The sequence below is a fragment of the Pieris brassicae genome, chromosome 4 (assembly GCF_905147105.1).
Source record: "Pieris brassicae chromosome 4, ilPieBrab1.1, whole genome shotgun sequence".
Classification (NCBI taxonomy): domain Eukaryota; kingdom Metazoa; phylum Arthropoda; class Insecta; order Lepidoptera; family Pieridae; genus Pieris; species Pieris brassicae.
The window spans coordinates 10,527,349-11,077,611 of NC_059668.1; the positions used below are offsets into that span (position 1 = coordinate 10,527,349).

The 550,263-nt window shown below is 33.8% G+C and overlaps 20 protein-coding genes, 1 long non-coding RNA gene and 2 other non-coding genes across 39 annotated transcripts; 14 read left to right on the plus strand and 9 right to left on the minus strand.

The window, feature by feature from the left end:
- Positions 1–1,085: 1,085 nt before the first annotated feature.
- On the plus strand, positions 1,086–15,582 carry LOC123708347 (cilia- and flagella-associated protein 251-like). Its single transcript, XM_045659023.1, has 18 exons — positions 1,086–1,278; positions 1,829–1,975; positions 2,358–2,616; positions 3,438–3,553; positions 3,876–4,156; positions 4,833–4,984; positions 5,446–5,592; positions 6,064–6,172; positions 6,270–6,463; positions 6,810–6,961; positions 8,363–8,592; positions 10,858–10,969; positions 11,254–11,484; positions 12,051–12,142; positions 12,638–12,872; positions 13,524–13,746; positions 14,097–14,206; positions 15,454–15,582. Exons 1-18 carry the CDS (start codon positions 1,126–1,128, stop codon positions 15,580–15,582), a joined length of 3,072 nt encoding a protein of 1,023 aa, XP_045514979.1. The 5' UTR covers positions 1,086–1,125.
- A 380-nt stretch (positions 15,583–15,962) lies between these two features.
- LOC123708463 (sulfotransferase 1C4-like) lies at positions 15,963–20,184 on the plus strand. Its single transcript, XM_045659180.1, has 7 exons — positions 15,963–16,153; positions 16,519–16,653; positions 17,747–17,846; positions 18,509–18,831; positions 19,307–19,401; positions 19,470–19,653; positions 19,857–20,184. Exons 1-7 carry the CDS (start codon positions 16,084–16,086, stop codon positions 20,039–20,041), a joined length of 1,092 nt encoding a protein of 363 aa, XP_045515136.1. The 5' UTR covers positions 15,963–16,083; the 3' UTR covers positions 20,042–20,184.
- A 5,683-nt stretch (positions 20,185–25,867) lies between these two features.
- Positions 25,868–31,701, minus strand: LOC123708695 (sulfotransferase 1E1-like). 3 transcript variants are annotated; one of them, XM_045659528.1, is made up of 8 exons: positions 31,626–31,701; positions 30,367–30,495; positions 28,861–28,960; positions 28,151–28,337; positions 27,530–27,650; positions 26,967–27,061; positions 26,775–26,814; positions 25,868–26,021 (listed from the first exon to the last, which is right to left on the minus strand). In XM_045659528.1, the coding sequence occupies exons 1-8, from the start codon at positions 31,675–31,677 to the stop codon at positions 25,912–25,914; spliced, it is 834 nt and encodes a 277-aa protein (XP_045515484.1). In that variant the 5' UTR covers positions 31,678–31,701; the 3' UTR covers positions 25,868–25,911. The 3 variants fall into 3 exon arrangements, with proteins under 3 accessions (XP_045515484.1, XP_045515482.1, XP_045515483.1); XM_045659526.1 differs by having other exon boundaries at positions 26,625–26,814; XM_045659527.1 differs by lacking the exon at positions 31,626–31,701 and adding an exon at positions 31,260–31,573 and having other exon boundaries at positions 26,625–26,814.
- A 2,055-nt stretch (positions 31,702–33,756) lies between these two features.
- LOC123708696 lies at positions 33,757–34,129 on the minus strand. Its single transcript, XR_006753642.1, has 2 exons — positions 34,061–34,129; positions 33,757–33,927 (listed from the first exon to the last, which is right to left on the minus strand). It is a non-coding gene; the product is annotated as an uncharacterized LOC123708696 (long non-coding RNA).
- A 14,565-nt stretch (positions 34,130–48,694) lies between these two features.
- Positions 48,695–49,987, minus strand: LOC123708984 (B-cell CLL/lymphoma 7 protein family member A). The gene is made up of 3 exons (XM_045660046.1): positions 49,775–49,987; positions 49,524–49,708; positions 48,695–49,276 (listed from the first exon to the last, which is right to left on the minus strand). Exons 1-3 carry the CDS (start codon positions 49,861–49,863, stop codon positions 49,152–49,154), a joined length of 399 nt encoding a protein of 132 aa, XP_045516002.1. The 5' UTR covers positions 49,864–49,987; the 3' UTR covers positions 48,695–49,151.
- Positions 49,988–50,079: 92 nt separating this feature from the next.
- Positions 50,080–63,710, plus strand: LOC123708982 (transmembrane GTPase Marf). The gene is made up of 16 exons (XM_045660042.1): positions 50,080–50,226; positions 50,368–50,440; positions 50,964–51,264; positions 51,851–51,977; positions 52,279–52,441; positions 53,274–53,504; positions 53,750–53,857; positions 54,464–54,614; positions 55,011–55,174; positions 56,621–56,773; positions 57,065–57,272; positions 57,415–57,647; positions 57,992–58,162; positions 59,246–59,442; positions 59,649–59,855; positions 60,978–63,710. The coding sequence occupies exons 3-15, from the start codon at positions 51,063–51,065 to the stop codon at positions 59,848–59,850; spliced, it is 2,310 nt and encodes a 769-aa protein (XP_045515998.1). The 5' UTR covers positions 50,080–50,226; positions 50,368–50,440; positions 50,964–51,062; the 3' UTR covers positions 59,851–59,855; positions 60,978–63,710.
- A 51-nt stretch (positions 63,711–63,761) lies between these two features.
- LOC123708983 (germinal-center associated nuclear protein) lies at positions 63,762–67,718 on the minus strand. Of its 2 annotated transcripts, XM_045660043.1 has the most exons (7): positions 67,148–67,716; positions 66,796–66,957; positions 66,446–66,607; positions 66,014–66,289; positions 65,302–65,439; positions 64,536–64,722; positions 63,766–64,101 (listed from the first exon to the last, which is right to left on the minus strand). In XM_045660043.1, the coding sequence occupies exons 1-7, from the start codon at positions 67,246–67,248 to the stop codon at positions 64,030–64,032; spliced, it is 1,098 nt and encodes a 365-aa protein (XP_045515999.1). In that variant the 5' UTR covers positions 67,249–67,716; the 3' UTR covers positions 63,766–64,029. The 2 variants fall into 2 exon arrangements, with proteins under 2 accessions (XP_045516000.1, XP_045515999.1); XM_045660044.1 differs by lacking the exon at positions 65,302–65,439 and having other exon boundaries at positions 63,762–64,101; positions 67,148–67,718.
- Positions 67,719–68,298: 580 nt separating this feature from the next.
- On the plus strand, positions 68,299–75,131 carry LOC123708814 (sugar transporter SWEET1). The gene is made up of 5 exons (XM_045659719.1): positions 68,299–68,487; positions 70,476–70,654; positions 72,512–72,791; positions 73,309–73,428; positions 74,307–75,131. The coding sequence occupies exons 2-5, from the start codon at positions 70,485–70,487 to the stop codon at positions 74,418–74,420; spliced, it is 684 nt and encodes a 227-aa protein (XP_045515675.1). The 5' UTR covers positions 68,299–68,487; positions 70,476–70,484; the 3' UTR covers positions 74,421–75,131.
- Positions 75,132–106,662: 31,531 nt separating this feature from the next.
- LOC123708834 (2-oxoglutarate dehydrogenase, mitochondrial-like) lies at positions 106,663–124,242 on the plus strand. The gene is made up of 21 exons (XM_045659757.1): positions 106,663–106,840; positions 107,526–107,660; positions 108,374–108,461; positions 109,084–109,172; positions 109,967–110,108; positions 110,619–110,697; positions 111,519–111,695; positions 112,162–112,310; positions 112,941–113,026; positions 114,042–114,221; positions 114,714–114,894; positions 115,521–115,739; positions 116,269–116,462; positions 117,402–117,530; positions 118,266–118,387; positions 118,850–118,962; positions 119,443–119,630; positions 120,014–120,110; positions 120,785–120,977; positions 122,070–122,366; positions 123,826–124,242. The coding sequence occupies exons 1-21, from the start codon at positions 106,760–106,762 to the stop codon at positions 123,923–123,925; spliced, it is 3,039 nt and encodes a 1,012-aa protein (XP_045515713.1). The 5' UTR covers positions 106,663–106,759; the 3' UTR covers positions 123,926–124,242.
- Positions 124,243–126,110: 1,868 nt separating this feature from the next.
- Positions 126,111–142,412, plus strand: LOC123708052 (dnaJ homolog subfamily C member 16). Its single transcript, XM_045658516.1, has 14 exons — positions 126,111–126,486; positions 126,643–126,819; positions 127,362–127,448; positions 127,842–128,122; positions 129,917–130,097; positions 130,807–131,008; positions 131,583–131,778; positions 132,399–132,622; positions 132,748–132,920; positions 133,376–133,504; positions 134,413–134,514; positions 135,282–135,483; positions 136,140–136,269; positions 138,423–142,412. The coding sequence occupies exons 1-14, from the start codon at positions 126,311–126,313 to the stop codon at positions 138,521–138,523; spliced, it is 2,361 nt and encodes a 786-aa protein (XP_045514472.1). The 5' UTR covers positions 126,111–126,310; the 3' UTR covers positions 138,524–142,412.
- Positions 142,413–142,472: 60 nt separating this feature from the next.
- LOC123708053 (MICOS complex subunit MIC10-like) lies at positions 142,473–143,265 on the minus strand. Its single transcript, XM_045658517.1, has 3 exons — positions 143,082–143,265; positions 142,767–142,923; positions 142,473–142,603 (listed from the first exon to the last, which is right to left on the minus strand). Exons 1-2 carry the CDS (start codon positions 143,155–143,157, stop codon positions 142,778–142,780), a joined length of 222 nt encoding a protein of 73 aa, XP_045514473.1. The 5' UTR covers positions 143,158–143,265; the 3' UTR covers positions 142,473–142,603; positions 142,767–142,777.
- Positions 143,266–143,811: 546 nt separating this feature from the next.
- LOC123708452 (COA8 family protein CG14806, mitochondrial) lies at positions 143,812–144,605 on the plus strand. Its single transcript, XM_045659161.1, has 2 exons — positions 143,812–144,200; positions 144,392–144,605. The coding sequence occupies exons 1-2, from the start codon at positions 143,922–143,924 to the stop codon at positions 144,599–144,601; spliced, it is 489 nt and encodes a 162-aa protein (XP_045515117.1). The 5' UTR covers positions 143,812–143,921; the 3' UTR covers positions 144,602–144,605.
- Positions 144,606–145,250: 645 nt separating this feature from the next.
- On the plus strand, positions 145,251–147,299 carry LOC123708182. 2 transcript variants are annotated; one of them, XM_045658737.1, is made up of 4 exons: positions 145,251–145,488; positions 145,775–146,364; positions 146,800–146,885; positions 147,041–147,299. In XM_045658737.1, exons 1-4 carry the CDS (start codon positions 145,383–145,385, stop codon positions 147,225–147,227), a joined length of 969 nt encoding a protein of 322 aa, XP_045514693.1. In that variant the 5' UTR covers positions 145,251–145,382; the 3' UTR covers positions 147,228–147,299. The 2 variants fall into 2 exon arrangements, with proteins under 2 accessions (XP_045514693.1, XP_045514692.1); XM_045658736.1 differs by having other exon boundaries at positions 145,775–146,885; positions 147,041–147,296.
- Positions 147,300–147,389: 90 nt separating this feature from the next.
- LOC123708186 (DNA oxidative demethylase ALKBH2-like) lies at positions 147,390–158,616 on the plus strand. The gene is given in 6 exon segments (XM_045658740.1): positions 147,390–147,626; positions 148,684–148,822; positions 148,825–148,910; positions 149,201–149,380; positions 149,896–150,059; positions 158,483–158,616. Coding segments are annotated over 5 exon segments (651 nt in total). The 5' UTR covers positions 147,390–147,626; positions 148,684–148,735.
- Positions 149,994–158,279, minus strand: LOC123708181 (tetratricopeptide repeat protein 30A). Of its 2 annotated transcripts, none has more exons than XM_045658734.1 (2): positions 158,122–158,279; positions 149,994–152,001 (listed from the first exon to the last, which is right to left on the minus strand). In XM_045658734.1, the coding sequence occupies exons 1-2, from the start codon at positions 158,173–158,175 to the stop codon at positions 150,067–150,069; spliced, it is 1,989 nt and encodes a 662-aa protein (XP_045514690.1). In that variant the 5' UTR covers positions 158,176–158,279; the 3' UTR covers positions 149,994–150,066. The 2 variants fall into 2 exon arrangements, with proteins under 2 accessions (XP_045514690.1, XP_045514691.1); XM_045658735.1 differs by lacking the exon at positions 158,122–158,279 and adding an exon at positions 152,214–152,264.
- A 103-nt stretch (positions 158,617–158,719) lies between the features above and the next one.
- On the plus strand, positions 158,720–167,810 carry LOC123708180 (rab5 GDP/GTP exchange factor). Of its 2 annotated transcripts, XM_045658733.1 has the most exons (11): positions 158,720–158,877; positions 159,205–159,334; positions 159,672–159,842; positions 160,243–160,466; positions 160,778–160,887; positions 161,103–161,269; positions 162,445–162,578; positions 162,795–162,905; positions 163,417–163,527; positions 164,261–164,395; positions 166,654–167,810. In XM_045658733.1, the coding sequence occupies exons 2-11, from the start codon at positions 159,205–159,207 to the stop codon at positions 167,554–167,556; spliced, it is 2,196 nt and encodes a 731-aa protein (XP_045514689.1). In that variant the 5' UTR covers positions 158,720–158,877; the 3' UTR covers positions 167,557–167,810. The 2 variants fall into 2 exon arrangements, with proteins under 2 accessions (XP_045514689.1, XP_045514688.1); XM_045658732.1 differs by lacking the exon at positions 158,720–158,877 and having other exon boundaries at positions 158,939–159,334.
- On the plus strand, positions 166,546–166,618 carry Trnaf-gaa. The gene has a single exon. It is a non-coding gene; the product is annotated as a tRNA-Phe (tRNA).
- Positions 167,811–168,167: 357 nt separating the features above from the next.
- Trnaf-gaa lies at positions 168,168–168,240 on the plus strand. The gene has a single exon. It is a non-coding gene; the product is annotated as a tRNA-Phe (tRNA).
- A 366-nt stretch (positions 168,241–168,606) lies between these two features.
- On the minus strand, positions 168,607–171,257 carry LOC123708185 (E3 ubiquitin-protein ligase SIAH1A-like). Its single transcript, XM_045658739.1, has one exon. It carries the CDS (start codon positions 170,888–170,890, stop codon positions 170,048–170,050), a length of 843 nt encoding a protein of 280 aa, XP_045514695.1. The 5' UTR covers positions 170,891–171,257; the 3' UTR covers positions 168,607–170,047.
- Positions 171,258–174,023: 2,766 nt separating this feature from the next.
- On the plus strand, positions 174,024–210,390 carry LOC123708179 (adhesion G-protein coupled receptor G2-like). 3 transcript variants are annotated; one of them, XM_045658729.1, is made up of 11 exons: positions 174,024–174,190; positions 194,207–194,290; positions 201,558–202,346; positions 202,923–203,098; positions 203,442–204,076; positions 204,839–205,026; positions 205,668–205,886; positions 206,664–206,762; positions 207,350–207,584; positions 208,199–208,401; positions 208,846–210,390. In XM_045658729.1, the coding sequence occupies exons 3-11, from the start codon at positions 201,558–201,560 to the stop codon at positions 210,004–210,006; spliced, it is 3,705 nt and encodes a 1,234-aa protein (XP_045514685.1). In that variant the 5' UTR covers positions 174,024–174,190; positions 194,207–194,290; the 3' UTR covers positions 210,007–210,390. The 3 variants fall into 3 exon arrangements, with proteins under 3 accessions (XP_045514685.1, XP_045514687.1, XP_045514686.1); XM_045658731.1 differs by lacking the exon at positions 205,668–205,886; XM_045658730.1 differs by lacking the exons at positions 174,024–174,190; positions 194,207–194,290 and adding an exon at positions 195,607–195,775.
- A 783-nt stretch (positions 210,391–211,173) lies between these two features.
- Positions 211,174–212,987, plus strand: LOC123708184 (dynein axonemal assembly factor 3 homolog). The gene has a single exon (XM_045658738.1). It carries the CDS (start codon positions 211,586–211,588, stop codon positions 212,966–212,968), a length of 1,383 nt encoding a protein of 460 aa, XP_045514694.1. The 5' UTR covers positions 211,174–211,585; the 3' UTR covers positions 212,969–212,987.
- A 234-nt stretch (positions 212,988–213,221) lies between these two features.
- LOC123708244 (disintegrin and metalloproteinase domain-containing protein 11) lies at positions 213,222–472,880 on the minus strand. Of its 9 annotated transcripts, none has more exons than XM_045658848.1 (27): positions 472,703–472,880; positions 452,384–452,509; positions 371,006–371,053; positions 355,980–356,125; positions 344,891–344,938; positions 325,011–325,090; positions 293,326–293,395; positions 283,296–283,442; positions 249,668–249,807; positions 246,088–246,283; positions 243,945–244,117; positions 237,112–237,260; positions 235,240–235,424; positions 232,209–232,376; positions 231,344–231,648; positions 230,503–230,622; positions 229,985–230,162; positions 223,147–223,300; positions 221,784–221,922; positions 220,369–220,518; positions 220,085–220,096; positions 219,565–219,639; positions 219,248–219,306; positions 218,889–219,097; positions 218,190–218,542; positions 217,077–217,322; positions 213,222–216,481 (listed from the first exon to the last, which is right to left on the minus strand). In XM_045658848.1, exons 2-27 carry the CDS (start codon positions 452,457–452,459, stop codon positions 216,343–216,345), a joined length of 3,765 nt encoding a protein of 1,254 aa, XP_045514804.1. In that variant the 5' UTR covers positions 452,460–452,509; positions 472,703–472,880; the 3' UTR covers positions 213,222–216,342. The 9 variants fall into 9 exon arrangements, with proteins under 9 accessions (XP_045514804.1, XP_045514806.1, XP_045514812.1 ...); XM_045658850.1 differs by having other exon boundaries at positions 221,823–221,922; positions 355,980–356,128; XM_045658856.1 differs by having other exon boundaries at positions 213,222–216,464; positions 355,980–356,128.
- Positions 472,881–507,951: 35,071 nt separating this feature from the next.
- LOC123708973 lies at positions 507,952–509,560 on the minus strand. Its single transcript, XM_045660033.1, has one exon. It carries the CDS (start codon positions 509,546–509,548, stop codon positions 508,724–508,726), a length of 825 nt encoding a protein of 274 aa, XP_045515989.1. The 5' UTR covers positions 509,549–509,560; the 3' UTR covers positions 507,952–508,723.
- Positions 509,561–550,263: the final 40,703 nt, after the last annotated feature.

Consider the following 550,263-nt stretch of genomic DNA (forward strand, 5'->3'; position numbering starts at 1 on the left):
AGCAAAGATTTGAGACAATTTAAAAAAAAATCTTTATTTGTTTAGCTATATGTACAATAGAATTCAGATTGAGGCCTCCCAAGTAAGTCAGAAATATGTGACAGGAAGCGTTGCTCTTCTTTAAATTTACAAAGTTTCAACAAGGGTAACCAACACAATTGGTTTTAAAAACGAGGGTACTGTAATAATAATAAATTCTTGAGTTAATAGTTTTTTCTAGGATTTTGGATATAGCTGCTAAGATAGAGATTGGGCGGTAGTAACTGATGTCCTTTTTATTACCACTTTTAAAGATTGGATGGATAATTGAACTCTTAAGAATGGTAGGGAAGAAACCGGTTTTATAACATACATTGCAATTGAGAGATAATAGGAGAAAGTAATGGTGATGCTAGTTTTAAGAAGAAATTTCATCAGAGAGGTATGCTCTGCTGAGAGAAAGCGAAGAGTTCTGGCCTAGGCTTTAATTGTTTTGTCTAGACATCTATTAGATCTAATAGAAACCGCGGAGTTCCCATGTCTAGACAACATGCTTTCTTTAAATTTAGTGAAAAGTTTGAAAAATACTAATTATTTCGTTTTCTCTCACTCTTCTTTATTTTTTTTTATAATCAAACCTTTTTATTTTTGTATTTAAATGATTAGGAACTATTACATTTAAATTGGTTGTTTTAATAAGACCTTTTTTTATCGAAATCGATAAGAAATGCTCTGCTGTGCCCGGGAAGCTGGCAGAGCATTTCACGATTTTAAAAAAAAAATATTTTCTGGACTTAAATGTGCAGAACTCTTTCTAAAAACTATCAGGAACTCGAGAACTATTGTGTTTGCTGCCAGAACTTTAATTTTTTTGTGCTCTGCTGGTAAGTGCTCTACTAACTTCACAGACACCCTGCCAGGCTCCTATTACATATAAACTACTCTCTTTAAAATAATCTTCCTAAATTGTATTCATATTTTAAATAGATGTTATCTGTATTCGCAATGCATTTTTAGGTTTTTTAATTAACTTTTACGGAACTTTTGACATGTTGCTGTTGACGTAAAACGTCTTTAATATTGTTAATGTCTTTGATAATATACAATAATAAAACCATAGGTGGATAAAGCTGTTAAATAAACATTATGCAATCAAAATCGTTAGAAAAGTTCCACTCTCTTCCAAACATAAGAGCTGGATTAAGCGAAGGGGATTTGCGAAAATTGTACAGTCTCTCTCTGTCACAGATACGGAAGCATGCCGAATTTGCGGAATACAATTATAAACCGGCATCTTTCGTTAGTATTGACTATGTATATATATCCATAAATTCATTCTCTACTATTAAACGTACCTACTTATTGATAGAGATTGAGTTTCATTATTCGTTAAGTTGTTAAACCATAGTATAAAAGAGACACGAGTCGGTACCAAAATCTGTTGGAAGTTACTGAGTACCAATGCACTTAGTTCAAACAATGTTTGACTAATTTAGTTTTAAGGGTCATGTGTAGCTAGCCGACACTCCTGTCTACCATATGCCGACCACGAATTATATCATATCTGGGCCATACAATGCATTGTGGAGATGAGAACTTGCAGAACCTGATCGTAGTTGGTAGCACAGAAGGCAAAAGATCACCGTTCACCAACCAGGTGGACTGAGTGAAAGACGCATCTTCCTCAAAACTGTATACAGTAATAAGAGAGGTGCTGCATAGAAAGCCGTAGAAACAGATTGTTCGCTTTAGATCTTTCCTTGATGACCACGACGCTCAGACATGAGCTACCGACTGAGGTGTAGCTGTGATATTTAACATTATTAAGAATTGTATCTTTTTCATACAGAACATACGTTGGATTTACGGTTACAATCCTAGAGCGGGTGTGATCAATCTAAAGGACAGCGACAAGTCTGAAATCTTCTATGCAGCCGGTAACTGCGGTGTGCTGTATGACTGGGAGAGTGATCAAATGAGAATATTGCAAGGACATGTAAGTCAATTAACATTATGGGTTTATAACTAGTTTCAATAAGAGAAACAATCGCTTATATATTCGGATCATAACTCTTTCTGTTAAAAGATCCTTTAAAAATCCAACTAGGCGGTAGGAAAACGACTACTACGACTCCATATAAAATAAATTTTATACTTCTGCAGTTTTATAAGTGAAAGAATCCACTTTTTATTTATAAGGCATAAATATATAATGATTAATAAATCAGTTCTTAAATTTGGTTGGCATACTATTTGTATGTTGTCAATTATTTAAAACCAATCGAGATGCAGGCCACGCAATAACTATGTCTAATTTTTTTCAATATATCTTGATAAATATGGCACCAGTGCATATATCTCGAAATTATTTCTTCCAGAGACACGTAGTCCTGTTCTTAGCGACGGATGCTCAAGGTAAATGGTTAGTCACTGGTGACTCAGGGCCCGAAAACATTATCATAATTTGGGACACCACTGATTTATTTCCACAAAAGACGTTGTTTTCACCACACGGCAGCAGGAAGATAGCAAAAATCTGTCTCAGTGCTGATGCTAAATATCTTATGACCTTGGCTTATGCTGACATAGCTGTTCTACACTGGTGGATATGGTCCTTTGGATATGACGTTCCTCATGGTAAAAATTGACCCCGGATATTTGGAATAAAATTGTAGATAAACCTAATAAACAGCGTCTGTTTAACGAAAAAAACGATGTCTAATATGAACGATATGAATATATATGATAACTAGCGGACCGACAGACGTTGTCCTGTCCTGACTATGAATATTGATTACCAATATAATAACTCCGATCAAAGCATTTATTTTTAACGATATTCATTTCTCTTACGTCCTCTATGACGATATTTGCTGCACGCATTCTGGTAATGTTATGTCAAACGCCATAAGGTAACATCAAAAAAGTTTGAATAGTAAAAGCCCTATGTACTGAAAAAATTATTTGTCATCGTAACAAAAGTCAGGTGGTTAAGTATTCTTATATTTTACAATTTTCCGCCCTTTTCTTAATGTTTTCTTTCATAAGAACCTTCCGCTGACAATAACAAACACAACAAAAACAGAAAATCGAAAATCTAATAGAGAAATCGGTCCAACCGTTCGTGATTGACAAAATTCCAACGCGTGATTCCGTAACCAAGGGAAATAGGGATTCATTTTTATATATAATATATAGATTAGGATTATGAAAGTTACACCAAATCCGATGTATATATCTTTATATAATTCACTCCATCGCAGGGTGTGCAAAAAAACTTTAAATTCTTATATTATCCATTCATTTCTTTAGTTCCTTTCCTTACTAGGGTTGCCTGGAAGAGATTGCATCCCTCATAATTTTTATGTGTGTATTAAATAAATATATTTTAAGATGTATGTATATATCATGTTGATTTTTGATTAAAATAATGTCTATTTTCACCACCATTCTTTCAGCGACGCTGGAAGTGGATATATCTTGTGATGGCGTTCTTGACATGAGTTTTAATCCAAATGATAGTTTGCAGTTTCTACTACTAACTAAACAGGATATTTGGATTGGGACGGCTAAGGTTTGTTTCAATTTAGCTCTGTACAACGAAAACCTTACTCAATACAAAAAGATAAATTATGTGATTAATATAATGTTTATATCAAGGGATAATAATACTTAAGCCTAATTTATTCCTTAAAAAATTCATCCATTCACCAACGTGTATATTTTGTAAAGATGGATGATATATTTTTATTCGACAACAGCATTGTCTAAACATGCGCTTATTATTTGTATATTTTTTGTAAGTGTAATTTTAATCCTATATTATAACAATTCTTCTAATACCCTACACAATTATGATATACTGATCTAAGAAATTAATTTAACATACATTTTAGAAAATATTTATAACGGAAAGAGGAATAGTAAAAGAGACGGACGACTACGAGTTGATGATTCGTATGCCGACCAGAAAAGCAGCACCAGAAGTTGGAAGGCTCACTTGCTTTACGTTTGCAAAGGCCCAGATTGTGGTAGGAACGAGTCGGGGAGCTGTAGTGTTATATAGTGCGACTGTTGGGAACCAGGACAATGTCAACATGAATTACGAAGAACTAAGATTCATAAAGATTTTAAAAATTGAACAAATAAAAATCAATGTTATTCAGAGCGTGGATGGGTATGAATTACATTTTACTGTTTAAAAATAAAATAAATCAATGGCCCTACAACCTTTTTCGTCTGGGCCTCAGGTTTTTGTATCTGTTTCATGTTCATTTGTTAATCTTATAGGCAAGTAGGTGATTCTGTGCCTGATGCACGCCGTCTACTTTTTGTATCTAAGGCATGCCGGTAAATGCGCATATAGAAAGAAAGGTTTTTGGTGAACAGCCGGGGATCGAAAGTACGACCTCAAGGAAGGAAGAAGGAAGGAAGGTCGCACGCTGAAGTCACGAGGCCAACACTTCTCTCTATTTTACTGTTTCACTTTGCGTAATATTGAGGTTAGGTTCGGTTCGGTAACAGTTAACTGTTATCGGAAGCCAGGCCCCTACTGATATTTAAATAGTAGTGACCTGGGTTCCGGGAAGCTATATCCGCTTTTCTCTCGTAAAATTATGTGTATGGTTTGATTCCTCTAACATCATGAAAAAACAAAAAGGAATGCCAATGTAAATTCGATTAAGACTAGCACTAACCTTTGGTGGTAATGATGGTGTAGTCGAGAAAAATCAATGTTCCTCTCCAATCGTTCTGATAATGAAATATGGTTTTAAGATTTTGAGTATGGTTTTTAGTTAAAATAGATAGACTGCCACATCAAGTTGACAGTTTTCTTGTTATGTTTTTTTCAGGGTCATAGTAACGGGAAGTGATATAGGCGAGTTGCACTTCTATGATGAGCAGTTAAAGTTGCTGTACTGGATCCACGGCTTTCAGGTGGACTCAGTCAGAGGCATCAGTTTTGATATGATTCGGCGAAGTTTTAAAATATTAGACCCTAAATGTACGTCTATTTTTTAATGAACGTATGTTTTTCTTATGGTCTATATCCTATTCTAAGTATATATTAGAATTATAGCTATATATAGGGATAGACGGCGAAGGCCAAGGTTTTTTGCGATACCAAGGGCTAGAACCAGAATGCTCAGATCCAATTTATATGTTCGCAGAGTAAGTTAACAATAAGGATATTATGTATCTGTATTTAATATTGTATATCATTTCATTTTTCGTCATTATCGTATTGGTTTATTAGTATTTTGTGAGGATAGTGTGTGTATTTTCTCTGAATAAATACATTTTTGTACTAGAAATATATAATAGGTAAATAAATATATCAATATATCAATAGGTGTCCAATACAAAACGTATGTGTAATTTCTGATAGTGAAGCAGGAAAAAATAAAACTTTTACAATTCTAAATTAATGAAATATTAGCTAATATAAGTATATTTCTGGATTAGGTAACAAGGAGTGCCCTTGCTATGAGGAGGTGAACGCGGGTGTGGATCCAGAAACTAAGATGCTCCGCCAAAAGCTTATTAAAAAAGCAATACCTTCTGACGCAACAACTGCCAATAAGCCGTTTTTGGTTCGAGATTTCATTTTATGTCAGTTTAGATTTCTTCTTGCATTCTTAAAAAAAATAATTATCCACTTTGACAATACACATAAGAGTCTAGACTATTAAGAAAACTTTGTTCTATGGGACTAATTGGCTAAATCTAAATTTGCGTCAAAGTACTTCTTTAAGCTAAAATTATCACCACTGGAAATTACAAATTTGGTATTGTCCATCGTTTTACAATTGAGAGTTTTTAAGGCATTGAATTAGCCCATTGAATTATTTCCGAACGAATTCGACTTATGTTCCTTGATGAAAAGAGCGTACCGATTCTGAAAGGGCTGACAGCGAGCCTGCTGATAGTGTGCGTGATGATTGGGAGTACCACTTAACATAGGTGAACCTACTGCTCGCTTGCCCATCTGTATTATAAAAAGGAAATGCTTTAAATACAGAAATGTTAAATAAATACGAAAAAAAATTAAGGACTTTTAAAAATTATATAAATTTTCATCAGGTACATATAATGAAGGTGTTTCGTTCGTCAATTTCACAACGGAGAGTCTGCATACAGTTCTTGATAACAGGATCATGCGCGCTTTGACCTTGACAGTACATCCTGAAAAGTAAGGCATATTCTTGTTTTGAATTTATTATTAGTTACACGGTATACTGAAAATTTAAATTTTGTAAGTTTTTTTAACTAAGAAAATTTTCGTAAAGGTCATTACTTTGTGTGGGCTACTCGGAGGGCTTGATCGAGCTCCATAATTATCTTCAGCATAAATTATTTGTTCGTCTTGATCTTCGAGAGAAGTTTAAAGTAATAATTCCTCCAAATGACGACTCAATAAAGGGTGATTTTGAAGTAAATTATCCGGAACTGTCAGTTACGTGTCTGAAGTACTCGCCCTCAGGTTAACATCATATTTATTTTACAAATAGGTATAGAATGGCAGAATATGAAATCTAACTTTACTTTTATCATACGTAATTATTTATTATATATTTTGCTAACACAAGTCAGTAAATATCTATAATAGGAAATCTCTTTAACCATATAACAATACGTTTCTATGGTTATAAAGTTTTACAGTTCTAGTTTTACATTTATAAATAATTTGAATTATCAACCAATTGACAATTGTCTTAACTCCATTTTTGTTACGGAAAATTAAAGAAGTATCCTACTAATATAAAAAAACTAGAGGTATTTTTAAAGAGCGTCTTCTATTTCGTATCGAAACTGTGATATTGTTTAAGGTCTACACTTGGCATGCGGTCTAGACACGGGCGAGCTATTATTCTTAGACCCTATCACTATAGACCTCCTTACTCCAATTCCGTTCAAAGACACCGACCACTCTATTAAGGAAATCAACTACAGCTGCGATTCTATAACCCTAGCATTTGCAGTGAGATCTTTTCTATAGTTAATACATTTAATTGGGTGAATACACCTAGTCTTGACATAAATACTGAAACAAAGAAAAACTATTTTTTCTATTACAAATAACATTTATTACTATTACCGTGTGTTACTTTAATACATAAATTGTAAAAAAACAATTTAATATATAAAAAGCTTATTTGAATTGGTCTCCATTGGCTGCAATACAGTCCTTTAAACGTTGAGGCCAGTTATCAATAGAAGCACGCACTCTTTCCGAATTCTTCACTGCCAATCTTACGGATTGTGTTAGGGATTCCAAATTTTCATGGCTTTTAGAGCATGCCGTACTCTCTAAAACTGTTCATAAATAATTGTCCAGAGGACTAAGATTGGGACTAGACGTCGGACAGTATCCAGCTCTGATGAAGTCCGAAACGTTCGTTTCCAACCAAGACTGCGTTATAGACCGAGCTATATGACCCGGCGCCGAGTCTTGCTTGCTTGCTTTTTCAGAAAAGTAGGGCTCAGTGAGTCCTTCATAGCTATACCCCCCCAAACCATCACTGAAGTCGAATAGTGCCCACGTTGCAATCTTTCGACTAATTGGAAAGCTTCCTTAGAGCTTTGAGCATAAATACGGTCATTTTGTTTGTTAAAATACTGCTTAATTGTAAAAAAAATCTCATCCGTAAACAAAATTTTTCTGTGACCTCCCTTTGCGTATCGTTTAAGTACTTGTTTCGATTTTACCACCCTATTCTTTTTTAAATTATCAGTTACGATATGACCTGTACGTCTTCGAATTCTTTCCCTAGGGAGTACAACCTTTTTCATACGGACACTACGTGAACGGCCAAATATTTTTCTATTACATTCAGTGGAGGTCTCGTTGTACCTATTAATAGCCTAGTACACAAATGTTTTACTAATACCAAGCGTATGGAGAGTTTTTGAAATTGCATTTGGCTCCATACCTACTTTGTGTAATGCAATCACAGCGATTCGGTTCTTTTATCACCCCATTCTATTTTAATATCGTACAATGTATTGGCGCCAAAATGAGATAACTCAATGAACAATCATATAAAAATGACAAATTCTAAATTCAAATGTAAATATTTTGTTTATTTTTAAAATAACAGTATTTATGGCCAGACTAAGTATGTAACGCTTTCTATAAAAAAAACGAAGTAGGGAGATAATTCTCTTGGAAGATTAACTCCCTTATAAAAGTCTTAAATTTTATATTTATATTTTTTAGAAGGCTAGGATGTTAATTAAATGCCTAATTAAGCTAGCTGCAAAATATATACGTAGATACTGAGCGTTAATGGAATTACATGCAAATCAAACAATATTCAAAAACCAACAGCTTAATAATATTATATTTAGTAAGTCTAATCAAGACCTTTTCATATTTCAGGATGCAGGTAGAACTGTTTGCGTCTATAAGTACGACTGCAATAATTTCCAATGGCAATTCGTAGGAAAGCATAGAGCGCATTACAAAGAAATCACTTCTGTATTCTTTTTACCCCAAAAGAATGCCGATGGCGAATACAAATTGTTATCCCTTGGTGCTGATAGAATGATGGTGGAATACGACATCGGAGATAGTTCAGATGAATACTTAGAGATTCTTAGCTTGGATAGGTACTAGCTTATGATATTAGCTGCTTAGATACAAGCTCTTAAACCGTATTTTAAGTCAAGGCCGGATTTAGAGAATCCAGGCATCGGGGCAACAAAGGAGGCCCCCAAATTATTTTCCAAATAATATAAACATTTTTTTTCAGTCCAGTTTTAATTTAATGTGAAACCAAGCAGATTCTTTTCTAATAAAAAAAGATTTCTAATAGAACAACTAATAAAATGTATGTATATATGTATACTAGTGTACGTAAGAAGTGAAACTTCTTTATGACCTTCTTATTTTTCGAAAAATTATCTACTATATTGGTTAAATAAAGTTAAATTAGATAAAGTTCAAGAAAAGGCTTTTATTATTATAGACATGACAAATAATACAATTATTTCATTTTACCTTACTAAGATTATTATACATTATTTTCATTAATTGTAATAGAATTATTACTATCATTGTTATCGTTATTAAATATATATAAATATTATTAATGGCTTCGAATATCTTCGAATCAACCGTGGTAGGGACAAGAAGAAGATGGCGCGCAACGGAAAAAATATGACGGTAAATTTTTTTCCAACGCCGATAAAGAAATTTCACTTCAAAAACATTAATACAGATCAATGGATCTGTTAATATTTAAGAAAAATAATAATGTTTGTACAACGTTATACCTTTATTAACAGCGAAAAAAAATTAAAAGATAAGTTGTTTACTAACCGGAATTTAAAACAGTTTGTCAAGTTCAACAAGTCTATGGTGGGGTGCCCTCTTTTGTAGAGGCCCCGGAGCTGTAACCCACTGGGGTTGTTGTATGGAAGGACACAGTTGTCCTTCCGGCCCTGTATCAAACGGTTTATTATTTATGTATTAAGTTATAATTAGGTTCAATCCAAACCATGGACTATGGACTATGGCTATAGGACACATCTACTTTATTTATACACCATTTAAGCATATCCTTTCCATCTGTTTAGTCCTGACTTTTGTAATAAAACAATTTTTTATTTATTTTTTCTTTTTGCTGTATATGATTTTAATGTATTTGAGAAACTAGTATTTATGACTCTTAAGATAGCCGTTATTTTTGTAATTGAATTTCTACATTGTTACTTATCGTCTGTTAGCAAAGAGCCGCCCTATCCCTTTGTTGTACAGAAATATAAAACAATTGACATAATTAAATAAAAATGAGGGCAACTGGCGGCCTTATCGCCTTAATTAGATAAAGTAAGTGCAAGAAGTGAAAAAATACATAAGACAAAGTTATTTAGACATAACTAATGGAACAAAACAAAGCATTTAAAACATGTTTCAAATATGTAAATAAAATTCAGAGTCTGGACTTACCAATGGCTGACTGTTTCCTCTGAGAATGTTACCATAAATCCAACAGTACACTTCGTATTTGCAACAGTATTTACAAAAGTTGTAATTTGGCATAAATTTACTGTATCTAATAGTATTCACTATTAAGGTACGTTTAAAGATCTTAAACTTCAAATTATAAGTCATTATCGTTTCAACTGGATACAAAACGAAACGTTATATATAACGTACACTAAACTGTCGGCTAGTTTAAGTAATTTTATAAAAATTATGCCATGATCTCAGAGGACCAAAAAAACTTTAAAACAGGATTTTCGACTTTTCTATTTATTTAAAGAGGTCTATAACTCTATAGAAAGTAGAGTCTAGGAAATTTGGGTGTCAACAAGCCGAAAGAAAATTGATTAAAGTACACAATTAAAAATATGTTTTGTTGACATAGAAATTCCTTTTATACAAAATATATTTTTAAGTTAAGTTTTACTTTTCATTAAACAAAAAATATTCGCTGTAAGTGTCAGAAACATTACAAAGACTGAACTTTATTGGTAACATTCAAGGTACAAGGAGGTAACATACAAATACTTATTAAAATCATTGTCCTGGTGGACAGAAAAACTGTGTACAGTTTGTGTTTCCACCACACCAACTTCTTTTATATTAAGATCATTTATACAATAAATAAAAATAAAACTGACATACTGATCTCTCTCTCTGAATCTAATTTCTCATTCGTAGGATTTATGTTACCTTCAAAGGATTTAAAGAGGAAAGCGATGTCTTAACTAATATATATATATATTTAGCATTACAATTATATACATTATTTATATCACGCTGACAGGAATAAAATAAATATATAGACTTTAAAAATTAATAGTATTAAAGTGGAAATACTAGTATGTTGAACTTTTATAATTTATAAAATAATAAATGAATTTCAGAATAGATCAAATGGCTATACCACTAACTGGTATCCCATGGCCAACACCCTTGGAGATAGATCCTGAACACTGCAGAACTGATATTCCCATGATACTGGTGGCGAATGATGAGGTAGGCAAATATATTTGCAATCAATGTTTCCTCTTTGTGAAATGATGGTAACAAAAATAGTGAATACTTCTCCGGGATTCAAATGACACACCCATGCAGGACCTTGTGCATTACTTAATTAGGAAACAGTCATTGCAACTTAGAAACAACTAAAAATATGTTTTAATCATTAAGATTTAGATAAGCTTATATTTAATTGAAATTACTGAAAACTTATTTTGAAGTAGATTGTTTTAGTTTGGTTTCTTAAAATATTATTAATTTAAATTACCAAATAATTTTAGCACAAGTACAAAATAATTAATAATGCCACAACTATGACATTATCGACCATACTTGGACCACGATTTGAGCATCCGGTGTGTAGAATAGAACTTATTACAAGAAAGGGTGAAGAAGACGACCAAGAGCAGAAATATTTACTTTTTGCCACCAAAAACGTTATCGGTCTACAAACGTTTCCATTAGATGGCAATCCTTGGAAACATGCTGGACTTTTGGGACATCCTTTACAGGTCTGTGAGTTTCATCATCGGATGTCGAGACAGATTACGAAATTCCACCGGTATCACCTCTATGTCCATCGTCGAAAACTGACCGTTTTTTAAGGCAGTTTTTGCCGCGTACCACAAGTGGAGTAGAACCAGCTATCCTTCAAGAAAAGAGTGTACCAATTCTTTAAAGCCGGCAATGCACTTGCGAGACTTCTGCAATATGAGTGTGCATGGGGGGCGGTATTACTTAACATCAGGCCTCCTGCAAACACGGACTTTTGACCGTACTACCTGTAATGAGAGTTTTATTTAAGAAAACATACATTGTTTATGTCATTTATGAAATTCACTTGCGAACAACTAGCGCGGCAATTTTTGCAGTCAATAGCAGAGCTGGATGAAGTAAACTGTGAAAATATACCCTGTAACAAAGATAAATCGATAAATCTGCGCCTTCACTATTCGCAAAAATTTCCATTCAATTTCATTATAAATTTTATAATAAAGATAGATATTTTGTAGACAAGCACTTGTAATTATAAAGCATACTGAGAATGTTCATAGAAATAGGAATTCTTTAATTTAAGATTACTGGAATGTGTTTTCGCGAAGATTCCGGTACACTTTTTAATATTGGAGCAAAGGATTCTTGTGTGTATCAGTGGGCGGCAAATTATAGGTATATTTTTATACTTTTAAGAATAAAATGTGTTTTTGCTTAAAGCGTATAATTAGTGTATTTGATTAGGAACTTACGCTATTCTTGCGGTCAGTAAAACTTTATAACAATGCTTATTTAAGCAGAATGAGTATTTTATATAGCAGCTGAAGCTTAATACTTCGAAATTAAGAGGAGGAAATTGGATGTCACCGAGCCGAATTTTTTTAAATTATTTTTTGTCGTCATTGCTTCTCCGTGCTGATTACAGTATTTTACTTTTCATTAAATAAAACATAGTTTGGTGTAAATGTCAATAACTCTACAAACAATTAACACAAAAGGTTATTGTTACAGTTATTTAAAAAGGAAAATACGTTTTTGTAATCAATATGATTTTTTTGCCTCTGGTGAACATTTTCGATTTTGGGGCTTACAGCAAATAGGTTGGTTTAAGTAAAAACGTGAACCTTTTTTCTTCTAAATGTATTGTTTTTTGCATGTTGAACATCAAAGAGCTGTAGAAACAACGACTAAACAAGGTGGTGGAGACCTGGATCCATATTACTGCTTAGTGGAGGACGGTAGGCCTGGATGGCTCTTTCACGAGATTCGGGATCTGTTCTACTATATCCAGATTCTTTGTCAGGGCACCTTCTCACCAGAAATCCGTAGGGTGAAGGATTATATTCCGATTGATTCGCTTCCGGATATGATGAGGGCTTTGGGATATTTCCCCTCGGAGTACGAGGTATTGTTTATGCTGTTTTACATTGACAAGTTAAATTAGTTTAATACGGCTTTGAAAGAGATGTTACCCGCCCATCATGATTATAATATAAACATGGTTATATTTCTATAGATAGAATAGTGGACGGAGAAGTAGTAATTTTTTATGATTCCCAATAGTTCCTTGCGAGTTTTTCATGCTCGCTGATTAGCTAAATGGTAGTAAAAGTATTTTTTTATTGTTCATAGGATATATAGTTACCAATATAAATAAATAAATATTGATTTGTTTGATGTCAAAATCTAACCTAACCAAACCTAGTAGTGGTAATTTAACTTCTAACATTTAAAAGTTAATAATAGGATAGTATTCAATTTAAAGAAATTGTATAAGTTACCACGATATTTATGATAATTGGTTAAGTACCTATGCCAAATTGTAACCTCATTTATCCGCCGCGTGGGTCAAATGCGCTTGCACATATAGCTGACTTTCTATGTTGGTTTCCATGTCCTCTGCCTGACGAGTGACGAGTCACAATCGGCGCATAGAAAACAAAACATATTGCTGCAAGGCCATCCAATTACCTACCATAGACCATTACTTTAATTCAAAGTAAGTTATTCATTAAATAATTACGTAATATAAACATTTGTGAATGTTTTTTTTCAGGTTGAAAATTTGATAGTTGAAGCGAAGTTCAAAGTATTCCAACGTGTCCCGTCAATCGAGATTGATTTTGAGGAGTTCTTCAAATTGTACATAAATCATAGACCAGCCTTCGCGGAGAGTGTTAAGAAAGTCAGAAATGCCTTTCGACAATTCGCAACACCGAATCAAAATGACGAATTTGTGATTAGCCGTGATGATTTTGTGGATCTGCTTAGTCAAAATGGTGACCATTATATGACATATTTATCATGACATCTACATACTTAAGTATATGTTTGGTTACATTACTGCAATCAAGAAAAGAGCGTAAAAAATCGTAAAAGGCCTGCAACGCACGCGAGCATACAGGTATTGAGTTTCCATGGGCGGTATCAATTTTAACATCTGATGAGCCTCCTGTCCGCTTACCTTCGGTTCTTTAATCAAAAACAATTCTGATGGGTACAACGATGATCACAATTTTTATTTACGATGACACTAATTATTATCTATCGATAAATCCTAAAACTGAAACTAATGCGACATTCAGCCAAGGCTAAGAGTTCAATGACATTTTAATTGTATGTTTGGTAGGCGAACATTTCTCCCGAGAGCTGTCCTGGTACTTGTTATCAATACTTTATGGTCAATCGTTTGAGGACCGAGCCGCTCTGCCTGAACCGGATTTCGAATTTATTCCCGAGGTAATTGAAATGTATATAAACCAGTTTTGTTTACAAAAATTAGGCTATAGTGATGCCTGGTTAATACTATTACGAGCGCTACTTGAAAGTCTTGGAATTGTCTACGTTATTGGTGATTTAGTCATAGAATTAAATCGTTTGTAGCTAAAAATTGTGATCTCTATCCGCAAAATTGTTGAGATGTATAGTCGAATTTAGAGACTTGTTTTTAGGTATTAGAACCAGTCAATTTAATAATATTGCTAAATGCCAAAGATTTTAGAAAATCAATATTTTTCGTTACTGTAATATAGCAACTACCAACTATTGTAAAACAGGAATTGAAAAGGCTTATTATTATTATTAATGTACTAAATTTATTATTGTATTCATAATTATTTGCGTAGAACATTATAATTAATATTCATTTGATAACGTAATAATATATTTTATCACTACAAATAATATAATAATTGAGTAAAATGATATGACTTATAATGTATGTAACTTCTATGAAAAATTTATTTCAAGATAAATTTTGCAAATTTGCATGGCAGAATATGCGAACTTTAGATGGCACACCATCATAACATGTTTGTACCATATTCTTGCAAATATATTATTATTATCATGTAATAGATAGCGGAGTAAAGTCTATTAAAAAAATCAATGGCGCTACAACCTTTTTTAGGTTTGGGCCTCAGATTCTGTATCTGTTTCATGATCATTTGTTAATGGAATAGGCAAATAGGTGATCAGCCTTCGGTGCCTGACGCACGCCGTCGACTATTTGGGGCTAAGACTACCCAGTTTCCTCACGATGTTTTCCTTCACCGATCGAGCTAATGTTAAATACGCTCATAGAAAGAAAATCCATTGGTGCACAGCCGGGGATCGTACCTACGACCGCAGGGATGAGAGTCGCATGCTGAAGCCACTAGGCCAACATTGCTTCTAAATTATAAAGTCTATTAAAGGCTTAAGTATTTATAAGCTACTAAAATTGCATATAGTCATTAAATTAGTCTTATTAAAAATAATTGCTTATTTATTTAAGCTGATAAGTCCATATGTTTATTATTGTGTTAGTTACAATATTTTTCGTAATATTAGTATTGATATTAATAAAAGAAAAATAATCTTCTAAATTATTTGAAAAGTGATATGAATCTTCTACTCTGATATAGAAATGTTTTAACGGGCGCGGCTTTAGAAAAAAAGCCAGAAGTCTTCAATGACCTGCAATTATTTGATTGGTTTGTTTCTAGGAGATAACTTTGACGGAGTTGCTGACTAATATTATTGGAGTTCAGGATATAGAGACATTTTCAGATTACTCTACTAGGGAATCTATGGTTTCGCAAATTGCCACTTCATCAGAGTCTGAAGACGCCTAATTATTTATTGAAATTATTTTATGTATAATAAAATAGTTTTATACATTACCAAAGCTTTTTTATTTTATAACATAAAAGGGAAATCTGGTGATTTTGCTAACGAGTTATGGATGAACCTTATTTCATAAAATAATAAAAATTATTATAATTTACATTATACGTAACTTTTAACCTATATATAAAGGTTTAGAAAGCTTTCGACAAGTGAAATAGAAGGATGGTTTCCGATAAATTACAAAATTATGCACTGGCTGGTAGCGATAATATATATTTATCAATTAAGTGTCTATAACAATACAAAAATATGTTCTAATCTTAGTTTATCAGAAGTTTTATGTCTTCGTTAATAATATTATGTTGGAGGAAGGAAAGGAATCGCAAATTTTAATTCACAATTGTAAGGACATTGACTCACGTGAACTCGTAAAAGGTCAACGCCTTATCAAAAAATTGCTTGTTTTGCGAAAGTGCCAGGCAGAAAGTGTTGTGATTCTCGTGAGAATGGATATCCCGTTTGAAATCGAAGATGTCGAGAAAAATCTCGCGAATGAACTTATGCAACATTATACAGGTATTTAGAATTGTATCTATTACTAAATCATTTTACAAAATAATTTAATTTTTTAATTTTCCTGATATGAATTCAATTATGAACATATTGAAAGTTATTCAAAAATAACAAACAGCTTTGTAAAAATTGTAGCTTATTTTAAAATAAGATTATATTAAACTTTTTAATTCAAACTTTAAAGCCAAATTAATTTTAATAATTCAAGAAATATAGTTTCTTCATGTATACTCTAATATTAAAAAGAGGAAATATTATGTTTGTTTTTTTTATACTAATAAACTAATGGACCGATTTCAAATAGTAGTTCATTCAGTAACAATGACTATGTTTCCAAAATATTTTAAAAATGTCATATGTTGTTTCAGGCGAGTTGTCTGGCTTTGTTCGAGTAGGTCCAAAGGGCTATTTTCTCCCTCAGAAGTACAAAGGTCAAGCATCTGATATTTATAATATTCCGATAAGATCCGATGATGTGTTTGTGGTTACTTACCCAAGATCAGGTATACAAAATTATATATCATTTATATCGTAGTACTAAGGTTGTCTTATTCAAAAACGTATTATAAGCATTTCCCCACTGCAAACACCAATATTTCTTTAATTTATTTATTATGGTTTGGTATGGTATAACTATATAAGGTAATTAATTAAGTAAAAAATGCGCAGAGTTCTTCTGAAATGTGCTACAAAGAGCAAGATGTATCTGTTAGTTTTTCGTATGTTCGCAACACATTTTAGAGTATGTGCGTATTACATATATCTAAAACAAATCAGCTCAGATCCGGAACGGTTGCATATGGTTTGTACTGCCAGCCAGTGGAAAGTAGTACTTGTATTTAAATTTATATGTAATAAATGTCAGGAGATAACTAAATATATGAGAGCGTGAGATGTAAGAATATGACAACCCTAAGTATAAATAGTGAATATATAAATAAGTCCGGGATATCTGAATCAAGAGACAAGGTTATAGATGGAGTACTACGGGTAGGATCAGTTAAAGGAGAAATATCTAAAAGCTATCGGGAAGGCTCACCACGATAATTAAGGGCTTGAAGGAGTCTTTGCCACTTTAAGATCAAGTAAGAAATGAATTAGACACGCATTTTCCACAACTGAGCGTTTTTAAGGCAGTTTTTGTCGCACACTATGTGGAACCAGCTGCCCATTAAAGTATTTCCGAACTAATTCGACTTAGTTTCCAGTGGACCCGTACCTTATTGATGAAAAAGTTTACCATTGTCAATCTTACATTTGTATCTATTATTTTCGAATTTAAAGTCGCTATTGTTATTAGTTTATTATCTTTGTAATAATATTAATCGAAATTTTACGGACGTGATTTGTCTATTTCTTTAAGTAATTTTGTGTTTAATACGAATCGTGATTGAAGCAAACGTTGTAGACGAGATCTATTAAAAAAGACACAGATTTGTATTAAATTATGCAAATGTGGTGAGAAAGTAATATTATTTCTAGAAATTCTTAATTAACCAATTTTTTATGTAGGTGAACAACTTTCTTTGTGCGCGAATTAGATGCGAATTCAAAGCCAATTTTGGACGTGCATATATTATATTTTTTATTTTACAGGCACCACGTGGACCCAAGAACTCGTTTGGTTAGTAAAGAATGATTTCGATTTTCAAACAGCAAAAACTACGCCTATCGCCGCTAGGTTCCCATATTTAGAGTAAGTAATAATAAATACGGATTTTATTTCTCAGTATATAAGCACAATTAGTTATCAAATATAGCATTCGGTCAGAATCTTTAAGCATCTAATAAAAATTAATCTTATTCACTTTTCTTACTCACAAAAAGTTAGCAATTAGTTAGCAAATGCCAAAGAAAATGTTTTCTGCCACACCTATATTTTAAAACTCGCGACAAACTGCCTGAACTGCCAGGTCACTGTCACTTATCACCGCTCTGGGCACTGGTTACCAGGCCCAGGCACTGGGTGCAGAAAAACAGTTTTAATATTACTGATTTTCTGAAGCACGCACAGAAAATTATTCTAAGATTGATACAATCAAATTAAACATTACAAAAAAGGTAAAATTTGTAAGTTCGTTTTTGGTATGTATGTAGTAAAACGCGAGGTCGCGTGTTTTTAAAAAGAATACATTTTATTTCAAATTAATATTTTATTGTACCGGTTACAATGGTACCTTAAGACTAACTTATTGTATTATATTTGGGACTGGAAATTGTACAGTCCGTCAGCAGTATTCGTGAGAATAGGCGTGGGTGTTTCTCATTAAAGATTAGAAAATATGTCTTCGGACTGTTTAACTATGTTAGTAACAGTAATATTAAACTACGTTTGTAAAACTTCACAAAAATTCACAGATTTTCCATTCTGGTACATCCTGTATACGAGCAAATTATGAGAGATGAAAATAAAATAGATCCTCAACGCCTTAAGATCGTTAATACAGCAGTTTTGCCAAGTGCCGAGAAGGTGTCTAAAATGCCCTCACCGCGTTTCATCAAGAGCCATCTCCCATTGTCTTTGCTACCACCTGCCCTTCTGGATACAGCTAAGGTGGTGTACGTAGCCAGAGATCCGAGAGACGCCGCGGTATCGCATTACCATCTGAGTCGATTGTATCGTATACAAGGTGCCCCCAAGGATTTTAAAACGTATTGGAACTATCTTATAAGAGGTTTACGTAAGTATTGTGATGTCATGTAACTTTTTATTCTATTCACTCTTTTGAAAGACTGTTTGAGTTACCGGCTATAAGAAATATAATCTTAAATTGTTATTTTTACGTAACTGCGACATTTATGCCGCATCTACCAAAAATAGCTGGCTTTCAAACTTCTGAACATATTTGGTTTGATTAATAAATTGTAGCTAATAACCATCTTCATAAAGTAAGTTCTCTAATAATTATAATAACGCCATAATCGGTCGGTTAAAACACAAAGACGCGTTAAACTAAGATTCCTCTAATTGCGCTGGGAGTTAAAAAGGCTGGTATTGATTTGGTTAACGTGTACTCGTAAAAGCTATTACACTAAAAGATATACGGAAATTGCTGTACATGCACTTAATTATTGTAAGACGTTTGCGTTATACATCTACAATTGTTTTTTAAATATGGCGATTTGTGTATTTGAAAAATTTAAATTAAATTTTAGATCATTTTTCACCAATTTTGGAGCACGTCAAAGAAGCGTGGAGATTACGCAATCATCCGAATCTATTATTTGTTTTTTACGAAGAATTGTCGAAGGTAAGTCTATTATATTTGCTAAAACTTTATAATTTTAATGTCTTTCTATGTATTTAATCTTGTTTAAGGATTTGCCTACAGTCATTCGTCGGATCTCTAAGTTCTTGGGAAAATCTCCGACAGATGAACAAGTTGAAAAGCTATGTGAACACCTCAGTTTTAACAATTTTAAGGATAACTCAGCTGTTAATGAGATGCTTCTGGGAAAAATTGATTTTCTTAATAAGGGTGAAGCTCCTTTTATACGAAAAGGTTTGGTTGTAGTTATTATCCGATAAATAAATAAATAATAAATATAATAATAATAATATATAAATGTTAATATTTCAACATAAAATTCTTTGCTGTTGTTATTGTTTTATAATTAAAAGAAAAATTGTCACTTTGATTAGCGAAATTAAAACAAATTGCATTAGGCTAGCGAACCTTATCAGACTAGAAAAACAATTTTCTAGGAAAAGTTGGTGGTTGGAGGGATTACTTCGATGACGAAATGATGCAGCAAGCTGACAGGTGGCTGCTGGAGAACCTTACAGATACGGACCTCAGATTCCCATCTTGGGATCTACCGCAAATTGATGGAAAGGGCACTAATCCTATCAACGTTGAATATATAAGGGCAACGCAAGGACGCACCTAATCATTTACAAGTATATTTTATTTATCATTCCCTCATAGCTATTTGAAATATTCTGCAATTGTTTTTTGCAACAAAATTACTTATCTGTACTAATGCGCCAATAATGCAGATAAAATAAATTAAACAACAAAGTCGTTAAATGACAGATATACTTATCTTTTATTTTCGTAGGTAACTGCAAACGATAATATAATTTTATAATTAAAACAAGATAGTCAAATTTGAAAATTCCATAAAACAAAATTTTTACATTTCGGCAAAAGTGGGCAAGGCAAGGCAAAAAGTGCAAGATGAATCCATTATATGCTTAACAGTCTCTAGGAAATAATTAAAGCCTCTAAACTTATGCTAACGCTTCTTACACCAGTCCACGGCACTATCACTAACACTAAGACCTATCGGAGTCTGGTCCCGGATGGGTTCTCTAGAGCCCACTGCGAGACCGGCTGCCAATGCCGCAATCGATGTCTCCTGCTGCCCATCAATTGTTTGCTGTATCGGCATCATTGCTGGGCCAGATGGTATCTGCTGGACAGGTGCTACCGTACCTGCTCGACGAAACCTCCGCAATAATAATATCGTGTAAGGCAATATACTGATGTACGTCGTGGAATGTCACACTGCTAATTATGGGAGCCTCCTTCCGCATATGTTCCAGATCCGTGCCTATTTTGTCAAGACTATTAATCGTGTAGGTGTTTTTTTGAATTTTCAATAACATCCGAGGATAAAGACACATTTATCATATTATTAATTGAATTCATATAATGCGAATAGACCATTGGTCCAGTCTTGAGCACATTCTGATAATGATTATGAGCATAAATGATACCTTTCTTCGTATTTAATAGTTTTGCAGAGATTTGATCGCCACACATGATATGTATTCTTTCTATTCAGGTCAATCCAATCGTTATCGCATGGCATTTTCTCAAACTGACATTGCTTTTTTATTCCGGTCTTACATAAGCTACCTTCATATTATAGACAGTAATACAGATTAAGTACCTACCTACCTAACATGTAACTTTACAATAATAAATATCGGAATAATAATCACAACTTATAGCAATTCATTTTCTGACATTTGTTTATATGAATTTTTTCTTTGTTTATTGCGACGAGATCTGGAATAGGGATAATTTTGACCATCATAAGTGTGTCACTCTTATAAGGAACAGAAATCACATTATAGATTTCAAAACCATCTCGGCTGACAAGCGGAACCGAGATTTCCAATATTAACTGGTCATAAAGCATCCTTGCCTTAACTCTTAGAAATTTATATATATATATATATATTGCCAAAAAGAAACATCTCTTGAAATATAATTAGATATTATATATAATTCCTTGCGTAATTGTTCCGATGAAAAAAGGTGAAAATTAAATCGACCATGATAATTATCGGTGATGGTGTTAATAAGATACTCCTGCATGTTTTTAAAAATAGCAAGTACATTCGTTGCTAAGATGCTGTCAAGAGTAAACTGAGTAATACGCTCTAGACTATTAATTTCACTAACTTGAGTAGTAATTGCCTTCTTAACTTCGTTTGCATATAGATTTATTACTTATTGTAAATTATAATTTTCTTCCTCTGACCGCTTCATGAGATTGTACTCCGCTTCCAATGCAGATGTCTGATTTTCCCACAGGTTTGCGAAATGCTGTTCATTCTCTTTAACTAAAGAGATATCCTTTCGTTATTTCTCAGCGAATGATTCGTCCAATACTCCGAATAAGCAGTGTGCCGCGTATCTGACACCATTGATAAGGTCGCGCCGACGCCGCTTCGAATGCGTGCCCGGGTGCTGTGTAAGCAACACATGATCGTTGTATTTGAGTTCCTCGAAGCCATGACGTAATTGATTCATAGTAATTACACAATGTGTTTTTTCATCGAGGACAGAACACACGCCTTGTAAAGTTTTATAATATTGTTCGAAAGCCTTTTCTCCTTCCCAATAGGGGTTCATGTCTTAGTAGACAACGATTCTCCAATTTCGTGAATTAATTGCATATTACTTATTACGTATAACCCCTTATTATTGTTGAATGTACTTATATTATAATTTTCCGGATGCATGGCTGATACGTATGTTAAAAAATATATGGTTTTGCAGCTATATGTGACTCCTCGTTTTCGGCTGCTGCTTTACTACTGTCCTGCACTGGCAAGGGAAAGTTTTCTGCACTAAGTATCATCTCGTTCTTAAGTCATTCTCGGTGGGTAATCATGAAAGTGTCGGCCCTTAATTAAGAAATGAGTGGGTGTTAGAAAATTAAAGTACGGAAGACATTCTGAAATTGGACATAGAGGTCTATTTAGACAGGTTTCCAACTGCGATAAGAGTGTCGAGAGCACAGTGATAAGTATTTCAGTGCCAGCCAGTTTTCCGTCACCCAACGTTCGCCTTTTATCTTCAATTTTTTGTTAAGACTCTTCTAACGTTAATTCTTCGGCTTTAATATTGGTACAAAATTTATTTTATTTACACTTCGGTTATATACGTTACTTTTATATAAAATACTACATAAAAATTATAAGGGATATAACGGGCAGCCTTATCGCTAACAAGCGATCTCTTCCAGAAAACCCTAGTAAGGAAAAAACTAAGTGCAAGAAGCGACTAAATCTTAAAAACCAACCTTAATACAATTTTTTTTACAAATAAAAAGCTTATCTCATGGATTCATGAAAGTTGTTTACCGGAGCTACGCGAGTCTATGAAAACGCCAAACAAGACTTGTCCAAAAACTCCACTATACATTTAGGATTTTGTAATAATTAATACCTTTTGTAACAAATGACTGCTCGCCACCGTTAACAACGCACAATAGTTTAAAAGTTCCTATGAAAGAAGATGATATGTTTCTTCTCAATTTAATAATTCTATATCATTAATATTTACTTAAAATCTTATTTATTGAAAATCATTAAATATAATTCTATGTAAATATGCTGAAGTTAATAATTATGGATGATAAAAGGTTCTAAGTTTTTTTTCTAAACGGGCAGGCGGCTCACCTGATGTTAAGTGATACCATGGACACTCTCAATGCCAGAGGGCTCGCGAGTGCGTTGCCGGCCTTTTAAGAATTTGTAGGCTCTTTTCTTGAAGGACCCTAAATCGAATTGGTTCGGAAATACTTCAGTGAGCAGTTGGTTCCACATAGCGGTGGTGCGCGGCAAAAATTGCCTTGAAAAACGCTCTGTCGTGGAACTGCGGACGTCGAGGTGATACGGGTGGAATTTTGTATTCTGCCTCGACGTCCGATGATGAAACTCAGCTGCAGGTATTAATCCGAACAACTCCTCTGAACACTCTCCATGGTAAATGCGGTAGAAGATGCAGAGTGACCCCACATCACTACGCAACGCCAAAGGATCGAGCCGCTCGGAGAGGGATTGGTCATCGACGATTCGAACCGCTCTTCGTTGGATACGGTCAAGTGGAAGGAGCTGGTACTGGGGAGCCCCCGCCCAGAGGTGAGAACAGTATTCCATGTGGGGCCGTATTTGCACTTTATAGAGTTGCAAGCGGTGGCCCGGAGTGAAGTACCGTCTCGCCTTGCTGAGCACACCAAGCTTTTTGGAGGCTAATTTAGCCTTTCTCTCCAAATGACCGCGAAACTGAACGTCGTTCGATATGTCAACGCCAAGTATTCCGATGCTGGCTGTGGCTTCAAGAAGAGTGTTTTCGAAAAGAGGAGTAGCGACAAAGGGTATTTTATTTAAGGGTCGGGGATAGACACAGACACAGCCTTGTGGGACCCCAGCATTCACGGGTTTAAGGTCTGAACATGCTCCGTCGACGACGACCTTGATGCTCCGATCGGCCAGAAAGCTGGAGATCCAGTCGCATAATTTCTCGGGAAGCCCGATCGAAGGCTTTCGCTATGTCCAAACTAACCGCTAGCGCCTCCTCCTTGGACTCAATTGCCTCTGCCCATCTATGTGTAAGGTATACTAGAAGGTCACCAGCCGAACGACCACGACGAAAGCCGTACTGATAATCGCTAATCAGCTAGTGGCCCTCTAGATACCTCAAGAGCTGGCCATTAATAATGGATTCCATTATTTTGGAGAACAAGGAGATTATAGCTATTGGGCGATAGTTGGAGGGATCAGAGCGATCGCCTTTTTTAGGGATCGGATGTATCGAAGCGGTCTTCCAGCACTTCGGGACAGTGCCGAGCGAGTACAGGTACCGGAATAGGCGCGTCATGAGCGGAGCCAACTCAGCAGCACAAGTACGCAGCACAATTGGAGGGATCCCATCCGGCCCGCTCGACTTATGAATGTCCAAGGAAGGTAGTGCTTTGCGAACAGCATGTTGCCGGAATTTGATTTCCGGCATTGAATAATCACACGGCGAAATCGTCGGTGGTGATCGCCCTTGGTCATCCAAAGTCAAGTTGGACGCGAAGAGACAGCCCAAGATGTCGGCCTTCTCCTTCGCAGTGTGGGCGAGCGAGTCATCCTCCTTGTGCAGCGGTGGAATGGATGGCTGATAAAAATTCCCTTGTACAGCTTTGGCGAGAGACCAGAATCTCGCCAAATCTGGCAATGTGCTCTGACTTTGCCTTAGCGATTTCCCGTTTGAAGGACCTGGAGGCTGAGTTATATGCTTTTTTTATGTTCGCTGGTATTGACATCACGAGATATCGCCGCTACCGCCCATGCATTAAAGCATTCTCGCTTTCGACGCGATGCTGCCTTGCAAGAACGCTTAAACCAGGGCTGCCACCGATCGGCACCGCAGAAAATGGAATAAAGAGTTCCATGCCCTGCAGAACCACTTCGGCGACAGAGGCAGCGACGGAATCTGGAGCTTTCGACGAAAAGCACATAGGCCCCCAAGGGTAGGACGCAAAGAAAGACCGCATCCCATCCCAATCTGCTGACCGATAGTGCCAAATACGGCGACAACCCGAAAAACGGGGCCGAGGAGGGCGCGTAGTAGGCACAGTACTCCGGACCACACAATGATCCGATGAACCCAATGGCGGGTCAACAGAGACTTGATAGGTCTCCGGATGTGAGGTCAGCAGAAGGTTCAACAAAGAGGGTTTATGACTATCCACATCTGGTATTCGCGTAATCGCAGGGACCATTTGTGACAGGTCGTAAGCTAAAGCAAAGTCGTGAAAGGATCTTCCCGATCGTGATCGGTGGTTTCCGAGCCGAGCCAATCGGCATGGTGATCGTTAAAATCACCAAGTATCACGATTTCAGCGGTAGGAACCCCTTCGAGCAGGGAATCTGTAGCCATTTGGATGTGCTCAATGAGTCGGTCAGTTTCGGTATTTCCGCTATGAGACCTATACAGGCATACGTAGAATCGCGGATGGTCGTCGCAGTCTACGCGCAGCCAGAGGCTAGATAGGTCCCTTCCTTCAAGCGACCCGAGGCGACGAGAACAGATATCCTCTCTGACGTACACGCAAACACCCGCCCGCGGCACAAATGAATGTTCTAATTTGTACTCCGGGTAGGAGTGGTAGGAAGTATCAGCCGGGGAGGATATCCGAGTCTCAGTAAGGAAGAATTTCGAGGCCGGCTTCACAGTTTCGAGGTGAAAGCGAACCGCGTTAAGATTAGAATTGAGCCCCCTAACATTGGTAAAGTCCACTGAGAGCGTGGAAGTTATACATGTTTAGGAATTTGTGATATTTTTTTGCGTAATACGCAAACGGGCAGGAGTATCTCAACTGATACCGCCGCCCTTGGAAACTCACATTGCCAGAAGTACCTTAAAAATATCACGCAAAACAATAATAAAAAAATAGAAAACAATAATAGAAATAGAAACAAATAGATGATATAATACCATTTATTCGTGTATATAGGAATAGTCATAATATTAAATTGAAAAGGGCAAGTCAGTACTAGCGAGGTTTTCGGACATCCAACGATTGGCACTTTCTTTTAATTGTTCACTGTTGAAATAGTCTTCCCAACCTCCAACTTTGCCTGAAAATATTAAACAGCAGGCGTTAATTTTATTATTATAATACATTTATTAATTTATATTTTCATTATTTCATGAACGGTTGAACTACGAAATTAGGGCAAGGCATTGTATAATATATAACTTAAAACTTAATTCTATCAAACACTTAAATTTATACCTAATATTAATTTTAAATGTACATGACTTCACCGCAAGGAACGAGATCTTTATGGTTGTCAATTTTTATATTCTAAAAGGTAATTTAAGCTATAAATTTGACTTATGGTCAATTTTATGTGTGTTCATGTCGAAATGGTTGCCAAGACTTGTAATTGTCTTGTAGCCTTGGATCTTAAGAATAGTACAATGCTGGTCACTGGCACAATGAAAGTGGAACACGTCTGCTCCTCAGCATAATGCTGAGCCAGGACCAGTTACTACCACAACACACACAGACTTAAGATAAAATATATTATATACCTTATTCATTTTTTTCTTTCCAGAAATTCTTATTATTATTATAATTTTTTAATTATTTTTTACTATTTGTGTGTTTCTGTGTGTGTGTTTCGTTAGTAATAAATGTTATGTATCTCTGTCTGTCTGTATTGTTTAAAAAGTACCTCTCCTTATAAAAGCGCAGTCACTATCATTGATAATGTCAAATGTTTTCAATACAGTTTGTTCGCCGTTGACTGATTTGTTTGTCTTGAATTTGTCAAAACTGAGATGCTCACACAGACCACGGATTTGTTCCTCCGAGTATTCCTTACCGAAAAACTCAGACATCTGTCGAAGAGTTGAAGCCAGGTCCTGATAATAAATTAATTAGTATTTAGTAAAGTATGTAGCATTTGGAAGTGAAAGTATTATTTCTTTATACGAATACTTTTACATTTAAAACATTGTATTTTTTTGATTGGGCTTTGAACATAAATCGCTGCAAATGATAAAAATATACTTACTTTTGACATGTCTTCGTAGGTGAGGAAACGCATATTGTGATGACCTCTTTGTCCCCAGGCCTCTTTGATGTGTTCAAATATCGGTGTTAGAAGGACTAAATTTAGAAATTTTTTTAAATGTGTAATAGTTTAGTAGTAGTAACGTTTACTTCGGGATTGGAATGTTTTGTAAAGGATATATGTATATTCATGTAAGTAATTTATTCTACACTTATGAATGTAAATAACAATTTCAATTTACTGCAATATAACGTTTAAAAATACCCGTCAAATTGATATGCTTTTCCTTTGAAGTCATTTACAAACAACAGGAAAGCTAACGATGAGAACTTGTATATTATTTAGGGGTCGGAATAATTACCGATCTTTCTTTTCGTTTGAATATGATGTCATTGTTCTGTTCGTAGCTGGTGAACAAAAACTAATTACGTAAACCTTTACAATGGCACGTTTAGCTTGTTTGTGATTATCACCAGCCCGTCGTTCCATTAACCAATAATCAAACGAAATCAAACGAAACGCTTCATGTTAAGTACTGGCCTAACAGATGGCAAAACACTTACTTTTGTCATCTCGGAACGCACCCCAAAACTTCTCAAAGTCAATATCATCAGGAAGTAAGCGCTTCATAATATAATAGTAAGATACCGCAACATCTCGTGGATCTCGTGCTATGTATACGACCTGAAAAACGAACAAATGAACAATTCAAAAAGAGAAATATCTTTTCGCTAACATTACTAAAGTATTAACAAGAAACGTAATATACAATCTGAATTAATATTGAAGATATGTTGTCTTAGTTGAATTACTTTTAACCAATACAGTGCCGGATTTATAAATTTTCAAGTTATAGACTGTGAAGTTTTTGCCACCCTTGGCACTACAATAGTCATGTCCTAGATTATTTATCGCAGAAGTCGATTACAGGTTGGGGAGGTCGGGCAAAATTTGTTGCAGACTTCAGAAAACCGTCATGCAGAAATCTTTTTCATTTCTATGAAGTAGCAGCCCTTGGCTATAGCCAGTCAGGCTCCAGCCTACTCCAGCCACTAAATCAATACGAGCCTCTCAAAGAACTATGATGACTTCTATTACCATTTCTTTAATTTTTTTCCGTTAGGTTGGTGCTTATAACGCTGCCTTTCTTTTTATTTTATCAAAAAAACTAACAATGGTGGTACCTTTGTAGTATCCAGAAGGTTCGGCGGCAACAGTGAGAGTGGTAAGTGAGATTTTATAAATCTCGGTGAAGGAGCATTTGGTAGCGATTTCAGAGGTGATATAATCTTTTTCGATGAATGTATCGTTCCCGGATTTTGAAATTCACTATTTTCAGAGGAAAAAGGAGTAGGAAACTGCACCTCTAACCTGTAAAGTGTCAAAATAGCACATAAACATTCAGTGGCGCTACAACTGTTCAAGAAATTAAGTTTTTTACAGGAGTACAGCATAAGCTTAGATGTCAAGTGTCCAGTTTTTTACTTAATTCCGATATTAGCAGCTCGACAGCAGCGGACTTTCAGACACGAAAAGAATATAAGTTGCTACTAAATTAAATTCTTATGGCTATTAAAATACATTAGCGTGTTGATGTACCAATTATGTAGCGGCGAAGATAGAAAAGCAGACCGAGGGGCAAGTGGAAAGCGACGTAAAATATGGAAATACCACTCACTGTTAGTCCTCCGTCTCTTCAGTTGTCTCCGTGGAAGGAGACTATAAAATAAAAGCGTAAGCAAGAATGCAAAGCAAGAACCGTGATAAGGCATTTGTAACTCTTCGTTCCAACATGGGAGCATGTAGAACGGTCCCCACCTCCTTCACGGTATGGCAAGAGAAGCGGTGTTTAAGGAATGGGTGCGGTAAGTACAGAAAATGAAATAGTACGTACTCCAAGAGCGGGCATCGTTCATCTATAACAATTGATTTAGACTTTTCATATTCCAAGTTGTTGTTAATAAGCCACATTGACTCTTGACATCTCGTTGTTCCTTGAAAAATTCAATATTTCTTATTAGATTTATATGTCCAACATTATAGGGTGCCTGTATGGAACCTTTTTTTCCCAGTTCACAGCACAATGTAAAAAAAACTGTGTTTTAGAATGTTTTTTTTAACCTATGTCCGCCGGCTCCAATCATAAACAATTTCTGTGTTTACGGTTCTACTATTCTTGATTAAGTTTATAAGTACCCTCCAACATAATCACTACAACAAAACTCATTCCTTAAAAATAAAAACGCAAGCCTGCGAAATTAAAATGACCATATACTGGTTGAACCGGACGTTTAACGTAGAGATGTATGATCATTGAAACAAAGCCGGTATATGGCGGTCATACCTCCTGTATTTGTCAAAATTGGGAATACAGACAGAAACTAGTTGTTTTTGTAATAGACAAGGCCTTCTGTGCCTGACACACTCCGCTGAGGTCGAGGCCGACCACTAGGTCTAAAGCATGTTGGTTTCCTTCGTCGTTCAAGCGAGTGTTAAATGCGCACATAGACAGTCCATTGGTGCACAACCGGGGATCGAACCTATCATAGGTTCATTAGGCTCAGAAATGATAATGTCCAAAATTTACACTAAACCATCACTCGTGCATGTATTAAATAAAAAAAATGATTAAGCCGTCTTCACTTTTTGCGCTTAGCGACATATTTTGCGATTTATTTTAATTTATATAGATAAACTCTTTACTTTAACCACGTTACACATAAATGTGGATTAATTTAGTTAAACCTATTATTATAGTACGATGTTAATTCGTAGTTTATGCGCAGTTAATGATATCTCAATGGTATGAATTTTGAAATGATAAGATTGTGTGTCACTTTTAGATGCTAAGTTTGCCTTGACAACACTCTGTACAAAGTTTTCGTCTAAACCAATCAAATTCTTTTGGTTACGGGACAATATAAATTCATAATTAATGGGATTGCTTATTAATACAATTATTATCTCTCTCTTCTTCTTCAGTCACGCTCTTCATTTCTAAAGGTCGTGTTATTGTCGTCATGTAATTTGCTTTCATTTCTGAATTGCCTGATTGGTGAGTCTCAGGTCCTGGGTAGTAAGACCCGTAAGGACCTTTAATTGATCAGTCCAGCGTGAAGAGTCAGTCCAGTCGGCCTTGATGTCTAGTTCTGCCCACTCTGATAGTCACAGTCTGTCTTACAGTGCCTTAAATATGCCACAATCACAATAAAGTATGGAATGCATATTAAGATATAAGATGTTTAAAGGCCGGCTACGGTCTTGTGAGCCCTCTGGCATTCAGAATGTACATGGGCGGTATCACTTAACATTAGATGAGCCTTCCGTCCGTTTGCTCTATTTGCTAAAAAAAAATATAAATATGGGCTAAATAAGCTTAGTTATGAGAATCACAAATTACCAGATCGAGGAAATCCGAGTAAGAATACGTCGTCTGGGCGAAGCTCAAAGTTGTAAAATGTTGATGCCAGGTCCCTGTATGTACTGGAGAGCACATAACGCTTAGGCCCTACTCTTTCCGAATCCCACGCTGAAATATATGAACGAAACTATGATCATAAGTTTATTGTGGGTGTAATGTCTGCTTAGAGGCGGAAACGTCCCAAAGATGCAAGCGAATTTAAAAGAATTTTTAGCACAAATCGTGCAACCAGCTGCCAAATAAAGTATTTCCGAACCAAGCTTGCGAGCCTTCTGGCATTGAGAGTGTCCATGGGCAGCGGTATCGCGTACCATCAGGTGAGCCTCCTGCCCGTTTACTCAATTACATAAAAAATAAATGAAAGTCTATAAGTCTGAGGCTTTTCTTAAAGAAAAAGAATGCTTTTCTTCGATGTGTAGTCCACTGCGAAGCGCTAAAATAATACTGACCAAACTCCGCATACGGATTCGCTTGTCAACCATATTCCTACAGCGAATTGTGTCTTATTTCGGCTAGAAACTTGGAGAAACTGATCGTGGTTGGTAACACAGAAGACAAAAGATCGTGTGGTCGTTCACCAACGAAAACTCATCGTATTCAAAACTGTAAACTGTAAGAGGGGCGCTGGACAGAAACCGGTGGAAACAGAGGGTTCGAAATACATAATTTTAGTCTACAAAATATTAGATCTCAGCCGATCGTCACATTTTTTTTGTTACTCACTGTTTAGTTCTACTATGTTATGTTAGACGCATTTTAATTTTGATTTATACTTTTGTGTTAATAGTTACGTTCTCAATTTATAATTTTATAGTGAGTGTTCTGTGCGTTTTTTGAACTACATTGAGGCAAGTTATCAGTATCAGTCTAACCTCTCATTGTTTCCAAACTAAAACAATTTCCGCTGTACGGCTGACAATTGTGTGTCTTTCATCTTGTTAAGGATACATCGCACCGAGGTATGTACTTAGAACTTATTATTTTAATATAAATTGTGTATCGACGGCCGTTTCAAACCGTTAGCAAACCGTTCTTTGTGGTACATATTTTTTTTCCGCTCCAGATGCTTTTCACACACGTTGTTCTTTAAAAAATACTATATTTGCACCGTTTTGTCTTTGTTTCTTTTTATCACAGCGTAAACACAATTTGACAGAGACAAAAAACTACTTCAGTAAAAAAAGTGCTTTTGATTAAATTGCATGAATAAAAGAAGAAGAATACATATAAAAACTTACGCCAGCCATCTTTCAAGTTTTCTATATCGTAAGGAAATCTGTACTTTTCCATTGGTGGTTGATTGATACTGAAGTATTAAAGATAATTAACGTTAATTGTTTAGACGTATCTACTTATATATTTATTAAGATATATGTATTTACAGCCTCGGTTGTCTTGCAAATAAATTAATTTATTATATAAGGAATACGTCATCTGGAAGTTGTAGAATGTTTATGCCAGGTCCCTGTATGTAATAGAGACCACATAGCGTTTAGGCCAATAACCATAAATTACCACTTAAAAAAATAATATGAAAATAAACATACATTCTGGCGCATTATATATTTATTAAAAGCGGAAACGCACTCGGCATTGTAAGTATCCATAAAAAAACACAACGAATAGTCATTATTATTTTCTAACATTTCATTGTCATGAACATGTCTGTAATTTGAGGCATTTCATATCAAAGTAAGAAATTTTCGTAATTTCAATTGCTTTAGAGTAGTTGGAGGCTCCACCGTTCAAGTCTCCAACGAATTTTGGCGTTAGACTTAAGATTACATCTATAAGATCCAAATAGTCCAAAATATCAAAACCAGGAGACAACCAAAATTTACTGTCAGATCTTAGAGATTTTTTCAGAGGAAAATGGCATGGGTCATACTTTCATCTCGAACGGTACGTCAATCGTCAATATTGCCGTTACTGGTCATCAATCAATCCAAAACAATAACATCAGAAAGCCCCAAAGTTACGTTAGAAGATAATCATCGGGAAATATTTCTTCAAATATGACCGAGATGCAACAGTTACAGTGACGAGCGAGCGGTATATTGACATTATTCATATTTTTATTTATTTTTCACCACTAATAGGATATTACAACGAGTATGGTTTTAGCAAGATGGGGCCACAGCCCACCAATATTGTGATCACCCAGATCTCTCAACTTAACCCCAGCTGACTTTTGGGGTTATCGCAAATCAAGAGTTTATGTAATATACACTTTACATATTACGAATTTAAAGCAGTTTAAGGCTAAAATAATCTCTCTTCCACTCGATTGACCTATGCTTCTGAGGATTTACTTCTTCTTTGTATCCATACAAAATAGTGATAATTCAATAAAAATGATTCAATTTTATTCAAAAAACTATGCAATCATTTCATCAAAGTCTGTTGACAATGTCACCTTAAACTATCGTGCGTAAACCGACTTTACAGTTAACCATTCTTGTTGTAAGTAAGACGTGTGTACAAGACAACGTATGTCGGATCCGCTAGTTTAATTATAAAATTTCAATGCAAGGACTCTCATTCCAAACAATTGTTACATTAAAAATATTTACGACGTGATTGGACGATGATAAACTTTAAGTGCACTTCAAGAAATGATAATAGATGTAAGAGACCTGTTTTATGTTTATATTATCGTAAATAAAATATTATAGAAACCAATCATTCATAAGCGCCTAGGATGGTTACCTATTCGTCAGACGTTTGATGCTTATTGTTCACGCTCTCCATCTATTATATTTCTATAGGATGAACTCTTTCTCACCTAAAAACGATTTCAAATTTATCCTAAGCCTAAACTGAGATGCTCGCACAGTCCACGGATCTGTGAAAATTATATCCTTGAAATCCCGACCCATAACTCTTCTTCTCTCGGCGAATCGTTTAAGGTCTCAGCAGTCACTTGCCATGGAATTCACTTGTTTATCCGCTTAGGTCCTTCTCTATCTCCCTTTTAATCTCTACTGTACCTAACTTTTGTACAAACTGATCCGATATTATCGTTTGCCCTTTTTATTTTTTAAGTGTTCCTTTCCCTGTTTACGTATGTTTAATTGTTTGGTTCCGTTAATTTTGTCTAAGTAGGTTTATGTCTCATGTATTTTGCACTTCTTGCGATCACCTAATCTATGGCCGCCAATGGCCCTCCTTTTTATTTACAACGAAAGATAAGTAGTATTGGTTCGGTAATAGGTACTTCAGTGGAAAGTTGGTTCCACATAGAGCTGGTACACGGCAGGAACTGCCTAAAGAAACGCTCAGTTGTTGAACGATGGACGTCAAAAATTGATAATGATTGTTTATTTGGGAATTTAGAAGTCTGAAAGTTGGAATGAATAAAAAAATATATATTATAATTATCAATACGTTTATTTTTAAGACAATATCACAAATATTTATGACATTATGTATATTAAATTATAAAAGGCAAGTCGGTGCCGGCAAGGTTTTCAGCCATCCATTGCTCAGCATTTCTTTTTAACTCGTCACTGAAATAATCTTCCCAACCCCCGATCTTACCTGGAAATACGTGATATTTCTTATCAAACACACAAATGCAAGTTAGATAAGTTAGTATGATTAATAAATTATAAGTCTCAAAATACAGAACAATATAGAGACGGTATTAAATGTATAAAAAATTGCTAAAAACCTCTTCTTATAAATAAATTTGCTCCATTGATAACGCCGTATGTTTTCAATAAAGTTTGTTTTCAATAGAGTTGAAGGCAGATCCTATGAGAAAGTAAACTTATTAAATTCACTGTTAATTAACCAAAAAGCACTATTATTACGACAGTCTTTCTTTACCATTGATAAGTATGCCCAATCCTTTACTACTGATTGCAATTCAAATTAATTCTATATTAAACCGCTTAGATTATAATTTCCCAACCTTTTCTGTGCCTTGCTGGCTTAGCCTACCTGAAATCCTTTTGCGCAAACCATATAACATAATTAATATATTAAAAAAAATTCGCTTAAGAAATTTAAATGATATTTTGTTTTTATGAATAAATCTTTCTTTATTAATTTAGTGAGATCCTTGTGCTTGATGCTGGCTGCACATAAATTTTTTATGTAGGGTTCCAATTTGGTTAGCTTCAGTCTCAAGCCTCCACCTTGTGTTAACAATCAAATTGCCCCTCTGTGGGGCGTGGGCCAAATATGTTATCAGTTTGACTTGTATGGAGAATATTTTAGTATAATCTATCTCGGCTTTACGATCGCTAAACTTCGTCGGCTTGAGTATGTTTGTCCAATTTACAAGACTGTTAGTTAGCGCCACTCTTTATTATTATTAAATACTGTGAAAAGCATTTCTGGTAGAATTTTTTACCTACGCAGAATAAAACCCCTTTGTTAGCCCACGATAAATTAATATATAGTGCCGCTTATCTTAGAATTTATTGACAATTATTAACAATTTCATAACTTATCAGGGATATTGTTAGCTACATTCTAGCCACTGGTGAAGCAATTTTCTATAATTTCCCTAGTCATATAACTTTTAACTAACAACCTTAACATCATAGATATAGTCTATATTTACCAACTTCACTTAAATAAAAATAGTGATAATTAATAATTATTTTATCAAATACTCACGTTTGTCATGCCTTCGTAAGTCAGGAAGAATAGATTAGGATGATTTCTTTGTTCCCACGCTTCCTTGATGTGCTCAAATATCGGTGTCAGAAGAACTGAAAATATGTACTTTAATAAAAATAAAGTATATTAAGTAAAAAAGCCTTTAATACTGTTAGTTTCCATCCTGAATATAAAGTAAATGTGCTTAAAGTAAAAAATATTTATTTTCCTTATTATCTATCGGCAAACACTTATTTATTAACAGCTTGACAAACGCCTCCTCTAAATTTTTCAATCATAGCGTACTCTAGCGGTTCGGATCCACATTGGACCCGCTACCTTTGTATCTTCTTATCTGGCTGTCTCTCTTTCGTTTCCCACTCTGTGGGTACCACTCCGTTAGAATTGTGATTAAAATAGGTAGTATTAGTAATAAAATTTCAAAATTAACTACGAATTTCGCCAATGCAGTGAGATCGATCATGGTACAGAATTGACCAGTTGATAATGCATAATTATATTGGTAATACATGTAATTTCTTAATCAACACTTTGTTGCATTATATATTTGATACATAATATACATTCAGATAACATAGATTAAGGAGGCAACGGGAGTTCTTCTTCGGCGATCCCTTCCAACCGTAGTAAGGAAAAAAACAGATAATAGAGAAGGTAAAGTGGGAACAGTGCGTATCTAAATTAAAAAAATTAAATTACAGATGTAGGCTTATACAATAATAACCAAAATAAAATACAAAAACTGCTACGTTTTAAAATACATAAAAATAATATGTATTTACAATTATAAAAAAAATTAACGTGAATTTTGTAATTTATAGTCACAATAATAGATAGAAAGCATGCGGTTTGTAGTGTTTATATGGAAGTCTATTTAAATACGTAAGAGATAACGATAAATTTACGGCGGAGATCCTAATATTAAAACATGTATCAGAGAGCGTATATAGACTATATTTACGTTTCTCATCGTTTAAACCTTCCCTAAACTTCCAAAGAAATTTCAAGGTCATAACTAGTCAAATCGGTCGGTCAAGTCATTCTCGAGTTTTGGCGAGACAAATGAACAGCAATTCATTTTTAAATATGTATATATGTGATGATGTAAATTACAGTATTTGTTAGATTGTTATAGCCATCGAAAGGGATACATACAACTCATATTATACATTAAAAGTCGGTATATTACTCAACGTTAATATACATTAGGTATGACATTTTTAGTTTTAAATGTATGCCTGTATTCGTTAAAGATTACTGGTATTCAAACTCGCGGTAGAGACAGCATGTCTGTGCAATTACAGACACGGGAAGTCATTTTGACAGATCACAAACGAAACGCGCTATTGTTTAGTCTTTCAATAGAAATTGTCATCCTCAAACGCCCGCCATTTTATTCTTTGTCTTAAACACGCAAACTTTTACTTGAAACTGGCATAAAGTTAAAACTATTGCCATAGAATATATAAAAAAAAATACTCAAACCATTACGAGTACAAGTTGGAAGAAGAGAACTTACTTTCGCCATTTCGAAAATCATTCCAATACTGTTCAAAATCAATGTCTTTAAACAATTTAAGTTTTAAAATGTTGTAAAACGAGACAGCTACGTCCCTTGGATCTCTCGCCAAGTACACAACCTGGAAAGTAAATTACCATTAGCACTGTCACATCAAACAATTAAATTGAATTGAACTATACTACCTATAAACAAATATTGAGCAGTTGTGTTCGTCTATACTCTATATACTTAGTACACTAGTATGAGAAGTTTATACTTATTAAAAAAAATATGTTAATTACAACACAAGATGTCATTGTATTCCTTCTTTTGTAAAGTACTACAATGCAATATATGTGTTTAGATTTAAAAAATCCATGATAAGTAATCAATTAGATCTATTGGGGCAATTTAATTTAATTCTAGCGTACAGAAATACCTTTGTTGTATCAAGAAGAGAAGGTGGTAACAGAGAGGGTGGCATGTGGCTTTTTATGAACCTAGGTGAGGTAGCTTTCGGAAGAGATCTTAAAGGTGCAGCTTTTTCTAATAGGTCATCTTCTAGATTATTTTCAGATACCGAAAGAGTAGAATACTGTATCTCTAATCTGTGAAGTTTTAATATTACGTATATTAATTACAACGTCGTTTTAAGGCAGTTTTTTCCGAGCACCACCACAATATGACTATGTGGAAACAGCAACAGAGTCCTTAAAAAACAAGCGTACCAATTCTTAAAAGGCCGGCAACGCACTTACGAGCTCTCTGGCATTGAGAGTGTCCATGGACGGCGTTATCACTTTTATACACGATAATGCAATCTTCAATTCTCAAATATTGGAATTTAATTTAGTAAATAAACAGGAGATTGTAAGAAACCTGAATGGCGCTTAAGTATGTAGATTATATTAAACGACTATAGAAATGGTTTCTTTTGAAAGACTACTAACACATATATGTTAACCCAGTTGTCTAAGCAGTGGTGGCGATCACCTACTTGCCTATTATATTACTTATACTCTGTTTTTTTTATAGCTGTCTCTTAAGGTTTAACAATAGACAGAAGAAGGGTTTATTAAGAATAATAAACGAAGCCGCCATCTGCCGTAGATAATTTATCTGTAAATCTATGCTTTTCTGTTTCGCGATGATGTTATCACGTAAAAAGTTTATAAGTTTATAGTTTGATTATACTACACTTACTCTAATAGAGGACACCTGTCATCGATAACAGCCGAATGTGCCTTATCGTAGTCTAAATTATTATTCAACAGCCATATTGCCTCCTGACACCTTGTTGTTCCTGGTGAATAAGAATAATTGAGACAAAAAAATGTGTGCGTACGCACGTAAGAAGTGAAACTTCTTTATGGCCTTATTTTTCGAAAAATTATCTACTATATGCAAATTTACAGAAATTGGTTAAATAATGTTAGATGAGATAAAATTTAAGAAAAGGCATTTAATATCATAGACATGAATACAAATAATACAATTATTTCATTTTACCTTATTACTACTAAGATTATTACAGAATTTCATTGTAATAGAATTATTATCGTCATTATATATTTTTGTTATTAATCGCTTCGAATCTCTTCGTATCCACCGTGGTAGGGACAAGAAAAATATGGCGCGTAACTGAAAAATGTGACGCGTAACCGGAAAATGTGACGGTATTTTTTTTTACAACGCCGATAAAGAAGTTTCACTTCAAAAAAATAATTATTTATTTGAATATGGTACGAAAATATTATTATAATTCTTTTATTAAACTATGGTGGTACAATCTAAATATCGTATATTCTTCCACAGACAGTGGCGTGCAAATTTGTCTTAAATAGTTACTTATTTGTATTAAATTAAAAGGTAGGATTTGACGTAGATTAGATATTACATCATCAAAGACAAATTTTATTTTAGTGATATAATCAATATTAAAATAATTTTACACTTTCTCCCCATGTCTTCTAGGTACAACAATGGCAACGTGAATTGCTGTTTTCCATTCCCGTTGACATGTGTTTTTTTTGTGATAAAAAATAACTTGAGTAAGCTAAGTATTTTTTGTGTGGAACCTAAATTATATGTATTTTTATGTATTTCATTTCTTTTGTGCCCATACGATTCAATCATAATTAGTACATTCGTACGTACAACGTATCATTTCGTACATCTAATCTAATATGTATATTAGTAATTAAAACTGGGAATTTAGATTAAATCAAGTCTTATTATATATCATATATGATAAGATTATGTACCTATGTGACTCATTGTCAATGTTATAACTGAATTAGTTGAAACATTAAGGTGCTTATATATGAAATTGGCATTTGTCGTACTCGCCACTTTGACCTCAAAAATCTCCTCTTTAGTTAGGAATTCCAAATTCAAGTTTTTACAGCAATTTATTCGTGCATTTGTTTTTTGAAAAGCATGATTCATTTCATTTTCCCGTTTTCTCTTTTTTTCTTTGGGTCACACTATAAAATGGAAAACATGAAATATCGCGTTGTTTACGAGTACAAGTTCCACCATGGCACCAGTGCTGCAGAAACGATTCGAAGGATAAATGATATGCATGGCGGCGGTGTCTCAAAAGAAAACACAGTACACACACACACAGTGGTTCCAACGTTTTCGTTCTAAAAATTTCGAAAAATCTTAAAAGGTGGGTACCTCACGATGCACGATGATGTGTAGCAAATCTACAAACGCGCATCGACTGCTGCGTCACGTTACTCAACCGTTACAATAACGAAGGGATTTTAAATCGAATCATTACCTGTGATAAATAGTGGCAAATGTCTATTGATAGAAATTGCACACCATCATGGAAAAGCTAGCTGCTAAACAACCAAGACAGGTCACTCGCTCTAGGCTACTGCTGCTTCACGACAACGCTAGACCACACACTGCACAACAGACTGCTACCACATTAGAAGAGCTTCAATTGGAATATTTAAGACATCCACCATACTCCCCGAACCTTGCTCCAACAGATTACCATTTCTCTCGAAACTTGGATGACTTCTTGCGAGGTAAAAAATCAATTCTGATGAGGCAGTCGAAACCGCCTTCAAAGATTTCATTAATTCCCGCCCGAATGGTTTTTTTTATAAAGCGATCAATGGACTACGATAAAGACAAATTAAAAACGATATTTTTCCCAAAAATACTACTGCAAAGGTTGCTTGAAAAAGGTTTTTTTTCAGTAATCTGATACATTGTGTTATCCGTTTTAAGTAGGATATGATTATGAATTAAATTGGTTTATGTCTTGGTACGATTCATTATTATCTAACGTTTCATAGTACTTTGACGACCTCACTTATTATAATGCTATTTAATTAATAAAACATCTTTTATAAAAACTCATATGAATTTTTCCGCCAATAAATATGTATTTTTCTAATATACCATAACATAACGTTGAAAATTGTCACTGGTTTTGTTTTTTTTGAGACGACAACGTTTCTCGTTGATTGCCATTGTCGCAAAACTTAGTTTCTCCTTAATGTGATTTTAAAACTGGCATAAAGTCAAAACTATTGCCATAATATAAAAAATGTGATTTTACTTAGCCTATCTGTTTAGTACATACCAACATGGAACATTTTGCCATTCTACCCTGTTCGGTTTTTCGGAATAAATCTTTTTTATGTTTTTCTTCGCATTTTTCTCTATATAAACCTCAGAGTTCAAGTCATAATTTTAAGGGAAAATGAAAATTAAGGGTTATTATTATTGTATAATGTATCATACAAAAATATTTGGAGGAGTATGGGAACGAATATTGTGACATGAGAATTTTATATATTAGATAAAACTTTTATTTAAACGAAAATATATTTTCTGTTACCGTTACCGAAAGTTATTGCCGAACATAATGTTGTAAGTATACGAAGTTGTGAATTTTTATAATGTACTCTTACCTGATCGAGGAAATCCTAATAGAAATATATCATCAGGGCGGAGTTCGAAATTGTAATATTGTGAAGCCAGCTCTTTATATACACCTGGAAATACATAGCGTTTAGGTCCAACTTGCACCAGCTCTCGGGTACAATCTAAAAATTAAAAACATGTAATTATCGATGTATTGTACAATGTGTATAACAATACAACAGTTGTATAATGTGATTAGTACAAGAAGACAGACAAAACACTGCGAAATATGAGCAAGGCGCTGTGTTCAACACGTAATGCTGAAAACCAAAAATATTTGGGAATCATCACTGTCTAGGATGATATTAAAACATGAACCGAACAATATAAAAAGAGCTTCAGCAACACGTCAACCCCCTAGCTTCGGGACTCTTGGAAACGGCAGACTGCGTGTTTCGGCTCAGAAGGGCTAAAACTATGAGGCTAGAAACATCAAGTTAATGTATTTCTTCTCTTGTCTTCATTATTGCAACGAATTCTACTGTATATCTTTATACTCATAAATTATTGACAAGCGGACGTATATTTTACGACTACCGATAAAAATAATTTATATGATTAATATTTGATTTATTAATTATCTAAACAAGCTATGGGTAAATTTAAAACGTTTTCTCTCAATTGAGAAAGTAGCAGATGTTATAAAAAATCAAACCGAACCAATTAATCAAAATTTGTTAAACAAAAACGTACCAGCCTCGTGCTTGTAATGGTCGATGGCGAACGGAAAACTGACCTTTTCCATTGCTGCTTAATTAATAACTAATTGGAGTAAAATAAAGGAGTAAGGAAAGTTTCTTTTTTATTATCTTTAAAGATAATGTTATATTAATAGATTTAATAAATCAGTAAACGTATACATACTTCCCTTTTTATTAATTTATTTAAATAAATTTAGGCATTTAGGGGCTCTATGTCAAAGCTCTAGAGTCTTGAATGGTACCAGCGCGGTAAAGGTTTTCTTGTAGGACAAACGCGTAACGTGAGTAACGCGCTTCTTAGAGATACGACTGGGTATATTGAAATTTGACCAGTTACTATTATTTAGTAGTTTAGCAGCTTCTTCAGTCGCGCTCTACATTTTTGAAGGTTGTGTTTCTGGCGCCGCACAACTTCCTCCACTCTTCCATATCAATAGGTAAGCCTATGCGCCGGGGTGATGGTAAGACCTGTAAGGGCTTTGCCTTGATCAATACAGCGAGCAAGGGATCAGCCTCGAGGTCTGGTGCCCTCCACTCTGCCAGTCACGATAACTTTTTCTAGATTTTCTGCATGTTACATGTCCAAAAATCGCAGAATATGTTGTAACAATCTGTCAAGTGACGAGTTACTACGTCTTGGTATGGACTGTGGACACGACTTTCTTAGCTATCTAAGGAATATTAAGCATCCGCCTCCAATACCATATTTCAGAGCATCTTTTTTCGTCCTTTCAGATGTTCGACATCGACCAGGCCACCATAAAGGAAAATCGAAATGACCACACTCAAAATCGATTTCTTCTTTGGTTTTAAGGAAATGTTCGGGTCCTTCCTTAAACGCAGTACGCAGAACGAGTGCGGTATACCTTTGGTCGAATGCATCAATGCTTGCGATTTGTCTCTCCCACTTTTTTACCTCGATCTGCTGAGAAGTTTATGGTCGTTTCCACAATCAGCTCCAGGCATTTTCAATGCTGTTAATCAATTTGACTGCACGACCAATCACCGGGCATTATTTACGTGTATACCCTCTCGAATGGCCTGAGAAACAAGTATTCATTAAGTATAGTCTTTTGTTAAAATAGCTTTTACACATTAAGAAAAATACTTTTTGAACGATAACACAACTTTCTCTGCAGCTGTGATACTTTTGACATTTAACACCTTTTGTCTTCAGTCACCGTGACCACGCACGCTGAAAAGCACGCGAAACGTTTAAAATTATGTAAATAATTATAAGTTTTTAATAATAATACATAGCTTTAATCCGTTCAAAAAGTGTTTTTCTTAAAGTATTCATTAAGTAAGGGAGTTCGCGGTGCCACGTTGTAGCCACTATTCTACTCTGACGTTCCTGTTTCTCATTCCATATTGTCCCACAACGTCCCTGTAGAGAGCACCTTTTATGTGCCTCTTTTGAATTAAGGTCTCCCATGACGATTGTTATATCCCTTTTGGGCGGTATCATCGAGCAGGAATTCTACATCCTAATGACTTCGTCTGGCGCTTTTGAAGTTGGAGCGTATACAATAACGATGTTTAGGTGGCCAGCAGCATCTTTCCTAAATATGCTACTAATAACAACCTGTGACCTAAACTCAACATGGCGCCGGATGATAGCCGCATTGCATTTGCTTTCTTATGCTTGTCATTAGTTTTACTTTCGTTTCTATCTTTTCATCCTTAGCTCCACTAATTTCTAGAGAATATAGTGTAGTGGTCTCCCATTACCTACTCTACCGCAGTTTATGTTTTTGTGCTCGGTAAGCTTCGGCGTCAGCGCTCGATATTTGGGCTAAGTTATTTCACCTGCCCTGCCTTCCGTCTGCTTAACTCACTGCTATCGCAGGTATTACGTCTTAACAGGGCTTAACGACATGTACATAGATTTCTGGAAATGATATCAACAGGATATTAGCAAGCAATCAGCAAGATATTCATATAATATTTATATCGGTATGATTCAACCTTATTTAAAATATCTTATCTATAGTGAAATAATTATCAATGAATTCTGGTAGCCATCTGGACATGATAATTTTCAAAACATTACATGCCTAATTCCCTACGAGTTAAGATTTAGGTCTTATTAAATTACCTTGGTGGTAGATCAGAAAACCTTTCTTTTTAATTTTTTAAAGAATTAGATTAAATTAACTACCGGCCACCACTGAAGAAGACCAGTACGTGACAGAAGTAACTGGACATTGTTATAGGACGCCTATGGAAGGAGACACGCTGGTCTACACGACATTTTATAACAACAAAGAAAAGAAAAGCGCAGTAATATAAACGAGCCCGTAATTAAATGTACCTACACTATTTAATGTTACCTAAATGTATTTGCCGCCCATCACCCATTTCTTTGTCCTATCAGGCCAGTATTCCAGATAGATCAGTTAATACAAATCTTTTATCATTGGCCGACATGGTGTCACAAGAAATTGATAAGAGGTGTCAAGTATGTGTAGTACCTATATTTGGATTTTAGTAAAGAATTTTTTTTAAAGTTATCTATCGAATCGTAATGAAATCGTTTAATACGGACAATACCTAGTCTAGCCATAAATATTGAAACAAAGTAAAAAATTTCTATTGCAAAGAACATTTATTATTTTTACAGTGTATTCGTTTAATACATAAATATAAAACAATTTAAAATGTAAAAAACTTATTCGGAGTGGTCTCTAAAAAGCCGTACACTCTTAAACTGACCATAAATCATAATCGAGCGGATTAAGATCGGGACTAGACGTCGGCCAGTATCATGCTCTGATGAAGTCCGAAACGTTCGTTTCCAACCAAGACTGCTATGGACTTTATGACCCGGCGCCAAGTCTTGCTGGAAGGGCCGTTCTTGGTTATTGAACATTGTGTTGTTAAGGTGCTTCACTACCTTCTCAAGAATGGTATCTTGATACACTTGTGCCGATCTTTTGATATCTTTTTCATAAAAGTATGGCTCAGCCACTTCTTCATAGCTAATACCCCACCAAACAATCACTGAAGTCGGTTAGTGCCCACGTTGCACCCTGTCGACTAATTGGAAAACCTCCTTAGAGATAATACGGTCATATTGTTTACTAAAATGTTGCTCAATTGTAAAATGTTTCTCATCTGTAAACAAAACTTTTCTGTAACCTCCCTTTGCGTACCGTTTCAGTCATTGTTTCGGTTTTACCACTCTATTCTTTTTTAAAATATCAGTTAAGAAATCACCAGTACGTCTCTTCTGTCTAGCCAACAAGCTGTTCTAGGTGTTATCTTCATCTCCCGAGATAAAATCTTTTGCTTTCGGACAGGATTTCTTCGAATTCTTTCTTACTGCTTTGACTACCTTTTTCGTACGTGTCAAACTGCCAGATCTTTTTCTGTCACAGAAGGTCTGAGGTTGTACCTATTAATAGCCCGGTACGCAAACACTCTAAAAATTGCATTAGGCTCCATACCTACTTTGTGTCTACTACATAGCGATTCAGTTCTCTTTATCACCACACTCCATTTTAATATCGTACAATGTATTTGCGCCAAAATGAGAAACCCCAATGAACAATGCTATAAAAATGACAGATTCTCAGTTCAAATGTAATAGTTTGTTAATTTTAATTTGTAACAGTATTTATATGTTGCGGGCGTTGCTGTTTTTGATTAATCAAAATCAAAATTCAACATTTCGAGCTATATTTAATTTTCCTAAATATTAAGATAATTTTTCAGACAAACAATGAGTTTCTATGTATGTATGTAGCGTTTGTCCGGCGAAATCCAGTTCTTTGGGACACTGCTATCGGGGTGATCTATTCCTTATTGGTTGTCATTCATGATCAATTCTTGAAACCATCTGCGTCATATGGTCTTCTCATGAAAAATACTATAGGGTAATGATGGAAATAGTACTACACGATTAATATCTTTATTACAAAATATATTTTTGTACTATTTGAATTCCAAAACTTATCATGTCACACTTCCATAACAAACCGCGTAAGGTTGGCGGCTGTGGGGTCTAGGGAAGCCGATCATTGGCTTATTGCTTATCATTTACCAAACACTCTTTTGGACTCTGAATCAATGTTCCAGCCATTTTGGTGCCAACCGGCATCTCAAGAGAGGATGGCAAGCGGCAGGATGGGATGTCGTTTATCCCTTGGAAGATGGGACAGGCATTGGTATGGGAGGCTAACTTGTGTGGACACGTTAGTCCTGTCTCGCCTCCCTCGGACGAGCAAAAAAGCTGGGGCGGCCCCGCAGAGCGGATGCAAATTTATAAACGGCTCAATTTTTTTTTGAGCCGAATTTGGGCTCTGCTAGAAGCTAAATACTGCCTTATGTTGGAGCGCATACAGAATAAATTTGCACGACACCTCTATAACAGACTGGACGGCGTTTATAAAAATTACCCTACTATCCATTAATGTACCCAACATTATTTGTCTTAGGGATGGTGGGGTACAATAAATTGGAAACCAGACGCGACTTACAGTTGGCCCACTACATAATGAAAGTCTTGAGTGGTGTAGTGTGCAACCCAAGTGTGCTCCAAGAACTGGGTTTCTTGGTACCTATGGGATATGTGTATATATTGGATATGGGATATGTGACAGCGAAGGCATAGGCTATTTGCGATACCAATGGCAATAACCAGTCTGTTGCACAGATCCCCGTTATCCAGGACATAGCGACTACTGAATGCTGTCTCCGACAATAACGACATATTTATAAGTTCGCAGAGTGAATTCACAATATTGTGTAATTTATGTTTTTAATATTATATACGTATTTTATTATTTTTTAATTATTTAATGTTTCTCGACTCAACTTCGATTTTGTTCTCTTTGGAGTAGAGACTTGAGCCGTGTGGTTCAAATCCAGAGGCGCTAATTAAAGATTTAAGTTGGCGCCTGGTAGATGATAGTACCGGTGACCCCCGAGTAGGTGCTTTGCTCACTCAACGAATAAGTATGACATGATAGACAGAAAGATTCTGGTACTAGGCCAAAACTGCCATTCGTAGTCATTGTCAGCTTTATACGTCACAACTGCTATTTAAATTAAATTTCTTTAACGGATATAAACGCGATATTTTGATTTGAGTAGGAATTCTTATTTTTTTTTGTTAAGTCTTAAATATCCATTAAGGATAATTAATTTTTGTATCATAAATTGTTGAATAAGCCGAATAAAGTTATGACCGTTTCTCACGAACGACAATTTTTCTCTAGTAATGCCAGCACCACTAAACGTGGTATCCCGATTGACAGGTTTATGTGTCTTAAACTTTTCAAATTTAAGATGCTCGCATAGGCATCGTATCTGTTCCTCGGTGTATTCCTTTCCAAAGAACGTAGACATCCATTGAACGATTGAACGGTCCTGGAATGTAAAACTTTATAGAATATTAACGGCTTAACAGTGGTAAGTGTAACACAAAGTGTTAATCAAAAATTGCATACTTAATCCTCTTCAGTCTGGGTTTCGACCCGGAGATAACCCCCTTTCTTGGCGAATCCTTTGAGGTCTCAGCAGTTAGGCTATGGAATTCACTTCCCGTCCTTATTCGCTCCTCTATCTTCCTTCAAATTTCTTCTGGACAAATATTACTGGTCCACATCGTATCACTAACCTTTTTACTGACTGACGTGATCGTCTTAATAACTATGTGTAATATGTATTTTTGCACTTCTTGCCTACCTTATCTAATTTAATACATTTTTTCTCTTCTCACAGTGGTTGCCTGGAATAGATCGCTCGAATTAAATATACCAGGAAATGTCACTTATAAATAATATTGTATCTGATACTGGTTTCTTTGCATACTGACGGAATTAATCATTTATAGTTTGTTACAAAATCTTTGGAAACGTTTTTTTGTATTAGAAATATTTTAGTTCTATGCGGCTGTCTATAAGCATCGAACCACTAAAACGAATCCAGTATTTCAAAGACATTATTATTGGAATCGGTAGTGCCGAATCTAGTCAACAATTGTTAATCGGTTTTGTAGATGAACAATACTAATACAGATGCAAAAAGAATTAAAACTTACTTTTATCTTATTCTTGAATATCCTCGATGACAAAGGGCAAGTATTAGTCGCCTCCTGTACTGTGTACTAAAGTAATGCAAACTCGCTTAAAAATAAGGGTTGTTAAAAATATTTATTTCGCAAAATTTTATGTTAACTAAAGTCATTGTAAAATGTTGATAAGTCGAATTAATTGTTTCAGATTAGTTTAAGTATATAGCAGAACTATAATTTTTAATATTAACGTTCGACAGTTACTAATATGAATAAAATAAATTTAGATTTTATTTCTAACTAGTCCGCATAATATCTTTTTTCCGTTAGTATTTTATTATGAAGCAGTGATCTATTTTATAATAATTATAATAATATGTTGGACATGGGCGTGTTGAAGGCTTGTGTGCACCCCAGTTGCCCAGAGTCACGGTAAACTATTTTATTTTATTAAATTGCTTACCAATTTGCCTGGAAGAGATACTTTTGTCAGTTATAGGTTATAGGTACATTGCTTTTTTAGGGTCAGTCTTTAATGACGTGATACTTGACAGTAAGATTAGAAATCCTAAAAAAACAAAAGCCTACTGTTAAAGCTATGTGAACCAAAGACAATACTATGTGTCTTTGGTTAACATAGCTTTTACACATTGAAAGAAAACAATTTTTAACCGGATTAAACCTATTTGTATTATTATAAACTTATAATTATTGGTCATGGTGAGCACGCACGCTGTAATGCATGCGAAACGTCGCAAAAATTTAAATTTATGTAAATAATTATAAGTTTATAATGATACAAATAGCTTTAATCCGGTTAAAAAATTGTTTTCTTTCCTACTGTTAATCTTCATGATAATTTTATCATTAAAAAAATTGACTTTTAGAAAATACGTTTAGTCCACCGTACCGCGAATTTAGGGGCTCGTGGCGAGTGAATCCCTTGTATCTTCGCGGGCTGCATCCTAAATCACGGGCTATAATAACCCACTATTAAGGGGCCGACACATCACCCGAAGGGAGTTCAGTCTCGAATCGGAATCGGCATAGGGTGACTATGCGAGGGAGGGTGCAGCAGTTGCCACAGGAACAAATGGTAATACAAGTCATTAAACTACTAAGTGACACCACTAATCAACATGATCGGTAAAATCGTATATAAGTAAAACAGAAATACAAATATTGTTTCTATATACAATTTTGTTGTATTAAATTAAACATTAAGTACACACATACATTTTTATAGCATTTACAGAAAAGTCAGTTACCATTAATTTTAATAAATGAAAATATTTTTCTGAATTATTTTTGCATTTAATTTTTTTTTTACTCTATTAATGAAATAAATTATATTATAACCTTAGGTAGGAAACATGCTTTAAAAAAGTAATTAAACACACAAAAATGTACCTTTTGCCTAAGCGAAGATGGGTCATTCTAAATAACCAATGGATTTAAACAGTGTTAAAAAATTCTAATTTCTTTAATGAATTTGTAAAAGTAATATAAAATTTAATTACATTAACTTATTATAATTCTCAAAAGTTAATTCGACCTACAAAGCATATTTTATATTTGTTCCAACCTAGAATTTGTACTTAAGACATGTATTAAAATTAAATAAAAGAACAGGAATCTTCACCAATATAGATTCGTGTGTAATTATTTTAAAATACTTCATTATCCCTTACATATATTCTTTAAATAAAAAGTATTTGACAAACAATAGAGGTTCTTTGCCACTAGACTCAATTTCACACAACCTTAAGCTTATGTGTTGTCATCATATCAAAATCACAGCTTATTAATAATTATTGCATTATTAGGAATGAATGTTCCAAATTACATCATTATAAGCTAAAGCTGAGAATTTATGTGACCTTTAAATACAATTATGGACTAATTGTGGCCTAACTTAAAACATAAAATTCACTTCACTCAAATTTACTCACTACACTTTTTACTGTCTACTATGTTTAGCAGGAGTTGTTGTACCACTACTTTGAGAGTTTGAATCTTCTGAAAAGTTCATATGTGAGGAATTAAATTCAGTTGGCCCTTGTGAATCACTGACTGTTGAAAAACCTGAAAATCAATTTGCACAATAAGTCATTTGTTTTATTTGATGACACAAATTTTATACAGCCTGTGATAATAAGTGAAAGTGCCCTATGTAAAGTTGCACATTTGATGCATTAATGTAACATATTCAAAAGTTATACAATTCTAGTATTATTTTCAAGTAAATTTTGAGATGAACTCTGCTTTAATACTTTTAAAGTTTTTATATGAAACAAACTTTATACATTTATCCAAATATTGCATGACTTACACGTATTAGAATCTTCTGCCATTCCAAAGTTAGAGTTCGAAGAATCGTGCATCTTTTTCGGTGTCAACGTGTTTTCCTTGTTCTCTTGTCTGGCGGCGTGCTTTTTCTTCTGCTCACTGGTAGATATTGGTACCCATTTGTATATTTTCATAGTGGTTTCCCCAATTGTCACCCATTTCTTTTCCCTGTTAAAAAATAAATAATGAGGCGGGCAAAACAACATATCATATGCACAAGTGTAAATTACTTACCAATGGCGAACCTTTTCGACAGCCTGCATTACTCTTTTGATATCATCCTTAACACGATTCCGTGTATCAGCACGAGCTGATCGAGACATTTTATGAACCAAAAAGATTTAAAAAAGTTACTAACTTGTATACACCTATTTCAGAATTTTCATGTAAAAAAGTAAATACAAAAGATAAACACCTTAACACGCCAATGTTGGCCGCAACCATCACACATCCACCATTAAATTAAATTGACAATTGACAAGTCATAAAAATCTAAACTGTCATTCGAAATGGCGATCGGTAATTCTTCACTCGAATAAAAATCGGGATTCAGAAAATTTCTGTTTATGTGAAGTGCGAAGTACTTATGATCGGATCTAATAACAGTTTAGCTATAAACTAATCATATATTTCAACAATCAAAAGCTGAGTTTGGAATAAACATATGTTTGTAAAGGTCATGTTAGGTTGGTAGGATGTATACAATCCTTTTCGCTTTTGAGTTTTGACAGTAACATTAACTGTCATCCACCACCTACTAGTAGTTAGTACTAAATACTAATAGAAATTGTCTAAAATTAAAAAAAAGTAAATGAAAAAATTTTCAGGTTCTCAAATTTTTGCTGCAAAACAAATTTCTGGTCCTTAAGAAACTGTGCAGAATGCCATTATAGAATAAAGGTAAGTCAATTACAATCAGTGCTTCCTCAACATTCTGAAAATGTAACTATTCCTGAATTTCAGTGTAGACTTTTTCAGCGGCTGTCAGTTGTTTTACGTCTAAATTGTATTTTGGAATTATTAGATTGCAATAGGTAAAAACACATTATTTTACAATAATAATTATCTAAAATTTCACGCGGCTGCTACTGCATTTGCAGTGATGAACGTTGGTTATGATGCAACGGGATGATAAGGTGCCTCCTTTTTAGGTGTTTTGCTAACTTTGTCTTTGGTTCGCTTTTTTAGCCTGCTATATTCACAAATTTCACTCGTGAAGAATTCATCTGTAACACAAATGCTAACATAACCTTATATAAAGTAGATCAGAATCAATCAAATCAAAATATTATACTATCATATATTATAGTATATAATTGAAATCTAAGCAATTTTTTTTAACTAGCAGAGAGTCGAAAATCACAGAGCACCATTTTCATTTTCACCACGCACAGTATTTTTAGTTATGCTTTTTTTGTTGCAGTTGTACCTGCATGTTATGTGTATGTAGGAGTGACTTATCTATAATATTGGCATTGCCGTAAGGTACAGCTAACGAAAACCGTGACTATTTCCTTCCCGTATGGCTGCTTATGTTAATCGAACAATGTCGATGATGGCCGGCGATGGGCCCCACAATGTTGCAATGAACAATGGCACAATGCGTGTAAATGTGGGTAATGTGGATTCACCTCTGCAGATATTTGTGAGAGCTAAGAAGAAGATCAATGACATATTTATTGAAATTGATGATTATGTCAAGGATGCGGTCACATTCATGCATGGTAAGTGCTTACAAATAAATAAACACATATCTTTTTGTAGAAGAGTGTTTACTTTTTAAAGAAAAGTGTTAATCATAATTTTAAAAAATCACATTTTTAAAGCATTATCATTATCTCTTTATATGAATTATATAGTGATAGTTGTACATATACTTAGTACACATCACAAAAAATTAAATTTTAATTTTATAATATATATATGCTTGGATTCTTGATATAATGGAAGTAGGTCAACTGCTTGGTAATTATATTATGTATATGTTCATAGTATTATTAATTGCATAAAACAATTAATGCCTCTTTACTGTTGAGTGATGATTCACTCAATAATCCATTGAAACCCTGTCAAAATACAATTGCCTTTGATATACACCAGATGTTTATTTTTATTCTTATAGTAAATGGTGGTGGATTGTAAAATGCCATTTCAAAATAAAAACAAATGTTTCATAATAACCTCGTACATACCTCTGTGGTTTGAAAAAACAAATATAAGTTTGAAGGTGTTAACAGTATTTCTTAGAGGCCCATGCTACTTACATTATGTCACCCAATGCAAAAATTGAATTACTTTTTAAATTTCCAGCAGTCTCAGGAGAGAATGGAATTGCAACACCTCAAGATGTTGCAAATGTTGAAGCATATGTCAGTAAAGTTGAAGCTATACGGGAAGTACTCAAACGGGACCACATGAAAGTTGCATTTTTTGGAAGGTATTACTCATTAATGTACTACAGAAAAATGATAACTCTCTAATACTCTCTTTACCAGAAACAACCAAAAAGTTGTTGTTTTCTAAAGTAATAAGTTTCAGAATTTTCATCTGTTCCAGTCTTACTACTGAGACCTAAGAGTAGTATCTAAGGTCATCCATACAATGGTTTATATTTTTTACAGTCTTATTATACGGAGACACAACTTATCAACAGTCTATTTTATTTTTATATTTGTAACATCTGAGAAGGGAGACAAAGAATAACGCATAAAGATTACAGTATTTTTTTCCTATTTCAGAACCAGTAACGGCAAAAGTACAGTGATAAATGCAATGTTGCATGATAAAATCTTACCCAGTGGTATCGGTCACACAACCAACTGCTTCCTACAAGTCGAGGGCTCAGATACAGATGAGGCATTTCTGAAGACTGAGGACTCAGAGGAAAAGCATAATGTCCAGGTACTATTTAGTACATACTTCTAACTATTTATTCCGTTATAAATTAACAGCTATGCCTTGCAACACGGTAAATGGATTATCCAGCACAAAAGCGATGTTACTGATACAATCCCGTTTTTTTTAAACATTAATGTGTGTAGTTTTATATATAGCCTACATTGCTTGCAGATATTATAATATATTTATTAAAGAGGTTAAAATTGGTTCAGTAGTTTGCCTATTGACAAAAAATAAAATCTTTCCTTACAATAATGTTAGTGCAGTCTTTGCCATATAAACAAATTTAAAAATTTAGATATTTGAACAATCATGTGAATACGAAAACTACCTGTTTTCGATATTTATATGTTTATTAAATGGAGGCTAGAAACTGAGTACAGAAATTTTTAAAACATATTTTTTTTAAAACTAAAGTAACTCATTTTGACTTCAAGCGTATCGCACGCTCGCTCGCACGCACGCAATTCATATATTTGTAACTTAACTAAGGTTAGGTTACATATCCCTTCTTTCAAGACTAAGGTGACAAAATTTTTAGAGGCCTTTATAGCGTAGGCGAGTATTTGGACCGTAGATTTGATATCAATTGTAAATAACTTAACTTTGACATTATTTTATGTTCTTAATAAGACTTGATTGATATGATATTTGCATGCCTATTTATATAAGGCTGATTGTGCGGATATTTGTAGTTGATCGATCTAAGCACTTTACTACTACTACTACTTTACACTATCTTGGCAAATAAAGGATTTATTATGATTATTATTAGGAAAATCTGAGTAACTAATCTCAATAAAACTGAAAATAAAGTCCATGTACTTTTTTCCAGTCGGTCAGTCAACTGGGCCACGCGTTGTGCACTACACGTCTCCAAGAGTCATCGTTGGTCCATATCTATTGGCCGAGGGAGCTTTGCGCATTACTCCGGGATGACGTAGTGCTCGTGGACAGCCCTGGGGTGGACGTGTCCCCCAATTTAGATGAATGGATCGATAAATACTGTCTGGATGCTGACGTGTTTGTGCTCGTGGCGAACGCAGAGTCGACACTTATGCTCACCGTAAGTTCAAAGTATTTCCAATGTTTTGACGTCTTCTGTATGATAATTCTATGAATTAATAAATAATTAAGTTTATATTTCGATGAAGATCAAGATTAATTCAAAAATCATATATTATATAATTAATTCAAAAAAAAATCACCCATAATATTATGAGATTAAAATATTTATATAATTTCCAAAATTCTGCTAATGTGTAAAATATGTAATTTTTTATAATAAATATTTGGTCTTTTTATTTACAGGAAAAGAACTTTTTCCATAAAGTATCGACTAAAATATCTCAACCCAATATATTTATATTGAACAACCGATGGGACGCTTCAGCTTCAGAACCGGAATTCTTGGATCAGGTTGGTCTTGTTACAATACAATTAAAATTAATTATCAAATTTGAAATACATAAATCAGTAGTCAATTTGTAATCCTAATTATAATGAATAAAAAATAATGTTTTTTTTATATTATTAATAAGGGATAATTAAATTTAATCTTCTGTACAAACATTACCTGTCCACATCGTATCCCTAACTTTCTTACTAACTGACGTGAGACTTATCATAATTATCGTGATTTGTGTCTTTTTACTTTCTATTTTTAATGTATCATCTTTTTTTTGTTCCTGTTTAGTTTTGTCTTAATAACTGTGTATAACATGTACTTTTGCACTTCTTGCCTACCTTATGTAATTTAATAAATTTTTCATTTTTTTTCTTTACTCACAGTAGTTGCTAGGAAGAGATCGCTCGAAAGCGATAAGGCTGCCAGTTTCCCTCCTTTTGATTTTATTATGTTAATTTTTTTATATTGTAATGTAAGGAAGTGTTTATAAATAAATAATTAATAGTTTTATATAATAAAGAAAACAATACTTGCACAATTTTTTTTAATATCAAGAAAGCAAAAAATGGAGAAAAGAAAATGTTTTCAACTATTTCCATAAGCAATATTTGTTTTAGGTGCGAAGTCAGCACGCCAATCGTTGCGTGGACTTCCTTTCTCGCGAATTAAGGGTCTGTTCTCCAAAAGAGGCTGAAGAAAGGATTTTCTTCATCTCCGCCAAGGAGGCTTTACTCACCCGCATGAAGGAGAGAGAAAAACCTGTCTCTTGTAAGTCACTCTCTTCTCGACAAGATTTCATATCGCTCTACTTGCTATTTGAAAATATATTTGTCTAAAATATTAACTTACTACATATGTATATTATATATTTTTACTAATGCAGTCGATAATTTGACACTCGTTAATTTTAATCTATCGATAATTTGACACTCGTTAACTTGAATCTCTCGATAATTTGAATTTTCCGATCGCAAGGGCACGAAAGATCTTGTGCCATTATTTTTATTTATAAAAGCTTGCCAGCTTTTAGCATCTTGATAACCTTTGGCAGAGAGATTTTTGTAATAGACGCTGTTCTTACCGCTCACTGTTTAGGTTACTCTAATGGCGTTCGTTAATCTTAACTCTTCAGCCTACTTAAGGAATTTAAATTAAAAATTCTAGCCCCAATCTTAGTCGACGGCCATCAAGTGCGGTACTTTGAATTTGTGGACTTTGAGCGTAAGTTCGAAGAATGCATCAGTCAAAGTGCGGTTCAGACGAAGTTCGCGCAGCATTCGCGACGAGGAAAAAATATCGCCGCTGACGTCATGGCTGCTTTGGAGCAGGTACGAAAACACAATTGCTACTCGTGAAATAATTATTAATAACTACAGTTAAAAAATGTTTAACAAATATCTAAAAAATCAAAACAATATTTCAAAAAATATTTTGTTGTATTTTCACAATACTAATTAAAGTTCTTAAATTTTCATAATCATAACGATATTAACAATTAACATTAAGTCCACATTAACTACTAATAACTGATTATTTAATTGCATAACTAAAGCGCGATCAATGATATATAAAACCTCGGCATATAGCGAACAACTTGTGCAAATGGCAACAATCTTTAAGATGTCATTGTCATCTGTCACCGTGTGATGTCGATTCGTGGTCTGACTCTTGGATATTGTCTTATAAGTGCATTAAAATGCCGAAAAGTGTTACAAGCCAACATGGGTTATTTAGTATTTAACAAAATATTTGCCAGAAAGAAAGTCTGCAGAAATTGACTCGACTATACTTAATGTAACTATAATCATATAGTTCTACCGGATTCTCATGGGAAAAAGTGAAATACTGGGGAAATTGGATTAAATGATCATGATACTGTTAATTTTTAATGTTGAAGAATGATGTTAAACATTGGGTGCCACGATTCATCGTATAGTAGTACTGGAAACTCCTATAAATAATTCACAATTATGTACCAAAGTAATATATAAAATAAACTTAAAGTATCAAAACCACTCAGTCGAACACCATTAAACTACCAAGCGTTTTAAAATCAAAGATGAGTTTGATTTGCACCTTCTTTCTTTATTTTACGATGAATGTTGAAAACAATATTTATCGCTAGAGATCGAAGGGGCTTCTCCGATATTTTCACAAAAAGCAACTAATTTTAAGAAGATAATCACAAAATCTCAGCGGCGGTTGCCAGATCTCGTACGCAGATTCGTCGTGATTGACGGCTGACACTTGACATTGCCATAGGAAAATCTCTTATATATTTTTTTTATTATATGCTATGAGATTCCGGTAGACCTTATAATTTAGTTTAGCACCTCCAGAGCAGGGTTTTTATTATTATTTGAAATTATGAATGAAACAAATCAGTTGCGGTAATTGTAAAAGATATTATTATATAAGATATAACACCGTTACAGAGCATCTGACTGATGGACTTTAATTTCTTTATAAAATTTAAGTTTGTTAATAATGTTAAGTTCAAACTCCTTTTCGCAACGTGTAGCCAAAGCGAATATAACAAATAAAAAATGTATTTACTTATAAGATTATAAATGTATAAGAATAGAATTAACTCTAATAAAGAATATCCTCTCACAATATCGCTGTGCCTAACCTAGATCCTTGTTGTAACCAAATCATAACATGTCATCTGCAAAGTATGAACACAAGGAATGCAATAAATACTTTAACTTGATTGTATGTCTATATACATAAATTTTCTATTATTTTTTAACAAGTCCTGTAATACCTTTCAGATCTACAACACTGCGTGCAATATGAAAGCGACGAAAGTGGAAAAGCAAAGGATATTGCAAGAACAGCTGACCTGTATCGAGGAGCAACTCACTTCTATCACTCGGCAGATGAAAGATAAAATTGGAAAAATGGTGGAAAGCGTTGAACACAAGGTTAGTTCATAAAAAGTATAAGTATATATTTATAATGATTTTGTTTGTACTAAATAATTACTTTAAAATAAAATATAACTACATAGTTAAAATTGAAGAAATACCTAGTAATATTATTTACCTACTTAAGTTACTTCCTAAGTAAGAATATTCTCCAATTCTTATAGGATGATTTTGATATGCTAGTCAGTTTTCGAGAAATTTATGGAAAAATATACATTGTAAATTTTGCACATGCTTAAAAGCTAAATAAATTAATTATAAAACGTCTTAACAATTTGAGATACGCAGGTATCGCTAACGCTGAGCCAAGAGATCCGTCGCCTATCGGCGTTGGTCGACGAATATGACACGCCCTTCCGCACGGAGCGAGCTGCCTTGGAGCAGTACAAAAGATCCCTGCACAGACACGTGGAATCCGGGCTGGGCTCGCGGCTGAAGAAGAGACTCTCTTCTGATATCGGACATGAGATGGATGAAGCGCAGAAGGAAATGGCTGGTGAGAATAATATGAAGTCGCTTGATATTCTTTAGGAAGTTTGTTTTGGCAGCTGAAATAACTAACTGTGTGAACCGTGAAGCTTAGTTTAGGTTTAAAAGTTTACTTCTCATAAAAATACAAGTACGAGTTTTATCTCCAGATGGTATGTACAACATTCTGCCAATCCACAAACGAGCAGCCGCCGCGAGCGTCATAATGCCTCACCAGCAACCGTTCGAGGTTCTCTACCGCCTTAATTGCGACAATCTCTGCGCCGATTTCCAAGAAGACCTGACTTTTCGATTTTCTTACGGTATCACGGCCATCATACAGAGATTCCAGGGGAAGAATACGAACAAAATCGCCTTGAAGAATCCTCCCCAATATACACCAGTAAGTTTTTATCTGAACAAATTGTGATAACATTGTCTTTGTGTTATAGAATCGATCGATCAATAAGTTAGAGGCTTTTAAAATATATTTTTAAATTAAAATATAAGATCAAATGTGTATTTATAGGAAATTTAAGTGATATACTTGTTCATTTGCGAGATTTAAAAACATTAGATTTTTTCTTTATACATTTTATATGCGTGATTTTTTTATTTACTATTAGTAAGTTTTGAGTATAAAGTGAAGCTCTAAGTATATTTTTGTTTGAATTGAAACAATTGTTAAAACTCTCAAAATTTATCAAATCAAACAGTATAAATTTCAAATCATTTTTATTAAAACAGATGCCTCCAACAATCGGTCCACCCGCTCCCAGTGGGGAGTTATCGCGGATGGGCAACGGTGGTTCGGTGGTGGGACCTCTTAGCGCTGAAGAGTGGTCCATGATATCCAAGTTCGCCCTCGGAGCACTCACTTCACAAGGCACTATGGGAGGACTATTGCTCTCTGGATTGGTAAGGATACTCGTCGTATTAGACAATAATATAATTATAGGGTCAAACAATCTGTTAAGCTATTATATACCTAACCTACATATTAATAATTATAACAGAATTTCTCGTGATATAAAATTGTCAGGATAAGTCGAATCGACGATGACGAAGCATGTTTGTAAATAATGTTATCGCCTAGCTAATTCCAAAACTGTATCGGATTTAAATTCCGTATTTTAGATCGAATATTAAAATACAATTTTATTTACGTATCTTCAGGCTTGGTATGTCGATTTTGAAATTCTTGTGCTATTTGACAATTTTATTTGACTGGAATGATGTAGGTTTAAAGAAGTTTGTTCTCATTTAAATTATATTTGTTTTTTTACATCTTCTTGTGCCTTCCTTGCAAAGGTTGGCGATAGTTTGATTTTGGATACCGTGCTTCCAAACAATGACTTGGTGCTTTATTAATAACATAAAATATATCACGCTACCGTCGTACGCTGTTATTGCATTAGAGTCCATCTAGCTAAACACTTTGCAGGCGAATTCGTAACCGATTCACTGCTAGTATTTGCCTTATCTCAGGAGGCAAACTGTTGTAAGGACTTGTTCCGAAATATTTAGTTCCGATTTTAGTAGTTAGTGTTGTCGGCTGCGACTGGGTTTGTGGGATTATCATTAATGACAGGGCTGGCAAAATGCCACGGGCCAAGAGGCCGCGAGCTCAATTTTTTTTTCATTGTAAATGTATGCAGGGTTCCTCACGTTTCCTTCACCGAAAAGCTAGCGAATAGATTATGAATGCATTGAGATATTATGTTCTATGAATTAATGAAATAAGCATTAGGCTAAGTGGGGACTACAGACCATTCTCTCTCGACTAAGAGAGAAGTTATTATTGTGGTATTAGTGGGACATATACAACGTGTAATTGAGTACACTGAAAATCTCGAAATTTATTAAAATTAAACTGAGTACAACCTGACGATTTTTACTGATAGGGCCCCATCAAAAGAAATTGCCACTGGCCCCATATGGTATAGTTACGCCACTGTATGTGAGATTATGTTATTAAATAAATTGTTCATTAATTTTCAGTTACTAAAAACGGTCGGTTGGCGCGTAGTAGTGGTGACGGGCGCGATATACGGCGCGTTGTACGCGTACGAGCGTCTCACTTGGACGGCCAAGGCTCAAGAGAGATTGTTCAAGAAACAGTACGTGGCGCACGCTGGGAAGAAATTGCGGCTTATTGTGGACCTCACTTCAGCTAATTGCAGCCATCAAGTGCAGCAGTAAGTAATATCTATGGTATCAAAGATACGTCGTGCATTTAATATTATCTGTGTTCCATTTGAGTGTTAGCCTTTTGGCGAGGTGGGTTCGAACCCCGGCTTACATAGACTTTCTGTGAATGATGTTTTATAGTATGACTTGCTTGGCTTTATAGTTTTGTCTCTTTCTCTATATTCGAGTGACATGTGTGTGAGTGAATTTTCAGAGAACTGTCAACGATGTTCGCGCGGCTCTGTCGTTTAATCGATGAGGCGACAACCGAAATGGACTCGGAGCTGATGGAGGTCCGCGAAGTCATTAAAATGCTGGACGACGCCTCCACTTCAGCCAAAAAGCTACGAAACAAAGCTAATTATCTCTCGCACGAGCTGGAGCTGTTTGATGACGCCTTTCTTAAGTCTAACTAGGATAGGTGAGTGGTTAAGTGTTTTTGACATTCGTCTTGTCTGTGTGGTCATGTCCTTTTACCCCTGGATGGGGCAGAGGGCGTCCACAGTGAGTCTCCATCGACTTCGGCCTTGTACCTCGTCTCACTTCGCCCCAAGTCTTTCCGGCTTTCTTTGCTTCATCTGTACGTTGCCAGTTTTGCTTGGCCACGCTTCCGCTTTCCTTGCGGGTTCCAATCAAGCGCCCGCTTGGGTGTATGATTGGGATCCCTTCGGGGTGTATGGCCTTTCCATTTAATTCACTTGATCTGTTGGCTAAGCGGGGTTTTTTTTTCTTTCCTTTCTTGGCCTGCACCTTTTGTGCGTCAGCCATGCAAAAAAGTTAGGAATTGTGTTATTAGATTTATTTTATTGTTGTGGAAATTGGATCGGAATTTAATCGGGGTTTCTCGTCAAAATTTCTCGCTCCCAAAGTTGATAGTTATAGATCTTGTCTGTGGCACATATTCTAAAACGTCAAATCATTTTTTCCATTGAGGTTTGACATTGACAAGCATAAGAATAACACGTAATTTAAAACTAAACTAATATCCTAGAAAACATAAAGTGTCTACTAACACTTACACTCGTTGTGAACTATTTTTACAGTATAAAGTGACACACACAAACAATCGTTGTTATACCAGAATTATTTATCATTATTACAATTTTTTTTATATTTATTCCCGCTGCAACTAACTGCAATTAGTAATTTTAAACTTTATATGTAAAGGCTATGGACTGTGGCCTACAAAACGTCATGAATAATAGTAATAAAGCCTTTTTTATTGTGTTGTTATATGAGAGTAATACATAATACGTTAGTCGCTTTAGATATGCTCCGTCTTGGGTGTCTCTATCTTGGCCATTAGACTGCTAATTTTTTCCTGCTATTTCTATCAAGTCATCAGCCCACCTTTGGCCTGTGGCCTGCCCACTCTTCTTTTTCTAGGTGGTCCTTTCCATTGTGATGTCTTTAATGTTCGTCTATTGTCTAGATATGGTAAATGACGGGCCTCTGTCATTTTACATTGAAAGCTTTTGATAAGGATCGGTTTCTTCTTTTTCGTTGTAGGAGCAGAACATAATTATCATATCATTCTTTTCAGTAAGAGAATGGTGAAGGAAGATATACTCGGGTTGCATTTCCCTGTAATGGAACACTGATTGTGACGTCACAAGAAAAATCGATGTTAAGGAATAAAATCGGTTCTCATTATTATTAATTTAAAAAAAACAAATTTCAACAATGTTTTTTTAATTTTTGAGTGTTGACTTAGAACGGAGGGTCCCTCCCTCATAAAAGAGGATACAACTTCTTAAAAGGCCGGCTACGCACTCGCGATCGTTGAAGCCCTCTGGCATTGAGTGTCTAAGAGAACCACTTGACATCAGGTGAGCCTCTTGCCCGTCTGCCTTTGTTATAAAAATATTTGTTATTAATTCTGTACTGTTACAAAATTTTACTGTTCTCTTTGTATTAAAATGAATAAATCAGTGTTCTTTGTAGGTTTAGTCTAATTCACCTGACGAGGGACAATATCAGCCCCTCGTTTAGGCTTAGGCTGCACTGTGGATAAACCGCTTAATAATACGTGTGATCCAATAATACGGTCTAATAACATATAATTTTTCCAAACATATCGGCTAAGCTCGTTCGCGCAAACGTGTCATAAGACAAAACAAACGTGACGTTCGCTTTCGAATAGTAAAGAAACGGAGAAGCTTTGTTCTGTCGATGATTATCGTAGTCCAATAAGACAAAAACACGAGAGAAGGCAAGCGAGCTTCGTTAATTCTGAGCTCGTATGAAAAATTTAAAAGCGCTCCGTGGACGTATTTTGAACTAAACGGATGTGCGACGTTCAATACGTGTAGTAAACTACACAAATTATTCGGAAATAGTTTTAACTGCTAAAGACACAATTGCGTATGCTTCAACTAGCGAAAGTCGTCACACTTAGAAAACCGCATTTTTCTGTCAAAAACTTGTATGGTTTTCCATTTTTTTGACTAGTATCATAATAATCGCGCGGTTTTAAACCGCTGCGGTCTCGTCGCAGTGCGGTCTAAGCATTAGTGGTGAGTGCACCGATTCGGTAAGAGTATAGACCGAGAGCCGAAGCTGGATTAATGTAATATTTATTTAAAAAGCACAAGAGCCGGTGACCGATTTCATTAAATGATTACGTAAATATATTTTTTTAATAATCAGGCTTACAAATATAATCTACATATACCATTTATTGTATTGTGAGTTTGATACAGTATTAAACGTAGATATAATTCATTAGTCTTTAAAAAAACACTCAAGTATTCAAGAAAATTTATTATTTATGAACGCGGGCATAAAGATTTTTAGGTAATTTTAGGACCACCAAAAATGCAAATAGAAAACATTAAAAGTACTAGAATATGTATATTTTCTTGCGTAACAGGAAGACAGGCTTTTTACAAAAACGCTGCAAGCTTGTTAACGCAAGTGAAACCGCATGGAACTACTAGAATTGAAATAAAGTTGTTTATGTACTTTATTAAACTCATGACGGACAAATTCAAAAATATATAGTTTAAATGAAATGGTCACGCACTCGTGTCTTTACTGTATAGTTCGTGTAAATTGTTATTTATGCCGCTTTGTAGTGAATCAAGTGTTGGTATGTTTGTCGTATGAATTATGTTATTTTGTGTTCAAGAAACGCATGGAAATATTGTTCCAATGCTTTTTCTTAATTTTCTAATTCAGCTATGTTAAGAAGTTATTGTTTCTTTATCCCCTTACCTCCACTTAAAGTGTTTTAACATACGTCTCCTACGGCAAAGAAAGGTATTCAAAAGGAAAGTAATCGTTTGTAATAATTACATTTTCCTTGCGCTTCTATTGGTGCTGTATACCACACGTGAGGTCGCAGGCTAATGAGGTTTTAGCTTGACTTTAGTTAAATCTAAGGCGTTTCTGAATACATAGCATTTTGGAACTCGAATTTGGTGTTATAAGACTGCTGAAGTTTTTACTGTTGGGTACGAGTGAGGCTGGTTTAGGAAATGAATTATTTTAGATTTTTGGCTCTTTTAAATGGAGCTAACACAGAGATGATCGAGAAAGGTTGATTATCAAGTTTTTCTTTGTCCCTTTTGTGATTATAATATCGCCTAAATTAATTTGAATATTAATTTAATGGTGTCGTTATGTTTTCGGTGTATCTATTAAACGTGTAACGATTTGGAAGAATAAAAGTTGTATTTGTTTGCCGTGCAGTAAACAAACACAAAATTTCGTAGGAACTTAATGTATATTGCAGCGCTCCGTGGACATGTTTAGAACTAAAATTTCGAACGCTAAGCGATATTTAAGCCACAGACCTCACTTGTCGTATTTGTTTTGTATAATAGCTTGTTTAGAAATATAGTTACCAATGTAAAGATTTTATTATTCCGTTGAAAATGGTTAACAATGTTTTTCTATACAAGTTTTTTTATATTTCGCGGCTGACTGATTTCTGGGCACGAAAATTAACAATAAATATATAGGCGTTGGCTTCATGAAGATTTAGAAATAAATTGTAATGACATTTTCTAAATTATGATAATTTTAGAGAAACGTTAAAAAATGGTGTTTGGTACCAAGTACCTGTTTGTTTATATAATTTGATGTGCATGTTATGTATTAATCGGCAGTTTACATTAGGAGAAATCTAATAATACGAAATTATTCGCGAACTCAATGCCCCAAACATTCATTAAAAAAAATAGCAGTGAAACATGTTTGATTAAGAAGATTATTTCTTCTCTTGATGTAACTGATCGTAGTAAATTAGTTGTATTAGCCGCTGTTAGTTGAATTTTCTTGTAAATAAAATATTAATTAATTAAATTGTTTTATTAAAAACATTCATGAGATCTCGGTTATACACGGTATATGAAAAATCTTAATATAAAAATAAGTATTTGCACCACATATATCTGAATACATGCTGGAACAAGCAAAGTAATATACGGAAAGCCTTCTTTTTGTTGTCTCATTTATTCAACTTTCAGTCAGCGACACCTGGACAAGTATGACTCCCGTATGTCAAAATCCAATATTGTATATTCTGTGCCCGACACTATTCATAGCACAATCGTTTGCGTAGCCGGGATTCAAAGTCCCGATAAATAATCTCAATATGTTAAAACTTCATGTAAGTTTATAATTTGTCCTCCAGTAAGCCGATTATTTAGCTTCGGTTTATGCTGAAAAATATAAAAATGACATGTTTGTATGGGTTAGGACTTTAAATTATTTTTTAGTTAACATAGAAGGTTGGCGAGATGGACAAGGACAAAAGTTCTCCCAAATCGCTATGAAGGTATATTTTTACATTAAATTTTGTTGTATCAAAATTTAAAATAATACTTGTCTTGATTATTCAGAAAACGGGACTGACTTTGACTCTAATAGCCCTAACATGACACAACTTAATGGCTACAAAGAAGTTTTTGTTGCATGAAATCATCGTAAGCATGGTAACAATCAGGGTCCTGCATTTGTTGCCATCTTTGGTGATAAAATTTTGTAATAAAAATAATTAAACTACTGAAGCTATTGCACTTTGCCTATTAACCAAAGAGAGTAAATGATCTGTTGATAAAATAACTAGCGGTTTTTATAACAGAACTGTACTTACAGCTTCAATATCACATTTGAAAGACAGCTTATTGAATTGTACTCCATTATCAACATTTAAACCATAGTGTTTGCAACATTCAGTGACATCAACAACACTGTTGAACAACATCCAGTCTTGTAATATTGTTGTTGGTACTGTTAGTTGTTTGCTGTTGTACGCTGAACTCATGATTTGTAGACTGTTTCTGAAAAAAAAAAAAAAAAACATATTACTGCGAGCTTATGAAATTGTAATAGGGATATTAAATAATGTTCACAACAAAAATTTTAAATTTCAGTACTGAAAATTGATAATAAAATTTGCTGTTTCACTGGGTATAGCTTTCAACCTTAAAGGTAGTAAAGATCAATAGTTACAATATTTGTGACTGTAGTGATTTGTGAGTACCATGTTTCTTCAGATTAATATAGTTATCGGCTACATTGTTTTTTATAACACCATTTATTTTACACTAGTAGTTTTTTTTTGTTCTAGGGAAATCAATGTATACAAAATATTGTAAAAACTTTCTTGCTCATTACAACTACCTTTTGGAATGGACATTGATCATTTTTAACTAGTTTGACTTTCAAATGTGTCTTTTTAATATGCCTAATTGTTATAAATGATTTGACTTTGATCTTATTCAAAAAATTTAGATTTAGCTATAGTTAATATTATCATTTGTTTATAAAAATATCATAGGTATTTACTTAAACATATAAGAATGGTTTTGTTCAACCATTCATGAACATTGTATACCTGAGTTTATAATTTATCTTACCTTTGTAATCTTGGTAAGTAAATGACAAATACACAAGTGGTGAGTGGACACAATCTATGAGATAGCCTACAAACTCTAATAAAATCATTCTTTATGTTAGCTATTGCAATCTCATAGACCAGCTTTAATCGTGGATTTCTAAAAGAGAATAACTTTCAATTAACAACATTATTTAAGCAAAAAAAAACTTCACTTTAAATTACCAAGAAATGGTTAATTTAGTTAAATAAATCAGTGTATAATAAACAGTTATTTAATTTAAAATTGTCAAATATAAGTAAAACTTAAATTTTCCTAAACTTAACGCGAAGTTGTAGCAAGGGGCCGTTGGAGTATTACGTAAGCACTGTAGGGGAGATTTTCTTCCATCAACATTATTTACACTTATTACATATGCATTGTCTATGCTTGAAAACGAAATGCATTTGCGAGGATTCCTACAAACTACTATTGCTGACAAGAGGGGGGTGAGATAAATTGCTGTAAATCTGCTTACGTAATACTTGAACAGCTCCCGATATATATTTAATAACTTCTAACCTATTGCTAAATGTTTTAATTAACATATATGTATGGTATGTAAAATCTCAAAAACTAAAAAGCATTTAACACATTTCTGTTCCTTGAAGTTAATTTTTTTCTTTAAATATGTATGTAGTTTCGGTGTGTGTGTGTTGATCAATTGAGCCAGGAGTTGTAGCGGTAAATATACCTTTTTATATAACTTGGTAAACCAAGATACCGTACCAAGGGCTGATAATTTTCTATATTGCACAAAATATATAAACATTCCACAAGAACTCTGTCACACATAGTCTTACTATCTTCTAAGTTTAACAAGTCCAAACTCAGTGCTGTCTTATGTGTATTGAAGCATCTGTTTAGTCTGTCCATTTCATCAGCACAGCTAAGAAACCACTTTACACATTCAAGTAATAATTTGTTGTTCAGGACTGGATCAAATTCGTTTATTGCTTTTTCACATAATCTAAAAAAAAACAGTACCATTTTATTGGTATACTTAGCACAATAGCTGTATCCTTAGCATGTTTAAAAAAAATAGGTACTAAAAGAATTAATTAAGAGCTGTCTAAAAGCAATTAGCATAACAACAATAGAGGTAGTTAATGAAAATATTTATAACCTGTAAGCAAAATACACATGGAATCGAATAATTGGCTCAAGTAATTCCATACATTGTTCAGGTAGCAATCTTTGTATTGTCATGTCTTGACGCACTGCTCTTAGTCTGTCATTTAAAAAATCATAAATTACTATTACTGGTACATTTGTTTGTTTACCCACTCTGAAAAAAATAATGCAAGGTTAAATGACACTCTTGTATATATTATATTAATTATATTAATGCTTGCTTTGGTACATACATATTGTACTTTAATGTATAAAGTAACATTTTCATTCAAATTTAAAACAAAACGAAGTTGCTGGGATGCAGATTAACAAACACTAACTTTTATGAATTATTGAACTTACTCATGTAACAAATAATTTACAGTTTTCTTAAGAACACTGTAGGGTCGCAGCAGGCTAGGAACAGCTATGTTAGCATCTGCCGCTGACCTACTATAACTTTTCACAAGCTTAAAATTATCACCAACGACTTCTAATATATGAATAAGCTTTTCACGCTTTCGTCTGCAATTGATATAATTGTTAATTTGTTAGACAGTAGAACAAATGTTGAAAAACATTAAAATCATGCAAGATTCTGAAAGTATACAGGAGTTACCTTACAACCTAACTTTTTAAGGGGTTTGTATGCGTTTTTCAGATATGGCCTATAATTCTTGCGATATACTACAACAATTCATTAAATAGTACTTACAACCAAATTTCATCCTGGGGACACATAGTATAGCATGTTCCAATAATTTTCTCTCTCTTATTCAATCCTTGATTATTACATAAATAGTTTAGATAGGACATTATACGTTTTAATTACGTTTCAAGTTTTACCATTTATTATTTACCATTACTAATGCATTCGGTTTTATTCATATACAGATATGTTAATCAAGTTTCAAATAAAAATATGTCAAAATGAATTATTGCTAGTTTTAAAAAACAAACGGCCATATCCCATACTGAGACAAAATCGAATTTCGTCAGGCGTGACCAACTAACGCTAAATGAATTTGTATGAAAAAAGTCGCATATCATGAGTGTCATTCCCATACAAACTGTGACGAACTGTCAAAAAGCGATTTTGACTCAACCATGTATGAGTTAAAACATTACGAACAAACTCCATAATTATCAAAGGCCTAAAACATAACTTGTCTCTCAAGCTGAATTTATATGATTGATCAAATATGAAGACCACATCGAGTCAAAATTCCTCCAATCCACGTCATGATTTTCATTTAAATTCGATTCGCGTTAGTAAGTCACCTCCGTTGCACTTGTATCTTTGTCTGAACCCCAGGATAGGTTGCTTAGAGGGCAAGTTAGACAATTTGTATTACGTCAATCAACATGACGTGTAGGCACTTTATCATTCGGTGATGCCAACTTCAGGGTTTCCCGCCTAATTGAAGGGGAAAAAAGATATCAAAGAATGTGTTTTTCAATAACGAACTATTATTTATATATTTTTTCTCGAACCCAACCAACAAAATACATCTATAAATACAAATATAAATTAGCTCAATGGTTAGAAAAGTACAAAACGCTCTAAAATATATGCAAATAAAACAGGATTTAAAAAAATATGGAAAGATAAGTTAAGAAATAAAATTATTAATATTATTACGACATTAATTAATGTATGTAAATTTTTCTTTCTTTCTTTTTCTTTCTATAAAATGCACCTGCACTGTATAGTGTATAAAATACCAACAACATCGATTTTATACTACTTAAATGTATTTTTACTTAATATTTGAAAATACCTTTCAAACCGAGTGTACATTAAAAAAATTAGGTGGGTTTCGCGATATTTAAAGCTGGTTCTAGGGGAATCATTCATGTTGGAGTCGGCATCATTGATACTCTCTATCTTTTTCGTACATCAATCACTTCTTACCAGTTATTACAATAAATTATAGTCAAATGGAGCTAAACATATTGTTATAGTACTTTCGTTTCTACATTGATACATTTTATTTCTTAAAAAGGTGTTTACTTTAGATTAGTAAACTTATAAGTGATATTGGGTTTGAATCCGTAAGTATAACTTTTATTACAGCATTCCATTCTAAAGACTACTAAATATTTATTATCTAATCATTGTTAAATAATACTAGATGATTAATATAAAACATCGTGTCGCCTATAGTCAAGCAAAAGAAAAACTTAAACCTAAATGCATGTATTTAATATTATAAGTTAAACAAATGAACAAACATAAATACAATAATAATAGGTAATATTAACAACTTTTAGTCTGAACATAAGGAAATTGATTGTATGTAATTTGATGATAAGTGTAAAATTTATTTAATATGATTATATACCTATTTTAGTATTTCATTATGATTAGATATAGATGATACTGCAATCTTTCAACTAGACTAAACCAGTGACAGAGAAATTATTAATTAATTAAGCAACTAGGTACTTGATACACAATAATACAATATGTTGCCTTTTAAAATTTGATCCTAATCAGCAGTTGTCAGATTATTTTACATTATAGTAGGTAGTTTTACTTTTGTCTTAATTGAATCTGGAATTTTGCTATAGTTTAATATTAAACTTAGGTAATTTTCAAAAACATGTTGTTGAATTGTGGCCCCATACCATCATCATTGTGTTGCTGTCAAAAAGAAGCAAGATGATATGAATTTTATTACTTTATTTATATTTTATATGCATTTGAATAGTTATTACTACTTGCGATACATTTAATTTATATACACAATACTATATTATGCAGGTTAAAGTATGCTTGTGAATGCCTATGGTGGCACACTATTGACATAAATAAGTTGTAAAATAAAGCATTTTATGTATAAGATACTTAAGAATAATTAAAATAGTGAATTATTACTGTTTAAGTTGCATAACCAAACTGTTTTATTATTAATTATATTTTACAGCAATTAATCAGGCTTAAGGTATCAACTTAATATATTTAGTTGATATTTACTGGCATTTTCCATATTGTTTGCTTAATATACTAAATATAAAATTGACATAAATAGTAAAGATATATAGATTTAAACAAAATTTTAGATAATCTAAGATTTAAACAATCTAACTCACTTTTATCATTAAATAAATGATGCCTTATTGAGCTAACCAAGTTTGTATTGTAATGTATTTGATTATTTGAAAGATAATAAACCAAGACAAATAATTTTCCTCTGTGATTTGTGAATGATGTCATTGTCTTATAAAGAAAATTGGCAATTAATTATTTGTTGTTTGAACATCAACTCTCCTTGTATTCAAATTAATAAGTATAATCTATTAACTATAAATAATAAGGAAGTTAAAGTATGTAATTACATTTTCCTTTAACCAGGCTTTGGCCAAAAACAATATCCAGCAAAATAAATAAAGTTGGGGGCACGGCATATAAACAAAACACTTTATACGTAATCATAATAGATTCATCCTCGTTCATTGAAGCAAATTGAAATAAATAGTATGTCTATTTATTTCAATCTGCGTCATAGATATGAACTGAGGTCTCGAGCACAGAGATTTAATATATACCACTTTGCATTGGAAATTATTATCTATGTAGATATAAATATTGTTTGTGGTCGCATTCCTTCCCAACATCTATTAAATTTTTAATGTTTAGGTCATTTATTTTATACGGCTTCATTTTTGACAGTTTTTATATTTATCGACCGAATTAACTCGGGTGACATGAAAATTATTTTGTTAAAAGTATTCGGAACACTACTATGTTAATAAGAAAGATTTGAAAAGTCGTGACAGTTAAACACGATAAAAATTCATTAGATTATCGATTGTTTTACGTGTACAAGTAAATGTTTAAATAAAAGTAAAAATATTGTATACATAACAAGTTATTTACCATTCGTAATTAAACCCGAGAGATTTTTTAAATCAGCCCATAATCTCAAAGGATAAGAGATTTCTTGCTTGTACCACAGATACAGAATATACGTAGTATATAGTTATACTCTTTGAGCTATTCTTATTTTAAAATTTAATTGAATGCCATTTTGTTTCAGAATTTAAAAATGGAAGCACTATCCAATATTTTGCAGCCGTACAAGGCTATTGTCGGCACAGTGGCTGCTGTAGTCACTATTGGACAAATGTTCTCAGGATCATTTCTGTGCTATGACATTTATAAGCAGAAGGGCACTAAAGGAGTGGGTATCATGCCATTTATTGGTGGTTTAGTTATGTAAGTATAATTATGTATTGTAATAGGAATAAATAAATAAAATAATGTGAAGATAACTTCTTGTTATATAAACATTATACTTTTTTCAAATTGAAAGACTTTATACACAGTTTCTATACATCAGAAGTGTGTCATATATATGAATTACGTAAAAAAATCAATGGCGCTACAACCTTTTTAGGTCTAGGCCTCAGATTTCTGTATCTGTTTCATGATCTTATGTGTGTGCCTGTGCCTGACGCACGCCGTCGACTTTTTGGGTCTAAGGCAAGTCGGTTTCCTTCACCGTTCGAGCTAATGTTAAAAGCGCACATAGAAAGAAAATCCATTGGTGCACACGACCTCAGGCATGAGCGTCGCACGCTCAAACATTAGGCCAACACTGCTCGTATGAATTACATACAATAGCGTAATTTGGAAAACGTCTTTAATTTCAAATTGTATACAAAAATACTTCATACATAAGATGATATTACAAAACTAGAGAACTCCACCAAAATTTACAACCAAAAAGCGACAATGCCGCTAAATTATGAAAATATTAACAAAACCTATCGTTAAAATATATTCGAGAATTGCTATTGTCTCTTACTGTACAAATTAATATAACGCTTTCCCCGGGGTACATAGTCGTAAAAGCAAAATATTTTTTTTTTTTTTTGGGAAAAATTAAAGATGGTAATGCTATTATTACTAGGATAACTGCACATTACGACGGTAATTTTAACGAATGAATAGAACGTAATAATTTATTACCATTCTTTATTTGTTTTTGAACTGTCGCATTACCTTTTATGAGTATATATATATACTAAAACTATCTTTATAGTAATTGCGATCTATTTCAGGTAAGTAGATTTAGATAAACGAGTATTACTCTGGTGTATTGGGATTAATGAAATGTATCTTGTTTTTTTTTTTGAAAAAAGAAAATGTGAGATAGGAAAAGTCCCTGGACACGACAGCAGGGGAGTTTAGTATTATTAATAAAAAAAGTTACATATTTAAAGAAAACACTTTTGTACCAGATTGAAGCTATATATTATTATAAACTTATAATTATTTTATTTTACATAATTGTCACCGTGGCCACGCACTCTGTAAAGCACGCGAAACGTCGGAAAAAAAAATAAAAATTATGTAAACTAATTATAAATTTATAATAATACATAGCTTCAATCCGGTAAAAAAGTGTTTTCTTTAAATGTGTAAAAGCTATGTTAACAAAAGACAATACTAAAGTTACATATCATAAAAAAAGTTTATTACTAACATTGTGCATAAAATTATCTGTAGGATAAAGACATCCTCGTGTTTTTTTATTGTAAAATGCTTTACAAAATTCTGAAAAAAAATAATTTTAGTACATTACCCAAGGAAGTCAAAGATATGAAAACATTAAAACAGTCGTAATAGTGCTTTACGTTCCCGGGGCAAGCGAAATATTACATAATGTTAGCTGAATACGCAGAAGGAGTGATAAGTTGTGCATATAAAGAAATAAAAATAAAATAAACAGCTTCAGCCTTTTTTTGGTCTGGGCCTGAGATTTCTGTAGCTGTTTCATGATCATATGTCAATCTATTAGGCAAGTTGGTGATCGGTCTTCTGTGACATATGCCGCCGATTTTTTGGGCGTGAGGCAAGCCGGTGTCCACGATATTTTTCTTCACCGTTCGAGCGAATTTTAAATGCGCACATAGAATAAAATTCCATTCCCGAATCTCGAACCTATGACCTCGGGGATCAGATATAGGATATAGAAAAATATTGCTGTTAACAGTGCGTTCTAACCCCTTTATAGATTTTTCAGATCTTTATAAGTTAGAAAAGCTAATAACCGATATTTTTTTACAGGAGCGTGTTAAATTTAAAATACGGCTTCATTCTACGCGACGATACAATGATTCAAGTGAATTTTGTGGGTTGCGCCATAAACATTGTCTACCTCATGATTTATTTCAACTACTCGGCCCAGAAGGGGCTTGTTTGGGCCCAAATTGGGGCCGGTGGGGCTATCTCGGCAGCTCTAATCGGATACTCCGAGTACGAAGACCCCAAACTTATTGAAACACGTTTTGGAACTATTATAACAGCGTTCATGTTCTATTTGATTGCTTCTCCGTTGTTTAATTTGGTGAGTCATTTGGGGTGATGTTGTCTTAATGGTGTGTGTACTAGCCGACAGACATTGTTCTGTCCACAAATAATCTTATTTTAAATCTAAACCATTCTCGAATCCACTTGAACACACTAAATGGCTTTGCCAGGCTGATTTATGAATCTAAACGATCCAGGGCGCCACCCAAACGCATACAATAAAATTCATTCAAATCGGTCCAGCCGTATTATTAGATTCTTTTGAATGTAAGACGTGTCTTCAAGACAACGTCTGTCGAATCCGCTATATCTTTACATTTAAATAGTAAAAATAAAATCCGTTCAATTATATTCTTTTGTCTTTAAGTATTTTCGCTGATAAGATCTTGGTAACTTCACCAAGGCTTATAAACTTGTTGTAAATTTATAAAATCTGAAGGGACCTATTTATCATCGCCGTTGATTTGCGTAAAAGCAGATTGCCGAACCGATTAGTGGTTCGTAGACATTTTCAATATTTTTTGGGAGTTAGGACGTATTGTTTTGTTTTTCAGAAAACCATAATTAAAAACAAGAGCACAGAAGGTATGCCCTTCCCGATAATCATGTCTGGTAGCGTGGTCACCTTCACATGGCTACTCTATGGAATTATACTGAACAACTCGTTCCTTGTGGTGAGTTTTTATAGATTTAATGTTGAATTTAATATGTACTATACATTTATCTTGTAATTTTTTCAATGTACAGTGGTAAATCAACATACGAATTTAATTCGTTCCCTAACCTTGTTTGTATATCAAAGCAATTTTCCCCATTGAAATTAATGGCATGAATCCGTACCAGCCCCCAAAACACCACTACAGTCGTTTTTGCTAAGTCATTCGGACCCATGGTTATAAAATAAATGTGATAATATTTTTTAAATGTACAAAAAACAAAATCTCGAACCCAACCTATTAAAAATGCTTCAAAAATGAGGGAAACCAGTAACAGACTGAGGTCAGGTGGGAGAAACTGTTAGTGTGGTGTGTCAAGTCAAGTGGTGTCAAATCTTGCTCTCATCTCCAAGCAAAATATAACTAGTATCTCAAAACACCTGTATATCTTCTCTCGTAGATCGAGGCACCACTGTATTTAAGATTCAGAAATGAGGCTTTACTTGAGATGCACTAGCTCGCCTTTGAATCTCTGAAAATTTCTGAATCTCACCTTTAGGTCCTGCATTGGTTTGCTAGGGAATGACTTCTGAAATAGACGATAATGTGTTTCGAATTAAAGACACTTTTAACATTGAGATATTTTTTGTGTTGTCTAAATGGATAATGAGATTTTATAGATTAATTTGTTAAAATAACAATTCTTTTATTATGCCATGACTGGTCCAAAGTTTTGTTTATTCAAATTTTAATTCAAGGGCCTACGGGACAGCCACAAGGGGTCCTATCGCATTTGTCAAAAGTGTCATAAGATTTTCGTTTCCCTGACTTCTTTGGTCTAAAAACAAGATTGAAAGAAACCATACAGTCATTATTACGATAACAATTTTTTTCAGCTCCAAAATGTAGTAGCTGTCATGCTGTGTTCTGTTCAATTGGCCCTCTTTGCGATTTATCCATCGAAGCCCAAAGGAAAGGAGAGGAAACCTAAAGCCAAGAAAGTAGACTAACAGAGTCCCTGATTGAGAAATAATTAGAATAATGGATGCTTATAATTGTATTATTTATGTATGCGAACAGTTTTTCTTATCTAACGTCTTCCAATTTAGCGGCAAATGTCAATTCGTAGGTTATGTCAGTTAATTGTTATAGATTATATTTTTTAACGTTCAATACTGCATTTATTTTGAATTTTTTGCGAAAGGGATATATATATAATATGGTTAAGAATTTTTGATTGTTGCTGTTTTATACTTTTATTTCTGTATAAGGCAAAGTGATTTATGTATATAGGAATTGGGAAATGTCATATGTCATTGATCGTACATTCACGATGATGTTAAATGAAGTTCAATTTATTGATTTCCAGTTTTATATGCTATTTTTTAATCCCTTTGGGTATTTAATATTTTTAGCAAGAATAGATGCTGTGATGTAATATTTAGTATAAAATTTTATGCTCTAGAACAATTTTTCAGAGAACAAATTTGTTTTGATTATTGACAATAAGTCATAGAGATCGGTAAAGTTTTCTGTAATTAAATGATTATGTCAAAATATACAGTAGACCATAGAGACGCCCTGGTCTATGGTTTATGATATGGGGCTGTGATTATAGTTTTATTGTTAACTGTAATCCTAAATAACATTCCTATAAAATCAGTAAACTATATTTTGATGCAATAAAATTGCCATTTTTGTACAATATAATAATTCTTCTATATAGCGTTTTATTTTTCATCCCTAGTCCATACTTAATTTATGTAAAACTAAAAATGTATTCGTTATAAACCTTTCCTAAAATATTTTAATTATTTCGAACTACTTTAATATCATTTAGAATAATATTGAATGCTCTTAAGAATATCTAATTTAACCGTGGATTTATGATTATTTATCCGTAGATTTTAGGTGACGCTGGAATGTGATAAATGAATAGTCAACGAAAGGTTAATTGCTATGAAAAGAATGAATGTAAAGTATCAGTTAAAAAGAGTGTCTCCGTTTGGCTATACCTACTCTCGGGGCGTAACTCCCATGATTTAGTTAATAGCTATGTAACGAATGAATGCAATGTAACAGTTGAAGAGAGTGCTTCCGTCTGGCTATACTCTGGGTGCGTAACTCCGATTTAGGTTATCGCCACGCTTATAAAACTAAGAAAGCCTGAATGAGCAAAATGTACAGCCTTGGCTCGTACAATTATTATTCTGCAAGTTTTACCCTTCCGTTGACTAGGTACCTATTTATCATATTCTAGTGACATCTACAATCTACAGCTGGCGGCAATCACTGCAATGTCGTCATACCCTGAAACGCGATAACCGTTATTCCGGCTGCTACTGATATATTCAACTACTCTACCTTAGCCACTGGGACCTTCGGGCTGGCCAATCAGTAGTTAGACTGTTCGAGGATCTTTCTTTTACGTCGGAAGACGAGCAAGACCTTCCTTCATATTGCCTTTCTTCTTTTCTGAATGAGACTCTCTCTACTCATTTCCAATATTTCCTTAGAATGCTCGCAATATAATTTATAGAATATGAAATTCCCTTGATATAAATTCGAACTTTGCGTAAAGCGGAAATTAAATTTTAATGATGATGGTTTGAATTTGACGATTTTAAATTAGACTAAATAGTAATTTATAGCTATTAGTTGTATGTGCTTCCGGTGAATACCAATTATTACAAATCGTAACTTCTGTATTGGTCTGGTGGAGGTAGATATATTAGCGGATTATAAGGTCTGGACTTTGAATCGGATCTGACATTTTTCATTTATTAAAAAAACTTGTGTAACAATGATTAATATTTACAAGAAAACCTTTGTACATGTAATACTAATTACTAGAAAGTATACTATCACTATTCATAGTATATTTTCTAGTAAACACTTGGATGAGCCGTATGTGTATCAACTGTGCCCCATGAGCATGTTAATCTGTTGGACCTGTGCCAGCTCGCGTATATTTTTTTATCTAACGGACAGGACGCTCACTTGATGTTAAGTAATACCGACGCCGATGGACACTCACATTACCAGAAAGCTCGTATGCGTGTTGCCGGTCATTAAGAATTAGTACGCTATTTCTTGAAGGACCCTAAGACAAATGGGTGCGGAAATACTTTAGTGGGCAGCTGAACAAGACAAACAAGGCAAAAACCGCGACGTCCGCGTCGAGGTGATATGGACGGTATTTGTATCTTATGATGAAACTCAGCTGCAGGAACAACTCCTCTGAACAGTCTCCATCGTAAATGCAGTAAAAGATTCAGATAGATTCAACATCTACTATAATATATCTGCATAAGTAGCCGGTCTCGACAGAGATTAGTCGCAATTGCCAGCAAAAAAAATATATTAATATACCTGTAGGCTGTATTTAGTATATTTACTTTTTCTTTTATTTTAATCTGTAATAATTTAAGGAATCGTGTTGTAATGAGGAAGCGGATACTTTTTGCGTCTGTTTATTTTTCTTTCGGCAAAATCTATCAGTGATTGTCTAGAATCGCACTCAGGGTATAACGCCACAAACTCAAAGCTAAGCGAAATCAGACTCATATTAGGTCCTTACATATGAAATTGGCGTTTTGTATGGGTGGAACAAAAAGTCAAATATTTTTAAATATAATATATTTAATTAATCAAAGTATAAACCATTGTTTTCTAAGCACTTTTGCCATCTCATAGGTAGTTCATTGATCCCTTTACTAAAAAAAATAGTCGGACGGGAATCAATAAAATCTGTGAAGGCGATTTGGACTGCCCTATCAGAGTTAATTTTTTTCCCTTGCAAGAAGTTGTCCAAATTTCAAAAAAAATGGTAATCTGTTGGAGCAAGGTCCGGGGAGTACGGAGGATGTCTTAGACATTCCAATTGAAGCTCTTCTAATTTGGTAGCCGTCTGTTGTGCAGTGTGTGGTCTAGCGTTGTCGTGAAGTAGCAGTGGCGTGGAGCGATTGACCAGCCTAGGTTGTTTAGCCGCTAGCTTTTCCATCATGGTTTGCAATTGCTGACAATAGACATCAGCCGTAATAGTCTGACCAGATTTGAGAAAACTGCAATGAACAATACCGGCACTAGTCTACCAAACGCTTACAAGTAACTTTTTTCGGGTTAATTATCGCTTGGGGCAGGATTTGGCTGGCTGGCCAGGATCCAACCATTGCGCTGAGCGCTTCGGATTATCGTAAAGAATCCATTTTTCATCACAGGTAATGATTCGGTTTAAAACACCTTCATTATTGTGCCGGTTCAGTAATGTAACGCAGCAGTCGACGCGCGTTTGCCGGTTTGCTTCAGTCAATTCGTGAGGTACCCACCTTTCAAGCTTTTTAATCTTCCCAATTTGCTTCAAGTGAATTAAAACAGTTTTATCACTAACACCACAGCCTGCAGCTAACGTGGTTTGCGATGGATCCGCTTCCACAATAGCCTTCAATACTTCATTATCAACTTGGATCTCAGGCCGTCCACGGGGCTTGTTATGCAGGTCAAAATTTCCAGAACGAAAACGTTGGAACCAAAAACGAACTGTGTTTTCTTTTGCAACATGACCGCCATACACATCATTCACCCTTCGAGTCGTTTCCGCAGCACGAGTGCCACGGCGGAACTCGTACTCGTAAATAATACGATACTTTAAGTTTTCCATTTTGTAAAATGAGTGACGCAAACAGAAAAAAACAAATAAATGACGGTCATCGAAGCACAAATACATATATAGCACAAATACATATAGAGTAAATAGCTGTACAAATTTTAATTTGAAATTACTAACCAAAGAGGAGGTATTTGAGGTCAAAGTGGCCAGTACTACAAAACGCTAATTTCATATGTAAGGACCTAATATTAATTACATTGTCAATAAAATGTGAAATATATTCTAAAATTATATTGGCATCAAGTAGTATGCAATTACTTTATTAACTTTTTTTGTTCTAATTGATTTCTCTGTAATCTTTTTAGTTAAATAATTGCGGTCTCAATATCAATTCCCCCTTTGTGTTATTATATTATATCTCGTGCCATTTTTCGAGATCAATCCCGAAGCGTAACCTTACGAGATCTCGTAGGATATACGAGACTGATTGCAGTAAATGTAGAAGTTAATCTCTTCGATGAACAAGCGTATATTCCTCTGTAATTATAAAGATGACTCGGAACGACTGTACGGCGACGAAATGTCCATTTGCCTAGCATATCGTATAGAAAAATAAATATAATCAAATTATTATATCGTCAGATACCTTTTGAAACGCCTCCACTGCTGGTAATGAGATTAACATCGCAACAGAAAACTAAGATGAATTGCCTGTTTCAATTATTTCAATGGATTTAAATTTACGTGATGCTACTATATAAAACAAAACTAAAAGGGATTAGAAGGAACTCTGAGAGGAACTAAAAGTCCTTCACGTTATTTGCGTATAAGATGGTATGAGATGCTGTTTATCAGACAGCACTCTTGCTTCTTAAGAAGTCTTTCCAAAATCTCTCCTATATATCTACGATAGAAGTAGATAGAAATAATTCTCGAAATAACTCTTTATTACCACTGCTAAGGCTTGTATTAAAATAATTAATGAATTTCTTTCGCGATTTGTTTGTCAATCATAGGAACATTTATAATAAATGCGAGTTACAATAAATATATATGTAATGCTTATTTAGCATTATAAACATATCTTAGTAGTTTTCATCGTGTTATTATTGTGTTTTGTTTCATTTAAACAATTGGTTTGCGAAAACTACTTGAGATCTCGAAAAGACGGAGATTTCGCGAGATTGTAATTCTTTATCCTACGAGATCTCGAATGAACTATCTCGCCTCGAGATTACATTTCCTAACTGTTCTATCAAATTAAATACATATTTATAAATGCATTATGAATCTTCATTGTGATGTAGACAATAATAGTAATATAATTTTTGGTTATGGATCCAAAATAATTACGGTATTGTGGCAGAGACCACAGACTCATACGTACGTCGCGTCGTTTAAAATGCTATTTCTACGTATTAATACTTTTGGTTTATTAACGCTACTTGTTGTCGAACATCAATGTGTAAGTATTTTATTATTTCTATAAATACATTGAGAATCTGGTAAATTAAACTATTTAAAACATATTATTTAGTTGAGGTATTTCCAATATTCTTAACCTACATAGTAATAAAAATAATAATTAAAATCTGAGTAATACGAAATTAAAACAAATGTAAAAATTTTGATCCCTGTGGCAGTGTATCTTTAACGCTGGCAGCATTTCCTAGCTGTATTAATGTAATACATCAGATGTGCCGGTTTTGGTGACCAGCGAGTTCTGAGACACATAGACTTCTTTCAGTTGGTTCCAATATTTTCTATTGTTAGCTCTGCTTGTCCAAGTTTCGCCATTTCTCAATTCTCTTTTTATATAATCTGCCTATTTCTGGCTCTGTTTTCTTCTTTATTAATATTTATAGTAATACATGTCTCGTGAACATTATGTGAACTCTACGTGTTTTTTGTAATTTTTCTCATGTATGAAATATACATATTTGTAAGTACTATATTTTAGAAATTGTTAGATAATTGATATCAATTATTATTATTTGTCTTCTTTATAAGGTGTGTGCTTTTAAAGAAGACAAATATTAGTATGTCTAATTATTAGTTGCATAGAGATAAATAGATCTTGTCTGACAGCACATCATTTCAAGAAATTGCATGTTTTTGCTTAAATGAAAGTGTGAAACTTCTAAATAAATATTGTATAACTTATTTAATAGACATAATAGTTAAAAATTATACAGCCCCTTTTAAGTATTGAGAAGGTCAAGTATATTTCGCCCCCATCGGCTGCGCGCAGCGAGTAGAGACTGCGTCTTCCCGTGTGCTGCAGCCCCCATCAAGGGCTATAAGACCGCCCCCGTACCGCCCTGTATCAGCAGGGTGCGAACAAATACACCACCCGAAGGGGGCATATGGCCCGAACGGGCCAAAGCTCATCCCTGTCGAGGGAGTGTGCAGCAGATACCAAGTGAATATTTCGCCACCGCAAGCTATTTGGTGTTTCTTGCGTCCAACTTAGTACACTTGTTTTGAGGTCCTCCAAACACCATCCCACCAGAGTTGTGAGCTCACCTTAGGGTTCTGTCGTCCGCCATTCGGTACACATATCCAAATTATTTGAGCTTGTTGCACTTCATGAACTGGACGATATTGGCGTCGTCAAGGATGTTATAAAGTTTTTCATTGTAGCGAAGACGTCGTCTCAAACAGGGCCATTAATTAAAAATTAATCTACTTTAACGAATTATTAATAGCTTTTTAAAAATTCAAGGTGCTGGAGATGGTTATGGAAAGATTTGAACTTGACGTTGTCAACGCTTCCTACTTTAAAGAACTAAAATTCACTGTAAGGAAATATTCCCGAACCAGTAAAAGATATCTCAACGCATATGCTATAATTGTCAAGCCCTTGGGTAAAAATATGATGGTAGGATAACTTGCCATTATTTTATGTTAGTATTTTATTTCATTTTTGATCTCAAACGTCACGCATGTTACGAGGACAAGATATTTATGAATATATGTTATAGAAAATATATACATGTGTGAAAATAACATGAGAACTTAGGAAGACGCAGCGCTAACCAGATCTATGCAACTTCCTCACCATCGAGTACCCTGCTTTAACCCTGCACATAACTCACGATTCTTTGTATTGAAGAAGTCGCAAGGGTCCGCTAAGCATCTGCGAATTTACACTTTTACATAATTATATAGGACTAAAGAAAATAATAATTAGCACTACAAGGTTTCTAAAACGACATGACGAAAGGTTTTCATGGGTGGTTGGTGAAAATGTTCACCGAGTCCATTGTTCATACCAGTTTTATTGTTAATCTGAAACAATCTGTGATAACCATAATTGTTTGTTAATATTGTACTATAGGTAACGGTTACATTCGAAGAGTATCTACATAATGAATACAAACCAACCTTCATACATTTGGATTTTAAGTGGTGTGACCTGTTGGAGTCATCATACATGCGCTTGAAGGAAAGATATGGAATCCCATGTCCTACCATTCCAGTAAGTATTTTTGAATAATGGACAGAAATCAAGTAGATTTAACTTATCTACAGAAAGAAAAAAGAACACTATTATACATTTTTTAAATTAAAGAAAGTACTCTAGCCCCCCATACTAGGATTCCCTGTATCGTGGGTGTTCTATTTGACATGTTAACTGTACTTGAAAATCATTTCTACCTAACACGTATGTGCATCTAGATTATTATTAGAAGACAATACGTTCCCACCTCATCAAGTTATCTACGAACCTCAAATTTTCTTTTAATATTGATGTGTTTTAAAATGTATTTAGTTTTTACAAGTAAATAATAACAATTACACGATTCCACGGGATAATTGCTATAAAGCTAATAGAAGAAAACAGTATTAAAAAGATTAATTGTGATGTAATGCAGGAGTGCGAAGCTAAGTAAAATAACAAATAAAACTTAGTATGTATAGCTAAGTCTCCAACATGTTCCATACTTTTTCTTATGAATTTACGTTAATCCAAAAACGGTCTACGACTTAGCACCAGCTACAACGCATATGCTCTCCGTCGGAGCTTATTTTTAAAAATATTTCTTACCTCACCCTGAAAACGTTATTTCATTTTTAAATTTTTAAGTGAAATATAAAATAAATGGATAAGGTATTTAAGCTATAATGATCATTAATAAGGTAATGTTAGGAGCAGTGTTGGCCTAGTGGCTTCAACGTGTGACTCTCATTCCTGAGGTCCCGAGGTGAGGTGAGGTGAGGCGAGGTGAGGAGATTCAATCCCCGGGTGTGCCAATGGACGTTATTTTGCATTTAGGATTGGATCGAGCGGTGAAGGAAACATCGTGAGGAAAACGGCTTGCTTTAGACCCAAAAAGTCGACGACGTGTGTCAGGCACAGAAGGCTGATCACCTACTTGCCTATAAGATTGGAAAATGATCATGAAACAGATTCTGAAACCCAAATCTAAAAAGGTTGTAGTTAAGTTCGGTGGCGGTTGTAGTATGTTAAAAACTTTGTTTGATGCTGGGTAACAACTGACTTTATTCATTTAAAATATGAGCTTATAATAAGATAGCATTAGGGGTCGCAACCCCAGTTACGACGATGGATTAACAAAAAACTAACTTGACTTATTGAAGAGTTCGTAAATGTAAGTGACATTTATGTTATTGGACATTATCGGAAACGAGAATGTTAAATTACAAATTATGAGTGTGGTAAAACTAAAGGGCTTATATTGGCCACAAGTGTCATCACACATGATTGTTTACATTTATTTGATTTGCGCTTCTAATTATTAACAAAAATATATTAATGTAAAGTAACATTAGTAAATAATTCGCCACACATTTTTTTAATAAGGTAATGTTTGTTAGCATTTCGAAATCGGGAGAAAGAAAACTTTAAAGGAAACTTTTTTAAATTATTTCCCCGGAGTTGATAAATACAGATAATATAACTTTCTCTACAGCTGTGCCACTTTTTTTCATTCAAGACCTTTAAAATAATGTAAAATAATTATAAGTTTATAATAATACATAGCTTCAATATGTTAAAAAAGTGTTTTCTTTAAATGTGTAAAAGTTATGTTAATAAAAGACAATACTAATCGAGAAAAAATTTCATAACAAAAACATATTTCGCTCTTTATATATAATTTATTTCTCTTAATTCAATTTATATTTTTTTCAGATGGAGTATAATGTACCAAATATGACAATATATACTGAATTATTCCCAGAAACATTTCCCATTCGTCAAGGAAGGATACGCATTCGAGCGTACGAAGCAAGTCCTCCAATTGCTATTGCCTCTGGATATTTATACGCGACTTTTACAAAAAAACTGAAACATTGAGACGGTTTATTTGTACAATAGTTTGTACTCATAATAAAAAATATAATCAGACGTTTTTACTATCATTTCTGCAATACCTAATCTTAATTCAACAAGTTTGGTTCCTGTGGCAGTTTATTTGATTAGTTGATACTTACAAGAGTACCGAGATTTTTGACGCTTACTTTTTCTCTCGGTCTACATCCTCTGTCTTCTTTGCCGATGAGTAGGGATATATACCTATGTAAATTTAATGACGTGGAATACGGGATACTTGTATCTTATGTTCCATATCAAAAATATTATTTTTTTATTTGTTTATCTTTTATACTGGCACCATTTCCTCGCTGCATTGCAATACTTATTAATTGAGCGAGGAAAGCACCAGCTCTGGAGTCACCGATACTATCTACCAGGTGCCAACTTAAATCTTTAATTAGCGCCTGTGCACTTGAACACCATGGCCCAAGAGTCACTACATATTTTCTACACAAGTAGCATAATATAGCAAAGCCCGTCCCATCTTACAAGGGATCAACGACTTTACATCCGGCGGCTTGCCATCCTCTCTAGTTCTTGTGAATTTGCAAAAAAAGCATACAAAAGAATGTGATTTGTGCTTCGAATGGCAACAATCTTTACCAAAAGCCATCTCAAGCTGTCTAATACTACATTTAGATAGTGAAAAAAAAGTTTAACTTACAATCACAAAATCTTTTTATCATTGTAGTTTATATAAAAATTAATAATTGATATTATTAAACTTTAAAATTAAAATTACATTCTTTTCATTATTTTGAAACCAAATTTTTTAAAGGTTTCACGTCTACCATTTGTGAATTGCCCTCATCTTTTTTTAACTTATTAACGAGTAAATTTAACTGGCAAGACGTATAACGGACCATGCTCTAATATGCCTATTTATCCTTTGCAAACGTTCAAAGAACAGTTTACAAAACACTTGTCTGTAGTATTTTCAAATTTGCTTTTATAATCTGGTCACCACTTGTCAAAATACTCATAAATACCATTGAAACAGTTAAAAAGTCAAGCCACATTTCATATATTTAATTGAAATATGGGGAATACAGCATGCAAAAAAAATATTTCTAACTTACAAACACTACAACATAAATTAATCAGCACTATTTACTAAAAAGCACTATTTAGATAAAAAAATTTAACACATACTAATAAAATTTACCTAGAAACCAAAATTATGACGATTAAACAACTATATGTTTATAGCACCTGTATCTTAATTTAAAAAAAATAACTCTCTCCATAGTATCATTAAAAAAAAAACAAACATACAACTACCCGCAATACTCGTCGAGCGAGTTTGCTTATCTTGCCGAAGCTGTGCACAAATTATTTGAAGAGGTCAATCAGGTATGAGGGTGTACAACTATTTAATTAATGACCATCTAAAATTCGCAATATTACCGCCTTAACATATTCAAAAGGGCATTAAAAATACATGTCAGAGTGAATCTACTAGACTGAAATTTGGACGTGTATCTCGCTCGTACATACATAATGTTTCTCATGTAAATAAAATAAAATTTTTGTAATGAGAAAATAAGGTTCTTTGAACTTAAAACATTTCTTTAGAAAGCTTTGCAATCGTCAGCACTTGCGATGTCTATTGCAAACGCGCAAGGCTCGTTTGGACTATTTCAAGTAGTATCTTTACTCTAAAACTCCAACGTGACTTCATTGATCTAGTTTATTTGTACAAAATATTAGGTCCTTACATATGAAATTGGCGTTTTGTCGTACTGGCCACTTTGACCTCAAATACCTCCTCTTTGGTTAGGAATTTCAAATTCAAATTTGTACAGCTATTTACTCATGTATTTGTGCTTCGATGACCGTCTTTCATTTGTTTTTTTCTTCTGTTTTTTTCTGTTTGCGTCACACATTTTACAAAATGGAAAACTTAAAGTATCGCATTATTAACGAGTACGAGTTCCGCCGTGGCACTAGTCCTGCGGAAACGACTCGAAGGGTGAATTATGTGTATGTTGCAAAAGAAAACACAGTTCGTTTTTGTTTCCAACGTTTTCGTTCTGAAAATTTCAACCTGCAGAACAAGCCCTGTGGACGGCCTGAGACCCAAGTTGATAATGAAGTATTGAAGGTTATTGTGGAAGCGGATCCATCGTAAACGACGTCCGAGTTAGCTGCAGGCTGTGGTGTTAGTGATAAAACTGTTTTAATTCACTTGAAGCAAATTGGGAAGATTAAAAAGCTTGAAAGGTGGGTTCCTCACGAATTGACTGAAGCAAACCGGCAAACGCGCGTCGACTGCTGCGTTACATTACTGAACCGGCACAATAATGAAGGTGTTTTAAACCGAATCATTACCTGTGATGAAAAATGGATTCTTTACGATAATCCGAAGCGCTCAGCGCAATGGTCGGATCCTGGCCAGCCAGCCAAATCCTGCCCCAAGCGAAAATTAACCCCAAAAAAATTACTTGTAAGCGTTTGGTGGACTAGTGCCAGTATTGTTCATTGCAGTTTTCTCAAATCTGGCCAGACTATTACGGCTGATGTCTATTGTCAGCAATTGCAAACCATGATGGAAAACTGCTACTTCACGACAACGCTAGACCACACACTGCACAACAGACGGCTACCAAATTAGAAGAGCTTCAATTGGAATGTCTAAGACATCCTCGTACTCCCCGGACCTTGCTCCAACAGATTACCATTTTTTTCGAAATTTGGACAACTTCTTGCAAGGGAAAAAATTTAACTCTGATGGGGCAGTCCAAATCACCTTCACAGATTTTATTGATTCCCTTCCTACTGTTTTTTTTAGTAAAGGGATTAATGAACTACCTATGAGATGGCAAAATTGCATAGAAAACAATGGTTCATACTTTGATTAATTAAATATATGATATTTAAAAATATTCGACTTTGTGTTCCTCCCATACAAAACGCCAATTTCATATGTAAGGACCTAATATTTAGCTTTAATTCTCATACTAACCTTCATGCTAAATTTTCCTTTCTTTGTTATCCTAGAGTTAAATAAATTAGTGGCGCTACAACCTTTTTAGGTCTGGGCCTCAGATTTCTGTATCTGTTTCATGATCATTTGTAAATCGAATAGGCAAGTAGGTGATCAGCCTTCTGTGCCTGACGCACGCCGTCGATTTTTTGGGTCTAAGATAAGTCGGTTTCCTCACGATGATTTCCTTCACCGTTCGAGCGAATGTTAAATGCGGACATTGAAAGAAAATCCATTGGTGCACAGCCGGGGATCGAATCCACGACCTCAGGGATGAGCGTCGTACGCTGAAGCCACTAGGCCAACACTGCTCATTTATCCTAGAGTTACTAGGACCAACAGTGTTGGATACGTACCTACGGCTTGCTTATTTGCTTCTTTTAATGCTCCAGGGAATATCCAGGCTATCTCGCTCTTACGACTAAATTACTAACATTGTTGATATTCACAACAATCTACCAACTTACCATAACTATTTATCATGCTCTTAATGAGGTTTAAGTTTCTATTTAGTTTTAGTTATATTTTTTATTTTGTGGTTGCTTTGTTTAATTTTTTCCCTAGCTAATGGTTTAATATAATTGATTGTGTATATGTATAAAATTTGTGATGTCATATCTTGATATATTCTTGTATAATTTTATACATACACCTTGTTTTAGAACTTATAAATCAAATGAAAATGTCAATTTACAATTATTAAAATAAAAACTATAACTTACACAAAGATTTCGAACCACAGGCAGCGTAAATGAAACAAATTGTACAAAAAGCGATCTGTGGCGACTAAGCCACACCAGTGGTTTAAATACATAAAACTAGTATTATATGATGTGTAGTAATGAGAACATTCATAATGCATTTATGAATTGTTATCTAATTTGGTGGAAATAATCGCATATGTATATATAAATAGTATCATTTATATTTTATTTACCCAATTATTATAATAACAAGGTTCCGGAGAAAGCCATTTTATTTACATATAAAATATTTTCTGTAAGTTTAATTATTACAGTACAATTAGTAAGCTCACCCAATGGTAAGCCATACCCACCTCCTACGGAGAGTTCCAAAAGGCGAGTGTTTTGCCGTTTTATTAAGAATTACGTATGCTAGTTTCTTGAATACCGTATATACATAGTCCAGCCATAAGTTCTGTTACAAAGTAAGTAATTTAATAATTTTTAAGAGACTCAATGTCACCGTGTTGTTTAGAGCGGGCCATGTCTTCTAAAACTGACCATAATTTGCGGGTTGAGGTCTGGGCTAGATGAGGGCTAGTCTTCAGCTCCAATAAAGTCCGGAACGTTGGTCCAAGTCCACGATATATTTTTAAAACGTGTATTGCTGAGAGGTTTTACAAAATGATCTAAGACTGTATCTCGATACACTTAGGCTGAAGTTTTCAATCCTATGACTGACTCCTTGATAAGATACGCTCCACCAAACCATCACCGACGGAGGATGATGACCAAGTTGTACCTTTCCAACCACTTGAGCAGCTTATTTAAAACTGTGAGCGATAAAGAGATGATATTTCTGTTCTTTTCACCTGCGTATCGCGACAGAATGAGTTTTGATCCATGCACTCTCTTTATTTGTAAATATTGATTTAGGCCATGTCCTGCATATCGACGATAAGCACCGAGCTTCAGGTCTTGTTTTATAGTACGCGGCAGAGTCCTAACTGGAATCTTCATTTCTCGCGATAAGATTATTTCCTAATGGGGTTTCGACGATTTCTGGCTTTAAAGCCATATGTTGTTAACAGCATAAACATTCTTTAGTTCTAACAGCACGTGGCCGCCCAGATCTTATCTGGTCTTCGAAGGACTGAATGTTGTTATATCTGTTGATGGTACAATATACGAACATACGGCTCATATAGCTTTTTATTATAAATGTTCAAGGCGATCACTGCAATCCTATTTTCTTTATCACCCCATTCCATATTGTAATTTGATAATGAACAAGACAAAGTTTGTGAAATGGCACAAAATCGAAAGAAGTTTTTAAAATAATATGCATATTCCAAATTCAAAATAGTTAAAAAGTTGAAAAAAAGAATTTTTTTTACGTAAGAGTATTTATGGCCAATTACAAGTGATGATAACTGCCTTTGCTGGATGTACAAAATAAATGTTTTTATTAATAAAAACCTGCAGCCAAAAACTAGTGAAATAAATAACAAAGGATAAGTATATTCCACGATAAACATCACTTTATTATCTAATAACGTAATTATATAAAATAAGTATTAATAATTCCAGGTTCGTTAGTGCCACATAATCTTCTGAGCTTAGACTACGAGTAGTACACAACTTCAAAGTATAATGCTCCAATTAAATACATCCAGGTGCCTCCATGCCACTGTTTTACTAATAATATTGGTTGCTGTAAATGTAAGTACAATGCTTTATCTTCAGTAGGGGAAGCCCGGGCAAGAAGAATGTTTTTTCTATAAATCTATAATACTCGTAGATAGCGCTTTGGATTTTTTTGTCGTTTCACGTGCGCCGGCTTCGCTATGACAGTTCAACCAAAATAATACGCGAGTGCATTTGTTGTAAAAAGGAAAAAAATATATCGTTGTATCGTAACGATTTTTGTGAAGGATTTATATTTTATCAGTAGTTGCCTACGAAATGTTCTAATTAGCCAATTTCACGTTTATTTAAGTGTTATTTGTGATTGTTTTGTTTACCTTCTAAAATTATTTCTAGTCTTGACTTGTTTCTAATATGAACGTGTTGGACAAAAAGAATATGGATATCTAGATGTATATATACGGATATCTATTTATGTCCTATATTCTATTATGTTCTTCTTAACTACTAAGGCTTCTGTCCCGAATGCAGTTTAGAAAACCAGGGATTGGCCTTATGATCCAAATGTTTTTAGAGTCGAAGATTACGCTTCATCAAAGATGACCGACGGTTCTTTTCCTCTACTATCACTGGAGGTCCTGTAAATAATGCATCGTCGACAGTGGGCATTTATCATTTTAATGGCACATCGTTTACTGTGACCTCTTTGCTGTGCACTGTAGTTTAAATGATTCTCCAGCAACAGCAGTGAACGCAATGGATAGCTCAATAACAGTGCTATACAGTAACTAATTTCAAAAATAGAGACTGAAAGGTCATCTACACCTTTGCCTAATTCCCATATACTGGAAGAAGAGCTCTGTTACTAGCAGAAAATCATCTATTACCTCAGCGAGCCTCACGCTATTTTAAATTGGTTCTTAGCCAACTATGGCTGCTACTAAAACAGGCCGCGAACACAAGCGGCAGAAATCTGAGGTTGACGTCTACCCTCGTCCGATCTGCGCAAGCATCAAAATTTCAGAAGGCAAATAATAAGATGTCCAAAATTTTAGAGTTTGCAGCCCCAGCAAGACTAAAACTAAAAAAAAACCCAGTTAAACAATCGAACAAAAACCTGAAATCAGATTTTTACTGTTTAGCACATTAAACACTGGTTCATTATTTTCCACGTGTGCGTGGAACATTGAACCAGCAGCAGAAGAGTGGATGTGATGTAATCGATGCAGAAGTTGGGAGCATGAAGACTGCACTTCTTATGTAGGAGTTGGCAGCTGCTTCTGTGATGAATACGAAGACTGATCCTAATTAATTCAACACTATCCTTTTTGCCCTTGCCCGACCTCTCCGGCCAAAACGGATAATTTATACTTTTTGATAATGCTCATAATTAATATAGAAATCATGAAAGATTTAAGTTTATGTGATTAATTTAATGCAATAAGCTTTGGAAGCTTAACAACACTACAATTTAAAAGTACCAATATTTTTATTAATTATGAGATTGCGGTTTTATTTACATTTTCCCTTAACATATGCGTCTTGCCCAGGCGTTCTCTATATATGTTACAACATAATTGTTACAAAAAATTAAAAAATACAATAATAATTATTACACGTCCAATTTTAGATTTCACTAGTATTTTTTTGCTTGAAAATGAATTCTGCTGATTTTGAAACTTGTTAATGAATGGGCAGATTTGAAACGTTTCGATAAGTAATAGCTATAAACTCAATAAATATCCTTATTAAATTTGCAGGGAACCGAATGGATAATAGAACGGGTACAGGTGGTGGAATTTAAGCAAAACTATCTGAAGAATATATCTTTAAACTTAATCTCTTACTCGAGAAGGAAACGTGTAATTAACTTTTACACAGAAATCTTGATAACAATGGATAACAACATTACGGTGTGAAAGGACCTTTTTTTATTTTCTATTCTTAGTCTGGCCATAAATACTGTTACAATAGAAAATTAACAAAATATTACATTTGAATTTAGAATCTGTCATTTTTATATCATTATACATTGGGTTTTCTCTTTTGGCGCCAATACATTGGACATAATTTTGCGATGTTAAAATGGAGTGTGGTGATAAAGAGAACCGAATCGCTGGCATTACACAAAGTAGGTATCTCCATATCTACTTTGTGTAATGCAATTTTTAAAACTCTCTATACGCTTTGTATTAGTATAATACACATTGGTTACACATTCGTCAGCAACGTGATGCTCACGTTCTCCATCTCTTATATTCCATCCTGTTCAACCCTAAATCTCCTTCCTATCTCAAAAATGACTTCAAATTTTTGGAAGCCCATAACTATAGCCTGCGCTCTTTCGAAAGCTATAACCTGGAAATCCCATCTCATAACTCCTCCTTTCTTGGTGATTCCTTTAAGGTCATTGCAGTTAGGCTATGGAATTCACTTCCCATCCTTATTCGCTTAGCTCCTTCTCTATCTTCCTTTAAATTTCTTCTGTACAAACATTACCTGTCCACATAGTATCCCTAACTTTTTACTAACTACTAACTGACTGATCTAAAATTATCGTGATTCATGCGTAGCTTTTTGCTTTTCATGTATGCTTTTTTTGTCTTAATAACAATGTGTATATTTTGCAATTGCGTAATTTGTATGGACCTTACAAACATAAAAATTCAATAAAGATCAATGACTATGTATAATGAAATATATCATTAGCATTTGTTTAGAATTTAGATTAATGTATTTGGCATCCTTAATAACATAACCTAACAGGCATGTTGAAGAAAGTGTCCCGGTCTGAAAAGAACAAAAAAGGCCCGCATCGATTAATCAAATTTTAATGATAAAATGTACATTAAATCCATTACTATAAAGCTATTTTAAACGTTATGTTAGCAACTTTGAATAAACAGTCGACTCTCGATAATTGGAAACTCAAGGGACCAGAGATAAATTTCAAATTACAGAGTTAAAAATAACAAGCGTTATAATAAACAAGAGAGAGCCCTCCCCAATCTCTCAACTCAACTAAATAAGAGTTTGATCAAAATGTGTGTCTATATTATTATTAATTAAATAAAATTATTCACGAATTGTTATTTTAAAATGAATTTCGTAATTTTGTTTTGAGAGAGCGACTTCAGTTTATTTTTATCCAAAGAATCAAAAATAATTAGAATAAGATAGGTCTACATGATAAACACTTCAAATTATAGAGAGTAGAGAAGCCCGATCTTCAAATTATCGTATGTTGGCGAGCAAGACACTATTCCTTCAACTTCAAATTACAACGGGAACCAATAACATTTTTTTGTAATAATCTGTCGTCTCTACTTCTATTTCTTTACTAATTAATTAGAAAATAAAGTGAGACAATTGTGAAAGGAGTTTCATTTCAGGTCAGCAATGAATACGAAGAGTTTATCAATAACGAGTACAGGCCAGTGTTTGTTGGTCTTCGATTCAAGCTTTGTGAGTTCATAGAAGCGCCGTATGTAATGATTAAACAGAAATTCGGACTACAATGTCCTATACTACCGGTAAGAATTAAATACAATCGACGCAGTGTTGTATTGAGGGTTGTAAATCATAGACAAATAGTTGTCGGGCCCCGGACGCATGCCGTCGCTCTTTGGCTTAGTGGCAGGCTGATAAACGATGACCTTCACCGTATCAATTACACAGCGCACATAGAAAAATTAATTGTATAGGGTATGGGTAAACTCAAGATAAGATTTTGCAGGCGAAAGCAAATTAACAATGACTAAGCTTATCTCTAGGACACACATCAAAGCAAATTACGGATGTGTTAAAAAAATACAATGAAAATAAAATCAATAAAAAGTTATATTTTATAAAAAATATTCTATATAAATTATATTGATAATAAGAATGGTGACCGTACATAATATTTGGTTGCCGGAAAATAAGATTAGACGCGTAGAAGTCAAATTTTTCTTTTTCGAGGTCTCACTATAACGATTTTGACAGTATTTTTTTATTTTCTGGGCCCCAGCTCCCCTCTACTCCATTCATATGCATATGTCTCATTATGCATATTATTACTCAAAACGAACTCCCTTTTAACATATTTCAACGTGCTGTCACTGATTTAATCAATTTTAATTTAATTAAATATTGAGGATTTAATTAGATTTTGTCTGGCCAATTTAGCTAGTTGAAAAAGTTTATTTAAGTTCTCAGAGTATGATTTTCTCAGTAAGAGTAATTTAAAACAGTGTTTAGTAATTGAAGGTGGGCGATTTTATTTAATACGTTAAATAGAAAAAATATTTAGGCTATCATTTTTATTGATAGCTATATTACAGATACCGGCAAAGTTCTTGAGCATTCACTGGAGTGGGGGAAAGTTTTCGCATCGTACAAAGAGCGGGACACAAACGTCAACTGATTTACCAATTACGCGATCGACACGTCACTCTCTCGCCGCTACCCCCGAGTGATACCTAAAAATCGCTTCTACGCAGGCAAGAACATTTGTTCAAGATGTTTGCTGGTATCTGTACAAGGGGGCAATCAGATGCTTATGAAAAAAAACGAGAACTTAAGAAGGCGCAGTGCTAACCAAATCCATGCAATTTCCTCACAATAGTAGTCCGCAATATCACAGCACAATGGGAGAACACTCACGAGGGGAGTCTTTATGTTGAAGAAGTCGCATGGGTCCGCCAAGCATCCAATAAAAAAAAATTGCAAATAATTATCACAGCAAGTTTTCTAAAACGAGAAATTAATCTAATTTTTTTTTTCAGAACAAATACTCTTTGTACAACTTGACAGTCCGTTGGGACTTGATACCAAACTTTTTTCCTTTTAAGAGAGGTCGAGTGATTTCTACATTCTTATTTACGGAAACTAAGAAAGTTATTGCAGTGATTGTCTTTTACACTCGCGTATTATAGATTGAAGAAATAAATTTATAAAAAGATAATTGTTTTCATTTACCTACATATTAAACATGAAATCAAGCAAAACTATTTATCTTCATCAAAAAATGCTATCACTGCCGTGAGCTCCTCTGTGTCCTTTTATCCACTAAGGGTAATCAGGGTTATCACCACCAGTATTAGTTCTGGCTGCTTCCGTTAGAGCGACGCATTGAGAATGGCAGTTAATGTAAAATTAGAAGCATTTTGTATACATTTCAGCTTTTGACGTTCATAAGTGTATCACAATTTACCTATATGAATAAATGAATTTGAATTTGAATTGATATTGAAAAATGAAGCTGTGTCTGCCTAACTAAAGGTTTATGTTTATGTTGAGATCAAGGGTGATTATGCCACCCTAAAATCTTCAAAATGTTTTATCAAAAATCTGTGCGATATTTCTGAAAACTATATTTCTTATTGACTATTAAAATTATCACGCGGTAGTATGGTAATCAAGCGATATAGTTTTTACTAAAGGTACGTCGTTCCGACGGTGGTGAGGGCTAGTGTGCCATCCACCTATGAGGGGTTCTTTATTTAAAAATTGGATATAGATGTTTCTCATCAGGTAGTATACGCCTTTTCTGGGCTTTGATCTTTGTGACCTCAGACTCTGGCACACAAATAAAGAGCGAGACACTCACCAGGTCAAGGTCATCATTCCTTCGTTCGGGCGTCATGGTCCATGATCGTTTTTGCCTCGCGATAAATTTTCTGAGTAATATCAGATACGTGGAAGAGACAAGGAACTTTTCTCGGTATTTCCGATTGAGTTCGAACCACTGACTTGGTGTTTGCTATGACCAGATCTTGAGAACACCATCCGATCAGTGAGATTTATACCGGAACCTAATGACAATTGGTTCTGCAGTCACGGAAGCATCAAGATCCACCGTGATCTTATCCTGAAGCTTTTCTTGAATCTTCAGGCAGATGTTTTCCGCGTGCTCTTAGTTCATGTCTGAGAAGAGCTCAGTCATAACAACAACCCAGAGCTCATTGGCTTTTATGATGCTGCCACTTCCGAATGGTGGTGGTGCCAAAGTGCCTGCGTCAACTGTGTTGTTAGGTTTTACCCTTTTAAATTTCCTGGTCATCGTTACGGAGTTCTCCACCGCCGTACATGTTTCTGGCTCTTCAATTGAGGGTTATTATCGTTTTGTTGTGGTATTTACTGCTGCGCTAAATGCCAGAAGTCAAAAACGCGGCACTGCTGCCGGTTGGCCCTTTCCTGCCAGCTACTGCTTTTGTAGCCCCATGACTAGGTTTTGGGTCCCCCAATACCCTCGGGCTATTGGCCGCTAGTTCCTGCTCTTCTGCTGCTTTTTTGGCTGTCTTGAGACTTCGCTTTTTACAGGCACTCACGACGATAAGGACAGGTTCCTGAATGGGTATTTTTAGGGCTGGCATATGCATAGACGATTTAGTGACGCAGACATTGCTGTCGCATCCAGCTAGCACATAGACAGGCAGACACGTCCGCACGCAACAAAGAAATTTCTTGCATCACGAAACGATAACGGCACGGCATAGATATGCGGGAGGTTAATAACTGTCCACCATTTCGGGTGATGAACTCACAAAGACACGACCTCTCCATGCCTGGAAAAGTTCGTTTGGTGGTTTTATCGCGTCTACTACTTACAAAGTAAAGAGAGAGAGGTTTTTAAGAATTATTTAAAAGATATGTTAGAAGGATGAGTACAAAGGTTTAATGTATCTGTCCGTTTGTTTTTTTTTTTGTATTAGTTCGATCGTTATTGTTAGTTGTAATATTGAGATAAATACTAAAAAATATTTAGGCGCATTATTCAATTATTTTGCTTACTAAAGGTGGTGCTTATTATGACGATCTTAGCAAATAGAAAGAAAGAAGGAAGGCATACGTTATTGTAAATACCAAAATGATATTATATAACATCTTGAAAAATTTCTGTGTGAGTACTTTTTATCACTCATTCCATAATTTCTAAACTTAAGGTACATACCCATTGACCTTTTAATACGATCAGTAAATAACATTATTTACATATAAAACCTAAACTTTAAGGGTCCCTCGGTTAGATACACTTTAAATCAATTATTTAATTTTAATTTATTCTTATGTTATTTTTTATGAAAAAGTATTTTTACAATTCACCTACAACAAAATAAAAGTTCTAATAAAAAACATGATAGTCCTTATTCCTATTTAATACGATCAAAGATATATGACTTATAGTTGTTTGAGAATAGTCGACCTCAACACTGTTAAATATACGCTGTTTTATGCATATCCAAGCCACTTTAGCTAAATATCTGTCATACCAGCTACATGCTGTACAAAAGCAGGTTGCTCTTGCCGTAACCTGCTACCAAGTATTAATTAATATGGTCTTTGTCATACAGATTAATTACTTACTGCATAGATTTAGAGACGTTCTTAATTGTCCGTTGAGTGAATAGTATATATACTTATAATTATTTACATAAATTTAAAATTTTCCGACGTTTCGCGTGCCTTTCAGCGTGCGTGGTCACGGTAACTGACTGATTTTTTATTGTGTTTTCTTAATCTTTTACCTTGTTACTGTTCAATGTTGTGTTGTGTTTTTCTTATGTATGTATTATTTTGTAAGAGCAGTGTTGGCATCAGCGTGGGACCCTAATCCCTTAGGTCGTAGGTTCGATCCCCGGCTGTGCCCTAATGGACTTTCTTTGTATGTTCTTTGAACGTTGACGGAAAACATCGATCTAAAAAGTCCATGGCTTGTGTCAGGCACAGGAGGCTGATCACCCACTTGCCTATTAGATTGACAAATGATCATGAAACATAAACAGACATCTGAGAACCTAAAAAGGTGGATACACTGATTTTTTTGTGTCTGATGTAAATTTTATTAGTGATGTAAATTTAATGAGGGTTATTGGTCATTAGAGTAATCTGCGATGGTAGCTTATTTTGCTAAATAAATAAATAAAAGGTTGCTATACCAGGACAGACTACGCACAACGGACCAATTACGCGTCTAAGTGCGGAAATTGAGTCCACCCTACCAGGACAGATTTCTTCCGACCAATAGGTCGGTTGAATCAAACACATTAAAAATGTTTAAATTTTTTAATAAAGGTCGCGTACACATATATCGAGGCTAATTTAATTGGTGACTTGGGTATAACTACTCTCATATACAACCTTCCTTCTTCAAGGGGAAATGATTCCGGGAAATGTTCTGGAAATATTGTTATATTTGGTATGTTATACGCCATCTGAAAATATATAAAGAAAATAATATTTGTGTTTCTTTATTATATTTGGTTTAGAGTGGACAAAAGTCAAAGTTATCGGCATTGGATTCAATATTGTTTAATATTAAGATAGTGTATATGGCATAGTGTAAGTACTAAATTAAAAAAACTATTTTCAGTGGAACATACTTGTTTGTTTATATTTTCAGTTCCAAATAAAATAAGATATATTATCTCATAAATATATACACTGATGAGTCATATACTGCAGTTTAGATGTCTCCAGCAATATTGACAATGGTTTTAATAATTTTACGAAATTGAGTATTTGGAGAGGATACTATATGAAAAAGATTGCTTACTGCTGCAAAATTCTGGATTTTCTGAGCCTCCGACCTAAGATAATTGAAGTAAATGGACAAAGCCGTAACTGTTGTGTAAATTACAAATTTTGACAATGACTGTTAGAAGCTGTATCAAAATAACAAATATTTACCTAATAATTCGAAATGTTTTAAACTGCCACGGGCGTGAGATATCGCATTAAATATATTTTCTTTGCTTTAATGCCATCTAGCGATTCGAATTAATTCATGATTTGGATACGAAATATAATATTTATAAAACCTTTTTAGACTAGCCTGGACGAGCAAAAGCGTTCCTCTAACTTCGATTTGGTTCCCTTTGGAGTAGAGGCTCTTGGGACGTGGAGTGCACATGCGCTAATTAAAGATTTAGGTTGGCACCTGGTAGATATTGCTGACCCAGAGCTGGTGCTTTCCTGCCTCAACGAATAAGTATTGCAATGCAGCGAGGAAATGCAGCGTTAAAGGTACACTGCCATATGGACCAAAATTTTTAAATTTGTTTTAATTTTCTATTATTATTATTACTATGTAGGTTAAGAATATTGTAAATGCTTAGTTATATTAAGTATTCGTTATGATAATATACAGATTACATATATCTATATACACAATAGATTACATAACTAATTAGGCAACGGGCGGCCTTATCGCTAACCAGCGATTTCTTCCAGGCAACCCTTAATGGAACAATGAAAAAAATAGAAACGCCTATAGAGGGTAATGTACAGAAGTGCATAACTATAACAAAAAATAACATATAACTATAACTAAAATAAAGTAAAACCTAAAGAAAAAACAAAAAATAAATAAATAAACAATAATATGTACTAACAAGCTAATCCAAGGGTTAACTGAGTCACAAATAATAAATATAAGAAGCTAATTACGGGGCAGACGTAAAATTAATTAAAGAAAGATTTTGAATTAAAAAAATATTAAAAATATCGCATTAAATTTTATGATAAAATTAAACATTAATTATACAAGTAAATCAAACAAAAATATTGATAAATAAGAAGAGTACAACTAGAATATTAAAAAAAAACAATTTAATAACAAATATATGTCAGGGAATGCTCCGAAGCTTACCAATTGTTGAATGGACTGATTAATAATAACCATAATAATATTAGGGTGACTTCAATACATAAAATAAGTCATAGCGCTCAACCTACACTCGTTGTGTCATAAATAAGACATTCGTGACTTTTAAACCTTAAATTATTTTCAATAACATAAATCTGACGAAGTGATCCAGTACCAAGGGAGTGGCGTTTAAACTGTTTATATCCTTATCGGGGGGAATATAGTTTGTTGAGTTAAAGCAACACTTGACTTCAATAGTATTTTCGCCAAAAAGCAATGTTATTAACGACACACGAAATTCCTTTCATTTTTTAAATAAAAAGTTCACTTATAATATTATATCTCACAAACTAATAAAGTACAACAGTTGTCAACTTTATACACGTGTATTTCGAAGGTTAGAGCAAAAATCTAATTAGTTTACATATTTTATCTTTACGTTTATATAAACTATAATAAAGTAAGTCGAAAAAAAATGAGCTCTCAATATCTTCTGCCGTACACGCCTAGTCTCTGTGCACCAAATTATTGAATGTAAGTAATAAGCCTGAGTGCGAAGCTGGTAGGTAAATGCTTGCCTAACAAAATCCTATACTCGATAACTCGATATTAACAGTACTACATCGAACTTGTACACAAAAACATCAGGAACCGCATCGCTGTCTTTTCAAAGTTGTTAAGAGAATGTTTGTGGAAAATATTATTTATCTTTAAAAACATTAAATTACAATCAACCCCCGATGTGTCCCCATGTAGACGATGTATACAACATTCCTTTAAAAACAGCCTTCTATTATACATTAAAATTGTTAACATCGGTCTAATGGTAATGAGTTTGAATCCCAGTAAACAAACAGATTTTTCTATAGCCACAAATAACCAAAAGAAGGAAAATATCGTACCAAAGTTGGCATATCTTTGTCCTAGGCAATAACTTAATGAGAAATCAACAGAATATGATAATTACTTACGGGTTTCGTAGGACATGGGATCCCAAATCTTTCCTTCAAGCGCATGAATGGTGAATCCAACAATTCGCACCACTTGAACTCAAAATATATGAATGTTGGTTTGTATTCATTATGTAGGTATTCTTGTATTGATATTATTGCCTAGTAGTATAATAATATGATTATTAAAGCTTTTCTCCTTTCTCCAACTAAAACGTCTGTGTATGTATGGAAGTGGAAAAGACTCCTGAAGAGGACCTTAAAACTAAGGATTGACTAGGACTTAACATTTATTTTATATTAGTTTACTATACATTTTCATTGAAATTGTTGCTATTAATAAAGAATATTACTAGGTAGATAGTACAGGGTACCTTAGAGCTGGTGCTTTCCTGCCCCAACGAATAACTATCACAAGACAGCGAGGAAATGCTGCCAGCGTTAACGTATGTTTCAGATGCAGGGACCAAACTTTTTACATTTGTTTTGATTTTCTTTTTATAAGTTTTTAATTATTTTTATTGTTACTATGTAGGTTAAGAAAACTGTAAATACTGTATATTTTTTTATGTAATAAGATGCAAACGGGCTGGAGGCTGATCTGATGTTAAGTGATACACTCATGGACACTCAGAATGCAAGTGCGTTACCGGCCTTCCAAGAATTGGTACGCTCTTTGCTTGAAGTCGAATAAGTCCCTAAGTCGAATTGGTTCAGAAATACTTCAGTGGGCAGCTGGTTCCACATGGTGCATAGTGCATAGACGGCAGTTATGATAACTAGTAAACATTTATAAAATATTATTCATAAGTAAATTTCTCTTAATAACAGAACTGTTTCGTTTATATCTGTCAAATTCTATAGAAACTGTTGTGAATAGAGACGGACTTTAATTAAAATTAATGTTAAGTGGATAAAAATAGTGTACAAGAAGGTAGTGTCTTACCCTTAATAGACAGTGTAAGCAGTGTTATTGGACTCTTTCTTATGTTAAATATACTTTTAATCAATCCCTACTACGCTATATATGTCACACAACTGGAGGCTGTGCAAAAGAAATTTTTACGTATTTTAAATTGTCGCATGAACGGTGGTAGGGCTAAATACAACGAACTTTTAAAAAAATATGATTTCCTTTCTTTGAGTACTAGGCGTAGTTTGATAGATTGTGTCATTATAAGAAAAATATGCGTACATGAATTAACTTGTTCAAATCTTCTCGAACTCATAAGATTCAATATTCCTGCCAGATCTCTACGCTCGCACAGAACCTTTAACCTTCCGACTCCCAGAACCAACATTGGGTTCCGTGAGCCTCTTCACAGGATGTGTTCTACTTTTGATTCTACTACTAATATCGATCTTTTTTCGCACTCCTCTACTGCTTCATTTAAGAATAGGTTGAAACAACTATTCGAGTAGTAAACCTTGTATCTTTCTTCTTATTTTGGCTACTAGTATATCTGTCGTTCTACCGATTTATATACTTTGTATTATCTACTTAAATATTTTGTTCTGCTGTCATGTCACGATTTGTTTTACTTTATATCCTTTTTTTATCAGTGAAACTTTTTGTGGATATATCCAATGGTTTAATTTTATGTTTATATTTCTTTTCTGACTTCTACTTTTAGAGATGTATTTGTTTGTTTCCCAAATGAATAAATTAATAAATAAATTAGGTTAGTTTTAAATTACTTATTAGTCTTAAGTGAGTATAGATATACTAGCTGACCCGACAATCTTCATACCGCCTAACGGACAATAAATGTCGTTTAACAGATAACCTGAACTGAATTTATGATTTAATGAAAGTAATGCAATCAAATATCAAATTCACTACTTTGTTCAGATAATAATGACAACCGATATATATGTAAATTTCAAAACTGACATTCTTATACATTTAAAAATACGCCATTATACGCCTTGTCGAATCAAAAACCTTTATTTAAATAAGTTCTTTATAATACTCTAATCCCCTGCCATTGTGTCCAGGGAACTTTTCTATCTCTCATTTTTTTTACTAAAAAGATACAATATATTAATAAACATAAAGTTTACGAATGGTGTGTTACGCGTCTCGCGAGATAGTGGAGAGAGTGAAGAGTTTACCGTATCGACGGGATAAACAATGTTTGACTTTAGGAATATTGCAAGTGTTCTAGCAAACGCGACTTTGTTTTAAGATTTTAGCATTCAAATAAGAGAAGTACACTCAATTTATTCAGTTCAGTTTACTTACCGTCACATTATTACCCAAAGACTTCAAAACTTTGGCGGTTACAGTAAGAGTTCTTTTAGCGCCTCGTGATTGTTTCCTTATAGCAAATTTAATGTTTTCGAAGTAGGATTTGTTATAGAACTCAATCTCGGCTCTTTGCAAATTCAACTCCAGTACCTGGAGATTTGGAAATAAACTTTTAGTAACCCAAGTTCTTTATTCTACCAATTATTATGCTATTCGGCAAATCGTATTTTTTACACCTAATGTTAAGTGATACCGCCGCCCGCGCCAATGTTAGGCTCTTTTCTTGAAGGACAAATCTCTTTTCAAGAAAAGAGCATGCTAATTCTTGAAAGGCCGGCTGCGAGCCTTTTGGCAATGTGAGTGTCCGTGGGCAGCGGTATCAGGTTACATCAGGAGAACCTCCTGTCCGTTCGCCTCCTATTACATTTAAAAAAACAAAATAACATTTTATGGAAATCTCTAAATTGTCTTGACTGGGACCTTGAAAAGAAAAGCTACTGTTAGTTAGCAGACTAGACAAAAACAATCGCGCATAATAAAATATATATTACTAGTTATTTGCTAGCTATTTTTAGGATGGATATTTTTTTAATATTTTGTAAATAAATTCTGGCAAATCAGGGATAATGTAAATGAGAATTGCATTAAAAAATATTAGTAAAAGAAACGGATATTATAAAACATTCAACTAGAAATCGCCTAATTTACGAGATGTACTTATTAAAAATCCGATGGCACTTACGTGGGTAACACTGAAAATGTTTAGAACTGGCCAGTTAGAAACATTGGTAATGAAAACTTTTTTTGAATTTCAATTTTAGAACTCTTTGGTAACCTGTATGTAGTATATTGCATTCATTTGTCATTTGTTTTTATGGATTGGCGGCAAATCTAAAACTCTTGTTATACGTGAAAATGAACCTGAGACCAGAAATTTTTTCGCAATTGCAATGATTTATTATGACTTTCGTTGTCGGCTTACTCAACAACAAAGCTATGATAGGCTGCGGTTAGCATTTCTTAATGAAGCCCCATCTCGTGCCACTATTTAGAATTGGTTTAACGAGCGTGGACATAGCAATCTCAATTATCATCCGCGTTAGGGAGGTCCTTTCACAGCGACTACTGAAGATAATATCAGTGCTGTGCAGTGCAGTGCGACGCATTATAGAGGAAGATAAGAGAGTGACCTATCAGCATATACGGGCAAGCCTAAGCATTGGTATGAGTCAAATTGAAAAATATTACTCAAGCATTTAGGCGACAGGAAGCTTTGTAACAGATGGATTCCCCATACTTTAACCGACGACCAGAAACACCTTCGATTGGTGAATATTTGACTATGGCAGGTGTCGAGATAAGAGTCATCCGCCATACAGTCCTGACCTGGCGCCCTGTGACTTTCATTTATACCCAAGAACTAAAGATAGAATTCTAAATATTCGCTTTACGACCCTGAAGATGCGGTGAAAGCGTGCGAAAATGCCATAGAAGAAACCCCCCTAAGGAAGAATGGGCTCACTGCTTTTCTCAGTGGTTCCATCGAATGCGACGATGTATAGAGAGGAACGGAGATTACTTCGAAAAACAATAAAAGTATTGGCAACTTTCTACATTAAGCCGTTTCTCATTTTCTAAACATTTTCAGTGTTATCTAGGTATTAAAAATTACTTACACAGAAGTGTTCGACCACAAGCAGCGTCAATATAACATAATGATTTATTTTCAGAAATAACATTTTAAAATGGACGTGTTGGTCTGTGCTCACTGTTATAATACTAAATTTATTATTGGTATAATACTATGTGAGAATAAATATTCATAATACACTGTCATTATTTTAATAACAAGATTGTAGATATATAGGTTGGCCAAAATGTGTAAAAAAACATAACGACGACAATTAACTGAGTGCATTATTATTTATAATCTCTCAAAATTCGTAACTTCATAATTTTATTACTATTTGTCACCAATGTATACCTAGCGTTCGACTTCCGAGATATTTAACTTTAAAAAAAATGTATCCGAAATTAAATAAAATAATAATTCTTCGCATTTTTTAAGAAAATTCATTTTTTTATTAATATAGTTTACTTACATTTAACTAAAGTATGTAGGTACCATTTTGGTCGATAACTTTTTGCCATCTTGTAGGTGACATGGGACATGATCCATTTTGGGGCTTCTGATCAAAATACCGCGACAATTGGTTTTGGCAGTCCTCTCGTGTAGTTAACCTGGCACTGCCTAAAGAATCCTGAAGACACCGAAACAGGGTGAAAACTATACTCAGGACTATACGGCGGATGCATTAACACCTCCCAGCCATGCACTCTTAATTTTTACTGAGTGGCTAAAGCTGTGGGAGGTCTAGCGTTATCTATATTATAAATTTATGCTACCCTCACAGACACTGCACTAGGTCCATAAACATAGCAAATTATTTTCGCGGCTTACGTTTTTTTTACCTTTTTTGTAGTAAAATTTTAACATGTATCGAATTTCTTCATTAGATTGAATCATCTTGACAGTACAAAAAATAAATTAAAATCACACAACAAAAGACAATACTAAAATCACACATTTTCCTAATTTGAATTTGGAATTATCGTCTTTAAAATTTAAACTTTTAATGATACCAAAAACAGCCAGATAGAAATAGTATAGCCAATGACATTTTATTACAATTCATTTTATTACATACTATAATGCGAAAAGGCTTTTTCCCCAACCCTAAACGGCATAAATATAAGGCATTTTTCCTCCAACTTTGATTTTGTTGACTTTAGAGTAGACTTTTAGGCCGTGGGGTTTCAAGTGCACAGGCTCTAATTAAAGATTTAAGATAGTATCGGTGACCCAAGAGCTGGTGCTTTCCTCACTTAACGAATAAGTATTGCTGTACAGCTAAGAAATGCCGCCACGGGGACCAAATTTTTAAAATTTGTTTTAACTTTCTATTTATATATTTTTTATTACTATGTGTATGTAAAAGATATAATCATTATAAAAGAAAGCAAATCAAAAATATGGCTGTCCTACTCCTCGTTATTAAGGGACTACAAACACATCAATTTACTTGAAAACTATAATTAAGACAAACAAATTAATACGTTCCATGAACATTTTATCTTGCCATCTACTGTGTACATTGTTATCTCCGAAATATTACTATATAAATAATTGCACAAAATATGGTATAATAGGAGCTATTTATTGTACAATTATTTCTACTGAATTGGACTCTTTTTAATAGAACATGAGGAAAACGGGTTGGACGCTGATTTTAAGTGATTTCAAAAAAGTTATATCCGCTTTCCGATATGCGATGCGGCGTTTGCATCCGCCTCTACGCCCATTGTTAGATTGTGAAGATACTTGACACAGCAAGTAATCTTCACACACCCGGCCATTCGCTTTATGTAATAGCTAGTGGAGATCGGGTCCAGGGCAGGGTTACTACTACACAGTAAAAACTAAAACATTCCACTTCAAGTAGTATGGTATGAGTAATAACTAGACCGCTTTGCTACGCTACGAGCTAAGACTTGAGAAGGTTGTGTACTCCCAAGTTATATTGGAATATGAGTCAAGCAAATTACGCAAGCCCTTCCAATAAGCTTCCTCAACAGAATTCTGAGAAACCTTCTGACTACGGAAAGCGATAGTTTTCTGTCAGAGATATATTGGTGGTTCCATAGATAAACGTTTTTAACCCCAAATTCAGTTTGCTAGGTGATTTAATATTATCTTAGGCAGGCAATATAGTTCATTCATTAATGTTTTTAACAATAATTTGAAAGATGTGTTAGAAGAATGAGTACAAAGGTTTAATGTAACTGTCCGTTAGTTATCTTTGCATTAGTTCGATTGCTATTGTTAGTTGTAATATTGAGACAAAAACTAATTATTTATTATGTCAATTTTAACAAAGTCAGTTAAAGGTTTAGAAATTGATTACGTAGTGTATATACCAAAATTGTAGTATGTATATTAACATCTTCACAAATTAAGTTTAAGACCATTGGATTCACACATCCCTTTAATTTATAACATTCTATTACAATTTATGAGATTATATGGAATATAATTTCATAAGTAAGAGGCAAGCAGGCGATAGTAGGGGGAACTCATGATGCTATAAGGGGATTTTCTCGAGCGTCATAGGTCTCAATAGGTAGGCCTCTACCTATTGAGTTTCGAAGCTTAGGTAATAATAAGAAAAAATTTTTATATAATTAACACAATTTCATCGGTGGGCAAGCGGACTTAGATTTTCAAAAATGTAAAAAAAACTTTACCATGGACACACTCGAGCGTGTCAGATATTAATAGCATCCATGTCCTAAGGATTTTTAATAATGTACGTAAGTTAATCTGATTGTTTGCATAATGGGGGTGGTCGTACGTAAGGGTTGAAATTGTCGGGGTCTCGGGGTCCCTTACTATTATAAATCTGTGGCTACCAATACAATAATTATCTCGCCCAGATAGAACTAACCATAGACACCAGACGTGAATGGAAGCATTAATATTGTCTAAAATTTACGTAAGTTTAAAAAAAAAACATTTTCACTGACGCAAGAGCCTCCCGGTGACTGCTGTTAATCGGCTTTTCCTATCAACTCTCTTCATCCAGCTCTGCCATTGGCCGAGTCACGTAATATCCAATCGCTACGTTGGAGAAACCAAGTACCACCGGGTACTTGGTTTCGGTATTGGCCGGTTACCATTATAAGTTTTAGTACCTGTGCTATTAATATAATATCTTTTGAGATAACTAGCAATCAGAACCGTTCGACAATTAAAACTTTGCCATGAAATTAATAATGCAATAAAAATACATTTTGTAGTTGTATTTGAGAGCTAACGTTTCAAAATGGCGACGGTAGTACCAATTTCATCCGCCGGCCAAGAAAAGTATGTGGCACTGTACCCAATTCGATAACAGAATACATTGGAACTTGAAACATTAAAAAAGTCTGATTAAAATAAACTATATTTTTTTAACATTCTTCGAATATAGAATTTCGATAGAAGTATATTGTGACATGAAGTGTCTGTGAATTATTGTTTATTTTTGTGAAAATATTTTATATTAAGTTTTTTAATGTTATATTTATCACTTTACTTTTATATATAGTAGTAAAATTTTAATGAAATAATTTAATCAAATGCATGAGTTTGTTAAATTTATAATATTTGTACTTAGTACTGTGTCATATATATTATTAACATATACATAAAACTATGTATTTACGTTTTCATCAGATAATCAACTCTACACTCCATTCTACGAGGGTAACATTAACAAGATCTACTCACAGAGTGGTATGTAACTTTCACAATGTTTATTCTATAAAGAAAATTAAATTTAGTAAAGGCAGTATCAAACACTAAAACCTTTTTAAAAAAAATTTAGTAAGTATTACTGTTAACAATTTTTAAAAATATTTCAATTTATAATTAGTTTAATTATTTCAATTAATATTTTGTCTCTTAGATAGCTTTAGATTAATTTAAATAACTCGGGAATTGGAGAAAACATGGCTGCTTGTTTCTTGTAACGGCTATAAAGGCTGGGGCTTCAAATATCCCTGATCAGCCGGCTGACACTTTTGTAGCTTTTTGGGTCTAAGCCGACATCTTCACGGATTTTTTATCGTGCAAAGAAGTTTTAAACATAAGAATAGAATTGGTGCAACACCGGGATTGAAATGCACAAACGGCTGGGAATACTAAATAGGCACTAGGCCGGCAACGCACTCGCAAGGCATTGAGAGTGTCCATGGGTGGCGGTATCATTTAACATCAGGTGAGCATCCTGCCCGTTTGCCCTCTGTTCTATAAAAAAGCTAGTAATTAGTTACAAAATGGGATAATTGTCACAAAGATTGTTTTGTATGCACAGATTACTGCTTATATTAAAGTTTCTTTTAAACCCATTTCTCGTAATCATGGACGGTCATCTTATCAAGTAAAATTCTACATAAAATATATTTAATGTTGTCCTTAGTGTTCGTTATCATTCTTCCCACGCAGAGGTCAAAATACCTATTCAAAATCGGAGACCTTTCTAAATGGTGCAAATGCCAGCTTCCTGGAAAATCAGTACCTGGAGTGGTCGAAGTCTAAAGGGTCTATCGATTCCGTTAGTTTTATTTCTAATAATATATTTTATAACCATCTTGTATAAATTGCTGAATTAAAATCAGTAAAATTCCAAATTCCTTCTGCAAAAACCAACCTAGGAGTTCTGACTTTTAAATGCTTCGTGATTTTAACGGATGAAACAGAACATATCCGCAGCTCTGTATTCGGTAGTGGGCTGATCGATTTTAAAGAGAGCATTGTTAAGTGCCTAACTCGAACCTAATCTTTATTTAATTGTACTTTTTATTTCTACTTAACAAAAATTCTTGAATTCTTATTGTATTATTATTTGATCTTGTACGTATTTTAATTGTATATTTTTTGTAACATTTATGTTTACCTAAATTGTCATACATTTTAGATAAAAGAGTTTGTAACATATGCCGTAGATTTCGTGCTATGTATATGGTATACTTAAATAAATAACATTGGCAACTGACTCGCGGTCGCACTCGCGACCCCTTTGGTATTTTAGTGTTCATGAGTGGCGGGCATCCCTTAATATCAGATGAGCCTTGTCCTTCTCTTCTCTCTCCAAAAAAACTTTATCACTACGCGATAGTACATCGGCTCTTTCCTTTCCTTTGTTTTAACAATGCGCGTTTACACTGCGGCGGCAACTATTTTTCAATTTATAGCGTAGAAGGTATGTTACTTACTGATTTATAATTACAAAATGTTGCTATAATACATTAATTTTGTATGTTTTAGTCTTGGGATGGACTGTATGAAAGTCTAAATAGTTCGAAGTTGCAGATAGACGAGTTTCAAGACGATTTTAGTCCGAAATCGAATCCTAGTAAGTAACGAAGTGCTTAGAGGACCAATAATTAGTTTAAGATAAAGTAGCATATTTTTTGTTCAGTAAAAATGGTTTAATTAATATTATAGTTAATTCCGTGTTTATATTACCACCGATCGTTCCCACAAAGCTAATTAAAAGTTTATTTATTTTGTGTAGGTTTAGGCACTTAGACACTTAAATCTTTTGTAAATTTGTCAAATCACTCCACTTGAAACAGCTCCAAATATTTTTCTACATATTTTCATCATTCGGCAACGTCATGATTTGGGAAATTAATGAAAGAAGGTACTAATTTTTGGCTTTAACCTAAACTAACCTGATCACAAACGCCACTTAGAAAAAAAATCTTAATGTAATTCACTGGGAACTGAGACAATATCACTACTGGAACAATATCACTAATATCACAATGGGAACTGAGAATGTAATATTATCAGATGTTTTAACTTATTTTACATACAAGTCGTAAAGAACGATAGAAAAAAATTTGCAGCTGTTTTAAGATGGAGCCGTGATTTGACAAAGTTATTATAAGTAAAAATGTCCAGACTTAAGATGTCGCTAGTAAATAGAAAATCGGGAATTTTAGAAAAAAAAAAAAAACTAAACGTTACAGAATCAAAATCATCAAAGATCACGGATGCAGACTCTAAGCATAAAATAATGTTACACCTCGCAGTCCAAAACCTAATCAGGAGTTACCAGGTAAATCCTTATTTGTAAGTCAAATAGCTATTGTTAATTTTAAAATAATGCAATTCCTTTTTAACACTTGTCTTGGCAGATACTTCGTCTCTTTTATTTATAATTGTTTTGTAATGTTGGCAAACGGGTAGAGGTTAACCTGATGTTAAGCGATACCGCTGCCCATAGACTCTCACATTGTCGGAAGGCTTGCAAGTCCATTGCCGGTGTTTCATTAATTGGTACACTCTTTTATTGAAGGACCCTGAGTCGAATTGCTTCGGAAATACTTCGATGGGCACCTGGTTATTTTACATTATGGGTTAGTCTGACACTGAATATAGATTTTTAAATGACTTGCTGATTTCTTGCTTGCGGTAAAGCCTTACAAACGCCGTTGTTTGAGTCCTAGACGAGCTTACTATATACATTGATTACGCAAATGGTGCACGGCCGGTGACCTAACCCAACAAGTCAGTTGAGAAGATTACAGTTACCCACAAGGAAAGGCCTACAGTAGATTGTATATGTCGCAGCCGACTAGCTTAATTAGCAGTTCAATTAACAGCCTAGCCTTTTAACCTGAATATCTTTCAGGCCGCTAGTTAAACAACGCTGTTTAGTTAAGAGGCTAGACTGTTAATTCAACGGATTATTACGCTAGTTGGCTGCGACATATACCTATATTGTAAAGACCTATCGTGTTCCTTTAAACAATTAGGCTTGTGGCATCATTTGCCTGGTCGTACAGACTGCCTATACCCTGCATAAGGGCTTGAATCATTTGAAATATTAGATCAAGATATTTTTTTTAGGCACGTGGCCATTTACTTGCCAAAACAGATCCACTGGGGTTGACCTTTGCGGCCAGGTGGCTTTTGAAAGCCCATTCGGCGCCTGTCGACCTAAAAGGAGTTAATTGTAAGCTCGTTGCAAGAGAACTTGGGACTATTTTAGGTAATTAATTTTTAGAAATTAAATACAATAATAAGAAAAAAAGTACACTATAAATGAAACCGTAAACTCTACAAAAGACTATGAAGTGTTTTTTGGTGTTTCTAATATGGCTGTTAGCCTTAAGGGCCTTTACAGCTCAACTCGGTCTGTTTTGGCGACTAGCGCAAGGTCGTTTCCTGCGAGACGCGAACATGTACAGCGCACACTCCAACATGGTTAGCGAAGTGCCATAACATTGCATGTATGGCACATGGCAATGCATGGCGATACATATAAATTAAATGTCTTTCGTGGAAGATCTATTTGTTTGCACACTGGCTGAGCTCACAAGAGCTACTTGTTATGTTATTAGATATAAGAACTAATTTAATAGATTTTTATATGTATTCTAATTGTAGAATTATCGGTGTAGGTATTCGTATGTTCTTCTATCGTATTAGTAGTAATTGTTAAAATAGAATAATTGTTATTATATATATATGTTGAAATAAATAAAAAAAAATCATTTAGGTGATGAACATATGGATATGACATTTGAACTACCTCACAGAACATTTATCGGAGGCAAAGAGGAGTCATTGACGTTGAGGTATCTGTCTACAGTATTATATACAAATTCAAAATCAAATTTCTCTTTAAACGTAAATTAATCATTAAAGCTTTTTATACATTTGACGATTATTTAACAATTGTTCAAACAAAATTGTATGACTCAAAACTTGGCGATTAAAAAGAGTGGCGGAGAGTTTTCAGCCAGTTCTCCTTACCCGCTCAACGCCCTTGAGTTGCGAACTGGTAGTAAATGTTAATTTAGAATCAATTTAACATCTTTTCTGTTGACGTTCATAAGTGTTCTTGGTTATCTACATGAATAAAGTTATTTTGAGTTCAGGTTAATGAGTAAGTTGTGCCTCGCACTCACAACGTAGCGTTCCTTAAATAACTTAATTCACTAAATCCTCTTAAGCAAGGTCATGTGTTTTGAAAAAGTTTAAAAAATCATACTAGATCTGAAAATAAGTAAACTATCTTTAATTATACACCAGTTGCTCATGCGAACGTCGTATCGCCTTAATATGATTTTATTATTTACCCAACTTAGGAGCTACATAATATGTAATAATGCTAGGTAACAATCTACCCCATGTATGCGGACTCAGTTTCCTTACTATTAAGAGTACTCAAAAGGTCCATGGTGCGTAAACAATATACCCCATATAAAATGTTTGGTTTTACGGAATAAATCCCTAAGCACAAACAAACAAAAAATTACATTTTTTCTCATCTCGAATAAATAAAAAAATCTCGAAATGGTCCAGCGGTCTTCGAGTTTTGCGCTTAGCATTATTTTTTGCGATTCAATTTATTTGTATTTAGATTTATATAAAACGAATGTTTTTTTCGTTAAAGGGAGATCATCAGTCGTCTCGAGAAGGTATACTGTCAGTCAATCGGCGTGGAGTACATGCACCTTTATGACCCGGATAGTCTACAGTTTATCAGGGAACGATTGGAGGTGCCCGGTTGCTTCGAAAAGACTGTTGAAGAGAAGCGTCTAATTATGCGAAGATTGACAAAGGCCGTCTTGTGAGTACTTGGATCATTCTTTTTTATAGAACAGATAGCACACCGGCAGGAGGCTCATCTGATGTTAAGCGATAACGCCCATGGACACTCTCAATGCCAGAGGGCTCGCGAGTTCTTTGCCCGCGTTTTAAGAATTGGTACACTTTTCTTGAAGGACCCTAAGTCGAATTGTTTCGGAAATACTTCAGTGGGCAGCATCCACATAGTGGTGGTGTGCGGCTATCGTAATAATGAATTGAATATTAATTATAACAGTATTAATTAAACAATATTTAGTAAAAACTAAAAAGAAATTGGACACGGTGTTAGATTTATACCAATGACAGTTCGTTAACTATTGTTTTCTGTTTCTTAGAATATGTAGCTTTTAGGTGGGTCAGGTATGAAAACATTATACGAATTCATTGGTAATTTCGTAAAAGAAATTATATATTTTGTCAAAGTTATAACAACTATCTAACTTTAGCTTGGAGAAATATTTCGCAACAAAATGGCCAGCAGAGAAGCGATTCGGTCTTGAAGGCGGAGAGAGTATGATTGTTATGTTGGAGGAGATCGTTGACTCCAGCACAAGGCTCGGAGTCGAGTCTATCGTCATGGCTATGCAACATCGAGGTATTTTGACATACATAAAACAATATATGTTAAGTGCCTGTGCTTTTGTTAGTTAACAAGTGGGATTAGTATCCTGTACTGTTTTAATATTATTATTATTTCTCAGGCGAGGAAAGATTGTCATTATTTTAACATTTAAAAAACGGGTCCCGTCTTTGACCTGCATCACATCTATAGGTACGATCCCACCAATGTAGCGTGCAGCACAGTTTACAAATGTTTTGTGCAAATTAATAGCAGAACACGTACTGAGCAGGTATCGCGTTTGGCTTCTGTCTCCACCGGCAAAGCTGTGTGTTACTTTTGTTAGTGCACAGTGCACACTTGTTCACTGAGAAGATTTCCTGCCGACAGTTGCTAAAATGGACGGGCAGGAAAACGTTGTGCTTTGTGCTACAGTCTGTTGGTAGCGGAAGCAAGATTGAGTGCGCGAACTTTGCTGAAATATTCGCTCACAATTTGTCGTTGTTCGCTTCAGTGAGTCGACCAAAACCAACATCTGCCTTACGCTGTGCAACACTGTACCGCACAGTTCAGCGCACTGGTGGAATGGTACCTTAACACCTACTTGCCCCCATAGGGAAATAATAATCTTAATCATCCAGTGAGCAATTCCATGTGTTATTTTAGGCCGACTAAATATGCTGGTAAACGTGTGTCGTAAGCAATTGACTGACATTTTCGCACAGTTTAAGCCTATGGAACCTAAGGAACCTGTACGTATTATGGAGAATGAATAAACCATACAGTGATACCTCAACATACAAGTGCCCTAATATACGAGATATGAGCAACCGAGCAAGCGATATTTTGCTTTGAGATTAGAGCAAAATTTGAGATTAGAGCAAAATTTGAGATTAGAGCATAATTGGGAATTAGAGCATAATTGGGAATTAGAGCATAATTTAAGATTAGAATATAATTGGAAATTAGAGTATAATTGGAAATTAGAGCATAATTTGAGATTAGAGCATAATTTGAGATTAGAGCATAATTGGAAATTAGAGCATAAGTTGATATTAGAGCATAATTTAAGATTAGAGCATAATTGGAAATTAGATCATAATTTGAGATTAGAGCATAATTTGAGATTAGAGCATAATTTGAGATTAGAGCATAATTGGAAATTAGAGCATAATTTGATATTAGAGCATAATTTAAGATTAGAGCATAATTGGAAATTAGATCATAATTTGAGATTAGAGCATAATTTGAGATACGAGGTATCGCAAACTAAACACTACACTAAAATCTTCTCTCCTACTAAGACCTCAGTCTGTTGCTTATTTCTCTTGTTTTCGAAGGAATTTTCTTAAGTTGGGTTCAGGTTTTTTGCTTTTTGTATATTTACAAAACATTATCACGTTTATTTTTATAACCATGGGTCTGAAGATCGTGTGGTTTTAAAAAAAACCTTGAGGTGGTGTTTTTGGTGCTGGAACGGATTAATGGCATAATTACTTTGACATACGAACAAGGTTATGGAACGAATTCAACTCTAATGTCGAGGTACCACTGTATATATATAATAAGTTATTTAGTTAATTTTGGTTTTTGTTTGAAAGCACACATTGAAATAAACATTCATTCATATAGAAGCGATTACATATTATATATATATAATACACTATTAACAACTGCAGAGACTGACCAGACCAGAAGCTGATCTCACTATAAACTTCGAACAAATTCGATAGAAAAGTTTAATTTAAAACATTATATTCCATTCAGGGTTCCGGTGACATCAAGTACCATTTAGGTACATATATACATCGGTTTATCCGTAAAACAAATCGCTACATTAAAGTATCAATGAGCTGCAATCCATCACATTTGGAAGTCGTGTCACCTGTTGTTGTCGGCAAGACTCGTGCAGAACAGTTTTTTAAAGGCGATAATAACGGTGATAAGGTGAGGCCTGTAAGATGGCGGATCATTAAAGATACTTTATGGATACCATTCTTCATTAGCTTCTTAGTTCTACAAGACTAGTCTGACTCATTGTGAACAAAACAATATTTTAAAATGGATCGTGTTTCAAAGGATTTGCCTACGGTGAATAATGTTAATGGATTGTGACCTCGACTGGAGTATTGCTATGCGACTTCTTCAATACATAGAGTCCCCTCGTGAGTGTCCTCCCATTGTGCTGCGATATTGCAGACTACTATTGTGAGGAAGTTGCATGGATCTGGTTAACGTTGCGCTTTATTAGTCCTTGTGTCATTTTCGCACGTGTATATCCTTTCTTTAACATATTTTCATAGGTATTTGATTGTCCGCCTTTAACAAGTTGAGAGCAAAAATAAAACAAAAGTTAATAAAAGTCAGGCTTGAATGAAATCATGATACATGCGTAAAATGCTTTAGAGATATTTAAATTTTGTGACTAATTACATGTAGGTAATGGCTATAATCATGCACGGAGATGCAGCCTTTGCTGGACAAGGAGTTGTATATGAGACTATGCACCTCGGTGAACTACCAGCTTTCACAACACACGGCGCTATACACATTGTGTGTAACAACCAAATTGGGTATACCACTGATCCCAGGTTTGCTAGAAGTTCTCCGTACTGTTGTGGTAGGTTAAGCCGTTTCTTAATAATTATTAATTAATCAAGGCATAGGATGAGCAATAACTTTTGGTCTATTTGACATTTGGTATATTAAGAAGTTATACGTTAAAAGTGATATATGTTTCCTAACACAGTTTAGGCACCACTCTCCGCCTCTGCCTAAACTGTGCGTGTTTTATTTAAATGATCGTAATCATTGGGATTGATTTGATCCAGCTCAAACAATTTGTATGACTCAAAACTTGGCGCTTAAAAACTGTTGCGGAGAGTTTCTTACCAGTTCTTGTCCGCTCTACAGCCTTGACGTAGTAATTTAGAGCCAAATTAACATCTTTTTTGTTGACGTTCATAAGCGTAATCGGTTACCTATATGAATAAAGTTATTTTGAGTGTGAGATTACCTTCCAAGAACCCTATTTAAATATAAACCTGCAGTTAATTACTTTAACCTACTTTTGGTCCACGTAATCTAATGTATTCTAGTATTGCCTTTTGTTGCACCACGCACGCTGAAAAGCACGCGAATCGTCGAAAAAAAATAATTTAAGATTATGTAAATAATTATAAGCTTTTAATAATAATACACAGCTTCAATCCGTTTAAAAAGTGTTTTCCTAATGAATTCTTTCAGACGTAGCGAAATGCGTGAATGCGCCAGTGCTCCACGTGAATGGTGATGACCCTGAAGCAGTGGCCCATGTAGCACGCTTGGCCATTGAGTACCGGTGTCATTTTAAGAAAGACGTGGTCCTGGACTTGACATGCTATCGAAGGTTTGGGCATAGTGAAGAGGATGAGCCAATGTTCACGCAGCCCTTTATGTATAAGAAGATACGCTCAATGAAGACTAGTAAGGCTGTTTTTTTTTAAAGAAGCCTCATCTGATGTTAAGTAATACCGCCCATGGTCACTCTCCATTCCAGAGGGCTCGCGAGTGCGTTGCCGACCTCTTAAGAATTGGTGATTTAACAATGATAACAAACAAACTTATATGTTAAGTTTGTTTCCATTGAGTTTAGTTTTATGATTGACGCTTCACGACCAACATTGGTGTGGTTAATTGGTGCAGTCGAGTTTTGCGATTCATTTTTATTAATGTAGATAATAGATCTGTTACGCTAAGTGTCAAACAGTCATCTATTTCCAACGTCGACACTGTCCCGAAATAATTTGACAATTACGTATTTTAGAAGTTGTTTTTACGAATTCAGTACTCTCGGTAAAAGTATAATAAAATAGCATATGACGTAAACCGTCCATTTTTATTTCGGAACCAATAACGTTACGTAACGTTACTAGGCTTTACAGATTTCTTTTCAGAACAGTATACAGAATGAATATATTTTTTTTAATAAACAAGAAAATTATTTTAATGACAGTCGATCAAATATACGGCGAGCGTTTAAAAGCCGAGGGGGTGGTAAATGACAGTGACATCAAAGGCTGGGAGAAAGAATATATGGACACATTGAATAAGCACTTTGAACTTGCCAAGAAGGTCACTAAACTGAGTATCATGGACTGGATTGACACGCCGTGGACTGGGTTCTTTGAGGCACGAGATCCAAAGAAGGTAAGATTAGTGAACCGAAATGATTTCTGTTTGACTGTGATTGTACTGTGTCGACCTTTTTGATTTTTCAATATTATGATAAAATTTATCTATTTAAATCAAAACTGATTTTTATTTAGACCAACATTCAGTATTTGTTTGTTGTCTCGCATTAGCAAATTTTATTATTTTCTAAACTAAAAAGATTCATATTATCTCATATCGAAAGTATGACGATGGTATAGTGAGACGAGTGAATGCAGCCAAGAAGTGAAAAGAGACTCGATTAGCGGTACATGGGGAACGCTTATCCCGACGTTAATACGAGAGTAAATGTTGGGTGTGGCAGAGAGAGATTGAAAGTAGAATAAATGCCATAGAATTTATAAGTAATAAATACTTGTGGGTTTAAAGAGGACGTTTTGACAAGGATATGAAAGGAAATGCTTAGGAGTTTTGGCCACGCGGAACGGATGAATAAGAAGTGTTTAGCAAGTAGAATATAGAGCAGTGTTGGCCTAGTGGCTTCAGGGTGCGGCTCTCATCCTTGAGGTCGTAGCTTCGAGCCCCGGCTGTGCACCAATGGATTTTCTTTCTATGTGCGCATTTAATATTAGCTCAAACGGTGAAGTAAAGCATCGTGAGGAAACCGGCTTGCGTTAGACCCAAAAAAGTCGACGGCGTGTGTCAGGCACAGAAGGCTGATCACCTACTTGCCTATTCAATTTACAAATGATCGTAAAGATACAGAAATCTGAGGCCCAGACCTAAAAAGGTTGTAGCGCCATTGATTTCTTTTTTAATTTGTTTTATTATTTTATTCATTTTTATAAAGTGGGATATACAAGGCAATCGTGGATGGTGAAACCGGGTTGGGTAAGCCTTGTCGTATTTACCTGGATTGGTACTAGAGAAAGGACATTTGTATTGTTTTTCATAATCTCAATGATTTTCCCCCAGATCGAAGAAACGGGAATCAGCGAAGCGACTATATCGACGATATCCAAACACTTTTGTAAACCGCCGGAGCCTTGGGCCTTCGAAGTACACAAGGGTATTAATAGAATTTTGCTGAACAGAGAGAAAATGGTAACTATCTACTGGACACTTCTTTCTTTCATTTAACTCTTGCATCTATTTATTCATTAAGTACATTATAACATATAATTCTAATGCATAGTTTATTCGGGCGCGATCTTTGGGGGGATCGAGTTTGCTTCAAAAGGGGATTCGCAGTCTGTTGAAAAATAATAAATACAAACTACATACAGGTACAACAAACATTCCATTTATTTATTTAACAACAACAATGTATTTATTTAAAATACATGACAATTACGGTGAACATGAATTTTACAAAAAATATTAAATATATAATTTGTAAATTTGAATTTTTACCGGTAATTTCCTATTTAACATTCAGAATCATTACTTCATACAGGTAACACAATATACACTTATGAACGTCAAAATATATATGAAATGCTTCCAATTTTACATTAACTGCCAGTTCTCAAGTCAAGAGCGTTCTTTGTTTTACACAACGATTGTAAGGAGCTGCAACCATTACACCATGTTCCACATGACATCTTAAGTAATTAATAATAATAAAATAAGTTAAAAACAAAGATTTGTCCTCTATCAGAAGGAGGCATGGTAAAATAGGAGCACGCACGTACATTCTCGTTGGAACAACACGCAAATACTTATTCGGTTATCAATGCGGATTAGGACAGCGCCTTTTTGTAATAGATTAGCCCACTATCGAATATCAAGAACGACAATACAAATCTTTTATTTTAAATAAAATTTTGTACTTTTAAGGTAAAAGAAGGTATTGCTGACTGGGCAATGGGGGAAACATTGGCGTATGGATCGCTCTTGAGGGATAAAATACATATCAGATTTACGGGCGAGGATGTGGAAAGAGGCACGATGGCACATAGGTTTGTTTTGAGTGTGCAAATAGTCGTCAAAATTACTTTATCAATGAAGAAATATCATTTGGATTATGTTATAACCGCCACTTCTTAGTTAAATTTGCCACTTTGATGCAAATAGTCAATAAACTTGGCAAGAATGTTAAGAATAGCTTGAGAAGGGTTGTAGTGCTGACTGTTACTCTTTGCGGGGGGACCGTTGTGAGATTGTTATAGATCCACATATCTTGATATTTAATATAAAAAAAATAAAACGGAATACAAATAAGAATTATATTCGTATAACCATACGCCAGCACAGACTCTAGTCACTGTCGATTTTAATGATTAAAACCTTTTAAGATCCTTCTATACTGTTTATCTACTAAGTTGTGGAATTGATTGTCTGTGAAATATATGTGTTAACGTAGGAATGAATATCAATATTTTTATATTCGACAAAATCAAGACAATAAGATTTATTACCAGACATCACGTATATCACCACCAAGGAGTGGACGGTGCGACGCACAGGGTCCTTGACACTTTGTACCCTGATCAGGCAGCATACAGCTTACACAACAGTTCACTCTCGGAATTTGGTAAGTCAGAAATGGTAACATATAACCCAGTAGTTTGTAAATGTTGCTTATATATTAGATATTATAAATAAAATAAGACATAATATATGTTTTTTTATTCATCATCTAATGCTAAATAAAGAAGAGAACACTAAAAGAAGAGTCTAGCAAGAAAAGGACCTTGAAAAAGGCCAGTCAAAACCAGGTCTTATACATGACGGTACAACGAAATCAAAAAGCTACCAAAATGTGTTGCCACAACTCGTTTTTGGAGACTGATCGTTATTGGAAGCGGCTTCCTCCTCGTATTTTTATTCTTATATAAATTAAGATAATTTTATACTAATCTTTTAATTGTAACTTTTAAGAGATGTTATTACAAATTATTATATAAATTCTTTAGATGCGACTGAAATTAATGTATTCACTCGTGTGCAATGTGTAATCAAATCCATATCTATCGTATAAGAAAATTTTGTATCGAGATAAATTTTCTTTCAGGTATCCTAGGCTTTGAAACTGGCTACTCATACTCAAGTCCTAACTTATTAACGATATGGGAGGCGCAGTATGGAGACTTTGCTGATACAGCACAACCAATCTTTGATACTTTCATCTGCAATGGCGAGAGCAAGTGGGTCTGTCAGTCTGGTCTCGTTGTTCAACTGCCGCACGGAATAGATGGCGCTGTAAGATATTTTGCCGTTTCTAATACGATGAATTTCGTATTGAAATAATTGTTCAATTTACAGGGTTTTTTTGTTAGTTTACCACTGCGATAGATTTGCTGCATGCACGTAATGGATAAACCCTTAAAGTAGGTACTAAAGCGATTTTAATTTCATCAATATAAAGCTTCATTATCAGGCGTAACAGTGGAGGGGAGCGTCAGTGAAAAATGTCGACAAAATGGGTGAAAATTGTTTCCCTTTGAAAGCTTCCTGATATGTTGATTATACCTACACAAGTTTTTTGTATTCTTATAAGGTCGTTCAATAATCTGATATTGGAAAACATAATATGTTTAACGTTATTCACAACCTAGAGACCGTAAGTGAAAACGTTATTCCAGGGTCCAGAACATTCGTCTGCTAGGGTTGAGAGATACCTGCAGCAAGCTGATGATGACGAAGATCTAATACCAGATCTGGATGAAAAGGATATGGCTTGTTAGTATTAAATAACATTAATTATAACTTTATATGTATAATATATAACTATGCAAGTACTATACAAATGACAAGATTTCTGTTCGTAAAAGTCTTTTATAAATAAAAATGTTAATCTTCATACAAAGATCAATTTCGAAATTCCTGCGTCTAGTGACTATTGCCAAGTTCCTAAAGAGACTTGCCGGTTTCCTTGGGTGTCATTCTTAACCTGATTAAATTCTTCTTCTTCTGGTGCCACTTTATTACTAAAGGCTTTTAACAACTTGAATTTTTGGGTATCTTTCGCTAGTCTAAAAAGCTCCTCGTTGGATGAGATGCCGGTCCTCAACTACGATTTCTTCCTTCTCTCAGCCCATTTATTGCCTTGAATTTCGTGCATAAGCTGCAAGAAGTCGTATAGATAATGACGCAAAACGTGTCCGAGATAAGCGATTTTCCGTATTTTAAGTCTCCACAAACTTTCGTGTCGTAACTGTTTGTTGATGGGCTCTTTCATTTGTCACTCTTGGGATCCAGCTGATACAAAGCATGGGATGGTAACACAACATCTCAAAAGCTTCGAGGAGTCTTTTTGTGTAACTTGAATAACACACGACCATAACATTAAGTTGCCTAACCACCACAGCGTAGTATGTAAGTTTAATCACTAAACGAGATCTTTCGTCTTCTAGTGAAACAGCTTCGTGCGGCAAACTGGATCGTGTGCAATGTGACATCACCAGCCAACTATTTCCATCTGATTCGACGCCAGATCGCACTACCTTTTAGGAAACCAGTTATTTTGATGACTCCAAAGGTTGGCCTGAAGCATCCCTTCTATCGGTCACCCTTTAAAGACTTTCTACCAGGGACTAGCTTCCGAAGGTTTGCTTTTTATTTATTTATTTATAAGCAATGTTAAAGCTAACACAAAGCTATATAATACTAAAAAAATACTTAGACAAAACAGATTACATTGTTTAACAAAATATATGAACGAGAGAACATTAGAGGGAACATTAATAGATAAAAAAATCGGTTGTGTGTAAGTCGGTATCCTGACGATAGTTGAACGTGACAACGTCATAAGAAAATATTGATGGAATGGTTGCATTTTTCAAAAGAAAATTTTATTTTATTTGTTTGATAAAATATCTAACAAATGGATATAAAGAAGGAGGTAAATGGAAATCACAATTGAATTGATCAAGTTAAATTTATTTGTACGCATAAATACAATTGTCATTTTTTTATTTATTTAGAAGTAATATCTCTGGTAAATGACAGATACAAATACAATACAAAATGTCGAACGCGGAGGCCGATTGTGCTGCTCCATCGAATTATAAGACGTTGTCACGTCAAAAAGAAAACTGAAATTAAAACGTAAACAAACGACTTTAACACTTAGTATTTTAAATAAAAAACTAACTTTTTGTATAGTAAATTATATTAATACATATAATTAGGACTAAACGTGTATCCTTTTCCGTAATTTAATAATAAATCAAGTGAAAGCTACGTCGTTGTATTTTATATTATATAGAAATAATGTCTTACAATAGGACATATATCCAATGATCAAAAAAACTGTAGGCACATCTCCTCACCTGTTGATCATTTCGTGAAAATAAAGAAAAAAATTACAGACGATTTATAGAGAATACGAGGCACAACGTCAAAAAGAGCTAAACTTAAAAAATAATGGCAGCAGCTGGAAGAGGCTTACGTGTGACAGGATACGCTGATCACCAAAACCGGCACATCTCATGTATTAGATTAAGTTAGGTTATGTAACTTAAACAGGTGTTTATATATACCGTACTATATTAAATTATATTAATAAGAAAGGATTTTGTAATATATTACGAAATAATAATTATTATTATGTAGTAACATACTAGTACATGTAACCTGTGTAGAACTTTTATGCATTTGTATAATAAAAATATTAATGTATCGTATTTATATCCTCAGAGCGATAGGTGACACAGGGCCAGCGAGTAAAAGGCCCAAGGAAGTGAAAAAGTTAATATTTTGCTCTGGCAAAGTGGCAATAACGATTGACGATTTGCTGAAAGAGAAGAAACTTCAAGACAAGATTGCTGTCTGTCGGATAGAGCAATTATACCCGTTCCCCTACGATCTAGTCTTGAAAGAGTTTTGTAAATATGACAGTGCGAAGGTGTTCTATTGCCAAGAGGAGCACAAGAACCAAGGGCCCTGGCTGTTTGTAAAGGTCCGACTGGAGAACCTGTTTGGAAAGAAAATCGGGTAAGGCTTCCCCCGCGAACTTTAGCAGCTACATACCAACACATGGAACATTTTATTTATTTATTCATCAGTCATGTTACAGTTAACATACATGTTAAAACCAAACACTTCAACAATATATCACATAGTTAAACAATGTACCTAGTCAAGCCATAAATAGGCACTGAAGCAAAGAAAAACATTTAATACTTTTACAGTGTGTTATTTTTTTATATTTAGAACAGGGGACAAACGGGTAGGAGGCTCACCTGATAAGTGATACCGCCGCCCATAGACATTCAATGCCAGAGGGCTCGCGAGTGCGTTTCCGGCCTTTCTAGTATTGGTACGCTCTTTTCTTGAAGGACCCTAAGTCGAATTGGTTCGGAAATACTTTAGTGGGCAGCTGGTTCCACACCGAACCGAAGTACCGTCTCGCCTTGCTGAGCACACCTAGCTTTTTGGAGGCTAATTTAGCCTTTCCCTCCAAATGATCGCGAAACTGAACATCGTTCGATATATCAACGGCAAGTATTCCGATGCTGGCTGTGGCTTTAAGAAAAGTGTCTTCGAAAAGAGGAGTAGCGACAACGGGTGCTTTTTTCGTGGAAAACGCTCAAACTTGTATCTTCTTCGGGTTAAATTGGACTAGCTTTGGTCGACCCCAGTCCGAGACCCCACGTATTAGAGTTTCGACTTCAGACACAAGTTTGTGCCAGTACTCATCGACAACTACCTAAGAAATACCTGCCCACCCAGTGTAAAGAGTATCTCCAGTACCATCCGCATATAACTAAGCCGCAACATATCATTGATATGCAGACAAAACAGGTTCGGGGATAGAACACAGCCTTGTGAGACGTTTACGGGTTTAAGGTTGGAACATGCTCCGTCGAGGACCTTGATGCTCCGATCGGCCAGAAAGCTAGGGATCCAATCTGAAAACTTCAAAGGCCGGCAACGCACCTACAAAAAATGTGTGTCTATGGCCTACAATGACTGCCTTTTATGGGTGTCCTATAAGCTCTTTTACCCTCCTATTATAAAAAAAAATGACTATATTAATCATAAATCTATAAAACAATGTTATACATTAAGTAAATTGATCTACAATAAGTTGTGGATCCAAAAATACTTTTTCCAAAAAGCATTTTGCGTTTGTTCGATGTGTCACATACCTACTGTATAAGTCATGGCTTTAGTATTTCGTGTATTGTAATTTCATCATTTTTTATAATATTTTAAATGAAAAAAGGCAGGTTACCCTTCTTCCAACTTACAGAGTCGGTAAATTTAAATTAACAGTCAACAGGCAAGGCAAGTAACAAAACATCATCCATCCAGGCTGAATATCATTCAGGCCGCTAGTTAAAAAGCGCTTTTTAGTTAAGAGGCTAGGCTGTTAATTGAACAGCTTATTAAGCAAGTTGGCTGCGAAATTTATATTGTTTCATGTGTATTTATGAGTTATTATTTTCAGATGCATATCTCGGCCAGCGAGTTCCGCGTCAGCAACTGGTATAAAGTGGATCCATGCCAAGGAGTTAACTGACCTTAAAAACAAAATAATTGAACTTTAATGAACTTTATTAGTTTCTTAAAAATTGTTTGTGACATAAATGTTTCGTTTTTGTCAAATTTGTATGATATATGAGAATATCATACTGTGCATTATATTAAAATATTTTGCTATATTAATTTATTTAAAATATGTTATTGTAGTTAGCCCGGATCCATTAAAGTAATAGCAAGTATTATAATTAATAGTGCTTATCGCAAATTCTTCATGTAATTAAATAGAATAATATAGTGAAACGTTTCTCTTCGCCGCTATAGCAACTTCATTTATTGCTGGTTAAATGTGCAAAAAAAGCTATCGATAAAAACTCACTACAGATTGTACAACTACATGTTTACATTTTTAACTTTATTGAATTAAAAAAAAAGAAAAATCTCGTCTTCTCTATTGCCGCCCAACTCTTATTATTAGGCCTTGGCTATTTGTAATGTACACGGCCAAATGATTTAAAAAAAAATCATCAAAAATAATAAAAAAACCAGAATTCAAGTATAAGTAAACAGACCACGTCAAGCAAATTAATTTTATTTAATAAACTGAAATCAATCTTAAAACGTAAATTTCCTTAGATGCACGTTTTTATTTATTGATTTATTCACAACTAAAAGAGTTTACTTTGAGACTTGTTAGAAAAAGTCACTTTATTATAAAAGTAACTAGTCTTGCCATGAATACTGAAACAAAGAAAAAAAATCTATTTCAAATAACATTTATTATTTTTAAAGTGTATTAGTTTAATATATAAATATAAAACAATTTAAAATATAAAAAGCTTATTCGAATTGGTCTCCATTGGCTGCAACACAGTCCTTTAAACGTTGAGGCCAGATATCAATAGAAGAACGCACTCTTTCCATGGGAAAATTCTTCGCTGCCAATCGTACGGATTGTGTTAGGGAGTCACAAATTATCATGACGTTTAGAGCAAGCCGTAGCCGAGCTATAGGCCCCCGGCGCCGAGTCTTGCTGGAAGGATCTTTCTTGGTTATTGAACATGGTATTATTAAGGGGCTTCATTACCTTCTCAAGAATGGTATCTTGATACACTTGTGCCTATGTTTTGATAATAATACATATATATTATAGCGTAAGTTTAGAAGGGATGTTTTTTTTTAATATTAAAGCAATACTTACGGATAATTTTTCTAATGGATAAAGCATTTTTCATATCGGTCTAGTCGTTTTGGAGCCTATTCAATGCAAGCAAACAAACAATCAAATTATTATTCTTTATAATACATGCACATGTTAAATATAAATCGGTTGTAGTAACAGTACACAAAAAGTAACAGTATATCTACAAGTTAATAAATAAGGAACTCATTTTTCCATACAAACCAATTGAGTCAATAATGAACCCATGCAATGTCATTCATACGAATTTATAAAAACGACAACGCCGCGACATTGCCGTGATAGTTCGGTAGGATCAAAAGAATACCCACAATTGGGACGTAAATGTTATAGCTAACTTCACTTGTGTCGAAATCATAACAATTAAGATTAATAGGATGCGATTGTTTACTTTTAAGATGTTCAGAAGTGTCGTACGAATATTTCAATAAATCTCAACTACATACATCTAAGGTGTGCCGTGTAGCCTTATGATAAATGTATCTTTGTTATACATTCAATAGGTTTAATCACAACTTATTTATTCATAAGACTTAACATGAATACGTGCGCATAAGGGATAGGGACCTGCGTCTGGACAAATTACATAACCAATTTTGGTTACAGTGACAAATCGATTGAGAGATAAGAGGTCAAAAGGTAAATAGGGTAGGGCAGGGAATGGGCGGCGCGGGATCTTACTACTAGATACATGGGAAATATATTTTTTGACCTTTGACCACAGTTTCGCATAACAGCATAACACAAAACGGCAACGTCTCTTATAAAAATTATCAATGGCCACTATCCATTGTATTTTTACTACATACAATTGATTTCTTTTGTAATATACATTATTGTGACCAAACAGCTCAACAGATTTAATTCAAATCAAGAGAACTCATGTGCGTTATCATTTTAATGTGATTACCTATTAACAACACTTATTTCCAGTCGGTTATCACAGCCAAGACGATTTTATTCTGTGCCTATGGTAACTTCAATCTTTTGAGTTATCACACTCTCGTATGAGTGACGGTTGACGTTCTCCGTACATTGACGTTTATTATTTTCAGTTTTTCCGAGATTTTCCCGAATTCGCAACTTTTCAACATCTCGTTCTATTTTAAGACGAATGAGTGATAAGACTCTTAATTATTAACTAGATCTATTACTAATGTTGTTTGGCATGGAGTTCTTGAACTCGGCATGAGTCCCTCTTATGAGTTATTGTAAAAAGGTTCGGTTTCCGGGACTGCTATAATTTAAGAATATGCAATGGAACTGCAAGTGTTGGAAAGGGCGATGGCTTTGCGTGCTTCTAATGTTGGTGTTGTGCCCTCTCATATTGTGCCAGAAAATCGGTGACCCATATCAAATACTGGGTATACATCGTCGAGCAACATTGCCTGAAATACGCAAGGCGTATAGGCAATTGGCTAAAGAATGGTAAGTCATTAATATCAATGAATCTTTGTTGTGTCATATATATTTGCAAATCAATTTATAATCAATAAATCCATTATTTTCTCAGTTAAAAGTAATAAAAGGTCATTACAGTATTAAACATTCCAATAAATGTCTAATGTGTATAATATTTCCTAGGCACCCAGACAAGAATGAGGATACAAATGCTGAATCTCGGTTTGTTGAGATCAAGCAAGCATATGAACTGCTATCAGACTCCGAGCGCAGACAGGCATATGATTTATATGGCATCACCAATGAAGATGACCACATGTATAAGCAAAGACATGACTATAGTCAGTATGCAAGGTTTAGGTAAGCCCAGTAATCTTTGAGTGTAAGAAGTTACACTTAAAATGAATTTTGTTAGTTAAATTTAAATAGTATAATATTGTTATAAATAATAATATTGTTAAATAGTATAATAGTGTAATATTGTTACCTTATTTTATTAATTGCAATAAAATAAGGTAACAATATTAAAATTTGATTTTCAATTCAATCAATTTTTTGTAAAATTCTTACAACTAACAAAGCTCAGTCAGACAGTTGGAATGTGTGATACATTTACAATCCATTTAACAGAAGCATTGAATAAATATTTTTCCTTAAGATATTTTAAGAACAATAAATTTGTAATTGCTAGACATCTGCAATATATCTGTTTCTTGAAGTTTGTTAGTATATCACTTTTAGGTATTAAACCTAGGTGAAAATTTAATTAATAATAATAAAAAAATTATGATCAAAATATATGTATAATTTTGTCTACATCAATAACATGAAGCACAGTAATGTGTTAACAAAAGTTTAGTATTTCTCTTTAAGTTAAGTATTACAATTAATGTTTTTTTCAGCAATGATCCATTTGATTTCTTCAGTGCCCATTTTCGTTCACAAGACCAAGATATAACATTGTTCCACAAATTGTCTGTTACTACCAGGTATCTAATTTTTTTCACCTACTTAGAAAAAATTCTTAACTTCTAGGCCTCATTTTATATATATTTCTAATAGTACTTTTAGATGAGTCTGTGTACCAGAAAACGCTTATTAAAATGTTTCATGGAGAATGTGTTCATAATAACAAGTTTACAATAAACCAATTAGTTAACTTTATTATTTAAATCGACTACTAACTACTAATCATTAATGTTGGTCAAAGTTTAACTTGAAAGTCATCAAATTTTGCCGGAATTAACTATACTCTTTGTTCATTGTAAACATATACAAAAATTAATCATTTTGCCGTCTGCAATTTCCATAAATCTATTTTGAAATGAATCCTTTTTCTTCACATAGGAAACATTACAACTTATAAAACAAAACAATTTCAGACATTTTGAGAATAATATACTCGAAAAGAGTGTCAACACACCAGCTCTGGTGCTGTTTTATACAGACTGGTGCTTTGATTGTGTCCGATCGGCGTCTTCGTGGAGAAAACTGGTAGAAGCCCTTCAGCCACTGGGAGTAACCCTGGCGACAGTTCATGCCGGCCATGAAGCCAGCTTAGCAAGAAGACTTGGGGTACATGGAGTACCATGCCTGACATTTGTATTGGATAAACAGATCTATATTTATAAGGACAGTTTAACATCATTACCAAAAGTGTTAGGTAAGTTGATGGATTACTTTTAATGATGATTGAATTATAAAATTGTGCTAAACTAGTCAGTGTTTATATTAGGTCCTTACATATGAAATTGGCGTATTTCGTACTGGCCACTTTAATCACGATGTTCTCCTCTTTGGTAAGGAACTCCAAAGTCAAATTTGTACTGCTATTTACTCATGTATTTGTGCTTCGATGACCGTCATTCATTTGTTTTTTTCTGTTTGCGTCACTTATTTTACAAAATGGAAAAGTATCGCATTATTTACGAGTACGAGTTCCGCCGTGGCACTAGTGCTGCGGGAACGACTCGAAGGGTGAATGATGTGTATGGCGGTCATGTTGCAAAAGAAAACACAGTTCGTTTTTGGTTCCAACGTTTTCGTTCTGGAAATTTCAACCTGCAGAACAAGCCCCGTGGACGGCATGAGACCCAAGTTGATAATGAAGTATTGAAGGCTATTGTGGAAGCGGATCCATCGCAAACCACGTCCAAGTTAGCTGCAGGCTTGTTGTTGTGATAAAACTGTTTTAATTCACTTGAAGCAAATTGGGAAGATTAAAAAGCTTGAAAGGTGGGTACCTCACGAATTGACTGAACCAAACCGGCAAACGCGCGTCGACTGCTGCGTTACATTACTGAACCGGCACAATAATAAAGGTATTTTAAACCTAATCATTACCTGTGATGAAAAATGGATTCTATACGATAATCGGAAGCGCTCAGCGCAATGGTTGGATCCTGGCCAGCCAGCCAAATCCTGCCCCAAGCGATAATTATCCCAAAAAAGTTACTTGTTAGCGTTTGGTGGACTAGTGCCGGTATTGTTCATTGCAGTTTTCTCAAACCTGGCCAGACTATTACGGCTGATGTCTATTGTCATCAATTGCAAACCATGATGGAAAAGCTAGCGGCTAAACAACCTAGGCTGGTCAATCGCTCCACGCCACTGCTACTTCACGACAACGCTAGACCACACACTGCACAACAGACGGCTACCAAATTAGAAGAGCTTCAATTGGAATTTCTAAGACATCCTCCGTACTCCCTGGACCTTGCTCCAACAGATTACCATTTTTTTTTCGAAATTTGGACAACTTCGTGCAAGGGAATAAATTTAACTCTGATGGGCTACTCCAAATCTTCTTCACAGATTTTATTGATTCCCGTCCGACTGGTTTTTTAGTAAAGGGATCATACTTTGATTAATTAAATATATTATATTAAAAAATATTCGACTTTTTGTTCCTCCAATATCATACAAAACGCCAATTTCATATGTAAGGACCAAATATAATGCAAACATTTATGTTGAAATCTCAAAAAATTATATCAAAATGCTAGTAGTGTAACGTATTATTCCATATAACCTATATGTACCAAAATGGCCGCCTCCCAAAAATCTGGGCTAAGCAATATTTCCTTGAGGTACAACGCATGCTGCTCTACAAGGCTTAATTATGACCTTATATGCAAAACTGCTCTCATCTGGGCTGGTGCTTAAAAAATACCAGGTTTTTACTTTTGACCAAAATAAGTGAAGGGCTTGTCGAGTTGTCAATCTCCAACGTAAACTGATCTCTCATTGCGTATTCTATAAAGTCAATGGGCTGCAATGACTGCCTTTTTTGGGCGTCCTGTAGAATCGTTTGTCCTTCTATTCTAAAAATAAATAAAAAATTCTAAATAATAAGCTTTTTTGAGTCTCCTATAAAATTTTGCCCCATAGATTTCGTTTAGTTGAGCCGTTGCTTTTTTTGCAGACCTTGAAAGATATATTCAATTATTATTTACAGAATACATACGTTGGAAGTTCCCATACAGACTGATACATAATTTGAACGATGGCAACGCGGACGCATTTTTGAACGACTTCGAGGACAATAAAGTGAAGGCTCTGATATTTGAGGAAAGACATTTGATTAGACTGCGATATCTGATCACCGCTTTTCATTATAGGGACTGGGTGTCATTTGCGTGAGTACTTTATCTTTTATCTCTGAAGGTGCCAGCTCTACTGACAGGGACCAGAGACAGGACAGGTTTTCATTGAACAGAGAGCAAATGATTTAGAGGCATCTGACGTTAAGTGATACCGCAGCCCATGGACACTTATTGCCAAATGGCTCGCGAGTGCGTTGCCGGCCTAAAATATTGATTAAATTAGTTGTGATTAATGATTAAATTTAATGACTCAAATACATTTTTTGTGATTTCATACCTTTGGTTACACTATTGAAATTTGATACAAAACAGAAAATATTTAACAGCCTATGTTCATCAAGTATAAAGGATTCTAATGGAGAAAGGAGATCTCTGGGTTTTACATGTCCAAAGAAACTCGGGCTTGGTAACAAAGTGTCGAAAGATGATTGTTTACATGTCTTAGTATGGACACGTTTGTTTCCATAACTGAGAGAATTTGTTCTGAATTTTACTTAGGGCGTTCAAGTTTTACGTTATGATTTGGTGGGGGGGGGGTCCTCTTGTAAAACGTTACGATGCGGGGCGGGGTATGAATTATTTGCGACTCCATACTTTACATAAACAGTTATAAAGAGTCCCTGGGTGGTCACGAAACGTTTTACTTTTGGGTACAGATAAACGTTACGGCGCGTTACATGGGGGGGGGGGTCAAGAATCTCCAAAAAGCGTTGAACAAAATATTCCCTTTTACAAATTTCAGTTTCGTCGACATATCAGCCCATAACACACAAAACCTAACTGCTAGATACAAAGTGCAGAGGAATATGGACACAATGGTCCTGTTAAAGGAAGATTCATCTGAAGCCGCTGCCACAGTCAGCACCACAGAGATAGCGACACAGACTCTCACACAACTCATAGAAGCTAATCAGATATTGACCTTGCCTCGACTCTCTTCACAGGTGAGATTCATTGAGGTATAGAGTTTTATTTTAAAAAATCGGTTGTTTGTAAAGTCGGTTTACTGACGATAGTTGAACGTGACAACGTTATAAGAAAATACTGATGGAATGGTTGCTTTTTCAAAAGAAAATTTTAATTTTATTTGTTTGATAGATATTTTGTATGGAAGAGAAGGAGGTAAATGGAAATCACAATTGAATTGATCAAGTTACATTTATGTGTACGCTTTAATACAATTATGTCATTTTTTTTCATCGCTCACTCAAGTAGGAAAGAGACATGTCGAACGCGGAGGCCGATTGTGCCTCTTTGTCGCTCGTTCCGCGCTCTCGCTTGCACTTCAAGCCTTAAATGGAACGCCTCAGAGCGAGGTAACGCCGCATGCGTCATGTTTTTTCGTGCGTGCAGCCGGCTCCATCTAATTATAAGACGTCACGTCAAAACATTCTGTCACTGGTTGAGTTCGATGGCGGTGTGGAGTGTTGTATGGATATGATACGTCAAAGACTCAAATTACCGAGAGAATTACTTTAGCAAATAAATGTCTAACTAAATAAAATATACAATTTACAGAGCGTTCTAGACACGGTATGTCCCGTGGAGTGGCGTGCCGCCCGGCGTCGTTTGTGTTGCGTTATAATAACACGTGACTCGCACGTGCTTAGAGACCTACGACCGCTCGCCAAGCGGGCGCCCGAGCGACTGAGATACGCGTACTTGTATGCGCATAAGCAACCGGAATTTGTTACCGCATTGGCCAATGTTTCCGGTGAGTCAAATTGGCAAAATATATTATTTTATAATAAACTAGCGGATCAGACAGATGTTGTCCTGTTACACGTCATACATACAAAAAAAACATTTCTAATACTGTAATCATTCTCGAATCCACTTCAACAAACAATTTCATCAAAATCTGTTCAACCGTTTAGGAGTTTAATAACGAACACGTGCACAGAATATTTATATATACACTGCAGCACCATCTGCCGGGCTCATTTGTGAGTAAACCAACCAGGGCGCCACCCAAACGCATACAAATCATTCAATTTGGTCCAGCCGTTTAAGATCAGTTTAGTGACATACACACGTAGAGTAGAATTATATATGTAAAGATGGGCTGTTTTTAAAATTGCCTGGGACTAGTGCTAGACAGGCGACTTCTAATTAATTTGCAATATTTGTTTTAAAATAAGTGTTGTTTTACGCCGGCTTTTTCTCTCGGCCTACATCCTCTGTCTTCTTTGCCGATGAGTAGGAATGTCTACGTATTCAAATTCAATGACGTGGAATAAGTGATACCTGAATCTTATGTTCCATAATAAACATATTTTATTTTATCTATATATAATACATATAATATAACTATTAACCATATTAACTCGCCAGGTATAGACCTCTCATCAATAGAACACCGCATTGTAGTAATATGGCGGCGTGAAGCGACCAGAGTTCAATTTGAGTGGTTAAACGAATCTTGGCCGAGTTGTGCCAGGTGTGATGATGACCCTACATACCAACAGAGGCTTAATGAGACCACGACAGCGTTGGAACAGCTGGTCAAAAGGCTGCTCAAACCCAATGAAGTGGTGGCTTATGAAGCAAGAGTACAAGTAAGTGAACAAAAAACACGATTGAGAAATCAAATTTCTTCGGTTTTTTTCATGTCTACCAAGGGGACACGTGTCTCTCACTTTTCTCTTAGTGTATGGAGTGGCTTATGATTGAATATTTTCAGGAATTACTAGACGAAGCGGCAAAAAGCGCGATATGGCGAGCGTTTCTAAAAGTAGGGGAGTGGAGCGAAAGGACAATCCTCGCTTTGAGGACTCAGCACGCGATATCAGCTATATCCGTACTAGCCACTGTCGTTTTGGTACTTGCCATTGGATATTTGATGGCGTATCTTATGTGAGTATAGAAGAAAATCCTTTTGAACTATGCTCCTACAGTAGCGTCTGTGATACAAACCATAGAGATTGATTGTTAATGTCACTGTCTAGCGGTGTCTGGCGCCATTATTGTTTGTCAAGTTTACAGTGTTGCCAACTTGGGGGTTCTCCCCTCCCAACTTAAAGGAGAATCAAGATGTCTTGTGGGGTTTTTAGAAGGAACAGGTTTTAAACGCACGATTCAACCCTACATTTTGTAGGATTTGGCATTACTGCTTTAACAGCCTTGAACCTTCAGTAATACCCGTTTTGTTCTACAAAAAAGTTATATGGTAAAATTATTAGATTTTTACAACTGTTATATAAATATTATATATTTCATATTATAACTAAAAGTATTTAAGAACTTCAGAATTTTTACAAATACTTCAGCGAAATTGATTCAACATTATTTTGTTAATATTTTTAATTCAGTCGCGTAGAAGAAGAGTCCGTACAACGTCAAAAACAGGAGAGACGCGACCAAAATGGCGGCAAAAAGGAAACAAAACCAGAGATGAGAATGCATGAACTCAGAGCTGAGAAGTATAATGGACTTGTCAGGTAGGCCATTTATAATTTAATTTTGTGTTTAAATTATAAAAATAATTAAAGTTAGGGAGCGTTCAAGTATTACGTAACGAATTTTGGTGGTGTCCTGTTATCCTCTTGTAAATTTTAGTTGTAAAGAGTCACTGGGCTTGGCCACGAAAGGTTTTACTATTGGATACAGAAACGTTACGGCGCGTTTCATGGGGGTGGGGGGAGATTCAAAGAACATTCAAGAATCTCCAAAAATTACGTGACGTAATACTTGTACGTTCCCTTAGCAAAAATGTAATAATCATTTAACGCCTTCTGTTGTATGAAAATCTAAAATATTTAACATTTTTTTTTTAATTTCTCTAACTTTATACTGATAACAGAATTGTTCTATATATCTGAAACATCACCTTCATGGAAATTTCCACTTACAAAGCATTTTCTTTTCGCCTAGTGAACTGTAGAATCGACTCTCGGTGGGGGTCTTTCCTGGGAGTTAAACGACCAACTGTTTAAAGAACGAATTTACAAAAAAAATTTAATAAATTTAAGAAATGTATTAAAGAAAAGCTGTGTAAAAAGGCTTACTAAAAACTAAACGATTATCTAGATGTTAAAAGGGCCTGGGATTGGTGCTAGACAGGCTACTTTTAATTAATTTGCGATATTTGTTTTAAAATAAGTGTTGTTTGATGATTTGCTATTTTAAAAGAGTACTGACAGTTTTTACGCCGGCTTTTTCTCTCGGCCTACACCCTCTGTCTTCTTTGCCGATGAGTAGGGATGTCTACCTATTCAAATTTAATGACGTGGAATAAAGTGATACTTTTATCTTATGTTCCATAATAAACATATTTTATTTTATTTTTTTGGACGTACATTTGCATACTATAAAGAGACATTTGTTAACAATTTGGGTTTTTTTTTAGACTACAGAAGCCGGGTTGCCGGACGATTGTCGTGTTGGTGGACATGCAAAGTCGTGTGCAGCTCTTGTCCAAATTTCATAAAATCGTTTGGCCGTATCGCAAGTAAGTAAAATGAGGTGTGATGCCGGACTACAGATATGGTTCTGATATCAAAGCACATGAAGAAGAAAAAAATCCATAACGTGTTCCATAATTATTTTATAATTTGGCCTAAAATTACAAATTATATATATTATTTTTAAACCGACTTCAAATTGATGTTGACAATATTTACCTTTATTGTTCCTTCCTGAAATGCATTTTTTTATACATGTGTGTGTCTTCTTCATGGAACATTACGATCTAGCCTAACTTAAGTCTAATAAGTAATTTCAATATAACCTAATTAAGTAAAAGGTTATTTAAGATAAGTAAGTGTCTAATAACATTTACAGTATATTAAAGAGAAGACACTCTCTTCTTGTGTTCTATTTCTTCCACTTCACAGTTTTGTCCTTTTCTTTCTTTTGTCCTTTTCTCTACTTGGACTAGGTCCGTGGGGTTAAGAAGTTGAATAACCTCGACATTCTCGTATTGGAGGCCTTTGTTCGTGGGCTGCAGCAATCTTTACTGTGATTCGCTCCAGGACTCCTCTCTCCGTCGGACGTCCTCTCCAGAAATTCATAGATACATATTTCAATAACTACTGAACGGATTTCGATGAAACCTGGACTGGAACAGTCCTAACTCGATAGGATTTTTAGTTTTTGATAAATTTCTAGACACACAAAATTCACACGGAAGCGTAATAGCTAAGCTAATTCCAACAATCAACAGGTTTAACCTAACCTTTTTTTTAAACGTCGGTTACAGTTTTTGAACTTTTATAGGAACAAAACACTAGTGTTTGCATATCTGTGCGTGGAGCGGGGCGTGGAATGGTTCAGGCGGGTGCTGGAGCTGTCCCTCGGTGGAGGTGCTTTGAGGGTGAATGCTCGCAACTGCGTGGGAACAGTCCTAGCCCTGAACCCGCACAGGAAGTACTTCTGTATCTACCACGCGAAACATCCGGAGTGTGCTAAGCCGCATAAGGTATCCTATATATATTTTATCTGTGGATACCGCGTTGCCATGGTTACCGTACGCTGTATAGACAGCGGGAAAACGTAACAATGGAAAGTAACGTATCTTAACGCATCATAATAAAAACAAAAATGTGTACTATAGATAAACTGTTGCCATGGTTACCGTTCCTTTACAATAGGGTCTTTCAAGAAAATATCATACCAATTCTTAAAAGACCGGCACACGCAAGGGCGAGCCCTCTGGCAATGTGAGTGACTATAGGCAGCTGTATCACTTAACATGGTCCTTCAAACAAAGATTGTACGAATTCTTAAAAGGCAGGCAACGCACTTGCGAGCCGAGCTAGAAAAAAACCGTATATATCGAGTTGCCGTATACGACGGACTTGGTTTTTACACTTAAGTATTTTGTCTCCTTCCTTTAAATTGAGTTTATGTTATGAAAAAAGACAGCATAAAAATAATATTGATCTTGTTATTTGAATAAAATTTCGTAAAAATAAAACGTGTCTAAACCCATCTGTCTCTTTTCATTACAGCGTTAACGAAAGTGACAGACAAACGTATTTTCTAAAATTGTATCACAAATTCTTAAAAGAAGTTTTTATATATTGTGGGTAGGTATAAAATTATCTCTTGATAAGATATTGTGAATTGTTACAGCGAATGAGTCGTATGACCCGTTCCCTCGGCGGTGGCGACATCGACCCGGAGGCTGGGGCCTTTATTGGATTCACAACTGACCCGGATTCGTCTGATGAAGACTCCTACGATCCGCCCATACTCTTGCAAGGTATGTTGATAAGAATGTCAACTATATATTCTTATACTGCCATCTCCATGCGAAGGTTGGCTATCATTGCTATTTTAATTTTTGATGCCGCGCTTCTAATCAATAACTTCTCCCACTTTGTCTTTTATGATTAGTGGAAGGTGCTCGTATTTTTCAATGTTACAATTCCAATACAGATAAAAATATTATACCCTGCGAACTGTATGGATTTTTACCAGGACGATCTGTCGCAATAATCTTCTCATGTGCCTAAATCAATGGGTAAGAAGTTTCAACCAGGGTGATCCTATTGATATAATCTACCTAGATTTTGAGAAAGCTTTTGACCGTGTCCCAGTTCGCCGTCTTTCATGCAAATTAGAGCACTTAAGGATCCGAGGAAAAATATTCACTTGGATTACCTTACGGAAACTATGTTTTCAAGTTCGCATTGGAGATATACTGTCCTTGCCTCGACAAGTATTAAGTGGCGTACCTCAAGGATCAGTATTTGGCCCTTTACTTTTTATTCTGTACATGACCGATCTAAAGTACGCACTACAGAATTCACATTCAATCTTTGCCGACGACATTACATTTTTTTAAATCCACTCTCAAAAATCATTTATTCATATAGGTAACACAATGTACACTTATGAACGTTAATAAAAAAGAAATATACATTAAATGCTTCTAATTTTACATTTACCAGTTTACAAATCAAGGGCGTAGAACGGAAGAGAAGAACTGGCAATAAACACTCCCCCCACTCTTTTTAATCGCCTAGTATTTTTTTTGTATTACACAACGTTTGTAAGAAGCTGCAACGATCACACCATGTTCCACATGACATCAGCAGGAGGCATGGTGAAATAGAAGCACGCACTTACATTCTCGTGGGAACAACACGCAAATACATAGTCAAAAATAACTAACATCACCGCATACACGAATTCAAGTACGGCCAGTCACCACAAGTAGCACACGTTCACGAGTATGACGCATGGCCAGCCCAGCCATCGGCCCCCTCGCCATATTTTAGGGAGAGAGACAACCCGACGCATGGACGCCGCCACAAGCAATGACATTTAAGCGAGCATGACGATCCTTGAAATGTGAACTTGGGTACATAAGAAAATAATAATAATACTCATTATACTGAAACGGTTTGTTCCCACTTTACATTAAAACAGTCGTGGATGTTGACGATCGTCCCAGAGTCTGAAAATGCAGCCGAGAGATTCAGTCGCGTTACCTCTTTATACTTGAACAATTCATATCCAAGCTCTAGTATCGTTTAAACATTCATTTGTAATATAATAGGCCTTAGCAAGAAGCTTTACTTTAACGTACGATTTAAATGTATTTATTGACATTTGTATATCACTAGGGATTTTGTGGGATTGATTTTGAGAACTTTATCAAAATTGCATACACAAGACTTAAGTTTTGAACAAACAAAATGTAAACATTGCAAAGAGTTGTAATGTAGTCATTGTAAAGCGTTAATAAGATTTTCATCATTGGACGTCGAGGCAGAATACGAAATCCATCCGTATCACCTCGACGTCCGTCGTTCCATAACTAAGAGTTTTTTAAGGCAGTTTTTTCCGAGCACCACCACTATGTGTAAATTATCCACTGAGCTATTCTCGAACCAATTCGACTTATAGTCCTTCAATAATGGAGCGTACCAATTCTTAAAAGGCCGGCAACGCATTCGCGAGCCAGAGGACATTGAGTGTCCTTGGGCGGGATCACTTAACATCAGGTGAGGCTCCTGCCCGTTTGTATCCTGTTTTATGAAAAATACGATTTTTAATAAGAATTTTAATTATTACCAAAAAAAGAGAACTCAAAAATTAAATAATTATATTTTGATGGATCTATCGAATACGAAGAGCGAGATAGATAGTCCCTCTTAACATTTTGGCCCTACCAGCCGATTCTTAACGCTGTGGGGGACAGGAACAGTAGGCACTGGATGGGAAAATATTAATTGTTTACATGGCCTTACTTATTAATAAAATAAATATATAACTCACAACATAAAAATAAAAAATATAGACAAGTGGGTTCGACGACACCCTTGCTTGTACCAAATTTTTATTCTTACTTATTCCGGTTATTCCAGACACATATACTAGGTTTTTTCGTATTGTTTTCATTTTCAGAAAATCTCCTCGATGGCCTGGAGAATTGGTTGGATCGTCTCTTCGAAGGCAGCACACATCGGTACTACATCAACTACTGGCCTGACATGACAACCAAGTGAGACCTCTTTAGTTTTAGTTCTCTTTGGTATTTTTGTTTACCACGAAGGTGGCATAAACTTTTTGCTGTCTTTTCGTGTTGGTCTGAATTTCGAACGACTGAAAAGTCATACGCCATTTCTTTTGGTAAATTTTCGTGTTTATATGTGGTTTAGATTTGGGAAGTTTTTAAGCTGTTTTACGTGTTTTTTTCTTAATTAGACATTGTTATTTTTTTCATACAGTAATCAAACCAAAAATATATTTCCGATTACTGTCTGAAGGCTTATAGCCTGGTTATACTGCCCAAGAATTTGACCAGTTAGAAAGAAGTAGTGAGTTTAAGTCTATGGTTTGGAGGCTGTCTGTGGACAAAATTTTGACCATATTTGCTGGCCCCAATATTTAAAAAATATGTAATGTGGGAATAGACAATGGAATGGCTTTAAGTAATGCCTTTGAAATTTTCATCTCATTTTTTTTCTTGACGTTACAAATGTTTTGACTAGTATTTTATTACGAAGTTATCCATTGTCTATTCTCTATGAATTGTGGTATTATAAGGATCAAATGTTATGGAATTAGTGCCTATCACAATAGCACTGATAGTCGCACGTAGGCTAGTTTTAATTCTAATATCTAAAGGACTATTTATTGCTAAAGGTCAGGTTATGTATAACGAACATTTTAGCTTTGGTCGGACAAGTTTTTCAGGATTTTAGTAGATTGATGACGGTTTTAGCAGTCTGTAGTGGAAAGCCAACAACGTGAGTCTACCTGGTAATTTGTTATTTGACTACTGTCATTGCGTTTTTGATATTATTTTTAAAAACCCAGGGGTTTGAGACGAAGACACTTTCGATTTCTTTCGACAGGCTTCAGAAAAAATACTCTAAGCTCACGCTTTGTCACGTGACCATGTTCATGTCGCGCCACCTGTCCAAAAGTGACTTTGTCACAAGTCCCTGAAAAAATATAACTGCATTATATTGCGCAAGCTTGCGAGCTTAAATGTGACAATTTGAGAATTAAATTATTAAGAATATTTATTTAAATTCTACAAATAAGGTTTGCCAAAATAACACTTTAAACTTGCCTTGGTTCTAGTCAACAATTTGTTTAACGACTAGCTTGTAAATAAGGCTCTCTTCAATATCTCACAATAGCTAATAATATATACAGTATTATACTCTGGCACTGTAGACAATAACGCCCGTATTTTTAACGTTATTCGAACCACAAATCTCCAAGGCTGTCACTGAATATATTTGACAGTTCTTGACAGTAGAGTTGGAATAATGCGGGCCTAAATTTGGTAGGCGTAGTTTTTAATATATTTATTAATTTATAAATAATTAATTTAATGAAGCAACAATACTGCTACACGATTAGAATTTATTTATTTTTAAATAATGTTCTGAAATATGAATGCATTGTTATCTGTGGAAGTAAGATATTATCAGTACTAGACAACAAATATGTATTCGTTTATTCAACTGTGCCTACCAAATTTAATATTTCTTAGTATTCGAATTTACAATTAATATATGCTATCTAACGTTTTTAAATAAGTAGAAAATAAAACAGTGCCTACACTTTAATATTAAAAGTCACATTTTCTGTTGAATATTACCATTATTACTGTAATGTTTTGATTCCTGGCAACACCAGTTGAAGTTCAAAAATATGTATTGGAAAGTTAAGGGCTTTTTTTGCTTATGGTGTAAAATTATTTTAAATGTAGCTGAAGACTCAATAAAATTGCTCTTTACCGTTCTTTAAATTCAAGGTTAGGTGATGTTTGTTGTTTAGTAACATATATTATAATAATTACAAAGTTTACACATATTTCTTTTAAATATCTATATGAACCTATAAATATTTATAATAAAGACTTATGCTATAATGGTGTTTGTTACAAATGCAATTGAAGAAAAAAAAACTCGTAAATGTAATAAAGTAAATTTTATGACTTTATTACATTTAAGAGATATTACTTTATATAAATAAATTTTAAAATATTCAATTTACTCCATATGATTCAAGATCAGGGGGGGATCCGTTATACGGGGGCGGATCTAATTAAGGGCTTTTTGGGCTGCAGCCCAGGGCCCTGTTGATACAAAGTGCCCCCACTGAAAACAATAGTCAATATTTAAAAAAAATATCGGAAATTTAAAACAATCAATCACAAGGTTGGTATCCATCAATCAACCCATGTGCGAAAGGTCGCTTGTTTTCGGTTGGTGTATATTTTGCATGTGACTTCCGGGGGACTTCCTCATAACTGCCCAGATCCCTACAAACCCACGTCCCGCACATGACGTTAACTAATATAGTTTCCCATTCATGTTCCTTTTTAATTCGATAGTGAGTACTTGTGGCTATATTTGTGGGTTGTAGTTTCCACGATTTTAATTTTCTCCGCGCTTATAAAATTAAGAAAAGCTAGTACTAGCTGGTACAGCGGTATAATTATACACAATTTGTAAAAAAAACTTGAATTTAAACACATCTAAAGAGCAATGAAAGTACTGTTTAATTTCGATTGGAACTGTGTTACAATTTCCCTAGTCAATATTACGAATGTGTTGTTATTAGCTATTAAGTAGTATAATTTGTGTGTATTGTAATAAATTTGGGCGTGGCCTTCACTAAAATAGTTAAGATCCCATATGATATACTAGATTTATGCCATTGAATTTAATTAAAATAAATGTATCTTCAATTGTTATGTATATCTGCAATGAATGCTGTCAAGTCTTCTCTTAATCTTAATCACGCCCTAAAAGTAATTTTAAATCATATACCAACATGTTTAATGTTCAAATTTTCTGTTAAATATAATCACAAAAATGTAATGCATTTGTTGTTGTCAAACATTTTACAATATGTTTGTAATATAATTCTTTAAAAAAGCAATTTGTATGTACCTGATACCCACACCTCTTGTAATACAATTTAATTTCAAATAGTATGAAATATAATCAAGACTTTCTATCTCTATATAATCTATCCTATAACTGTTTTTAATAAAATAAACAAAAATATTTTTTTAATCTGGCAACAACAGAACTTTGTAATATACAAATTGACCTATTTGTTTAAAAAGACAGTGTAAATGTGTTTTATATCATATAAATTATGTTACCTACAATACTAATTATTCTTGATATTCACTTTAATACAGAATAGATTGAAATTGGCAATATTCTTCTGACAGCACCAATATCAGTTACATATAAATATATAGTGAATATTGTTACTATTTTTTATTACTGACTTAGAAATGCATTTGCACATTCCCTCTTCTGAAAAGTAGCAGGGGCATGTGTGGCTAGAATTGTAGGCCCACACCAGAATCTATTAAGAAATAGCAGATTCCTTTTTTAGTTGGTATTGCCCCAAAAAATAACACCTCACAACAATCTTACAAGGCGGTTTTGGGGTTGCTCTTACATTATAACTAAGTGGAATAAATACCTTTTTCTGACAAAAATACTAATGCAGCTAGCCCTGCATAGAGAAGTGCATACCTTATCTCTATGTAGTAGTGTCATCTCTTTTCTCCATATCTTCTGACCCTTACAAGATTCAGAAATAGGTTAGAGAAAAATGTCTGAAATAATAATTTCATGAATGCATCCAGCTATTACAATTTAAACCTTAAGATCATTTATCAGTCTTTTCTTTGTCAATATTCACACCTTTGTTTTATTGCGAGTGTGTCATGTGTTACCATGTTTGAGCTAAAATTTACCATGTTGGGTGTTTGTATATGGGTTGTTGTTAGCTTTTGTGTATTACTAAATTATATTGTTAATTCTTTAAGATACCTACTTCTAAATTATGTCTTTATTCCAATATTGATTTGTACAATAAAGTATATTGTTCTCTCATTTGTTTATTTTATTTAATATTCTGGTCTCAGAAAAACTACATTCATAAATCAAATATTGAGAAGAAGATTAATAAAATGAAATAAAATAAATATTTATTAACAGCAAAGCAAATACAATAGTACAGTATCTTCTAAATAAATCCTACTGGAGTCACTCATCATTTTATTTTATCTCATGTGATTATTAACTTAACACTTTTATCTGAAAGAAAAAAATAAAATTTATCAAGTACTTGCACTTATAAACAAAATAGTAAGTTTAAAATATCAATATTATAGAATGTATTAAATCTTATTATTTATGAATATTATATAAATTTATTTTCTATTAAGATTATAGCAAAGTAAAGAGGGATTTTTATTACCTGACTGGTAACTAAGCAGAATTCTTTTTAGGATTCAACTCATATTCACAGTTAGCGTATGCAAGACCGATTCCCATACCCATGCCGGCAATGATTGGCCATCTCCGTCTTTTAAAGAACAATACTGATGTAAGAGCACCAAGTACTATGCCACCACCTAAAACATAACTCCTTATAATATTGATTTACAATTAGGTGACTTAGAATCATAGTGGATACAACCTATAACAGGAGATCAGTATTTTTCGTATAATATCAACTGTATATAGCAAACAAGAACTTGAAAGGTTAGAAATATTTTTCTGATTTGGTCACCTGTTTTCACAATTCCATCTGTCAAACACAAGTCCAATTTAGCCGAGTAGTCATCACCAGCCTCGCCTTTCGTCATTTTATCGCTTACAAATTCTGATGTCGATTAAAATCAAATATTAATTAACAATATTGCTTCCCTTTACATAATTCGGTGCCGAGAAATTGAGAAGTGTCATTTTTTATTCGAATACTGACAGTTCACGTAATACAATGACATAATTTTTCAATCAGCTGGTTTTGACAGATAATACGATTATCTTTATTCTAACCAGTGTTGCCAGATCAGACGATTGTCCTACATTTAGGGGATTCTCAACCGAGTAAGGGGCAGAATAGGGGCAAATATTTGAGGTTTTTTTAGGAAAAATTTCAAAAACACGCCTATGTATGTTTTGCTATTGTATATCACGTTCCTGATTTTGGTACGGAATTGAAGTACGAACATATTGTAAGAATAGGATCCGTGTGGTCAACCTTACTAATTGTTATTTGTATATTCGTTTAACCGAAAACCGAATAAAACTTGAACCAGTCAATCCATTATCTATTACAAATACTTTGCGTAACGCCTTTTATTTCCCAACAATCCCAACATGACCGCTGCGTTAAAGAATCGCGCTATGGCCCATACCACCATCTACTTGGTGAGGGCATCTTAGGGGATTTCTGGTGGAAAATCAAATAAGTCTAGGGGTACGTCGCCTAGACCATCTGGCAACACTGCTGTTAATAATCCTGACAGTTGTCTTTTGTAGTTTTGCTTGACAGTGAATAACTGAAAAATTAAAAATCAGTGCAATGTAAAAAAAACAGTTTTTGAAAAATCAAATAAACTTCGAAATGTTAACGCGTAAAATAGTTTGGCCAAGGTGGTCGTTTAAATGTTTTGTAAAAAATACGAGTACAACACCCGATAATAAATCTATTCAGCCACCGAATCCGAAAAAAATATCAAGTGATATGGTTGGTCCACCTGATCCAGTTTCTAACCTTCGGCAAATAATATTTAAACAACCAGCAAACGAAAGCGAACTAGAAAAGAAATATAGGAAATTGAGAACAGAAGTTCAAGAATGGAATCAAAATTTTTGGACACAGCATAATTCACGTTTTTTTAAGGTTTGTTTTCATGTAATCATTACCAGGGTTTACAGTAGAAACGTAGAGAACATTGTACTTACATATAGATAAACTGTCCTCTACATTATACACAGCTTATTATACTATAATTATAGTGACAAATAAATATGTATCTCCTGTGTCTTTTTACATTCAGAATTTTTTTTATTCTACTTTCATAATTATTTCAGGAACGTGAAAATTATTTAAAGAATAATGTACCAGAAGGCAAATCTAATTTAACTGCTGATGAGATGAGTGTATTCTACAAAGCTTTTTTGGATAAAAATTGGAAAGGTCATATTAATTATAACATTGAATGGTATAAGAAAAATATAACTTTACTTGGACTAGCTATTAGAGTAAAATTAAGGAGAATTTTAAAAATTAAAGATTATTAAATAATAAGGCTATTATTTTTAATATTTCCATGCATTTTAATTTTGTACTTTTTTACATCAGCTAGTGAGTTTCATCATTGGATGTCAAGTTTAATATGAAATTCCAAGCCTTCAATGGCAATGTGAATATCACTTACCATTTGTAGTGTTATATAAAACAATTTAAGCTCACTTATATGGATTCAAATACATAAAATGTATAGTGTCGAAATATCTTGTAGAGAGAACCCGGTGGGAGAGAAGTGAAACACTGGAATGTCAAGACTTTTGTTAAATAAAATTGTGTCCTTAAAATAATAAATAAAAATAACAAATGATCTTCAAATATTGCATATACTTGCCATTGCTGGTTTCTTTCATGATTGCACATGCAGCGGATTAGGCGGCTCAGGTTATATTGGTGGCAGTTTCTTTAACAATGCCTGCAGCCACAGTTTGTGATAGATTTTGAAGTTGTCTTTTAAAAGGTTTTTTGTTTGGATGAATAATTATCTTTTTTTATACTTATTTATTATCTGTATATTTTATATACATTTTAAAAAGCAAGTCTTCAAAAGTAACTATTTAAAATATGAATGAGCATTAAATCCTTTTTTTATTTATGAAAGTAGTAAATAATTATTTTAAAAGTTTTTTGGCATGTTATGTCTTATTGTGACAACTTTTTTAATGTCAAACAGTAGCATAAAGTTTAAAATATTTTCTAAAATTCAGAGTATTTGTAGTGCTGGAATTCTGCATAAAATTAAAAAAATAAGCTTTAAAGCCAATCAAGGATATTATGTATATTGCATTAAGATGGCTTTTTGGCTTATCTTCGGCTATGTGGATAGCCATGTGTTGTCTTGACATTTACTTAAATAGAATGAGTCTTGTATCCCCAAGAGGTAATGTATACTTTGTAAAATTCTAATTGAAAGTCAAAACTGCAAAATAATAGGTCCTAGATTTTTGTCCTAAAAACAATTATATAAGAGGCTTATGTACATTGGAATGTATGGGTTGATTTTTTTGCTTATAAGAGCCTGCGCCAACATTTCCTACGCCTTTCACTGATCATATTTTTAAACAGCATTCAGAGCCTTCTGCCTCTTTGCTTCCTATAAAAAAAATAATAGGCTTATTACTTTGCATATAAATTGCTGGACCAAGAGTAATAATTTCCATTTACAGATACGATACTACCTCTGTACCAGAACTATAGTTTAAATACAATGCAAAGCGAGGGTACAGCAGATACATTTATATCGTTACCAGCACAAGAAACCACAAATTATTCGTATTACCATTATTTTATGTTCTTCACATGTTCCATAATGTTTATAATTCTGCAAAATAATCGTAACATGAACTTTATTGCTAGAATATTGTATGCGATCAACAAGCAATCGAAAATGTATTTTGAAACACTCGGACTAAAATTGCATTTAAATAAAACCGCTATACAGTGTTGGGCTGCCATCACAAAATATGCTACCGCTGTTATGGAAAAGATTTACAAAACCATCCTCGAAAAAATTGACTTTTACTTTACACGACAGATGCATGTAGCATCTAATTCAATGAATAACAATTTACTCATACTAAAACGATTTAAAGAATTAAATGAGGAACGAAGGAATTTAGGTAAGCTGTTACTGACAACTATACGTGATAACAAAAATATAAGAATGCGATATCAATTAGAGAACCTAGCAAAAAACAGACTTACGCGTTATATTGAGGATACAGAAAGATTAATAAAGAAAAACCGATGTCAATACGTAAGTTTCCAACAACTTTATTTAGCAACGCACCAAGAAAATGTATATTTAAAAACTCGTATTAAAAAACTTGTAAACGAAAGAGACAACGCAAAAAGAAATCTTATTGCCTTGATAAACGAAGTATGCAAATCAAAGAATAAGGATTTAAAAGCATTCTGCTGTAAATTTATCGTAGAAACAAAAGATAACATTTTAAATTCCGATGTGAAAAGTGAAATTCGGAAATTCCTTAATAATTCAACGAGTTCTACAATAAATCCAGAGAAGGCTGAAACCGTAAATACCATTGGGCATAGCAATAGTTTGACAAAAATAGAATACGACTGTTTTTTATCACAAGCACCCAAACTCCGAGGGCTTCCTGGCGAGTATGTTTGGACGGTTAAGGATAAAGATGGTTTAATTGAAAAACTTTACGAATACAACTTTCAGACCGACTATGACAATGGAGATACAATCAGTAGGATAAGGCAGTACACTGTTTATTGTGATAAAGACTGCTTATTGGATTACAAAAGGTATTTAATTATTATATAACGTAAAAAGATAAGATACTTTATGTCTATTTGTCTGTTGTAGGCATCTTCTAAATAGCTAAATATGTATTTAACTTCGTATAATATTGATTTATTTGTTTTTGTATTGACCTATAATTTAGATTTTCATATTAAAGCTCAAGCACAATAGTCAATGACTACACTACTCAAAACCTAGGAAGATTTGATGATTTTAAGGTTAAAAATATTAACTACCCGATAACAAGACAAAGATTTTTGACTGGATCCGAAGCTTTTCAAAAATTTCTTAAATGTTCTGGAAATATAGTACAATGTTCGACAACGTTGACATCAAGTAGATAATTTTTTTTTCGAGAAATATATTTTTCTATCGTAATGTTAATTTAATTTAAATAAATTTTGTTTAATTATATTTTTTATTTCCCTCCTTTTATATTTCAGTAGCAATTATACAAAATGGGAAATTTTTCTTTGTAAAACTGGTACACTTACAACAAATTGCGAGTTTGTTTCTTGACTTGGAATTTCGGAAATCAGATGAAAGACCGTTCTGTCTTCCGTTTAGTGTTTTGGCATAATGAAATGGGTGCAATTTCATAATTAAAAATGTGATATAGTTCCATTCATTCGTTCATTTTATATATATATAACATCTAGAACAGTGGAAAGATAGAAGTAATTGTGTTAATATTGCGCAGAAGTCTTAACTTAGATACTTTTATAAATAAAATGTGTTACGCTGTAAGTAAATGATTGACATTTACTTCAAGTGTCAAATATGTCAAGCCGAAAGTTGCAATTTTGTAGAATTATTTTTTAGTAATATTTGTATTTATGTCTATGATAAGAGCATTTTGTTTAACTTTATCTAATATAACATTATTTAACCAATTTCTGTAAAGTGGCATGCAGTAGATTATTTTTCGAAAAATAAGGTCACAAAGAAGTCTTCAAATCTTACGTGTCTACACGCACACATTTTTATTTACTTAAATAATAATCTTTCTAGTAAAGGGAAAAAATGAGAAAATAGGGTAATGAAAAGCATACAATGTTTTATTCAGAGTTTTATTGAATAATTGTGATCAGCGGCCATAGAACCATCTCTGTCTGAAGAGTGGATGGAAACAGAATCAAAGATTCAGTATCACTAGCCTCAGATATAATTATTTAATCCATCTCTTCATCCATAAGTCCGTCATTTTAAAATATGAGGAATATTCTACTCGAAATAATCGACTTGCGTGCACTGAGCTGTCCAATCTTCCGCCATAATACACTCAAAGACTCAGTTCATTTCATCACGTTATGTATTTGTTCGATTTTGTTGTAAAAATGAATTTATATCATATGAATACCGCAAAAAATTATTATATGGCAACTCTTAAAAGTACAGTGTTATGGCGGCGACTATCTTCTGAACATTGTTTAGTGGTATTAAAATACCTTGATTCTTTTGTTTCGCTTCACAGAACTCAGTCACCTTCAATATATTTTCTCGAGCCGATCTTTTTACAATTTTGAGCAATCTTTAGAATACACTAAGCTAGTTAAAAACTCACAAAAAACGAACTTGATGACATCGACGAATGAGAACATTGCCGACCTGTCAAATTTAGTTCAAAAAATCACCGCAGCACTTCTTTCATGAAAAGGACTACAGTAGACTTTACTGACTACAAAACACAGATTTTTATTGTCGAGTTGAAATTGTATCTATAATTAGTACTAAACAATGATATTATAATTACTTCATCTCTATAGATCAGATGTTGTCTAATTGTTATCACGTTTTAAGGTTTCGGGTTCGAAGCCTACCATACTACAATAATTTATATTTAAGACTCAGAATGACAGAAAAACTTAAGGAATTGATTATTGACGAAATTGCGTGGAAATCTATAAAAAATAACGGTCTCGATATTGAATATTCTACCAGGAATGGCCTGGAACACTTGCATCTGCCATTATAAAAGAAGTCGATGGAACGCTGGAATATTTTACAGGAGATTTAGCCAAAATTAAGTAGGTATTTAAGTTACGGTAGATGCCGTTGTTTATTGTATGTTCTATTGGATGAATAAATAAATTAATTAATTAGGGTTTAACCATTATGACCAAAGAAGCAGTGACATACGAATAATAGTTTACTTCTCTCGTCGATGTTAGGATTAATAACTCGCTTGAAATTTGATTTAAAAATTGTTTATCAAACTTCAGCCATCAACTTACTGTAAAATAAAGGTGTGATATGCAAAACAACGTTAATGTATAAATTAAAAATAATTATTAAAATATCACTGTTTATATTTTAGGGTATTCGGAAAAATATATCCTCTACCTCGACAGCAAGTGGCTTTCGGAGATCCAGGAATAACTTACAAGTATTCAAATCTCACTGTTCCTGCTCTACCATGGCCGGATTCAATTCTAGCATTGCGAAATTTCATTTTCAAACTCAAGGGCATCAAATACAACTTCGTTTTGGTTAATAAGTAAGACTTTATGTAAACATATTCGTTCACTTGTATCCAAATCTCCGTCTCCGTCTCCGTTTTAATTTTCATCATAACAAGGAAGACGAGTAAATCATACACAATCTTTGCAAGTATATTTGTTTATCTATTTTTTTAAAGAAATATTTATCCACACACAAAGAGTATTCACAATATTCTTACATTGTAATACCAATCATATTTAAAAATTAATAAATAGAGAATTAACGTGTAGGTACGTGTGGCAATGTACCTTAAACGCTGGCAGTATTTCTTAGCTGTACAGCAATACTTATTCGTTAAGTCAGGAAAGCACCAGCTCTGGGGTCACCGATACTATCTACCAGGCGCCACTTAAATATTTGATTAGAGCCTGTGCGCTTGAATCCCACGGCCCAAGAGTCTCTACTCCTAAGAGAACAAAATCAAAGTTGGAGGAAAGAATCTTATATTTGAGCAGTTTATTATTTTTCGACTACTCTGCGGCCGCAGTTTATTTATTAAGTATGTTTTAGGTATAGAAATGGAAATGACCATATGGGCGAACATCGAGACAATGAACCTGAATTGGACCCTACAGTTCCAATTGCGTCCCTATCTTTCGGTGAAGAGAGAACGTTTGTACTAAAGCACAGGGATGCAAGAAAATCTGGTCGAAATAAAAAGCTAATACCTCCGGGTTAGTTTTATTTCAAATCCTCATACTTATTAATTGTAACAGAATCGTCAATACTTCGTAATTTATAAAACATGTAACGTAATACACGAGCTTCGAATGTCACGGTTTGCTTAGCTTTATTATTAGCATCTTCTTCATGAAATGGCGTCTCGATAACGGTACTCACACGCCGGCCGTATGTCTCGCAACCTTCGAGAAATTGCAGACACTCCTTTATAGTGTTATCTTTAACGACAATCAAGTGTTTCGCTAAATTCTCTAGGAATGATAAAAAACATCGTTTAGCGTAGAACCACGTGTCAGTGCCCAGACGCTTGTTAAACGGCTCAAGTGATTTTATTACTCTTGAGATACCAAACTCGTAATTGCCTTTTGCGCAATATAATGTCCCTATCACCAGATTCACTATACACAAGTGATAGAATTTCTTTTCAGGGTCTTCAAATATCTGCTGTTCCTCTTCCTTTTCGATTTTACGCATAATATCTTCTGCTTCTTCGTTTTGGGACGTCATTATGTAGGACACACATAAATTAGCTAGCACAACGGCGCTTACATCTAAAATATTGTTATACTGTTTCTTCACGATTGGCTCGTAGAAACTGGCTGCTTCTTTATATTTGCTTTCCTGCATAAACAGAACATGTGCGACGTTTAAACGCCATACGTCTGACTCATTACAAAATTCAACGGATTTACGAAAAATCTTTTCAACTTGTCCATAGTTCTCTTTGTCCCAATACAGTTTTGCCTGAGCCATTACTACGGGAATATATCTTTCCAAAGCTTCTTCATACTCTACCACAGCCTTCTTAACTTGATCATTATCGCCTTGAGAACGACTTTCTTGGACTACTTTCGTGAGTTTCCTTAATTGTTCAGCATGTTTTGAAGCAATATCCTCATACTTTTGAAACGCTTCCTCTGGCGACGTTTGACTCGTTATAATGGCATCCAAGAAGTCATACAGGTAAGGAGTTAGGTACTTATATGTGAATTGGGCATTCTCAGCTAAGACATCTGCAGCTAAGTCGTAGTACTCAAACTTACAGTACAGAAGTAGTAAGTTAGCGAATGTTTCCGAAGGAAATGGATCTTGTTGTAGCAAAAAATGAAGTTTTTCAAATCCGTCTGTGGGCTTAAGATCAATCGATGTAAGCGCTAAGTTATGAAGTGTTACAGCATCTAACTCATGTTCGTGTCTTGGAGGCATATCAGCTAATGCTTCTCTGGAGGGCTCAATATTTTTTAGTTGATATTCGATAGCAGCTTTTAAATTAAACACTTCTATAAGTGCAGTCTCGTGTAGGGTTAAAGAATTGCCTACAGATTTAACTTCAGAAGCGTCAGTTTGCATACCGACTGATAGTTCAGGGTGATCTCTGATTCCCTTTTCAATTACAAGAGTTATATGTTTCAAGGCTTGTGGATATTCTTTGAGCTTAAAATAGCATAACGCAACGTTGTAATGAAGATGAGCATTAAAGCCTAGAATATTTAAGCTTTTAGAGAATTTCTGTAACGCATCTTCATATTGGTTTTCCTTATACAATAAGCAACCCAAGTTAATATCTTTGTCAGAATCATCTGGTGGATATGAATCTACAAGAGATTTTGCACTTATTGTATCTTCGACACCATATTTTATAGCAGACTGTAGTTTTGTTACTTTTCTTTCTAATTCTGGAGCATTTATTTGTAAAGTAACTTTGTAAGCTTCGTCGAACATTGACGCTTCGTATAGGGCCTGTGCAAAATATAGTCTGTATTCGGGAATTTCAGGGTGCATAGCAGATAGTTGTTCGTAGCAATTTGCAGCGTCTACAAATGACTGCAGTCTATAATAACAATAGCCAAGTAAAGATAATCCAGCTCTGTTTGGATTAAAATTCATAGCATCGTTTAGAGCTTTTATCGCGTCCTCATATTTGGATTCTCGAATCTGTAAAAGAAATAAAGTTCAAGTTTTCATAGGTATGAACAAAAGACCAGGGTTTAAGGCTATTCAGATTCTGATTAACGCTAAGTACGTCAAAAATGATATTTCAGTGAATGACACCTTAGACTAATGCTAATGCATTTGAGAGTAGCGTACTACAGTACGGTTTGACCCATGGCAGTCATAATTAACTCTAATACGGAATCAAAATTTACCTAGGTAACACTGAAAATGTTAAGGGCTCGTAAAACGAATACCTCGAATTTTATCTTTAGTTCCTGGGAATAAATGTAATTCGCAGGGCGCCAGGTCAGGATTGTATGGCGGATGACTCATTATCTCGACACCTGCCATAGTATTCAACAGTCCATTTTGCGGAGTGCGCTGTGCGGAGTGCATTATCGTGGTGAAGGGGGATTCTGCTTCGAGGGCACTGCTGTCGATTTTTTTCCCAGACAACAGGCAAACAGCGTTTAACATACTATGCAGTAACTGTCCTTCCATCTTCTAGCAAAACTGTCGCGAAATGACTTTTCGGACCAAAGAATGAGACAATCATGTTTTTTCTTGACTTCTTCCTTTCTTTACCTTAGTTGACCGATCCTCGAAAGGAAACACTCACTGAGCTGATTGTCTTTTGGTTTCGGGTTCGAAGCAATATATCCAGCCTTCATCACCTTTTACTATGTCAAATACAGCATTTGAGTCACCGCCATTGAACTTATCTAAGATTTGGCGACACCGTTCCATGCGAAGGTGCATCAGAAACATTGCTAAAGTAAAAAGTATTCATAAGCAATGTTTCTAATTGGCCAGTTCTAAACATTTTCAGTGTTACCTACATACAATCTTGTTTGACAAAGCCGGGAGGTTTTTTGATAAAATAACGGTCAGTGCGTTCCCTAGTTATAATAATAACTACTGTTGACTCACACTTATCAAAAGATTATATAAATGAAGTAGTGACAAAGAACATTAAGCATGCGAATGATGAGTGCCATTAATATTGAAGCTTAAATTTATCATACTTTATAATATATTTTGTATTTTCCAGTCAATTACGTCATATTTTATCATTAATTCGATATATAACGTACTAATTCGCTATTTGCAAAAAAAACTCGGAATTCAATATTATCTAACCTAAGCAAATTACACTTTTTAGGGAATCAAAAAATTAACTAATGTGCTAATGTGAAAAAAAACTAACTAATGTGACATGATTTACGAAAAAAATAAAAAATATTAAACGTTAAAGCGTTAACAATAAAGTTTTTCACACCTTTCGCCATTTGTTACGTATTTAATTAATTGTAGCTAATAACATAAATCTGGGTTCTGACCGACGTTACAATGTGTAATGTAAATTGCATGTAACGCTGTGTTCTAAAATCGGCGTAACAGGCTCGTTTGTACTCTGCAACGCTGAACAAATATTCATACGAATATTATCATCGAGTGAAAATTCAAGGACAATCGTCACCTTTAAAACGCGTTAACAACTAAAATGAACGATACACCTTTACATACTGAATACGAAATACCAAACAAGTTAAGTTTCCAAATATCTAAAACATTGAAGATATATTATTTATAAAAATAGACAATAAAGTACAACCAATTACTTAGTTAATGATTAATAGTCCGTACTTGAAATCGTATCTCTGATCAAGATTATTATCCTAACACACCTTGTAACATTAATATAGCTCTTATGATTTTCTATTACATATAAAATATCAATGTTTAGGTAATATTTTATTTCATATTAATGATAATATAAATTATATAGTAACGAAGGCATCCATTCGAAATAAAATAAATATTAGACGATTACGATGTAACAGTTGACGTCTTCTGATTCCAAACTGTGGTTTAGAGCAGTGTTTCCCAAAGTGAGGCCTACCACCCACAGAGTGGCAATTTGATTGGAGGGCAGTTGAAATCAGCCGGACATAACACAACGTGACTTGAGACTGAAGCGTACCAAATTGGAATCTAATATTAAATCTCTCAAACATCAAGCTCATGGATTCTAAATTGATATAGAAAAGTTATTATTAAAATTATTTGAATTTGAATTCCAGTTTTTAATTGTTTTTAAAATTGTTTCGTTACCTAGTGTTTTTTCCTAAAACCTAAATTTCTTAAGTGAATTAAAGTTTTTAATTCATAAATTATGTATATTAAAGAATAATTATAGAGGTATGGCACAAATAAGGCTAGGAAATACTACTTTAGATGGTAGACTATATATTATTTCAGAAAACCGGCGTTAAGTGATACGAAAGGTTCGCCTTCTTGTACTCGCGTTTCGTGCGGTGAGAAAGATTCCCGGAGCCCATCCCCCCCCCCTCTACAAGAAATATGAAGGTGCAGAAGAATCAGAATCTACCCCAGGGGGGTACCACACGCGCCTGCCGTGGAGAATCCCCCTCTGGGCGTCCACTACATTTGTGCCGCGGGCTGGAGTTTGCGTGTACGTCAGAGAGGATATCTGTTCTCGTCGCCTTGGGACGCTTGAAGGAAGGGACCTATCTAACCTCTGGCTGCGTGTAGACTACGATGACCATCCGCGATTCTACGCATGCCTGTATAGGTCCCATAGCGGGAATACCGAAACTGACGGACTCATTGAGCACATCCAAATGGCTACAGATTCCTTGCTCGAAAGGATTCCTACCGCTGAAATCGTGATACTCGGCGATTTTAACGCCCACCATGCCGATTGGCTCGGCTCTGAAACCACCGATCACGCGGGAAGATCCTTTCACGACTTTGCCTTAGCCTACCACTAGACGCAAATGATCCCTGCGATTACGCGAATACCAGATGTGGATGGTCATAAACCTTCTTTGTTGGACCTTCTGCTGACTTCACATCCGGAGACCTACCAAGTCTCTGTTGACCCGCCATTGGGTTCATCAGATCATTCTGTAGTACGGAGCATTGTGCCGCTCACGCGCCCTTTACGGCCTAGCTTTGCGGGCTGTCGCCGTGTGTGGCACTATAAGTCAGCAGATTGGGACGGGATGAGGTCTTTTTTTGCGTCCTACCCTTGGGGGCCCATTTGCTTTTCGTTGAGTACTCCGGATGCCGTCGCTGACTCTGTCACTGATGTGGTCCTGCAGGGCATGGAACTTTTTATTCCATTCTCTGCGGTGCCGGTCGGTGGCAAGTCCCAGCCTTGGTTTAGGCGTTCGTGCAAAGAGGCTTTGCGCCGTAAGCGTGAATGCTTTAAAGCCTGGGCAGAAGCGGCGACATCCTGTGATACGGCTATCGGCGAACATAAAAAAGCATACAATTCAGCCTCTAGGTCCTTCAAACGGGAAATCGCTAAGGCAAAGTCAGAGCATATTGCCAGGTTTGGTGAGAAATTGGCCCACCTTCCTTCGGGAACTCGAGCCTTCTGGTCTCTTGCCAAAGCTGTCCAAGGGAATTTCTGTCAGCCCTCTATTCCACCACTGCATAGGGAGGATGACTCACTGGCCCATACTGCAAAAGAGAAGGCCGATCTTCTAGGCTGTCTCTATGCGTCGAACTCAACTTTGGATGATCAGGGGAAGGAACCACCGACATTATTGCGGTGTGATACTACGATGCCTGAAGTTACATTCCGGCAACGTGCTATCCGTAAACATTTATTTTCCCTGGACATCCATAAGTCGAGCGGTCCTGAAGGCATCCCCCCAATTGTGCTGCGTACTTGTGCTCCTGAGTTGGCTCCGGTCCTAACGCGCCTTTTCCGGTACCTGTACTCCCTCAACACTGTTCCGAAGTGCTGGAAGACAGCTTTGATACATCCGATCCCTAAAAAAGGCGATCGCTCTGATCCGTCCAACTATCGCCCAATCGCAATAACCTCCTTGTTCTCCAAAATAATGGAAACCATTATTAACGGCCAGCTCTTGAGGTATCTAGAGGGCAGCCAGCTGATTAGCGATTCTCAGTACGGCTTTCGTCGTGGTCGCTCAGCTGGTGACCTCGTTGTATACCTTACACATAGATGGGCAGAGGCAATTGAGTCCAAGGGGGAGGCGCTGGCGGTAAGTTTGGATATAGCGAAAGCTTTCGATCGGGTGTGGCACAGAGCACTGCTCTCGAAGCTTCCAGCCTATGGGCTCCCCGAGAAATTATGCAACTGGATTTCCAGCTTTCTCGCTGATCGGAGCATTAAGGTCGTCATCAACGGAGCATGCTCCGACCTTAAACTCGTCAATGCTGGTATCCCACAAGGCTGTGTCCTATCCCCGACCCTGTTTATTCTGCATATTAATGATATGTTGCAACTTAACAACCTTCATTGCTATGCGGACGACAGCACTGGGGATACTTTTTACACAGGCCGGGCAGGTATTTCGTGGGCTGTTGTTGATGAGTGCCGGAACAAACTTGTGTCTGAAGTCGAAACTCTTTTACGTGGAGTCTCGGGCTGGGAATTACTAGACTAAATCTAGTCCAATTTAACCCCAAGAAGACACAAGTCTGCGCGTTTTCCGCTAAAAAAACTCACTTTGTCGCTACTCCCCTCTTTGAAGGCACTCTCCTTAAAGCCTCAGCTAACATCGGAATATTGGGCGTTGACGTTATTCGATATACGTCCAGTTTCGCGGTCATTTGGAAGGGAAGGCTAAATTAGCCTCCAAAAAGTGTGCTCAGCAAGGCGAGACGGTACTTCACTCCGGGCCACCGCTTGCAACTCTATAAAGCGCAATTTCGGCCCCACATGGAATACTGTTCTCACCTCTGGGCGGGAGCTCCCCAGTACCAGCTCCTTCCACTTGACCGTATTCAACGAAGAGCGGTTCGAATCGTCGACGACCAATCACTTTCCGTGCGGCTTGATCCCTTGGCGTTGCGTAGAGATGTTGGGTCCCTCTGCATCTTCTACCGCATTTACCATGGGGAGTGTTCAGAAGAGTTGTTCGGTCTAATATCCGCAGCTGAGTTTCATTATCGGACGTCAAGGCAAAATACAAAATACCATCCGTATCACCTCGACGTCCATGGTTCCACAACTGAGCGTTTTCTAAGGCAGTTTTTACCGCGCACCACCACTATGTGGAACCAGCTGCCCACTGAAGTATTTCCGAACCAATTCGACTTAGGGTCCTTCAAGAAAAGAGCGTACCAATTCTTGAAAGGCCGGCAACGCACTTGCGAGCCTTCTGGCAATGTGAGTGTCCATGGGCGGCGGTATCGCTTCACATCAGGTGAGCCTCTTGCCCGTTTGCCTGCTATTACATAAAAAAAATATTTTGTTTAATTTACCAATATTAACATATTATTATTAAAAATAGTTATATAGTAATGTATTATATTAGTAATGTATGTCGACGCTTTGGTGGACGGAGAAATTGTGATCAATTTTTGTTTTTTTATTTTTTTTAAAAAGAATAAAGGGTAAAAGCTTGTCGAATTATAACTTCATTTTATATATTAGGAAACACAATCCCATCTCGGAAAATAATCTTATCACACAAATGTTACACAATAGTTGTAATTTCATAATAAAAAATACTTCCGTATGGGAGGGGCTTGATTGATTTAACTTTTATCTAATTTATCAATATCATGATAGCAGTTAATGTCGTGGCATGCAAGGCCTTTTTAATCTAGACCTAGAAATGTAGTAAAAACAAAGATTTTATCTCTATCGTATTAATCTTATATACAAGCTATTTAATTATTCTATGTAAGAGTCCTCGACGGAGCAAGGTGAAGCTATTTTTAATAGATTTTTTATGAACTATAGGTCACATACGGTTGTTGTTTTTTTTAATGAACCCTAAGTTGATTTGACTCGGAAATACCTTAAAAAACTCTTAGTTGTGAAACGACGGATGTCGAGGTAATACGGGTGGTATTTCCTATTCTGCCTCGATATCCGATAATGAAACTCAGCTGCAGGAAAATTAAAAAAATATTGGTGCACAGTCGACGTTCGAACACACGACGTTAGGATTGAGAATATCAACAAAAGAATTATTATACGCAATTGAATTGGTATAATATCAATTTGGAGTGCCTGTATGTCTTTGCGCAATTGGTTTGTTTTGGTATCAGCTTTGGTATAAGGAATTACTAGAGCCTTATAAGGTACCTATTGTATTAAATACTTACCATGGCATAAATAGTTTTTGTGTACTGCCCGTCTGATATTTGTGAATATTCCATAGCTATAGTTTTTTAATTGGCATACAACTCTAAAAATATAGTATTAATGATATTAAAACTTATTACGATACTATTTTGGTTATTGGTGAAAGCACTAACAAACGTTTGATGTATAAAAGTATTGTTGTCATGACAACAAAATGAAAAATTGTCATTTTCCGTGTTGCGGTGGTTTAGATATACAAAACCATAGTATCTATTATTATAGGTATTCATTTTCCAAATATTTTAGGTATATTGGTCCATCCTTCAAATAGTAGAAAGGCGACAATGTGAATATTTATTGCAAGTGTTTCTTTTGTTTTAGTTTCTATTACCCTGGAGCACGGAAGTGTATTACTAATGAATCCACCTACCAATGAATTTTGGTACCACAGTTTGCCAAAGGGGAAAAAAATACAGGGGCCAAGGATTAATTTAACCTTTTGAAAAATACGATAGAATATCGGTGAAAATATACCTAATTTACTACTAATTTTGGTTTTTTATCTGTTATTTAAGTTTGACATTGACAGTAATAACAATATTTGTGATATCTCAAAACACTTCAATTTTGCAATAAAAATATTTGCATGATTTGTATTGTGGTTCGTGTGAAAATAAAAGTTAATTCTGTAAATTTATTTTTATTTAAATTATTCATCTAAAATCTCATGAACATTTCTTCGAAGTACAACCTAGGAACCTTTGTTCTAAGTAGAGGTAAGGTAACCGACAGTTTAATCCAATATTTTTTTATCATATTAGGGTCTCGTCTAATAAGGGAATTTACACCGTAATCAGTTCAATACATGATAAGATTAGCGTATATAACGACGATAGACGACGAACGGGCGTTACAACGTCGTTTTGCGATGTGTATGATTGTACTAATAGTGTTGAATTGCTTTAACTCAGCATCCAATTTGAAATGGGCTGAATCGTCGGTTTTTGGTAGACTCTTTGAGTGCAGGGCTTTAAAAGTTACTCTATAAGATGTGGTTTGGTCCAAATTTGCAAAGGTCTTATAAGTATATGATGTTTTCAAAGATGCCATCACTGAGGATAGATCAAAGTGATCTAAAGTGCAAGAATGGTTGTGATTATTTTGGAAATCCGCAATGGCAAGGTTATTGCTCAAAATGTCATCGAGAACAGTTGCAAAGACAAAGACGTGCAGGTAAATTAAGACACTTATATATACTAAATATTATAAGTAATATATTGTAGTAGTAATAAATTCAATTAGTAATTTATCTAAGTGTTTCTTAATTTCAATGTTATTGGTTTGCCCTTAATATGGCTTGTAATCTCAATGATGAATCTAGATAAACCATAATTTTTAAACTTTTAATGTTATTTTTAACAAAATTTTAATTTAATAAAAATTGTGAAAGCCAAAAATAATAAATATTTAGTTATTTTTATTCAATTCTTAGCAGAGTTAACAATTATTTTACAGAGTTTTTCAGTCATATATCAGTGTTATAAATAATATCCTATAATTTCTTAACTAGAAAAAGCATCATCAACACTTCCAAAGCCTGAACAGAAGAAACCTGAAAAAAGTTTCAAGGTTACATCACATTCTTCTTTCTCAAAATTTGAAGAAAAACGATTAAGGCAAAGTGAGACTTTGAAGAAAGCTAATCTGCTAAAATTCAGTGTATTCAAAAAGAGCAGTACAGGTAATATAGTTCTCATTTATCATCATCTACTTAATAATTTAATCAAATTAAACATATTTCCAAGAAACCCACTCGCTTTGTAGCTCCAAACAAAGTTTAATTGTTAACATAAAATAAATCAGTATTAAATAATTGTATACTACAGTACTTCTGGTGTCTTACTTAAGAATCTTTATAGAAATGTTTGTTGGAGACATTTTGTATGACATTATTATATTGTAAATACTTTTGAAACACATGGTAGGGCTTCTGATTGTGTTTCTAACTGTAATAACTAGCACAACTGTTTTGTAAAACCTTGTAGCACTATTCATTTTATGTTCATTTTAGACTGTAGATATTGTTATTATATTTATAACTTAAATCTCAAAAGTTATTATAACTTCTCGTTTTTCTACAGAGGACCATGATCATGTGGCAGAAAAAAAGCAAGCTGAATTTAAAATACCAGCTATAGTTAATGAAGGCATGAAGCGTGATTTTCGGCTTCGGTTCCCAAATCTGACACCTCATATAGACCGGGACTCAAGACTTTTTGCCCATTCATTTATCATGGATGTGATAAAGCACTCCAATATTTTGACAGTTGATGAGTTGTCTGAAAGGGTGCAGAGGCAATATCAGGTACCAGAATATTGTTAAAAAATATAAATATTGTTATTTTATATTTATTCTTGTAATCTTGTATCATAATATTAAATTTACAAAGGTTGGAACTATTGGAGTTAATTATAATTTATTATTTTATAATTAATTAAATAGTATTATAACCACATTAATTATACAGCATATTTTGATAAATATTTATTCTATATGAAATGGGTTGTTTTTAAGAAACTATAACCATTTCATTTTGTGATGTTCGTCTGATTTTTTTATTAAGGTTTATCAACTCATTAGACTTTAAACTAATATGAATTATTTTCTATTTTCAGCTTTTTATGAAGCATATGGATACATCTCCTCATTTTGTCAATGTGGACTCTGATACAAAGGAATTACTTATAGACTTTGTTGAAAAGCATTCCATGAAATATTTACATGAGTAAGTGTTTTAGATACAGCGATATTTATTCTTGAAATCCATATGCTTTATCCTTACAATACATTAGTGTCAAATATACAGTTAAAGTTACTAATTACATATATTTAAATGCTAATTTGCATTATGTTCAATGTGAGTTCCTTCACCTTCACTTGATGCCTGAAGGTAATGGAAATTTTAGCTCCTTGAATTTATAAAAAAATTTAAATTTTCAGACTACCCTCAGTTGTTTTCTCCCCAACGGGGACGGATGACGAACGTCTAGATCGAGTGATGTCTGAGCGTATTCAACAACTAAGTTGGGTCTGTGAGACTCATTTGGAGTGCAAGTTGGATAGAAACAGTGCATCTTGCAGGCAACTGCTGTACAAGGCAATTAGTGGTAAGATTTTTTTAAATAAAATTTTCTCTACAACAGTTATTTTTTTATTGGTTTAAATTAAACTAGGACAATATTAAGATACTTAGCCGTCTTTTGTTTATAAATAATCTGACACCTGACTACATGTTATATTCAAAATAAAAGCTATTATAATATTTATAAGCTTGAATTTATTTTCTACCTTGATTTACTGTGATATTACACGCCTTGCTGACAGAGGGGAAACTTTTGGTTTTACTTATTACGATGTTTAAATTCTTGACCATATTATGAGGAGCATGATGTGATGAATGGCCGTGCCTACTAAATATTGACGTTTTAAAAGAGTGATGGAGTTTATTGCCAGTTAATGTTGGTACGGCCTAACTAACAGTACAGAGAACTAACAGTAAATGTAAATTTAGAATATTTCATTATTTTTTTTACTGACGTTCATAAGTGTACATTGGTAACTAAATTAATTAATGATGTTTGGATTTAAAAAAAAGTACAAGATATGTCGAGCTATGTAAGTTCAATTCGCGTTTGTATATTTTGCGTTTTTTTTTTAATAATTTGATAATCAAAATGTACCACTTTCTTTGCAAATAAACGAATTATTATTTATTGTAGATATACTTCGTTTGGTGCGTTAGAAAAACCTGATGAGAGTATATTTTTAAGACACACCGTCACAAGAAACCTACACCCGCACACCGTCACAAAAAACCGAGACCCTGAAGTCATAGTCAACATTTTAAAATAAAAAATGTCAATTTCGTTAATTACGCAGAAATATTTTTTAAATAAACTTTATTTATCTAGATGATGGGTGATAATAAAACTCAATGTTATTGTTAGTGTCGTTATTTCTACAAATGTAGAATAAGGCGAAAGATTAAATTTAAAAATAAAGTATACACACATGTAGTATTGTCTTTTATAAACATAACTTTTACACGTTTAAAGAAAACACTTTTTTAACGGATTGAAACTTATATAATTATTTTACATAATTTAAAAATTTTACCGACGTTTCGCGTGCTTGACAGCGGGCGTGGTCACGGTGACTGAACTATATACACACATGGTTTTATTATTTTATTACACAACACATTATACAATTCACTAGGCTAACACTGTATGCATGGATATCATATATCCATTACAAATGATTATTATTAATATTGTGTTAGAACTGCTGGGTATGGACGCGGCGTTGTCTCCTGGTGGGAAAGTGGCACGTGTACGTCGCGCTTGTAAACACGTGCTCGCTCTGTGCGGTGCGCCTGCTTCCGCTGACGATCTATTGCCCGCCTTAATATTCACTGTGAGTGTATTATGTCGAATTCTTAAGTTCTTTTTAAATTTTCAGCTGTATTTAGGTTAATTTTTTCGCATTCTAACCGTAGGCATTATCGAAATGTATCACAAACCAATTTCTAATTCTTCTTAAAGTTCAGACAGATAAAATATTATGAGCAAATCAATATTTTCTCTGTTCTCTTACGTTTTTCCTGTTTTTTTAAACTGTAAAATATTTCAGGTACTAAAGGCGAATCCACCGCGCCTTGTAAGCAACATCAACTTCGTAACTCGATTTTGTAATGCCCAACGACTTATGACAGGGGAAGGAGGATACTATTTCACTAATTTAGTAAGTTGTAAATACTACTGAAGAGGATCTATTGTTAAAAATAAACAATGACAAACTCAACTGTGTCGAGACCAAATTTAATCTGTATTATATTTACCGATTGTTTATTTGAAATATGACATTTGACTAGTGTTTATTGTTCATGTGTATTTTTTTTCATATAAAACGATCTCTTCTAGATATTTACACTTTGCCTATTAATTGTTTATACTATATACGAGCATAGCTGGTTGGTACCACAATGGGTCACACAGCTCATTATTAGTAATTTCTATTAATTTATATCTACAGACTATGTCTGTATCTATATTACCTTCTGTTCACTATGGTACCGTCTGCTGTCTACGTCATCATTAAGAATCCAAAGTTGGCGCAAAGTATTTTACTTTTAATATGACTGGAGACAAACGAGCAGGAGGTTAAGTGACATGGAAACACACACAGAGCCAGAAGGCTCGCAAGTGCGTTGCCGGCCTTTAATATTAACCAGAATGTTTATAACTTATTTCAGTGCTGCGCCGTTCAGTTCATAGAAAACTTAACATCGGAGTCTTTGAATATGGATAAGAAGGAGTTTGATTGCTACATGGCTATGCCGGCTTCGATTGGCGGCAGTGCTTGGGTAGTTATTATATTTTTAAAATTAATATTGACACATTTATATGTCCGCAGAGTGAATTCACACTAGCGACATTGTGTATATCATGTGTTTAATATTATATACATATACTTTATTATATTGGTCTGTAAGGATAATAATGTATGTATTTCTGTAATTAATAATAACAGTAGAATATAAGCGAAATATTGAAATGTTAATTGAGAACGAATGAATGCAATGGTACAGTCGAAGAGAGTGCATATGTGGTTTATCTTTCTCTAGTTGTCATTTTTGGATGACTTTATGTTTAAGTGTTTAAGGTAATATGTACCTATAATATTTTATCGAGATGCAGAAAGCAAAATTAACGTCTGTCTTTCAAGTTTTATACATGTGGAAAATCTTTCAATTGAATTAAATAAAAACCTTATGAGTTTAACTGTAAACGCTGAATTAGAGTTTTTTTATAATCGATTAATACGCAGAATTTTAACTTCAAGGAGTTGTAAAACAAAAAAACATGTCGATTAAAAAGAGTGGCGGAGAGTTTATTGCCAGTTCTCTTCCGTTCTACGCCCTTGACTTGAGAACTGGCAGTAAATGTAAAATTAGAAGCATTTTATATACATTTCTGTTTTGACGTTCATAAGTGTACATTGTGTTACCTATGTGATTAAATATTTTTTTACTTTGACTTTTGGAAGCCACGCTTAAACGCTTCAAAGTCTAGAATTTAATTGAATTTGTTTTCTAGGCCGCAGCGCTATCTCTGTGCGGCGCGTCTCGTGAAGCCGAGGAACAGATGCTTCAAGTTGAAAAGCTGATAGCCCATACCAAGGATTTGAAAGACAAGGCCGATCAACTGGCTAATAATGCGGAAACTTTTGAGGTATTTATATGTCCTGACTTGGGACTCACAGATCTAATCAATATCTTCCGATTTTGATATTTTTAAATAGAGACTTATACAGTGGTGGTAATTTGAACGACTACTTTACTATGTAGACAGTATCATTGTATGCGAGACAAGCTAAACCAACCAAAGCCAATTGATTTTGACGCTCAGAGTTCGTCGTTAAATCGAGGGACTTTACTTAGAGCTTATACTGTGTCTCTTTATTGTTGTTTCTAATTAGTTGACCATTATTGTTCATAGAAACTGATTAAAATGTTTGTAATGGGATTTATAATGTTTTTCTAATAAATTATAAATCGTTGAATATCTATATATATAAATATGAATCCCTATTTCCCTTGGTCACGGCATCACGTGTGAACGGCTGAACTTATTTCGCTAATTCTGTTTTTGTTGTGTTTGTTATTGTCAGGAGAAGGCTAAAAAAATTAGAAAATTGTGCGGTTACTTTATGAGTACTTAATCACAATTTTAAGTAAGCCTGACTAACTTTTTTAATGTAACCTTATGGCGTTTGACATAACATTGACAGCACATGCGTGCTGCAAATATCGTCAAAGAGGATGTAAAAATAAATTAATATTAAAAAAAAGCTTCGATCTGAGTTATTATATTGATAACATAATTACAGTCGCTAATTGCTTGTGGCATTAATCTTGGAAATCCACGTTTGTCACATGGCCAGTTGTGTCGGAATACCAACAAAACTATTTATATACGCGCCAGAAAAACAAAAAAATAATGTTGTATATCATACAGTATTTTTAGTTTATTATACCAATTTGAAATCAATATTCATAGTTAAGACAGGACAACGTCTGTCGAGTCCGCTAGTATTATAAAAAAACAAAACGATAGACCGTTTGTAGTGTTTCTAATTATACGACTGTATGTATTGTGGTGCCGAATTACCTATATAAATAAAAAAAGAGAAAATTACATTTGTACAGGATTAATTATATTGATTTATACAAATTTTATATTTTAAATCGGTCCCGACTCCCAAGTAAAAAATCGAAGAGACGTCTCATCTAAACTGATAGCCAAGTCAATGTGTTTGCGATGTACGTATTTTTTTATAGAATACGCGGCAAACGGACAGGCAGCTAACCTGATGATAAGTGATACCGCCCATAGACAATAACACTGCCAGAAGGCTCGCAAGTGTGTTGTCGGCCTTTTAAGAATATGGCTTGTAATCATTAACTTAATACTATGTTGGTAGTAATATAATTGACCGGAATCCACGTAAAAAATATTTTCAAATATTTTGAAAATCGTAAGGATCACATACATACTTCTCGATCTCCTCCTCTGACATTGTATCCAGGGCTGTTTTTCCATCTCTATGTTATACTAGAAACATACATAAATTAAAACCATTCTATTCGTTTTACGCGTCTTGCGAGATACGTCCCGGCTACACCGGTAATACATATTATTTACAATATTCATTGCCTCCTTGAGATATTTAGTATTCTTTCTAGGACCGGTCTGTTGTTTGTGTTTGTTTCTCATACAACGTTAGATGGTAGTACAGTCGACTCTCGATAATTTGATTTTTCTCCCGGTTCTTTTAAAAAGACTCGATAAATTGAATAAAATCAATGTTAATAGATAATTTGAAGTTGAAGGAATAGTGTCAAGCTCGCCAACATGCGATAGTTTGTAATCTATAGTTTACATGTTAATTCAGACCTGTCAATTGTTTTTTTTTAATTCATTGACAATGATAGATTGTAGTCGCTCACTCAAATATATATTTGTCAGTAAATTAAATAAATACAGAAACCCCGTTGTGATTAATTAAGCGTTTATTATTTTAAACTCTTGGTAATATGACATTTATATCTGGTCCATTGAGATTAAAAGCCAACTTTAGTATTTATTAGATCTAAATTTTATTCAAGAATACTTTCTTTTATTAATAGAATATAGTCTTATCACTAACAAGCGGTATTTTACTGGCCTTTAAGAGTAATGTGTATAATAAATTAACAAAAACAAAATTATAGATATGTATGTAGACTTTATATAGTAGATATTTTTTTAAAAAAGCTAATCTTTAAGTTAAATAAAGTTGATTCTTGAACATCTTGTCCAATTTCAGTAAAACCAATATCGCCGAAATAGCTCAGTTGGGAGAGCGTTAGACTGAAGATCTAAAGGTCCCTGGTTCAATCCCTGGTTTCGGCAAAATTTTTATATGTTGTTTTGTCTTTATTTTACAGAAAGAGATTGCTAAGAAGGTTCAAGACGTCCTCGCGAAAACTCCACTCGAGATCAAACCGAGACGTGAGTTACCACGACTTGGTTCTTTGAAGACCTCGACCTCGCTCCTTGTAGATATCGACGCAGAAAAAATATTAATAGAAAAATCTTTGCAAGAATCCACTCAATTGGGATCAACCGAATCAAAAGATAACAATAGTGCTGAAAACTTTGCGGTTGAAATAGAAATTCCTAAAATCAAGATGGATAATATTAAAAATCAGCCAGCAACCAGTTTTCAAGAAGAAATTGACCGGAACAGATTTACTGATACACTTAAAATTCAACATGAGCCAATCATAACATTTTCGCAGACACCTGAAGAAAAATCGCCATCAAAGTCACCCATAAACCCATGGGAATTGAAACAAACGAACTCGCTAGAACTGTTGACGCCTTCACCACTCGGTTTCACACCATTTGATTCAAGATCCATCGATGAGTTGATGACTCCTGATGATTTTGGCCCCGACCAAGTTCCTGGCTTGAGTAATGTCAACTATGACATAGATTTGTCAGATCTTAGTGGGGATAATAGTCTGGCAGAAGATACTCCGAGGGATCAAAAGGACCCATTCAGTCCGGAGCCTAAAAAATTTTATCCCTTCGAACCAAGAAATCCATTTAGCCCCATTTTGGATAAATTTGATGAATTTACATTAATAGATACTAAAACAGATCAACCATCTGATGCCTTTGAAGTTGTCCATAGAGCTTCATCGAGTAGAGACCCGTTTAGTCGGGATATAAATGACTCATTCACTATGGAAAAGGATGGTTCTCTTCTAGATGACAGTAACTCACCGACGTCAACATGTCTACTGCCATCACCATTATTACCACAGAGTAGTAAGCCCAATTAGAATATTCTACATGCAAGTATTTCTTCATCAGGTAACACTAGAAAATGATAATGAATTTAAGTGAACTCTATTTATTTAAAAAGTATTACTAAGTAAATCTGGTTGTCTTTGTTAATTGTACTGGCTTCATTTGTGCTTTGTTATCTATACATTTGTTGTGATAATCCATCAGATGTAGAAAACCACTTGGCTTTACCTGTTGTATGTTTATATAGAAATCATTCAGCGTTGATTATTAAATAGTAGTTATTAAATATGTATTTAATTTTAAAACTCCATAAGAAGCACTAAAAATATTCTTCATCTACAAAGTATCTTACAATATAAATATTATTATAATGTTATGAGTCAATAACCACATTACATGATAAAACTATTTGTAGAAAAAGAAAGTAATGTTAAATGATATTAAATATTAATTAAAGCCAGGAAAAGCATTTATAGTATTATTGTTTTAGCATTATTTATAAAAAGAACTTGGCTATAAGCTTTCACTGTCTACATTTGATAAAAAAAAATATATTTTAATATCGACGAACATTTGCTTATCACTTATTTGTTTATTGCGATAACTTGATTAACAGTTTGTCCTTTTTATATTTGTATGTATCGCCGAAATAGCTCAGTTGGGAGAGCGTTAGACTGAAGATCTAAAGGTCCCCGGTTCAATCCCGGGTTTCGGCAGGCAATATTTTTTTATTGGAAATAATATTTAATATAAGAAGCTCTATCCAGATCGTATTGTAATATCATGAATTTCAAAACGCTGCTATGTAACGAAATTGGTATCATTAGAAAATTCTCAGACAAAATATTTAACATAATTTGTCATTATATATGTAGAAATTAATTTCCAAACACGCGCAGAACAGGGCAAAAGTAATTAAATACTATTTTTAAAGCATCTCTGGTTTTTCCTCCTTTTGTTGATGCATACCTTTAAATATATTCAAAAGAAATAAAAACAAGTGTATATTGAAAATTTTTAATTCAACCATATACCTTGATAGTTTATTATAGACAGATACAAAGTATGAAAGTTAAAATAATATTGATGATAAAATATACCCTAAAATTTACTTTAAGAAATTTAAGTAACATGAATAAAGTAGATAAAATTAATAGAGGCATATAAAACATTTCTTGTTTGAGATTGAAGTAATGCACAAATCAATTAACCTTTTAATAAGTTTTGAGACAACCATTTTTATACACTAGTCATTTTACATACAATAAGTTTGCAACTCTTGCAATTTATATAAAAGATAAATATTCAGCGTTACATATTTGATTCAACTTATCGCTAAATATAGTGATGCCTATAATTGGTTTTGAGATGCAAAAACTAGTCGACTTCTTTTCTGTAGCATATGTGAAATTTAACCTAAATTATTAAAGTGCCCACACTTCAATAAATACAAGGTTTTCTGTATGATTTGGCACACAGAATGATTGAGAAGACTCTTATTAGATATGACTATTTTCTATTAAGTCAGGATAATAATGCTCACCGTGCCATGGATATATTCACTGTCATTGTTTAAACTTTTAACAAAAATATTTAGTAGAACTATAATGTGAACTATTTAGTGTAAAATCACATCCAAACATTCAGCAACCAATACTTTAAATATTAAACTAACTTCTACTAACTAGATTCTAGGATTAATGTTAATATCTACAACAGTCATTTTTCTACACAGAGTTTTCAATTCACATTGGATATATTAAACAAAATAGTATCTTAGTTTTCAACATGACAGAATGTTCTCATTTCTTAATAAAATAAGGCCAATTCGTTCTTTTTCTGACTATATTTTGCATCACAGCTAAATTTGTGATTCAACTCAGTTGAAGCCAGCATCTAGAAGCATCACAATATCAATTAACACGAGCTTAGAAATCATGCATTATATACACAAATTAATACAATTTTAAAATATTTGTTCTTTGTTTGGAATATTACGATCACTTGTTCACACAAATTGTTAGGTCATATAACACTGTAAAATCTTGTCTTTTTAAAATATAAGATACTATTAAAATTATAAGATACTGGGATAATTTATTGATAACAAAAATAATCAGTGTCTAACTCCAAATAAACTGTATTTTTTAAAATATATATTTTTACAATACATAGAAGGCATGCCATTATAGTGGCTTAAGCTAAGTGGTAATAATTGTTGATTTGTATTTTATTTTGGTAAAAAAATTTATAGATTTTACACTGTAATATGATCTCAACATATAATTTTTTCCTACTTATCACTAACTTGAACACACATTAATTACAAAATGAAAGCATATTTGGCATTTTTCATATATAGATACATATAAAAGATATCAAAGAGTCAAACATGTGAATGCCAATGGATGCACTAAACATAAAATAATGGTCTCTTATATATATGTCTTTAAGAAACACTGTTTACTAATGTACATTGTTCATACTATCTCTGCAACATTTGTGCAGGCACTGAAATGCGGATTAGGCAATTGAGATAGTAACATTTATACCAAGGTTACCATTATCTGCAAAGAGTTGCGCAAGTGAAGTATCAAATACCAAGCAATCAGAATTCATAATTGCTGATGAGACACCTTCATGTATAGAACGAGGCATTGCTTCCCATGTTAACCTCCTACGATGTCCATTCAATTCCAATCTGTATGCAAAATTCTCAGCTTCTTTTCGAGATCCTATAAGTTGTACTATTGCAAAGAACTGTTGATGACCATCAAACTTTTCTTGCTTTTCAAGTACCAACATGAAATGGTGATTAAAACAAGACTGCATCATGACCCAGTCAACAGCTCCAGGTAAATTTATATCTGTAGCTAAGAAAACAATATCCTCACCTTGAAGAGTTGTTATACTTTTGTGTGACATCATTAAGTGTGGCATTACTTGGTCTAGTCCTCCTTGCCACTTACAAGATGCTCCAGGGCAAGGGCAGGAATATGGCCGAAATTCACAGGCTTCTTCATGCTCTGCTTTTTCAGTGTGCACAAGGGTTACTGTACAGCCAGTGTTAGAGTGTTTACAGGGAAACATGACATTGCTTGCGACTTTTTCCATGGCAAGGTTTCGAATATTTCCAAGAGGACCGCGACAGGTTGGGCAGCACGACAGTTTCGGCCGACAACTTGAGCAGACAAGATGTCCACTTTGGCACTGGAGGATCGGTGGCAAGACATAGTCGAAGCAAACAGGGCATTCAAATAAAGAGGCCAGGTCAGCTGACATGGCGGTCGGTACGTTAACAAGCGCAGGAACACCTGGAACTGCGCAACTGGAACTGCTGGGCCCGCGTCTCTTATTTGTGCTCATGTCACCGATAACATGGACATAAATTGGTTGTCGATCAACGACCAACAAGGTTAACTGTAGTACAACACTCAAGAGGTAGTACCAAAATCATTTATAACCTTCTTCCATCATCAACTTCTTGCTTGTGATTGTTTTGTTGCAGTAGTCCATCACAGCTCATAAACCAAAGGACTCGACAAAGTTCCTACCAATTTATTTCTTAAAGGTGTTTTTTATTGGTTGTCTAATGCAAAGGTTATACGTGGTTAACCTCTATTATAAAACTTATAAATTTGTACTATTTACGCAAATTGATGGGATTCAACTATTATGTACAAACGTGAATTAGAATCACGAATTGGCGACAGTCGAAACAAGAATGATTTTTGTCGATGTCGTAGCATTCAATGACTATTGTCCATACTAAAGTCAACTGTCAATATTCTCGTTACCAGGCCATAAAATTATAATAAAAAAACTGTCAATGTTGAATGACATGAAATTTTATAGAGTAAATAAATTTCTACAACTACAAATTATAATTGCGAATGGAATATCAACAAATTTTCGTCTAGGACCTCGATAACTTATTACACCCGAACTTTTTAAATTGGTAATTGGTGGACTGCCCGATTTCCACGACGCACAGACATTCCTTTAAAACTTTAAGAGCCAGAATTGTATGTATGTATGTATATGTGGACTCAGTTTCCGCAATTAGACGCTCAATAGGTCCATTGTGCGTAAAGACCTGGCTAACTAAGCCAGCCTAACTCCTTCCAAAAGCACAGAAGCCTCCTGGGTACTTCGCTTCACGGAGCGACCTCACTGTTCCGAGGCACGTTGTTTAGTCGCAGCCTCGCGTTCCAGGACTACGTGGGTGACTGATTCCTCTGCGCTGAAACAGCCTCTGCACAGAGGGCTGTCTGTCGCGCCTAAGACATAAAGATGTTTATTAAGGAGACAATGGCCCGTAATTGTCCCTATCATTGTTTTAGATTGATTCTGTTCAAGTTTAGAAGTTGTTTGGTAACTTGCCGGTTGACTGCTGCCAGAGCCATTTTGGACTGTCTGCAGTCCGCACCTTGTGACCGTTGATGTTGGAGTTCTGTGGATCTTTGGCGTACCCAGGCTCGCACCTGCGAGAAGGGCAAGAGAAGGAGCGGATACGGACCAGCAGGCCTCATCTCCGAACCTCTCCTCGCAAGTTCATCGGCAGCATCGTTGCCAAGAGATCCACTGTGTCCCTTGATCCACTGCAGGGTAACTCTTTTTGTCAGGGTTATTGCCTCCAGTGCATCGTGACATTCCAATATCAATCTACTGTTAGTCTTTTTGCTTACTAACGCCATCGGCACAGACGCACTGTCGGATACGAACTTAATACAAAAGTTATTAATTCCTAACCACTCCACGGAAGAGCCAGAATTATAGATAACACATATCATGGGTAAACCACGTGTGCCAATAATTCAATGAAAAAAAAAATCTAACTCGTGCGAATAAAGTGAAGACAAGTGATAAAGTACTGTGTGAAGTGTGCGTAATTAATTAAGTAATTAGTGACTGTATTTTATGTGTGTAATTAGTGCATTTTGCGAGTAATTTTTGTTTATAAATTCCTCATTGATTTATTTAATAAATAAACCCTTGCAGAGATGTACAGCATTTTCTATCCGATCCCCTAGCTCGTAACAATATACTAAAAAACCAAAACTTAAATTGTACATAACTTTATGCACATTATTCTACAAAATATATAAATTAGGTATATTATATTACGTAACAGCACCTAGGTTTAAGGATAAATTAATTAACCATTGTAACCATTATTATAGGTTATTAAGCCGTTTCAGTGCTTTAATTTATACTTAAACGTCCAGTAATTTTTAATAAATCCTGGAGTTTCGTTTGACTGCTGCTGTGGTATGAATAATTTTTCCCGCTTATTTACTACAGAACAGCAAAGAACAACTTTTGTCACAGTTTCAAACGATGGAGCGAAATGCATTAATTTATTAAGAAATGTTTTGCGGGCAATTCCTAGGAAGCATCGTGCTCAGAAACATAATCTGAAGCAATTTGCTGTGTTCTTTGAACCCTTTATTTGAACATGGCTTGTTATTGAGATATGTGAGAAGTCATATATATATATTTTTTTTTTACCAAAGAATCACCGAAATATGACGTCATTTTCGGTAATAATTACTGGCACAGTATCGCAATAGCGAACATTTTTTTTATTAGCCACTTAGAAATTAAGAAATTTACTGTAGGTACATAGCCGAGATTCAAACACATGTATATTATATTTAAGTTAAAGTAAGGATAATAGAGAAGGGCCATTAGGTATTGAATAATAAATGAACTCATATTCACTATATATATATATATATATATAGATATATATAATAGGAAGTGAACGGGATGTCTCTAGCTAACAAGCGAACCTTTCCAGGCAACCCGGGAAAAATAAATGTAAAGGGGAATATGTAAGAAGTGCGTAAATTGACAATTTTGTCATAATAATCATTCCTGAACCTTAAAGTTGATTCATAATGAATGTTAAGGTAATATATAAATAATAACTTTTTTTAATTTTTTTTATTACAAAAAGCAGAATTGGGCAGATGGATGGGAAATGGTTAAAAGATAATAGATAGGTCTTTATTCATATGAAATTGAGGAACTATTACATTTTATTGAGGATATTTTTTCAAATTACATTAAGTCCGTTTGGACGTCAACTGTAAAACAACAATCATAACGTAAGACTGTCAGCAGCACTCAGAGTAGTTGCTTACGAGTTAGCGCGTACTTATGTTTAATTGTTATTTAAGAAATAAATAAATTCACTTTATTGGAAACTACAAAGTTACGACTCGTTAACAAATCAGGCATTTAATGTAATATTAATAATTAGTTTCACTAATTCACTATTCCAGATAATTTAATGGACGACTCTAAGTACATATTAGGTCCCACTCAATACAAACCTAGAAAAATAAGTCATACGGAATGCAATATCAAAAGTCATAACCAAAACATTAAAATCGTAAACAATACTATTTTGATTATAAAGGAAATAAAAGAGCTCCTTCGTCTGATTAAGAAAACTGAAACATAAAAGAATTTATTTAGTCTGTGGTTTGCTTGTGATAATGGTAGACGTGTGACCTTCGCGCGGTAATTGTAGTTCTCAATATTCGCGCGAAACTTTATCAAAATATTGTTTTTCTTTTACTACTTTAGAATTGTGCAGAATTTATTAGTTATTTGTTTTGAACATAATCGTTCATTTGGGAATCCATGTTTGATGTGGTGAGTAAATTTTCTTCAGTTTTAAATTTGGAACGGCTTGGAAATTATTTCGTTACTATACCTAAAGTTTAAGTCTTCAATCTCCATTATGTAGCAGGATCTTTTTTACCGGCATCGAATTCAAGACCTCCGAATTATAAGCCACATGCCACCAATAAGAAATGAATTCCGCTTGTATATATATATATATATGCATATTAAAAACTTTGTCTGTTTACGATTATCACCTGCCAAAAAAATATATGAATATATACGATAACATAATTACACATTCATATGTAAAACTACAAATCCGTTTAAAAACATTCATAATCATGAAATCATAAAAGTATTAAGCCAATTCGTGAAAATCTTACACGCATACCGATTATTCCAATGAATCTTCGGTCAGTCATTTCAGTCATCATCAGTCGGCATTCGGTTCCATATAAAAAAAATCGAATATTTATGGACGCGGTGAAAGGAGGTTCCGTTTAACCAAGACCTTCAGCTTATTGTTATCAGACAGGGTCCTTGTGTATCAGCTGGAGTCTCTTTGCAAATAACGTCTCCGGGTGAATAATCGGCTAACGATTACATCGGCCTATTTTTATTTAGGCTTTTATGGGTTTAAACATACACTCAGACAGATGACAATACTCAAATAACCAAAAAAGAATACAGTTAACCAACCAGTCAGTGATTTAAATTACCAATTTGTGTGTTATTTGTCAAATTACTTCTATTTATTATTCATTGTGGTTTCTTTGTATTCTTTCTTCTCTTTTGTTCTTATTAGCTTTTGTTATATTGTGTTACTGCTAATAGTCTGTGCAAAGAGATTATATATAAACATTACTGTGTACATTAAAAAAAAAGTTGAAATAGATATTCTTTAACCATAAATTACAAAATTTACATCGAATTCCCACATTAATACCGAGTGAGGAGAGTTTTAATTAACATAATAAAAAAAATGCATTTGTTCGAATACTAAATAATTAGGGTTGTTTAAGTCCATATCATTATGTTTAACATTAGTACACGACCTTCGACGGGGTGAAGGCCTCCAAATTCTTTCACTTGTTTCTCATACTCACCACCTTCCCTAATCCTTCCCCGCTATCACATTTATTCCATGGTAGTCGTCTAACACATCTAAGTGGAAAGAGAGGTTTACAATCTCTGCAATCCATAGAGTTGAAGAATAAAATGAATTTTGATATTTGCATGCAATTTGACTTGGCTGATTGTAAAAAAAATCTATATATATTAACTTAAATGTTAACGACCGTGAAGGACCGTATTGAGAGCAAGCAGCGAAAGTCGACAATTTAGTAAATTACTAGATGACCTGAACTTTGTGTATTTGTGGCAAAAATTACTTTTAAAAAAAATTGAACAGACCTACATTTATGAAACAAAAATTTCCGATGTATAAATATATGACAACCAAGTGACAATTTATTCCTAAAAAGATGTCAAATAATTCCCAACTAGGAACAGTTTTTATTAGATTTCATGTTTTTAGAATTTTTCGTTAGTTAATATTTATCACAAACCTCTGAACTTCCAGAAATATTTCAAGATCCAATACGTCAAATCTGTCCAGCGAGACAAACGAACAGTATTTTTATATACAGATACATAATGAATATTCTTAAAAATATGTTTTTTTTGGACTATGTATGTGCGCGATACATTTTAATTATATAAAAATGCATTAAACATTCGTAATTAATTGGGGTGATTCAGAGTTGAAACTACTCTAGTGTCTAAGTCCAACTCGATTTAATTAAAACTACGAATTAATTTATAGATGCGACGATACTAGATTTTTAAAGGTATTTAGACAGTAAGGTTTGACAATTATAAATATATACGAACTTTATCTTGCGAACTAGTGAAAGTATACCCCTCCCTCTAAGACCAGCAAGTCACCCACAAAAATGGGTGACCATGGGCTGCGACGGCTGCCCTTTGACATTATTATTTTGTATCGCTTGTGTGTTTTTTTCATAATTAATCAATCTGAGTCAACTTTCTTAGCACATAATCGATTTATTATTTATTATATATAATAGAAGAACTGCGACATGTGTTGGCCATACCTTAAGAATCTTCGAGTTTATAACGTACCTAATGTAGATGTAATTGTGAATTGATTTCATGTTCAGATGAGCACTTTCATGCATTCTATTGACGTTACTGAAAGTATATTTTATCTGCACGCGATCCATTACCATTAATAATCGCTAGAGTTTATTCATCTATCACCAACATAGTATTTAGATTATAAATGAATTAAAGTTCTTAACAATTTAGCTGTTTAAAGTAAAGCAAACGTCTACCTAGATCAGTCATACCCCATATTTTGTATAAGAAGTTATCACATAGACATAAATGATGATATATGATGTCATAGTTTATATACATATGAATTTTATATGATTGTGTAACCAAGATAGATTAGAAATTAACCAAATTATAATTTATGTATTTTTTGGAAAACGTGACGGTGTTTATTAATTTTTAAATGTAATATTTGCAATTAAAATACATACATTTAAACCCTTATCTTTCTTCTAACACCAACCCCTATTTCTTAATGAGTACTGTCTGTATTTAGATGATCAAACGTGTGGCAAACTTACTTAACAATACAGTTGCATTTTATGTCTTATATACAGTGTAACGTGCTTCGATTTAACGACGTACTCCCTAAAGGGTCGTAATCAATTGGCTTTGGTTGGTTTAACTTGTCTTCCATACAATGATACCCTCTACATAGCATAACACCCACTCTCAATAACAACAACGATTGAGAAATACTTTTTAAGTTGCTAAAATTAGTAAAAATTGCGGGACGGTGTTCGTCGCTTCGCCTTTTGTCGCTTCATTATCCTAGCCCCCAATAAACCCGATTGTCGGCAACATGCATACGAACTTTCTAAGAAATTCTTTCTTTTCTTTACAAATTTAGATTGCTAAAGGCGGATCAGCCTGAGCCTCCGCCGAGCATTAAAGCTCTGGAGCAGCTAAATTATTGGAAAAATACTTTCACTATCACCAAGATACCTCAATATCGCAAGATATGAATAAAATAATTTAAAAACAATAAAATTACTGGGTGCAGCAAAAGACGTTAGACAGAAATAACTGAGTTCAAATAAGATTCTTTTTTTATGTACATAACAACTAACACTAGTCTGAAATAAACTTTTTATTATTCTAGTTCTGATTTTTCTTCTCTTCTTTGAAAACAACTCTCTATAGCGCACAGTGCCCTGAGTGTCGTTATATAGAATTTACACTGTATTAGTTGAAGATAGCTAAGCCCTTGCGGAATTTGTAAATATTATCGTATTAGTTTCCTTAACTGTTTGTCGCAAGTTCACAATGTAAGCAGGTAATTTTACAAACAATACCATCCATATTGTCCTAATACGACATACATTAGACGTCTTTTATGAAGTACCGAGCTTAAAATATAAACAAGGATCTTGGAGATGAAATCTTTAGTTCAGATGACAGTTTGATCAACAATTTATATTAAAAAAATGAATACCAAAATATGTTAGAGTATGGTAGACGGCTGGACCAATTCGAGTTATTTTTGGTTATTTATTCCTTGGACTCTGAGGATTGTTTTATGGACAGAAAAAATGTAATTATCACTTAGGTTTTCATTCCACAAAAGCGAATAGTCTCCCATTTTGCTACTTAAAAGGAAGGCTTTGTAAAAAACCATTAAAGCGAAAAGAAGTTGTAGGAAGAATATTGACGGAGGCCAGAAAGCGGCGTATGATGTCGTTGAGCGTGGCGTGGCGAGAATTTTGGCAGAATTTTTGTAGTGGAGGTCATGGTAAGACCAAGTCAAGTAGCCGACTTCTACTTCAAAGCCACACACAAGAAAGCCATACGTTAGATCTACAACCAAAAAAATCAAAGTGTTAAGTGTATCATATACAAACAAAAAACGTTTTTGTTTGTATAACTGTTTTACACATGGGAAAACCCCGGAGAACCTTAAATAATAACACTTATAAACAAGACTATTTGAAAACTATAAAACTCGATAAGGCCTGATAATTTGTAGCTACGTCGGTAAACGGCAATTTGCCACGTATTTGTAACATTGTATACCTTTAACGGCATAAAACGATTTGGATCTAATTAAATTGAGTAGTTTTGATTTTGTTCAACGACTACTACCACGAATTATGTTCTTACCAAAGGCTAACCTTACTCAAATTGAGTCTTGACTTTCGCTGCTTGCTAGAGATTTTAAAGAAGAATTGGAATCAAATGGTACATGTTTTATAAAAATATATTTTCTTTTAGGAGAGAAAATTCAGTTTAGGTTGCGCAGTGTTTTTGTGGTTTTAGCCTGCGACTTTCATACCTGAGGTCGTAGTTTCGTTCCACGGCACCAATGGACTTTATTTCTGTATCAATTTAGCATTCGCTTAAACGGTAAAGGAAAACATCGTGAGGAAACCGGCTTGTTTTAGACTAAAAAATCACCTATTCGTCTATTAGGTTTACAAATGATCATGAAACAGATATAGAAATCTGAAGCTCGGACCTAAAATAATGGTAGCGCGATTTATATTATTTTTTAAAATATAATTTTACTTGTTAATACAAATCTGTTACATTGGTAAAGTGCTTCGAAGTCTTATTTACTGACATAAAGTTTTATTCATACCTATACTTTGAACTTGGGAGTGTCAAAAATTAGATTACAGCTACACTAATGCTAAGGTCATTGTTTCTGGCCTCAATTAACCGTTCTTCCCACAGGTTTTGATGTTCCCAGACATTATTCATTGTCACTCTCACCATTATTATCTAGCTGTTGAGCGCATTTCCAACTAACCTTACAAATAATCAACTACCTCCTTGATTATTTTCGATTATTGTTATGTCGGGTGGGGCCAAATATCATGGTTAAAGCTAGGAATCAGACTTTGTCTTTAGTTTGCCAATTGCGTCTGTCCTTTAGTGGTGTGTAAAGAATAGTTAACAGAGAGTCACTCCTGCGTATAATATAATAAATCACAATTGAGATATACCTAGATATCCCAGATATTTAATCAAAATATAACTTAAATAGTTGAGATTATATCTGTGTAATTTTAGTTAGAGTTAGTAAATTTGGTCTTAGTTGTTATAATAGTATTGGTTAGTAAACAATAAAAAAAACTAAAAAGCTCCTATAGTCCGTCATGGGCAGCACATGTAGTTTTAGTTAGAGTTATTAAATTTGGTCTTAGTTGTTATGTTAGTATTGGTTAGAAAACAAATCAAAAACTCATAGAAGTAATGTTTTTGTTATATATATAGTGGGGCATGGATAGCATACTATTTTTTAATATATGCGTGTTCTTTGTAATCAACACATTCAGGATACCTAGCAACCCTTTTCTGAATTATGACATTAATATGACATAATTATGACAACTGACGCACTGCACAATTTTCCGAAACGAATATATTTATTATACGACATAGCCTTGTTGTAAGTGATATAGACGTTGTTGAACAAGTGAAATGGAACTTATAATTTCTAAAAATGGCGATATTCATTGAAAAAATAATCCGAATTTCGTTGAGATCAAAAGTTACCGGTGTATTGATTAATTCTGTAATGGATGAACTTATAATAGCTTTAAGTTACCGGATATCCGGAAATTGTTATGATATTTTGAGGTAAAGGTCGTTAATGTGCAAAAACTGGCTCAATAATGTCAGCGAAAGGTTCACATTGAATAAATTACGAATGAGAGCGAATCGTTAACCTTATCGTTCATATATAATTATAATCAGCGCAATTAATCTTATTTTTTGTTGCCTTGAATTGAGCGGGTTTTTATACGTTCTGTTTTCGCAATAGAGGAAAGAAAAAACCTTCAAGAAAAGAGCGTACCAAATCTTTCGAGCCTTCTGGCAATGTGAGTCCATGGGCAGCGGGTGTCACTTAACATTAAGTGACCCTCCTGGTGAGTCCGTTGCCCCCCTGTTGAATATAAAAAGAGGATTTTTAAGTTTGTTTCTATATTTCATACTTCTATTCAAAAAAAACGAGTGGCTCTATCTTTTTTAGGTCTGGGCCTCAAATTACTGTATCTGTTTCATGACGATTGGTCAATCTAATAGGCAATTAGGTCGACTTTTTGGGTCTAAGGCGATACTATACTATTCCTTACGATATTGTCTTTCACCGTACGAGCGAATGTTACATGTGTAAATAGGCAGAAAGTCCATTGGTACACAGCCGGGGAACCCACGGCACACCATCTCAGGGATGAGAGTCGCTGAAGCCACTAGGTCAAAATTACTCACATTCAATCTTCTATTGAAACCTTTTACCAATCGTCTAATTTACGCAAATCCATTTTAACTGACATAAAACTGGTTGATTGCTGACATGCTGTCTAGAGATTCAATTAACTCTCTGATTTAACTACTTTACTATGACATGTATACAGTAGAACTGTACAATTATAATGGTTAAAATTTTATCAAGCTAATCTTCTTCTGTAATTAAGAATTGTGTCACAATCAGAAAATAATTCATGTCGATATTTTATCCAATAGCCAATTAGTGTAGACTAAAGATAAAAAAACCTAATTAGATAATTATTCAGTTTTTATAGATCCCAGTCACGCGTAAATGGCACGTTTATCTATTCTTTTGTATCAAAATGACACCATAAAGCGTTATGGCTGAGTGGTTCTAGATGTTCTTATAAAATATCTAATGTTAAATAAAAAATAAAGTTAAATTAGATAAAGTTTAACAAAATTATCTTATATTATCATAAACATGAATACAAATAATACAATTATTTCATTTTACCTTATTACTACTAAGATTATTACAGACTTTCATTAATTGTAATAGATTTATTACCATCATTGTTATCGTTATTACATATTTTTGTAATTAATGGCTTCGAATTAACCGTGGGGTCAAGAAAAAGATGGCGCGTAACCGAAAAATGTAAATAAACTTCTTTAAAACTATTTATTGAAATAAATATTTATAAGTAAAACAGATTACATTGTTAAACAAAATATACGAAACAGAAAGCAAATAAAGTACACAAATAGTAAAAAAATTCAAAGCTGAATTTAATAATTAAATAAACTATAACTTATACACATTAATATATTTTAAAGAAAAACAGATTGTTACTACTACTACTAAGTCAAAACCTTCCTGCTAAAATAACATTTTTATAAATTGTATTATATGTACTTAGCTAAAGCCCGATACATTGACGAATAACGCAGATAATTCATGTTCGTACGAGGCACAAGATGCGAACATCTTGTCGCAAAGGATTCTTAAAGAAATTAATAACAGCAACTAGAACGTAGGGTAAAAGATGGAGACATGAAACAACAAAATGGACTAGCCCTACTGGAAAGATATGTATAGGACGACAAATTATTAACGACAGCTTATTAAGCTGCTAGTGTGTATGTCTACATAATGATAATAAAGAATAGATAGTATAGAAAAGCAAGAACCTCTTTTTGTCGAACTACATAACATACATACAATTATAATGTCTTAAATAGATACAACACGGGATACAACGATCGTATATATTACATTTTATTTTTTTTAATCATAGAGAGGATTTTTTATATTCCTTTTAATAATTGGAACGCTCTTGAAGGACCGTCGTATTGATTCGGAAATACTTCGGCAGCTAGTTCCACACAGTGATTGCGGCAAAAACTGTTTTAAAAACGCTCAGTTGTGGAACGATTTTTGTTTTTCATATGTTCAAAGTCGATTTAACATTTGTCTGTTTTATCGTATACGCGTAGTAAAAACGTAATTAAACTGATCCGAATCTTAACAGATCACCGTATAATTTCTTTGCAGCCACTTACCTAATAAAAGATATAGTACATTAGCTGTGCGATTTTATCTACATAAATTAAGAGGAATTAACACTACCTGCTATGACAAAGGAAAATGTGAGGAAACCGGCTTATCTTAAATCCTCATAGTCGATGGCGTGAATCGGGAAAGGAAGGCTTACCCTACTTGACTATTTAAAAAAAATGTTCGCGAAACAGACATAAAAATCTGATGCATAAAAGATTGTAGCGCCACTGTTTTATCAGAATATAAGCTAAATTAGTCGCTTATGTTCCCCCCTGGTCTGCTGGTCTCTGCAAGCATGTACTTAGTCAGTGTGAAGGGGATTCTCCTTGGGATCTCGTGCCGTCCTCTCTATCCAGAATTCCTTCAAACTGGCTTACTCAATTACAGATACCGGCAAACCGTTATTTTTATTTACCGTTACAGATACCGTGTTGAATTGTAAATCTCTTTTTTCGGCTCAATGAAGTCAGTGTTCCCAAACCAATTCGACTTATGGACCTTTAAGACAAGAGCGTACGAATTCTGAAATTCACTCGCTGGCCCACCGAAATTGAGAGTGTCCATGGTATCACTTAATAGGTGAGCCCAATTGCCCCATTCTAAAAAAAATTTAATAAAAAAAGTTCAGACATTCTACTATGAACAAATTATATGTTTTTCTTTCTTATTGTATATTTTAGTAACTTAAACCACACGTTCGTAAAAACAATAAAAATGTTAACTGTGAATTAAAAACATAGATTTGACTTAAACTCATACTGCTAATGCTGTTTCCTTAATGATAGTAAAGATCTATTTCACACGGAAGCCATGAAGACATTTCCGTGTGAACATTTCTCGTCTTTTTTTACTCTCACGCTTAAAAAAACATTATTGTTTTAAGTTCAGAGATGCGTGTGACCTGGCCCTTACCATTAAATAATTTATTGACATAGTTTTTACAAACTAAAACTCCTAAGAAGGAACAAATATGCACCTGTAAAGCTTACTAAGAAGATATTTTTGTAGCATTTTATAAACGCCCAATGATCACAATATTCGTCTGACAAGTTATTATATATTTCTTCTCATCTTCTAATTGTCATATATAACAGATACAGTTGTTTTTTGGTATTAATAATTATTTTGTGTTCGACATTTTTGTGTTTATCGCTCTTTCACAATATTTTGTTTAATCTTCGTACCCATTATGCTCCCAACAAGGCCGTCTATACCTTCAAGCTTACTCCTAACTAACAAACTCCTTAAAACGTCTGAGCCTTTTTGGTTGCCTTATTGTCTATACGATGTAATAATTTTTTCTATATAACAACTACTCTATAATGCCACAAAAGGCACAGTCTCTTCAGCGTCTCTACATAGTTTACATTGTAATGGAATGGCAAGCTAAAGTTCTCAAAATTCCTATCCATTGTAGAATAATTATTAATCATAAACGCCTCTCGCCGGCTTGTGTTAACAGATAATTTCGACTTTATTTAGTGTGAATAAAAATAATTTATATTTACGCTAACTCCATGATTATATTTGACGAACTGTGATGACGCTTGCTAAATTTCAATGTATTTGTGTATTGCTGCACTTGGCAGACTTATCTTAGACGCTATGTGGAACCAGCTGCCCACTGAAGTATTTCCGAACCAATTCGAGAAAAGATCGTACCAATTCTTAATCCCGGCAACGCAATGCACTCACGAGCCCTCTGGCATTGAGTGTGCATGAGGGGCGGCATTCACTTTAGATCAGATGAGCTTCTTGCCCGTTTTCCACCATTTTATATGAATTAAAAGAAAATCCTCTTGATTATTGTACAATTATACTGCTGGCTGGGATTGCAAGAATGTCCGTTTGGTTCGTAAGTTGATGTTATTTACACGCATAAAAAATCATTTACTGACTTTGTGTTCGTATTTGTTCCTCTTAGACGTGGGATTAAGGCTTAATTACTCTCAGAGTAGTGTTGGTATTGTGCAATCCGTGGACGATCTTCGGTCTCGCATCTGAATTACATCGATTGGCCGCTGGTTCCATCATCAGGTGCGCGGCGGAAAGTCTATATGGGCGGCTAACGTTAGCCGTCGACGTGACAAGGATGAAATTTAATTTAATTAGTTTCTTGTGTCTCATCTTGTACCATACGTAAAGAAATTACGTATGAATTAAATTATTGTCAATTTACATATTCACAAATATGTCATACACGAGGCGTCTTAGTTGTGAAATGTCAGTAAGTATAAATAGTTTATGTGTTCCCAATAGACGCCTAAATAGAGCTTTATTGTCCAACCGTTTTACTGTTACCGCAAATTACTACGTACAAATTGATGTTTTATTTGGTTTCATTTAGATAACGAAGATATGAATGATATGTAGACATGTTATTTACTAGAATTATTAAACAATCTTTCATAATTTACCCTTTCTTCTTTCTGTAAAAGGTTTATTATCTGTATAAGTTTTTATAAGTATGTATTTCGTTGTTATTTATATATATTCAATGGGGCATAGGGCAGACACATTTTTCTATAGGTCCTGGTTATTATACAAATGTATAATTTGGACAAGTGTTTTTATAAAGTATTTTACGGAGAAACGTTGAATTTAAAACAATGTTCAAAATAGGATTGTGTAACATTTCTTACTTTATTTATTTGCAAAAATACATACAGTACTAAGCCAAATTACAAAAAAGAAATTAATTGATATTGTTACGAGCTAGGGGATCGGATAGAAAATGCCGTGGATTTCTTCAAGGGTTTATTTATTGATAAATCAAATGAGGAATTTATGGGCACAAATTAATAGCAGAGATGCAATAATTACACACACAAAAACAATCACTTATTACTTCACTATTGCACACTTCACACAGTTCTTTATCACTTGTAATCACTTTATTCGCACTTTATCGCTTCGGTGTTCCTCTCGTGTAATCGCATTCAAAACTAAAGGCGACTAGTCGCGTTTCGGCTCGCTTATATATCCCTGGGAATAATTTTAAACAATATTCGAGAACTTTCTAGGCGGGCTTGCTACTGAGTAACGATTGCACAATTCTAGAACGTCCGCACTCTTTGTCTCTTTCGCACGTTGCTCCGTCCTTGTCGTACTGCGTTCTAGAGTGCTCAGTCTAGTTTCGAGAATGTTCTGATCTTCTCTCTCTCTCTCTCGTATCATTTCGTCCTTGTCTCACACCTAGAAAGTTCGGTCTAGAATATTCCTTCATCAAAGGGGTATACCTAGGCCTGAAAACGCCTGAAAAGGGGTCTCCTGAAAACTGCACCAATCGACTACACATGTTCTGAAACTGACTGAAAAAAGGTTTCAGCTTGCTGAAAAGTTCTCTAAGTAGTGGAAAAACCTAGAAACATTGTAGTCGACCCGTCTTCGTAACAATATATAATTAATATATAATATTAAATACATAATATACACAATATCTACTGTGAACTCACTCTGCGAACATATAAAAATGTCGATAGTATAACTTAAACAAGGTATATATAAAATGTATGTTTAGAACACTAAACAAGAGAAAAAGTACATACAATGATAAACTACGTAGTTACGGCAGTTCAGTTTCCGGAAACTCGATTTCATAATTCAAACTAATGTTACCTATAATTATCTATTACCAATACCACTGTAATTATCGATACCTTGATTCTTATTTATACCCAATTTGGTACATAAGGTCAACTTCAATGTTTAACAGAAAAGTTTGTTTGTGACAGTATGTGAATGATAGCTGATCGACAGACTGAAAGATACGAACAAATCGTAACTTTAAACTATCACTGAGCCTGGGCCATTTTTTTATCTATATATATACAGTCCTACTATACGTATGTTTGTCACTTAACTCATCTGAAAAAGCTGGACCGATTTGTATGTTGTTTTTTGTATGCGTTTTTGAAACCCTGGATGGTTTAGATTCACAAATTAGACCAGCAAATGGCGTTGCAGTCAGAGTCTAGGTTGTTTAAAAAATAAACGGCTGGTATATACATATATAACTCTTCTGTGCATGTTTCGTAATTAAACTCCTAAACGGCTGGATAGATAATTATTAATTTTTTTGCGAGTTCAAGTGGAGTCAAGAATGATTTACATTATTAGATATTTTTTTGTATGTAAGACGTGTGTTACAGGACAACGTCTGTCGGATCCGCTAGTTTTATTTATAATATAGAAAAAAACTTATTTAGTTATGCTGGAAGAGCACAGATCCTCTAATTAACTGCTTTTTTAGTAGCTTAGTAACTAGACGCCTGTCATCCTGACAACTAATAGTACAGTTTTTTTTAACCTAGTACAGATACCGGCAAACTTCTTGAGCATTAAGCACTGCAGTGGAGGAAAGTTTGCGCATCGTACACAGAGCGGGACACAAACGTCAACTGATTTACCAATCCTGCGATCGATACGTCACTCTCACGCCGCCGCGCAGCACCGGCCGCCGCCCCCTCTCCCAGCGATACCTAAAAATCGCTTCTGCGCAGGCAAGGACATTTGTTCAAGATGTTTGCCGGTATCTATACGTATACTTGTAGTATTCGATCGTCATACACTGTCTAAAACTATATTTGAACAAGTGAATTCTATATATAAAATTGTCATCAATTGGAATTTTATAATTGTTTCGCCGATTAATAAAATGGTTCTCCATTTAAGAATTATTTCGTGTTAAAAATTAGCTAAATTCATAGATTTTGAATAAAACTGTATATGTTATATTTAAAATAAACTAGCGAACTGTGGAATCGACTCTCGGTCTTTTTCGTGAGAGATACGACTCCAACGATTCAAAGTTAGAGAGTTCTCCCCCTGCAAGGCCGGCAACGCACCCACTAAAAATGGGTGTCCATGGGCTGCGTTAACTGCCTATTATAGACGACCTGTAGGCTCGTTAGATATATTTTATTTTAAAAAAATGCGATATTAACAGGTATCAGACAATAGCTAATACAACTTACATTTTCAATCAGAAGTGACAGGTTCACTCCAATCATTAATAATATAGTTTTAGTAATCTTTGGATTTATAGGGAATTTCTTTCACTGTGGATTGTAGCTTTAGATTACCATAAAGATACCAAATCTTATTTTTAAAAGTCCAGTATTTTCCATGTCAAATATGTGACATAATATAATATAAATAATAATAGTAGTGTACATTTAGTAATCCTGTGTCGTCAAAATCTAAATGGCTTTAACTGTTGGATTTTATTGTTTTATCGTAATAATTAACCGTTTTTTTTAAATAAATGGTACTCAAACCGAACCAATTTGATTGTACGACCAACCAGGCTCCAGAAGATAAACCACTCCTTATATGGAAACTGTATTCGATTTACAACAAACTCCCAAGCGAAATTAGAGAATTATCACTAAATAAATTCAAAGCCCTCGTTAAACGTAAAGCTTTTTATAAATTTGACTCAATGATTTAATATTTAAATTATCCTAGTCCTTGGAATTAATTTGCTCCATTTTAAACAATTTGGATGACTCAAAACTTAGCGATTAAAAAGAGTGGCGGAAAGTTTCTTGCCAGTTCTTCTTGCCCGCTCTATGCCTCTTGACTTGGTAGTAAATGTTAATTTACAATTAATTTAATTTATTTTCTGACGTTCATATGTGTACTTGTTTACCTATATGAATAAAGTTTTGAGTTTGAGTTTATACATGGTTTTTAAATTATTTCATTTCTATTAATAGAAGATGACATGTTTATTTATTTACACTTCGTTACCATAATATACAAAATTATACATATAAAAAAAAAACGCATGTTAAATAAGTCATCAGGCAACTTCATACAAACTTCAATCTTCATCATATCTTGGTTGTGGTTAAATAATGAGAGTTCTAAAATACAATAAAAAATCACTTAATCGGCTTCAGAGCTTTCATCTGACAAAATAGTAAATAGGTTTTTTTTAATTTCATACTCATACCCTAATAATTTGCTTATAATTTGAAAAACATGTAATCTGAGGTATTGGAATTGCAAAACAAACAGCAATTCAGAAAACATTGCGTGATGATAACAGAACAAACAAACGGTATCTTCCGTCCTGTTTCCACTTACAGCAATAGAGAAGTGCAGGAGGAGACGTCAAACGATAAGATAAATCGTGAGGCATTCGTAAAATTTCGAAATACAGATATTTCAATTTCCTACTAATTTCGTAAACCTATCCATAACTTTCATAAATGATAAGAATTTACTCAATATGTCAAACAAAAAAGACTTTTCTCTACAGTCATGATAAATATTTATTGATAAAAAGATAATATCTAGCAGAGAATAAATTTGTATAAAACCGTGAAAAAAATGCAGAAATGGAGCCTGGTATGGACCACGGGGCATGGGTCCCATTGAAATCAAACTTCATACATGCACAATTTGTCATCTTTTATTAATAGAAATGGAATAATTTAAAAACCATGTATAAATTCAAATACAAAATAACTTAATTCCCATAGGTAAACAAGTACACTTATGAACGTCAAAAGACGTTAAATTAATTGTAAATTTACATTTACTACCAGTTCGCAAGTCAAGGGTCGTAGAGCGGGCCCTGGCAAGAAACTTTCCGCCACTCCTTTTAATCGCCATCTTTTGAGTCATACAAATTGTTTGAATTGGAGCAAATCAATCCCAAGGATTAGGATAATTTAAGTATTCGTCAAATTTATAAATGCCTAGAGTAAATGAAACATATTTAGTTAAAATTATTATTTTATTTTAAGTCTAGCTAGTTCGTCTCCACTAAAACTGTAATAAATACCTAAGGTAACAAATGTATAGTATTTATAAATAATATTATGTTTTTGACAGATTTTTATCGTAACGTTGCAAGTGCGAATATGCAATCAAACTTGTTTCCTTGTTTTTACATGAGTATTCGTAACAGAGAGATATGTTGGCCTAGTAGCTTCAGTGTGCGACTCTCATCCCTTAGGTCACTGTTCGAACCCCGACTGTGCACCAATGGCCTTTCTTTCAATGTGCGTTTAATATTCGCTTGAACGGTGAACGAAAATATCGTGAGGAGACCGGCTTGCCTTAGACCCAAAAAGTCGAGGGCGATGTCTGGCACAGAGGGCTGATCAACTGATTATGAAACAGATACAGAAATCGAGGTTCAGACCTAAAATGGTTGTAGTACAACTGATATTTTTATTCGTATCGCTGAATTAATCGTACGATTAATTAAATTATCTACACTCTTAATATGTTTATGTGTCGTAATTATTATTACACATATACATATTTAGCATCACATTTTTTTCATTTATATAAATTTGGATCTTTAAAAAATTAACAGTTAACTTCCATCTTAAAATAAGATTAGAGGAAGCGTAAACTGAGGTCTGGCACACTAACATCTGACACACTTCCGCCTCCGTATCAGTTAATAGTTTCTGCAATCAAGTTATGTGTCATTAAGATCTAATTCCATTGCTATTGTTTATTAGTTCCCATTACAGTTCCACGAATATAACTTTTTTCATTCATATTTAACTCAAACTTTATTGAGCATTTTAATTTTACTGAAACTGTAAATAAAATATAATATAAAATAAAAATAATTATTCACGAACTGTAGTGATGGCGGTGGATATTCAGGTCTGTGTTGATTTCTAAATATACATTTAAAATTAGTGTTTTATTTAAAAAATATTCCAAGCATTTGTTCGAAGCTAGACAGATACGAGCAGACACTTTTTGTGTCTTGTATTCTTTATTTCAACAATTTAACTTCTTTTGGCAAGCATCATTTTTACTGAATACTTTTATGTAATTGAGTTGAGGAGCTTCGTCTTATATAGGTACCTCATTCTAGCAGCTAAACCATTGAGGCTGCGTAGTTAGTAAGTGCCTTATTTATTAACAGTTTAACCAAACAACTATTATATATTAAACTTTTAGTGAGTATATCCACAAATAAATCGATTTTTAGAGTCATCTATGGGACGCGGTAACTGCATGGACGTCATATACAGCAATATATTTGCCCAGACATGGCTTTCAAGAACCCCATTAATGACGCACAGTGGTATCTAATTTCACAATCCTGGCGTCACTGTTCAATTCGATCATGAATCAATTATAACAATGAGTACGTCAATTTTTTGTTGTGTACCAAATAAAGTAACCTTTTCACTGAACACGCACGAAACACCCCACATCCAAGAGACTTACAAATTAAAGCCGTTTTGAAGTTAGTTTGATGATAGAAAGAGACGAAATAGTAGTTTTGTCAGATAATTATACTGATTTAGGTTTAATTTTGAGGTAAGAGTTATTAAGAGAATAGTAAGCAGTAATCTTTCTAAACCGTAAATCTTTTCATTTTTTCCATTTTTCTGCACGAATTAATTTGAGAACATTTTAGACGAGATTTTGTGACATACGAATACATGTTATATAATCATACGTAGGTAACACTGAAAAGAACTGGCCAGTTAGAAATGTTGCTAATTAAACTTTTTTGAATTTCTATTTTAGAATTCTTTGGTAACCTAATGTAGAATATTGCATTCATTTATCATTTGTTTTTGTGAATTGGCGGCAAATCTAAAACTCTTGTTACACGTGAAAATTTTCAGGGTTACCAAAATTATATTCAATAACAAACAATTATACTAAAATATAGCTAACATGGAATACATATTATACATTTACAAAAGGCAAAAAACAATAAAAATTATTCAATACTTTTAACTAATAAATACCTAATTCGGCTATATGTAAAAGTTAGCGTATGTACGTGAAGGTGTGTACATATGTGGGTGTGCTGATGATGCAGGTGATTTTGCGCTATGGATATTCTACATACTCCTTTTATCCATATTCTGCGATAGCTTAAAAAAGTGAAGGCTACAATAGTATGAAGTTTAGTTTAACGGACCAGTATGAATTGACTGTGCGGTCATTCTGTCTGAAACTGTCTATGGAAAAGTTTTTGGTAAAGGCGATTTAGGTACGGTTTAATCTATCGATGAGAGCAGTAGTGGCTTCAGCGTGCAACTCTTATACCTCAGGTCGTAGGTTCGATCCCCGACTGTGCACCAATGGACTTTCTTTTTATGTGCGTATTTAATATTCGCTTGACCGGCCGTCAAACCGGGTTGCCTAAGACCTAAAAAGTTGACGGCGTGTGTCAGGCACAGGAGGCTGATTACGTACTTGCCTATTGATTGATGCCTATTGATGATCATGAAACAGATACACAAATCTGAGTCACAGACCTAAAAAGGTTATAATGCCACTTTTTTATTTAATATATTTTTAAAATTAATAACTCTTATTATATTTTTTGTATTAATACTAGTTGTACGGTTTTGTATAGTTTAAAAACTTGAAATTTTAATAGTAATGAATTGATGAGTGTACGTCCCCAAATCGTTACGTAAACAAAGTAAACAAATATATTCCCAGGAACGATGAATAGCTGCCGCTCCCATTGGGTGCAGTGTCGCTATATGAAACGTTTTATGTCGTAGTAGTCTTGGCCTATAGTCTCAATGACTTATGAATGCGAACTAATTATCTACATTTACATTTACTGTTTATGGTTATGTATTTGACTGAGACTGGTATTCTGAAATTCGGAGATGTCAAATGGCATGGTTATATAAAGGTTTTCAAGTAAACGGTACGGTCTATTAATTATTACGTTATGTAATTACATACCAATTATTGTAAAGATGTTTGGGTTGATCCCTCTTGCCTCGTTTAATCACTGTAAGAGATGTATTAACTCAAAGTTTCATCTGCATCACCTTGATGGCTGGAAGTCTTCCACGGTCCGCTTCATAAGACATTTTCGATTACGAACTAGTGAACTGTGGAATCGACTTACGGTGGGGTTCCACCTTACGACCTCCAACTGTTTAAAAAAAGAGTTTACTCCTCTATTAAAGGCTTGTAAATGTGTGTCCACGGGTGGAAACGCCGGCTCCTTTGGGCGTCCCGTAACTTCGTTTGCCCTCTTAGCATAACAGCTGCTAATATATTAACAGACGATATTGTACTACCAGCTTCTTAAATAAATCTTTTATTTTAAGAAATACATTAGAACAAAGAGCCTAGAAGCCAGGACATACAACCAAAACTATTTCCTACATATTATTCCCATAAAGAAATGTGCAAATACGTCTAATATTGTAAATAATGTTGTTCCGGAACTGTGAAAGACAATTACAACAGGAAACATAATTATCACGAAGATCTCACTAATTATTCTTATCACGCTATAAACAATACGTATAATAATGTGATTTTAAATATTTTTATGTAAAAATGAATAATAGTTAATATATTTATTAAAATTAAACGTCCTAATGTTAATTCAGGTTCTTGTACTGACTATTATTGGTGTAAAGCATGCAATAAATTCTTCTTCGTCTCTTGGTGTTTATCCATTACTGGAGGAAACTGACTACCAAAGTCAGTTTCCTGAAGCGTATCTTTTGCAGTTGCAATACCCGTCCAGGTTAAGATATGATTAATAGCGTTGCGAAGGCATGATTTTTTCCTTCTACCAATATGCCAAATAAATTCACCATCGGTCGGTAGCTCGTACATTTAAACCCCGGCTCTAGCTTTGAATTTCTCTGTCTATGTGCGCAATTAAAACACAACAAACACCAAAAATCGACAGATATCTGAGGCCGAGATAAAGAATTGTGGCTTCTCTTATAAACGTACTGTAAAGGTTTGAAGGTATTCCAACCTAATTATAGGAAACTGGCTGGCCTGAAGCCTCCAGTGGCTAATGTCAGGATGTTACACATATTCTAAGCGTATCAAGTATCAATAGGGTAAGCTATTAAAGGGCCGTGGTTTTCAAAACAATCCCTTTTAAAACTTCTTTATTGACGCTGGCTAATAAAATGATAACGACTTTGATAGCCCTATTTATTTTGTAAATCGATGCAAGTTATTACAATGATTTCTCTCTGTAATTAAAAAATGTAATCGCGGAATTGTTTTCCCGGTTTGCGTTCTACGAAACAAATTTCGCGGTAATTCCAGGGTAATTATATCTAATTGTTTAAGAGCTATTGAAGGTAGATAAAACATGTCTTTGTGAACATTTACTTAGCTGTTTCGATAAACCAGTGGCACTAAATCAGACATGGCCTTGGATTAATGTGTCCGTTTTTATTTATTTTTGTATATAGACATAGAGGTTAGCCTTTTGGATCCGACATGCGATGTTTTTCTTAAGCACTACTATGACTATTCTAGTGAGGGTGTGTGGGTCTTTGTGTTGATTTTTGTACAGACGAAAATAGTAATGTCAAAGGTAATGAAATAAATGTAATTAACACAGTAGGTTTTGTAATTAAGTTATTAAAACGCATACTCCAATCAAAATAATTGAATAATATTGACTTTCTAGAACCGAAATGTACTGACATTCGAAGTAAATCTTTTTAAGAGTCACCTTTCATCAATTAGTTCAAGGTCGTCGATAAATACACAAATTATAGCCTATAAGGCTGGCATTAATTGTCCGATGAAGCATTCCGTTTGGTCACGCGACGCTTAGTCTCGGTTGTTCACTTTTACACTGTCACTTTTACAATTTTATAATCTGTATATATTTTTTATCTGTAGATTAGATATAGATTATGCGTGGTATAGGGTTGTTCAGTTTTGGTTTCAATCTGTGGCTTTCTGGTCCCGGGATTGATATTGTTTAAGACGTATAACCGGCGTCGCTTTATAGATTTTTGAAAAACAGTATAAATGAAATCAAATATAATATAATCTGCCGTAATTCAGTTTTCAGAACTAGTCAGAGAGAGGTCATACAGTCTTCAATGTTATGCTCTGACTTCATAATATAACCTTTAATTAGGTTTAATTAGTATTTACTTTTACTAAATTATTTAACAATGAACATATTTTCTATTAAAAGTGCAACTCTGCAAAAAAAATTTAATAATTTATTATTCATTAACGTTGATTAAATCTTTTAAACAACGTAACTGCGCAGTGGTAAACCGACTTTGAGTATGAATTTTATAGAAATTATAAAGTAATATTGATCGCGTGACATATTTCTAATATAGTATTATTAAATATGAAATTATTTACAGATACAAGAATGCCATCTATAACGAATTCCACGCTTTCTGATGCCTGGTGATGATCGACAGTCAAGCGTGACCTGATCGAGCAAGGTTGGTGTCATTGTCATTTTTTTGTATGGGTTTGTGAAGTGAATCAATGGCGCTAAACCCTCTTTAGGTCTGGGCCTCAGATTTCTGTATCAGTTTCATGATCATTTGTTAATCTAATAGGCAAGTAGGTGAACTTCTGTGCCTGACGCACGCCGTCGAATTTTTGGGCATGTCGGTTTCCTCACGATGTTTTCCTTCACCGTTCGAGCGAATGTTAAATGCGCACATAAAAAGAAATTCCGGTGATAAAATAGAATAGCTAACATATTTGTATGGTATAATGATTCCTGTATTCTATTGTCATGGATAGCTAAACCCAACTCAGCGTCTCTTAAGGCAGGTTTACCGCACCACCACTATGTCGAATCAGCTGCCCACTGAAGTATTTCCGAACCAACTCCACGTATAGTCCTTTAAGAAAAGTGCGAACCAATTCTTAAATGGCAACGCACTTGCAAGTGAGTGGCAATGTGAGTGTTCATGGGCGGCGATACCACTTATCAGGCTCCTTACAAACACATTAGTAAAATAACTACATATTATTAGAAAAACTTTTCGAAGATAGAAATAATAGTTCTGTTAATTAGGCCAAAGGAAATTATTAATTGGAATGTCATAATTTAAAAAATAAAGTCATCAAAATTCTGCAAACGCCAAAGAAAATAGTTTTATAAAATAAAATTCTCAGACATTCGGCTGTGTTGATAGAAATATAGAATCATCTGTTTAGACTGGTCGGATGTGGGCTCGTAGTTTTATACATGGAGTCTATCTTTGTGTTATTTCTTTAATAATTTATTGCATTTGTGTCTGTCGTAAGGGCCGTCATTTTTACCCTGTTTACACGAAGATGTAAAATACAAATTTTTCTATGAATATTGACGCTTCCATATACGATCTTCTAAGTTTTGTCTATTGTATATTTCTGTTCAAACTTGTAAGAAATATGATTCATATGGGTCGCAGTATAGGAGAATGTAGTTTACATTTTAAGAATGATTGGTTTTATTTAATTATTTATTTATTATTATAATAAACTATTGGTTTATTTAATTTATGCGGCACTGTTCCGGTCCCAACATAATCCTTCCATTTATACTGTGATAAGGAGAAGAAACGGTATATGATAATATTTTGCAATATAAATGTTAGATAGTATTTGAATGTTGCCCAACAAGAAGAAGGAAGTTATCTTAAGTACTTAAAAGAATGTTCAGATACTGTCAACGTAAATCTCACTAATCTGATAGCATTTGCTAAAATATCAATGTTTTTGGGACATAGTTTTGAACAGTAAGAATTAAGTTTGTGTTGTGCTCTGAAACACGTCTACTAACGATTTATTGACTAACATAGTATCATATAATTTATTATAAAGTGTATTTAACGTCTTTGTAACAGTGACCTTCCAAACATCGATGACATACATAGTTAAAAAATTGCATTATATGCAAATTCACGACCTGACAGGAGTGTAAATTTGAGGTAATTATACATTTATCACGAACTGTTCTGTTGAACTTCTCCCTCGCATATACAAGTCAATGTGGTGCTTCGGCATATCCTGCAGATTTGTGTCCCCCACGTATAGACACATTACTATGGTCCACAGTGGATGAGCGAGGTGTCCGTGTGTACCCTTCTTCCAATCATCAGCGCAGAGGGCGTGCTTTTAAAAGCAGCACCTGCTACTTTTGCCAAACACCGTTAAGTATTTTCCTTCCACAATTATTTTTGCTATAGCAAGCAGACATTGTACAATCGCACTTTTTGTCTGAATACTCTTTTAATCCTGTACACTGTTGAACACCACTCTTGTAGATTCTATGTGCTCTGTGTTTATTATGCCATCCATATAATCAAATTCTATTACTTAAATAAATATTTAATTAATTTAATCATCTTATCAAGTTACTTGACGTGGAAAACGGTTGAGTATATTTATTTGTTATCTTCAGAAATTTACATTAGGATTACGTTTTATAATTGCCGACTCAATGCGTCATTATTAGACGAATAAAAAGTTTTATAATAGAATGCGGAAACTACTATAAGATTTCAGATCAAAAGGTACAAGAGAATACAATCAATGATACATAAAACGCGATTAAAACTTTGATATCATTGTTGCGTTCTGTGAACTAATTTTATATTTAGGCTGTTTGTATACAAACGCCAGTGACGAGGATTTGTTTCGTCTGGATAATGTGTTTCTAATAAATTAAAAAAGATGAATTGTATTATATTACTTAGGTAAATAAGGTTATGCCTATTATTATCACAAGATAGCTATATGGATTGATATATGGCACCACGTGGTCTAAGTACGAAACTTTTCTTTGTTTTTCGATATTCCAACTCGTTAAAGAACTTTCTTGTTAGATACCTTCTGAATCCAGCTTATATAATGCGACGATATGACCACATACCAAATGCTTCTAAACACCGGCGAGTATTTTCTTTTATTGTAGTAGGAGGCAAACGGGCACGAGGGTTTTGTGATTATTACATATGGCTAATGGCAACTTTCTACCTAATATTACCTACGTTAAAACTTTTATCTCACATTACCTTTTTCAAATTAGTCTGATATTGCAGCCGCTTGGATATGCTTCCAACTTTCTGTAGGTTTAGTCAACGAGAACGTACTCTCATCACTCACTTAACTACACAAAACAAAACCCGACTCAGGCACTGTGTTCAAGGCCTGATTTAGGGAAAGGCAACCAGAGCTATAGCCCCGGGGCATCTACAATAGAGGGCGGAAAAAAAATGATTTAAGTTCCGACTAGTAAACACTAGTATACAACGTTTTGTCATGTTTTTCGCTTTTTTACCTATACCTATGTACAAACATGATTATATTGTTCACAAATATTAACAGAAATCATTGATCAGTATTTATGTTTTTGTTAAATACTAAAAGAATCTATTTGGTTTCACAATAAATTATTGATTGAAATCGATCCTTTTGACCAAATTCAGCGAAGGGCTTGTCGAATTGTCAATCTCCAAAGTCTTACTAATCGGCTTGATTCTCTCTCTCTACAAGAGGTGAACTCTTCTATAGAAAACGCAAAGAGATGCAATGTCTCTGACATATAAAGTGTACTACGGTGAGTGTTCTGAAGAATTGTTTGGGGTCATCCCTCCTGCCTCGTTTCAGCACCGTATGAGCCGTATTCATTCTAAATTTCACCACGCCTCCAGACCTCTAAATACAGCCCTGAAGAGATTACTCGCGCATGTAAGTTAGTATATTTCATCATTAGACACATTTGACGATATTTCCGACTTTAGAAAGACCCCTTTCTTACATGTTGGGTAAAGTCCAAAGTTAGTAAGTTAATCGTAATATTAGATACATAAACTCTCTCAATGGGATACGAGGTATATATTAGGTCCTTACATATGAAATTGGCGTTTTGTCGTACTGGCCACTTTGACCTCAAAGGTTAAGGACCTTTGGTTAGGAATTTCAAATTCAAATTTGTACAGCTATTTACTCAGGTATTTGTGCTTCGATGATCGATTCGATCATTCATTTGTTTTTTTCTGTTTGCGTCACTCATTTTACAAAATGGATAACTTAAAGTATCGCATTATTTACGAGTACGAGTTCCGCCAAGGCACTAGTGCTGCGGAAACGACTCGAAGGGTGAATGATGTGTATGGCGGTCATGTTGCAAAAGAAAACACAGTTCGTTTTGGGTTCCAATGTTTTCGTTCTGGAAATTTCGACCTGCAGAACAAGCCCCGTGGACGGCCTGAGACCCAAGTTGATAATGAAGTATTGAAGGCTATTGTAGAAGCGGATCCATCGCAAACCACGTCCGAGTTAGCTGCAGGCTGCGGTGTTAGTGATAAAACTGTTTTAATTCACTTGAAGCAAATTGGGAAGATTAAAAAGCTTGAAAGGTGGGTACCTCACGAATTGACTGAACCAAACCGGCAAACGCGCGTCGACTGCTGCGTTACATTACCGAACCGGCACAATAATGAAGGTATTTTAAACCAGAATCATTACCTGTGATGAAAAATGGATTCTTTACGATAATCGGAAGCGCTCAGCGCAATGGTTGGATCCTGGCCAGCCAGCCAAATCCTGGCCCAAACGAAAATTAACCCCAAAAAAGTTACTTGTAAGCGTTTGGTGGACTAGTGCCGGTATTGTTCATTGCAGTGTTCTCAAATCTGGCCAGACTATTACGGCAGATGTCTATTGTCAGCAATTGCAAACCATGATGGAAAAGCTAGCGGCTAAACAACCTAGGCTGGTAAATCGCTCCACGCCACTGCAACTTCACGACAACGCTAGACCACACACTGCACAACAGACGGCTACCAAATTAGAAGAGCTTCAATTGGAATGTCTAAGACATCCTCCGTACTCCCCGGACCTTGCTCCAACAGATTACCATTTTTTTCGAAATTTGGATAACTTCTTGCAAGGGAAAAAATTTAACTCTGATGGGGCAGTCCAAATCGCCTTCACAGATTTTATTGATTCCCTTCCTACTGGTTTTTTTAGTAAAGGGATTAATGAACTACCTATGAGATGGCAAAATTGCATAGAAAACAATGGTTCATACTTTGATTAATTAAATATATTATATTTAAAAATATTCGACTTTTTGTTCCTCCCATACGAAACGCCAATTTAATATGTAAGGACCTAATATATATTATAATATAAAAAGAACTTTCCTTACAAACAAAATAAATAATTGCTTCACCAGAAAAAAAAACCTCCAAAGTAATAAACTAAATACACAAATTCAAATCTAAAGCCACTTTAACAGAGCAAGAATTTTCTTTTTTCTTTTATTTTCTTTTAACGTTCACGGCGTGGCAAATAGCTATTGCAATCTTGTTAAAGTAATCGTTGTCATCTTATGATATCTAATCATTTAGATCCTTTAATCAAACACTTAATATGTGATTGACGTAGGGTAATTGGGTCATACTGATAAGGGGTTAAGGGCTGTATGTGCAACAGTACTAGAGATAATTAGTGATTAGTATAGTTGAGTGTTTTGTAATCCATGGTGAATCATTCAGCTAAATTTATCTAATTGAAACATTCAATTGTTTGGTTTAAAATCGGATGAGATTTTTGCAAAAATAATGGATTACAGGCAGATATTTATAAAAAAATATCAACAATATATAGGTTCACCCCTGAGGTCGTACATTTGATCCCAGGCTATGCATAGACTTCCTCCCTATGTGTGAACTTAACCCTTGTACGGTGAACGAAAACATCACGATTGGAAATCCACATCCTTAAGACCCAATTAGAAAACCAGATACCGAAATCTGATACCATAGAAAGTTGTAGCGCCATTGGTATAATAAATATTTCGCTATAATTAATAAATAAAATCAATTGTGACTATACGTAGTAATGTTTAATGTTAAAAGAACTATACGCGAGAACGAGATACACGTCGACATCAGGCGTCCTAATTTTAATCTACTAGGCTTATTCTGATATTGTATCTTTAATGCCCTTTTGAATTGAAATTTTGAATTTGATGAAATTTGAATATTACGATAATTAGACGGTAATTGATTAAATAATTGCACACCCTCATACTTTATAGACTAAGCCAACTCGCTCTACGAGCATTTCGTGTAGTAAACCATCACTGACGTAGGATGATGACCACGTACCTTTCCAACCACTTCAGCAGCTTCTTTAGAAGCGTGAGCGTAGATTTAAGCATTTTGCTTATTTTAGTGTTCTTCAATCGTGAAATTTTTTTCATCGGTAAAGAGGATATTTCTGTGCTTTTCACTTGTCCTAGCGGGAATCTTTATTTCTCGCGATAAGATTTTTTGCTTCCTAATTGGGTTTCGACGCATTCTGGCTTTAACAGCATAACAGCCTTTGTAGTTCTAACAGCTCGCGACCGCCCCGATCTTTTCTGGTATTCGACAGACGAAGTATTGTTGTATCTGTTGATATGAACATTCGGCTTTTACCAAGCTTTTGAAGTGTCTGGAATTTGACCGACGGCTGCATGGCACGTTGTGCAAGACGATCACTGCAACTTTATTTTCTTTAATACCTCATTCCAAATTTATTTTGATAAGGAACGCAAAAAAATATGTGAATTGGCGCAAAATCGAAAGAAGTTTCCTACTTTCTAAAAAAAATAAAAAGTTGAAAGTTTTTATGTAATAGTATTTATGGCCAGACTAGATAGTAATCGAAATTACAGAAAATCTAATAATCTGATAATTGATCAATATTTCTGCTTATCTCGTTATAATCTCATGTGTTGGTCTGGCATTTAGGTAATAAAATTTTATCAACTAGAATTATCTGTAACCTTACAAAGCATAATTTAACGGAACTACGAAATCTATTTATTTAGGTACTTTGCACTTCAGACGCGAAAAAGGAAAAATAATGTTATAATAACAGTAGAAAAAATAATAAGAGTAAAAATTATCATTGTTACTTACCATTATTTAGAAGTCTCGGAAGATTTGCGTGTAAAAGTATATAGTAAATAAAATTGTTGTTTAAAATTAATGTAAAATAATAATAAAAAAATATATTAAAGAACAGGAGGCAGGAGGCACACCTCATATTAAATGAAACCACCGCCCATGAACACAATCAATACCAGAGGGGCTCGCGAGTGCGTTGCCGGCCCAGTTTGTAATTAATTATTCGCCTCTGGTAGGTTGTAAGGAAGCGAATGAATAGAATTTCCTCTTAGCTTAGGGCCTTAGAGAGGCATGAGCGTGGCAACTAACATAAGGGCACTGCTAAGTGGCTAGGCCCGCGTTCTGACTGGTTTATTCGACCACAGTTGTGAAGCAATGAATATTTTAGTTCTATGTGCATTAGTGATAGAGCAGTGTTGGCCTAGTGGCTTCAGCGTGCGACTCTCATCCCTGAGGTCGTAGGTTCGATCCCCGGGTGTGCACCAATGGATTTTCTTTCTATGTGCGCATTAAACATTAGCTCGAACGGTGAAGGAAAACATCGGCCTGCGTCAGGCACAGAAGGCTGATCACCTACTTGCCTATTCGATTAACAAATGATCATGAAACAGATAAAGAAATCTGAGCCCCAGACCTAAAAATATTGTAGCGCCATTGATTTATTTTATTTTTTATGTGCATAAGGTATTTAGGTAGTGAAGGGTAGGCATTTAGATTCAAGGTCAATCAAGCACCGAAGGCCATAATCAGCCTAAATCATTCTTCTTTTCACTTTAATTTAAAAAAAATATTCTTTTTGTTTCAGATGCCTCTGGCGCTGAAATATATTCGTCAAGTGACGATTGCATTTTTGATACTATCATGGATTTCCACACCATTCAGTATGGCTAAGAAGAAATACACGTGCCCTATTGGCTTTTCCATCGCTTACACGAGAGAAAAGGGGCACCCAATCTGCTACAGATTAAAAGGACCGGAATCCTTCAGCGATAAATACACAGACTGTGTGGGGAATTTATACACATCGAAACTGTATTTGGACTTAAATTTCACCTCCCCAAACATGGTTCTATGGACTGAATTTAGATCATTATACCCTGGTGGTACATTCGTAGACTGGTCCTTCACGAAATCAATGGGGACAGAGCTGGATTCATCATTCGAAGTCAACATAGACCCAACGATAGATATAGGCGAAGAGTTATGCGTCGCAATGGATCCAATTAGTAATTTCACAGCAGTGCAATGCAGTGATAGATATTTTAGGTATTGCTTTGTTAGGCCCTATTCAGACGAAGACGATATTTCTGATATCGGTTGCGAAGATATTCGAGATGCTGTTAGATTTTGGAGCCCTGAATCGACTTGTCTGTCAGTTTTGACAGGTGTAGGAGGTGGACTTGTCAGGGCAACTTGGAGACAAGCTCAGGATCTTTGCGGTAAACGGGGTAGCTCTCTGTTGTATCGAGGGTGGAGGTATTCCAATAGCCCGATATTTCATGATGCTGGCTACAATAATACATATCCTTTGGGTGTGGTCATGAATTCAGAATTTACTTCGCTACGATACGATACAGTGTATGATCAGTCTGAGGTAAGTCAACGATAATAAACACTTGCTATTATAGTAATATTAATAGAAAGGAACATTAACAAGTTAAACAAAATATTATATTACATTTGCTATATATCCATAATATACAACATCTATTATATTTATTACATGCATATTAATCGATAGTAGCTAGTAACGCTTTATCTCATACAATCACATCACCTTCCTTCTTTAAAGTCGGATAACCACTCGAGGCAGAAAGTCCTGTGCTAATAATTAATAACCAGTGATTGTTCCGGCAAAATCGAACAGAAGACTTTCATAAAGCCGCTAATTATTATTTACTAATTTACGTAATAAATAAATTTTAATTGCTATGAAACGAATGAATGTAATGTAACAGTCGAAGAGATCACCTACTTCTGGCTTTTTTATACTTTCGGGGCGTAACTCCTATTTAGGAAATCGCCACGCTTATAAAACTAAGAAAGCCTGAGTAAGCAAAATGGCTCGTACAGGTAGTATTTATTTTGTATAAAGCATACGAAGTAATTAGTCCAATATAGTTAAATAAAATATTAACGCTTTCATTTATTAGGAAAAATATGTTTTCAGGTGGCAGCATCAGACTGGAATTTTAATGAAACAAGTAATAACAATTCAGATACCCTCCTTGGGGCTCTACGGGACGACTTTTGGTATCTTGTTAATGGGTCATATATCTTCTTTGATGTCATTTGTGAACGTAGTGTTAACATCAAGAAACTTAGCATGAACCTTAATATTGATATGTAAGTGTTGTTAATGTTCTCACAATTGCAAACTAGTAAACTATGAAAATTGTTTTAAAATATTTATTTATATTATGTTAACTGGAATTACAAACTAATAATGTGTTTATTGTAATGGCAAAATAGGATGTGCCACGTCCAGTGCTTTGTTAGTGGTTCAGGTATCTTTCCCGGCGAAAATATATATCTTTCGCGTTGGCAGGTATAGAAATCTGATCTTTAATTTGACAAAAACGCAGACGAATGTCGGTATCGTGTCCCATTACATAACTTCATACATTACAACAACGTAATTATCTATATGTAGAAGTAGTATTGAATCGTACATTTCTTTTAATTGCAGTGATAACAAGATTACATTAAGCATTAATGATACCATTGATAGTGACAAAGTGTTCTGTTACACCGACTCCATTCAACGCTATCCTACAAAAGTTGGAAAACGTAGAAAAGACGATACAAATATATTCATTGTGAAACCAGAAAAGGATGGCTATTACTGGTGCACCCACGTGGACGTTAAACGCTATGAAACAGCTGAATCAAATAAGATTCTATTTATAAGAGAGAAACAATCTGTAGTCAACGTATTTGCAGTAAAATTGCGTCACCAGAAACGATTAAAATTGGACGTAATCGATAAAATGTCCAAGCTCTGGGAGATGAAACTTAAAGAATACATTTATTTCCGAAACAAATATGAGAGTGTATTTGGCGAACTTAATTCGAATAGAAGCGAGGAGACGTTAAAAAGTTTCAAACTATCAAATCCCGGTTTAGAATTGAAGGAAAAAATAATTATTGAGAAGATGAAAGTGCAACGATTGTATCTTGACGCCCAAGCGGTTCTCTTGCACGTTGAACTAAGCCCGAATATGTTTGCTGTGGCACCAGGCTTATGGGATGGATTGGAGATAGTGTATATGAAACCTGTTTATTACTGTAAAGGGTTTGACACAGTTCCAACCGTAGCATTGGGTGAGTTTCTATTCTTGTAAATCTGTATTTATATTTGCTAATAGATTGACCTTTTTTAAAATGTGGGTTGATACTTAACGGGAACTTGCATAGCAGGGCGAACTCGCGGTCGGCATTTTAGAAGAATTTAGGTTCCTAGGTTATATGGACTTGTTGTGCTTTTTAAAACTAATTTGCATACAATTAAATTATTTATGTATATTTGTTAGGCAGAACGTTCTTATAAATTTAATGTTAAGAGTAATACAGGTTAATCAAGATGACCTCTTTAATTAGATCACAGGTTCAATTATTTCACAATTGAAAATTAAGGGTTAAGGATGTTTTGCGCACATAGGTCAAGCATATTAATATTACTCTTTGCCTCAGTGTTGGCTTAGTGGCTTCAGACTCTAATCGCTGAACACAGAAATCTGAGGTCCAGACCTATAAAAGTTTTTTTTTAACTTTTATTTACATATACAAGTGATAGCTGCAATCGACACAAGCAAACATAATCGTATCTTTATTTATTGTGTTCACTTTTGATTTAGGTTGAATTATTCTAAGAACCGACAACACTATTGACGACAACTGTTTTTATAATTACACCTATCACTTGTATGTTGATATATGTACATAAAATCTGAACTAATACTTTTTTAAAGCTCGTACACACACGCTGATTACGACAGCCTCGAATACGTCCATTTATATAAGGTATTTTCTATTTATCTAAATGTTATCTACATATGTTGTAATTGTATTTTTTTGTATTCCCAGGTGACTCGATTGCGTCATTCGGATGTCGAACCCATACATGCGTAGGTGACTTCAACGAAGGTGTCCAATGGGTCACCAGTGCCACCCGAGACTGTTCGACTCCCGTCACTTATTATATTGATGCTGAAGTAGAGGTTAACACGGAAGTTCACTACGTCATGCCCACAGCTAATCCCACACCTGAGACTGTAAGTTGACTCCAAGTGGCTATATTTTAAATTTAATGTACATATAATAAATGTTAACAAGTTGATAGATATAAGCAGAACGACAGATTATAATACATTATTCTAGATAATTTTATATATTGGATACTTGTTTGTATTACTGGAAGAAAGTGTTTCATTGGGTATCAGATTTCTTTCGATTGCTACTGGGATATAGCTACTGACGTATGGAATATACAATTTCTTTTGTTGAAAGCCCATTTACCATACTTAAATGTGTAAAACGTAAAACGTTATCTTATTTATTTTAGCGATAGAGGATATGATAGTTTTTTTTCTCTCTACTCTCCTGCCATTTACTAAATAGATACGTACATTAAAATCATACTCATTCGTGTTACGCGTCTCGCGAGTCTCGCCCCGGCTACATCGAAAATATTATAATTTACAATTTTCATGGGCGAGCCGGGGCGCAATTGCTTGCGAGACCCGTTCTTCAACCATTCAAAGATTTTTGTTACAGTATCTAAGCTTTTGTTTCGGGTCAGACGTTTTACGATTAATTGATAATTTTGATAAAGGTTCCCATCTCATATGTAAATTACATTAAATTGCATGAAAAGCTATGAATCCACTTTTATCTAATCTATTTCAATCTTTAGCTTCGACATCCCACGGATAGTTCATCAGAATCAACGGAAGACGTGGATGTTGTAACTAAAGATGAAATACTAATTGCTACACCTTCACTACCAGATGAAATACTAACAGGAATACCATATATAACAACTGAAGGAATAGCAACCGGGACACCATTCATACCAACAGATCTAACACCACCAAGTCTATCAACTTCCACCACACCGGCTCCTCCCAGACCGGTAAGGCTTAAAGGAGACTCACTTTTTGCACCGTATAAATAATAATAACAGCTGTTAACAGTCTAAACCAAATTTCGGTTGAAATAATTATCTTTAACACGTTCCTAAAAGATTTTTATTTTTTAAAATCAAATACTTTTACTTTGATGATTTTGATTAATCTTAATATATATAAATCTCCTGTCACGATGTTTGTCCGCGATGGACTCCTAAACTAGTTAACCGATTTTAAATTAAATTGGCACACCGTGAGCAGTCTAGTCCAACTTAAGAGATAGGATAGCTTAGATCTTTAATTATAGTCGCAATTTTATTTTATTGCAAATTATTTGTCTATAATTAATTGACAGCCACAATTATCTGTTAACTCCAAAAGATTCTAACAGATGTCGATACTTTTCGACTGGATTGAGTAACAATCAATAGATGGCACTGCTATGGTAAACCGACAAACATGTCATATAAGCTACAATTCAATATCATGATTACTACGTGTTATTGAGGCTAAAGTATAAATTAAATTTATTTTGTAGTAAACGAAATACCGTGAAACTCAATTATTTCTACTTTTTTAATTTTTGGTGTTAGCATAACGTGTTACTTAGACCAAAGTGTCAATCAAATTCAAATTATAATGACGATAATACAGTCAAATTATTCTTTCGTGTCACGGTATTAAGGCTAACTAAAACCACATTAAGGAGAAACGAAGTTCGCGGGGGCAGCTAGTTAGTTCTATATAAAAATATGCTCAGCATAATTAAGTATATTTTTCAGCCAGAAGAAGTATTGCAACAAGTGATGGACGATTTGATGAGCCTGACTGATGATACGAATCCAATTTTCGTTGAAAATATTACGACGGTCTTTGATCAAGTAAGTGATTACTTATAAATAAAATTCTCGTGTCACAATGTTTGTTCCCATACTCCTCGGAAACGGCTCGTACGATGCTTATGATTTTTTATGCATATTCAGTAAGTCTGAGAATCGGCTTCTATCTATATTTCAAACCCTGAGTGATTCATGTGTGTCCACCCCAAAAAAAATATTTTTATTTTTTAGACAACTTTTTTTTTGATACTACATACAAAAATACATACAACTCTTAATTTTCACTCCACTACGATCAACCCCTACTTTTTATTATACTTGACATAAATCCGTTTCAATGAATATATATATATAATAATTTACTGTTCTAGTAACTTTATAAATAATCTCAGTTTTGTATCGCGCACTCCAGACATGTTTATACTATGCCGGAATATCGAAATCGCTAAGTCACCTGCATCATAAACACACACTATCACTATCACACCACCACTTTTATTCTTTGTTATGTATGAACCTTTTTGTAAATTATTCCATTATGGCTATATCTTTAGTGTATAAATTATATGAAACAAAAAACTAAACATAGGATTTTGTGTAAGAAATACTAAGATCCAAAATTGTTTCAGGTAGACAATCTTCTAGAAGATTCAGATGATTTGACTATCCCAAGCCAATTGTTGCACATGTTGGACAGACTCGGTTCGACAATAAAATTAAATGGGTCCCACGTGGCAACTGCCGTGAGAAGCAATATTGCTTTGGTGATGGCTGATGCTACACCAAATAACCCGGTTAGAGGAATCCGGATCGCAGCCAGGAGTGATGGCCTGTTTGTCAATGATGCTTTTCAAATTATAAGTGGTGAGTGTTAACTGTCATAAAACATTTATTTATTTATTACAGAAATACATACATTCTCTTTACAGACTATACCAATACGGTAATGTCGAGAAAAACTTCACATTTGCATATAGTAATAAGTTAAATTAGATAAAGTTTAACAAAAGGCTTTTCTTATCATAGATATGAATACAAATAATACAATTATTTCATTTTACCTTATTACTACTAAGATTATTACAGAATTTCATTAATTGTAATGATTACTATCATTGTTATCGTTATTATATATTTTTATTATTAATGGCTTCGAATCTCTTCGAATCAACCGTGGAAGAAAATTATGGCGCGTAACCGAAAAATGTGACGCGTAACCGAATAAGGTGACGTTTTTTTTCCAACGCCAATAAGAAAGAAGTTTCACTTCAAAAAAGCGCCTGCAAAGGGCGGTATATGAATGCTACCAACGCGCGTCAAACGCAATGCCAAACGCCCAATGTGTACTCTTACGTCCAGCTGTAAATTAAGAATCTTTTAAAGAGATTAATCAAAACATTATCACTATCTATTTCGGTTATTGTGTTGTCAAAAATCCAATTGAGTATTAAACATGTTATTGTTTAAAATTATTACAGATGCTCCAAACGAAACCTCCCTCCAAAGAGGCGACAGTGAGGCAGTGGTAGTTTTACCAGGCTCAGTGTCTGAATCTCAGCGTCGAGTCAGCTTCGTGGTGTTTAGAAATGACAAAGCCTTCCAGAACACGGACTTGCATGCCGTTAACAGTCGAGTGCTTAGTATCAAAGTGGAAAATGTCACTAAATTTACTGGTGGGGAGGTAAGTTTTTATGGAAATATTATCTTTTTCTAATAATTTACTTCACTTTTGTATGTAATGTAATTTACTTAACCTTTATTTACAACCTTTTTAGGTCTGGTTTATTTCTGTATCTGTTTTATGATCGTTTGCATAATAGGCAAGTAGGTGATCAGCCTCCTGTGCCTGACACAAGTCGTCGACTTATTGGGTCTAAGACAAACCATTTATCTCACGATGTTTTTCTTCACCGTTCGAGCGAATGATAAATGCGCACATATAAAGTCCATTGGTGCACAATTGGGGATCGAACCCACGACCTCAGGGATGAGAGTCGCACGCCGATCCACTAAGCAAACACTGCTATTTTCCTTCATTTAGTTGTTTATGTTTTATTTGAGTCAGATAGATTTCTTCTGTTATATTTGCAAACAACTTCATTACAGAATCCAATGTTTTTTTCAGGTTATCGACATTCATCTCAGTCCAATTTCGTCAAATATAAGCAGAAACCAAAGTCGAACTTGCGGTTACTGGAATTTCCTTGATGATGGATCTGGTTTCTGGTCTCAAGACGGCTGTACCTTTATCCCTTCCGCAGGAAGTGGAGTTCTAGATACATGTCGCTGCACACATCTCACTCACTTTGCAGAAATTCTCATACCGAAAGAAGTTTTCACCGAACGTCACGAGAATATACTAGAAATGATCACCGTTATTGGATGTTGCGTCTCTTTGTTCGGGTTGTCTTTAGTCGCAGTGACTGCCATCATGTTTCGATCCTGGAGACGGGACTTCAGCAACAAAATCTGGCTCCAACTCTGCATTGCAATATTCCTCATGGCGCTGACATTCATCGTTGTAGTTTTTGCCCGTTTCAGTGCATACAACATTCCCTGTATGCTGATAGGTGTCGCTTTACATTACTCTGTGCTATCATCCTTCTGTTGGATGCTTGTAGCAGCAGTTCTGTCTTACCGACGCTTAGTTCTCGTCTTCACCAGGGACGCCTCTCACAAATTATTGCGTGCGTCCGTGTTCTCCTGGGGCTTGCCTTGTGCCATCGTCGGGATCCTTCTTTCAGTTGCCCCGCACTCTTACGCGGGGCGTTTCGAAGAGAAGACTCCAACTGGTGCTTTCTGCTATCCTTCCGGTGTGAGCCTGTGGGTGACAGTGTACGCACCGATCTGCGCAGTGATATTTGTGAACTGGACGCTATTTATCTTAATAGTCCGGTCTGTGTTCGCATCGAGAAGAATCCAACGGCACGGTGATACCAATGAAGCGTTGCGGTGCGCTTCCGTCAGTTGTTTATTAGTGTTCTTGTTCGGGTTACCTTGGATTTTCGGTCTCTTTGCATCGAATATCGTTTCTGCGTATTTGTTTACGTTGACTGCGTCGTATCAAGGTTTTATATTGTTTATTTTCTTTGTGGTGGGCAATAAAAAGACGCGTGATTTGTGGTTGAACAAGTTAAAGATAAAACAGACTCGTAAGGTTCCCGTGACGTCGTCCTCTTACTCTAATAGAAGTACGGGATGGAGGCCGAACACAAATACGACTATTGAAACCAAGGTCTCGAAGCCGAAATCACTGTCCACTCCAGACGACTCGCGGTTCTCTTGACGAAAGTCGCGAATACCGCCCAAGAAGGGCTGGTACTTGGGCAGCTATGATTCCTTCCAAATATAACATTGGTTTTGCCAGCTTTAAGTGTGGTGAGACTTCTCGATTCTTCTAGTCTTTCGAACAGTGGCGGTAATAGGTCTGGAAAGATGAATTTAATTTACAATCTCTATTTAATGGTGTTATTCATAATTGGTTTTGTAATGACTTATAAGTATTATTAGTCGTAATAATTGCTTTATCACGATAGATGTCTTGCCTTGGAAAATTTCGCCACTGTTTTCGTAAATAGTGTTCTTATTTATTGTAACGAAGGGTTAGCATAGGTCTATAATAAAAATAGCAAAACAATCTGAAATCTATTGAATGTTGTAACTATTAAGATGAAATGTTTCATTAGTGGTTAGTTGTAGATGGCGTTTTACCATTTCCTATATATATTTTATATTACCTAAGATATCTTAAACTTTTGTAAATAATGTAGCTTATAAATTACAAAATATGTAGAGGCTATCTGGTATGAATGTTAAACCAAATATCTTTTCACTTGTACGTGTAAAATATTTTTAAGACTTATAATTTATTGGTAATGCATTTTGAAGACCACTTGCAATAAAGTTATTTAATATATTTAAAACATTTCATAAAACCTACTTAATCATCAATATAAGAACCCAAGTGACTCGTTAAGGCTTGACCTATTGCATCTCTTTCTTTGATATATTTTTGTCATAGACAAGTAGGTGATCAGACTTCTGCGCCTGACATGCCTATTTTTGTACCACAAGTAAGTTCACTCACGATATTTGCCTTCACTTGTCCAACAAGTTAAACAGAAGGAATCTATTAGAGCACAGCCAGGTTTTGAACGCGCGACCTTAGGATTGAGAGACTGTTAAACCCCCACTAGGCTAAGCTTTTTTGTTCTAGGTCTTCACTTAAAATTATTAAATCAATGTATACAAAATATTGTAAAAAAATATTTTTAAGACTAAGAATGGAGTTTCTTTCCCATTCTTCATCCTTTATGAAGAGACAAATAGTCATTAAAAAAAATATATATATTTTTGAAACTTGAAATATTTTGCTAACTTTTGAACTATTATTTTTGTTATGTAACAGAAGGCAAACTACCTTTGTGCTACTAACTTTGTGCTCGAGACTCTGAGTTAACTGATACCGCCGCCTATTGACATTCACATTACCAGTAGGCTCACAAGTGCGTTGCCGACCTTTGAAGAACGCTTTTACGCTCTTTTCTTGAAGGACCCTAAGTCGAAATGATTCCGATATACTTCAGTGAGTCCGTTCCACATAGTTGTTTATTTGTAATGTTTAATTTATATGAACTGTAAAATTGTTCACTTAATTATCACTTTCATATCTAATATGTTTATTAAGTATTCAAGGAAAGCTTCAAGATCTATATTGTAAGCCTCACAAGAATAGCCCGTCGCTTAGCAACGCCCTATTTACAATAACGCTTCACTACCATATTGTTTATAGATCTATGACATTGTCGTTGAAGCCTGATTTTGTAGCCATTTCTGTTTTAAGAGTGTAGTGAAGAGCACGTAAAATGTACTGGGGAATAAGCCCTGCATTGGATCTGCAGCAGGAGTATATTAAGCACGGCGACAGAAATGCATATGAGCTTAATTTTCTCGTTATCGGAGGCTGCGATGCGAGGCACCTCATCAAAACATTGGCGCAAGCCTACCGCCACAAGAGAAGGTACATGAATCTGTTTGTTGTGGATGGTTGTCCAGAACTTATTGCACGTCAACTCCTTCTTCTATCATTGGCGTTGGAACGAACGACACGATGCGGATTACTGGAAAAAACAAGACGCTTCCTCGAGATTTATGGCAATCTCTTACTTCGACCAACATCCTCTCGGTATCTAAATGGAAAAGCTCGCCAATTGGTTGAAATGATCACTAACCCAGAATACATGAGCTGTCTTATACCTACCGTGTCTATAGACCAGACGAAGTACCGGGAACGCGATTACATGGAGAATCTGTTCAACTTCTGGACCACAGGTAACACTAACCAATTTAACGCCTGTGAACTTTGGGAACACCGTCTACGTCATAGCCTCGGCGTAAGATACGACAATAGAGCAGGAGTCTTCGATTGGGACTATCACATGCGTTTGAAGGAGGTCGCCAGCCAAATTTGCTTCCAGGAATATAAGCATTTTAGAGAGCATGGTATTGCTTACACTTGGTTAGAGACGGAAGTTTGCAGACCGAACGTAAGTTTTGCTGCAGGCGTTTACAAATGCGGTGATAGATACTTACACAGGGGATATCTTGGAGATATGGTGAGCTCACCGTACTTGGCGTACGGACTAGACTGTGAAGACAAAGAAATGTTGAAATCGACTCATGGCGTTAACTACAAACGTGCCACAGATATTTCCGAACGTAATTTATTAAGGATGTTTTATGAGTTGGAGAATCGTCAGGCGTTTGATGTTAATGCGTTTAACTTGGATAATCAACAGAACCTGGGAATGGTGAGGTTGAGTCAGCTCGACGCGAAGATTTCTGAGAGTGGTCATGAAGCTCCATTGATTTTGCGAGAGGATCGCGACACGTATATTGAAGTGGATTTTGGTAAAGTTCATTTTCTGTCGCTGTCTGCATTGGAACATTATCCGCACAAGCCGCACTTTCAGGGACTCTTCCACGGTGTGTTTGTTGGCCACAACATGCTCTCCCGCTTGAAGCCTAGTGTATGGTCGATGGCCCGTGATGATGCCGTCGTGCTGATGGAGTCTCGCAAGTATATGGTTGGGTTGAAGAGAGAAGATTTAAAGTCATACGGCGAGCTGATTCATCAAGCGGCTACGACAGCGCAGTGCGATAACATTACTACTTTTAATCCAGAAAAAGATGATTTTGCCAAATTTATTATAAGAAGAAAAAGTGAGAGCACTGATATAACACTTTAATGTAATTTAAACCGATGTTTTATTTGTAGTTGTTCAATAAACAAAATCATTAACTCTCTTATTATTCATTATGTGGTCTTTAATAGTTGGTAATAAATATAATATGTACATCCATATAGGTGTCAATGAACTTAAACTTAACTCTCCGAAAGTATTAACACAAGGGTAAATAATACAACTTCAAAAATTTGTATTCATCTATTTTCGGTCATTCATAATATTATGTTACATTCATTTATTAAATAATACAGCAAATATATTTACAAGGACGAAATAAAAAGGAAAATCATAACGTTTCAACGTTTTTCGTTTAAAATTCGTATTTTATAATACATAATATCACTTATCAATAAAATTCATGATCAGTTAGTAATGGAGATTCTACGGATTCACTTAACCTTTTCATATATTAACTTACGTTATTCACTACATTAGACAAACCTAAAGTTCAACTTTATAGTTAGTTTTAGCATAAATGTTACAATTATTAACATATAACATAACATATAATAACTTCACAAACCGCTGTTTAAAAGACATTGTATGTTTCGTAATAAACTAGATTAAAGCTTTGTTCATCAAACTATAAAAACATATAACATTATAATACGATTTTACTATCTAGCAAACTTGAGCGAAATAAAAGCACAACCAAATTATTGCGCGGTGAATAATGTGTGTTTTAATTGAGTATTTAATTTATACCTGAATTTAAATAAGAAAATATTCCGATTTTAAAAAGACTTACATTTATTCTACATCATACGTTGTTCATACAATAATTTACAGACAACTTCAACCTCATTGTGTAGATAGAAATACTTGAGAATACAACATTATGTGCATACATCCAAACATCCATAATCTACGCTTACGAAATAATGGAACAGACAATTATGTGAATCCGTAGAGGCCCGGTTCACTACCGTCAGCAATGGCGGTAAACGGCGTCCGCAAATTGACGTTTCAGGCCTGCGCGACACGCGAGTGCGGTCGGTCACACAGACTACACACGATAGAAGATAACGTATAGTACAGATAATATACAGAGGATTTTAATGGTAGCCAGACATCTAACAAGATATTTTGCTTTTAGAATGTCACTGCTAGAAACATGTACTTTCATAAAATAAAACAAACAAGGACGACTTTATAGATAGCGAATAAATTTTTTTTAAAATTATATTTAAAAATCTCAAAATAATGCCAGTCTGTATATGATTGACCGTAGAAATAAATAAATTTACCAGCAAACTTTATCGTCACAAGCAGTGCCTTATATTTGTGAAGTGTGCAAAATTACGACTTTCCCCATGAATACTTTAGCAAAATTAATTTTAATAAACTGAACTTTAAGCAACTGGTTCTCAGGGTGAATTTTCACATAATAATCGTACAACCAATATAAACTGTTGTTTTTTCCTACCTAAGGTAAGTGTTATCTACTTTTCTTATACACATCAATTACTATTTAAATTATACGACAACGGTTTAATATTACATACACACGATTGGAAATTGAGCGTCTTACCAAAATTTTTCATGCCTACAAATAATTACGTGATACTTAATAATTACCTCACTGTCTCTGGCAGTGTTTTGGACTTAATGCATAACCGCAGAGTAAGAAGTAATATTGGTATCATAATAAACTATACCCGTATTTACCGTCTTAGGTCTCGACCGCACGCACGGATGTTTCGAATGATTCGCGCACGCGACGCCGACTGGGCGCGACGTGTCGACAATACGCTTCACCAATATTAAATACGCGGAAGTGATAGATATTCATTTAAAAATGCAGACTAAGCGATGTTATTTATTTGATGCAATTTAAATTGCAATCGATATCAAGTTTTATCTTAGTTTAAAGTGTAGAATATCTGATCACTCGTACACGAGAGCAAGTGCCACGCCCAGTCACAGAGTATTGCATTTATGACTACCCTGTACGAATTAATATTTTACTATTTAGACTTACACATTATAACCATTACCTATAAGATTAATTACTTAAACTCGAGACTCTTAGGCTCAACATCGTTTGTATATTTAACGAAATACGTCAGTACAGCCTTTTTATTCCGTTTAAGATGTGTATTGAGCTCGAAACGGGCATACTGAACATCATCTTAGTTATAAAAAAGCCGCACAGACGATGATTCATCCACATTGAAGTTAAACGAATTGTTGATGTATATTCATTGATTTTACTTTAATTAACTACTAGTTACAACGTGGCGAAACCACCTAACCTAGCGTAAACGTGAATGAAACGATAACGCCCTAAATTGTCCGAAAATAAATTAAAACAGAAAAACCATAACATATAGCCACCATCCCTGACGAAGCACCGAGACTCATTTGACACATTAAACTACAATCGAACTATAACTTCCATTGGTAATGTTTGATTTATGGGTTTAAATACCTAAAACTAATCTATTTCGCGTTTCTAGTAAAAAACGCTGCGAGTCGTGACGCTTCGTCAGTATGTGTACTTCAACATCTTCCACAAGTTTGGGTAAATTCGTGTTAAATTTAATAGATACAATTATAATAATATACATATACAGGTACAATATACGTTCTGATAAAATCCGAAATAACTTTTATTCACATTAACGTAACCTATTTAGAACATGTGTACGCAATAGACTAGATACAAAAACTTTATAGTGCATGGTGTTGCGAGATCTCTGAATTTCAAACTAATTGCTAAGTGATGGTAACTCCTTTGAGAATCCGAAACGAAATAGACAATCGAAATATCCAGTATCAATAATTGTTAAACCTCGCGAAGTGGGCTGTTTGTCGGAGAGATGATGCGGTATGATAGCGACTGACTGACTCTCCGGGGACGGCTGCCCGCCTTCGTGCTGCGACGAACCAAACAACTCACAGATCTACACGTCGCCGAGCTCGCGCTTCAACCTTATCAATCCAACTAACTCATGACACGTTAAAGCTTCGCTTGTGTACATTTATGTAATTTGTTAAACGCCTATCTAAGTAGCGGATAGTTGAGCTCGTCTTCACAAGTGCCGAGCTCGACGCGACAAGGACCTCGGCACCGCACTTTCAGCTACATCCATCGAACAATTAGTCACTTACTCTAGACATGCACTCGGCCGCGGTGGCATCGCGCGCGGCGCGTAAGACATAAAGCGTATCGATTTAAAACGAACATAACATCGCTCCACGATCGGCGCCGCCGCGGGGCACGCTCGAGGCGTAACGCTAAACTAAATATTTCAGTCATATCATAACGTGCACTTTATGATATATGTACATTTGACAATCTAACGATTAATACGTATTCACATGCGCATTCACTATGTGCGTCCTAAGCTAGCGGTGTCGACAGTGCGGGGTCAGTGGGTGTACTCCGGGAATGCGGCGGGGCGGTCGCTGGCCGAGCTGCCGACTGGCGATGGGAAGTAGTCCCGCGCGGCCACCGTCTCTTCACTCGCCCACCGGGCTAACTGTTGTTGAGCTTGAATAAATTCATCACTAGAAAATGATAGAGAACAGGAACGGAGAGCGCGCTCTGAGGCGCCGGACGGGCTCCACAGTCTACTCTAGCCAATTTCACCGCGTGTAAATGAGACATTACGATATGTGGACAATTATTATATGATTTGGTACGAGTTGCAGTTGAAGGCAACATGGAATTGATTAGGTTTGTAAATATAACTTTTTGGGATCTTAAGTATTTATAGTTTAATCAAAAAAAATTAAAAAAAAACTTTGAGAAGAGATGGAAAAGTAAAAAATGTTATCTTGATAAATATTTTAAAAATGAAAAATAGGAAGTGCAATGAAATAAAAACAAATTTAACGAAACGCAACCTTCAATTTATAATAAGACTTCGGAGCCCGTTTTAAGCTATAAACATTTAATGTGAATTATGAATTATTTCAAAAATGATAAGTGAAACATGATTAATATAGATATAATGTTTTGCAACGGTTAGTTAAGTTAATGTTGCAATTGATTAACAGCATGGCTATGACTGTTTAATTATAAGTGGTGTTAAGTAATCGTTTGCCCGAATATTGCAGATTATTGCTACCAGAGTTTGAAGGGGAGCATGAGAAAGCGTACCTTTCGCTGTCGGGTGCGTCCCGGAGTCGTTCAGCGTCGGCAGTCTCGTAGAGCGCGTCGTCGTCGGGCGGGACGCGATGAGCCGAGTGCGTATGTGGCGCGTGAGCGTGCGCAAGCAAGCCCGGAGCGGGCGCAGCAAATATGCCCGAGTGGTGACGCCCGCTGCCCCGAAAGCCTCTGTAGCTAAAGCGCGTCTCTTCCTCGCCCGGTGGAGGACGACCACGACACCGACTGTCGGCCGACCGCCTTCAATTCACAGTTAAAAGCTCAGGGTTAACGAGCGTCATTTGTTGGAATTATAACCGATATATAAAGTTTTTGGGGTTTTAAATTGTAATTCCAAACGAACTATACCTATTGTCTTTTGTTAACATAGATTTTACTCATTAAGAAAACACTTTTTAAACGGATTGAAGCTATGTAATATTATTAAAAACTATATCTATTTTATAACCAATAATATATTTATTTATTTACACTTCGTTACACTACAATATAAAAAAATAACATTTAATCAAAAGGATTCAAAGGAATCAAAAGGAACTGGCGGCCTTATCGCTTTCGAGCGATCTCTTCCAGGCAACCACAGTGAGTAAAGAAAAAAAATATATGTCTTATAATTACGCTGCCATAGAGACCAACTTTTTAAATTTGTTTTAATTTTCTATTTATTATGTTTTCATTAAGTCTACATTACTATGTTAGGTTAGGTTAGGTTAGGTATATTCTTATATAGTAAATACTGTTTATTTTTATTACCAATTCTAACCAACTCATATCACTGTTTTATGTTTACATTGTAATATAAAAATTGGCGTCGCTTAATGAAGAAGAAAGTCGCGGAAAAGCTAAGTCAATTACCGTATTTATTTCAAAACAAGTTCTGAGTTCAAGTAACATTCATTTGACGACTTCCGAAGCTCGCTGCTATAAGCTTAATATGAAATCTGAAAGCTGTATGTTTTGCTTAAATGAGAAATGAATACGATTTAAAGCCTATGAAATTATGCACTTTGAAATATATTAGTCTTGTACCGACTTACAAAAGAAAATAAAACAAGAAGATTTGACAAGATAGATTACAATTACAAATGTGTGGCAATGTGTACTCACGGTGCCACATCTTCAATCCTATAATGCCTATCAGCTTCAGTCTCTGACATCCTGATGTCTTCGGAACCAGAGGGGCTCATGTGCCGACTGGAGTGGTGTTCCAATTGCCGGATGAGATCTTCCAAGTTTCTGATGCGATAAGGTCCACAAGGTCGCTGGTCATCTTCCTCCTCCTCTCCCCTTTGCCTTCTAAACTCTGTCTCATGAATCTTTTCAGCACTGGGTGCCCTCTCCCTCTTGTATTCGAAGTCCTGTAAAGCATGAAGTTCTCCCGATCCCGAGGCACCTGAGGCACGTTGAGCTGCTGCTGTTTTTAATGCTTCAATTATATTCTCGTGGTAGCCGTTCAAATCCTGAAAAAATTGGTAAATACAGTGCTAAACTTGTTAAATAGCTTATGTTTTTTTAAAAGCAGATCATATATTTCGAGAGAAAGCAATGACCTGATGTATTTTTTTAAATTTGTATGTATGAAAAATATATTAGTGATAATATAATAATAGTATATGATAATTCTGAAAATAGTTAACTGAAAATTATTACAGTAATTTAAAAACAATACAATTTTGAAGAATTAAAATTCTTCTCAGACCAGAAAATATTTTTTAGTTCAGTTTAATTTCTTTGTTAAATACATACTTTTTATTTAAATAAGCGATAATTAAAAATACAAAGTTAAGGTGGTTAATAAAACTATACCTTAAACTTGTATTCCATATCAGCAACGGCTCCAGCAGGTTCCTGACCATCTGACTGAGAACCCACTTCCAGATGTTCAGATTGTGAGTCATCTCCCCATTTATCTTTGCCATCTATAGCTCCATAGCCGTGCTTCTTAAGAATACCTTTCTCTGGCAGCTTTGACATATTACCAGGTGTCACATCAATAAATGCTATATCTTCTTCGCCTGAAAGATACAACATGTTTTTTTAAACGAAGTAAAAACCATATTCATTAATTTTATTAATGGTAACAAACTACTGTAGTACCTTACAGTTAATAATGATTTTTATATGCACTTAGCAGAATTCTCAAAGATTAAACAATTTTTAGTTACCCGAATGTGTTGGGTCATCTTCACTACCTGAATGGACGCGCTTCATCTTGTTGTGGTCTCTAAAGGTAAAAATATATTTATTACTATAGCGGTCTTAAGTTATAAAAAAATACAACAGCAAAAATGGATTTTGCGCATGCATATGGCACTAGTGTTTTGACTATGTGAGGAAAGAGTGTTGGCTATTGCTATTTTCTAAAGTCACTCATTATTCGCTAAAGCTAAAGGGAAAGAAACCTCATAATGTATAAATATTTCCTCTGTAAGACAACATAATTAAGGTAACAGATTAATAGACTGGTTCAATGGCAACTCACGGATATCGGCCAGCGCCACCAGCCCCAGACATGTGATTGCCCTGTCTGAAGATAACGCGCTGCGAGTCGCCACGGCTGAGAAATTTGGAAAAATTGTTCAGGTGACGGAGAAATTTTAGCGTTGTTTATTTTTTGAACCAATGTATGAAATTGCATTCATAAGTATAATATTTTTCCTAATTACCAAATTGCTGAATTACTGCTTACCAATCGCACTTTTCTAGTGTTTTCATACTACGAACTACGTACTTCTAAAAAACTTGCTCAAAAGAACTTCAGTGCAAGTTACTTACTGCCAATCAGATATAGCACAAATCTATAAAGTGAAAATAAGACCAAAAAGCGTGTCACTGAACGCGTACTGTGAGTTCGGTTTGTCAGGCTACGTCACCCCACATCAAGGAGACCAGAAGCTGAGTTGCTGTACCAAGCCAACTGTAAGGCGAGTGTAATAAAAGCGAAAATTGTCTAAATAAAGGTTAGAGCGGTGAGGCGAAACATCCGCCAAGCATCGACATACCTTAGGAGGTTTCTGTTTGATCACCAGATCCGATTAGAAGAGGAAACAGAGTTTTAGTACGGGGATATAATATAGAGTAAAATGGTAATGTTATGTGTTTTAGAGTACAATAACAACAATATACTTTGGAAATGTCAAATCCTTCTAAAGCACATACATCTTTAGTAACAGGTTAATAATTTATAAAACTATTTCGATAGATGCTATAGGTTGATAGTGAAAGTACTGTATTCGGGATTAGTGTGACAGTAAGAAGAGAGCAATGGATACGTTGTAGTACACACCTAAACGTGTTGTTGAATGAATGTATCTTCCCAGTCTCCATGGAGATGTCCTCTTGCGAGTTGTTGGAGGTGGTGGATCCGCCCGCGAAGCTCTTTGCAATGGGTTTCTTGACATACGGAGGGTCGTATTTCGGCAGCGTGCTCTTTTTCCTGGTGCAGGCGTGGCGTGGGAACGCACACTCAGATCAATCGATTACGTTTACAACATCGAGTCGTCTAATCGTGACGGAATCGAGAACACCTCCAGTATATTAAGGGATCAATTTTGAAAACGATGTTTTCGTTTTCGATTGGCTAATGTATGTGTGAACGAAAGTTAGCAATGGCAAGCGCACTTTAAAAAGCACCAAACTATGAAATAAATAGTACCGTCACAGAAAGGTTTCACGATATATCTGATATTGGTAGCTTTCATTCGACACTAGATATTTTTTATATTCAGCAATAATAAGCACTTTACTTTTATTTGGCAGTTTATAAATACATACTGTTAAAAAACTGGCGCTTTTGGATATTATAATTCGTTTTTAGATCAATAATTTTAGAATAATTTTATCTTTTCGTTTCATTCCTCATGGGAATTAATGTTATGTGAAACATAATCAATAGATCGATCTTAACTTAAGTGATTAGATTCGCTTCATTAAAACTCATTTCAAATAATAGGACTAATTGGTATGAAATCTCGTATAATGAAATTTTGATCAGAGAGGTAATTGGAGTTTGTGTTGTACAAGTTCTAAGGAAACGATCTCTTTCTTAAATACAACATTAGGCGTTTCTAACTAAATAGACAGCTGCTTGAAAGAAGAATTCGTGCATCGCACATTCGCTGTTCGTGCAAAAGATTTTAGACTTTAGTGGCAGTGAATGATTGGTGAAATCAGAGTAGCTATCTAAATCTTCCTGTACTTAGGATCATGACACTACATGAATGGAAAATAACAAATCAAAGAAAATTACGTAGAGCCGATATTTCTAATGGAGATGTAGGAAGATGTAGATGCAGGGTCGCCGGGTCGCTGTCTGAGGCGCCCGGCGACTCGCTCCGACCAAGAAAGGAAACGAAAACGAGTCACAAGTTCACATAAGCCAATGCATACATCCAAGAGCCCAGAATCTTAAGGGTTTGAATCGAGGTGTCACTCGAATACAACGAGGAAAGCCCGGTCGGCATGCAGCAGGCGGCCGCCGCACAGAACGCCAGATCAAACGCAGTCGGGCCGCGCCACCCGCAACTAGTTCTACGACCACAAATAAACGACAAACAACGTCCAAGTAAAAGAAATAAAATCAATCGTCGACATCGATAAACGAAACATCAACGCTAACGTCTAAGTAAACATACAAGTATACGAAGGTGACGGTAAATTTCTCCATAAAGACTACCTTTGGTCTGTTTTCTGCTCACTAACCTTAGGCACAGGGAGAAGTTTTTGTGTACTACGACTGACCTGTAGCAGAGAGCGCTCAGGGCAAATACTATGAATACCCCCCCTACCACAGACATGAGGACCGCCACGAGGAATACCGTGTTTGAGCCGTGGTAGTTCTCTGCGCCCAAAGAGAAGGGTTAGTCACGCGCGGATCGGCGGCGTCGTGATCGCCTCGCCTCGTCTTGCGCTAACGCTACCCCACGGTACTCGGCCGATCAAACGATGGCCACAGATAAAGAAGCAAAGCGACGTCGTAGTGGCGTGAGCGCAGACGGCGGACGGCGCGGTCGCGACGGACGAGGCCGAGGTAGCCGCGGGACCGCTCACATATACGACACGACAGACAGGCACGAGCGACGACATTGCCACAACACCCAGTTACCGGCCGTTACCTGAAGCAGTACGCCATCCAGGCGAAACCCACGAACACGGAGAGCACGACAGCGAGTAACAATACCACCATCATCATAGTGCTCATCTTATTACTGCCGTGTTCACCTGCAAGAGAGGGGTCCCGCGCGTTAGTACGTCGGCCTCGATGCCGCCGCGACGCGCCGCGCTACAAGACTCGTATACGCGTACCTTTATCTTATATATGCAAACGTGTGTACGTCTGAAACGAATCTAGTTTATTCAACATAGTTAGCCTAAACTCTATAGTGTCATATCGACATATTACTAACGCAGAACTTCGTTCAAATAAATTGCTTATGGTTTTCATTTACTGTTAAAAGTTCACGTACACGAAAGCTTGCAGCATTTATTGAGCGTTGCTCAAAAATAAGCCAATTTTTTTTCATAAAATAATAGAAAGTATAACAAGGGCTTTATTGACAGAGATAAGAAGGCACCTGAAAACATACAAAGCAAAACATATTAGTAGCCGTAAAATAAATTTGAACATATAAATAATAACTTGTCATAGGAAGTATTGCTGGGTTTTGAAGAAATTAACTTTAGTAGACACATAAATAAAACAATTGTCTGTAATAAACACTTAAGAATAGACTGTTAACTTAGAAAGAACCTTATATTTTTTAAAGAATTTCTTCATTAGTTCATATAGGTAAAAATAAATATAATGCATTTGTATAAATTCTATTGTGTTTTTGAAACTTTGAACAAATCTTGTGACAATTTCTTTAATTCTTAAAGAAAAATTCTCTATTACTGGGGTCCCTTGATTAGTTCAATTAGGTGTACATATAGGTAACAATAATTATAATTCCTTTGTAGGTATATAATATAAATTAAATATCTATTATGTTTTTGCAACTGAAAAAATCTTGTGACAATTTCTTTAATGGTTAAAGAAAATTCTCTATTACTGGGGTCGACTCACCATACGGCGTTTCCTTCTTTGTCATATTGTAGGCGGCCTTGGTAGAGTTTTCAGGGACCCAGGCTGTGGGAAGGGGTGGCAACGCGTCGGGCTGAGAGCAATCTGGTCCTGTCCACCCGCGGTTGCACACACACTTGTTCATGTTGGAACATAGCTGGAAATCGATGTATACCGTTTAGGAATCTTGATACTTTATGGAAGGCAAAAAAGTTTGGTGTTTTTTTAAGAACCAATGAGATATTTATTAAATAACCTTACCTAGTGTATTATATCAATACTATATTAATCGAAAATAAACAAATAAATGGTGAAAGAGTCGTAAGAGTATCTCCTCCAACGATTGTGTTCCCTTTGGAGTAGAGACCTTTGGGCCGTGGTGTTCAAGTAAACAGGCGCTAATTGAAGATTTAAGTTGGCGCCTGGTAGAAAGTACCAGTGGCCCCAGAGCTGGTGCTTTCCTCGTTCAACGAATATGCTATATATATACAGCAAGGAAATGGTACCAGCGTTAAAGGTATCACTGGGACCAAACTTTAAATTTGTTTCTTTTTTCTTTTTATTAATTTTTAACTATTTTTATTATTACTATGTAGGTTATGAAAATTGTTAATACTGTTATGGGTTTTAATAAACGTAACGTAAATAGTGAAATAAACAATTTTGTTTGCTTTCCTATCTGTGTATCTGTAATATGACTATGTTTTAACTACTTTTTTCGTATTATTACAAACATAATATATTTTGTTTACAATACATTATTATATTAAGTTTCCTTTATGTTAAAATGTTAAACAAATATACGTTTGTTTGCTTAGTCAAGCATCGAATAAAGTTTAAAAGTTAACAATTCAAGCGAGCTTTAAACTGAAATATATTTCTCCTATCTCCGTGAATAGAAACGTACGATCGCTGTTCCGAGAAACATGTTATTTTCGAGATTTAAAAAAGTTTTGTAGCAACTTAAATTGTTCAGTGCCTCGCACCTTAAGGAAATTATTATCCTCAGGTGAACAGGTGTCAGGAAAGTTATAATAACGTCTGCTTGGGTACGCCTCAGTGGTCTTTAATGTTTTATTGTACGAAATTCGTAGGCGAGCGAGATCTATTTAATACAATGTCGAACTGATTTAAATACGTTTCCACACAACAAATATTACGCGAAGCTTAAATGAATTTTTTATACAATTTGTATAGTTTACAAAAACAATGTCTTTAAAATAAACACACAGGATTTATTTTAAAACATCCTTTTAATTAAAATACTGTATATACTTATATGCCACCTTGGACCACCTTGTAGGATATATATTTTATATATATTTAACTATATATATATATATATACTATATATATATTTTACTTTATTCCCTATATCTATTGAATAGCGATAATAAATAATAATAAAGCCTTATTATTTTTTTGCAAAATAAGCTTAATATATGTATATGTTCAAGTAAGTAAATGACACAATTTTGTATTCCTATCTCTATCTATATTTCATAATTATTTTGTTAGAACCCTTCTGCAGGTGAAAGCCTTCGGTATCTCCGATCTCGGATCATCAGGTATTTCGGTTTTGGTCAGTTCTATCCAGCTCAAACCAGCCGTTTTAGTAATGTCATCCGCCAATCTTGTGAGCGGTCTTTCTCTGTTTCGTTCCCGATCGATGTCAGACAGGCTTGCCACATGCTCTGCCTACCTTCACTTTCGAGCATCGTTTAGGGCATCGGTAATTACGTATTTACTTTTCTTTCTATTTATTTTTCTGACGTTGAATTGAATATATATAAATTAAGAGAAAAAACATATACATGTAGTACTTGTAAGATATTGCAACGACCGACACACCAGGGGATAAGAGAACTCTCTCGTTTGAAACGTGTTTCGCTTTTTCATTCAACAAACTAAACCCGAGGCAGCCCTAAACAATGGCGACAGTTGACGTCACAGTAAAGTTGGTGACAGGATTATCTAAGTTTGAAATAGGAGTATTCACTACGCGTTAAGGAGTTCAACAGAGCATATTGTTGAAGCTGCATTCAATGGTATGGACTTGGTTGGAATTAGATATTAATGTAGCTGATGTCAATGTTTGAAAATCGTTATATTTGAGAGCTCTTGAGTGTTTCTATGTAACTTATTCAATTTAAATTTGTCTGAGTAAGTATATTAAATATACTCACAGTGATTATGCGGTTATCTGGCACAGTTAAAATAAAAATTTAAAGAAAAGAAATAATTTTTAAACCAACAAACAAGTACAGATAATATTGAAGAATGGTACATACATCAGTGATTTAGCATATATAATTTTTATGTAAATAATTGAATTGTTTGTTGTAAATTATAGGTTTTAGGAAGATATTAGTAGCAAATTGTTAGGAACTATACGTTTTGAAAATTTAAAAATCCTACATAAAAAAACTTAAGAATTTTTTGAGGGTAACTGAAGACTCTTAACAATAGAATTACCCCTCTTGGACGTAGGCCACACTTTGGAAAACATTCGTATATATAAAAAAAAATTAAATGTGACATGTAGAGGAATGGTCGTGTTAACTGCAAAATTGCAAATAACAAACATATTTATAATTGACATTTTATGTGTATATTTTTAATGAACAATCAACATCAGAGATAATCAGAGAACAACATCAACATAATAAGCTATATATATATAATATAATATACATAATTAAGGGACTTATTACAAGTTGATGACTATCAGAAAAATTCTCATTTCATCCGGAATCAGAATCTACACTTTATCTTAAAACTTACCTAACTTAAAATACCATACATCTTTATCATAGATACATGATCTACCACTTCTTGTCCAGGTCAGAGGGGATTTATGACGCAATGTCCTTCCCCCTAAACGCGCCCTTATTATCGTCCAAAGTAAGTATACAATTTGATACATTTTGATTATAGAAATAATTGTTGTCTATTGCAGATAAAGGTCTGCAAATGATAAAGTACATAAACAAAAAGCTCCCGGCGCATGTTCATATTAACATTTCTGTGCCGAGTGCACTAAACATGCTCGTTGCAATTACCATTCTGTTTCGTCCGGATATGTCATTGCTGGATGAGCCGGATAACTTTAATCCGGTCCCAACTCCGCAGTTTGTTAACAATTTTCTTGGAATGTAAACGCGAGGAATGTAAGAGTACACGTTGATTGTGAGAAGTATTCTATGAAAAGTTGTTCAACAAATAATGACTTCAATTTCATTGTGCAGTCTACAACTTTTGCTTTGAGCTTTTTTCATTTGAATTAGAAAATCACCATAAAGGAGTTCTTCGAAAAGGAAAACTTTCTCGACAAACACAGTATTTGCCAAATCCGTATATTGTTGTAGACTTTGCTTGATTATGACATTTGTAAAAATATAGTGATTACGCACTGAAATGTAAACATCGTCCATAACATGCTTATTCTGATATTTCCTATGTGAAACACACACAAACAAACGTAAACAATTTTTTTACATAATATCTAACCAGCCAGCCCAGATTGTCTTACTTTTATCAACTTATACATAGTTAAAAAATAAATCAGTGGCACCATAACCTTTTTAGGGATGGGCCTTAGATTTCTGTATCTGCTTCATTATCATTGGCCAATCTGATAGGTAAGAGATCAGTCTTCTGTGACACACGTCGTCGACGTTTTGAGTCTAAGGTTTCCTCACGATGTTTTCCTTCACCGTTCGAGCGAATTTTAAATGCGCACATAGAAAGAAAGTCCATTGGTACACTGCCGGGGATCGAACGATGGGAGTCGCACGTTAAAGCAACTAGGCTAATACTGATGATATATGCTTTTACATAGACATTTACTAATTTTATAGTTATACGGTATAATGTAAGATGTCATGTGGAACATGGTGTAATGGTTGCAGATCCTTATAATCATTGTGTAAAACAAAAAACTTGGCGATTAAAAAGAGTAGCGGAGAGTTTATTGCCAGGTCTTCTCTTCTACGCCCTTGATTTGAGAATTGGCAGTAGATGTAAAATTAGAAGCATTTCATATATATTTCTTTTGTAACGTTCATAAGTGTACATTGTGTTACCTATATGAATAAATGATTTTGAATAAAACATTATCAACGGAGGCTTGATCAACTGAATTTGTAAAATATCTTAATGTCAGCATCCAGTAACAATATGGCGGTGTGGAAGCATAACTACGTTGACCGAGGCGCGCAGCAATTTGATTTGCCGCCCTCTGCATAGCGTTGGGGATTCTATTATCTCTAAACTGATAACATTGATGTATGTCGGGGATTTACGAGCACGCCAGCCACAAACTGTGATTTGAAGGATCCCGTTGCCGCGACAATGGCACCAGGTGTATTACTTTATTAGGCGGGCAACCAATAAATATTCATATTGAATTCTGATATACATCATGCGTAATAGACGAGAAATTGTATGAGCCAGCTAGATTCTTAATTTAAAATTATGACTAAGTTTTCTTAAAACCAATGACAAGTTTATGTCTTTTTATTTATCCTTGATAAACTTGCTGATGAAGATCAGATTGAATATTTGCTACAGTTGATAAGATCAATTTGTTTGTAGTGTCCAACCCAAGTGTATTCCAAGCACAGGGTTTCTTCGTACCTATGGGATATGTGCGACGGCGAAGGTCTAGGTTATTTGCAACACCAAGGCCAGAAACAGTTCGTGGCAAGGTAATAAAGACTTTGCGCCTATTGAATGCTGTCTCCGACACTATATGTTCATTTTTATATGTTCGCAGAGTGAATTTACAGTAGCGATATTATGATATTATGTGATTAATAAACAATTATGTCTGGTGAATGCGCTGGTCTAAGACGATTCCGCGTTCACACCGCATAAATTTATTATTTACAGTACATAGTTTAACAAGGATGATGATGGTGAACAGTCACCGTAGGTAACCAACTGTTTGCCTTTATTTACCTATATTTTGTATAGAACATGGGACGAACGGGCAAGGTTCCCCTAATGTTAAGTGAGCCCATGGACACTCTCAATGCAGAGGTCAGCTGAGTTCATCATCGATCGTTCAGGCAGAATACGAAATTCCACCCTAATCATCTCGACGTCCGTCGTTCCGTTGTTTTTAAGGCAGTTTTTTCCACGTACCACCGCGTGAAGTATTTGCGATACAATTCGACTTAGGGCCCTTCAAGAAACGAGCGAACCGATTCTTAAAAGGCCGGCAACGCACTCGCGAGCCCTCTGTCATCGAGAGTGTCTATGGGCGGCGGTATCACTTAACATCAGGTGAGCCTCGAGCCCGTTAAATAAAGATAAGGTAAATAAAGGTATAAAAAGGCAAACAGTTGGTTACCTATGGTGACTCTTCATCATCATTATCATCATCCCTGTTAAACTATGAATTGTAAATAATAACCTTATGCAGTGAGAATGCTCTATAAAAAAAGAGGGCGCGAGTGCGTTGCTCTCTATATTAAGCCTAAAACGAGGTAAACGAAAACGTTGTCTAGAATCTTTTGTTATCCATATCAAATTAACGGTAGCTAAAATTGGGTTCTAGGTGGTAGTTTCCACTTAGCGTTGGACAATTGAGATGAGTTATCGTACGCCAAAACCTAAACAATAGTGTATTGAACGTAACCCGGGGGAAAGTTTAGCGAGCCGTTTTCCTAATTGAGTACGAGGTGCTAATTACCGAGATACGGACGGTGAACTTACAATTAAAAGTTAAATTATTGTTTATATTTGCGAGTAGTGTCTGTTGAAATTGTATGAATATCCGCTACATTTTGCTGGTGGTTGCGTTTGAGGGTATTTTAATATGTGAATATATAAAAAAAATCTTAAAAAGATGTTAAACTGATTTAATATTTTATTTATTCAGAAATTTGAGAAGATGGAATAAAAGGGATAGCGGGGCAGAAGTGGAAAATTGTCGCGAGGAAAAGAGACACAGATAGTTGTAGAATTTGGAGGAGACTTTCACTCGAACGGAGGTCGAGTACTAGTGTAAAACATAAATGACATGGACCTAGTGTAGTGTAATGTATATAGCATCTATTTTTATTTATGTAGAGCATACAGCAAACGAGCTTTCTCGACGCCCACAAAAGACAGTCGTCACAGTTCATGGACAGACATTTAGGCCTTTGAGCGAAATGTATATTTTTTAATCAGTTGGAGGACCCATCTCCTAGTAAAAACCAAATCTAAATTGCAACATGCTAAAATATCTCTCATAACAATGAGTTGAACAATTGCAGTTAGACTGTAAATTGGAGCAGTCACCGAGTATACCATTGGACAAGTTATAATTAACGATGTCCGAATTCGGGTTGTCGATTTAATGTTATTAAATTATAAGTTCCTCTCTGGGTTTAAATAATTCCGTTTTACCTGTTAAACAACTGGTTAAAACTTTCAATTGTCAAGTGCTGTCAAGTTGGGAGTGAGTTGATGAGTTAGTAGCTCATTTGTTAACTTGGGACGTTTCCAAGGAAAATAAGTATTACAGAAACACTCCATGATTTTCCAACTATTGTCCCAAGAATTTAAGGACCAAATATCATAAATAATACATAATATAGATGCCTGTTTATAAGGTAATCTGTAATGGAAGCTTATTGTGTTAAAAATAAATATAATTGTAAACATTATATTAAAGTGCCTATATAGCTCAGTGATTTAATTATTGGAGTATTTACTTCCCGAACCCATAGAAACAATGCATGTACTTATTATAATTACTTGAATAAAAGTTTGACGTCAATCAATGTCAAGTTGACATGACAGTGTCACCTTAAGATGTAAATTTACATATTGATCGATGGTGACTTACCCCTCTTCCAGAGCACTCGTGGTTGTTGTGATCCGTAGGACACTTAGTGTGATCGATGAAGGGGAAGATGGAAGTGCAGGTTTGGTTAACACAGATCAGATTGTCTCCACAAGGTGTGCCGTCCCGTACCAGACCTAGTGGACCTACTTCCTCGTGTTCTAGTAGACCTGTGGTTGCCCTGAAAAGTACATACATCGTAGGGGTTATACATATTATTTATTGTTTAAATAGTGATCACCCTTATATGTCTCAATCCCCTTATTCATAAGAACTAAATCTAACGAATTGCCGTCTTAAGTACTCTTTTCTCTTTCTTTCAAATTGTGTTAACGCAGTGATGAAAAGAGACTGATTAATGCTTTAAATCTGGTGCACCTGTTCTTATTACAACTGTAACTTTATTCTTCAGGAACTTTTATAAAAATATTTTTTACATCTTTCTGTTAGTATTTGAAGTAATACGATATTGACTGTTGAATTTTTAATAGTTAAAACTGTATTGAAATTCCTTCACTTACTTGCAGTCATATTCATTTCCTTTGATTGTGATAACTGTCCTTGTGTAGTATTCGTCCATACCGGGCACTATGGGGTATCTATTTCCCAATTGACATTGAAGTGAACCGCATCGAACGTTTCTGAAACATTTTGAGTAGCTCATGTAATACAATTTCTTTGCGTTTTGTTACACTAACAAACAATTACTAATTTGGTAATATACATGGAAATCTATAATATTTAAATCAAAAGTTTATTTGTTTTTATTTCGCCTCTGGCGAGCCAGCATTTATAAGTAAAAGGTATAATTAATAAATGTGTGCGTGTACAGTGTACACACGTAAGAAGTGAAACTTCTTAATGACCTTATTTTTCGAAAAATGATCTGTTATATATGAAACTTTACAGAAATTGGTTAAATAAAGTTCAATTAGATAAAGTTTAACAAAAGGCTTTTATTATCATAGACATTAATACAAATAATACAATTATTTCATTAATAGAATTATTACTATCATTGTTATCGTTATTATATATTTTTGTTATTAATGTCTTCGAATTTCTTCGAATCAACCGTGGTAGGGACAAAGATGGCGCGTAACGGGAAAATGTGACGGTAATTTTATTAATTAATAAGAAGTTTCACTTCAAAACAGAGAATATTTAACATCAGGTTCGAGATTTTAATCTAAATTTGATATTTTTTTTTGTAACAACGTAAATTGTCATAAAATGTCAAAGCTAACAAAAGAGCTTACTCTTTTGTTCTCGAGTCTAAACTCGCAATATTTCTAATATAATATTTAAAAAATTATAAGCATAACGCAATCTAGAGGTTTTTAACAATTTTAGTTGACTTACTCCATGTCACATTTGATATAATTTCCACCACTGTCTTTCCCGCAGTGTCCTGTGACTGCGCCTTTCGAATTGAATTGCTCGAAACATTGCTTGTCAGCCCCGATGGTCCCGGGTCCCCAGATCTTCTCACACTGCAGGGAAAGAGTAGGACACTGTCCCGCGAAACAATATCCCTTGCCACCTTCACATGCCTCGCCGTTCTTTTTGTATGAATCAATTGGACAGGCACCCGATAGGCCAGTGCAAGTCTCTTCTAGATCACATTCGTTGGTGGAGTCCCGGCATACTATGCCTCGGGGTTTTAGCTGCGGATAACGTTTTTTGTGTTATATATTACATATTTTCAATCGCCGACAATTCATGTGCACCCATGACACTGAAAAGCATCTTAAATGGACGTCTTGAAGACCTTTCCCTTAATACCTCTTCCTCCTCCTATGGTTACATAGGAATAAATGCAGAAATGTGTATTCAGTACGATATCGTCGGTCACAGACATCAAAGCTTATAAAAACGACGAACTTATTATAGATACGTATCAAACATATCACATTATTACCTTTTTATTGATTAGAAAATATTCATTTAAACAATAACCTAATTAATTAATTATTTTTAAAAACAACCCTTGGTCTTGGCTTTCTGGGTCTACAGCATGCCGGTTTTCCCACGATATATTTCTTCACCGTACGAGCAAATGTTCAATGCAAACATGATTAAAACAATTCCATTTACAATCAAGTCCAGGGTTTGAAATCTACGACCTCAGGGTTGAGAGACGGACACTAAAGCCATGACACCGCACTGCTCTCTATAAAGATCTATAGAATACGTAGTTAACTATTCGATTTTAGTTTTGCTTTACCTGGCACTTATCGCAGCACTCGCCAGAAGCACACTGGGATTCCTTTGTAAGGCGGCAGGTGAAGGGGTCACAGCATGGGTTCGTGTTCTGGCACTCAGCGATGGTTCCGCAGTCGCAATCCTCCCCTTCATCCAGTCGACCGTTGCCACATTGACGATGTACAACCAACTAACGGTACAAGTATATATTATATATTTATAAGTAGTTAAATTTTTACATAATTTAGATTCATTGGAATGTCGTTGGAGTCAGCAAGACGTATTTGCTGTCTTTATTTTCTTTCTATTCTCCGTATACGACAAGATAATTATAATTATTCCATGCGCCTCCTACGATCTCGTTTCGGCTTTTAGCTAACCATGACATAAATTATGAAGATATTGATATTAAGCACCGTACGAAGAAGGATGCAAGGTAATATTTTAATAAACTAAATTTATTGTTGAAAATAAGTAAGTAGTAAGTTATCGTTTTTATAATTTCAGGTTTCATGTTTTTTATCAATTAATGTACTTATGTTTTTTGTTTGATATATATTGTTTATAAATATAAATTTATTCTACAGACTATTCTGTTTTAGCATTGTATATTATCTAGATGTTTTTTTCTAATGTGCATATACGCTACCTGTTAGATTACTTATTAATAAATAAAGTAAAGTAGAATGATATCAAATCTGATTTAGAAATGTCCTTAGCTTTTCTTGAAAACACCTTTATCTGAGATTACAGTGTATACCTAATACCTATGCTTTTCATTCGCAACTCTAATGAGCTAATTTGGTTGCGGATTTTGACTCCCATCTTTCTACTAATGAGGCTGAAGATTAATTCCATTAAAATTTAACTACCTCCAAGCTTTGTTCTAAAAATAATCTCGTCATTTGCAAATCACCCTTCGGCTGACATTTAAATGAGATATTTATCTTTGGTCTTTTCGTTAATGAACTGTTTGAAAAACACTGAAATCGTTGGCAACAGAGATGATATTTTTTTATTTAATATAATTACGCCTTTTGCCGGAGTAGGCAGAGACGACGGACGTCCGCTTGCAACGGCATCAACTTACCTTGATTCATCCACTTTCATGACATTCACCATGCATGCTTGTCGGTTATGAGTACTTTTAACTTGTCCCTTATCTAGTACCTCTTAGATTGGGTCCAGTAGTAGTAAGCCTTGTCTATGTACGACAAGGCTTATCCAACCCGACTTCACCATCCACGGTTGCCTTGCACATCATACTTGTTAACCGCTTCTAATTCATTCGATCTGCTCGGCGAAACCACCTAAGCATTCCCTTTCGTATCCTTACATACATTCTCTCATTTACACGGCATTTTTTCACACTCTGGTGCAAACTGAATTTTCGCCTTTTAAAATACCATAAACTGTATTCTAAAGGTACTTTCAAATATGTACTTTCACACAAATCATTATTTAAGTTATAATATTTGATTTAAATCTGACATTATAAATATTCACTTACTATGTAATAATGGAACTATTAGTATCTACTTCTTACTACATTTTTAATATGTGTATTTTATATTTTTTGGTACAATCACGGTTGTGTTCGTGTTATTTGAGTACTTGAGTCAACTGCTCGTCTCTTTTATTAGATATAAAATGATTATTTGAGATTAAAGATCTGTCTTATAATGTATTATGAATTTCAGATTCATTCATCATTTTCAAAAGAAGTGAGAAACTCCCTCATATTTATAGAACATAAAATAAAGCCACGACAATTACTGAAATAAATTTCAATCGAACTGTAGCTCGAAATATGAACAAAAATTTTAGCAAAACTAGTTCAGTGAATAAAAGATATTTGCATCAACACTACTGAGAAAAAAATATCGCTGACAGTTGCGAGTTCAAGTAGGGAATACAATAGAAATAAAACTCAGCCCCAATCATCCATCGATAAATATGTAAACGTAAAATCGAAGCGGAGTTGTGGCTCGCATTATCATTCCGTAATATGTAAATTTATTCCAATAAACTCCGGACCGACGCTGCTGTTATTATATATTCGCAAACGAAGAGATAATTCTGAACGCGGCCAGCTGGCATTACCATAACTTTTATTAAGAGCGAGCCTTGTAAGAGCCTGCCGACAAACAATGCGCTCGTACTGATTAATTTTCTACGTAGAAATTTTGAATTAAGCCTGCGTTAAGGGCGTGCGAAAGAGTGGAAAGTTCGCGATATTCCAACTTCGAGGTGTCCCGAATTCCAGCTAATAATTGTAAATGAGTCTAAGTGTAATTTACTCGGCCGAAGTTTTCAGGTGCTGCGAAACAGACGCAACTAATTTCATTACTCTTAAGCCAACTTCACTTAAATGCAGATTCGATGGATGACTTCGAGCTGTGAATGATTTTCGAGGCGTTCAATTCTCTCTGTGTATCTAATGAATTTAAATTGATAATATATTTACGATTTCCCGAGTTTGAAAATAGCTTTGTTGAATACTTTCTTTATCTTTGGAATTAATTGTTATGTATGTGTTCCAAAATGAATTGATGATTTGACAAAATATGCCTTCACAAATTTTACATACATCAATTATATGTAATTTAAATTTTATATGTTCTTATAAGAACATACAAATTTCAAACTAACAAGGAAAAAAATAAATAGCAGCAAACAGAATAAGATAATAATAAGAAAACTAAAAAATAAATAGAAACTTATAGTATATTTTTTAAAGTGTTACACAAAATTACGATAAATAGGAAGATATATCTATATTATTAACAATGTTAGTAATTAAGTTGTAACAGCGACATAGCCTATTATGTACAATTAAAAGTAGCAGATAAGCGTGCTGTAGGTACATATAAAAGACTTTTAATTCTAGTAACTCTAGCATTACAAAGAAAGCAAAATTTTGCAAAAATGTCAGTATGAGTACATATTAACAATTTGTTATTTAAGTTGCTCAAAATGTTACCATATTAACGGCGTTAGCCTATGCAATTTTCCGGCCTATGACTGTAAGCCATATAATTAAATATACATACCTCATTTGGTTTGTTAAGTAGACACAGCCCTTGGCCTATCCTCAGTTCGTTCATGTAGTCGTTCCTGGAGCAGTCTGAGAATTTGTATGGCTGGACATTCTCCAAACCAACTATAGATTGAGACATGATGCATCCATGCCAGTCGCGGCAGAAACATTGTTCTCGGCCGTCGTCGTGACCCATACCTTTAATAAAAAGTACGGAATAAATCGTATTTCTAAAGACAGATGTAAATGTGTCATTTGTAGACTACAAGTTTTATTATCTATTGTATTCTCCTTGTACATGAAAGCATGCGAGGGTTTGTATGTTATTTTTGTAAATAACTTGAAATAATATTTTCAAGTTTAATAAAACTATTTTAGTTCCTATTCATTATTCTAGAAAAAAAGCTTTTGTTGTGGTACTTTTCAGCTTGAACTGACCGCATTTTCACCTAGTATGGTATCAAATGCTTAGTTTCTATCTGAGCAGTGTTGGCCTAGTTCAGCATGCGACTCTCATGCCTACGGCGTCATGTACATGCATGCGTCGGGTTGTCTCTCTCCCTAAAATATGGCCAGGGAGCCGATGGCTGGCCATGCGTGATACTGGTGAACGGGTGCTACTTGTGATGACTGGTCGTACTTTCGATTTCGTGTATGCGGTGATGTTAGTTATTTTTGACTATCTATTGTTCCCAGGAGAATGTAAGTGCGTGATCCTATTTCACCATGCCTCCTGCTGATGTCATGTAGAACATGGTGTGATGGTTGCAGCTCCTTACAAACGTTGTGTGATACAAAAAAAAACTTGGCAATTAAAAAGAGTGGCGGAGAGTTTATTGCCAGTTATTCTCTTCCATTCTATGGCCTTGATTTAAGAACTAGCAGTAAACGTAAAATTAGAAGTATTTAATGTAATAAATTAATTACATTTATTAAATAAATTGTAATAATTTTTTTTATTGACGTTCATAAGTGTACATTGTGTTTGTTACCTATATGAATAAATGATTTTTGACTTTGACTTTTCGTGCGTAGTCACGGAGTTTATATAAATAATACATAGCTTCAATCCGTTTAAAAAGTGTTTTCTTATTATTAATAAGTTTCAATAAAGATATCATTAGTAGCGACTCTTATTAAAGAACGGAGGTCCACTGTTATTATAATAACTATTATCATATCAAGAATTAAATACAAGTAGTATAAACCAATTTCGATATAATTTTCAATTATCATATTTTGAATAAAGGTCGATCTATTTTAAGGCTTTGATTTGATTCGGATTACCTTTAAGGCCAATAAATATTAAATTTGGTATTCATTGCCGTATCTGTGATTTAGTCGACATCATAAATAACATAATTTGCTTTGCCAATATAATGATTTAATCAAATTATGTTATCTGTATTTTGAAATTATATGTACGGTTTTAATTTTATTTGTGAGTAAAATTTTTTGAATAATATTTTCGTAATTAAATAATGACTGATGAAGATACACCAATACTACTGAAACTGATAAAACTTTGATATCTGTTTTACTTTTTAGAACATTTCTTTTTTAATTAATTTTCTCATTAGATCTTAACATTAATTCGATTAAAAATACTAAAACCTTCCCATAAAAATAATTGGAAATGCCAATCTTATGAATTCAGTTAGTGTAAAACTGAAATCACTCTTTACGATCAACATTAAAATCTGTCAGAATTAAAAAATAACTGTCAGATATTTTTGATTGATTATGGATTTTTATATATGCCTGCTAAACTTCAAAAAATCAACGCTTTCTAATATTTGGTTAAATGTATGCAATTGTTTGCCAGAATAAATGATGTATGTTTTAGAATTTTACCATACATTTTCTAGATATCAAGTAACCTTACCTATATTATGACCAATCATGTGAGCCATGGTAGCTGCCAAGATATGGGGTTCATAGGTATTGTAGTCCACGGATATGCCGACAGATTTCGGTGTGCACATTGTATCAGGCACTGATATGCCCGATTCGCCTCCAGGAAACATTTGTCCGCTGTAAATAAAAAAATGACACATTCAGTTACATTATAGTTTTAAGTTTATGTTTGTAAGGTTTTACACATAAAAACTACTGGACCGAGTTCAAAAATTCTTTTATATCTATTCTATATCTATTCTATTCTTTCAAAAGTTCAAAAAAAGAAAGATGTATCTTACTGACTGAAATAGGGTGTATTACTTTTAAAAAAAAAACGCATTCTTATGGATCCTGAATCATTAATATAATCCAAGGTTTAAAATTATCCATAAAAATTCTGTCATCGCGTGAGATGATACAATTAAAAAATGATGAACAGTATTTAAGGACGTCTCTAAAAAAAATGTTTTACCCATGGGTAATTTTATGTTGGTTTATCCCGAGTCGGAACTCTAAAATATGAAATAATAAAATCATATATAGGAACATCTAAGACACTGACGTTCTACAAATAAATTTCTCATCATTTTGAAATTTTATTTTTATCAATTTATTAACAATGTCTACGTAAATTAAGTTACGAATTTAAAAATGTAATAGATGTGTATTCGTTGTAAACTAAAATCTGTGTAGTTGCCTGGTATTAGTTAACTCGTAACATAATTTATATTTACCCCTACGAAAATTACAAATAAGTCAAATTTGAAAAGAGAACACAAATACCCACCCTTTAAAACCCGTGTATATAAAAACTATTTTCGTAGAAAACCAAACCTTTTTAACCCCAATCCATCCAAGTATACGACACATTAGGGCTGTCTCATACTAACAAAAAATAGGCTGTTAGACTGACAGGCAGTGACGTTTGTTAGCTATTCATAGGGTTGAGTGTGTTTTGACGTATCTCCATGTTTCTCGTGATATTGCTTCATATAAGATCCCACGACGTGCTTCACTGATTTAATACAAAATGTAGGCCTTTGTAGATTGAATGGTAGGCGTGTCATATTTTATTATAAAACCTTCTACAATTCATATATTTTATTTGTTTTGGAACATCGGGTGAAAAGGATTCTTTTATCATGCTAAATTTATTACGGGTTCTACATGTTGTTTACAGTTTTACATATAGTAAAACATGTGTGTTACACGCGTTAGAAATTATACTTCATTCGCGTAACGAGATAAAAAACGTTTTAAATATTTTATCTTTCGCCTTATTTTACGTTTTTGAGAAAAATGAACCCTAACAATAGAAAAAAAAAATATTTAATACATTGAAACTTTTATTATAACGCATTCGCAACATCTAGTTAAATAACGTTTATGTTGATTATGCTTTTAATGAATTTGCGTTTAATTTAATCGCATAACCTGGATCTTTAGCTACGATATGTGCGTTAACCAATGTGTGTTCTGTGTGTTGTATTTTTCTGTATAAAAGCATTATTATTACTCCCATATATTAGTTTCGCTCTAAGTTTAATTTCTTTTTTATTTAATTGTCCTACGTACAGCGTGTTTATAAATTGTCATAATTCATAAGTATACCCGAAAATATTCCAGTAAACATTGCAGTAGCCAAACTGCAAAGCATTGAAAAGAGTGGGCAGTGCAGAGTTCCTAACAATAGTGCACTGTACTCGACAAAAGCTCACTTATAGCGAATATTGGCCGAGTCAGCTATTTAGTGCTCCTAAGAAATACAAACACTAAAGATTTTGCAGCTTGCTTCTACCTCGTTGCCGTTTCGGAACTTTCAATTTATATTCTTGTACTCTGAAATGCTTTAACTGACTTCAAAAAAGAAGTATGTGGTATTGTTGAAATTGGACAGGTTGCGTATAATATATTTGATTCCATGTGTGGACCTTAATATATATGGAATAAATAAATGATGTTTTTATTAAAAAAATAAGTTACACCTTCTAAAGCAAAAAAAAAAACAATTGCTGTATTAAGATATTTTACTAATTGTTATTAAAAAATAATATTGTGATTAATATTGAAAATAAAAAACTTTAAATTAAAATTTAAAATAAATTTAAAAAACATATGTTGATAAATTTATAATTAATAGTGGGCAGAAGCAGTGTTGGCCTAGTGGCTTCAGCGTGCGACTCTCATCCCTGAGGTCGTAGGTTCGATTCACGGCTATGCACCAATGGATTTGCTTTCTATGTGCGCATTCAACATTAGCTCGAACGGTGAAGGAAAAATCGAGAGGAAACCGGCTTGCGTTAGACCTAAAAAGTCGACGGCGTGCGTCAGCACAGAAGGCCTACTTACTTGCCTAAGCGATTGACCATGAAACAGATACAGAAATCTGAGGCCCAGAATTAAAAAGGTTGTACAGCCATTGTTTTTTTTTATAATTGAAAGTATCGTTGATTATATCTTAAAGACACTATTTTTTAAGTTATCATCTACATGGGTATATGTTTGAAATATTCACACTTCTCTGGAGTGCAAATATTAAATAATATTTACGGATGTTTCAAAGGAACATTTAATAAAATAGAGCTGAGGAAATAAAATATCAAATGGCTATTAATCCAGTCTTGGGGACAGGCTCACTTCATGTTTATTGCTCGGTTTTATTTAATGACGTACGTCAAATCTTAAGCATAAGAAAGGTACATGCGAAATCTTGCTTCTTCTTTTAGCGCCATCTCGAAGTTTGGCGATCATCATGACTACTTTATTTTGACTGTTTTGAAAGCTGCGCTTCTGAACTAGGACTTGGTGTTTTAACAACACCATTGTCTAAGATTCTTCTGCCAAAATGAATGTCTAGGGCCAGGTATCTTGCGGAAAACAAGTAATTATACAAATCTATTTGGTATTTATCCGTAACTAGCACTCAGCGATTGTACAAATGGTTAAAAATCGCTCGCCTAATGACATCTAATATTAAACATTAAAACGGCAAAATATAATTTCAATAACAATCGAGGTTATAATGTTACTTAAGTGGTTAATTTGACTAGTATTATTTGAGTAACTTTTATTTCGCTTCTCGATAAATCGTTAATATTTATTGTGTTTATTTGTGTTCTTATTTCTGAATATGATTCATATTCGTTACATGTAGAACTTAGAATTAATAAAAATAATGGATAAGATAGAAATGTTTTATTTATATATGCCAATTGTAATAAAAATATGAGTGGCTTTTTACCTGAACAAAGTTAAATTTGAGAAATTAGGCGAACTTTCAACACGTACAACAAGTTGACAACAACTACTACTAGTTGAGCGTGTAAAAATTTAAGTTACGGAAAGCTTAAAAGATCGTTTTTGCCTTTCTTTGTTTATTATTTTGATGGGTTGTTATGGAAAACATCGTGAGGAATCCCGCAGGTCTAAGATCTAAAGACACAGAAGGCTGATCATCTACTTGCCTTAAAAAAATCAACGGCCTGCGTTTTATTATACAATAACGCCCAATATTAAGTGATGCTACTGCCGTGGACACATCTACTATTTTCTTGAAGGACAATGAGCGGCTGTTTTCCCATAGTGGTGGAGCGCGGAAAAAAAATAGCCTTAAAATAATCAATTTTAAAACGATGGCTTTCGTTCGATGCGCCACTATACACAAAAGGTTTTGCACCGTTTTAGAAAAAAAAAAGAATGTGTGCGTGTACTAGTGTACACACGTAAGAAGTGAAACGTCTTTATGACCTTATTTTTCGAAAAATGATCCAATATATGCAACTTTATATACATTGGTTAAATAAAGTTAAATTAGATAAAGTTTAACAAAAGGCTTTCATTATCATAGACATGAATACAAATAATACAATTATCTCATTTTACCTTATCACTACTAAGATTATTACAGAATTTCATTAATTGTAATACAATTATTACTATCGTTGTTATCGTTATTATATATTTTTGTTATTAATGAATCAACCGTGGTAGGGACACGAAAAAGATAGTACGTAACGGAAATATGTGACGCGTAACTCAAAAATGAGACGGTAATTTTTTTCCAACGCCGATAAATAAGTTTCACTTCCAATCGCTTTCAATAGTCAAGGAATCTAAGGTTTTTTTATGTGTTTCTTTAATTGTCTATTAGTACAGAAGCCTGATCATTGCCTATTAGAAAAAAATACTCACAAACAGTTAAATAATAACACACCACGCTATCTTACTAAAACGCTGTAATACGCAGCCGCATACAGTGTACAGTAAGCTCACGTAGTTTTCACATGCACTACACACGTTAAATGCTCAAATACAAGCACGTATTAAACAGTGTGCAATATACATACACACTGACATCTGCTCTCTCGCTCTGGCTCACAAATTACAGGCGACTATGCTTAGAAGACGGGAGTGGGGACGCTACGAAGTATGGCACAAAGAGGAGAGACCGATAATATACAAATTGTATGTATATTTCTGTCTCATTCTTTCCCCTGGCTTCATCCTACACATTTTTGTATTTGTGTCTCTTACCTGTCGTTTTTTCGTTGCATCCGGTTTGAAATCACAACGATTCTAAAGAAGTTTCACTTCAATTATTAATGTATGACTAAGGCTAAGGTTAAAGGCTAAGGCTAAAGTTATACACTATATACAAATAAGAGACAGAAGTTAGAAATTGCATTTCTCAAACAGAGAACTGATAAATCATGGAGAATACAGAAACGAATATTGGCTGAACGAATTTTGTCGCAATCTAGCAACGTTGACAGACTAAATTATGACCGGACATCCTCTGTGTATTGACGGTACTATTGTAGTTTTCACAGATTTGTTTGAATTAGATCATTAGATAACTGTGTTCTTAATTTATACAGTAGTTTCAAAAGAAATTGGTTTAAACTAAATTTGACACAATTTTGGCCTTATGCTTGCTATATTTTTATACTTCGAAGCAAGTATTTTATCTGTAATATGTCTTTATACAAAAAAAAACACCATTAAGTGTATCTTGTCCGTCAAATTTTTAAATACCTAAGTTCGTACCTTAAAGCGGTGTAGATAGCATTTTATTTTTATTTTCTTTAGAATAAAAACGAAAATGTTTCAACAAACAACACTGTTATTTTTTGCTTCAATGGATTTATATATTTGAATAGTGATATTTTTTTGGCCCAAGATACCGCTAGGTCGTGGGTTAGTCCCATGTAGGTGCGCTATCTCTATTAACTAAGTTACGTGGTTGTACAATAAATAATGTAGGTCTTAAATCTTACCATATTTAAAAGTAAAATCAGAACAGTTTTCTGGGTTAAGCGTTTAGTTGGTAATTATATCGTTTAAATTCATTTAAGCAACTTAATTCATAATTGTATAAAATTATATTTTCCATTCACTCAACTTTGACCCAGTTAACACAATGCAAGATGGTATTCCTTAAAATTTCGCGAAATTATTTCAACAGTAAATTTCTCATAAAATAAATAACTTAAACCGCTTAAATAAAACATAACTAGGTTTTATAATACGTTAAAACTTCCCAAGTTGGAGTTTAATGTTGGCGAAAATAAAACTCAAAATGCGAATACGTACATATTTCAGAAAGTGTTTCATTCAAGTTTTCATATGAATATTTAAGTCATTTTTTTATATATCGTCAGAGCTTTTAAGCTATGTTATTGAATGCTTGTCACTCGATGGTAGATAACTGATTCTGATTATATTTTGTATCTATCTTAAACATATATTCTCCAATGACATTATTGAACAGCTTAGAGCTAAAAGTTACGAAAAAAGACCAAGATTTTCCAATGCTTGATACCCGGACTATTATTAATTTGACTATGTGCGCAATAAAAGCTTGCTCTTACAGTGAAGAAAAATATCGGGAAGATACCGTCGTGCATATAGAACTTTTCATAAAAAAGCCTTAGAGCCTTAGAGGGCAAAGTAATTTTTGAATGTTGCCTTGTCCTAATAGAAATTACCAAACAATTCAAAATTCAGAATACATGTATGTTATCACAACACAGATGTCTATGGACAAACAGTGATTGTATGAGAATCAATGTAGTGTACGAAGCGTGGGTTTGCGGTGAGCAACGATGCGTTGTGTGTCTGTGTTTCTGTGAATTTCACACGTAAATGTGAGGTTCTCTATTGAAATTATAGTACTAAATCGTTCTTTTGAATGATATTGTCTATTATTGGTCATATTCACATATAGATTGTAACGGTTTGAATTAGTTTTGATTTTTTTTTAACAATTTTTTATTATTTTAATTATTACTTTGAAGGTTAAGAAAATTGAAAATATTGTTTAATTGTATTATATATCTAATAAAATAACATAATTGTCTCTTACTGTGTATTATGAATGTTATTCAAAAGAGAACATTGTTGGCCTAGTAGCCTGCAAACATAGTGTGGCAAAGGAGGATGATTACCTACTTGCTTATTAGAATAACAAATGATCATGAGACACATTCAAAAATCTAAGACGCATTGTAAATGTTATTTTCTAAACAAAATCTGTGGATTACCAATAAACTCTTAGATATTAAAAATTACCTAATGAAAGGACTTTGAATTTTAAAAGATAAATTTCACTGTGTCTAAATGTTCATGGCCTAGATGAAGCTGATATTGCTTGACGGCTATAGTATCCAAATTGTATTGGCATATTAAGTAGACTCCTTCGTAATAATTTGGAAGTAAGGCGAACTAACAAATCTAAAAACTAGACGTTCATCTCAGTTTTTTATTATTACATCAAGGCTTTTCCAATAAAGTGACTTTATTTAAATTAACGATACTTACGACAGTAGCTGCGTGGTGTCCTTTTCGATTTTGTACAGTTTCCGGGCGGAGTAGTCGCTAAACTTTTGTATGGCTCGAGTGATGTCGTACTTCCGGTCTAGGTCTGCTTGGTCTGCGCTTTGCCACGACTCGATATACACCACTGACACTCGAGTGTTCAATGTACGGAAGTACTGGGAACAAAAACAGTTTCATACTGTAGTCAATAGCTCTACAGAGTCGTTAATAGAGAATTATCTTAAGTACGCTCGATAACTCGATACTCGTTTATTTGAATATCTCGATAATTTGAAGAAAAAAAACCAATAAAATCAATGTTAGTTGGTTTCCTTGGTTTTTCAAAATTCTTTGGACAATGATAAACTGAAAACAAGCTCTTCCAAAAAGGATTACGAACTTCTTTCCCAAATAATTTTCTTTGAATAATTGCATTTAATTGTTAAATCATCTGAATTGTTTTATTGATCAATTTTTATTTACTTCCCCCCTCCCCCCCGTGGTTATTTTAGCGTTGGTATTTGAACTCTTGGTAATTCGAAATTTATCTTTGGGCTCTTGAGATTCAAATTATCGAGAGTCGACTGTATAGCTAAGTACTACCTTACGGTTCCTATAACGAGGACGAGCTCACTTCACATAATTTAATAAGTTAAGAATATAAATTGCTGTTCTGTTCTGTATTTAAGTTTATACATGATTTTCTTTTACACGGTCTTTATAAATACGTAACCATCACACATAATAGAAAGAGTGACTTTTGAAAGTTCGTGAAACTTTGAAAAAGATGAACGCAGACAGAGTGCTCTATGCGTGAGCCATTCAACGTAAAAGTTTCAACGATAACGTTACCACTTCACATTTTAAGTAGATAATGTACCGTCTTTCTTGACTTGGTACTGTACGGTCAGCATATAAAATACTTTAACATCTCATCGAAAATATATTATGATTAACCTAAATGCTTAGCGCTTCTGTCAATTGAAGACATATATGTATACAACGATCAGTTAAAGACGACATATTATCGCTTAGTGGTGCTAAATTATCTATATATATAAAAATGAATCCCTATTTCCCTTGGTCACGGCATCACGTATCTGGCTGGACCGATTTCTTTTTTTGTTGTGTTTGAAAACAATAATGTCAGGAGAAGGTTTTTATGAAAAATTGAGAAAATAGCGCGCAAATCAGAAATTATAAGAATACTTAACCATCATATTAATTATTCAGTAAAAGTAATGCTAAGATTGGAGTTATTATATTGATAAAATACATATAAAATAATTACAGTCGCTAATTGTTTGTGGCATTAATCTTGGAAACCCATGTTTTTCACATGGCCAGTCATATGTCGGAATACCAACAAAACTATTTATATACGCGCCAGAAAAACAAACAAAGAGTTTTGTATATCATAAAACATTTTTAGTTAATTATACATTGGTATGCACTAAAAATGTTTTATGATTCGGAATCAATATTCATAGTTAACGTCCGTCGGGTCCGCTAGTAAACAATAATTAAAGTATTTAGAAGTGTTAAAATATCGAATGTTGTTGAAAAGATATCTGATATCTAAGAAAGTAAATATATATATTATACTGCTAAGTCTGTATTCACTAGACAATATGTTATTTGTTCCTTTCAAAATTATGTTAGTAGAAATGAAATATAAACACTATCTCTTTGTGTGTGTGTTGTTCTGTGCTTTGAAGAAAGATATAATAGCAATCAAATTATAAAAAGAAATTACAGAAAACACAAATAAAGATATTCTGCCGACTGTGCATACTGTATGTAAAGTTTAATACATTCGTATTCATACATTGCGGTATACGGTATAAGTGGGATTTTTCGCTTTTCATAGCACTCTGAATGAAACCGAATTCGCCCTCCAATGCCGATTCAAACACGGCCAATTACACCATTACGTGTAATTCAGATCGTGTTAATCGTTCGTGACCCTTATTTTGATTTTCCCTTAGAAAACTGATGAAAAGACTTTTCTATCTTTTATATACTAATACTTGATTACCTACCCTTGTTGAGCATAAGATTTGTGAATTTTCATAAAATCTGCTAAAAATATATTATTTTAGCACGCTTTCTCAGACAACCAGTATAAAACGTAGATAAAACCTACCAGATCCGCAATATTGGCAACTTGAATAGCGTCATGGACGACTTCAGTGCGCGTGCTTCCGTTTCTTTTCTCAAACATGTACTTGTCAATGACAAGGGCCGTTTCAATGTACTTTGTGGTTTCCCGGACGTCTCGACGCTCGCGGAGACGCCGGCCTGCCTCGATCCATTCCTGCCAGGACAGAAGATCTGAGTGCCTGGGAAAAGAAGGAAAGTATTTTAATTAATATGTTATATTTTGTCTACAAGCTACAGCGTGAAGTGTTGTCTGCTTTATCATCAGTTCCTGTTTGACTATTTGCAAATTAGTTGGATGAGATAAATGAAACACCAACTTCTTTTTTCAGATTATATCCATTCGTGGTTTAAGTTAGTTAGTGACAGTTCGGTATTAGTTCCTATATTGGTTAGAAAACAACATAAAAAGTCTCCTATATTTATATATATATCCTAATCCTATTTATATATATATATATATATATATATATATATATAGGAGACTAATATTTAATTTAATACACATACTAAGAAATTTCCTAATATATATCCATACATAAAAACATATAAATTACTATTTCTACTTTTTTTAATTTTTAAACATAGGCGAGTGGGGGCCGTCGTCTTGCCTCTGCTACAGTCTTGTTGCCGTCAGTGACTACCTTACTGCAGAATCCAGTTACGATCTGAAGCTTCTTAATATATCGGGTAAATACTCGGTTGTTACCTTTATACCGCTTTGTTGCCATCAGATCACCTGCAGGCTCCAAATACAGGAATTTCTATAATGAGGTGCATCACTGTCTAACTTATATATCCTATATTGGGTCATGGCATACCGACATTTTAATATATGCCTGATCAACGTGAATAAAGTTCTTGGCCGTATATTAGCATAAGATTATTAGCTAAAATATTAAGTACTATACATTTCTTGCGCATAAGTGTAATTTGTGTATTGCGACATTTATTACTTTTATCGATGAGTTTTAAAACAATCTCGCGTTCCAAGGAGTAAAAATGCAAGGAGAAACTCGAAAGATAAAACCTCCCTCAAAATCAGCCTTTTTAAGCAAATTCATCCGATAAAAACCCACTTAAGATTAACAGTTCTTTTATCTCGATTCCCTGTGTGTAAGAGGGCCTCATTAATGAAGCGGTCATCCATTCGGGGACTGAATATATCCGTATTTCCGATATGAATCTGAAAAACTTCACCAATTTAAATCTTTTTGTGTCAAGTATTTTGGATCTTTTATACGAGAAATATTGAATTGGGTTGCTTAATTTATAGTATTCTTTTTCTTATTAAGAGTCCTAGCTCTTGGCTTTGAATATGACTTTCATTTTGTATGCCGTCAAACATAGGCGGTACTTATGCATTTGTGTATTTTTTATATCTACGTATTATACATATTGATCTATTTTATTTTTTAGGCATTAACATGTGTGACACGTCATAACTATAAGCCTACAAACAACAACATTTGTTCACACGATCTCAATTGTGGATTGGTTGTTCACATGCAAACTATATTTGACGATGGATTAATAGGAGAAATAACATTATTATAGTTAATTATATTTATACAAATTAAACGTTGCCCCAACCGAAATACCAATTAGCGTAGAAACTAAAATCAATTTTCCCTTTACTAGAATTATATTGAATAACAAACCCCGTTTCAGCTAATCCTATTTATTTGAATATTTACGTAAAACAATTCGTAAAGCAGACAAAGGCTTTTCAAAAATCTAAATATAAACGTGCGATGTTAATTTTTGTACACGAACAGAATTCATTAGTTTAACTGCGAGTTTAGTCGCTTGAAAAAATGAGTTCTAAAACTTCTCCCTGCATTATTCAACTTTCTGGACCGCGATGATTTATAATGGCGTCCCTTGAATTCTTTGACACTTTTAGGAGCGCTGTAATTTACTTTGCGAAGTCTGATTTGAGTAAGGAAACTATAAATTATTAGCTTTACATTTAAATAACAAAATATTCTTTCAATGAAACTATTGTCGTATCATGTACCAGGCACCTCTCATTCGAATTCTTCGCGATTATAAATGATTAAATAGTTCTTAGAGGAGTAGCTGGATATAATATAAAATAATATAATATAAAATGGTGGGCTGATAAATTTTTAAGAAAGCATTGTTAAGCCTTTACTATTACTAATCTGCTGTTTTGATGGTTAATATTTTGTATGCTTAACAATAAGCAGACGTTACTGGTATTTTTATTGAACAAATTAATAGCATTGGTTCAAACTCCGAGATGTTAATCTAAAAATATTAAACAGAAAAATATTATTAATGATATATTAAGTGGACTCGTTAGTAATGACCATTAAAATTAAACAAATATCTATATCGGGTATATAGCTCCATTTATTTCAGGAAATACAACTAAAATAGTAACAAGTCCTCGCGGGGCAGCGTGTCTCTGACGTCTGTCACATGGTGAACGTTGCGGCGACCTATTTCACTGCGTCATATGAAATTGTACTCGTGATGTTGGGTACTAATCTAAAGATGAACGTGTATCATCATAGAACATCTATGTTGTAGATCTGTAACGATGATAAATTGCAGAGCAAAGAAAACTAATGCACATGGCTTAGACTTTCGTAGTACGTGCGAGGGTTTGGTGTTTTTCATAGCCTGCTGATTTGAGAGACTTAAATATATTGTCGTAGAGCGTAAGGTCTACTCTCAGTACCTAAGCACTAAAGCAAAGAGTTTGCGTTAGGTGCTTCAATTAAAATTAATATTAATATAACATATTGCACTATTATAATAGTTCTCTCTTTCTACTTTTCTCCTATTGAGTACATTACTTTTAAGTAATTCCTACAGCACGCTCGCTCTTAGATACCCAACATATATGATAACAGCTGCTGCGAGATGTGCATTTGTTTCTGTACCCCATTCGTTATAAGCACGTGATAGTTTTGTGTCGTGTTGTAATGACGGAAGTTTATGAATTTTACGCGAATTTTTCCACAGTTTCCGCAAGTTGAAATGTATATAGAGGCGAAATTCATTTGTCCTGTATAATTTATTGTCCTTTTTTTGTGCATATATTTCATCTCAAAATTAATGAGTTTGTTGCGTTTTAAATGTTGCTAATTGGTTAATACTTCTATATGTTCTATTGATGGCGACGTGTATTTCGTTCGTATATACATATTAAGTTTCTCATGTAAATAAAATACATTGTTTTTAATGAGAAATAAAGTTCTTTAAACGTTAACAAATTTTTCACAAATTGGCCAAAATATTTAGGTCGTAAAGTTTTAACGAAAGGAATCATTTTTGTAAATATATCCTAGCCATTGTCGTTCTTTTAACACACTGAGATTTTATCAGTCGACAAAATTTACACCAATACACATCTTAATGATCTTTTTTTTATTTTATCGCATTTTTCTATTTTACTTAAGTTTCATTTTTAATGAATTGAATCTGTATAAAAAAGGCGTGAACAGTGGTCAGGCTACACATAACTCTAATAAATTTTACGCGAGCAGTGCCGTAGTGTAATAGGCTAGTATATAATGTATTCTGAAACTTACAAAGCTCCATGGTTTTCCATTAGAGGGGCCTCCACGTAAGCGAAGTTCTTAGATCGGTGTGTCTTTTGTCTGTACTCGAGTTTGTTGCCACAGCCCCGGTTCATCTTGGTTCGCGCCTCAAAGATAACATGAGGGTGCTTCTGCTGAAACAAAACTATGTATAGGTTTCATGCAAAGATTTTTATAAAGGACTAGAAAAATTAAATAATATTATGTAACTAGTCATAAGTATTGTTACATAGACAAAAAATCGGTATTTTAGAACAAGTATATTATGAATTTTCCAGTATTTATGCTAATATTTACTTCTAAAATAAATGACATATTATAAGACACAGATTTTATACTTGAATATAAAATCTGTATCCGCTGAACTCCAACATCAGCGATGGTCGTGAAGTGCGGACTGCAGACAGTCCAAAATGGCTCTGCCAGCAGTGAACCCGCAAAGGCGACTTCTAAGCTTAAATATAACCAATCTCAAAACAATGATAGGAACAATTACGGGCCATTGTCTGCTTAATAAACATCTTTTTGTCCTAGGCGCGACAGACAGCCCCTTGTGCAGAGGCTGTTTCAGTGCAGAGGAGTCAGTCACCCACGTAGTCCTGGAATGCGAGGCTGTGGAACTATGTGCAAAAATCCTCGGAGCAGTGAGGTCACTCCCTCCCAGGTCGTGAAGCCTGTGAAGTGCCCAGGAGACTGTGCTTCTGGAAGGAGCTAGGTTGGCTTAATTAGCCAGGACTTTACACACACCGGACCAATAATAAGTCTAAGTGCGGAAACTGAGACCACCAACCAAGTTAAATATAAAAAGAAACAATAAAAAGTCGTAGAAAAGTGTCTATCTCATACCCTATTGGAGATTGTGGAAATTATTAAACACGCATTACGAGAATTTATAATAAATCAATGTATACATATAGTAATATTACGATTATTAGGGGATTATAATTTATTCAAACTTTTATTTTTTATATGATATTTATACATTAAAATATCTATGTAAGGGAATTTGTATTATTCCCTCGGAAAATATAAATCAAACACAAACAACAAACGAGAAAAACAAAACATCCAATTATATCAACCAATCTATCACTTTTAATACAAACTAACTTCATAATTAAAATATTTACATAAAGTAAAACAACTGTTTTGCTATTATTTAAGAAATGATTACGTACGTTCATGAAAACGTATCTGTGTGTAATTTAAATAAATAACGAGTTTATTTGGTATTTAAAAACCTTTTAAAATCTGAATATTACAGACACTAGTCTAAGAAATGGGAATTACAGTTACCGATAAAAATTGATATTCAATGGTATGCACGTAACCTCTTCTTTGAGGTAACAAGCGTTGAATAAGAATTTCATACATCTAATTTATTTATAAGAAATTCGGAAATGAAAATTTCTTTCTGAGGCAGAATTTTTATGTTGAAAACATTCATATATTCAGTAGGTATTCTCACGTGGCTTGCTGTTTTATATATTAGGTGAAAATAATCGATATGATAGAACGCGTTGTACGGAATCAACGAATAAATCAATATACACTAAAATAATTTTAAAATCCAGTTATAATAAACGAAGGACTACAATATAATCATGAACCTTTTTGAATGCGATGATAATTTGGACATCAGTTCAAAATCTAGAATGTACCAAGAAACGTGTGCCATCGGAATTATTTCTTTCGTTGAAATACACTTTTATGTTAAACATAATTGGTTAGATATAATCGACAATTTTAGAATTATGGCATTCATTTAATGATAATATTATAGTCAAAACTTAGACATTATCATAAAGCAGATACAATCAATCTGAGGCCTAGACCTACAAAGGTTTTTGAAGTTACACTTCTTTTGGCGCAGGAAAAATGATGAGAGTAAATTTTTACGATGCGCGCGCACGCCGTCTAAAAAAACCTACACCCTGAAGTTAGAATAGTTAACATTTGAAAATAAAAAAATGTCCATTGTTTTAATTATGTAAAACAATTTTTTTGTGATATTTAAATAACTTTTTTTAAGTAGATACTGCGTTATAATAAAATTTTCAATGTATTAAATACCATTTTTCTATTGTTATTGTTGTTTTTTCTACAAACGTAGAATAAGGCGAAAGATAAACATCAAAAAAATGTTTTTATCTTGTTACGCCAAAGGAGTATAACTTATAACTTATGACACACACATGTTTCCTTTTTTATAAATACAAGGTCTGTGTATGCTTCATACTCCTTAAATATTTTAAATTAAAATTTAGGACAGTTGGAATCATTTCTAAATCCAACTATTTACTACCTGTTCTCAACGAAAAAGCTAACCTGTAAAGAGACATTTCTCACCGAGATGTCGTATTAGCCGCGTGGCTGCGATCGTGTTTTGTTTATTGCGGTGCTGAAGGGTCTGGGCTTAATAGTTTCGAAAATAAGCTTGGAAGTTTGTGTCGCAAGTTGTGGTTTCACGGGAGGCAACGCCAGCTTATCCGGTTGGTTAGTGATTTTGTCCGTTAATACTTTACACCTGTGTTAGCAATTATGTTGTTTACTTGTTGCTTTGTATGTACACTCAGCTTAAAATATGTGTGTTCTATGATTAGGAAACTAAACCCTATAATCTACGTGTTTTACTGATAGTATTTCTCATTTTGAACTTTAATCATTTAATTTTTATTGCTTTTTTTAAAAGGTACACCTTAGGTAAACCTTGAAGATTTGTTTCAGCTTGTAGAAGCCTCTCTGATAGGGCTTAGTTTCCTCTTTATTGTCCTATACAGCAAACGACTGGTTAAGACACTGCTGCGTGCAAAAACGAGATCTCCAATATTTAATAGTTGCCATACAAAAAAACAACTTGCTCGTGAGATTTAAGTGTATGTCCGTCCGTATGGGGTCTTTGCAATCCACCAGAGGCGGATCATTTTGAACGTGTTATATTTTGTGATTGATATAGAACCCGTTACTCGTTCCTTACAAAATAGGCATATCCACTATGCTCCTATATAATTCGATACATAGTTTATATTACATTTGTCTATAGAAGTCAGGAGAAGACGAAGATATCAGCCAAAATGTAAGTAGATTGTATGATATTATTTTAAAACATTTTCAGCCGGGCTGCGACCCTGGTGACATTCGTGAATAATGAAGTTACATAAAAAGGGTAAAATTTGCAGCATATTAAAATATTGGAAATACCAGGAGAATATTAATTTCATAGGAACTGATTAATAAATGATGAACATAAAGATAAAAGAAAAATAGAGACCCAATGTTTTTGACGGGGCAAATTTACGAAAAAATTGTAAAGCCAAAAGCAATTACGTGAAAATAGGTTTTATGAACATCGTGTTTGCTAATTATTATCTAAAGTAGTTTTTAAATAAAATTATGTTAAGTCAGTACAATGCCATAGGTTGATTACATTTTTGAGTGTGTTTTATTGATTTAAACATAGCAAGCTGTGTTCGGTCACCTGAGCCAAGACGAAATTTGATAACGATATTTTTTCATCACAACTTTTTTTAAGAGTTAATATACTAATATTTACTTTTTTTCGTTATTGGTATTGGTTATTATTACCAACGTTTTAAGATATGCCTATTCTTGGAAATTAGGATGCCATTGGTGCTATGCCTAATACGATGCATCAAGGATCCCATCCTTTTCCGAATCATGGCATTAAAACCGTCAGTTCAGGTCAATCATACGTGTTGTTATACTGATTATGGATCGTTTCTCAACGCCTCCTGGGTAAAACGGTCCCGTCAAATACACGGCACTAGTAAAATGACTAATACCTTGAACATAATAACTTTGACATCAGGTAAGCTACGTGCAAACCTCCAAGCATATTACCCCTTAAGCTGACCAAAATACTAACATGATAATAATATTATGTGTTTTTTGAAAAAAAAACAGATATTTTATTATGTATACTGCTTATAAGGTACGTGAATCTGCCGGTAATTTTATAAAATAAAGCCTCAAGGATAGTACATTATTCAAAGCGAGCTTCGGCAATAAATAAGTCACAGGTGCCGGCTAATACGGCTTTTTCAATTACCTTCACTCCGCAAAGGAACTAAATTGACTCTGATAATGGCTTTTAGTTTTGCTGATCAAAAGATTTATGATGTTTTGATTAGACAAGTTTTTGTAACAAAATGTTTTTAGGAGATAGATATAAAAAGGAAATATGTAAGCTGACTTTTCAATCAACTTTAAATATAATTTCTATATTTTTAACAAATATAGTCATTCGTTTTATTTAAATAATTATATATTATTGTATTTTGAGATTTTAATGCAGTGTAATTAAGTAAAAATAGTAAATAAGAGTTTATGCAAAATATATTAAGTTATGAATCAATTCAATGTAATTTTTTTGTTTAAAATGAGGTATAAATACAATTTCCATTGCTAAGTTTTCTTTCAAGAAATATTACAATCAATCAAAATATAGTAAGGTCCAGAAATTGAAAGCATAAAAAATGGTCTACTATTCAAGTCCGTGCGACACTGACATATTTCATTTCTGTCATTTTGATAGAAAGCCTAATCCGTTGGCATTTTTACAATAATAAGAGAAAGAGCAGCGAAGGAACTGTTAAAACTTTATTTTCTGAGAATAAACTGGATTGTTATTAGTATTACGAATGGCTAAGCGGAGTGTTACGATAAATTTTATCGACGAATAAGCGATTTCTAAATTCAAAATTACAAAGCAGAAAAAGTTAAAGAAATTTCGTTCATTATTTAAGAGATTTCAAAGGGATGAATTAAGTACTGCCCGAATTAAAAATGGCACGGTTCTTGTAGAAGAAGTGAAGGTAGAAGTCCTAGGACAGGGAGGACAAGGTGGCCGGATCGTGCCACTGGATGTAGTACAAAAGAAAATCTCCCAAAATTTTAGTACAAATAAACGTACAAATAAACTCTGACTTCTCTTATCCAGACACTTAGCTTATAACAATACTAACAGACGTCCAGGGCCGGGTTTATAAGAACTTTTTTTTAGCAGCAAGAGGAAATAAACGTAGATAAGAGGATTGTAATTATGTTTCCGGTGGCGGTCTTTGGAATTTTTAGCATTGAATGGCCAGAAAAGTCATTTCAATCTTGATTTTAGGATTCATAATGGTGATCAACACCTTTTTAATAGAAGATAATTAGACGAAACGAAACTAAATTTAAAAATATTATTAATGGGATCAGGTTTTGTAGCAAATAGATATTTCGTAGCCATCTCGTAGAGGTCGTAGCGCCTACAAAGTTACGTCGTCAGACGTATTAGTAGGATCCGTAGCGTTCCATTAACCCCTGCGGATCACAGAGAATCCCGGGTCAACTGCATTGAACCGGAATCGCTAATGTAAATTACCCGAATGATTGACGTCATCGTTGTGCTCCTGCTGAGGTTACCCGCGATAAGGGGCAATTGATGGTTGGTGGACAAAGGTTTTCTTTGTACTAAAACCCTTTTTTACTGTCAGTACCAAATAGTTAATATTGTGGGTTTATATTACATGCATGATTCTACCTTTATATAAAAAAATCTCCAACATTTTTAGGTCTGGGCCTGATGTTTCTGTGTCTGTTTTATGATCAGGTGATCAGGCTCCCTTGTCTAAAGGTTTAAAATCACCCGGTTAACCAAAAGGCTTTATTTATTTCAGAAAAGTATTAGACGTAAGATTATTTTGAATTTTTGATGTTAATGTGACAAAATTCAAGCGAAGACAGTTTGTAAATCCGCAAAATAGCGATATTAAGCAAATTGATGTACGGAACGGGCAAGAAGCGAGCAATTTATAATTTGGAGGCGTTTATAATTTACGACCTCTTATCAGCAGTTCAGTAAGGACGCCATGTTTCACTCTGTATTTATTGTGACGGAAAAACTTGGGCTAAATAAAATCAACTTGATTTAGGCGCGCATATATATTTGGCCAATTTTTCGAAGAATATAAGTGTAAATATATAATGTATTATAAGATTTTAAGAAATCACACAGTTTGTAACTATTTAAGTCATGATTCTCTACTTATAAAATGAGCTTACCTTAAATATTGTTCGTCCATTATAAAATTTTGTTAGATATATAAACGTTTTTCTTCAAAATGAAAGTTATTTAAATTGGACCGGTATGCTCAAATACTTGATATCATAATTTATAATAGAATTTTTTTAAATTTATTTCATTTAATTGTTACAATAATGTTTAAATTGAGATTACCTACTTACTGTCTACTATATTTAAGTAGCCACTTCTGTGGTCTAGTAGAAATGACCGAATAAGTCCGCATAATTTCTTTACGGTAAGGATTTAACGACTGCAGACTGACCACAGTTATTTTTTTTAAACCATTATCAAACGAGAACAATAACTGTTTCATTACGATTAGAATATTATATGTATTTCAAAAATCATGATAACAACCTAAGGAAGACAGAAGAAAGTGATGTTTCATCAAGACAATGCAATCATAAAATTTCCTGATTGGGATACGAATGTCTTCCGCATCCACCATATTTTCCGATTTGGCTCCCAGCGAGTTTTTCTCGTTCTCAGACCTCAAGAGCTCACTGGACAGAATTTTTCCGATGATGAAAAGGTAATCGCCGAAACTGAATTACTATGAAAATGGTATCGAATTGTATGACCACTATAATCGTTGTATCGCTCTCGAAGGCACCTACCCAAAAGTAATACGTAACGCGACAGTAAAATCAATAAACGTGACCGTTATAATCTGATATATACTTGGTGTGTAAGTATAAAATTAAATGTTCCTAAATAAATCAAACTGAGATAGCCGAGATTAACTACCCGTCCTTTAATTCGCAGGCGTTGAATCTATAAGCCATTGATCAAGTTCGGGAATATTCGAGTGGGGTTGGGGGTGACACTCCTCCTCGACCCCGCAATGGCGCGAACTAAAGCTCGATGTTTTGATAAAATAGTTAAGTTACGTTTAATGATAATAAATGTTAATTAGAGTTAATGGTGATAAATTACTTAAATGCGATTAATATTCAGCATTAAGTTAATTTAAATATTTATAAATAGAATATCATAAGTGCAGCAACTAGTTTTTTTCAGCGCTTCCAAACTAGTGTCATTTTTGTATATAAGTAACGGTATATTAAAATATAATAACAGATTTCTGTATCTGTTTTATGATTATTTGTCAATCTAATAGGCAAGGAGATCAGCCTTCTGTGTCTGACATACACCGACGACTATTTGGGTCTAAGGCAAGCCTTAGACCTACAGTGTTCGAGCGAATGTTAAATGCGCACATGACAAGTCGAAGATTGTAGCAAAGATCAACACAGCTATACGGTATGTTAGGTTAGGATTAATTGGATGCTTAAAATTGTTAAACAAGTGATATATTGGATTACTGTGTTTGGAGAGACCGACAATTAAAAGAACTGCAATAATTAGCGTAACTTTCAAATTAATTTATAATGCTGCATGGGTATGTGGAAAAAATAGGGCAAAGTGGAACTGTCATGAAAGCATGTTTTACAAAATCCGATATCATTGAAACTAATTGGCAAACAATGGCGCAAGATTGTGATAGTCTTCTGTTTTCTTAAAGGTCCATACTGACTTTGGGTCACAACAGCGTCCGTCAGTACGTCATATCAGCCGTTGGTAACAAATATAATCGGACATACAATTGGCCTCCTATATACTTAAAGTCTTGCAGGGGGCGGTGATTAAACCAAGTGTTTTTCAAAAACTCGTTTTCTTTGTACCAGTGGGATTTGTGCGATGCCGAAGGTTAAGGTTGCTTGCGATACCTAGGCCCAGAATCAGTCTGTTTGATTCCCGTTAATAAAGACTTTCCGCTTACTGAATGCTGTCTCCGACACTATCGGGATATTTATATGTTCGTTCGCATATGATATTTTGTGTATTATGTATTTAATATTAGATACATAATTATATTTTTATTCGTCATTATCGTATAGACTTACTGTATTTTACTATGCATTTTTGTAAATAAATAATGAGTCACAGTCATGTTGAATATTTGTTTTTTGCAAGCAAATTTTTCATTTGAAACAAATTAATGCAAACAAAAGCTATAACATTCTTAACAATGAACATTTAAATAATTCGAGAATCAATCGGAACAATTTTAAACAAATTGATATATGTTTGAAACAGTTATAAAACGGTATTCGTTAAACTATTCGCAATGTCCGAGTTAAGTGTAAATTAGTTAAGTTTAGTGAACGTGTGGGAGAATACTGGATGTGGTTTGAATTAGTTATGAATACTAGTTTAGTTTAGTTCTGGCTTAGCCCTGGCGTGCACTAATATGATAATATTATTGAATTAAGTAATAAGTATATCTTTTGCATATGCATTGCATGCATATAAAAATAATATGATCAGTGCCGATCGGGTGAAATTTAGCAAATATAGTTTTCCTATTTCATGCTTTTCTATACGAAGTTTTAGATTAAACTTCAAACAAAACAAATTTACATTACAAGGTTACGAAACAAATTTCTTGGTATCTTAGACTGCCCATGTCGAGCTCTGATTGGTTGATGATGACGGCAAAAATCAACTACAGAACAACTTTAAATATAATAAGTACTCCTAATTTAATATGGTTAATTTATATGTAAGTGACATAAATAAAATCTGCGCAGGAATAATTTGGATTGCGTGTATTTTGGCAAGACTTTTTGCGAGTTCAACAACAATTGATAGATACGCCTTCCTCATCTCATTATTAAGAAAGCCGCAAAAAAACCTGATAGGTATCTTTAAGTATCGTGTTCATATAGGCAGACGCCTAGAGCCTTCATGTTATATATAAGGATTATCATATTTGCGACTTCTCGCGAACAAAACTCGTGAAATTAAACCTGATATACCAAATCTGTTTATTCAAAGTGAGGTATTGTACTCGGGGCTCAGGAGTTCGATTTGGTACAAACGGTCCTTCATGTGAAGTCAGACGCAGTTAGTTCCAAGACTCATTACAAACTACATTCAAACACAAATTCGAAGCTAATTCCGCATGTTAAAGTGACGAGGAAAGTTATCTCTTGTAATATATCATAGAGATTTATAGCATTATTTTACATTTGGTCTTCTGTCCATTTGGTCGAAAGCATGCCCATTTTCAGACGCTGTTTTTATTCGTACGAGTAAATGTAAAAGTCCAATAGTGCACTGCCGTGGTTCGAACCTACGCTGTCAGTGATTAGAGGCGCATGCTGAAGGTCTGGCGCATGCATAGACCAACGCTGCACCATAGATATCTTAAATTCACATAATTAAAACGTGAATAAAGTGACGTTAATTGTCACGAATCTTGACATTGACAGCTGTCATTTTTTCCCATAATTAAAACGCTAATTACGTCATTCTTTTTACGTCAAAACAAATGTAGCCGTGTTTCTTACTGGGTGTTAACCTAAACTCTTAAAATAGAACTAACGTGCACGAAACCGCGGGCAAAGTGTAATATATACCTATTGTATGTAATATATCGTGTATGTGGAGTATCCTATTAGTGTGTGCAAAACAATTTGTAACAAGATAACGTTCCAGACTTAAGTTTTGACAAAGACCTTAATTATAATCCTCTATAATAACTTGCGCGATGGGATGAGATTAAATTTAACAACGCTCAACGAAATTTTCGATGTAAATTTCACAAATTATTATAATTAAAAAAAACTGAATATTTGCCTTTGTTAAGTTTAACGGATGAAAAGCGCAGGCTTATCGGTATTCAGATAGTCACTGACCAGTTAGATAGATGAATAATTAAAAAAAATATAATTAATGAATATTTTTTAAGAATATAAAATTAATTTGTAATCTTTGGGTGGAGTTTCACCACTTCGTTATTGACATTCCCACGTTCCGCATTGCACGATTTGGATCGTCATTTCTTGTAAAAACAAGCAAATGAGTGGAAATTTGCCAACTTCCATTTTCATTCATGTTTTAATTTAAGTGGCGGTACCTCCTGGACAGGTATGTCCTGCAGTAGACCTCATCTCTCTTAACATAAGTTATAAGTGTGATTTTCAAACATTCTGTATAAAATAAAAATAAAAAGTAATTTATCCGCCCCGTATCCGTAAATTACAAACGAGGAGTAGAAAGTAATAATAATAAACGTTTAAAATGGTTATCTTTGTTTTGGTTAATCAAGGCAAGTGCAATGGCTATCAGAGACACCTTAACGGTTGTAAAAGACGAAGTTGAAAGAACATTTTTGTGCATCAGATGAGTAGCTGTGTTTTAATGGCTGACTAAAAAAGCGCCTACAATTTTTTTGCAGGCAATACCAAAAAGCCTTGGCGATTTAAAAGACTCATATAGACCAGTCTACCTTGACTTGAGAACTGGTAGAAGATGTAAATTTACATGTATTATTTATTTTACTGATGTTTATAAGTATGCATTGACCCTGCGTAAATAGATTATATTTTGATTTCGAAAACAAGATTTGAATATTTCTCTCTCGAAGTAACATAGACTCCTTCAAACTTATTTATCGTGGTGAGCCTGATCGATAGCTTTGAGAAAATGCCATCACCTGTTTCCTGATCCAACGTACTACTATTTGGGACGTTAGTCTTTTTCAACGAACAAAGCGTATTCTTAAATAAATAATGTATATGAGAGGAAAATTAATAAGGGTCTATATTGGTAGCAGTCACGTTTATTTGAATAACGTCTCATTATTTCTGTATTTCCAATCTCGCGGGATAATATCGTGTTGTTTACGTTACCCCTGTGGGTTGAGTAATAAGAGGAAGTGACAGCGTTTAAAGGTACAAATAGAGGTTGGTAGCGCATAATACCAAAACAGCTCATAACTTGAACTAAATAGAAAATTTGAGGTAAACTTTAGACTAATATTGCTGCAACTATAAAACAACCTTTTTATTTTATTGTATATATGTAGTCCTGTAGTCTAGCAAAGACATACAGGTAAAAAAGTGATCAGTTTTCTGTCAAAACTTAACTTTTGGGGTTCGTGTTGGTGTTCGTCCGTGTTCTTAGGAATGTATTTCATTTCAATACATGGAAATAATAATACGCACGCACGCCTGTAAATGCGTTTTTGGGTTGTTTCTATGTAGGTTGGATTATGTATGTTGTGTGAAAAAGTCTAAATATGGTTGTCTAACCGTTAAAACTTTTGTATCTATCTAAAGAATGTCACGTTGAGTACGATGAATTTTCAGTATTGAAGACGTTGTGTCTCAGACTACATCATTTGCTTTTGGCATACTCTCATAAGTTTATCACTTATACCGATCAAATGACACGGTTATCTAGTTTCTCGCCCCAAGCTCTCCACGACAATTAAATGCACCCCGACATAATAATATATATTCTGTGTCTAAAATATTGGTTTCAATTGTCTGTGATTTAGGTCTTGGCAGGTTAACGACATATACTCACTATTCACATACAGTGCCACATACTCTTCTTGGCCGTCGCCATTTTGGTGAGTGCAGTAAATAGTTTTACAATCTAATATAAATCCAACTAAAATGTGTTTATTTTGATTCCTTGCATTATTAATTACAATGGCAAAGTTTTAATAATCGAACGGTACTGATAGCTAGGTATCTTACAAGATATTTTATTAATAGTACAGGTAACAAAACCTATCGTGTGACACATTTTGTAGGTCTAGAACTGTATTTACTAGACACTAGTAAACGTTGTTTTATTAAGACATTTCAATAAATTATTAAGTAAGCCTGTATGTCTTCAAATCATTCCCCTTATAATGGTTATTTTTTTATTTACTGGCAATACTAATATCCACGTCAGTGACGCTCTTAACAGCCAAGAAAAGTATATGGCACGGTAAACCCATTTTTCGTCATCTATTGACAAAATATCAAACTATTACGATTTAAAATATTGTGTCTAATCTAAGCGCGTTTATTTCAAACGGCCTGTCTCAACATAATATAACCTACGTTTCTTAAGTGGCATTCTAATTGTGAACGAATTTATAATTCTAGAATCGATTTAAAGAGCTCTGTCGTTAAATACATAAAAATATTTCTCTTGTTATAGGTCAAAAATGTAGTTTAATAAGCTCGTAACCATCTAAAATATTATTTATATTAATCACTAAAACAAACCTATTGCGATGGCAAACGGGACAGAAAATAAAGGTCAAACAGAACAACTGCGTCGTTACTTATGTCTGAGGGTCCAAAGGGTCCAATAATAACACAATAAATTACTTTCACGTGTGACTTGGGCTCGTTACCCCGGCCGCCTTAACAAATTATCATTGTCTGGGGTTCTTCGGGATAAATTATAGGTAAGATATTAAAAATATATATATATGGAAATATTAAAAATGTAAACAAATTGTTATGTTTATTTTATTTAATCTACAACCAACTCTAAGAGAATTAAGTGACTGTAGATAAGCTCGTTCTATAGTCTATGTGGCCCTTATGTCAAATTTGACATAGCTACTATAAATACTACGTGTTACAGCTGTCATAGCAATTTGGAAAAAAATATAGTTAACATTAAAATTCAGTGTCACTTTGTTGATAAAATATTTATGAAATATATATTTACTTACATTGAAAAACAATAATTTTAAGTAATATAAATAAGAAATAGATGATATTTAACATGAACCGTATTTGTAATATATATATAATTAAGTTTTTTAGTTTAGTTTAATTTCTAGTGTTTTGATGTTTTTTTTTAAATCCTTTATACATTCGTGTACTTCACCTTCTATATGTGCTAGGGTTGCCTGGAAGAAATTGCTTATTAGCGATAAAGTTGTTGAATAATAACTTATGTAACCTTTTTTATATGTATATTTTAGGTAACGAAGGATAAATAAATAAATACAAAATTAACTCAAAACAACGAGTTATCTTCTTTGTTTCGTGTTATCTAATCTTATGTATAATACTACGTGAGTAGGGAACCAAAAAATTATAGAATAAGCTCACACTTGACCGTTTTATGGAGTGGCCATAAAAAACTCCCTCGCCATAGGCCTTAAAAAATAATACACTGTTACGGTTTTGTATCGTTGAGTTCGGTTTAATTGAGGTGACATTTATGAACCCGCCGTATATTTGATGCGTATTTAAATCATGAAAATGTTTACATTCCCTATTACAAGCGCTAATTTATCCAGGAACCGGACACTTTTTTGTATACATTTTTTATTTAATTCAGAAAATTTGAATGGCATTAAGACACAAGATTTAATGACAAGCACCTACAAGCAAACACAAGATTCATGAATAAGAAGACAAATGGTAATAATTTGTATTTTGAAATCATAACTTCCTGGATACAATACTGCGACAAAGGAAATTGAATGTCTAGACGTCCCCGAAGGCCTCTTTGCTGTTTTGGAAGAGGAGAGGCCGGTTAGTCATAGAGAGTTTATATATGTAACTCAGTTATAAAAAAGGTTTTATAGATATAACTATACTAATAGTTAGTCTAGTTGCTAGGCGCCCCCTCGGAAACCAAGCCAGAAAATAATAGCGTGTGTCCACAAAAAGCTCATCCTTTATTACAAAGAATATTAATCTTTTTTTATGTAACAGGGGGCAGGAGGCTCGCCTGATGTTAAGTTATACTATAGACACTCACATTGGCAGAGGGCTCGCAAGTGCGTTGCCGGGCTTTTAAGAATTGGTGCGCTCTTTTCTTGAAGGACCCTAAGTCGATCGGTTGGGAAATACATCGGTGCGAAGCTGGTTCCACATAGTAGTGGTCGGCAAAAACTGCCTTAAAAAAACTCTCAGTTTTTGAACGAACGGTGAGGTGATACGGGTGAAATTTCGTATTAATGCAAACAACTCCTCTTTATGGTAAATCCGGTAGAAGAGGCACTTAGAGTTTTTTGCTGTTTTATCTATTACTATAATGCTGGTAGCACTTAAACTAAACCATACTGAAATCGGAATATCAACATGCTCTGTTTATATTATCAGAAATAAACTGTACCCCAAAACATGGAATGATAAAAAATCGTTAGAATGTTGTTTATAAACTGCGAGGTTGTGGAAAGAACGAAATTATCGTTCATCCTATTCAACATGCATTAATCTCGCACTGTCCGCCCTCCGGATGTATTTGGTGAAATAGATAGTACGCATTGCGTTTTGTATATTGGAATAAGATTAGGTATAATATTTAAGACTTATAGTATTCTTATATATTTATTTACTGACGGTAAATGTAGAGTAATAATGTGTGCTACACGTATGTTTATTTGTGTGGAAAGCCATTTAGACTAAAAGCAGTAATAGCTCGTGTATCGCTGCGTGGTTTTATAAGATTTATTTGAACAGATAGGGATGGGCGTGTCTGCCTGAAAATAAATTGTTTTAGGTTTTTTCGCCTTTAACATAAATAAGTCTGAAAGGTCTACGTATATTGATTTCGTTTCATATTAAGTAAAAGTAACAATAATTTTAAAAGGTACTCTAGTGAGATATTTTCGATAAAGGGATATATTTTTTTTATCTTAATTAATCATCTTTACAATCACTTAAAATGCTTAAATACGGTTTCAAGAAAAGAATAAGACATACAAACGGTGATAAAAGATAAGAGAAGATCATATACCATCTTTCCAATCGTGTTTAAAAACTACATGTGTAAGAAGAATCTTTAAGCATTTGACAACCTTAACTCAAATAATGAAGGAATACATCGTGAGGCCAACAAGTCTTAAACCCAAACTTCGACATACATGAAAACGTATCCTTTAAGGATACAGAAGCATGTAGCTACCTTTAGGAGGCGTTTAATATTTTAGTTACTTAATGGCTGAATGTATCCACTATTTAGCTCTGTTATTTCAATAAAATTACAGTTTTAAAGCATTTCATGTTTATTTTATTAATTTCCTATTTTTACAGGAACTTATACAATAGAATACTTATTAATATAAAAATAAAACTGAAAACATAATTTAAACAAAACAAGAAAACATAAAATCTGAACCTTTTTATAAATAATTTAATTCTTGTGAATTCAGCCAGTGTGCATCTAAACATATTACTTAGTCTGGCCATAAATACTGTTACAATTGAAAATTAACAAAATATTGAATTTGAAATCTGTCATTTTTATATTCATTCGGTTTTCTCATTTTGGCGCCGTTACATTGTACAATATTTTGCGATATTAAAATGGAGTGAGGTGACAAAGAGAACCGATTCATTATATTTCGTACGAAAAAGCAGTAAGGGAAAGAATTCCAAGAAATCCTGTCCGAAATCAAAAGATTTTATCTCACAATATTGTTCATATTATCTTAGTTGGAAACGAACGTTTCCGACTTCATCAGAGCTCAAGACTAGCCGTCGTCTAGTCCCAATCTTAATCCGCTGGATTATGATTTATGGTCAGTTTTAGAAAGTACGGCATGATAATGTGGAATCCCTAACACAATCCGTACGTTTGGCAGTGAAGAATTTTCCCATGGAAAGAGTGCGTACTTCTATTGATATCTGGCTTCAACGTTTAAATAGCAACGTGTATTGCAGCCAATGGAGACCACTTCGAATAAGCTATTTATATTTTAAATTGTTTTATATTTATGTATTAATTATTACGATGAATTGTAAAAGTAATAAATGTTGTTTGCAATATATATTTTTTACTTTGTTTCAGTATTTATGGCTAGACTAGGCATATTCGTTTCACATGCAATAACAGTCAGGTGCACGCGTAAATGGAGCGCACTTGCGCTTACCACGCCGATGTGATAAGCGGAAACCGAAATATTTCCGCATTATATATTCCATCTATAAGGACCTCAGAAAATATCATGGGATAGTAAGCTCTCCCCTTACCTCTAAACATTTACGTAGTTTAACCCCAGAGCGGTTAGTTTAAGCTTCTGACTAATTCAACTCAAACATCGCGTCTCATACCTATCTAATTTCCAGCTTACATTAAATATCCTCCGAGCCTGGGATTAGATTATGAGAGCAAACATTTGTGCACTGGATTTCCTAGTATAGCAAACAAGTGAATAGGATTTTTGCTCTATTTATATTTAGTTCATTTACATAAAACTTTACAGAAACAAGAAAAAGTTGTAAAGTAATAAATTATTTTAAGGCTTTTGTCTGTTTCATTAAACCACAACTAATCTTGTTTCGTTTGGAATCTAGGACCTCATTCGCAATGTGTATACATAGGATGTTAATATTTCCTTTATATTAAATATCAGTCTATTTTATTATTTCTGTATTTGTTTCGTGATCATTTGTAAATTGAATAGGCAAGTAGGTGATCAGCCTGCCTGACGCATGCCGTCGACTTTTTGGGTCTAAGGCATGTCGGAGTCCTTACGATGTTTTCCTTCACCGTACGACCTAATGCGCACATGGAAAGAAAATCTATTGGTGCACAGCCGGGGATCGAACCTACGTCCTCAGGGAAATCTGAGACCCAGACCTAAAAAGGTTGTAACGCCATTCATTTATTTTATTTTAGTTTTATTATTGTTGTACAATTTCATGCATTGTATTTACTATTTAGTTTAAAGAATAATATTATTTAATTACTTAGATGCTTTATTGAAAGATGCAGAAGATCAGTGATGAAAGAGCCGAGTGGAAACAACGACGGAAGGCATACAACTGGTTACTGATAACTAGTGTGTTATAAAAAATAAAAATAAATCAATTTATTTAAAATGTATATTATCGCTTCGGTTAAAAATTTGTGAATACAGGCTTTTATTATTATTTTTTATCAAATGTCGATAAAAAGTATAATGTATTTTTGTGGCTTTTATTTTACGCAAAACTTCAGAGAGATTAAACGAGACATTTTGATTTACAAATTGTAAATTCGCAAACAAATGTTAGGCCTTAATTAATAGGCACCCCAAAAAATTCCAATATTGAAAATGTGGACCCAAATTTATTAATCATTATAGTTTAAAACAATACAACTGCTAAAAACACGATTCCGACCCAAGTCTGTTAAAAATTTACCGGCTCGTTACGCCAAGTTGTGAAGTTTTGCCCGAATTTCGTAATCAGAATGTAGTACGTGACCAGGGGGCTAAAAGTGCCGTCAAAGGCTTATGAAATACAACTTTTGTACTCGAGATTTAAGTAAGAATATTACAATTTAACCATATTAAATTAAAAATATATAAGATATATTAAAGTCATTAAATTATTACAATTTCATAAAGACAATGTGTGCGTGGACACACGTAAGAAGAGTGACAAAAAAAGATGACGCGTATCCGAAAAATGTGACGCGTAACCGAAAAATGTGATGGTAAATTTATTTCCAACGCCGATAAAGAAGTTTCACTTCAAAAAAAATTAACTGTCTCAAATCGGCCTTTGATGCTTGCCCGTGATGTTAAATAATATTTACTATTTTAGACGTGACATGAATTATTCCGGATGCATGCATTTACCGTCTCCATTGATTTGGTATAAAAATTTATATTACTCCTTCTCTATAGAGTTTGTTTTAATTTTGCTTTATTTTCACATAGACTCAACTATTTGCAGTGTGAAGTTTTATACAATATATTCTGATCAATGCCAAAATGTCCTATAATATGTTTTTCATATATATCTAATGTTGCTGTATTTTGAACATTAGTTCGAAGGATCAAAGTAAATAGACAATTTTAGTACTAAATCGAATGAGAGACATCGTCATATTAAAATTAAAATTTTTCTCAGTCGAAATAAACAAAATTAAATTACGATTTGTCTAGTTATTAAGCGTGTCACCTGTCGTCGTCTTGTCGGAAAAGCAATTATAAGTTTAGTGCGAGTTACGCACATAAATTACTTCGCTTACAACTTACGAAGTACAACGTACCCCGAACGCTCGTTATCATGAATATGTCACACAAAAGATGACTTAACAATAATAATTTGCATACTACTAAAATTAATTAATATTGTACGATTTGCGTGACAAGACTTTTATACTAACAGCATGAATACTTAACGCAACAGTAATGAGATATGTTATCATGACTTTAGTGTGACTGCATCAAGCTTTACTTCCGGACATAGGCCTCAAATATGAAAGTAATAGCATATGATACCACGACTGCTGTAATATTCAAACGCCGAATTATGTAGGTACTCGCTTATAAGCACATCAGTTTATTTGCGCTGAATAATGACGCTGCAACCAATGGCATTATGGACTAAGATTTTGGCAACTTTATCGTGATCATTTATTTTTTGTAATAGTCAAGCAGTGTTGACTTCAGCGTGCGATTCTCATCTCTAATGTCGTAGGTTAGATCCCAGTCTGTGCACCAATGAAGTTTCTATGTCGCTTTTAACATTCGCTCCAACGGTCAAGGAAAACATCGTCAGGATAGAGGCTTGTCAATGCCAATAAGTCGACGGCATGTGTCAGGCAAGATGATCGCCTACTTGCCTATTAGATTGACAAATTATCATGAAACAGATGTAATCTGAGGCCATTGGTAGATAGGTGATCAGCCCTCTGATTAAAACTGCCTCTAGCGAGTGGTAAATTCGCACATAGAAAAGTCTATTGTTGCACAGCCGGGCAAGCCACTAGGCCAACAATTTCTACATCTGTAAGAAAAAAATGAAATTGTTATCCAAGTTGATATAATTAATACCGCGGGTACGTGATAAGCCAAAAATGTGGAATGAAAAGTCAACGAAACTAATTTAAAAAGTGTCCGTCTGCATTTCATCCACCGTATGCTCTTCCAAATTGATGACGTTCCTGTTTTGCATATGTTTCTGCATCAAAGTTGTAGTATAACTTTGAATACGGTGTGATATCAAATATATTTATGTTATTACCGATTTAATTGGTCTGAATAACACCAATCAATTTTAATGTAGTTCATTCATTAAGGTAATTGTGGATGGTATTGGGTAGGCCTTGTACATATCTGGACCAACTTCAGAAGGTACTAAAAAGAGACAAGTTAAACCCGTAACCGACGAGCATGAATGTCGAACCAATGAGCAGAACCGTAACAAGAGATCCCTTCGGGAAAACGAAGTAGAGATATAAACAAATTAAATCATAACTATATAAGATATTTTATTTGTGAATAATTCATTTCTGACTCAATGTTGTATCGTGTGATTTGTAAATACATAAGTAAGTTACATATTACAGTTGTTTACTGGGGTTGTGAAATTTTCTAACACAAACAAAACATACATAAACATTCATCAATAACTGTATATTTACCGAGTATCATATTTTATTCATAGTCTTCGTTACAAACGTTGTAAAGCATCGATGAAAAAATCTTAAACACTTGAGGATAATTAGCTCCTTGAGAAACATTCTTTGAATTCCTTTATTCAGAGGTTTAAATAATTTTGTGGATGTATGAATTATTAATATCTTGTAAAAACAAATATTATAATAAGCAAAAATTACTAAGATAAATTTTCGTTTATTGTCATAATTTTAATGGTGTTAAAAACAATTGTTACTTACATATCCCAGCCCTCGGTTATTTCTAAGACTTTTTTTATACAAATTGAAAGAACGAGATATTATAACTAATGAGGTTACGTCGTCAATTGGATAGAACTAAGTAAGAGGTATGCAATATAGCTTTATGGGCCCGTTTTACCCAGAAGCGAGACATGTTTGAGACCAGATCGTATGATCTGACGATTATTATTCCATAAATCGGAAAAGTAATTGGAATTCTGGAACAGACATATTTTAAAACGTTGGTATTCTGTCTATGCACCACTATAGGAGTTATTTTTATATATTTGTTTTGTTTAATAACCAATACTAACGTAACAACTAAGACTGAATCTAAACTCTAACTCAACCTTCATTGGATATAATCTGAAATAAATAAGTTATAATAGGGTGTTTTATATATGCGGTGTTTTCCACGGACTACTTTATAACTATTGAAAAAGACTTAGGCACAAATAGTCACAGATGATATGTAGATCAGATCGAGTATAGCTCGTAGTCCTTTATGTAATGATTTCCAGTCGTAAATTGAGCTATACCCGTCAGCGTGATCAGTAATGAGAGGTCCATTTGATAGCCTATTGTGAGACGTCCTTTGTAAATGTAACCTGTCGGACAAAGCCTTTTGCGATATTTTTTTACCCTTTGTGTAGTTTGAAATAATATGCTTTAATCTATTGATTTTTCCCCGTTGTTCTACTGTGTTAATACAATAGTCAATGTTCTTTGTACTTATTTATAGTATAAGTTTATCAAATATAATAATTATGTCTTCTTCTTTTAGTTCCTAGGCCGTCAGTCATAATATTTATTTATAGCCTTATATCAGAAATACAAAATAATACATTATAACTATTGTTTTTTCTTAATCTACGATAACCGATTCTGTGTGCCTAAGGGCAAAGGCAAAGGAGGCAACGAAGTCCTCCAGTTTTCTTTATTGTACACTAATTTCGTCCAGGTCTTTCCAGCCATTTCCATGATTTCATCGTCCCACCTTTTAAATTGCCTACCTCTTTTTCTTTTATGGTCTCTTGGTTGCCATACATAATTGTGTTATAATTTTGCTCCATTCATCTGCTCCTCTTATGGTATGTCCAGCCCATTTCCATTTTAGTTGTTTTATTTTATTTTATTATTATTATTTTTTATGTAATAGCAGGCAAACGGGTAAGAGGCTCAGCTGATGTGAAGCGATACCGCCGCCCATGGACACTCACATTGACAGAAGGCTCGCAAGTGCGTTGCCGGCCTTTCAAGAATTGGTAAGTCGAATTGGTTCGGAAATACTTCAGTGGGCAGCTGGTTCCACATAGTGGTGGTGCGCGGCAAAAACTGCCTTAGAAAACGCTCAGTTGTGGAACGACGGACGTCGAGGTGATACGGATGGTATTTTGTATTTTGCCTTGACGTCCGATAATGAAACTCAGCGGCGGGTATTAGACCGAACAACTCTTCTGAACACTCCCCATGGTAAATGCGGTAGAAGATGCAGAGGGACCCAACATCTCTACGCAACGCCAAGGGATCAAGCCGCACGGAAAGTGATTGGTCGTCGACGATTCGAACCGCTCTTCGTTGAATACGGTCTAAGGAGCTGGTACTGGGGAGCTCCCGCCCAGAGGTGAGAACAGTATTCCATGTGGGGCCGAATTTGCGCTTTATAGAGTTGCAAGCGGTGGCCCGGAGTGAAGTACTCGCCTTGCTGAGCACACCAAGCTTTTTGGAGGCTAATTTAGCCTTCCCTTCCAAATGACCGCGAAACTGGACGTTATTCGATATGTCAACGCCCAATATTCCGATGTTAGCTGAGGCTTTAAGGAGAGTGCCTTCAAAGAGGGGAGTAGCGACAAAGGGAGTTTATTATTATTAGTATATTTATTAGTTTATTTATTTATTTAAATTGGCGAGAAACTGTCCCATCTGAGATTTGCGGACGACATAGTGGTCTTTGCCAATACGGCAGAAGAATTACAAAAAATGCTCTTAGAACTAAACACAGTTAGCAAAGAAGTTGGACTCTTAATGAACATCCAGTAATAATACCTGCTAGCTCGACTCTACTCACTGTAGATACTGACCATTTACGTAGGAGATATTATAGAACACATGCGTTTACATAAATTTATATTCTTCTCATAATACTATAGTAGGTTTATAACGGAATATAAAAAAATACTTTTATCATCACGGCTGATATGTTTTTATAAACTTTTTGTATTGAAAAAGCCAGCAAAGAAGAAAGAAGCATGAACGTAATAAATGCGTCTACGTTATTTATTATTTATAGAAACAACTTTAAATTCACACGCAATTCTGAAACGTTCATCACAAATATCATCACATCACAATAAATACCGAAACAAAGGGTCCCAAACTAATTTCCGGGAAATATTTCGTGTGAGACTTGAGACCCCGATCCTCTGAGTTTAATTTCTGGACAAAGCGGGTAGCAACGCGCTGTTACTGAAATTCTCGTAACAGTGATTTTGAATAGCTGTCACAAATTATTGTAAGTAACTTATTTACTACATAAAACAATGACATACATTAAAAGTTTGGTCCCTGGGAAAGAGTACCCTTAACGCTCTCGCGGTTGCGATGATTATAAGCTGGACGAAAAAGCTGTGGAGTCACCAAAGCCATTTTATTCATTGGTGCGCCCGTGCGCTTGTACCTTATGGACGGAGTCTCTTCTCCATTGGGAACTAAATTTGAACTTTCTTAAAGTGTTGCCGTTTAAAACTACTAAAAAGGAACAAATAATTATTATGTCCTCACGCAGAACTTAAACTCAGTGCCATTTCTTTCCAATTTAATTTTTATTTTATTCTTACTCTCTAACATGACACATTACAAGGAGGGCAATCAGGTACCTTTGAATATATGTTATAGTAAGGATATACATGAGAGAAAATAACAAGAGACGAACTTAAGAAGGGGCAGCGCTAACCAGAGCAACTTCCTAAAAAAATCTCTTTAAATTGAAGAAGTCGCATGGGACCGCCAAGCATCCGCATATATACACTGTAAATACATAATTATGTAGGAATAATGAAATAATAAATTAACAGCATTTTTCTATGTAATCACACTGCTTTTCGTCAGATTACGTTGTGATGATGACAGATGAAATATTAAGTAAAAAAAAACATTGAATTACACTAATGTAAATATCGGAACAAAGTCAGCCTAAACCAAAGTGCTTAAACATGCTATAGAATCATCATATTACTTCTAAGAATATTAAATAAAATATGGACAGGAATCTAACGCCTATTACGCAACCTAATGCGCTGTTGGGTTGTTTATTGGATCACAAATTAGAAAATAAACTGTTTATTATGGAATATAGGTATGATACAGGCATCACTTTTCCTCGTCATTAAATTTGTATCGCAAACGTCCCTACTCATGGGAAAAGAAGACAGAGGGAATCGGCCGAGAGAAAAAGCCGGCGTAAAAAATTCTCGGTACTCTTTTAAAAAAGCAAATCATAGAAATACAAAATGGCAAACAAAACTTATTGTAAAACAAATATCGCTAAATTTATTAGAAGTAGCCTGTCTAGCACTAATCCCAGGTCCTTTTATCAACTAGATAATCGTTAACTTTATAGTAAGCCTTTTACACGCTCATGTCACCATGAATCAACATGTCATGAAAAAATAATACGTATAAAAATAAAAATGGCCGTCATAATATGTATTATATAAAATAATATACAATTTTTGTTGTATGAAAAACGACTTTACTATTTTAGGAGAAATAAAGTTTTTCATGTATCAAAGAAAGCCATTAAGCCAATTACAAAGTGTGAATGCCACTCTGAGTGTCTTTGGGGACTGAAATCAGCCATCGCCTTTTATAACTAATGATAAATGTGCCGCTCGGTAACCCATTGCTCTTTTACCTAAAAGCTTCGAGATTTCTGCCCTTTACACGAATATAAGGAATTAACTCGAAATTGAACACGACACGTACGTGGAATTCTGGATATGCTCGTACATACCTGCTAAATATTTTTCACACGTTTGAATAATTTTCGAAAGAATTTCTTTGGATGTTAAACAACTCCGTTGTGGAAAGATTTAACATCATTAACACTTGTAAGTCATATAGTAGTAAAAAATTAAACAACAAATAAGCTGTTTAATTTAGGTCCTGTAAAAATTATAGTTAATATTTTTTTATACATTTACTTAAAGTTTTCCATTTTGCTTCTAAATATTTCATTAGTGCTGTGTTAAAACAGGATTTGCTGACAAAATTAGCGTCTAAAACACTTATATTGTGATAAAAAATTAAGTGTCAGTTAGGTTGAAAAATTCAATTTATTATAAAAATATTATTTCCTTTTACGAAATGTCTCACTATTAAACTTGTGACAATTAGTGTTTTGTGTATTATACATATGAAGTAAGTATTTTACGTATATTACAGAAAACTTAAAACGTACCTTGATCTTTTGAAAAAAAAATTGTTTTCATCATTATTTTTTATATCTTTTTATCTTTGGTTATTGTTATTTTGGGTGTGTGTGTTTTGTAAGTAATAAATGTTATGTCTATGTCTATATATAATAATAATACTAATAGACTTGTGGCAATAGTTTAAAATCACCACATACTTGACTTGAGTATTTACACTTCTTATTGGAAGCCAAAACAACACCTATATATCAATATGCAGACTCGCAGAGGCCTTCAGAGAAATTCCTTTTTGACATGGGATAGATATCTACGTAGATATTTTAAAAGACAGATAGCTGATTCGCTATCATATTTATTGTTTATAACAGCCAAGAATTTGGGTAGACAACCTGCTTCTATTGATCAGGGTTTAGTTAGAACCTTACCTTGGAAGATATTCCAAGAAATAGTAATTCTAATTTACATTAGATACTAAGACAACAAAGAGTCTCTCTGGCCTAAAATTAGTAAGTAACCAAACTAAAATATACAAGGAATGAAAGAAATCGAGTTGGTTTTGAGTTGTGAAAATGTTGACATATTGTGTATAATAGAAGACTGGTTAAGAACATGTGAACTTATGTTCAATTTTTTAAACACCAAATTGGTAGTTTGTTCTGCAGAGGAAATGCAATATGCGCTGGCTCATTAATTTTGCTTAATACAAAATTAAAATTTAAAGAAAGGATGGACATAGTGAGCCTCTCTGTGGAACGCCTTATTGAAGTATCGTGTGCGGAACTGGAGTAATGTATCATTGTTACTTTGTGGGCTATACATATATCCTTCAGATCCATATGATAGCTTAGAAAAAATATTAGAGCAGGTTCTGTACAAATTGCAAGAGTCCAAGAAAAAATTGATCGTTGATGGAGACTTCATGTAAATTTGCTTAACAACTGTAGTTCTAATAAAAATATAATCAATGGTAATACAATCTTTTTAGGTCTAGGCCTCAGCATTTCTGCATCTGTTTCATTTGTTAATCGAATAGGCAAGTAGGTGATCAACCTTCTGTGCCTGACGTACGCCGTTGACTGTTTGGGTTTAAGGCAAACCGGTTTCCTGACGATGTTTTCCTTCACCATTCGAGCTAATGTTAAATGCGCACGTAGAAAGAAAATCCATTGGTGCCCAGCCGGGGATAGAACCTACGACCTCAGGGATGATTGTCACACGCTGAAGCCACTAGGCACTGCTCAAGTAAACGTATGCTTAATCTCTTTAAATCATATAATTTAATTAATAGTTTTATTGTACCTAAAGGAAATAACACATAGACACGACAAAATCCCACAATGATTTCACCAAATTAGGGCCAAGTAATTAACATCTATCTTTGCTTACCTATAATATCGCAAAGGCTTTGCTTAAACTAATTTAGCTAAGCCGTAATTTCTAAACCGCAGTATCCCGCAAAACGTGGGAAAATTTGTGGAATGTTTGATTTAGCTCAAAGTTATCAGGCATCAGAGATTATTCCTAGAAGCTTTAAGCTGCAGGGTGGCTATGAACTCACGACCCCGTGCCAACCACTCAGTTTATCAAGCGATAAACTCATCCATTATTCGCTAATGAAAACTTTCGTATGCTTAAAGCCTAATATAGCAAAGTTGGTATAATGCCAAATAAGTATTTTTTACATAGACTTCGACACGGCGTAGGTTACACAAATAATAAATTAAGAAATACATAAACAACACAGCTACGCTATTTAATACGACAGATTTAAAGAATCATAAGGCAGTTGTCTAAATTCAAATATAACATTTATTTATTAAACAACAACGTTAACAATTCGATGTCTTAGATATAATATTTATAAAGAATTTATTTTTATTAATTATTAATTTTGAGTTATGTACAATGTAATATAAAATATAAGTGTTATTCTCTAAGACATAATAATGAAATAATTTAAACAGTGGGTGTTGTCATTGCTTATGTTAGGTTACTTTCGTGTACGGTACCGAAACCAGGGAATTAATTTTTTAGTTTTGTCTTTACATAACTTCGTGGACGCCTAGTGGCCTATTACATGTTTGTCTTCATAAACCACCTTGGCGCCTTATTCATAAAAAGAAATTGTTACTACACTGTTTCAACCGAAGAACACTTTCGTCTTTTTTTCATTTTTTTCAGTATCCCAGTTAAAATGATGTAGGGACTGAATTAATTTATATATAAGGGTAATAATGTCAAGAAAGATAGCTTTGAAATATCTATACAAGCAAAAAAATTTAGGCTTTTTATGACAAATGATCGTATTTTATCACAAAATTCATACAATGTTTATAATGTAATTATTACTTTAATTAATGTTTGTGTTGTGTCCAAAATTTATTACAAAATCCGTACACCCTTTGAACACGAAATCCCCAAATAAACCGCGACACCTGCAATATACTGTGGTCTATCGTAATCCACGACGTCACTTAACTAGTAAGTGGACCTTTGACGTAATAAATGACTCTCATGTGTGTCCATCGACAGCTAATTTACTCGTGTCTACGTCTCAGAAGGTTTATATAGTTACAGTTTATGTTGGGAAACATTTCCCTATGTTCGCTCGATTTATGCAATATATCTTGGGAAATATATGGAGATAACATGTGTGTCTTTGAATAGATACATAAGATGGGAAGACAATTTTTCCAATAAGTTTTTAACTATTTTATTACCGACAATTTAACGAAAACGTAATGCGCGCGTTGATCTGTGCATTCGTATTAATATGCATCATTAAAAATTTGAAAACAAACAAAATATTTTATTGAATAATAGTGGGTAACACTGAAAATGTTTAGAACGGGAAAATTGAAGCATTGCTAATGACAACTTTTTTGAATTTCAATTTTAGTACTCTTTGGTAACCATAGTAGTATTCATTTGTCATTTGTTTTTGTCAATCGGCGGAGAAACTAAAACTCTTGTTACACGTGAAAATGAACCTAACGCGAGAAAATTTTCGGTCAATGATTTATTATGACTTAAGATAAAAAGATAACATCAGTGCTGTGACTCTGACGCATGATAGAGAAAGATAAGAGAGTGACCTATCAGCAGATATGGGCAAGGCCAGTATGAGTCAAGTTCAAAAATATTACACGATCATTTAGGCGTCAGGAAGCTTTGTACCAGATAGATTCCCCATACTTTAACCGACGACCAGAACCATCTTTGCATGGACTGATGAATATTTGACTATGGCAGGTGTCGAGATAATGAGTCATCTGCTATATAGTTCTAACCTGGCACCCTGTGACTTTCATTTATACCCAAGAACTAAAGATAAAATTGGACGTATTCGCTTTACGAGCCCTGAAGATGTTGTGAAAGCGTACGAACATGCCATAGAAGAGACCCTTAAGCAAGCATGGGCCCATTGCTTTTCTCAGTGGTGCCATCGAATGCGACGATGTGTAGAGAGGAACGGAGATTACTTCGAAAAACAATAAAAGTATTGGCAACTTTGTACATTAAGCGGTTTTTCATTTTATAAACATTTTCAGTGTTACCTTAAATTTCAAAATAATACATATTGAAATTGAACAATGATCTTTATTTGAAGTGAGAACGTTATATTATTAATAAATATTAGCAAGCGACAGATTATTAAACTAAATACAATTATATAAGTAATATTAAATAATCCCTGCAATTCGTTCAATTCCTTAGAAACCACAAAGCCAAAAAATGACAAGCGAAACCTTTTCAGATGCTAATCGTACATTTCAACTTTCTGTTTTCGCGTTCCGCCAAAGACAAAGTTTCCCAGTTGGTTCTAGCCTTGATTAATGCTACTTCGAGGTTCCTCTTAAAATAATAGTCAGTCCTACTCTGCGAGTCCTTTGTGTGACGCCAAATTTATCTTACGAGGCGTTCGCGTGACATTATTACGGAAATGATTTATAACATCGCCGATGCAGTATCGTTGTAGCAGCACAAAACATATGAGGTCTACATCGTACAAGACATAACACAAGGTATTTTCTTTTGTGTATTGTAATACAAAAACGATACAAAACATTTTTTGAACCTATACTTATTTTGGCTCATTAGGGAAAAAATATGAGAGTAAATTTTTACGATGCGCGCGCACACCGTCACAAAAAACCGACATTCGAAACTAAAAAAATCTATATCTTGAATTATGTTGAAATATTTTTAATGTTATTTCTTTAACTAGGGAATGCGTTGTAATAAAACTTTTACGGTATTAAATACCTTTTTTCTGTTAGTGTAAGTACACACACGTTTTTTCTTATATCACTGTCAATGTTAAACAAAGTCTTCTCAACCTGTCCTATGCTGTGTGTATTCTATACAAATACAGTTGTTAAATTTAGTACAACTGTGTAAGTGTTATGTAGAAATTATTGTCAAGTACAGTTATCATGTCAACTGCAAGAGACTAGCTGGCCACAACACAGTGAATTCTAGTGTGGGGGCTAATGCACTTTCTTTTTTAACTAAACATTATTTTTTATTAAGTATTTTATTTTTAAATAAAATAATAAAGTATTTTTTATATCACTTTTAATGATAGTGAATATGTATGAGAACCATGTATATACATAGATTATGTATTGTTTTTATAACACCATGCGCCTATATTATTTTAGTATATTATTTTTTTAGTCTTCACAACCGATCATATACAAAGAAGGAATAAAGGTACACAATTAAACATAGACACAAAATGATTTAGAAGCTGTGATTGTTGTGTGAACAGAAACATGAAGGTGCTTCACGGTCGCACAGTAGTTGAACATTTGCTACTCCTATTGTTTCGAAAGTTTTGTAGTAGCCAAACATATTAAAGTTTATTATGATGTCTTTGAAATAAAATCATATTTTAACAAAACATTGACTAAATTTTTCGACGGTAACAAAAAACTTTAAAGTATTATAGTAAAACAGTCAGATATGTGAACAATGTGTTACATTAATTTCATCCAAGATTAATTGTTAGGGATTCGATCTATTGTTTGTCACTAAGAGAATCGGGTAAGGAATGGCATGTTTGAAGCTATGGGAAACAAACGTAAAAAAAACAATATTTTTTGTATTCTTTAACAGTTTCTAATTATTTCAATGTACCACAAACAATTCCCACTAAAGCCTACAGAAAATCTATGAAGAGCTCAAAGCCTGTTTGCAACCCATGCCTTCTAAGGACTATTTATGAAGGCTTCAGTTACACGCGCCTGCGCCGTAAAACTCATTACATAATGATTACAGTTAATTAAGAGTCGAGTGAGATGTAATTATGTTTGCTGGATGCGTTCATTGAATTACACTGAATGTATTTAGAGAGGAACCTTTGTAACGTCGGCTTGATTGTCAATGTCCCCCACATTCCCCCACATACTATGATTAAGCCTATTCTTTGAAAGGCTGGTAAGATGAGAGGCCTTAAAAGGGAGTGTGGCATGAGCTGTAATACTACGTAAAAAATTAGGAGCATGTTTTCTTAATGATGTGTTGACTGATAGACCATAGACAAAAATAAGTATATAACAAATATGCTTTAATTTAATCTAAGCATATACTTGAACTAACTTAAGTGGAAGGGCGTGGATATGGCAAGAGGGACAGAAAAGTGGAGCAAGAAAGTATTAAACTGGTGCCCAAGGTAAACGCAAAAGAGAAAGATAATTTAGACGGTGGATAGATCAGATCAAGGAGTCAGCAGGACGTACATCTATCTAAAATAAATGACTTTTATTATTATTATACTTGATCGTCATTTTACAGAATTTCTGCGGTTAAAGCTAGTCATGTGAAATATTTGACAAGTTTGAGGAATAGCAAAATTACAAATTTGTGTATCATACTCCTGTATTATCATTATTTCCTACGCTATTTAGTAAATTGTTTCATACTCTTGGAGTGAAAGTAAATTGATGATATGTTGTATATAAGGAAGGTCTTGATAAATGTTGGACCTCGTGACAGATACGGGTATGTAACAGTTTGTATCAAGGGACCTTGTTAGAATACATAAGATTATATATTATCTAATTTTATATGGGTTGTTGAATTTTGGCTTAATGATCTCGGTATCATAATAATAATAGCCTTTTATTTCAGATTTTTCACTCAAACACATTTATATTTCTAATCTAATTCTTTTTAGGTATCTGTGTGCCCTTTTTTGGCAACTCGTGTCATTCCTGTCTTCTGGTCTATCCACCTTTTGAATGGTCTTCCTCTTTTGTTTTGGTATTATAATACTTTATAAATCCAGCTCTTAAAATAATTAAATCCTTCGCACGACTCTGCTTACCTTAGTCGTGATTAAACTATTTCAAAGACAATTTTACTGGGAGGGTTTAACGTATTATTTTAATTTTAATTTTGCTCTCAAACATCACATGTTAAAATGAATGACAATCGGTTAATTATGAAAATATGTTATAGAAAAGATATACATGTGTGAAAATAACATGAGAACTTAAGAAGGCACAGCGCTAACCAGATCCATGCAAGTTCATTAGCCCGCAATATCGTAGTACGTACACAACTCACGAACTAACGAACTCATTGAATTGAAGATGTCGCATGGGGTCGTATTTAATAAATACAAAGGACATTAGAGAAACATGATCTAAGTTTAAGAATGTCATATGTGATTTATTAACTGTAAATCAGTTAATTATTTTCTATGGTTATAAAAACAACATAAATGTAATTAATTATTATTAGTAGATATGTATTACAATGTGTCAAATTTGAGAAGCCTTTTAAAATTCCTGTGTCCGGGTTTCCAGCTCTCCCATACAACGTTAAATATATTTTAACCTGTTTACAACATTTTTTTGTGTTATGTTGTTTGATGTTTATTTTAGTAGATTTGTTTAACTTCTCTTTATAAGAATAAAAGGCGTTCAGTTGCGATAATTTGGGATTGTGTGTTGGAAATAGAGTTATAAACAAAAAATATGATAATATTAAATAAAATACTTAAATCCAAAAGAGTTCTTTGAGTACGGACTGTTCTAGACAAGAACGCTAAATGCTCCTTATGTCTGGTTCATTATAACGAAAAATTTAACAATTTCACAAGTACGAAAACGTCAAAAACTTTGAGCATTACATTAAGAACAACAATTTTTCTGCCAATAATCTTATCGTTTTTGGTCTTAATTTTCCTTTTAAATAGAGATTTAAAATTAATGTTGCAATTTAAAAATAATTTTTTTACGAAGAATTTTTAAAAGAAGATAAAATATAATATTTTTATTTATTATAGATAATTATCAGTTAAAATCAATTCAATAAAACCTTTGAACATTCAACATTGCTACAAACACACTATGGAATTATATTATATCTTCATGAGCCATGTGCTAGATATAATATCATTCCGCTTTGTGTCCGATCCTGTTTGTTCTGGGAAGCTACGACTCAGAAGAGAGCTTGCTATATACTTATTTAGTATACTTACGGGTCTACGGGTTCCAAGCAAAAACCTGAGCCGGAAGTCACAACTTTTAGATGTACCACGCGCACACTCCAACATGGTTAGCGAAGCGCCACCCACGCGACCGATACATATAATATAAAAAATCGAGGTAGATATTTGTTTGTACTCTGGCTGAATTCACATAAGCTACTTATTATGTTATTAGTTATAAGATCTAGGTATTTAAATGGTACAATTGTACTATTAGGTTAGGTATAAGTATTGTGTTGTACTATCGTATTAGTAGTAACTGACAAGAATAATGAGGGAAATAAATATTTTTTAACACTGACTGTCATTTCAGAATATCAAACACTAAAAAGCCATTAAATATGAAGCACCGAAATGTATCGCTAACCGCGGTTCAATCAAATTGAAATCTTCATGTATATTGAATAGCGGAAATTAGTTAAATTGCCTGTTAACTTGCCAATCACGGCGATCCCTAGCGACCACTGTTATCACTATTATTAATTAGTGATAATGAAACATGTCGCGGTCAAATCGGAATTCTGGCCGTTCGTTGCTTTGTTTAGGATTCTCTGACCTGTAACATGGCATGCACTGTAATTACGATGCCGCCATTTGATGCGCATGAAATGTTTGAGGTTGTGGTTCTCATAAAAATATTTGAGTTTGGGCTTCATTTGAATTGCTTTGATACTGTTTTATTTGGAAATAATGACTACGTGTTTATTTTGTACTTAGGTTATACTTGGTGTGTAATTATTTCGATATGGGCCTTAGATTCTGAGTCTGTTTCATTATAATTTATCAATCTAATAAGGACGTGATCTGCCTGTGTCACACGCGCTGTTGCCTTTTTTAGGTCTAAGTACCAGTATCCCTTCACCGTCGGAGGAATGTTAAATGCACACATAGAAAGAAAGGCCATTGGTGCAGCCGAGAATTGGCCGGGGGAGAGTCACGCGCTGAAGCATACTAGGCCTACTAGGACTGCTCTTATTATTCAAGTTGTTAGGTTTTCTGAAATTGTATGACGAATACGTTATTATAACTACCATATTTAATATTAATATTTTATTATTTTTATGTAAGCGCAGGAGGTTTACTTCAAGTTAAGTGATACCTATAGACAGTCATTTTGCCAGAAAGTTTGCAAGTGCGTTGCTGGCTTTTAAGACTCGGTCGCTCTTTTCTTCAAGGACCCTAAGTCGAATTGGTTAAATACCAATTTTTTGTTGGTGGTTAGCTGGTTCCACATAGTGGTGGTGCGCGTCAAAAACCAAAAAAAAAACCGCCCAGTTGTGGAACGACGAGGTGATTCAGGTGAAATTTCCTGTACTGCCTCGACCTCCAATGATGAAACTCAGCTGCACGTATTAGTTTATATGAGAGATATAATAACAATATCTGGTGATCTACACCATAAATACGAGTTTGTTATAAATTCGGTAATTAAATCAAAAGATATTATTAATATTTTAAATTATAGGTTCTCAAAATATATAAAATTTAGATATGCATTGTAGTTGTAAATGACAGCTCTATTGACAAGTCCCATAATTGATCAGTTACAAAGAGCACCACACAACAAATCCAGGACTTTGTGAACTGCTGCCTTCGTCAAATCCTTGCAAAATTCTGGATTAAATCTCTTATCATCATCTAGAGGTACATTGAGGTGCCAAAAGACAGTATTATAAAACGCCGAAAGTGGAAACGGGTACGCGAAAAAATGTCGGCGTTCTCTCAAGCGTTAATGGGTTAGGCAGTTGATTAGGTTGGCAAAAATACTAGAGCCTCCTAGGTTGGGAGCGGCATAATCTGGGGAGCGATTATAGATTTCTACAAAAATTGTTAAGTCTAATCGAGTGTGAAAATATTTTGTTCTCTTCTTTAAAATGACACACAGAAGTATAACAATATATAAAAAATAAAGTATATTTCTTCGTTAACTTCACTTTATCTAAGGTATAAAAGCAACAATATCCAATTTTCTCTTTTCGGCAAGTCATTAGCTACACGTTGAGAGCCTTCTGTCTCCTCGTGCGCTACAGACCTCACCGAGGGCTAAAAGACCGCTCCCCTACCACCCAGTATTAGCAGGGCGCGAACCAGCACCCGAACGGGTGCAAAAACCCCTTCCTTTTGTCTTAATTTATTTTAGGTATAGAACATGCAACTGACCGAGAGATCACCGCCGTAGAAGGGATGAATGACGAACGTCTCATTCCCGATGTGGATGACTCCCGACACACCATTACATGTGTGAAATGCGGCCGAAGCACCGGGATAGTCTTTGACTGTCCCGTGATAGTAGCAGTGTTCGATTTCCTGAAAAAAGTACAGAAATTTATTTATTAAATAATTATATAAAAAGGTTTATAGCTATAAACTTATCGCCTTCGAGTGTTCACTTCCAGGCAACTACTGCAAGGAAATAAATTGAATAAGGTGAATGTAAGAAGAACTGGAACAAAACATAGCAATTAAAACGTAACGTTTTTAATACATTGTCTCTTGAGACATCATGAAACATTACGATCTAACCTACCTTAAGAGTAATAAATAATTTAAGTCTAACCTAATTTACTTTAAGGATATTTAAGAAAGTGTCCAATAACACTTACAGTATAATAGTATACCAGTGGCGCTACAATATTTTAGGTCTGGGCCTCAGTTTTCTGTATCTGTGTCAAGATCATTTGTCAATCGAATAGGCAAGAAGGTGATCAGGCTGTGCCTGACATACGCCTTCGACTTTTTGGCCAAGTTTCATCACGCTGTTTTCCTTCACCGTTGGAGCGAATGTTAAGTGCACAGGCTGGGATCGAACCTACGAATACGTTCAAGCCGCTAAGCCAACACTGTTCTTATATCGGTACATAGTAGTAATAAACTATCTGTAACTCAACTAAAAAGAACAAAAAGGTCCAGTGCAATGGTTAATGACAGATCACATTTGTTTCGTTGAACGTTTCAAAAAAACTTAAAAAAGCTTTTGGTACTTGAATTTGGAATGTAAGTTATGACGGTATATCGGTATCCTCATACCTTCACTGTAGAAGCGATAATTGCGCACATATAAAGCTCTTGAAGGGAGAAGTTTTCAGAGTGAAGAATTTCGCCTAACTTGAATAACATTGCATCATTGCTGTAGGAGTTAGAACTACAAAACAAGTGTAATTTACAATATATCAGTAAAAGATTGTTTAATTTACGATATCAAAAACGGCTATTTATTTCGTAATCCTATAACGATCAAAAATTATATACAACAAAAGATACTTATACTAAACATATAGCCAAAGATGAAATACATACAGGTTGAATTGAAATGAAAATGACATTTACAAAAGGAAAAAGAATGTATAAAATTATTAAATACAATGTACGGTTCCTGGATCAACGGTATGCTTTCAATAATAGAGGTTTATTGGTTTACTCTAACCTATCTATTAACCACTCAAAGAGAGTGCCTACGTCTGGCTATGCTCTTGGGGTGTAACTCCCATGATTTAGTTAATCTCTATGAAACGAATAACTGTAATGTAGAAGAGAGTGCCTGCATCAGGCTATACTCTCGGGACGTAACTCCGACGATTTGGGAAATCGTCACGCTTATAAGTGATCGAAATGTACAGCCATGGCACGTACAAACATAGGAAATTGTCACGATTGTAAAAGAGCCAAATGTACGAACCTTGGCACGTACATAGGGATCATCATGCTTATAATTATAAGAAAGCCTGAGTGAGCAAAATGTACAGCCTTAGCTGGTATATACAATTAACTAGGAAATACCTCATTCGGCTGTGTTGTGTGATGATGTGAAAGTGACGGTATATACGTGAAGGTGTATTTGTGGAGACATGATGTAGGTGATTTAGCGCTACGGATATTCTTAATACTCCATTTAAGCATAATCCACGATAGCTTTTTTAATTTCCTATATACATTTTTCAATGCAATACATATTGAAAAAAGAAATTCAGCAAAACAATTTCTTGCTTCGCCAGATATCCTAATTTGTCATACAGTTGTTGAGAGCCTTTTGTGGCCATTAAAAAAGCGAATAAACTTCAAGACCACATTCTACTTTTTTATTTGAAATTGCAAATTTATTTTGCTATGTTATGAACAATTCCACGATCAAGATGATTTAATCGTCAACAAAGCCGTAATGCAATAAATGGTTTGACTGATTTTGATGAGTAAGTGGATTCGAGAATAGTTCAAATTATTTACTAATTGTTTTTTTTTAAGTTTAAATAATCGATGAACACCGGCTGCACGCACAAAAAAACATGACACATTTTTACGTTCCGTACGTGTAATTCTTTTAAAATAAATAATCTATGTTCTATTATTATTAAAAATAATATTTAAATTATCAAGTGCAAATATATGTTCATTTATCTAAATATTTTTTTTAAATTAACTCCATTGTATGAAGTAATGATAATAATTCAATGAAATTCAGTCTGAAATTTTTCGTCATTGTTTTCTTATTGCTACGTTATCACGTAAAATAATTCTTAATTAAGTCCGTAAACTGTTTTTTTCAAAAACACGGGCAAACAGGCAGGAGACAAATCTGATGTTAAGTTATACCACCCATGGATACTCTCAGTGCCAGGTGGCTCGCAAGTAGCGCATCTTTTAAGGAGGACCCTAACTCCAATTGTTTCGGAAATTCTTCATGAAGCCACGTTCCACATTGGTGGTGCGCGGCAGAAACTGCCTGAAAACGCTCGGTTATGGGACGTTCGAGTTGATAGGGGTGGAATTCTGTATTCTGCCTCAAGGTCCGATGTTGAAAGTTTTTCTATATTCTGTCACGTTTACGGCATAATTTTTAGTATCCCTAATTACTTTTATAATCCGCGTACGCCCCAGAACCTCTAGTTTAGTGGATCGAAACTGAAAGCTGCGGTTGCAATTACGTTGTTTCTTTTCACTCGCGAACGAAAGGAATGGGACCGAATGAGCTTCTAAATCGAAAAGACTCATTCATTCGTCCCTCAAAAGGATGCGGATGGAATATTTCGGCCGTAATACCATTTTCGTATTTTTTTGTGTATTTTCTCAATTTTATGTCGTATCCAGAATGGTTATTGAAAACTGAAAGATATAAATTTGTAAAGGTAGTTCAAGTATTGAAGAAAAATGCATAACTTTTTTTGCCATATAAGGACCAATTTTTAAGCATTAAATTTTGTCGAAATAATTAACATCACCGCATACACGAATACAAGTCTGACCAGTCACCACAAGTAGTACCCGTTCACGAGTATGATGCATGGCCAGCGATCAGCCATTTAAGCTATCGCGGTATATGCTTAAAAGGAGTATTAAGAATGTCCATAGCGCAAAATTACCTGTATCATGTGCACATACCATATTGTGTCGCTCTCACTTACATACCCTCACTTTCACACGTCATCACGTCCCACAACGCAACCGAATTAGGTATTACTTAGTCAAATATATTTACCGATGTGATTTGTGAAATTCAATAACCTAGAACAAAAACTTTTACGAAAACCAGTTCCTTATATACGTATATCTATAAAATTCAAACGAAAGGTATATTTCTACCAGGCGATAATATTATTGCGTTTGACATCTATTAATCCTGTCTCCTAAACGAGGGCGGTCTGGGGGCCGATTTTTACGCATGAATCTTTTTAAGATCACCTCCCCTACTTCTTGAAAATTTAATTATAGGACGCAACGTTGGAGAAAAATTGTGGATCGGTAAATGTCCCGAGTTTAAAATTCTTTGCGGCTGCTCTTTGATAGGGAGCATTTATCAAATTATTCCTGACTAGATGTGCGACTGCGTGGTTCTTGTTGTATTTATATTTTACTGAGAGCGTTACAAGACTAAGACTGGAACAGTCTCAGAGCAGGGGTGGTTGGGTACCAATTGAATTTTTCTGTAAGTTTGTTACGGTATGGTAAAAATCGTTAAGGGCACGCCTCGAATTTATCTGCAACGCAAATTAGTATCAATCAAAATTATGCGTTTGAAATAATGCCACTCAAAGAAAATTAATAAAAAAAAACATCTTTTAATAATAAAACACTAAATATTTTAATAAATACCATTTCCACCAAACTATCACGTTTTAAATTATTATTTTACTAATTCAAATGGTCAATTGTTAGCTTATATTTGACGAAAAATTTATTAACGAACTATTTGTATTTTTATTGCATCCAAATGAAAGGTTTTGTAAAATTATTTTGAAACTTACCATAATAAACAAAACAAATAACTACACAACACAGTACTGACCTCGTTTTTTGTGTTAATGAGATTTTAATAAATTCCCTTAAAATAAATTGAAAGTGATTGGCAAACGTTCGATGGAGGTCGTATCGTGTTAAGCCATCCCTGTATCGAAGGGGCCGAAGGAAATTCAAATTGGATTGAAGGAAGTTTAGATTGCTTTCAATTTTCTTCCCACCTTGTTTAATTTAGCCGAGTATGTGCTTGGAAAAATCTCATGATTTTACATTGTTTTCATGATTACCGATCAGTTTACAATGTAAAACAACATTCATTTAGGTGTAATATTAAAAAAAAAAAAAATTTAGAAAACAAGAAAATATAAAACCTGATCCTTTTTATAACTAATTATAAATAATGCAATTCTTGTGAATTCAGCTAGTATGCTAAATATATCCGTCCCCGACACGTACGGGCGCTTCTCTCATTAAATTTGGACGCGCTCGAGGCATTGCAAGCAATTGCGACAGATAATAATTATAATAATACTACGACACTTTAACATAAAGTCAATAAAATAGCTCATAAAATCATTAAATTCTTGATAATGATGACGGAAGATCTTAAAAATGAAATTCAAAGAATGTGGACCCTTAACAAAGTATCCATATAACAGTCCCTATCGTTTTGTCCACTATCGGAATAATCCCAAAGCCGTTACACGAATCTATCAAATTGTTAGAGCTTACAAATTCAAGAATAAACCGCAAATTTCTACAAGCATCATAAAACACTATGTTCACTTGGCTTAGGCCCGTGTGCCTGTACCAGAATCATGAATGGATCCTGAGCTATAGTAAACTGTTACCAAACATAATATTAATACCTAATAATAAAAATTATTCACAATATACTCGTTAACCTAACTTCCTTCAGTACCATTGATCGGAACCCCTTCACGGGTAACGGCCATGGCTTTCATTTTCCATTCGGTTCCTGCTAATGCTTTTATGACTATCCACCTATTTGGGGTAGCCTCTTCACCTTCTTTCCTTGATCTTTTTCTATTTAACTATAGAATAGTTGTCTTAAAAGTGCCTCTTTTATATGTGCATCTTGCCTGTGCCATTGCCACTTTTATTATTCGTCTTAGTTTTTCGCTTTAAATTTTTTGTATTCATATTATTTTTAGTACTCTTCATTCCATTGTTTGCTGGCTGTAAACTAGTACCTAGTTTAGTTTTTTAAGTATGCTATGTCAAACATAAAATGTTGAATTTAAAGCATTCATCATAATTTATATTTTTAGGAATCTATAACATTTGAGCGGTCAAAATTGTCATTCCATAATTATGGCTAATAAGTAATATTATGTTGACTTAATTTTATACAATACTAGTGAATAGCTTAAACTAAGCTTATGTTCATTAACAGTCTTAGTGTTCTGTAATGTTTTAAAACTACGTTGGTGTGTCCGAGATACCACACATGCACTTATATTCACTACACTAGTTTGAGTTACTTAAAGGGTTTAGTTCTTTTTAGGCGTCTTGTTCGTGTTGTATCAAGAAGTTGGATTGCCTCAGTAATATAAATAAATGGAGAGATTTGTTTATCACGGATTTGCGTTTCCAATTTTCTTATAGATCACAAAAATACATTTCATAACGAAATTAAAATAGAACATTAAAAAATAGCTGGCGATATCAAAATCTACACTATATTTAGCCGTTGTAATAAAAAATGTCTCTGAACATACATTTCCATAAACAACAGTGTTTACTATCACGAAATAGCTTACGTAACTCATGGTCCGGCCCAAAAATGGTCCAATTAAACCCGTTCACGCAAACACGGTCAATGGAGGTCAAGAAAATTGCGTGCCAGCGTATCTTCAGGGTGAGTTCACTGAAGCACCGGTACGGATCGTTTTATGACGTCCGAACGTTAACGTTTGCATAGTGTCACCCTTAGGATGTGTTTAGTACGAAGAGCGAACGCGATTTGCACGAGCTTTGTGATATCTATTTAGAGGGTAGATATTGATTTATAAATTCTAAAAAGAAAATTTTACATCACAAATAACACACATACACATTAATTATATTACAATATAAGCAATCTAGCAAGGGAAAAAATTTAAAAAGCAACCACAAAATAAAATAAACAAATAACAGCTAAAACTAAATATAAACTTAAACCTCATTAAGAGCATGATAAACAAAGTTACGGTAAGTTGGAAAATTGTTCCAAAATGTATCAAGATTGACACAGCCATAAACAATCCAAACAGATCATTTTTCGATTCCTAGCTTTTTTAAATCCTTTAATCATCCACACCTTATTGACATAAATTTTACCCAATTTGTTTTTTGCCATCGTCATCCAAATGCGCTTGTTCCTTTTCACCAGACCATTCGGTTAGCTAGCTTTAGTCGACAAATAAGCTATAGTGAAGTCTCATTAACGAAGGAATAAGATGACTTTGTTGGGTTATTTTTTCAAACTGGAGAGGTAAGTCAAACACAATTAAACTGTTCCGCGAGCATTTACCCCCCCTAGATTGTGTTCCGCTATCGCTGTCGCTTGCATAGAGTTTTCGGTTACGACCCTTCGAGCAATGTGTTACAGCCGCCGTAAGGCCATTAATCCGGCGACTCCGGATATTTGTGCGGAAATAGATAGTAATTTAGAAAAATTCTTTGGTCTTCACTGTTCACGATTTTCATTCGATCAATTATAAATTATTCGACTGGTGTATATAGTTCATACTTGTTAAATTATAATAGTTAGAAATTCCACAAAACTGTCAAATTCTGTTATTAAAATCAATTATGATTACAATCAAAATAGATTTTTACTGATATTAAATTACGGATTTCATTCTTAAACATAAAAAAAATATTAACTTTTTTTTTGTTGAAGTTTGACATGTATATTTCTAATAAGAATTAACTTCTTTACAGTCGATGTTTGAATATAATAGTATTTCATTTTAGTATATAAATGTTAAATCTGTTCGACCTCCTGTTGGATAGAAGAACTGTGACCAGTTTGTGTTCTACCACAAATTAAAAGAAAGGCCTTAAATTATTCGAGTACACACAGTTACCCTAAGTTTATGTCAGATATGTTTTTCCTAGTACTCGACTTCCGACGCAGTGAAGGCCTCCTCCAAATTCTTCCACTTGTTCCTATTCCTTGCGACAATTTTCCAATTTTTACCCGCTAACCTTTTTATATCGTTTTCCCAAGTTTTTGATAGGCATCCTCTCTTTTTTCTTCCCACTGGGCCATTCCAATTAAGGGTCTTTTTGACCCATCTGGCATCACAAATGCGGCCAATGTGACCGGGTCATTTGCATTTTAACTTTTCTGTTTTGTTCCTACCTTTGTTTCACTATTGTAAAATTCTATTTTCCTTTAATTTTATGTATACAATAAACAAGGCTTTTATATTAATTTCTTGGAAGATAACTTAAATCTTTCATCTCATTCATTCAGAATTAAACAAAACTTAAGACATAGATTTTCAAGGATAAGTTCGTTGTGAATAATAGAAATAATTTGGTTGGAGAGCAATCTGAGTTATCGGCTTATACAATATTCGCTGATAAATTGTTCAAACTGTCGAAACTCAATTAAAATCTAAAACATTCTTAGACCGATTGATTTTCCCTTATATACAAGTACAGATCCCGTCTTCACATTGAGAAATGTCAAATTAATATTACTGAAATTCTGTATTCGTATAGATTATTATATATAAGCCTAGATTTTTTTTTAATCTGAGGAGAAATAATGGTGTTCTGTTCTTCCAACCTAAAGGGAGGAGCATTAACTAGTCTAACCTGTAAGTGTAGCTATTTTCTTTTTAAATTAAATCTGGCTGCTGGACCTTAACCTTTTGGAATGGGCTTTTTCCCACGACTAGCGCAAGGGCGTCTCCTGTGAGACGTGGACCTTGACTTGGGCCATCGCGGGATGGTCAATCTGACCTGAAGCTCAAAGGAGCGAGCGAAGTAACCCCGTAGCTGAGGTCAAGAAGCCCCATATATCCTTAGCGGCTGTAATAACTTCGTAAGCGCGTTTCAGGGTATGACATCGCAGATACCAAAGCGCAGATTGTAGGTGTCGCTAAAAATCATTCCGGTTTCACTAAAAGTAAGTGTTAACAGAAAAATCTATTGGAAAAAATGTTATAAGTGACACGCTTAATAATGTATTAAAACCTAATGAAAAACTAGAGAAAGTTTATCTTAAACTTGTAAATTTAACGTTTACTTTATATTTTAATTACAGATTTCTCAAAGTATTTGATAGTTATACTAATTTCAGCGATATCTTTATTTACAATCTTAGCTCAATATAAAGACGTAGAATCAGCCAATTACAGCCTATTTCAAAAGATCGTGCCAACGAGTACCGACAAAAAAGTATATATAAATTTATTTTTTTACAGTACAGGGGGCAAACGGATAGGAGGCTCATCTGAGGTTAAATAATACCGACGCCCATGAACCCTCAATACCAGAGGGCTCGCGAGTGTTACCAGTCTTTTAAGAATAGGTACGCTCTGTTCTTGAAGGACCCTAAGTCTAATAACGACGGACGTCAAAGTGGTACGGATGGAATTTCGAATGACTCGACGTTTGAAGTTTGTGTTAGATAGTTATGACATTTAAATCTATACCTATTATAATTTTGTATATAAATTCTCTGGTACAAAAATGTACCAGACATTCATAATGACAACCTCCATCGGGATGTTAATGTAGAGGATGTCGCCATAATAATAAAAAGGGTGTTGGAGCCCACGAACAAAGCCTCCACCAATACGAGAATGTCGAGGCTATTCAACTTCTTGACACCACGGGCCTAGTAAGAAGATTGACAAGGACAAAACAGTGAAGTGGAAGAAATAGAATACAAGAACGAACGGAACGCTCATATGATAATAGAGACTGTAAGTAGTGTCATTGGACACTTTCTTTATAAAAAAATATTTTTTAGTAAATCAGGTTCGTTTTAAATTACTTATTAGTCTTAAGTTAGGCTAGATCATAATCTTAAATTATCTTTGTAAATGATGCAATCTAGTATCTAGCATATTATACAAAAACCTTAATTACGACAGTTCACAATAATTACATAAAACAACGTACATTACTCGCGTTATATTGGCAGAAATCTACAATTTCTCACGCTAAACTTACATCCATTTTCTCCTTAATCCTAGTTAATCTACGACAAATACTATCTGTCGAATAAATCTCTAGTTTATCGAGTGCAAGTTAGAGACTGGTCAAAGTTTGGACAAATTGCAGGTGAGAGCGATTACGGAAAATTATTGTGTATTTTGCAAACAGCACATACAATTCTGAATAAAGATTTTCCTTTTGAAGCCCGCCTAAGCTTCGTTCGTTTGCACTTTGAATGGCATTTGCTATTTGTGTGAATATGTGTTCTTTATTTGCCGTAGGGTAGACAAAAACTAAGAAATATTAATTTAACAACCTTGAGGAAACCAGTATGCGTAAGACTCAAAAATCGAAGGCGTGTTTGTTTTAGGACATTATAGCCCAAAATCCAGATTTGTTGCTACTGATTGTTGGAGTATTTTCTTACTCCGTTGCTTATACATGATATAGGAGTAACTATTTTAAATCAGTAGTGTTACAACCTTTTTTTGGGTCTGGACCATATATTTCAGAATCTGTCTCGTGATTATTTGTCAGTCTAATAATCCAGTAAGTGATCAGCCTAATCTAACACACGCCGTCGACTTTTTGGGTCTAAAGCAAGCCAGTTTTCCTCACGATAGTTTCTTCCACCGTTTGAGCAAATGCTAAATGCGCACATTGAAAGAAGTCAATTGGTGCCTGGCAGAGGATGAGAGCCCCACGCTGTAGCCACTGGGCCAACATTGAACTATTTAAGTCATTGTAATTAATTAATTAAACATTATTCTGTACTTACCGTTCTTATTTCACTCTCAGCTCCATTTGGATGATAGATGGTTTGGCGGAGATTTGGCGCCAGAAGTTGTCTGTAAAAAAAATATTATAATTGTATAAATTATAGTATAAACCACAAATCGCTATTGTATTGTGTTTAAATCAATACTTTAAATTAGGATTGTATTTTGTTTTATTGATTGTCTTTGGTTAGGAGCGTTAATAAACAAGATGTGAAATTTATAATACTGAAAATGATCAGAGAGGCAGACGCAAAATTGGCTGGTCGAGTGGCTACGCCCCATACGGCGATTCAGAACTGTTTAAGTTCGTAGTAGTTAAATATATATGCTTTAAAATTCTTTACGACAGAGAATTTTACACTTGTTTCATGGCAATTATAGGTTCAGAAAAACACCAAATTTACAAGAACCACTCATGGTAGGCACATTATTTTAACCAAAAAGACACTTTTCAAAGCTGGCATACCATATTTTATTGTATATTCGAGCCCTTCGGTGCAGGCATAAATTTCCATGAGGAAATTAGCATACCCATCGAAAGGGTCCTCGATAATCTCTGTGGGATTTTGTCGTAAACATATTCCGTCAATAATTTTTCTTGGTATACGTTATAGATAGTACTCGGGTAAATGCCTAATTATTAAACAACTACATGTACTTATCTTGTTCTAGTATATATACTTTCTGTTTTTTAATTTACTTCTATCAAGGAGGGTTATGGTTGATGTGGAATACCGCAATCTGTGCCTCTAGGAAGGAACGTGGCAATGACTTATACTTCGTAGAATGCCGTTAATCACAGGTTATTTAACTAAAATAAACGGAACTAGTGTAACAGATATTTTTAAATAAAAATAACTATAATAAAGACTATTACTAACTGCTAACATTTCATGCTATTCTATACTTTAATAACTGAAGATGCACTACATCCACAGCTCCCAAGAGTAATTAAAAATGTATTATTTGAACATTGACCAACTGCTGTTACGGCTCACGTCTTTGTTCTAAATGTGCTGAACAGCTAAAGGTTAGGTTATGCTCGATAAACCAACTTTTCACAAGAATAATATTATGTGCATGAATGGTGTTAGTAGTATTTAAGATATTGTTTTATAACGATAAATCAGATTTGAATATTTCTCTGTCGTATACATTTCTCGCTTCCACTCAAACTGGCGAAGACTTTTTCAAGCTCTTAATTATCGTGGTGAACTTTGAGATAATCCCACCACTCTGCTTGGGTCTGTCTGTTACCTTAGGTCTCTTGGTGCAGACATCCCGTACTTTTATATATACATATATATTCACTATTTATGTGTTAGGGTACATCAGTAGGCCTTAGAAATCCGTAGGGTTGTCAGGTCTTACATCTTACCCTCCCATATATTTAGTGCAGCTTGCTTATATATACATAACATATACTATACAGATATTCCTTGATACATATAAATTTTACCACACGTTTCACAGTCAACCGGCTGGCAAGCTGTACACTAATCTAAGATCATTATAATAATTGAAAGAAATATGACCAAGGTAGCCAAGATTATCCTACCAAATCTCCTAATTGCTCATTGTCTTCAGATATTTAAAAAAATTGTTCTATAATCTATATCTTCTTCATGGCGATTTCATAAGCCATATCACCTCAACGTCCGTCGCTCCACAACTGAGCGTTTCTTAAGGCAGTTTTTTCCGCGCACCACCACGACGTGGAACCAGCTGCCTACTGAAACATTTCCGAACCAAATCGACATAAAAATACCAATTCTTAAAAGGCCGGCAACGCACTTTCGAACATTCTGGCAATGTGAGTGTTAATATGCGGCAGTGTCACTTAACCTTAAACCTTACCTACTATTGCATAATGAAAACGACACAATTTAACTTAATGTAACTAAAAAAGCTCGCAGCACCATCTCATATGCAACAATCATCCATCCCGATTTTTTCTAAAACAACAACAAATTATACCATATCAGGTGTCTATAAATCATTGTTTTCTTTGGGAATATGATTAAATAAGTTAACAAGAATTATTGTTACAAACAAGTTGTAATATCAAGAACGCAAATAAGGACATTATTATATAATATTCACGCGTGGCACGTCTTCAAATTAGCTTTACAGTTTGGATAATACTTGTTCTTTCAGTACATGTATAATTAAGGCATTAAGATCTCAACTTGTAAACCTATTGTTATGAAAAAAGATTCAGTTTTGCACTGGATTTATCCCATTATGGCGGTGACTAAGACGACATATGATTTAGTTATACCTAGGTAGGTTGTGTGGTGTATATAACTGTGTATTTATAGTAGAAGATTGTCGAATTAAATTTATTTCTTTTGAGGTTACATATATTTTTTAGCCTTAGACCCAATATCGACATCGACGTCTGTCACTCGACTGTCTACTTGCCTATTATTTTGACAAATAATCATAAGACAACAGGTCCCGACCAAGGAAACTCTAATTAGGTTATCGCGCCACTGATTTTTTTTAATTTCTTTTATTACTTAGCAAATTAACAAGTATTTAAAACAGAAACAAATACGATTTAAATCCACATGAAAGTCTCAGTAACAAACAGTTGAATCGCAAAAAGATACACAAAGAAAAACAACTACATTTCTAATCGATATGAAACTCCAAACCACTGGTCGTTATTAATCTTACTTCCAGTATCTAGTCCTATATATGCTTAGTTAGCAGTTTTAAGCCTAGCGTGAGAACCCTGGAGCCTTGTGAATTATGAATAGTTGCTCATGAAACCAACATGACTTGTTGTATGGCGATGTGGTATCAAAGCCCGTTCCTTACTTGTGGTCCTAATGAAACACTTGCAGTAATACAATGCCAAGATAGATCCCTTTGGACATTTTCTATTTGTTACATAATAAAAAAATATTCACGAAAATCATTAGCAAATTGTTTTAATTGAACATAATTTTTCGTGTCAATTGTCCAAACTTCGGCTATTTAAAGAAACAGACGTACAATAAAACTAGTTAATTGGGAGAACTTTTCTCATGAATTTTATTCATTTCAAATTATTTTCTTTGGAATTAGGTCACGGTTTGATATAAAGTTGACTTTTTACATAGCATTTAAGCTAATTTTCAACCAAAAGCTATTAATAAAACTTTAAGTTTTTGCAATTTTAAATAAATTTATTATATTATTATTTCAATAAATAAATAAATTGAATATTAAAATGATCCTAATCCTTGGGATTGATTTGCTCCAGTTCAAACAATTTGTATGACTCAAAACTTCGCGATTAAAAAGAGTGGCGGAAAGTTTCTTGCCAGTTCTTCTTGCCCGCTCTACGCCCTTGACTTGCGAACTGGTAGTAAAAGTAAATTTACAATTAATTTACCTTCGTTTCTGACGTTCATAAGTATACTTGTTTACCTAAATGAATAAATTTATTTTGAGGTCTTTTTATGTTGATTATTTTAAGAAATACGATGGAAGGATGTCTACTGACCGGCCCAGTGGGTCTGAAAGTTGTAAATATAATTAGTGGCCGGAATAACTTCGTTTGCGCGTTACAGGGTATGACGTCATCGTAATTCTACATAGACACAGTTTGTAGATACCGCTACACATATGTACAGTATCAAAGAGTTTTAGATAATTGTCATATATTCTTAAATAATATAGCTATTTCTATAATATCTGTTTTAGGCGTGCACCAGGGTTCTCTAACAAAGCGCCGACGACATCAATGATGTTATGACGTAACTAAAAATGATCGATGTTGTTCTACTACTGTTTTAAGGTAGTTACTGTTTTAATACGAGAAAGTATGTATAATCTTTCTAACTACTCAGTCAGCAGGCGGTTAACTTAGAATGTTCTGCTTATCGCTTCCGTGAACACTGGTATGTTACCGGCCTTTAAGGACCTTTCTTTTCTAGAAGGCTTTTATGTTGGTTGAAGGTGGTGGAAGTGTCTTAGAAAGCGTGTTGTAAACGCCAGGATTTACAGTGATAGGGATGAAACTTTCATCAGAACTCTCACCCTCTATGATCTCTTTTCGTGAAAAGATGCTGAAGGAACTAACATCTCTACTTATACAAAAGGATTTTATCGTCAGTGCTTATTAGAAGATAGTTGAATTGGTATTTATATATTTTATATGTAATAGGAGGACAACGGGCAGGAGGCTCTCAGGAGGTATTTTGTATATATATATTTGTTATCGGATAAAAACAAACATATATATAATATAGTTTGACAAACTAGCTAATAATATATTACTTTTCCACAATTGAATGATTCGCAGAATACCAAGGATATAGAAAAGGTGTTAAACTAACAAGACGACCGTTTAATTCCGGATCCGTGGCTCGTATTTGCTCCGAATCCAGTCGTCTGGAAGAACTTAGGGACTGTTTGAAGAGCGGTCACGCGAACACGTCACCAGAGTACTTTGATCTGTTATCTTATTTGTTGGATGTTTTTGTTTGACAACCTTGGAGAACAGATAGAAAGCTTGTAAGTTCAGGTTAAGCATTCATGTTATTGCGGAGGCAATAATAAATCCTTTAGGGCGTTGTAACTTAATCCGACAACACTTATAATGAAACTCCATGCATACGTCTAATTCCACGTTCGCCTTGATGTCTGGCGTTCCACGAAAGATCACTTTTTAAGACACTTCTTGTTGCTCACAGTCACAATGAAACCGGCTGCCATTCAGAAATATGAAATTACAACTTAGGAGCCTACAAGAGTAAAACGTGGATTTTGCAGGTGAAAAAGGTGGCAAGCATTTTTTAAGTGATCCACATACCTCCTGTTCGATTAAAATAGTTTCGTTAGAAACTATACGTAACAACATTAGGTTAACCTAAAACACTCACGTTGTGATTTATTTACAGATGTTGCTTAAATTTTGTATGATATTTAGATGTTATTTATTTATAGCTAGGAAGAGGGATAGCAGGTTGAAATAGACAAAAATTATTACAGACAACTACGCGATGAAGGAAGGAAAAGAGAAAGACAGAGAAACAGATGGGCAGACTATAAAAGGGAATAGGAGGCACAACTTGGACAAGAAGAACTAACATTAGAAAATAATGGAAGCAGCGCGAACATGCCTTCGTGTTACAGAACACGCAGATAACCAAAACCGGTACATCTGATGTATTAGAATAAGTTAGGTTACATAACTGAAATAAATGATTCTATTTATTATACTGGGTGTCAGCTAAATGGCTAATAGCTCAGCACACTGAAACATTGGTACAAGAAAAACAAAATAGAAGATTGAATGTGACAAATATAAAAAAATAATATTAAAGGAAAATAGTTTTCAAAGTGTGACGGGAGCAACATGGATATCCAGATCTTTGTTTGACATGGATATCAAGTTTTGTTTTCCTAAATTCAAAACGCATTATTAACATTGCCAATATTGCACAATTTAATTTATCTTGACTTGTTGATTATAAAACGGGCGTTGCATCAACACATCAGCCTTTATCTCCGAATATCCAATTGGATGGTAAATTTACCAAAAGGTTGCACTATACCGTATGTCAAAGTCATATTGTTAATACGAGGGCAGATTGTCACCGGGTGTAAGCCACCGAAGCGTGAAAGCCGGCAAGCTGGGCCAATATTCGACACATAATATAATTTACGTACAAACAAATGTCGACAAAGATACAACGTCATAGATCAATGTTAAAATACTACTGAAGCTTTCGTGTTTCGTTTCGCTAAAAAAATATTTAATTCTAAACTCCTTAGCTTATTCTTGAGTTGATTGTCTAAAGGCCTATTGGCCCTATTGGGGCTAAATTACTCTACATTGTTTAAACACATATATGTCTTGTGGGATTCGATTCGAGACAAACGCAATATGTATTGTTATGGGAAGAAGTTGCTTCCTCTTCAAGTAGATTTACAAAACAGACTTTGGCTAAAGTGCTAACCGCCGCCAATGGACGTATGTAACGTCGGGGGCTTACGAGTGTGATGCCTTTCAGTCTGGTCGCTCTTTTCTTGTGCCCCAAATAAAGTATAAATCTGAGGTGTGAAATTGGCTGCCCTGTTAACCAAGTAATGGATGGGCGAGAAGGTCGATCACAACAATAATGTTTATTATGGAATATTAGAAACAGGTATCACTTATTCCACATTATTAATTTTGAACCGGTAGTCATTCCTACTAATTGGCAAAGAAGACTGAAGGTGTAGGCCGAGAGAAAAAGCCAGCGTTATAAACTCTCGGTACACAAAATGACTATGGCTAACAACACTTATTTTAAAACAAATAACGCAAATTACAACTTATTTCACTGTTTTTAAGAAAGAATATCTATGTGACACTAATGTATAGGTGACTTATTTGGTTAAATAAAATACACCCCGAACGAAAAATATGTCAAAAAAACTACGAAGAGAATATTTTAATAAATAGTATAAGATTTTATAATGTAAAACTGTTCGGACATTTTTCAAGCTTACATGTGGTGAATTTGCGAATTAATTTATGAAATAATGTAAATAATATATTTAATTAGTAGTATAGTAAGATAATATATTTCTATTAAAACAACAAGCTTGAACCAAGCTTAACAGAGATATAGTAAACAAATTTCAGTGCAGTATCCCCACGGGGGCGATCACGAAAACGGCTGGCGAACGTCTTGTAAAATAATCTGCCAGATAAGGAAATTGGATTCCTTACCCCTGATTGAATTTTTGTTTTAAAACTATTTAGAAAATGAAAATAATGCTATATACTCTGATCAATTTGTTTTATGATAGAATACAAAAAAAATGTTCTATGGCAACGGGGGCAAACGGACAGGTCACCTTAAGGTAATCTTAAGTGATACCGCCACCGACACTTAATGCCATAGGGCTCACTGTACATTACCGTACTTTTCATGATTGGTACGCTCTTATCTTGAAGGACCCTAAATCATATTGGTTCGATAATACCTGGACGGGCAGCTGGTTCAACAAAGCGGTGCTGCACGACAAAAAATATCTTAAAAACGCTCAATTGTGGAACGACGGGTTGTCCAGGTGGTTCATATTCTACCTCGACGTGAGATGGTGAAACTCAGCTGTAGTTCCGAACAATTCCTCTTAACACTTTCCATGCTAAAGACGATAGAAGATGCAAAGACCCAAGATCTTTACGCAACGCATGCAAGGGATCGTGCCGCTCAAAAAGTGTTTGTTTCGAACCACATTACACTAAATACGGACATATAGAAGAAGCAAGTACAAGGTAGGTCCCGCCCAGAGGTGAAAACAGTATTCCATGTGGGGCCAAATTTGCGCTTTATAGTTGCAAGCGGTGGACCGGAATAAAATACCGTCTCATCTTGCTGAGTACATAAAGCTCCTTAGAAGCTGATTAAGCCTTTCAACTGCAAGTGTAGATAAATGGAAATTGTAAGGAAAAAGTGATTACCACTATTATTCTCAACTCAAACTCAAAATAATTTAATTCAAATAGGTAACAATTATGAAGGTCAACAGAACAGACGTTCTAAATTTACATTTACTACCGGTTCGCAAGAAGAACTGGCAAGAAACTCTCCGGCCACTCTTTTAAATCGCCTAGTTTTGAGTCATACAAATTGTTTTAAGGCAGAGCAGTCATAAGTATTTGAACAATACACACGTACAAAATATATCTATTTTTTTTATTTATTATCAAGCTTAGACAGAGACAACAACCTCTTTCTACACCTCTCTCGCTTCATGTACTTTTATGACATTCACCATGGATGTTTGTCGGTTATGGGTACTTTAAACTTTTCTGTATATATAATCATTAGATTATTCGAAATAACTAAATCAGTGCAACTGCATATGAGGTCTTTATGGTATCTTGTGTTTATGCTGCTATGAGAAACAGTACATACGTACATGTACTTAGTTAAAACGGTGCATTGACTGTTAGATGATCAAAAAGAAATATATCAAAATTTGTCACATTGCTTACATATATAATTATCATTGGAAATTGTAATGAAAAAGCGATTGTTAGTAAACTAGTGTAAGACCGGTAAACTATGTCTAAATATTTTTATCGTGATTAAGAATCAAAGTATCAAAAGACGCTAATCCGTATTCTGATACGCCTGAGATTGTAATTAAAATCTACTGAAGAAGTTTTAAATTCTATACTGCTTACATTTCAAATCCTTTGAGTTTCTCAACAAAGCCAGCTTTCATGGAGTAAAGCACATTCACGAAACAAGAGCTTGAAAACCGGTTTTTAATATAACCGGTTTAAAGTTAATTAGGAGAATCGTTTCGGTTTAACATTTATAATAATCGGTACCGTTACACCAAACTTCGTTTTCTCTTAAAAGTAGGTAATCCATAGGACGTGCGTGAAAAAAATGCGTGCGTAAATGCACGCATAGAAAGAAATTTCTAATTAATAGTTAAAAACAACAATAACATACTTCTCAAGAATAGTAAAAGATACTGTATGCGATAACAAATTAGTTCAACAGTACCATAAAAGTGTATCTAAACTAAAAACCGGTAGCCAAACCAGTTCTGAAATCCGATCTTGTACTTCAACAAATCCTTCTTAGGACTTCTTCAACAAAAGAGTTAATTTCTTATTACTCAACTAAATTATTTAATTTTCTCCATCTTTGATATAATCTATTTAATTTAAAAAATCGGTTTTAGTTTCTGCAATAGCAAATTCAAATCCTACTTATCTACTTTTTATTGGGCTTGAGGCTGAGACTTCAATCAGTAAGCTAGATATAAATGCCATTCTATGATATGATGCGAAAAACTATCGTTTAAATGTAAAGTATGTATGTTTTGTTTAACTAAATTTAACATAATTCACATTTGACTAAAATTAAAAGTGTTATTTAAAAATATAATTAACACAAATTCAACAACAAAACACGCTTCTCGCGTTTGTACTCATCGTTCAACAAGAACATTTTGTGTCAACAGATTGTGTCCGATTAACAGTAAAACTGTGATGCAAAATGGCTCGGTTATTTATAGAAACTCCATGGAGTGTCGCCGAGTCGTTTGTTATTATATTTGCTATTATTATTATTTTCTTTATTTGTATTTAATTGTGTTCACTATACATATTCGCAGATGCTTGGCGGACCCATGCGACTTCTTCATTACAATCCCCTCGTGAGGAGAATTGTGAGAAAGTTGCATGAATCTGTATTCTGTCCATATATGTTATGGATATGTTACTTTTCATAATTATCTGATAATCCTTCTTGTAACATGTGTGATGTTTGAGAGCAAAAGTAAATATATTATATTAACCAAGTCGAGAACTGAAACATACAATTTTTTATTTTATTTTGTCTATCAATTTCTACAACAAAATCAAAGTATAATACGGTTCTAATGAGATCGATTAATGCAATCTTCCAGATGGCAGCTAAATTTCACAGCAATTGAATCTATAAATAACGTTGCTTTCGCCATGATTAGATTTCGGCACAAATTTAATCCCGTGATGTTGGTGGATTCAATCGGTTGCGATGACGCGGCAAGAGCGGATCTATTGTGCTCCATGATATCGGCTTACGCGATTTTGACAGTAACACCAAGTAAGACCTGGGACCTAAAAAAAAATATCTATTCCTATTTATAAATCCTCAAGTCTCATTGAAAATCCGTTCTCCACACTTGTCATATTAACACTGCGTACTACATCCTTTTTATATTTAGTTTTATCTTTCTTTGTTAATGCGTGTCTTATTCGACACGCATAAACCAGCAATTCTAAATGAACTGGCAGTTAATGTTAAGTTGAATAATTTATTTTTTTGTACACCATTAAAACGTATGCTCTAATGTCAAAATTAAATGACTGATGCAAATAACAAAAAAATATTTTCAATAATTTTGTCGTGTTCAGTAATTGGTCAGGTTTTCGTTTGTCAGCATATGGCCCCTGTTCCCTTCCTGCTGTGAGAAGTCAAAATTCATATCGTTCACTGTCACCTACTGCTCATGAAATGATGATTTGAGGTACCCTTATTTTGAAATAAGAGAAATAAAACTGTCAGTATTCCTAACTCTAAAAAAACCGATGCTGAATAAGATTTGTATAAATACATATTTAATTAAACCCGAATTCTGCATATGGTATACAATCTACAATATATAAGATAGAAGGACTATCCACATACAAGGAGCCTCCATCACACAACTTAATCATGTACGAACATTCAATCGATTGTGATGACGAGACATACTGAGTACTTTGTGGCCCAAGTCATAAGACAAGAAATGTTATTTGTGTACAAATAAAACTTATATTACCATATATTAATCTAATGGTTAGTTAGCCAAGTGCAGGACATACATTGTTACATATTCAAGAAAAAAAATGCTTAAAATTCTTGCTTTGTCTTATAAAGAATAGAATACATTTCTTGATTTATATTTTCGGTCATAAATCCTGAGATACTGTTATAAATTATCAATGCAAATTAAAGTAACAGCAACTTGACAAATTACAAGATACCTAGGTAACACTGAAAATGTTTAGAAAATGATAACACAACGAAAATCATAATTTCTCGCGTTAGTTTCATTTTCACGTGTAACAAGAGATTTAGATTTGCCGCTAAGTCACCAAAACAAATTAATGCAATATAGTACTTTAGGTTACCAAAGAGATCTAAAATTGAAATTCATAAAAATTGCATTAGCAATGTTTCTAAGTGGCCAGTTCTAAACATTTTCAGTGTTACGTATTTCTTCCAATAACGAAATAATAATCTCTAAATATAATGTCTCAAGTTAATTATATACCGGTCCGAAACACGACATAATCCAACCCGTTTGTCAAGGGAAAACCTTTCTTATTAGCCCGACGCCTTGGGATAATCGCCTGTAATTGCCTGACAAGGAGTCTCCTCTTGGATTACTTTTTCATCTCATGAGGTTTTAAGGACTGTGTTTGTTTGGATCTTTTAACTTTTTAAAAACAACAAGTTATTGTGGAAAAATTAAACTCTCGTACGATGAGAGCATGTAGATGTATCTTCGTATTGGTGGTTACAACAACAATCGGTACTACTTACAACAGCTTACAGCATTGCTTTTTTCCTATGACAGTATATATCCTTTTGACGACTAGAATAGACACAAGTTTATATTGTTGTTTTTATATGAATAAAACTGAAAATCAACATGCAGAAAACATACTTTTATATAATATATTGTATAGCTTTGCTCGGTCGTATTTTATGACCAAAAGCTAGATAAGAAACCTTTCAATGTTAAAAGAAGATTTTTGTTTAGACATATGGTATCATGGACTTAGTCTATTTCAATCATTGGGTTACAGTATCGCAATTTCATATAACTTGTGAAAAATATTCTATAGCCAACAGTCAGGGATAACATATTGTTCTAATGGTGAAAGAAACTTTCAAATCGGTCCAGTAGTTTTGGAGCCTACTCAAAGAAAACAAATATATGTTTGTCCCTTTTAAAAGATTAGTGCAGATGGTAGTTGCCTTCAAAATAAATGTGTTAACAATTTCCCAGACTTTAGTAAGCAGTTATTGATAAGCAAGCTATAGAATTCCTTTGATTCAATATTTATTGTCAGTTTATGAGGCAAAGTTTCATAGACCACAAAGCAAGCGTCATACAAAATTCGTCCAATATTCAAATGGGAACAAAAACTAGGGTGCTGTGCATTTCTCGCTCCACAAATGCAAGTTGCCAGCTGCTTGTTCAGTGAGCATGATTTTAAAGGTTTCTTGGATAGTCGCTTAGGTGAAGTTAGAAGACGGAATAAATGCTAAATGTGTTTGTTTTGCTTAGTAGAAATAGCGCAACGATATTGTCTTGTAAGAAATAAGTATTCAGAAATGCATAAATATATGTTACATTATGTTCACAGGTCGATGATGTATTCGGCCTGTAGGTGTGTCAGCTACTTACAGTCTACCTAGGTCCTAGACATATCATATAGGTAATATGAAACTACAAGAATAAGGCAGAACAGCAAAACTTAGTTTTAAATGTAAAAGTTTTGTGCCATAAAGCCTTTACAATTAAGGACAAGAAAAATAAATTTGATTTTTAAAAGCAGCGAATAGCGTTTAATGCAACGACTTACGAGTCTTCTGGGAATGTGAGTGCCCATGGGTAGTGGTATCACTTAACATCAGAATAGCATCCTTCCCGTTTTCCTCCTACTACATATAAAAGTATAATATAGCTATTAAATGCTTTCTCAAACTGTATATACTTAAAAAGTCCTTGAAAATATTTTCAAATGGTAACCACTTCCATTTGCTAGTGTTTTTATGAATAATATATAAGTTGTTTCTTGCAAGTCGTTGCATGGCCCGTATTAATGCAACAAGCAGGTTGCAGTTTTGTTTCAAGGAAACGTGTCGGCGACGGCAGAGAAATACTTATTTTTCAGGCGTAATAATAGAAAAGAGAAAATTATGCTTTTTCTTGCTCACGGTGTGTTTTTGTTTTTACATTTCCATTTAAATGAGATTTGTAAATGTTATATTGTCTTACCATAATTTTCGAGATGTTTAGTTTTGTACATATCTAGTGATATGACGTGATTTTTTTTATACCTATTATATACTAAATGGGCTAAACGAGCCTACGGGACGCCCAAAATGGTCAGTCATCGCAGTCCATGGATATTTTTAGTGGGTGAGTTGCCGGCATACCCTCAAAGGGAGGAGTATACTGTAACTTTGAATAGTTGGAGGTCGTACTTCTGAGGGAAGACCCCACCGGTAGTCAATTCCATCGTTCGCAAAAGATAGTGCCTTGTGAAACGAATTGTGTAAGACTTCCAGCCATCAAGGTGATGTTGATGAAATTTTGAATTGATACGGCTCGTAAGATGTTAAAAATAGGCCGCAGGGATCAATCTAAATAATTCTTCAGTACAATCACCATAGAACACTTTGTAGAAAACGCCTCTGCGTAGAGAGAGAGAATCAAGCCGATCAGTAATACGTTGGAGATTGACAATTCGACAAGCCCGTCGCTGAATTTGGTGAAAAGAAAGAAGCTGGCATTTGGGAGTACCAGCCCAGAGAATAATGATTCTTTACCAGAGTGTACAAATAGGAATTTCTAGCGCCTTAAAACCACAGCTACAACTATCCTTTTTCAAAAGGCATACATACATTGAAATCACGATCTTAAACATAACTATACTTACGAGCAGTTTGGATTATCCGTTGAGTGAACTGACAAAAGATTTGCTTTATGTCAGTTGAAAGTTACTATATGGGTACAAACAGCTGAACGTTTCTTATTATATATTTAGTGATTTGGTCTCACAGAGAAAAAGTTCTACAAGTAAGGCGAACCTAGTAGATCGAAACCGTCCGATTTTGAACCAGAACATCCCAAAAAAGGTCATGTATTACAGACAACCCCGTATCATAATTAAAACAGTTAACGACGATACATAGATGTGATATTCAGTACTATATAGATTATATCATTATAAGGTATTGTTTTTTTTTGTTGAAAAAAAAAGCAATATTTCACTTTCGTTTAAGCTACGAACACAAATTAAACACATATATTGTGGCAACTACATGAGAAGGAAACAGGTGTTGGTAACACGCGATGTCGTGTTGAATAAATAATACCCTACACAATCTTTAGCTAAAACTGAAATTACTGTGTAAATCATATGGACGTTTAAAGAACTTTATTCTCATTAGTAAATTGACAATTTTGATTTCATGAGTACTTAATTGTAATGCCAATTGAATGTTGCCATAGCTCAGCCGTTTTAATTTTGTAATTTAGTCTTCTGGGATCATAATTTTAAATCCGTATTCAATTTATCAAATACAGTGATGTGAATTTTTAAAGTAATGTCCCAAATGGATAGCCTAAAAGTTTCCAGACCAACTTGCCTATAACTAAAACTATCAAAGAAAAGATAAAGAATTCGGCAACCAAAACCATAGAGGGTTTTAGCGCCATTCCAATTTAATTGACTGGTTTTATAGAATAAATGTATTATATAAAAATATATTCCATACCAGATAAGGTAATAATAATATGGGTCAAAACTTAATACAAATTTTAAAACAGACAAAAGAGACCGGACCTCACTCTAAAGCTAAGAAACATACATTTCTGAAGGCATCTATAAATACAAGACCAAGTGACAATTTTTATTTCTAAGTATACATTAAATATTTCAACAAGGAACAGTTTTTGGGAAATTTAATTGTCGTTTTAGAAAATGATAGATAGATCTACTTGTAGATGAGATGAGAGGTTATTAATAGTTCGCGTGTCAAGAGCGATGTAGAGCGGGCAAGAAGAACTGGCAAGAAACTCTCCGCCACTCTTTTCAATCGCCAAGTTTTGAGACAGCATATGAACTGTGTATATCTGATTAAATATATGCAGATCATATGCATACGTTTTTACTGTAATATAAACACGTTACTAAAACTAATATATTCTTGACAATAACTTAAAAAATACCTAAATGTGAAAAAGAAAACCAGCCTCATATTGGTTAAAAAAGAGTGAATGTCATTTTTTTTAAAGACAGTACATATACAAACAATCGCGTAATAATTAAAAATGTTTTAAGAAATATAATTAGAAATAGGAATTGAATCCAATGGTAAGAAAACATTGAGAATAGTAGGAGAGCTCCAGAGATACTATTTTTTATAGGCCTATTGTGCCTGAAATGTCGGCATAATATCGCAATCCTGGCAATATTTTACGTCGTGATGAGTGAGATAAGTGCGTACGTTGAACGCACAACCCTATATATAATCCCACGTTTAAACCACGATTTTATAGGTGTAATTTTTTCGCTAAGATAACTCTAGTGTAAGTTTTTGCTCGAAAATATTTATGTAACCTGCTCATAAATACGATAAGTTGGCCTAATGCTTTTAGCGTGCGGTTCTCATCCTTGAGGTCGTAGCTTCGATTTCCGGCTGTACATCAATGAACTTTCAGTTTATGTGCGCATTTAATATTCGCTTGAATGGAACGAAAACATAGTGAGGAAACCGACTTGCGTTCGACCCAAAAAGTCGACGGCTTGTGTCAGGCACAGGAGGCTGATCACCTACTTGCCTATTAGATTGACAAATGATTATGCAACCGATACAGGAATCTGAGGCCCAAACCTAAAAAGTTTAAGTGTAGTGCCACTGGAATGTTTTGTTTGTTTTTGTCCATAAACAAATTCTAGATGCAGTCACCACTAATAATGTTTATCAGCATGACAATACATTGAACGGTGGCAAATATCTGAAGTCAGTATTTATTTGATGAAAAGCTCAGTTGACTTACCATAAATCGTGGCATACAAACACGCCACTAAGCATTTACTTAGTCTAAGTTAATTAACTTATTACTTGACATGCGACACAGTACACGCTACACATCTCCCTTCGTTATTACTTAAGCCATTTCATACGATTCGCGTTTTAAATTTAAACTTATGTATTTGGATGTTTATTGCAAAATGGGACAGAAAGTTGTTTAGTAAAAACGCATAATAAATAAGAATTTGCTATTAAAGAATATTGGCTATATGATTACGTAATTTTGTTTTAAGCTAAAGTAGCGAGAGGTGAAATTGAGATCCCTTTAACTCCATTTGATAATTCAAAAAGTTTACAGACTGAAATTGATTGTTATTTATAATTCGCTTCGGGGGAGAAACTCATCGACAGACAACTCATTTATTAGTCTTTAAACGTCAAGTTTAATTTAATCAAGAAATAACAGGTATCGACTTTATCTGTGTAGATTTAAGACTTTCCAGAATAAAATATATTTTAATAAAACGATCAATAAATATTTTTCTTTACACATTCGTTGTGCATTGATTAGATATAGCAGTCTTTAACGAAACAACGTACAGCAAAATACATATCTACTTGAAACTTGTGGCTTTGATTAAGAATTAAATTTAGTTTATATAAAATACCAACAGAGGATTCACGACATCACCAACGCAACATAATTGGTACGTCTTTGAATCGCTCGTTGTTCGCACGCCACGCCTTTAGAACACCCTACACCTTTGAAAACACATAATTCACGGAGTCATGTTATCGCAGACCGTAATCAAAATACGTGTACGTAACGCGATTTATTCGTTTGTTTATACAAATAAATGTAAATTGAGAAATTAATTGGATGCTCGTGATTATTACGTTTTGTTATGGCTTGTTTTAAATTAATCGGAAATAATTGAGTGGGTTCGAACCAAATGACTTGGAGTTAGTTGATAATGGTATAATGGAAATTAATGAGTAAATAATTCGACTACTAAATAAATAATTAAAATATAGATATTTGATAGTTTTTAGATATTGAACTTAACATGATGCAACGACAATCTTTAGATTCCTCAGAACAGAAAAAAGATATTCAGCCCGGCTTAGTTAGTGTTTTATACGAACACTATAGGAAAATCGTTCTGAATTTGTTTGAAAACCCATAAGGCACTAAAGACTATAATGCCTTTCAATACTTTATGAGGTACGCTTATAGTTAATATCTTGTCAACCTGTCCTATGCTGATACAGAAAATATTCTTATGGTGCAAAAATTGTTTAGTTATTTACTTATTTGTTTTACGTAGATATCATAAAAGTTAATACAGTTCATATGTTAAAAGGAAGAGACTGGCTGCCCACAACACAGGACATCCTAGTTTAGGGGCAAGTGCACTTTATTTTTTAAACATTCTGTATATTGAGTACAATAAAGTTATTTGCTTTCATTCTTTCAGTTGTCATTTACAATTATTTCTTTAGCGGTAAACGATACGGCATATCCTAAAAAACTAGATCCATTTAAAATGTGAAACAAAATAAGAAATCAGCAGTTGGCTCACGTTACCGGCCGTATTATGTAAAGCCGGTGATCCGGCTTACGCTCGAATGTAATAGACCTGCGTCAAATACATCGCTTCTTTTAATACGTAAGCATACAATGATGTTTTACTTTATCAATCAACGTAAACTACACCCGAACATACATTTTAATAATTGTTATGTTTGTTCTTTTGTTAAGAGTGTATGTTTAAATTGTATACACACACGTATACTTCTAGGCGCGAGTCAGACAGCCCCGTGTGCAAAGGTTGATTCAGTGCAGAGGAATCAGTCACGCACATAGCCTTGAATGCGTGGTTGTGGCTAACCAATGTACAGAAATCTTCGGAGCCGTGTGTGAAGCCCGTGAAGTCTGTTAAGTACCGAGGAAACTTCTGTGCTTTTGGAAAGAGCTAGGCTGGTTTATTTAGTCAGGACTGTACGCAGAACGGATTTAGTGAGAGTCTAAAACGTGGAAACGTCCACCAGAGTCCTCCAACCTTTAACCTTTAACATCCCTTTAGTTTTACACCATCACACAACACAGCCGAATTAAGTATTACTCAGTTAAAAGTATTTAGTCATTTGTAAAATAGTAAATACGTTTCCGTTTGTAAATAGTTCAACCTTTATATATATAATATGGGCTATATCTTTAGTATAATTGTGTTTCGTTATATACAACTTATGTTTGCTGATTACAAAATAAATAAATATTATTTCGTCAATATATGCAATTGTTGTGTAATTGTTAAACATTATTTTGTGATGCATCTCTACTTAAATTTCTTATACTTATAATGATTTCGTTTTGTATGTCTTATAAACATGATTGATTGTCAAATTTGATAATAGAGAATGGTGAATTCATTATGATAAAGTAAAACCCGTATATAACGATAAAACAAAAGCTTTATAGCAAAAACGCCTTTATGGCCCACATATTTCTTAATAACGTCGGCTATCTACGATCCAAAAATCATAAGAATTTACGTTAACAATACACTAAGGGAAACATAATCAAAACATAAACATCGCAGAATGTTCGCGTGGATATGGGAACAAACAGATACTCATCGTTCACTCATTTTTCATTGCTATTGGAAGTAAATAAGAGGCTGTTTTTTGCTCTGCTGAGTCATTCTTAGAAATTGGCATTCGTGAATTGTGACTGGCCTAAGATTGTTTAGATAAAATTGAATATCGATGCCTCGCCTCGAATTTTGCATGATAGCCATTTTGCGGCGTGTATCGGCACAGATGGCTGATCACCTGCATATTACAAAAAACAATTTTTCACGAAACAGATACAAACATCTGAGGCCCAGATCTAAAGAGTTAGTCGAGCTACGATTTTTTTGTGTTTGGAGAAACAACTTCTATAATAATATGTCAATATCCAGTGATATATTAATAGTTAAAGTAAAAATATGACAGAGTGCCGTAAACCCCGTATGTATACATACAGTGTTAGTATACACATATTGTATGTGTTCACGGTAATCTTTTATTTTTCATGTCCATATGTAAAAGTTTCATTATTGTTTCAACTTTTGTTACTATCTTTAAATACTTGTTACCGTTTGAAACGGGAAATTACAAATATAAATTACAATAATATATGACAACCTTCTTATTCTGTTAAATATGAAAATGGTTTGTTATTCAATTTCATATTTGTTATAAACAAATAATATCTGGTTCAGTAATGTACAAATAAATATTAGTAAAAAAATTAAATACGACAGAAAACATCTCGGCAATATCACACACAATTTAAGAAACCCAATATGTCTGTTTGACTAGCAAACCGCGGGATCGAATCCAATCTAATTTAACGTTGTGTAATTCGTCCACCCGCCTACCGTTTGCCGCCTAACACCAAGCGCCGCCCGCCCAAACCTACAGAACACCCATCTAAAATTAGACGCACAAACAAATAAGTACCGTACGTGATTGCAAATCGAATTCTAACTTATATTCTAAATGTGTGACTGAGTTTGTAAGATTAGAAATTCGTCTATTAAATTCGTTATCGTGTATTTATAAGCGATGTATACCCTAAGGAAGAGGTTAACAATTCGACATGAAATTTCTAAACTATTTGTTAAACATAATGTTTTTTATATAGTGACTTAATAATGATTTGTGTATAGTGAAGAAATGATAATAAGGGCCAAAAAACTTGACGATATAAAAGAGTGACGGAGAATTTAAAGAGTTCTTCTCCCTTTTGAGAACAGGCAGTGAATATAAATTAAGAAGTTTTTTTTTTATTGACGCCCTAAATTTGCGTTCGTTGCCAATACATTTTTGAATACGTACGCAATTTGATGGATAATATGAATTAGAAAAAATACTTCATGAAATGGTAACCCTATTTCCTATACAAAAATTAATTTGTATCTGAATTATTATATTAGTAATTGTATCAACAATAAACACAGCTCGACTACAACTAGCTAGGTACGTTATATAGTAATTTGATCGTTTATATCAAGGTGGCCGCAAAATATGTCAGACCTGATCTCGGATGCCCAGGTGTGCCTGAATAGACCACAAAATCGCAACAGCCTCCCGGTTAAATTGTTGGATGAGGTCGTGTGGCGCAAGTTATGGAAGTAAGAGATTTAAAGGCCCCTTTTAAGCCTGTTTTCTACATTTACAGGAATTTCTTTGCTTTTTACAAAAATGCCTTGCAGATGATGTTTTTCTGGAATAAATTTCTAACTGTATAGTATAGTGAGAATAAACAATGATCAAAGTGGGTAAATCTGTTAAAAGCCTTTTTGAAAGGTTGAAACGTTTCGCTTGATGTGAAAGATTATTTTAATTTCAAACTTTAGTTTTATTTTTAAGTGTCTTTTAATGAGAGACTAAAATATGTTCCAAGTGTTTTATTTACATTTTAGATGACAAATTATAAGCAAATATAAATAAGGTTCACATCATGTCTCGGACTTTACCTACTGGATTTTAACATTTTTATGAGAATTTAATTTACTTTAGTGATTAAAAAATTGAAGAAGGTTATATAGTTAGTCCAGTAGCCTGGTGCGCTTCTCCCTAACATCGTTCATACGAACCCCGGGTGTGCTTCATCGAAATTGACGTAAATGAATATGTCGCAGGGAAACCAATAACCCAAAAATTTATGGCGTGTGTCAGGCACAACGGGCTGATAAAATTTAATATGACAACTATATGAACTTCATATTCATATTTATTTACAAACTTTCAGTAAGGTGTTGGATTTTTGTTTTTTCTTCTACACTCAAGGTTCTTCCTTGTCGCAACACAATCTCTCTACTTAGTCTTTAAACTCTTTAATTTAAGTATTAGAAGAAAAAACACTACTTAAGCTTTTTATGAATAAGGGAGAAAAGTGTATTGATAAATATATACTTTCTACGTAACGCTCAAAGTTCATATTTGAGAGGATCAGGAAATATATAGAGGTATATCGTGTTGTATTTTCGCATACAGTGGAAGGCTGTGAATTTATCTGTTAGTTTCCAAACCTATTGATAGATTCGACGGATATTGGCACTTTAATATGCCACATGCCAAAAGGGACCTGTACTATTTTTATGTCTATGTAATAAATAAAATTGATCTATTTCATTAGACAGAACTGCCTAAGGAAATAAACATTATCATATACGTCTATGAAGTTTGTATCACCGTTAGTCTCCTCTAAACACTCACCTCAGTCGAAAACACTCGCCTTAAAGTCACAACCAGCATCAAAATACTGGGCGAAGACGTATCATACTTTCACATATCACCTTGACGTCCGTCGTTTTACAACTAAGCGTTTTCTTAAGGCATTTTTTACCGCGTACCACTTCTTTGTGCAACTAGCTAACTGCTGAAGTATTTCCGAACAAATTCGATTTAGGGACTTTCAAAAGAGCGTACCCATTCTTAGGATCGGTAACGTACTCGCGATCCCTCTGGCATTAAGAGTGTCAACGATGGAGGTTAGACTACTGCCCGTTTACGCACTTTCTTTATGAAGTTATATATAGTCTATGGTAAATTTATATTATGTAGTCGTCACTATAGCTAGCTCTTTGGGCTAATAAGTTGCCAATCTATAGTTGCGCCCGCTTTGCAAGTTTGGTTTCATACGTACCAATAATCTTATTGGATTCAATTCTGAATAATGAGATTAAATAGTATTTACGTGTAGGTATAGGGTATGGCTGGCCATGCGTCATACTTGTGAACGGGGCTACCTGTGGTGACTGGTCGTACTTGAATTCGTGTATGCGGTGATGTTAGTAATTTCAACTATGTATTTGCGCGAATGTAAATGTGCGTGCTTTTATTTCACCATGTCTGCTGCTGATAGAGGGTCATTGACACTATGAAACAAATCTTTGTTTTTAATTTATTTTATTATTATTTAGTACTTAAGATGTTATTTGAAACAATGTTGTAATGGTTGCAGCTCCTTACAAACGTTGTGTAATACAAAAAAACTTGGGGATTTAAAAGAGTGGCAGAGAGTTTATTGCCAGTTCTTCTCTTCCGTTCTACGCCATTGATTTGAGAACTGTACAGTAAATGTAAAATTAGGAGCATTTAATGTATATTTCTTTTTCTGACGTTCATAAGTGTACACTGTGTTACCTATATGAATAAATGATTTTTGTCTTTGACTTTGTTACATGAATTTAATAAGGAGTATTTTTTGGTAATTCAATTGTGTAATAGAGTGGGAGAACTATTAATTAAAACAATAATTCAACAGGTAATTCAGCGTTGACGTATTTCATGCGTTATTCGATATTTCACCAAATATTTAATCAGAAATGCGATACAAAATCATTTCATATAACTTAATTACACTGTTCTACATTTTAACTTGATTAAACTGAAATTTATTATTTTCTCTGGTTTTACCAAATAGTATTTCATCATGATGCTCTATTTGTTTGCACAAACTATTAGGTTTAATTTTATAATATTTTGTACGACGGCAACATTATTAAGATATATTTATATCCAAATCAAATGAAAATGCATTAATTTTACATATATAATTTATTTGTATATATGCAAATTTAATGCATAAACATTTACTGCCAGCTCTCAAATCAAGGCGTACAACGGACGAGATAAACTCTTAATAAACTGTATGTTATTAGGAAATATTCAGATGTAAGTTGAAAGTGTTTTGAGCAGAGTTGGCCTAGTGGCTACGGTGTGCGACTCTCGTCCCTTAGGTAGTTTGACCCCAGCTGCATCAATGGACTTTATTTCTACGTACATTCTATTTATCCTTTGCTCGAACACTGAACGAAAATATCGTGAACTAGCTTGCCTTAGACGCAAATTGTCGACGGCGTGTGTCAGGCACAAGAGGCTGATCACCAACTTGCCATTTAGATAGACAAATTATTATAAAACAAATACAGAAAGCTGACCTAAAAAGGTTGTAGCGCCACTGTTGTACTTTTTTGTTTAAAGAAGTCAAACAGTCCTTTTACTGTTGTTAGTTACACTTGTTACTTCTTTCTATTTGGAAAAAAACACATTTTAAATTCGACAGATTGTGTCACTAGTCATTAAGTAAAATAAATTAAAATAGCTTTAATAAGTTCAACTACTACTTCCTAAAAAAAAAAGTTGATGAGAAAATAAGCTTATCCTTCAACAGGAAGAAGATTTTCACATTTATTACAAAGTATGACGCAAAAATCAAAAATAATAGAATTATTGATAACACTTAAAATTACTTTGGTGAAATCAGAAATGAAATCATGAAAACCAATTAACCAAAATGAAATGAGTTTATTTTGTTTTGAATATAAACACTGTGATTATATTAATTTTCCACTTGGTACGATAAAATCTGACGTTTCAATCGCGTGACAGGCGACATTATCGCTTTTATTGCCGCGTATTTGCATAATTGCCGTTTTTTGCTTCGTATAATCTGGCTTAGATTTGTCGCTTGTTTGTCGTAATATTTATTTTAATATTACCGATACCTTTGATCTATAGATATTAAGATAACTGAATAAAGATTTTCTTTGCCGGATTTTATAATTTTTTATCTTTACAGGAAAAAGTTCTTATTAATTAAACATTCATCACAAGGAATACGATATTGTAGTGGTATATCCAATACAGCATTATAATATATGTCCCATTTATTAAGTGGTCATAATATTATGACAGATAAAAGAAATAGTTTACGCTTATATAATAATAGAAACATGTCTTTAGAACGTCTCGTCAACGACCACAGACAATAATAAAAAAGGCATAAAATCGTATTGTTAAATGTAAATCAAATTTGAATCGAAGAGTTGTTATCAACTATATTGCCCTATTAATATTTTTGACACTGTTTAAGACAATGTTTTATTATTATTTTAGATTTATTTTTAACTACGTTTGTAACCTGAGCTTTTGATGTCTAACATATATAATTAACAAATTATTTTGGAATCTTATTGGTTTTGAATTGAAGAATAATTTTAAGGGGCACTTTCTTTAATATTCCTAATTTATTTTCAGTATTTATCATATTAATTATTTATTTATTTGGTATGTTATAGTTATGGTTTTAAGACGTAGACCCAACAGTTGAATTAATCGTAAAGTTCTGGATTCGTCTCCTGGAGACAAAGTTAATTTACAGAGGTGAAATAAATGTTTATGAGTTGCAAAACATCCTATATTTTACTGTGACATTAATTAAAACTTGAGAGACGAATACGAAAATAACATATATATATTCGAGTGCGAAAGAGATAGATTATAGGTCAGACAGGGAGGACAGTTTTATTAATATGTGTGGAACTGTGAAGCATTTCTTACTCAACTTTCCAGGCCCCGTGCTCATTATATATTCTAAAATAGATGTTACAAAAGTGACGGACCATTTGTTAAGGTCGGCCCCGTCACTACACTACGGTACTAACATTCCAATACGACACGCTACAGATATTTGAAGATCTACGAGAAAGCTTTCGCCCTAAGGGAGTCTATGTCTTAAGTGCCAATTACCCCTATTAACTAGTAAATGGATTGATTAATGATTCAATCATTTGAGTTTCAAAACTGTCTAGTTTAATCAGAATATACTGATATTATTTTTTTAAATAATAATGTATTATAATTGCATTATTATAACAATAACACCATTTAGTCTCTTTTTGTCAAATTGTGTTTACGCCGTATATAAAATTGAATATTTTACTTTATTAACTATACAATTGAAATAGCTCAGTGGCGCTACAACATCTATCTGTTTCATGAGCATTCGTTAATCTAATTTGCAAGTAGGTGATCAGCCTCCTGCACCACCACATGCTGCCGACTTTTTGAGTTTAAAGCAAACCGATTTACTCGCGATGCGTTTAGAGCTAAAACTAAATGCGCAGATAGGCAGAAAATTCATTGGCACACAGGCGGGGATAACATACGATCTCAGGGATGAAAGCGGCACGCTCAAGCCACTAGGCCAACACGGCACAGTAAAATATACAATAGGAGACGTTAAAAGGTAAACCCGTGTTTAGAGACTCCATGTTAAATAAATAAGCTGTCGTAATTGAAAAGAGAGGTTTACATTGAAAATATTTTCGTCCTGAACCTTGAGCCATTGTCCCTCAAGACTTGTAATCGAAGGGCCTTGTTTACTCGTCCTCTAACGAAAACAACAGATTTTAATATTCCATTAGGTATTTCAGATTATATTTATTTTACGTGAAAGCGCTTAATATAAGACAAATCAGTAAAAACAACGATAAATATATATGCGTTTTAGAATTAGTATTATATCTTTTAACACAAGTAGGTTTACTTTTTTACAGCATTAGAGAGTTTTGGCGATGTTTTATCTTACGACCTGGTTATTAAATGCGCATAATAAGTGAGCACAATATTGAATACTACGCTAATGGGTCTCTAAAGTAGTATTTCTTGGAACACTTTAATCTATATATATAAAAATGAATCCCTTTTCCCTTGGTCACGGCATCACGCGTGAACGGCTGGACTGATGTCGCTAATTCTTTTTTGTTGTGTTTGTTATTGTCAGGAGAAGATTCTAATGAAAGAAAAAAATTAAGAAAATTACGCGAAAATTAAAGAATACTTTTGTTACGATAGCACATTTTTCTTAATTTCATTCAAAAATTTCTGATGTAACCTTATGGTGTTTGACATAACATTGAGAGATTGCGTGCAGCAAATATCGTCAAAGAAGGTGTAAGAAAAATTAATATCATTTAAAACAAATGCTTCGATCGGAGTTATTATATTGATAAAATACATATAAAATAATTACAGTCGTTAATTGTTTGTGGCATTAATCTTGGAAATCCATGTTTTTCACACGGCCATATGTCGGAATACCAACAAAACTATTTATATACGCGCCAGGAAAACAAACAAAGAATGTTGTATATCATAAAGCATTTTTAGTTAATTAAACCAATCCGCTAGTTTAAATTAAAAATGAAACGATGTATATATTACGATAGTTTTTGTCTGGTTACTAGTAAGTGTCCATGTTTATCTTTCGATTGTAGGGGTTTGAGGAATAAAGTTACTTGAAGAGGATAATCTAAGCTGACGTGTCTGGTCTAATGCTTTAATCTGTCCTAGTGAGTTCGAAGATATATCCTGTAGCAGTTAAGATATAGAAAACAGTAATTTAAGAGCATGTCAAAGTCATAATCCGTCCAAACACACTAGGAATAATAGTAATCGTAAACACCTTGCGATTACAGTTTTATAGGTTTTACTTGGGCTAATAATATATTTCTCCATAAAGTGATTTCATGCAACCGGGTAATGTTTCACACCTTTTTATTTATTACATCCTACTTCCTTTGAGTGTCAAAACCTGGTTCAGGGTTGCCATGTGAATAAATAACTTTAGCATATTAATAGACTTGGAGTAATTTTAATAAATATACACAAATGTTGCTGTATACGAATTAGTATTATTTTATTAAAAATGATAATTTTTATGAACTATAATATTTTTGCTTGTATTGCTATAATAATATGCATTTTGCTGAACACATGGTAACAGAATTAGAATACTTATATAATTTATCTGAATATGAAATCTGTAGCTGACTCTGTGTTTGATTATTAAGTTGCTAGGGTTAAACTTAATAAACGTTATAGATGGCACTGCGTCGTCTTAAATATAGTTAAATGTGGTACGTGACAGCCCTAATAAGGGGGTGGCCTGCGATGATATTTCGGGAAATTTCGTGATATTTCTAAAGAAAGACGGTAAATAACCTTAGACTGGTACCCGGGGGAAAGTATGAGTTATTTCGTATCCATTCCGACATTTTTAACCTTTTCCCGGTAATGTAATACCCGGGTTATACCCGTTATTACAAAAGTAAGCTAAATTTACGATAATGAATTACTTAGAAGGATTCGCTCTTTGGGGGTTAATTTGCGATTAATTAATCGATTATGTCAGCCTACATTAAAGAAGATATTAATTTCAAGAAAATTAAATTTATACTAATCAGTTATAAATTAAGCGCGTCGTTTAAGTTTAAAATAATAATTTTAACCTAATCGATATTAGAAACCTTCGGAGCGGTTTCATTTATCAAATACATTATTTATGGTTTTGAAATGTATAACAATGATGTTTACTATTCACGTATATGTATAAACCATTTCTAAACTATTTAAAGCAATAAAGAAGAAATTTAGAGATTTGACCTACCCAAAGTAACACATTACAACATTCTTTAGACATAAATATCGGCCCATAATCAATACAGAATTTCCACATAATATAGATGTTTAAATATAGCCCCGAATTCTGGAGTGCTGAGTTTTTTTTGTGAAAGCCTGATGAACGATAGGATTATACGATATCAATCAATCAGCGCACGCCATTGTAATGCACGTTACTTCTCCGCATCATTTTCCAATCCGGAGCTCAAATTGTAAGCTCTTCACATCGTTGACACTCTTTGAGACTTATCGGTAAACAAGTTATAAGCGTAGGCGTGTAAAGGTATTTTTGTTAAATTTGATACATTTTTAACTCATATCACACACTGAATATTCAACGAAGAGCGATACGAATAGTCAACGACCAGTCACTTTCTGTGCGGCTTGATCCCTTGGCGTTGCGTAGAGATGTGGAGTTTCTCTGCATCTTCTACCCGATTCACCATGGAGTGTGTTCAGTTTCATTATGGCGTCATGGCAGAATACAAAGAACCATCGGTATCACCTCGACGTCCGTCGTTCCACAACTGAGCGTTTTCTAAGACAGTTTTTGCCGCGCACTCTATGTGGATCCAGCTGAAGTATTTCCAAACCAATTTGACTTTGGTTTTTTCAATAAAAGAGCGTACCAATGCTTGAAAGGCCGGCAATACGATGATTGCAAAATAGGCACCTAGACAAATCAAAATCCTATTTAATAATATTAGATTACAACAATATTTATTGATGTTTTACTTCAATTGGCGCGTTAGAAAAAAATATGAAAGTTAATTTATACGATGCGCGCGCACGCCGTCTCAAAAAACCGACACCCTGAAGTTAGCATATAAATAAAAAATGTCCATTTCTTTAATTATCGAGAAATAATTATTTTGTGATGCTCAAATAAACTTTATTTACTAGATAATACATTCAAGGGGGAGGCGCTGGGGGTAAGTTTGGACATAGCGAAAGACTTCGATCGGGTGTGGCATAGAGCACTGCTCTCGAAGCTTCCAGCCTATGGGCTCCCCGAGAAATTATGCAACTGGATTTCCAGCTTTCTCGCTGATCGGAGCATTAAGGTCGTCATCGACGGAGCATGCTCCGACCTTAAACCCGTCAATGCTGGTGTCCCACAAGGCTGTGTCCTATCCCCGACCCTGTTTATTCTGCATATTAATGATATGTTGCAACTTAGCAACCTTCATTGCTATGCGGACGACAGCACTGGGGATACTTTTTACACGAGCAGGGCAGGTATTTCTCGGGCTGTTGTTGATGAGTGCCGGAACAAACTTGTGTCTGAAGTCGAAACTCTTTTACGTGGAGTCTCGGACTGGGGTAGACTAAATCTAGTCCAATTTAACCCCAAGAAGACACAAGTATGCGCGTTTTCCGCTAAAAAAACTCCCTTTGTCGCTACTCCCCTCTTTGAAGGCACTCTCCTTAAAGCCTCAGCTAACATCGGAATATTGGGCGTTGACATATCGAATAACGTCCAGTTTCGCGGTCATTTGGAAGGGAGGGCTAAATTAGCCTCCAAAAAGCTTGGTGTGCTCAGCAAGGCGAGACGGTACTTCACTCCGGGCCACCGCTTGCAACTCTATAAAGCGCAAATTCGGCCCCACATGGAATACTGTTCTCACCTCTGGGCGGGAGCTCCCCAGTACCAGCTCCTTCCACTAGACCGTATTCAACGAAGAGCGGTTCGAATCGTCGACGACCAATAACTTTCCGTGCGGCTTGATCCCTTGGCGTAGCGTAGAGATGTTGGGTCCCTCTGCATCTTCTACCGCATTTACCATGGGGAGTGTTCAGAAGAGTTGTTCGGTCTAATACCCGCAGCTGAGTTTCATTATCGGACGTCAAGGCAAAATACAAAATACCATCCTTATCACCTCGTCCGTCGTTCCACAACTGAGCGTTTTCTAAGGCAGTTTTTGCTGCGCACCACCACTATGTGGAACCAGCTGCCCACTGAAGTATTTCCGAACCAATTCGACTTAGGGTCCTTCAAGAAAAGAGCGTACCAATTCTTGAAAGGCCGGCAACGCACTTGCGAGCCTTCTGGCAATGTGAGTGTCCATGGGCGGCGGTATCGCTTCACATCAGATGAGCCTCTTGCCCGTTTGCCTGCTATTACATAAATAAATAAAAAAATAAAAAAAAATATAATAAAACTTTCACATCATCATCAAAAGTACACACACATGTTTTTTTTAATAATAATAATTACATACCGTTGCAAGTATTTTCTTATTGCTTTACAAAATTTTATTGTATCACCATTGTGAGTGGAAATTGTATAAAAAATAAACGTTCGATTAGTAAAGAGATAGGTGAACTCGCTCTTATTTACAACTTATACCATGGCACAGCTTTCTCGCAGAACATTCGACGGGACTTCATTAAACCGATGTATAAACAACCGGAGGACCGAGGCTTTTTCATGCCAATCAGATTTTTTACAGCAGAAATGCATTTCCATTCAATTCCGTTAGGTCCGGGCGAGCGTGAATCGCGATATTAATTCATTTCGTATTTTCTTGTTAGTATAAGCCTTCGACGTTTTATATTTTCATTCTTCTTATATTTAATTAAAACATCAATTAGTATATCACTACAATAACTTAACTTGTATGGTACCAGATGTTTAATTCGTTTTTATATTATATATATCTATATCAAGAATATCCATACCACTAAATCACCTGCATCATGATACATCACCATATCAGGTATATATACACACCCTCACTTTCACACCATCAGACAGTTTTAATAATTTTCTCCTTTGGTAAATGTTTGAACTTTTTTGTAAATATTATGTATTCTTTTTGTTACATATAATAAATGTTAGCTGTTGGATTACAAAATAAAATAAAAATGAATCGGAAAATATGTTTCTCAGCGCAAAAATCAAAGACGAAAGATTTTTTTTTATTTTGTCCTTGAACTCCGAGGAAGGTTTTATTGGAGAGAAATTTAGTTCTGTTCAGTACTTAGGTTTTTATTCTAGCATAGCAAAATATTATATGTTGGTATGTACGCTAAGTAAAAAATAATTATACTAAAGCGAAAAGTTCGCGGGGCCAGCTTTTTTTATAGAACAGGGGGCAAACGGGCAAGAGGCTCACCTGATGTTAAGTGATACCACCGCCCATGGGCACTCTCAATTCCAGAGGGCTAGTTATTAATATCTTTCGAAATCTTTTAAATCGAGTGTCAGTATTAGTTTTACAGTAATTACGGATCCAATAGGCTTCTTTACATTTATTCAACCTACATATTTAATAGGAACTATGCTTGTACCTCATGTAACGATAATATTTATTTGACGTATAACTTTCCAGATAAACAAAATCTATAAAATAATACATCTCCGTAATAACCGTAACAAAAACATCATGTTTCATTATACGCATTGTAAGTGAACCAATGAACAAAACACGCAAGCATTTTGCTCTAAACTACAACAAATTTATCTGTATTACATGAGAGTATAAAATGAGGGGTAAACTTCACAACAATTATACGGTTCATGGATACTATAATAACAAACATAATCCATGGATGAAACTCAACAAATACACGATCAGAAACGGTTGAATTCGGTATAATTAACTAAAACATAAACTATTAGATAAGTTCAGTTCCCCGAAGGCTGTATCCGCCTTGTAGACGGGATTAGCTCTAATTATAACAAGGGGCTTCTCATCAACAGAAGTGCTAGAGATAAAATGTAAAAACGATTTGATAAAACATTTGTTAATCTGAATTAAAATAATAACTCCATAACTAGAATTTGTGCCCAGTATTTTTTTATCAAATTTTTAGTAAAACAAGGGGCTCATACAAAATAATTTATTAAGTAAATAGTCTCTCACAAACACGCACACATAAACACACACGTATCCGCAGAAACACCAATAAGTATTATATTTTACTAGAGTTGGCCGTTGATTGTACTTCTTTGTTAAATATATATAATAAAATATAAACATACTAAATAGCAACATCTACGTTAAACTGATGATTTGTATGGAAAATTGTAAAAAGGTTTGCTAAAGTTAAGTGAGAATTTCTTAGAACTTAAAGTGAAACACGATCTTATCATTTCAGGGGCTTAAGCACAAATAGCTGAAAGAGAATGCATAGCATAATATGACAGAAGTCGTCCTAAAAACGAAACGGAGTCAATCATTTTTGTACAGGCCTTATCTCCGAAGGTGCATATTGTGTGGAATTTATATTTAGGTGGTCAATTGAATCGCTAGATTTTAGGAAATTCGTTAAACAACGCATATTTGATATAACTATTGTATAAAACAATGCAATATATCGTTCAGATTAACTTATAATAAGCACTAAAACAAACGATTTTAAAAGATTTTTTATAAGATTCGATCGTAGTAAAATCTTACAAAAGTATCATGACAATCAAAAAGGAATAAATGTCCCATACATTACAGTAAATTTCCCTACTATTTTATGCAAACCATAAAAACAGTAAAAACGTCGCTTATCGCCGACACACAAAACAATTTATACATTGAAAAACAAATTTTCGCTGAGGATAAATGAAATTCACTGTTCCATTGACAAGTTATGGATCCGGGTTAAAGCGGAGCAGTTGTATATAACTACTAGTAAGGGTGAGATAAACAATAAAGAGCATGGTTTTGAGGCATTTGTTTAGATTCCGCTCGTTTAACGGTAAATAACATATAGTTTATTTATAGTACTAAACAACATGCATGCTTAAAAATGAAAGAAGATATGACGTCTCTAGTAACATAAACATAAACACAAACAATACGATATATGAAATTATATTAGAACATAAAAATTACAAGCAAAAAAACACAGTAAAACAGTAAAAACTAAACTAATAGAATCTCTTAATCAGAGTCAGAGTCACTTGAACTTTAATTTAATTGTGAGATACACTTGGTAATAATAAGTTACAAAGGAGAATATTGTTAAAGATTATTATTATTTCTATAAATTTTAAATTCCTTTACTACTTACCTCTGCCGTTCATATATGTAATTATTATTATTATAAGGTTTTTTACTTACGTGTTAAGCTCGAGGTCCAGTCTAAATTTGTGGTTGAACGCTTTGATGAGAAGCGAAGTGCGGTGATAGTGTTTGCCGGTCTGAAACAAGAAATCGTTTTAATACAGATAATAATCGTGTTCATAAGAAGTTTTATAATTAATTTATAAATAAATCTATGTGAAAACGGCATAGCGTAATATTTTTATCACTTATAAATCACGCAATATCATTCTTTCGAAAAGAAAAATATTCTATATACTTCCGTTTTCCTTGCAATGTTCTTAAAGCTAATATGAGCGAAATACATTACATATGATAACTATGTTGGCCAAATTTCTGATCAATTTGACGTTTTCCCAAATGCAATAATCCTCAGTTCAAGAATGTATAATAGTTTCTATGAAAATGCAAACTATTTTCTCGATAACAAAAGCATAACTGAAGAATTTATTTATTAAAATCGCTGAGAAATAGCTGAGAATTATTAGTTAGCACAAAACTAACAATTCATAGCATTTTTATTATTGTATAAAATATTCAAACAGAAAACGCATGGTAAGACGTATTTTAATAAAATAATACAGTGAACGATTTTTAATTATAATAAATTCGGTAGTAACGTAATGTTACATAGGCTCTAAACGACGTCTGTTAACTGAGTTCTCACCTTAAAACACGCTGTCAGTAAATTTTTAGAAATAACTTCAACGCATATAAATTCCAAATTAAATACATTTAGAGACTCATTTACAAACCAAACTAAAATTACCATAAAAATACTATAAGATCAGCACTTCACAAGTTACACATTATTTAAGCATTCGCTTTATTTTGTAATAAAAATAGCACGCAGCGAATCGCAATACGCCCATACATTTACCGTCAGCGCCTGCAAAAACCCATACAGCATGAAGTTAGTGAAATGGGTCAACAAGTTAGAAAGGGGAGGCTCTCACCGTTTCCAGACTGCGCAATTATACCGTACTTCATTCTAGCAAGTCTTACTCGACAGTTAAATTTAATTTAAACACCATTGTTTCAGAATCAAACGAATGGTACCTTTTGTTTTTGGAAATATGCTCGAGGTTACTCTAATTTAATTTTATTTATAGCATGGTCACGATGAAGAGAACTTAAAGCATTCGCTTAATTATACACAATTTATTGTTTAATATTTACTTTAAAATTAATTGATTAATAGAAAATAAAAATACAATTACGCTTTGATTGAAAATCAAAAGGAATCACGTATCACTACATATTGGAGTCACTTAACTTAACTTTTAACTAATTTTTACTAAAAACTACAATTTCCTAAATTAATGTCTATCAATTTGATTTGCGGTTGATTACACACGTCAGATCTATTTAATAATCAAACGGCAAATCAGCGGGCACAAAAGACCTCTAAGTCTTTCAACAGACACAAAGTTATCTGCATTCAAAAATATATACGCAACGAAAAGCTTTCTAACTAAAGCAAGTTCTTAATTCACCGCAGGCGTAATTCATTTGCTCCATACATCAGAGCCCGTCGATTCCACTTCGTAGGTCACTCTCGATAAGGGTCTCTAATTTAATAATCAATAGTCGAATTAGTACGTGTCGTCTGTCGACAGCTCATATAATTCCATTACAAAAAGGACTGAAAACGGTTGTATAAACAAGGGATTTTAGCTTTCATATTATTGTTATACTATGTGTGGGATAAGAAAATTGTTAGTGTTGATTATTCATTATAATATCCGCTTTGACAATATCGTGAAAGGAAACTGGCCAGTCATTACCAAGGATACAGAGAAACTTGACAGGCACAACAGGCTAAATTTACCAATTAATAAATGTGGTTTATAAAAAGGGGAGAGGGGGACGGGGGTGTTTACAAAGAAATTGTATACCCCATATCCCGTATTTTCAGATATGGAACGGATATTAGTCTGTGTGGTATATTGTGCATTCATTTTTAATATTACAGACTGAGTTATAAAATGCACAAATTACTCAAAAGATAAGATATATAAACAGAAAGTAATGTACATAAACAGAAAGTCGTCTACATATGCAGATTATCTGTGCGTGTAACACCTTGCCACGAAGTTGCTACGAAAGTTCGACGAAGTTGGTGCTACGTAAAACTCTGATTTAAATAGACAATGTTATTGAGTTACGTTAAAATACTTTTAAGGAACGTTTTCGATAATAATATTATAACATTTACGTCAAATATAACTTTTTTGAAATGGTTTAAAAGCCAACGCAGTGATGTTAAGTGTATTAAGGCTGTAACAATATTACGGTGGTTTAATCACATGACTGATGCAGGATAACCAAATTCCGTGTCCATTTTCAGATATATTCGATAATGTGCTTTAACTTTCACTAATATATACCTAAATATTATTTCGGTTTAACAAAATTTTACGTTAATATTTGAATAAAGGATAACCTATCCATATATTCTATCTAAAGTGAAAGATTATTTATTTATCAATTTTCATACCGTATTTTTATCTTATTACAAAGCTCAAAACAATTACGGACTTTACACATTAACAATTTAATTAATCATTTTGTAATACGCATTTACAGAGGAATTAAAAATTGATAGTGTGGTTTGCTAATCGCATAGTTCTAATCGCATATATTTCTATTAATGTAAAAGTTACTGACAAAGCATAAGTATTTTATAAAGTTGAGTGCCGTTGTAATTCCATGCTTTTAAAACAAGCTCTTGTTATAATATGAAGGACTTAATATGCATAAAAGATTAACTGGGAATGTAATTTTTAATTATCTTTGAAATAGTGAGAGTATAAAGAGATAAAGCTGGAATGAGGGCTGAGATAAGAACAATTAAGGGGCGGATCCAGAGATTTATTAACTTAAGCCCTGACTCACTTCAAGCTCACTATGATACCGTTGTAGCATCCTAATCCTCGCTTGTCTTAAAATTTTAAATATATAGTAATATTTTTTGTTCGTGTAGTAAGCAAATTTTTTTTTTTTGGTTATAAATTTCTCAATTCTTAATTGTTTATCTAAAACATAATATATAGCATTCAATGTTATTCGTCGCAATTAAAATCTACAGTAAAGGAGATAAAAGGAGAACTATTTTTTCTACTAGAATTATTTAGAGTTATATATTAAATACAGATTTTATTTAAAAAAAGAAGGTTTTATATAAAATATTTAAAGTTTAACTAGTATGGGAAAAAGCTACATATAATGAGTGAGTGTTATATTACTCACTATGAAACATTGCAATATCTTTTTTTATACATTTCCAAAGACAATACGAGAAATATGTTTCCAATAAGGGGTGTTCTCAAGCGAAGACGAGAGCGCGTGAACGCTTCAGAAAACATTACGCACCTGAACAATCAATAACATTGATAGTAAATATTTCTGTGTACTTTAAATTGATAAGGAAATAAGTAATTTACGAACTAAAATCACCAAAACAGGAAAAATTACATATGACATGACATACATTATACACGGAATAATAACTTAAAATTATTTTTCGTTTTATCTTCGAATCTTATACCTCCAGAACACATACGGGGTTAAAGTTGAAATTTATACTATAATAGCAATTTCTATAATTTTAACACATTTTGCTTATAGAAATTTTTTATAAAGATACACTAGCTGACTCGGCAAACGTCGTTTTGCCATGTATTTTATTTCCAGGAAAGATTTTTTTAGTTCAATAAAAATAATCTATCTAATACGACAACAAATAGGGGTTGACCGTCGATGGGTTGTACGTATTTTTGTAGGCTGTATCATAAAAAAATATAAACAAATTTTCTTTTGGGGTGGGCAGCCCCTTATCACTTAGGGGTTTGAAAGATAGATAGTAGCCGATTCTCAAACTTACTGAATATGCATAAAAAAATTCATAAGCATCGATCGCGCGAGAACTTTATATATATATAGAGATAATTTACCCATTCTATCAAACATTGCATGATTTAAGTACTTTCGTTTGTTTTTAATTATCTTATCAAACTTAAAAAACGTTCCCGAATTCATGGTTTTCTGTACGATATTGATTCAATAAAATTATACAAAAAGGTATCTATATATAATATAGTCAGTTATAGACTATACTATATATTGTATAAATAAGAGTCATAAGCTTGATTGATATTTACATACAATCAATCTTGAAATTTGCAACCTTGGTTATTTTGAGACAACTATTAATTGAGGCGGAAAATCAATAGTGAACCTTTATGTATGCAGGTTACCTCTTATAGTATATCAAGTGCTGGATAATATTCATAAATGCAAAAAATGCGTAATGCTAGCACAGGTTTATTCTTTTAACAGTTAAATTCTATGTACTTCCTAGATAAAGTTTATAATGAATGGAAAACGTGCCGCCTCATTTTTCAGATAACTACTGAGAAATCTGGATTTCTTTGAAACTTAAAGCTTATGTAAGCTGCTGCTTTGAAAAGTTGGAATTTATTTTTAAAAATGTTGACTTTTCTTCTTTGACGAAGTGTAGAAAATTGTATTTAAAAAACATTTTTACTCAAAATGATTATTATGTAATATGGATTTTCATATAATACTGCTACATTCAAAGTTAGATTATTTTATTTCTGTGACTGTACTATACCTTAAGCTTTTGCCTTATTTGCACACAGCTATTTAAAAATAATGAGTTGATAGAAATACTATATATTATTGCTATTATTGTTTTGACACTAAGATATCACATATTTAGTAGGAAAAATATTACCACTGTAAACACCGCAACGTGTTGTTTACAGTGGTACAATTTTGTGAACAACGTAAGTAAAAAAAATCATTTTATTTACCAACAAGAAAATATTAATAATGTTGCTTCAAGAATCGGCTTATTGTTCCAGGAGTATGATGTTAAAATACTTTGTTAACTTTAAGGTAAATTTAAAAGTTAGCTAAAAGCAATTATCAAACTGCAAATGGACAGCCTTCGGTTCGTTACTTGTGTAACCGATGTGACCGCAGTCAACCCCGGATAATTAGCAGAATTGAATTTAATTGAATTTAATGTGTTTGTATTATGATTGTGCAGCCAAAAGTTCTAACAACTTTTTTCGGGTATAAATTAATGCTATAGTTTGGTGGTCTACGACTTTGGACAGAAACGACTGTTATATTACATATTTTATTTCTTATATGTAAACCTTATTGAGGTGTGTTAGTGTTACATACATCTATATTTGTTTATGCAACGCCCAAACGTTTCAATTGCAGACGAAACAATTCCTTTGGTTTGTTTTGATTTTCAATTCGCTTAAGGTAAATAATAAAAAATCTGCCCGTCGGGAGATGCATTATTTGGAATAAAATCCGACCCGGGACGGATGAAACGTTTTAGGTAAATGCCTCGACGTTTTACGGTACACTTGTGGCCAACAAAAAGTGTACGAAAATAGTCTAAGAGCAACCAACCAGGATGCAATTCATTTTACATCATTACTTGTTTAAGCTTTAGTCTAAGTTAAGATATATCCATAAATTAAGTGATTTATTAAATTTATATGATTTGTATTGCATTCTCATTTGTGAAAGATAATACTTAATCTCTATATATAAAATTATCGTGTCGCAATGTTCGTTCCCATACTCCTTCGAATATGAGAACGTATTGCATTGTATGCATATTCAGTAAGTCTAAAAATCTTTCAAACCTCTAAGTTATAAGAGGTGTTCACCCCAAATTTTTATTTTTTAGACATTTTTTTTGGTTTTATTTTTTTATAATATAGAATAAAAAATACATACAACCTTTAATTGCCACCCCTCTACGATGTACTCCTACTTTTATTATAGTAGGTAGGTTATTTTTATTGAACTAGAAATTCTTTCCTGGAAATAATATACATGGCAAAACGACGTTTGCCGGGTCAGCTAGTATATATATATATATAAACAGAAGACGATAGATGATACTTGCCGAAAAAGTTAAATTATCTAGGAAATAAGTGTTTCGGAGATGAAGCCTAACGATGGTTGGACCTACATTAAAATCTCCGTGAAAACTATTCCGTACTCCGGACACATTGAAGTTCAAAACATTTAACCAGCCAGTAATAAGAAAAGTAAAAATCTATAGTATTTGTTTAAATTCATTTTGTGTATTGCTTAGTTGTGCATGTGTGAAACACGACGACAAAATTACGCCAGAGAAATATATAGTATTTAAGAGTTACGTTGATGTTTTTTGTAAAAGTTTTCAGTAAGTGTTTTCTATTTTATATTTAAGCTAAAATATACGTCTCTCCCGTGTTTTGGCCGTCGTCAGGGCGTACGGATGATTTGTGAGCGGCGACAGAACGGTGCAACTTGGATTTATGAAAGAACCGTGCTCCGTCGCGCTGGAGATTGATTGCCCTAACAAACATTTTATTAGCAGGCATTTGTTTAATGGATATTAAGACGAGTATACTTTATACTCTAAAAAGTAAAGTTTTCGAAAGGCTGTTCGGTAAACGGAATTACAAATAATATAACGTTCATTATACTATAAAAAGTACCTATATATATATTGTTTTATAGTATAATATATATGATTGAACCATAATTATTAACTGTTAAGACAGTATTTTTAGGGATTATTATTATTCTTTAAGTTTTAATTTTGAAAAAAATATTCGCTTGCAAGTGCGTTGTCGGCCTTTTAAGAATTGGTACTAAAAAAAACAAGACTGAGAAAAAGAAAAAAAACTAAAATACTTCGGCGGGCAACTGGTTCCAAGAAGACGTCGTGCGCGACAAAAACTGTCTTAAACAACCTTCGGAACGACGTACGTCGAGGTGATACTGGTGGAATTTCGTATTCTGCCTCGATTTCTAACGATGAAACTCAGCTGTAAGTATAAATCCGAACAACTCCTCTGACCACTATCCAAGATAAATACAGAGAGATTCCCCATCTCTGCCCGAGATGAAGTACCGTCTCGCCTTGCTGAGCACACCAAGCTTCTTAGAGGCTAACTAAGCCTTCCCTTCCAAATGACCGCGAAACTGAACGTCATTCGATATGTCAACGCCAAGTATCCCGATGCTAGCTGAGGCTTTAAGCAGAGAGTGTGCAAATATAGGCGTAGCGAGTTTTTTAGCGCAAAATGCGCAATCTTATGCATATTCATTATAATTATATTATTTATTATAGTTACTCATTTCAGGAAGCTTCATAGGTCATAATTATTATGAATGAACTTTTCGATTTAGTCTGTGAAATGTAACTAATAAGCTTGAGGTATAATATAATCTAAACTCTAAAATCTATGTTACAGAAATAAAATATTTATGCATCGATAATTTTATATAAAACAAAAACAAAAAACCAAATCAGTGTATAAGAACAAAAATCAACAAAAGGAAAGAGAGCAAATTGTGTAAATATATTTGGCCACTCCAGGCTTTCGTATTAAAACAGCACTTTGTTTTGAGATACCTTCTACATTTCGGCCGTAACAGTTGAGTGGGTCTCGCAAAAAATATTCGCACGCTTTAATGTTGCCATACACTGGATATACGTATAGCATTTATCTGCCTGCTTTGTAATAATAATTAACTTCATCGTGTTAGAACTATATAGGCTACGTGACAAATCTAAAGGACCGGGCACTCCCCGTCGGTGACTCGTGAATTCCGAACATGTGGGAACGGAAAAATTTATGTACATCTCTTCCCATAATTTCTCAAAGAAATTGCACAAAACTGGCATCATTGATACAGAGAGTTAATTAAAACTTAAGCGATGAGTTCAATATAATAAACGCTTAAATGACGATTTCATCTCAACCAAGTTGTTAGCTGCGACACAAAAGATCAAAAAAATTATTCAGTACTCAGCCAATTCCGAGCGACCTATTAATTTTTTATTCCCAAATTCCAGTTTCTTGGAAAATGGCAACTCATTGTTTGCTAGAGTTTGGTGAAATAATGGTCCCGGGGTTTGATACATAGCCTCTTTAGCTAATTAAAAACATTGGCCGGTCAGCGCTGGGTCGACCGGGGCGGCGCCGCCTACCCTAAGTCAGCTAGAATTGATTACAGTATGAAATTAACATACTAATTATATCCAAACTATGTTTTGGAACGTGTGAGTTTGGCTACTTTTTTCAAAGTTAGGTGTTTTGGAAAGAATCGTTTCAAAAAAAAATTGACGATGTCCAAATAGCTTTGATATTTCGGATTAATTAATTATAATCACATCAGATTTCTGTATCTGCTTCATAATCATTTGTCTAATAGGCAAGTAGATGTTCAACCTCCTGTGCCTGACACACGCCGTCGACTTTTTGGGGCTAAGTCAAGCTGGTTTTCTCAAGAGCTTTCCTCCACCGTTAAATAGACGTAAAAAAAGTCCATTAGTGTATAGCCGGTGAACGAACCTAATACCTCAGGGATGATCTATTTTAAATCCAGGGCAGATAATCCAGTAATTTATTTGAATTCTAGCGTGAACCACTTTCCCGCAGATGTGATTTCAATGACTCAAAAGAGGCTAATATGAACCCGGATCCCAACCATTATTTGCTTCCAAACGTAACATATCCTATGCAAACTGGCCCTTACAAATAAAAAGCAAAATTGGCAGGCAAATGTGGAGTAAATGCAAACTTTTTAAAACCATTTCACTTTTATATCTTAAGGGTAATATTGAAATACTTCTCGACGTCAAGTTTACCTTGATTTGGGACGAAAATTAATTTTCATATAACTGGTAAAGGCTCTCATGAATTGTCAAATGGAAAAATTCTTTTGTGCCGAAGCGAATAACGGAATATAATTGTTTTGAGGTAAAATTACACCGAAATATAAATATTAACAAAATATAGTTTTAAGCATACTTTTCTGTTTTACATTAATTAAATACACCAGTAGCAGTTACTTGTGTTCAATCTAGATGAAGTAATTTTGCGTAGAGGAAAGAACGACAATTTCGGGAAATACATTCCATAGAGACACCAATATGTTGGGGTGATTATAAGGCTATTGCCATTAGTTTCTTTGATTTTAGTTAAAACAATGTATGTACCTATATTGCCTCAATATATTTGTTTTCGTAATAACAAGTATTATAACATTATGCCTTCTAAGAACTAATATTACTAAAGGAATGTGTAAAGTCACCGATTCTTTATGAACTCAATTTCACTTAAGGATAGTTCTAAACAACGACAAAAAGTCTAAGTTGCAGTGATACATAATAAATGTTCGTTGGGAACTTCAACGCAAGCTTTACCTAACTCGTTACTAACGAACTTCTAACTCCCTGCTTGCTTAAACTATCATAAAATAAATTTTATGTTATATGGGAAATTTTATACACACCGGAATAAGTGAATTGCTTAAAGAACCCTGATCACTAATCATATGTTAACAGTTGTGTTTACGAATTGGCGAAAATCTAACGTAGAGCCGATTTATATTTAGTGTTTAATACTAATTTTACCATGTTCTAAAACTATAGTAATTACCGAGGATTATGTGTTATTATTTGTATGATGTATTGTGTGCGGTAAGTGTAACCGCTATTTTGATGTCATTGCTGACAGCTGTAAATAGTTAATAGTCGGGATTCATTGTGTGATAAACAAAAAGTCATCTTACTTTTTACAGTCATAATCTTTAGGCAAAACTGCTGTATAGTGTCAGTTTGCCGATAGTTTATTATTTGGATATTAAGAAAAGATGTATATAAAAATAATAAAAAATAGACTAAAGATATTAGTACATTATTCGACGGGATGAAATGTTTGGCGTCTCATTACTCGACTGACATTGCAAGATGATAAATTTAAGCACAGAGCAAAGTGGAGCGATGAAAAATGACATTAACAGCATCCAAATCATACCGACACCTGCTATAGTGCTATATGATGTAATGCTACAATTTCGCGCCAATGGTGTAAATTGATGAAGTGCCGCAGTTTCACGGTAAAGTTTCATTCGCTACTCGTAAATAAAAATCGTGTAGAAATATCCAAAACCACCGATTAGAAAATATACGTCAGGTATTTTAAGAGTTTATTGGTTCGGATTGCAGATTAGATGGTCTCGGTACTGATCCGATTTAAAAATATGACATGGAAGCCACATATAAGCATGGAAAGCTGTTTATTTTCAGCATGACTTCGTGGTTTCAGGCTATTAAGGTTATGAGATAAAGTGGGCAACTCTATTTGTGAATTTTAATAAAGCGTTAATGAATTGGTCATTTCGTTCATAAAAGGGTTTAATCAATAGCGCGGCTTGATCCCTTGGCGATGCGTAGTGATGTGGGGTGTCTATGCATCTAGCATCGTCAGCGTTCAGAGGAGTTGTCCGGATTAATACCTGTAGCTGAGTCTCTTCATCGGACGTCACGGCAGAATACGAAATTCTACCCGTATCACCTCGACGTCCGTCGTTCTACACCTTAGCGTTTTTAAGGAAGTTTTTGCCGCACACTACCACTAAGCGAAACCTGCAGCCCACTGTAATATTTTTGAATCAATTTGACTTAAGGTTCTTCATAAATACAGCCGGCTTGACAATGTGGAGTGTCCATATGCGGTAGTATCACTTTACATCTGAGCCTCCTTCCCATTTGCCTCTATTATATATTTAAAAAGAAAATGGATTTTATTATGGAATTACGAAAAAAAGTTTTTAGATAGTGTTCCAATATTTGGAAAGATTCAGTAAATAATAAAAAATAAAAATAATTACATCAAAATGAAATATCAGCACACAAATTGCTAATTAAAGCGAATATCAAAAGAGAAATATCAGCATGTCGTTTCCAAACTAAACCTAAATCTAGGCAGCAATCAGCACTCTATTGAAATGTCAATGAAACATTGAAATGGACATAGCTACTTTGTATGCATTGTCCGATGTGAATATTGGCTGAAGTATTTTCGAAATCAAATACAAACAGGACGTCTTTATTATATCCTTATCAAAACTAACAATCGGCTACTAACAAGCAAGTAACAAAAATCGAAAAATGTATAAGAAATAAAAGGTTATTTTAGATCCAAATCTACTTTGCCCATTTCACAAAAGAGAGTGCGAAGTTATATGAATTACAATCTGGCCTATACAATAATTATGGCTAATAATTAATATTATGTTGATTTAATTTTCTACAATACTAGCTTAAACTAAGGTAATGCTCATTAACAGTCTTGTTCTGTAATGTTTTGAAACTATTTTCGTGTGTCCGACATACCGCACTTGAGATATTTACTACACTAGGTTTATTAACTGGAAAGGATTAGTTCTCTTTAGACGTCTTGTTCCTGTTGTATCAATAAGTAAGATTATTTAAGCTTTCACATGGCTATGTCATCATTAGATTATAAAGATAGAATTTAAACAAAAGTATGATAGGAGTATATTATAAGCTTTTGGAGGTAGTACCTATTCACAATTATATTATGGTACGTATATTATAATATATATACTTTGAATAGAGTTATAGTAAATAATGAAATACTGTTATAAGGGGCTTGTTTCAATAAATATTTAATAAATAATCTAAAAACCCCGATTAATTGTATTGCTTTCTGGCCTAATTTATCTGACACATCTTCTATCATAAATATAGTAAAGCTTCAGATATCTAATATCCATTTTCATTTCAAATAAAATAAAAATCATATATCATAAAAATCAGTGATCTTAATAGTACATTATCATAAGCATCCACTGTTTTCTTAGAGACTAGGTTGTTTAAATATAAAGACTTTACCTGTATTTTACGGTAAGGGGTTTATTGTTTTGCTAGGAATCGGATCTCCGGCTTATACGCTATGATAGTTAGACACTTAAGTCTTAAACCATGGGGCGGAATATTTTACTCTAAAGTAACACATAGTATTTGATTATATTTATTGAAGTTTACAAAATCATATATAATGCTATATCTACAGAATACGTTACTTCTTCTGAATCTGTTTCATGATCATTTTTCAATCTAATAGGCAAGCAGGTGAACAGCCTTCTGTGCCTGACACACGCCAACACACACGTCAATTTGCTCTAGATGTTTTCCTTCACCGTTCGAGCGAATGTTAAATGGGCACATAGAAAAAAAGTCCATTGAAGCCCGGGATCGAACCTACGACCTCAAAAAAAAACCAGACCAGCAAAACAGCGGATTAGGTATAAGATAGGCCTTAACAATGCTTTCTTTAAAACTGATCAGTCCACTAATTTAATTATATCTGTTATAATCGCGAATAATTCGAATTATACATAAATACATTAATGATAAAACAGTTCTCGCAAACCTGCTTAGCCCATACACAACTTTTGCATTTATAATATTAAATAAAATAAAGTTCTGCTTTATTAAAAGTTTTTCAAAGCATTCGATTAAAGATCGCGCAACTTAAAGATCTAACGAAGAGGAACTAATTGGAGCCAGCCTTGGAATATAAGAACCGAGTGCAGTTTCGCAGTCTCATTTCTTAGAGACTTGAATGTATTTCATCGTTGGTATTTATTCATATCAACGAGTCAACAAAGATATTTAAAATTACATTTTATTTTGTATAATTGGTTTCTGAACTTGAAAATATTTGTAGTTCCAAAACCGTGTAGAAAAGGGACAAATCGTATATTTATAATTCAAAAGGTTTCATTCTTTTAAAGAGGATTAGTGGTAAATATCGGTGTACCATTTTGTCCCTTGAAGTAGAATCATCCGCAAAATTACAACAATGGTAATATATAAAAAGCGTTCAGAATTATATTTATGAAATGAGACACATTACTCCGACACTATTACGAAAACATTATTCTTGACTATTTAGGTTAAAACGTTCGTAATTCGTTCCTTTCCATCAAATTGAATTAACGTTTAAAAAGGGAATGCACAAAAGAAAAATACAGTATTATAATGTGATTGATTTTTGATGTACCTTTGTACACGTAGTATCTAGTGGTAGATAGTGACAGTAATAGCAGGTAACAGTATTAGTTAGTTTTTAATTATTCATAATATGAGCACATTTAGCATATTAAAGACTATGGAGAAAGATCTAAATTCACTAACAAAAAACTAGTGGAAAAAAATCTACGTAGTACGTGCATATAATTAGTGTTACTCAAACAAGTTTTTATAGAAAATTTATAAAATTGCTTTCTATTTCCTAGCTTGTCCCATAATTTTATTATTCTGTACCAGAGATATTAAATTCAGTGAAATTTATATAAACCCAAATGAGTGGTAAAATCTGAGTTGCAGCTTCCATCACTTATATCGTCGGAAAATTCACACTAAACCTCTTAATATGCGAACACTTTCAAGTTAGTGCATAAATCCCGCAGTCCGCACTCGCCCGGCTTAATGTTGCTGAGTTATCGCCAACGGAATTTATCATGGCTTACCTACGTGGAAAATGCTACAAGTGCTGTTTATAATCTTCAATATTTATCACATAAATTGAGGATTATTTTATTATTTATTTGTATTTTCTTGCTATTAAATAGTGTCTTCATTTACTCTTTAAGTATTTATAATGATACAATATAATTAAATATAAAAGTCCAATAATAGTTACAATTGAGAAATACTTATTCGTAAGTCTGTGAAATATATATATGAAAAAAATTTGATAAAACTAAGATTGAAAAATATAAGAAAAGAAAAGATAAGAAAAAGTATACTTTTCTTTATTACACATAATCAAAAAGGATGTATAGTTAAAAGAGAAAGTGCACCCACACGATTCCGTGTCGTGACCAGCTAGTCTTATATCTGACATTTTAATTATTTTAGGAACTTGACTTGATAAATTTTACATAGCACTTGCAATTAAATTTTTTTTTATGTAAAAAGTGGCAAATTGGCGGAATTCTCAAATGATGATAAGTGATATCACAGCCCATGGACACTTACATTGCCAGAAGGATCGCAAGTATATTGCCCAAAATTTATTCTAAGAAAGTGGTTAAAGATGAAAGTTACAATCTTATGGGGCTAAGGGAAGACACATTTAGATGTCCGGAAATAATAATTATGGATTTTTGGAACTAAGAAACACAGTTCACAATGTTTGGCTTGATTTTAGCTTGTTTCGAGCAAAATTGAGAATTAAAAAGAAATATTTAGGCAGTCATAACTGAGATTGTGTGTTCGAATCGCGGTGTACACATTCTATAAATGTCTAAAATAAATTGCGCAGAGAAACTATGTTGAAAATATAAGAGTAGATTTTGTATATGATACAACAGTATCTAATGAAATAGTCCATTTCCGTTTGTCGTTTTGTGAAAACTGCTTTTATAGTTGAAGTTCTTGTTGCTTTCCAGCTAAAACGGTAACATTTAAACGCTTTATCTTCAAAGTGAGACTCGACTGTTATAGAGATGGCAGATAGTTTAAGTTAATGAAAAATTTCTTTTGATATTAATATTTTCACGTTATGTTACGTTTAATCAAGTAAATTAGTCTAATAGTTAAGTCGAGCGTTCAATCCCTAATTAGACAAATCTTCCATGTCAGAAATCGGAGGGCAAGGCACTTTAGTTAAAAATCTTAGACGATGTCTGTGCCTGACAGATCGGCTAGTTGCTGATGAAAAGGTGAATTTGATTTGAAGATTTTTAGTATCAGGGGTTGCATGGTCATTTGTATAATAAAAATTTAGATTTAGCGAATCATGCTATAACTAATGCTTTGGTGATTTAGGTATGTAGATCTGATGAATGGGCAGCGGTTAGCAAGCAGGATAAACAAAGCAACCGTGGATAGTAAAGTCTTAAACCTTCGCCATCTAAAAAGTGACTAATCGGGGAAGCAGGGGTCCATGCGTTCAAAAGAAGGGATGGTAATCCGACCCCAATCTCCCCTTGCTATTTATAAATGGCCCAGTCTGTGAAGGATACTTGCTGTTTCAAGAATTTTCATAAACTAACAACGGGCGTGGAGAGGCGGACGCAACCGCATCGCATGTCGGGAAGCAGATAAGGCTCTGCTGTTACAGGCGATTGTTGGTGACGCCTTGGGGTTTTAGTGGATTTGCACAATCGCGAGTCTTAGATAACCCTCCCATACTAATAATTTAGCCACAGTAGGGATTGCGCAATGCATTTCAGCAAGTAAAAATATTTAAAAAAATACCTGGACTAAAACCAATACCAGAGAAGGGACGATACCATAACCGACGATGGGAGTGGGATGAGGCAAGAGAGATATATCAGGACCGTAGAAAGTGGAGACCAGCGGTCTCTGTCTACTGGATAAAAGCGTATGTAGAGAAATGATTAATCTGAAAATATATAAAGATTGTACTCGCGCTATCGGTTTTCATAAAAAAACTCAATAAATTCTAGTTCAAACCGCCGTATAGGACCATAAAATATCAATTTGCCTGTATGAATATCGGCACGACAGCACCTCATACATAATGTATGAAACATTAATAATTCCATATATAAAATGTACATTTTTTAATTCTTTTAAGATGAAACCATGTACTAAAACTGGATATGGAAATATGTAGATAGGCGCAAAATATAAGCTTTCTTTTTATTTTATAAACGTTTTTAGACGAGGTTGTCACAGTTAATAAAAATAATAAAAGATGAAAGTTTCACATGATTTTTTTTAGAATGAAATACTCCAATACTGGCAGTTGGTTACATAATGATGCTGTACCACAAAGAACGGTTCAGTGGCCGTCAATACACAATCTTATACTAGAATAATAAGACCTGAGTACATACCTCGTCACAATATCTACTTACCAGGAAGAAAGGCACACAATATTATCAGCCGTAAGGATTTGGAGAAATTCTATTAGTTTGGGAACAAAGAGTGGTTAGACTGATGCTAATACCTTGCCATGCCTACCTTGCACAATAGTTCTCAAAAACACACTAAACACTAACTATAAAATTCTAAATAGTGGACGTAACTATTATATTATCAATTATAATTAACAAAAAGTGTATATCAGAATAAAAATGTGTCTAACGTAACCTGAGTAAATCTCAACAATGACTCAACTAATAAATGTGACGGTCGGCCGAGAAAAAATATTTGGGATCATCCTCATCAAAAATTATTAAATTGAAATTATGTATTTCGAACAGATGTTATCAATTATATGTCAATTTTTTTTTAGTCACACCAACAAAGCAATACACTCACGTATGCATATTTACGTCCTGGCTATACTGAGTAGTTAAGCAAATTCTAAATTATAATGACGTCTCAGATATAGTATGAGCCACGCACAAATACAACAAATTGATTCTCAATTTTTAAAATATAACCTATATAACAAATGATTAATAAAACCATTTTTGTAGCTAACAGTTAGCTAATCCAAAACATAAAAGAAAATGTACTTACCAACCACGAAATGACTTTTCGAATAGAGGCCGGAGTAAAAACTTTTAGCTATGTCCGAAGGATGATTGTTATAAAATAACTTTTTATGGAGTTCTTAAGTCGTAAAGGTAAGGTTTTTTACGATTCGACTTCCGAGAGATATCTTTATGTAAGGACCGCAAAATAAATGACACTCGTAAATAAATTGCGATTTGTAAAATAAATCCAAAGGAAAACACTTTTTTACCGGATTGAAGCTATGTATATAAACTTAGAATTATTTTGCATAATTTTAAATTTTTCCCGACGTTTCGCGTGCTTTACAGCGTGCGTGCTCACGGTGACACGGTCCGGTAAAAAAGTGTTTTCTTTAAATGTGTAAAAGCTATATTAACAAAAGACAATACTAAATACAAAGGAAATTCAAAATTCCTTATAAAAAATTTAACTTTAGATTTGTTTTAAATTTAAATTTCACTCATTTGTTCCAATGCGGCTTTAACGCATCTAATATTCTAACCTTTGGATGAGCCGAGTACCGTGATGATCAGGTCTCCCTACACTTAGCCCCTGAGGCACCAATACTTGCTAAAACAATGTAACAAAGAACGGTTCGGTGGCCGTCGACACACAATTTATACTAAAACAATAAGTTCTGAGTACATACATCGTTGTGATGTATCCTTACCAAGAAGAATGGCACTCAAATGTCAGTCGTTAGGATTTGGAGAAATTGTATTTGTACAACAAGGTTGAAACAAAGAGAGGTTAGATTGATACTGATACCTTGCCTCACAATAGTTCACAAAAACGCATAATTCACTCACTGTAATGTTATAAATTGAGGACGTAACTATTAACAAATATATAGATACTAAATCTGTCTATCTCGGGGGACCTTGATTGGATGTAATTTTGGCTGCAGGAGATGCGTCTTAGTATAAAAAATGAAATATAATTTTGTGTGTTGTATTGAAATTCGTTAAACGAAACGTAAATTTTATACTTTTTCTTAATTATTCAAGTTCACATGAATGTGCTTCTGCGTTTATTTGATTTGGATTTTTGGAAACTTGGCTATATTTTACAATCGAGGTAATTGTTTTATAGTACTATTAATTAATATTAAGTACATGTTCACTGTTACATTAATATTTATCTACATGTAAACTAGATCTTGATTAAGTTAGCACCGCATTTATGACAACAACGATTCAGTCAACCTCAACTGATGTGTTACTAGTCTGTTTTACCCCTAGTGTTATTTTAAATTCGTAGGCGCGGAGGGAGGCTTTAATAAATGTCTGTGCTTTGGTACGCAAGGGTGGAGGGACTGCATTTTCCGTAGCGCCGGAGCTGTCCAAAAAACATATTATTATCTATTGTTAGGTTAGGTTAGATTTATTTTGATTTATTTTTCTTTTTTAAATAACACGGCGTGTGAAAGTAACCCCTTACCTCTCCTACTCCCCCCCCCCCCCCTCTCACTCGCAACCCGCAATTTGGGTGACGTATTTCTAAATCGTTACCAAAGTTACATAAACAAAAAAGTACAAGTCAAAATAAAAATGCGTCATAACATAACCCAAGGAAAACTAAGCAGTGGCTAACAAAAAAATGTGACGATCGGCCGAGTAAAAATATTTTAGATTACCCTCATCGAATTTTATTAAATTAAAATTATGTTATGTAACAAGTGTATTGTTATTGAAGAAAAATTTTTAAACTTGTTTTATTTGCAGTTCCGTTCAGAAGGATTTTAGTCTGTGCATTTAATTTACGAAGGCATCGGCTATTATTGCAATGTTTTCCGGGTAAAGTTTGAGTGATAACAAACACATTATACGCATAATGCGTGAGCCGAAGACGTTTTCGAGAATAAAATGAATTTTGGTAATGCAAAATTGAGTGTTTTTTAAATAAATTACATTATTACAGATAATGTCAGACCAAAGTTAAGAGTTACATATATATTTCAGTAATTGAAAGCGTAAACCAAATGTTAGTAATCATCGCACTTTTGAAGCCAAAAAGAGCCCTTTAGCAGTTTTTCCCACACTCGTCAATTAAATATAGCATTCTGTTTCCGATAATGTCCAAAAAGGTTGAAACTTCTATTGAAGTGTCACGTACATTTAAGAACTCTTAAATAAGCCAAGTTAGTTTAATGCGTCGCAACCCCTCACTACCCTTAATTTTACGTTAGTTATCAGCTCATATTTTAAACGATAACAGATAGTTGACATCCAGCTTCAAACAAAGAGTTTAATTTAACATATATTTGAACATCCATACAACAAGCACCACTGACCTTAACTCGAGTAAATTTTTAACAATAATAAGTATTAAACACAAGATTTTTATATTTTTGTATATCTATAGATTTGTTTTGTGATTACGTTTTTAATTACACCACTGGATATATTTATTATGAGTAATTTGGTTTAATTACTTTAATTAATATATGTAAGATCAGGTCCATTTACCTAATATAAGGAAACACGAAGTTTTTATAATCTGTGGAAATTTTTATATACATTTTCAATAGGCTTTTGAAATCTAAGAAACAAAATAATACGATATCCTTTCATTTTAATAATTAGCATCTTTTCCGCAGCGATTGAAAATATTCCTGTCATGCCGGTGATTGAATTTTCCCTTTTTTCCGAGAAAAAGTGGGTTAGGGAGACTGGGGTTTGGGGAGAAATAATTACGGGGAGCTCTGATAACGCTGTGTAATTAAGGATTCTGTTTCCTTACATTGTTTTTGTATTAACGTTTATATTGGACAGTGATTGTTTTGCGCGAGAAAAGCAATAAATTTTTATCTACTGAGATTTATTATAAAACGAGTGTCAATAATAAAGGATGTAAAATAAATAGTTAATATTTTATCCCTCATATTAATTTTATCTATAGCAACTTATTAATAACATTAAGTCAACATTTGGAAATACCAATTAATACAATTATTTATTTATAATTAATTATTTTTTTGATAATGTTTCGATTATAAATTATTATATATTAGGGTATATTTATCTTCTATGCAATTAATTTGTTCCCTCCTTAGGTATTACGGTGGATTATGACCTCCTGCTACTACGCGAGCTACGCCTCAGAAGAGCTACCTTTGTCATAATTTGAAAATAATGGAGAGCCTGGGTCTACGGGTACCAAGTAAAAACCTGAGGCTTCCGTCTTATGGATGTACCGCGCGCACATTTCAACTTGGTTAGCGAAGCGCCACCCACGCGAGCAATACAAATAATAAACAAAATTTCTATTGAGGTAGACCTATTTGTTTGTACACTGGCTGAGTTCACAAGAGTCGCTTGCTATATTGTTAGTTATAAGAACTAGGTATAAAAATATAATTTTCTAATGTTTTTTTATGTAGCATAATCGGTGTGGGTGTTATATTGTCGTTCTATCGAATTAGTAGTAACTGTTAAGATATAAGAATAATGATGTGGAATAAATAAATAAATTAACATAAAAATATTAAGTCACGAAGATGTTGATAATTATAGCCTTTAAGACTTACCCTTGATCGTGGTCGGCTGACACCCTGGTAGTCCGGTCCATATCGTCCCTGAAACAAAAGCCATATATTTAAATTATTGAGCCCAAAGATTCTGTAATTGAAGATTAATTGAATTGAAGAAATTGTAATTGAACAAACAACAAAATACAACAATAAAAGACTTGACCTTTCAAAACTATAATTTAATATTTAACATCAAAGCAATCTCTTTGTTCGCTTGCGGTGATCACAAAATTATTGAAATCCGCAAGCCAAATTAACTTTCCCTTATAAACTTTCAATATAAACTATTTGATGTCGGATAATCCGGGAAAACATTGTTACAAGGTTGGGTAAAGTCGAAAACAACCGGCAACAAAGTTGCGCGGTTGAGAAAATTTGAAAAACAACCTAAAATTATGTAGATACGGGCATGCTAAAGGGAATACGTAATAGTGTTCTGAGTTTATATTTAAATTGTTCGCCCGGTTGCCACATCCATCTCGGATGTAGGCACATTACCATAGCGACCTTAGATTTATTGCAACCTACCCCAGTGATGTTTTTGAAGCGGTCATAAATATTACTAACACGTATATTTGACAGCTACTGCTTTGATATTCCTTTAATCAAACGTCGGACGTACAAAGATTTGTTAAATTTAAAATGGTATTGGTGTGAATGACAAGAAGGTCTTTAGAGCCTGCTCAAAAAGCCGTTCATAAATATTTTGAATGCTGAATTGTGCTATTCTGAATTTTGAACAGATCCCAGGGTTCTGTTTATTTTGATAATCATAATGTTAGGCCATTAACTAGTCATTTTACTGTATAAATTCGCATGCCAAAATTATTACAGACTATACAATTTCAAAGAATTCCACGAAATTCCGTGATATGTTATGAAATTTCGTCGCCTGCTCTCTTTGAGACGCGAAATATATTTCCTAAGGACTAATTCCTCGACAACACTCTGCCGTCCCACTCCTGCCATTCACGACTGAATTTTTTGCTAACAATTCCTTGCTTATATTCTAAAAGAAATGTATTTTAAATTGCAATGCAAGCATTTACGAAAAAAGTGAAAAAATTCTCTTTAATTGCATCAAGCAAGATAGAAATTAAAATTTATTTGTTTGCAGTGTGTGAACGGAAAAAAAAATAATAATTTTACAATAACATACAATACTACTAGAAAGGATGTTCACAGCGCATGTTGTAAGTAATCATATTAATAAATCAATTTTGGAACATGTTGATTACTTCCTTTATGACTGGAATCAGTTGGATAATCTTAAAGCCTCTAAAACAGTGTGGAGGCACGTTAGATAACACTGGACTCGATTCCATCTGGATTAGGTTTTTGATTATTTCCAAACAAATACTCTACACTAGATAGTGTAGAGTACATAGATATGAACTACATATTATACCCACAAAATCTTCAAATGAAGACATATATAACATAAATCAATGGTGCTAAAACCTTTTTAGGTAGATTTCTGTATCTATTTCATGATCATTTGTTAGTCAAATAGGCAAATAGGTGGTCAGCCTTCTGTACTTCTGGGTCTAAGGCAAGCTGGTTTCCTCACGATGTTCTCCTTCACCGTTCGAGCTAATGTTAAATATTAGGTCCTTACATATGAAATTGGCGTTTTGTATGGGAGTAACAAAAAGTCGAATATTTTTAAATATAATATGTTTAATTAATCAAAGTATGAACCATTGTTTTCTATGCACTTTTTCCATCTCATAGGTAGTTCAATGATCCCTTTACTAAAAAAAACAGTCGGACGGGAATCAATAAAATCTGTGAAGGCGATTTGGACTGCCCCATCAGAGTTAAATTTTTTCCGTTCCAAGAAGTTGTCCAAATTTCGAAAAAAATGGTAATCTGTTTGGAGCAAGGTCCGGGGAGTATGGAGGATGTCTTAGACATTCCAATTGAAGCTCTTCTAATTTGGTAGCCGTCTGTTGTGCAATGTGTGGTCTAGCGTTGTCGTGAAGTAGCAGTGGCGTGGAGCGATTGACCAGCCTAGGTTGTTTCGCCGCTAGCTTTTCCATCATGGTTTGCAATTGCTGACAATAGACATCAGCCGTAATAGTCTGGCCAGATTTGAGAAAACTGCAATTAACAAGTCCATGGCACTTTGACACGATGGCACTTGTCCACCAAACGCTTACAAGTAACTTTTTTGGGCTTAATTTTCGCTTGGGGCAGGATTTGGCTGGCTGGCCAGGATCCAACCATTGCGCTGAGCGCTTCCGATTATCGTAAAGAATCCATTTTTCATCACAGGTAATGATTCGGTTTAAAATACCTTCATTATTGTGCCGGTTCAGTAATGTAACGCAGCAGTCGACGCGCGTTCGCCGGTTTGCTTCAGTCAATTCGTGAGGTACTTCAAGCTTTTTAATCTTCCCAATTTGCTTCAAGTGAATTAAAACAATTTTATCACTAACACCGCAGCCTGCAGCTAACTCGGACGTGGTTTGCGATGGATCCGCTTCCACAATAGCCTTCAATACTTCATTATCAACTTGGGGTTGGGTGTTAATGTGCACAGCCGGGGATCGAACCTAAGAGATGACAGTCGCACGCTGAAGCCACTTTTTTTTATGAAGGAGGTAAAAATGCACAACTGCAGGCCCGCGAGCGCTTGCAGTCGCTATCGCGGGGACTGTGGGGATGGTTAACTCTTATCCCTCTGCTAATCAGAGGGGAGAAACCTGACCCACTAAAGTTTCCTCCTGAGCCCTCCATATCGCCTGCTATGCCGGACACATTCATTCTGAATGATTGACGTCCGGCACCACATTGAGTCCCGCGGGGGTCGCACTAGGCATTCAACCCAGGGAACTCAGGCGAATATGACTGCATACGGGCTCAGCGTTGGCGCAGCGGGACGCTGTTGGGCAAACGCTCCTCGCGTCTTGCCCCCGCACCCCCGCCTCACCGCCGTCGAGCACAACCCGTCCGGCCATCGCCATGCAGCTCCCGCTGACGCTCAGCAGCCTCCTTCTGCAACAGAACACGCTCACAGAAGAAAGCTACCGCACGCCATGCCTCTTGGCTACCAAGCATTGCTGCAACAACGCTCGGTAGCGAGAGGTCCGTCCCGACGACCGACACTAGGTCATGGCGTTGCCTCGACCAAGTGGCACAATCGGCCAGGGTGTGCCCCGCCGTGTCCTCTGGGGCACAACAATGGTGGCAGAATGGAAGGGTTTCCCGCCTCGCCACCTTGTGCAGATACCGCCCAAAGCACCCATGCCCAGACAGTATCTACGCCATCCGAAAGGACATGGCTCCACTCCACGGTGCGTACTCCCGCCCTAGGCATAGCCAGATCATGGGCCCATCTATTAAAGGTGGCCTCCCTGGCTTGCTTCCTTGCCGGTCCGACCAGTTCAGTCCATCGGCCACCTGCCCTAGTTTCACACTTGAGACGATACGGGTCGCCTAGGGCCAACGCCTCTAACTCCCAGGGGGGAGTCCCGGCAACAGGCACGCCGCCTCGAACGAGACGGTCTAGTAGCATCGAGCCGCCCGAACCACCATCACTCGCTGCAGCCTCCTGAGTAGGGTGCGGTTCCTCGCCCCCAGCCTATCGTCCCTTACAGGGGCCCCATACAATGCCATACTGCGTATGATTCCGCAGTACAGCCTCCGCACACTCTGCTTAGGGCCCCCAATATTCGGCAGTAGCCGTGCAAGCGTCCCCGCCGCCCCTACAACCTTCCCCCCGAGAGCTTCAAAGTGGGCCTCGAAGTTCCAGCGGCTATCCAAGACGAGACCAAGGTACTTCATCTTGGACGCCACCGGAGCCCCCATTCCTTTCACCATCAAGACCGCCCCAGGAGGTGGACATGGAACAATAGGGTGTCCGTTTTGTCAAGAGACACCCTAAGGCCCAGGGCCCTTATCCGTCTCACAATAAGGGAGGTGCCGACCGTTGCGAGTCGAGCTACCTCCCCATAACTTGCCCCGTTGGCCACTACGAGGGTGTCGTCTGCATAGCAGAAGACGCGCAATCCCGGTAGAAGCGCGCCCCTCAACACCCAATCGTAGGCCATATCCCACAGAAGCAGCCCAAGGACCGAGCCTTGAGGAACCCCACACCGCACAGGGTGGTAGGAGATCGTGCCCTGCATGTTGGAGTACACGATCCACCTTTCTGCAAAATAGTCCCCCACTATTTGGCGCAGATACAGTGGGACCTCGAAAAACTCAAGTGCCTCTCTGACTACACCAAAAGGGAGACTATTGAAGGCATTCGCAATATCTAACGATACTGCCACTGTACTGCTACTGGAGGCAAAGGAAACAGGTCCGCCACCACTCTGTCCAGAAAGGCCGGCTACAGACGCACAAGAGGCATTCCCGCACCTTTCAGCCTTTTACGAGCTGATCGGTAGGGGCACCCCCACCATCATCATCCAGTTCCCGGAGCACCTCCTGATGGGCCCTTTACTTTGCCTCACAGATCCGGCCCCGGAGAGCCCTCTTGCGATCATTATAGATCGAGTGAAGGCCCTCCGTGACATCGGGACCATCCCTCCTCCTCCTCCTCTGACTCCTGTAGTAGGCCCTTCTGGCCTCGCTACATGCGCCACGGAGATTGCCAATCTCCGACGTCCACCAGTAGACCGCTCTCCTCCCCTTCGGCGGCCTCCATTTGGGCATTGCCGCATCCGACACCCTTCGGAGACTCAGACTCGGTCTGCTAGCTCCTTCATCCACATCCACAACACCAGTGGGCGCACACCACCCCTCTATAATGGCCATCTCCTCCGCAATCTGGCGGTCCATTCGACGCACACTGCTCAACACATATATAAGGTATAATAATCCTTATTATGCTTTTATATAAAATTTGAAGCTATTTACTTAAAAAATAAATAACGCTTATTAAAAAATAAAGGTTTTGAAGGATGGTGTCATAAATAACGCAAAACAATATTTATCAAATATTCCAATCATAATTAGTTCGTCATCATACTTTATTTTATATTTGAAATAAAAAAATGCAAGTTGGGACAAAGAAAAATATATTTTCTTTGAATGAACTTCAGATGTCCTGACCCAGCTACTTTTTCACATCAAAAGGCGTCGGATTTTCATACAATTTCCTCTTGCCTTTGTCTCGAACACAGAGCGATTTGAGACACCTAATATTTCTTAGTTGCTGCTACGATTTCATTAAATCTGTTATTAAAAATCCGATATTTCTCTGCCTTTATTGCAGTTTAACGTTGAGGCAGATTGGAGTATATTGTTTGATTGTCTCTGACCTTTTCTCCAATAATGGTTTACTTTAATCTCTTTATTTAGTAAAAAAATAGTTTGGATTTGAGTGTATCTCGTTCATGCATAGATAGACGAGACGGGGGATTTTACTACATAAAGAAAGCGTTATAATATAATAGTAAATATGATTAACACCTCGCTACACCTCAGTCTAATGTTCTTATGTCCGTACGACTTCTGGGCGCTCCGTCGAAAAAGAACCGTGTTACTTTCACGCAAAGTTCGAGGTAGGTAGTATCCTCAGTTCAGTAGATGATGATCAGTCGTTTTGTTTATACTAAAATTTGTCTTTCAGTTGTACTTACTAACTAAAATTATTATTAAATTTTTTCCTTAATGAACAATTGATATATTTTATCTGACACGCAGCCGATGTTTGGAGTCAAGACACGTCTGTTTCCTTGCAATTTTTACCTTTACCGTACAAGAAAAAATACCTTTGGTACACAGCTCTGATTCATTTGCAGCACAGGTTGGACAGTATTTTGCCTAAGCAAAGCGCTAATATCTCTGTGTTTTATATAAATACATTAGTTAAAAATGTTTGCAAATTTACATACTTCAATAAATTGAAATGCATAAAATGTAGTAAATACTAAATTCATTTGACAATTTACCACAGTCATTTCTAATAACTAGCGTAATACGATGAAAGTCCGTATATATTATACGGGTTTGTTGTCTAAACAGTCTCTCGTATCGCCAAGTAGACCAAGATTTATGAGAAATAGACACAAGACATGCATCCGATTGTACACAGATTACTGCATAAAGTTTTTATAACAAAATAGGAGATCGGCTGATCTTAATGTTGGATAAATCTCTGGGTTTTACAGACTGTACAATAAAGAATCTGTTATTTTATAAGAAAATTTCTTGTTTCGGAGGTAAAGACATGGTTCTCAGAGCCAGCGGAGTTAATGAGAGTGGAATGTGTACTATGTCTTCTGAGCTTTTGGAAGGACCTAGGCTGGCTTAATTAGCCAGGACTTTACGCACAACGGACCAAATAGGCATCTAAGTGTTGAAACGGAGGCCAGACTACACTATTTTTTACTTAACTTTACAATTATAGTAAATTAATTTTTAAATTTAAAACACAATCTTCAATTATTGTATCACAAATATTGTATGAAAACCAATGTTGTTTTTCGTATTTTTTTTAAATTGAGCTCAATATTTATTGTTTGAAGTTCATTAGTTCGGTTGAACGTGTTTGTTAATATGATGTTACACAATTGATTTTACAGACTGAGTGAACTCAATTATAAGCTTTTTACCCTAATCTTCGAAGCTCAGCGATAAAGGCTTTTTGATTCATGATTCAGAATTGAAATTTCTTAAACTACAATTTCTTAATAAGGTAGGCGCAGAAGACCGTTATACTTGCCTGAAAGTTTGTCATTTGACATTGCGGCACCACTACTTATATTATCTAAGATTTGATTTGTATACTAAAATACACCAGTAAAGGGAAATTATATGCTAAACAATCATTTTACAAATATTGTGTTTTCGTCTATAAATTTCAGAAATATCCATGCTTTTACCAAAAGTAGAACATCTCAAGTCTACTACGCTTTATAAAAAAATGTATTAGCCCATATCTAACTGAAATAATATATTAAAGAAGTCGTCAGCGAATATGTGACGTTACCCACAAGTTATTCCCTCACTATACATAATGCAGGGTCGTCTGTGCGTATTATCATAATACTGGCATTCTTATGATTTAGTCCCGACCCAAGAATGTATGACCGCTGGTATCTTATCAAAATCTACATCGGACAAATGTTTTTTTGTGTATGAGATAATTCCTAATATATTATAAAGGAATTATTGATTATAACTTAATTTTATTATGATTTTTGTTACGTCCAGGTTTGTTGACACCAACAAGATATTTAGTGCATATTCACAGGAAAAGATATAAGTAGAAGACTTATTTTTTTGTTATTTTATACGTTACAAGCATACAAAGCCAATACAATATGAATATTTAAATAATTAGAGTAAAGGGACGGCAATAATGTTTTACAACATTTTATTATGGTGAGTCAAGTGACTCAATATGTATTGGCCTTCCGTGCCTGAGCTACGTTATTAATTTTTTAATGCTTATCCCTTAACGTACAAAAGTGATTCGAACGCGGGAACTCAACGTTGAGAGTTAGTCTCCTAGCCATTACGCTAACACTGTTCTACATAATTTAGCAAACTTAATTTCCTTAGAAATCCAAAGTTATCTAAGTAATTTAAATGTGTAGAAGCTACTAACCAACAATCATCTCTCAAAGCTGTTAAACACGCAAAATATTCGCTCGAAAGCCAATTTAACTTAGTTTGAAACTTGTTTTAAACTCTAAAAAGATCTCGATAAGGCCTCTTCACTTGCCTCTGTGGGCTGCAGCTTTATGTACATTTCCTATTAAAATGGAAATATATATGGACCGTTAATTAGTCTCGATCATCTGCCTGATCTCGAAATAATAACTAATTGGTTTGGTAAGAAAATAACTTGTAATAACTGCGTAATTACACAATAAAAAAGGATGTATAGTTAAAAGAGAACGCACTAGGATTCTATGTAGCTGGTCTCTTCCATATTAATTTTAGCTTCCTGACTAATAAATTTCAACCACTTACAAATTTGCAATAAAACTACTGTCCGCTTCAGCATGGGGACAGCTCGAAAACATGTTGCTTGAGATTGTATGAAGTTTTGAATTGATAGTGAAAATTCCGTTTTTTTGTTAAGTGGTTAAAGGTAAGGGCCTCTGAAGGAAAGCTTTAGACGGAGAAAGTGTATTTTTTGGGTAGCAGTAGCGTACAAATCTCATCCTTGAGATCGAAGGTTCAATCCCCGGCTGTGCTCCAATGGACTCTCTGTCTCTGTGCACAATCAATATTTGCTTGAACGGTGATTGAAAACGTCGTTAGGAATAGGGCTTGCCATAGACCCAAAAAGTCGAAGGTGTATCAAGCACAGGAAGCTGATCACCTACTTGCCTAACATATTGACAAATTATCATGAACAGATAAGCTGAACCTGAGATAAGGAACCTGAGGCCCGGATCTAAAATTTAACTGAGTATTTCTCTTAAAATGAATCTACTAATTCCTCTTTTAGATGTTTTCATGTATTTCGGAGACGTTTTACGTAACAACAAAAACTATGAGCTTCTTCAACTAATCATACAAGGAAAAGTGGCTGGTAGTAGGAGTCCTGGCTGCAGACGCACGTCTTGATTGAAAAACCTTAGACAATGGTTTGGCCAAAGCACCAAGTACAATGACTTGATGATTAGAAGCCCGGCATCCAAAATTAAGCCATGATGATCAATCAACCTTCGCAAATAGTACCACCACAATAAGATATTTTCATCAGTTTTAGTAAAGAGTTATATATCACGATCGAAAGAACACGTAGTGCGGCTGTAATCAAGCTACTTGAAGTTTTGATTGCTTCCAAATTCTTGTTGTTTGAGCGCTTGTTAACAATCTTATGATCGAGAACAAACAGAGGGGCGCTATAATAATCATATTTCATATTAAATTCCCAACTTAGATATGGAAATAACAACGGTTCAAATTATACGGGAAATTTAATCGTATTTAAACTTTGGATTATATAACTAATAATTTTATAAGTCCTATAAGCGTTTATTTGAATTATTAAAGGTTCGTCTTGGAACAAACTTTTGGTTTGAAATTGTCCATTTATAAGACTACTACTGGCTATATAACTTCGGAGAGAAACTGTTGGACACAGCTAGCTAAGTTCTATTCTTCAGCTAAATAAAATCTTGTTGACATAATTTTATTATAAAGGGGCCATGGTACCAATAGTAATTAGCTTTTTTCATAAAAAATAAAATATGTTTATTATAGAACATAAGATACAAGTATCACTTATTCCACGTCATTAAATTTGAATAGGTAGACATCCCTACTCAACGGAAAATAAGACAGAGGGAAAGCCGAGAGAAAAAGCAGGCATATAAAACTCTCGGTACTCTTTTAAAATAGCAAATCATCAAACAACACTTATTTTAAAACAAATATAATTAGAAGTAGCCTGTCTAGCACTAGTCCCAGACCCTTTTATCAACTAGATAATCGTTAACTTTGTAGTAAGCCTTTTTACACAGCTTTTCTTTAATGCATTTCTTAAGTGTATTACATACGCGAAAGAGACCTCGTTTACTTGTCTAAGAATAACACACCGTTAAATTGAGTTATCAAGTGATTTGACTACCTATGAAAGATCCCAAATATGTAATGTTTCACAAACAGTAATACTAAAACTCCACATATGTGCACAAATCATATTGCATATTAAGGAATGAAATAATCACGAAACAGAAACACACATATCAGGCTAGGAGATTGTATCCCCATTGCTTTTAATTGATGCTTAAATATTGCTATTTACTAAAAAAGACTAAGAACTAATATAAATATCCATACCCCGCATTCTACTTTCGTGTCTCCATTTTTACTTTCTCTAACATGACGATGGACACCTTGCGTGACGTCACGGCCCTAATTCCGACACAGTAATACAAAACAAAAAGTACTGAGAAGGAAAGTTTCGTTAATAGAAAAAGTCCGGTGTCGCGAGGACGACATTAATCATGGCATCAACAAGAAACTGGAACAATTTCTTTCACACTGAACCGTTTGATTCATTATACTTGTTATGACGAGGTGTTTTCATGTATTTTTTACTTCAAATTGTGGTAGGTTTGAGATTAATGATTTAAGTGTGTTTCTTTTACGTGATTCCGCACCCCTTCATATTGTAAATGAAAAGGTGTGGTTTTCACAAAAAAATCTTTAACACTTAATAGAAATACAGACTTTTTGGAATCAAACACCGGCCACACGACGTCGACGACGAACCCAAAAAACGCACTTTCTTCGCCCAACACTTTTTCTCCTTCAGAAGCCGTTTCATCTTTAACCACTTTCTTAAAAACAAAAATTTCACTAACGATTCAAAAAATATTTTCTCAACCCCTTCTATGATAAAATAGAGAATATTCTTTTGTGCAAAATAGTTTGATTATAAAACGTTTATGTAGAAATTATTGTCAAGTACAGTACACTTGCGACAAAGGGAAATAATGCACTTTCTTAAGTAAACCTAAACATCCTTATAATTGTATTGTAAAGATTTTTTGTTTCCTTTTCTAGATTCGAAGCGATTAATTTAAGATAGTTATCACTATTATATTCTAACATATGGAAATTACTTTAAAATAAGTCAGTGCGCACGTCCAGCGCAGATCAGAGAGCAAGTGAACTCAACGATCGATCCAACGCACTACTGACAAATTGACTATGACACTGACAATTTACAACCTGTAGGATATTTATGATGTTGCGTGGTGTTGTCATTCTATGAGAATAAATGACATCGTGTCCTCTAATTACATTATCTCTGACATATATTCATTGCATTTTATGTCAGACTACATATATATATTATACATTAGACTTGATACATTCTAAAAAGTTCAGTTCTAGTCATGTAAGTCATTTGACATTTATAACTTGAGGATTACTCACAAACTACAAAACAAGAAATACGTTTTCAAATAACCCGTATTTTATTAGATTTGTTTTTCATTCAAAATTTTGAAACATCTCATTATTGATTCATTCCAAACATAGCGTTCATATACTCGTTAGGTACCAGATAAAAATTAAAATTAAAATCATTAATAGATTTAAAAGTGGGAGATTTCTTGGCCTTTTGTCTTACGGCTAAGTAAATATGCAAAGGACTGACCTTGGGGGTGTTGACTTCCCGCGTGGAGATGCCCATTTTCTCGTGGTGTCGGAGCTGCACAGGGTAGATTATCTGGTAGTAATGCGCGCCTATATTTCTCACCAGCTCCTGATTTTGCGTGTACTCGCGGAGCAGACGCTCCACTTCTTCTGAAACAAGGATTGCTCTTGGATGTCTGCTTGAAATATACAGGTGTCTCTTACATACTTTTATATACATGGATAGATTGATACAACACTCAAGGAAAATTAAACTATATTAAAGAGATATCAAGAGATTTTCGATTCAAAAACATATAACATATAAAATACCTATTAAATACTTTCTTTAGACTGAATATATTATAAGTAAAACCTTATTTATAAAAAGCTAATCTAATGAATAAAATAACCGTATAACAATTCAAGCACTCATCACAGTACAGAGTACAATTTGATGAGAGAAACAATATTTATTTATTTTTACATCAGTTACCATAATATAAATCATACATATATAAACAAAAAAAGCAGGTTACATAAGTTATTAGGCAACTTCTAGCCTTATTGCTAACAAGCGATTTCTTCCAGGCAACCCTAATATGGAACAATAAAAATAAAAATAAAAAAACACCTACAGAAGGTAAAGTACAAGAATTGCATAATTAATTAATAAAAAAAACTCAAATATACATAATTTATTATAGTTAAAACAAACCAATGAAGCTAAATCCTTAGTTTTACTTCAAGACTATAGCAAACAATGTATTCTTATAAAATCTTAGCTCATCATTTACCTACTGTTTATGAATTTTTAAAGAAAGTTCTCAAAGAGAATGATTAATTGCATTTGTCAACGACAAATACTGTGAAATTTCTGAAGGAAACTTCACAAATTGTGTTTACGCTTTGATCCGCAAAATAATGTATTCATAATTTAAGTCGAATATTTTTTTTTAAATAACTAAAACGTAGTTATAGAACTAGCCGTACACATTACATGACTTTAAAATTGTTTCTATTTGATTAAAAATGTACAAAATATGTATATAAACAGGCTCGTAAAAGAAGCTATATCTGATTAATGACACTGTACAAGTACCACAAATATGCTGAACAAAATTCTTGAGACAGTCACTGGTTGATCGCGGTGTATTATCGTGAGTCATGAAAAATAAAGATCAGCGTAATAGAAGCTTACTATAGATATATACTATAGACACAGGGAGCCAATCCAATTGAAAAAAAAAACTTTAATCAAGTAGAAGAAATCTTTAAAGAATAGCCTTCATTTTCTTCGCCATTCAAGAATAGAAAACTCTATATTAAACTATTAGTGAGATGATGCCCTACAAAATTGCTCTTGCGTTTAAGTCTGTAATAAACGTCTGACGCCTTAACGATGCCCTTAAAGTGAACAATAAGGCTCGTGCACGTCTTATTACGTCATAACAGGTAATACTAGAGGTAAGGTTCTTTGAAAAGTCGTATGGTATCAGATTTTTCATATAAACATTATATTATTCGCGATCTATATATGTATTTGTTTACAATTTAGCATTGTATTATTTAAATAAAATAAAATAAATCAGTGGCGCTACAACCTTTTTAGGTCTGGGCCTCAGAATTATGTATCTGTTTCATAATCATTTGCCAATGTAATATGCATGTGGGTGATCAGTCTTCTGTAACACAGGCCGTCGACGTTTTGGGTCTAAGGCAAGCCGGTTTCCTCATGATGTATGTATCACCAAAAAAAGTCCATTGGCATAGCAACATGACCTACGATCTTAGGGATGAGACCGTTGAAGGCCCTGGGCTTACTAAGTACTAAGGGACTAAGTTAAAATACGAAAAAACTATTGAATGTACAACTTTAAAAAATTAAAATCATTCTTGAAGATCAGGAAAGCTATAAAAGTTCTATAATGTAACTGGTATTACTTTTTTTTAAAGTCTCAAAAATGTAGAACATGCAAATTCACTCAAAATAGAATCAATTTTTTACAAATCGCCCTTTAAAATTGTATAAAAGCTGCGCTGGCAAAATATTTGAAATATGACAATGGACTATTGAAAAATAGGCTCAGTTCAGATAGTGGTAATGAGAGCATGAGATCGCTCGTGCACAGGGTTGACAACTTACGATTTATATTTATTTAATTAATCTGTCTTTAACGTATTGTCTCATATTACGGCTATATAATGCAGAGGTGATGAAACTGGACGGGTGGACTCCATTTCCCCACTTAGACGCGTAATTGGTCCGTTGTGCGTAAAGTCCTAGCTAATTTAGCCAGCCTAACTCCTTTCAGAAGTACAGAAGTCTCCCGCGCACTTCACAGGCTTCGCGGAGCGACCTCACTGTTCCGAGGATTTTTGGGCGTTGTGACTGATTCCTAGATAGACCGATCAAGTGAAAGATTCATCGGTCTTATACAGGACAAAAACCGGTGGAAACAGCACCAAATGCTACCCTGCTGACCATGACACTGACATAAGCTACTAAACTAAAAGAAATATAACTAAGCGGCCTACTGGTAAACTGAATATGTAAGTACTCAAACATATTTAAACTGGTATTAGATAAAATAGGTTTATATATTTTATATAATGTACAAAAGACCCAAGTCTTCTTTGTTTCGCTTCTATAACCATGAAATTCATATTTGACTAAGTATCAGTTTCTGGAAAGACCCTTAATGTCGTTATCAATTAACATTAATGTAAAAGTTAAAATTATAGCTTCTGATACGTTGACAAGACTAAATTTTAATAGTTAATTTGTTTTAATAAATCTGTAAGTTATATATCTCTAAGGGAGAATTACACGTTACTTTATTTGCAAATTTGATATTTCTGTTTACGTGAAGATTAAATCAGAGCAGTAAAAATTTGACACTTAATAAATTTTCACGCATCAGTTTTTCAAAAAACAGACGTACGTGGTAGGTTTTAAGCCGTGCCAGCCCTACCAAACCGTCAGGGAACTATTCAGTGAGGCCGCAATTGGGGCGTGCCAGCTACAAATTCAGTTCGAACAATGACACTGCATTTACATCGAATATTATAACCGATATTTGAGTCACGTTCCACTATAATTAAACATGTATTTCACCAATATCATCATTACCAGAATCATTAAATAATGGTTTTAAATATCAATAAAATCACGTATTTGTATTAATCAGTTTCAAACATTTAATTAATACCTGGAAATAGGATGGAATATGTTTCTATTTGAAATTGCTTGAAGCCTGAAACTTACACTTCTATTCCAGTGATATGTATGAATTTAGTGACTCTACTCGATTATATTAAAAGGCTATAAAATTAAAAACATTGTAAAATACGTCGGATTGAATTCACATCCTTACAATTGGAAAATATTGTAATTTATAAAATATTATTGTATAAAAAAAGAAATACGAAAAAACGCATAATCTTGTACATGAATAAAAACAAATAAATATCTCAGAATTCTACTTCGTCAAAACCACTTTAAAGATACTCAGAAATAGCAAAACCTATAAAACAAGTAGACATCGACAAACACTCAGCCGTAACGAGTGGCGAAACAATCCCCTTGAATTCGAATCAGTAATGTCTTGTTCTTTGCCGTCGTCTTTAAAAGATGTTTGTTTTACAATCGTTACTAAATTGTTGATTTTATAGTAGATATCTTTTTAAATAAAGTATTATTTATACAATGAATAATACATATTTTACTCCGCATGGAACATTCATTAATGTCTTTTTTTATTATTGGAAAAGCTTAAATATATTGTGCCTAGTCTGCAACTAGGACCATTAAGCAAGGACAGTGTTCAATTAGTAGATGATCCGTAAATTGGTAAGAATTTTCTTTAACACGTATCTAATTCACATAATTTATATTAAAAATATTATATTTATATTAATTTGCATATTAGTTAGTTTCAGAATATATGTCTTTGCGTGAAATAAACATGAAATACTTAAATTAGTAAAAGTAACATAACCAGTAGGTAGAATTGATTGAAGGTCTGTGTAATTAAATATTAATACCATGAAAGGAGCCGACTCAAATCTGTCATATCATTAATTAATTAGCTGAATACTATTGATGGGTTCATTTCAGATGTACGCGGCAGGCTTTGATTTTTGGTCGTCATTGCCAGATGCAGATAAATAAATTATTCGCTTGTCGCCTTTTGTCTTCCATTTTGACATATGCTCGGCTTATATAGAACATAATTTTGATAGTTTAATTGCATTTAGACATTTATTAAATAATTGTTACTCGACAGGAATCAGAAAAACATACTCGTAAGAGAAATGAAATGCACAGTATAGAAATAATAATTATAAATAATATATATAACCTGAAAATTTTATCTTAAGATCTATTGAAGAAGAGCCTCGTGAAAGAATATATTATTTGGATAAGTGGCGGGACTGTGCTATTTTTATTAATCTATAAAACTATACAGTGCCGAGTATGTTATAGAGGTGAATTTCTCGCTCCAATTTCACCGGAAGTGGCTTCGTTGCTTTCATTAAAATACAGCCTAGAACAAAACCAATTTAATAAATGTGACTCTTGTTTATTATTATAAGAATTTTTTTACAATTATATTTTTATTATTTGACTTTAATTTCGAATCTGTTCTATAGATTAGCAAAAAAGTAATTTCATTGTATCTTTTGTGGCTTTGTCTAAAATGTAGTATTTTTGTCAATCCGAAATATTATATTATTCACGAGTGTTCATTCATTTATTAACATTGAATAAAATTTTAGACTAATGTAATTTTTATTTTTCGTTTAACATCAGGTGAAATTGCGGAATTTTTTTTATGAAAACTTAATATAAATTTTAAATGATAGTTATTAAAGAAAAATACTTCAATTTATCGATATCAAGTTAAGTCATCAATATTTACTTAATAAAGTTTTACAATTAAAATGTATGAGTATAAGAGTTTAACTTAAACCGATCCTTCTCTTTTGAACAGGGCAGGCAAAACTATTTCATAGTTAAAATTACCTCACTTCACATACGCCAAATAAATAGGGATTCCTTAATTAAAGTCAGTTTCATTAACTGAAAGAGTAATGTACGCGACAAAAATAAGTGGAACTTGGAAAGGTTTGACAACAACAAACATCCCCTGCTTTATTCAAATTATATGAAAACTACGCGGTTTTCTTTGTAAAACTAATTAAAATGGGTTATACGTTAGTGCGAGCGACACGTTTTTTCTAGCTAAATTATAGTTAGAGCTTTAGTGAGTTTAGATTTCCTTTTTGTAAAGTTTCCTCTAATATAATTAGGTTCAACGGACTATAAGGGCAGCCCGGTGGAGAGGCCCTATTAGAAAATAATACAGAGGAAGACCCCTGACGAGATGAGCGGATGACATTATCAAAACAGCTGGCAATACCTGGAGGTGCTTCGAGGAGGCCTTAACCTGTGGAGAGGTTTATGAAAACTATATTTTAAAAAAATATAATGTGATTAAGTTTACTTTGTTTTTGTAGGAAATAAATTCTCTTTTTATTTATTATTAAGGAGGTTAAATGGCTGGTGTATATCATATAGTTTCAACTTCAAGGGCCAAAAATGTAAGCTTAAAAACTTCATTCCATTTAATAAAATTTTAAAAAAGATGTTTCAATTAATTCCTAAATATATGTGTTTATTCTTAAGGTTACGCCAAAACGACGATTATGCCGAAAACTAATTACCAATCAATCTAGAATCTAATTATAAATTCAGATGACCTTAATCAACTGTTAATACTAATTATGTAAATTAATTAGTTGAGTTCTAGAATTAACTAAGGTTACTCTATATTCTGTAAACATTGCAAGGCCTTTAAATAGTCTAAGAATGTGTGTATGTATGTATTTAAGAATAATTTCCATAGAAGAACAACAGACAGCTTTTTCCATAATTTATAGGTTTACTAAATAGAATTGAGTATACAACACAGTCACGTCTAATACTTGCCGGTTTACTCACGACGTCCTTAATGCTTATCGCCCCCATAAAAAGATATACCATCCAGATTTCTAAATAATTCTGCAAACCCTTTGACGAGCACTACTCCCCATTGATCCTACTAATACCATCTACACGCCTATTAGGTTTTAGAAAATAATGTAATACCACTTACGTAATCTATATTATTATAAATAAAAAAACAAATCAGTGGTGCTACAAATTTTTTAGGTCTGGGCTGGGCTGGTGTTAAGATTTCTGTATCTGTTCCATGATCATTTGTCAATCTTTCAAATCAATCAGACCTACGACGTCAGTGATGAGAGTCGTGCGCTGAGGCCAACAGTCAACACTGCTTAATATTTTTATAATATATGAAATTACTCGACGAATGTTTCATTTAGTTACTTAAGGTTTCTAGATTACGGCACTCTAAAGGGATAAAGTCACAGCTGTCTTAAAATGCACTCATTTAATACAAGAAAGCCTTGGGGCCGGGTAAATCCAGCAGTCATTCTTCCATGTTTTATCGCAGGAAACGCAGAGAAATATAAATCCCTTGATTTATAAAACACACCAGGGAGTGGCATCGCCTTGTCTAAGATCGGAGTTAAAGTCCTGAACTGTAAGAGCACGATGCGTGGTACGTTTTGTAGCAGGATACATCTTATGATTTCAATCTTTGTACATGAAAACTAACGCTGGTAATAATAGTATGAATAATAATAATTTGGTGGTGGTAGAACTGGTTTGCTGGTTGCCTCACAATTTTTATCTTTACTGTACGGGCAACTATTTAATCGAAGGCACCGCTGCTCCGATATGAAACGTGTAAGATAAAATAAAGTTATTAACAACATACATCGCAATATATATATAAATGTATCGGCGAGGTTGCGTTAAAGCGATCATAGATGTCGTTATTAGTTGTTAAAAAAAGCGTGAAATGCTGTCTCTTTCAGAGATGGCGTTTGAGTGAGGTCTGTGTACGGTTCGAGAGTGGGGACGGAACAGGTCGAGAGGTAGTCGCCGACCACCGGTCAGTCAGTTTGGTTTTGGACGGCATCCAGCAAAGTCGTACGCAGCACTCACTGCGTGTTAAATCTAAATTCTAAATATGCCACGTGGTGACGAAAGCGTTTTACCGCGACATATATATGTAATTAAATTATATATTTTAAGGAATGTATAATTGAGTTTGTTATGGAAGAGCTGGGCACCCTGACACAGGTACTTTTTATCTAAATAGGTTCCCAAATCATACACATTGTAATGCATATGTACTTAAAATGAATAAACACATTTCTATATTTTTTTATATGGTGTTATGGACTAGATGTTCTATTGATTCTTTGCTTCGTGGTTATTTTACTTCATGTTTTTAATAATCTTTCGAGTAATTGAATATTTACAATTCCCCTTAGCAAGCGGTCTCACTACAACTCCACATCGCCGCAGGCATCCCAGAGATGACGTGTGCATTATGCATGGCCCGCATTTAGTGATATGGACCGAGGTTCTTATAAACTTACCATACCTGACGTTACATATTTATCATACACAAGAAATAATATATTTAGCGTGACCTTTTAGAGGTTTTGTATATATTTTTTATTAAATTTTTCATATACATTTACTTAGATTTTGTCTAGAACACAATAAGCCGATAATAAGTATTGTATTGTCATACGATTATGTCTTATATTATTGAGTAAAGTACAATTTTTATTAGAGATGTAAAAATTCCAGAAATAGCGACGTTTACTGTAGCCTTCGTAGAGTACGAAAGAAAACCAACTGAGGTACTCGAGGTGTTTTTAAATGGTTATTGTCTACGCGGCCCTCTGAGTAACAGAAGGTATGCAGTGAGATGACTGTTACATACTCTATGTGATATGCGGTAACCCTACCAAAGAAATAAAATAATGCCAAATTATGATATTAATTGCAAAGTAGCCACAAACTTACAATTAGCTCATAAAAATGCCAAAATGCCGAGACCACAATTTACAAAACTTTTACTGCGGTAATCTCGAAGTCGCAACTGAGGTCGTGTAAAAAAGGTTTAATCCGCAAAGTCAAAAGTAAACACTCTAGTGTACACACTGCGCATACCAGTGCAGCTTTCATCTGTGCATAAGACATATAAATTAATAAATTAATAACACACATTACGGGAGCTATGTACAATTTAAAAATGTTCCAAAGATTTATCTCATCGATATTTATCTAAGTCAAATTGGTTTGGAAATACTTCAGTGGGCAGCTAGTTCCACATAGTGGTCGTGGGTGGCAGAAACTGCCTTAAAAAACGCCCAGTTGTGGAACGTCGGACGTCGAGGTGATACGGGTGGAATTTTGTATTCTGCCTCGACGTCCGATATTAATCCGAACCAATTTTACAATTATCTGATTAAATAAAAAAAATTGTTCGCCATCAGATGATATGATTTCCCTCACAGTCCACTTACTAGGTAATAAAAAAATATGAAGTAGCGCTGTTTTTTCATTACTTTATGAGAACAAAAAATCCGGCAACGCACTTGCGAACCTTCTGGCAATGTGAGTTTCCATGGGAATCACTTAACGTTAGTTGAGCCTCCTGCCCATCTGCCTCATATTACATAAAAAAACCTTTCTCGTTGATAATTCTTTGACTTCAATAACTGAAGCTCAAAGTATACGAATATTGCGCGACAGTTCAGTGAGTAAAGATCCTCAGCAAAAAAGTTTTGTCGCCAGTAACCCGTAAAACATACGAAACGGTTATGAGTTCAATTCCCGGGACGAGGACGCTTGAGATACTGCTTATTACTTTTTCACTAATCACATTTAACTATATCATTTTTATTATATAATTTTAATAATGCTCATTGCAAAAGGTCGCACTCGCAATCCCTCTGACATTTTAAGTGTCCATGGGCATATCACTTGACAACAGGCGAGTGTCCTACCCATTTGCCTCTTTTTCTATAAAAAAAATGTCTACGTGATGGTTTTTTTATGTTCTAAAGGTTTTGCGTGCTTACAGATTGATTTGGAAATTAGCATGCGCGTCGAGACAATTGCATAATGTGAGTTCAATGTAAAGCAAATCACATTATATTTTTTAATATTATCTGTAGCAAAATGACTGGCACAATATTATTAGATAACCTCTATCAAGTGTCATACACTAACATGACATAACGCTATATTAGTTAAGGCTCAAAAGCTATTTCAATTTGTAACTGCACTGCGCACATCGCTTACTGAGCGTCGTTTGCAAGCCGCGTACGCCGTCAACTATTTTAAATTAAACTTTATCAAGAAATACGCTGTCAAGTGCAGCGACAAATTTGGCTTCGTTTATTGCTTTACAAATTTAGACCTTCTAGTTTAGACTATAGAACACAATGTAGACAACAACAATTGATATTTAGTACAGTCACGTATAACCGATAGCCAATCTAAGGAAGAAAAAATGTCATTGAGTTTGCAACGTCTTTTAAAAAAAATTTCAAACCATTTTTTTTTGGAATTAACTTATTAGATTATATCTATTGTTCTCTGTGACAAATAAATAAACGAAACAATTTGACAAATATCTACTTGTTATGTCAAGTATTGTCTGTGATCTCATGTCATGTGTCAACACAAAAAAATTTTGGCAAAATTCGTTACCGTTTCATCGCATTAAATACTTAAATATAATTATTTATTTACAATAAATACATACACTATCCTTACAACACTAAGTCAATATGATGTCAAAAAAAGCAAAATATAATACTACATAATATATGTTAAAATTTCGAACACAGTCGGGAAGAAAATAAAGATATTGAGTCGTTTAGTATAAGTGTCGGAGATAGCATTCAGTAAGTGTAACGTCTTTGTTAACAAGGATCTGTGCAAACAAATCTTTGTTTTTAATTACTTTATGATTATTTGTTACTTAAGTTGTCATGTGGAACATGGTGTAATGGTTGCAGCTCCTAACAAACATTGCATAAAACAAAACAAAACTTGGGAATTTAAAAGAGTGGGGGAGAGTTTATTGCCAGTTCTTCTCTTCCGTTCTACGCCCTTGATTTGAGAACTGGCAGTATTATATATTTCTTTTTTTGACGTTCATAAGTGTACGTTGTGTTACCTAAATGAAGAAATGAGTTTTGACTTTTGACTTTTGCAACAAACTGGTTATGGCCTTTGGTGTCGCAAACAACCTTGGGCTTCGCCGTCACACATCTCCCTTAGGTACAAAGAAACTGAGTTCTTGGGATGCTCATCTTGTAATACAAAATAACTAATAAGCACTATTGGGATTAGGCAGTCAAAGTTGTTATTTCCTACATTCACGCCTCTCGACAAAATGAAAAAAACATGAAATCTGTAGGATGGCGTATGAGTGGCGTATACTCGCCCTCGTAGAGCGCCACGCATGCTTGCTTTTCACGCTATGTGAACCCGACGCGCGACGCATCGCTGCGTGTAAGAGTTTGCGACTATACTGTTACATATTACCTCTTTTACCGATGTAAATTTAACTACGATCTCTTAATAAGAGCAATGCTTAAAATTGGCATAATCTCTGGCATTGAGTGTCCATGGGCAGTATCACTTAACATCATCATTAACTCTTGTTCTTTCAAAAAAAGTATAAATACGAATGAAATAATATTTATATAATATTTTTTACAACACATACGAAACTAGTCTAAGGCATGCCGGTTTCCTCACGACGTTTTCTTTCACCATTCGAGCGAATGTTAAATGTGCACATAGAAAGAAAACCTCAGGCATGAGAGTCGCACGCTGAAGCAAAACTACTACTTTAAATGAGTAGTATAAATTCTTTCTGTCAAATTGTGTATACGCTGTTATGAAAAGAGATAGTATTATTAAGATAAGAACATACTTAAGATAATTTAATGTAAACTAAGGTTAAGCCTTAACTATTAATTAAAATATTCTAATGAAAAGCAAACGACTCGGAGAAAAAATGCTGACTGAATTGGTGCAATAATATCCGCATCACCGAACATAATCTACGTGAAATCCAGTGACCTACATCTATACGCCCTTTTCCTTGCACACGTCATCAAATATATGGAAACGTCAAATGTATTCAAAGAACGATTATTTCTGGCCTTACGAATGTTTATAAGATGTGAAGGTTTTTACTAATATAAGTACTCAATTTTTTTAATTAACGTCGGTTACTGATTAATGTATGTACTACATTCATTTAAAGAAAATATTTTACCGATTACATAATTTACATAACTTGACAGGACACAAGTCAAATTAGTATAAAATTGCGGTATTTAAAATAGACAAGAATCAACTTTAGTGTCAATAGATGGCGTTGTATGACAATATTATAAAAGTTTAATCACTAACATCAAACAGTTTTTGTCTACCTGATAAGCCAGTCTGCTGAATAATTCGCGATTAAATTCGTAAATATAAAAAAATACTAAAATCTTTAACAATAAATCTTCTATATGGCCGTTACATATATTTAATATGATACATCAATTTAATATCTTTTACCAATAACTCCTGATATTAATAAAACTCTTTCGCGCATATCAAACACAAATGAAGGAAAAAGTGTTCGATTATTTCGATATTACATAAATAACGACAGTTAAAGAAACGTTTGATCGTTTTCGGATCGATTAGATGGTGAGGCACGTCCCCGGGGTCGCGTCGACTCGGCATTTACATCTCCAATGCATTCGTATGCAAATGTAGCAAGATGTTATGCACACGCTGCTATGGTGGCCGTTTATAGAATAGAGACACTGGAGAATAACAATAAGTAAGATCAGTCGAGATAAAGGACAATTTTGATAGATTTTAAACGACGCACTTAAACATTTTGCCCTATCTTAATTTACCGGTATGTTTTGTTTTTAATTGCAGTTATTAACAATAACGAAATATATAGGTCAGGTTTACGTACAATTACACTACGAAGGTATACGGATGCATTTATAATAAAATACTAAACTGTCCATGGTTAGCACTTGCAACGGTGGAAGTCTTTCAAGTACGTTAACGTTGAGAAGGCTTTAAGGCTAGAAAAATTTAAAAAATAAGTTCAATTAGCAATCGCAAATTTTGTAATTATGGATTTCCTATATGTCAAAACTACAAATAAGTATGGGTTCACGACTAGACATAAAACTTATTTAGAACTGAAATAATAATTGATAGTTCATAAAGATAAGATTGATGCTTGTAGACTTCAATAGTAGCAAACACGTATCGCTCCACGACAACGTAACTATGGTGTATATGCTACATTTTATTACATTATACATATATCATATATAACAGCAATTCATTGATAGATTTTTTTATAGAAAAAATAGCCATAGTTGATCGAATAAATCCAGCGAAAGAGCAGACAATTAACGAAAGCTGATCATTTGCAATTACGAGCGGCGTGTAGACATATCCCAACCGCTCAAATAAAATGCGAGACATGCAAATTATACTTTAAGTAAAATTATATAGTAGTTTATGCCATGAATAGAATTGAACATGTCGTGAACGTTATAAAAATTATGATAGGAGTAAAATTATGATTAAAGGAATGACAAAGACAATTGACGGGAAAAGAGGGTAAGACAGACAAAGTTGACGGGTACGGACAATTTGTGTACTCATTCCGAACCCGAATTGACTATAAAAAACGACAGTCTTAGGAACTAGTGTCTAATAAATATATATTGGCATTAAGTTTAAAAGATCTAAAGTTATGATAAGGTACTTTTAATAATAATGACTTTGGAAAAACTATTATTATCCACTATTCGATAGTCATTTATTTATAGATCTAGCAACATTCAAATGAAATAAACAACAGTATTAACGGTTTTAAATTAAATTGACTTTGCTATTATTGCATTTTGATAAAAATGGCAGCTGACACTGACACCATTTCGATGACAAAAATTACTTTTAGTAATAATGTCTATAAAATCATTATTACTATGGACTACCACATAATCGTTAGTTAGTAGATCTTTTAATTTTATCGAATCGAATAAAACAAGTAATAAAAGTTATAAATTGAATAAACTTTGGTGTTGTTAATTCATGAGTTCTGTGATATATAATGATAATGCAGCTGACACCAGCGCCAATGCTTTGACTTATTCAAGTCTTTATAAACCAGTAAATTAACACTTCATATATGTGTCATTTTACTAGCATTATTAAGCACTGTTTGCAGGGGTAGCGATAATAAATATGTAAGTAGTAAAATTTTCTAAGTAGTTTTAACTATGGAACCTGTGGTTATCCTAGAATTCCCATGTTTCTTACATAACTTTTTCCTTTTTACCCTAGACCACGATGTGCCCCTGATGTGGACTTTGTTAAAAATGACTTCGGAAACTTAGTCATATTGAAAAATAATGAGCTAAATTATTTATATTTTAGTCTCTAACTTTTCTTAAATAATTTAATTTTAATTATCACTTCTATTTCAGGTCAACAAAGCGATATAGTTTTACATTCTCTACCTAATTCTAAAATGGATATGATAAGTCTCATACCTTGACACATCATTGAAGCTCTATTTCTTCTATTAAATCTGAAAGTGTGCTTTTAAAGCTTTAAAGAAAAAGAAATCAATAAAAAGTAATAAATAACATTATATTTACTCCTATTATTATGTTTCAACATATACTGCTTAAAAATATATTAATGCTTCATGTTTTAGTTTAACAACCTTTTTTAGTTACCTTCACTTTGTTACCACTAAAATATTAAGATTATCAAATGGTAGAGGGTAATTTGAAATTCAATTCATACGCGCGTTTGGTAGCAACAAACTGGCTTGCCTTAGACCCAAAAAGTCGACGTCATGCGTCAGGTACAGGAGGCTACCTACTTGCTTATTAGATAACACATGATCATGACCTAAAACGTTTGTAGTGTAACTGATGTTTTTTAATGTTTTAAACCTACACCTACTATCACAAAAAAAATTAATCAATATTCAATTAGTGAATTGTTTTAAATTGTGTTAAATTGTTGCATTGTCCAATTCAAGAAAGGACAAAAGACCGAATTATTATAGGATAATATATAGCTGCTTGCCCTTGTCGATCATATTCTAAAATGTACATTAATTTTATGTGAGTGCAGACACCCTTAAGTGAGGTCCCGAAAAATATGAAATATTCCCGGAAGTCCCGGTCCCGTGCGGTGGAAGTAATATAAAACCCGCCAGCGGCGATGTTATTTAAAATTTTGTCGGTATTTTTACAACGTTTAAGATCGCTTAGTTGGAAAGATATTTTGCTGTACATTCTCAAATTGCGTTTAGTGATGTCAGAAAACATTTTATATCTTACTACGAGACAGGTTATTATAGTCTTAATTAACAGCATCCTTGGTCCAGTTAATAAATGTATTCCTCTCCCCCTCCACATGTTCTCCCTTTTTTTACTCACAAGCTCATATATATTATTTTATATTATGATGCTCTGACACATAATATAACAAATATAAATATTCATATGTGATATTCCCTGATGTGTTTGTTTATATTGCAGTAAATAAAAAACATATGTCTAAAATGAAACACCGATATGAGAGGTAGAAAATACCGCAATATTATTTATACTATTTGTTGGATAGGGAAAATCCGATTTCAAACTACTGACAAATAGTTTCTGGTCAAAATCCAGTTAAAACCAGATCAAACGGCTCAGAACTATCCTGGGAAGGCCGCTTTGATGTGGGCACGTGATTTTAGTCCGGACGGATTAATTAGAAAACATTATAAAAGCAGGTAGCTTTTATAGCAAACTTTCAACCCTTACTTGGTAATTAGTTGAAGGAAAGTCAATTATAGTGATGATTACTTCAATATAAATACATGCGTAGACAAAAAAATATAATTTCAATTGAGATCAATTGTCACGTAAATGCGATAAACTAAAATCGATAAATATACAAAATATGTTTATTCTATTCTATCTACTGCTATTGTAAAGAGATGTGAATGTATAAGTCTCAGTAAATGAATGAATGAATGAACAACTGGCACGTACCAATTGGGTTTTCTTCATTCCAGAATGAATCGTCCACTGTGTAATCTTCTGAAACAAGGAAAAAACTATTGATAACATGATTTATTATCATGATATTCAGAGAATCTTACTTGATTCTATCTTTATTTAGACTTCACTGCAAAGGAAAATCGCACCTAGACTCACACTCTAAACGTTCCTATATTTAATATCATTTTACAAATAGCTCTGAATGTTTGATTAGCTAAAATAAAAATAGGCAGTTTATCGTGCGACGCGTTTATTCTACCTACTGATGCAATAATATTTATTTAAGTTTTCCCGTCCACGTTTTTGAATAATACTTTCCATTTTTTTTGCTTTTCATATCTACCTATACTAGGCGTATATGTAGAACAACTATAAAATTTATTAAAAGATAAGTTAGCTGGAAAGCGATGAAGACTTCGTCCTTATGTGTTATTGCAAACATAATAACAAATGATCGTATAACTAAACTATAATTTTTCGTGTCATGGATCTATTTTTTGCTCTTTAAACAAAGCATTTTTATTATAATTTAATACCTAGCATATTCCATTTCACATCTTGTAGGTTATGAAATCGCTGACAACATATTGCCGATTTATCGAGAGATGCAAAATCGTTGCCACATAACACAAAACACACAAAATATCTTATATCGGAAAATGTCGTAAAAACCTGTAGAAGCGGTAAAAGCTAATGGCTGTGATCCCCGCGTGTTTTCAGAACATTGTTTTAACGTGACGACCTTATGTATGATGGAAAAAATGATCGCACCTGTCGTAAAACCCTTTATTTATAGCAAAGAATTTTTACCATGAAGTATTTAACGGTATTAAGCTAATTTTAAGCGATTATAATATTGTCACTATTTAAATTGTTATATCTAAATTGTTATATAAATATCAACATTATTTGTAATGTTATAAAGCATTCACATAGCCCACCAATTTAAGTCAGTAAATGTATGTAATAAGTAAAGGCTTTTGTCACCAAGGCCGTTCCTTTATATATTTTTTTATATAATATGTAATATATTTCTAAATAAAATTAGCTGTCAAAAGAGTCACTACCGTGTCTATATAATACGTAATACCATATTACCTTTTATATTATTACCTATTATACACGATGATAGGAAAGTATAGAAAATCTTATGAAATAAATATAATTCCCGAAAAGGGATTTCGGTATTGTGTGATGAAACACGTTTTCCCGTATGTTTTCCCGGAAGTAAAGTATTTGTATCACATACCTGAACTAAATGGGACATCACAATAGATACGGTATCATTTATCACTACAGATACTTTTTATATTGAGACATTAACTCGGTAAGTTAATTGACAACGGATACTACAGGTTGATTACCGAAATTAAATATTAATTTATTGAATTTCACCACATCATACATATCTACAGTATGAGTTACATTTATATTTTCTAAAATATATGAGAATTTTGCTAAACATAAATGTTACAAAAAATTTAACAGAAATATCAATCGAACTAATTATTGTGTCAATAGGGAAAGAAGTTTGTAATAAACGATTGCTAAGATTTAATATTTTCACAGAATTTAGTTCTACCTTCGATGGCCGTGCTTGCGAGCGGCAACGCCCTTGAAGTCTCATGTTTTTATACCTCGATATCCAGACCTCAATACATAAATGTCATAACCTATGATAAATAACACGCAATCCTTTGATAAAATAAACCGAATCCAATTGCGGTATTTTTATACAAGGTAATTATTTTTTGTTCTGGTTGCATTTCGAATCACCCTTTCTCGTTGCCTTTCAATTATTGTGAACAAATAAATATTGGTCGGTGATTAATTGCGTTGTCTTTGGTTTTTGTATTGTCTGTTCGGTTTTGTTTAATTATTGCATTGTTTTCTTTGAAGCACTATTAATGTTGGCTTGTTTATTAGTGACTTACAATTTTAATGAAATGTACTTGTTTTAATTAAATTATGGTAAAGCTTATAGTATGTATCACACCTTTTGCATTTTCACTGCTTGTACATTAAATTTAAAAAATCACTACATAAATCAAACAATTATAAATTATATTAATCAGACATCCTGTTTTCGTATAAAATTCTCGTCAAAAACAGGGTTCTTGCATTGGCTACCTAGGGAACGTCGATGTTTGAATTTATTTTGACGTTTACGTGCAATATTTTTTTTATTCATACATAGGGTTACAACCTATTTAGGTCTGGGCCTCAGATTTATGTATCTGTTTCATAATCATTTGTTAATCTAATAGGCAAGTAGGGGGTCAGCCTCCTTCGCCTGACCCACGCCGTCAACGTTTTGGGTCTAAAGCAAACTGGTTTCCTCACTATGTTTGCCTTCACCGTTCGAGTGAATGTTAAATGCGCACGTAGAAAGAAAATCCATTGGTGCCCAGCCGAGGATCGAACCTATGACCTCAATGATGAGAGTCGCACGCTGAAGCCACTAGGCCAACACTGCTAATATACAGTTATATATATTAAACAATTGTTTAATCTGTTCGACGTACTATTGGACAGAAAACGGTTTCCAGTTTGTGTTTCCACCACACTGCAATAAAATTCTGTTATTTCTTTTTGTATACAATAAATAAATAAATTACTTATATTTTTCTTTTCACGTTCGCGTTGACCGCTATCTATATAATTATTTTTTTAAATTATTTTGAACAAATAATTAGTTAATTTATTATAGAAATACTATTGTGTAGTTGAAGATGATGTTAACAATAGATTGTGTAAAGCGATTTTCCTTGGGTACCTGACACATTTTCAGCAGAAGTATGTCGAGTAGATTGGTGATATTTTTTGAAAAACAGACAAAATACAACACAGACATAAAGAAAAGTTCAAAATATTATTTTTTCAAATAATATAATAATAATATTATATTGCAATTCGACTTAGGTCCCTTCAAGAAAAGAACGTACCAATTCTTAAAAGGCCGGCAACGCACTGGCGAGCCCTCTGGAATTGAGAGTGTCCATGGGCGGCGGTATCTCTTAAAATCTGAAATGAGATGAAAGATGAGCCTTCTTCCCGTTTGCCCCTGTAATATACCACATTGTCTAAAAGTTTAGTTGGCAAAATGCAGATTTATTATTATTAGAAAATAAAATCACTTTCATATTTATAAGCAGTTAAATGAAAAACCGGAATATATTTAAGAATAAATTATTATAATGATCATTTCGCAATTCAAGTCAATGAATATCTTAAAATGTATGAATCAGAAGTCTTATTTGAATTAAAAGGTTCTCTATAATTTGTTATATACGGACGGAAAGAATAATTTCTATTAGCTATTTAGTTATTTAAATTGTGATAGAATATTCAGATTCAATGAAAATATTGTTATTCAACGCAAATAAAACAAATTATTAGTTCAAATTGGTATTTATTAAAGACCTTGTAATATTAATTATTTTATTTTAGCTAGTAGTATGTAGGTTGATCTTTTCCACGATTTATCTTATATAGGAGTATAATTTAAACCGAGATTGTGTTTGGAATTTAACAGAGCTATTTTATCGTTATTTAAATGCAATATGCTGATATTATATTCCAAAAAGTTGCTAGACTATAGATTGTATTAATTTGTTTGTTAAAAATCTCACAACTCAAATGTAGTAAGTATAAAAAATATTGTTTCCGTCTGAAAGTCGAATGCCACTGGAACATACTCAGTAAATAATGCAGAGCATATTGTGGTAAGAGTTTTTGCCCAACTCAGCAGTGTCGTGAGTTAATTAAGTGGTGAATGTAACCGTAATTACAACGATCCGCAATCACAATTAGTCAAACTTCAAAGGGCCCTGTAAGCTCGGATTACCGGAATACCTACAGCCCTTGAAAAATTCCAGTAAGTTCAATATTATTTATTTCATATATTTATTTATTTATAAAAACTTGCCAAGGCTCAGCAGTCAGCACACTGATACAAGAAAAATAATAATACCATCACTACCTAATATAACATACAAGAAATTAAACTAAGCAATTAAATTAAAGGAACCAAACGAAAATCCATTTTAAATTGTGATGGGAGCCAGTAGGATACCCAGGCACTGCTCGTTAATTAGAATGTTCAATCTGGACATCGGTGAGTTGGTCAAAACGCGTTCTCCGGAAAGGAGGGACAAATAGAATTATGGGATCTAGAGGATACATGAATTTTAAATTTTGTTTTAAGGTTGAGGCAATCAACCTGATTGTTAGGTATCTTAATATAGATTAAGTTTCGCTTGATATCGTACGAATTTAAGGCAAGATAATCTAAAACAGTAGTTGCAGGCATGTCAATATATCATGTTACTTTACGTAAAAATATAAAAACATTTTAACACTAAACCACTGGGTCCAAACGACCCCGACAACTCCCAATTTATTATTACCGGCGACATTTTTGTCAATATTGACGCGAAGGAATAAAAAGGTCAGCCATTTCTGTGACATCCGATAGGTCTTTTGTCCCCTTGGTCCCAGCACGTGTAATTACATTTCGGCCTTGCTCGTGATGAGCGAACCAACTGCGGGACTTCTGTTCATTAGGGGGAAAGGTTAATCTTTTACCATTTGACGTTGTCATTCTATAATTTGTTGAAATAAAATATTTTACTTACAAGTAAAATCGTTGTTATGTTATGCAAAAGACATTCGAATCAAGCCAAGTAATTTGGATTTAATTCGGATTATAAAGTATTTAAAGGCCAGCAATGCACTGGCGAGCTCTTGAGCGGCATAAACTACAATATGTCTTGTTATATAGATGTATAAAAGAAGACATTCGACTGGATTAAAAAAAAACATTTTCTTTAAGGCTTAACGTCAGCCTCTTAAAAAAATGTTTAGCAGATGTAGTGTATCACCATAATTAATCAATGAAATAAACATTTTCCTTTTTGAAATATCGTAGTGTTACATTATTTTTATTTGTTTGAGGATAAATTGATGCATTTAAAAATATACCAATACATTAAACTAAATATCAAAATACATCACTTGTCCAATTGCCTACAACGCACACTGGAGAGGAATACAATCCAAACGGGACTATTTTTTTAAATCCATATTCAGTCAAGCAAAAAGTTCTACATCAGTCTACTACAAAAGTGCTTTGATCAAAACTTGCACAAAAACAGTTATAGGTGCGTTTTATTTTGAAAACTTTGATTTACAAATAAAGGAATTTGCAATGTCTAGTAAATTTATAAAATATTATACTGCCTTATCACATTGATAAGTAAAACTTCTCTCATAAATATTTATTTATAATAACTAAAAAAGTAATAATAATCAAAACTAAATAGCAACCTTAACCTCATTAAGAGCATGATAAACAAAGTTACGGTAATTTGGAAGATTGTTGTAAAATATATTAATGTTTCCATTAATGTTAGTAATTACGTTGTAAGAGCGAGATAGCCTATTCACTGGATCATTAACAGTAGCAGATAAGCGAGCTACTAGGTACGTATACAAGACTTTTAGCTCTAGTAACTAGGATTACAAAGAAAGGAAAATTTTGCAAGAAGGTTAGTATTAGTATTAAAGTTTAATATTGAGACTGATTTCTTTGTTAATACGATATAAGTTGACTGTTATATATTTCGATAAAAAAGCATATATATTTCAACAACTTGGCAAAATTTCTGCAATAGCTGTACGTGATTGTGTGGGCGTGATTTGTTACCTGGCCCTCTCTCGCACGATGAATGGGGCCTTTTTGACAGCCGTATTACCAATCAAGGTTTAGGCGAGGTTAGGTTCCGACCTCTGATCGATTTATATGAACGGTTTGACCAAAATACAAAATTTTGGTGTTGATTATAGGAAGGTTCATTGCTGAGATATCGCGTAAATTAAAATAACTTTATGTTAGTAGTTATTAGAAAGGATTTTGTTTCAAAATAGTGTAACGAATGTTTGCCTTCTTGAGGATCATGCTAATTTTGTCATACACGCCGTCGATTTTGCCATACCGGATTCGTTTCAAGTATGTGTTAATTGTGCTCATAAATTCGTTAGCGAAATGTGTTCAATGTATGTTAAACTTAACAATATGGAATCTTTAACGTCAGCTTGATGACTTGAAGTCTTCCACGGTCCATTTCACAAGGCACTTTCCTTTGCGAACTAGCGAACTGTGGAATCGACTCCTGACTGGGGTCTTAGAGAGAGATACGACCTCCAACTCTCCAAAATTCGAGGGTGCTCCTTGCTGAAAGGCCGTCTATGTCTATGGGCTGTGATGACTGACCTTTTTAGGCGTCCCACAGGTTCCTTTGCCCCCCTTGTTATATAACAAAAATTATTAATTAAAACAAAAAATCTTCCAATACATAAACCATTACTAGCTAAAACGCTTAATCAAAAACCTAATTATAAAAATAAACCAAGGCGACGTGAAACAGCGCTCAAATTTAATTAATTTAAGTAATAACTCTATATAACCTCACGGTTCTGGGATCTTAATTTAATTCCGAACACGTTGTCGATTTAAAATGGCCACCGTTATTCGATCGCAGAGTGATGCTTCGCTACCGATCTGGTTCGTTACATTTCGCCATTAATTCTGATATTCCTAGTGAAGCTACGTTTACAGCTGCATTTCTGTTTAACTACTTGAAAACAAGGACTGTAAATTATTGTCTTTAAAGAAATTGAAAGAAACTAAGGGTAAGATTCAAAGTTGAGATTTAGACTTAACATTTATTATTGGTTTAGAAAAATACATAAAATATCTTAACAGTACTAGGCAGTATGATAAAATCGACAAAAATATAGTATAATACATAATATATACAACATCGCTACTGTGAACACACTCTGCAAACATATAAAGATGTCGATAGTGTCGGAGATAGCATTCAGTAAGCGCAACGTCTTTGTTAACATACATTATAGTTCGTGTTTAGACTTGATTCTCAGTAAACACTTAAATAGATAAATTATAACTTTTCATTAAGCTACCTTAGATAGCATTAAGATTCTACCTTGTAATTGGCAGTCTAATAAACTGTTATTAGATAAATAGGATGAAAGATATAATTGACGTAAAAAAAATCCACTGAAGACAATCCGTTAAACAAACCATTGAAGTGATAATTTTAATTTCACTTCAAAGGCATTTGTTGAAAAATATTTCAATTATATGAATAAAATGAAACCTTACGTAACACAATTACCAACAGTTCCTTTGATCGGCGAATCGTTTCCACCCGAACGAATCGTCAAAAACATGAAAATCGCTGACGAAAGGGAACAATAAATATACCTTTTGCTAAGCAACGAGTACCCGTGGAAAATCAAATTATTAGGTAGCCTTCCTGTAGTTGTATAGATCTTTGCTTCAATTGTATCAATATTGTGAACGTAACTCGATTTCCGTGCAGAGTGCTGTCAGTATGACGGCGGTTGAATGACGTTTCACATCTCGCAGAATTGCGGTGTCCAGGCTTGGTTTGTAAACAAAATAAATTATAATTTATTCCAATGCAACAAGTTCAGTTATGTTAAAAAAATGGCGTTTGTTCATAATGTTTTTTTAGATATGAATATTATACTTGTTTCAAAATCCTTATTGCGTTTCCAAAATAAAACCCAATAAAATATTGGAGCTTCTAATTACTTTCATATAGCCGAGAGATAGAGAACGTCAATATTATATCTAGTTTGAACAGACCACAATCTTTTTATAAGCAAGTCTCATTATACTAAACTGCAGTCATGGTTGTATTTTTATAATTTACTCACTTTGATATCTTATTAAAATAGCTGTAAAGAAAGTTTTTTTTTTCACTTTTCTTAGAACCCTTTTTGGGTGTGCCCCAAACACTGAAGTGCCGTGGTACGATTTCATATCGTCACATCGTCACAAACTTTAATAGTGCAAAAATAATTCCGCCTTACCGATTGTTACCTGTGCGACATATTTTTCGAAACCGCAACAATGCCACGATATAATTATAATCTCGGTAATGGCTGGAGCACTCGCTTCGCGTTTTTGTAATATTTTATGTATTTCGCGTTGTAAATCACTGTCAGCGATTGTGCGGGATGAATGGAAATGAAAACCCGCTCACACCGGGGATTATTCGTTTAGGACATATTGTTACGGGCGTATGTAGAGATAACAGGATTTGGCGAGCAAATTTCAATTTAGACGCGTTGATGTTTAAAGCGTTGTTTAGAATTGTATGAATCGTACCTGGTGTATTTCTGCGTTTTTGTTTCCTTCGATTTAAGCGATATTATACCGCTGTACAAAAAAACTGCTGTAATAAAAGTTGTGTCCAATAAAAACCAGTATTAAATATGTTATAAAAGCTTTTGGTATCTTTAATTTATTGGAATTCAAGGTATTCAAGCATTAGATAGTGGGCTGAGTGACAAAACCGAAATAATGTTATAAAAGCTCTAATGTCAAATTAAAAAAGCTTTTAAGAACTTTTCTCACTAGACTACCTAATATAAATAAGGGCAGACATTTTACGACATAATGAAAACACATTTACTGGATTCGTTGCTCTTTGTTTATATTTAACAAAAAATATAGACGTGCAAAATATGTTCTCGAAGCTCAAACCCACTGAAGTGGTCAAACTTGTAATTTCTTGAAAAACGAACATACTATGTAAAATTGATGGTGCAAGTGTAATGGTATTGGTGTGATATGCATATTTTCGTAACAGTGCAAGGAAAATGCAGTGAAATGAAATCCCTATTTTCTCATACAAACAAATTGATAATAAGTTGGTTGATAAATTTAACACCCTTGCAAGTTCATTCATAAGAAATCGGGGGAAAACGGCTACTCCGCGCATTGTCGTGCTAGTTCACTTGTGTCAAAACCATAATAATTAAGATTAATAGGATACGATTGTTAACTTTTTAGATGTTCAGAAGTGTCCTATGAATGTTTCAATAACTATCCCTAATATGCGCCGTGTAGCCTATGATAAATATTTCATTGTTTCAAATATTAATTCACATTTATTTGTACGTATAGTTATAATACAATACTAAATAGTAGACAGCGCAGATACATCCATACATGCCTCGTAATATATACTTAGCCTTATAGTAAACACCAACGATATAGCGGTGTCAAAATTTAACATGAAACATTGTGACATGGCGGTAATAAATTCTAACATTACAATGTACTGTTTAGTATTCTAACAGTTTCCAATTATTCAGCGTTACGGATGCACAGTTAATTATTAAAACTACCCGCATTTCACACGGCCACCGCACGTGTGACATTTCGCATTAGATACCGTCATATTTGCACTAACATTGTCATTGTTGGCAATTGGAATTTCATATGCTTTACCTCATGTCGGCCGGAAATATAAAACAATACCCGTGTTAACGAACACGTGGAATTAAATAGGCGAGGATGACGCTAGACATATAGAATATGGGAAAATTATGAGTTCAAGCAATTGAAAACCTCAACACATACTAAGTGATGAAAAACTAATTTTAAAAAAATATTTTGATAATCTTAGGGGAGGGGAGAGCTGTCCCAACCTGCCTGTTTGGCGACACCCTTGAATTATTGGACAAAATTCCCGGATTCTGATTACCTTAAAAGGTCACATCGTAGTCATAAAATAATTGAGTAAAACAGACCCAGAAACATGTCTGCCTTACGTCGTGGTAGCGCTAGTCTTGAAATGAAAGGGACAAAACGCAGTAATGAATATTAATATCCGAATTGCCCCCGTAATTATTCAGCTGCATCATAACAAGCGATACTGTGCCATTTTCCCAACAATTAAGCCAGCGTTAGCTTGGGCCAATTCATTTTAATTAGGACCGAGAGGAGTAAAGAACTTTGCGCGACGGAGACAGTAAGCAATATCTCGAAAATTAACCTTTAAGACAACTCTAAATGTATATAGGTGTATACATATATCCTTGTATGTACGAAGTTAGTTAAATATTAATCTAATTTAATATCTTGGAAATATAAGTTTACCAGCGATCATCCAACCCAGTATGAATTGGCTTGAATTAATTTGTTTTTAACTAACAAATCGTTAATTAAATAACGAGAAAATATTTCGAAATAAACTTAGTAATCATAAGTTCAAATATCTGGAAATACAAATATTGTTTCCTTTGATCACTAGAATAACATACAAAACGAATACCTTTCAACGCGAGAGAAACCATTAGATTTAGAATCGTTCCAGTTGAAATCTTTATACGCGATGGATTCTCAAAGCAAACGGATAAAGCGAGCGCTCTGTCCATTTTAAAGGAGTTATCTTGTGGGAAAATCCTTAGCATTACTTACGGATACTTGTGTTGGCCATATTATACTTAGTATGAAATATAAGAAAAAAGTCAGTCTACTGCAGTAGTACAATAAACAAAAGTTTAACTCAATTAAGTCGTTTTGCACTAAGATAATTTGTCTTTTTTCTCCAAAGCGTAAATATAATTAGAGAGAAAGAGAGAGTACAGCGAGTGCTTTATGAATAATGTTTATGCATTGTTTATTAGTGTAGCCGAATAAATAAATAAAATTAACATTTATAAAATTTGTAAAAAATCGTTATGAAATGACAATGAGTATGATATAAATATATACTACTTAATTTCAAATATAAATGCATTCTTTCTTAGTTGATATGGTGGCATATAAATACTCGCCAATGTTTCGCGTTTTATCTAACTATGATACTAATTATGAGGATATTGATATATCCTCACCAAAGAGGGTGGAAATATTTCGAGAGGCGAAGAGGCGGGAAGACTTCGATTTTGTTTAACAATAAGCATTTTTTTTTTGTATATTACTATTTTTTTAATAGTAATATACAAAAAAAAAATTATTATTTTAAAATTTTTTTATTAATTTACTATTTTTTTTTGTTTCATACATATTGTTTATCTATGTAATATGTTTTGGATTTGTTTAGTGTCTAAGTGTTTTGTTATATAATATGTATGTTAGGTGTAAGATAACTAATAAATAAATAAATATTTAAAAAATAAACTTTTCATTATCTTCTTCTTCTGATGCCACTTTACTGTTAAGGGTTAGGTTTTAACAACTTGAATTGCCTATGTTGCGCTCGTCTAAACAGTACCTCGGCGGCTGTGATGCCGGTCCACTCCCGTCCGTTCCGCAACCACGACTTCTTCCTTTACAAGCCCGTCTTGAATTTTACCCATCATTATGAGCTGCAACAATTCAAAGATGAGGCAAAATGTGTCTGAGATGTGTATTTTAACAGTCTACATAAACTTTCGTGTCGCCACGATTCGTTGAAGGACTTTTTTATTCGTCACTCTTTGTATCCAGGTGAAGGCGAACCAAGCAGCAGTATATCTTAAAAGCTTCGAAACACCTTCTTGTGTCTTCTTTAGCCCATACCTCACAGACTCATAGCTCACTTTAGGTAATTCTCATAAATAGTCCGTAAATCCTATTTGAAAAATCACATCTGTGCTTATTGTACAGCTTAGTTTGAGATTATATTTAACGTATCTTTTTACTTGAGCTCTGCTTTTGATATGAGAGCTTCTACGAATACGTATTACCGATTAGTAAGTTTCCAAGGGAATACACGGAGAAATATGAAAATAAGTTTTCCTGGATATTGTGCACTTGCTATTTATGTACTGGGTAATCCTGTTAGTGGGCAAAGCACTAGGCAGGAGACGATGTAGGAAATAACTCGTCTTTATAGGTCGTATTTCATACAACATTTTACTCCACGGTCTCTCTCTCTTTAATCGGCAACTCATTTCTAAGCGTCGTCAGCAACGAGGCATCTGGAGCGGAACTGTTTTCACCAGTTTCTGTGCAGCGCCTCTCTTATGACAATGTACAGTTTTGAGGACGATGAGTCTTTCAATCGATCGGTTCATCTGGTTGGTGATCTTTTGCCTTTCTGTGTTACCAACCACGATCAGTTTCTCCATGTTGTCATGGCCTCCACTGTATTATCCTCCACGAAAGAAATAAATTAATAGCATTTTTAAAAAACTTTAAGCACAGTAACAGATCTCAAACCTACGACCTCAGCTAAGATCTAAGCTCAGCCAAGAATGAGATTACGTAATTCCCCACTCTGATAACTGTGATAAATATAATGTTTATTTCTTTTTAATTTAATTACTATAAAAGTGAAATGTCTGTTTATCCAATTCACGCCATGTTATAATTGAAATATAATACGTTACTTGCCATGAAACATTACACATAAAATTGAAACTTCCTATACCTAATAAATATATCGGATACCTATTAAACCTTGTATTCGGTTATTTTTTAAAATAAGAGCCAGGTTTTATGTTAAAAAGCGGGTAGCCAATTAATGGCAGCCGAGAAATTAATGATGCAGAGTTATACCGATAAAAATGATCCTTTAAACGAAAACAACGCGAACAGAATTATTATTCAATCGTTCGAAACGGCTGAATTATATTTTGCGTTAACCGGATATTAAGGAAAAATACGAAATTAATGTAATTTGTTGTCATTCAATTGGGACCCTATTGATATCATTTTGTTGAATTTTCTTTTAACGTTTCTTGTATTGACACAGACTACCGCCTTATTTGACCAAAAATCGTATATTCTACACACACACTTATTTTGATTTTAAACATATATTGTTATGTTTTCATTGAACTCAATTTATTTCTTTCTTTGTCATAACTTTTTAAATTTCGGTTCAACAAGAAACTAATATTTGTTATTTGTTATTAATCCCAAGTAAGTACGACACGTAAAATGCATAAAATACCTATTGATTTACTGCCTACAATAGCGTTGGGATTCCAATTAGAGATGGGTTTTCGTTCAATTTTCTCAACAAGCGTAGCCAAACGATCCCGATCAGGTGGAACAGCAAAAAACGTATTTGACTTAGGCTGAGGCAAATTGGGTAAAAACAAACGGTGCATTGCGTGGCTGGAGAGCTGCGGGTAGCGGACAAAAGCGCACTCCACGGGCCCTGGCTATGTGCCAGCTCTGTCAATGGAATTCCTTTAGGGCTCACATAAAAATGCACTTTTATTTCATTCGATCGGCTTTTATAGGGGTCACTTGATGGCAACATCGTCTATAATATTGAGGCTAGCTCTCTATGAAACCCTAGTCTTTGGAATTTTTATTTTTTTAGTTCTCCTATACCATACCCATAACATACCCATGATGATAATATAAGTAGAAGCGTAATTAAGAATATAAGAGCTCTGTACTTATCACAATTGTATCTTAGGCCAATTACATTTCGGAAAGTATTTCTTATTAATAACTATGATCGTGTTGTATCAAATAAAAAAAATCCACATGAATTCGGGAAAGTATTACGAGCATTCGATTTTAACGAGGCGTAAAAAATAATTGAGGAAAAACAGTCTTGACAGTTTCATGATTTATTTCCCAACTAGATTCATAAACTTTGTAAACGTTTAACTAAAATAATAAGCAATTTCCGTACGACGTCCAGCTATTAAAATAATAACGCAATTAACATTTTTCCGCTTTTCCGGAAGGGACATAATTGCCGTGATGTGGGGTACGACGTAGATTTATATCTGATAACGTTTTATTTATATGATACGTCACTTTTTGCTTAAATATTAGGACTTGTTAAAGCCACAGAGTAAAATTTATTCGAAAATGTTATTATTTAAGCTTAAAGTAATGCGTTCGTTGCGTAAGTATGCGGTCTAATGTTACTGCGCACGCGACAGTTGTTAATTTCCAACTATACTTATCCTTATTAGGATCGAAAAGCCTACGTTTAATTGAGAGAATCTAAATAACCGTTCAGTGCCATGTATTGGCCTCGCTATTTAGCTTTGCATTTTCCCCAAAAGCGTTTCATCAAATTATTCCAATCCTAATCCATCAATAAATTATTGAAACCGAGCGAAAAGGAATTTAGTAAAATCGCTTGTTTTTCGCAATTAAGCCCGATAATCTCTCGATCACTTTCGCTAACGGTATTATTTATAAATAGAAGCTTTAAAAGCCGATTGAAAAAAGTTTTACATTTTTTGTTTATTGTATTAATGCTCCGAGCCCATCGGTTTACGTTGTAAGGCAGTTTTTGTCACCCACCACCACTACATGGGACGAGCTACCCACTGTAGTATTTCCGAACCAATTCTTAAAAGGTCGGGAATGCACCGAGGCTAGCCCTCAGGCATTGAGAGTGTCCATTAACATCAGGTGAGCGCCCATTAACCAGGCGGGGTTACGTTTGTTTATAAAATTGTAGCATTACGTTAAGCATAATTAAAGTACGTACTAATTGTTGAATGTAATAAAACTTTATAATTATATTGCTATAATATGTTTATTCAAAACATTACATTCGAATTCAATTTCAAAAACATTTATTCATTTAGGTAACACAATGTACACTTATAAAAGTCAATAAAGAAATACATATTAAATGCTAAATGCTTCTAATTTTACTCTTTTAATCGCCAAGTTTTTTGTTTTTCAAATTGTAGCCAAGCCGCTGCAACCATTACACGATGTTGAAATCTTTAAGTAATTAACTATACATATATAAACGTAAAAACTAAAAAGCTAAGATTTCTCCCATTAGTCTTTGAAATAAATTTTTGTTAATTATTAACAGTGGAAAAGTAATATGGTAAAAAACTTGTTTTCTTTTTATATAATTAGACCAAAGCAAAAAAATTCTCTTCATTAAACAACTTCCAGATAAATGGCAAAATTTGTAAACATTAGTCCCACACAACCATACCGAATTCAAAGTCGTTCTATAGGTCACAATTGAGAACTCTCAACATCTCAGCCAACTGGTCGCTCAACACGTCGACCCGCTTGTCTTTTCCAGTTATCTTTAGCTGATTAGAGATTACTGAAGCCTGCTCGAGGTTGCATCTCTAATCGTTTACAAGCATCATTTACATATCAACGAGTTCATTTTGGCACGACGCCAGCTCAACAGATAATATACGCTTCTAATACAGATTATAAAGAGCACTTTGCTTTTTGTCCATTTAAATTTGTGTTCAAGTTGATTGTCAAGGTCGCATATTAACTTTATATGTACTATGAAATAGACACAGTTTTTATGACTAAAACGATATTTTATATTTCTAAATATATTCCATTTTTTTTATTCAGTCACATTGATAAGTTATATTGCTCCTCTTTTAAACTCAAATATAATTTTATTTCATTTTCTACTTCAAAATTATGAGATATCCTTAAAAAGAGAAAAATATGGAAAATTAAAAAAAAACTAAATAAATATAGTAGTGATCATACGCAGGCATTGCCACATCTATAAAAAACGATACATATATACAGGACCACCGAAGCAATATGGTATATAATTGAATGAAGATATTATATTTTGACCATTCACCGTTTCTGAAGCATCTCAAAACGCATTTCCACTCGAAGAATTAACAAAGCATCCTGAAAGTTGAAGCAAGTTTCGAAACATTTAAAATTCAAAAGTGAGACACCTTACAACATTTGTAGTAATCGTAGTTTTTGCAACCTACATTATATCGAGTTGTAACAACCCAGTGAATTTCACAAAGGCATGCCGCTTGGCGCTGCTCCAGGGAAGCCTTTGTCGTCACAGATTGAAATTTTCGCTCAGCCGCTGATATTATTGAAGTGTTTGCGTAAAAGTAGGATGCGTTCCGCGAGCTACATTTTTCTAATCATGCATTTTATAATGACTGCCTTTGTAGCAATATAGTGCTCTTACATTAATGCAGTCTGTCTATTATTACTTATTACCATATAAATAGTTTATAATAGCCGATGGGTGCATTATTACTTTGCCTACTACAAATCTACTGGCATTTGCGTAGCATGGTCTCTCAAAAGGGGTATGTTTCCCTATATATATTTTTTTTTGTAACCAAAACTTCAGACTTGTTTTTTCACTCTTTCCTTTGAAAAATTATAAAACATGTTAAACATTTTTTACCGATTTAAAAATTGCTTAGTTATTTAGGGATAATAGTTTTCAAATTAAACAATCATGTTTAAGAGCACAGTGGTTTTGGTGGCCTATATTTGATACAAATACTGCGTTATAAAATTTGGACCGAATTTTTGAGAAAGTTAAAAATATTATTATTGTAATTATTTTTACTATCATACGCATTGTTATATACTTTTATGTAACAAAATAGCGTCTGTTTGGTTTACGATGGCGTCTTCATGACTATAATACTCGATGCGTAAAAGCCCGTACTAAAATGAAGATATAAGCGTAATAAAAACTCGCTCGAGTGAAAGATTTTTATGTTATTTAATTGGTGATATCATTATGCCATAAAGAATCAAATACTACGAGATATACAGTACCGTAACAAAACAGTTGACCAAACGTTATTGGGAAAATCTGATCACAATATAAAATAACACATTCATGTTGTAAGATTTGCATGAATGTAGAATGTTGCCGTATAAAGAGCCATAATTAATAACATATATTTTGCATGTATAAATATAACTACTTTCTGTTTAATATGGATTATTATGAATGAGTCTGTATTTCAGACTTCAATTTAGTCATAGAACATGGGGCAAATAAACAGCTCATTTGGTCTCAAGTGATATCGAGCCCATGGACACTTACGTAGCGAGAAGGCTCGTGCGTTGCTAGCCTTTAAAAAATTGGTACGCTCTTTTTTTGAGGGTATCTAATTCGAATTGGTTCGGATATACTTATGTGTAAATTTATACTAAGTTTTTTCATCTGATGCGCTACAAGATATGACTGTACAGGACCTATATATTAATAAGTAAGAAATAAAATATTGAAGTAAAATATTGTCTAAGCTATAGACACGATTATATTTTAAAAAAACTTATTAAAAACCGGTAACAATTTCTATATTGACACAACCCTCAAAAGTTATGATAGTGAGACAACACGATCAAGTTGACAGAAAATAGTTTGATTTAAATTTTATCGCCATCTATTGTCGAATGGTATAGATGTTATATTTGCGTTGCTATCAGTTAAACAATTCCCACCTCGTGTGTAATACGACCTGCGACGGAATGAATGCCTTCCCAAAATTCTCCAAAGTCTCTGACCTTTGCTAAAATTTTCCAATATTTCCCCGCTATCTCAAATTAAAATTCAAAATAATTTATTCATTTAGGTAACATAATGTACATTCATGATCATAAATAAATACATATTAAATGCTTCTTCTATCAGCAGTAGGCATAGTGAAATAGGATCACGCATTTACATTCTCGTATAAAGGTGAGATAATAGTATGCGGGAATAGAAATAGCAAGGTCAAATTTATTATATTCAATAATTGTTTACCGAGAACAGCAATAGTTCCATTAAAACTTTCACAATTTGTAACTACATATTTTACTATTTATTAACTTTTCGTACAAAGTTTCATCTCAGCCTGTCTCGGTCAAGCGTGGCTGAACACTTTTTTATATTTTGGTCAGCGATAATGTAGCATCATAATGGTGAAATAATGTTGAAATCTGTTTTATTCGTTACAGGTATACAAAATATTTTTTATTTGTTTTTAGTATTAGTAAATACAGATTTCTATATATATATTGTGAGCCTTAATCAATGGTACAAGGGTATCAATGCTTTTCCTTTTTAGGTCTGGGTCTCAGATTTATGTATCTGTTTCATGATCATTTGTAGTCGAACTAAACAGTTTTTCTCACGATATTTGCCTTCACCGTTAAAGTGAATGTTAAATGCTACACAGACAGAAAGTCCATTAGTGGACAGCCGGGGACGGAAACTGCGACCTCAGGGATGAGAGTCGTACACTACTAGGTCAACAGTGCAATACCAATGTTTGCTACATTTTATTTGTTTGTAACGAAAATTACAAAACATATGTTTAGAGACAGTTTGTGTTTTATTTAAATAAATTGCATTTAAAAAAATCTGATATGCTAAATAGTATAATTTCACTCCCTTAGCCTCTTCGTAATTTTTTTTGTATACGTAAGACTTGGCAATCGTTTTGGCAAACTAAATAAAATCTATTAAAACGTCCGTACGTATTCTTTGCCAATATTCGATAGGGATTTCACTTCAGGGGAAATGTACAAGCATTTTATACTTATAAGAATTTTATTGCATTTCTTTTTCGTGTTTGATTTATCTACAGAGAATGTCCACTAAAACTGCAATTACTTTGAAATTATCTAAGAGGCGTGTTAGTCAGTTGTCTATTTAAAAAATTGTCAACATTAAATGTACTCGTATGTGTGTATGAAGTCTTGCAACTCTTAATAGAGTATGGTGTGGACACATTGGTGGATCTGTGTCTATTTCTTATCAAGTAGCAGTAGACAATTATTATTTTATAATACGTGACATAAATTTGTGTGTTTTATGTTTTCTTTCGCCGTGTGATTAGGTTAATTGTATACATAAAAGAAAACTCGATCGAGCACTTAAGCACTTTTTAACTAACTTTGAAAACACCAACGGCGGAAGTGATAAAGTCGACCTGTAATTTTAAGCTGATAGCTTGCTTAATTCCAACATTTTTAGTAAAACACCCGAGTACTGTTAAATATTTTACGTTACTAAACTCAGATAGCCGACTTCATTTCAAATTTTTAAAACATTTTATATAAATGAGTTAATTAAAAGACTACACTGAAAACTTACATACGAAATTATCTTGCTCTAACCGCTATTTGTGAAACGGTTAACTTTGAACTAAAACGGAAATTCAAAGTAAATAAGAGTGAGACAGTTAAAGTGGATAATGCATTCAAATTCACAGTTCTCAAGAATTTTAACCGCAGACGACAAAACGGTGAAAAATTTTAAAAAGCTTTTGAATTACTAACTTAAAGTGATTATAAGTTAGTATTATACGTTTTCATTTAAAAACGTATTTTTTACTCATCTAAAATTAACTAGTTCGCTACCAAATTATTGTAATGGTTTTTTATTTATTTAATATATTTATATTTAGGAATTAACTGAATATTTAATAGAACCAGCTGTTCAATAGAAGCAAGGTATTAGCTTGTTGTTGTTTAGTTTGAATCATTATAAACCTTAATCACCTTTTTATAATGATTAAAACTAATAAAGTCAAAGTCAAATCATTAGGCAAAAAATGTTTAAAAGGGCACTTTTGAAAGTCAAAATTACAATTGAAAAAGGAGTCTAGTTGCCCCTTCCAAATGGAAGTTTCATATATTGATTTGATAAAAAAACTAGTAAACTTAAACAAAATAGGCACTTGGTGTTATTAAAAACAATGCAGCAGATAACTAAATTAATATATATATATACATGGTGTTCAAATATTGCAACTATAAATTTAACATTACTCTTTAAAAAAATATATAAGGCAGTTTTACGACAAGTTTTGACTTTTACTATAAATAAAATTCAATTTACTTTTTTTTTTAATGTAATAGCAGGCAAACGGGCAAGAGGCTCATCTGATGTGAAGCGATACCGCTGCCCATGGACACTCACATTGCCAGAAGGCTCGCAAGTGCGTTGCCGGCCTTTCAAGAATTGGTGCGCTCTTTTCTTGAAGGACCCTAAGTCGAATTGGTTCGGAAATACTTCAGTGGGCAGCTGGTTCCACATAGCGCGCGGCAAAAACTGCCTTAGAAAACACTCAGTTGTGGAACGACGGACGTCGAGGTGATAAGGATGGTATTTTGTATTTTGCCTTGACGTCCGATAATGAAACTCAGCTGCGGTAGACCGAACAACTCTTCTGAACACTCCCCATGGTAAATGCGGTAGAAGATGCAGAGGGACCCAACATCTCTACGCAACGCCAAGGGATCAAGCCGCACGGAAAGTTATTGGTCGTCGACGATTCGAACCGCTCTTCGTTGAATACGGTCTAGTGGAAGGAGCTGGTACTGGGGAGCTCCCGCCCAGAGGTGAGAACAGTATTCCATGTGGGGCCGAATTTGCGCTTTATAGAGTTGCAAGCGGTGGCCCGGAGTGAAGTACCGTCTCGCCTTGCTGAGCACACCAAGCTTTTTGGAGGCTAATTTAGCCTTCCCCTCCAAATGACCGCGAAACTGGACGTTATTCGATATGTCAACGCCCAATATTCCGATGTTAGCTGAGGCTTTAAGGAGAGTGCCTTTAAAGAGGGGAGTAGCGTCAAATGGAGTTTTTTTAGCGGAAAACGCGCATACTTGTGTCTTCTTGGGGTTAAATTAGACTAGATTTAGTCTACCCCAGTCCGAGACTCCACGTAAAAGAGTTTCGACTTCAGACACAAGTTTGTTCCGGCACTCATCAACGACAGCCCGAGAAATACCTGCCCGGCCCGTGTAAAAAGTATCCCCAGTGTTGTCGTCCGCATAGCAATGAAGGTTGCTAAGTTGCAACATATCATTAATATGCAGAATAAACAGGGTCGGGGATAGGACACAGCCTTGTGGGACACCAGCATTGACGGGTTTAAGGTCGGAGCATGCTCCGTCGATGGCGACCTTAATGCTCCGATCAGCGAGAAAGCTGGAAATCCAGTTGCATAATTTCTCGGGGAGCCCATAGGCTGGAAGCTTCGAGAGCAGTGCTCTATACCACACCCGATCGAAGGCTTTCGCTATGTCCAAACTTACCGCCAGCGCCTCCCCCTTGGACTCAATTGCCTCTGCCCACTTATGTGTAAGGTATACAAGGAGGTCACCAGCTGAGCGACCACGACAAAAGCCGTACTGAGAATTGCTAATCAGCCGGCTGCCCTCTATATACCTCAAGAGCTGGCCGTTAATAATGGTTTCCATTATTTTGGAGAACAAGGAGGTTATTGCGATTGGGCGATAGTTGGACGGATCAGAGCGATCGCCTTTTTTAGGGATCGGATGTATCAAAGCTGTCTTCCAGCACTTCGGAACAGTGTTGAGGGAGTACAGGTACCGGAAAAGGCGCGTTAGGACTGGAGCCAACTCAGGAGCACAAGTACGCAGCACAATTGGGGGATGCCATCAGGCCCGCTCGACTTATGGATGTCCAGGGAAAATAAATGTTTACGGATAGCACGTTGTCGGAATGTAACTTCAGGCATCGTAGTATCACACCGCATTAATGTCGGTGGTTCCTTCCCCTGATCATCCAAAGTTGAGTTCGACGCAAAGAGACAGCCTAGAAGATCGGCCTTCTCTTTTGCTGTATGGGCCAGTGAGTCATCCTCCCTATGCAGTGGTGGAATAGAGGACTGACAGAAACAGCTTTGGCAAGAGACCAGAAGGCTCGAGTTCCCGAAGGAAGGTGGGCCAATTTCTCACCAAACCTGGCAATATGCTCTGACTTTGCCTTAGCGATTTCCCGTTTGAAGGACCTAGAGGCTGAATTGTATGCTTTTTTACGTTCGCCGATAGCCGCATCACAGGATGTCGCCGCTTCTGCCCAGGCTTTAAAGCATTCACGCTTACGGCGCAAAGCCTCTTTGCACGAACGCCTAAACCAAGGCTGGGACTTGCCACCGACCGGCACCGCAGAGAATGGAATAAAAAGTTCCATGCCCTGCAGGACCACATCAGCGACAGAGTCAGCGACGGCATCCGGAGTACTCAACGAAAAGCAAATGGGCCCCCAAGGGTAGGTTTTCTATCCCTTACTTCTTTTCTCAATAGCTTAAAAATAAATTGCTGTATACGTCAAATAAAACAAGCTGAAAGTAATGAACGTACTGAACTCACTCACGCAGACGTACAACTAATAATAATAATGGCAATAGTTAACTGAAACTAGTTAGAGCGTACCCGTAATCATAGAGCGTTAATAGGCCGGCAACGCAATTAGCAGCCTCACTAGTTCTGGCAATGTGAGTGTCCATGGGCGTATCTCTTAAAATTAGATAAGCCCCCAGCCCAAATGCCCCCTATTACATAAAATAATTGGTAATTAAAACACCTCTTAACGGCAAACGTCATATCGGTCCTCAATTTATTCTACATTCTCTAACATAATTATAAATTAATAAATATTTCTTCTAATAATAAATATTAAGTACATTGATATATCCTTGATTTAACTCATTCACGAAAAGGACAAACAATTTTCAGTCGTAGGGTTAACGAACAATTAATACAATATCACGCGCACAAAACCCATGAATATAAATAATATATGTAGAGCGTAATTGATAATAATATCAAAATAAGCAACCAAGTTATACAACAGAGCAAAGAAGAATATGAAATCAACGAAATTATAATCCGCCCTCTTACCTAGTTAATGGCTTTCGAGATAATTTAAACTTAGAATGTCTTTGATCGTCTTTTAACAATGAATTCAAAATTTAAAAATAAAGTTTTAAAATTGGAAGGCATGTATCGAAAAGGTGGTGTGTTATAAAAATAACATAATAATCCACAGTTCAAAAGCGGATCCAACGCGTTCGGACAGCATTAGAATTTTAATAAGCCCACCGATACAAAGGCCACAGAGAATGAGCCAATGCTCATAAAACGAAATGAGTTCATTTTCTATCTGTATCGGACGTGGACGGGGTATAATTGTTTCGCTTTCATTCGACTGTGCTTTGATTCGATTCGATACTTTAATGTTCATATATTGTAATGTAACCTGTTCGTGATGTGATACAAATGCAAATACTGAGTAATAAAAGCGCTGTTTTTTTAAAGGAATTCAACATATGTTAGCTGAAATTTAATGATGCGGAATCACGATGGCTTCATTCATACTTAGTTTAGTTATACTTGCTTTTTTTATAGAACAGGAGGAAATTGGCAGAAGGCTCACCTTAGTGTTAACACCTATGGAAACTCTCATTGACAGATTCGACAGACGAGAGATCGCGAGTATGTTGTCTGCCTTTTTTTTAAATTGGTACTCCCTTTGTTGAAGTCGAATTGGTTCGGAAATACTTCAGTATTATTGTTATTTTAGACAAGTTACTGCAGCTTAGTGCATTCAAACCTTTTTATATGTTCGTCATCGTGAGAAAACCTGGCATCTTAAAAGTAGTCGTCGGGCTTACTTGTCCAAACAATCAAAGGAGAAACAAAATTTTGTTTACACAAATTTCAGAAGGACATCTAGTTTACTAGCTTTTCCTGCTATGTAAAGCGCTTTGCATTAGGTACATAAGCTCGTTGGGGTCTCTTTACTGTCTTGAATACATAAGACTTCCAGAATATTATGCGAATATTCTACGTCTCCTTAAATACAGTCAATTCTGTAAAGTCAGCATTGCTATTGCTATTCATTGTTTTAAACAAATTTCTGTGTATCCGACCGGTTTTATTATGAAATTTAGAAAAAAAAATTAGGATTTATGAGTAATTCGCTGTCGCGTGAGCTGAACAATCAAGCGGTGAAGGGTTGCGTCGATACAGTGGCTGCAGCAATTTGAAGAGAATCTCATATATCCCTTTTCTGTAGAGGTACTGGACTTGCTCTAACTGATCTGGGGGTAAACTTAACTAACCAAACTAAAGTTGCGTCTGATTTATATTATTATATATGAACTGATGAAATATAATTGTTACTTTCCATATTATTTACATTCTATTTACCAATTTAAGTTATATTAAACGTGTATGTACTAGTGCAATTACGCAGATTTAGTAATACAGCTAGTAGTCAATTAGTTGTCTTAATAAGTGTTTACTTTACGTGTTTAAAGCAAATTTAGTTGCAAACCGTGTCTTCTGAACTATTTTCCGTCTACGAATATCTAAGATTCAACTGTTAGCCAGCTCTGAAAACGCATTCAAGCGTACATTTCGCGAAGATTTCACTTTAAAATTTAATAAAGACATCTCATTTTGAACTAGTCTGATAAACTTATTGTGAAATGTGTGGTGTTAATCATGTATTATTGTATATAGACTTATAATGTCGTCAGCGTGTGTATAATAACATTGATAGGGGAGCCCACGATGCTAAATACTCAATCGTTTTAGACACCATTACATACATACATTGTGTTGTGAAGCTAAGATAATAAAGAGAAAAAAAATGTTATATAATGTACTACTTTTTATCGGTGGGGGAAAACTGTTGCATGGACATACTTGAGCGACCATATTTATGGGGCTCATAATTAATCTGCCACGCTTTAGTACATCCCGAGATATCCGCTTGGGCTCCCCTACTAATGAACTAACGAGACAGAACTTGCCACAGCTGTTTCCATATTTCATGGAAGCTCTCACTGTTCCAAAACCGAATCTGAATTTGTCGAACAGTTCCTTAACAGGAAAAAATTAAAAGCGTATTTTTTATGAAACTAATTAAAGATTTTATGTGAATAATATTTATTACAATTTATATCAAAATTCAGTTCCCAAGATAAAAAAAAACATGGATCTGTACCATGAATAAACTATATCTAGATAAATAAATAGAAAAGCAAAAACATTATATTTCTTTATGATCGAAACCTCAACACAATCATATTTGTAATTTTTTTATAGAACGGGGGGCAAGCGGGCAGGTTGCTCACCTGATGTTAAGTGATACCGGCGCCCATGAGCACTCTGAATGCCAGAGGGCTCGCGAGTGCGTTGCCAGCCTTTCCAGAATTGGCACGCTTTTTCTTGAAGGACCCGAAGCCGAATTGGTTCAAAAGTTCGCCCACTGAAGGGCAACTGGTATTTATTGATTTTTAAGTTAAATGTTATTACTGCTAAAAAGAATTAATATTAAGTAATTCCGCTTTTTTAATATTAGAATCTCTTCCGATTTTCTACTTGCAAAATTTAAATCGGAGAGTGGTTAAGGGGATTACCAACAGACCCACTTACACATTTATACTATTACGATTCCGTCGGTCTACTGTCAAAGACATTTATACAATTAGTTATAATAGGTATCTGAGCAGTGAAGCGCATACAATCCCCACCAATTAACCAGATATTCCTGGATCCTAAGACTCAAAGCTCTAGATTCCAGACTCGGAATGCAGCCCAACGCCAAACAACTTTACATCTTATAAAGATTTAGCAAGACGCAATATTGAATTTATTTAGCACATGGTTTAAAGCAATAAAGGACTGCACAGTTCTGATTGTTGAAAATTACGGATTTTCCTCTTTTTTTCGCGTAGAACATAACGGTGAAACCATCTTTAAGACGATCTTCAAGTTTTGAAATATCTATTTGACGTGAGACAAGGATATCTGTTTCTAGACAATAAGCCAGTTGGTAATAGTAGCTGCAGGTACATTGGCAAAACTTCAACACTCAAACACCATCAAAAGGTTTATCATAGAATTATATCTCAGCCCATTCGATATATCACGCATACATGAATAGTGGGCTGGAGGCTCACCTGATGTTAGTAATTGGTACTCTGTTTTCTTGAAGTAATTCTGAGTCTATTTATAGATTCATTTTCTTAGCAAACAATAATAAAATCTCGAATTAAAAAAGCTTTACAGCCAGGAACAAATCTGTGAATAGCTAAGCTACGAAGCGTCTAAAAGTATTTGTGTATAAATTCGACTTAACTCCCAATCCAATATCAAAGCGAACGAGACAAAATGGCGTAAGTGTGATTCAATGCATTTAAATGTCACAAATGGGAAGACTGTATCGCTAAGTAACACTTTGGATACAGGCATTTCAATTTATCCTGTATTATGAGTTTCTAAACCGACATTGGGACTTTTCTTTCTCAGTAATAGTATTTTAAAACCATTTTATTATCTGACTTCAAAAAAACCTGGTCTTGGTCTGGAACCTCCTGTTAAATTGAAGAGTTATCTATTTACAATTTTAAGTAGATATGTGTATGTTAAATCACACATGTCGCGAAAACTTAGTCATATCAAAAATTTATACATTTCGATGATATAAGTACATTAATTTTCCTTATCAGTTGACAGGTATTCGCATAAATAATTGTAACATATTTTTAGTTAACTTAAATTATAATCATATAACAAAATATTATATATCATTCACAGTAAAACTTTTTTGAAAGTAATAATTCAAGTTAAATTAATGCGGCAGGGAACTATCTGGTAAGGTACAGTATACATATACAGACGTACAGAGTTATTATACGTATATTAGGTACTAAGTTTAAATTTTACAGGTTACAAACACATATATATTTATCTAGGATTGGACTAGATAGCTTCAACCTGAAAATAAACAGAAAAGTATATATTATATACATTCTTAAAATAATAACATTATGTCTATAATGACGTCACTGTAGTGGGCTAAACAAATCTGATGATTTCTTAATGCTACATAAATCTCCTTTAGACTCCTTTACTCAGACATTAACAAAAAAAATCTTTACATACAAGCTTCGTATATCTTCGTTGAAAACTCGGTATTTCCGTTTTAGAATCCAAACGCTTTGCCCAAAAAGCTTGGCAACGGTAAAGCGTAGGAATTCTAAAACTAGATAACCGAAAACACGACGAGCTGTTCTCTTCATTTATCTTCAGGCTTCTTTCTTGTTAAGCACATACAAATAATCTCACATATAACGGTATTTCTACGATATAAATGTAAAAGCTGTCGACTCTGAGCGACAACTATTAAACCAAAGCTACAGTAAAGTTCTCCTAATTTAGCAATTTCAAGTATCAGATACTTTGGTTTGACTTAGAGTAATTTAAAAAATCCGCTCCAGATAACCCGCTGACGAATCTCAGACATAAATTAAGAGAGAGTAGTGTAATTCAATTTATAGGAATATTTTTTTAGTTTTAAAATAATAAAAGAAAGAATTAAATTTAGTTTAGTGGTACATAAAAAAGCACTAGATTATACGATCGAAATTAAAGCATGAATGAGATCGTATAGCTCTTTATAAATGTTAAAGGGCTTCAGTCCTTTAGTATAGCGATATGATGTTCAAGAAGTTCTTCATATATCACACGCCTTTCCGTTACGAAATTCTATTTATCTTAGTAGAAATAAGCATTAAAATTTTAGTCTAAAATAATCTTTTATCTTTTACAATGAAACAAAAATAATGCAAATTTTTGCTTCTACTTAGAGCGAATTCAATGTTAATTTTGTACCGTATACAGTTCATAAATAATAAATATGTTTTATATTCATTTCAAGCTTTCCGTTGTATAAACGGCCGTGCCGTTTGCATGATATTTTAAAAATAATTAAATAACGTACCAATATCTTCAGCAAAGTGATACATAACTGAAAACAAAATTAAATAAACTGTCAATATTATTATATTATATGCACATAATAAAAAAACTAAAATACAAGGTTGTAAAATTGATAAGTATAAAATAAATTTTGGTGAATGATCTTCTGAAGAAAGCTTAGCTATATTTAAACTTATAAAGCTTATATATTCATGTTTCTTATATAAAAAGTCCAAATTCTTATACATTTTATGATCCCTTAATATAAAAAGCTTAATTTAATATTTAACAGCGTCTCAAAACATAAATTTCGTTTATTGGCTTAATAACTGGATTCCGCTTCTATCTCCTTCAAAGGGAACAGGGTATCGCAGTAAAATAGTATAATTGATGTTTATAATTTGAGAGTTCTATAAAATATTGAGTTACTTTTGTTTATGGAGAACAATTTTATAGTCCCACCATTGTATTTTCACAAAGCTATAAAATATGGCATGTTTGTGGTTTCTTTGTCTTCTTAGGGGTCTCAAGGCTCATATTAGGCATTTTAGCATATACTTTATTGTTTTTCGTTATATGTAAGTATGTGATGCCTGACACACATACGTCATATGGGCACATGTATAAAAATAATGAATTGCATAGATTAACTGACATTTTAATTCTCCGTTGAGTGAACAAACAAAAGGTGTAAAAATGTGTAGCGACGCTTAGAGACGCCGCAACACGAAGTATGATTCCAGTTAATGTATCTTTTTAGTAACATTATAGGGACTAATAAATGCTAACTTTTTTTTATCAAACTGTAAGAAATCTTCTTTTTTGCAAATAATTTATATCTTATACATATAAAGAGAAACACAATAACGTAAAACATAACGTCGTTGTGTTTCTCTTCATGTTTATCTACGTGTGTGTATTGTTTTGTATCTGATGTAAATGAAAATCCGTATTCGGAGTAATCTATAATAGTAGCTTATTTTAATAAATAAATAAATGTAATTATTTTTATAGACATATGTGGGCATATTTTGCTGTTTTTTCTCTATGAAACTTACGCTAAAGGTTATTACCATAACCTTTTCTGTTTATAAATAAACTGAACTTGTTAAGACGTAGTTGTTCTTAAAATATACATTTCAAAGAAGAAAATATATTCCAATGTTTTTCCAATACTTTCTTTAGAAATAACATATCCTATTTTCTACGCAGAAATGCAATACGCTTCTATAAACCTAATAAAAAACATAGTATTTTAAAAAAAAGACTGCTTCACCTGCCTCTAAAGATGATCAAATCTGCCCCTTGTCCCATTAAGGGGGGCAGCAAATTAGTTAAAGTAATAATAATTTAGCTGCGTTAAAAAGATGTGATTCATCAGAGCCTATCTTCGATTTTTCTCATTAAAGCTGAGTTCTTCACGATGTGTAAATCTAGATACACGGCTGAATCAAACAATAAATGCAACGTTAGAAAAGGAAACGAATATATCATTATCACCCACGCCAGTTACACTTCCCCGAGCGATCATAACACAATGGCTGACAGAACAATTATGTCCAAAACGTAAGCCGTTATGATCTAACTAATCTATTGGGGTAATCCCAGCCGAGGGCGGGCTTTCATTATGAGAGTCCACAAAGACGGAAATACGAAAGACATTATATATTTTGGTAATGATAATGGTTATCTTCAAACCATACCCAGACCTTATGCGATACATATATAGTTGCATATATTAACAATGTTTTGAGTAAGATTTAGATGGTTCAAAGTACTTTATAATGGCCTAATATCTACATTAAATGTTAAAAACACAGTTGCGGTACAATGTTCAGTCTTTACCTCAGGTTTCGTGCTTGTTTTCTACTTGTAATTAGTCTATTTAAGTTCGATAAATTTGTGACAATCTTGCTGGTTCACACTTCCTATTGGCAGATACATTTACTAGGTAATGACTTTAATTTTAACCTTAAATTATCGTCATATCTTGACGTATGGAATGGTATAACTAAGCATCATTTTTTTTTAATTCTTAGGAAGTATTGGAGGATAAGGAAATGTCCTTTTTTAACTTTTGATTATACTAATTAATACCGTATTTAAATAATGACTAAATTACTAATGTTTAAGTAACTCTTAACTAACGTATAGCAAATTAACAAGACAACCAATTAGCAATATCGTAAATAAAATCCGTCGATTTCTAATTACACCTGATGTATTAGAGTTCTCGTTTAGATCCCACTCTAAGTAAATACATGTTCAATTAAAAAAAGGAAATCGAAAAATGCTCTAATTCTAGCTTTCCAAGGCGAGTTCAATTTAACCAAGATTGAAACTTGAACCGGCCAAGCGTGATCGGTTAAACGCCTCCTATTTATTCATTCCCTGAATGTACAGCCGTTTTAGATTTCAAATATCCAAGACGTTGACTAGGGCTGCCAGATCAGGTTTTCATGCAATTGGATGTAACAATATTGGATATTCTATTGCAGACAAGTAAGATTAGATTACGTGTATAATATCTATATAGTAACTATATAGATTATTTAAATAAAATTTCTCTAAGGAATATAAACAAAAAGTCCTTGGATTACATAACATTATCAACTGAGGCAATAAAATTTCTTGATACAACAAGAATAAGACGCCTAAAGAGAACTAAACCCTTCGAGTTACTCAAACTAGTGTAGTGAATATAAGTGCAAGTGCGGTATCTCGGACCGCCAAAGTAGTTTCAAACATTGAAGAACACTAAGACTGTTAATGAACATTAACTTTTTATTTATAACATTTTTTATAAAATGAGATCCCTACATCCTAGCCTATCGGGCACGCAGTCAGGCAGATATGTGACCAAGTTGCTAAGCAGCACGGGAGTGTCGAAGTCTCTTAAAAAGGGACATTGTTAACTTACAGAGTTGGCATCTTCCGTGGGCCCCAAAAACTACTCCGGAAATATCATCATGATATTTATGGGTGAGTCGGAGCCCGCTGCCCGGCGCTACCCACGCTACCTCTTATGCTATTAATGTCAGTGACATGCTTGACAATCTTGCCGGAGTATTTTCTAGCTGCAATCTGTGCTTAAGCAACATGTTGGATAACCCATCTCCGTATACCATTACCTTAGTTTAAGCTATTGACTGGTATTATAGAAAATTAATAGAACATAATATTACTCATTAGCCATAATTATTGTGGAGGCAAGATTGTAAATCATGAAAATTTGTACTATCTTTTCTGAACTTCATTGTAGGAAAAAAACCTTACGTAACTTTTAAGTGCCTTACATCAGTCTATACACGCAGTTTTTAATTGTAATATTATAGTGTTTGCACCATCACTATGTGGAACCAGCCGCCCACAGTGTTATCGCCAACCCTACTTTCAGGTGAGAAGACATTTAAAAATATTTCTTCGTGAAATGTGAAGAATATTTTGAATATTTTCCGCATAATAAAATGTACGTATAAAGGAATCCTGCTCTTTAAATAATCTTGTTTGGTGTTCGCTGAGAGAATAGCTTAGTAGTTTTGTTTTATAGCAGATGGAGAGTAAAAATAAATTTCACAAATTCTTCATGACAGTGCTATGTGAAACAGAAATCACAAATAAAACAACATGTTGTATTAAGAAAAATATAATGAATGTGATTTAGTTAACTAGTCGATACCTATATCCCAAAGTACCTTATAAACATATTTTTTTCGAATATACTTTTCCAAACTACGAGTGAAAACTTTAATAAGGCAATAAATTAATATTCTGACATAAATCCATCAAATTTTCTTACTCCATCGCTATTTTTACAAGTAGCAAGTAGTCTAATACCTAAACTTAAGTATTCTTAAGTGCATGACCATGGCTTTATGCTAGAGTAATTCCAAAATGCAGTCAAATACAGCCATAGACAGCACAAAGAGGCTGATTACGCGTTGCACAATGGGCGGGCCTAACTAGCGCCTCGGCATGGCGGTCACGTAGTTGCGGCCTTCATATACTCTGCCCGGCTTATTAGTGTACTTCATCCAGGTTCCTTCATACGTGTCTTCATAACATGGCACATACAACACCAGTGGTGTATTTTTCGATAATTTTCTTATAGTGTTGTTGATTTGAAAAACTAATAAAAGTTGTGTGAAAGTATAAGGGATGTATATCTATATATATATATATATATATATAAATGAATCCCTATTTCCCTTAGTCACTTCGCTAATCAGGCATTTCGCTAATTATTTTTTGTTGTGTTTGCAATTGTCAGCAGAAGGTTCTCATGAAAAAAAAAATAAGAAAATTGCGCGGAAAATTAGAAAACTTAAGAATACACTATATTAAGTAATGATGACTTTTGTTACGATAGCAATTTTTTTTTCCGTTTACAATTAAACTTTCTTCATGTAACCTTATGGCGTTTGATATAAAATTGACAGAATGCGTGCTAGAAATAACGTCAAAGAGGATGTAGGATGAATATAATATATAATTTAAAACAAATGCTTCGATCGGAGTTAATAACTCCCTATTGATAAAATACATATTATAAAATAATTAAAGTCGCTAATTGTTTGGCATTAATCTTGAAAATCACATATTTTTCACATGACCAGTTATATGTCACCTGTTCCCACGTCGGAATACCAACAAAACTATTTATATACGCGCCAGAAAAACAAACAAAGAATGTTGTATATCATAAAGTATTTTTAGTTAATTATATCAATTAGAGATCAATATTCATATTAAGACAGGACAACGGACAGGGCTTCGTACGGTTTGAAATGTATCATTTGAAGTATCAGGAAATGAAACTTCTTTTAAATTTTAGTATCATTAAATATATATATATTTATATTTATAGAAATGTACCATATCATTCATAATGCTATATCTACTTAGTATCTTTTCTAAAATATATGAAAATTTTGGTTAGTATAAATGTTACAAAAATATAAATACTAGTATTTTTTGCTTATTGTTAAGGAAAAAGCAAATACCAGGATAATAGCGTATAGGCACTTTTTTTAAAATTGAACAGCGAAGAATTCCAGTGAGAGGTGCCTGAACTCCTAGGTTGGTCTTTTTAGACAAAATTTGGATATATATATTATACGATGTAATATCTACGTTAAAGATAATTAATAAAAATAAACTTTGTATCATACAGATATTCGTAAATCAATTGGTTTTTAACCTTTATCTATTTAATTTTGAGCGCTTGAAACCACACATTTAATTTTTAATTATCAGTCATTTAGCAACTGTTTGTTAGAAATCTGTGAAAACCGGCAACAATTTGTAGAGGTGTTATTGCTATTTCAACTCGAGATAAAAATTTGAAGATATTTTTCTTCCATTTACAACATACCGTTCATATCAAAACATCCAGATAAATATAACACAAAATTACTTTAAATGCCTAGTACCTAGATAATATGGTCTATTTTACAACGCTTTTATCAGAAAAATATTTATTTAACACATTGATCTTATTTAGATTTCTGACATAATATTGAAAAAATCTTCAATGTCTATTTCTATTTTATGCATGAAGGGTTTTACTCGGCAAGAAAAGGCAAGACTCGGCCTTGGCTATTTTTAGAAATAGGCTCCCATTGTGAACAAAGCTATACCGGCCCGCTCACTCCCTTCAATGGCGTTATTATTAACAAACACCTATTTAACCATAAATGTTGAGTAATTCAGGTTCTTACGAGTACAAAGTTATGCTAACATCGTTCTATGCGGCTTACATTACAGTAAGCGGCTTAGCGAAGTCGACTCAGATGCAAATGATGCGCCAGTGAATTGATACTGTGACTCTGACGAGATCTTGTCATTGGATAAGTGTCTTAACTGGGTTAAGTGAGAGCTCCTAGAAGGTACAATGATTTACTCTTAGAAGAGACTCTTACCCTTACTGGATCGTGAAACTATCGTAGAATAGCATAACTTCAAAGAACCTAGAGTAGTGTTGGTTTAGTGGCTTGAGCGTGACTCAACTCTGTAGTTGTGCGTTTGAATAACAGCTGTGCCCGAATGGACAAATTTCATATTCAAGAAAAACGCGAGAGAACTGACATGTCTTAATAATGGACGGTGGCTGATTAGCGTCATGCTGATTGAAAATGAAACATATCAAGAAATCTGTGACCAGTGTGCATGATTCAACGAGGATTGATAATGCGAACATTTTGTTTTAGTAAAGTCATTTTCTCTCAAATTGGGTTTACAATTTAATGACACTGATTTCTATGAATAATTACGATTTTACTTTTCTCCTTGAAGAAAAAGTTTACTTTAATCCTTGAGACGGTAAAAAATTTACAGAATTTTATTTATTTATTTCTCTTTGAAACCTTATATCATCTACACATAACAATATAAAAGACTCATCCATTTTATTATTTTATTAGACTTTATTTTTGTAAAAGACGACGTTTCATCTATTCCGGAAGCGGCCATTACGAAGACAAATATTTATCGGGACATTTCATGTCATACAATATTCTGTCCTTGGATAAATTAACTGATATTTTTCTACGTTATATAACAAGGCTAAAATATGTAGTAAACAATTTTATATTGTAGTGAATACATAGTATATAATCTTCATTACGCGACTTTTACGTCATCTTCGTCAGATCTTTGATGATGAAGGCCATAGTTCTAAAATAGTTCTAAAAAGCTACTTTTGTTGTTTTACTATTCATTTGATGACAATTTTATTCGCATTTTAGGTTAGCGAGGGCTTTCCGCAACTATTTAAACCACTGTGAACAAATGTTAACTTTTTCTGAAATCTTTTGCAATTGTATACTCGTATAGTAGAATTGGTAGGATGAGTGTCTAAAGTCATTTCCGATTTCAACCATTTCTGTTTCACTGGTACCTGTCAAAAACAGAATTTTCCCTAACCACTACCCACACATTGTAACGGGAAATATAAAATTATTTGTTACAAAACTTGTCAGTTTTTGTAAAAAAATTGAAATTTAAAAAAATATAATGTTTTTCTTGTCTTTCTCTCTATCAAAATAAACGTGCTGCAATACGAGTATGATGGTTTATATTGTGTATTTTTATTTAGTTACGCATACATTCTTCTACAATAAATATATTACCATAAAATAATTCACCAACAATGAGGCCCTTTATGGACATAAGGTTTATTTTGTGTGTAAATCGTGTTTCCAGCAATGCAACATATCATTCATATGCAGAGGGAAGAAGAGTGTTAGAGAAAGTACACCGCTTTAGGGAACTCCAGAAATTATGGGTTTCAGAACAACGACCACCTTGATGATCCGATCAGCTAAAAAACTGTAGATCTATTCACATAGTCTCGTGGATAGTCCAAAGCCGGAAGTTTTGAGACAAATGGCTTATGCTACACCCGATCGAAGGCTTTCTCTATGTCCAGACTGATCGCCAGTAAACTCTTCATTGTCCAATATTTCATAACGAACTCATTGTGCACTCAGAAATGTCTTGTGTATCGAACGCGTGACAAGAGCGAAGATCACCCTGACCTACTTCACCATAAAGCTACACGATAATTCGGCGAATAAAAACAAAATCCTTATAGAAGGATAGAATGTTCCAATATCCTATAATTGTGTGGTCTGGGAAATTCGGCGAAACTTTGCTCATAAAGACTTACCCGGTTGCGTCGATTGAATCAAGTTTTTAAAACACATCCTTAGAATGCAATTTCGAATGTTAAAAACTCGAACAGAACCACAGACTAAACTCGCCGTTATTGTATTGAATTAAAGTATTTATTGGTTTAACGTGTTTTCGATTTATGCGGACCACGTTTTTAGTGATCACGTCTTGGATCTTTTATACAGTTGGAAAATGTTATAGACCTTTATTGACATTTATTTTCAAATATACCGATAATTATTGTTTCTTAGCATCCCTTAATAATTTTGTTATTAAATATAATAGAAACTGTAATTTGTTAAATAGAAAAATCATGGCAATCCACGTAAGCAAAATAATTTTACAACTCTAGTACAAAATAATGCCCTAGGAAATGGCTAATGAAAATATTTGGTTTTTTATTTAAATAATTAAAGCGATATTGCGAGCTACTCCATTGTGAGGATGTCGCATAGATCTCCTTAGTGCTGTGCCTTCTTAAGTTCTAATGTTATTTTCAAATGTTTATCCTTGCTATAAAAATTTTTCATAACTATTTGATTGTCCTCATGTGTGATGTTTGATACCTAAGCAACATATATAAACAATCTAGAATTTCTTAATAACACGTTAGTGGTAGTATCTTACAGATGTAAATAATCTTTTCTTTTTCGCAGTTTCTATCTAGGCATTTTCATATAATCAGTGTCTAACAAAGCGTTGGTTTCGTCAAATGTAAAAACGTGAAAACGTGAAGTTCCTACAACTGTTTCGGCTGATTACATAAAGCCTTCGCGCTATTTCCAGATCTTTTACTAACCTAATAAGCTTAAATTTTAATGCAGTGTATAATTCGAACTAACTGCAGTAGTTTGCTTAAACTCGTGGTTGGTTATTTTACTCTTTTCAACTTTATATGCACTTTGAAGTGCAATAATGCTTTTTATTAAGGAAATTAAAACATTTTTCTGTTTCCACCCCGTGAAAATTTATTTAAATAGTATATGAATGTTTAATTTGAATCTATAGAGATAATTTTTTTATGATTCTAGTATATTCTATGAATTGCGATCGTTTTATTTCGACTGTTTGCGCGTTGTTCCCACGAGAATGTAAGTGCTCCTATTTCACCCTGCCTACTTCTGATAGAGGACAAATCGTTCCTTTTTTTTAACTATACATAGTTAAAATGTCATGTGGAACATTATGTAATGGTTGCAGCTCCTTATAAACATTTTGCAAAACAAAAACCTTGGCGATTAAAAAGAGTGGCGGAGAGGTTATTACCAGTTCATCTCTTCCGTTGTACGCCCTTGATTTGAGAACTGGCAGTAAATGTAAAATTAGAAGAATTTAGTATTTAATATATATATATATTTCTTTTTTGCCGTTCATAAGTGTACACTGTGTTACCTAAATGAATAAATGATTTTGACTTGGACTTTGAATTTATCTTCTGGGTTTGACTCCGCTAAAGCCATTAATATTTTGATGTGTCTGGTCAATTAACAAATTACCCTTCAAAAAATTTAAGTACCACAAATATCTGACCTATCCCACGGTATGTGTATTACGTGTCAATACGGTTTCATGTAAATTCATTGCATAAGAAATTTAATTTATTAATTTTCATAGCGAAATCTAACAATAGATCCTCGTCTTTGTCTCTAACAGCAAACTTTGAGAATCGATAAATTATCTATAATCTGTGGAAGTCTAACAATTTATCTATCACTATGAGGAATGTACAATTATGTCAGTGAGGCTCGAACAAGTCTTAAATCATCTGCACGGAGGCTGTATTTCGTGATTTCCCTCGAGTGACTGAGCGAACGAGAAAGAATGAGCTAGAAGAGTGGATTGCATTCAATTTTTATCTACTTACTGTCGTTACACGTAAATTATAGGTAAAGGATTTATATAAATGGGATTATAAGGAAAGAAGTATACGTTAATGATGGTAGGATATACAGGCAAGGTGTATATCCATAAGTTTTAACAAAAATTATAAATAACTTAACAGTTCTTATGACATCATAAAAATAAATATGCATGACTATTTTTATAATATGGTTGTGCGGTATCTTTTTAATGAAACAATCTGAATGTACCACTTTCTTTGCCTATAAACCATTTATTTATTATAATAAATCTTAGAATTTCAACATTATACAATTTCCATTAGCTCACAGTACCCTCATTACACAAATGGCTTATTAAATATTTTATTTTAACATGCTTATATGGACTGTACCTACGACGGGTTTGAACCTACGATCTCAGGCTTGATAGGCGCACGCTCAAGCCACTAGGCCAGTACTGCTTCGTCGTATCATCGAATAAAACCATCAAAAAGTTTATTCTAAGTAACACTCATATACGATAAACCGACCACATTCGTATCATAAAAATTGTTAAAATAATTTTCATGACAACATCAAATATTCAAGTAAAGTGCCCAAATACCGTCCGTTGGTTTCACTGTGGCAGCTATTTACGTCAAATGTTTTGAAGGTACGCCACGCCTATTTTCTTGTGGGATGTGATATCATAAAACAGCAGTCAAAAGTGAAAAGTACCGTAGAGACGTAATATTTTAACGAGCGGCGTTTAAACGCTCTTGGGAACCACACGTCTAATGGAATACTTATAGCAATGTATGATTAGGGTGACCATTTTTGTATTACATTTACTATAGTGGGATTTTCCTTACTCTGACGTTGAGAAATGGATCACATTGGTTCAAAAATTTATCAAAGTTGTAGGATCGTTGAATTTGTAGATTAGTACTTAGAATGGAAGATGGGTTCTGAAGACCCCCGCGCCTCAGACGAGTATGTAACAGCTGTCTATCTTTAGACTGCTCATTCCCACAATACTCAAGCCGTAAAGAGAGAGAACTTGTGTCTGCAAATAAAGTATTAAAGATTATTGTCTAACTGCATTAATTCCTAGTCTCAATAGATACTAAACGTTACCGACGTTCGTATATATTTTATTCGTATATTAATTACAATTCGTTCGTATTCGTATCGGCCTGGTGAACTACCGGCCGGCTAAACGATTGCTTACTTTCAACCGGACAAAGAGAAAGTTTTTAGGATTTAATTTTGAATAAAAAAGTAAGTTTTAAGTGAAATTTTTAGGTTAATTAATAATAATAAAGCCCGTTTAATTTCCAATCATAACAAAAAGGCGAACCTTTTTAATGCTTACATTTTTTACATTTTATACATTATTTTATTTATCTTGTTATCTATCCCATATATCCTATATCTTAGCTTAATTCAGTACCGTCGATCGAAACCCCTTCGCGGGTAAGGGTCTCCTCCAGCTCTTCCCAACGGAATCTTTCTCCATTCACTTTCTGTTACCGCTTCTATTTCTCCTGTCCACCCTTATCCTCCATTATATCCTATAACCCTCTTCTTCTTCTTCCCCTTCTTTCTATACAGGTGTCTTTAAAGTCCACGTTTTATCTGTGTATCTTGCTGTATGCCCGGCCCATTAATTAGTTTTTAGTACAGTATTGTCTTTGGATAACAAAGCTTTTACACATTGAAAGAAAACATTTTTTTTACCGGATTAAAGCTATTTGTATTATTATTAACTTATAATTATTTTACATAATGTTAGATTCCAATTTTTCCGAATTTTCACGTGCTTTATAGCGTGCGTGGTCACGGTGACTGAAAACAAAAGGTGTTGAATGTCAAAAGTATCACAGCTGTAGAGAAAGTTGTGTTATCTGTATTTATTTCTCCGGAGTTGGTATCGACTAAAAGATGACGGGTTTTTGCAGAAATGACTCACGGTGTCCTCTATTTAATATAATATATATATAATAGTTTTTAGTAATAAAGTTAATAGCAAAATATATTTTTATGTATTTATTTACTAACAAATGTCGCTAAAATTTAAGTCAAATCCAATTAAGGTCTCTATAGAACGAACAAGAGGAACTCTCTAGAACTGTTTCACCACACTTATTTATCGCTAACTATTTTGTTTATTTACTGTCCAGTTTTGTATAAAAAATCCATAGCTCTACAACTAATCCTGGACCTCACTAGGAAATTAATGGAACTCCGGCTCCAAAACTTCCTGTTTTAAATAGTACTTGCTCTAACTGAGAAAACATCAATTAGGAATTGTCTTATACAACCATTTGTCAGACAAAATTGTCTCCATACCTCATAGTAAGAATATCCATCACAAATAAACTCTTACGTTTTACATATGCATGGACAAGAAGCCCAACTGAACCAACTATACTGACCAGTTAGAATGAGTAATAAAATTTCAGCTTAATGCTTTAAGATTATTTGCGGGTACATAGCTCGTGGCTCGGCTATCATTAAGTTACCATTACCGCATGTCCTTCAAGACTATCGTGCAAATAATGCATTCTGGCTGAGCGCCAGTTCAATTCGGCGGCGCAGCTCGAGTCCGATTGAGCCGGTACATTTGGTTGGATATTGGTTTCTGGACGTGATTAAAGTCACTTTATTGATGTAATGGAACTAACTCGTTTGACTCTGTATGTCATTCTGTACGATTTAAGGCTGAAGCGTTTGGTGGTGGTTACGATATAGTTTTAATATCCAGCCTACCTAGTCCAGCCATAATTTCTGTTACAAATGATTTTTAATGAAGTAATTGAATATTATTAAAATGTATACCTACATATTTATCAAAAGGTCAGAAAAATAAAAAAAAATCTATTCGAAATAGGCACCTTTGGATTTTATACGGGCCTTTTATGTGTTTGGTTTTTCTTTAACATATTGTAGTTTGATAATGAATACGAAAAAATATGTGAAATGGCGCAAAAACGAAAGAAAATATACGTTTACGTTCCAAATTTAAAATAATTAAAAAGTTGAAAAAAAAGAAAAGTTTTTATATAACAATATTTATGACAAGACTAGTTATAGGGACAAAAATGTCTCTATGACATACACATACACTTTTGCACATTAAAATATAAAACTATTTATTCTGTCAAAACTCCTCTTATAAAAGAGAATATTTGTATATCACCTAATCATTATTCCATGTCCATTCAGTGCGGCTAAAGAAATCATACAATTTAAATCCGTTCACACGAAAAAGGATTTCATGGACGTGTCTGAACATATCGTCCTTTTCACACAATTGATCTCGCGTAAAGTAGAGTAAATAAAAATATCACAGGGCTGACCCGCATTAAGTGCTCCAAATAAATGTTCACACAACTATTAGAGAAAGGAGCCCCTTTGAATAAGTTTGGGAAACACAAAAGCTTTACCTTAAGCTTCGCAATCCCGGTATAACTTTATTATAATGAAATATTTCACTATTGATTCTGAAATAACAGAGCTGTTTTTACGGACATAGGACTTTAAGTCATGAGTCTGAGTTTCCTTAACCCACTTCAAATATACTTATTTGCGAGACACCGGGTTTCATTTATAACAAAAAAATATGTTAATTTTAAAGCTTGTCTTTTTATGAACACTGATACAGTCAAAGATAAAACTTATTAATACAATTTGATAAACAATAAAACTTTCTTTTCACGTAGTCCTGGAATGCGTGGCTGTGGCTTCCCAACGAACAGAAATCCTCGTATCAATGAGTTCGCTCCGTGAAGCATGCGAAGTAAACTTCTGAGCTTCAGGAAGGACCTAGGCTGGCTTAATGAGCCAGGACTTTACGCACAACGGACCAAATGGGCATCTAAGTACGGAAACTGAATCCACACTACATTGATACAATTGATAAATGATAGGATTACGCATGCAGGCACCCGTTAATATCTTATCTTATAATTTCCCTTTTATAACTCTAGTAAATATAACGTTCCTGTATATTTTTGTTTTTACATGTCTTACTAGGATGGCCTACATTTCAAATCGGTGACTATCTCCAGTACTGGGTTAACTACCCGCATTTTATCGCGAAAAGGGCCAAGCCAACATCACAGATTATACGCCAGCGGCGATCCGCGCGTCTTTGAAACACCGTGCAGCGTCTTCAAAGAAATGTCGGTCTTCGACAATAGGAAAATTCATCGTTATTAAGGCAAAATGGAATGGAATGGGCGGACACATTTCTATGCCAGTGACTTTATTTCTACTTTACACCTAATATTAAAAACAGGTACTATGTAATATCCTAAGGTGTGTTTTTTTCTATTTATTGCTTTATTACTCTAAGCTTTCGCTGGATTCACGTTAAAATGAAAACGTCTGATAGATTTTATGTATATTCCTCATCAGTTATGAAAAGCGGGTACATTTATGGGTCAATCTAAGTAACTTAAAATACGTACGAAGCTCTGATTAGCTGAGTATGACGGTCGAGGTGTTACATTGCAAGAAGAAGTGTACTGGCATTTAAATTCTTTAATATATGTTCTAATTTGGTTTTCATTAATGGAAGAGGAACAAAGAGGATAACAAGGTGGACATGACCACAAGGGAAAAGACAGACAGGGGAAGTCGAGCTGAAAGAAATTGGTGGAGAAGATTGGGAAAAAATTGCTCAAAATAGACAGAGTTGGAGCCAGTCGGAGGAAGCCTAAATGGAAAAAAACAATATTTCTGTATAAAATTTTAAGTGTGTGTTTATTTTGTAAAGATAACTTCATTATAATTATTAATTATTTACATTATATTATAGCAAACAAAACCGCGATCATAAGTTAATTTATATTACCTTTGAATTAAGGTTAATTCGGTGATTACTGAAAATGATCAAATCGATGTTTCGTTCAATGTTCATTCCACACGAATGCTCCGAGCTTATAACTTTACGGTTCATATATTAATTGGATGCTATATTCGTATACACATAATATATACAACTAACGCTTGGTATATTCGAGAAGACCTCATTATATTATGACCGGTATTAAATACAAAGACAAATTAATAAGATACTAAACATGTGAATGAAAAGGGAACTTTCTACTTCTGCATAATATGGCATCTCCTCTGCATACCTATGTTTATAAGTTCTAAATACATTTGCGTCTACTAAATACAAACAATTTTATATTGAATAATAAATTATCAGGCGTACAGATTTTGTAGGCAGAGCGCGGAAAACTGATAGAAACTTAAGGGAGAGGCCTATGTACAGCACATGACGCCAACAGGCTAAAAATAACGAACGATATAAATATCGAAACATTTAACAGTGGCAATGAATTATTTATATTATACAATGATGATGTATCTCATAATTAAGCGTAGTACAAGTCTTCCTGTAGAAGCAATTTCTCTATTGATAAACCTGTTATATAGTTTATTAGCTCGCTAAAGCAGCCTTTCCCACTGCGCTATCTTGGTGAGTCCTAGAAACGTTGAAATCAAATCCGAAATCTACAGACCAATTCCTACTTATTACGACTTGCCTGGGGCAACATTATAATTATAAATTAACTGAATTCATCCGAGTTTTAATTAATTTTCAGGGGTCTGTTTAGTTTTAATATTGCTAAAGGGTCCTCGTACACATTATTTTAATTTACGACCATATATTACTGATAACACAGAGTCAGGTAGGGTTCATTATTATATATTTTACCCTATTGTAATAAGTACCCTTCCATTTAATAATAAACATTAATACATACGTATTACGTTCTCTAATTATTACCGTTGACTCACAAGAACATTTTTGCTTTACAAAAGGGTCAATCTCCGACGAGAAGTTAAGCAAACTGCTTTACGCGAACTATACTTGCGTATGTCAAAAAGAAATACATTTTTCACTTATAGAAGTCTCTGAATTTCACTTAATCGTGTGAAAAGCAGGAAACTGGATCTTGGTGACGCTAAGCTATGAGAAGAGAACTCATTAAAAAGGTTTTGTTGGCGCAGTGGTTGGCGATGGTTGTCCGGATCAGTGTTCTTTTGAGTTGTAGTCATGCCCGATTCAATCCCCATACCGGCATATGTCGATTAAGTATTCAAGAAATTAATCTATTAATGGGATGAAACCCACGACCTCAAGATTGAGAATCACTTGCTTAACCACTTTCACGATATACAAAATAGCTTTTATTTTCTTATTATACTACATATTAAGTATAAAATAATATGTAAACTTTATTCTCATAATTTCCTTTACATTGTATATAAATTTCACTATCAGATTTTATGTGCAAGCCTCAACCTCATTTCGATAAATCAAATCTATGATACTCTGTGGCTTACAGACATTATGTTTAAAACTTGTTTGTGTGTGTGGTTATAGTTACCGAGGCATAACCCGCAACTCAATAATCCTTTGTTCAACGGATATGTAACTGCTTATTATCCATAATTTTTATCGTAATTAACCTAAAATGAAAATTGAAAATGAATTGTATGTATACCGCATTGTTGACAATGCAGCAATAATTATATCGCGAAAACGAAATGAAAACATATTTCAACTAGCAGAACAATATTTTTTCTCGTTTTTTATGGTGTACTAATTCAGGATTTATGTATCCTTTCATATATTAAGTATGTTTGCTCGGATATTTGTTTAATAGTACATCTAAAATCAGGGACATAAATGATTAGGAAGGCAAAATTAAGCTTTATTGCTAACAAGCAATTAAAATGACTACCGAAATATGGGTAAGAAAATAGGACAGTAACTTGTAGTAAATTAAATTAAATATAAACGGTATTTTTGAAGAATTCCAAATACATTACCAACATTAACGAAATCTATACCGGGAAAGCTGCTGACGTAAGCTTCGATAATTGTACAAAAGACGAATCAAAGTAGGTATATTATATTATATAATAAACCCAATAATAATCTAAATGAAATTATAACCAAAGTAATATCAAAGTTAAATATCAAGTCTGTCTAGCTATGATCCATAACTTTGAAGTAACAACAAGAGCACTACAATAATTGCTACAACGTTTTCAACTAATTTTGATCTCAGTTTATTTTATTTGTTATGACATTTTTATGATTTATAAACATAGCCTTCAAAGGTTGCAAAGGTTGTTACTTTTAATAGGGTCTTTGGTGGAACTTATTAATGTCCTTCAAATGCGTCAAAAAAAACTAATATTTTGACCATTAATGTAATAATGCCTATGTGATAAAACACCCATGTGTACTATATCGCTATTAAAATGGGGGTTGGTGGTAGAAGTGTAAAAATCAAGGATTATATGTGCGGATTAAGTTGATATTTATATTAAGGATTATATATTTAATAAAAAATATTGCGGTGGGCCACCCCTATCACTTAGGGGTGTAAAAATCAACCGAATATTCACAGAATATTTAATAAAAACCGGTCAATCGGTAGTGTTTGGTCACACTGAGATATCATAATTCCATGCTTCCATACGTCGGGTTGTCTCTTTCCGTAAAATATGGCGAGGGGGCCGATGCCTGGCCATACGTCATACTCATGAACGGATGCTACTTGTGGTGACTTGTCGTACTTGAATTTGTGTGTGTGTTAGTTGTTTCTACTATGTATTTGAGTGTTGTTAATTCACTATGCCTCCTGCTGATAGAGGATCTTTGACAATCTAAGATATATCTTTGTTTTTAATTTATTTTATTATTACGTATTACTTAAGATTTCACGTGAAACATGGTGTAATGGCAGTTGCAGCAGCACCTTTAAACGTTGTGTAATACAAAAAAAAATTATTAGCGGAGAGTTTATTGCCAGTTCTTCTCTTCCATTCTAAGCCCATTTGAGAACTGGCAATTAATGTAAATTTAGAAGCATTCATAATGTATATTTCTTTTTTTGACGTTCAGAAGTGTACATTGTGTTACCTATATGAATAAATGATTTTTGACTTTGACTTGGATTTAATATGTATTCCTAATGATTTAAGCAAATGGCAATATACTCTGTAGCTCAGAAGCATTCCAGATCAGTCCATGTCCCAACAATTTGACTGTCCAATAGCATTTATCGCTAAAGAACACTGCTCAAGTTTTGTGTATGGCATTTCTATTAGGAGAACGCGAACATATTTCTTTAATAGCTAAATTTGTTTAGCATTCCGTATTCTGTTTTTTCTCATTCACCATTGATTACAGAGTTCTGTCAACATACATTGCTGCATGTTCCAAAACGATGTATTAAAAAAATTCTTACGAAACTATCAAACTTTTTATTCACCTACCTAGAAGTTATTATCACATTACAAGGGGAAGGCAAGGTGCCATAAGTTTTGACAACAATTATAAATAACTATTCTAATTATTATATTTACATTATGATAATTAATATGAGATTTGCATGTCTATTTTTATTGTGCTGTTTTTTTTTATCATAAATTAACCTGAAAGTTTTTTTTTATATAGAACAGGGGGCAAACGTGCAGAAGGCTCATCTGATGTTAAGTGATACTGCCGCCCATGACCCTCTCAATGCCAGGAGGCTCGCGAGTGCGTTGCCAGCCTTTTAAGAATTGGTACATTCTTACGACGTAAGGACCCTAAGTCCATTTGGTTCGGAAATACTTCAGTGGGCAGCTGGTTCCATATAGCGGTGATGCGAGGCAAAAATTGCTCAGTCGTTCTACGATTGTACCGCGGACATCGAGGTGATACGGGTGGAATTTCGTATTGTGCCACGACGTCCGATAATGAAACTCAGCTGCAGGTATTACACCGAACAACTCCTCTGAACACTCTCCATTGTAAATGCGGTAGAAGATGCAGAGTGTGAGATGTGGGGTCACCACATCTCTACGCAACGCCAAAGGATCAAGCCGCTCGGAGCGGGATTGGTCATCGACGATTCGAACCGCTCTTTGTTGAATACGGTCAAGTGGAAGGAGTTGGATGTGGGGCCGAATTTGTGGTAAAACTTTCTTTGCAAGTAAACTATATTATTTATTATTATTACTATAATGGGATTATTTTAATGTGTGTCATCGAACAGTCTCTTGTTGACTTAGATTGCTACAAATAAAACTATTAATAATATAGCGTCTAAAACATTTGTTTGGAATAAATATAACCACAGTTCTGCAGAAAGTATAGAATAAACTCCTGGCTATGAAAATTCACGAAGTACAAGTTCACAAATTAAAGTGAAATGGAAAACGTCTGTAGCTAAAATAAGGTGCAAACAAAACTCCGCCGCGACCAAACTTAGAAAATAATTAATTTTAAACGAGTTTCAAATTAATTTCAACTCGACGTTTCAATTTGCGAGTGTTTTGTACCGTTAGGTACAATTGCGTTGCGGTCGTGTTGTCTGAAAGGCCTTTATGACAGAATAGCTCCAAGTTCATATTCTATGAAATGAACTTAAATGTCTGTCTGCCGTTGAATAGACTACCACTATGGCGTAATAGAAGTCGTTACCGAGAAACGGGCTCATCTCGTCACTCGACATTACGAATAGTTACAAGAATCTAAAATGTTTAGTAATTAAGAACTATGGAAGCCTAGCAAAGTATATAAAGAAGTACTGTGTGAACAATTTAAGATATATAATAAGAAATATATTTAGCTTCGTCCAGATTTTATAAAAAAAATAACATATTTTCCAATAATATATACAGTTTTTAAAATCCACAATCCGTGAGGTGATTCCGGAAATGACGACTTTATCACGCCCTTCGACTGCAGCTTCCGGCTCGGATAATCCGGGATTTTGCCGGCACTCATTAAATTAGAAGGAAAAGTTAGGAAACAATACTAAAACTGGCTTAATGGATATCTGAATTTAAAAAGGTTAATTATGACCGTGTTAAATTGTTTACGGCTTGTTGATTAAATCTCTGCTATAACCGTTGGTTCATTTTAAGATTAATTTAAGACATAACAAGTTCTTACTGCTATGAAGATAATATTGAGATAAAAATAACTTTATTTTAGAGAAAATAAATCATAAAAAATATAGTAAAATTACATTGAGAGTAAAACTTGATTTGAAAAACAGCATCTGACATTATTTACAGACTAAATAATAAAACAAATTCAAATCCCTGCATAAAAATCTAAATTAACGACGAAAACTTAACAGAACAAGCCATAATATATAAATCATAATTTCACAGTCGCTGTTTACAAACAATAGGCTGTATAATTCTTCAACCGGACACTGTACTAGCCTCCACCTCCACCCCGTTATTTCATCGCTTGTTCTCGCTAGAACTGTTTCAAAGAGGCTTTCCCATTGTCTACCTTTGTCAACTAAGACGTTTTATGTACGTTACATAATACTCAATTTAAAGTATTATATATCATGAGTATCAGTAATGTAGCTAGCGAACTATATCGCATATCGTTTACAGAAAGAATATTTATCATTAAAAGAGGTATATACAAGTGCGTGTTTTAATAACTTTTAGGACATATTAACAAGTATATAGCAGTCAAAATTAAAGTGAATTAATAGTCATACTCGAACAGGAGACCTCTTTGTTAACTGTAATCGTTAAACCAATGACCCGAGTAAGTATTATGGTTTTTAGAACGCTGTTAATGGAATCTATCTGGTTAGTTTGAAGAAAAGAGGAAAACAAATCTATGTGATTAACAGACACAAAAAAGATACAAAAATACAATCACTTTAGTCAAAAATAAGCCTGTCTCAGAAAGAAGTTACTGTTACCAGAAACACTGATTATGATCAATGGGCCCATACAATCATGACAGCTTCACCCACTAAACCCACTAAACATTACAAACATAAAACATAAAAAAATGCAACTTAATTTCCTAAATGATTTTTAATAAATTAATAACCGCTGCCCATGGACACCTGCAATGGGGGGGGGGGTCTAGCGGGTATGTTTCCGACCTCTTTTTGAAAGCTTCTAAGCCGTATCGGTTTGAAATACCTGTAATGGTAGCTGGTTCAAAGAGGTGATGCGTGGCAGAATATGCCTCAGCCCTAAACCCAGTTGGCACAAGTAACTTTCGTTAAGCTAGGTCGTAGGTTCAATCCCACGCTGTGCACCAATAGACTTTCTGTCTATGTGCGCAAATAGCGTTCGCTCGAACGGCGAAGAAAAACATCGTGAGAAAAACGACTTGCCAAAAAGTTGAAGGCGTGTGTCAAGGACAGGATCATCACTTACTTACCTATAAGATTTACAAATGATCATGAAATACATATATCACCTAAAAAGGTTGCAGCGCCACTGTGTTATTCATAAACCACTGTAACATTGCTTAAAAAACAGCATGAAAACTTATCAGCCCAATAAAATACACAAAAATGATGATTGTAATAAAGGTGTGTTAAAATCATATAAAGAGACACTTTATGGCCGCTCGTTGTTAACGCTCGTAAAAGCACGATGACATGGGACGAATCGAGCGGTTTTATTAGTTTCATATTAAAATAATCTCAGTTCAAATCAAATTGAGCTTTTAAGTGTTTACTTTTAGTTAGGTAAGTTTAAAAATACAATGAAACATACAAAACCAAATAGTAACTCTGAAAACCGACAGATAAAAAATATCTATGTAAATAAATATTGCATAGATCTAATGTCAATTATAACGAAAGTTGAAGACGATAAAATCTAGTTTTCAATAGATAGGGGCTGGCCGTCCGCCAGTCGCGCCAATTATATCATAACGACCGGCTGCCATTCAACGCGTTGCCATGGCGACGAGGTGCCATGTTTTTATTTATTCTTCAGCCAATACGCGGCCTGGATCATTCAAACTCTGGAATGATACCAAGTGGTGTGGCGCATTGCTGATGTGTTTAATTGTTTTTCGCGAAAGGTTTTATATAAATACTAAATTTCAGTAGATTGATCTGATATGTCTTACTCCAAAATTATACTAATATTCAAAACCGTTAATTATATAGCTAAGCATTTAACTAATAAAACATAACATATAATGTCAAATCGTATTAATTCGTTATGCAAATTAACTTGAAACTATTTAATCTTATTAAATCTGAACCACGGCGGAGTAGAGGCTTGCACATGGCGTATGAACTGGCGATGAGAAATGATAAAACCAGGCAACGTGACAAACGAACCGATTTCAAAATGTATAAAACAATTCTTTGCAAACGTTGCCGTAATATAACAGACTTAAATGTTAATACACTACCAAATAGAGCTGTGAAACGAACATAGTGAATTTCACACATAAATATCGTGGACAACAATTTTAATTAGCACCTCGTCAATAATGCCTTTCGTTGTGGACATTGATTCACTTTGACAAGTGCGCTATTGAATGAAATAACGTTCAGTATGGTTGACATCACAATTTCGCAACTGCGTATCTGTAGCGATTGTTATGTACTAAAGGCACTTCGGTATTGGTTTGGTAAAACTATTTTTTTATTCCGGGAAACTATCTAAAGATAAAGTGTAAAGAACTGCCCATGGACACAGGCTCTAGATCGTCCTTGATTTTTACAGATCTTTCAAAACGAAGATAGAAACACTTTGTTGCATGAATATGACATAAAAACATATATTATTAAGGAGGAAACAGGCACTAACAAGCGACCTCTTCTAGGCAACTCTAGTAAGGAAAAGAAAAAGGAAATACTAGGTAAGTTGCAAAAAGTACATAGTGAAATTAACACAAATGATATTATAGATAACGTAGACGCATACAATTACAAAATTGATATCTAAAATATGGCAAAGAGCTAACCTTAAGAGTTATGCATCACAATTAATACTAGGTTCTAAAATACAATCAAATTTATATATTTACAATAAAAAAAAATCACAAAGTCACGATATGATACGATAAAAATATGGTTAAGGAATGGTGGAGAATTAGCGGTAAATATATCTTGCTCCGCAAACGTAATGACTGAATAACGATTGAATGAATAAGGAAATGATTATAACACATAAGCCAATATATATATATATATAATGTGTAGCTTTCAAATTCATAATAATGGCATAAGGTAAATAGCTACTAACCGTTGTCACAGACACAGAAATGTGTCAGTCTTAAGCAGAATAAGATTGAACTTGCAATAATCAGTCAGCATATATTATGACTCCCACTTTCGATCACGCACTCGCTACTAAGCGTCCCATGTGGCAGATAATGACAGCTTCGAACTCTAAAATTGTCCAGCTTGGTGATTGGTGTCACAGAATGTAGTTTCAAGGTTAGTAGTAGTAGTAGTAGTAGTAGTTAGTATACTCGGTCGGTTTTCATTTTCTCGGTCCTTGTCAGTATTTCAAACTTATGAGATTTCCGAGCAATGTGCCTTATGTAGAGAATATTGTTTCGAATGAAGAAGCAATAATAGTTGTTTGGTAATTAATTTGACTATAAAGAAAATACCTAATGAAAGAAATGCAGGTTCGTATCTATACGCGTGTCTATACACATGTGACGGCCGCAGGTATTGCCTTTGAAAAAGTAGTCAATTGGCCAGTGATTGACATAAAAAATATTAAACATAAATCATAAAGTATAAGTTATAAAATTCGCACTTAATCCACATTTCAATAAATAATTTTTCGCTCAATCCAAATTGAATCAACTTCAATTTTTTTGCCGAAAAATGCCGACCTCAACTTAAAAAGTCCGCGAGCCCAAAGCTCGCAATAAAATAGGGGCTAGGAAATTTATCCACGCTCAGCTGACGAGGTAATCTTCGCGGCAAAGCCTTCGAGTGAGCTTTGCATAATGCCCGGTTAATGAGCAGGGCTTGGCTGTTCGAAATTGCTAAATTACTTGACCGCGCCATTGTTGTTTATTTATGACTTTATGAGCCAAATGTCGCGGTATTACGACCTGCTTTAATGTCGGACATCTTTTATCATTTATAGAGACGGGACTGCGCATGCGTGGGGGATGTCCTTAATTAAATGAATTTTAGATACTAGCGGACTACCTGTAACCAATATTACAACCTTAGTTATGAGTGCGTTGAAATCGATGCCGCAAAATACAAATCAATCCACTATAATATATAGTTTATGGTATTAATATACCCTTCATTAATATGAATGGGCATAATCCTTCTTATCACATAACTTACCTTCTTATATATAAATATTATATAGTAATCTGGAATTATATTGTCATTGTACATAACTCATTTGTTAGCCGCGCTCAACGAATGTGTTTAAAGCGTATGTTATGAGCATGCTTTATTCAACAATATTAGTGATATTTTTAAATTCTAGAAACGTTCTTTTGACAAATAAAAAAAGGCAATCCACATGTATTGCAAACTTAAAAATGAATTACAATTACTTTAAGAGCCAGCACCGAAACTTCAAAATAATAGAACAAATTGTCAAGTTAAGAGTTAGGAAAAGTTGGTATTGCAACAACCCGTAGATACTTAGCAGAAACTTCCCAAACTGTGTTCGTTTTGTGCGATATACTGACTTAAAATGGTTAAGTTCGTAACTTGTTTAAGTATTTCTTGCTTTCTAGGTCCCCGAAGTCGTACATATCTGATTGCTCTCATAACATTGACTTTCGCAAAGTTTCAATTTAAATATTTATACAATTATTCTACAAAGGCCTTAATTGATAACGATTATAAACCTTTATAACCCTTAGAGATTATTATAATATGGTGTATTTAAAGCTGTTTCTTAAAGTAGGAAGAATGATTTTATTTTATTGATTTTTTTTTATACAGAACTGGATATACGTTTGGCCACAATCCCACCTGATGTTAAGTGAGATGTGGCCTAATAGAGGGCACGTCTGTTCAACGGCGCTTGGAAAAATCCATATCATACTGCAAAGGGAAAGCGGAAGAGGGCAAGTAGTAACACTCCTTTGCTGTTTTAAGAAGGAACGACGACCCAAATCGCGCATTGCGGTACCTGAGGATGTCGACAACGAAGCGGTGAAACTCCATCGTCTTTTAGAATATTTATCTATAATTCTAAAATTATAACCTTATATTTACATCCTCATCTTTTTAATATTTAATTTAATATGTATATTAGAGTATTTAAGCTATTCGTAATATATTATTATATAATAACTTCAGGTTAGTGAACAAAGCAGATTACACGATCTGTGACTGACAGATCTATGATGTTCTGTTAGGATAAGATTCAGATTCGAGACTTAATATGATCCCCGATTATCAAATCCAACATACGGGGTCAAATCAACAACTTGGCGCTTATAGCAAACAAAATCTTGTCAGTCACACGGCGATTTGTCGAAATGTTACTTCACTATAAGTAAAATGTATTCATTTTTTAACATACCTAATATTAAATTATAAATACACCTAATAAATTGCGTAAGCAAGCTGACATAAAAGTTTCGCAAGTTTAAGGCGTAAGTTAAAGGTTCAGCTGAATAATCACGTCACTCTTATATTAAAATCAATACGGTTGGCTTATTATTTTAATAATTGAGTTGTATACCGTGGCTGGCGGGCAGCCAACATGCTTTTCACTTCAGCGGGATTATACTGTACGAGCCTAAGAGGATTACCAGCAACAATATTTTTGTGGACGCCGGTCATGGGTCGCTATCCGATACACTTGTTTTAAAGCCGATATTGAAGGATACGGCTGTTCTCTGGAACGATGTATAGGATACAGCAACTGTTTCTATAGATAAAACGTTTTGAGTATGTTAATATATTTATCCTTTTTGAATAATCTATTACGAAGACTACATATACCCAATAATTTTACGACTAAAGTGTCTATGTCAAATATAAGTTATATTTTTTTTATACAGTCACCATATTCTAGATCTAGAAGATCGGCACAGGCTTCCAATGGGATGCCACACCGATATTTCTGTTCATTTGCGCATTAAACACTCGTAAGAAAATACAACAAGAGGTCGACGGCGTGTGTCAGGCTCAAACGGCTGATCAACGTGAATTTTAGCCCAGACCTAAAAGTTTGTACTGATTTGATTTATTATAGAACTATTACAATTGAATTTCAGTAACACTTCTATTATTACTTTTATATATTATTTTTCTCGTCAAGCGATCATGTTGTTATTTAATTAATTTTGATTAATTTAAGTTGAATTAAGGTATTAAAAAAGTAATTTTACAAAGGTAAACAAAATATAACTTACCGTCATAAAATACTTTATTTGTTTGTTATCGCGTATTATCTTAGCGTGGAGAGTAATAAATATTTTTAAGGAAAGGGGAGATTTGACAGTCCCCTGCTGCCTTGCGATTCAGTCACAGATTTGGCTAAGAAAAATAAAAAAAAGTAATAAATTATTTTGTCTTTCGCTTTTAGTTTTGGTTCCCGTGTTAGAGTGTAGTATGAATGACTTAATGTCCAAAGCCCTAGATGGCAGAGGGCGTCGTATTTCACCTCGCTCCAAGTCTTTCTGGCTCCCTTTGCCTAATTTCCAACTGTACGGCGTCAGGTTTGCCTGGGACGGCCACACTTCCGCTTTCCTTTCGGGTTCCAATCAAGCGCCTGCTTGGGAATATGATTGGGATCCCTTCGGAGTGTATGGCCTATCCATTTCCATTTGCGTCACTTGATCTGCTGGTTAATCAGGGTTTCTCGGCAGCGTTTTGAATCCTTTTTGATAAACGAGTATATGTTCTTATTAATAATAGATAGTTTAGTTTTGAAGAAAGTGAGTCTAGTTATAGAATACAAGCAATGAAACTTTTTGACCACATCATGCTAATAACCTAAAATTGTACATTATTTAAAAAAGAGAGAACTTATTTCCTTTTTGATGAAGTAAATTGAAAATAACGATTTAGGAAAGTCTTGATCCGCCCAGTAACGCTTTAAATTTTTTAAAGATAGTTTAAATGGGAATATCTATCGTGATAATTTTACCATTCGGCTGAACTTCACCCATTAAAAAATATTTTATTTCTAGCCACTTCTTTCTAAATTCCAAACTAAAAAAACTTAAAAATTTAGCCTACAATTACACGTAGAGCTAATAATAACCGGTAACCCGTTTTAAAAACTGGGTTACTAAGGTCAGGGTTGCCCCACGGCCCGCTCATTAGTTCCTTGTGTCGTATTCATTTCTAACGAACTCGTTGAATGCACTCATTTAATTAAAGAAACCTCTTTCAGTGTGCGTCATTATGACTTTTTTGAATTTAGAATTGTCAAAACTTGTCGCTTCTTAGTAGTGGCAGGGGTGTAAGGGATGAAGTTGGTTGGAAGTTTCAAGAATGCCTAAAACGCCCTCGGCCTTCGGAGTATTCTGTCAAACGGTGCTGCTAAAATATTATTCTCGTTTGGAGTATGTAGTCTATTGCATTTCAGTAGTTTAACTTAACGTTAAATCGTCAAATAAAAGGATTCTATGATTTGGTTTTAACAACCTACAATTTGTAGGTATATTTTAGAAATCTGTTTCCTTTGATAGACCAGCAAAAAATGTCTACTTTTCGACTGTCTAACAAAGCTTGTGTAGCCAAAAATCATTGTAACAAAAAGACATTGACGCGGGTCAGACACAGGTGCCGCTCTCAACAGGACACGTGACAGCTGACGTGACATCACACGACACGTTGTTGTTGACAAATTCGATGGAAAAATAGTGTGTACTTAATCAGTTTTACTTTATTACATCCGTGAATGAAGGTTTTCCTTTAGATATAGTAGTAGAACCTTTTTACCCACAGATGTATCTGACCTTATTTCTTTTTGATTATGTGGTTCGACGAGATTAGAGTTCGCGCTTTGCACTTAATGAAACCATAACGCGGCTAGGACATCAATACCAAATTGTCTACGCCCGACGACATCGTCTTCCGTTAGTACTTATGCCCACAGCTAGGACCTTTTAAAAAGGGCACTTATTATTCGCTGTATACATTAGTCCACAAATTATATAGGTTTAAAGTCAAAAAGGTTAAGTGAACTGACAAAAGTTCTAGTATTTGTGTCTATAATAATTAGTGAATATTTTCATTTTGTAAATGTTTTCTTACAAATTAATTTCTAATGTTTGGCTATTTCGAGTCTAAGTCTTTATTGTTTATGCATTCTTGTTGATTTTGGGTCACCAGTTAGGATAAGGCTATATTTTTTGTTTATAAATAATCAATTGTTACTTTACGTTCTGTTTAAAAAAACTAAAGCGTAAGCGAAAGTATATTTTTATGTTGTACACGTAAAATTAGAATTAATTTAGATGTATATAATACCATACAAGAACACTATAAGGGTAAAACGGTAAAAATTAAAAATACATTATTGTATGTACAAACTGATAATACAATCTAATCGGTAATGAATAGTCAACTTTTAGTGAAAAATTTGTACTTGCCTTTGCAAACAAAACACATATTAGTTTGACCTAATTTTAAACAGCTTAAGTAGTTATTTTAATTGTTATTCTATTTTAACCAATCATAAAATCCCATTCAATTTAATATACACGAAATCACAACGTCCCTCAAAATAAAATAACAATTTCTATGTGCGTAAAATCACTTTTTAAAGAGTAAAATTTATGGTAAAGTAGGGAAGCAGCTAAACGAAATATACGGCTAAATTAACTTAATTTGGGTATTGGTTGACGCCATAAATTCTAATTGAACACGTAGCGCCCAAATGATTACATATTAGGGTGCGTGGGAGCTACAAATTATTATAATTCGAGTTTTATACGATGTTTAAACGGACAAGTAGGGCGTATTACATTTTTTTTTGCAAGAAACACCACCTGTTACTTGACGGGCTAGTCACACGATGTTTTACCTTTTAGAACCTTCTTAAGAGATATATATTATCTAAAAACTATGCGAACAAGCGGCGTGCATAGTATGTAACTCACGTGAGATTACACTTAAATCAATATATTTAATCTATAAACTTAGAACAACGCAGTTTCTTTTACTTTTTTATACAGACTAAAATATAGAATCTGCTACCATAAACGTGTAATAAAAACAATTTACTCTACTCTACTTTTTAAGACCTTCTGTCGATCCGAAGTGGTGGAGGCCTGATGTAACACAGGTAAAAAAAAAGAAAATCAATGGCACTACAACCTTTTTAAGTCTTGGCCTCAGATTTCTGTATCTGTTTCGTGATAATTTGTTAAATTACTAAGACAAGTAGGTAATCAGCCTTCTGTGCCTAACACAGGCACTCTTACCTTTAGCAGGCATCAGTATCATACAAACTAGCATTTCCCTCAATAGAAGAAAGACTTATTTATAATAATAAATAACTGTAACTTGTTTATGTATGAAGTTGTGAGAAAAATAAATAAACATTATTTTGATTATTATTATTAATTTGGTTTAAATCAAATAAATTTGACGGGCTACTAGATTTCTCGGCTGACGCAAACGTTTAGCAAATTCAGTATCGAAACCCATCTGGAAAATCGTTTCTGACAGCTGTCTAGTAGACCCTAGTGCGGGGGAAGTACTAAGCTTCGATCGTCATCAAGTCGCAAGATCAGAGGGAGAGCAGTAAAATTAGACGCCATTCTATTAATACATCTAAAAATTAACTATTTAATTGCTTTAAAAAATGAGATGTAGAAATTGAAAACATTAAATCAAGGAGCAAAAAATTTAAATAACTTGCTAGGATTTTAGGAGTATTGTTTTTAAATTTATGAGAAAAGTTCATTCCTTCAATTATATTTAAAATACATCATGAATTTAATCGCCGAAATCTATTCGACAGCTCGAGATCAAAGTGAATAATTGTATCCGGCGATTATCTCAAGGGCAGGGGACCGAGTGGACCTTAATTAATATATCTGCCAGCTTTGTACGCTGTCATTGGTGAAAAGCCTTAACGTAGTAGTTGTTACCAACTCGCTCGTTAGTTGTTACTTAGATTTTATATACGTATGTTTAAAAAAAACAATGGCTCTACAACCTTTTTGGGTCTGTGCCTCATTTAACTATGTCATGAACATTTGTTAATTGAAATCAGCTTAGGTTAAGGTGATCAGCCTTATGTGCCTGGCGCACGCTGTCGACTATCGACTATCGGCTGTCGGTCTAAGGCAAGCCGGTTTCTTCACCGTTCGACCGAATGTTAAATGAAAGAAAGAAAAGACACATAGAAAGAAAATCCATTGGTGCATAGCCGGGGATCGAACCTACGACCTCAGGGATGCGAATTGCACGCTGAAGCCACTAAGCCAATACTGCTGTTGGCATGCTGCATATACATTTATTTATTTGGATTTAAATTAAGGGAACTGTTTACGTTGGAATTAAAATCAATTGACAAAAGATGCGATGTAACAAATAACAATTGGAGTTATCTTAGGTTTTCAAGTTTTATCAAACATACACCTATTAAACAAATGTTTATATATGCCTTGAAAATATGAATTCCGTCTAACTTATTTTCACAATTGAAATTTGAGTAATTTAGAAAAAAGGCCAACTGACATATTATAAATGTCTTCAGATTTAAAAAAAAACTACTCATTTTAATGAAACTTAGACAGTTCTTCAAGTTGGAATATATTCTGAATGGATAAGAATTAATTATACATAATTCGTATAAAAAGAATACATACTTACTCAAATATTCTCCATCTCCAATAATATTATTTACATTTAACCGAACCGAATACTTCCTTTTTATAAAGTCGTTTAAAAAATTATGTATAAATCCAACTACCTACTTACAATGTTAATTTTCATTTAAGTATTATAATTATATTTTAATACATGAAAAGTTACATGAGGTAGAGGAGGCTCTTGTCCGTGCAAGTTCCGGCCGGATATCCGGCGTCTTCATCTCAAGTTCCAGCTCAATTACATAAACTTCAAGACAAAGGGATTCTTTAAACGTTAATTCACTTCTAAAAGGGTTCTTTTATTCAGTTAAGTCAATGTGGACTTTAGTGAAGAGCAAAAGTTAATTAAAATAGATTTGCAATGTACATATTGATTGCTAGTAGATATTAGCTAGTTTTACTCAAAGTGATTATTCTTAATTCCAACACATTTATTTGGGCTTGCTCACGTGTATGAACTCATTAATAATATCAAACAAAATAATTTTCGTGAAACTGTGTTCGATTTTCATTTAAGTTTTCAATCCGGCTGTGCGCTTTTGAGACACATATTTTATTTGACATCACATACTCGTACCGTGAAGGAATAAAGTTCCAACGAAACTGGCATGTGTTAGAACCAAAAATCTATAATGTCTATGAGGTACCATTTGCACCTTCCACAAACGCAGAAGTTTGTCCACTCCATCCCGTATTTGGTTCTTTCTACTTTAAATAAAGTGCAATTTTACCATACAATTATTTTTATTAATGAAGCAGATATATATTTTATTACACCTGTAGTACAAGTATATAAGTACACGTATAAATAGTGAGAAAAAGATGATGATAAATTACAAGCAATATTACGATGAGTTTCATCATAATACAACTGATGGTGTATGTCTATGTATGTTTAAGACATTTAAGAGTTGGGCCCTATAGATACCCCAGACATCAGATTGAGCATTCTGATAAACGAGCTACGTCTGGATATCCTCATACTTTGAAATCAATTCCCTTAGTTTTATAATTTATGAATCAATGTATTTATTTTTTCTTATTTATTATGTTTGCCTAAAAGTGCTTGTCACGTAAAATCTCGTATTTAGTATTGACTTTTGTTTTTTTTGCAATCTTGCCTTTGATGGTTTTATAAAAATAACTACGATTGTTTGGATTTCTTCCCGCTCACCTTATTCTGTGCTTGTACAATTTTTTACTGTCTACTGACTTGTATCACCCAAGCTAAGGGCAGGAGGCTTATCTGATGTTAAGTGAGAGACGCCGTCCATGAACACTCACATTGACGGCCTTTTAAGAATTGGTATCTTTTCTTGTTGGTATCTGATAAATCAAGATTTATTCAGATTCAAGATGTGCCGGCCTGTGTTCTCCACAAAAATCCGCAGAAAACCATCCGGACACAGATAATATGAATACTTAAGTCATTCGTCATATCCGTTATATCTTATTAGGGAATTATGACATTTGGAACAACCAATTCTAAGAATAGCAGGGATAATAGGAATTCATTTAAACGTGGCATTGAATTTTCGGGATAATATTATAAATTAAATAAAAATAAAATATATTTATTATGGAACATAAGATACAGGTATCACTTTTTCCACGTCATTAAATTTGAATAGGTAGACATCGCTACTCATCGGCAAAGAAGACAGAGGATGTAGGCCGAGAGAAAAAGCCGTTGTAAAAAACTCTTGGTACTCTTTTAAAATAGCAAACCATCAAACAACGCTTATTTTTAAACAAATATCGCAAATTAATTAGAAGTAGCCTGTCAAGCACTACCCCAGGCCCTTTTATCAACTAGAAGAATTAAAATAATTTGTAAAAAAGCTTCTAGGTAACTCTAAGATTTAGGCCCCACAAGAAACAAAATATTCTTTAAAGGTCGGACCGTATTATTCATGAGGTTGCATGGAGTGTACCCATTTCACACTGTTATGTATTTTGTTCAGTCATTTTTGTCTTCACTCAAGTAATTATAGTATATTTTTAGTACATTTAAACAATTAAACTTTTTTGTATAACGATGACAAAGTGGGAGGGTGACATGCGGACGGGAAAGTTTTCTGAACTTTTCCCATTTCCTATCTACTATCTGATGCCAATCACTCGTTACCGGGAAACGAAGGTAATTGTAGGCAAATTTATGATCCCGTTGTACTAAATGATCCGAGCTAATCTCAAGTAGATCGATTGTGAATGTTTAAAAAGTATGAGGATCTTTTTGATTGTAGGAGTTTTATCGTCCGTTTAATGTAAGAACTTTAAAAATCTTGCTTCATTCATTTAGGTTATACTTAACTTTAGGCTTTTATACGTAATATTTTTATTACATAACCCTTAAATATCGAAAAACAGGTAACATGTAGTGGATCTTAAAGTATATTCTACTTCCCCTATTTTCTCTTTATACTACCAAGTTTTTGTGACCAAAGCTAGGACTGAGGTATTCCTTTGGCAGTCCAATGTTTCGCGTATTAATTTCAGCCTCTATATCAAATTATATTTCACATTTTCAATTTTGCAGTAAAACACTTTTAATCAAATTTTCATGTATAAATTTTTTTGATACAAACTTTTACTGAACATCAATATGAGTTTTAATAAAAATATATTTTCAGTCGAGTAGATATTAATATCAAAATCTTATTAAAGCGTTCGATCAAATTTAATAAAGGTTCATATTTATTTAATAGTGCAGTTATTATGTAAAAAGATTTAATGTCAATAAAATAATAATTGTGTTTATTTTTACACAATCGTTAACTATTATTTTATTAAAAATTAAATTTAAAATAAATGAAGGTAGGTATGACCCATGTCCTTTTAATGAGACATGGCACATGGACACTTCAGTATACTTTCTTCTTTTTAGAACCGTAGGCAATCCGCTGATCCGCGGCAAACCGTAGGTAATCACACTTCCGTACTCGATTTTGCGTCTAAGAAATGCCGGTTTCCTTGCGATATTCCTTTCCCGCAACGACCTATTCTTAGTTGCGCGTATACTCATTTAATAAAAAGTAGTTGAAAATTAATTATTCTAATTAATCTCAATAGGTGGCGTTATTCTTGGTGATACCTCTCAGAGTCATCTAATTCAGTACAAACTTGAAAAACTAATCGTACAGTTCTATAATTTAAGCCAACCACTGACTGTACGGTTAGCTAAGTGAAAACCAAGTCGGGTTAGACGAAAAGTTTAGGAGCCTCGCCTCGTGGTTTCAAACGGAACATATTATTGAGAGTACATATGTTTACTCAAGCCAGATTGAATAAGTTGGAGCGATTATCTAGAAATGTTTCGAAATTGGTAAGTTTCGAATGAAGTCGATATTAGGTAAATTTATATATTTTTATTAAGACCAAGTACACTGCCGCGTAAAAGGAGGTTTGCTTTATTAAGTAAAAGGCCGACATATACAGTTTAATACAGAATTTATAAGAGTAGGATGCTCCATTATTTGTTATTAATTATTTTTTCTATCGAATTAAAGCTATGTGAAGGTAGAAAATAAAAATATTGAATAAATAAACAAATTAAAAGTCTGTAAATAAATAATTGTAATCACTATCGTCTTGTTTTTTCTCTAATCTGGTATCTTTCTAACAAATTGTATTTATGCTGTGTTGAAGACTATAGATAAAAACGGTACTATCACTAATAGTTTTTAAATACAGTAATAGTTACAGAAACCTATTTATAGTGAAGTTACAAAGGTTTTAGCTTACGAATTAATATCCATTGGACAGCGTAAGCTTCTGTACGCACCATTTCCTCATTGAAATACTCGATAAAAAGGATATTACATCAATATTCGTCCATCAGAATAATAAACATTATGGCCCCGCCGACCGGTTCATCAATTCGCTATTAATCCGATTACCTGCTTTCACGATATCGACGAAATCGATGGATATTCTGATATAAGCCGATACGTGGACCCCTTAGTTTTTATACTAAGTAATTGATACGGGTTGGGAATAGACATTTATTATGTCCTTTGGCCGTAATCGCCTTGGTTGGTCAGGCATTCAATGAAATTGTGCCTATTTATTAAACTACAAATAAAACGAACAAAGTATTTTCCATCACAATACACTGACGGGAATAAGTGAAGTAATAAGTTAGTTATTTAACAATACAATTCAAATATTTCTAGTAAGGAGAATTAAACTGGCAAATCTGGGTATGTTAAATTCGTATTCAAAGACGTCATCAGACCAAAGATCACCTAGACTATATTTGAAGTCAGCTCAAGTAGCTGCTTTATTCTAGAATGTATTTTAAGCGTCGATCCTTTGACACTTTTTTTCTAAATTGTGCTTTAGTCTGTGGTTCAAGTGAGCTTTCTATAGCGATTTTAATACAAAGAAAAGCTTCGACTTCATTACACGCTGTGTGATTAATCGCTCCCCAAAGGCGTTCGTTATCGCAATCTCAACTCAATTCTTGTATTAAATCTAAAATCATGCTTAAAATAAAATTTAGAATACGAAGTTGATTTATAGGATAAAGGGTTAAAAAGCAATTTTATTAATCACTTATTTCCAAATATAACTACAATTTCCTTAGCAGAAACATATTTTTTTTAATTTTAGAATGCTTTTAACTAAACCCCAATACCTCTTATTTATTTTTAAGTAGACTAAAATAATATATATTAAACGAAATAAATAATACAACGTAGATAAAATAATTTTATGAATCTTGTGTACAAGCATAAACGAAAGTTATGTAATATACTTTACTTGACTTGACTTCAAGTGCTAAATGACAATGACAGCAAATGAATTTGAGTTTTCGCACTTTCTGATCACCAACACCCTCTAATTTGGATTCGCATTCGAATTATTTAAATCAATAGGCAAGGGTGGTAGTCTTTACACGACCCGTCAACATGACGTAAGTGGCAAGCAGTGTTGTGGCGTCACGGTCGGCAGTGCCTTTGTTGTTTTTAATGAAAGCCCCTTTAGAAATACAGGAAATTGGTATATTATTCCATCGTAATTCATATTGATCTATCAATAATGAGGAAATATTTTACAATATATTTATCGGCATAATCGTTATAACAAATATACAAGACATCCTATGAATGTTAGATGTAGATGTATAAAATATTGATGGAATATAATAAAACTAAAAATATAGGATAAATCAATTCCTATATATACGTTATAATTTTTTTATAGTTGCAAATATAATTTAGGCCAATTGATTTAGCGCACATTATTGAAACTTCATAGAAATTTGAAGTGTTAATTACGTACTCCGTGAGGTTACGTTTGGCTGGAAAACTTTAAGTAAACTGTCAAAAACAAAGGCGTTCTACGAACAATGCTTAACGTAAAGCTGTTGCAAATTGAACTAGAATTCACACAAAATACACACTGCATTTTGAATAATTGATAAATAATTCTTCTTTCTTTCTTTTTCCTTCTTTATTCTTCTTCACTAAATTTTACTAAATTTAGGCACAGAGCAGATATGCCGATTCTTATCTTCTTTCCTCTGACTACAGATACTTTTACAGAATTCTTATTAATTGTTCTGCCTATGCCCCGATAGCTGAACAATTGTGTCAATACTAGAATCTAGGCTATTTATAATGTAAGATGTTGTATATAATGTAGATTTTCATATATAGTAAATATTTTTTAAAGATTTTATAGCCTGGTAAATAGGTAATAATAACTTGAAGTCATAACGTTAAAATAGCAGCAAATTACAATGATATCGAAACATTTGGGGTAATTCTTTTTCGAATCATTAACGTTGTCGGAAAACACTCAGCCGACAAGAAAGCTGTTTGATTGACAGCTCCGATGGTTATCGCAATTTACGTGAATTGCTGAAATATGGTGATAAAATATCTGTGTCTGAACTTCTGTAATATATTTTCTAATATATTATGCACTTGAAAGCTTTTTTTAAGTACGAATTACTACGCTGCAATTACAGGCTATAAATATTTTAAATATTTGGTTAGAGTAAATGACTGCTCTAAATCTATTTTACGAATGTTTATAGTTGAAAACGATCTTGTAAAAAGTGCTTTCACAAAGAAAATCCACACTTTTATACGCCATCTTGTTACAATATTTGCTCAAATCAAATTCACATCACGGTTTGTGGGGTATAATATCAGAAAACATCTCAACCGTATTGTATAAGGCACGCCGCAAACAACCTACTACAGTATTTCACTTTGAGTTTTACGCGACTATAAAATGAAATGAAGTATACTTGTTAACGAATTCAACTGTAACCTATAACTATAGTATGTAAACGAAGGAAATACTTCGCAATTTAGTGTATTAAACCTTTGTTAGTCGTGAAATTGATATAACTGGATTCTGAAAATTTTATATTTTATTGGAAATATTCATTAATAGTATTTTGTTAATATACTTATTGAGCAAAAAGCAATATTAACAGTTCTCGGTGCAAAACAGATACACGGATTGAATGAATATTATTGAAAATGTTCGAAATTACTTCTGATTATGATTATTACAATTTGAAGTATCAATTGTTCATCTACAGCTTTTCCTTCGACAGAGATTAAAATAACATTATTCTCTTATTGTTTAAAATAACATACTATCGCGATATTGCAATATATAAAGGTTGCAATTATTTTGTTTTAGATAACAATTTTAAATAATTTCATTAAAATTACAATCCTCTGGCCTCTGTGCAATCAAGATTCCACGAAGACTCCAATTTGTTTATTTTTATTTCCATTTACGAGAAATAGACATAAGTATCGTATAAACAGTGGCTCTAATAACAGAAAACAGCTAAAGCGGGCCTCGCGATTGTTTAAGTTACAAAAAGGTACCGTGATTGATGGATTATGTAATGGAATGATAACATTTCATATTTAATGGATGTCCAATATCTTCCGAATAGCGTTTACGAATAATTGGAATTTTATTAGTTATTACTTAATTCAAATAGAATTCATTTCATGAAGAGAAAGATAAATTACTTATAGTTTTCAATTTATGGAAATTAAAAAAAATATCATAATCACATGACATGAACAATTATTTTACAAAAACTCGTTGTTGTTTAGGATCGATTTTGTTTTGAAAACCACGTTTTTAAAATATTTTGTTGATCTGGAAAATATTTTTCCAATAACATTTTAAGAATTGAAGTTATTGTCTTTTAGAAAACATGAAGTACGCAGTCTTTCGGTCAGTAAACCCCGGCGATTGATTTCAAACTTTATTGGTGAACTCCTGCCAATCGCGTCGGGTCTCATCTAAGATGGACGATTTGTAACCCCCCTCCCCTTCCCCTTCCGAAATAGAAGCGCCGTACTTCTGAGGATTTAAGTTGAATGTATTGCAATCTTCCCGGCAGATGTTTTGATACATTGAGTATTTGCGAGTTTGATTTCGAACAGATCCCAATTGATTGTTTTGTCTTAAGATGCAGGAAGATAAATTGAAGCCTTTTCGTATTGGCTATATTTTGCTACGTCATTAGATGGTTAAGGGTGACTTATGTATGTGTGATGGTAACATTTGGTGCTAACACTAAATTTATAAATGACTCATTGATTTGTTTTGGATATTAAAAAAAAATTGCCCAATAGTTTATATAACAACAATTCCGCACGTATGCGTAAATAAATACGTGCTCCTTAACTTATTATACAAAGTAAATCTATACGCTAACAGCTTTACCCACTAACTCTTCCGGTCCAACACGTCACGGTAAGGGAACCTTCGGGTCGCGTTAGTATACCAAGAGACCCCGTGGCTTACTACAATAACGGTCTACCATTTAACTGGCATCGGCTTGCAATTTCTTGCACCCAATGTGGTGCTTCCTCAGATAGCACACACTTCTGATTTCACAATGATTTTGCTATTCATTATCATATTCAAGCATTCTAATACTCTTCAAAAAATAATAAATTTACTAACGTTCATTACTAATTAAGTTTTAAATTATTTAATTTATTATAGTTTGGTTTTGTTTTTTTAATTTACAAATTTGTGTATTAGGAATCAAATTTTATTCCTTGGCCTTTGTACTTAACTTTGGATGCCGTCCGCGGACATAAGGAATACACGTACTTATTTTTTTGTTACGAAAAACCAAACGTTCTTACTTATGTTGTACGTACCTGAAACAGAAAGAAACTATTTGTTAGACAAATGCTTTTATTTAAAATTTAACAAATTAATTGTAAGCTATATTTTTAGACCTGAGATTTACAGCTGAATAATGCTTCAGGATGTTAATGGGGCTACCACGCTATTGCAGTAAGTATACAATGATACAATGTTTTACATTGCAAGTGTGGACTGTTACGCCACGATGCGGATTACTGGTGAGGCGACTGCGAGGAAGGACAATACTGACGCTAATAGAGGCTCATTGCAATGGACTGCATGTGCCTAAACGTTAAAAAATACTGTATGTATGGTTTTGTTGCGGTGATGTGTGTTATGATATCATAAAACTAACCCACTTATATAGTTAGGACAATATCGTAACTAACACAATAACAACCATATGGACTGTGATATCAATAAATTTAATGACCTAAATAAGCACTAAGCAAGTAGATCACTAATCGCCAAATCGTTGATATTTTATTCCAAAACACGTCAGTTTACTTTTACTACGATCAATGGTTAATTGTACATAGATAGAAATATAACAATGTATTTAAATAAACACACATTTACCGCACATCCCGGATTAGAGGCAGGAAGGTTTGAAAAAGCACGAAAAGCTTAGCTCTTTATGTGTATTTCCTTAATCCAAGTACGCAATGAATAATTTTGCTTAATCGCCATTAGTAATCTTGCCAGTTCGCCGAATCAACGGAAATTATTAGATACGCCAAGAATTAACGTCAGCTTGACGAACAAATTTGAGATATTCCGATAATAATCTATTATTGCTTCTTAAATATTATCTTTTTAAATTTAGCCTAAAAATAAATTTATATATATTACTTACGGATACTTGAGCTACGAGCTTTCAAACAATTGTAAAATCAATTTTATGGTTAACAATCTCGATTTGATTGTATTGTAAAAACTATTTCGTCTATTGAAATTGAAATAATTCATTTTTATTTCAATTTAGTCGGAACCAAAAAAAATTCAAAGTAATACAATAAATCCAGCTATTTGAAAATGTTTCGGGAAAACTACTGAAATGCTTTATAAACGGACAGAATTGTATTTAGAAAGATAAAAAGCTGTTTTGTTCCAGTTCCACGTAACCGCCATAATCTAATATATGAGTTATAATAAAAAAAAAAATTGTTGTAGGTAACTTGTGAACGTCAAAAATATTATCAGAACGTCAATATAATAATCTACGAGACACTGTTAATTATTTAAAGAAAAAAAAATGATGGTGGACCATAAATTGGTTACAATTTGTAAAGAAGAAACAAATAAAGAAAATTATATATTATATTTGTACAGTTTGATCAATGTCGTAGTTTTTAAGATTATATTTCATAGTTGTTAATCAATTTATTAGTGATAGTTTATTAAATTTTGAATCAATTATTATTCAGTGTTCAGTGTTTTTAGATTTTTAAGGTGTTTTTCCGTTAGTTGTTGTAATAACTAGATTCAAATCAAATGTAAGAAAATAATTATCTGTTAATAACAGATTAAATACCGTTAAACAATGGTATGAATCGGTTGCTACGGCATCTTTTTATTTGCAGCGGGCATATTATCAAAAGTGTAACTTTGGATACAATTACAAAAAACAGAAACAACCAATGGATGAATATTTAGTCATGTGCTGGTGCTGTTGTATCTCCTTCAAAAAAGTACGCAATTATTTCTCCAATCTTCAAGTTTTTACCTTCGTTTTCGTAGTCGCCTTAGCCTAATTGATTAAAACTACGGAGTGAGGCTCGAGCAATTGTTAAAAAATTGGCGCGCCACCAGGCTTTAATTAAAACGTGAATTAGTCACGATGAGCTGTTTCGTTAAGGGACGTGAATTGTTTAGATACGACCTCACAATAGACTATCTACCACGCCCAGCCTCGTCTCTTCTTTTACAGGAACAAATTATGATTATAACTTTACCTAATTAGAAAATTAGAACACCTAAAACTAAGGAATCGACGGATTTTTAATGTTATCTATAATCATAAAATAAGAAGAAACCTCTGACCCTTGACTCAGTAACTCTCAACGTCCGCCAAGAGATACCTACAATGCTTTGAAAGATGTCAACGCCGCTTATTTATGAAAGTTTCTAAATAGTATCGTTCGGCCGGGCAGGTCCGACAAAATTTACCTTTGTGGCAACAGATAGTGATAATGTCGTAACATTTCTATGACATTCCAATCATAATTCTATAAATTAGTGTCTTGATGTGGTATTCTCTCGCTGGCTCACATTATCAGAAAGAATTTGAAAAATCAAAACGCATTTATATCCGCTACAGATTTTTTTCAATACTTTTAATAAAATCTAGTACTAGATATAACTGTACCTTGTTATGTCTATTAAAAATAAATGAGTCAAATTTAGACTTTCTAAATTCTTGATCTATAACAGCATAGAATATATAAATTAATGGATTGTTTAAGGACAAATTATTAAAATACTTTTTTGCAAACATATATAATACAGAAATAATTCGAAAATATCAAAATCCACCGGGATGTTGACATTTCTGAGATTGAAAAAGTACCCAAGGAAAATAATTGCTAGTATCATAATTATTTCTAGATTATTATTGTGTAGAAACATCTTCATACGTTTTAATGTTGTTTTCAAATATTTATTTCCAGCTTGGGGAATCGTAAGATAGCTAAACAATTTAAATTGTTTAACAATTGGACTAATGTGAATGTCTTCATAATAAATTACTGATTTAATTAAGAAAACACCTTTTTGTAACTAGGATGCCGTAGCAGTCTTTTTTTAAAAGTTTTTATTCCATCATCGGACGTCAAGACAGAATGCAAAAAGTTCGATTTTATCTTCATCTCAACATTCCACAACACTTATCTGGCATTCCACGACACAGAGCTTTTTAAGGCATTTTCTGCCGCGCACTATCTATTTGCGAAACCAGCTGCTAGTAGATTTATTTCCAAAGCGATACGACTGACGGTCTTTGAAGAAAATAGCATTGGAACCATTCCCTGAAAGGTCGGTACCACCGTCCAGCCTGGGGGCTGCAAGTATTAATGGGCGGCTATTATCACTTTAATCAAAGCATGCTTCTTTGCCTTCTCCTCCTAAAATCCTGTTACTATGCAAACGCACGACTATAACATACATGTATTTAATTCACAATAATGTATCATAATCAATTAATAGAAGTTAATCTAACATAATACTCACCAGCGCTAAAAGCCGGATATAATTAAAATACATTATTATAGATTATCTGTAATTACAAGTGTTGCCAACTGACACGGGCGCGGGTTTATAAAATTAAATTGTTATTGCATTACGAAATCCATGAAAATGTATAGGGAAATAAAATTCTAATTTATGCCTGGCAATTTCGATCGACATTGTGAACGCATTCTATTAGTTTGACTTGTGACATTAAATCTTTCATAATTTAATTTAAAGATATAATCACGTTAAGTATAAAAATCATGTAATATTTTTTTTATACAACAGGGGGCAAACGGGCAGTAGGCTCATCTGACGTTAAGTGATACCGCCGCTCATGGACGCTCTCAATGCCAGAGGGCTCGCGAGTGCGTTGCCGGTCTTTTAAGAATTGGTACGCTCTTTTCTTGAAGGACCCTAAGTCGAATTGGTTCGGAACTACTTCAGTGAGCAGCTGGTTCCACATATCGGTGGTGCGCAGCAAAAAAATACTTGAAAAACGCTCAGTCGTGGAAAGGTGGACGTCGTGGTGATACGGGTGGAATTTTGCATAAATGTAAGATGTGTCTGATGATCTAATTCTGGGGTAGTAAGTATATCTACGTATTAATCACTTGGATATGAAGGTAAATATCGAGAGTTAATAGATCCACGACAAATACATTGACAATTAAATAACGTTTTGTCACGTTTTTTTCACTAAAACTATACGTGATAATAACGTTTAGGAGATTCGTTGTAGTTTTCGTAAACTTTTAAATTTTTCAACAATTTAAATAACTGTAACTTAATGACTTAGAATATTAATGATTTGGAGGTATAAACGAATTATTTGTTGATGACTCACGTGTATCAGGATGATACACAGCGTACCATTTCTTTAAAGGCCGGTAGCGCATTTGCGTACCGTATTCAGTAAAGATCTTGTATTTCTTTCAAAATTAATATAACTCATTAGTCTGTGCTGTGGCTATTAAAATTCACTATCTAGCACCTTTCTAGTAGTTTCGTGAATTCTGTGAGATAGATAATGAAAAATAACTTGAAGTAACCAATCCTTATACGATTTGTATGCCATTGTAATGTGTTCATTAAAAAAAACTGTAAGTAGAATATACAGAGCTCTTGCACAGTTCAAATTTAAATTATTGCATCGTAGTTTTTAATGACATTTATTAAACGCTGTATCCATCAGCATGATATTTTCATGCATTAAACAAAAAGTACAAGTTTTAATGTTCAAAAGTCTACTTTCAACATTTTTAAGTTAACCAAACAAGTACAAAATACATGAATTAAATTTAATTTAAACAAAATACGTAGTCAAAGTAATGAATTTGCTTTTATTGGTTAACATTTTATGAAAGTAAATGCTCTCAAGTTCGTATAGTAGAATGTAGAGAAAATTGGAAGGTTCACAAGGAATTTTGAAATTGCCTGAAATATTGAAAATTGTTATTAACCTCCCATACTTTAATAAAACATTTTTGGTGTACAATATTCCTTAACACTACTACAGTCAAATACTTCAAAATGTCTTCAGGTTATATTTTAGATCGAACGCCAAAATTCAAACTCAAAATAACTTTATTCATATAGTTAAAATAATTTTTAGAAAATAAGTTAAATTAATTGTAAATTTACATTTACTACCAGTTCGCAAGTCAAGTGCGTAGAGCGGGCAAGGAGAACTGGCAAGAAACTTTCCGCCGCTCTTTTTAATCGCTATGAGTCATAAAAATTGTTTAAACTGGAGAAAATCAATCCCAAAGATTACGATCATTTGAATATTCGTCAAATTTATAAAAAGCTTTATTGATTAATTTACATTTGGTAAATTAATCTGGTTGGTCGTACACTGAATTGATTTCCTTGATGGCATTAAATGAATAAAATAAAAATATTACATAGTATATTTTGTAAATTTAATTTCCAAGAGTAACGTAAACTATAACACCATCTCTTATTTGGTTTAATAAAATAAATGAATATTCTGAAATGCCTTGACACCACTTTGAAGTTGTAATACAAATAAAACTCCGACATATGGTTATATTTATTTATAATTTTGGCAACAATACTTAGAGTATACATTATCAACTTTATCCGTCATTATTTCACCTTATTAACTACGTGATATAAATACCAATACCAACTGCCCACACATCATAATAAATGATGGAAGAATGATTAGCTTATCACCCTAATACATTATACATTCTCATGTCTTGAAGATAGATTGTGGTAATCCTAACTATACCTTTTTATTGATATATATCCCGTATTGTATTAATATACATACATATATTCTTGAAAACGAACCTATATATAATTGATTATGCTCAAACAGGCGAACAGCTTGTCACATAAACTTAGTTTTAAAATATCATTCTAAAATAATTATCATACTCAGATAAGAAGATAAGAAATTAAGTCCCTTTTTATGAAAGGAGATTTGACACTGCTACCGACCTCCTTTGCCACAGATCTACCTGATGGCGTGCTTGACAGTCTGTCAGGGGGATCTATGTAATTATACATAAAAAAGACAAGTGGCATATAAATATACTTGTTAGGCTTGAAGAATGAGATCAATAGAAGTTATAATCAAGCTGAATAACGCATAAAGGGAAATAGAATTGTTGTTAGTTTAGATAGCCGAGGCCAATTGGGTCGGGCAGCCCTCAGAACTTCGCTTGCGAAATGCAGGTTCACTTTCGAAGTCTCCTTTGAACTCGTGCAAAGTTTTGATAAAATATATCTGAGTAAGACTTTTGGTTGATTTTATGCTTACTTCGAAATGGATACAATAAATAAAATATTTTATTATTAGTGCCTTGTAACTTTCCCAATTCCCGTTGCATTCCGTAATAAAAACGTCTTATTTAATATTTCATAGTATTTTACTTAACGAAATAGTTTATAATTTAAATATTTTTATTGATTGATATTATTAGTATTATAAATATAAATTTAGATTATATAAAGTAGGCTAAGAATAATGAGTAATACTCTGTCTTTTCCAATTATCTCTCACTCAGTTTCAAGATTAAAGATTTAGTACGACTGGATCGTTTTTAATATCTATTAGACCATCTCTGTTCCGTCCCGAGCTAAACAAAGGAAGTTATTAATGCTCCCCATTGTCTTGCGTGAGAACCCGCCAACCAGCCTTGACCCTTCTATTCTTAGCCCAAGTTCTGTTAGCCCAAAGGCCGAGGGCTCCAGTCTGCTGGTCGGTCCACTAAAATACCTTCTATTGTCCATCTTGAGAGGTTATTCTTCGTTACAGTTTGTTTTCAAGGAATCTCTCATTGTTATATAAATTGATCGACTTGTAGTTAATTACGGAACGAAACACTGATTTATGTCTGATACGGGAAATTGATCTCAAAAATTGGGAGCCATTCTTTAAGACAAGATCCTTTAAAAATACTTTTCTTTTGTAAACTACAAGTACTAAGGCGTAGTAATCAAAGGTACATTGATAAAGTCTTCGACCCGTCATTGAACTGTGTTATCAACAACACAGAACAGAGTAATAAAGACCTTTTGGCGAATTTTATACAAGATGAGTGTCTGTGGTTTGTCTTCCGCCATTTTAATAGGCATGTATGTATAAATCTATTAAATATGTATAATTAGTAGGTAATATCATACTTTATACTTGTGATACGTTTGCAGGGCCACATTAATCTTAATCTGTATTTATTCATTGTGTATAATATATGCGGGCCACACGACTCGCATGAACAATAGCAGATGGATTAATAGAGTAACAAGGATAGAGCCACCACGGAAAAGAAAGACAGGTCACCCTCCCGTACGGTGGGCTGACGACCTTAAATAAGTTAAAGTTAAAATAAATATAAAAATGTGTTTATTCATTTGACAATTTAGTTATACTTTATTCCTTTTCTTTTTAAAGAAGAAAAAATGGTCAAGATAGAGAGAGAGGAAGTGAGTTGGAGAAGGCCTATACTCTATAAGACTTCCTTTAAAAAAATATAATTATTTATGTACAACATATTCAGGTCTGGGCCTCAGATTCCTGTATCATGATCATTTGTCAATTTATTAGGTGATGAACCTTGTCTTTTAGTGTCCAAGGCAAGTCGGTTTCCTAATTAATATTAAATATGCACATAGACTGAAATAATTATATTGGTGTAGAGCCAATTCTGTGCAATCCTACGACCTCAGGAATGAAAATCGTACGTTAAAGCCACTTCCCGAACACTGCTTAAACTTACGTATATGGTGCATAAAAACGAGGATTTAAAATACAAACATTAACGACAAGTACTTGCAGTAAAATAATGATTATGAGCTTCAAGTGGGAGGTAAAAACGTTGATACAGTTGCTTTACATATTATACCCGCGTTAACCGGAACAGCCACGCTCGACAAGCATTGTAAAACCTGGTTTATGTAGGTTTTAAGTGTACAAATGTTTGAATTTTTCAATGAGAAGTACTTGGTGTACATTTATTGAATAGTGTAACATTTTATTACAAACAATAACTTCCAGCAAGATTATTTTTCCTATTTCCGTAGCTTACTAGTTAACGCACATGGCGCATTAAGTGGTTAATTAATTTAATAAATAAGTACCTTGGTTTAAAGTCCAGCGAAATATGATACATTAAAATAGTGAGTTGGTAGAAATAAAATGTTCAGCACCTATTTATTTTAAAGACTAAACAAAACAGTGGCACAAATATATATTTCCCATTTTGTATATATAACAAAAAACCTTATCCTAAACAAATTATACTTATTCTATTCGACCTACAAGATGGTTTGAAAGTTTAAACTAAAAGCACTAAGAACTAGAATACTCTTAAGCAAAATTAAGCCGAGCACTGTCTATTAAGTGACGGAGCCACAAGTTGTATCGTAAGTAATTCAAGTCAATAACACCAGCACTTAAGTAAAAGTAGGATATTTGGAGGCGAGCCAGGTCTTCTACAAGCAGAATTAATTCCTAGCCTTGTTTGCGGTTGTAAAATTTTTATTCGATGTCTACACAGTAAGTCATGTACATTTATAGACTTATTTTGGTTTATCAGAAGTCATAAATACAATATGTCCTAAGGCATTTGTGTTATTGATTCATTATCCATTTAATTAGATATTTATAGTTCAATATATTATTTTAAGTTAAAAAGAACTACCTAGAAAGTTAATATATATAATTAATGAAACTCGAATATGTAATAAGCTGAAATATTACAAAATTCTGAAACAAAACATTTAGAGTGTTGTTTACTTTAAAACAATCACTTTTATCTTATTTATTTAATAATTCAAAGTGTTCTAGCAAAAATCTTTGAATTAAAATTTAGCCCAGCCCGGTTTTTCCACAGACTAACAAACAAATTAAATGAAACATTAGTTAACACATCTAATCTAAAAAGTATAATTAATTATTTACATTTATATATTAACTCAAATACGTAACAAGCATTCTTCGTAAACAGTAGACTGGAATGGCGTAGCAACTAATAGAACTACGAATAAGCGTAGCGTCTACGAAATTCATTGTTTCTTTTCCAGCATTGCGCCTTATCATACTCATTGTAAACTAGCTAGTGAACCGTGTCCTACAGAAATAAAAGGCGACAAATTTATAAACTGTTGTGATTCAGTACAGGACTATGCGACACCAGCTCGTTAGTTCACGCTCTATATCAACAGTGGACATGCTTGCTTGATCAATATATATCGAATGACATAACAATTTTTACCTGTCCCTGATAAAAATTGAACTTAAAATCCAATCCTATAATAGTCTTTTTTTGCAATTTATAATTTTTAACTAGTGGAAGTTTTATATAGTTAATAGTTTGGCAACCGGTTTTAATTATCACAAGGTCGGTTTAAATTGAAGCTTATGTTTGAAAGCTTTGAGTACTAAATAAAATTAACTCAGACCATGTCTGATGTGAATTTTATAAGTTATTTCAACTTTCCGTATTTTTTATTTATTATTATAATCAGCTATTTTCAATATTAAGTAACCTGCATCTCTTCTACTCAGATTGTGCGCGTTGATTAATATATTGTATTAAAATTAAATTAAATAAGCAAAATTCTAACACCATTCCCAAATCTCCAGCCGGGAAAGCCTAAGGCTTAACAAGGTAATGAAATATTAACAAAATCGTGGTAATTAGCCGTTAGGGAATTACATTAATATTAGCTTCTGATTTTTTTGTTGTTCAGCTGGTGTGAATTACACGGAGTTCCATTATGAATGAAGTGACTTTTGTTTTATAATTTCATCCGTATTATTCCTCTGAGTAGATGTTTTTAATAACTAATTCACCGCAAATACACGTCTTGCACATAGTATAGTACAATTTTTTATGCGGTAAATAATTTAAAAATGTTTTACACTAACATCTTTAAATGTACTAAAATTTTGTAAACTTGTGTGCGTGGTTGCAATATTGGAAACAATATTTTTCATTATTACAAATAATAGTTATGGTTTTTCTATACCCTGGTGAAGTATTGCACATCCCAAGAGAGGTATTTGATAATTAATTAACTTCAAACTCTTATCAGAAAGCCTGTTAACATATTGTTAACGGCCACGTCGGCCGCTTCTGATGTAACCCTTTTCTCAAATGCATGAAAGGAAATCAAAAAGAAATATTCACCTTTCATATTCGCATTAGTTATTTACGACTAGCGTTGAGTGTAATTACTGGACGTTGGTATCACACTGTTTTTGTAAAACGTTAATTTGTGTGTAATGATTAATTTAAAACATTGTTTGATTAATTTAGAAATTTTTAATATATTCTTAACTATCCTCGATAAAGACCCTTGAATACACAAGTGTTCGTTAAACTTAATCATACAATTTCCGTGAATATTTACAATAACGCGTTATTAATAACTTAACCCAAGTTTGAGGTGTTCTTATTAAAATTCAGTTTGGGAAGCCTTGTTTGTTTTGGGATTAAACTTTAAGTGGACATTGAAACTGGGAAGTGCTTCCTAAAGTTTTTTAATTAAGCCAAGAACTTCTAAACACTAAGCCATTATAGTTTGTATGAAAATGTTACAAATATTTATTATAATTAACTCACGGCTGATTCAGCGGTTTGAATCTACATTGGAACCGCTACCTTTTTTATATCAGCCTCCCATCTCGCTTGATTTTCTTTCGTTTCCCACTTCATCAAGTTAACCAAGTTTATTTAATTTGTCAATTTCGAAGTTGCGAAAACAAGTAGCTGCCGATAATACATTTCAAATGTGATCTATCTATGGGATATCCGTTTTATAATAGCTAAACTAAAATTAACTTAAACAAAGTCAGGCTCAATTTGCTTTAAGCCGTTATCTTAATACGGCCATTGTTCAGTTAGAAGTTGATCCAACTTTTTAATAATGTTCCGGCGAGTTTGCCGACAACTTTTCAATTTAAACAATCTGCCCCTCGACTACACTACGAGATACAATTTGATTGACTATTCAATTATGCTGCGTAAGAACTTACAGGGTGAGTAAGGGTTTTATTTTGAATTAACATATAAATTTCTATACAAAAAATATTATTCAGTAAAACGTGTTATGTGTTAACGTAAAATGTTAATGTGTTTATTAGAAATTATGTGGATAATTTTCAATAGAAGTTTCGATACATGTGGTATATATTGTTACGAAGACGGATTGACTGCAATGTTTCTAGGTTTTTCCACTAGTTAGAGAACCTTTCAGCTGGCTGAAATGTGTTTCTGACCGTTTAAGTAGAGGGTCAATCACATAGGAAAAACCGTAATTTGTATAATGTTATCCTAGTTTTCGCAAGACTGAAACATTTTTTCAGACAGTTTCAGAACATGTGTAGTCGAGTGGTATCGTTTTCAGGCCTAGTTATACCTCTTTAATGAAGGAATATTCTACACCGAATTTTCTAGGTGTGGGACAAGGACGGAATAATACGCTAGAACCTTCTCGAAGCTAGACTGAGCACTCTAGAACGCCATACGACAAGGACGGAGCAATGTGCGAAAGAGACAAAGAGTACGGACGTTCTAAAATTGTGCAATCGCTACTCAGTAGCAATCCCGTCTAGAGAGTTCTCGAATACTTTTCAAGATTATTCCCAGGGATAAGTTATTTAATAGTATAGTTAATTATTCCAAGCGAGCCGAAACGCGACCAGTTAGTTTAGTTTCAAATGGCATATCAAGGGATAAACACCGAAGAGATGGAGTGCGAAGACAAGTGATAAAGTACTGTGTGAAGTGTGTGTAAATAAAGTAATTAGTGACTGTATTTTGTGTATATATAGTTAGTGCATTCCTGCGAGTAATTTGTGGTAACAAATCCCAATCAAACCCTTGGAGAACAGAGAAGAAATTGATTAAATAAAGTTAAGTTAGATAAAGTTTAACAAAAGGCTTTTATTATCATAGACATGAATAAAAATAATACAATTATTTCATTTTACCTTATTACTACTAAGCCTATTACAGCACTTAATTAATTATTACTGTCATTGTTATCGTTATTATATATTATTGGCTTCGAATCGCTTCGAATCAACCATGGTAGGGACAAGAAAAACATAGTCAATTGTTTTCCAACGAAATATTATATAAGCGAGCAACGCGCGTGAATAGCGCTTTACTAAGTTCTATGCGCTTGCGGCACTGCTAGGCAGTTGTGACTGCTTTCCACGCCGAGAGCACTTGCAGTCCCAATCTACGTGCGCTTTGCTATTATAACTTTTCTAATTCTAATTCTTTTCTAATCTTATTTTTAAATTCTAATTCTAGCTTTTAAAAATACTTTTAGTATCTAGAAACTTTAAAATACTTTACTAAATCTGACAATGACTTGTAACAATGGCTTTTAAAATGTATATTCTAAATATTCTGTATACAGTTGAACCGCAATTAAAATAATACATTTTCAATAGGTTTAAATCCCATTTTCCTTTTAAAAATGTTAGAATCCATATAAAATTCTAAATAAATAATATATGATCTTCGTGTTTAAGAAGGAAACACCAAATGGATTCATACATTAGCATACTTACCAAGGCCGAGTGCGTTAGGAAACTTTGTAATCCCATCAAGAAGTACATTTTCTTGTTTATCGCTAATGGAACGGAAACACACTACCTTTTAGTACTTTATAACTTCACTAGTTTCATCAACTCGGTTAATATACCTATTTAGGCTGGGAAATGATTCAATTTTAACAAGCTACGATGCCTTTGAGGTTATCTGCATTACAAAAGCGTGTGTTAATGTACATCAATAAAACAATTTTTAACACATATTTCATATAAGAGATCTCTTAAAGAGTATTGGTCAAAGATGGGTTAACCATTACTTCGAATTTCCCAATGGGATGAAAGAGAGGACGCCCACCAGAAACCTGGGAAGAGATAGCGGGAAAGGATTGAAAAATAGTAGCAAAATGAGACACAAAAGAAAAAATTTGGAGAAAGCCAAATCTCCGTCGGAGATCGTATACTAATATTAGATACATAAATTTATATTGTTTATGTTATCATAAACATAATGTTATATTATATATTATATTGAATATAGGCTATTTTTATTTATTAATAGAAGATATATCTTCAAAATTTAAGTGTGTATATTTAAACTAAAAATATATTAAATGTTAAATAATAATTAATAACATACTGAATATTAAATGAAAATTTATTGAAACTATAAGTGCTTCCCACAGACTAAAAGTTTTATTAGGTTATGCATAGACCTACAAATTAGTTTTACATATATCGAATCAGATGTCACTAGTAAAATAAAAGTATTTTCTGATACATATTTAACACAAGTTTGTCTTTAATTTATATAAGTAGTCTGGCCATAAATTCATAAAACTTTTCTCTTTTCACCTTTTTAATTATTTTGAATTTGGAACACATTTATTATTTTAAAAACTTCATTCGATTATGCGCCATTTGTGAACTACCAGTAAGTTTCTGCACCTGGTCACAAGGCACGAACTACCCAAGCCTGGTTAGAAACCAACGTTCGGGACTTTATAAAAGCTGAAGACTGGCCCTCATCTAGCCAAGACTTCAACCCTTTGGACTTCAAATTATGGTCAGTTTTAGAGGACATGATCTGCTCTTAACAACACGTCGACATTGAGTATCTTAAACAATCTTAGGAACAAGCAGTGGCAACAGACCTTGGAAACAGTACGTAAATCCATAGATTCGTGGCCAAATAGATTAAAAGCCTGTATAAAAGCCAAATGTGGCCATTTCGAATAGAATATTTTTTAATTTTTTGATAACTTTAATAAATATACAGATATAAATTTTAATAATATTACATTACTTCATTAAAAAATGCATTATCATTTGTAACAGAACTTGGCTGGACTTGGTATTGTACAATCCATCACCTTCTCAAATATCCTCGACTTTTCTTCTCCAATGTGACACAGAATACTGCTTGCTAACTCAAGAACATTATCTTACTCCAATTGACGTATATTATATATCCCCTAGATTCTAGGAAATAAGATGCAACTTTCAAACATATGAGATGTCACATTCGGATTTATGAACAACGTATCACAATTTCAAAATCAATTCTGTTTGAGATGTCCGCGAAAAAATTGTCAACCGCATATTTTATTTTCAGACAAATTGTACCCGTGTTTGTGGATACCATGATTTTGTATTTTCAGGTACGTTCCCTTTCATGTCACTAATCCACAACAATACCAGAAGCGAAACACAATATTTTTTTCCCCTTTGATCCACTGAAATGGTGAAGAGATAAAGGCGTCTAAAGGACAACAAAATGTGTTTCTGAATGAAATCTACTTGTGTACAAAGAATTTAATAAATATGTTTTTTAGAGATAAACATTTGCTGGTTACACTCGTGTGGTTTTTTCTCAAGTGTACAATCCTATGTCAACAATGTAGAGCAATGTTGGCCTAGTGCCTTGAGTATGCGACTCTCATCCCTGAGGTAGTAGGTTCGATCCCCGGGTGTGCACCAATGGATTTTCTTTCTATATGCGCATTTCACATTAGCTCGCACAGTGAAGGAAAACATCGTGAGAAAACCGGCTTTTATGATCAAATGATCATGAAACAGATACATAATCTGAGGCCCAGACCTAAAAAGGTTGTAGCGCCATTGATTGTTTTTACAATCCTATATTGTCAAAAAAGCCACTTCTACCTACTTTTCAATCATAGTTTTAATGAACTGGAAATTAAATTCCTTACCTCCTGAAGCATGCGAAATGCACAGAAAACTTCTGAGTTTCTGGAAGAAGCTAGGCTAGCTTTACGTACAACGAAACAAAAGAGCGACTCAGTGCGGAAAGTGACTCCACACTGGTACTACATATCTAGTCTTTCCTCAGCAAAATATAGTTCAGACCAATGTGACCGAATTTTTTAGTATCGAGAATATTAGAAATATTATTGAAATATGTATATATATATGGCGTTAGTAGATGTTTGGTAGTAACACCAAATATATATGCCATTTTTTTTTAATTTCATAACGCTACAGTTTTACAATGTATATGTTAAAATATCCAACACAAAACCATTCAAGGCGCCACAAGCCACACCACACAAAGCCGAACCTCCCATTCCTTATATTTCGTCAACACTCAATTAGAGACCAAACGCCTACTGAAGGCTACTCACAGATGAATTATTCGTCGCTGTTTTAACAAATGACCTATTTCGGGTCCCTCGCAATTAACAATCAATAAAATGTCCGGCTCAGCCCGCACTATCCCTTGTTTTGAGTTATCTCGGTCACCCTACTTCCTAACTTCGGGGTTGTTAAACCTATAGCACTTATCTATATGATTTGTAATCTGTATTTCAGTCAGTTGAAGCATAGTGCCTGACAGATAAATTATATTATATGCTATGCTATACAGGTATTTATTTCAAAGACATTGGACGGCAATCGCTTAATCTTTTGATAGGATATTAAAATGGCTGAAAATCGCAACAGGTATATCAAAAACATGGTCAAGACGCAATAAAATGGCAACACTGTCTTATATTATTCAAAGTTCTCATATTAATTCTTCTCATGTGATCTGCTAAAACAATTCAGTTCAATGTATCTTTGTCATATTATTGTCATTTTACCACAAACACAAAACATATTTTTCCTGTCTGAAACTGGCAATCTTTGTACTAATCCTGCGCAGACGTACTCGCGGGACCTCGCTATTATAAAATATATAGAATACAAAACATTTCCGGCTTGTGCCGTTGCGCTGAACATTGATTGCGAACAATGTTTGTTATACGGCAGCTTGTCAACGTATTGTTTGTAGACAGATTTAATTCGTTGAATTTCATCGATATTTGCCTATCTCGTTCAAACACGTGACATGATCGATGGATCCTCGTTTTGGAAATATAAATCTAATAAAAGCTCAGAAAACTATTCGTTGGTGAAAATCAATATTAGTAATATAACTGGTTAAAATTTTACACAGCATAAAATAACTCTGGACGGTATAATCCATGAAATAGGAATTCTGTTGCTCTACTTTAAAATGTTTTAATATTTATCAGTTCACATAAGTCGAGATCTTTTATGATAAAAAAATAATAATAAGTTTATAGGAAAGTTAATGCAAAGAAATTTATTTAAATCAACCCTAGTTAACTTCTAACAAGGTCAAATTATTTAGCAGTTTTCTATTTTCAGTACACCGGTTGACATTGGATGTTTTTCCGTTTCGGAAACTTACTTTAAAAAATAGTGTTAAGTAGCTTACCTCCGGAGGTGGCGAGCAAGCCGTGCGCGCGCAGCAACGCCAGCAGCAGCAGCAGCAGCAGCGGGCGGGGCCGCATGCCGCGCCGCACTGCGCCCGCGCACCGCCGCCGCTCGCCCGCGCGCTCACCTGTCGAAAACACATTAATTAGGCCGATGTTTACAAAGATATCTTATATTAAAAATTGGCGCACTGCGACATACTATATGTATATATTTCTATTTGAAATTACACTACCTAAGAACTTCACTAAATCTGCGCTAATATTTCATAACTTAAAAAGGTTTTTGTTGCTTTGAATTCTAGGTAAGGGATAACGTTTTTGATTTAGGCAGTAACCAAATAATTAAGAATCACAGAGCTACACTTATTTGCACTATTACTTGTATTAGTAAATCATTTATAATTCAAAATTTATAAATCAAGCGGCCACATTTAACTACAAAACGTAATGTTATTGTTTGTAATTTTATGCATCAGCTCTCTTTTTCCGCACCTTAAAGAGAACTATTACTCTAATTCTCGACCAAAAAAACGACGCGGTTTATCCAGTCATATATAAAATACTCCTCCCTTCATACCAAAAGGATGATACAAATTTCAATCTATATTAGTGAGATTAAAAACAAAAAGAATATTGCATCGTATAGGGAATCGGCCCGTTAAAATCGGATACAATTTGTATGGCTACAGCTCGAAGCCTGGAGTCAACGGCACGTAAACAATTCAATTAAATCGCTTCTAATTCTCTTCTGTTAAGCTCTTTAAGTTGTGCGTTCCACTTCATTTTGTAAAACTTTGATCGATTATTTATATTATAAAATGTTAACTAAACTTGTATTGTTCAGTTAGTTTTAGTAAATTTGAGCAAAGAAAAACATATATGTTATATAAGTTAAAAACAATTATATAATTCTCTAATTTACATATGTTTAATTCAGGTGTTTTAAATTATAAATAACTGAAACTGCTTTTAACAATGGGATTTGATAATACTAAACACACATTTGTTTTTAATTAATATATTTTTAACGTTTACTGGAAATTGCGGACCTTGACTACGAAAATGAGTATCAGTATTGCAAAAACATTGGCATCGAATCGTGATGTTGGGCAGAACCCGAGGATATACGATTTTCAAGCGCAGCCCGGGGAGCAGTTGTCTGATTCCTCAGTATCTACCAGATAGTACCCTGTCAGTACGTCAGGTGAGCAAATCTTGAAGTTACCTACAGTACACTGGTGACACATGATTATAATTCTATGACTTTTCCCCTTTACTAATTCTCACAAACATTTCTAAAATAATTTTATAACCTACGTTCGTCCCTTAAGGACACCATGGCAAACGTGAAAGCTCGCAAGATATTTCCAGCAACAATTACGATATTGGTTGAAAGCTGTTGTGTAAACATTACCACTTGGTTCTTGGTGCTTATCTCAAGCGATAATTGACATAAAACTCTAGAGAATCTGGTGTTGCCATATCAATTAGCATATCAGATCTTTGCAAATGCTTGGACAAAATTGGGATATACTAGTAATTCATGTAGTCTTTATTAAATTACATTTTAAGAAATAACTTAGATAACGATTCAAATACCACATGAAAAGAACACATTGAAAGCCCTGAAATCTGATCTTGATACTTTTATTAACATCATTAAAATTCTAATATGAATTGTAAATAATAACTGCCAAACACATACATGTAGTTTTTGAAAAGCCGAAATTGAAAGTTTCAGATGTGTCTCCTTTAATTACCTTCAACATTTCGTTCAAAGTCAAATAATTTATTTCAATAAGGCCTATTAAAAAGGCACTTATGAAATCATAATTACACGTTTACCTTAAAGATTCAAAACAAATTAGTATTACATCAAATAACTGCTTTCTGTATCTTATATTATATAAATAATTATGATGAAGAAAATATCGTGAAAAACAAATGTTGGAAGGAAACAAATTTGCTAATTACAGTTCAAAACATTTAAATAAACTTGGATCTAGAGGATCTACTCGTATTAAAACAGTCACTAAGGTAAATTGCTAAGTTACTGTGAGGTTAAGTGATAGCAAACTTGCAAACACAAAGTACGTTATTCTGTAAGACTTAAGTAATAGCAAATAGTAAGAAAACAGACCGAGAAAATTAGTTTATTGCAACAATGAATCTTAAATGTAGACAAAGACACGTCTTTTGAACTGATGTCGAACTTTTTTGGATGTTTCATGTCTGGTATTAGTTTCTTTAAGTAATAGGAGGCAATCGGGCAGAATACTCGCAAGTACGTTGCCGGCCTTTCAAGAATTGGTACGCTCTTAAAGAACCCTAAGTTGGAATGGTTCGGAAATACTTGCAAATAAGTATATTGTAATACTTGCAAAAACTGCCTTAAGAAACACTCGGTTATGGAACGACAGACGTCGAGGTGATACGGATGGTATTTTGTATTTAGTTAGTTGGAACATTCTACTAAGTCGTGACATGAATATGCCGTAAAACTTACTCATATGAGTATCTAACAATTGGAGTTAATATAAAACTTGAGTCCATAAAAATATAATCGAATATAGTGAATATTAATGAAATCGCCGACTCATCAGTCTCATGGTGAATGTAATTAATCCGTAGCTAATTTCAGTCGTTCGATGTTGGCTCTAATGAGATTTATGTTCACCGCTCGCCTGCCATGCCTCAAATTGAACTGGACTTTTTGTAAACGGGTAATAGTTTCACGCTAATCTCTTTAGTACAGTTTAAAAATGTTTGAAGACGTTTACGAAATGTTTCTGTAACAATTATCAATATTGTTTTTTATGTTTGTTTTAAACAATGAAGATACATTTTTGAATAACTATAAATTACTTTTATAATATTATAAAACAAAGCAGGCTTATCTACAAGGCTTTAAACAATTAAAGACAAGTAGATAGAGTTAATCGTTTTAATATAATTTTCATGTAAAAATATAACAAAGAGCCATTTATATTTGTCAGGGAAAGGGAATGGTCCGATTATCAGAAAAAGGTCTGATCCAATTAGTAATCAATAGTTAAAAAAAACAATAGCGCTGCAACCTTTTCAGGTCTCTCGGATTCTGTATCTGTTTCATGATCAATTGTTAATCGAATAGGCAAGTAGGTGATCAGCCTTTTGTGCCTGACGCACGCCGTCGACTTTTTGGGTCTAAGGCAACACGATGTGTTCCTTTACCGTTCGAGCTAATGTTTAATGCGCACTTAGAAAGAAAATCCATTGGTGCACAGCCGGGGATTGAACCTACGACCTCGGGGATGAGCGTCGCACGCTGGAGCCACTAGGCCAACACTAATTATACACAGGCTAATTAATAGTTAAGTTATCATAATTTAATTTGATTTGTTAGTAATCATTACTTTATGAATAAAAGTACGAATATTGTTACGACCAATCGTAATCGAGGCGCCAAATTGACTTTGGACAGTGCGTTGAGGGTAGAGTAGTTTGATTGAGTATTCAGTGGAGCATTGTGGTGATGAGACGTTGGAACGATTTGGATCTGTGTGATTTGTGGATGAGTAGATTGTGATTAAAAGTGATATCAGTGCTTTCGAACCCGCTGCTTATTCTAATTTATGTTTAAAGTGTTATTTGTAGTGTTAAAAGGAATCAATCTAAATAAAATACGCACTTTATCAACATGACGCCTACTAAACCCGTTTATGTCCGATGATGTCCATATCGATGGAGATCTCTGCGACATATATGTTGCATGTAATTTTTTTTGTTTATTATAAATGTACTGCTTGTACTTTATTCTCAGTAGGTGTTTATTTACTTACTAGGTTTGGAAAATATCATTTGTCAGCGATAAGGCCGCCCGTTGCTAATAACTTATGTAATATGTTTTATATATGTATGTTTAAGGTGTTTACAGGGCTTAAGGCAGCTTTTGCCGCGCACCACCGATGTGGAACCAGCCGCCCACTGAAGAATTTCCGAACCAATTCGACTTAGGGTCCTTCAAGAAAAGAGCGTACCAATTCTTAAAAGGCCGGCAACACATGCGAGCCTTCTGGTAACGTGAGTGTCCATGGGCGGCGGTATCTCTTAACATCCGATGAGCCTCCTGCCCGGTTGCATCCTATAAAATAAGAAAAGGTAACGAAGTGTGAATAAATAAATAAAGTACCATATCAAACTTCGTTTTCTAATTTCCTGTATATCGCCCAAATCGCACCAAAAACTCAAAACATTCAATTACGTTATCTTAATTCATTCGAGTCCCATCAGATATTTCGCAAACTCATAAATTACCATAAGCGTTAAATCCGGACCAAAATTCCGTAGCGAAGGGACCTCAAAATTCGCTAACAAAAAACTTGCAAAGCGATTGTGGGCCCAGCGATAAAACGCTTCGTAAAATGGCAGCCGATGTACCGATATCCGATCGTAGATTGATATCCACACAATACGGAGGAATAATGATATATCGATGAAGCGTAAATGTAACTAGTGTTTGATACAATGTAATATTAATTGTTTGTTTGTGAATCAAAAGCATATAGCTAGGATCTAATATAAATCTGAGGTATTGCAATTTTTTTTTCTAAACGATCACGGCCTTTCTGAGCAGTGTTGTCCTAGTAGCTTCAGAGTGCGACTTTCATCCCTGAGGTTGTTGACTCGATCCCCGGCTATGTACCAATCGACTTTCTTGATATGTGCGCATTTAACATTTGCTTAAACCCAAAAAGTCGACGATGTGTGTCAGGAACCGGAGGGATCACCTTTGTTCACCAAGTTTGATCTCGCAATAGATACAGAAATCTGAGGCTCAGATCTAAAAATACAGTACTGAAGTATATGTATGTTCCTAAAGCGTTGTATGCCATATTTTACTAGGAAATAAACAGGGGAAAGACGAAACACGTTGTGGTCGTTAAGTATCACGTGCTTGTTTGGAGTGGAGATGATGTTGACTATTGTCCTTCGAAGGAAAAGACGCGCGTATCGTCGCGTTATCCCTGTATCCATGGACTCGGTGATTTGTCATCACATATATAATATTTTATTTAAACTTTAAATATTTATAGTAAATAATATTGTCCACAATACAATATTATTATAATTATAAATTTGACGAATACTTAAATGATCATTTGCTCCAGTTCAAACAATTTGTATGACTTAATAATTGGCGATTAAAAAGGACTTGCAAACTGGTAGCAAATGTAAATTTACAATTAATTTAACTTCTTTTTGACGTTCATAAGTGTACTTGTTTACCTAATTGAATAAAGATATGTTGAGTTTGAGTTTGAATACATATAAATATACAATCTCCAATCGTTGGGAACCTTTTTATATGTCGCAACTTGTATATTAATATGCACAGTATATTATTTCCGCCAACTGCAACAATATTTTTTTAGGTGCTCCGGCCCTAAGCATACCATAACTTCGGTCTTAAATTAAAAATACACTGAATAATTCTCGAATTCCATTTTTATTTGCTTAAAAAATTGGAAAAGCGTGCTCGTAATGGAACAAGTTAAAGCCGAAGTAAACTAGCAAAAAGCGTATTTAATAAAATAAAAGGAGAGAAGCTCATTACAGGAGCAACCTTTGCCCAGGGCCGGCTTCAAGTTACTTTTCTCAAAAATTCTTAAATGTCATCGTTTCGATATTGTATTACACATTAAGCATGGTCACACAATTTCCTATGAAATGTGGGGCATATTTGTAAACCAAAACTTCTACAGGCGATAACATACATATCAATTTAACCTATGTTTTAATATAATTCTTCTTCTTTTAGTGCCTCTCCATTACTTAAGGTTGTCCATTGGTCTCTTGAAGCATGTCTTGTTCTGTGCCAGATGTAGAAAGTCTGCAGCAGTCACAATACCTTTCCACCCCTAAACGTTGCCATGATTTCCTTCTACCAACACGCCGTATTAGCTGGATTTTACCCATTATAATTAATTGAAGGTGGTAGTGGTCATGGCGCAATACATAGCCCAGGGGGTTTAGTTAAGATGTCTTAACAGTAGTGTTTGTAGAAAATCGAAAACTTAATTTGTATGAAAATTACCGTTCGTGTCGACAGCTTTCATACAAATTTAGTTTTCGCCTTTCTACATACACTACTGTTAAGACATCTTGTCTAAGCCCCCTGGTACGTACCTTTGCTTAATGTTCCGCATAGGATTTTGCAACATTCCAACTCGATTAAGAACCTTCATTATTTAATTAAAAAAAATAAAATAAATACGCTACAAATTTTTGAGGTCCTCAGATTTGTAAAGCTGTTTCATGATCATTTGCCTATTTAATAGGCAAGTAGGCCATCGGCCTTCTGTGCCTGACGTCGCCGTTGACTTTTTGTTAACTAAAATTCTCAGCTTGACCACTTCAATATAGCGTAAACAATTTAACAGAAAGTACTTTATTTAAAAATGATTTTACTAATAAAGAGGTCAATGCTAGTAAAGTACTGCCTGCTAAAATGAGTGGTTAATACAATTGTTAATACGTCTCTGTACTTTTACATTAACGTAGTGGGCTATTCATTAAGTCTCGAATAAATAGTAGTGTCTAGTCATTGTATTACTTTACATACACTACTTTTTGTTTTGTTCAGAATAAAAAATACACAGTTATTATAACACTGACATATATACGATACGGAAATTGTTAAACAGGTCTAGTACTGCAAATATTTTTACTTAAGGAGGTAGATTTTATGAGTAGTTTAAAAAACCATTGAACTGAAAAAAAAAATAGCTTTTGTGTGAGCTTTAGATTTACAACTAACATCGACAACATATTTCGCTGTAATTAATTTGTGTTATCTCGTTTCTAAATAAACAAAATTCCTGCGAAAGTTCTTTCCATGAAGCATAATAGTGATTTTTATCGTTCTTATATGGCTGTATTTGTGTGGGCATACGTTTTTCGTCCGAATGCTAGAAATTTCTACCACTATGTTACCACTGTCAAGTTTATTAATAGTTTTTTTCTGTTGCATACGAAAAGAACTGTGAAAAAGTATTGAATTGACTTCGACGCTGTATTGCGATGCTTATACGCTGGGCTAGGAAAGCACCTACCTCTAACTTGAATCTTTGATAAGTGTCTATGCCCTATACGGTCTGAGAGTGTACTCCAAAGGCGACAGTTGGAAGAAAGACGCATCTACTTGAGTCAGTCACATTCAGTGCACAACTGTATACGGCTGTTAATATTAAAACATATGGTTTGAGCCGCAATAGTAATTATTATTTTTTTATAAAACAGGCAAACGGGTAGGAGAGTAACCTGATATTAAGTCCATGGGTACACTCTCAATAAAAGGAAATTTTAAGAATTGGACATGGACACTCACATTGCCAGAGGGGTCACTAGTGCGTTGCCGGGTTTTTTTACATTTGGTACGCTCAATTCTTGAAGGACCTTAGGTCAAATTGCTTTGGAAATATTTCAGCGGGCAGCGGGTTCCACATAGTGGTGGTGCGCGGCAAAAACGGGACTTAAGAAATGCTCAGTTGTGGAACGACGGACGTCAGGGTGATACGGGTGGAATTTCGTATTCTGCCTCGACGTCCGATGATGAAACTCAGCTGCAGGTATTCAATCTACGAGAATTCAAGCGCCCTCTTAAATCTAGAACTAGATCATAGTCAATCAAAAAATCCGTCAAACGATTTCTTTTCACTTGGCACTATCGCTCATCGTTAGGCCCAGATCAATCCAGCGATACAAGCACTTTAAATCATTGGATGGCTGACACCGCACTCAATCCACTAATGGCCTACGGAACTAGTGAATAATGTATAGCGCTCGCTTTGTATACTGCAGCGCTTACAGGGCTAATTTGAAAACTATATAGACAGTTGAGTAATTGCTTAGTTTTTAAAGAGAATATTTGATTTCGAAGCTCGAGTGAGGGTTTCAGAGAGCAAAGTCGCTTCATGTTGTAAAGAAACCAATTACGGAATTTATTATCAAGGTCCGTTCATAAAAGAGGTCAACAGGGTAGGGGTACTGGCGAACAATAATTGTCAATAATATTTAAGATGTACCAAATTATAGAAGAGGTTTTTACAGGTACAGAGGTACATTAATCTTCATGTATACCGCGTGAATAATATATGCATGTAATTGAAAAAAAATACAGTAGTAAGTGTTGATCCCGATTGTACAATAGATTATCTTATAAAAAAATCAGTGGCGCTACAACTTTTATAGGTGGGCCTTAGATTTCTTTATGTGTTTCATGATTATTTAATAATGTAACAAAAATTTGTTGTTGGTTCAAATCATTGCCAAAATACGTGGCGAAAATTTTAAATTTGTTCAGTTTAGCGTTTAGTTTTTTTTATTATTATTTCAGATTAAGTTTGGTAATTCTTAAATTTTTCAGTGTCACTTTGATAGATTTGGATGCATTTCTTGCACTTTAATATTAATTTTTTAAATTTTTCCTTACTAGGGTTGTCTGGCAGTGATCGTATATTCCTAGTAATTTATGTAATTTATTTTTCTATTAATTCAACGAAGTTAAAAAAAATATACAAATATATTTAAAATTTGTGATAAAGAAAGAAAACAAAAAAACTAATCGTTCCTTTTAAATAGATTTTGGATTCAGATATTCGTTGAACAGTACTTTGTGTTCTACATTGTCATAAATAGCGACAAACAAACACACAATCAGTTCCTGTTCCCAGCTAAAAGAGTATTTGCGGAAAATAACGAGTCATTTGCGGGATTAAAGCAATCTTTGTCGGCGTCGTCTTTAATAGGCTTACAAGCCGTAAGTGTGGCTCTAAAACTAATTATCAACTATTTTTCAACTTCTAAAATCGGTAAAGCAAATCTATTAATCATGTTATTTTATCAGAATTCAATAGGATAAACAAATATTCATCATATTTAAAGAAACGAGTCAGATTTTGATAAATTAAGACTTCCAGGCAGGCAGATAGGTGTCCTTAATTTCGTAAGTACGTTATACAATATACATGCTTGTCCACATTTCTCGGAAACTACAAATTATATTTTAAATCTCTCCACTTTGTTATGGGGAGACCCGTGAGAATCGTGACGTGTTCACATCAGCGGGTTGGCGATCCCCGCGGCCTTATGCCTTCCACCTTGCCGACAATAACCAGCTTGTCCAGGTTATCTGGTTCGCGACGTGTGATATGACGAGAGTAAGAACTCTCCAAAATGTTCAGAGTCACGTTTGGATTTTTCTCTTTCACTTTCTACTGTTTAAGATAAATTAATTTTATTATTTATGACTAACTCGGTTAGTTAGTAGAGAGTAGAACCAATAACATATTAATAATTTTGATATTTTCATTATTTAATATATTTATTAGTATTGCATTTGGTCTTTGATAAAAGGTTTCACATACATTTCTCTATGTTGATATAGCTGTCATAACCGCAACCTTAAACCGCTTATCTCCTAGCCTTAAAACTAATTTGATTGGTGAATTTAAAATGTATTATTTCAAATAGCAATTCAATGGAGCGAAGTACGCGCCCATTACCTCGCCATTCAACGATCGCATTAACTTAAGCATGAACTCATTACAATTAAATTCACTCTGTGCCAAGTTATTGTTTAATTTCAAAGCTGCCTAAGTAATGGGATAAAACTTGATCGTCTAAGCATAAAGATAGTGGAAACGATCATTTCAATGGAGTAATAATGAAAGCGCAATGTTGGTATAGTGTAAGCAACTAGCTTTAGTGTACAACTCTCAACTCTGAACACATGACATCAAATCACAGTTCAAACTGACTGAAACTAAATACCGAAATCTGATGCGTGAATTTTTTTAAAAGAATGTAATTTCATCAGCATCACCTTGATGACTGGAAATCGTGCACACCGTTTCACAAGGCATTTTGTTTTGTGAACTAGCGAACTGAGGAAACGACTCCCGGTGGGGGTGTTCCCTGAGAGGTACCACCTCCAACTGTTCACTGTCCAAGTGTTATCCTCCCTCAAAAGTTGGCAAAGCATCTACTAAAAATGCATGTCCATGGGCTTCAATGACTACCCTTTTTGGGCGTCCCGTAGGATCGTTTGCCCCAAGCTGTTGTCTTCCATCAAGCCAAAAGGCCGAAACCTATTCTATGCTACGCCATTAAGTTTAAGTTAATCAGAAACACACCTCACACAGCTGTTGAGTTTTATTTATCTCATGTCGTACAATTTATTTGAATACATGAATGTTAAGTTAGCCGGAATGCAAATAGTGGTGTGATAAGAAACGTGTATATCTAGATTAATGTAGTATGAAAATAATCCGAATAATCTCAACGAACGAACCTTTCGATCCCCGAAATAGTTACAAAATTGTTGTACCGTAGTTTGTAAAACCCAATATAGTACCGAAATAGAAATCTATTTTAGACAAAACAATTTTCATAATTCACAGACGGTGCGGTGCGTCCATTCTAACCAACAATGTTAATTAGAAAAATAATATATAAGAAAATATTCCAAAATACTTTATAATGGCTTCCACAATTTGTCGCGGAGATTTTATAAAATAATCACCAAACATTAATCGATTTAAAAATCAACATCTAGAAAGATAGAATGTGAGAATCTAAAACAGTGTTTCCTAACGTGGGGACCACGACCCACATAGGGGTAATTTGATTGTTAAGAAGGGCAATCGAAATCAGCTGGATATCACAACATGGAAATTTAAGACTGAAGCTAACCAAATTCGAACCCAATATAAACTCTGTGCAGCAAGTATCAATCTAACCAATCAATCAAGGATCTCACTAAATTAATATAGAAAAAAAATATTAATATTTTTTAAAATTTAAATTCCAGATTCTCATTATAATTTGAAAATTTACTTATCGTGTCGATAACAATTTTCTAGTAATTTCTTCCTAAAACAGCATCTTCTACCGCATTTACCATGGGGAGTGTTCAGAAGAGTTGTTCAGTCTAATACCCGCAGCCGAGTTTCATTATCGGACGTCAAGGCAAAATACAAAATACCATCCGTATCACCTCGACATCCGTCGTTCCACAACTGAGCGTTTTCTAAGGCAGTTTTTGCCACGCACCACTACTATGTGGAACCAGCTGCCCACTGAAGTATTTCCGAACCAATTAGACTTAGAGTCCTAAAATAAAAGAGCGTACCGATTCTTGAAAGGCCGGCAACGCACTTGCGAGCCTACTGTCCGTTTGCATCCTATTACATTAAAAAACCTATAATTACAATTTCTTGAGTGAACAATTCATTTTTACAATATCATAATTTTTTTATGTTACATAGGGCATAAGAATTTTAGGTTGGCTAAGGTGGAGCATGGCACATTTTTTCTATTTTTAGGATTCATAAAGTATGTATTTCAATATTAAAATTCATAGGAATAAAACTGCTAACTAGAAAGTGTCTCGTCTAGTTAATATGAATATTAATAGTAATATTAAATAATAATTGATGAACTCATTGAGAAATATAACAGATACCATTCTGCAACTATTAATTAAGACAGAAACCGTAAAATCTATTGCAACAGGAATGAAATGCACTACATAGTTGGACAATTAATAACGTTAAACGTATATAAATGTAACGAGATAGTGGGACGTGCCGACAGTTATACTGTGTGAAGCTGGGGACTTGCATATATTACGTTGAAATTATGCACGCAAGGCCATACGTAATAGAAATACGTTTAAACATAAGATCTTACATGTAATTCTGGGAACGAGTAACCACGCATTACGCTTCCATTTGATGTATACGTATTTATCGTGTGTCAAAGTAATTCGCATGTTAAATTATTATTCACTAAGCATTTCATAGTATTACCACTAGCTATGTGTAACATGCAACTGCACTTTATAACTACAACGATATTTATTTGCAAAAGTTTGTCAACTCGGTACTCTACTACATTATTCATAAAAAATACAAGATTTAATGTAACAAGCATTTTAGGCAAACATAACAAACACAAAGAGATAAAAATAATTAACTAAATTTGATTTTAAACTGTGAGAATAGTAACTATAGATATCCAGACCTAAGTCGTTTATGAGAATGACAAATGGGATATCTGGAGGGTACACGAAATTTAAATTGATTTAAAATGTTGGGTAATCAACCTGATTCTTAAATACCTTAAACGCGAACGATATATCAATAAATTTTCTACAATTCTAGTTTCGTATGTTGGCAACTCTTTTTCTGAGATGCCACATGCCTTTTTATAAACTATCTTTAAAAAACAGGTTTAACATTGGTTATGTTATCATATTATCTTTTTAAAATTATTAAGAACACTTTAAGATTGTTAACAGTGCAGTGTTGGCCTAGTAGCTTCAGCGTGCGACTCTCATCGCTGATGTCGTAGGTTCGATCCCCGGCTGTGCACCAATGGACTTTCTTTCTACGTGCGCATTTAACATTCGCTCAAACTATGAAGGAAAACATCGTGAGGAAATCGGCTTGCCGTAGACCCTAATAATCGACGGCATGCCTAAGGCACAGCCTATCTGCTTGCCTATTATATTAATAAATGATCATGAAACAGATACAGAAATTTGAGGCCCAGACCTAAAAAGGTTGTAGCGCCATTGTTTTTTTTTACATTATTCACGTCTAAAGTACTTATAGTGGTTTTATAATGACAGTCCGGTTTGTATAGTAACTGTATGTTAACGAAAACTAATTATAATGTTAAAACAATTAAATTTTAACCCTGCAAAAGTGTTACTTCAAACGTATTATGGTAGTCCCATATCCCAATAGCCATTATTGAAACTATCGTCTCCAATCTCCAGAACCTCGAGCGGAAATTACACCTTAGATTAAACCAAACAGACCTATATTTAATCATTAAATTTAGGTTTAATTACAACCACGTATGTTACTGCCCTTATTCGAGCTATCAATAAACGTCTCCATCGCATTAATTACGGGCCCAGGTGCTCAAACGAGGCGTTCAAACAAATAAGAGGGTTATCAATCTGCACGGTCGGTTCTTTAACTTGTATGTTTGTGGTTTCTCTCTTTTCCTACGTTCGTAACATTTTGTATAGAGTAACAGTTGTAGGTGCGCAGGGTTCACCCACGAGTTAGTAGCGTGGGGGCCGAGGAGCTTGGGAATTACTGAAAAGAGTTACTAGAAACCCCTTACCTTAGTTAGTGGTTAATTAGTTTATAACTAAACGTGCATTAGTTATTATTTTATATAAAAAAAACCATTTTATTGATCGGCTAAGGCTATTAGATACTATCAAAAATTGGGCCTGATTAATAACTAATCATTATTTGTCAATAGCTCATAAACAAATCTTATTGCATTCTTTAAATTGTTGAATAAAGAAAGGTATCGTAATAATGTAATTGTAATTCATGAACCGTAAGATTACCTGTTAGTTTATTTTATTATTATTTTAGATTCAGTTTGGTAATTCTATAATGTTTCAGTGTTACTTGGAATTTTATTGTTGTTGTTTTGTTATAGACTTCCGGCTCACTTAATATTTATATGTTTTTGAGTTTTCCTTACTAGGGTTGCCTGTAAGGGTCGCTTGTTAGCGATAAGGTCGCTTGTTGCATGCCTAATAATTTGTGTTATATTTTTTATTTCTATGTAATGAAGTTTAAATAAATTAAAAACAAAATTAAAATGCAATTTTTAATATACATTTAATATATTAAAGGAATCAACTGGACGACTTTTAAACGTAGATCGCTTAAAAGGATACAAATTATTTTCAACACCTTACAAGGAACATACATACAAATGGATATAGATTGTTTAGTAGCTAAGAGTACAACGCCAATCTCACTAAAGCATTCCCTAGTAAGACACTTGCTACATTAAGACTAATCCTCAAATGAATTTAAATAATCCTAGACATATGAACAACAGAAATCGATATTAATTATTACACGGTAATTTCCAATTACTCGAAACCGTCAATATTGTTAACAAATTCCTGCGTGGTGTAATCAAGAAGGCATCTTATTAGGGTTCCGGGCTTTGATGTCCCGCTTAATATATTTAGCTTAATTTAACTTAAGAATTGGTATTGCGTTAACAGTGGAATACTTTATATCTATTGATAAAATGTTGTGAAACAGATAACATTAAGAAGCAGATTATATCTAGTTAATTTTCAAGATACATTTATTGATTTATCAGCTTTTTGATAATCCACAGCTGTTTTGAAAGATAATTTTTAAATAAACAATATAGTTAAAGGCGATTACACGAAGAACATTGTGTACTAATAATGACAATGTACTAATAACTTATTTGTTGATGTGTGTGTGGGAATGTGCAATATGGGGGTGTATAAATTGTGTGTATATGTTTTTATGTGTTAAACATTATAAACCTAAAGGCACCATTGTAAAACAGGCGGACTCGTTCTTTACCTTCTTATGGACTAAGGCCCAGTACAAAGTACAAGGCATTATCTGAAACGTACATTAAATATATTTATGTGTTAATCATAAATGCTATATGTCATTCATTGTTGTTGTTTTTTAGTATTTTCTGACATGTTTTGTATTGACTATGTATAAGACTGTGCGGATCAGTAATGTAAAATGTTTGTATAAAAAAAATTAAGCAGAAATAAAGATTCTATAACATCTTGTCTAGGAACAGGTCCAGCCTGATTCTCACTACCTACCCTCGGTTACTGTATGTCATTATGCATAAATATTAGGACTTGTGGAATATGTACTATGCAAGTTAAACAATGACCATTAATTAAACCGCAAATTACATATCAATAATGTATAGTGGAAATTCGTAAATGAATCAAAATCTATCAAATCCTTCAATTTGTTACACAATAGCTCTTTAATTTCAATCTAGGTTTATACGCTCTATTCTATTAATTTTGCTGAATTTATTGTTTTGAAAGTCTGATTGAATTTTATAATTCAAAAACAAAAGAGCGTTCAAAAATCCAATGGGTGTATCAATGTTAGGTAATATTCTGTTCATTTTGTTAAATATTTCACAATTACCAAAATGCTTTTGATTTGATTTTGATTTTTAATAATAAACATACCATAATAATATACAATATTAGTAGTTATTACGGTATAAGTGAAACTAGGGGACGGAAGTGAAGGTGGTCAATGTTCGATGTTATATATTCTATCCCGAATAACGATATTATTGTGATCCATGGAGAATTGTTCAATTTGAGAGCTCCATCTAGCGACCCTTGTCAGAGCGAGGTCAGGTTAGGTAAAGGACGCCTTGTTGATTTAATTGTAATCCCTTTGATTGATTATTGCTATCAATATTTTTGGTACTTGGAACCGCACTTTCCGACATCGAAATTATTTTCAAGTGCACTCTCATGCTTATAACTCGATGAAGGTTTCAGACATTATTATATTATCTATAGTTAGATTATAAAGTTTCAATGTTCCCATGTCATACATTATACATGTATAGTACTCGATATTGCAACAACGTAAGAAAATATAACGACACTTATAGCATACAATTCATATTTCCAACCCACTAACTTCCAAAAAGCGTCATTTCAAATGAAATAACCTTCGCAAATGCATTTGAATATTAAAATTGTGAATGCTATCGGAACTGGGCTATCAGTTTCCATGAAATATTGCATTTGGGAAAATAAATAAATCATTATGATCGCAAGTCTTGGATCAGCTCCAAGCGACTCTTTGCCCTATATCGGAGACTCAACAGAAATATTGTCAGTAAACATGTGAATCTTTACATTTCTTTTCAAACTTTGATCTATTCAATTGCTGATTTTGTGGTTTTGGGAAATGCACTTTTGATATTATAGCGATAACTTTATTTTTAAAGATAATACTTATACATAACTTGTACAGAATGTTGAAATGAATGTGTATTAATTAATTATTAAGGGACATTTCGGTTAATGTGGGAAGGCCGAAGAGGGTTAAAATACATAACATATTATGAGTATTGATATTATGTTTTATAAAGAGAAAGACTTTCTTAAATAGTTACTCATAATACAAAATTATCTATAATCATTAAGCGACCATATTTCGAAACACCATTTTAGTTCTCTGTGAGTTTTAACGAAAATACAAAGCTCGATGCTGTTGCGGTAAAAAAATATCCAGACGTCAAAAAAATGTTAGCGGTTTTGCCAATATTAAAACATATGCGGGAGTGTTAAAAATAAAGAAAAAACGCTGTATGACCACAAGTATTGGCAAAAAAATGTTTACAAAACTCTAGTATTCGTTTACCCGAACGAGTATGTATGAGAGAAAATATATATATTTTTTAATGAAAAAATTATATAGTATATATGTATATATATAAGGTAGTCGTTTATAATTATTACGACTAAGTTAATAAATTTTAAATTTATTTAAACGTTACAATTATAAAACAAAAGATTTTATTTAAAAAAATATCTAATCTACAATATTTAATTTTTCACTTCGCTTTTACAATATAAAATGCTAATAATGAAAATATATTTCTATGTAACATTCACATTAAAAACTTTAAAATATAAATTTATATGAAGTATAATGTAACGCCCATATTCAACAAAATGTTATTAAAAAGTCGCCTTTAATAAAAAGTTCTTTCAAAGGAAATTACTCTCTGACAAATTGAAATTAAGGTTTGCCGTATTAGTTTTCTTCGTTTTACCCTAAAAACGTGTGTCATTAAATTTATTCCGGTTTTTTACGCAGAATAAATTTATGTACCGGCAGGAAGTTCAGCAACACCAATAAAGATATAATACAATTTTAAAAGATCCTAAGTCATATCTCTATGATGTATCTAAACTTATAAGCCTATCTGCGATTCTATTTAACATTTCCAATTCTTATAATTGCATGAGGTGAAAGTTCGTTTATGTAGTTTTTGTATTGACCTACTTATCAAGACTTTTCCAATTTAGGGAAAGTATTTATAGAAAGCAAAAAACAACACAATTTATATAGGGTTTGAACTCAGAACTTCCACTCAAAACTTACTTAGTCTAATAGTAAATATGTGACCACCATGCATCTACAGATTAATATAGTTATCTGCTGCATTGTTTTTTGTAACACCGTGTGCCTATTTTATTTAAACTTTTTTTATTCTAGGTACATGGTCTTTACATATAATTATCAAATAAATGTAAACAAAATACTGTAAAACTATTTTTAAAGAGTATGTTTCTTGACCATTTTTCACCAAATGAAACCTTTAGGAAGGCGCAACTAGAGTCATTTTATTTTTAATATTTTGAACTTATAATTTTGACTTACAAAAATGCCTTTTTAATAGGGCTAATGATTTGACTTTTGACTATAGCAGCATTGTACATTGAACATTTTGTTTTTTTAGAAAGAACATGAAATTAAACTTGATGGTAACTAGTACGCAAAACGTTTTTAACAACTCGACGTATACAGTAATTTTCTGATTGTAACAAAAAATATAAATGACGTTTGACTAAATACATAACAATAGTCAATCGAAGAGATTTTTATTCCTAGTAGCCACGCTTAGGTACTGTCAATGACCAACATATATTCTTTCGAATAGAAAATGTGCTATAAAATAAAACAAAAACAATGCCATAATTTGAAAAACATTGATATTCTAACATATGAATAGAGTTTAATTTTCCACTGAACAGTTATTGGTAATAGATGCAAGTAGCGATGCAAAAGTATCTAAATATTCAATAGAGCGTACCCGATGTTCGCTTATTGTGAGGATATTATACAAATGACGCCATTTTCCAACCTGCGCCCATTTTACCTTCGCGTTACCGTTCTCAATGTTGTTTTATGGAACTGCATATTGTACTATTTTGATTTCCTATCGTATAATCTGATGCTGACTATGCGTAGCGTAAAATTGAGTCCAATCATCACGTTTTCGTAATATTAGCTTAATCTATTTAAAGCCTATACATATACTCGTACACGGTGTACACATATATATACTGCGTATAAAAATTGCGTTTTTGTTTCCTTTCTTTTGGATTTGATATTTTAATTAATCCTGGAATATTTTCGAGATATCGTTAATTTGTAAGTGCGTTAATTACACAGATTGTACATATATATAATTATTATATTAAAACTCGTTTTAATCTCAAAGAATGCTACATTTTTTAAATTACATTTATTAATAATATTTTGTATAAGGTGTACATGTCAAAGCTGAATGAAATCTTTTAAGAGTGACGTATTCCCAGGATGTGGAGTGGTTTTTATTTTGAACATGTCTGTTACGGGGTTGATTGATGGATTGTGAGCTTTCAGAAGAGGCTTGAAGCCTTATTTGGTTTGAACTCCTTTAAACGTATTTTTAGATTCAATAAAAAATAATAATCGTCGTGACATTTATACCACTAGGCAAATTTTGGCTTCGATTCGGGGCTCCAACTGTTTGAGAAGGCTCAGTATTATATATATACAACTATTATTTTTCTAATTTAGATCACATATTTGATTAAAAATTTATATATACAACTGCAAACATGTTCTTAAATTAATAAAAATGAGCCAACGACTTAATATACCTAGGCCAAAGTAATGAAGTTGCTTTGACAGGTGTTACAAGTCGGAGGATGCATTATGCATAACGCCCATAAACATTGCACGCGATCCGACCTGTTGAGCGGATCGATGGAGGCTTTACGACCAGAATAATGACTTTATTGGTCTGCTCAAGTTTACACCTCAATAAAATATATCCTATTGGTACTAGTTCAATCAGAGTGTTACTAGATTTTTGCTATTTTTGTCGGTAGAATATGAAGTAAGGCAAAATTGCAAGATCTTTTCTTATGTAAAGCAAAACCGGCTTTTGTTTAATTGGATTGAAAGTGTATTATAAGCTTGTTTTTAAAAGATCAAGCGCTCTCTTTACCAAATATTAATTTGAATAATTTTAGCATCATCTATATAAATAATTTACGAAAGTGTACGCACAATGTATAAACAAAATCGAAGATAACAAATAACTTTTAGTGAGCTGTAAACTGAGTTAAATTTATGAGTTTGTTTATTGGTCCCTGAAACTGTGCTGGCCAAAATAAAATTTAAGTGTCTTTATGATTTGTGGCCCAAATAAATTAAATATGTTGTATATATTTAGTATTGATACAATATATTTTTGATTAATAATAAATAATTTTCATAATACTTGAGAATTAAAATGTACACTTGTGTATAATTTCAAATTATTCCTCTTCACAGATAAAATTTACAATAAATATATGTAACTCGTTTTGCTATGTATAAGTTTTACAAGGTTCTTGAGCAGATATAAAAACACATTACAATTGTAACACATCAAAGCCTGCTTTCCTGCTACAAAGGTTTAATTTATAAAAATGCTTATTTAACCATTCAGAGCCTTCAATCCAGAATTCTATTAATAAAAGAAACCTCATATATTTTGCTTAAAAGTTAAAGCTGGATTATCTTCGTCGCTCTTTCAAGCTCTATTTAAATCTTTAATGCACATCAAGATTATTAGGATGTAGCTTTGAAGGCTTTTATCAATCTTGTTTAATAAGGGTATATGGTGAAGTATGCTACAGCGTAGCGTGCTACGAGCGCTACGAGATAACGTAATGAATAATTACACAGCTGCTGTTTTGATCTGAAATAGGTAATCAGCACAACTATGGTTTACGTTTAAACAAACAAATTTGCAAACAATAAAATTTAAAAAAAAACGTATTCCTTTTCGAATTGTTTTATTAAAATTACTATTCGCTTAAGAAGGCATTACTTTAAACGTTCAATTAAATATAATAATGTTTTAATTTCTAAGCGCTTTATAATTATGTAACATTTTGCTACGACGTAGCGCTAATTGCTACGCGGGTTGTAGCGAGCTACATAAGGCTTTAACTTAATTGCTAGCTAGCTAAATTATGCTATTTTAAATATTTTAATATTTTTATGATAAAAATGTGTTGAATATGGACAATTAAACCCTTTCAAGTATTTGAATAAAAGCTCTCTACAACAACATTTTGTAACAATAACAAAATGTTAAAGTAAGAATTATGGCAGAATTTAATACTATATATATGTTTTAATACTATATATTAAAAAAATCAGTAAAATACAAGACTGCAACGTATTTATCAATGAATAATTAATAACAAATAAAAAGTCTAATATACAAATTCTTATTAATAATGAGAAAAATCAGAACAAATTTTTAACAGAAATAAATATCTATGACCATAAAAAAAGATGCAAACACTTTCGATTTTATAAATTTAACTTAGTCAAGTAAATTTTACTTACCGAAGATCACTATAAAATACAAAAAACATTATCTAACATAGTCACTGTTTTTAACACCAATCGTAATAATGGATCCAAATCCAGTAATTCACAAGGCATTCATACTTCGCACTGTATTGTAAAGTTCCTGCTGGTCATTTCGCGTGTCACCGGCAACGCATCACACGTTCTTCGCGTGTCAGGGCCAGGCGCCAACTGAGCTTTTCCCTTACCACCCCGACCCCCTACGCCCGCTACCCCATTTCAGCTATTACGTAACTGAAATCGTAGTTTTCCGTTACAGACCTATCTGGGACGCTGCAACTTACCTGAATATATGCGTAAAAAATTAAATTTCTCTTAGCTATAAATAGATACTCTGCGATTATTTCAGGGACTTCGTGGACGTTTCGACGCATGCGTGATTGAGCCCCGCCCTTCCCAGGTCTAACCATTTGACATTTTTAAACTTGCGAACGATAATTGTGACACGATAGGTTTAAGATCACTTAATGTTTTAATGGTTATTAATGGTACTTATAAAAGTTAACGAGCCTTATAAGACATGTTAGTATTGTTCTACTAAACACAATTTAAGTAACCAAATATAATAATTTTATGATTATGTTTTTTTTTACCTGACAAGTTAAAGTACAAAAATATTAAATCAGATATTAGTCTTCGATTTTAGGCGGTTGCGTGTAAATAAGAGACTAGAAAAGAGTAAATTGTCTATATAAACTACTTATTGGTACAGCTTTTTAGTTCGGTATAATTACAATGCCTTTTTAATTTCAGATTGTCACACTATAGCTTTTTACACGCTCTATTGAAATTCAATTTGATAAAATAGAACGAACAGCAGCAGGTTATACCTGAGATAAGTTAAATATACAATGTAATTCCTATAATAATTTGCCCTAACTGATATTTATTTAATAAATTAGGAGTCAAGGTGACCGTTCTCCAAATTTTACTTCTCTATACATGTCAATTGATTTTATATTAACAGTTCCTTACTGACAGCAGAATAAAATGCCGTTCCCTTAGCTGCTGGCGACAGATGCGGAACACGTTATCAGTCAATCAGTTATGTATTGACGACAGGACGTGACCCGGGGTACGAGGGATAACTCGCAAACTTATTTTTTATGTAAGAAAAAATTGAAGTCAGTTTTGTGTAAGAGTTCATGTCTTACACACGACACAATAAATGCTTACGCTCTACAGCATCAGTCTTGGCTGAGATCAGAATCCTGTATTCTTATTCTCTGTTTGATTATAAACAAGTAGGTTACTAGGCTTGGCGATGTATTTTCGTTCGATTATTAGCTGCGCACTAAGGTAGGTAAATAAATTTGTGGATAGCCAGGGTGACGTACTGCTGACTATCACTGTCTCTTGTTCCTAGATTACCTTAATATTTTCAATGTACTGCTATATAATAGGATATTATAAAAAAACTTTATGCCATTTTAATTAAATACAAAATCAATAATTTCAACTTGAAGAATGTTCCAGGAATAAGTGCAAGGATGCTCATTTAATATTCCAACCAATTGCTACAGCTCTAAGGAAAATTGCAAGGGAAAAACAACGAACAATCCTATTTCATTTTATAATTAGTTCCCTGGTTATGTTTCTTTTATAATTCGAAGATTATTCATTACATTCGATTCAATTCTCTCTCTCTTCAATCGGCAGGTCATTTCTAAGTGGACTATCTGTTTCCACAGGTTTCTGTCCAGAATCTCCCTCATGATAATGTACAGTTTTGAGGACGTTGAGCCTTTCACTCGATCGATCCGTCTGGTTGGTGAACGGCTACGTGATCTTTTGCCTTTGTTACCAACCACTATCAATTTATCTAAGTTCCATATCCTCTGCGCATTGTATGGCTGAAATAAGATACAATTCACTGTAGGCATATGGTAAACAGGCGAGTCCGTATGCGAAGTTGGGTCAGATATGATATCTTGGTGTGCTTTGCAGCCCACGGTATTTTAAGCATTCACTGCCAGCACCACATCTCAAAGGCATCGATCAAGCTAGTCCACGTTAATACTCCATACAGGAAGATACGGAATACTAGAACCTTTTTTTCTTCTAGTTGATGATTTTTTTAAAGTCTATTGTACGTTTTTTTACAAAATCCCTAGTAAGATACAAGTGTTGTCAATAAATAAATTTAAATCGTACGTTAAAGTAAAACTGCTTCCTATGGACTATTCTAATATAAATGAATATTTAAACGATCCTAGTGCTTGGATATGAATTGCTCCAGTATAAAGAGGGAACGAGACTGAATCTCTCGGCTGCATATCCAGGCTCTGGGGCGATCGTCAACATCCACGACTGTTTTAATGTAAAGTGGAATAAACCGAGATCTGTGTGGTATCAAATTATTTCAGTATTATTATTATGTAGCCAAGTTCACATTTCAAGGATCGTCATACTCACTTAAATATCATTGCTTATGGTGGCGTCCATGCGACGGGGCCGATGGCTGGCCATGCGTCATACTCGTGAACGGGTGCGACCTGTGGTGACTGGTCGTACTTGAATTCGTGTATGCGGTGATGTTAGTTATTTACGTTTAAATTACGATTATAATTATATTAATACAAATAACGAATCCAAAAATAATGAAACATTTGGTTTTTGCTTATAAAATATTTTTAATTAAAAATTCTAAGTTATGATTGACCATATGAAATATTTCTACTTCCAATAAAAAAAAAAACTTATACCTCCTACAAATAAATATTTGTAAATATTTGACGTTTTATAAATATAAAACGTTGTGGTTTTAAAAATCTTCGAATCTTCAGACCACAAGAAATACGACATCGTATTCCCTGTGGATTCAATTTAAATTCATTTCAATAGAATTGAATTAAAATCAAAACTTCGCTCGCGGCGCTGAATACATAAATGTCGGACAGTTGGAGGGGTCGCCGGCGGAAATCGAACTCTGGACCGGACACCTGGCCCCGGCGTAAATCACATACATACATGTTATGCTTTACTTACGAAACAGTTGGCTATATTTTATAGATACTGTGTACATTATCAATTAGATGCGTGTTTTTTGTTGTCGATGGTTCTAAATATATTTTAAGTAATTGATAAAAATTTATTTAACACATGGCATTGCTCCAACAAAATAATTATTATAGATAACATAGTCAATAAATAAACACAATGTATGTAATATAGCTAACCTATATTAATAAAATATTTATCTTTAAAGTTTTAAAAAAGCACAATGAGTTTTATTTAATAATTAAGTACGCCACAATCTATAAATCGAATTTAATCTAAAATAACTTATTACTATACTTATTTCGAGTTGAGATGTAAAATAAGTCAAATATAGTGAGCTCATATCTTAGTTTCTTAAAATGTATTCCTAAGACAATATTGTACAGGAAAAACGTCTTTAAGAAATTAAAGGATTTTCGTTTTTATTTAGTGACTAATATAAATATACACTGCTCGTGATGGCCTAGTGGCGTCAGAGTGCGACTCTCATCCTCTCGCACGACCTCAGTTTAAACAGAATGTTTTTTTCTTTCTATGTGCGCATTTAACATTCGCTCGAATACTGAAGGAAAACATCGTGAGGAAGCCGTCTTGCCTTAGACCTTAAAAGACGACGGCTTGTATTAGGCTGATCAACTATTAGCATTTAAGATATGCAAATGATCATGAAATAGATACAGAAATCTGTAGCCCAGGTTTAAAAAGGTTGTTCATTTTCAATGTAGAATGTGAACGCTTTAGCCTAAATATATGTTTTCCAAATTGTGATCACGTTGTAATTCGAAAAATTATTCGTTACTTATCACATTATCGTTGTATATAGTTATATTTTTGTACAACAGTCAATAGCTTTTAGTATTACAGTAAATAGGACATTTCCATGAGAATAACCCAATATTTTATGAGATAAGGAAGTATATAGGAAACATTAATATTACTTAGCGAAATTATTCCATATTTTGTTTATAGTTAAATATTATCTAACTACAAATAATATTAAACAAAGAACTACTTAAAATATAGTAAATTATTTTAATAGATTACCAAAATTTATTTAAACAACTTATTGAATATAGCAGATATTTAAATCATATACTGTGTGTGGTCACATATTTTCGTTATTTTTTTTTTATTTATATGCAACATGGACTATCTAATGTTGTTTTCTTGAATTACTTTGCAAGTAATAAACGTGACAAAAGTGGCTTTAAAACTTTTTACTTTATTAAAATCAGTCATCAATCACCTTACAGTACTCGAGTTGTACTATTATTTAAATAAACAATCAACAATTAATGATAGTTTAATGGACAACTCTGAGTATGACTTTCTAAAATAGAAAATTTACCATTCACAAATATCACAATTCGTAGCATATTCTCGAAGACACAATGCCGGCCACAAGATTGCAATCTGATTCGCTAACAATACGTCTGCAATTGTACAAATCCAGCATACATCAATACGAATTGAAATCTTTTCACAAGACTCCGGCAGTTTTCAAAGAAATAATTCAGAGTACAATAAATAAAATGTTTGTACCTTAAGTTGTATTAAAATGAAGTAGGCCGTTCACTACTAAACGTGATAGACAGGGCTTGTTGAATAGAAACATCTTTTCATAGTTTTATAACTAGAAGAATAAATATCATCTCACTTTTATTAAACAGCTATTCGTTATATAAAGGAACTTGCAGAATACTATTTCAATATATAATAGGAATAATGATCAAATACATTTAGGTGAATTGTTACATGTCCATAATGTACCTGTTTCTTCTAAAACAGGAACTCTTAATACGTTACGAATTACAAACCGAATATGAATCGATCATTGAGTCAAACGGCAGTCATAGAAATGAGTGTCTAATGATTACATCAATATTTGTTGACTAAAGTTTATAATGTTTAAAATTGTGATAAATTTCTTAATTATAATAATAATGACTATGGAGTTATTATTATTATCCACCACTGATTAGTCGTTAATTTATAGAATGTTGTAATGTAGCTAATTGACAAATCAAATAATCTTTAACTTTGAATTTATTAAATTATAATGACAATTACAGCTGACACTAACATCATTGCTTCTGCATTAATAATCTTCTTCATTCGTACTTAATTTCTAAAAATGATGTAAGTGGCGGCCGCACAACTTCCTCCACTCTCCCCTGTCTTTAGCAATCCATTAATAATCATGACTATGAAATTGCTATTGCTATAGACTATCAATAAGTCGTTAATTTAATAATCTAGCAACATTGACAAATCAAACAAACCACTAGAATTAATGGTATTGATGTTATTAATTTATTATGACATTGGCAGCTGATACCAACGCCATTGCTTCAATATTAATAATAATTACTTTGAAATTGCTATTACCACAGACTATCAAATAGTCTATTAATAAATCGAATAGACCGCAAGTAGTAAAGGTTATGCACCGACATGACTTTGATGTTGTTAATTAACGAATTCTGTGTCATATAATGACAATGGCAGCTGATACCAACGCCATTGATCCAATATTAATAATAATGACTTTGAAATCACTATTACCTGAGACTATCAAATAGTCTATTAATAAATCGAATAGACCGCAAGTAGTAAAGGTTATGCACCGACATGACTTTGATGTTGTTAATTTACGAATTCTGTGACATATAATGACAATGGCAGCTGATACCAACGCCATTGCTCCAATATTAATAATAATGACTTTGAAATCACTATTACCACAGACTATCAAATAGTCTATTGGTAAATCGAATTGACCTCAAGTAGTAATGGTTATGCACCGACAAGACTTTGATGTTGTTAATTTACGTACACTGAGTTCGTAACACATACATATTGTGACAGTGGCAGCTGATACTAGCGCCATAGCTCCGACATATACAATGATCATATTTTTGCTTCATCGAATTGTAGGTGACTAACTTTTGGTCCTAACAAACTTTGTCGATATTTAGGATTAATAGGCCCTATTGTTTACGATGTCTTCCTTTAGTAGACGAGCAGGTGTTAAGGCAGCCCTCGGGTTGAGGTATTTAGAATGCTCACCAAATTACTGGCATTACATTGCTGTATAAGAAAAAGTTAAAGCTAATTCTTGAAAGGATATTGCGCTGATATATAAAAATTATGCTATAAGAGACCATTTTAAATTTTATAAGGTTAATATATGTACCTTTGAGTGAAAAATGTTTTGTTAAAGAAGTGAACTTGTTTTTAAATAACTACATGATGTTTACCACAAAAACCGTGTATATGTGTGGCTTGTGTCTACAAAATGTTACTTTAAAGAAAACCGAAGTAAATAACCTGAAACAATATGTAGACATTATTGGTCATAGTTAATAATAGCTTTGGTTCAATAGTCCCCTTACAAAGCTGTCGAGTCCTTACAGTTGACCGCATGAGTCACTACCCACGATTAACTCAGAGCGCCTAACATTATTTCTAGATCAAGGCACTTGAAAAACAATAATGGATGTAAAACGAACAAGTATTAATGATATTTCTGCATAATACGTGTAGTACTAGAATAAATATTATGTTTGGACTAGCCAATAAATTTTACGAAATTTAAAAATCACATTTTTAAATCCTAGTTTTGTAGTAGGTTTTTATAACAGTTACAAGACTATACCAATTTACAGAAATTAGTTTGTTGCCTTTTAATAAGCCTGTAATATATATTAAAAAAAATATAAAACCAATTTGCCGTCTTAAAGTATTGTAATTAAATCTAGCGCAATAAATACAACGACTATATAACTTTAGTTAATTTTTTCCTTAAGACATACTTTTAGTGTATCCCAATACACAATTACCAATTAAAAACACATGAAAGACCTGTGATACATATATAAACATGAATGTATTAACATTTATGATGTTTTATTTGACGATGTTTTTTCGTATTTTTGAATTTCGTTGAATAATTTGATCTACGACTTTTTATGGTGAACTTACGTTTGAAAAAGGATATGGTGGAAATTTAATTTATTTGTAACTTTGAAGGGAGTTTGGTAAAAATAATCCTAGTTTTACGAAGGGAAAATTAGTTCTTGAATTATTAAAGAACTTAGAACCAAGGGAGCAAAACCATTTATATAGTAAAGTTTCCTTTCTCCTCACTCGCTGATATAAGTACAAAAGGTAAAAAACAATTCATTTAAAAACCACTATAGAAACCTATTAAACCTGTTTCATTCAAAACTAGTGCGCCTTAGCTAACACAGAATATAGAAAAGTGAAAAACTCCGCGCTATCTCACCCACATACAGGCCGTTTATAAACAATTCATGGTTATTTCGCCTTTCATTTTTTATAGTGGGGCAAAAGAGATGGGGGATGTTAAGTGAACCGTCACCCAAAACTTCCGGAAGCTGCGTCGCCGGGTTTTAGAAATCTTTACACTCTTTTCTTGAAGGATTCGCGTTTCATGTGCATAAAGATAAAAAAGACATATATGATCCCCGAGTTTAATAATGAGCTGAATATTTAAACTGTCCAATGACCAAGCCAACACCAAGGCTTTATTATTAAGAACTGTACTTCGATTAATTAAAAATCAGTGCCGCTACAACCTTTTTTAGGTCTGGGCCTCAGATTTCTGTATTTGTTAATCATAGGCAAGACACAGGCCGTCAACTTTAGGGTCTAAGGCGAACCGGTTTCCACAAGATGTTTTCATTAAATTTAAATTTAAGATTACTTCAAATGGTTTTGCATCCTTGGTTCTTTAATGCATCCGAGAACTATCCCCTTTGTAAAACTAGGATTATTTTTACCAAACTCCCTTCAAAGTTACACATAAATTAAATTTCCACCATATAAAGGAAGGTATTCAAATGTAAGTTCACCATAAAAAGTCGTAGATCAAATTATTCAACGCAATTCAAAAGTACGAAAAAACCATCATCAAATAAAACATCATAAATTTTAATACAGTCATGATCTATGTTCATATATGTATTATAGGTCTTTCATGTGTTTTTAATTTGTAATTGTGTATTGGGATACACTAAAACTATGTCTTAAGAAAAAAAATTAACTAAAGTTATATAGTCGTTGTACTTATTGCACCAGATTTAATAGATTATGTAGTGTGAATTTATTTATGCTGAAACGCATTTAATACCAATAATGATATAAGTATAACAATAAATCTAGCTTAGTAATAAATGCACCCGGCATATCAACGGTTAATGAAAGAGACGTAAAACTGTGTCCCAGGCCATAATACCGTGCAAATCAAAGAACGATATTTTTGTTAACAGATGTATAAGAACAACAGCTACAAAGCCACGTTATGAACAGCCTGTATGCAAGAATAATATGTCTACTGATATTTACCGTGGGATTCATCCTGCACGCTACCCCGTCGTTAGGGCCTAATTGTTCTTTTTTTATTACCTATTTACCCTTCTCGGTCATTGCCCGTTGAAATGAGAAACGCTCAGACAATGCGGAGTCTTAATTTATTTAAATGTGTCGGCGCAGTTTTAATTTTTTAATGATTATGTCAGTGTGGCTTTGTGTACCGGGGTACTTTGACCGCATTAGTACAAACAAAAATATTTCATGCTTTGCTCTGAATTACTTTCATTCACAGATATATCGAGCTTTATTATTTACGTTTTGTGGCACATAATCGTGTGAATGTCATACAATTTTAATAACGAGAGAATATTACACTTGGTAGTATTTCATTATTTGTTATCTAATATATATATACAAGACTGTGTATATAAACTTACACGTGATACAAAACTCTTATATGGAACTTCTTATTAAGTATATATTGTGTATATCTATACTTTATCACTAAGAACAGGAAAGCAATCTGGCAGGACGGTCTAATATACCGCCCTTGGATTTCACGACTGAAGGGCCTCCAATAGAAGAGCACCCCACTACCTACTAAGGTGAGTAACGGACTTGTAAACCTCCTGGTGTTGATCATCCTTGAGCGGCGATAAACACTTAAGTAATTCTGCTCGCTTGCCTCCCGTCCCAAAAAATTAAATAGACCATTAGCGAAAATATGTCCATAATAAATTCAAACTATAAACCTGTGGTTGCATACATTGCATGGTACAATGAACGTCCTTGCGGAATAACCGCGCTATTTCACGTCGATAATAAATGGTTTTTAATTATAATTGTAAAGCCAACAACACCTATTGCAATATCATCTGTCACCCAGGGAATAGAAAATTATCGGCCGACGACACCCGAGTAATGAAATTTCCATCAACTTATAGAACATGAACATTTATTAAGTGTTTTTATAGTTGTAACCTGTGTGAATCGCGGTTGTTCTGAACATATTAATACACTATCTTGATGTTTTCACGAATGATGAATGTATTAAAAGTTATATTAATGTTACAAAATTAATTATCAAAAGGTAATCAGGTAAGTGTACTATAAGTTAGAACTCTATATTAAAAGGGGTTGTTTGTTCAGTATAGAATGTAAACATATGTTCATAATTGATAGTACAGAATAGTAAATTACCCTAAAAAGTAAAAGCATCCAAATAAGAATACGTATCCCTGAACTCTATGGCAGGAGAGTAGACCGACGAAAAAAATGAATTTATTAACAACGTTAATTTCTATCAGATCCAAACTTGGTTCTGAACCTGAAGGAACATCGTACCTCAAGACTCAAAAATCGAAATGAAAGTTATAAAAGGTATGGACAATATGAGTAATGAATGAGCATTGTCAACGTACGCCTGCCATCCCTGAAGGTGTGTGTTTGAACACTCCGGTGCATGAACCGATTTAGTGAAGAAAAACATCGTGAGGTAACCTGCAGCAAGAAGCATGAACGACTTAACTATAATAATAATAATTAAGCCTCGTTTATTCCTTGTAACATTCATCCATATTTACAAAATAACTTCAAAATTTTATACAAAATATATATTTTTTTATAGAGTCCCAACTTCCCCACCAACGTGTTTTAGCTTGTCAGGCCACCGTGCAACAGAGCGACCTCTCTTTCTTTTTACTGGTGGCCCTTTCCATATTGTTACACTGTTTGTTCATCTGCCATTGCTCTTGCGGGGTGTGGCCCGCCCATTTCTACTTAGCTTTTTATCAATGGGATACCAAGTGCATGATATATATATATATATATATATATATATATATATATCATGCACTTGGTATATATATATATACAATAAAGAATAATATATATATATATGTGTGTTATTTAACCCTTGTTCAAGTCATATATCCATGATGGACTTATGTATATACATACCTATAAGGATTAAAAAATCTCGCCAATAGTTATAGTTTGTTGTTAGTTTATAGTTGTACAACCAACTGTTTTTTTAAATAATACCGTATATTATTCCATTCATGGTACGTTCTTAGAACGTATATCACAAAGACAACACACGTGTTCGCTACGTGTCGGCATCGTGGTGGCATTAACAAAAGTTTTATTACTCCAGGACATTGCTGCACGCTCTGAAACCACTTCGTTTATTTAAATTTGATATTACACGAATAAATAGTGGTCACGTCTGACAAATGGAAATGTGTAACATTGCTCGTTCATTGCTAGACGTCTTACTTTAATTAGATAAGTTGTAATATATATAAATTCATCAAATCTTAATTACATTATTTAAATAAATGCGGTTTTAATTGAAATTTTTAAAGGTTTCAAACTTGTGCGGTAAGTATTTTTGATTACAAATATCTATGAAATTAAAAGATATATGAAAATGGATCTGATGTATAAATTAAACAAGGAACAACTCAATCATATTTTAACTATTAATTTCTGCGAACTATTAATTTCTGCGAAAGAATTGGAAGGAACTTTTTCATATATAGTTAAAGTTTGTATATTTAGCAACATTTAGCAATACGTAATCTGTCCTATCATATCGGTCATGCCCGATCTCCTACTTCTTTTCCTTTCAACTTCTTTATAATTCTATCCTCAAAACATAATAGGTTATTAAAACTGTACTGTGTACTTGAGATCGACATTTCTATTTTGTATTAAAAATAAATGGTTCATTAAGTCCTCATTGTGAGTACTTAACAAAAAGAAAATCTCGAGGATAACATTTTTAACAGCAGTGTTGTTTTAAATCCGTCATTTTAAAAATAACAACGATATAAAAACTATACCCGTGCACTCGACACGAGCCCTCTCAGATGAAGTGTCCCGAGGACAATATCAAGGAAATGTGCCACAATGGCCGTAAAAGCGAAGCCTTAAAAAGGCTGCACTTCACTAGATTGTGATCGGTTCATGGCCACAATGGATACCTGGCTTTATCACTTCATTCGCGGTTATAATGCCTTATCTGGTACTAAAGTCGCTACAGTTCCACAGCATCCACTGACAAGTTTATACTACCGTTGGGCGCTTCACGATTGGTTGGCTCTGAATATAAACACTAAACTGGATGTTGAAAGCTCACTGAAATCTATGCCTTAATAAGCGTTTTCTGATTGGCTTATGTGTCCAGCGTGGGATGACTTCGGCTTAACTCAATCAGAAATACTTGTGTGCGTGTGCCAGCGTGTCTAACCTAAGCTAGTATTGCTTTAAAAACCCAAATTTTTCATACGTACTGCTTATAGATATAGAGAAAATAAATCACTTTAAATATGTAAAGAATCTATAACTACAAATGATGTTTTCAACTGTTTGGTATTTAGTTCTATATAACTCGTATTATATTATGACTAGTTTTAGTATTTTATAATCAAATTAGAATATATTGTAAAAAATGTGTGCGTGTACTAGTGTACACACGTAAGAAGTAAATCTTGTTTATTTTTCGAAAAATGATCTATTATATGCAACTTTACAGAAATTGGTTAAATAAAGTTAAATTAGAAAAAGTTTAACAAAGGGTTATTATCATAGACATGAATACAAATAATTCAATTATTTCATTTTACCTTATTACCACTAAGATTATTACAGAATTTCATTAATTGTAATAGAAATATTACTATCCCTACTCCGCTGGTAAAGTACTTTTCGAATCAACCGTGGTAGGGACAAGAAAAATATGACGGTAAATTCATTTCCAAAACCGATAAAGAAGTTTCACTTCTACTCGCTATTTAAACTTACTATTGCTAAATAGGTTAATTTTATGAAAGGTTTTATCTCTATCTAAATTAACCAATACTTTGAATTTTCACTAATACAATCAATATAATGGCTAAACATGCCATGACACTCTGGAAGAAACGAGGAATTGGTACCAAAACCAAAATAAGATTGATACAGGCTATCTTGGCTCGAGATAGGCAAAGCCTTTATGATGTGGTGCTGACGGCGAATGCTCAGAATATTGAGGACTCTGCCCCAACACATCGATCCTAACCCAACTTTGCATACGGACTCGCCTGTCTACTATATGCCTACGCCAAGTTTAAAAGGCTGGCAACGCACTCGCGAGCCTTCTGGCATTGAGAGTGTCCATGGGCGGCGGTATTACATCAGGTGAGCGTCCTGCCCGTTTACCCCTGTTCTATAAAAAAAACAGCGAATTGTATCTTATTTCCGCCATACAATGAGCAGAGGCGATGAGAACTTGGATACCCTAATCAGAGTTGGTACAAAAAAATCAAAAGATCACGTGGCCGTTCCCAAAGCAGATGGACCGACTAAGTGAAAGAGTCATCGTCAACAAAACTATATACTAAGAGAGGCGCTGGATTCTGTCCAGGTGGAAATGCTTCGTTGCTTACCACGACGCTTATACATGAGCTGCCGATTACAGAGAGAGATTAATTTAATATTAGCTAGTTTTAGTCTAAACGTTTAATGTATTAAGTCTCACTAAGAATAAGGAATATCTTTAAAAAATTGAGCTACTTTTTATATTGATAGGTTAAGTGCAATACTCGTCGCCTTCAGCAAAGCTATTGACATCCTTTGATCTTCGAAGGCATACCTGCATGGCTATGAAGTGACGAATGCACTTTGAGTATTTTTAAACAACTTCAAAAACCCTAAAGGTTGACAATGTGCTGTAAAAGTAATTTTTCAATGTTAAATTGAGAAAGTAGATCTTACGTAAGATGCACAATTTTGTATTTATTAATTACTTGATTTACGTTTACGGACGGAAACTATTTTCACGTACAGTTTAAATAGCAAAATTGTTGTATCATTCATATTGTATTAAAATCGTATTTATAGGGTCAATAATGCAACAGTTTTATCAACCATAAGAAATGATAAAGAGAAAGATATTTAGATAGTAATATTAACCTCACATGCACTCGGAGCCACTCGGTGACACATGTCGTTTATAGACCATTACAGGAATAATGTGCGACCCTCGAATTATGTCTGGACATTCTTGGAATGGTCCTCGATCTTCACAATGGGTAAGAGGAACACGAGAGTATTTAATTCTGATTGTAATATTTTTCGATGAGATTATGATTCATTATTGTATCTACATTTTATGTAACCGGCAAACGGGTAGCAAGCTCATCTGATGTTCAGTGGTGCAGCCCATGGACACTCGCTTTGCCAGAAGGCTCGCAAGTACGTTTCCGGGCTTTTAATTGGTACACTCGTTTCTTAAAGGACCCTAAGTCGAATTGGTTCGGAGATTCAGTGGGCAGATGCCTTAAAAAACACTCAGTTGTGGAACGATGGACGTAGAGGTTATAAAGATGTCATTTTGTATTTTGCCTTGACGTCCGATGATGAAACTCAGTTGCAGGTATCCGAACATCTCCAAAGAACACTCTCCATGGTAAATGTATCTGCTTTATTAGATATTTTGTTAAATAAGGAAGTGGTCAGCCTTTTGCCGTTTTTCTTCTGAACGGCGAAATTCTGACCGCCTACAAAAATCAAAAACTCAAATAATTTATTTGAATCTGAGTTAATATCGTCCAAGTCAAAGACATAGTAGCCTATATTTTACTAAAGACCTTGCATCACACACAGGCCATTACACCAAAAGCAATAGTTCTAGTAAACATTAAAAGGTTTCCGCTTCGGTGTATTTCGTTTAATCTTAAAGAAGACATTCAAGCTACTTCACGAAGAAATAAAAATATTTGTGTTTGCTAAGTGTATTTTTCCGGTAACTCGTCGTACCCGTTACGCTCGCTAGCTATGAACTGTTTGTAAACCCGCCACGAAGAGAAACCATCCCATTCGAAATCATTAAAAATACATTCTACCATTAAAAATATTTTTTTTTTCATAGTAACAAATGAAATTATTACGTAGAATTATTTAACATCAATACGTAAATTGCAGTTACCTAGAAATTTAATTTATTACTGCAATGAGAACTTCATGATATGCATATATTATTGAACATAGCGTATACTTCGTAGTTGTGTTAAGTATGCAAGAGCCAGAACCATGCACAACAAAGGACAATCATAAAAATAAAAAGGTGCTCCACGTTATAACAATTAAAAGTATGCACTTTCACCAGACAAAAATTAGATCTAAACAATGCATTGAAAAAAAATCAGAGAAAAAAAATGAAGAGAAGTAAAAAAATATCGAGGAAGCTTTGGATGATACAATACTTATGACAAAAAACCTTATACTTACTAATTAAGAAATGCTATCTGGCCAATTTTTTTCATTAATAACTTTAATAATAACCATATACGCTTTTGCCCCAGAAAATTTACCACATCATTATAATCAACAAGGTGTTTTCTAATCAGAAGAAAATATAAGTAAACAGCGTATTTAAACTTCACAACAAAGGATATCCTCACGTATTATACAAAATAGAGATAAAAATGCATCTCTAAAAGTTCAATTCTAAATCCATCTAAACATGGTATCTCTACTACAGTATAAAGTTTTTTGATAAATTTAATTTAAAATACTGGCACATTAAACAAAATTTCTGTTATTATACGTTTCAGAGCGACTAAAACAATATTATTACTTAGAAAGTACCTTAAATAAACCGACATAATCATGACGTATCTAAAAAGGCTTCATATTTAGGTTGTTGAGGCCAGCTTTGTAGTTTCTCTAGAGCTAATGCCCCGTTTGTTACGTAAGGATTCTACGAAACTCCGCCGCTGAGGTATTTCACTAACAAGTTCTTTAAGAGGCCGTATGCTTTGCTAAATACACCTTACGTGTTACCACTATTACTGTTTCTAGATTTCTAAGGCGATAGAACTAATACAAATAATAGGATGTTACTATGCTAGTTAGATTATAGTACTTTCGTACCTTTTTACTATTGACAAAAAATAAATACATTGGAGAATGTTGAGTTAATATTTGCATTCTAACAAATTAAATATTGTAATTTTCTTTTTTGCAGAAATATTTTCTGTTTATTCAATTACTCGGGGATTTTTTTCAGACAATACAAATACTTGAATATTTATAAGTAGCCCTTATTATTCCTATTACATCCTTTTATTGGAGAAACACATTACATTTAACTACTTTAGTAAATGTAACCACTACCCATGTGAGGAAGTTGCATGGACCTGAATTATAAAAAGACCAAACATTATCCAAACCGCAACGTGTGACTCATAGAAGTATGCGTCGAACCAGTTATCTTGCATTACCTAAAATACGTACGAACTACGGACAAAAATGTTTACCTACGAAGGTGTACAGTTGTATAATACGTTACCCACAAATTTTAAAAATATTACTTCTTTTAATACATTCAAATTGAAGCTAAGTGAATATGTTAGCCAAAAGTCTTTCAAATTAATTAAAACAAATACTTTGCGATTAAAAAGAGTGGCGGAGAGTTTATTGCCAGTTCTTCTTTTCCGTTCTACGCCCTTGATTTGACAACTGTCAGTAAATGAGAAAGCATTTTATAGAAATTTCTGTTTTTGACGCTCATAATTGTACATTGTAATACGTATTAGAATAAATGATTTTGTTTTTCTTATAATTACTTTTAATTCATATTTCATTGGTAACTTTAAGTTTAATGCATCTATTATCATTATTTGAGAAATAAAGTATTGAAACCTTATCTGGTTAGCGCTGCGCCTTCTAATTCTTCGTGTCATTTTCACACATGAATATATTATAAATAAAATATTTTCATAAGTATCTAATTCTCCTCATTTTAACATGTGAGATGTTAGACAGCACTAATAAAATAAAATAACTGTGTATCAAAGTAGATATAGGATGTGATGACAGTTATGAACTATAGTACTTTGATAGAAGTGAATACGAAATTAATTAATTTATAAGAATTTTCCGTAATTCAGCTGCCCACTAAGTAGTATTTTCGAACCAATTTGACTTAGGGTTCTTCAAGAAAAGAGCGTACCAATTCTTAAATGGCCGGCAACGCACTCGCATTGGAAACTTTCACCGTCAAACTTTGTAACTGAGCTTCCTAGTCTCGAAAGTCCTTAATTGTTATTTTACTTTAGACACTTGTGAGCCTTCTGGCAATGTGAGTGTCCACGGATGGCGGTATCACTTAACATCAGTCGAGCCACCTGCCCGTTTGCCTCGTATTACATAAAAAATGAGGATCCTTAAGTAATCAATGCGTATAGAAGAAATGAAGACAAATGTAGATACTTTTCTATAAATATCGAAAAATGTAGTTGTAATTTTAGCGTCTCTTATAAGTATTTTCCTTAAAAACATCGTGCGCAAAGAAGAAAATTTTGATAAGTAAAGCAAACACCTAATGAAGGTATAAATGTTTGCGAGTTCGCAGGCGAGTGATTCGGCGCGGACGCGAAAATTCAGCATTCTTCACTGATTGCCCGTTTCGGTGTACCACAGTGTATGTCTCCTGTAGTGGAAACGTATTAAAAAGTTTTGTGTTTAAGTACGTGGCTAATATGTTTAACATATCTAGACCCTCATTGTGGTTTTATAGATAATTCAACATACATCAATTATTAATATTAATGCATTAATCTTTATTAAATTTTTATTTATATTATTATCAGATTTGAGTTTAGTTAGGTTTTAGTTCATATATTTCTAGTATTACATGTAATTTTATGTTTTTTTGTTAATTATTTATGTACTTTATCCTCAGTAAGTGTTATTTTTCCATATTAGGGTTACCTGAGAGATATACACGTATATATCAATATAAATACAATATAACACGGATATCCCTTAACCTGTTTTTATATGTATGTTTAAAATAACGAAGTGTAAATAAATAAATAAGCCTGCAAAGACTTCTCTAACGCATACAAAACCAACAATGATAATTATTTTATTGCACAGAAGATATTAGTCAAAGACAATATTACTATAATGAAGCCCACATTACAGAAATGTAAAGACGTAATTTGAAAGGTTTGCAATAATCGTCAATCATTAGACGACAATTAACGGTCAATAAATATACTTATAGATCTTGTTGCCTTTGGAGTAGAGACTATTGAACTGTTGGGTTCAAGTAAACAGGCGCTAATTGAAGATTTAAGTTGACGCCTGGTAGATAGTCGGTGACCCCAGAGCTGGTGATTTCCTCGCTCAACGAATAAGTGTGCTGCCAGCGTTAAAGGTACACTGGCACAGGGACCAAACTCTTTTAATATGTTTTTTTTTTAATTATTTTTTTATGAATGATTACCAGTAGGTTAAGAAAATTGTAAATACGGTATATTTGATTGTTATGTTTAGGTTTTAATAAACGATTTACCTTATAAAAAATTAATAAATATACTTCTTACCTTAACCAAACTTAGGAAAAGAAAATTCATTTAACTCTAAATAGGGTAATGATTCATTCTGATTAAGTTTGACGTTTAAAGTTTTTCTTTGTAACTGATTCATCTTTGAACGAAACCTTTGCTTTAGAGTCTAGAGAATTAAGTTGCTATACAAAGTTCCAGAGAATAAAAGTACGACGGTAAGTAGAAAACTATTTACTTCCAAGTATTATTTTCTAATGAATTCAAAAGCTTTGGATTTTTATTTATCCACCTATTTTATTTATTTTCATTTTGTACTACAAACAATAAGAAATAATGTCTTTCCAAGTTCTTCTCATGATAAATTTTTCAAATATATTTTAAATTTTCTATTTATTAATTACTAATTATAAATAATTATATGATTTGATTATTATAACACTATATAAGTTACGAATATTGTAAATACTTAGTAATATAAGTTTTCATTATGATAATATTAAGTTTAATTATATTTAAAAAATACCAAATTTTTCATATGTAGTGCATGAATAATGTCCGGCAATGGGGCATAGAGCAGACGCATTTCTGTGTCTGATTCTCTAATAATGATATTTAGACCTTCCGTACCTGACGTACTATTAGGGCCGGTTCCTGTATTATTATTAATATGCTTAAGCCTTTATTGCTGACACAAATGTTTCTATTGTTCTAAACATTTGTTTTAGTTGCATAAGCATCTATCTAATACATCAGATGTGCCAGATTTGGTGATCAGCGTGTCCTGTGACACACAATCTTCTTCCAGCTTCCATTATTTTCTATTGTTATTTCTTCATGTCTATGTTGTGCCTCTTATTCTCTCTATATCATGTGCCATCTCATGCTTTATCTTCCTCTTTTTTTGTAATATTCTGTAATCACTTTTGTCCATTTCAACCTGCTATCTCTCGTCATGTGCTCGATCCAGCGCCATTCTAATTGCCTTATTTTCTTTATAATGTCCTATACTTTGGTCGTTAATCTGATCTCTTCTAGACTTTTGGGATCTCCTAGTGTTACACTCATCATACTTCTTTCCATTCCTCTTTGGCATTTTCTCAACTTTAAAAAATGTTCCTGAGGTAATGAAAATATCTCAGGGACAAATGAAAAACTTAATTCTCACAGACATAACACGGATCTCTTAATAACTAATCGTTCAGTATAATCCTTATTAACATAATAAACATCACCTGCCTAATTAGATGGATAGATGTTGGTCAGTATATCAGCCCTTGATCGATGTCTCCTCATTAACAGTATTGTGGGAATATGTCGTGACTAAACTTCATTGGCTAACTATAGCACAAGACAACAGCCAACGCATAACATTATGTGTGGATATAGTGGTATCCGCACAGCTTAATTTAAAAGATTTTTAATTTAATTTTCTAAAGACAGCTTTATTTTTTAAAGAAAATGTGTATGTAATATTAGTAACCATTAAGAATAGTGTTTCGTTTTTGTATTGATTGTATTTTTGTCCTAGTATTCTTAGTTTATTTATAATGTTTATGCAATAATAATTAAAAATATGATAACAATGAATTACACTTACGTCTTTTGATAAGCATAGCGTTTGGATGGAGCGCAAGACATGAATCTGAAAAAAATAATTATTTATTTATAATAAACATTTACAATTCTATTTATAACTTTTCCGGCAGCCATTTAATATGTTTTTACTTCAGTTAGTATTGGATTGCTATGCACAATAAGTTCCTGGGCTCCAGTTAAGTTAGATTTTTTTCGTCTTTGTTTGGTGCCTGTCCATATAATCAATTCTAAACACTTCTTTTGTTTTATTTAGCTGGCTATTATCTATCTATTAGATAGCCTGCTATTAGATATCTTTGGTATGTCTAATTAAAGCACAATATGAAAGATTAATCGTCACTCAGAGAATTGACGAGATAAAACGGGGTTCTCTGACGTTACATAAAAAACAAAATAACTTAAATGGAAATGGGCTGGACATACCATAATATATAAATACACGTTTCATAAGACTGACGGCCAACCTCGAGTAATGAGGCACCAATAGAAGATTAATACGAAATAACTTTTACTGTCTATACATCATAGCTTATTACATTGCAATCAATTATATGTACATGCTGTTTATATACAATGTTTATAATTTAATTTCTCTGACAGTTATAATTAACACATACAGCACTAATTGCTTCAGCAATTAGGACAACATAATTATATGAGATGAAAAACATTAACAGAAAGTAAGGGACGGAAAATTGTTTGGGATTTTGATAATAAGAACTTTGATACCGTTGACATGTTATATGTAAGGAAACCGCTCCATGTTCAATAGTTTGAGACTAGTTATTGACCCTAGTGAATTTTGTGTATTTTGGCGATCTTGATTATTGTGTTCATATGGAGTAGAGACAGCCAGGGATTTCATTTTATGTCTTTTTTCGCGAGTTAATGTCGGATAATTGAGGACAAATATTTTTCTTTAGTCTTTTGAATCGGTTTTAAACGATCTTCTTACTATTTACCTATTACAATACGAAATATTGAAGTATAGACGCATTGACGCCTAGAATTTGGTTTTATCACTGGAATCGAAATATTAATTTATAAAATAATAATTATTTAATAAAATCTAAACTTAACCAGTGTAATTAATGCAATCCTATATGCACTTCGAAGCAAATGAGATTTATCCAGAGAAAAAACTCTTTAATTTCTCGAATTAACAAATTATTTATTATTCGACCTTTCAATAAAAATAACATAATTGTAAAATGGACAAACACATCTTTCACATGACAATCTATCGATGCACCGACATCCGGAGTAAAATACCGTCTCGCCTTGCTGAGCACACCAAACTTCCCATCCAAATGACTGCGAAACTGAACGTCATTCGACATTTCAACGCCCAGTATTCCGAACCTAGCTGAGGCTCTAAGGAGAGTGTCTTCAAAGAGAGGAGTAGGTACAAAAGGAGGTTTTTAACGAACTTTATATGACATGTCAAACAAAATGATCCTAGATTTGTGAAGTATCTATGAATACCATGTTCTGGTGGTGGACACTTGTAATAGGGACAACACCACTTTTTATATTATTGTATGACCGTCAATTTGAAACAAGTAGTTGTAATTTTGTGGTCCAAATAAAAAAAAACATTATAAAATAATAGTAACTCAATAAGTTGTATGATATGACGTGGCTTAGTTGAAGCATATAGCTTTTAATTCGCCTTTGAAGAGTTTCTGCGAGAGCTCAACTGGAAAATTAAAAGGAGTCACTTTGTGAAGTAAATTTCTTCAACATCAATAGCTGCGTGTTGTTAAAATAGATGTTAGCGAATGTTTTTATTTTCATGATATCCTAAACTTATTTAATCCACAGAACTTTAATTATCGTAACAAATGTTTCTGCGTCATTATCGGTTTGAATATAAACACAAATATTGTCTAGCTATATTTTAAAAATAAAATGAATAAGTGAAGCTACAACGTTTCTAGGTCTGGGCCCTAGATTTCTGTATTTGTGTCATGATTTTGTCCATGTAATAGACAAGTGACCAGTCTCCTGTCCCTGACACAAGCCGTCAACTTTTGGGGTCTAAGGCAAGCCGTTTTCCCCACGATGTTTACTTTACCGTTCGAGTAAATATTAAATCAAACCTACGACATCAGGGATGAGAGTCGCACGCTGAAGCCACTAGGCCAACACTGCTCAACTTAGCGGGAACACTTGGCTATAATATAGGAAAATTTATATCAAAATAATAATATCAAATAGCTATTGACGTGGCCGCCTCTTTGACAACGATTGGTGAAAATCACCGAACTGTCGACATGTAAATGTTTAACCTTAACGCGTTTATATTTATTAATTGTCTTTATATATTTAATAATATAAATAAAGACGAAATATTGAACTGGTTATTTGCAAAACTACTGGACACATGCGAAACATTCTTTCACCATTAAAAACCTACGTTATCACTGATAGGCTAGAGTATTTTCAAAAAAGGGATCCGTATGAAAACATCGATAATGTAAGCCAACGTGTGAAAAACGAATAAAAATCCTTATGTCACATACGCTTTATAGGAGACATGACATGTACAAAAAAGTCCGCGATACCAATTACCTGTCGAATAAAATAAATATCTAGCAATGCGGGATTAAGCGCTTAATTGAATATTTGTGAAAACAATGAGCGGATAAGAAAAGAGCGTACCAATTCTTAAAAGGCCGGCAACGTACTTGCGAGCCCTATAGTAATGTGAGTGTCTATGGGCAGCGAAATCACTTAATATTAGGGCCTTCGGTGTGCCTAGGGGTGAGCCTTCTACCCGTTATCCTCTGTTGTATATAAAAAAACAAAACTTTATGATAATGACCTACCAAAATCACCGGCGGTTTTACCAGCAGGCTGAGTACCGCTGAGTGAAAAGAGCGAAACTGCACAAAAATATTTTCCTCTTCCCCTATCAAATTATACAGGTCAATCCAACTACTGGTTCCAGGCTTTGTACTGGATGTATAATTTTGTGCTAAAAAATATTATTTTACGTGCAATTTCAATTTTCAACGAAAGTGTTGTAAAAATAATGTAGGACATGACAATTGTAGAGGCGAGGGCGGCCTTTAAATCCACCACTGACAAAATACTAAGGAACTGATATTTCATTAATCAGACAATCAGTTCTCTAATGTTACACTGCTTTAATGTTGCAAAAAAATATTTCTATCTCGCTATCGTATATAAATACTTGTTTCCACAAAATTCAAGATAAAATGAATATTCAAACTATAATCGCCTTACTTTCCTCGGGTCGGGTATAAATTGTAATTTCACGGTGGCCGTAAACAAATTCGGGAACCCATAAACCTATCGCCGTTACGCCTCTATGATTTCTACATCTTACTACAAAGTTGATGATGTCTGTATAGGGAACGTTCGATAACGTATTGGTCAAAAAATTTATTGGATTTAAAATTAAACGGATGTTTTATTTGAGATGACATTTTTGAGTTAATCAAACTCTGGGTAACACAAGCTTAAGAAAAGAAATTCTTACTTATTAAAAAATATTTTGATCGATGTATGTCATACTACTTTAAAACGTGACGATTCTTCGACTTAAACTGGGATTAGGTCAATTGAAATTGCTTTTAATTTTAAGATGATGATAAGAAGAAATGTCCTAGCTGATTAACTTGTTCGCTAAATAAATTATAATTTTACAACTATCATTTTTATATCAAGTTAGTATTGTTGTATAAAAAACAAAAAAATCAGTGGCTCTACAAACTTTTTAGGTCTAGGCCTCAGATTCCTGTAAATGTTTTATGATCATTTGTCAATCTAATAGGCAAGCAGGTTATCAGCCTCCTGTGCCTGATCGTTCACCGTTTGGGCAAATGTTAAATGCGCACATAAAAAGAAAGTTCATGGGCACGCCTGGGGATCGAACCTACGTCTTAATGGATGAGAGTCGAATGCTGAAGCCAATAATCCAATACTACTGTTTAAAACAAAATAAGTAAAGTAAAATGAGTAACTTCTACAACAACATTTACAACCAAATTACAGTAAAAACATGCTTCCTAAACATTACTATATTAATTTATAATAAATGCAAAACATCTCTACCGTCGTTAGGTTAACTGTGGCCTGCAGGTGTTGAAAATTTAATTATAGAATTTATCATTACGAGGGATCAATAAGTGCGGCGGAAGGGTGTTATAAGCGAGGCACTTTGTAATATCCGATTTAAATGCATAGTGCTGGCCACCTGTGCAACTCAACGCTGTATCTCGAAAATAGCTGCTCAAACATACACTTTGTAACGCAAGGACTTTTATTGGTAATTTGTTATATGCACTTGTTCGATATAGTTCATGTTTCATACCTTATAAGGGAAAAGTAGACTACACAATTAAAATTTATCAAATCTCTAAACACTAAATAATACGGGAAAAATAAGCAAATCGAATGGATTTTTATGATCACCTAAAAACGCGATAAACACGTGTTAGCGGTAGTTGATTTAGTTCTTAGGGTAGGAAATTAAACACTTCAATGATGACTTAATTCACTATAATTTACTTCACTGATTTTACGTGAACTGTATAACTTCAAACTTGTACGAAGAAAAGGCCCGTGCGCATGTGTCACAACCTCTTTTATAATCACAACTCCCTCCTCCGACTCGACCATCCCACTTCGGGAAAATGGTCGAGTCAATTCGTAACAACTCGTAAACTACCGAACGAGTCAAATGAGTAACTATTGCACATGCGCACTTGTAGCAAGATTCTTAAGAATATGTTTCATAAAAATGTTTAGAATTTAATTAAATTAATATTAGAAGCTAACACACGTATAAATCACACCAATAAATTATTAGCACTGAAGTTGATTGTACATAATGTTTATCGTATGGTATGGTACACCATAAATACACCATAATTGTAAATAATATTAGTTTTTAAATTTTTTGCCTGTATATAATTAGCATTAGTATTCTTTAGTCAATTAGTTGATAAATAATTATAATACCGATCAATAGATGGGATTTCTTGTATCTGGGGTCTTAGACATGTTTGTCGACATGAACTGTCATTTTCATACAAATTTAGCTTTCGACATACACTACTGTTAAGGCATCTTGACTAAATGAGCTTTAATGAGATATCGAAGAGTTTAGCTTGCAGATAAATTTTTAAGTATTTTCAATCTGGTGTTATTTGGGCATTTTTAAGAAAAAGACGTTACAAATGTTACATTTAACATTACTAGTAAATAAGTATTTAAATTTAAAATCTATCAGCATTTAGTTGATAGATTTTAAATTTAAATACAATTACAAAATAATACAATTTAAATACAAAAATAAGATTTGATGCTAACTAACTTTATAGGCAATATTAGGATACAAAGATATTTTTAACGAATTGATGTATTTATGTATACTCGTAGAAATTAATAAAATAACCTCACATGATTCCTAAATCCTAATACAAAGCTGATCCAGAAAGAAAAAGAAAAAAGTATAATTTTCATACAATTTTAAAGTAATCACGTATTCTCTGGAATTCAGCCAGAGATCTTAAAATAATGGTTTTAAAAGGCGTTATGTTAAATCTTCACTTGGCCATTTGCGTTGTCGGAGAGATCCGATAATGGCTCCCCGCAGGCACTGATCTTAATAGTTTTTCAATTACAAGATTTTATTTAACATACATCCGGATCTTTGTGGTCGCGTGAAGTTCTCACTGCGTGATAGTTTTGGCCTACTGTTTTTTTTTATTTTTGTTCTTATTATTGATTCCATTTGGAGTATGAGTATCTTGAAACTAAAATAGTTGGCGATTACGAATGGACTGACTGGCAGCTGCCAGTCTGCCAATAAATGTAAATTTAGAATCATTTGAAGTTCATAATCGTACCCACTTAGAAGATGTTTCGATTATTATATTTTGACTATTCCATGTATAGAAGTATCGCCAAATATGATTGGCGCTTTTTAGATATGTGTAAGTAATACTTTGCAGAGCAGTGTCGGCTTAGGGGTTTAAGAGTGCGACTCTTATGCCCGGACTCCGCTGTACTCGTTAATCCTCCGTAATGGGTCCGTTCCGCTCGCAGTGGAAGGCGGGCATTATCCCACGAGTCGTAGTTTTAAACCCCAGCTAACCAATGGACTTTCTGTACATGTGCCTATTTAACATTCCTTCGAACGGTGAAGGATAACATCGTGAGGAACCCGGGTTGCCTTAGACCTAAAAATTCGACGGCGTGTGTCAGGCACACGAGGTTGATCAACTAAGTAGATGATTAATAGGCAAGTGCCTATTATATTAACAAATGATAGTTATGAGCCAGCTATTTGAGGCCTAAAAAGGTTGTAGTGCCACCGTAAGCATAATTCTTAATATTAATATTTTCTGCCATTTTCCCCAATATTCTAAATATGGCTCCCGTATGCCAGATACGAAATAGGTGAAAATACGTGAGCCTGATTTAGCGATAGGTTTCGACTCTGTATCACTTAAAGTTGTTAACTAAGTTAAGTTTTTTAGAAAAAAGAGGCAACTAAAAAAAACATTTATACATTTGCTCACATAATACACCACACACTTAATGCCATAGTTACCGAGATTAATACATCACTCAAGGTAAAATACATAATATATGGTACACTTAGAAAGTCCTTCGAAGGGATAACGACAGGCTATTTACTAGTCCACTTCTATAACTCAATATTCAACTGTAAGCCCGGTAATGAAACACAAAGGAGAAACTCATTGCATACAATTTTCTAGAAATACTAAATCACAAAAATGTATATAATTTTATGTTATAAACACACCCGAAACCAAAACCTACAAATGCATGATTTTTTACATTGTTTTTCAAATCTTCCGTCGTCGCCTTTATATAAGGCATACTCGACATGAGCGAGTATCAAAAGCACTATTGGTGACCGGGGTTCAAACAAATGATAAAAGTAAACAATTTGAAATATAAGTAACGGACGCAAACTCGTATACGTACAGAACATACACAAAGATTTTTCAATCATAATTTTGATACCACGACTTGTATATTGTAGAAACCCCATTTTGCAATAAGATTTCAACAATTAAGAAGAGTTTGCTACTAGTATCAATGCAATCAATGCAGAATATTTATAGCTGAGTTTCAATAAATATACGATAAAGTGAAAAGATACCTCGTCAGGTTCGACAGCGAATGACAAATATACGATTCATTTATCCGTTACTGAGTACTTGTCATTACGTGCTGTTTTTCGCAGACGTATCACAATTTTAATAACGTTGAAATGACTTTTATTTCTATGTTAACAATTATGATCAGTAAGAGTGAGCTATCACAATCAATTAATTACCTTTGAACATTTAATTAGCGATAAATGAACTATATATTAATTGAACTTCGATATTTTATAACCTATTGGAAGCACTTTTAGTATAATTAATTGTGTTTTTATATTTTATTAATTCTATGATATTCTATGGCATGGGGTGTTACAGAAAATAGGATTGCAGTGATCGCCTTGCACAGAGTGGGTATGGAGCCGTTGGTCATATTCCAGGAAGCATAAAATCTTATCGCGAGAAATAAAGATTCCCGCTAGAATTCTGTCGCCTATTATAAAACAAGACCCGTGTCTCGGTACTTATCGTCGATATACAGGACATGCCCTAAACCAATCTTTACAATTAAAGAGAGAAGATCGATCAAAGCGCCTTCGGTCGAGATACGCTAGTAAAAAGCACAGAAATATTTACCGATGAAAAATTTTCACGATTGAAGAACACTACAATAAGCAAAAAGATTAAGTGTACACTCACAGTTCAAAATAAGCTTCTCAAGTGGTCGGAAAGGTACAACGTCGACAGTGACGGTTTGGTGGGGCGTCAAGGATCAGGGAGTCACAAAACTACTTTTTCACAAAAAATTAGATTTTAACTCTTGGATTGAGTCTTTTGAACAAGCAGTGGCGAAATTTCCCTTAGAAACAGTGCGTAAATCTATAGGTTGTGGCGAAACTGATTAAAGGCCTGTATAAAAGCCAAAGGTGGCCATTTCGAACTGAATATTTTTTAATTTATTGCCGAGACTTAAATATTACTTATTATAAATATAAATTTTAAAATATTACATTACTTCATAAAGGAATGCATTTTCATTTGTAAAAGAACTTATGACTGGAGATAATATGACATAGATACATCGTATAATTTAATGGGAAGGGTCTTCGTAATCTTTGGAAGTTAAATCTTTTTATTGTATATTTTCCTTTATTTCTGGGAAGATGGAATAAGAGGGATGGCGGGGCAGAGTTGGAAAATTGTCCCGAGGTATAGGATACTAGTGGAAGAATTTGGAGGAGGTCTTCACTCCGTCGAAGGTCATGTAAAAAAATTACATGCATCTAATGTAATTCTGATTATATTGAACACAAATAAACGCTATTTTTATTATATTTATGTAATTTAAGTATAAAGTCAATTTTATTGTAACTAATTGATTAGACACATTACTAAATTATTACATTCGAATCTCAAACTAATTAAAATTCTACAAAACGTTTTAATTAAACAATATAAAAAACAACGTAATCAGTTAAAAATAACTATAACAAGGGGAATGAAAAAAATCATTGTTACCCTCATACTACCTACATTATACAGAGCACAGAATAAAAATAATTAGTGCAAAAAATCCTCACATGGCCTTACCCTTTTGTTCCGAAAACAATGCTTTCCAAATGTGCCTAGTACGGGCTAATGGACTGCGCTGGTATGTCTCGAATTTCTTAGCAATTCCATTCATTATGTATTCCTCTTGAACAATAATTTATGAATGAGAAAATTGTTGCAGTTTACGCCGATCAGGACATGCGCGTAACGGTTTATTGATTGTAATTTATTTTCTAGGAATTAAGTTAATACATATATTTACAATATACATACATACATTTAAAAATTACGTAGATTTACTATTATGTACACGTATTTGTGTAAAACCTAAAATACTAAGTAAATAAATAGTCATATTCTCTTATTTCAGCATACCATTATAATAAACATTCCGTATTCTATAAATATAATAACAACAGCACTTTATTATTGAGTGTAAAATAATTGCTTCATTGCTTCTTTTTTTTACAAAGGCTCCGCTGATGTTATGTGATACCACCGCCCATGGACGCTCACATTGCCAGAAGGCTCACTTTTAAAAATTAGTACGCTCTTTTCTAGAAGGTCGAATTGATTGGAAATACTTGCAATACGCTAATCTCAAACCATTTTAGATTATTAATATCAGATATTGAAACAAAATATAGGTTTGGTACAGTCATAGTTTATAAATCTAATAAAATAGACTGAACTCAAAAAAATAAAATTATTAAAAACTCATTAAATTGTGCACTTAGCCAAGCAAGAGTGCTTATTTTTTATCGTATTGTTTCTGGACAAACACATGCTCGGACATACTAGCGTAATTTAAGACTAATGCGCAAGGCCTCCTTCAAATTCCACCATTCCGTGCACTGTGCCACTCTCTGCCATGCCATCTGCCATATCACCTGCTGTTTCTTTAATTTTATCTATCCATATTCTAAGTTGTCTTCTTCTTGTTCGTTTGCTGTACCTCGGGCACCAGTTTAGAACTTTTTGCTCCACTTTTCTGTTCCCCTTACCATGATAAAGTCCAATAACACTACTTTATACTTTTACTGTTTTCGTGTTTAATATTCCACATATTTAACTTTTAACTTTGATGTGAGACGACACAAAGTTACGCGAATGTAAGGACTCCATCTGCTTAGTATTAAACTTAGGTGTTGAGTTTAGTAATCCAAAACATACATCTCCCATATCTAGATTCAAAGTTCCAATTCGCATTTAACTTGGGTTTAACGTTACCTAAAACGATGCCTTTATGTCGAAACCAGTAACATTAACTTTGACATATTCTACAGAATTACGATTCAAGACAAGTATTCTAAAATGTATAAAATCTGATCTATTACGTGATTTTACTTGCATTCCTTCTGGAGCACAAAGCCAATATATCTTGTTATTTATCAATATTATATTTTTCCAGGCTACTCCCAATAATGCATTATACTCTAAAATAGGGGTACGCGGCAAAAACTACCTTAAAAACTGTCAGTTGGTGGTGATATGGGTGGAATTTCTGTCTCGAGGTTCGATGATAAAACTCAGCTGTTAATCCGAAAAACTTTTAGGTAAGTGCAGTAAAAGATGCAGAGAGACCCCACCCCACATTTCAACGCCACTCGCTCGTAACAGGCCGATCGGAAAGTGACAGCTCGTCGATGATTCGGTGGTGATTACTTTTTCTTAAAAGACAAATAGGTGATCAACCAGCTGTGCATGATACATATCCATTTTGCACGCTCAAGTCACTAGTACACCGTGCTTATTATGTTAAAAAAAATTTTTTTTCGTCTGACAAAAAACGCATTATTAATAAATAGATAAATAAAAAAAACATAATAATACAAAATTATTTAAACAAAAAATTATTGAACAATTTATCTCGTCCTTGACGTTCTACAAATAAGTTTTCCACTTTGAAATATCAATCCGAAGCTACGAGGTGATTTGCATGTGGCCCTCGTCTTTTCCGACCTGCATAACGGTATCGTTCTTAGTAAGAATAGCATAGGATTAGTACTTAATAAGATATCTTTATTTACAGCTTGGCTCAGAGTCTTTTATCAAAGCTTAACGCTTACTAAAGCCATTAACTCAGTCAAGATTTAAATATATCCAATGAAAAGCAGAAGAAATTAGATATTATGAATTGTTTTTTATAGAATTGTTTGTACCATTAAAAAATAAATTACTTTCTGGGCCTCAGATTTCTGTATCTGCTTTATTATCATTTGTCAATCTAATAGGCAAGTAGGTGATCGACTTTTCGTTCTTTGGCTCATGAATTTTCGCCGTTTGAGCGAATGTTAAATGAAATAAAAAGAAAGACCATTGATGCACAGCTGGTGATCGAACCTACGACTTCAGGAATGTGAGTCACACGCTGAAACCACTAAACCAACACTGCTATCTACCATTACATGTTTCTATTATTAATGGTCATTAAAAGTCGGTCTGGGTACGGTATGTTAAATGAGCTTTCTATTCTGATATTATGTATATTTAAAGTGAAATAAGAATTGGATAGATCTGACGCGTAATCGTTTTCCGATCGTGTAAACTCTACTTTTCACTTAAGAAGTTAATTGAACTCAAAGTTTTCCTTTTTTCTCAGCCAATTGATGCAATAATGGACGTCACCCTCAATTTAAGGGCCAAAATTTCTCATTTTTGAAAAAGATATAAATAAGGTTTTATGGAAGTAAGGTTCGGTGGTGATTCCTATAGGGATGTTCAAATATATGTTAAATTAAACACTTTGTTTTAAGCTGGGTCTCAACTAGCTTTTATTGTATAAAATATGACCCTATAACTAATATAAATTAGAGTTAGTGGGGTTGTGACGCCAGTAAAAAATTAACTTAACTTATTGAAGGATTCTTAAATCTATGTTATACTTATAATACATATAAAGAATATAAGACATTATCGAAAACGAGAATGTTTTAGTACAATTTATAAGTGTGGAAAAAACTAAAGGGCTCATTTTGGCTTCAAATGCGTGATAATTGCTAACATTTCGTTTGCACTTCTAATCATATAATTCAATCATAACTAAAACATATATTATATGTAACATATCTCGGAATTAGATATAAAAAGAATGTGGTTTTGATTAATTCAAAAGATTCGTAATTTAAAATAAATTTAATAGTTTGACCTTAAACAACAGTATACATTTAATACATCATAAATCACAAAGTTTATTAAATAAATTTCCTGGAAATCGGAATAATTTGAAACGAATTCAAAATATACCATTCGGAAATAAATTAAATGTACAGTCCTTTGAATGTGGTCAATATATGGAACCAATAACGTTCAGTGAGCGTGCAGGTACTACTGCTAACTGTAAACAAAAGTAAATTTGAACTTGATGCTATATTATTTACCGGCCGTGTTTGTACAAGCATATATTATAGACGTATATAAAGAGCGCACACTGTAGCGTTTCATATCATTCCAAAAAGCCTGCAACTTCTCGAATTCTAAAAGAAATTATGACATTTTTACGCAAGGACGCCAGCTGTTTTGACTAATTGCAATGTCCACAAACAATACTAACAGTTTAATTAATTCCTTGTTTTAATTCATATTTTCATTTAGCTCATTCCTCCAAATAAGTTAATTTATAGGAAACTACTGTAACGGGATGAACCTTGTTAATAGTTGCAATACAGAAGCTAACGTCTTGACAACTTTCAGCTAATATAGAATGATTACACACATATATACAGTAACTCAAAGAAAACACCCGCGATCATATTTCCACTTACATCACTGTTGTTCTTTCAACTTATGACAGCAGTTTCACGCTCATCACAACTTGTAAAGGAAACATTTACTTTGTGTTGTTTTTAAACAAATATTCTGCTTCTAAACTGATGTTTCATTTTCTTTCATCATGTCACATTTTGTATAGAGACATTAGGTTTTAATTATTATCTCGTGAGGCTTTGATATTTGCTTGCATTTCTTTTTTAATGAACATTTCATTTACGGCCTATCAAAAGCGGTTTTTGTTCATAAATATACTTTAAGATTGTATCGATTAGATATACTCGTATTTATTTTGCAATAGATGTAAACAAATCTCAAAGTTTTATTTTTGAAGGTACAGTTAAAAAGGTACTAGTAAAACACTCTCTTAATCATCTCAATCATATCATATCAGAGAGCCATCGACAGACTCTTTATTCCACCTCTTAAAGAACATAAGAAGCTGTAAAGTTAACTGCACCAGCGTGGCGTATGAACATCGTTTGTATTTACAAGGACTGCAGCGTGATTATGAACAACCATTTAAACAATTTTGAGGTTTTATCTTTACTCCTTATTCATAAAAACTAACTCTAACTACTTCCTCTTAAGTAAATTACTCTGCCATTTCTTTTCTCTTACTTTCAGTCATTGTTCTTACGCTATGTAAAAAAGGGACTGCTGAAATGTTTTGAAATGAGAATAGTCAAAAATTCCACTAAATGTGGACGGGCATTCTGTTGCTTTCCTTACCCTGTGAAAGCAATTTGCAAAATGAACGATTCACGATTTGACAACATTTGCAGAATAATTAAAGTTGTAGTGATCTGAATAGATTAAGTTTTATTACCATTTACTGTGTAAATGTTTACGACTTGTAGGAAAGTGACGGCAAATAACCGTAAAGAAATTTCTCAGTTCACTAGAATCTCTTTTTGAAGGCGACTTCATGAGATCAGGTGTTAGGAGAAGTGGGGCCTAACACGATAGAAAACATTTATAGAAAGTTATTTTTATTTTTAATCAGTTTTATGAAATATGACGCAACATTGGTCTTCAATAAATAATAGTGAATATATTATTTGATCATTACAAAAACATACTTAGAAGTAGATTACTAGAGCAAATATTGTTTATCGTTATAAAAAAATGCATCAATAAAATTTTATCTATCACGTTTTAAATCATATTTGTAACATTCTTCAGCACTAGTCAAGATTAAAATAATACTGTAATGTTATAGATAAGACAGATTTGATAACAATTCAATTGGTAACGTTGACCTAATAAAAACATATACAAATTTATAAAGTAACACATTCTACATTACAAAGAAAAACATTTTGTCACTATAATTAGTCCTGGTTTATCATTTTTTGTAGACAGCTTTCTGTACCTGACCAACGCCGATTTTTGTATTAAAAAAGGCCATTAGTACACGGCCATAGTTCGAAACCGTGATCTCAAAGTTGAAGGTAGGGCACACTATCTTTTAAAAAGACGATCAACAAATTTTTAAATAGAATGAATTTTAAAGAAATAAAAAAGTTTTTCGTTATTTAGTTCATAATTTATTAAGGTTATTTCATTATATTAAGACAATTACTTAAAATAATGTAAATTGTTTTTTTTATATATTATTAATTAAATTACTCTAAATAATAGGAGTACATATAACGAGTTTCATAATAGTTAAACCAGTAAACATATTTAATAACAATTATTGTAATTTAATTAGCTGCTATATTATAATTTGTTTTATAATAAAAATGATTACCTTGAATATAAATATGGAATAGTTACAATACAATAAGACAGAAATGTGTATAGTTCATAGTTACCGTCAGTATTTTATATGCGACATTCCGTACTTTGTCCACAAAAGTAGAAATCACAACAACAACCATAAAAGATGCACCGACCTCGTGATATAGTCGCCTGGTTTAACTTTTATTTATGACTTACAACAATTCGCAACTTGATAGGATTCTTACAACAAAATATATTACTTAAAATGACTTTTCAACCAAATAATGTAATTAGTTGTTTCACCGTTAGGTGATATATATATTAGGTCCTTACATATGAAATTGGCGTTTTGTATTCCCATACAACATGGAACAGTCGAATATTTTTAAATATAATATATTTAATTAATCAAAGTATGAACCATTGTTTTCTATGCACTTTTGCCATCTCATAGGTAGTTCATTGATCCCTTTACTAAAAAAACCAGTCGGACGGGAATCAATAAAATCTGTGAAGGCGATTTGGACTGCCCCATCACAGTTAAATTATTTCCCTAGCAAGAAGTTGTCCAAATTTCGAAAAAAATGGCAATCTGTTGGAGTACGGAGGATGTCTTAGACATTCCAATTGAAGCTCTTCTAATTTGGTAGCCGTCTGTTGTGCAGTGTGTGGTCTAGCGTTGTCGTGAAGTAGCAGTGGCGTGGAGCGATTGACCAGCCTAGGTTGTATAGCCGCTATTTTTTCCATCATGGCTTGCAATTGCTGACAATAGACATCAGCCGTAATAGTCTGGCCAGACTTGAGAAAACTGCAATGAACAATACCGGCACTAGTCCACCAAATGCTTACAAGTAACTTTTTTGGGGTTAATTTTCGCTTGGGGCAGGATTTGGCTGGCTGGCCAGGATCCAACCATTGCGCTGAGCACTTCCGATTATCGTAAAGAATCCATTTTTCATCACAGGTAATGATTCGGTTTAAAATACCTTCATTATTGTGCCGGTTCAGTAATGTAACGCAGCAGTCGACGCGCGTTTGCAGGTTTGCTTCAGTCAATTCGTGAGGTACCCACCTTTCAAGCTTTTTAATCTTCCCAATTTGCTTCAAGTGAATTAATCAGTTTTATCACTAACACCGCAGCCTGCAGCTAACTCGGACGTGGTTTTCGATGGATCCGCTTCCACAATAGCCTTCAATACTTCATTATCAACTTGGGTCTCAGGCCGTCCACGGGGCTTGTTCTGCAGGTCGAAATTTCCAGAACGAAAACGTTGGAACCAAAAACAAACTGTGTTTTCTTTTGCAACATGACTGCCATACACATCATTCACCCTTCGAGTCGTTTCCGCAGCACGAGTGCCACGGCGGAACTCGTACTCGTAAATAATGCGATACTTTAAGTTTTCCATTTTGTAAAATGAGTGACGCAAACAGAAAAAAACAGAAGAAAAAATACATACGAAGCACAAATACATGAGTAAATAGCTGTACAAATTTGAATTTGAAATTCCTAACCAAAGAGGAGGTATTTGAGGTCAAAGTGGCCAGTACGACAAAACACCAATTTCATATGTAAGGACCTAATATAAATCAATAGCGTTTCAATCTTTTTAGGTCTTGGGCTCAGATTTCTGTATTTGTTTCATGATATTTTTTTAATTGAATAGGCAAGTAGGTGATCAGCCTTCTGTGCCTGACGCACACCGTCGACTTTTTGGGTCTAAGGCAAGCCGGTTTCCTCACGATGTTTTCCTTCATCGTTCGAGGCAATGTTAAATGCGCACATATAAAGAAAATCCATTGATGCACAGCGGAAGATCGAACCTACGACCTCACGGATGAGAGTCGCACGCTGGAGCCACTAGGCCAACACTGATCTTTATGTTGTTTCGAGTTGAAAATTTAGTCAACATTATATGTACTTTATAATCAACTGAAATATATATATAATATTATTAAACTATTTATAATTCATAAAATATATTATATTTTAATATAAAAAATATAATGAGACAGAATTGTTTTGTTGAATTGCTACTTTTAACATTAAAATTATAATGTATTTGGTCAAAGTAACCAATTTACTTAGATTGATTGATTGATTGAAAAGTATAGAATATTAGTATTTAGAATCTACGAAATATAAAATCTGAATACTCTTAATTACATAGTAATAATTTTTAATAAAAAGCAAACCAACTTTGAACTTTTGCTTAATTTAATAATATAAATAGTACTTTTAACCCATACTAAAAGTACAACGAGAAGGCAGCGCTAAATTTTCGAACAAATGCAAACGCGTATATCTACAAGTTAGCGAGAGGCGAGACATATTCTTGTTTTAATGACCGCGCGAATGCGAGCACTGCTTAGCCTCTGTTATTATAGCCCATAAATTCTAAAGACAAAACTACCAGTTACAGTTATTGCAGATATAAAATCTCGATAAAATCCTAACAATTTGCAGCTATGAATCCTTTGTTCCAGCAAAAGAGTCTTCGCTCTAGCAGTTCACAAGTACGCACTTAAACATTTCGCGTTGTTCTGATTTTAACCTCATTTCAGACAGTGGTCACTTCGACAAATGGATCTGTGTTCCAAGGAATGACATTGTAATTGCTCCATACGAAATTGCCTTTTAAACTTAACGGTGCCTCTGTTGCTAGAAACAAAACAGCCTTAGCGCCTTCCTCGTACACTTTTGTTGATTTCCTATCTTCTTTACTAGATAAGCTGCCGGGGTTCACGCAGTTTATCATTACACCTTGTTCAGACCATTCTCTATGTTGGAGAAACGTAACAGCGTTGAGGGCCACCTTACTCACGGAATGCATACTCATACCCCATCCTTCAGTTTTCTCAATTCCCCTTCTGACGGCTTCTTCGTACTCCTGCATCATAGCAACCAATTCATCTTCTGTAATATTTGGATTACTAATTCTCGCTCTGATGTCTTCGTTTTTGATCGTCGCCAAGAGTCCCGCAGGGCCTGACACATTAATAACTCTGGCGTTTTCAGTCAACAGAGGATAAACAAGTTTGCCAAAATTTATATAACCGTAGAAATTTACACTAAGCGTCCGGCGTACTTTTTCGGCTCGTGCCAAGTTCTTCTCTGATACATAGTCCGTATTATTTATGAGTAGCTCTATCCTCTCCTCACGGTCTTGAATGAGATGCCGTAAGTTGATGATACTCTTCGTATACGTTATGTCCATTCTAAAGTATTCGAGATTAGGGTTTTTGTCGAGGGATTCGTAAATATGGTAGCCGATAGTTTCATCTTCTGTTGTGAAGTAGATTTTCCCATCGTAGATTGTTGTGAGTTTCTTCAATACGTGATATCCTAGGTTGCTGGCAGCCCCGATGACTACAGCGACGTTCATGTCTAGACTAGCGTTAGGTTTAAATAGTACTAATCGCTGTTATCAAAGGCCATCGCATCCCGCGCTGCTATCAGGAAAATGACAGTGTGCGTTGAATGAGATAAGTTTTGGTTGGAGATAACATGGAAACTTGTGTATTTTTACGACGATGTTTTTAGATATTTTAACATCTAGTAAAAAAATATTATTAATACTCTGTTCTCCTGCTGCATATCTACAGTGATTTTAAAATACCTACATTTTACATTTTATAAATTATTAAATGTAATTATCTTAATTTGAAGCATTTCAAATGATAAAAATAAAAAGTAAGATAACGTAACATATTTATTATGTACTAAATTATTCGCATTTCTGATTTAAATATCGTAATTTGTTATTAATCAGGACAGTTTTATTGGTATCGATAAATGAGTGCCACTGAACAGTGTAAGCGTTATCAACTTGACACATCGGTTGCGTAAACAAGTTCAATGTCAGGATGTATACATCTCATTAACAAACAAGCCATGGAATTTTTAATCAAATAAACAACTGAAAACCCGAATGTATTGGGAAAATTAATTAAATATCCATTAAACAAGCACATTGTAATATTGGCTTTATATAAGTCATGATAACATTGATAAGCCTAGAAGAATAATTATTTTATAATTATTATAACAAGATACAACATCAAGATAAAAATGCTTGGGAGAATTGGAAACATGCTGGTCCCGCTCCATAGGACAATCAAACTAGAAAAAATCAACCGATTGCTAATCAACAAAAACAAATCAACTTTGCGTAGCACACACTGTTTGACTATATGTTACTTTTTTATTAATATTCTTTGTAGAATAAGGAAATATCTATAGTTGACATATTTGTAAATATGTGAGTACCATGTATCTACATAAAAATTATCTGCTGCACTGTTTCTTATAACACCATGCGCCTATTTTATTTTAGTTTAATAGTTTTTTTTTCTCACGATGTTAATATGTTGGAACTGTTAATGAAGCACGTAGAAAGAATAATCCTTTGGTCGACAAGACGTGAGATTGAAGGTCGCTCTTTAAATCACTAGGCTTAACACTAGGCACTCCTGAGCCATGAATGTCCATGGGCTAAATCATATCATGGCGCTATCACTTAACATCAGGTGAGCCCCCTACCCGTTTCCCCGATGTATATAAAAACTAAGCTAATAGTTGAGTATATAGCATTCCAAAAAAAGTAAATTATAATTGATTACCTAAAAACAGGAGGTAATGAACTCATTGATACTATTGTCTTTTGAAAAGTGGTATGGACTCTTTTTAGTTACCGTACGTATTTCCTATTTAAAAAATGTTAAATTGGGAAATGGCAGACACAAGTAAGTGGAATTCAGCTGTCTCATGAAACTCAGTTTCTGGTGTTGGTAATATTGAAATTGATCTCCTCTGAAGAATATTATTTCTTTACTGAAACCAACATAAAAGTATGTTTTATTTATTTTCAATATTTTCATCAATATTTTATACAGAAAATTAACGTATATTATATTAGCTGATAAAACAAATTAGAAGTTGAGAGTTTAAAAAAATATAAATAATTTTAAGACTACACAAGCAAACTCATTTGTTTTTTCATTATTTCCAGTAAAATGTTCACAAAAATTCAATATGTACTCGTAATAACGTAGGATATATTAATGTGACTAAATCAAAACGTAGTATCGCTCTAACGACATGAAAACTGAATAGCGTCCATTAAGGACCAGATAATAACATAAATTATATTGACCTTTAAACATGATAATTAACATGACTTCAGGTTAATGAGATAATTTTGGTCTTAGAGACAGGTAATGAGCTTTAAATGAAAGTACTTCGAGATAATAAATTGCCCTTTATCCTAATTGTAGTTTTAACGAAATGAGAACACGCATATATTTAAGAATTATTTATTTATATTTATGCAGATAAGTTAAAATTTAATTTTAAAACAAAATTACTGGTACCTGATATCGTCGGTTATAATAATAATAAGTCGTGATATATATATTTTTTTTTCGTATCATATACTTCTAAAACATATAATTAAATACCAAATGCAAGCATGTATACAAATAGCTAACTACAATAGGTGTTTTTTGGGTAATATCGGTTCCCTTATTTAGTTGGGATTAATATTATGAGCTGAGAAAGTACAAATTTTAATTATAAATAGTTTTTACTGCGCACCACCACTATGTGGAAGCTGTCCACTGAATTATTCCCGAACCCATTCGACTTAGGATCCTTCAAGAAAAGAGCGTACCAATTCCTAAAGGCCGGCAACGCACTTGCGAGCCCTCTGGAATTGAGAGTCTCCATGGGCGGTGTCACTTAACATCAGGCGAGCCTTCTGCCCGTTTGCCCCTGTTCTATAATAAAAATAAAATAAAGCCAAACACAACTTTAAACTTAAAACAAAGCAGAAAAATATGGTGAACGAAGAATAAAAGTTAAGACATATATTGTGTTTGTATATAGATTGCCAGTCACGTAGTTTGTGAAGATTTCCAGCCATTACCGATATTCCACTGCAACTAGGACGTTCGCAAACTATTCCCCTGCTTCATGAACTATATATATGTTGTATGACTATTTGAGTGTGTGGATTTTCAATTTCCATGTTATTTATTTATCCTAAAAGAATAATTGTTTTTTAAATATTTACTTATAACCGAATAGTATAAACTAAATACTTTAATTTGTTAATAACTGCTCTGCCCACTTATTTTAAAACAGTGGCGATTGTTACATTTCTCAAGCTGCTTCATGTTTTTTTTTCTAACAGGCAAACTGCAAAAGGCTTGTCAACTTCCTGGATTAAAGGCATGCCGGTTTCCTCACGATGTTTTACCTCATACTGATCGGAATCGCTGTCGGTGTCGCAATTGGAAGGTACAAAGTTCGGGACTCTAGTAACCCCTGTCATGTCATGTGGAACATGGTGTAATGGTTGCAGCTCCTTACAAACGTTGTGTAATACAAAAAAAACTTGAGTTATAAAAAAGTTGAGGCGGAGAGTTTATTGCCAGTTGTTCTCTTCCGTTCTACACCCTTGATTTGAGAACTAGCAGTAAATGAAGCAATTGAATTAGAAGCATTTAATGTATTTTTTTTTGACGTTCATTAGTGTACATTGAGTTACCTACATGAATGAATGATTTTTGACTTTTGACCTGAGGGAAGCCTTCACATTCTCTCCTTATTTGATTTTCCTGACCGGGAAGATAAATTTTCATAAAACAAATAAATGTTAGACGGCAATGCAACACATTATATTAAGTATTTTATAACTTCATATGGTACTATATCATTTTCAATAGATTGTATGTAAGACATTCTTCGGCCCTGTTTTAATTAAGAAAAACTCTTCTCAAAAGAGATACAAGATATCGGCTACGATCCCGACAGTCCATCTCATTTTACTCTCATTATGGTTATGGCGCTTGTCATATTTTTATACGTCTAATGATATATTTCAGCATTTATTCTATGTAATTTGTTACAGAGTGCGTGACTACATACATTTTTGCACGCGAGACGTTCACAAAGGATTGCAAGCGTTATGGACTGTACAAAGGGCATATTTTTCTGTAGCAAGATCTAACAAGATCAATGTCTACGTGATAGTTCATGACAGTACTTAAAAGCTTATGATGCGTGGTTTAACGGAGCAGGTTTTTCATACGCCACCATACATTTATAACGACTGAATTTTCACGCCCCCTCTTTCTTGTGTTACGGATTGATTACTCCTATAATGTTTACTGGTATGCTGTTTATTTTCACTTTTAATAACACACCGCATTCGTTTTTTATAAATAACTAAGCGAGAGTTATGTAGTGTCACGTTCGTTAAGTTAATAACTATAACTTAACGAAAAATATTATATATATATATATTAAGTGATATGGACCTATGGACACTAGCACTGCCAGAAGGCTCGCAAGCGCTGCCGGTCTTTTAATAATTGGTACGCTGTTTTCATAAAAGATCCTAAGTCGAATTGGTTTGGAAATACTTCAGTGTAAGTAAGTTTTGGTCCTAACGAGCCTCCCAAATGAGCCCTTTATTTTTTCTTAATTGTAATGTAATATTCTCATTTCCGAGAATGTACATCACTAATATTCTTTTTAGGTAACAGATGTGTCACTTATTTTTAAGAATAAGTCAAGCTATGGTTTTTGTTAGTTCAGCGTCGCAACCCCCCACTACTCTTAATTGTATGTAAGTTATAAGCTTTCGTTTTAAAGGATTAAAGATAGTTGGCACTTGGCTTGTAACAAACTTTTAAAAATAAATGTATATGTTATATTCATTCAGTTGTATAACAGCTCAAACCGGCAGGAGTTTTTCGTGATTTTGATATTTAATGCCAGAAGGATCGCAAGTGCGTTGCCGGCTTTTTTAAGAATTGGTAAGTTTTTTTTACGGTGTTTAGAATTTTTTTTATTAAAATCAAATGCAGGTAGTACGGATACAATAAAAAATTTTATATAAATTAATAAAGGATATAAATATTACAGTGTTATTTCGTTTTACCTACAACGAAATTTGTCGCCTTAGTTGGCGTACATCCGGTTTTGCCTGCGTCCGGTCCTATTACCCTAATGACTAAAGCTGTATATTAGGTCAATAAACAGGTAGCGGTATTGATGATGCGTATGCATGTGGATATTTTTATTATATGAAGACAACCCTATGTCTATAATATATGTGTTTTATCTTTAACACATAAGTGCGTTGCCGGCTTTTTAAATAATTAGAGTGTTGTCTTGAAGGACACTCAGTCGTATTAACGCACAGACATTCGCTACTCCATTTTATGTATTAGAAAACAAACAGAAACATCGCCGTAGTATAAACAAAAGCGAAGTCAAGTAAAAAATAAAGTTGGAGTATTGGATGTATTGAGCAGTGTTGGCCCAATGGCTTCAACGTGCGACTCTCATCCCTGAGGTCGTACGTTCGAACCCCGGCTGTGGACCAATTGACTTTTTGTCTATATGCATACTCAACATATACGGCATACAAATAAATGTTAAAAACACTCGCACTCGCTCGTACTGTGAAGGAAAACATTGTGAGTCCGACGTTGAATGCATGCATGCATGCATTGGGTCTAACCCAAAAAGTCACCTTGTTGTCTAACAGATACTGGAATCTGAGACCTAGAAGGTTGTAGTACCACTGTTTTTTTTATTTCCATGTAAATAAGTACACAATACAATGTCGACGCAGGAAGACGACAAAATCTTTAATATTTATTAGAAAAATACAAATTACTGAATTAATTGATTCACAAATGAAGCTGTAGACTTGGTAAATAAAGATTGTGATATTTTATTACGAAGCTTATATAAAACCACAAAGTACTCAAGACAATACTGGCTTTAGAATAAACAATGCGGCTTCCCTACATATCGTCAGTGTACTCTGAACTATACTATTGGATACAATATCAGAATGTCAGAGCAAGACGCGTGTACCTGACACGGCCTAACGAGCCTACTAGAACAACATCTCGACGTCATCATTCCTAACATTCGGCTCCGAGCTGCCTTCTATAACCTCTTATATAATCCATGTTCTGAGATTGACATGCTTTTCCACTTCAATTTTTAGATAAAACGCAATTTATTTATACAAGCGCCTCATTGTTACAAACAAACTTTATAAGGGACTGAATCATCTACCGTAGTACATGGCTGTTTAAAGCATTATTTATAGTTTATGTTTGATTTGAATAAACGTGGCTTAATAATGGCTTATACATTAAGTGAGAAGTTTGATATAATATAAAAAGTATTTTTTTTTTAAATAATTTCCGTCAAATCGACTTCATTTCGTTAACACCTAAAAATGTTATCTAACTAAATGTTCAAAATTTTGTACCGCGCACCCCGAACATACAATACTTAAGGCTTGACTTATTATAACAATATCCATAGCGCAAAATCACCTGCATCATCAGCATATCCTACAGACCCACCTTCGCGTACATACGATAACTTTCACACTTAGTTAAATGTATTGAATAATTTTTATTGTTTTGTTTTCTTTTGTAATTTTTTTTTGTAGATAAACATTATTCCATCTCTGGCTATAATTTTAATGTAATTGTTTGTTATAACATATATTTTTTGTGAACTAAAGCATAACGAAACAAATAAATAAACATCAAAAACAATTCAACCGTTCTCAATCGATAAGTGGGTTCCTTAAAATTTACCTCTAAATGAAAATCATGTCGATTGCTTTTGATTTCCTAGGAATTCGTAGACACACTCATTTACGAAATTAAGCACAAATGCTTCTCATTGTCACTTTTCATCATGTTTACATTGATTCTCTTAATTTTGGGTTAAAAAATTTTTTGTTAGTTAAAAATGTAATTAGTTACGGTCACAGTAACTGCAGTGCAGTTTACAAGGTTTTGAACATTGTAAATTATATTCACTTCCATTGTAGAAGTTAAGAAGTAAACACCACCACCTTGTTAGTTCACTTTACAATTTAACTAAAGACGAAAGTCTGGAAAGTTCGCCCTGAAGGACAATTATTATCTTATTCAAACTCGACGTTTATTATTTTTTTAAACGGCTTTAACTTTAGATTTTTTAAACGGCTTTAAAAAACCTATTATAAACCTCTTAGCTCAATAATTTCGATAGTTTTGTTAAATCAATTCAAATATCGAGTCCACACTCAATAGAGCATTCAATTTTGACGGCAGCAATACTATAGTATTTTCTTTAGTTCATTACGAATTACATAAATGTAAAAAAACATATGTAAGATAATTTCGTAATACCTAATTTTACTTCTCAGTATTACTATGAACGAGTCATGACACTGACTCATAAAACAAATACTTTTTAGTACACATAGTTCGAGGTAATGACGTGGCGCATGAGGCAGATCAATTGCATTAAAACGATAGTTTTTTTTATTTATTTAAAGGCTTTTTGATGCCTTATATTTGATAATACTGATTAGAAGTGTCACAAAACGTTCATATTGGTCTTGGGTTGACGCGTTAGAATATTGGGAGTGTATTTTGGTCAAATCAATACCGTTTTGGTTCTGTTTTATGTATATTATAACTGCATTTAATACAGTACACTAAAAAGCATATAAAAAGTAGAATTATTTGTTGTTATCTATAAGTATATAAGCATAAAACTGCTAATTACTTTAGTTATCACGCTCACAAGCGGAAAAATAACTCCATAAAATATAAATATAATAATTTTTAAGTTTTCTACTGCGACAACGTACATTGATAATGCCCATAGCACGTGACATAGACGATAGAATATTTTACAACTCTGCCCTCTTTTAAATGCAAAATTGATATTTTGTGACCACGACGTGACCGTTCGTTTAATATTTAAACCTCTCCTGTCTTTGTAGGTGTAGATATAAACGACAGAAAAGTCGAAGTAATTGCACATTTGTTTACGATTTATTGTAATCACATGGATTCTGATTAGCGCTCTTTTTAATTGCCACCTTTTTTCATAAGATTGTAGCGCCCACGTCAGCCACCCATTTTAGTAGCTGCGATCCCGGCCTAAAATACAAAGCAATTAATATGAACGAAAGAAAAAAAATTGTTGCTCTATTTATAAAATAAAATTTTATATTATTTTTATTATGACAAGTCTCGAAACTACCGTATTAGTTAGGAAATACATACGAGTACAGTTTTATAGTATACTAAATTTATTTTTAAAGACATTTGAGTGATAAGTACAAAAAAATTGAAAAGTATTATTCCGTTCATGAATAAGGCTTTATTTAGGAGATATTATTTTCTATTTATCTATATAGGTATATCTTAATCTGTCAACTCTAATTCAAATCAAATGTATTTTATATATATACAGGTCAAGTCAGCCATAACATAAAAATCATTAATTTTTTAGGTCACTATTAATATAGCTAATTAAATTATTAAGTTGCTATTAAAATAAAATGATATATCAACAATACGATTCAATTCTACCATAAACAGATTTATTTACGAACGTTAACTGTGAAACAATTTTAAAAAAAAAATAGTATATAGATACTAATTACGCATGATCATTCTCACCAAATCAGGCACAATCTATTATTAGTTTTGGAAATACGGAATTACAAATACATACAATATTTTAAAATATATTTTTATAATTTGTCGTTATACAGGTAAGAAAATGCCCACCGGCAATTTAACATAACGAACCAAATACGAAAACGATACGAAAATAAATATGCTTAGACATGACATACGATGCATATATGGCTTGAGAAGGACCAACGACTGTGTGGGCCTGGGTATCTGGAAGATATAAACAAGATGCTCCCTTCCCTCGGTAAAATACTATGCGCTGGTTTGGCTGTCGCTTGTCAGTATAATAAAAAAAGGAATCCAGTAATCGACAAGCACTTACCATAAACGTTGGTATATCCAACTCCAAGCACTGGAAGCTTTATTAATGTTAAAAAAGAAAATGCAGTACGGTATACTGTCTATAGTTAGTGCGCACGCGACAGTGGTTAAAATTGAACTACTGATGTTTGCACAATTACGCCGAATGACCTACCATTTCCGGTTCGTGTACTAAAGTCTAAAACGACAGTTGTCTTTCTTCTTTGACTGATATCGATTTAGCGCAAACACATACTGTAGTTGGAATTTTACACATGCAACGTCATTCACGTTTTTAATTTCAAATTTAATGTGCCAAGGGCAGCTGCCATTGAAGATACAAAATTTAAAGTTATTAATTACATGGAAAGAAAAAAATATTGCTAAGATTTGAAATCAAATACTTAAATATGAAATGTTTAAGTATTTGATGAAAGAAAAACTTTCCCAACGTGTCTAAGTAATTTTTACTTTATTTAATGTTTAATGACTGAATAAGTCGAGCAGAATAATTTTATTTTTTAATAAAGAGCCGCTCTAATATGAACTTTGTTGATATATTTCTCTGTATGCGGGTTTTATTTACTAGTCATGTTTAGGATAATACAAACTTATATATGTACTTAACTTATTATGTTGAGGTTTAATGGCAACAACTACCTTTATGAATCAGTTGATTGACTTCTAACTCGTTCTTCATTATATTAACTAAACTGCTTTGGAACGGAACCTAACCTAACAACTGAAACCTGCTAACTTGTAATAAAATTATTCTTTTTTTTAACATTTCAACTTTTCTAGCTTTATAAAATTCATATTCTGTATTCTGAAGTAAAAAGCTGCATCCTAGGGTATTCGTCCCCAGCTTCATTTATATGAAAATGGTGCGTACGTTGACAGGTCACTTCCCACGACCCGTAGCCGAGGGCATACCTTAGGCAATGTGTGTAAACACCTACTGCTGTTCAGGCTACGAATACTCTTGGAAATTCAAGCGAACTGAGTGTTGCATTACATAGAAGTTCATGATTTAAGTTCACTTCTTAAAATCGCTGTAAAAATAAATAGAATTTAATTAGTACCGTTTTACTTTTATGTAACCCATTTTACTGAAGTCAGCATTTTATTAAAATTCTCATACAAGTGTTACTTCGTAGCTCAGTCACGGTTCTACGAAATGACCGTAGTGAAAGCTCAGAGTATCACAACCGTGTAGCAAGCATATTACAATGGACGAAGTGGGAGATAAACTGATATATAACTCGAAATTAATAAAATATTAAACTAATATATGTAACTTAGAATCATAGAAATGGTATTATCTTATAGGACGCGCCCTGATTTGAAATTGAACTTAGCCAGGTTACAATTATTTTACCATTCTTTGTACCTCTTCTCTAGCACTAATGACCACTACACAGAGGCAATGCGCAGTAAAAGTTGTTTTGAAATTGTTTCTAAAATCGTTTAAGTCTAAAATCAGTTGCAGAATGACCAATATCTATGTATAACACGCAACTGTAATTTTTACATTTTATCTTCACTAAATGGGCATTCAAACAAATTTGTTTTATTACACCAAAACAACAGAATCAATTCTAAAACCATTGTAACGAAACAACTCCATTTCCTGACCACTGCCCAGTAATACAATGTGTTTCTAAATTTGACAGCACATAAAATTCACAACGCGTTCAGCATGCTGTGAAACAATTCCCAGGTTGTTCCGAAAAATAAATTTTAACCCGCCGCGCTCGTCCGCAACGCCAGCTTTCAATAATGTAGGCTTTACCCACTGTTCAGGATAAATTTAGTGTTCTATAATATTAGTCAAAAAGCTTTACAATTAAACCTCAATTTAAATTTGATAGAGACATCTAAAATATCTAAAGTTATCATTAATGTATTCAATATCGTTTCCTGATTATGATCATAAGTTTTACATACAATAGAACAATGATTACCTTACATCTCTAAAATATTTTAGTAGCTTTTGCCGCATTTGCCTTGTTAAAATCCGAAGGATTTTGTATTTCGACGCCTGATTTTTAAAATTATTTATTTATAAGTAGTCCTTCACATAGATATATATTAAAAATGAAAACACTTAGACAATATACAAATCTAAAACAGATTACATTGTTAAAAAAATATACGAATAGAAAATATGAGCCAATTGAATACAGGAATAGATAAAAAAAACTGTAATTAAAATTAAATTGTTACTACTGCTAAATTCAAATTCTTTCCGCTTCCTAACATATTTTCTCACACCAAGACATTTTCCACCTTACCAAAGAGAATTAAAATTAAAATTATTGTAGTTATCTAAAACATTAGCGAATCAAATCACGCAGATGATTCGAGTTCGTACGACGTCCATGAAACAATTGGTAGTTATATAGTAAAATAACTAAGAACTCTTTTTTAAGACCTTGATGTCTCCCTTTGTTTCCCAGAAAAAATGGTCGCGCACAGTTGGTAAACCGGTTTATATGAATGCTGAGTAGATGTTTATCTAGCACGCGATGCACGTGACCATCGCCTGTCGAATTTAACCCGATATGCTTTTTTAAAACTTGTTACGATCGGACTGGAGAGCTTTTGCTGAATTCCTTGAGAATTATTTAACAGTATGAAGTGCATATACAGTTTCAAAATAGAGAAACAATTGCGACTACGTAAACTTAGTCTCATAAAGAAGAGCGGTTATGTATGTTGCTACAAATATGAAGGCGTTAAACAAAAGGTATTTGTGTGTTGCTTTGAACTGTACAAAGAGTAATAATATAGCTTTCCAAGTATACCAGTCCGCAGGCACAAACAGAGAGGCTTTATATAATTTTGTATTGTAGTATAATTTCAAATATCCACATTAAAATATCCAAATTAAATTGAACTCAGGCTAATATGAATTTAAAAGCTTTTGTGATTTACATTATTTTTAATATTACAGATAAAGAAAAAAGTATGCTAAATGAAAGACGGGTTATTATGGGTTGTCGCAAAATTTTAGAAGCGAAATTTTAATATAATTCTGAATAGCTTTGCAAATTAAGGTATAATTGATATATTGTTGAAGTAAATTCGTTTTGCTCTGACGAAAACGACTCCATAATTGAATTTATTAAATTAAAATTACGCGTTTGAATTTACTTTCGGCTGCTCCATACTTTTATTTTCTTTTTTCCATTTATTCGATTGTTCAAACTGACATTTTATTTAGATTACAGACCGTTTGACGTTAATGAACGTGGATCTATTTGATTATGTTTTCAACTTTATTATTCTATTCCTATAAAATTTATAGCTTACCCTTCAATTGTATGTGTCTATATAATCAAAGGGCGTATTAATCTAAGTATTGCTAGATATAATATTTTAATATTAGTCGTTTGGTATGCAATTTTTAATATATTTTAAAAGGTTCGAACTAAACAGCCAATTATTTACAGTATCCAACAGCTGGAATCAACAAGAATAGGACGCCTAAAGAGAACTAGATCTAGTGTAGTGAATATAAGTGCAAGTGCGGTATCTCGGGCATATATGTAGTTTTAGAACACTAAGACTGTTAACGAACATTACCTTAGTTTAAGCTTATCACTAATATTGTTGAAAATTAAGTCAACATAATACTACTTATTAGCCATAATTATTGTATAGCCGAGATTGTAATTCTTGTCTGTCTTTTGTGAACTGTAATATAGTAAAAATATGTACACTATCAAAGGTTCGTCATATGTCTTCTAGTAAAAAATATATCATCAGCATATATTTTTTACTAGAAGACATATGACGAAGTTTTGAGAGTGTACTGTTTATATTACAGATGAATGTTTTTTTTTATTTTTTCTATTTTCTTCTCACACACATATCACACACATTTAGCAGCGTTCAGGAATCACTAAATTCGTGACACGGTGTGATATCAAAATGTGAAGTTGGCATTTCACTGTATTCATGTGCTACGGCTATACAGCACCAAAACAAAGACCTGTAAAAATTTAAACTCAATCGAATAATGGCGACCACATCGACGTATCTGGAGCTTGCATGCCCCTGATCCCTGCATTGTCTTCGACGTATAAATTACCTCGGCGAGTCACTGTGCTGGTGACAGGGTTACCCGTTGAATTAATTGTTTGCTCTGCAGATTAATGTTTCCACTGAGTTTACTACGTTATATATGTTCTCCTAAAATGAACACGTAAGAGAGATGGATGTGTTTAGTTTTCAATGTCAATGGTTGGGAGTAGTGTGAATGTTTACTTGGAGTCAGATATAGTTAGCCTTAATTTAAATGTAGATTTGATAAGGGTTATTACAAACACGTTTGAGAATGTTTTTTTTTATGTAATAGGAGGCAAACGGGCAGGACGCTCATCTGATGTTAAGTGATACCGCCGCCCATGGACACTCACATTGCCAGTTGGTACGCTCTTTTCTTGAAGGACCCTAAATCGAATTGGTTCGGAAATACTTTAGTGGGCAGCTGGTTCCACATAGTGGTGGTGTGCGGCAAAAACTGCCTAAGGAAACGCTCAGTTGTGGAATGACGGACGTCGAGGTGATACGGATGGTATTTTGTATGTTGCCTTGACGTCCGATAATGGAACTCAGCTGCAGGTATTAGACCGAACAACTGTTCTGCACAATCTCCATGGTAAATGGGGTAGAAGATGCAGAGAGAACCCACATCTCTACGCAACGCCAAGGGATCAAGCCGCACGAAAAATGATTGGTCGTCGACGAATCGAATCGCTCTTCGACAATACGGTGTTATGTTATTTTATGAATAGATAGATGCATTAGCAGTATATTACGGACGGAAGTAGATTAGACGAATTGGTCGATGCCGATGCCAGGTTTTCCTAATAGAAAAATGTTGTTGAATTTCAGAGTCATAAGTTGAAACTATCTTAATGCTGTTCCGTATATCAAGCTGAACTGGTAGGTCACCCAGAAGCAACCTACGGTATATATAGGGCCTCCTGATGTGCACTCGAAGATATTGCCGGTGCTCGCCCTTTCAATCCCCTTGTAGTTGAAATCCTTAAAAACATAATGGCAATAACTAAGTTATTCCTTCCAGATGTTTCGGCCGTTCCAATAATTAAACAAATCAAACCAACGGGATAGATTACCCAGATGTTGACAGGTGGATTCTTGTCTTTATAGGTTCAGGGTTAGACAAAGTGCTGCCTGTCTTTGTAGCAATACAGCTGAAGACACGGTGATACTTGTCCTGACCAAGTGTCAAATTAATAATTACGACAGGTATAACACTGAACAAGCTTTGGGAAAAAAATAATAGCATTATTAAGATGGCAGCTAGATCGTACCAAGCTAAGAAATGCGTGAAAAAATATTGCGTGTAATCAAAAAAATCGAGACGGACGGAGAATGTGTCTAACTAAATCCTATGACACATTAACAGATGTTTCTTAAATCATTTTTTTCAGACCGAATATACGCCTATGATGATTGTAAGACAGATTTAGTTCGCTATTTTATTGTATATATGTTTTTAAATTTAAATTTCTCATCGCAACTACAAACATCTTATGTCATCTCACTGCAAACTGAAAGCACTAGGAAATGGAAGTATCATAATTATAGAATAAACTCTAGCGAATCATTCAAACTTGTCACACGTAAGTAGCAGTTTCCTGCACATAATACAACAAGTTGAATAAGTCAGCAATATCGTGTAGAGTGGAGAGGGTTAACTTTTGAACGCAACGGGACGGAACGAGAAAACGTCGTTAGGGACCTTTACACACTACGGAGGGACCAATGTATTCTCTTTCGAAACAAATTCTTTGTACTAAGTCCAATATTAAGACAATCATATGGATTTTAATCTCTTATGTGTCATGGGCGATTCTGGAAAAATCACTGTTCACGGGACTGTCGTAATTTATCGTATAAAAGGTTTTTAATTTGAACTTACGTATAATATTGCTGTGTCCTTCATAATCATACTCGATAAATAACTATTCAACGCCTTATCTGATTCGTTCCTGTGGCACCTTGGAAATAAATGATGCCAAAATATTCTCTCACTGTTTCTGTTTGACACAGGCGTGGTGTCGTTTTGTGTTACGACGTATTGTATTTAAAGCAACGTGATGTTGCGGACGTTGGGAGTGTCACTTGTACTATATTCATAATTGTGAACGCCTCGTGTTGATACGTATAATGATTTCACTAGAACTGCTCAATTGCCTTTTAAATGCATGATGTGCATGTGCCTTTGCGTTGTCGAATAACACGTCTACAGATTGTCGACTACAAAATGTCGACTTACAAAGGGTAAACATGTTTGCCTCGTTACGAAGCGAATTCCGTGATATATTGCGCGTCTACTTCGTGATTTGATGAAATTTTTATGTAATATTAGAGTCCTATATATTCCATGAAAACATAATGTAATTCATTTCAATTGCGTATTAAATGTTATTCGTTCTATTTTTATTGTTTTTAAACAATAACATTTACTTAATTAAAATTATATAATTCTTTCATCTTTGTAGCATAATATACACTTATGAACATTAATTAAAAGTTTTTAAACCAAGGTCGTAAAAAAGTAAAAAAGTCAAATCATTTATTTTAATTAGGCTTATTAAAAGTGCACTTTTGAAAGTCAAAATTACGAGTTAAAATTATTTTAAAAAATACTAGTTGCCCCATCCAAAAGGTATTACAATACTTTCATAATTATATGTCAAAACCATGTACCTAGAACAAAAACAACTACTATACTGAAAGAAACCCCTTTTTTACCGGATTTAAGCTATGTATTATTATAAATTTATAATTATTTTACATAATTTTTTAAATTATGTAAAATGCGTGCGTGGTCACGGTGACTGAAGACAAAGGTGTTGAATGTCAAAAAGTATCACCGCTGTAGAGAAAGTTGTATTATCTGTGTTTATTTCCCCAGAGTTGATATCGACTAAAAGATGACGGGTATTTTGCAGAAATGACTCACGGTGTCCTCTATTTTCGCGGATTGTTTGTTTAAAATGTATAAATTATGTAAAATAATTATAAATTTATAATAATACATAGCTTCAATCCGGTAAAAAAGTGTTTTCTTTCAATGTGTAAAAGCTATGTTAACAAAAGACAATATTAACTACTACACTAAAACACAATAAATGTTATAAAGAAAAAAAACGATTATAGTTAATTGATGAACCTTAGTCTCGAATAAGTTTAGTTGAGTTTTTTAATAGCGCGTTTAATTGTATAAACTATAATGTATTCCCACCCAGTCAACGGCTAGTTGGTCTGTTTTATTCGGTTCTATCCGTTAGCACCTCGTATACCCGGTTGCAATAGTTAGTGTCAACTTATCTCCTGACCGGTTTAACAACAAAGTTTTTGATTAGGAAGAGGCATTTAGCCCCTTTAGGAAGAAAGGTAGACAGAATGGTCGTTAATCTTGGTAATAAAAGTAAATTTTAAGAATTTATATAACCAAACTCTTCGGAGATTCTTTCTTTGGACGAATAATGGTATTTGTCCACAAGGAAATAAATATTTGCATGCATAGTCTGGCTCCAATCCCATGCCTTCATAGTCGAGCTTCCACCACTATGCTCTAGAAACATTATAGAAAAAACTGACAAGAAATAACTGCTTCCTGAAGACAAAGTACCTCCTAGTTCTTTCATACATACATTTAATTTTACTGTAAACAATTAAAGCCAATAAACAGTTATTGTCTAGTAAAAAATCTGTTAAATAGACCCCTATTTTACATCTTCAAAGTCGTTGCTCCTCAAAATTATGTCACAGATATGTATGTGTTATAAAATTATTTCGTAACCAACCCATGTACAAAATAAACCACATATGTTTTCAAACCAAATATACAAGAAGAGCCACCGAGGCATTGTACCATGTTGGTATTGTAAATGAATCAGAGTCCTGTTTAAGGACATAGAACATAATTCTATGGCAATTATTTTCAAGATCCATTCCCGTTACCTTAAGGTTGCATCTAACTGCAAAATTTAGAAAAATCTCGCCATTGTGAAGAAATCGTGTTACGGTATTACCCATTTAATCCTCCAAATAGCCATTTCAAGTCCCTGAGACTTAAACTTAACGAAGAGACCGGTTAAGAATGAAATTTCTATGAAAAGCTTTTCTAGTGATATCTTTATGAAAACTGTCCCAACATTGCTTTCATGCATTTTTTTCCGATTCCAAAGAATGTAGAAAAGTAAAAAAATCTACTTTATAGGTACAATTAAACCCAGTTTTGGAGTCAATCTGATTAACATTTGTTAATTAATTGAAGTATAAATTTAATTACTATGTATTTTAACTTAACTATATGTATTTAAACTCCGCGTCAGGTGAAGGAAAACATTATAAGGACGTCATTACCTATGAAAACAAAACACATTATGTTAACAGTAGACGTAAAAAACTAATCAATAGAAACGATGAAATTAACCTCAACTTTTTGATAAAAGTAATGGACAATCTTGTGAATTTTACCGCAACATTATTAAATTATAAAGTAACATATATAGTTATAAAATAATGTTCATTTCTTAACACAGCTTTAGTTTAAGAAAAGAGCGAGAAATTTCATATAACCGTAAAAAAAGAAAACTATAAAATTTAAACAACACAAACTATATACTAATAAACAGCCGACATAATTTTCAGCATGATCATTTCAAATATGATCTTTGTAAAGGGGATGACCCTTATTCTTTATATTAGAAAATATTATAGAAACAACCAAAAAACCAAATCAACCTGACCTACAGTTCCTTCCATAGACATATAACACTTGCGTAAGGGAACAAATACGAGCAGTAGAACATCAAGCCAATTTCCTTTCTCGTTTAACCCCGACACTAAAAACAATTGTTGCAAGATCAAAGAAGAATTAGCAGGTCATTAAATGCCTAATCGAATGTTTTTTTTAATCCGACAAGAAGCAAGGCAATCGATCACGTTTGACATGATGACGTCATCCATTACCAATTATTGACGGAGCACGGACAGCCGGCTATTTTCCAAGTTTTATGCCTCGCAGACACCATTGTTAGTTGAATTATGATATATTAATGCCATATCATAGTAGGCAAAGATTTTTGCTAACATAATGGCTGAGAAACATATTAAGAAATATTTATTTGAATAATTATTGCTGAGATTATATCTGAATAATTTTAATTACATTCTCTCTCAATTCTTAGTAGTTTTTCAAAGATAGCATTGCTAAGTGCATACATATTAATTGTAGTTTTTTTTTTATTTGTTGTTACATTTATATTTAGCGAAGTTGTATATTTTGTAGATAAAATAGCTTATAATATATACCGCAGATATATTATTTATGATGTGCTAAACTTCAATAAATAAATAAAGTAATTCATATTGATGTTGCCTAGGCCAACTGGCTAACATACACATAACTTAGTATAAGGTAAATCTCTCTAATCACTAATGGAGCACTGACTTTCATAGCTTCTTGTGTATAATGATTATGATCTATTGCATAATTGCGGTTGCAAGGTCCTTCCATTATAGTAAAATCTCCCAATCTATGGATTCTGAGATCAAACTATCCAGATACAAACTTAAAGACATATAAAAATTAGTCTAGCCGAATTGGATTTCGAATCTACGTATTTTGGCATGAGTCATGGCAGACACAGCGCACGCATATAGCAACTCTCAGGCATACTCTTAAATACATGCGCACTCACCCTCATATATATATTTACGCATACTTAATGTCATATACGACATGTGTTTGCTTAGTTGTTACACTAAAACTACTTTTTTGTAATTGTTTTAAACATACAGCGTGGTGGAATAATTGTTGTATAGTTACCTCAGGGACTAGTGATAGATGAATTTTCTCACAACCTATTTTTGTTATGATTTTTTTTTTGAGTTATTTAAGTCTGAAATGTTAAAACATTAAAATTTTACCTATTACTTCAGCGAGTTAAAACCCAAAAAGCAGTCGGTTACAAATAGGCACGATCGTTATTGTTATCAAAACACTATTTAATATTTTGGCATCGCCCGCAATACCTTTTTAATCCTTATCAACATCCCGAAGGAAACAATTTAGGACTGCCAAAAATACGCATTGTTCAGAGCGGCAGCCATTCTGCCCCGGAAACTAATCAATCATCTAAACATGTCCGGAATTAAAACGTCACACGAAATTGTGTCATTCATTATTTCTTTTGAATTTTTAATTAAGAGCTTCATTTCACCCCCCGTAAATTTTGTCCAAATGCTATTTATAAAAAACACTTACCGGCTGCAGACTCGCCTAAGCTAGAATCCATTTGTTTGTTGCATTATTGTAGAAACCTGAAAATATAAATAAAGTATAAATATAACAACATGTTTCTTAACAGTTTTTGTCTGGTGCTTGTTGTATATTGCTCAGTACTGCAGCAGATGATGGTCAATGGTAGGCCTTTTAGTTTCATGTACGTTTATGTTGTCTTAGATTAGATATAAAGTCACGTTTATATCCATAAAAGTGGTGTTATTTAAATATGTCAGAAATGTGAAGCCATCGGTTAAAGTTACAGATACGTAGCCAAAAAAAATCTCGGCTGAGTTTCCTTGGCAGCACACTTAAACAATTTATAACCATAAAGAATTTTACGTTAAATATTTTTATTATAATATTTATCTGAAATATAGCAAAGGATGTTGTAAAACGAACCATAGAAAACAAAATAATGTATAAATATCATTTTTTATTTAGACATATAACTGTTCCGTTAACTCATTATAGTTGTAACAAATATTCTAACAAACTGCTGGAGATCACGAGATGCTAGTTTACGACGCACCTAATAAAACTACTGTGAGGCCCATAAAAATTCTTTTCATTGCCACTTTATCGTACGTAAAAATTGTCCTTTACTACATTTTCAGTGTCGCTATCTATTGGAAGAATTTGTGACTTATGCTCGTCCGCATTTAAATAGTAGCAACGTTAAAAAGATGGTGACTCCTTCCTGTAGAGCGGTTCTATTAATTTATTGTGATACATAACATAATCTACATTCGCTCGAATTGTTAAGTAAGTCGTTAATCGTGAGGAAACCGGCTGGCTTTAGAACTAAAGAGATGACGGCGTCTGTCAAGCACAGAAGGCTGATTACCTACTTGCCTGTTAGAACAGAGACAGACATCATGAAACACATCTTTATCTGAGGCCTAGACCAAAAAAATTGCGCCACTGATTGTTGTCTAGTTTCAATAACGATTATATTATTGACTAACCTTTTTAACCTTGATACAAAAAAAAATGAAATAAATACTTTCGTTACTGTTTGATTAAATTTCATAAATACTTTGCAATAATAAAACTCATAACGTTATATGAAACGGCAAATAAATCTTAAGTGGTCACTCACCCTACTCAAAGAAATCGTATTCGCGAAACGCAAAATAAAAATGTCATGACAAGACGTTTGTATTTTCTCTTAACACACTCAGATTATAACGTTACAAAGAAAAGTCAGAAACATGGCTGGCGTGGAAAAAGGCAAAAAACGTACGTGTACCTACCTAACACGAATTCACAACGCTAAGGCCCCATTACTTGTGACACAAAAGGTAATTCATTTCTAGATTTACTTCTTAGAAAGTATATTTGTCGATTATCTTTCTTGGACAATTTTTTGTTTGTTTGAAAAAGTACAATTTTCCAGTTGTTCCCGTGCTCAGTAGTATAGATCTTTAAAAAAATTATATTATTGTAAAATATTTACAATTTTTCAAGTCACACATAATTTAAAATACCTTTTAATCTGTTCGACGACAGCCTCAAAGCGTTGTGAAACATTACATGAAAGATTGCTCGTAATTATTTAAATTAAAAAGTTAGTGTATTACGTAGTTACACAAAATAAGCCGCGTGTGTAAATAATTTAAAGATTACAGCATAATAAGGCTCCCACTGGACTTTAATCAATTCGAGTACGCCCCTGGAAAGCGAGGCGTGTAAATGCAGTCAAATTTCGCAGAAAAATCTCTGTGTCCGAGCGTTTTTACTACGATTTTTAAAGTCAATGTCGATGAGTTGAAAATTGCGGAGACTAGTTTTCCTTCTTTCATCTTCCTATTTTTAATTGGTTTGTGCACTTCATTTTATAATTTGCGAGTTCTGGCTTTTATTCAGCAGTCATTACTTTAATGCGACAATATCTGTAAATTGTAATTTTTATTTATCTACTGAATATAAACGTTACTTAACTACTTCATATTGAATACTGTGTAACAAAAATCAAGACATATTTACTTTTATCGAGTAATCATTCAATTTAGTACGAAGTAATTAAAAATCTAATTATTTTATTTAATATAAAGACTATTGCATGAACTATAATTTTATAGATGTTTCCTAAGCAACTCTCACCCAAGATTTTATATTTTTCAGTCTTAACCCAAACACATATACACACATACACAGTGCATAAACAAGAAAGAAATTGCCTTTGTTTTGGCTTTTAATGGTAAGCATGATTTATAACTTCCTATTGTATAAATCGATAAACATTTTCAGTCAAAACAGGATATGGTGTCACTCGGATGACACTTTTGGGTTGGTACAAATTGCTTTTATATAAACGTGTTAAACGTTAATGGAATAAAACCACAATATAATGTATTATACGACGATTATATAAGATATAATAAATTACAATGATAGAATTAACACCAAAATTCACTAAAACTTACATAAATATTTCCACATTTATATTTGTATAACGAAGAGTTGAATTAATTAAATGATAATTTATTCCATTCAATAATCTGCCTCTCTTCTGAAGTATTTCCTTTTTTTCCTTCATATCTTCAGAATCTTCTCTCTCCTTTCTTAGTTCTCTCCTCTCTTGTTAATTTGGTTATTGCGGCTGTAGGCATCTGTGCTTGGGTCCTGTTTTCCCCTTCACATCCCTCACAAACTCGTACACGAATTCAAGTTCTGCCAGTTCTCCAGAACGTGTGAGGAGTCCAACCCGATCCACTTACCTTCATAACTTTATTTAAAAGTTCTCTACATATTTATGTCTATCCCTATCTATCTATCCCTATATAAAATTGTGAATTTTTGTATGTTCAGTCCTATTTTTGAATGTTATATTTCATAATTTGAATAATTCACTTCTTGTACAATTTGTTTCTCCATAAAAAATATTAACAGTTTTATAAACGATTGTTTATAATACATTTTTAATCATATGGAACTAAACTATGTAAATCGAATATTCGTCAATACTAATGACATTTCTAGCAACTCTAATTTACTTTATAAACTAGAACTAAAATAATCGTCGTATATGTGATCAATCAAATAACTTTGTAACTATCCTGTTTAGTGTTTTTATTACTTTCTGCAAGTATATTAAAAGATATTTGTTTATTTTGTATAAACCCGTGTTTTGACAAAACTTTTCTATTTTTATTAATCAGCAATATTCTACTATAAACATCCTCTGTATTCGTTGATGCAAACCAATGTGTTTTAGTTGTTCTCTTTCAAATCACGGATCAAGTTCACTTTAAAATAATGGTGAGATTTTTCTTATTAAATTTCCTCAATAGCAATTCTTTTTTCTGTGTTCTAAACGCAAACTTTATCTCGCCTACCTACTGCACCACGCGACAGCTAACATGGAAAATCAAAGGAGAGGTCTGTCATCGAATTTGTTATCAGTTTTATCACTCTACGATACATAGCCTGGGAGTCTAAACCAAATCTCGAAAAAAGAAGAATCATACTATGATAAAAACAAGTATGAAAGTAACGTGGTCAATTTGACTGTAAAGCGTGAACCAAAATTACTGGAGCATATTAAATTATGGCCTACAGATTTTTCAGCGCGAAATTCTCTTTTTGCGCCTTTAAATATTTCGATAGAAGAAATTTTTACCTTTGACGTGAATATAAATGCATTTTGAGAAGTGAAGAGAATTGTTAGAAACTTGTTTCAGTGAATAAAATATTCAGCGAAATAGTTGAAACTGTTATTTGCCGTTTCCTTAAAATTATTCTGTTTTTCGCTTTGATTTGAGTTTTGAACAATACAGAATTTACTAGAATTAATAAAGTTTTTCATTATATCGTTACAACTTCATTTCAATGCCTAACTTTAGTTAGTTTTTTTCTATAGTTCTTTAGGAGTACTGTTTCAATTCGCTTAAAACAAATGAGTCAATTCTTATAATTTACTGAAGCTATTACAAAAAGTTCCAAATGAAGGTCTTTTAATAATTTGTATATAGTTATATCAATGAAAAGTTATGCATAGTAGTCTAAAACGAAATTCGCATTAATTACAAATTACTTTAAAAAGAACAATGAGATTCACAAAACTGTATAGCAAAAATATATCATGACTATGTTATAACACTTTTCCTAATATAACTTTATCTATTTGCGCCGTGCAAGGCGATTAATCTCGCAATCGACATAATTTTCCTGACATATTCAATAATATTCGTCACATTTCTGCCAATATATAGAATGTATACTAATTTGGCCCCACATGGAATACTATTCTCACCTCTGGGCGGGAGCTCCCCAGTACCAGCTCCTTCCACTTGAACGTATTCAACCAAGAGTGATTCGAATATCTATTTCTATAATTCTAATTCGATTCTTCTGGCAATGTGAATGTCCATGGGCCGGCGGTATCACTTAACATTTTCGTATTACATTAAAAAAATATATACACTTAAACACTGTGGTAACAAAACACTATAAATTGCGTTTTATTGGACGTAGAATACAAAGAGCATAGGAAATTATGGAAAGAAACGACAATCAAACAATAATACCAACGATTAAAACATTGACTTTGATACCTACACTTGCTATATCACGAGAAGTTACGCGAAGATATCCAATAATCCCTTGCCCCAAGTTCTCATAAAAAATAAGTTTGAAAAAGGTTATTGTGTTAAAGCCGCAGACAGAAGTTTGAAGCAAGCGAAGTGTGAAGTGACAAGTTTAAGTAAGTCACCACTCACCACTGGTACATTGAGGTTAACAATTCCTATTTTTATAACGCTTTTATCTTTTTCAACTATTCGGATCTATCGGTCGATTGACCTAGAAGAAGCAGTTAAAAGTATTTTTTTATGGAGTTACCTTTTTGCTAGAGAAAAATATTTAGAAAATCATTCTCTGAGATTTATATAAACTAGCGTCCATGTCTTGTTACATTTGGACATACAAAAACGGTAAACATTTCACATTATACAGATATCATTGAGATACCTAAGATCGTTACATTCCTTAAGTTATTTGTTGAAATAACTACACACGTGCGTAAGACAAAATATTGCTATGTATGTAATTGCTTCAGACCTTTGAAACTGTGATGAATAGTAGTGCGCTAACATATCTCAGCTTTTACTGGGCGTTTTGATGTGCGCAGTAAAGCGGGCGATCGTGAATCAACTGTGAACTGCCCTCCACCTCCCGCAGGAATACTTCATGAGATTTGAGCGCTTAGTCTAGGAGAAAATCCTACATCACGTTCAAATCATTGATATGACTTGTGAAACAATATTTCAACATGTTCCATTTTTACTTGGGCTCTGAACGCAGCCGAATTAATGTAATACTCGAAGATAATGTTAAAAAGAGATTGTATCCCGGCAACTGAGGTAGGCGAGCATCCCGAAACTCCTTTGTTCATATCAAATTGGGAGAAGAGAGAAGGAAAAGAGAAGAAGAAACGTTTCTCGTGTTGTGCTAAGGTTTTAGAGTCGCTTGTAGCCACAACACCAACTCTGCTGCGTAGGATGATAGGAGGAAGGACGTTTATGCCCTCTTTCAAAGCATCTCTGCAAAAAATTCAACATCAAATAGTGGCGTGGCGTTTTCAGTTTGGGCTTCGATTTTTTGTATCTATTGCATGATCATCTCCGACCTCCTATAACTTCATTGTGGATACAATTAGAAGCCGGAACCCTCAGTTACCAAGCAAGGGTGCTTTTCTAATCGGCAAGTAAGTAATTAGCCGGTTCGTGATACACAGACAGAAAGTCCATTGGTGCACAGCCAGGGGACACGAACCGACGACCTCTGGGAGTCGCACGCTCAAGTCACTACGCTAACACTTAGTATTATCTTTTGTTAACATAGCTTTTACACATTAAGAAAACACTTTTAACCGGATTGAAGCTATGTATTATTATTATTACAAAACGTTGGAAAAATTTAAATTTAAAATTATGTAAATAATTATAAGTCTATAATAATAATACATAGCTTCAATCCGGTTAAAAAGTGTTTTCCTAATAGGCCAACACTGTTCAATCAATCAGAGACGATATTGTTTGGGGTTAAAAAGTTAAGTATAACTTTATTATGTGAAAGCTTCATAACTTTTATTTGAATTTGAATTACGTAGACTCTAAGACGTACGTTATGTATACGTTTTAAACACTAATCAGTTGGTCTGGGCAACTCAACGCACACGGTATTTATATTCGAAGCGAATGAAGTTTGTGCTTCCTCTATCTGATTACTCTCGAGTCCGACTCGAATTACAAATTAGTTTAATTAACAACTAGTGCAGGTTCTTTAAACGTACACCGCCGTCTCTCCCAGTGGGACAACAGACAGGGAAATGTGTCTGATTTGCTATAAGATAGAACTAGGAACATTCAAATTATATACATTTACTTGTAACACATTAACATTATAAAAAGGATATATTACAATATCGTCATGTGGGTTATTTATTTTTTAATGACAAAAAACATATTTCTCTCACATAATTTTTTTAATATCACCGAAAAACTGCATTTCAAAAGTAATCCTTATCATAATGAATTCTTTAGATCAAGCAAACATAAACACTGTCTCGTCCCCATAGGTACCAATGTATTCCATCTATAGACGACGCATTTGTTGTAGATTATAGCTAAAAGAGTACAAATACTAGTGCTTTGAAACATCGTCAATATCCACAGGCGTTGAACTAAAATCGTTTCACAGATACGCAAATTGATTCAATTTTTCGCGCGAAATTTTATCCTTGAAGCGAAAGCGTAGCAAAGTAAACTGTAAGGTCAGCTTTAGATGGATGTAAAGACACGGTGTATTTTATATTTTTAAAATTAGATGATGGTCATATTTTTAATTTTCTCATAGAATAAATCTAAGTCTTTGGTGTCTTTCCGAAGCTTTTTTTATAGATATAATTTAAATAATTTAATGTCTTCAATGTAAGAAATTTGCTTAAAAAGAAACATACTTTCATAAATATTATACATTAATTTCATTTACAAAGCAATCTGATAATAGCGTATAACAGTTTACAATTGAGGTTCGTGTGTATCTGACTTAAGATTTACTAGACGATTCTCTACGGTACTACGTACAGCTACGCCGTAGACCTCGAGAGAACAAAGTGTTTTTGCGAAAAATCCTTTGTCGCTTGCCGTCTCTCACTTTTGATGTATTGGGCTGTTCAATTTCAGTTTACCTTTGTATTCTTTTATATCCATACTTATATTACAGTTTTAATTTATTATATATTAAATTATTTATTAGATATATATGAACCACAATGGTTGGACTTCAGACCAGTTTAAAAACATATAGCACTTAGCTACCACGGCTTGCATATTTTTTTATGTTCTGACCATCATAATTCATATAACCTCTCAATTTCCATCCTCGTTTTATACTGATCGCTAAATAAACCCTTTAAAAATGTATCCGAGTAACAAAATTGTATTTTAACATACGTAAAAGGGATGATCAATTATTTTGAGGAATATTCGGCTTTATGTCTTTGACGGAAGACACATTATTCTGCAAATGTGGATTAAAGTTTTAGTGCTGAACGTAAAACAAGACGCAACAGTGACAAACTTGAGAAGGCTTTAAAAATAAACGAGGTGATTCGGCAAAGCGATGGGAGATAAAACAGAATTATGCTTATATTAACTTCTAACGTCTATAGATTTTAATATATTAAATCATTAGGACAATGCTTGGATATTAGTTAATAAACATATGTATAGACAACAGAAAAACATCATTATAAGTTATACGATTTGTGTAGACATACATAGCAGCTTAGTTTATTAACATAAATTGCGTTCAGATTATAATCTGGCCTAAAAGCATTCACCGTAGAAAAGCGTTTTTTAAAGAATACCTTCTCGCATTGTTTGACCTAAATAACTGATCTGGTGCTTTTCTTTTCGGTGATTGAAGAGACGAAAACGAGCCTATGTTACAATGTTGCTATAGGACAGTATCAGTTCAGAGCATAAAACTCATAAGCAGCAGAAACTAACAAATATCATAACATCACGCGATAGTAAATAAATATTGCATGATTACTATTTTTATTTTTTTTACTAATACTGTTATAACATTCTTTTTCTCTTCGTCTGAGGCGCCAACTAACTGTTGTCTCTGGCAGAATGACCATTGCTGTGGAACTCGTCTGTTCCATAGCATAATGCTGAGTCAGGGCCAGTTACAACCCACACATTACACACTTAAAATGTATTTTGTTTATTTCTGTGTATGTGTTTCGTTAGTAATAAATGTTATGTATATGTCTATAATGAATATAATATAACTTCACTTTTATTGGAGTTAAGTTTGGAGTAACACATGAACGTTTATTTTTAAATTATTTTGGTAAAAAATATAGCCTATATTACTGAGATACTATGTGTTATTCTAATTGTAAAAGAATTTCTGAAATCACTCAAGTAGTTTTTGAGTTAGTGAAAATATACAATATTTAATTTTTATGAAAGTCTAACTTTATTATATATCATTTAGTTATTAAGATTATTTTCACCATTCCATAAAGATGGGATAGAAAGACTTGGCTTTAGAAGGCTTGGCCGGATTAGTTTCAGTTCGTAATATTAAAAGAGGTGAAATAGATACTAGATACAGCTTCAAAGAGTAAATAGTTTGACACTACTTCAACTGAAAATTCACGATGGGATGAACTAGATCCGGAGCTCTGTAAAGGATTTTCATTTAGCTCTTTAGTACTTATAAAAACCTACTTTCAAACTATTGTTATTAAGTGAAATTATCCACTACGTATCCCTAACTATCGTACGAAGTGATGTGAATCTGATCTAAAATCACCTTGATTTATGTCCACTTCTTATTTTTCATGTGTCCTTTTTTTAATATTGTCCAATTTAAGTTTACATATGTTTTAAATACTTTGTTTTGTTCCATTCGTTTTCGCTATATGTCTTATGTATTTTTGCACTTCTTGCGCTTGCCTGATCATTTTTTTTTCTCACATTGGTTGCTAGGAATTGATCGATAATTCCCGCCTTTTCACTTAATTATGTCAAATGCATAATATTTCTGTATCCAACGAAGTATAAATAAATAAATAAAATAGACTATAGTCTTATATAAATGGTTAAATTGACCAGAAAATATTTAAAAGGACATGCATTTTAGTCATATATACGTAATTTCTAAAGTGTCCTATATCTTTGTTTAGTAACATTTTCACCTATAAATATAAAACCTTTCTATTGAAAAGCATGACATTCCAATTAACTATTGACCGGATATCTTTAATTAAAGCACTTTTGCGAGGTTTGTCTGATATTCATTAAGAGGTAGCTATTTGGTTAGCTTGCTCTGAGAGCTGAATAGACCAAACCACTATGCTTTGCGTCTCGCAACTCAAAGAGACTGATTTACTTATCGGGAACAGAGTGTATTTGCTGTCTATTAGAACCTTGCTGTATATATAATTAAATGCTCGTAAATACCACATAACTAATAAATCTTATAAAATTTAGTCGAAGTCTAAATTACTTGAGTTAACGAAATGTGTTTAAATATTTAAGATTTTTATGTTGTTTTTAGGGGTGTTGACGATTTCTTAAGTAGACATTATCACTATTTTAAAAATAGCTCTTAAATTTTATTTAGCTTAATAATTAACAATGCTTTCATTTTTTCATTAAACGAAACAGCACGCACAAACATAAAAAAAGTTTTGTTCAATATAAAACACTGGAATGTTTTTGACTAGCGATGTTGAGTTTTATATTATCGTCTTATTACTTAAGACTCACTTTTTCGTAAACTAATCATATATTTAACAACATTAAGCCCATCACTCACAAAAGTGTGATTACACACAATTTGTCCATTAACATATGAACACATGAGGCACATAATGTATGGCTGGTCTCGTGAGAATAAACCCCCAACTTATGCCAAACGATGAGGGGAACCTCCTTAAATCACGCCTAATTCTTGTGAAACCACACTCAATGTGCCCGACATAAACTCACCGAAGGAAGAAATAAATATGATTACAGCCTCCGGATCCATTATCTAAGACGATACGTTATAACTTTACCAGATCGAACAGAATCAATAGACCTCCATCCCCCGTCTCGCCCGTATCTTCTCTGACACCTTGTATCGAGGCCTTCGTAGCTCATATTATACTGGACAAACGAAACGAAGTTTAGTTATGAATTGGTTCGAATTATAGTTTTAAAAGGTCTTTTTGTGATATGTTGAGAGTATTTAAGATATTTTTATTAAAAGAAAATTCAGGAATACGTAGAAAAACACACAATTGGCGTTTTGTGTGAAATCTATTTTTCACACAGACAATAGCTATCTATCATTATTCAACTTTATTGTTATTGAAACAAAAACACATCAAAACAAAAATGATCACACATAAGTCTCCCATTTGAACCAAATACTTCCGTCGTTCAAAGTCGAAACAATACAAAAGCCATATTTTATGAAACTTCTCAAACAATATACAAAACAAAGTCCTACACAGTAACTCATATTATTTCGTGCAATTAATAAGTGAACACAAAACTTATAACAAATTGCTCGCTATGAAATTAAGTCTGAAATTACGAGTTCGCAATTAATCATAATATAAACAGTATCAGGCCTGTTGCTAATAAAATAATAATTAATATACAATCAGTGGCCCATTGAGTAACGATTCAACGGCGAACACACCGATGAGGAATTAATGGATTTTATGTGTTTAACATTTATCAGCAAACAGTTGAGTTTTCTAAAGTTTAATGTATCCATACCATAACAGTCGAAAACCGCTATACCAAATCAAGTGTTCAAAGATAAGGCATTCTGAAATTCTGACTTTGGATCAGTAAAGCCTACGAAGTGACCAGGAGACTTTGAGCTTCTGGAAGTATCTAGGCTGGCTTAATAGTAGTAATAATAGTAGTACATTATGCACAACGGACCAAATGGGCGTCTAAGTGCGGAAACTAAGCTAATAAATAATAGTTGCCATTTCACAAATACTTTAGTTCTGGCGATTCTATTTGTGATTTCGTCGAATATATGACAGTTTGGAATCGAATAAATGAGAGGGGCTACATATGTAGTAAATAATTGATTTTGCTCACAATCTCCGCCGAGACGAGGGTGACGCGATCGAACGAAAGGGTTTGATTCAATCGATGTCTGTAATATTAACACGTGAGATGGAGCTGCATCTATTTCTTATTAACGAAAACAGATAGGTACATCCCAATGGTATTAGCTTAGTAGATAATCTTTTTTTAGATTAGCTTTCTATACCTAAACACTATTGGGTCTCACATATCTGTATCACCAGCTCCATCGTACTACCAACTATTATATAGGAAACATCACACAGACAGAAAAACATTTTTTATAGAACTGAGACTGACTGCCACTTTCAATTCCAGAGGTCTCGAAAATGCGTTGCCGGCATTCAAAGACTCGGTATGCTGTTTTCTTTATATTACAAATAAACTAAAATTCTTACCAAGGAGGTATTTAACCTGGGTGCGTAAAGAACTTTACCACAGAACAATTTTAATTTTTTTATAAACTAAAGAGTTAAAGGAAGATACAATTTATATAACCGGGTTTCGAAGGCACCACTTCCGAGTTGGATACACTTAACCACTGAGCTAACACTGCTCCGTGAAATCGAGAAAACAAATCAAAATCCTTATTGATATTGAGATATATAACACCCAATCAAATGACAAATAATTTTGTAATTAGTGTAAAAAATACTCGTAGAAAAATGAATAGTAAGTAATAAGTAAACAAAGTTAACTAAACTCATATTCCAAATTTATTAACACAATAACCATCACGACCGCACAATTGGACACGATGGAGCTTGCTTAACGCGCCACTGTACAAAATTGTTCATAAAAGACAACCAGAAATGAACATTGCACTCTGATAAGTGCGAATGGAAAGAAGGCTTGGTTTTAGGTGATTTCAATAGTTCGACTGAACTGCAAAATAAATTTGACAATGTAGGTTTTGGTTACGTCACTCTTATGCTCTAAATTAATTGTATACAACATATAAAATAAATAAATGACATGATAACACTCCCTCCTTCCAAGGTTCAAGCCTAATTTCACAATAGTGAAAGAACTAAATTAATTAATTTAGATTTTTTCGAAACATTACTTTTATGTTTCTGTTTGCAATGTTTTGTTATTTTATTGAACAAATAATTTATAACAGGTCACCCTAATGCAACATACAATTAGAATGATTGACAATAATCAATTATTAACTCTTTGTCAATTCACTTATCGGGAAATGTTCAGTCCCATATCGGTTTAAAGCGGTCGTGTATCGTCAGCCTAATCCGAGATAGCCAGTATTCGGTTCTCGACCGGGGAGTGCTTAAAAAGTTTAATTTTATGAGTTAACCACTTTCGCGCGGGTCACCGGCTGGTTTTTTCGGTTACGATTTTAATAATTCCAGCGGATTTTCGCTCAAGGGAGAAATTAGACTATAAATAATCCAATTTTCAAGTTCTGCACGATTCTGTACCTGCACTGCGTAAATAATTAAACAAGTGTCCTAACTTTCACTTCAGAACCAGGTAGTGATTGTTCCAGCTTGAATAACCGAATTTATTTTACGTAATATAATTTAATAAGTTTATACAAACAAAATTAAATTATTAATATAAATATACATTAATGGAATACAATTTTATTGAATTCTTTCATAAAAGCTAATATTGGTCTACCAGAAGAATGCATTAGGCTGAAAAGGCTTTAAAAATCGCATGGGTATATTTTATTTGCAAATAGAGTGGTACATTCAGATTAATTAATTACAAAAATTGGACAATTTAAAAATAGGCCTGAAAATGTCATACCGTAATGTCATAGAAATAACAACAGTGAGGTTATTTATAATTGTTATCAAAACTTATGGTATAAATATTCGAACACGCTATAAAAGTAACTGGCCTTTAAAAAATATCTTCCCATTGAAATCATTAGAGGGTAGTGATCCATAACTTCTAGGACGGTGATTAAATGCATTGATAGCCATGACTTAACAATGTTTTAAATATATCGTGGCGACACAGGCACCCACAGCCATATAATTTAAAAAGTGTATTATCAATGTCGATTCCTTGCGGAAAGTGAGCAGTTACCGAAAGCATACTCAAACAAATAAAGCATACTAATAATTCAATACTAGTATAATATACGCATAACAGTTTCGGTTAGCAAAGCGCATCCACCTACCGTAATTAAGCCGTACGATAATTAATAGGGTCGTTTTTGACATCTCAGTCACTAATTAATATCAATGTTTGTGCTAACCAATGCCTATTATAGTGAATAGCTGTTCTGAACACGTACACTTAATGGTTTTGAACAATGTTCACAATTCTAGATAAAATTAAGGAGTTTGCTTTTAAGGCAGATTTGAAGCACGTCTATTTATATTAATGTGAGGATTTTACCGTCGCATTTCTTGCATTTTGCCTCCTCATCCATATGACTTGTTGCAGCTTATAATCATGGGCAACATTCAAGGCATAACACGGGCTGGTAGAGGGAAGAAGTCGTGGTTGCGGAACTTATGGGAGTGAACCGGGATCACATCTAGCGTAAGATACCCGTCAATTCAAGTTTTTAACAACCAATCTTAAGCACTAGAAGATGATTTTAACATTTACTAAACAGATGTTTTGACTTGCGAGTCAAATGTGTCTGGAACTCGTGACTACTGTATGACTGTCGTAAATACAGTAGTTACGAGTAGAAACTAAATTTGTAAGCTCTTGATTTGACGCATTTTTGTTAATTCAATGTCACAATTTTTAAATGTTACTAGAATATGTTTCTAGTTTTATTTTACAAGGGATAAAAATTACTATTCGTTAAACTACGATAATTCAAAAAACGACAAAGCTATTATCGACCTAAAGAAATCGATAATATCACGTGAATGGCAAGGTAAAAATATTTAGTACTTTAGTGAAGCATAAAATTGAAAGTGTGAACGTCTAATTCCGTGCAGTGAGAGTGTCGAGGCCCGACCTCCGACCCTCCCGGATATTAATAGTGAATGCTATTAACCCTGTGTATGCAAACGAAATCACGAATCACTTGATGCTTCTATAGATTTCAGTACGAGCGATACAGTTTTCACGTATGTTAAAGTTACGTCAATTTAACGGTGTCAAAAAGCTAATTTGACGTTTTTAAGGCTGCTATCAACTATAAGATTTCAATTATTATATTATATGTTGGTTATTGGCCTACTTATTGGTATACTTTTATTAATTCAGCCGCTTAATACCTATCTTTTTTTTAACCTGATGTTAAGTGATACTGCCGCCCATAGACACTCTCAATGCCAGAGGGCTCGCCAGTTCATCGCCAACCTATTAAGGATTGGTACGCTCTTTTTTTGAACATAAGGTATGTTATGTTTTTAGACACAGTGGTAATTTTGTTAATTCATTAATTTTATTATAACAATATTATTATATAATAAAATTATAATAATATTATTATATAACATAACAAAAATTATGTTGGAAAATTATTAAATTATATTAAAAATTAAATCGTGTAACTTTTAATCTATCCAATTTTCCTAGTATTATTCAATTAAATATAGTAAACGTTATAATAGTCTGACGAGAGAAATATTTATTTATTTATTGAGGTTCACTACATCATACATAATACTATATCTATAGTTTATGTTACAAGATATCTTTTCTAAAATATATATAATTTCGGTAAACATTTTAAAAGTTACAGAAAATTTTAAAAATAAAATTAGCAAAACAGTGGATTAAATATGAGATGGACACTTAACAACGCTTTCTTTAAAATTTTATTCAAATCAAATCAAAATAAGTTTATTCAGTTTAGATGCCTCTTAGCGCATGCTTATGAATGTCAAAAACGTTTACAAAATTCGCGAAAGAGCAAGACTACGCCATCCGTCCCAGAAACTAACAGGAGGTCTTGTTCTGAGAAGAAGGGGCAAGAAATTCCGAAGAAGAGAGAAGAAGTTTTACCGTCCCTCTACATTACAATTATTCAAAGGAAAATGTCATAAACCACACCATCATTAAAGTTACATATTAAACAAAATATAAAATATTTTTTGTGGTTTACCACATACACCATTACACACATTCACAACACTTCAAAGATAACAAAATAAATTATAACAATATAACTTGAAATATTGCCACGCGTTTTTCTCTTCCAGATTGTCATTAACTGTGTAGTAACCATTACACATTAATGTTTTTTTAACACGTGTTTTGAATCTGTCTAAAGGCAGTTTTAATGTTTCACTAGGAATCATGTTATAGCAGCGTATACTTAGGCCTGAAGGCCTGAATACATGAAGTATTTATTTTCTGCAACTTGTAAGATGGTTGGTTTTCTCTTATTTCTTGTATTCCTATTGTAAATATCACTGTTCATTAAAAGAGAACTTTGGTAATATATTACTCCCCAGAAAAACGATACAGTTGTAGATATATTGAGAAGGTACCGTCAAAATATCGATTTCCTTGAACAAATTTCTAAGTGAAGTGCCTGCTTTCAAACAACAAATTGACCTAATAGCACGTTTTTGTAAGATAAAAATGGATTGTATGTCTACTGCTTTGCGCTATAAAAGAATCCCATTCGACATAACGGTGTGAAAGTAACTAAAATATACTAATCATTCAGACAAATCACAGAAAACACCCAGTACATTCTGAGTTTTCTCCCATTCATCAAATATACGTCGTAACAGCGCTTTTCCAGTATCGGTAGTGGAGCCTGTTTGTATTAAAGAATGTAATTAATTATTCTAATAAAAGTTTTTCGAAAACTTTACTTAAAGTTGGCAATATTGAGATGGTTCTAAAATTAGTAGTATCTGTTCTGCATCCACAATTAAATAAAGGTATTCTTTCACAATGCTTTATCAAATCTGGAAAACTTCCTTCATCAATACAATTGTTAAAAATATAGGCAAGATCTGGGGCCTCAAGTCTCCAGAATGTTTCAATTTTTAATCAGCGCTAACCTGCTTAAACTGAAAATTTATTTTGCATTCCGGTACGTAAGTTTCAAGGAAACTAATAGCCTCTTTAGGAGAGGAATTAAGAGAAGATGTAGTAGCTACGGGTATGTTTGTAAAGATATCTCCAAAAACATCCGCAATCTCTGAGCTTTCAACAATAATCTTATGGACTACCTTTAAAAAGAATGAACTATTACGGAAGGTTCTGCTTCTCTATTTATAACATTCCAAGTAGTTTTGATTCTACTTGAATTCTTTATTTTTCTTACGTCATATACGAGCATGTTTGCAAACTTTTATAAAAGTTTTGGAATAATATCTGACATATTCTATAAACACTGCGTTGTGATAATATTATCTTAATGCATATAATTCATAAAGCCTATTCCTACTCTCGCGAAAATACCACTCGTGGAATGACGGCCACTCAAACTTGATTTTTTTGTTGCACTTTACAGGCATTATTGTGTAAATAATATCAAACTCATTTTGAATAACATTAAATAATCTTTTGAATTGACTCTCTACTCTCTCTTCTCTCTATTGACTATTAGTTATTATATTGTGAATTCTATTAAAATTTATAAAATATTCATCGACTTCGAACTCGGTTAAAAATATCGAAGTCCCGGTCCACATTTCTTGACGAATTGATCACCTGTCACAAAGTATATTAATTTACTCATCCACGCCATGAGCAGGAAAACTTTCGTAGAAACATACACTTCGATAGTTTGACACAGTTATGTATAAAACAATTTACTTCCCTATATACATAATTAAATAGACGCTTAACAATCTCTTCGTAGTAATTAAAAAAATAAGAGCAGAGAGAGAGAATTAAAAATTAAATTAAGATATTTATATAAGAATAAAGGTTATAAAATAAATGAAGTGTTACAATAGTTTTTGATTTACTAAACTATCAGCTGGTTTATTGTTTGATATTACTAGCACTATTACGACCACATACATGTCATGTCGTGGAGTTAGAAGTAACGAAATGGTTCTCATGGTTAACAGTGGAATATATACTGAGCTATATTTTCATTGTCACGTTTGTCGCCCATGACCCAACTCGCTATTTCCGTCTGTAGTACACGTACACGTCTCACTTCAATGTTACTATCGACGGAGGCTTTTGTTTCTTTTAAATTTGTTTCCAAAAGAATTGCACTTTGCATAGAAAAAAGGTATTTGTGCTAAATCTAATGATAGAACGAGATGAAGATTTGTCATTAGAAGAGTGACATCTTTCGAGTCAACTTCAATTTGCTTTTAGATAATTAGTAGTTTTACGTTTAATTGATAGTTGTTTTACATCCGTAACGAATCACTTCTTGAATTTACAATGTTTACTATGCCTCAATTGTCAAAGAGAAATAATTATAAATATATTGTATGGACAATTGTTGAAAATTGAAAAAAGACGTAATTGACGATTGTCTTTTCACAATTAACTTTATTGCGTAATTAACTTCATAGAACGGTGAAAGAATAATATCGTAAGTGAGCATGTCTAAGGCCCAATAAACCAACTGTAAAAATGAAGCGGGCCAAAACATCTGTTATGCTGCATGGCCCATGGAGTGAATTAATAAGGCAGTCCTTGCCTCATTGTACTAATAGGTGCATATGATATTCAGCTAGAGCAGGAAGTTCAGAAATAGATTGTAGCCAAAGCATTAAGTATTACTACATCCGGTGTATCGGCGATTACCGGATATGACGTATAGAAGGCGCGCCCCTAACGCGTGACATCGATTGGAAATCTAAACGATTGTGTCAAATTGGAATGTCTTCAGCTTTCAATTATTACTGTATATTTGGATAAAACTTGTTACATTTGGCCTTGGTCTATATGAAGTAAATTTTCGCACAAATATACAACAGAACCCTTTTAATGCATTTAACCCCAATCACGAAATACATAGGTAAGCCAAAAAATTGAGAATGAAGAAATAAATCAACATATGTAATTATAAATTATTTAATAAATGTATAAAGCGTTATGCTACATACCACACCTATTTAAAAAAAACATCAGGATTCCCAACCTGTAATTAATATTTTACTGTTACTTAAAATATTTAATAAAATTCGCATAAAAATGTACTTCACTGCCAGCGCCTTACTTAAATCAATGGTTAACTAATTAAGCTTTAAATGTCGCTGAATCACATGATTCAATATCCATCTAACAAAACATTTAATTTTGTCTCACAGTCCATTACTGAACCCCCAAAGCAGTTAGATAAAACTAGTAACACGTTTTTAACTGCTTGACATAAGATCAATCAGCACATATAAGCCTTGATGAATTCCCACAACACTTCCTGCAGAATGTATCGGACCCGAGGGAGCGCAAGCTTCAAGATACGTAATTAGCTATCTTCATATATAAATTGCAATTGTTCTCCGGAATATATTACATGGCTACGAAGCAACCGCTCACTATTATTTTGCAGTTTGCATGACAGATTTTATAGGAATTTTTAACTTCAGCCTTTTGAAATATGTCCTATATTTAGAATTAAAGATACTGCCAAATCAGCCCTCTATAGTGATTAATTAAACAGGCAGGTAATTTCATTTTTTTAAACATACGTAGAAAAATTGACTAAACATTTTGACAAACCTTAGTAACGCCTAATTTTTTACATAAATTAGTCCATATATAATATATTGAGACGTTAAAATGGCAACACAAAAAACAAGCTTAAAGAGTAATCAATCAGCACACAAGCAAAGTTAAAAATCAAATAGGAGCGGATCGGAAAGCAGGTCAGAGCGGGCGTCACTCAGTGACGTCACTACACTCACACTCACTTACTATACTCACACTGATAAATCACTGCACTGAGCACTAACACAAATGCAACGCTTAGGGCACGCACACAAATGAAGAAAAACTTTTAGAACAGGATTATTCCCCAAAGCATTTGAATAAAGCCTAATTACAGATCAATAAATAGAAATGTTGGTGATTTAGTTCAGAGCTGAATGTAGATTTTTATGGGGATTTATTGATTAAGGTTTTATTACAGCTGTATAAGAAGCATTAGTTCGATAATAGGCTACGTATATATATATATATACATTAATTAATTAATAATTCATGAATAATGAAAAATTAATAAAACTAGGTATTTCACGCTCATTCTACTTAATAAAAACACGGACTTTGTAGTCCTAATGTACCACGGTTTGGTTCAGATGCCGGTTCGGTGGCCTTCGATACACAATCTTATACTAGAATAATAAGTCCTGAGTGCATACCTCGTTACAATATCTTCTCACCAGGAAGAAAGGCACACAATATTATCAGGATTTGGAGAAATTCTATTAGTTTGGGAATAAAGAGAGGTTAGACTGATGCTTATACCTTGCCTCACGATAGTTCTCAAAAACGCACTAAACACTCACTATAAAATTCTAATTAGTGGACGTAACTATTATCAATTATAATTAACAAAAAGTATATATCAAAAAAAATGTGTCTAACATAACCCGAGTAAATCTCAACAATGACTCAAGTAATAAATGTGACATCGGCCGAGAAAAAATATTTGGGATCATCAAAAATTATTAAATTGAAATTATGTATTTCGAACACCTAAATACCATCATTCATAACGATTTAATGAATTTTCTTTTATTTTCTTTGGCTTGGCCCAACCTAATTCTTTTTACAAAATTACGAGTTGTGAAATCGACTTCACTACTCGCAACTTGCAGATTTCCTCCCCAACATTGGACCTCCACTGCTTCAAGAAATATAAAAAAAAAATTATGAATCCTAGTTCTCTAAAAGCCAGCAACTACCCACTGGTATTTAGGTTCTATTGTTAGACAGGACAGGACTGTGGATGTGGTTTAGCCTCTTGAAACTACGAAAAAAATTAAAATTTAATTTAGTACCTATCTAAATAGACACAGACCTGTCTACGGTGAGAAGGAATCTTTACCTTGGCGAAGGTACAGACTGCACTAATTTAACTGACTGCGAGTCCCATTAGTTGTTGACGGTAACTGGGCATTGTTACCTGAACAACCTCCTATTCACTATCAACACTATGGAATTTGTAGAGCGATATACTAGAATCTCAGGGCGTAGCCAATCGTAGACGGCATTAGAACGCTCCAAGAAGCACATCCCAGTGACATTCACGGCTTGGGAAGGAGATGGGTGTGCTTTATTAGCCACCGCATTTTTCAAGTTAAGCAAATAGCTCACAACCAATTCCCGTTTTGTAAATCAAACCTATATTCTAAATGACTTCGCCTACTGAATGTAGCCTCGCAATATTCAAATCCTGACAACGTATACAAAAAGTAGTTTTACAAAAAAAATAACGGTTATTTTCTTTGCGTTAAATGCAGTCACGTTTTGTAACGTATGTTGAGATATTTGAACAAAATATTGTGATCTGGGAAACAAATAATACTATATACACGTAGAATAAAACATTCCCTATATCCAATTGTAATTAATATAACATTATCTGAAATATACCTTATTATTATTTGAAACTGCTTTAACTGATATAATTCTGTTTTGTTTTTATTTGCTTACGTGTATCTTAAGAATGTATAAGCGGTCTAAACCCAAAGTAAAGTTAAGCTAAAAACTATAGTTTTGAAATCTCTTTAGCTAAGAGAAAAATAAGGTAACAATTTGAACATAGAATTTGTAAATGTTTATTTGGAATAACAAACAAGTCTCAGCACTCTGGTTGGTACTAAATATTTTATGAGTTTGGTGTCGTTCGGCAAAGAATCAAATAGAAAGTAAACAAAACTACATAATTCCACTTGATGGTCACATCACCTTAAGCTTTTTTATTCTGCCCGATTTATCAACCATAAAACATTAAATGTATAAGAAAATGTCCTAATGTACTTTATTTAAAAAAAAGATGTATGTGTAAATGCGTTTAGAATTTTTTCTGCTCGAAGCATTGTTCACTGGTACTACAACTCCAGAAATAATTGTTGGTTGGTGATAACATACTTTCACATCGAGCATTATAATGGTATTCTCGGGTCGTTGTCGATTAGTACTGGAACAAACTTGTGTCTGAAGTCGAAAGTCTGCCACATGGAGTCTCGGACTGGGATCTTTGTCGCTACTACTCTTTTCAAAAGCCCTCTATCAAACGCGGTCATTTCTTCAGGTCAGTTCGACGACCAATCCATTTAAGCGACTGATTCCATTGGCATGGCGTAGAGATGTGGTGTCTCTTTGCATCTTCTACTGCATTTATCACGAAGAGTATTCAGAGGAGTTGTTCGGATTAATACCTGCAGCTGAGATTCATCATCGGACGTCAAGGCAGAATACGACATTCCACCCGTATCACCTTGACATCCGTCGTTTAACTACTAAGCGTTTATGGTACTTTTTCCGCCCACCGCCACTATGTGAAAGCAGCTGCCCACTAATGTATATCCGAACCAATTCAACTTCAAGAAAAGAGTGTACCAATTCATGACTTGTTCTAAAAAAACTATAAAGCGTTTTGAATGGTTTTCTGCTCTATTATAAAAGGCAGACGAACTGACTCTTAAAAATACTTATTACTGTAAGGACGTATAGAAAGGTCAGTAAATAACAAGTTAGAAAATTGCGTCCAACTAATTTAATGTAAAGTTTTAAAAGACCATACGCGCTCAGTAAATCCATCATCATCATCATCCAATAGTCATTAAAAGAGAGACCAAATACTACAATTATATCAGATAAACTTAAAGCACACAACAACATTCTTTGATGTTATTGAACAAGTTTATATAAGTACACGATAGACTCTCCCTTTGTTTTATCCATTTCAATAATGATATTGCATTTTAAGACA

What these genes read in the sequence shown, in the direction of transcription:
- LOC123708347 (XM_045659023.1), top strand. Translation starts at nt 1,126, where the DNA reads ATGCAATCAAAATCGTTAGAAAAGTTCCACTCTCTTCCAAACATAAGA. An exon ending in ATTTCCCCTCGGAGTACGAG is followed by an intron (nt 12,873 to 13,523) that starts GTATTGTTTATG and finishes GTTTTTTTTCAG; the next exon opens with GTTGAAAATTTGATAGTTGA. An exon ending in ATTTCGAATTTATTCCCGAG is followed by an intron (nt 14,207 to 15,453) that starts GTAATTGAAATG and finishes GTTTGTTTCTAG; the next exon opens with GAGATAACTTTGACGGAGTT.
- LOC123708463 (XM_045659180.1), top strand. Translation starts at nt 16,084, where the DNA reads ATGGATATCCCGTTTGAAATCGAAGATGTCGAGAAAAATCTCGCGAAT. An exon ending in ACTTATGCAACATTATACAG is followed by an intron (nt 16,154 to 16,518) that starts GTATTTAGAATT and finishes ATGTTGTTTCAG; the next exon opens with GCGAGTTGTCTGGCTTTGTT. An exon ending in CTATCTTATAAGAGGTTTAC is followed by an intron (nt 18,832 to 19,306) that starts GTAAGTATTGTG and finishes ATTAAATTTTAG; the next exon opens with ATCATTTTTCACCAATTTTG.
- LOC123708695 (XM_045659526.1), bottom strand. Translation starts at nt 31,677, where the DNA reads ATGGAAAAGTACAGATTTCCTTACGATATAGAAAACTTGAAAGATGGC. An exon ending in CCTACGAAGACATGTCAAAA is followed by an intron (nt 26,815 to 26,966) that starts GTAAGTATATTT and finishes ATTTATTATCAG; the next exon opens with GACCTGGCTTCAACTCTTCG. An exon ending in CTGCGCTTTTATAAGGAGAG is followed by an intron (nt 26,022 to 26,624) that starts GTACTTTTTAAA and finishes TAATATTTTCAG; the next exon opens with GCAAAGTTGGAGGTTGGGAA.
- LOC123708984 (XM_045660046.1), bottom strand. Translation starts at nt 49,863, where the DNA reads ATGTCTCGATCAGCTCGTGCTGATACACGGAATCGTGTTAAGGATGAT. An exon ending in GTCGAAAAGGTTCGCCATTG is followed by an intron (nt 49,709 to 49,774) that starts GTAAGTAATTTA and finishes ATTTTTTAACAG; the next exon opens with GGAAAAGAAATGGGTGACAA. An exon ending in GGCAGAAGATTCTAATACGT is followed by an intron (nt 49,277 to 49,523) that starts GTAAGTCATGCA and finishes ATTGATTTTCAG; the next exon opens with GTTTTTCAACAGTCAGTGAT.
- LOC123708982 (XM_045660042.1), top strand. Translation starts at nt 51,063, where the DNA reads ATGGCTGCTTATGTTAATCGAACAATGTCGATGATGGCCGGCGATGGG. An exon ending in TCATGGCTGCTTTGGAGCAG is followed by an intron (nt 55,175 to 56,620) that starts GTACGAAAACAC and finishes AATACCTTTCAG; the next exon opens with ATCTACAACACTGCGTGCAA. An exon ending in TGGAAAGCGTTGAACACAAG is followed by an intron (nt 56,774 to 57,064) that starts GTTAGTTCATAA and finishes TGAGATACGCAG; the next exon opens with GTATCGCTAACGCTGAGCCA.
- LOC123708983 (XM_045660043.1), bottom strand. Translation starts at nt 67,248, where the DNA reads ATGTCCTATCTAAACTATTTATGTAATAATCAAGGATTGAATAAGAGA. An exon ending in CATGTGTATTTTGCTTACAG is followed by an intron (nt 66,290 to 66,445) that starts GTTATAAATATT and finishes GTTTTTTTTTAG; the next exon opens with ATTATGTGAAAAAGCAATAA. An exon ending in TACTTACCAAGATTACAAAG is followed by an intron (nt 64,723 to 65,301) that starts GTAAGATAAATT and finishes TTTTTTTTTCAG; the next exon opens with AAACAGTCTACAAATCATGA.
- LOC123708814 (XM_045659719.1), top strand. Translation starts at nt 70,485, where the DNA reads ATGGAAGCACTATCCAATATTTTGCAGCCGTACAAGGCTATTGTCGGC. An exon ending in TTTATTGGTGGTTTAGTTAT is followed by an intron (nt 70,655 to 72,511) that starts GTAAGTATAATT and finishes ATTTTTTTACAG; the next exon opens with GAGCGTGTTAAATTTAAAAT. An exon ending in CTTCTCCGTTGTTTAATTTG is followed by an intron (nt 72,792 to 73,308) that starts GTGAGTCATTTG and finishes TTTGTTTTTCAG; the next exon opens with AAAACCATAATTAAAAACAA.
- LOC123708834 (XM_045659757.1), top strand. Translation starts at nt 106,760, where the DNA reads ATGTATTTACGTTTTCATCAGATAATCAACTCTACACTCCATTCTACG. An exon ending in TAGTCCGAAATCGAATCCTA is followed by an intron (nt 108,462 to 109,083) that starts GTAAGTAACGAA and finishes TAAACGTTACAG; the next exon opens with AATCAAAATCATCAAAGATC. An exon ending in GCGATAATAACGGTGATAAG is followed by an intron (nt 114,222 to 114,713) that starts GTGAGGCCTGTA and finishes AATTACATGTAG; the next exon opens with GTAATGGCTATAATCATGCA.
- LOC123708052 (XM_045658516.1), top strand. Translation starts at nt 126,311, where the DNA reads ATGCAATGGAACTGCAAGTGTTGGAAAGGGCGATGGCTTTGCGTGCTT. An exon ending in AGTCAGTATGCAAGGTTTAG is followed by an intron (nt 126,820 to 127,361) that starts GTAAGCCCAGTA and finishes TGTTTTTTTCAG; the next exon opens with CAATGATCCATTTGATTTCT. An exon ending in ATCGTTTGGCCGTATCGCAA is followed by an intron (nt 134,515 to 135,281) that starts GTAAGTAAAATG and finishes GAACTTTTATAG; the next exon opens with GAACAAAACACTAGTGTTTG.
- LOC123708053 (XM_045658517.1), bottom strand. Translation starts at nt 143,157, where the DNA reads ATGACGAAAGGCGAGGCTGGTGATGACTACTCGGCTAAATTGGACTTG. An exon ending in AGATGGAATTGTGAAAACAG is followed by an intron (nt 142,924 to 143,081) that starts GTGACCAAATCA and finishes GTTATGTTTTAG; the next exon opens with GTGGTGGCATAGTACTTGGT.
- LOC123708452 (XM_045659161.1), top strand. Translation starts at nt 143,922, where the DNA reads ATGTTAACGCGTAAAATAGTTTGGCCAAGGTGGTCGTTTAAATGTTTT. An exon ending in ATAATTCACGTTTTTTTAAG is followed by an intron (nt 144,201 to 144,391) that starts GTTTGTTTTCAT and finishes TAATTATTTCAG; the next exon opens with GAACGTGAAAATTATTTAAA.
- LOC123708182 (XM_045658736.1), top strand. Translation starts at nt 145,383, where the DNA reads ATGTATATTGCATTAAGATGGCTTTTTGGCTTATCTTCGGCTATGTGG. An exon ending in GAGTCTTGTATCCCCAAGAG is followed by an intron (nt 145,489 to 145,774) that starts GTAATGTATACT and finishes TTCCATTTACAG; the next exon opens with ATACGATACTACCTCTGTAC. An exon ending in TGCTTATTGGATTACAAAAG is followed by an intron (nt 146,886 to 147,040) that starts GTATTTAATTAT and finishes TTCATATTAAAG; the next exon opens with CTCAAGCACAATAGTCAATG.
- LOC123708181 (XM_045658734.1), bottom strand. Translation starts at nt 158,175, where the DNA reads ATGGAATATTCACAAATATCAGACGGGCAGTACACAAAAACTATTTAT. An exon ending in CAAAAACTATTTATGCCATG is followed by an intron (nt 152,002 to 158,121) that starts GTAAGTATTTAA and finishes TTTCTTTTACAG; the next exon opens with ATTCGAGAATCCAAATATGA.
- LOC123708180 (XM_045658732.1), top strand. Translation starts at nt 159,151, where the DNA reads ATGTGGTTTGGTCCAAATTTGCAAAGGTCTTATAAGTATATGATGTTT. An exon ending in GCAAAGACAAAGACGTGCAG is followed by an intron (nt 159,335 to 159,671) that starts GTAAATTAAGAC and finishes TTTCTTAACTAG; the next exon opens with AAAAAGCATCATCAACACTT. An exon ending in GCTGTACAAGGCAATTAGTG is followed by an intron (nt 161,270 to 162,444) that starts GTAAGATTTTTT and finishes ATATTGTGTTAG; the next exon opens with AACTGCTGGGTATGGACGCG.
- LOC123708185 (XM_045658739.1), bottom strand. Translation starts at nt 170,890, where the DNA reads ATGAGCACAAATAAGAGACGCGGGCCCAGCAGTTCCAGTTGCGCAGTT.
- LOC123708179 (XM_045658729.1), top strand. Translation starts at nt 201,558, where the DNA reads ATGCCTCTGGCGCTGAAATATATTCGTCAAGTGACGATTGCATTTTTG. An exon ending in CTAATCCCACACCTGAGACT is followed by an intron (nt 205,027 to 205,667) that starts GTAAGTTGACTC and finishes TTCAATCTTTAG; the next exon opens with CTTCGACATCCCACGGATAG. An exon ending in CACCGGCTCCTCCCAGACCG is followed by an intron (nt 205,887 to 206,663) that starts GTAAGGCTTAAA and finishes TATATTTTTCAG; the next exon opens with CCAGAAGAAGTATTGCAACA.
- LOC123708184 (XM_045658738.1), top strand. Translation starts at nt 211,586, where the DNA reads ATGTACTGGGGAATAAGCCCTGCATTGGATCTGCAGCAGGAGTATATT.
- LOC123708244 (XM_045658847.1), bottom strand. Translation starts at nt 452,459, where the DNA reads ATGCGGCCCCGCCCGCTGCTGCTGCTGCTGCTGCTGGCGTTGCTGCGC. An exon ending in CTGAGAGTGAAATAAGAACG is followed by an intron (nt 283,443 to 293,325) that starts GTAAGTACAGAA and finishes TACTTTTTTCAG; the next exon opens with GAAATCGAACACTGCTACTA. An exon ending in GGAAATGAATATGACTGCAA is followed by an intron (nt 230,163 to 230,502) that starts GTAAGTGAAGGA and finishes TGTACTTTTCAG; the next exon opens with GGCAACCACAGGTCTACTAG.
- LOC123708973 (XM_045660033.1), bottom strand. Translation starts at nt 509,548, where the DNA reads ATGAACGTCGCTGTAGTCATCGGGGCTGCCAGCAACCTAGGATATCAC.